Genomic DNA, 576,716 nt, shown 5'->3' on the forward strand with positions numbered 1-576,716 from the left:
AGCAAATACTTTATTGGTTGGTCTCTGTATGATAGACCCAGAGCATGCAGAGATGGAATACTGGGAGGTGACATCCCCAGTAGGTTGTTGGGTGGAGAAGGGACTAGAACTGCTATGGATGAAAATGAAACTCAGTGCTGTGTTATTGCTCAGCTGAATAAGGATCTAGTAAACTTCAGTTCTGTGTTAGTGCAGTAAGTGCTCCCTGGGACTGTCAGACCTGGTGTACACCTTCTCTGTTGGCTCATGCAACGAAAGCTGGATGGGAGCACAGGGGAAACCAAGGCAGTAGCACTGCATAGGGCTGGCCTATTGCAGGAGATGGCTGGGCACACCATAGAGCAGTAAAATACTGTCTACTTTGGCTGTGTCAAAGCTTTGGACAGCAAGACTGGCCACCAAAGAGACACTGGAGTAAAAGGTGCTGCTGGGAGGAAGAAGGAAAGAGTAACTTCACCCCCCATGGGGCTACATGAGCAGCAAGTTGTACCCTCCACTATCCAGCCCAGCTCCACCTTTTCCTTCAAGCCCTTTCCTGTTTACTTATTTTGCTAAAATCACTGAGAAGACTTGAGATGGCTCTTGTGTTTGAACAAGGCAAATCCTGAACCCTCAGTGCAGGGTATTCAACTGACACATCTTGAGTAATCTGGGAGGAGTTTAGGCTTATTTTGAGTAAAATACTTAGTTTTGCTTGACTTGATGGGAATTAAGCCAGTGCTTGAGTGCTGTGTTGAATCAGGGACAAAATTATATGTGTGGTTTGCATAAATAATAATTAAATCTTTTATGATTTTATACATGCCTATTATCTTGTATGGATCTTGTGTCTGTAAATTTTCCATCAAATTCTGAAACACAATGCAATGAAACAACTTTGAACTTTGATTTCCTTACCTCTTTCTTTCTTTCCTCCTGCCCTATTTCTTTTGCCCAGTAAGGGGGCTTCATGATTTTCCTACATTTTCCAGGGTTTGTTTTCTATTTGCATAAAGTTTGACCACTTCTATATAAACTTTGATCACAGTCCCCACTCCTATTGCTTCTTCTTCATTTTTTTGTTTCTTTTCCTCTTTGCTTTCTCTCTTTAGATGTTATTTTTATTCCTCTTTCTTTGGGTGTTCTCAAACACTTCTGTTTTATGCTCTCTTTCTCCTCCTTCTCTGATTAATTTACAATCACTCTTTTTCAATTTTTATATTGACCATCTATTGACTCTATTCAGAGAAAGGAGAAATCAGGCATCAAGTATGACGGGAAAAGGGCTGAATGTCACAAAGTCTTCAAGCATGAGGAAGAACAAGGTAGTGTAACAATTATGAAAAGAAGAGGAGGGAAAGTTTCCACAAAGAACATGGAAAAAGAATGGAAAATAAGGGTAGTGGGGGAAAAACTACAGTGCTACTACTTTTATTCCCAATTTCAATGTTCCCTCATTTTTGAAGGACCTGAAGCTGCAAGGACTAGAGAGCTCCTTTTAGCCTTAAATCAATCCAGTTAAAAGGAATACCTTGATTACAGTTAGCTTGCCAGCAGTTAGAAATGAGACAGGAACATGGCCAACATTCTTCTGGCTGAATACACAGAAGTAGTGAGACACATTATGGAATGATAAAGTATCTAAGTGCACCAAGCCCTTATTTATCTAACTTTCGTTAACCTTAGCAGAAAGCCTGCCAAAGCATTCTGGTCGTGCTGAAAAGCCAAGCAAGTAATAGTCTTATAACCAGGCAACAGTTTGCATGGCATGAATCACTGTATTTGTACTGCCTAGGGACTTTATAGTTTCCTGCTTTTGAGAGTCAAGAAATGTGAGAAGTGTAAGCTTGAAATCCTGGCCTCACTGAAGTCAAAGGCAGTATATCCACTTAACTTCTGTGGGGCAATGTGCAGCTAGTTTCCAATTAAAAGGGAGCTGACTGAATGCTGTCTGTGTGAATGTATCTAGTTTACATGGTTTAAAAAAAGCATGAGGGGAGAAAACATAGAAAGCTGATGAATATTAGGGCAGGAGTGAGAGAGAAACTACAGGTAGAGCAAGATCATGAAAGGACCAGGGCTGAAAGAGCAGAGGAGAAAGCATATCCAGATATGACTGTAAAAGGAACAGATGAGGATCAAAATTGTCAGGGGCGGCTGCAGATGAGGTAAAAAGGACTCAGTTAGAGCCATTGTAGGCAAAGCAGAGATTGTTGCCACCAAGTGGGCTGAACTGAGGGCCATGACAGGAAGGAGTGAGGCTCAGGCTGTGTCTTCGGAAAGGGAGAGGTATTCTGTGTTTGTGCTTGGGAACCTGGCTCAATGTTGTGATAGATTTGCATCTGTTCACTTTGTAGCTATAAAATATATTTTGTTTTCAAAAAAGTATGAAACTTACGTACTTCTTAAATATTCAGCATTTATAGCATTCATCTTCTGTATTTCAAGGGTGCCACACCAGAAGCCTGCCTGAAGACCACCGTCTCCAGGATGAGCAGGCAACAGCAGGGGCAGCTCTTCTCATGTGAAAAGCTGTATTTCACCTGTTAAAAATCTTGCAATGCTTCTCCAAGCAGAAATACAAACATTAGACTGCTGCTTCACTAGGCAATAGAAATTTATTATTTTCTTCTCTGTGGTGAGAAACCACTAATAAGGCACTAATTTCATTCCCTGAGAGGCAGCAAGAGGGAGAAGCTGTTACATCACCAAAACCAAATCCTGGTAACAGAGAACAGTATCTGATATTAATTTTCTATTGTCTTATCAAAACTAGTTTAAATTCCCAATGGATAGGTCTTCCGCTACTCCTTCTCGGAGCATACTCCATTATTCCTAATGTCTTTTTCCTGATTTTGTCTTTGCTTTACAATAAGTTAATTTTTCTTTCTCCTTAGCATTTACATCCTATACACATTTACAACTTGTTACATTCCATCTCAGTTACTCTTTCACTAAGTTGCATATACTTGACTGTGTTATTTTTTCCATGCTAGTTCATCTTCCTGTTCTCCTTCTCTGGATTTGCTTCAGTTTATCAGCTGCACTCTAGCAACATGCTAAATTAAACACATACCTGGTATTCTAGCCAGGCTACTACAGAACTACACAGAGAGGGCTATCAAGACAGGGCTCAATGATGCACAGCTTTTGCACATGCAGACTGAAATTTTGCTACACTTCATTTCAGCTCTGTTATGTTACATATGCACGCTTAATTTTCTGCTCACTATTACCTCTTAACAATATGGAAGACAGTGGTACAAGGCTATTCAGCTGGTTTACACTCTCTCTGAGCACTGCTTGAATGCTAGTAATGATGCCATTAAAAAAAAAATCTGAAATCTGAATTGGGCTACTGTGGACTTTACCCAGAAATTAGAGTTTTATTTTATTTTTAAGATGTTATATTATGAGAGGCCTGAAGTTTAGCAAAATGTTTACCTTTTGCAGCTAACAGTTTCACTTAATGAAAACAGGTTTTTGCTTTGCATAGTTTGAAGAAAGCCCACTCAGGTCTTATGTTACCTGAACAAAAGAAACAGTTTTGCTAATCAGAAAACAATTCTAATGCTCCAATGGACATGACTAATTCAAAGAGAACTTGAAGTTAAAGATTAAAATCAGAATTGTACATAGGCTTGGTAAAGAGTTTATACAGCACTCTCCTGGGACATCATCATCAGTATATTGTTGCTTGCAGAAGTGAAACTTCTGGCACTAAATACGTGCATAGGATCTTCAGAAATGCAATTTATTGGGACAAAATACTCCAGAAATAAATATGTATAAAGGATTTCAAATAGACTACTGTTCTCCCTTTAAATACATAAGGTAGGATTTGCCTGGAACAAGCTGCAGGTGGGAAACATCCACTACGGTGTGGTGTTAGTACTTCATTAGTATTTGGAAATCATTCTGGGGTAAAAGATGAGAAGGAGCTAAGAAGAAATATTTTTTCCTTCACTACCTTTGTGCTGTTCCTCTGCAAAAGAGGGGATGCTCTAGCAGCATGGATGATTGCTTTGAGAAGATGTGACAGCAGCAAGTGTAAATGTAACAATACTACTGCTAAATTAGTTTCCCTCAACAGCATGAACAACAACATAAGCTACTCACAGGTGCCTGGGACCTATGGCATATAGTCAGATGGCTAGTTTACATGGAATTCTAATTCACATTCCACTGCATTTCACTGCTGTTATTTAAGTTATGGTTGCTCAGGAAGCAACTAGTCCTTCTTGTTGCAATATAGACACTGCAAGTACGCAGAAAGCGAAACACAGTCTTTGATCAGTCAGCCCTTCCTTGATCCTTGTCACAGCTTCTCCTACACTGACTTCCTACCCCAAACACTAACAGTTACAGACCAGGAGCAATGCCTTCCAGCTGTGTATTCTCTTCCTTTCAGATACAGAATCAGCTTGAGACACTGCAGATGAGAAGCTTACAGTGCGATGTCAGCTAGTTCTGTAGTGTTTATAAATCATTTTCAGATAATGGATCCCATGGAATTCAGATTATTATTGGCTCTTTAATCCGGTTTGAAATTGATAAAGCTAACACAGCTTCACAAGCCAAGTCATATTCCCCATAGATTCAGAAACTGGGTTTGTGCATAAACTAGGCTTAAACCAAGTTTGACCCTATTAGTACTGGCAGCCCAACCCACACTTAAATCAAAACTGCATGGAGTAGTAAGTTTTTAGGCCAAAGTAATAAAAACTATAATGAGACACACACATACAGGCATCCCTATCACAACATATATACATTGTGTTCTAGGCATACTTTTAATCTATGTCTAACTTTTTTAGTAGTGACAAAGCACCTTTCAGTCATTACTAGAACCATTAATTTAAGTATCAGCATTGTCTGGATGTACTGTTCTCCTACAGTGCCCAGGATGTCCACGCAGCCATTGATTTAAGAGACAATATCACTTGCTTCCAAGTTTATGAGGCAATAAACAGCTCCCGCATATTGATGAATGCGGAGGTGTTTGCTCAGCACATTTGCAGGGGACGTTTATTACCCAAGTGCTGCACTTTAAAAGCAAATGAAATTGCAACTATTCTCGCTTTCTTCTGTTGCGGGGGAAGGGAGAAAAATACTGTTGTTTTTAATTCGTTCCTCCACTTTACCTCCTCCTGTGACTCATTAAAATGACTGACACAGCCATGGACATTTCCCTCATCTGTGCAGTTGACGACTACTGTCATTTTTCCTTTGGTGGCTTTGCATGAAACTGCTTTAGGACAGGGTGCAATTGTCAGAATACCAGAGAGACACGACTGAGATTATTCCTTTGTGCTTTATTACCCTATTATCCCCTTCCAAAGGATTAAGTTAGCTCATCAGTATAGCCACTTACAGTTACTAACCCTACAATGATATTCATTGGTCTGTCCGTACAATAAAAGAATGAAATAATTTTTAATCTGTAGAACTGAGATCGTGTGAATGTCAGGGATTAAAAGATGAGTCTTTGGATTAGTACACCTGGCAAAACACTTCTTGGAATCTAAACTCCTTTTAAGTATATGATACTGGGAAGGAAGAGAGGGCGGAGGAAAGAGATGAGATTGATTGCAAAGCTGCATGCCAACTAAGTGGTTATGAGGATGCCAAACAGAGAGAGCAACCCGTGAAAAATGTATTAAATTATCAAAACCAACAAAACTGATTTATAGCTGTTGTAGCCTCTCCTTTGCTCTGTGTTCCCATAAGAAGGATGTCAGGGACAATATTTTCTTACAAGAAAAAAAAATGTTTGTAGCTGTTATTAAAATATATACAAACATATTTTAATTATTTTATTTAACTAGGTTGGGAATTAAAACAGAAAGACAATGAAATGAAAAGTTGGAATACAAAATCTAAGAAGCAAACAAATATTTTCCAAAATCCTCAAGATGAATGGATCATTGAATCCTCTGGCTTGTATGAAAAGTCTTTAATCTAAATAGCAGCATACTTGTTGTTTTAAGAAAAGGATGTTTGAAATTTCTAGCAGAGCAGATGATTCCTTTCTTACCCTTGCAATATGAGATTAGGGAAAAAATATTAACCTAAAATATTTTATAATGCTCATTAACTTGCTTCATTGTTTGTCTCATTATGTTCTTTTCTACTTTGAGACTCAGATATGCAAACCTGCATTCATTTATATAAACCTTTTCATCTGAGTAATGCCATTAAAATCAATGGAACACATTCTTAGGACAAGCCAGCCATTAGCAGTGTTATGCCAGTAGGCCGTAAAAGGTCATTCTTCTCCTTCATGTTTGAAAAATGCCTTCAGTCTGTTAAGAACTAATACTTACATTTAAAAGTAGAAAAACTTTCATTGGTCATACTTAACTACCTCTTACTACTTTACATGTTTAGAAAAAAATTTTCTACTACAGCTGCTTTAATCCGTATACTTTGTCCTTTCCATTACAGTCCTTTTCTTTCTAATACTCTTTCTCTTCCTTTCGGTTGTCCTGATTTTTCATTTTGCTTTGATTTTTGTCCTTCATTCTCATTTGACAGAGTGAATTTGTTAAGGAGAAGTGAAGGGAGCTTATGGGGATAGCAGGTTATGCTGACACCTGTTCAGCCTTTGTGGCCTGTGCTGGGGACGATTCATTGCAAACAGCCGGACTCCAGTTTACTCTGCTCTTACTGTCCTCTGCATTCCTTTTGCTGTGGGTTAAAGGGTAGTCCCTGTGAGATGGAGAATGGTAGCATCTGTTTCATTTACAAGTCAGTTGGCAAGATTTAGTTTACATCATTAGCTTGGTAATGTTAGGTTATCATAGATTAGGAATTATGGAAATTAGAAGGAACAAGTCTTCTAACAGGTTTTGACAACCTCACTGCTGTTTGGGGAGTTTTTTGGGGCAGGATAGAGGCAGCCATTTAAAGTCACATATTTAGATTCTACTTTAATATATCTGAGCTGGCTGCAAAAAGTGTGTTCCAGAAAGTCAAGAAACTGACATTAATGGTTTTCTATGCTTATAATTTTAAATAATGGATGTGTGGAATTCCAAAATTGGAATTTCTTAAAAAAAAGTCATGGTGATAACGGATGAAGCCTGTCCTTCAGTCTGGGAACAGAAATGAAAATGAGTGTCATCATAAAATGGTTTAAGCTAGATCTAGTTACCTCAAGTGTGAAACAAAATAATGAAAAAGAATGTTTACTATGCAGGGTTTTCGATGTATCTTGTTCTATAACAATTGGACTACTTTTGAGAACAAATGTAGGAAGAAGATTCAGTTGGTCAGTAAAGTTTACTACATAATTTGCTCTACTGTTACTAATTTTATCTGAATGCCTCTACAGAAATTCACAGTAGCCTTGACTAAGGTCCATGTGTGACCCCATTCTTTGCAGGTCTGGGTAAGTGTGAGAGACTGAAAGAGTCAATGCCTCAAACTCTCTGGTGGGGCAAGTTCTGCTTAACAATGAACTCTGCACAACAAGGAACGGAAGGGGAAGTTACTCCCCGAACGACCCCCAAGCCCGCCGACCCATTACCCGAAGGTTCTGAAAGCACAAACCGCGCATGGCACCTAATTAGCCTGATGAGTTGGAGTGCCAGCCCGAAGGAGGGGCAAGGGCGTGAACCGAAGGCCCGGGTGCGCGTGCCCACCGGAGCGGGACCCCTCGGCCGGTGGGAGCGACGCTGGAGCCAGGACCGGTGACATCCTTCTCTTTTCTGTTTTCTCTCTCTTGCTCCCTCTTTCCTTTTCCATAACCCCCATACCTCATCCCTTTAGACGTAAACCTCTGACCAAGCCTGGGACCAGGAGCGGATCTAGCCCCCCCTCCGGGCTCCTCTCTGAGAAAGCAAGGGGGTCTGCTCTGAACCTCCAGACCCAGCGGGAGGGGTCCCCTTCTTCCCTGAACTGATGTATGTGGTTACCGCGGGTCACACAGGTCACTGAGGTAGTTTCATGGCCGTTCCTGTTGAGAGAAATCCCACCACCTGCTGTTAAGGCCTCCCAAGTTCGGGTTGCTTCTGCCGTGAATAAAATGTTTAACTGATCGTTTGGTGTCATTTCACCTTAATTTAGCCCGAGGGAATTCTGAACTCAACACGACTCCCTGGTTGTCCAGCCCAGGTTGTGACAGTATGACAACAATCTGCTAAGAAAAGAAGTAGGAAGAAATGGTGGCATAAATGAAAATGAGGCATGTCTTTGATTTAATGTACCTAGGGAACAAATGTAAATAGCAATATCTAATAGTACAGAGCTACATTATCTAACATAGAACTTTTAAATGAAAAATATAAAATAATTCCCAATCAATGTAGTAAGAAAGAATTAAGCGTGACAGTACATACTGCTGATAAAGTATAATGTATATTAAAGACATAGGATTGAATCAGAACATGTGATTTTTTTTTTTAAAGAAAGATTTTAAGAGTTGTTTCTTTTATTCCTTATTTAGGTTGTCATTGTGGAAGAAGCTAGGAGAATTTTGGTATCCTAGTTTGGGGTTTTCATCTCCATAAGTTTTTCTATACAGGAAAGCTTAAGAAGAAATGCTTTCTTTCCAAAAGATGTTTTCAGAATGACTACTGCCTCCTATTGCTCTTTCTGGTCACCCTATTTGATCCCCCCCCAAACCAGCGGGAGCAAAGTGAAGTTGTCTCCAGGAAGGATAACAGTGCCTTTGACACCATGTGCTGGAGAGAAACATCAACAAGGAGCAAATGGGGACAGTGACTGGCCTTTATTAGGAAGCACTGTTATCCACATCCCATGCAGAAAGGTGGGTGATAACCATAATTTTGGAAAAGTCATTTTGAGAGTTTGGGTAGGTGTCTCTGTCCCATTGAAAAAAAACTAGGAGATGGAAATGATTTTGAGAGAGGATCAATTTTTTTTTATGGATATGATGTGCTAGCCTCTGTGGGAGGAAACTTTAGAAGTGTACACCAACAAATAAGACACTTTTCCTCCCATATTTTCTCTGCTAAGGGTCTCAAATATGAACAATGCACTGTACTCAGGAAGCTTTAATTTCAGGGAAAGTGTGGAAAGCCTATGATACTCTGTGTGAAGATTATGAGGGGCTCCCCCCAAATCTCATGTTAAGTGACTAATTGCTAGCAGCAGACACATTTCTAATGAATTTTAACAGAAATTATTCAGATACATTCTTTCATTGTCTGAAAATTTATAAGTGAGCTCTTCCATTTGCATATGCTGTTTGGCTCAAGGGACGTGTTAGTGCTGGCAGTGAAAGGAAACCAAGAAACACTTTTGTTAAGGGGAGAAAGGAGTGATGCAATCAGGTCTGTTCTCTGATGCAGTTTTACTGAGTTATTGAAAACACATGCAACCCAGTATCTCCAAACACAGAACAAACCTAGGTGATATTCACACTCACAATTGCCAAGTTTGTCTTCCCAGTCGGTTCTGTGCCCCAGAAGGCCTTCTCCTTTCTTCTGTTCCCTATCAAAACCAAACAAGCACCTCACATGCCTACCTGTAGTTGGAGAACTAATGACACAGCCTAAATTTGAATCAGGCCCTAACATGAAGCCTTTTGCTAGTGAAGGGAACTTCTGCTCTTTCCAGCTATTTCATTTGTATAAAGGGGCTTAATCAAGCCTTCCCTTTAGCCAGAATTAGGGGTGTTTAGCACACCTTTAGCTAGAGCTGCCATGGCCTAGAGATCACAGGCTTACTTGACAGCAGCCGCTGACACTTTCCAGCACAGCAAAATTGTATCCAGCTACAATACCATATATGATTTCATTTCAAAGCCCTTTTGTTCCTGCAGGGGTCCCATCAAGTAAAGCATACACCAAAAGTATAAATTCATAGAAAACACTGGCTCCCCACATGGATAAGAGATATGTGTTAAAGGGGAAAAATAAAAAGGAATTATATCTGGCCTGCTGCTTATGTGTGAGTTTCATATTTATTAGCATAATCAGATTTATCATTATTCTTATGTATCTCCTGAGAAGCACAGCTGACAACTATTTAATTTTTTAATATTAAAGAAAAGCACATCTCTTAAACACCAGGTAACAAGGGTGAGAGCCTAGCTTTGAGCCAGGGCAGTACTTCAAAACCCTACCCTCTGTGCAAGAAGGACACTTTGGATGAGCCTGTATGTACAAAAAGTATTTAATGGAGCACATTGGAGGCCCTGAAAGCAGAGCAGTCCCTTCCTTAATGAATTAGTACAGGCAAGCTTTGCATGCTGGATTTATTCATTCCCTCTTCCCTCCAAAAACCACCACCACATACTTACCTCCTGAAAACAGCTGCACTTTTGATGTGTTCTTAATAACATTTGTTATTTCCTGGGCAAAACTGAACTGTGGCTCACCCTCCAAAAAAAGCAGACGTAGACCTATAAAAACTATCTTGCTATAAAGGACTCTATAAAACAGTATGTTTTAATTGCTTCCTGGTTTCAGCAAACTGTTTTATACTCAAAGTTAACATGAGGTTGACACTTAACTTCTTTGGGTTTTTTATTATTTTAAAACGTAAATTATCAGAAGCTATTTATTTTAGCATTTGCTTTCATGAATGGAGGTAGCATTTGTGTGACTGATTAAGCATTTAAAAAAGCAGTACAACCCACCCTGTTTTAAATTGGTTGCACAAATTATCACCAAGCACGGTAAATTTAATGTCATCTCTTTTACAATAACAAAATAATACTGAGCAGGTAATAACACATTTGTATGGATTGACTGTGTATCCTGTGGGTAGGTTACTATTATACTCATTTGGGATGCAGGAAGGTGGGATTGAAGGAGTTGCCCAAGGTGATGTACTCAACTGATGGCTTGGGTTCTGAAACAGGGAGACTGACAAATCAGGAAATGGGGATGTTTGGCTTTGTGCAGAGATGACCAGAGCTTTCTACCCCCCCCCCCCCCCGCCCCCCACCTGAATAGTTTAAGAATCACAAATATGATTAGCTGAGCAATTACTGTCTGTCTTGGAAAAAATAGATGAAACAGTATTTGTTTGCATTGTACATGTCTAACAATGTTTTGGTGCGCAGCCAGGTAAGTCTTTCCCTTAATAACCCGTCTTCTCACGGATGTTGAGCCTGTAATATGGCTACTAAAATGTATTTAAAAGGTTTATTAACTTTAAGACTCTTCTGAAATCTGTGTCACAACAAACTGGTATCATTCTGGACAGAAAGATATACAGTAGGTTTTGTAGTGAGGGTCTGGCATTCTTTATCTCTCCAATGAGATATCAGCTCATAAGGTTAAAAATCAACCAAGTGAATTTTTACATTATAGATTCTCACAAGAATCAGATGAAAACTGATGATGTGCAAGGGAACTGAAAGCAAACATGCTGCTTACAGTACAATCTGCAGTCATTAATAGCCTGCTCCTAGGTATTATGTGGTAAAGAAAACCATGGCTGGTCTGTAAGCGCAAGAGGGTCAGTGGGCAGTTTTAAATACACCTAGTTTTGGAAAAAGCAGTTCCACATACTTCCCTGTGGAGGATAGGAATGCATGAAGAAAAGCAGTATGTCACTTAAAGGTAAGTCAGCATCCTATGAAAAACAACAAAAATGAATCAGTACCATCTGAAGACTTAGCCCTTTTCCTGGAGCAGTCAAAACTTCATAAGCCACAGCAGAAGCAACACTGAAACTCCGCATCAGTAATGATCTTTTTCTATAACAAGCGCTATTCCAAGGTCATCCATTTAAGGGAGGTGACAGATGAAGTCTGATAATCTAGCTGCAGCAATTTAGGATGCTATTCCCAGTGTTTGGATTCACCTCTCTGCCATGGATTACCGCAGAACGCAATGCACGCTCATGCTTCAGCCCATCTCAGCATTGTTACTGGAGGTTTGTGCTGGAGTGGCAAGCGGTGGATTTTGCTGGCTGAGATACAGACACGCGTGCTGTTCTGCTGCCCTGGCTACAGTGGGTACAGCCGCTGGTGGAGGAGTAGGGCAGCTCTACTCTCCTTGGCTAGATCTGCCCGAACTTGCCTGTTGAATTCACTAGGGCGCACTACAATTCAGAGGCTTAACTGCAACCCCTGTCGATAAGAGCTTTCAGCTGCCAAATATTATGCAGGATCCCTGATGGGCTCGGCAGCCTATGTCAAACCCTGTGAGGTTGTAGTTACCATCACGCTGCAATCATGTATCTGAACTGCAGGCTACAATTGCAGCTTAAGAGGAGCAGCGCTGAGAGAACATAACAGAAATCTGTCTAGCATGCAATGCTGTCTCTTAACAGCCGATGCCTAGAGCACAATATAAGAACACAGGTACTTTTAAAGCCAGAGCTAGCAGCACAAACTCCTCTTGTAGGAATCTAGCTAATTGCTTTTGGTACTTATATAAACTTCTGACTTCTACATGAGGAGGAGATCCAAATTATAACATTTTGTTAAAAAGTGTCTCTTGTTGCTTTCAACCAGCCATTTGCTAGTTCCAGTAGCAGCACCTATTTCTTGGATTAGAAAAAGCAACAATTCCTTGTTCACTTCCCTGTGTCTCTCACAGGTTCACAAACTTGGATTGTCACCATCTTCAGTCATTGCTTCCCCAGACAGAATCATCCTAGTGTAGTTATTTCTCATCTGGAAGTCATTTTGCACGTTTGCTCACTCCTGTCATTTTTCTTTATCAGCCAGTTAGGTAGGGGTAGCACACTGTCACCTTTGTACCACGGGAGTCAGTGACACGTGATATTCACACACAGACATAAGGAACAGACTAGATCACTGTTATCTGCCCAGCACTGGGGAAGGACCAGCCTAGCAGCTCCATGGGATAGCGTGTACATCCATCTGTGATGTGCACCTCCATGCTCCCCACTTGAGCACAATCATATACCCTAGCCTATGGGTTCGTGAATGATTTTTTGCTCTTCTCAGGCTTTTCCACCTCTTAGCTTTTGTAAAGGGGTGAAGGCTCCTTGCAGGAATGGAGACTGTCAGTAAATACACTGCTTGAGTTAAATTGTAAGTTTGTGCTTATGTCAGATTTATTAATAGTTAGAAAAATTCTAAGATAAAACTACAAGTACTCATTCTGCTCTCCCGCTGCTTGGCCGATTTGTTTAAATTCACTAAATTAACAAGATTATTTCCACTCGATTGAACTATCAAACAGCAAATGAACAACAACAACAAAAAAGCAAAGCAAAATAGCAAACAAACAAACAAAAATATCCAGTTGGGTTCCAAGATACTATAAGACTGCATCACACATTACTAGGTTAAAAAAATAATAATAATTTGAGATAAGACTTTTACTAAAGTAGGGATTCTGTTTTCATGTTCTTTCAACAATTGCAAGATTAAAAAGTTGACTTTAAAAAAGAAAGCTGGCTATCTGACGCTAAAAGCTACAGCTTAAAAAAAAAAAATAATATATATATGCTATTGTAAAATCAGTGAAGGAGTTCTAGGTGATGACACCATGATTCCAGCCAAGGTCCAAGTCACACGGGGTTTCACTTTGCTTAGCATTTCCAGTTTGTGCAGTTAAAACTATAACATTCAGCTGTTTACAGTAAACTAGTGAAGCAAGGTCAGTTGTTCAGTGTCATATGTTGGTTCAGGTAACAGGTATTCTGGATTTTATATTCACCTTCAGTATATTTCATGTTTTTTCTTTTCTATCTCCCCTTCTAAATAAGCAGAAAAGACTTTTTGAAACTGGCAACACATATTCTGGGAATGACTGTGCCTCTGTGTTCACAGCCTCAGGAGGAAAACTAGCTGTGGGGAATTTATATCTAGTGAATTCTCTTTTCAGAAAAGAAATGGGAATCTGTGCAAACTGGGAGCGGACTGCTGGAAAAAAAATGCAAAACCCAAAACAATCTCATTACTGAGCATTAATCCCACCCCACCAACATAAAGGAAAGATACTGTAAGGAAATTTTAGCCCTTAAAGAATTTTAGCCAGCTGCAATTACAGTTAATACAGTCAAGCTAAACAGTTCTACAAAGCATTATTTTAAGAGTGTCCATAGGAATTATTGATCATAAATTAGCCATGTCTTATTACTAAACTCTTTTAATGGGGATTGTTTGGCCATCACAGGTCAAATCAAGCCCTCACCACTTTTGTAACATTACTAAATTAATCGAGATGCATAATCTAGAAGGCAGGGCATGATTGGCTATGAATATTCAAATGTATCGCATCTTTTCTGTATTAGACAGATATGCTTTAAATTAAAAACTCATTATTATCCACAAATTTATATAGGTCTCTCCCCCATCATGTCAGAAACTGGAAAAAGCAGTGAACATGCATTCTGTATGATTTATGTACTGAAAAGAAATAAGGTTTTCTTAACTCTGCCCCAATGCTATGTAGAAATATGAAGTAGGCAGTATTAATCTCCATTTTCCACAAACTTCCCCAAACATAAAAAATTTATACTTACAAATGTCTATCAAATAATTACATAATAAATAATATTAACTGTGGTATCAGACTGTATTAGTGCCTTTAAATACAATTTTTATTCTTGTCCCCAGAAAATGTATTATATCTTTTCATTGGAACTAAGGCCGAACACATAACATATAAAATATTTCAGTTTGTTAATTACGAAAGGAGAAATGTAAGTAGTCATAATAATTCTTGGGATCAGTTTATAGTCAGTCTTTCCCAATTAAACTTGCAATCTATAGTTTTCCTGTAGGAGATACTGAAATGTCTCTTCTCTTAGCAGACTAAATTCTTTACATAAAAAAACTCCATAAAAGGTTGCCACAGAGCAAAGCATGGGCTCTGTTTAAGCTGTTCTTGAAAATAGTATTGTTTGGATTTTGGAGTTTGCAGTAGAATAACCTTCCCGTAGATTATGTGCAAAGGGTAGCCGTGTTCTACTGCAGCCTCTGCCAGTAGTAAACTAGACTTGAAGAGGGAATGCAAAGGGAATGTATTTTGACCAGTGTCCATCTTTATCTCTTGATCTCTATGCTGGCAGGCACTTGCCTCTACATGTAGTTAGCTTCCTGGACCACTGATAGCCTGTGTTGGAAGCAATCACTATTTAAATATTGTCATCAGTTCTAAGAGTAAGAACTCCTTTTTACTGCAGGAAAAGCAACTTTATAGTGAATGAAAGAATAAAGTAAACCACGGTGGACTATGGGCCATGCTATTCTATGTAGGCATAGAATAGTTAAACCCTTTGCACCTTTGGTAAATACAGAGGAGGTGTCTTTTATCCTATTTCACCTGTAAGGTTTGTCTGTCTAGCAGAATCACAGCTACATTCAGGAACATTTTCTAGAAATGTATTTTACTCAGAACCACATCTAATGATTTTGCTCATAGATGGGGGCACTTTTCAATGCCTTACAGATTGAAGTACGTTTCTGTTACTCCCCTTAGATCAGCATCTTAAAGCATTGACTTGTGACACATGTGGAGCAGGAAGGCAACATTGTCCCCCAGACTACATATGAAATATTTAATAACATGTAGTTATTAAAACATACATGTTTGATCATATGGTATGATCAAAGGCAACTATAGATGGAGTCTGAATTGGGGTATGATGCTATACACCATTTATGGATGCCTCTGTAAGTATTTTAAGGTAAATATGCCTTGATTTGTTTTCAAAGTTTTACAGTACCTTTTTTTTGGTATGATTGCATCATTGTTAAGCCAAACTCCAATTAAGTGACCAAAGCACATAACTAAAATGAGTTCTGTTTGCAGAAAACTCTTGGTTTTATGAGGTGCAGCTAGAAAAAGAAGCTATAGCAAGCAAAACATAGAAATATCTAGATGGAAACTAGTTATCATACTGTCACACATATAACTCCCAGGTTATCTGTAAAATCCCCGAACCCTAGTCAGTATCTATGTAGGTAATGTGTCTATGTGTAAACAGCACAAGGGGAAGTTTATTCCAGAATGCCTCTTCTTTAATAGCATCTCCATTTTTGATCCCCCCTAACCTCTTCCTCCTTTGGCAATAATTCTTTGCTTTTTCCTCTGACTTTGGGCGTATTACTTGGAAGTACAGATTATCTAAGAATATGGACTACTTGAAGATTTTCTTTTTTTCAAGGAACAGAATTTTTAAAGTATCAGTTATCAGAAGCACAGTATGTGGAAGAAAATATGGATAATTCACTCAATTCCTGTATCAGTGTGCTTGAAGCCTAGGAGTCCAGTACTCAGCTCTCTTGGTCAGGTTGTAATTTCAGATACTGCTGGGCAGCTATCTGAAGCTCTTTGCATGTTTACGTGGCCTATCCCCACATGCTGACAGGTTCATACCTGTAAATCTGATTAGCAGACAATGTTTGACTTGATTAGTCAAGTGCAAACCTCAGTGCAGTCAGACATTTGAAATTCAAGATTTCCTGGAGCTGTGTTAATAGATTTGAGACCTGAGCAGTGTGCAAATGAAGCAACAGGAGCCACACATCCTTACAGATGGTATTTAATTTCTTCATGCTCAGGGGGTGCTGAACCAGGAACTGCTTGGAAGTGACATGTCCTTCCCTTGCTAAATGCCTTAGGACAGACAGTGGTTGCCATCAGAGCTTTTCTGGAGCTTCTTCAAAGGAAAAGTAGCAAATGTGTGTAATGCTAACCAGCAAATTCCAGTTTCCTATTGAGTACTGTCTGTGCATTTGATGATATCTAAAGGTCTAAAGGATGTTTTCAGATTATTCCTTCACATGAGAAAGAAGGACTATCTTCTCCCTCTAGCCTTTTACAAGGCTTCTCTATTTACAGTCTCTAAGCTCATCTTCTTGTTTTCTTATTACTCTTCCATTCCTGTGACTCTCATTTCTCCTCAAATTAATGTCAATGCAAAACCTTCTTTCTCTTCTAACACTCTGTCTCAGTGGAGCATTTGTGATACCACATATTATGGATGCTCTGTGAAATCAGTTTCAGAGTAATGATATGCTATGTATGCTTAGAAATGCACTTATGTTTCCAAATGTCTCCTTGCATATTATTAAGGTTAGTGAACCAAAAAGATGAGTTGTTCTGTCACCATAAGGAGATCAAAGATGAGACACATGACCATAGATATAGACCAGTCTTAGTTAGTGTGGGAAAAAGTCATGGAAGGGTTGTCATCTATTATTTATACCTACCCAATATGTGCATGGCATTTTACTATCCAGTAACAAGACATGGATCCTTGTCCCTTGATCCTGTAGGACCTGGAATATGAGAGAATTTAATGCTGCACTGAAGTAATTGCAGTACTGCAAGCCTCTAATACTGACACAGTTTGTAAGAAGCAAAGCAAGATTTATTTTCATGCTGTGCACTCTATAACACATTGCAATAAGTAGTCTCAGGAATAAGCTCTACTCTTTGGTACCACACCTGAATATCTGTATTCAGACTCTCAGAATATTGTCCTAAATTAGGTCAAAACACAGTACAAGAATAACAGGGCATTATGACAGGGCAAAGTAACGGTGGAAGGAAAAAAAAAAATCAATAAATACAAAGAAAGGCTGAAAATTGCTTTGAGGTGAGAAGAGTTATTCCCACAGAAAGACTATTTGCATTGATTTAATTTCTGACATGCTTTGTTTTCAAGACTTGTAATGAAGTGTACTATTACTGTTCATTCTGAAGCATTGTCAGAAAGCCCGAGCAAAGTCATGAATAAGCAAGATTGGGAAAGAAAAATGTTACTGTCTCCATGCCATCTGTGAAGGGCAGGAATCACCTACAGGCATTAAAACATGAGCTGGATAAACAGGGTAGGCGGGAGGCTGGTGTAGAACAGAGTTCAGAGAGCAGCAACTGAGGTGAGAGTAGGGGAGTAAGCAGGAAAATCATTGACACAGAGCTTTAATAATCATTGACCTTGCACTAAACAGCATGGGAAAAAGGCATTGCTCCAGAGATTTAACACAGGGCGAACCCAACAGGACCAACATTAAACAGATCTCTCTCTCATGCACATGGTATTTTCCTAACCATTTCTCCCTAGCCATATTAGCCATGTCCCTTCTCCAGTACCATAAGTCTACTCTCTCCTTCCCCAAGCGAGCAGTTGTCTCTTCTCCCTCCCCCCTGCCCCAAAACTCAGCGGCTTCTCTGAAACCTGCAGGGTAACATTTATATCCAAACCAACATTTTCTTTAATATGAGAGCGCTACTTACCAATGAAAATTTGTAATTTTTGGGAAGGCATTAAAAAAAATAATTTTAAACCCTAAAATCACAACACTATATTTAAACTGAGAAAATCCATGGATAGCTGGCTTTCATTTGGTGCTTATGTAAATGCACAAATGAAATCAAGACTTTTCGCTGTACCTTTTGTTTCATTACAAAGCAGCCATTGGGAAACTTAGCAAAGATTTCAGTGAATTTGCATTAAGACCAATGTTAGTTACGCTATCATTTTGCATAGCACAAGGCACTTTCAGAATTTGTTTATTTTCAGAGCAAAGTATTCCTTGCTCATGGACACTTTCAAAATGAAGCCCATATTATTACAAAAAGGGAGTCCCAGGGATTGACCTTCCTCTGTCACTCACTTTCACGTGTTCTGCCTTCTTCCTCGCATCTTTCAAGACTTGTGTGAAGGCAGTGTGTTTTGTAAGGGTGATGCATCTGGTGCCTCCAGTCACAGAACAGGAAAGGAAGTGGTGTACTGCTGCTGGAGAGCATGAGCTTGCACAGTATCACATTCTCTCTTGTCTTCTGTTACCCCACGCATTAGGTAAGTCTACTCGGCGGATCAAAGGATCGATATTCAGAGAAAGTACGAGTGCTGTACGGTGCTCCATAAATGCATATGATGTGGTGGTATGCTGAAGACATGTGTTTTAGGAATGGGAATGTCCTCTCAGATCAAAATACTGGTGCACACTCACTGCTCCTTCCACTTCCCACCTCAGCTGACTCAGTGCCCCTTTCATGATTAATTTTTCTGCTTCCAGAGGTGATGCAGAAACTTCTCTCACTCAGGTCTCCTTCCTCTCTAAGCTACCTGGACCCCTGTGTCCCCTTCAGGAAAATCCTGCCCACCCTCCTGATGAAATATGGCTGCAGGATGTATATATAGAGTGTACATGCACACAATCTGTGGGAAGGCATGACGTAATCTACTGTTACACTGCACTCTCAGCAGGTATAACTTTGGCAGGTCTCTATTCCTGTGGCAACCACTAGCAAATGCTTAAAAGAATTGTTAAGACAGTATTTAATCTAGTGTTGTCTTCACATTGAATGCATTCACTGGAAATAAAAAGTGAGCAAATCACTACTTCTTTGCAAAAAGAGTGCATGGCCCCCAGTTTTGACAATTTCTGCCTCAGGGCAGCAGGCAGTGTGAATGGTATTTAAATGTTACCTGGGAAAGGAGGGGAAGGTCAGTAGAACAAATAGGGGGGAGTGAATTTCTCTGTCATGGCACACCGTGGTCACCAAGGCTGGCAGTGTATGTCAGCTACCTAATCTGGAAGGATCACTGCCATTCTGCTGCTGCTGCAGCAGTTTGTGTGAGAGTTTAGGTCATCTGATTAAGGCAAAATCAGCCAAGCTAGTGTAACCCATTGAAACGTGCAGTGTGAGTTTTCCTGGCTTGTTTTTTTTGAAGCAGCTGAGGCAGAGCTCACACAAACAGTTCCCCAGCAGAGCTGCAGGGAAGGGGCAGCAACAGGCAGTTGGTAGGTAGCGGTGGCTTAAATCAGAGCTGTATGCAACATGAACATCTGTGGTTTGGTCATTTGTCAGTACAGTCGGTGTTTGTCAGCATGGTCAATGAGGTCATTTGTCAAAGCAAAACTCTGCTGAGTTCCCAGATGCCTCGTTCTTTCATGTGAACTTCCCTAACGTAAGTGCGGGAATAAAAATAATGTTCTTGTCATTACAAGAATAAATTCATTAAAGGTTAGAGCAAAATCCAAAACAATTACAAGGAAGCATTTACCTCTCCACAGACAGCATTTCTCTGTTATTTTTGCCAGCAATTTGGAAAACTAATTAAAATAATGGATTATTGTACTCAATGTTTTAAACCAATCAGTAATGCTAACATGCTATGCATTTGCTCTTTGCTATAAACACTATTTTTAAAAGCCTTCCTAAATTGACACTTTTAAATAAAAATAATTTTCTTGCTCTTTTTTAATTATTTCTAGTCCGGCAAAAAGTAAAGCTCAGCTTGCTGATATTTTCATGAATGTGAGAAAGCACAGGTTATTGGGCCCGGGTAGCTGAGGAGGTTTAATAGCCCAAAGTATATTTTTCCACTACTTTGACCAAATTAGGCTTAGATAGCAGTGACTAGAAAGCGTTAGCACTACAGAGTGACTCGACTCCTTTTCTCCAGGAGAAATGTCAGACTCTGATCCTATGATATTGATGTACAAATGCAGGTTCATCGACCGATGGAGAATCCCATTAACTTAAATGGGGCTTTACACAGGCATCTGCCCTACTCGCAAGAATCGAGAACTTTATGATTGGAATCTAGTTCCTGAACAACAGGAGTTCGCATCTTATAACCCCCTTCCTCCTCCATGCCCCAGACCCCCATTGTCACACTGCCAACGGTTTCAGGAAATTTAGGAAAAACAAAGATGCAAGAATTCACTTTTAATCCATAGACTGACTCTTCAGTACTGTGACTGAAGTATGCTTATTGGTAAACACAGAAATGTTTATGATGAGACTCTGTTCTGCAGATAAATACTGGGACTAGATCCCCAGGAAGGCAAGATTTTCATAAAGCTTTTCAGACACCAAATAGGTAATGTTTTAAAGCGGTTGACCTTCCAAAAGTGTCAAGCACCTTTCAGATGTCTCCAGGTGAGCTTTCCAAAGCAGAAGCCCACTAACCTAACAGTCAGGCTTGAATATCTTGCCTCAGGGTGTTTTTCACAAACAATACATGCCCGTACACTCTGCTCAAAACATGTTTCTTCCACTTGCCTGAGAACTAAAACCCAAATAAGGAAAAGAGATCCTCAGCTGAGCTATAAATTATGAATAGTTCTTCAGTGAATTGAACTTTGAAGCTTAAATAACAGAGCAGTGAAAGTCTGGGAAACTGAAAGAGGTACAGTTTTAATTTAGTGCTACCCCAAAAACTCAGTTAAAACTTTTAAGCATCTTGCTTTACTTTAACTAGAATTTTCAATGGACCAAAAGTGCCTCGGGAATCAGCAAAGCGTTCTACAAGATCTGAAGAAGATTTAGGGGGAAGAGGCCATGGGGGGGAACTATCCACACTTCAAAGAGTTTGTTTCAGTATCAGTATTTCAGAAGAAGATTTACAAAATGTTTATTATTTATACATTTAGTTATTTAAACAAATGTAATTTATTACTCAGATGAGAACAAAAAGTGTTCAAAAACTTAATTTTTATGATGTAAAGAAAAGAAAGCTAGTTGAACTGAAGTTTCCTTTGACGTTCCTTTCTCTTTTATAAACAGATTTTTTTCAAACCAAAGACAAAAATAACACCAAGTTCTCACCCCTCTGTTGAGGTTCAAAAGATTTTTTCCCCGCCATTGTTTTAGTATTATTTTGTGTGGCAAGTATCTTATCAAATGAAGGCTGTGTTCGTTCAAATTTCAATGAAAAATAAAATAGAAGTAAGAAGCCAGAAGCAAGCAATCCACACTGAGTGCTACTTTCTACACTTTTGATATGGCTACTCTAAAAAGACTGCAAAAAGAACAGAAACAGCAATTGGAAAAAATGCAAAAAACCCATACTGACGTAACTTTGCTGTTTCATCATGTCACATCATTTAAAACTAGCTTCAGAAAATAGGAAAATACTTTCTGAAGCCAGGGTATCTAGACGTGTTCAGTGGCCATGGCTGTTACCTGTGGGCAGAAAGATGGCACAAAAATGCTAGGAAGATTTTTTCTTGGTTAAGTTTCTGTGTGATACAAAAATTCAGGAAGTCCTTTAAGCATATTATCATATGCTTTAAAAATATGTTTACATTCCGCTTACAGTTATATGACTTCAGTAGGTGTGTGAGGCTGTCCTGCACTGGCTCTTAAGTCTGCAACAACCTATCACAATGTTACTTTTTTGATCTTCATCATTTCCAGGCCCCATTATGTACCTCCAGATAATTTCTGTTCCTTTGAAAAACATAGATTTACTATGGGAGAAGTTTCATTCAAGTTAAAGAGGCTAACTTCTCAAAACCCCTGATCTGCCATGTGAGACAGATTTAATAAAAAGCGTCAGTAAGTGTCTCTCCTGTGTCCCCTGGGCCTTTGTGGGACAGTCCTTTCGGGAGAAGAGCAGTGCAGGAAAAGCATGTACGCCTTTGCTTCAGTCCACCAGTTTTCCACGGTCTCCTGTGCAGCCAGAGGTTCTGCCCGGCACCCCTCCATCCTCTGGGAGCATTTCTTTCTGTTAGCGGACCCCTGGCTGCACCCAGTCTCACTGCTGCACTGGGCCCTCCCTGCTGGCCAGGAGAGCATCCCCCCCTGCTCAGCCCACCCAGGGGCTGTGCTAATTTGCCCTGACGTGCTTCACCTGCTGCAGGTGCCCAGGCGGTGGGGAGCAGCCAGCCACCTGCCCCAGGTTACAGCCTCAGAGCTGCACGTGAGCAAACTGTCTTGCAGAAGCTTCCAGACCATGGTGGGAGATGGGTGTGTGGAAGTTTTTACGCAACCTTTGACTGTGAAGGTGAGTTCCTACAGCCTACCTAAAAGGCAGAGGCAAATCAGAAGCTTTGTAATGGCACAGTTGCGTATTTTAGCACAACTTTGGTAGAATCGGAGGCTATTGATTGATCTTACGGCCATATGAATGTTGTCAGCTAGACTAAAATATATGTTAGGCTAGAACTGAGTTAATGTGCCAATACAACAAAGAGCCTTTGCCAGCAGGGAACTGTAAAGCTCTGAATTCCCTAAGGCTGTAACTAGGTGAAGAAAAGGTATGGCTGGTTACCTACTGCTACGCTAATATGACTTGTACAATTCATACAGCTGATGAGGAACTCCTAGAAAAATGGAGATGCCTTGGCAATAGTGTGCTTAGTTTTATGGAGAGTATTGTAATGTTCATTTGCCTTTTCTTTGCTTGAAGTAGCATCTATCATTGTTTAGGGAGTACCTATGGCAGGGGTTTTGGTAAGCTTCTTGAGCATGCTGTCCTTTATCTCCTTCTGTTATTCCTGTCCCTGCTGAGAGCTAGTCAATGTGCTTTTTTTCTGGATGAAGGTTTGTGTTTTCTCAATTGGGGACTGAACCTTCACTGCAATTAAGAAGTTTTGCAAAAGGTTACTGCTTTCAAGTGTATTTTCATAAGGGGAAAAATTCAGAGCCAACCAGTTGAATTTACTGTTTTGTTTAATACCTTTGAAATCTTTAGTTTTGATAAAATGATGTAGGTTATTTTGATTAATTTCCTATCTTTTTCTATTGTACTATCAGTTAGCACTGTGTTATAGACAAGTTACCTATTACTATTCAGCACTGAAGCAAGGTAGTTTTACTTGTCAGTGTTTCAAAATTACAAATTACCTTGCAACCTGTGTCTTAACAAAACAACCTCCTACCTTTATACAAAGCTTTCTTCAAAATTTAAAAATACTCTTTGGAATATGGTAAATAAAGTTAGAATCATAGAAATCTCACTTCAAGTTATGAAAATCTCAGTTACTGAAATTTCTGTACTGAAAACTCAGTTATTCCTGCTTACTATTGCTGTGCATGTTTTATTGATTCAGCCTTCTCTTACTTCATGATGAATTCATGAAATACAGAAGTTCTTTTAATGTAAAGGATGTGTTATCCAATTCAAAGTCCAAAGAACCCACAAGTGATGCCACTTGCAAGGATGGTTTAAGTTAACACATTTAACTTAAGAATGGAAGTAGCATTGTAAGAGCAAACGCAGCTGTAGTTATTAGCAGCTGCCAAGCCACAGACCAGCTTGTGCTCCATAGTCCTTTAAACTCTCATCAACCTTCCTTCAGGTTTGAGAAAAGAAGAGTTGGGGAGAGGCTCAGAGTGCTGTAAACCTTTTAATGCCTTGCAAAGAGCATTATAAGGCAGGCCAGTCGATACAGAGCCTTGTGGCTGGAAGGGAACATCCAAGCAGAACTTCGATGTGAGATGTGAAGACTGATCCATAGCAGCTTCTGATCTCTCAAATTAAGCTGTTGCGGAAGAAGTTCAGATGGCAAGCAGTCAGTTTCCTTTTTCATCTAGTCTTAGATCTAAAAGTCTTACAGACGCTGTTGTTATTTTAGACAGTTTTTATCTATTTACTTAGAAAATGTCTATAATTTTCTTAGAAATTTTCTACCATCTGTGGTATGTTGCTGCGACTATGTTTTTTTCATTCTAGTAAAAAAATAAAAATCAAGGTGTGCTTGATATCTTAGTCTGTGGCTACCAGATGCCTTGAACCACAGAAATATCAAAATACTGCAACACTTTGTTGCTATACAGTTAAAGGGGGCATGGGTCATTATTTATTTGATTATTTTCAAAACAGCACTGAAATTGCAAAAAGATTGTTTAAAAAATGTGAAGATACAGTAATATAATGCATTTTTAACTTTGACTTATCTACAGCTGATAACGCTGATACTAATGCTAGTAAACACTGCTGCCTACAAACTCATTAGAAAATGAAAATTTATTAGATGATTGTTCTGCTTGCACTCTTCATAATTCACTATAGCAAAATCATTGTTTGGTCTTGAGTGTTGCATAATAAATGTTATCAGTTACTTTATCAGCCAAAGAATTTTTGAATGGAAGATATTTTTTCAACTTTTTATCCCATGAAGATGAAAGGGTGTGTCTATAATATATCACCATGCCACTGAAAGGGTCTTAAAATATTACGTATTACCAGATACTTATAAACATGTGGTGAGGATTGCAATTTTTAATAGTTTAAGGATGATAAAGTGGTTCTTTCAGTGAATGACTACTACTCGTATTTCTTTCAATATCAGCTATAAGAATTTTTTTAAATTAAGACAAGCTGATCTGGTATGTGCTTAAGTTTGATATAGTATGTTAATTGCCGGATTATCAAAGACTGATGACAAAAGCTTGGGTCATAAATAGAGCTCTCATATAAACACATCCTAGTGAAAGGGAAAAAACATCAATTCAAAGATATACATAGGCTTTTACACCCGCCTCTCTGTTTTGAGTGCACCAAACAAAAATTACCTTAACTTGATTCCGTTCGCAGTGGGGAAAAAATAAGATTGACTTTTCAGGAAAACACCGATGCTGTTCAACTGATGACACTTGATTAATAAGGTGGATAAGGGTCGCATGATACTCGTGGGCTGGGAAGCTCGGTGGTGGGTGCTGGCAGAACCTGGCGCTCCCCACCGGTGCAGAGGAGACGTGATGGCCGCTCCCGCCTCGCCCTTGGCAGCGCCGGCAGTGCTTTCCCTCTGTAAATAGGCTTGGACAGATCGCAGAAACCTGCTGAATATTGATTCTGCTAGGGCTTCGAATTAAAGTTAATTTAAATAGTATGTGTAAAGAGCTTTATGAATTGATTTTAAACGACAAAGAACTATTGAAAAAGCATTAAACCTAAGTGCCATTTTAAACAAGAAATTTAAGCTTATGATAATTGAATTATGTGTTTGAGTGCAACTGAAACGTGGGCTTTGGGGAAAACGCCCCCTGTGCTGCAGGAAGCAGGGGCTCCCAAGGCAGCGGCCTCAGAGCGAAATGCTGTCCTGGGTGCGGAAGGGCTGCCTGCGGGGTGGCGGCTCGCCTACGCCAGCCTCCCTGCCCCCCAACCGGCCCGAGGCCGTTGCTGGCGGCCGAGAAGGTTCTGGAAGGCGGGCTCCGACTGCCGGGGGGTGGGGCGGCCTGAGGGCAGCCCCTCAGAAAGGGCGGGAAGCGGCAGGTCAGTCAGAGCGGCGGGGCGGCCTCCTTGCGGAGCTGTGGCCCTCGCAGCCGGGCGGGTTCCGCGTGGAGGGAGGGGAACTTCTGGGACGTGAAGAGTCTGGCGTGGCGTGGGAGGAGGGAGACTGGCGCTCCGGGGACTCGACCTGGAGGAGCTATGGGTGTCTCTTTCCGTGTACCCTTGTCATCTCCCACCGCGTTGGCTACTAAATAACTAAAAATTGAAAGCTGGGAATGACTCTCCCCCCAAACCCCACCGCCGCTTTCAGCCCCGAGGCAAAAAGAGTGCTGCCAATGGAGAGGAATTGTCAAATTCGTACAAATTAGGGGATTATGGCCTTCGTTCCGTGCCTGCTCAGTGATGGCACTGCTGTCTGAAACCCCATGTGTGGCCTTTGGGTGCTGCAACACCTTTGTGACGGATCGATTGCCTGCTGGCCGCCCCCCTGCCCAAGACGGAAGGGAAATGAGAAGCCTTTCTTCTGTTCTTGTAGTAAAAGGTATAGTTTCACAAATAGCAGGTCCAGACATTAAAAACCTAGCAAAACAGTGCAGGTTAAACTGCCTATTAGAGGATTTTAATAGCACTTGTGCAATCTCCTTAGATAATGATTTATCAGTATATTTTGTAGTGCCCTTTCAGCAAGCGTTTATCACCCTAGCGCCACGTCATCTGCCTGTACCTGGGGCAAGAAGCTATGCTGCGCTTTGTGCTGTCACGTTGAAGGTCCAATGCATGTTGGCGCTCTCTTACACTAGGTTTTGGGATGTCCTGGGACATAGATCAAATCAACTGGCTCCTGGAGAGTTTGCAGCTAGCAACAAATCATTGTTGGTAGTGTAATGGGTGAATAACTCTGTGAGTGTACAGTCATAGCAGCTGTCAACATGTTCTGGGTGGAAAAACAAGCAAACTAAACATCTGAATGCATTAAGTGCTTAACCTGCTTTGCCTAGACTAGGTTAGAAAGACTACCACTAGCAGTAGTGCTGTTGTGTTTGCAGGGAGGTAATAACTTCTGGGAGGAATGGTAACCTCCTCAGGCAAGGCCACAGCCAGAAGAATGTACCTAGCTGCAGTTGAAGTTAAAATAAGCTAATGAAATCAGCTTAATAGTGTCCTGTTAAAAATATGGTGTTTAATGGATATGACCTGTACATATATGTTATATATTGGTATATGTTCTTCCTTATGCCATACATAAGGAACAAAATATATCTCAGCTGATGGTCCACTACTCAGTGTTTTGGTTCTGTGAGTTGCCTTTCCTAGACAAGATACGTATGTTGTGGAAGGTTGGCATATGCTAGGCTGATAAATATGCATGAGCCACTTGAGCTACAGAATGAGCTGTGGCTGAGCTGATGTTATAGAGGCCATAATGTTATTTTCACAGGGTACACTGGTCACGCATCTAAGTGCTTTTAAACAGGCAGTTTTATTGATATCTAAAGAAAACTCTCTTTACTCAAAAGACCCTATATAATAGAAAAGCTGAGGAGGTTATAGCTGCTGACTGGAAAGGTTGGTTATTTACGCTTACCATAAGTAACATGCCTATCTTTTGAAGAGGTGTGGAAATGCCAAATGTGTAACTCAAAGCCTTTTTCTCTTCTTTGCCTCTCCTTCGCAAATCTCAGCCACCTCCACACTGTTAAGGCCAAGAGCCCATTGTAGTCACTTTTCCCTGCAGGATAAGAACCTTCAGGAGATGCTGCTGTCTTAAGAACTGGGAATAAAATCCAGCACAATGAAGAAATCCTTCTGTATACTAAAAGGTATCAATGATAGACAAAACCCAGGCTATTGAGTTATTTAAAAAATCAGGACTCTGTATTTGGTACTAATGCATAGGGGAAAGGAAGGAAGCAACACAAGAGGCCTAGGAAGTAAATATTAGGAAAGAAAAAAAAAGAACAAAAGAGAACAACAACTTCTCCTGCACTATGTTATGAGATATGCCAGTGAAACATGCGTGACTATAAAATGGATGGAAATACAGGGAAATACTCTTTTTTTAGGTGGGTAGAGGATATTGATAACCAATAACTTGTTGTTACAAGTCTGTCTTCCCTAACTGGATACAAAATGTATAGTGCTAATTTTGCTGATGAAGCCTTGTGCTTAAATCTCAATATTTCTCTGTTGCTGTGTTTCATTCAGAGCTTCATCCTTCATATTAAAAAAGAAAAAAAAAAATCTTCTTTAAGGGGTCCATTGTAAGCTTTAGTGGTGGTGACACAACCAGTGGAACATGGTTTCTTTTCAAATTCTCTTAGAGAAAAAGAGATTTAATAGTTGACTTTGCAGTTTTTTTGTTATAATTTGACAGTAAAACATGTACGAGATTTAGTTATTTTTCTTTGTTCTTCTCAGTTGCAGATGTATGTGTAGAATTGATAAACAAATTGCTACACATAAAGTAGAATTGCATCATGGAGTGCTGTAAGCTTTTTCTAGCATGGGTCTAATAGTTTTTCATGTTAGATAATCGTATATCTTTATCCTGGCATGGTAATATATAAACTTGCCTTTTAAAAATACTCCATAGTGGAGCAAAAGTCGGAATGTTTGTCCTTCAGGAGTCTCTTTGCAGACCTGGATAAACATTGCAGAGATGCCTGAGTCATTAGGGATTTGCTCTGCTAGCTAGGCAATTCCACCCCATCACCCTTTCAATGTAAATAACTATCCTTAATTAATGGAAATGCAGTATATACTAAGTAATGACAGACCAAGTAAATTAACAAATGCAGGGTAACATGTAGCCCTGTTGAAGGCATTGGATGAGGATCTTGCTCCTTCACCTCATTTGTTTTGGCCAGTTAAAAACAATGTGAAGTATAACCTACAGTTTTTCACACTGTACAACAGCATTGAAATTAAATACATTTTAGACTTCTGTTAGAGTAAGTAATTGGAAGCGCAAATCAAGCCATTTAGGCATGTAAACAGCTGGATTTGGTATGCAGTCCAGAGCAGGTGTCTCCTGTACCCACAGCTACTGATGGTCACAGAAAGGAAGGCCAGACTTTGAAAACCCATTTCTGACAATGCACAAATAAACAACTGGGGGTGAAATTAACAATGAAGACAATATTAATCCTTCCCCATTCCTGCTGTCTTGGGATTTGAAAGGTAGATGTAACTAAGTAAAAATTGAATTTAACAGTCTGCATGTGGAGGCTCAACTTTTCCTTTGCCTTCCTTTCCCTTTCTCCCTCTACCTTTTAAAATCTCTTTTTAGTTCCTTTTTCTTTATACCAACCACCAATGAAATGCCAAATTCCCCTAGGTTGGTTTAATTATTCATTTCTTTGGAATGACCCAAATGTAAAAATAGAGCAATGCAGCAGGGACATAGGACACTCTTCTTTCAGCTCTGTCTTTGTGTTCGGCCTGCCTTCCTCCAGATGGCCATGTCTTTTCTCCCTTTCCTCCCTCAGTACTTTTCTCTATCCTTTCTTCAGACTCAATAATCCTTACAAAAAAAAAAAAAAAAAAAATTTGTGAGGGATGGAGGGAAAGGAATTGGGCATGGGAAGTGTAAGATTTCATAATGAGAAAACAGAAAGGGGGAGCCCCCAGAAATTTCAGTAATTATCCTGAGGAAAATTAAATTTGCAGGTGGTATGGGGCCATGTTCTCGATCTTCATAATTCCACTCTGCTACAAGAGTGGTACCTGTGTTTTCAGTTTACTGTTACTTTTGTTTCCATTTTTTCCTGTCTGTCTCCACCTGCAATTACTTGTTCATGACTCAGAAAATAAGTTTTTGCAGCAGGGACTGTTTTGTGGTTTTGTGTGCGAGTGTGGTTTCCGCACATTTGATATTACCAGGTCAATGGTGATAAAAATAGAAGTCATCATCCCACTCTGGAGAACTCTCATCTCAAAATTTGAGACTGTGCTCCTATTTAAAACAGAAAAGACTGACTTCTGTGATAGCGATAGTGTTATTACAGTGTTTGGGCAATAGGTGTGTATTATTTCTTTAGGTACACCAGTACTACTACTTGTGGAGTAAGGAACCTACACACAGCTTCTTGAAAGGGTGAACGAGCTGTGTGCCACCTGAGTTCAGCTTGGGCATCTGCACTATGGGTGCTTACAACTCTTCCTCTTGTACAGGGAGAAACAGAGGAGATGATAGTGATTTTTTTCTTTTCTACTAAATAACATTGAACAGCAGCTTCAGAAGCACAGTGATATGGGTTAAAACACTGGCTGAAATGAACCTAGCCCCTGCAATGGCTGGATCTTTTTTCAATGGAAGTGTTTTTGTCATAAATGACAGTTACACTTGATTCTTTATTACTAAGATGTGTTTTCATATTATTTGTAAAATTAGAGGTGTACTCCGCATTGCACTGTAAATGTGTTGTATAGGAATCATTAATGTGGAAGACAAGCACGTGCTTTTGCTACAATATTTCTCTAAGTAAATCTTTCTTCTGGATGTATCCAGGCCAAAAACATAATGGTCTCACAGTAATTATGTATGGCAGAGAGTTCACTGATTGTGGTGTGAAGCAGCAAAAGGAGATGGAAGAAAGAGTAGTTGAAAATGCAGTGTTTCTGAGCAGGATGTTTTCATGTGTGTGGTTGTGTTTTTTTGGTTTGTGGTTGTTTTTTCTTTTTTTTTTTTGTTTTTTTTTTTTTTTTTTAAAGGATAGTGTAGGAGATTTTGTTAACAAGAAACAAAACTATTTCTTCCTGCCAAAGAGGATAGGCATCTTTTAATTCCTGAAGTGATTCTAAAGGTTGGTAAGATTCAGGGACTCCATACAACTCATTGTTGCTCTTTCAATCTATAAGCAGTTAGCTGCTTGGGCCTACCAAAGAAACAGGTAGGTTATTGATATATGTATTAGTTGAATACTCGTGTTTGATTATTGCCTAAAATACTGATTGGCTGCTTTCCCCTAAATAACTCATTGCACTTTTAGAATTTCAAATATTGCACCTCCTTGTTGGTACCAGTCTGAGCTTCACTACAGAGTATCTGTGATCACATCAGCACAAAAAAGTGCAATTTTTTTTTTTTAACTGAAAACCAAAATACCTCTTTCTTGTAGGAACAATACCAACAGCAACTCAAACTTGTTCAGGGTTAAGTCAGAACATGCTAAGTTCACAAGTCTCATGAGCAGGTCTTCTACAAAGGCTTAAGAGAACACTGTGGGAGAGGTGAAATCATACGTAGACAACAGAGGGATTTGGAGTTCTTATGCTTCACCTTTCTTCTGATAAATGTGCTGTAGTACTAACCAGCGATTTAGATCATTTACTCCTACTGTAACAGCATAAAATCATGTTCAGGCAAAATCTGTATTATTAACCTTTCCCTTCCACTCTTCCAGTTCCCCAGCTAGTTCTTGGCCCAGCTGGAAAAGTGGCAGCAATGTTACATACGTATGGACATTATCTGGCTGGCTGGCTAGCTGGGTGTTTCCGCCCCCCCACCCCCCCATGTTGTTTAACCAGGCTCAGAGCAGTCCTGAATAACATTAAAGTGCTGCCTCTGACAGCTCAGAGTGTTTTGCCACAGGTGTAGTTTCCCCCAGAGGACTCTGGGTCTGAACGGTGAAGAGAGAAGAGAACAGACATCCTTTCTTGTCCTTGACAAGAAAGGGGCGAGTATTGCTCAGCAGAGGGTTTATTTAACAGCTTGCTTGTATTCATGGGGTAGTATCAAGCAGTAAAATGTTAGTAAGAAATGAGTTTAGTAGGGGATACTATTTCCACACTGCCCAGTATTAAGCTGTAAAAAATAATCTCTGAAATATGCCTCCTTCTGTGATGAAGAGTTACAAGTGGGTTATAATTCACCATGTATTTCTGAATGCAGCGATATGCAAGAGAAAGAAAGACAGACCACTGCAGCAGGGGATGTGGGAGCGGAGAGATTACAGAATAAGAAAAGCTAGGAGAAATTACTTTTCATGACACTAGGGAGTCACGTTTCAAACTTGGCTTATAATTCTATGTACTTTACCTGTCTCTGAAATTTTCTTACATGTATTAATGGTGTAGCAATCTATATGAACAAGATGGGCAGTATGCCAAAGGGGGTTGTAATTTTCAAGTACCTCTGTATTGTTACTGGAGAGGGGAGGAGGATATCCACTAACAGTGTAATTATGTGGCAATTCCAGGGAAATTGATTATTATTAGCTTTTTATGATCACACTAACAAAGTCAATGATCCAAGATGAAATAGCAAAAATTAGTGCTTGAACAATATTCAGCAACAAGATATCACCAGGTGAGAGTGCATGTATCTGAAACCAGATAATTCCTGAAACTGAAATGGCCATCTCCCACCAATTATAACGATGGATGTGCTCTATTAAAGCCTGATCCACTTTAATGGGGGACTCCCAGGATGAGAGGCCATGTAAGTATGCAATGACACATACAGTATCGAGAAGTGGGTGGGTGTTTATTCTAAATACCCACATCACTGGGGTATTTGCACCTTTAACCAACAGAGAGAATTACAGGTAGTCAATACAGATCAATTTCTTCAAGTTGGTTATTGCTTTAACAAAAACTTTTGTCACTTCTAACATCCATCTTCAGTCCCCCAAACACAGCACGGAGACTGGATACCTGCATAGTCAGAACTATCATTTGCCAGCCATGTCTTCCCCTTTGAGGCTCCGTGGTTTTATAAATAATAATGAAAAACACTTCTCTGATGTGAAGAACGCTTTTCTAAAAGGAGAGCAAGTTGCTGCAATACAATAGCGTAATATTTTTGAAGGTCATAATAATAAAGTAGGGGAAAGAGAATAATCATTATTGCTCTTTCTTGTAATTAGTTTGCTTTCCGATATCCCACACTGCAACTAGAACATTATTCAAGAACACCCATCACAGTGCTTAACAAGATTTAATGTACATTTATTCTTAACATGTGGAACATATAAAGATTTTATACTGAATAAATGAAATTCATTAAGCCAGAGGAAAAGGAGGAATTTACATCAAGTTTTTTCTTTTTTAACTACATTATCTTGAAATACAAATGCAGATTCTTGTCACTGAAAAATCTTTGAAGTTGAGTTTCTTCCTTTTTTTTTTTCCTGTATATATTTTTTTTGTCTGTAGACTGGTAACCATTTTCTTAAATCAATCCATACGTAACCATTTCCACACCTTGATTTATAAAGCAAATTGTGATCGGCTGCTCTCCCGAAATAGAGCATGACTTTATACATACAGAAACTTGTACATTACCCTCAGTTGTTGGTTTTCTGTGTTGGGTTTTCTCTTTTTTCTTTTTTTTTTTTATTATTTTTTGGAGATATGGCCCAAATGAAAGAAAAAATAATTCTACTATCACTTTGTAGATACCACATCATGAAAAAGAAACTAAAAACTTTGTACTAAAAAAAAAAAAAAATGAGGGTATGTTTAATGTACAACTTCTATATACATCACGGCCCTTAGGCAATAAAAAAATATTTTAAAAAATGATTAAAGGAATTGTGAAGAACTGTCACTGTGGAAGGTCAAAAAAAACAGATGTAGACAAGACAGTTCTGGTGAGGAAGCAATTGATGTTTATTATCAGGTTTTGTTTAAAAATCTTTTAACTTGACTTTTTTTGTTTTGTTTTGCTCCTAGCCTAATGTAACCATTTCTCCTGAGGAGAAACCAGTATCGTTTTGTATTTTGACTACTGACACCCTCCTTGATCCCCTACACCTACATCACTAGAATCTTCTATTGCACAGAGCTTTGGGTGATGGTATACAAGTTTTTTTTTTATTTTTTCCTTATTTGAAAAAATAAAACACACAGGAACTTGGTATGTTGGTTATTTTTCACCTTTTTGTTTCAAAGTGGTGAGATTTTTTTTCCGTCATACAATGGTTTGCCATAACATTTTTTTTAAAAAGTCACTAGTTCGCTTCCCAAAAAATATGCAATACAAACATGGAAAAGAACATTGAAAAGGATAATCTATGGAAAAAAAAAAGTGTGACCTTTGAATGTACTAGACAGCAACTTTGGTTAAAAAAAATAAAATAAAAAGATGTACTTATACACATAGACAGCAAATATTAATTTCATAACTGTTCAAATTAATAATTTCTTTAATTCCCAATTGGTAAATAGTGAATGGGGCAGAGGAGCAAAGATTCTTTTTTTTTTTTTTTTCCTTCTTCCTACGTTGGATAAACAAGAACAGAAAACAGCCAGTTATATGTGACCCTCTAATCTCCACTCACACATGCTTGGCTTCTCACTTATGTCATAACTGCCCAATCTGAAAAAGTACATCGCAGATGACAGATGCAACCAGAGAGTTCAGGACAGCAGATATTGAGATATCCAGCAAACGACCCTCGTGCAAAAGGAACTCTGAGCGGTTCTCGTCCACTCTAGCCATGGCCAGCAAGGCCTTGGCTGCCCTGCACATCATGTCTACGCTAGGTGGCTCCAGAGGTGGAGGCTGCATGTGCATGAGGTTATGCTGGCTCTGCTGGTACTGGGCCATAGTGACCCCATCCTCCAGGAAGCTTATCAAGTTTCCGATGCTTCCCTTCTGCACAGCTATTGCCCTTGCTGCTAATGTGTCCCCCTGGGCAAGGTTCGATAAGAGCGCCATGGACATTTCTCGGCAGACCGGGTTTTTGCGGTCCCCAACGTACCTAACTAAAGTAGCGTAGAGTTTCTCCTGACGACTGAATGGGGGGGTGGCCAAGATAAGGTCCACATTATTGTCCTGGATACTGAGCTTACACAGGGTCTCCAGCACAAGTCTCTGAGGCGAAAGAACTGAATTGGGCCCCACGGTTGGAAAAGGATCCTGTGCCTCTGCAGACGGGCACACCATCCAGTGCAGCAAGCCATCCAAAATTGGCAAACAGATGCTTTCTGTGTAAGCAGACAAGTCTAGCTGCCCAGAAATGTTGGCTAATGTGACCAATGTATTATCCCTCAAGACCTCGAGGCAGTCCCACCACCACTCATCCTTGCTGCAGGCCACCCCTTTGTCCTCCTCTTCCTCCTTCTCGTAAGTCTGCGGTGCTCGCTTTCTTTCTGGATGCTCATGGTGAAGAAGGATCAACTTTCCCAGGATCAGCACCAAGCCTGGATGTTTGGACATTTCGGTGTCATTGCCAGGCACAAAAGACAAGCTACGGACGATATTTGACACACAGATGCAGCGTTTGGCCAAGGAGTCTTGCCAGTGAGTTATGGTGCATAGAGGAGTCTCATCTCGGCTCCTTGGCTCATCCTCTAGCAGTTTAATATTCCGGTGGCTTTTGGCTTGATGGATCCCAAAGGGAAATTTACTGCTCTCTGTTTGGGAACCAGAGTTTGAGTCTTCAGGCAATGCTCCTGGCCGAGCTGAGAGGACATCATCAATGGTTGCTGTTATACTTTTTTCTTGTTGTTCCTCAGATTCCCCTTTCCCCTCAAGGTCCTTCTTTTTGCTTGGAGAGTTCAAGGGAGGAGGGGCTTTCCTGCGCGGAGGAATCTCCATCTTGCTTTCGAAGTGAGTCTGGATATGCTCAGTTGTGTCACCACCACCAAGCTGCCAGTGGAGAAGTCCACTATCAAATTCCTGAACACGTCCAAGTTTGTCAGATCGGTCAACAACAAATAGATTATTTTTCTTTACAATCTTTATTGGCAGCTTGTCAAATTTACTGGCTTGTTTTGGCCTCTCACTTGGATCAGCAATGGCACCAGGAGTGGAAAAAACAATGCTCTTTTCTTCTCCTTCTACCTTTTCATCCTCCCCCTCCTCCTCCTCTTCATCAAAATAGTCAATACATTCATCGTTCTCCTCTTTTCCAGTATCCTCTGCCAAGGACTGGCTATCATCTTTCTTGGCTGCTTTGTGATCAAGTGCTTTGTGGCCTGGATCTCCCACTTCATATTCCATAAGGATTCCAAAAATGTCAATCAGGCATTTTCTAAAATATTCTACTAAAAGCTCAAGAAATCCAGACAACTGAGGGGAGAAGAAAGAACATAAAAATCAGATAAATATTTTTGTCTGCATGGAATTTTATTAGGAACACTGAAGTATACATCTGTGAATATTTCCCTTCTCCTGCTGTGGACTTGTGGCTAGACCCTGCATGGCACAAATTAATCAAAGGAAATTCTTCTAGCATCTGTCCAAACAGGATATAATGTCAAACTATCACAGCTCCATTTGCTTAAACTGTAACAGCTATGAGAAGTACAGAACTTTATTCATATGTCTCCTTTAAGCTACAGTAGATATCTAGCCTAGCTGTTCTATCCTCTTGGAAGTGCCTAGTATCCTTCATTTTCTGTACAGAGTACTGAAGTTTCTAATTCAGTTTTTCTGATTAGTACTTTTATTAGATGCCTGAAGTTTACAATTCTTCCTCTCCTCCTTTGTCTCTCAGTCTCTAAACCCAACTGTCCTGTAGGAATCTGCAGTTCAGGGTCTAGGTACTGACATCCTAGATTAATACCCCATCTCTATTGGAATAGTTGCATTTTTGCCCGGCAATATTTAAAAATTGTTATTGGAGCCTGGTGCTATAAGTCACCCTTCAGAAACAGTTTTCATTTAGGTTTAATCCTCTTAATTAACTTCTAATCGCTTTCTTATGGAAAGGCAGTAGTTGGACTTGGTACTAATTTGCCCTCAGTGGCTGTATTATTAAAAAGTCTTTGCTGTTATGATGTATTCAGCTTGATTGTCTCACTTTTAATGTTTTTTTTTTAATTGTGGGCTAATAGGTTTTCAGCAAAATGTATCCTTTTGTCCATTCCATATTCTCTTATGATTGCCAAACCCTCGAAGAATTAAGAACGAACTGATGCTTATGAACTGCAGGAATTATAAAGTCATCATACGGAGTCCTGAGTGCCATTGGAAATAGAGTCCAAGGCAAAAGTAACAAAAAAACCCCACATATTTTAAATATGCCTGGTATTCAGTGCAACTTGCACAGTGTGCATTAATGCAATTTCTAATAGAATTCAGAGGAGATTCACCTCACTTAACTTCAAACACCCACAACAGTTACACACCTAACCTAACTGTCTAGATTCCTTTTATAATCAATGGTCTTTTACAGGCCATTTCTAGGGTATGATTCATCTGACCTATTTTAGATCTCTACTTCAGGATGAGATGAATCATGCTATAGATATCACTAGTTCTAAAGTTAGGTGGGATGAAATGTACCATTTGTGTCTGTATTTTAAAAAAAAGGTCATTATATTTAAAAAATGATGAGTTACACTATTAGTAACCAAGGAATGAATGGAGCAGAGAAACTGAATATTTAATTTGTACAAATTTTAGATGATGTGCATTATCAGCATGCCATTTATTACTACCGCCTAACAGGCCAATGATTAGAACAGGGCTGAAAAATGCTGGGAGGTAGTGAGGCAAAAGCACACACTGTTAAATCCCGTGTTACTTGCATCCTGTAGACAGACATTGCGTTTTAGCCTTTAAATTGTCAACCTGGTATTTCTCTGCAAATTTAATTTATAGAATGGTCATAGAATCATAGGATGGTTTGGGTTGGAAGGGACCTTAAAGATCATCTAGTTCCAACCCCTCTGCCATGGGCAGGGACACTTTCCACTAGACCAGGTTGCTCGAAGCTCCATCCAACCTGGCCTTGAACACTGCCAGGGATGGGGCATCCACAGCCTCCCTGGGCAACGTGTTCCAGTGCCTCACCACCCTCACAGTAAAGAACTCCTTCCTTATATTTAATGTAAAGCTACCCTCTAATTTATTTTATTTATTTAATTTTCTGGAAGAAGAAACCAAACAGAAAATAAGCAGTTAAAAAAAATCCCACAGCCTGGTATGGAACTACTGAATAAGACAAGCAGTCACCAGAATAGAGCCTCAGATCAATTTAGTATTGTTTAGCAAAGCCTTTTATGGAAACATGAGTTAAGCAAGACTACTAACATATTGCTGTTTTCTGGGATTGTCGTTGTACTATCATGAGTGTGAATTTACACATTAGTCTTCTGTTCATGCTAGAATTCTTATATTCCTACATGCTCCTTTCTACAAGAGATACCCGTCTTTCAGGCTTCTTATTTCCCCTATTTGACCTAAAGCTATCTCTTGTTGCTCAATGTTACCAATCTTAAAAAAGGGAAGTTTTGCAATATTAAAATTTATGTTAATTATAATCAATTTTAAAGGACTTCAGCATTTTTGTAGGTATCTTATTTCAGTTTTCTTTCCTTGGAAAGTTGAGAAGTGTACTGCTTTCCCACCTACCTGAGAGAGGTTGAAAGTAGCAACAGTGCTGTCATCATACAGAAGAATATTAATAGTGTCTAGCGCCCAGGTACTTTCAGCCAAAAGACCAGATTTAAGAGACATCATCACTCTCCAGGCCTCAGGAGTTACTGGAGAAAGAAAGGAGGAGAAATAAAACAGTATTAGTGCATCCTTGGATACCATTAATGAGTTCTGAAAGATTAAACTCTGATATTCTGAGGATGCAGAATTGAAATGAAATAGTTACTGAAACACTGGTTAAGACCCTGCTTTCGCCACTTAGTCCTGTTGAGTTTTTCTGTAACTGCTGCTCAGCCTTAATATTGGAGAATATCTTAACAGAGCCATTCTTCCTGATTTTGCTGAAGCCGAAATAATCGTACAAACTTAGAGAATTTGACTAAACGAAATCATCAGTAAATAAAGGTAGAATACTCTGTCAGGAGTGTGGGAACTTGAAGTATGAGAACTTGAATGTATGAAATGTAACAGGAATTCAAGATAAGATGATACTTGGGAAAGCATAGCGGGGAGAAACAAACATGACAAGTAATATGGAATGAATAAATGGGCCATTCAAGGGAGGCAGAGATTGTAACTACACAGCAGAACAGCATGAGTTTCCATGGAACAAGAACACAGAAAGCTTTGCTCAGCTAAATGTTGGTGATTTAACAGGCGTTCTGAAGGACCTTTTAACACATATCATTTGGAAATCTGAGGCAAGCTTCATTTTTAATGCATTCCTGGAGACCTCAGGTTTCCATATAAAATACGGCTTTCATTTCATGTCAGATTGTCTGGGATGAGTTTTACCTATCATCCTCAGTGATGCATATGTTATTACACTTTTATTGAAGACAATCACATTATAGTTACCAAAGTTAACGCTTTGTCAAAACAGTCTTAACATGTAAAAGAAAATCAAACTCGAAGTCCCTTTCTCCCAACCTATTTCACTACTTGACTTTTGTTTTGATGCTTACCAATATCTTTTGAGGTAATCTTTCGTCTTGGTTTTAAGACTGGTTGGGATGCTTCTACAGAGCCTGGGGGGAAGGTAATTTCTCGCCTAATCGGTGGTGGTTGGGGTGGAGGTCCTGTGACCTGTGACACTGGAACTGTGGGTATAACCTTTTGCATCTTCATGGAGGGTAAGAAAGGAGACTTGCTTGGAGACATACGGTTTTCCAAAGAGCGCTGGAAGGATGCTGGACTTGGAGCTCTAGAGATGTGGTTTGGCATAGAGGGTGGCGTCTGGTAGGATGACTGAGGAGGTCTAGTGATAGGCTGCATGGAGGCTGAGGATGACATATAAGAAGGCTGACGTTGGTTGACATGAGAAGGCCACTGACTCTCATGGTTTATCCTCTGGTCAGGTACCATCATATCATCAGTGCGATTCATCCCTGGATACGGTGGGGCCTGTGCAGGGCCTCCTGGACCTTGCCTATTCTGGTAAGGATAAGGCATATCATTTCGTGTTGGCCACATGTTCTGCTGAGGACCTTCGCTGGAGGAGGATGACTGCATGGGGCCACCAATCATCTGGGGAGGTATTCCATGCTGCTGCATTTGTCCTGGGCCCTGCATCCTCTCCCTGTTATACGGATATGGATACTGTCCCTGCATGGGCCTCCTGTCAGGCCCCGTGTAAGCGTTGCTGTACTGGTTATACATTTCCTGTTGCTGGTTGCCATACTGCATGTTATACATATCCCCTTCATGGCGTTTCGCTGGAGGCCCATACATGCCATCCATGTGTCTCTTGTAGTTCTGAAAAAAAATTTTGGAAAAGAAGATGCGTCACTTTTACTCCATGCACAATACAAATATATTGGCTGAAAGCTCATTTAAGAAGCTGAAGGCACTTAGTTCTAGAGGGACCGTGCCGATTCCAGAGTCAGGCATGCAGTGCTGTGGTTCGGCTTGATCCAGTGCTTTCTTTTCAAGCCTCTGTTTTGCTGCACTTATAACTTAATACTAAAAGGAAACTTACCCTTGGGCTAAATTTTCTCATGCTTGCTCTCATTTTCTCCCTTTCACTTTCCTTTCCTATCTGTCAGATTAAATTCCACTGGTCATTCCAGACATGCATGAAAAGGCAACGGTCCTCACCAACTAAAGTATTTTTGCTTCTTTTTTATGCTTACTCTACTAAGAAGAAAAATCTTAAAAAAAATCAAAACCACTCAGTGAATCTTTTCAAGAGACAAGCACTGAATAAACTCTTAAAATAACAAGATAGGCTGCAAGCATGCATGTCTGAAACACTGAATCTTATGATAAGGCCTGGGCTACACACAGTAAATTTATCAGTAGGAGAACTCATTCTGCTGTATTTGCTACTCTGTGTAATTCCCAGGAAAACATGGTCCTGTTTGGGCAACCATCCCTCTTCCCAAATCATCCTAAACACATTTAATTTACTGTGAGATTATTACAGGAAATGGTCTCATGCAAACATTCTGTTCTAGTTTATGCAGGTTGTTACCCTGCTGATCAGTAATGAATTAAGCAATGTAACTAACAGCTGCCACCTATGTTTTTTCCCCTCTTTCTTTCTCACCCTCTCAAGTGGGTAATGTTGTGTGAGGTAAGCTGTTTTACCTTGGGGGGAGCCGAGTTGTTTTTAAATCATACAAGCTTGTATGTATTCATGTTTAAGATGGCAGAACAAAAAAAGAGATGTTGCAGTTTGAGGGGAGGGTGGTAAGGTTTGCAGCGGTCCTTAGCTCCTGTGGGAGTTTGTTCCACAGTTCAAACCACACTGAGAGCTCTGAAGCAAAAAATGTGAATTAAATGGGTGATTTTTGAATATATGATCTATGGCAAATTCAAAGTTACGGCTCCCCCGGAAACTGTAGCTCAGTCACACTGCACAATGTATACTAATGTACTAGAGTTAAGATCAGATAAAATTCTGTATATATTCAATACAGGTCAGTTAAAACAGCCCTGGGATTCATAAACTCATCTTCCAACTTCGGTGCACGTAAAACCACAACTACTGTACTGCATGAAAGTTGTTGGTTTTTTTTTAAACTTGCTATAGAGCTGTCTGGCTATCTGAGAAATAACTATTTTCAGCCTTACATAAACTACTTGCTGTAGTAAATTCCACTCCTGGGGCCAATTTATACATTAAGAACTGACTTGCAGTTGCCACACCTAAAAAGGTGGTATTTGTTTTGCCACAGTGACTCAGAGCACTTAAAGTAGGCGCTTGGGATTGAAGCACATGGCTTTTTAAAAGCAGTTCAGTGCTCTTGTATATGTAGTGGCAGCATGCCTAATGGTGCCCAATGCTGAGGACAGTGATGCACCTGAACTCCCCCTCTTGTGTAAAGGTTTGGCAGGAGACTGAGGCTGCACAATGTGTCTCTCTCCACCAGGGATGTGGAATTCTGAGACCTCACAGAAGACAAAAAGACACCAATGCATGTCACCTGATGCATAATAGCTCTCAGGGTACTAGCATTTGTACAGGAATTGAAAGACCTGGCTCAAAGTTCTTCATTAGCCCCAGGAGTTCATGCTTCAAGCACCTCCTTCCCAGGTCATTCCCTAGCCTTCAGGTTGTAGATAAAGCTTCGAAAGGGCCATCTTTCACATTCTTCCTGTACCACTATAGAGTGAGATTTAGGAAACTGAAAATAAGCTAGTGGCGACCTAATATCTAGCTAAATGGAGAAGTAGAATCCTCTGGGACTGAGAAGGAGAGGCTGAGGCCAGCCAGGATCCTTGCCCTTCATTCTTCACTGCTTTTTTTCATTAATGCATTTTGCATTCAAGAGTCATTGTACAAAGCATATAAACAGCACGAAGGACAGGGCCAAATGTATTTTTACAAATTCTAGCTGTTTCCTTGTTTAAATGAACATGTAGTTAATATATTCCCTGCATACATTAGCATGGAATATCACAAACTGTTCTGTTACATATCTTTGCAATTTCCCCACTAAATCACCTAGACTGCTAGCATATGCTCATCATAAAGAACCACAAAACGGTTTTTTGATTATGCTATTTTAGAGATGTTATGAACGAAAGAGATAAGGAAGAAATTCTGAAATTGAAATTTATATACATTTTCAGTGCAGTGCAACCTAAGATCTCCTCTTTTAAGTTCCCCCGCCCAGGGAATCTCCTAGTAAAACTATCCCAGACTGAAAAGGACTATCTGAAATTGGATGAAAACTAGCCTACATTTTAATTTTTGTATTATAAGGAAATACTTTCCATTGTAGAAGCTAACTTCAACTTTAATTATTTTATGACTAGAAATGAATTAATAACACACAGGATGAAATTCTGATCCTGTTGAAGTCAGTGGATTTTTGCTATTGACTTGTAAGATGGGATTTTGCCCACAAGGTATTAATGATACACCTAACAAAAAAAAGATCTTTGTAATTAATATAATTTGTATTTTCAAAGTTATTACACAGTTAGGGAGACTGGAATGTACAAATGTTTAAGCTAATTTTTAGCACTAATAATGTTCTCTCTTACGGATTTGTACCATATTATTACTAGAGGTAACACGTGGGGAATATGCCATCTGATTTATGTTAAAGATAGGTATCTCAATATGACCCACCACAGCATTCTAAATAGTTCAGAATGCTGCATGTTTTACTTTGTTCCAGTCTTCTGTTGGGTTCACTTGGCTGTGTGACATTAAGTTCAGGCCCTTCAGCCTGCCAGCCAAGCACCTTTCCTATTTGTTTCTGGAATTGAGGCAGCACCACTTTACTAGCCTACGAATTATACTTTCCAAGCCTACTGGTTATTAACTTGGGACGATCGCTTGATATGCATCTAAAGCCACAGAACATCTGTTAAAATTTACACTCTTCCAGTATAATGAACACATTTTCCTATAGCTGCACATACACTGCTTATGCATATGGGCTGTGATTTTGACCAGAACTACAGTGCTCCTCTGTGCCAAAAGACATATATTGTACAAAAAAATTTTTGAACGTATACAAAATTTTGGGGTGGCTTTTATTAAACAAATGTTATGAATATAGCTGTTTTCCCCTCTCCTACCTGCTGCTGTGGATACATTCCAGGTTGATGTCCTCCATATGGTGGCTGTCCTGAGGGAGGTCCTTGTCCTGGATACTGCTGCCCATACGGTTCATGCCTAAAATGAAACATCCAAATCAACACTTAGAGCTGCTAGAAGTTCCAAGCCACCAGGAAAAGCAAAGTACTCTGATGATCTTGCACCCTGAAGATATTTGCCATTTGGAAACAAGGTGAAGGTACAGTGTGGTATGGTCCTGAGCCTGATGTAGTAAGCTCTGCTGGAGCTGGCAGCGGAAGGAAGGAGATAAAGCAGAAAGAAGGAAGGAGGAGCAGTGAAGATGCAACAGAGAGATTTAGAGGTAGCAGTCAGGAATGGGAATAGGGTATGGTCAGCAAAGAGGTAAGACAGGCAGCTGCAGCCACTGGGAATCCATCTTAGGTGGAAAAGTATCTGATTTACAGCTCAAAGGTTGCAAGTCAAAATTCCTGTGTTTTAACAAGTGACTCTCCAAGCAAGCTACTTTCTGGATTATTTGAGAATATAATCAATAGTTAACTGCCGATTTAAAATGAAATAATGATTTTAGTCTGATGACAGTGATAGAAAGTGAGTAAAAATTTCATTACAATATGTAACATTTAAATACATCATTACTGAGTAAAAACAGTACTCATAATTTTGCTGATGTTCATGTAATTTTTAATTAAAGCTACATAATGAAGCATACACATAAGAGGCAGAGCTGCATTGCACTTGGAAACTTACCTGTGGCCTTTAAGACCTCTGAGGAGCACTACAGTGCAACTGCAATATTTTTAGCACATCTGAATGACATTTAGGTGCTGAAATGAAGTACTTGGAAAGTATTAAGATTGATAAATAACACTGTATTGCAGACCAATATGTCAGTAATTCCGCTCTGTACACTACCAGCAAGAACAAGTCTACAATTTGAATATAATTATGGAAGTAATATATCAGGGGGAGTCAGAGAAATGGAGGACTGCGGAACCTGACATGTTAAAAGAACTAATGGGACCTAATTTTTCCAAAAGCATAGAAAACTCACATTTTTTGAGAGTTGACCCGAGTGAAAGCAATAGCTGCTCAGTATGTCCTAAAGTTATGACGTGGATGGAGAGAAATTACCTAATGCCAGTTAAAGGAACAATGTAACTGATGGGAATTGTCCACAGTTGTCCAAGATGGTACGTGCAGTAAGATAAAACTGAGCAAAGGTACATGCATGTTATACATAAGGGAACACTTTCTAAATGTTCAATTTATTAACCACAGGATAACCACAAGCCAGGTGAAGTTGTAGAAGCTTTCGGAACTGCTGTCATTTAATGCTGCTCTGGAGAACTTGGGCCTATAAAACATGTTCTAGTTCAGTGTTGGCAGGGAGATACACAAGGTAGGATTTGTACTCCTTTTCTAAGATCTCTGATTCTATGGCTACAAAAAGTCAACTGATTCACCCAAGCCTCCACCCCCCAAGAAACTGAACCAACGGTAAAAGCCTAAGTAAGAACAGACAAAACAGAAGTAACACACCAAGAGGCCACATATTCTGTCTATGTGCTCTCACAGAGGCTGCTAGCACTCATTAGCTGGTTATTGCAGATATTACAAACAGAGAAATCAGTGTTCACCTTTGCTGGCCAGGGTAACGATTAGGAGAGTACATGCTTGGGTCACTGTTTGAAGGCACCATGTTGCTTTGACCAGGTGGTCCCATACTGCCTTCAGGACCCAGCCCATGATCCGACCTAAAAAATGACAAAGGAAACCTCATTCTGTAAAAAGCACTTATTCTCCAAAATTGCCAACAAAATAAAACAAAACACACCCCTTAAAGAAAACATTCTCTTGACTTATCACCTTCCACCAGAACGCTTACTCTCACTGACTCCCCAGCAATGCGGTTGAACAACATGATCATACTTGTGTTACTCTACACATCTACTACTTCAAATTACTGACTGAAAACTACTCTGCCATTACACTTAAAAGACCCATACTGCACTACTTTGGCTACCATCAGGAAACAAAAAGTGAAGCTAAAGTACACAGCCTAGTGAAAGTAAGAGTAGGAATACACCCAGAGCTGCAAAACCTACCAGACTACTTAATATAATCCAAACATTCCCAAACCATTTTGCTTGCTATACCAATGCCTAGACAGCAGTGATTTTACTGATAATTTTTTTTCCCCCAAAGCCTTTCCCAGGATAAACAAAAGAGGACCAAATTTATTTTGTGTACTTCACTGAAAGACAAACTTAAGAGGGTCCCGATGGACACACTGCAAGAGTGGTGCCCCTACAGCTCAGACAACAGACTCCAGACTCTCCAAAGGCAATTCACTAACAGACTGCAAACCAGACATATTTAGGCTGTGCATTTTGTTTTCCATAAAAAGCCCACCAATAACTGTTAGGTGAAAACATGTCCAGAAGACTAACTCAAGTGCTACTTTATGCCAGCACAGCCCAGCCCAGCAGCCAGCTCAGGGCAGCTGTCAAACACACCCATGTGCTGATCTGCTGCAGCTTGAATGACTTCTAAGGTGTGACAATTCCTCCTTATTAATTTCTGTGAACAGCTATACTCAGTCATTACCAGTGGTTTGACTCCCAGTGATTTAGTAAGATGCTGTAGGAAATGTAGGCTGCTATGTTCTCTGCAAGGTGCAACAGGAAAATGAGAAGGGGAGAGACAGGATCATTTTCACTAATGGGCTTTACTTTTTCCTGAAGATTGACTCACCTCCTGTCATAGCCACTTCCATAAGAGAACTGCTGTCGCTGGCTCATGCTCATGTTGGACATTGCTCCAGATGGACTCTGGTTATACATGTCTTGTATTCCACTGTTAGGCATTTGTCCAGGGGTCATGAAAGGCTCATTGCTTCCAGGCACTGCAACAGTAAGGCAAATTGAATATATTATTCTGGGTGTTTGAGGATATCTTTCTATCAAATGATGTATTTTAAACTAATGTTCAGATCTCTAACACTGCCAAGGAGAATTAGCTGGTGTCTGACAAGCTCTCCAAGGTCTTATGAAAACACATGAAGCAGCACCACTACCAAGATGATGGTTATAATATTAAGGAGCTGCAAGCAAGGAAAGTAATCTCATCCTATGGAATGGAGCTCATCAGGCAGCTTCTTCCCTGTGGTCTTCATAGCTGAAGACGAACTTGCTCTTGTTCTTTTCACCCCAAACAATGCTACGTATGAATGCAAACATATATCTTGCAAAACAGATGAAAGCAAATCTCCGAGTTTGGATTACAAAGCTGTCAGAATCAGGTTCTTCCTTTTCCCATAAAGCCCTCATACACACATGTATACCATAATTTAGTTATGGAAGGATACTGTATCCTAATTTAGCTTCTTGAGCAGGATGGGCATATCCTACAGGTCCAAGAAAAGGCACATTGACCACTATTACTGGATATAAATCCCCAAGCAAATAGATGAAGAGACACTATCCTTTGGTCCCTTATAGTAGATACTGAACAGAGACACTTCTGTTTTGACAGGATAAATGTGAAATGTATGACAAAGTTCAATAAACCACTTCTTAATTTCAGATGAATATAAAACCCAAAGTGAATCTAAGGAAGAGAGGGTTTTTCCCTTCTTCTAGCAGTGTTATGCTAGTGTCCACAGTCCAGGCAAAAGGATTTAAAGGGAAGGTTTAAAAAACACATCAGATTGACTATGTCTTTTAAAGCATCTCCCCACTTCATCACATATGTTTCTTCCCCTGATTTCTGGACCTTTTCTTCCCATTCTTCCTTTTTGCTCCCTCTCCACTTTCTTAATTTCATCTCCTCCATCTGCTCTTCTCTGTGCAGCCATTGTGTGCCCTGCTTGTGTTCTTTCCTCCCACTTTCCTATAGATGAGGCACGCAAGATTGATCCATTTTAGGCACATTTTACAATATCCACAAAACCATCTGTAGGTTAAGTGCACAAAAGGACAAGAGTCAGGTTTGACATTAATTTTAATTTTTGCTTTCTAAAAATAAATAAACTTTGAGTGTGTTTATCACGTTTTGTCAGGGGCTGCCGAAGTGACAAAAACCCCTAAGCTTTCCTACTCTGAAAAATGTGTAGACTGAGAGCATTAGGAGACCTCGTCAGTTCCGCACAGTGAATTTTCAGTTCAGCCCTACTACAACCAGGCATGTTGCTTCACCCCTTCACATTCTAACAAACACTGAAGTCCAGCATCTGATTTGCAGAGTAGCTAACCACCTTTAAGAAACATAAGGCATTGCACAAAATCTAACCCTATGAATTGATGCCATTTCCTGAAATGTATTCCTACAAGCATTTTTAGCATTCTGTTAAGTAAAATAAACAGCGTGACTCTGAGAGGGGAAAATATGACCAGACCAGAATGAAACACAATTGCACTGCATCTCTCTTTTTGGTACAGGGACACCATTTTACCAATGGCAAAATCAGCAAAGTAAAAAAGCTCATTGTGATGACTAGAACATCTTCATTACATAGAAGTAGGGAAGAACACTTAAGCTCCCACAAAGAAAATACCTTTTCTCATTCCACCAAAAGGATCTTTATTCGGCTCATATGGCATCCTTCCCATCATATCTGGCATGTTTATTCCCTGCTGGTATGGTGCATTTGGCGTCATGGAGTTTCGCTTTGGGAATGCTGAATCACTTACATCAGAAAAGGGATCATGCACAGTAACTGCGCTGTTTCTAGCAGATGAGAAAAAGGAGGCATTAACATCATCGTGTATTCATTAGAATTGTGAAAACAGACTGGACTATAATACACCTAGCCCATGATGCTGTGGCAGTGATCAGTGCACAATACATCTGAGGAAAATGCAAAAAACTTTCACAATGGACAGTCATTAAAAAAATTCACCCCTTTTTTTCCCAAGCCTATCTGGCTACTTACCTTAAAGATCAGGATTTTTAATCTAATTCAACTGCGCGTGTTCTTATTACTCATATAAAAGTCCCTTCTGAAATTTCACTAAGCTATTTGCCTCACTACCCCAAGGCAGTGAGCTCCACAGGTTAATTATATGCTGTGTCAAAACAGCGTTACTTTTTATCAGTTTCATATTTATTACCTTTCAAATTTACCAAGCACCCCATTGCTCTCCTACCAGAGGAAAGACTAAACAGCAACACTTGATTTACCTCCCAAATACCATTTATTGTTATGGAGAGGCACTAAGCTTTATGGTTGCAGCCAGCTTTATTCTAAAGCCCTTAAAAATTTGGCTTTGAAAATGGAGTTTCCCTGATAACTATCAGATTTATTCTTAACACAAAAGAAAATTTTCTACATAGTGAAAGAAAACTCAATCTGAATTAAAGATGATTAAAAAAGGTTCCTGTTATCCTTTCTGCAGTATTACAGATGGAGAAAAAAAGAACCTAAGCACATTAAGTTCAGAGTGACTCTACATAGTTCAGAGCTCAGCTACTTTCCTGCTGAAGTCAACAAGAACTTTTTTTGCTGGACTTCAGTGGGCTAAGGATCCTTAATGAACGGTGAGAAGGCTTCACTTCAGATTAAGCTGGTCTGTGTGACTTACAGGACGTAGAACTGAAAGGGATCTCTTGGTCCATCCAGTTGAATCCTCCACCATCTCAACCACTGTTATTATATATGCTTTTGTAATTTGAATTTAAGTAACACCATTAAACACACATTCCTCCCTCCTGAGTATGAATGTCTGGACCTGTACACCAGAGGAGGACAGGGTAAGCAAGGAAAGGAAGGTTGTGGTTCAAAGTTGGTGCTGCTGGGTTCCACCTTCCTCTCCACTCTTCATATATTCACATGGCCCCCTTTGCACTGGTGCTTGTCTGATCCTTCTCTGGTGTTTAGAAAGCTAATGCAGCTCCTACTCCTTCCTCCCTTTCTTTCTCTCTCCTCCAAAAAGAAATAATTTTCTGCTGCTTTTAAAGCTCTGACCAGTTCACCACAGAATCAGATGAGTGCCTGAGCAGTTGGGAAAGGGAAAGACTGGCTTAAACTGTTGTAGAACTACACAGCCCAACAAAACATGAAGCAAAGCCCTTTTCATACCTGCCACCCTGCATAGGTGTCATCTGTCCATGAGGTGTTGATGCTGGTGTTGGGGGCTTCAAATCGCCTGGCACTTCTGTCATGGAATTACTACCAGTAGACTGTGGAGTCTGTGGGCCTTGCAAGGAACCAGAATTAGCTGGGAAATGAAAAGAAAAAGGAAATATTAAAAGGTAGCAGCCAAACTCCTTTGAAGTAATAATCATCATGGAGAGAAACTGGTTCTTTCCCCCATAAGCCTGCTTATACCATGCATCTCAGTATAACTATATATCCCAAATCCTCTGAGATCAGGATATGCTGTGCAGTAATAGCCATCATCTTTCCTAGAACCATGAATTTAATCTGCTGCCTGAAGCAACATGAATAGAGATCATCTAGATGAAGGATCATTTAAATCGGAGGGCAGAGATACAAAGTTAATTGTCTATAGTTTACAACAGAGTAAATGAAGGTTGTTCTTTGGCACAACAATGTCTTCTTTATATAATCACTATCACAACACATACATTCATAAGACAAATTTCAGCCAGAAGCTTTTCCTTACAAATTTAAACTGCTATATTAATATAAATTCATCATTTCATTTACCACTAAAAGGCAGACATTTCCATGGTGAAACATAGCAAATGATTAGTGGCACACTCCAACCCTATGCCATCTTTGAGACAGCATGGCAAAAGATTGTATTTAAGAAATGCAAAAGACAGTCTGGCATAAGAAGAAAGGGACCACTGAAAGCAGAATTTGAACAGGAGGCTATAGATAACACTCCTAATAAACTGTAAAAGTAGCAATGGCCATCTCAACAAAATGTAGTTAGGGTCATTGTAGAGCATATATAACAAGACCAGGTCAATTCTGCAAAGTATCTATTTGATCTGCAAAAATTTCTATGTTGAGATCTCAGAAAATGATAAGAGTACCTGCACTACTGTCCTCCTTAATCATGGCAAATAGCTATATTCTTGGTATGACAACAAGCGTAGAAAAGCGTGTACTGTTCTATTCCAATGAGACTGAGCACCAATAAGGGCATTAAATGAATACATCATATAAGCTAATGATAAAATAGATCCAGACCAGTCTTTTGAAGCAGACACTGAAGTTACTATTTTCATATGACTACTGAGGAGAAATACTTGCCAACCCCAAAGATCTGACGTAGTAGTTTTCTGATTTAGAAGGTGCTAAGTGGGAATTAGTAACAACATCTAAGCCTTGGATCTGACTGGCCTTGCAGCAGAAATTCTACCTGAGGAGAACTTGTAGGATTCAAATCTTTAGATGTGATTGGGAAAAAAATTACCAAAGAAAAAATTCACAATCTAATAAACTCAGAAAGATATGGCTTTGGCTTGAGAGGTCCTTCTTTTTCATGAACTGTCATGTAAGCATTTTATAGTGCCTGACTATCTGTGTTCAACAACCAATTAACAAACTTTATAAATTAGTGTTAGAGGGAAAATTGGAACAAGCAGTATGGGCTTTTCTTCTGCGTGTGAAAGAGAGAGTAGTTTATAATTGACTCAGAATCCTAGAACACTCATCATCTTGACAGGCAGAGCTTGTTTTTAACTGAAGAACACCTTTTTTATATGTGTTTCATTTATATCTGTAACACATGTTCCACTATCTGGAAATCAGTCTCAGTAGCAAGTGCATATGTAAAATCCACATTGTGGAGACTACATTGTTCTTGTCCTCAGCTTTTTGCAGCATGTTTGGATTATGCTCACATAGTAATGAAGTTTGAAAGCAGTTTAAGAAAAGCTCTCTGATTGCATTAATACAGTAACAACAACATTTGCAACAACTAATGCTACAGTTGACTGAAGGCTTTAGTGCTATAATAAAAACAAATTCATATGATAATAAAAAAAATCATCACGTTCACATAAAACAAGCCCTTTGTATGTATGACCCCTAAGTGAGCCAGGATCATTCTGCTGCCCTTGAGCTTTAAACACAATTCTAGATTACTTCTAAAAAGTTTGAAAGCATTTCTGCGTTAAGCCACACATTGCCACATATCATCTTGTTGTATTAGAACCATGCAGGTAAACATCTTAGTGTACCCATATACTTACTGCAAAATACGATATTGCCTAACCCTGAATATTTCTCATATGGTGGGCTATTAAGCAGCAATTAAGTTCTTCCCTATCCTACCTGAGCAAGAACTTAAGTCATATCTAAAGTAAACCTGAAGAAAATAACTATTTTTTCAGTATTTATGGGCTGCACGAATATAGAATCTTTATTATGAATAACAATGTGGTTTATATAATCGTCTTAGATAAGGAAAGGTTTAAAAGCAAAAAGAAGATAGGCAAGTGAGAAGCTACAAGTAAAATTTCTATCTGCTGGGTGGTGGTTATAGGGTTGGTTATTTTTCCCCCACCTCTTTCTAAATGACTGCTTATAAACAGCTGAAAAAATGGAAGGCAAATGCTATCTTGAAAAGTGCAAAGTTTCTGGTACTGCTTTGTTAATAGGCTTTGTTCTTGATCTCCATTAGGTCAGGGACGCTTCTGCAGAATAGGGTCTGCAAGTGTTTCAACCTCTGGATTAGGTCATCAGCTACCAAGAAGAGCCCAAGTGTGGATATGACCTACAAGCAACTGCAAAGACAATTATTTCTATGTCATACACTCACGGGCCACTGAATAGTTCATCTATATTTTAGTAACATCATCAATTTAAATAGCACATTCTTTGAGAAAAAAAATAAGTATTTACTTTCAATGGTTCCTGTTGGTAGAGCAGGTACAATTTTTTAAGCAACTTAACTTTCTCTTGTAGGATGTGATTTTCAGTACCTTTGCCAAGCTTCAGACAATCACTGGGAAGCCATCCTGATGGATACTCCCCTCAAGCCAATTTTGTTTTGGAAATTTTCAGCTGTAACTGGCCGTCTTTTTTTAAGAATGTGCTTTCAAAAATACATGGTCCTTTTCTGTTGTCTCCAAAAGAGAAATACTTTACTATGAGTCTTCCAAGCCAAGTATATATTTGGTCACCTTTTTCATACACAGCAACAGTGGTCCCTTCATTGTTTGAAGAGGAGACTTGGTGGTAATATTGGGGACAGGCCTGTGACAGGGAAAGTACTCTTGCTGTTCCAGTGTTTATTCCAATTTGGTCAAATAAATTTGTGAAAAATAACTGTTTATATGTAGAGATTATTAGCCTGCTATACATTCACTGCTTGGTTTTCTGAAGTTCCTGTTTGTACTTATTTCAGGATGGGGGTGAGCAGGATTCTCACTGTAATTCAGCTGCCGGGTTGATCTGGGCAGTCTTGAATATGGAGCTGAGCACGAGAACCTACAGCCAGGAAGCCATGGCACACAAGCTCTCATGGTTACAACTGGAGATTGGCAACCACAGGCAAGGTAATAGGGTTTCTGACCATTAACAGAAAAGGAGACTAGAAGGACACTGACAAGGGGACTGGGAACATGGAAAGGATATACGGATTCTGCTGAGATCAGATTAGAATCTGAGAAGTCTGAAGTTGCATGGACATGGTACTACACAACAGGGAACACCAAGAAAGCCCAGAAAATGTACCTAATGAGAGTTAAAGTACAGGCAAAGAACCATAAGTGGCTGGATAGAGATGGAGAGTTCAATACTGGGCAGAGTCCAATACTTGGCATGTGAGTGAAACTAAATTTTGCACAAGAGGTTCTTAGATCTGTGCTCCTTTTCTCAGAGAGTCTGTTTAGAGATGCTGTTTTCCAGCTGGGCAGAACATGTAGGGCAACAGATGAGATAATATAAAGGGCTATACATGGCAAAACTTAGAATATTAGTACCCAGAATTATCAGATACTCATGTTGTAAATTTTTTGGTAGCCCAGTTCCTCTTTTGTAGAATGGGAGTCATACTACCTTCCCTCTCAGATGCGTATTGCAAAGGCTGATTAATACTTTTCAAAGCCCTCAAAATACAGTTGCAGTGAAGATGAGAAAAACCAAGGAGTAAATTTATAACCCTCTGGTTGAAAGCTGTGGCACAAGTAAGGGCTGTGTACTGAAAAGTGAGGATAACACAAAATACTGAATAGCTCCTCATTCACTGAGCACTGTTCATTCCGTGCACTAAATGACAGAGACATTTCATGGAAAAAATTTCAATGTGACTATGCAATTAAGAGTGTATTGAACTGTATATGCACAAGGAAACATAATTAAGGTTGCAAAGATTATATCTCACTTTTGGCATTTCCTAACCTTTGAGCACTTGACTTTGCATCAAAGCAATACACTTCAAACAGTTTTTGGATGTAGCATTTGCACACAGGTGCCTGCATGCACACATGTTAAATGAAAACTAGTTATGTTCTCTCATACATACATTCTACACACATTGCTATTAACAATGTTTTCTAGTTAAAGAATGTGAAAACAACCCTCTTCATAAGAAAGTACAGTATTCCTTCTTCATGTTTCACCTTAAGTTTTACATTTGCTAAGCTGCTCTCTGAAATTTTTACATCTATCCTTGCACGGTTTTTATTATGGTAGATGTTAATTTTGATTGTGGACATCCTGAAATAGAAACCCTATATTTTAAAGTGCTTCATAAGGTTCAGTATTAAACAGAGAACTAAGAAGGAAGACAAACAACAATATTCTTTTAGAATAGGTAATCTCTGCGTACATGATTCTGCAGCTGTCTTGGGGATGTCCAGGAAAAAAAACCTGTGTGTACATAGCTACTGAATGCTTCATCTCACATCCACATCTCAGCAACACTTGTCTTTCAAGTGTCATAACAGATTTGTAAGAATATGCTTTTAACAATAGAAAATTCATCCAAAATGAAATAAAATGAACATCTTTGTCAGTGAGAAGGTGAGGTCCTACAAACTCTTCCACAGTTCACTCAATGGCACGTATTATTCTTGGCAGCATGGAATTATAGCACCAGTATGGCTTTTCCCTTGCAAAGCCTGCATGGTGGTGAGTACTGCTTTCAGGAAAGATCCTTTATTCACCAGAAGAGAAATATGCAGTTTAAAAAAAAAAAAAAAAAAAAAAATCTTTCTCTTGCCAGCAATTTTTTCCCTTCGGGAAAAAAAAAAAAAAAAGAAAGAAAGAAGAACTCAACCTCTTGAAACTCCATTAATATGAGGCCTGACATGCTCTCTAGGATATCCCTACCTTTTGCCAGAAGCTACAAATGTATACTCTAAAGTAAACAATGGAAAGGTTACTGAAGGTTAAGTACATTCACATACTTCAGAGCGAACAGCCAGCCGCCACGCTGGGAAGATAATTTACACAGCACGAACCCAGTGCCCCAGTTAGGTCGGGCTGGGGGCCGCTGGCTGTGGCAGGGCCCCCCTGGGTGGGCAGGGGTGCAGGCATGGGGGCACCTCTGCCTGTCCCCCCCTCCACCCCTCCCGACCCCTCGCCCATCCGTCTTCCGTGGGGATTCCCTGGCTGGCCTCATGACACAGTCCATGACATCACCTGCCTGCTAATAATAGCACTTCAGTCAGCCACCCGCCAGCAGAGACTGATGGGTTACAGACACACTCACTGAATGGCTGTGTCGTGTGGTGCTGTGTCGTGTCCCCCCCGCCATCCCCCTCCCCAAGTCTTGTTTCTCTGCTGCCAAGGAAACGCAGGGAACACACTCTTGGCACGCTCCCACTCCCTCTTTCCAACACAGGCGTGCAATTTTCCAGGTTTGCTGTAATGAAATCTCCATCGACATCAGGGCCAGCTGCTGAGCGTTACTCAGGAGCATCCTCGGCTGTACCACTGTGGCCATCCTGTTCATTCAGTATAGGATACATGCTCAAGTCTGTAATTTTGAGAGTCATGCACACATAACCGCATACTGCATCTAAGAATTTACAGTGCCAGAGTACAGCAATGGAATATAACTCCTTCATGCTGATGCTCTTTTGCAATTTTCTCTCCAGCACCCATTAGTACTTAGAATAATGGCCCCCAGAATTCTTTTCAGTTTAGAACTTGCCACGAGTTTTGACCAAAATATACACAAAATCATCAAACACACATGACAGGAAGAACATTTTGTCTTTGCAGCCACTTCTGAAAAGCACTGGGGTCCTGAAGGATGCTTATGAAGACCTACAATGCCTCTCTCTCTAAAAGGGATTTCCTACACAGCAAAAGAGCAGTCAACAGTTGACATGGACCTTGGCATAGACCCAACGATCAGGACATAAGGCCAAAAGGGGTCCTCTAACAGCTAGCCTGTCATAGGCATCTGCTGCTGGTCTTCACTGCTGATGGCATTACCTGACCCAGACAGATTTAAGCCGTGATGCAAAGGCCTCAGCCTACCACAAGCATGTCTCCAACTTGCACAGCCTCAGAGCAGTGCAAGCCACAATAAAACACATCCAGGCCCCCACCTCTCCCTGGAAGTTTTATGAAAGAACAGAAGAGAACCTGACAGTGATATGAAGCCAGAACATTTATCAAAATAGGCAGCTAATCCTACCCCTAACACTTTGGCTACTGTGCAAACCTCTGCTGAACAAAGCCAATCAGCCTGTCACTTTGCTGCTCTGTTCTCACTCCTTTTTTCAACTTTTTATAATTGCTGATGCTGTCCTGAATTGCACTGGACATAGCACTAAATTATTCACTCTTTTTACATACCATTTACCTTATTAACAATGTTGTAAAAAACAGAAGTGATGGGAGAATCCCAAATACAGTGCTACAAGCAAATGGACTAACACATGAACCCAGACCACTGCCTCATAGTCCCATAAATTTGACTTACATTGCACCCTTTCCCTGACCACCTTCTTCTATAGGAATCTCCTTGCTGTGGTTGCTACACTGTGTTTCCCAACATTCCCTCTATGACTGCGTTCTAAAGGTCATCTGTGAGGCAGTCAAGTAATCACCCCTTGGATGTGAGACACCTGCAAGAACTGAGCTGCTCTAAACTGCACTTCAGCCTGCTCCCAACTTGCGTAACATCTGCCTGGGAGCTGCATCTACATAGGAACTGAATTCTTCTCTGGCTGCCAGGAAGGCTGCCAGTCCCTATCTATTCTTATGAGCAACTGAAATTTTTAGTTTTAAAAGTTTTATGAAGATCATCTGATTTTTAAACTCTCAAGACTCTGATTTCATAGCATCAGCTGGTTAGAACTGGACAAAATACAACACCTTCCCCTCTGAGACAAGTCCCCCTGCTTTTTTATCAGAATTAACTTCAGCCCTAATACTTTAACTAGTTCTCTGAAAATGGATTTGGCTTCAAAGTGGCTCTGCCTACACTGAGCTAACTGCACAACAGACGCTAACGGTTAAAGCAAGGACCTTTGGAGGCTACTGTTTCTTGTTCTATTGGGCTCCTGTTCCCTCTGAATGCCAGAGAGTAACAGATTATCTGAAGTGCATCTACAACTCTACTTCTTTTGTGCAGTTAAAATGTTAATGTTGGTATATACTAAAGGAAAAGGAGCAAGAAAAAAAGCTGACTATTAAAGAGAACAGGCTTGTACTCTCCGCAGCATCTATACCTCAGCGGGATTTCATGTACTAAAGCTGATACACACTGGGAAAGCCTTTCTCCATACAGAAGTGCAGTCCCATTCAGTGACACAAGCTCTTTTCTTGCCAACAAAACAAACCTTAAGATCTTTGCTTGCTTTCTCCTCTTCTAGTCTCTATGTCCTGCTGTGTTTTTATTTTAGAAAAATAGTTTCAGTTCTCCTCACAGACAGATTGCTTGAACGTTATGATAAATTTAAACTTGGACTTTGCCATTTTCATCTGTAGTGTCATGATGCAAAAGGACCCTGTGAAAGTGGTACATCTGACATTTCTATTCCTTTCTTTCAGGTTTATGTATTTAAATAATGATTCTTCATCTCAAAATTCAGCCAATTTACGGTGATCATCCCTGAACCAACTACTGAGAGCAGTGTTGGAGGGAGAGGGGGGAAGGGAGGAGAGAGCAAAGCAAAATACTCTTTCATTTTTAGTACTGCTGTTTAGTTTTAGAAACAGATGAATTTCCTCTTCATCCTCCTTAACAAGTCTTAACAGTTTCAGCTTTCTCAGGAGGTGACAGGCACGTCCAACATTTTTTGCAGTAGTACACATTCAGGACACTCTATGCTCATTTCAGACAGATAAACATTTGGACTACAGGCTTCACTTCTAGCACCAAACATTTTTCTGCATCTTCTAAACTTGTATTGCAAAGTAACCTAGTTATCTTCTCTATTAAATAGTCAGCATTGGGGTACCTGATAATCCTAGGTGTTAACAAGGTGGAGGAAATATTTAAGCTATTACACAGAGAGATGTACCTAGGAGGATTTTAACCAAACACTCCCCCAATCCTTATAATGAATACATCAGGCTGAGAAAGATTTAAGCCTTATTGCCGTTATCTTTTCTGTACTGACAAAGTGCTATCATAAGAAATGATCTTGTAAAGGCCAGAACTATATTATATGATTGTAAAGGTCTTTGCGATTTTCTAGTATCCATGATAGGATACTGGAGCCATGCAGCCTGCAAACTGCCTGCAGAGCTTGCTGGGTCTCTGACTTGCCACTTCCCACTTCCAGCCAGTGAACTGCACTAACAGAAATTAAGTTATTTAATACTTTCCTAAAACTGTCTTCTAATGCAGGAAACTGCTGTAAACATTCCAGGAATTACATTCTCCTAGCAATAACAGGAGATGATCTGCCTAATAGTAATTGTGAACGTAGTTCACAAATTTTGTCAAATTATTTTGTTGGTCAGAAAAGCCCAATCAGCAAATCAAAGGAATTTTTTCCTCTTCCATGGGTAGTCCAGAAGTCAACATAATAGACTAATACTACGCACCTCTTCCTATGTACTTAACATGTTTCTACTTAAGAATTTCCCTGCCTTGAATATCAATCATGACTATCAAATCTTGAGAGTCTTAAGTTAAATGAATTTAGAAAGAAAAGAGTGTGGTTTCAAATACCACACCGTACATGCAAGAAGAACAGCCAAAATAAAGCAATTCCAGTTCCAGTTTTTCAGACAAGAGAATAAAGACAGTGATGCTAATGACTTATCTGACATACAGGATTAGCAACAAAAGAACAGAGCGTGCCTCCAAACTATGAGGTCTGGCAGTGAGGATACACCATACTCTCAACTCTCTCCATCTGCCACCCATTCAACATGAGCTGTATCAGAGCAACCATCTGAGACCACTGATCAGTCCAGCATCTGCCATCCTGACTCCAACTGAAGCTTTACTAACCAACAGTTGTGTTGAAAACACAGCTTCAGAGTCATAGCAAGGAAAGTGCAAGTACCAGAATCTGATCTTCAGACAATCGGATGCTCCTTTTAGTACCAGCTGCCTCCTGTCTTATCGTGCAAGAACATCTGTGCAGAATGCTATTCTTTTTACTGTGCCAGTGTAACTGAATATTAAGGGTATGCTGGCACACGCATCTTTATATGTAAGTGAGCAATGACAAACTAGACACATGACTGCGGATGGCCCTTCAGAGTTAAATCTGACTTGACTCAGGAGCTAGCTCCAAGTTTGAAAACAAGATGCCAGTAACATACTTATCCCTGCCGTTTGTCCAGCATTAGCAAGACCTGCTTCTAAATATATAAACTGCAACCTAGTATCTTTTGCATTCAAAAAATGGTTGTGTAAGAGGCTGCAGTTTTTTTGACTTACCAGGAGATGGCGGCTGAATCTTAGGTTGTTTCTTAGTATCTCCGGTGCTGAAGACTTCTGGAGGGGGCTCCTCCCCTCGCTCAATCTTGCACTCGAAGGCAAACAGGTACTGAATGTATTGTTTTTTCAGGGAGCTGGCTGCACTGCTCGAAGTGCCAACGTTCAAGGTGGTTGCCAGCTCACGCCACTTCTTGTTTTTATTAACCTAGCAAAATAAATGGCAGAATCACTGGTTTGCAGCAAAGTGGTTTGGTTAAGTCAGGAGACAAAAAAGGAAAAAAAAAAAAAAAGAAGAAAAAACCCCACTTAATGTCTTGGTTTATTTTTTTTATTTTCCTCTTTTAACTAATGCTCATTACTCCCACAGTAATGCATAGACTGCATTTACAGTTATAAAACCATTAAGGAACCTGCTGATAGCTACATAAAAAGCTTTGCTTGTGGAGAGTCTTCTGCATGGTGCATTTTTAAAATGCCTTGCACTCTTGCAGGGCCTATCCTCTTCAGTTAGCAATCCATCTCCAAGCAAATTCATGTTCATTCTCCCCCTCTCTGACACCCACCCACACCCACCCCATTCTAATTAAAAGGCAGCTTCTAAAAACTGATTTAGAAAGCAGTAACAGCGTTATTCTGCAATTTAAGTGTTTGAGCATTGATATGAAAAATATTTTTTTTCTCCAAAATAGCCACCAGCTGTCAAACAGTTCAGCCCATAATCCCTGGTTCAACTCCTTTCACTTTAGGGCGTCTTGCAGGGACAGATCAATGATCCTTCGGCTAGATGAGAGGCAGAATGAAGCGAGGGCCCTTAATTAATTAAGGCAGACTTCAAACACACAGGGCTAGTCCAGCAATGCTCTGCATTACAGTGCTGACTGCACAACTCCACTGTGAGTCTTGTTTGCAGTGTAAGGCTGAGAATATTTAAAGACTCTGTTCATGAGTTCCTCAAACACAGCTGATCTGTAATAACAGTGAAGTTCATTTGTCATCCTGGATGATGCCACTGGCTTGCTCAGCTGTACCACTCACAGCAGCCAGTATTTTTGCTGTAATACCTGATACCCAAAAGTTCATTCAACCAGTTGTGCAATTGCTAGGTATGATCCAAGGAGGGGTGGCAGCAGTGAAATAAACCGGCTTTAAATGGTTGAGCATCTCAGCTTTTGTTGGGGAACAATCCTGATTCCATGATGACTGCTATTTGCCCTGAGGCCTGAGATTTTAATGACTCCAATTTAGCTTGTATAGCTACAAAGGTTATCACCAGTCATATTGTTCCTAAGCCCGTGTGACAGCAAAAGAAACATTTCTTAAGTTTCTCTCAGTGTTTAGTAACACCATAACTGCTGCGAGTCAGCCAAGATCTTTTGAAGATAGCATTAATAGCAAGCAGGTTGGCATGGCTATGCTAAGTGTTTTTATTTCTCTGGTACATCCTGCAAGAACCCAGGAGTTAAAGGAGATGAGGTTTTCATAAACTGCCCCTGCTGAGGCTTGAAATCCAGTTACACAGCCCTTTGTGCCTACTGACTTACAGCTAAGTGGTGTGTAAGGAACACATTGCATAATGCAAACAGAAACATTCATGCCTAAATGCCCAGTATATTGGCATTTAAAAGAAGACTTCCAACCGCTGTCCTGTTCATGTTGGGACCCCATCAGCTGCAACTATTCAGACAGAGAATTATGCACTGCTGCTGCACAGCTCCACTCCCTGCCACTCTCCGGGCAGAATCATGGGATGTGGAGTGCAGCGATTGGAGCAACAGCTTTTTAGGAGAGCATCACCCCGATGCACTTAAATAAACCTCAGCAAGCAAAGCTCCGCACCTCTCAGTAGCCCCAAAGAGATAAACATGGTGATCATTCATGTGGGCACACTAGCAAAACCAGGAGCCTTTATTTTAAGTGTCAATTTTTACCAGTACTGAAGCATGCATATTTGTAACTCAAGCTCTTTCAAAAATCAGTCTAAGTGAACAGCATCTGTTCTTTGGCAATGTATGTCTGTCACTGCAAATCAACACTGAGTGTCCCAAAATAAATTTCCATAATAAGCAAACATGAATGGCTCTCTAGAATATCCCATCTGCCCCCCATCTTGCTTAATTTTTGATGCTAAGAGTCATACTATGGGCACAATCATACTGTATGAAGCAGAGGCAGCTGCATGATACGATTTACCTGTAATAAAGTTTCTGAGCTAAAAGTAATCAAATCTTTATGATGCTGGGGGGCATGAGCTGATCACTAAAAATGTCAGGATAACATCTCTTACCCATATAGAGCATTTAACAACTGGCAAGGTGAACTGTATTAGGTTTCTCTGCTTTCCTTTCATAACAGAAATAGCTAAAATCTCTGGACTTGAAGGGCCAATGATCTAATCCAGCAGTCAAATCCTATGTTGTGAGGTGTACTATTAAAAATAGCATTGAAAATGGTACTAATTATGTTGGACATCTTTCTTGAACTAACCACAATTATTAAAATGTGCTCTCTTTCTGAGGATCTAATTTGTTTGCCATATTTTTCAGTTCAGATTTTGTAATTAGTGTAAAATTGTATCTATTTAAATATCAAATATTATCTATTTTATATTAAATATTGCATATACATATTTATCTACATAGCTATGTTTTAGACCTCATCTTGCAAAACACTGAACATCCACCAACGTTCTTAAATCCACAGAAATGATGGGTCTCAGCACTTCACAGCAGCTTCTAGCACCTAGCCAGAGTGATCCCCTAGATGCAAGGTATGCTTTGTAAAAGCATCAGGCAAGGACAGATGAGTTCGAATACCATATCTAAGGCAGCGAATACTGACCATTTTCTCCTGCTTTCCCTTTTGATGGTGCTAGACAATGAAACATTTAGTTTTGCTCTGTGGTGGTCAGTCTTACAGAACTCACAAGTGATTTCCAAACATCCCTTTGCAAAACTTCCAGCTAAATGGCGAGAACACAAACCAAAGCTTCTCTCTCTCCCATCTGTGATTTTTTTATTCTTAGCTCTTCCTGTTTTCATTTTCCTTCATCTCAATTAAGTAACTCACCTTTTCCTTGTAATTATTATGTTTGTGAGGCAACCCAAAATATCCTGTAAGCACTTTCCAAACACAGGGAAAGCACAGTCCATGTCTAAGAAACAAATGTACTGTACAGAAACATTCAGAGATTAAAGGTTTGGGACAAAGGACTGTGTTTCAAGAATGTATCTGCCATTTCTCTGCAGAGATGAATTGATTTGTCTGTCCTAGAGGCAGTATCCCTATCTGGGAAGGATGGATTTCAAAATCTCCTTTTCCTTTCAGCTCTATCATCTGTTTCTTACTCGTAACTTTGATCCAATGGCACTTTCCTCTTTTCTTCTCTTAGTGGCATTAACGGACTCCCCTGAACAGGTAACAATTTCATCTGTCTATAGCAATGGTCAATTTTGATTCAAAGTCTAGAGTTTTAGGGCAATTATGCAGCCCCAAATGAGCTCCAGATAAATATTAAAGCACAAAATTCTATTTTCTTCCACAAAGTTGTCAGGACTGAAAATGTAATGGTGTAACCAGCGGGAAATACTCTAGGAAAAAAAATGTGTAATGCCTTTTCAAAAGCTTCACTTTCAAGCACTTCTCACCTGTGCTAAACCTCCAATCTCTTTGACGCAGACATAGAGCCTGAACAGGTCCAGGGGCTTCTTGCCCACAGCTGGCAGACTGGCCACAGGTGTGCCCCTCTCCTCCATGAACGTGAGGTACCGATCTACCCACATCTTGCGCTCCGGCTCATTTCCTAGCTCATAGACTTTAGTGATCTTCTCTCCGGTTGTGGTAGAGGAACTTGATTTCTAAATCGCAAGAAGAAAAAAAAGAGTTGGGGGAAGGGTGGGAGGGGGAGGGAAAAGAAAGTAAGAAACTCACAACATTGAAAAAGAGAAGATGTCAAACAAACTAAAGCTATCACACAACAGTCAGGAATGAAGGCTACTAGTTCAGGCACAAACAGTACATTCTGTCCATATACGGAAAATTCAGCTTTTTAAATAAAGGGCCCAAACTCCCCATTTTCATGTTTCTTTCACCGATCTGAACTTTGGATCCCAGAAGGCAAGTTTCTGATGTTGCCTCATGTCATTTGGAGAAGAGGTAACTCTCACGCAGTGCTTCTCATCCACTTATCTCAAAGTGCTTTGCAAGCAATGATTTGGGTAAAATTAAAAACAAGTTTGTCCCACACAAGTTTACATAATCCTACGAACAAACCAAATCAACCCTCTCCTCTTTGCCCTCTAAGAGGGGCTAGAAAACCGGAAGTGTTCCTCCAGAGCAGGAATTGCACAAAAGTAGCCTAAAGCGTGAATCATGGGCAAACTAGTACACCGAGAAGTAGTACTCTCTTCAGAGAGACACAAAAGGTTATGCTTTACTACCTCTTCACACCACTGCTGGCCAAAAAGCAAGATGAGCAAGAGTGCCTACAGTACAAGAAGACTGGTGGCAATACTCTTCATGAACTGCCAATTAGCTGCCCAAGCCAATAATGCTTATGAGTAGCTACTACTCTCCTCCCTTGAGAGAGGACAGAAGATGGCCATCTCACATGTCCTGCCTTCCAAAGACAATGTGTATTATGACCGGGGAAAACCACAGATGCAGAGCAATCAGAGCAATCAGAACCACCACCAGGAGAAGCGAAAGAGGTGGAAAGAGCAGAATTCTTTCTCATGTGGCAGAAATGCAGGAGTGAACCCATTTTCCTGCTGGTATTTGGGCTTTCAAGCTAATTAAAGCTCATGTTATCCTGATGCCCTTTTTCTCCTCTACGTGGAGACGGCAGAAAGCACTGAGGCTGCTACACAAGCTATAACTTCTCACCATATCTTTTCTGTGCAATATAACCCTGTGAGCTGGGCTTTGTGCCATGTGTGGATGGACTACATACTACCCGAGCTGCCTCTGATCTGACAGCAGAGAGGGGCTGCTGCTACTGCAGGAAGACCCTCCTGCTTGCAGAAGGTGATTTGCTCAGCAGTGGAAGATGGGAGTGGTTCAGAGTTAAATACAGGAGAAAAAGATTGATATAAAGCTTTGGGAAAGGAGCCAAATACATGAAGGGAAACATATCCTTTATGTCCGTATAGTAAAATCTTAAACTTTGTTGTTGATTGCAGCAGACACTTCTTTAAACTCATCTAATCAATCATTCTTTCTCTTCTCTGCCTTTTCCTTACTTTGAACAGGAGACAGCACTATTCTGAAGTAAACAGGAACTTAGTTCTAGTAGAACATCTCTGAAGAAGATCCTAGCTGTACCCCACGGATGCTAGAGAACCACCCACTTTGTCCATGTCCCCACTTAGCGCTGGTGAGGATTGCTGCTCAACACCATGAAAGATGCAGTGGGGCCACATACAACTGCCAATGATTTTAAAAGCATTGCCACCATTCATCTTGCACGTTAGCCTGGAAAACATGACAGGCTCTGTATCTCCCTCCAGCCATTAGCTGAAACTTGGCAACACTGGGGGAGAGTCAGGAGAAAAGAGATGTGAAGCCAAGGGGGGGTGACCCAGCAGTTCCATGAGCCATTGCTGTTCTTTCCAGTGAATGGATATTCATTTTAATTAAATAAATAGCCTTCTGTACAGTTTTCTGCCTTGCTTCCCAATACTGTAACTTCTTCACAGTAGTCCTACCTTTCTTACTTAGAAATGAGGTGCACTCCTGAATTTACTTGAGCCAGATTCAGTTGTGTTACAACTCCTACTAAAGTCGAGTGTCAAGGCTAAATTTGTTTTACTAATACTAAGTGGCTGGCAAAAAAGTACTTCGACATGAGTCCTGCAGATTATGCAATCAAAGCATAAACTGATTCTGTAATGGCAACCTGTTTACTCAAAGCATCACTTGCTATGTATCTGGATGTTTAAGAAAATCAGTTTAACTCTTTTCAACAAATATACTTTATCAAAGATCTCTGTGGGAGGTGGGTGGAAAGAGGGAAGTAGGCAAGTCATGCTGCTACTAATTTGATTTTGTAGTGAGAACAGATATATGTTCACATAGGCTTGAACAGCTGAATAAACTGGAGCTACCCCACTACTAGCTGCAGTAAGAACAAAGTTACTCTACTGCTCATCAGCATTAGTATTAATCTGACACGTATAATGCTGCAGAATTTTAATAAAAAAGTGGGAAATTTCAGCTTTTACCCAGCAAATTTTGTATGTGCATATATTCTAACATATGAGGCAACAAAATAGTTTCTATTTCACTTTTATGGTAGTCCATGATTAAGAATGTTCAGATTTACCATTTTTACGTTTTCATTTTTATATGGTAAGATTCTCTTTTTCAAATGAGATTCAGAGCAGAATGGAAATAGTTAATGATTTTTCATTCTGGGTTTTTCTACTGTATGTCTCAAATGATGCTGCGTTTCAGCAGCGTGGCAGCAGGCTCTAGAATGACAGTATAATCTGAAAACTTTTCACAGCTTACAGAAGGTAAGAAGTGTTTCTTACTGTGTGAGCTTTCAGGTTGTCATGCTTTGTAAAACGGGTGCAATTTTCTTCTAAAATGAAACGTTAACTTTAGAAGAATGCACTGGAGGGAAGAATGTGATTTCTCAAGAGTAAAGATCTTTTTCTCTTCTCTATTTTTATAAATGTAAACATATAAAAATGACAGATGTGTGCAAGCTAGTCTACACACAAACAAACTTCAGTTCCACATGGGCAGGTTCAGCTGGAAGCCTGAATTTGCCTATAGGTAAATGTTAACTCTCAGAAAATAAGGGTTTATTACAAAATGATCCCATTAGCAGATTGTTAACTAAAATGTGAGCATGCCAGGCAATGCTAGAAGAATACAGATCATGAGCTCTTCTTCTGTGAAGCCTGTTGATTATTTTGGTGATAAAAGAATGCTAGCGCAAGCCTGGGCACATACCTTTACCAATTTAGTTTTATCCTACTCTGCCCTCAATCCCCAGCACTCTTCTACAGGTTATGACTGGCCATGTTTAAATGGTTGATTTAAAAAAAAACCCACCAAAGTATGTGGATACCAAAGCCAATTCCCATATTAAATCTGTCGAACCCCATACTTTATTTTCAATACACCTACCACCTATTCAAACTGTATTATATATAGACCCTTGTACGGTGAGTCTGCAGAATCCTTCAGAGCAACACAAATTTCTGTAGGAGTACTTTTCACATTAAGGCAGTGGGTAGTTGTTTCTGTATGTATCTTTAAGCATCTATATTTATAGAACTATCTACCATTCACTTCCCCCACTTCAATAAAGAATTTCCCAATATTACACTTATTACATAGACCTATTTTACTACAGAACAGAGTGTGCACACACAGGCAGCAAAAACTGCCAAAGTCCAGTCTCTGGCAGAGGCTTTTGCAGGACACAATCCTCTGTCAAGATTTCTTCCTGAAGGAATCTGCAGACCCCTCACAGCTAGCACCAAGGAGATATAGTACTATTCAGGCATATGCACTGTCATGTTCATGGGTACCTATGGACAGGGAGCAGCGTTTTATGGATTTTTCATAACCTACTGTTTTATTCATGTTGCAAAGACCCTGCATAGTTCACACCCGCACTTGAAATTTCTCTTTGAAAGAATTTTAAAGCCACCTTGCCACTGTCAGGGATGCACACTATGTGCAAAATTAGCATAGCGGAAGTGTCCTTTTACTGATGTACCTGAAGAGCCCTCAAAACATAATGTTCAAGAATTCCTTCTCCACATTTTCTCATGCCTCACTTCCACATAAAACTGCTGAAAGAGAGGATCCACTCAGCAGGATCACAGGGATACTGTGAAGTGAATCACACACCATTCACCCTTGCTTTTATCCTCTGCTGGAATGGAGAAGTTGTAGCACGTGAAGCAGCTTTGGGATTTAATGAACAAATTCAGGCTGTTTTCAAGTGTAACAGAACGCCTGCAATCAATCATTCCAGTCTAGGTCAGGCTGCTGTTAAGTCAATGAAGTTATCCAGTATGCTGGTCTTCATAGGTAAAAAGGTATCAGCTAATTTACAGCACTTATTTTCCTATCATTCCAAAGCACTGTATTTATCCGTATCTGTGTACCAAGAAGCTAACTGAAGCTAAAGAGGCAGCAGCATTTGGACAGAAGGGCATTCAGAAGAAACTGAAAGCACAAACTTTCTCCATTTACTTTTTCCAACACTATACTTTGGTATATTTACATGGAAAAAACTCCACATATGTTCACGATGACTCTAGGATTTGTTACGCGGTTTATGCAATGAGCTCAGGAATGCATTATCATTTGGTAGCCTTGTAGAGGAAGAACTTGACGTGTTAGACAGCCTGTGCAATAACTCTCTTGCTTTCCTCCAGAAAACTGCCCAAACAAGCAATACCCAAAACATTACTACACATTACTACAAAGAAAACTAACAAAGTTTTTGGTACCACGTTTTCAGAAATGCTGTTAAGAAAAAGATGAGACTTTGTGGGAACAAGTAACACCAGCTGCCTTCTGAGACTCAAAGTCGCTGCCAAATAAACATCAAAACATTAAGGTGGTGCATTTCATGCCATGCTGCCCCTTTGCTCAGGGGATTCACTGGATGTCTGGTTTTTGGATGGGTGCATCTTTTTCCCTCCAATTGGCCTTCCTCTGTTTGCCCTGAGACATACTCTTCAATGTATCACTTTGTGAAAATTAAGTTGTTATCAAAGAATTGTTGCTAATTTAAGTGCATATGATCATTGGATAAAACCCCTTTATATGCCTCACAATAATATATTTCAGTATTTTTCTACAGACAAATTATGATCATTATTACTTTTGGTAAAAAGAAATAAAAGAGGAACAATATGTATTTTTCTAATTCAAAAAAACAAGTCAAAAATGACCAAGTGGGCATTTGCTCCCCATAGGCCATATCAGCTTATGTCTGCATTCTCTTTTCTGTATTTGTATATAGATTTTTCTATGTGTATATACAGAGACATATATATTATGAAATTCATTTTTAGCTCCACACATCTCTCTCAGGTTTTTCTTTACAACCTGTATGAGAATGACTAAACACTATTCATCTAAAAAATAGTTTTCTAAAAACATATATGCATCAGGTTTTTTTCTACCCACAATCTGGGTCACCTCAAAATAACTGAATGAAGCAAATCAGAAACAATTTTGTTTTAGACTGTTCCCTGATAACCTAATGATTGTATTTCCAAATACACAATCCAAAATTAAAAATGTTTCAAAAATATACACGGCAGCTTTTTGGTGGTGCTGAGTCTACAATTTAAACTTTGATGGATATTAGTTTCAATAGGGGAGAAGATTTCTCATTTTTTGTTTTTTTTTTTTCCTAAATAATCCTAGCAAAGACAAGTACAGCAACCAGAGTGAAGTCAGTTGTGTGAAGGAGTTTGGGCCCAGGAACAGAAATGGAATCGTCCTTAACAACACAGTCGGCATGCTTGGAAGCTGATGCATTACAGGAAGGATGTTTTCTTCACAACAACTGCTGTATTACCAGACAGCACACTTGCATGATGCACGCAATTTTACTCTTTCTTATTTCAAAGTACTGTTGGGACAAATTTTGCCCTTGGATAAGCATGCTCAGGCCCCACTGAAGCCAGGCAGTGGAACTTACAGTCATGTGTCCGAGAGCAGAATTTGTACCCAGTGTTATAAAGAAAGAAAACTGTTTAGTGGATAAATAATGAAGAAAAGGAATTTACAAAACAAACAAGCAAGCATTAAAATATAATTAATTACAAAAAAATAAACAAAAACCAAAAAAACCAGAGCCACTTACAGGGCTTGATGGAGTCTTTGGCCAGCCTGGGCTGCTAATGCTATCACTTTCATCTCCATGAAATGAGGAGATGCTAGCAGAGCTTGGGGACATTGGGGAAGGGACTGGCAGGTTGCCTGGGGTTGGGGGCTGAGAAATACCCTGAGAGCTGTAGCTATCCTGTGGTAGAGGAATAAAAAAAAAATAATATGACAAAGGCAGGGCAAACTTTATTAAAAACAAAAAAAATACATCCAGTTTAACAGACTGACCAATTTTTATATATAAAATATATATAAACAGAGAGACACATACAGAAAACACACACATATATAAATATATTTATATATATATATAAAAGGTATTAAAACAACATTGTTAATTAGTATAATTTGGAAAGTTTGCTGGATGCTTGGCTGAAGTCACTAAGCCACCATGCTTATTTCAAGCTCACATGGAATGCTAAGCATGGGTTTCCCCTTATGAAAGAAAGAAAAAAAACAAGCTGTTCACCTTATTTTATCAAATAAGGCAGGAAAGCAAAATATTAAAGTATGTTGCTGCTGCTGAGGCGGCCAAAACAGGAAGCTATAACTGAAGGCAGAGAAAAATGGCTGCAAGTATTGAAACCAGGCAAGACCCTTCTTCCCACCCACCTGGCACAGCCGAATCCCCACGCAACTTTTGGCTTGGGTTGCTTTACCCCCGCAAGTTAAAATGCCGTAAGAACTAGTAACTTTCAGATCCACACAATGAAGGAAAAAAGAAAAAAAAATAAAAGAAAAGAAACAAACAAAGAGATTGCACGTGAATGGAAAGGCATGCAGGAAAGAACAGAAGTGGGTAGGCCAAAACCAGAAGATGAAGGACAACACAGCAGACTTCTGCGGGCTGAACCAACACCACGTGCGGAGGTGGTAAATACCTTTGACTTGCTCTCGGGTTGGGGGGGTCCTTCTTCTTTACCATCTGCTTTGAGAGGAAGGGGTAGTTTGGACTCACCAGGTGTCATCATATCTGCAAGACCCATAGGTGCTAATCGAAAACAGGAGAAACAGTTAAGCATGACTATGTTTGGCTTTGTAGGAAAAAACACGCTTCCTGCTGCAAGACTGTGGTGCCATGTGAAGCAGAGGTTATCCCACCTCTGTCCTGTTATTCTAGCGTCCGGAAACCTGGAAACCTCTTCAGTTGAAGTGAGGAAATAAGAGAACGAACGAGGGGAGCATACAAGCACCATGCAACAACAACAACAACGACCACCACCACTCTACAGAGTAAAATTAATTCTTCATGCTGCTGGTGGTCTTCAACTGTCTCCACATTTGACCACTACATTAACAGAACAAGAGTCTATTTTACTAACTACTGCACCTTCCCTTTAGCAACAGACAAATGTAAATCAAAATGATGTGCATTTTGCTTGCAGTGTTGAATCCGAGAAAAAGGCTGAATTTCCCAATTAGGTCTGTATTAAGGTTGGTGTCCAGCAGATAATTCCTGCCCCCAATGACTTCAGTATGAAGGGCTCAGCCACTATGAGCCTTAGCTACAGAATTAAAAGCTGTAAACTCAGCTCTGTTGGAGAACCAGCACTCAACTTCTTCCCCTCCTGCCAAAATGAGGTGGGACTATAAGGAATGCACAAATGTCTTTCTCTGATAATGGCACGCAGTTGCTTCCCAGGGGTGTGAGGAGTTTAAGGGTTTTTTTTTATTTGAAGATGCAAGTGCTAAGTATGGTATTATTGCTGCAGAGCTGCTGGGTTCCTGGATTTCTAGAAAGATGCAAGAAAAAACATTCAGATAAATAGGCAGAAAATACTGGGCAGAGCAGATGCTAGGAGGTGCCATGACACTGAATCAATGCAAATAACCAGAGAACAACAGCAAAACAACAGGTGATTCCTTCCCTGCAGAAAACCATGTGCACAGCATTTGCGAAAGACTGGATTACCTTATCTTCCCTTCCTCTCCTTTTTCTCTCCCCCTCATGCCTTTCTTTCAAAGAAAGATCTGAGATAAGAAAACCAGCATAGAATAACCTACAAGGCAATAAAAAGGAAACAATACATATCCCAAACTTACAAATTTAAGAATCGGCAAAGCATCGCTGTTAATAAAAATAAAAATAAATCTGATCACTACCAGACTAGCGTGCCTCTCTGCAAAATGACAATGCTGGCTTGCACTAGGCAGCAGGCACACTGCATAGCAAGCCAAAGATAGGAGGGGGAAAAGAAGCTTTAAAAATACTTCACAGATTGCCCACTACAAAATGATTATTGCACATATTCATGTATTACTATGTTTTAGAAAATAATTAGTTTTAATTACAGCAGTGAGAGCATGAGCAGGACTCTGGCGAATACGCTGGCAAGCTTTGCAGTGCTAATTTGCTAATATCTTTAGCATCACTGCAGGTTGAGACTATGGGTCTGCCAAAAAAACCTACCCAGCCACGTGCCATGTGAGTTTACAACTGTATGCTCAATATTCGGCTTTGAACTGGCGGTGTTTTTCATGGGCACATTTTCTTGTTTTTTCAAAGCACATTTGTAGCCCAATCAAGCTCTTAAAGTCATCACAACACATAAATCATAATTGAGATTTAAAAAAAAAATAAAAATTACTTGCAATACTTAAGACTTCAAGAATTGGAACAAAAAGCCTTTTTCAAGTGATGCAGCTGCAGAGAAAAATCTATTGGGATCAGCTAAAAATGCTGTTATTTTTATGTATGTGTGCGAAACCTCAACAAAACAGCCAAGCAATATGACACTGGGAAGCCAGCATCCACTAAGCATTTCATTTGTATGCATTTTGCCCTTATCATCTGTTTGAGGAGTTGGGGCAGCTTGTGACCATTATGAAGTGAAGGACGGCAGCCTAACGCGTTTTAGTTTTGAATTCCACAGTTGAAAAAAAAAGTTATTTTTCTTTTAGAGATTTTTTTTTAAAAATATATGTACAAAATGGTCAAATGTATGTCACAGTCTGGTTTCAAACTGGGACGCAGAACTGTAATACAAAATCCATTTTAACAGTTAACACATTTCATACTGTGAAAGCGCTAAAAAATAAGTCTTAGCTTTAGTTTCAAAGCAACCAAAGATGATCCTTCCCCTCTAAAGCAATTTTAGAGAGGTCAAACAAAGCAAAGTTAACAATCATCCTTCTTCACCAGAATCCTGCATGGCTAAATCCTCTGCTGATATCTCACTGTTATCTAGGTTGGCACATCGTATTTCTGTTACAAAGAATAAAATAATTGTGCCCACTCCTGATAGTCCTGTTTCCATCAGAATTCCTTTATAAAATCCCTTTTCCAGAGAGGTTTAAGTTAACACCTCATGTAAAGGGCAAGTAACTCTAGTCTGCAAATTACCACACATACTCTGACTGTATTAATCATGTTTAGAAATGTAATAATACCGAGTAATTTTGGCTTTTGAATATTTTTTGTTGCCATATGCAAATATAACTATCAGGAGTTGGGAGACAATTATGGAAAAAAATAATAAAGTTTCCCAAATTCTATTTCACTTTTTGTTCTAAATTATTTACTTCATCTACATCCCTTCTTTCTACCTAGAAGAGGAGAACTGCAAGGTTTTTACTAGCAAATTGCAAGGTTGTCTAGTTTCCCTACAGCTTTTACTTAAGATGTTTCCACAGCTACTTTTCTATCCACTGTTGAAATGCTGTTTCATAACTTCTTGCAAACGTACTCTCCAGCGATTTGCAAACAGACATTCCTACACTTTTTTTAGCAAAACGGTACAGCAAGAACATTGTTTTGACCCTTTCTGAGCAGTGAAATACTGTTATTGTCACGAAACTGCTAAAATAAGACACTGTCTCTTTCTACACAGGTACTAATAATTCTGTGTGTGAAGTGCAGACCAAAGGATAAAACATTTTAGAGAGGAGGATAACAGGGAAATCTTGACTCAAAAAGTGTTGTAGCGTACTGTGAATAGGTTTCAAGTACTAGCCTCTGGCTTATTATAAGAATTTAAGAGCTAGAATGATTTCAAAAAGCAAGTATGGGTCAAGGTCCTGAATTAACTATTCCACACTGAATTTAATGTACTCAAAAGCAGATATTGACATGAGTAAAACTGCAGCAAAGTTTTCTTTTTTTGCTAAAGGCTGCTCTATCAGTCCCAGAAGATGATGAAATACTGTAGGAGCAGCAATACACAAACATTGTTTTTTTCTTTATTGCTAGTGCAATAACAGATCACACTCTACAAAACAGAATATTACATCCTCTGTAACACATTCCTTCCTCCCCTCCCTTCCTCCCCTAGTACTCTCCCTCCCCCAAAAAAAGAAGAAAAAGAAAAAGCAGCGAATCTGTGACTCATGGAGTTGCCAAGAGGATCCCCACTGCTTTTATGCCCACGGAAAAACGGGAGAAAGACAACAGCATTAGCTAATGTCCTGCCACAAATGACAGGAAAAGCACAGCCGAGGGCACTCGGGCACCTTATCTGAAAGGGATGAGCGGGCCACCAAGGACCTCAGCGCAACACCTCCTTTCTGCCTACCAAGTCTCCTCTGAAGGATGACAAGTACACGCGGTTTGGGACATAGGCATCTCTATGCCAGAAGCTGGCTTGCTTTACAGTCACACAATGACCATTGGATCATGGTCATCGCTTGTTTGGAGCAGAGGTGATAGAATACTTCAGCTGTTACCAACTGCTGACATCCCCCAGAAAGTTTATTTAAATGTGCATTATATAACAGCTTATACGAAGATACACATTAGAACAAAAAAATTGTGAAATAAATGGAGGTTTCCATTTTTCAGAAAAATGTAACCAAGCTGCAAAGCAGAGAAAACCAATTTCTAAGATTTCACATTCATAAATACTATTGTTTTCTCTATCAGAGGGTCATCCAAATAAATACAAAGTCAAATATATGTAATGTATATGAAAAGGTGTTGTATCTATTTTTAATGTTATTTTTAAGAGCTTCCTTTTCATTCCTTTAGCGCAAATAACTTTTCCTAGAATTTCATGTTTTATGTCAAGTATTACAATAAAAATTCATTGGGAATAGTAATACCCAGAAAATGGAAGGTTTCAGCAGGACAGAGGTAGTGAAATTAGGAAAGGAACCTTGTGTTAGTAAGGAGATTAATGCTTTTTAATTGTTTTGTTCACCTCCAGAGGCAGCAGAGATCATGAGTGTCAGTTTCTGTGCAAGCACAATATGGAAATCTGTGAGATCCAAACTCCATATTACTTCCTTTTAAAGATAATGTTCACTAGAATTAACAAGGCTTACAGCATGAAATTACTATTTTATTTATGTTGGGTTTTCTAAGTTTCCTTTTATTATATATATTCTAAAGCCTGAATTTAAAAAATAGGGGGAAGAAAATCTAAATATGTATGGGAAATGTGAACTCGTATAACAAAAGGACAGTGGAGGTTATACAATTTTTCTGAATGGCAGTTTGTTCCATAATTGTGAAGCGACTCTGGCACTTCTTGTTGAAGCTTTTGTTATTGTTATGGATGGGATACTCTATCAAAAGGATCTGTCTTCTTTGATCTCATAATTTCTGTGTTCCTAAACTGCTCTACATCAGCAGAAGCTGGCGATCTGTTGTTTGATCCACAGTCACTGTGCAGAACTGCAACATGATTTTCCTTTCAACTGAGACATTAATTAAAAAAACTATAGACAAAAAAAGGATCAACTGGTAATAAGGAGTTATAAATACTAATAAAACATGTGGCAAAACCAGTGTTATACCTAGCTGTACTGAAGCTCTAAAACCATATGAAAACAATTCCATCAGCATCAGCAATCTTGCTCTATTTTAGAGCAAAACCTAAAAGTGCATTTGATTAAAGTGAATATAACCAAAACCTACCTTCCTCCCTCAAAACAGGCAATGCAACTGCACTCTCCAAAACCTAGACAACTAAGAAACCCACTTCTCCCTATTGCTTACCTTAGATTTTCATTGGCCTCTACCTGAAACCACAGTTGTTCCTGCTCAGTGCAGGTGAGCAAGTTAACTAATGCCCACACTTCACTCCATCAGCAGCCACTCAGCTGCATTTGTTTTTGGCCCTGCAGATTGACTGAACCCTGGCTTATCCAACAGACGTGTGACTTTACACCAGTGGGGAAAAAGGCTCAAGAGCCAGATAGCTGAACTGGTCTTTGTGTTACAGAAAATGCCATTTTCAAGGCCGTAAGTAGGTATCACCTGCAAGTTTTCCACCTCATCAAATGCAGGGCCAGACCTGGCCCTGAAGTGCTCCCCCAGCTCAAGACATTATCATCTTAAGTACTGTATTTACACTTGTCTTAAGCTCAGCCCTTCATTTCTTTGACCCAAGCAGAAGGATGAGTCAGGATAGGGGGAAATGCAGCATTCCCACCGCATGTGCCCCTAGCAGTAGATTCACACCTAACTTTCTCTTTTTGTTCCTCCCTGCCCCTGCCTACCAACACTGTCTGTGTGCTCTTGGAGGTTGGCTGCATAAAGCAATCTAGATGCATGTCTGCTCACACACAGAGGAAAAGAGATGCACTGAACTCCTCTAGTTCATCTCATACTTACTTTCCATTGGGTAATCTTTGAATTAATAAAACTGGAACAAAAGAAAACCTCACAAACGCACTGGCAGAAAAAACCCTGATAAATGTTTAAATTATTAAAAATCCAATATTTCAGAATGCATAACACAATAAAAAGAGTATGACTACCCCATACAAAAGACTGCTAGGATAAATGGCCTTGCATTGAACAGATTTCCACTGTATGAAATAACGAATGGCTGAATTATCTGAACAAAAAAACCTCTGTGAATCTTCCTTTAAACTGGTTATTCCTTAGGAATACATAAATCTTCTTAGGCAGGGCACTCTGCCATCTGTTTGCTGTTGGTTATTTTTGCAGCTCTGGGGGCCAAAGGAAAAAGGGGAAAAATTACTTCTGCTAATAGCAAAACAGAATTTATAGCACAGTTTCAATGCTCAGAAGTAATTTTATTTCAGCAAGCCAGACAAAACACATAACTACAAAAACAAAACATAATATTACCTGGGACAGCTCTAGTGGGGTAAAAGCAAGCTATTATCTAATGGTCTTTTCAACAGCTTTTCCCTCTTCATCCAGACGGTGAAGTGTGCTGTCTGGACTAACCAATGGCTTCCAAGTCAGCACCGGAAAAAGCCTTTTTTTTTTTTTTTTTTTTTTTAAATCTTACTGATTAACAGCTTCCTTTCTGTTTCTTCTGCTAACCAAAAACGTAACATAACATTCTTGAAAAATAAGACACTGTTAAGCGTCCCACGAGCTCCTATGTAGAGGAAAGGAACCCTCTGGACATACTAGACACTAGAATCTCACGGTGGCCATCTTCTGCCCAGGAAGCAAGGACATATAAAATTAACAGGGAGGAAAGACAGGGAAGGAGGCAAAGGATGAAGGAACAAAACAGGCTAAACAGGGCAGAGAGGAAGATACCAAAATGCAGGCTCTTGGTAAGATACAATTTAAGTAGTAAGCCATCTCTAAAGAAATAAATAAAAGTAGAAACAAAACCAACTAAGACACAACATTAAATCACTGTAGCTCAACCTATCCAGCTTTCAGAAAAACTTCAAAACCCCCCAACGTTTCAAAAAGGGCTAATGTAATCAGTAAAGCATGCACAGAAACTCCATGACTGCAATAAGTATTTGGGAGGATGCACTTCAGGGTCATTGAAACTCCATCCAAACCCACCTCAATCAAAGAATGGATCTTTACTGAAGTATTATCTTGATGGAAGAGAATTGTTAGGACTTCAAGCTGAATATGGACTGTAAAGCACATTTGCACAGAACTACATTCCCCTGTCTTCATAGTCACGCACAAAGCTGCGAATAATTCTAAATTCACAAGTCATGATATGAAGGATAAACCCAGCAGCTACATTCAGTATGTGGGGTTTTTTTGCAAAAGGAAGCTATGATTAAATTTCATATACTGATATTTAAATAAGTAAATGAAGAAACCCTATATATGGTTATATGAATTTTGGAAACAGTAAATATGGTCTATGTTTTCAGAACAGAGTAATTATTTTAAGTGCTCAACTTACAGCATCTTCAAGTCAGAGCAGGTGCACATCTTTTTTAAACCAGTACCACATTAAATATCTTAGGAAATAAGACACTGAAAAGCAACAACAGCCTCTTGAAAGATGAGGTTTTTCTCCTTCCCTCTCTTGCAGACACATACACTCAAATATACATATACTTGCTAGTCAACACCTACGTCAAACTGGGTCCGAGTGTTGCTGGAACTGTTCAAAACATTGGACTCATCTACATGCTGTGCAAAAGGACTTAATGAAAAATGTGTGAGTTACTGTACAAAAAAATGCAAATACCTTAGCCTAGTTTTGAATCAATCCAAACCACCCAACAGGGGTGAATCAAATGAAGACGACTATCCCCCTGCCACCAGCCCAGGGCTGGTACCATTAAGCAGATTTATGGAGGAAGGCCACTGCTGAAAGGTTACCCACCATTACCTGCTGAACTGTTCACCATGTTAGGTGCCATGCTGTAAGGAGGACCCTGCGGGTTCATCAAGCCAGAGGTGTTGTTCATCGGCTGAGTGTAGGGGGAGCTGGATCCCATAATACCGCTCTGATTCATGGCAGGAAAATTGCCTTGCCTACGAGAAGAAAGAGCACACACACGACGTCTCATTATGTATCTCATTGCTGAAGATGCTGTGGTTTGTCACAGAGTACATCTCCTATTGTTTGCCAATAGCTAAGGTGAAGGGATGCAATTAGTTCATTTTACCTACATGGGGAGCTTTGAATTAGGCCTGAATTAGTTACCGTGTATCTGAGACAGAACTGTACTGAACAAAAATTTCAAGAGTTGTATACAATGTCTTTATACGTCACAACCAATCAGCAGAAAAATACAACCCATATTATTTGTCCTATGAGTAGACAGCAACGTGATCAGGAGTAAAAATTAGAACCTAGTGTTGGCATGAAAAAATTCCAGTGAATTGCATTTTGACCATGTAATAGAAATCCCTACCTGTCATAGCTTAAAAAACGGTGAAATGACCAGAAGAAAATGGGTACCATACAATCTGTTTCAGATTTCTGTATCTGATGTTATTGCATTGAATACAATGTTCACCTTTTGTACATGCCATCTATGTCCAATCTTTCAAGCAATCACGTATGCAATACGTTTTGTTGAAACAAGAAACCTCAGCAGAACTATTTGGTTTTGAAAATTAATCACTTATCTGTATAATGCTTTCATAACTGAGACTTAAAGTTTGTCTCAAAAACTGCCCTAAATTAAGCCCTTACCTAATTCTCCACCTCTTCAGATGTGAAGGTCTGACCAAATATTATTGAAGGCTAAACCTCACCTACTTTGAAGTTCTAAAAAGTATCTAAGTATGCTTTGTACTTGATTTATCAAATTCTACAGTAAACTGAGGCACAAGGAAGAAAATAATCCAATCCAAGTAAGCAGGAAAACCTGATGTAATGCCTGATCCAACTTAAAAAATAACCTTTCATTCTTTTAATCCATAATTATCTACCTTTTCTTGGTACAGCTGAAGACTGCACATATTATGATATGTTTACGGATATAGACTTACACATATAAAATAATATATATAAATAAAAACACATGCAAAAAACATACTTACTTGTATATTCATAGCCTACATAGGAAAATACAAAAAACTCAGACCTGTTTCTTCAATGTACCCTCTGTAAATTTATTCTGTTTTTCCAAATAAAGGAGACAAGAGAGCAAGCAACAACCCCTGTCAGCTTTTTTTTTCCTCACGAAAAGCAAAGCATTTAATTTTATACTACAGGCAAGGAAAGCTGCATGTCCTGGTAGCAAGATGGAGTTTTGGTATAAATTCTACTTTTCATTATTATATAGTATTCAAACAAAACAGACAACCCCCAAACTAACAACCCTGAATAACTTCAGTGGCTTCTTGTCTTCTCCAAACTCATGGCAGAATCTTAACGCAATTGGCAGAAATGGATTCTTTTTTAGGAGGTACAGGAGGAAGACCATTAAAGCACTATTTGGCCTAATTTTTCTTGACACATTGTGAATTTCTTCAAAGGAAAAGAGAACATGTTATCTAAATACAGCATCTTTTTCCAAGTCAGTTTTGTCCTTTGCTCTCTGAATATAAACTTTTCTTCACTCTTGCAAAGAGGCAAAGGCTTTCTTTTGATATGAAGGAGACAACTGCCATACAATGTCATTTCCCTGATGAAGCTTGCAATGAGTAGTGGAGGGAAAAGATTTAAAATGCACAGCCGTGCAATGCTCCAAGGGAAAATTACAAAAGGAAAAGAGAAGAACAGGACCATTTGGCAACAACTTTAAAAGATTTCAGTCACACAATCAAGCTTTTCTTATGTAAATACTGTATCTTAAACACCCCTACCCCCCTTTTTTAGCTGAAAATTGCTATATTTCAACAAATGCAGTTAACTGAAAAGTTCTTTCTATGCTGGATAAGCGAGATTCTTTCCGTTACCGGGTAAAGTTACTAGTGAAGATGGAGAAAATGTGCAAGTGCATTTTTACACTTTAAAAAAGAAGTAATAGATTTTGAAAGGTTCTTTTATGGAGTAAGGCTGGGATTCTGGGAAAGGCAGAAGTCTCTACAGGTATCTATCTCTCCAATGTCCTTCTTTTGCTTTAAAAATACCCAGGAGATACGCACCTTGCAGGTAAGCTGAAATTGGTCCTTACCAACTAATATTTCAATACTATTACTTCCTATAGCATGTATATCTCCTAAGCTGTGAGGCTGTTCATTGTCTCAAATTGCGGTACAACCTATTTCATGTTACCCACTATGGACATCAATCTCAATTGTAGCTCATGAAAGCGTACTGCTGTACAACAGCTTTAAATCAAAAAGTAGGAAACTATTTCCAGTTTAGACAGGGAGTGGAAATTAAATAAAAGGAATATACTAGCTTTGGCCAGGACAGCAAGAAAACAACTGAGGTCTAAATAAATTGCTTCTGTACCCAGAAAGGCAGACCTCAATGGCAGAACCTAATTCTGAAATTTCATCTGGCAAGGCAATACCTTTCCCTTTCATCCTCCCATGTAATGCCGTACTTGGAACAGACACAGCTCTCAATCTCTGGAAAGAGTCCAGCAAATGAAAAGACTCAGCACCACCCCTGGCAGAACTTCATCCTTCCCTGGTCCCCTATCAAAGCACTGACCGCAGCACATGTGAGCTGCTTCAGTAACACTGAAAGGTGCCATCCTGTAAGAGCAAATGCTATTTTATCCTGAGATTGGGTGCAGTGCGCAGCACAGCGCTCCTCTGCGTATTATTCTGCTCTATGATGGCTTGAAATGGAAAGTTTCTTTAGGGAGAAATAATCAGGTATTACTTCAGCCTTTAATTCTCAGTCCACAGTGGGCCTCCTTTGAGTAAGGACTGCCGACTGTGACAAATTGTGCTGCATCAGTGCTATAATATGAAGTGAAGTCCATTAAGAACCGAGCTGAGATCACCAAACTCATTTTGATTAACCTCCAGGTCACTAAACACTTATAAATATGTTACACAGCAGCTGCTAAACATATTTATATATGCTTAAGGTCACAGCATCATCTGTTGGTTGTTGGAGTTAAGTCAAAAATCTTATGTTTCCTTCTGTGCTGCTTTTAGTAAAGGCATATCCAACATAGTATTTAAGAAGTAGTTATCTCAAAGTGTACTACCAGACTCTCTCCTACATCTCCCAATTCCCTCCTCCATTTTTCCAGGAGGCTAAATAAAAATCAAGTCTTTCAGAAACAGTCTGCTGTACACGTAGTGACATCTAATGGCAAAAATTCAACTGACCGGCTATGAATTCTATAGCAGAACAAACCCACTTAAGTATACAGTTTTACAATATTTACCACATAAACACCAATGGCTGGGTTGCTTAAGGATGACACAAGTGATAATTAGTAATAATAGGAAGAAATTAAGAAAAGAAACACTTATGTTGAGTATAATGAAAAAAATGTCTTCATGGTGAGATGCCGTTACCCTCCAAGGGAATGAAGAAAACCCCAGTACTTGACACTTCTGCACACAGACAACACATTGGAAAATGTACTGGTCGGAGGAATCCTGCACTACATATGAACTAGATGACCTGTCAGATATTTTCCAACTCTAACTCTTCCAATACTGTGATCCCTGATCATATATTTTTCCCCATTTACAAGAAAAAGCAGCTGGGCCAATACAAATTTAGGATTATGCTATCAATTTAAACACTATGCTTAAGCCTACACATTTCTTTTTTCTGCTCTACTGTTACAAGTAGATGTCCAAGTATTCAGCAAATGGAAGAGATTAAAAATGAGAAGGGGGGAATCTGCTTGCTTTCTGTGGTTTATTTACTCTGTTGACAATTTAGTAATTCACAGCACTTGCATAATGCCAGAGCCAGTTGTTATGCTCGAGGAAAGGGCTGCCACCCAGGGGGACCTAGACAGGCTGGAGGAATGTGCTGACAGGAACCTTATGAAAGTCAACAGGGACGAGTGCAAGGTCCTGCACCTGGGAAGGACGAGTCCCCTGCAGCGGTGCTGGCTGGGGCTTGACTGGGGGGGAGCAGCTTTGCTGAAAAGCCCCTGGGCATCTTGGCAGACAGGGAGCTGAGCATGAGCCAGCAGAGTGCCCTGGCAGCAAAGAGGACCAACAACATCCTGGGCTGTGTGACCAGGAGCAGAGCCAGGAGATGGAGGGAACTGATCATCCCCTCCTTACTTGGCACTCATTAGATTCCATCTAGAGTATCATGTCCAGCTTTGGATCCTGCAGTAAAGGAAAGATGATGATAAACTGGAGCGAGTTTAGCAGACGAGCCCTTAGACGGTCAGGGCTTGACCACTCACCCTGGAGGGGCTGAAGGACAAGGGTTAGTTCAGCCTGGGGCAGAGACAGCTTTCGAGAGGAACCTGACAGCAGCCCCCAGCACATAAAGGGAGGTCAGCAAGATGAAGCCGGGCTCTTCACAGTGAGGCATGGTGGGAGGATGAGACACAACGGGCAAGAGTTAAAACACGGGAAGTTCAGACTGGACATAAGGAAACCCTTTTCCCAGTGAAAACATTCAAGCACTAGATCTGCTGGCCCAGAAAGGCTGTGCAATCTCTGTTCTTGGAGTTTTCAAGACCCAACTGGATAAAGCCCTGAGCTCTCAGCTAAGCCTGCTGAGGAGAAGGTTGGACCAGAGACCTCTTGAGGTTCCTTCCAGCCTGAATGACCCTATGATCCTAGATTGTGCTGTTGATAGTCTGGTGTACTATTGGGTCCAAAATACAACTGGTCAAATTCAAAACATTCCCTTTTAAGAAGGTGCTGTTCTGCTCTTTTGTTTTCCTTCACTTTGCAATTTACCCAAAGCTTAATCTGCACTTAATCTTTTTCCTCTACAAAACAAGTAGCATCAGATCTAATTGTGTCTACTGAGGTAATGCAAAAGTCCGTGTATTTGAAGAGAGGAGATGACATGTGAGATCTGGTCATTGTTAAGAAGCCGAACAAAGAAATTTTAAGGAAGAAGAGCAATGACAGTACAAAGGAGCACATGAGTGATCACAGCTGCCGAGCAGTGTCTCTTATACTGAGATGTCTTCCTTTAATTGGACCTGAAATCACCAGTAGGTTAGTGTGTTGTCTCCAACTGCTACACAGAACTCACTCTGCAGTCCTTGCATTTAATATTTTCTGGTATGTGATTTAGTACTTCCTCAGTGTTGCCATCTGATGAAGGTTTTTACTGTTGTCTTCCTCAGATTTGAACAAATTTGAACTAATTACAAAACTGAGTTCAGAGGTAGGTGTGGTTTAGCTATGGACAATGATAAAAGTGGATTATGCTTCCCAGCAGGACAAAAAATGAAGACACAACTTTTCATACGGAAACATGTCAAAGGTCAGGTTTTTGCTGTGTGCAGAGAGATCCCAACTTCCCAACTATTTTTGCTGTGTGCAGAGGGATCCCAAGTTCTACAACTTTCTGTGGAATTTCTGGCATGCATCTGGCACTCTGTGCTCTCCTCTTGATCTAAACCTGTAACATTGGAGCAAAGCCTTTCATGCAGTCAGAAAAAAATGATCCAGCTTCTGTAATGAACCCTGTGGCAGCCTGAGCACAGGGGTGAATCAAGCACAGAAACATGTAGGAAACAGAAGAAGGGTTCAGAGGTGGAGAGTCTAGAAGGGCTGGAGGTGAGGAGAGTTTGGGGCAGAAAAGATGGAAATGGAGGGGAGACTATGAAGCATGAACAAGGGTTGGGAGCACAGCCCAGGTAGGGAAGAGCTGCCACTGAGTCACACCTCACACATCCTGGTGGCTGCAAGCTTACACCAATTATTATTTAGGCACCTCTGCACTGTGCTTCCTGACACTTCCCACAGCACTCACATAACACAGGGATTTCTCCCGGTTATCCTGCCCTAGGCACTGGACCTTAAAAATTATCCTGGTACCACGACCTGGCTACCTGAGCAATTGGTTGGCAAAAAAAAAAAAAAAGGCCCACAAGCTCATGGAAGTTTGCCATTTCTGCTCCAGATCTTTAACCTACATCAGTTTTGCAGCGAATGCACTGCAGCACCTCAGGGGAGTAATTTGTGTAAACATTTTAAAAGGAACATTTTTTTTTTTAATGCTGACACACTGCTAAGGTGGCTACTTGATTACAAACTGTGAAAATGACTGCGTTAGGCTGCGCTCACAAATCACACTGTACTGACCAAATTGCCCTGTGCTTATCTGTGCCAGGTCTGCAGCATGACAATATTTCCTCTCTCTTTTAAATGTCAAAGTATGATTTGGGGGGTTGTTATTTAAACACACTGACCTGCACAATAACCAGAAGTACTTTATTTAAATCTGTCTTGAGCTGGGACTAGCCTTAAGCGCTTATAATCTGTCATACTTTGACACCAAATGGGTTATTATAATGAGAGTAATTCAGGAGTGAGACCCGTGAATGCTTTCTCTCTGGAGAATTTACATATAAACACGTGCATGCAGATACATATGCTCTTTTGTTACGGATTTTCCTTCTTGCTACATTATGGGCTTCCTTGGAGAAGTGAAACTGTTTCTGTCATCAGGGGATATGGGAGAACTGGAGGAGGGAGATGAGAGCACAGATAAAATAAACCCCAACATTGCTTATTTTGCTCTGACTGGAAGTTCATTGGTGAGTCAGCACTGTTAGCAAAGGCCAAGACACATGAAATCTGAATATTGGCTTGAGTAGCTATAAAACGGCATTAAAGGCAGTTCCCATGTAAATAAAACAAACAAATTTAACATCACTATATCTGAAAGCCAAGTATCCCCTTCTTGTTAGTTGCTACTGTAAGTGCACTAACCTGGATTTACATCTCCTCCTCTGTTCAGTGGGGAAGCTCGCCACTTGCAGTAACAAAGTTTTTAAAAAGCAACCATGAAAGCTGGTGACTTGACAGGTGTTAGGTCTGCCACAAGATTTTTTTCCATTTGTCAGGTTAGAAGGAAAAAGAAAATTTTACACTTGTGTGTGTGTGCATGCGTGAAAAGGGGAGGCCAAAGCTCTGAAATGCACTGACACTGACAAAACGCTAGGAGACATAAATCAAAAAGCATCCAGATTTGTACCAGTATGCATGTGTGTGTCTGCTGACATCAGGCATACAGAACCAACACCGAACTATTCTCCCCAGCAACCGGGCCTAAATGGCAATGCTAAAATGGGAAATAATTTTCTAGCATCATAATTATGTGATAGTGCACACCACCTTGTAATCCACTGCAGTCTGACCGAGCACATTGCCTGTTTTCTTTGTCTGGCTGATCTAAAGATTATTGTGCGACATACTTTTTTGAAGAATAACAGAAATAGCCTTTCTAAATACATTCTTTTTCTTCTGATTACGCAAATACTTGTGCTTTTAGCATCATCACCGTCACTTGTATTCCACTAAGAAACAACAAAGGAGAGAGAAGAAATTTAAAAATTAGTTGTTCCTACTAGGCTGATTCAATGCTCAGCCCCTCAGAAAAGCAGCCACAAAAACTTATCGTTTGGTTACATGCTATTGTCATCACATTCACCATTTTTTCCAGTGAAAACACCTGCCTGATGGGCTACCTACTTGGTAGTCATTTAAAGCCCAATAAAACACAGGAGTGTCACACCACATCAAACACTGGAAGAGCAACTTAAGAGGCATGTGTAATTCATGAATATCGACGCTAATAACAACACAACTACACTGCAATGAATGCATGCTGAGATCAGAATAAATCTCCCTACCCCATTTTACAGATAACAAAAACTGAGGAAGAGAACCAAGATTAATAACGGTCTAAAATATGGCCAGAAGAATAATAAAGTAGTTGAATGCAGTGAGGAAAACATAGCACAAGCATGCAGAAAAATAAATCCTTAACTTCACTTGATCCTAATGATATAAGGGTGTGTGACTGAAAAACATGAAGGATGTTTAGTGAAATACTGTAGGGTTTTTTTTGTTTGTTTTTTTTTTGTTGTTGTTGTTGGTTTTTGGGTTTGTTTTTTTTGTTTGCTTGTTTGGTTTTTAGGTTGCAGCTATTTAATTTTGTTTTTATAAAGCTCCTTTTGTGTTAATTAAAGTTTTTTTGGTCTAAATTTCATGGTGACCACAGCATTTGGTCACCAGTCTTCAAACCCACAGCAATTCCCTGAAATGCCTTTATTGTGCAGCACTCTTACAAATGCAGAAAGACCTCCATATTTGAATTTATTTGTATAAGAACGAACTAAGCCCTTTGTACTCAGTGCAACCTGTACTGGATAAGTACAATATAATATAATGCTGTGTGACAGAAAACATGGGACTACTGAAAAGCGGGCCAAGTCAAATGGCTTGTAATCCCACCAAAGCTCCGCTCTTAGTGACCCCTGCCTACCTTCCTGACAACGTGGATTTAAACAGCAGCTGCTTGCACACTGTCCCCATCAGACATAGTAACTGAGCACTTGAGGAGATACATTTCTTAGCCCAAGTGGAGTGTGTGATGGGTAAGAGAGGGCTGCTGTAAACTGTCTGGCAAGCAGGAGCATGCGTGAATTGGGTTTGTAGCAAAAAAAGACATTTGCCCTGTATGGCATGATGCAGTCAATCTGAACCAAAATGCCAAGAAGGATGATTTAGCCCAGTGTCACTCGATATCAAAATGGGAATGACTCATATGACTCTCTCACTATGCACCTTCTATTTTTGTGCATGTTTATAAATAGCTCTATTAAAAAGTCGGAAGGCCCTATGAATTCTCTCCCAGAATGATTACTTGAAAGTGGGTAAAAGTCTGTTCCCAGCACATGAACAGCCAGGAGGTCACCAAAGCGTGGTGCTAAAAAGCTGCAGGAAGCTAAAGACACTGCGTGTTTCTGTAATTCAATTTCCTCTGGTGGGCACTGCCTCAGGAGAGGCTCGACCTCTGAGCTCCCTCCTCTTTCACCTGGGGATGTGGACCTCCTGCTACCTCTCACCACGTTCCTACCATGTTCAGTCACGTCCTTGCACCGGTTTTGAGCACCACTGCAGCTCCACAGAGCTCACTGTGCTGGCAACCAACTGAAAATCTAATAAAATCCTGATCATTGCATGCCAGCTCTTCAGTGTATCTTTTCATAGTAAAATGTCATCTGGCTGACAGCACACTGAATGCAACCGTGCATGTGCAGCAGCATGGCGAGGAAGTTCTCCAAAGGGATTTCCCAACAGACACATTTTCACTTACCTATCTTTGCCCAATAGCTTGGAGCTGTTATATGTTTATCAATATTATTACTACCACTATTACCATCAGTCTTGGCACTTTGGCACTCTAGACAGTTTCACAAGAGCAATGTGATGCATATGTCAGTGTGGTTTCAGCTGGCTCTTTTCTTCATCTTTGGCTCTGAAGATGCCCAAAACCTACTGTGACAACTGCAACAGGTATTTAATGTGTTAGTGAGACTGCTGGCCATCATTAAAAAAATCTTACTGCTGTTATGTTATTATTGAATATGATTCTTATAAGGTTACTTATATGTCCAGTTAGAACTGATGCTCCCATCTGAACTCCGTCAATAAAGTGAAGGGCTCTTCCCACTCATATTTCCCCAGGCAGCATTGCTAAAAAAAAAAGTTTTAATTTTCTCTCAACTACCACCATTGTAAAACAATGTAAAACCTTAAATCTGCTCTAAAACCTGAAACTCTCCTGCTGTTTTTTATGTCTCTCCCTTTCTGTCACAAAAATCTTAGGCTGTTCAATCACAGTCTTGTACTTTTACAATGTATGTGCCAAACCACACACAGCAGTCACGGAATTAGCTTTCTTCATGAGTCCCATTAAACAGATGGCTATTCTTCTGGTTGTTTCGTTTGGTTTTTTTTTTGTTTGTTTGTTTGTTTTTTTTCCCTGACTAATACTGTGATTTAAACTAGTAGATCTTCTGGCTAATAGGCAAAAAGACAGACAGTGTGAAAATCCAGTTTCCTCATCTGAAACACTTCTTGCCACTCTATATAAAGTCCTCCCTTATTTACTTTTATATAATAACAATTAATGAAGTACTGCATTCTTAATGCCCTAAAGATCACCTTTTCAGGTACAGAATCTCTACATAACATCCTACTCTGAGGCAGAATGTTAATAAACTACACAGAGTCCTACACTGCAATTTTGTTTCAAAATAATTAGTACTTCTGTAGAGGGCAACAGCTCTCCTAAATAACCAAATCAAGCCAAAATAAACCTGACACAATAATAATCAAATTAGAATTCTCTCTAAGATGAATGAAAATTCTCACTCGTGACTCTGAAAATCACCCTTCCTTCCCAACATACTCCTGCTTTCACAATTTAAGAATGGTTACTCTCTGAAGGAGGAGGACTCTTGAGGTCTGTGGTTAATCTCTAATGGCATGAACAGCATATAGCAGTCTACTTGATTGATGAGTAACCAAAAAAGAAAAAATGCCTCCCCAAATCACTGGTTGCCTGCACGAGCTCTGCAGCATGGTGACATCCAGGGCTCCAAAATGATGGATTTACCTTTTAGCAAAACAAAATTCCAGATAAAAATGTATTTCTCTTAGTCGCCCAAAAGGAAAGGCTTTGGTTAGCTCAGCATGCACAGTTTCTTCCAATCCTTACATTATTTTATCAGCAATTTTGAGCTGATCTACAAAATGCATCTCCATTAAAAAAAAAAAAAAATTAAAAAAAATCACAAAAGTGTGATTTCCAGCTCTCCCTTTACTATAATAAATACATACAAGCTAAGTTGTACTTCACCCCTCCTAATACACTGTAGAAAAAAGCCATATATGGTTCTGCTTTGAAAAGCAAAACATGAGGAAAGGAAGTGCCCTTTCAAAAAAAGAAATAATAAAAAAATCAGCTTGATATAAATGACTATTTCTCATGAAGAGGGAAGAAGCATGGGTCCTTTTGAAGAAAAACAGTCAATACTGTTTAATAGCTCCCTTTGAAATTACAGTTACAGTAAGCATTAATATTTGGACTTTAACCCCTCAAATCACACAGAAACTTGGCATAGACAGAAAATATTCTACCTCTTACTGAAACGCTGCCAGCCTCAGGTGGAGCAAGCACAGCAGCTATTTGGAGTTCACAGAAACACTATACAGTCATTTAGATCAAGAAGCAATACCACTTCACCCAGCTGAAACTATACATGGACTTTTTTTTATTTTGGAAGCCAAATGTAGTTTCATGGACTGAAATGTACTGCCTGGATATTCAAACAGCACTAACAGAAAGCAAAGTGGGGCTCATTTCAGGGTGAGCCATGAGGATCCCTGAAGGAAATCTGAAGTCTGGGAGTGTTCAGAGGAGTGGGTTAGAGGGGAAATGACCAGACACTTTGAGACTGGAGAATTGTGAATGGCCTGAATTTGAACAGGAGTAACTCCTTCCCTGTGACTGAATGTTAAATAAAAGACCTGGCAGAAAGAGCCTTTCTGCTAGGGGCTTATTTCAAAGGCAACAGATAACGTACCCCAGCACTGGCTCCAATTATGGCTACCAGTCCTATCTTAGCCTAGTTTACTTTGGGGATTTCACAGTTGGCAGCCTTTCATCTAGAAGTAGCCTGGTTTGAATAAGCAAAGAAACTTGAATGAGTACTTAACCTTCCTGCACTCCACTGCACTTCCCAGCAGAGAACAACAGCACCTCCAAGCTTAAGAGGAAAAGGGAAAACAATGGAAAATACATACTCTTGCCAGGGATTAAAGACAGTAAGTTTTACTGTAGCACTTCAAGTCTTCCTGATACATAACCACAGCTTTAAAAATCACAATTAGAATTTTAAACCCAAGTTTCAAGATCAAAAGGGCCAGACTGGAAACTACTGCATAGAAATTGACAGGCTCTAGGATGTAAAACACCTAAAAGAGTTCTGGTTTTTATTTATATTATTATTCTTTTTAAAAAATTTATTCCCCATTTCTGCCTCGTTCTTTTTCCTTTTGACATTTTAATGCACCATGTCCATTACTATATTTCCTCACCAGTACCTTCTAGTCCATCAGCAGTGCTGCATTACCCTGCTGTTGGAGAAAATAACACGGAAAAAGTGCTTTGCTGACACCAGCGACATGGAATATGAATTATACATACATAGCAGGAGAGAAATGCTGATGGAAGGTTAGTCTGCCCGTATGTGCGCAAGTGTGCATGTACATGTATACACACACGGACTAAAAAAACGACATATAGAATGCGCATTTTAAAACTCACACTAATTGTAACTGTTTCTCTGTACAACAGAAATTCTCTCATATCAGTGCAGCTTTTATAGATCAGTTTTAGGACTGAATGAAAACTTACCTAAATTCTTCTGACCTCACCACGATGAGGCTGTAGTATCTAACCAGCTGCTAAGCAGTTTAGAACCAGAACCACATTCTAGAGTGCCTAAAAGTATGTCAAAACAATGCAACACCACACATCACTATACAGACTGAACACCATTTCCAGGGGGCACAGGGAGCAGCAGATGATAATGTAAATATCCACCTCAATTTAGCAACCCAATGACCAAGATTTAAAATGGCCAGAGGTTGCAAATAGCTAAACTGGATCTCAATTCCTCAGTTTAATAAACTACTATGTCTAAATCATATCCTCTAAAATCAATGACACTGAATTCTAAATTCATTCAATCTATAAAAAAAATTGCTTTAATTTACAAAATTGCAACACGCAATCCCAAGAATCATATTAAGGTACAGTACACTGAGGTCAAAGACGCTGCTTTCAAAGATAGGATTGCTCCTTATGTAGGCACATCAAAACTCATTTTATAGCAATTAGTTGCACCAGCAAGAGGCTAATTTTAGCATCCAGTTGGATGTGTATTTTACAGCCAGCTAGTACTGAATTACATCTTCCTAAAGCCGCACTGCTAACAGTATATAAGCCAGCTATTTTGCAAGTACATTTTTACCTTTCCATATACTACAACTGCTAAGAAGACATGCTCAGAATGACACTCATTGCTAGCACGAGAGATGCTGACAAGCATCTAGCTCCAAAAACGTCTGTTGACTTCAGGTGTCAACCTAATAATTTTCAAAAGTGTGTACTGGGCACTTACCATAGGAAACAAAAGCTCATAGACAGTGAACACACAGTCCTGAAAAGCTTCAAGTTGGGCATCTACAAACTGAGGAACTCAAAATTGGCTGGTACTAGAAGATACCAGCTAAATTTGCCGCCTTTCACATCAACAGGGAAAATGCTGTCTCATTTGCTTGAAATTGTTTGCTTTTACTGAAGGCTTACTTTGTGTGTTGCAGGTCTGTACATACATAAATATCTATTTATCACTATAAATACATGTATTGTTGTAAGAACTACAGTGTGATAAAAGACTTTATTTTTTGGAGCCACCTGGTCCTCAGAGGCCTCCGCTGGGTTCTAATCTCCAGCAGCAGAACCAGCTCTTGAGGTCTCAGGCAGTGCCAACCTAAGTTATGAAAAGTCTTTCCATGGAGTTCAGTGGATATATCAGGTCTTCAACATACAGTCCTTACCTGTCAATGGGTGTGCTGAGACCAAGACAGATATAAAAAGGAAAACACTGTTTTGCAGTTCCTTCACACTGTCTTCCTGAAAATAAGGGCAATTACTGTAGAGGGTATTAGAGAGTTATTTAGCATTGCCTGCTGTAAACTGTTATCCAGACCAAGCTTAAACATCCTGGGTAGTGTGAAACCACAGACACTGCCAGTTCAGTGAAGAGGTCTTAAAAGCACGTTTCCTTCCTTTAGCCTGACATGCTAGATATCATTTGGGAAATACTGGCCTGCGTGCACAAGACAGACTAGCACATCTTAAGATTTTAGGTTATAGAGAAGGTATTATGCAGCTGTAGAAATTAATCTAAGCTTAACATAGAGTAGGCCTCAAGGTGAGGTCAAAGGCTAATTCAAATGGTGTAAACTTCCACAGTATCTTCCACAGCCACCATTTTTATTTATATGATTTTATCTTCTCTAATTAAAAGGGTGGTGGTCTGCACAGAGGATGATATCTAGGTATAACTGGCTGACACTCAGATCTTGATCATCCAACCCTGGTTAACGAACATTGATTTTCTGCCCCAGTGGAAGTGATTTTATTCTGATGCATGCCATTTAAATTCATTTTACACAGCTGCTTAGTGTGGTTTGGCAAGGCAGAAGCAAACCAGCTTTCTGTATCTAAATGAGACTCCTGAGCTGGTAAAGGACAGATCCTGTGGATTAACAGCTGAAGATAAATTTCTCTTCCCTATTGATACTTGGCTACTGATTCAACAAGTTGACCTTGAAAGTGATCACAACCAACTTGTACAGAAATACTGCTGTGCAACCATGACTCTGACACAACCATTTCATTTTCTTCTTAATCCTACATAGAGGGGTGTGTTTTATAGTAATAAAAATCCAACAGTTTTTGAACCCCACAGCTGAATCTTATAAACTCAAGACTTTCAAAGAAAAAGGCTGGACAATATTCATGCACTTTGGCATGTAACAGTAGATGTCTTTCCAGTTAGACAAAATAGTATGGTTTGAGTGCTCTCCCATTCCACTAATTTTTGCTTTTTGAACAGGAGAACCAGTAGACTCGTGTTCTAATTTTTTGTTTTGCTCTGTACTTTTTCATATGCCCATACATGGATGATGTTATTAAGGAAAAAAACCAAAAAACCTAAAGCAGCTACAGAAAACTGGTAATGAAAACTTGTCAATAACCATGAAAGCAGCAGTAATTTGGGTATTATAGATTTCCTACAGAGGTAACAACTGAAATAACATGACAGCAGGGAAGTCCATGAAACTTGAATCTCAGGTGAAGCTGGACTTGGTTGTGAGGGAGCAACAGGCTGGGAGCCAGTGTAGCTGCTTTCTCCCAGTGCTGTAATTTATGCTATGGTTACAGAAATCACAGTGTGAAGGACTGTGGTGAGAAAACAGTAGCTGCATTTCAGATGTATGTTCTGCACTGGATACTTAGTGCTCCTAAAAATTGTTCTAACAACTAACTGAAATTTTTCAAGCAGATGCACGCTCAATTACAGGGTAATAAAACTTTCTTGAAAATCCCATTAAGAAAATGTGTCATCACTCCCTGCAGTACACCACCTATCAGAAGGGGATCATACTTTGGGGGCTGCAGCTCACTGCCCAGGCAGCAATGACAGTACCACCACCAAGTCAAGAAAACAGGGTTGCACAGCAGTGCTGTGAGACAGGAACACCAAAAATGAGGGGAGAAAGACGATGCTTGGGTCAGGAGGATGAGAAGGGATCTCATTCCTTCTCAGTGATGAGGTTCTTAATTTCCCTCTCAGGCACAAGGATACAGAGCCATCCATGCCAAAAGACATGCAGGTGTGTGAGCAAGTGACATGCAGATTTTCATTGTACAGTCACAGTGGCATCAGTAAAAAGAAAACAAAAAACTAAAATCCCCTCTACAATGCAGGTATTTTTATATCTTTCACATGATTTTTATATTCTTTCAGCAGCCAGATGTCATGTTCATAAACATTTAAAAAATTGCCAAGGTCCCACAGCAAGTCCAGTTTGCATTGCTACCTACCCATACTGGTCAGGCTGGTGCATCAAGGGAGCCTGAGCGTTGCCATAGTTGGGGTGCTGTGAAGAAAACATGGGGCATCCACCAGCACCAGAGTGGCTGGGATAAGCAGGCAACCTAATGTATGGTGGCCTAAAGCAGAACAAAAGAACAGCCTCTTTGGATTTGCTCTGAATCACAAATAGGAATCACTGTCAAGTACATTCCTTCCATATGCAAGTACGGAGGACTTGCAGGAATAGCCGTTACGCTTTCTCCCCTACAACTGCCTTGAGATCAAAGAGAAAAACTGTGCTTGCAACCCCCTGGCATCAGAGGGGTGTGACAGGTTTCGCTCAATTTGCAGTTTATAAATAGCCCTTTTGCCAGTATTTGCAATAGAGATTAGATGACTGCTCAGCCCTTCCACAGGTGCTGGATCACTGGAATGGGCAGTATGTGATGGAAAGGCTCTGAAATGGTGCAGTTTTGCCCAGGCAAAGCTAGAAACCAAAAGCAGTTTTACAAACCTGACTTGGGAGGAAGGTGTGAGATCAGAGTGGTAATCATTTAACCTAGTTTTTGATCAAACACCACACACTATGCCCAAAGTGTAAGCTGAATCACAACCAAATACTTTCTGCATAACACAAAGTCTTTTCTTGCTGTATAGACCAACAAATATGAGCTTTTCCTTTCATTACATGATTACAAAGAAAGTGTTCTTGCAGTTGCAGTGATAGCCCATTTATTCCTTTGTGCCTGACCTATCAGCTTATAGCCTAAACTAGACAGACAGAAGCAGAGTTTTGTAAATCCTACTAGACAGGTCTGTTAAGACAACCAACACAAGCAAGAGACTGCTGGTTCACAGATACCTGCTGGAGTACAGTCTATTTTAAGGGAGTGTGGTTCTATTTTGCTGAACAAGAACATGAAGTACACTAAATTTACTGTTGTTGTTTTAAAAGTTTGCTATTGCTTATCACTGGAAGTCGCCTGCCTTCCAAACTCACAAAACAAGAAAGCAACAGATACAGGGACACATGAGCTTCCTATTTCTCATTTTACATTGTGTCTTGGAATTAGAGCAACTCTAGTGTCCAGAAACACTGGTCTTCAATGATAAATACCTGTATGCATCTATGTGCACCTGTGTATACATATGCATAAATAAATGCAAGATGCTTAATACACACACACACACATATAAACACACTCACCAGAACAGTGCAACCAGTTTTGTGTAATTCTCAAATGTAATGGAACTTCTTGTAATAGAAAAAGATAATAAATACACCAGGAGTTATTAGAGTGCAGGGAAACGTGGAAATTACTTCATCTGAAAAGTTTCCCAGAAAATATGATTTCATTGCAAGTATTGAGGCATCTTAAGAATAACCATGGACAGAAAAGTGCCTTCGCCAAAATCCATGCACAAATGGCAACATGCAGCTATGCTGCTGGAAAGGGAGACAAGATGACCGATGATGGCTCTAACCTCTAAAATCCTGTTTGCAGGTTCTCTCTTTTGGATGCATAAGTGGCAGTTATCAACTCCAGATAACTACAAATTGCTTCTGTGCCTCCTCCTGCCTTTCCCCTCCAGCTGCTCCCCTCAGCCTGCCCTCCTCTCCTGCTCTGCATGCCTGCCTAGGAACAAGAACATCCCATAGAAAAGAACTGCCATCAGCACTGCTGCTCACAATGTGGGCAGTAAATGCAAGAGTTGATGGGCAGTTTCATAAGTTTCCTTACTCTCTGGCAGGGGTGAGCTGCCAAGGACATGTTGGCCCTCTCTCTACTGGAGACAAAAAACATATATCCAGCCAATCAATTTAAAGATGCAGAGGGTTTGTTTTCGACTCCTAATGTCACTGCAACCCTGTGGGTTTTCCTAAAGCCTACAGTGCCAAGAACCAAACTGGAAGTGGCCATCACCTCCACTGCCACAGCTGCTTTTTGAGAGGATAATTCAAACACACAGTAGCATGCTTTCCCCTTACGTTGAAGGAAAACTATTCTTCCCACACACCACCTCCTCCCAGAGATAAGGACACAGACAGAACATGTATAAATGCATATGCATACACTTATACTGTGCCGTTGCTTCAGAAATGACAAGAAAAACATTCCTACTCATTTAAACTCCTTTCACCTGGAAGCATACCTGCTCTGAGCGGAGTTTGCAGCAGCCTGCATCACTGCAGCAGCCGCCTCCTGTGCCTTACGGTTCACAGTTGGCATGGGTGGGCCCATGCCGGGGCCTCCCTGCTGAGACATGCCAGGAGAATTGGGGGTCATACTGCTCATGTTTCCAGGAAATGGTCTGCTCTGCATCCCAGCTGATGGCATTCGTCCCAGGGGCATGGTACCACAAGGCTGGCTTGGCCCCTGTCCATGCATCTGACTGTTGGCATTTATACCCATGCCGGGTCCTGGGCCACTGTAACTTGTGTTGGGCACGCCGCTGTACGTCGGTGGTCTGGAGTAGTTACCTGAACAAAATGATAAAAAGCACAGAGAAAAACATAAAACTTTCGTGCAAATGTTTCTATATAGGAAGTTAGCAGCTGCAGAAATCACACATGTGAACTGAAGTGAACCATGCTGGCCTCAAAGTCAGAACAACTTTTTCACCGTGAGGACAGACAAGCAGTGGAACAAGCTGCCCAAGGAGGTTGTTTCGACTCCCTCCTTGGAGCTTTTCAAGACCCAGTTGGACAAAGCCACGAGTAACCTGTCCTGATCTTTTATCTGACCCTGATTTGAATACAACGTCAGCCAAGAACAATTCCTGAGCACCATTCCAACCTGAATGATCCTATGAACCTGATTTTCATGTACCCTCAAACATTTTCTGCCTAATATGTCATGGGATAATAGCAAACCCAGAAAAGCACAGCCTCCAGAGGGTTAACGACATAGCACACAGTACAAAACTGCCTTATGCAGTAAAGAGATATGTGGCATGCAAGAAACCCATTACATAAGCTCAAAGGAGAATCTTATTTTTGTAATTTCATGTTCTCATTCTTCATCTTTCTGCAGTTTCAGCAACAGGCTATTCTCACTGGCTTCTTGCTCCTAACTGTTCTGCCCATTTGCATCAGAGGTGCTTTGGCACAGACCAGTGAGGACGGCTGCTGGGCCCCAAGAAACATTCCTGCTCCCTCCCACCTTAACCTGCCTTCCTGGTAAGTTCAAAGTTTGGCTATGCCAGCAGAAGGGGTGGTAGCTTACAGCACACCTCCTCTGGGAAAACTAGTATCACAAGAGTAATCAGCAATAGTACAAAGATGCTAATATAAACAGGTGCCTTTTGAAGGATGGCATGAAAACCTGTCTGACCCCAATCTACGTTGTGACTGGAGCAAACTGCTCCGCTTGCAGCAGCTTAACTCATTTCAGTGCCGATTTTCCTATCGTGTTGAAAGCTTAAGAAAAACAAGTGTACAGAATTCGGTGTTACAGAACCAAACCCAAGCAGCATGAGAAAAAGGGAAAAAAAAGGTAAAGATAAGATGGAAAAGTATTTTAGGAAACGGATCACATTACACTACTTCAGTCATCAGTTTTGACTTGTCTTTGTTTCCATCTCATCCAGATTGGTGGAAACACGACCCGTTCCCTCCCTGTGGGATGCCGCAGAGCAGAGTTTCCTGACTACTCTCAGATATTCCCACGCTCATTCAAAGGCAGCAGTCCTTGGACTCTTCCTCTGAACATGGAGATCAGCCACATCTCTCCTCAGGCCTCAACTACCAGGCAGAGGAGTTGGTGGCATGCAACTCCTGTTTATATTTAAAATAAATATATTCATCCGTCATTTGAATGCACACATAATTAATTCATACACTCCTGCTGCTGTGCTTTGGCTAATGCTCCCCTCCTCCCCACCCAGTAACTGATTCACTCTGCAACAAGTTCTCCTCAGCAAGAACGCGTGAGACCTATGCTTCCCAAGGAAATGGAGCAACAATTCTCTTCTGTTTTGGAAACCAAGTTTCTGCCTGAGGGTCTTCACAGAAGGATCCCCAATATGTAGTTCAACAGAGATGAAAGGCTCCAGATTCAGCTTTATGCTGACTTCAGACTGCACTGTCACTTCTCCTCCTCCTCTAGGCTCGGCTGCTGGCAGCTGAATATTTTCTGTTCAGCAACCTATTGCCCCTAGCCACAGTTTTGGTTGCTGAGACCTGTTCACACTACACTTCTAATCCAACATATGTGACCACAAACTGAAGGGTTCACTAGTTTCTGCTTAGTGTTAAAGGTGTAACAGAAACCTCTGGTTTTCCAGCTGTTTTGTGCAAGAAAAATGTAACGCAGCAAGATGGTGTACATGTGCACTCAAAGATTACGCACAGCCAGTTAACACATTTTATATACATGCTATTAGTAACACTGCTTCCCAAAGTGAAGCAAATTCCCTGTGTAGACTAGCAGACCTGATATCCATAATCACTGGGAGCTACTGTCAGTCCAATTTACATAAAGCCAATTTGTTTTGTCAGTTAGGGTCTACAAAGTACGGTTCAGCAGCATGCTTGGAAGAGCAAACACCAATGCTAAATACTATTGCTGTTTTGATGCTATTTTGAATTGGGACAAAAAAATCTCTTCTTTCATGCTTTGGCTTCTCCAGCATAAGTACAACACAGAAAAAACAGTGGAATCTTCTCCATAAAAATATGTGGCTCAGTTAAAATAGCTCCTAATCATTCATCTCCAGGGATACACATCCAAGAGCACAGCGAAATGATATCTTTTCAGTAAGGAAAACAAGTTTCAATGTTTTTTCCATGTTGTGTCCCCCCACCCCCCAGCATTTCCTCAACACCTCAAGTACTAGCTATTCTTATACCTTTCCCAGACCACAAAAAAAAAAAGGCAAAATAAAAGCCAAACAAAATACAAGAGGAATTGCCAGGAATGAGGAGTGCAATCTTATTTCCATGTTTCTCTAATAGATTAGTAATTTGTTGGCAGTGGCTTTGACAGAAAACAGATGGATGCAGCATTAAACACAATGAATGCAGCAGATGCTAGGCCAGCCCACATCAGCTGGACGTGTCAGGCAGCCAAGTCCAAGAGCCCACACTTTTCAAGTGGGTACCAGCCTGGCAACAGCGGCTGTACAATACTACTGAACAACTCCTCCCCTTCATATCCGAGAGATTTTTGATTCCAACTCCCCCTCGGCAGAGTAGAATTGTACCCAGAGAGATGACATCTCAGATGCATGAGAAAAACCAAAGCAGTAACTGGCATCAGGAATAAAAAAAGAAGTGTTATGAAGATAAAATATAAAAAAACCTACTAACAACCTGCCAAAGACAGATGTTCATACTTACTGCTGAAACTCTGGTCCACTTTGTCCAGGTTTGCTGAACAAAGTGCTCTGATATCTTGCCATTTCTAGGCAAGCTGAAAAGAAGGAAATTTGAGAACTACCTGTTAGTTTTGCTCTCTGCTTTAGAGATATAGGTCAGACTCACAGTATTAAAAATAGTATCTTAAAATAATTTTAGAATTTTTTACATGTGCACTTAACCATCAAGTTTTTCTTGTACAGATGATTTAAATGTATTGTTCTGAATTCCTATGAAACTATTTTATCTAGGGGACTTCAGTAGATACAGTTGATATTTAAGTCTTAACTCCACAGGCTGTTGCATAGGTAGCTCTGGATTCAGAGGTCCAGGCTCTGGAGATACTTAGGGCATCTCATCCTTAAGATGCTACCACTTTGATTAAAACCTAGGATTAAAATCAGTGGGAGCTAGACAGCAAAGTGCTTTTGTGAAATGAGTCCAACAGTAAAGGTTACAAAGCACAAATACTCAATTCATATTACTTTACCATGAACAAAAGGGGGTTTAACATACTGTGAAGTTCTGGGGTTGTGGTTCAAACATATTCAAGTAGTGTTTTCTCTCTGTTACACCCAAACAGAACAGTTTTACTGCTGAACTGAGTAGGAAAAGTCAGGGAGATGGGATGCATTTCTGACACGTTTTACTGATCCACAGGAATTTTTTCTCTGCCCCAGTCTTAGAAGACCCAACTGACTACAGCATCTGACTGCTCTCCAGAGTGCATTTAAGGGACATTTTGCTGTGGCAGCAGTTTGATGCTTGGGTCATAGACCAGAGCTTCATTAGCCCCCAAGCTAGATGTTGTCCAAATATAAACCAAAGAGACTGTTTCTTTCAGTAACAACTTCCATTCTCGCTCTGCTTTTTTTTATTCCTGGGGACAGGAAAATGCTGAGATTTAATACAAACTTAAAACTAATGTTCTGTACCGCATGCTCCTATGTTGTATCATAGACACACAGAAGTGTGGACCCAAAGCCATTTTTTATTTTTGTAGGAAATGGTTTCACAGGATTGGACTAGGTCCCCAGTACAGAACTGCCTCCTGGGAAAATATATTCTACTCTTATTATAGATCTAAGTGTCATGTAAACACATGAAAACCAAATAAATCAATCCCAACCCTATGCATGAAATGGATCATTCTGCTCTCATGAACTGGGGGCTAATTCCTCCAACCAAAACTTACTGGTTTAGTCTTCACTATGGTGAGCAATTCCACTGCAGAGAAAGGACACTAGCTTTGAGCAACAGTTTTCAGGACAGCACACAGTGAAATATAACATTCAAACTAAAAACTTAATGTCACAGAATGCTTTGACACATACATAAAAATACAAGTAGTCCTGTCAAACTCAGCCTATGTTTAAAGGCCTATATGAACAAAACACAGAAAGCAAATAAAATCCTTGAGAATTATTTTAGCTTAATAATTTAAGAACTTAGTTGCAACCCAGGTAATTTTTAATGTATTTGTTATTTTGGCAATAAAAGGCAAATGGGGTAACCTTACTATATATATGTCATTTCTGGCATATAATTGTGCATTGTAAGAGCATATGTTAAGAGCTGCAATTACAGATTACTTTCATTAAAAATGAAAAATGCTATTAAAAACTTAAATCCAGGTAAATACATGACTTTGAAATATCACCATCTTCATTCCTGGATTTTATTAATGCTCACATTAGCCTGGTGAAAACGTAGTATTCTTCTGCTCTAATTGTTACCTGTAGAGCTGAAAGTCTGCAGGGCCCTAATTTTATGATGACCAGTGCACAGGATCACTGGTACTCTCCAAGAGCTAGCAGAAGAACACGCTTTTCATCCATCACACTGTTCACCAGACCTTTCTGAAACGGCCTGTTAATGACAATGATGTTCATTTTCTTCCTGCCCCTCAAGTTCACTTTTTAATAGCCATTTCTTCCTGACCACGACCCATAAAATCATTACATAGGCACTTTCATCTACAGAGGGAGGAAAAGAACTGCTGAACTCGAGGAAAAAAGAAAGTAGTATTCGGCGTGTTACTTAAATGCATTGATTTAGTACAAAAACCTTTCCACTCAATCAGTGTGGATGGCTAATGTTTTACTGCACTTGACACCCACTATTCCCATGGTTTGGAATCTCAGCAGCAGCAGTACAGCTGGAAGTCAGGATAGCACATCATAAATCCACTGGATTTTTACCAGTTAAGCTAGTTGCTCACTGTGCAGATAAAAATAAGCACTTGGACAGCATTTTATGGCCACAAAATGCTTTCCAAATAAAAGGAAAGCACCAGTCAACTGGAGTTGGGTAATTAATCTTCACACATGGCTATAAGGCATTACCAGCCCCATTTTATAGTTAAGAAAAGCGAAGCAGAGAAATGAATCTACTTGCCTAACTTGAAAGATGGTGTAAAAGGCAGAACCAAAATTAGAAACTGGGAAATCTTGGCTTGTAGCCCTGTGCTCAGAACACTACAACAAATGCTACCCAGAGATGAAACAGAAAGGAACATTGCGCAGGGCAGCAAGGCTCCCTGCAAACAAACATCAGAACTAGTTCTCAGAAACTCTGGAGACTAAAATAACCATACTTGCTAGCATGGGCAAGCCATCGAGCCCTTACTGAATTTCACATCACTGGCTCCAGTCCTTTTTGAGGATTTTAAGCAAGAAAGCAATAGCAGGAAGTGCTGAAATAGAAAAGCTTCTTTATGTATCTCTAAAGAAAATACTGCCCCTTATATATTCTGTGGCTTGACTTCAACTTCATTAAACTCCTAAACAGATGCATACTTTATAAAGGTTATCCATTAAAGGCAAAACAATAGACAAATTCAAGGTTGTCCAGGGACAGAAATTGTGTATTCTATTTTTGGTTTAGTCCTCCAAAAATTCTGTCAAACAAGCAAAATAAAAGGAACTGTCTCTCAGTCTGAAGGGTTAGTTAAGATTCACAAACCGTATGCATTAGAGCTCAATATTATATTCCCACAGTAGCCAATGTATTATTATGCTCGTTAGAAGACTTTAACCCTCACAGTCACCATGCAATTTCAGATTGGCCTTGGGATTTAATCTAAGAAAAGCAGTCCTATTTTGGGATCAGTGTTGTGACCCTTATTCCATGCTTGGTCAAACGCGGCCTCATCGCAGAGATGACATGCTTGGGCTCCTAGACAATGGCCCTGACAATGCAACAGATCCATCATTTCCTTGCCCAATTTAAGGTCACTGTTTTTATAGAGAGAAAGGTGCTAATAACAGAAGCAGCTTCTTCCATAAGGTGCAGCTCCACCTCTGGATGACAGTTTTGTTTGTTGCATTTTTATTTTTTTTTTACAGAAGGTTTTGTGTGGGTTTTTTTTGTTTTGTTTGGTCTTTAAGAAATCACATGCCTACCTACATACACAATACGTATATATTTTGTAAATATATATATAAAAATTACCATATGTATTACCAGCAAGCCTTTTACCTTGTGGTCCATACTGGCTCATCTGAGGCCCATAAGTACCACTTGAATTACTCTGCTGAAAGCTGCTGATTCCAGGATGCACTTGGCCTCCAGGTGAGGGGTGTGGTGACATGGAAGGTCCAGTTTGCTGAGGTCCATACTGTGACATTTGGGGGTTCCTCTGTATGCCTGCCATAAAACCTAAAGGGAAAAAAGTGCCAAAGCAGAAGTTAGTATTCGGGTAACTGTTCTTTATTTAAGAAATCTTTGACATTAAAAAGCCCAACCCTCTTTAGTTATTTTCAGACTAAAGATTCCCAGAAGGATGCTATTGTTTATACAAACAGAAACAAATGCATGTCCAAGTCAGGAAAGCTGTCTCAACAATCAAAACCTGTATACAAGGCTCAAAACCTTTTACTTGTAAAAGAAAGACAGGGCAGTCCTGCTTAGTTACAAATGGCTGCTGATTTTAAAATTAAAACAACCTTTTGGAAAAAAAATTAAAGGCAATTATCTACATTACCTAGTAAGTAGTAGGGAATTTGCCCGATGAGTTATGGTGGGAGTATCATAACTTCCAAAATTATATGTTCCTACCAAAATATATAACTTCAGCATATAGAAATCCACTGTAAATACTCCTATTGTCCACAAACTCTCCAGAGGTAAAACTTCCTTTTATGTGAAGACTAGTCATACCAGCCAGAAAAAAAAAGTCATTTTGATATGTATTTGTACTCTAGGTCCTTCTTCTGGTCTGTCCCTAGCACACCTCTATTAAATTTTCTCCTTTTTCCCTTTTGTAAATGTATTCGTGAATCCCAATTTAATTTAAGGTTCAAAAGCTGCAGCAAGAGACCTAGTGAAATGCTATAAAATCTAGAAGCTTCATATAAAGGAACAGAACTAAGCCTATTAAATAGGAGAAGAAGAGGGTTTTGTGGCAAGGTTTTTTAAGTTTTCATGAACTGGGAAAAATCCTGCAATCCTGCCCATGAAAAGTCTATGCAGGGATGCTGGTTTTCTAACATTTTAGCCTGAAAGGTTTTAGTGCTGCTTTCAATGTTGAAGAGGGTGTGCTGAGGAGACAGCAAGGCTTTTTTCTTATTTGGGGGAGGAAATCCGCTTTCTTTTCTGTTCTGCTTGCATATTAAATTTAATCTTCACATTCCTCTGCGAGGCAAAACACGAGCGTACCAAAGGACAGAGTTTGCCCTGCTGCCACCGGCAGCCTGCGAGGCCGCTGGCAGCTCACCCGTGCCTGGTGAGGCGGAAGACATGGCGTGCTGCAGCCCATTGCGCAAACATGCACGAGCAAGTCTGCATTTTGGCCCATCCTGCAACTAGTTTAGGCATCTGTGCTTTGAAGCATTATTTATGAAAGGTACCTGTTTCCACTCCCCTCCATTAATTTTAGTGGGATGTGTGTGTGGGGAGGTGTGAAGTTGAAAGCCAAGAGACACCTCACCTGGCAGCATTAATTACACCTTTCCTTACATGAGGGAGGGAAGAGCGGAAAGGTAAGAGCGAACCCCCCTGACACTGAGTGGACAACCGGAAGCTGCTGAAGGGAAGATCAGAAAAAGAAAAAAAAACAAAGAGAAGATGTGAGAGAGAGGCAAAGACAAGTTGCGCAGACAGACAGAAACGGGTGACAGGAGGAGGGAGAGGTGGCAGAGGGATGACTCTCCCAAAGGGCCGGGGTGTCCTCCCACTGGTTAGCATCAAACTTCACACAGACCAAATGCTCAATGCCCAATTAATGAAGAGAGGTCATTTTTTCTGAGCCACATATAGACATGCGATCAAACTCGTAACTGAAAACATTGAGGTGCTATGGCTCCCACAACCAGGCACCTCAGGGGCCTCTCTATGGGAACCACAGCCCCAACAAGCATGTCTTGAAGTCAAAAGAGTACGTTTCTCATCCTAGCACTGCTGTTACTGACATGGTGGGTGACACCGGGTGAATGACCTTCCCACCTTCCTGTGGGTCAGCCTTCCCATTTGTACAGTGATGACAAAGCGCTGTATGAAAGGGGACAGTATCTGCGATGTAGAAATGAAAGGTGGTGTGTACTTTGTCAGAGATCAGGCTTTGAGTCCAAGCACACGTAAACAGTTTTTGAGCCCTCCAAAAACCTTTGCTATATAGCATACTTATACATCCACTAAAAACCCTGTCAGAGAGACAACAAGCTCAATGCCGCAGCAGGTCATAAGGAGAAAAACCAGGAGCTGAGATGATCTTGCACCCCCTTGTGCCCAGTTCTTTCATGCTATGAACAGCTTAACCCATAACACGCTAAAACTCTAACAACTGCAAGGTTTGGCAGAATATGCACAGTGTTCCTGATCTTTGTGCAAGTCCCAAGACATGGGATTTGATCACATCTGAACTGCAAAGTCAGAGCCTGGCACTCACTCTGGGGGAAGCCGAACCACACGCGCTGGCATGCAGCATGGCAAATAACTGAGGACAAAATTGAGGCTTGGAAACTGGTCTGTACTGGTTGGAAAATTCCACACTTCTGCAAAAGAAAGCTCACATGGCCTTCTCCACTTAACTTTATTTTGAAATGGACCTCTCGATTTTTAAAATAGTTCCCCTCTGCGCACAAATCTTATTACAAAGCCTATGTCTTCTGATGACAGTGCTGTAACTAATTTAGAAACCTAATACAATCGCATGTCTGTATGAAATAAATGCTTGCATTCCTGACACACATACACCATATATATCACACTCGTGGGATCCATTTAAATGAAAAATTTTGTACTGGTCACACTAAGTTTTTTATTATAAAGATTGTAAAGTTACTCCTGTATCTAGTACAGAAGTGAGGGTTTTCTGTTCACTGTGGGCCTTTTAATCTATATGAGGTAACTTTCCAAACATTGTGCTTGTGATAAAGGTTTTTCATCCCTGTTATTATCGCAGGCAGTCCTTTTCTTAACACCATGAGGATGGATGACACGTTGAAAAACTATCATTTGTACGGGTTGTAGTGATTTCCAGTAGTGATGCAGAGGGACTGCTGGTTGTTGAATCTAATGGAAAACATGGACTAATGTCTAATGGAGAACACAGAGAACATCAGTTTTATCCAGCTCTGCTGTTGTCAGAAAGGCTCCTGAAGGGACTAGAGTAATAAATGAAATAAATGCTTCCACTCAAATGACCTCTTCTTCAGGAAACTTCTCCTAATCCATTTCTGATGCTGTGGAGTGGACTGTGTGGCTATGTGTACAGTCATAAATAAAACAAGCCAGGACCACTCCTTGGCCTGGAGAGCAGTGTAGCATGCTCCTGTCCCTCCAGCTAAACCTTCCCACTCAATCCTGGTAGTCCTATCTGTATGACTCCTGTGTGCCATCCCTTGTGCTGCCTTATCCATGCCCGGGGCTGTGGCTCAGGGAGTGCTCACAGGCATTGGCCAAAACCATGCCGTGGGAACCAGCAATTCGACAGCAGAGATAACTGTGTGATACTACTCAAACTCATGCTCTGGCCTTAGTTTACAGAGATGCTGATTAACACAAGAACGGAACAGACTCCTTAACAGTTTTTGACGTTTCATCATCCCAGAGGGTGTGAGATCCCTCTCAAATGAGGTTGGCTTTGCTATCTTCTCTTGAGCATGGACAGGCAAAGAATTAAGGAAAAGAAAGCCTGAAATTCAGGAAGAATATCTGTGTTGTATTATCTTCTATCATTGTCTGCACAGTACGTTGCAGCACCGCCTTAGAATAGGACACACTCTGACTTCCTTCCAGAGAGCAGAGGATTCATTTCAGCTATAAATGTGATGTGGAGAAGAAGAAAGGATCAGTCCTTACTGTGATCTGGATTCTATTACAACAAAGAGGAGTCTATCCTCATCTACCTCCGTGAGAGCCCAGTGAATGTTCAGAGATCAGTGCATGAGTTTGAAGTGTTTCAAGTATTTGCAGAAAGCTCAGATGTCTTAGAGAGAAAAGGGGTTCCTGGTCAACACGTTAACATTCTTGCATCATAAAGAGAAAACAACATCAATTCTAGAAATCTTATCAGAAATGAAAGGGAGGCAGCTGGCATACGTTCATTTTTCCTTCCTTACATGTATTTTCCCTACTGTTCAACTTCATTTTATAACCGATACAAAAAGAAATACATTTTCTTTCCAGAAAATTAGATCCAAGATAAAGTTTGCTTTCGTAATGAAGGGAAGTTGAATTACATTAGAGCTGCACTGGTATAAAGGCGGTGGAGTGATTAAACAGCCAGACTGCATGTGACATGTCAAGCTCTGTGACAACAAGGTGGGGTTTTCTGTCTTTTAAATAAACAGCTAGGAAACAGCTATGAGTTAAGACTTTGAAAATTGCAATGGCAACCTGCTCATCAGTGAACAAATCTACTCCCTTCCCTTAATATTAGTGATAAGAGAGGTACAGATGATGCTTTACTTGCCATCACAACAAGAGATTACTTACTGAAAAAAACACTTCAGTGGATTTTGGCAAACTAAGCTATTTCAGGAACAGCTGAATAAAGCAAGCCTGCCAGAAGTATTTTCTTCCTTTTTAGTTATTTTTTTATACTACACTTAGATACCTAAAGAATGGTTGTCTTTATTAAAACCCAATTTAAAGTTGTAGAGTAATCTTTGCATTTTTTTAGTTCTAAATGAAACAGTAACATACTATTAACAAGTAGCACACCATAACTGTAATAAAATATGTTTCCATGTTCAAATAGAACATACATACAAGGTTTAAAAATGGTCAGGTAACAACGTATTTTTCTTCTTTCTTTTTAGCAAAATACAGAGAAAAAATATAGAAGGTTTTCTGCTCCTTTGATAAAGGAAAAGACAAAAATGATGTTCTGTTGTCCTATACAGTACTAACATCTGGTAATATATATGATATAGCTAATAACTTTTATGATACCTTTGTAAAAACATTTAAAATCTTGTTTTTCCCTTATGCATATGTATAAACAAAACAGATAAACAACAGTAAACTACTAAAGCTTCATGAAATTACGCACTCAGGTTGTCTTATTTAAATTTGTACACCAACCAATACAAAATAATCTGTTTGTTGAATACTATCTCCTTAGCACTAACCATCAAAAACACCCACTGAATGTGCTGGGTGGGATTGTAAAATCTGAAATGGATTCTTTTGATATTTTAAAGTTTTGGCTTCAATATGAAAAAAACTTTCCAAGAAAGCAGGAGCTCAAACACAAAGGAAGTGACTGCAAAGTAACAAGTTATTGCCTATCAGCTGATGGACAGCAACTGTACTGGCACACACTTAACCCACAGTCAATGAGAGGTCTTTTGATTTAACCAGGAGTAGAGCATTGATTTTCATGAATGAATTAAACCCGAAAACAAGTGGAACTTCCTCATTTGGAGCTCAGGAAAACTTTGGAGTTTATGCCAATAGCAGATCATCATTAAATTACACATATGATAAATAAAAAATGAGGAAAGATACAATTTGTGATGATAACTTGTGAAAAAGAACTTATGTAAGAAAAACTACATCAAGCTATTGCTCTTTCTAGAGAGGCATGCTTAGTGACAAAGCATGGGACCAAAACAACTGAGGAACCTTTCTGAGTAAGGAATAAGGAAATTCCCTTTGTTCAAGGGCAGAGGCTAAAGAAGGGGCCAGACAGGCTTATTACTCTGAAAACCATGGAATGAGAAAAGCAGAAACAGATTAAATGCATTCACTAATCATCAAATAATTTGAGAAAAATAACGTAAAATTCTCTACTTACAAATCAGCTCAAAAAAATTAAATATGTGAAAAGAGATATTTTCCACTACCTATAAAGGAAGAACTTGCGTGTGGGGAGAATCACACAGATTTCCAGTGCTTCATATGTTAGCAAGGCACTGGCCAGTACCCTTGAGAAAAAAAGAGCAAATGTTTGCACACCCATGACACAGTTTTTGGCAGACTTTCCTTCCTCAGACAACCATTTGGGTTGTATTCACTATCTCAGGAGTTTGACCAGAGAATACAACAGAATTGAGACAGATCTAAAGCAGCAACTCCCAAATGTAGCTCGTCTGGGGGTAAACGACACTGAGACAGAAGTGCCAGGGTAAAGCTAAACAAATGAAAAACAATATTCTGTGCAGCAGACATAATAAAATTTGGCAACCTGTTAGCACAGCAGGATGCTCAGGAAGATCACAGTTAGACTGACATTCTCCCTAGCCCACCTGCCTCAGATGGCAAGGACAGCTCAGGAAGTCTTTGGACTGGTGAACCATGTCTGGGTTTTTGCCCAGCTAAACATGTCCACAGTCAGCACCTCAGAGCACTGCAAGGAAACATCCAACACAAAAAGATTCACATATTAATGAAGTGTTTTAGTAATTGAAAGAGTTGGTTACTCTCACATAAGACTGAGATACCAGGACCCTAAACATGCAACCAGGTCGTCTGCACAGACTGTCAATGCTACTGGAACAAACATCTTCAAATGGTGTGGTCAAACCTGGAGGTGAGTGGCTTACAGACTGCAGGAGCTATTAAAATGCTGTTGTGCCGTTGCTTATGGTAGGCCAGCACTACCTGGCCGTAAACTACTTACTGTCACTGGCAAAGAATGGCATGGTACCTCCCTAAGGGGCTACTTAAAATACACAATAAAAAGGACACAGGGAGAGAGATTTAGACACTGGAAAAAATCTAAGCAGAAAAAAATCTAATAAAAATTTTATACAAGTCTAAACAAATAACAGCAATGAAGAAACTGGGGAAGGTTTGACCCATGTACCAGAATACAACCCAAATAAATCAGGTGAAACCCTGCAGGTGGCATAAGAAAACTGGCCTCTAGAGCAAGCAGGCACAAGATTTCTTTACATTCAAGATACCTCAGCTCTTATTCTCGCTTTCCAGAAGCCAGCCTTACTAAAACGTGCCCAGCTGGACTGGTGACAGCACATATGAAACCTACATTTGTCATACATGGAACATACATGAGTAATATACACTGGAAGGTGATGGGTTGGTGAGCGTGAGTAGATCAGCTTGCAGTGTCAACCTCATTTAGGTGATGCAAATACTAATTCTCAATATTCCTGTCCAATTAATAGGCAGGTTAAAAAAAAAAATCAAATAAAAAATACCTTCACAAACAGATGGCAAACAAGATTCCAATCCATATTTAGCACAGCTAAGTTACAGCTCTGCACCAATACAGTATCTTTGGATGGCTCTGGTATGAACCTGTTAAATGTGTCCCAAGCAGCAGCACTGACACGGGCAATACTTCGGTATTGAATACACCAGATCTTTGCTAATAACCCTGGTACCGAGTGAACACTTCTGCTGACAAGCAACTTGGGTGACTGAAGGGTAGCAGCATTAAAAAAAATGTACTGAGACCAGTGACACAGGACAAATTAAGAGGCTTATTCTTTAGCTTCTAACAAGAAGGCTAATAATCTTCTTGATAATAAGTTTTTTACTCATAAAAAAGCTAAAATAAAAATATAAAAATTTAAAATCCTAATTTCTTTCTCCAATCACAATCTATTTTTTTAAAAAGTCCCAAAGAGATTTTAGGAGAAATTTTTTTTATTGTTTCCCCATTAACAACCGGAGGGGGGGAATCTAATTTCTACATTGAGCTCTTTTTTCATCCCACATAAAACCTTCTCATCTTCCCCAAGACCATCATGGTGCCACTAAAAACATCTGAAGTTCTCTGGGCCAGAGTAACAGTGACATGGTTTCCCTTTGGTACCTGGACAATTTATTTTCACATTGGCATCTGCTAATATCTCTGTAGAACAACCACCACATTTCTTCACACCCTTTCAACAAAGGATGTTTCTTTGCTTATGTGAAACAGCAGTTAGGGAAAACATCACCTCAGCAAAATTGCAGCTTCCTGCAAAGATCACTGCAGTATTTCTCCTTACCACAAAAGGATCAATGTTCTGTTTAAAAAGTGCTGGATTGGTTTTATTTTTCTTTAGAAGTATTTTCTTATTATGCTGTAATATCTATCTTATAGTCTCCTCACTGTTTATTTGTCTGACTGCTTCTCTTCACAATGTGAATAGCTTTGGGGAAGATGGAAACTAATGACCTAGCTAAGGTTTTAACCCAGACCCCCTAGTGTTTTACCAGCTGTGCTATTAGGTTAACTGGCTGAATCTCCTCTGCTTCTCTCTCTGATATTACAAAACCCGGTCTATGTATAGCATGCAATAATGTTTAAATTTTTCCCACCCCTAAACCTCCCTCTGCTACTGCCTAGCCTTGAAATTCATATAATCTATCATTGATAAATTAGAATCTGGGGAAGGATCAGACAGATTACCCAGATGGTAGCTGGGGAAGAAATATCCAACCTTTCCTAATGAAAACCTTGCGTAATGCCCTCTGATGTAAATTTAAAGTGCTATACTGAGGGCAGAGAAGGAAAGACATTTGTGGAGATATTGATGCACAGACAGAACAAAAAAACCATTGTTCATTCACCATTTTACACAATTTATTACTGTAACATACCTTACACAAGATATTTTTACTATTGTGCTTGGAAAATCAGGATAATGGTGAACTGCAGCACAAAAGCACCCCATCCTGTCCTCCCAACTGCCCCCGAAGCAAATGCTCAATTTCAGTAGGTAGCTTGGGCTCCTGGAATTAATCTGAGCAGCAACATGAAAAACGTGAGGAGTCCATCTGCTTTATACAATCAACATTTGTCCAAGTTTCCTTAATAACATGCATACTTATGAAAATCACGGAGGAGAGCAAAGAAGGAACAGCATTTTTCAATGTGTAATGTGCAAGGCCTGCAGGCTTAATGGTCTAAATTTCAGGTTTGAAAAATTTACCCTCCCTGGAGACTCCTGTTCAAAGGTTCCATGGATCAACTCAGATCTTCCTTTTCATGAAGTAGATATATTGAATACCATAAGATATATAGGGATTTTGTGGACAAGACTAAAATACATACAATGTGTCTTCTCTGTCTTGCACACATGTAAAATAAACAATAATATTTTTTCAAAAATACAAAATCAATGTGTTGTCCTCAGTCTCAAAATGCCTTTGTCTCGGTCTTATTATACCATGATTTATGATTTGACTGATTTTTCTCTTCCCTGATTTGCAGCTGTTCCCTGATGAGTGTTTATTCTGCAGCCTTTTGGGATCCTTTGCGATGGAAGGAACTATCCAGTGTTAACTGTTAATATATATATAATATAGATTTCAGCTCACTGCCCTATATATTAACTTAAAAAGCCATAAAGGGTCTTAGATCAGAAGCTCTTTACTTTTAGAGAAGCTTCATAAAAAGATTAACTTAGGTACTGAGGGAGCTGAGTGTCCTGGAAATGATGGTGCTGTTGAACAGGCAGACCACAGGCAGCTCCCAGTTTATAGGCCATGATGGGAAGCTGTCCCGGGGACAGGGATTGTACCCGGTAACTTTACATTGAGCTTGGTGATAGGAACATCGACTGTCACTTTGTCAAGTTCTTCATCAGTGACTGCTTGTGGCTTATCTCACTCCCTAAGCCCAGAGGCAGGGAATCTGATGGCTGCCTAATGAAGTCAGTGGAAACTTTTCTATTGAGAAGTCTCTCTGCTGGCAACTATATAAACTCTCTCAGAATAATTCAATTCTGCTCTCTAATTTCAAAAAGAAAATCCCCAATTTAGTTTAAAAAATGAAATAAAGATTCATCCCCAACTATAACAAGATTTAACATCAGCAAGAAGAAAGCAATGACCAGCTGCTAGTATACAAAATTTACTTGGGAGACCTGACTCTGGGTTTTGACTGTACAGATATTATTATCTACTTCAAATCCTGCTTCTGCAGTTTTGCTCTCTCCCAGGGTGGCTTATCACATGTAAATCATATCCTTTCCTCCTCTGGTTCTTCTTGCAGATGGCCAATACTGCTGTATATTTAGCATAGGCCATAACTAATCAGATCAACCTAAAGCTGAGACTGGCTGGTACATGTCTGAAATCCAAAGACAGTCTGAAACCACCATCCTGAAAGGGCAACTGCTTTCTTTAAGAATTAAGCTGGTTTGGCAGAGTAACATAGTTTCTAATACTTTCAGGCAAGAAAAGCAGGTCTTCCTGCAATGCTTAAGAGACAGACAGACAGACACAAAACTATTTACTTCCGCAGCTCAGAATGAAAACCAGTAACCTTTTATCCCAAAGATCTTGATTACTAATCAAAGTAGATATATTGCAAGCTTTTTTGCTGTGCATTGCTACATCACTTAGTACAATACAAACAGGTAGAAAAATTAGGGTCTTGGGTGCTATTGCAATTAAAATAGCAAAGAAAACCAGTGTGTATACACTTAAAAAACCTGCTCATCAGACCAACACTACATGTCAGTGCACTTCACTTCCACTTTAACAATCAAATTAAAAATACAGTGGTAAAAAACAATGACAGCCTGATCCTTTTTAAGACTTGATAAATTTAGTCCTCACTAAATTGAGAAACTAATGTAACTTTTTGAGTCACCAAAGAAGTTTAGCACGTGGCTCTACTGCATGGCTCTGCTTTCACATACAGATCAGCTCTGTATGTTCCTATGCATCACGTTCCTATTTCTTCACGTGACTTGAGATGAAAAAGATATGTCTTACAGAGCCAGTGTGACAGTTTCAACTAAAACCTGCTTTTCCTCCTTACAAGATGCACTCTTCTGGCTGTTGAGGCACAGTTCCTCTAACCCCAGTTTTCTGGGCATGAAGATTTCCTCCTAGTCTGGCACGGTGTTCCTGTGTACCAGCTGGAGCTCAGCTCCTCCGCGCTGACCCACTTGGAGAATACTATGTGCAGAAGAGGCACTCAAACATACCTGTGGCTTTGCACTCAGTGCATGTCTCAAGCATCTTTCTTTAAGACCCTGAAACACTTCAGTCTACATCAAGTAAACTTATTACCAAGTCTGATTTAACCTTAAGTGGTGTCATCGTTAACATGGCAAGCAGAAGAATTTTAATGACAAGAATCATTTTATTCTCTAGCTCCTCAGTGCTCTGAATAGATCCCAAATCCCCAAATGAGAGCAAAAGATGTATTCTCAGGGAAAAAGTCTTAAAAAGACCTAAAAGCAAACCACAGTATCTTTTTTGTTACAATAAGAATTCTTTGATCTATTTTCTTCCTTCTAGTTTCTTTTTTTAAGAAGAAAATAGATTTCAAGGAAAAGAATCTCTATCATCAAATGTCAGTATTAAGCCATAAATCTGATCAGGAATTGTAGGTGCAAAACACCCGATTGGTATTCTGTGTCTTCCATGCAAGCAAAAACATATATATTTTGTTAGAAGAAAATATATGACAGTGGAATTTATGTGATGAGTGTGTACAAATAAGCATGCCCAGAAAATAGTTAAAAGAAAGGAAAATACCTATATGAAATCTAATGGGCAAATTAGGAAATTGTAGTTACAGGAATTCGGTTGCTACTTAGTGTTTATAGGGAAGCACAAAGAGAACATCAAAATGCCTGATCACATCCCATCTGTTACTACCTCTTGCTGGATAACATCTCGGCTGCCAAAAAAGCTATTTAAATTTACTACATTGCAGCTACTGATAAATACCACTTCTGTGAAGATCTAATACTAAATAAGGACTAGATCTGAGGATAAAGCTTACAAGCAGTTGTGTCAAAAAGATCCAAATTTTGCTAAGTATAACACCTGTACTCCTACAAGCCTGCAGTTTCTTACTCCCTGTCCCTGTCTGTGATATGTTTTTAATAGGGCATACAACTGTACAACAACCCTCAAAAGCTGGATCATGTCAACAATGGAAAGAAATAAAGCTAGAATGGAAAGAATGACATTAAAGAAAAAAGAAAAGGTACTGGGAGGAGGTGACGGAGAAGAGGAAGGCTACTATTCAACAATTTTGGAGGTGCTTACTCTGGGCACTTTCCACATAGATCTGACAGGCACAGAATGGTGCCATGAAACTGCCTGCAGCAATGGAATACATTTTCCAGCACATCACAGCAGCTGCAACAGCATCAATTCTGCTTGCAATCCATGTCCAAACAGAAAAGTTCTCAGTGGTCCTATTTCAGCATATCTCAAGGACTAATTAAATCCTCATTACTATCTTCTAATTATTCCAGTACTCTGGGATTTCACTGAGCAAGTCCCCAATGGTGCATTAGATGAAAAGGGTTAAATAACCTGTGTTGATTTTGAGACTCCAGATCTATTTCAGACCTTTAGCATATCATCAGCATTATCATGAATATTTAACTACGTACCGCTGTGAAAATTATAAGGGGAAAACAATTAAAGATTTTTAAAAAATTAATTCTGACCCATATACATTTGCAGTAATAAATAAGGCTTCTTTAAGTATCCCCATTATGAGAGTGCTTGCTAGAGTAATAACATGAAGTCATTAACTGTTTCCATTAAATTCAATGGTTTTCAGGAGCTCCCCATTCACTATTTTAATAAAAGACTGAAACCTGACATGTACATATCCAACTGCATAAGCGTGAAAAATACTGCTTAAAAGTAGGTAAATTTTCTAAGCTTTTTCAAAATTAGGTAAGGAACTATTCATTTCTGCAGGGGTAAAAGTACCTATTTCAACATTATTGTGATACATATTCTCCTATTAGTGTTTGCATAGGTGAGTATTCATATACACAGACAGACATCTCTGCTAGGTTACAAAAGTAAGAGTGGGAGTATAAGCTAATGGCCAGGGCGTAAGGCTTCTTTTTCAAGCTGCAGCTTCAGGAAACTGATTTAGGGGGTCAGTTTGGATATGCTGGGTTTCTACTTGATCCATACAAATAACTTCTAACCCACTGAGCAGTTCTGGCTACTAAGCATATCCTCAAAGTGCAGCTTCCAAAACCCAAACAGATGAGGTAAGTAGGTACCGCTGAATACAGGGAACTCAAGTGGCTGTGTACCTCAATTATTTGCCAAATGGTTATGACAGCTGTGGTATCACTGCTGCCTACCTCTGGGAGCTGATGTAACTGAAGCTTATAAAAAGCTCTGACTTCAATAAACAGGAAAAATCAAACCCTTACTTTTGATAATAGTAAAGGAAAGTCTGGAGTAGGTATATCAGATACAAAGACCAAAACATGCATCCCCCCCTCCCCCCAAAAGCATAGGAAGTTTCAATGACTAGCTTAATTAGTTGTGACTACATCTTCATGTAGTATCCCCAAGTAATGGTCATTGCTGGGATTCAGCTGCAGTTAAATGCATGTGTAGGTGCCACTCCTGCTTCTCTGAGAGAATTCTGACCACAGTCCTGCACAGCCTGCTCCCTCTGTCTCCAGAGCTCTCCAGCTCCTGCAGTCCATCAATGTGTATGGGACTTACTTCAAGTCCCAGTACTTTCAAAGACATGTGAACCGAGACATAGGTTATGCACATAAAAGTACATGCGATTTCTTATTGCCTGGTAGACAATGTGTGTTGGTAGAACTGAAAAAGTTTCATTGATTGGGCATCAAACAACAGTGGCCAGTTACTGATTCTGGGATGAGAACAGAAGTGGGCTGCCTAGAATAGCACACTCCATTTACGCTGACTGAGGTACAGATGTCCTACAGCTTGAGCAGGACATGAAAAATTTTCAAATTATTTTTAAAAAGTAAGCATTTTATGCTTATTATAAAAAGCAAGCTGAAGAGCACAAAAAATCCAATCCTCCAAGAAATTCCTATGCATACGCATGTATGCTACCACTCCCCTCTTTCGACACACAGAATGTACATGTACACAAAAGCTCATTGCTTCATGCTGCACTGTATGACAGGGGTTGTATAGTCCTAGGTAGGCAAATATAAAAATCCTAGCTGGGTGCTGAATAACTACGGAAAGTGAGGTAAAATATAATCAAACACTTTCATAATAAAATAAGTGTAAACTTAATGGTTCAAGGTAGTGGTTTAGCATCCAGAAGTGCTACAGCTCAGACTCCACCTGTCAATCAAGCTTCACAGTATCCGGTAATTAACATTTTTTTCAAGTATTGAGAGCAGGGGATTCTGCTCAAGAAATGATTAGTAGTCTTTGTTCATTCAATTCTCTCTCTAAACAAGGAAAGAAACGTTATACAAAGTGCTAAAACAAACAACATTACCTTATCCTATTGAGGGTCTCTGGGTTTTTTTTTTCATTTTCTTTTTTCTTTTCTTTTTTGGGAGAAAGTATATCAGTAAGCCAAGAGTTTAAATTACTGTAACAGATGCCTATGGATCAGGTGTCCAGGCAGCAACAATTTTCTGCTCAGGTTTTTATCAGTAAATGACAAGCACCTTCCCTTTGAGTCCCCATCACTCCCCCTCCTTCCTTTCTTCAAGTTCGGTGGAAACCAGTTCAAGCAAGCAAAGGAATCAACTAATGTAACAGCCTTTTTAAAAGGTGAAGTTTTCCATTTCAAAGGAGCCTCTAATCAATGATAGGGCGCAAAAGGGAATGCACGCATGTTTATGCGCGTATAGCACAGACTTTAGAGAAGCTTTGGAGAACATGTTCTGCAAAATCAATATGACCTAGCTAGTTACAAATTTTGTATCTGCTGCATGAAACGAATGGACTTCTTGTACAAGCCGGGTCACAAGGATCATGCATATTACACCAGACTTTGCATATGAAGAGTGCAAAAGTTGCAACATTCCCAAACACATTTTCTCTAAGAACATACCCACAATACCCGCCCCCTGCACAGAGGAAGAACCAGACTAAATCAATCTGTAAATTTTATTTCTCTCACTGTTATTTACTTTCTTGACTTCCCAATTATGGCAGCTGTCTTCTCTGTTTTATTTTTGAATACCCCTGTGCCTATCTTGACCATACAGTGACTCCCAGTTCTGTTCTACAGCAGCAACGGAAAGGTTTGACCCTTCCAGCTCTGTCAGACCTACCTAACTCGTCCCCCAAAGCCAAGTGAGGGACACACAATGCAGAAATAATTATTACTGGGCAGTGTAACATTTTGTGCCAAGACCCAGTCGTGCCAGGAAATGCACGCAACTTTGAGATGCTTGGGTCTTCAAAGCCTCAATGTGATCCATTCCCACTGCTTTTTAACATTCTATCCCACAAAGCATCATATACTTTTACTGGGTAGTTGGGCCATTCTTTTTTCACCAAACATGTACATTATTCTAAAAATTTTTAAGGGGAAAATAAGTCCCTGCACTAACAACTGTGTATAAAGAATGACTGAAAAGGAAACAAAACAAATGAGTTGAGTGTGGAATTCTGTGTTTCATGTTCTCATTAATCAGCATTCCTGGAGGAGAGGACATCCAACACAGAAAAAGAAGCAAAAATTAAGACTCTCTCCTCTTCTTTGTGAGTCCTCTTAGTTCCTCCTGGATGCTATCCCAGAAATTTGTCATTCTGTGAGTTCAACTTGTTTCACTGTGAGAAAACTTCTAGTATTTATGGTATCCCCATATGGTGCTACTTGGAATATTTCTGGTAGCAAGACATTTTAGGAGGGGCATTTCATAAATAACTCCATGTTTATCACAGTTATCATGTGTCTGTTTTGCAAGCTTGTCGCTGGCACATGTTAACCACTGCATGGACAGGATGCCCAGTTTACAGCAGGTGATCCTATGTATGGCCATGCAACAAAGCTGTGACAACTATCTTCCATGAGCTAGTGAGGAAGGCGAAAGGAAAAGGGCTTAAAGTTTATAAATGGTAACATTAAGAAAAAAAAAAGGTCTGTTTGTTTTTGTGAGCACCTGCTAGGAAGCACCCTTTTAGAAAAGTGCTGTTGCCTGCAACGTTTTCCCTTGCAAGATTTCCAAATCTTTGAACCATTTGACCTAAATAGTTGATTTCCCTTTATAGTTAAAGATATTTTTGTTCTAGAACTGGCTAGAGGACTAGCTGTCGTGTCCATGCAAAAACTTCAGAGATAAGAATTTTAAGAACAGTAGCAAAACTGCAGTGCTCGTAGCTACCACTATTTCTATACGTCTTAATTCTAAGATAGACAACAAGTTGAATTCTCTAGGACATGACTTAAGTATTTACAGCAAACTGCCTTTACACTCTGGGCATTCACTGTACTTTGAGAAAGCCTTGTTTCCAATTATATTTTGGTAAAACCTGCTATTCAATTGCTCTTTCCCAAGAGAAGGAAACCCTCTGAGCCTTTTACAACGGGGACTGTCATTATTTTCCCTGGGAAAAGAAAAGAAATACCAGGAAATCTCACATTGCTAATGTGCAACTTAAAATAAAGGCTGCATTTGGCACCAACTAAAAAAGCCCCAACACCTAACAAACCTCGGTCCTGTGGCATTGGTGACTGGCTCAAGGCAGGGTGGGAGCTGGATTCTGACTGGCTGCCAGGAGGCTGCGGTGGCATCTGACTGCCTGTAACACACAGAGAAAAAAGGGAAAACAGACTTGCTTTTAACATTGCAATGCACAAAACCAAGCCTTGCTGCATTTTTCAACCACTCAACATCAAAGAAAGTACCAGCTTTATAAGGTAAAGACAGAGCTCAACAGGTCTAGCTTTTTTCAGGGTTTTTTCTTCTTTTTCCTTTTTTTTTTTGAAACCCATGGAAGAAACATGCATAAACATATTTAGCAACAGGCATGGTGAAATGTTCAATTTCGTATTGAGCGACTTCCCAACCTCACCGACACGATCCAATTTATAGCTGCAAATCTCCTGACACATATTTCTGTTAGAGAGTTTAACAAAATCCAAGTCTGCTGAACAATAGGGCTCATCCTGCCGAGCTTAAACTGGCCTCCAGCCAGGCAGACATGGACTGCTGCCAACAATATTACCAATGAAAAATTCAGTCAATACAAAAATGACTAACAACAACAGTTTAAAAAGTATTTCAATGAATCAGTGGTTTTAATATTATTTGAATGTCCATGTAGAATATGGGAATAAAGAATAATATGTAGGTGCACGTGATTAAAGTGAAGCATGTTTGAAAGAGATCAGAGAGAAAAGGGGTATCTTATTATTCAAATAAAAGCACAGGGAAGATACTTGCTTATTAAAATATCCATCCAGAACAGACAGACCCATTTTTTATGGCCTCATTCAAAAGACACCCACACAGTTTATCCACTGCTGTCTACCCACCCAAAGAAGAAGAACACTCACAGTGCTGTCTGTGAGGCTCAGGACATGAAAAGCTCCCTTTCGGTACTACTGAATAGTAAAGCAGGTGCTTATTGCAGTGATGCAAGTCACTCCTCTGGGTCACCGTTTGACACCGTGTCAAGCAGGGAGATCCATGCTACCACCCTCCCACTGCACAACACCCCAACAGCCTCATGCCTAACAGGCAACCTGCCACAGCCTGAGCGGCAGTAAGAATGAGATTTGGACATCTCCTGGGTCTCCTCTCCACTGCTGGTCTGAGACACGCCTGCTCTTGACAGCCCGAGCAGCTTTAAGACCACCTCAGGTTAGGCAGCAAATACATACTTGAAGCATTTAGACACTATAGAGACGAGCACGGTATAAATAGAAGCAGACAGATTTATATCCCTCATCCTCCGAAACTGCTCAGATTGTTTTCCGTTTGAAAGAAATGGAAAGAATAAAAACACAGGCAATAGATTTGTGCCTGCTGAGACTCATTTCCTCCCGCTCAGCAGCCGCCCCTGTGCAGTGGCAGGAGCGAGAATCCCGCGGCCAGTCCTGGCACTGGGAGCTGGCCTGATGGGGCGGGCAGCAGGGGCTGCTCTTTCTTTGGAGTGATGAAGGGCCCCAAGTTGGACGTAAACGCAGGAAAGCAAACATGTCTGCTCTGCCTCGTCCACTTCCCAGCCTCAATAACTGGCTTTCAGCATCAACTCTAAAGAAAGGCCAGATTGATAAAGAACAAAAAGAAAATCCATAAAATGTGGAGTGTAACCACAGCCTAGCTATTCAGATGAGCTGCATTTGCACTAAAAAACATGACAGTCAACATTACCGGGAGCAGCTGTGACAACTGTCTCAGAGATGCAAATGCTGGACTAGAGGCAGGATTGCTCCTCCAAAAGACCAAACATGCCACTCAGCGCCTGAGGCCTTGGGATCCATGGCCCATTCACGAACTCTAAGGCATATGACAATAATATTCCGGCTTATGTTTTGATGTCACTCAAGAGCGGGCTGTGGAGACAGTAAGTGCCTGCATTATAATGAACGCTTTCTGCTTGACAGGAAGGATTCAGTGACTCAAGACTGTAAACAAACAGCAATTCCATGTTAACATGGGGCACTGCCACTTCCACTGCGTATGCCCAAGGCACCGCTATCAGACGGAATACTTCAAGCAGATCTGAACCATCTAAGATTTTTACAAATACTTAAAAAAACCCATAATAATAAAGGCAGGGGTAGTCCTGACTGCACCACACAGCTCCCAGTGGGATCCCCCTTTAGGTGGAGGCTTAGCAAACTCTGAGAGATATTAATAGTGCATGGAAAATCTATGCTAGGCAACATATTTTGAATACATTTATATATGGTCTTTAATTTTTTACATTAATAATAACTTCAGTTATCTGGCAGGAGCCTTATTCTGCACAGGCAGATGTGCAAGCATGGACTGGGAAAGTCAAAGCTTAGAACAGTGCGTGTACGACATGTTACAAATAAATCATTTTCATCTGCGTCCTTAGGGAATACAGACTCAGTTCTGCAAATTCATTGAAATTATCAGCCTCTGCAAACATTACTTTATTAGTTCACTTTTTAAAGTTTACTTCTGATTTTTTCCTGTATTTAAAAAACTTTAAAGCAAAATTTCTGTTTCACAAAGGAAAACAATTTCATAAACAAGACCAACTCTACACATATTCTAACAAGTAACAAACTTGCAAGAGAAGTGGCCATTATGCTAATTATCAGTGGGTGCTACAAATTAGCCAGGTGCGGGACATGAAAGTATTGCACCAAAATGTTTTCAGTCGAACTGCCATTTTATCCTTAGAAGTGATCCGAAAGGTAAAAGGAGGTTAAGCACCCAAATACCTTTGAAGACTTGAACTGAACTCTTAATTTGGGTATCTAACTCCTATTGATTGGGAGCTGATGACAGGACTTTAAAAACCTTTGAAGATCCTGTCTGCCATGCTTTTTAAGTTTCTTTGTCATGAAAAGAAATGACCTTAAAGATTTTCCATTTCTTTCCTTTAAATGATATTAATCCTTTCAGCCAGTATAGTAGTTGGGATTCTTGGAAGACACTTTAAATAATACATGAACAGACTTTTGTATTTTATTAGGGAAGGAAAACTTCTACAAAAGAAAAACAACCTCTTTTCTTTTAAAACATACATTCTACAGCTATTAAAGAGAGGAAAAAAAAAGGAACAATTTTTTCCAATGACAGACTACTGCCTCTTTTGACCCAATAATACAGGGATGGAAGTTTAAGCAGGGATGACCTCTTCCCATGTTTTGTGTAGTATTGACACATTGGTGAGATACTCCATGTGCCAAAACTTAAGCAAAGTGAATACTATGGATGTTTCACAACATTTTTATTATGCAAAATTACAGCAAATACAATAATGCATGCTAAAAGGATAGATACTGCCACACTAGTTCTTTCACCTGGATTTAACAGAGGAGCAAAATAGTATTTAAATCTATATAGCTATCTTGTAAAATTTGTTAAAACTAACAAAACTAGCAGCCTACCTAATATCATGCCTGCTATTAAAAAAAAAAAGAAAAAAAAGACTAAAGTCAGTTGAAGAGGTGAGAGAATTTAAAAATGCTTAATAGCACAGTTGTAAGCTGTTTTTTTATTTTTTAAATTATGTTAGAAATGCTTTTAAGTATTTTGCATGAGACTTTGAAAATCTATGCTTGAAATAGAGTCAGTAGAGACTGCACTGTACCTTTGGAAAAGACGGATTGAGAAAAGTACTAAATGGTGATTGCATTATGACTACAGACATGAAATCTGCAGTTAAAGTGTAAAAACTAAATTCCTTAGAGCCAACATAGCAAGAAAGAGCAGACCTCTGATATCATGCTGAGGAGGGGTCCTTACAATGAATTACGGCCCAAATCAGTAATGTTTTGAAACATGCTGAGGGCTCTCTGCTCCCATCACTAACGACACTGGAGGATGCTCAGCAGTGGTACCCTGTACCAGCTGGACAATACCTCGCAGAATTGTGCCTGAGCAATTGAATCAAGAAAGCACTTCAGTGATAACAGGTTCACCCTGAGAAATTACTAGTTTAGGAGGGAAGGAGGGATAACGGCACAGGAATTTTAAGATGGCTGAGGAAACAGGAGGAGTGGGGGACTGATCACAGCCTGTGTTGAAAGGGGAACATTAGGCTGGAGGAAAGGCATAAGTTAAAGATCTTGTGGGTTGTCTTTAGGACAATTCTCAATCTAATTTAGGAATTAAGAGGTAGGACTGGATTAATGACATTGGCTGATTACGAAGTAGGGAATCTTCATCAATACAGAAGATGATCAAAATACTATCTAAGAAACTGGACCATGTTTTGGGTTGGAGCAACAAAAATGCAAACATTTACAGTCACAGACGAGAAACAGGCCTTTTCTAACTGAAGAGCTGTAGGGTTATCAGTTAGAAATGGGAGAAGAAAAGGAAGGAGAATCTGACTGTATTTGTTGACCTACAAATGGTTATAACTAACCATTTGATGTCACCCTGAATCGAACAAATTTATTATTAGGATGAATTGGGAGAATTGTTTCCAGTAGAGGTAAGGAAACATAACACCACTGCTGATGTGTCACTGGTGAGCCTTCACACAGACAAAACCAGAAAGCCTAATGCTAACTGGAATGGGAACCAAGAACAGCTACCAGCATGACATGACAGGAGGCTGAAAGAGCAAGTATAACTTAGCATAGCAAAAACTAAAGCTGTGATTTTGTGACTTCTCTTTAAAAATATATTTGTGGCTAAATATCAGGGAGAAAAAAGAGCACAATGTTTAGAATGATAAACCATTACTGGAATTTGAAACAACTTCCTTTTAGGAATAATGAGGTCCAGGAAACCTAGTGATTAAGATGGAATCTGATAAAATAACAGGATTATATTACACAGTCGATGTGACAGTAAAGGCTCACAGACCAGAAGGGACATTCTGGGTCTTGGATCCCTACATCAGAAATGAAAGATCATAAATAGGTTTTTATACAGGACTGTTTTAAATGAGCTTTTCAGGAAATTTAAAGTGAGGTGCAGATGACCTCAAAGGGAAGCAATTTTTCTATGGGTAGCATAAAGGGAAACTGGTCATGTGGTTTGTGTTATCTCTTTCATCTTACAAAGCCTATGACCCCTTAAGAATAAAGATTATTTTCTTCCTGAATTTATGCATTGCATCTAAGCTTCCTGTTGTACCAACAGTATTTTTTAAAGGATTTACTAATCCCAGTAAAAAGCAAGGATTGCCTGCATATCCCCCCAAATTAAGACATGCAAAATATTAAAACCTTCCTCATACCTATACAGTAACCTAAGCACAGATGCTTTAAAAGGCTAGCGGCATGAGGACCCTTTCAGATACAGCAGCCGTGGCCCCGCTGAACCACTCTGGGGAGGGATATGCAGAGTCAAGCATGCTCGAACCAAGCCGCCTGGCTCTGCTCAGCACCATGCTGAAGCTAATAACCCCTTGCAAGTGACAGCAACGCTGTTAATCCACTGCCACCTGCTCACTGAGACAACTTCCACCTCTCCGACCCAGGAGCTCGGGACCAAGCCCAGAGCCCTCCCGCCTTGGGATGCTTTTGGTGGCTGGCTGTGTGGGTTGCTGAAGGCGAGATCACAAGTGGCTGATTTGTTCCGCTGGAGCAATGCAAAGCATCTGTAAACATGAAGATTATCAACTTAAGCCAGACTTATGGATGCTCTGCATTATAAAAAGTTATCAAGATTGTTGTTGGGCCTGGCCCTGATTTTCCGTATTAGCTCTTAAAACAAATCCATCATGCTCCAAAGACACAAGATTCCCTAACGCACACAAGTATCGCTCACAATCCATGTAAAATCAACAAAAGGTAAAAAACCACTTCTCTTCTCATGAAAGTATATAACACTCAGACTACTAATCCTTGAAAGTTACACTCCATCTTCTTTTTCATATTTGTGTTATATTTACCATATCAAGGACTAGGTTGTGAGCAAGTTCCAGAGATGTCACTGTAACGTAAGTGCTAAATTGCTCTCAAATCACCATTAAAAAATGCAACACTGAGCTAAGGTGGCCCGCAGAACCCTAGCTTTGACTTTTCTCTGCACACATGCAATATCATAAACATCTTAATTTCATGACCAGAAGCTGCTTGCTGGACATAATATAGCATTTAATTCAAAGCAAAGTTGACACTGACAGGATGAGGTAGCTATTCAATATTTTGTTTCATCCCCATTATTCAGCATGTAGTTCCAAGGTATTACTTATGGAACACCATCCGAATGTTGCCCTCATTACAGAATAATTCATTATATTATGGACTTTTTAAAAAAAGAATTAAGTAGTTGAAACTGGGGTCTGCCAAATTAGACAGCCAAGTTTTACTCCCAGGTTGTGTAACCTCTGAGTAAGGTATGAAGACTTTTAACAAACACTCAGGAGTATAAAGTGAAATAATTGTCAGTACTGCCTAAACTGACAACAGGCTGAATGGCAAGGCGCAGGAAAGCAAATATATTGCCTCCCAAGGCCAAAGCTCACTTTGCTCCGGAGGGGAATGGAGAGCAGCAGCAGTCATTGCCAGAGGGTCTGTTTCATCCACGCCCCCTCCCGAAGTCACCTCTGCATTTGGACTGAAGTGAAGCGCCACAGCACCACAGCATTTTTTCCTGAGATTTTGGCAACAAGCCCAAAGCAAGCTGGCAATGGAAATCTTCAAAAGCCTGCGACTCACCTGAATGGATTTTCAGTAGGCCACAGCAAGCACCTGTCTGCCCCAGGACTATTCCTCTCCAACAAATTTCAAAATCCTGCTGCAAACCAGGAAGGCACTAGATCTCCTCAAATTTAAGGATGCATCATTTATTTATTTATATAAGCAAAGGCATAAGTCAGTCTAAATCTAGGGATCACTGCTTCTCTAGCCTCAAAAACACCCACCCCAAACCTGTAATTTCACTTTACAGTTATGACACGTTTCATTTTGGGGGATGAAATTCTTTCTGCTTTCACCTCTGCCTAACTCTGCGTTCATTTAATGCATTATTTCCATTAAGCTCAGTAGAGTTCCCAGCCCAGGTTATTTCTGCTGGAGGCCGATCCAGAATGGTGCAGCCCAGGATAGCAACCAGTTAAATCTTTTTTAATCTCCGCATTCAGAAATGGTGGCTCACAGCGGCTCGCACGCAGGAACTGAATAGAGCAGGCAAGCTCGTATTTCTCTCACCAGGCCAAATTAATAAAAACAAAACCTGATTTCTCCTTCTCGTTTTCCTATTCTTCCTGCTCCCCAATATTTTTCCTCTTTCAAACAATTTTTTTTTTTGTTTGAGAAGCTTAATGTTTGGCTGCCTTCTGAAGAAACGGGCACAGTGACAGATGAAAGGCCATATTCATCGCCTAATTCAGAATAGGGAAAAACCGACTGCTGTGCATTTAAGATTCTAACAACCTTGCAATTTTGTATAGCCGTTTTCCCCAACCCGTTCTTTTGAAGAAATCTGCTTTTATTCTGTTAATAACTAACCACAGTTGCAGCAGCATGGATCCGATTAGCAGTTCTTACGCTACAAAGGAGGGGGGGGGGGGCTGTGAACAGGGTTGCCAATTTGTCCACCTGGGTCCCCAGGAGAAAGATTAGATGAGGCGCTTACTACTCCTTTCTTCCCCACTCGCTCGCTGCTCTGCACTAGACAGAGCTCTTCAAAGCTCAGCCACTGACTTAATTTTTTTTTTCCCCCTCTAAAGTCTCATTTAACCGCCCCTCCACATGTTTTGCGCTGTGTGTCACCGCATCTCTCCAAAGCGATGGTGTGAATTGGGATGAGAGGGGTTGGGAGAGGCTGCGGCCGCAGCTTGCCCAGCGCTTTCTCTCACACCTCTATGGGGCCACTGAATTGCTTTTAGGTTTTGTAAATTATATTTTCTTAAATTTGTGCAAACCATTGAAAAAAAGTGTATATGTTCTTTAGGTAACAATCCAAACCCTGTAATCATACTGTATTTTTTTACTCCGCCCTTTTAAGCCTTTCATAAAAATGACAGTTTTGCTTGCATTTAGACTGAAGTAGAAGACTGCAAAGGGTTGCATGGATTTAGTCATTCGTAATTACTTGGGACATGACATTACGTGTTTGTCAATGCAAAAAGCATATGCTTTGGCTAGAGAAAAACCATTCTCAATTTCTTTATAAAATGTCAATTAACCAGAATATAAAATTGTAATTGATGCATGTGCTAAATATCTAAAAGCTCCTAACAAAGAACAGGGTAGTATTTCTTCCTTGTACTGAGCAATTTTCTTCCTTCCAGAAATGAAACCTACCCTGCTACACACCTGAAACTTAAAACTTCAGAATTCCATTTAGGGAGTTAATCCAAGTTCCAAAAGGAAGACTTTTTCATTATCAATGCTCTTGATGGCATTTATAAGTATGAGGAGAGTTTTCCTCTAAGCTGTTCTTCATTGTGTCTACTGTTTTTAAGAGCCTGAGAAGCACAACAAAAGTAGCAGACATGCACTTCTAGTATTTGCCACCTAATAAAAACCTTAACTCCTAATTTGAACATTGCCAAATTCTAACAAAACCATATATCAACTTTCATTTATAATATTTGCAGTGTGAAAACATGCAAGATACCAAAGAAAGGGTGAATGTGAACTGAAATGGCTGTTTCTTATCTGTATTTCTTTTCCCTTGATCCAGCTACACTAAGAATTGCTCAGAATAAATATTCATCATCAGATGGCATTAACTCGAAAGACCAGCAGCAACGGAGTTTCACTCCTCCTTGTTCCTCCCGACTCTCTCAAGTTCGGGCAAGCAGGTGGATTTTGGAGCAGTGCTGATATGTGGCAATGAACTATTTTGCTAGTCCTGCCTGCTACTTCTCATACTAGTCCATTGCTTGTGATTAATGGGCACTTTAGTAGTAAAATCTATGTGCTCTAATTAATATTATTCTCAAAAGGAACAAACTCTTAGATAATCTAGTTTTTCTTATTGCGTTACATTGCGTATTACACAGCCCTGGTCTCAATGGTTCTCAGGGACAAGGAAGAAAAGGGCAAGTTGAATGCATAAAGGGTAAAAGCACCTTGAGGCAAACCCACTTCCAAAAACCATTTGGTGGGTCTGATCTTCCTGAAGACAAGATCTATCATGCCGTATTTCATCTCGCCCAACAATGATAAGCTCCAAAGACCGGTGCAGAAGCAGAGCAATTCTTCATGTATTTTTAATCAACTGAGAACTTTTATCCAGCAAGCTCCCTCTGCAAGGTCACACACACCATGAGTGCCCATGTGCCTCTCATGCAGTTTGCAAACACCAACTTCTATGTCAGCTTCTGTTTGGAAGGGGGAGTATCAACGTTAGCAAACCCTAGTTATATAATTTATAAACATGCAGATGTGGATTATTAAAGATTAATGCATTTTGGGATTGGTGTCGGCATTCCGTTTGTCTCACGCCGAAACCAATTCTGTTCTTCATTAGTCAACGACAACCCACATCACCCTGTTGTGGAAGAGAAATCAAAGGTGCAAGCGTGAATTGAGAATAAGTGATGAAACTGATTACTAAGAAACTTAACGGCTGTAATCAATCAACACATCACAATAATTTGAGTCCCCTCTTATCTGGAGATGGGAAACAAACAGAAAAGCTCGCCGCTGGAGTGAGTTGTTCTTTTGTGTTTGCTTTCTAAAAACCCACTTTGCAATTTGACTTCTGTATCCACCTATGGAGTGATGCTGTCAAAGGGCTGTTTGAATCTTTCAAGCCACAGCTCAACCTCTATGAATTTTGTCCCTAAGGAGGAGAGATAATATCCTGCTTTTCATTAATTTTTAAAAAAATTATTACCTGGAGGTAGTGAAAATGTTCTTCTTTTGAGGCTAGATGGCTATTTTCTAGCTGGGCCAAAATTAATTCAAGCCATATTTGCAATTGTTAGGTTCCTTCTTCTAAGGAGGGACACACCACGTATCCGTCTAGTCAAGTTTGACACTAACTATGAAGCATGTCGGCCGCTTTAAATATCTGTAATGGCAGTGATACACAGTCCACTGAAAAACTGAAAACTGCAACAGCCTATCCCATCATGGAAACCAAACTACTTATGACATCTATGCTCTATTTTATCTAGGTATAACAACCATCTGCCAACAACAACAAAAACATACTAATGGAACCATGAGACTTTTCCCATTCGCTCATCAATCACTGCTTAGTATTACAAAGGGCAAGGGAGTGAAAGACAACCTTTTAATTTATGATAATACACAAATTAATACCCTGTTTGGCAACACAAAGAAGGAAAGAGAATCCATGTTTGTGTAGCCAAATAATGATAGAATAAAAAACCCCAAACGTTCAAAACCCAAATATACACTCTATTACATTTCTTGACAAAACCAGAAGTGGGTGGAGCAAAAAAAGTTAGAAAGAAACGCACAGGTTAATAATTAAATGTAAACAATAATTGTCCAATGATGGCCTTAAAGTATACATCTAAAACTAACAACAAACATACCTGTCAAATCTTGGCAGCTGTGGTTAAGTATATTTGAATTTTGCTATGTGAACCACAGCACATGCATAATTATGCAAAGATTTTAATTGGATTTCAACAGCCATCATGCTCTAGGTGGATCTGTACCAGCACAGGGCTACCAATGACTCACAGAGCTACAAGAAGTGGCCTGCTGTACACGTGCTGCCACGGCATGCACAGCAGCAGATGCTCCGCCGCGCTGACCGTTCAGCAATTGCCAGGTCAGTGAAAACAGGCCTGGCAGGAATCAACAAAGAGGATAAACCAGGTATGGGGCAGAGCACAGCTATGGGGATGTAAGTGCTACAGATCTGGCCATCTGGGGGAGGTTTACATGAAGCCTTTGTAGGGTCCTCAACAACCCTCAGTGCCATTCTCCCCAGACCCTGCAGGATGTTCAGTCCATGGGGCAGAAATGTTCGTCACTGTCTTACACTGCAATTAAAAACTGAAACTGCAATGTGTGACAGAGAAATATAAATGTTGATAAAACAGATATTAAGCAACTGAAAACACTTAAAACTAAAACCCCAAAACTACCCCAGAAAATAACCACCAAGGCCATGCTGGTTTTGGTGATTTATTGTTTTTCTATCTGATGTTTAACTTAGGGCTGATGAAAACCAGCAGGTTGATGGTGCTGGAATATGAAACCCTCTGCTGTCAGGAAAACCCAACAGGAGGAACTTGAACAGCATGTCTCAGTCTCACTTCACCTCCTGCACCTGTTCTGGGAAGACTACCTCTGCAGAGAAGGACACCTCCCTGATCTCTCTGGCCAGACTGTGAGTATAATAGCAGTTTTGATAGTGCCTTTTGTAGCACGGGCTCTCCTCAAGAAACAGCTTGAGACTATTTAGTTATTTCACAAAGTCTTGAGACAACAGATTATTCATCAGTTGTGACCTGGGCTGAATTCTAATAGGTATCACAGGTTAGATGCTCCATCGGCTAGAAACAATGCCTCGAGCTAGAGCGCCTTACAATTTGCTTATTTCTCCTCTTTTCAAAAGACAGAAAAACTCTGAATGTTGTTCAAATCCTTCAAAAGAAAGGGTTTTAAACTACTGCTATGTGAAACATTCACATATTTCATTTGTAAGCATTCTAGATTTGCAAAACTGCTGAATACATGTTTTGTGCACTAGCAGTGATTAAGAACATAGCTACGTCAATGGCATCTTGTGTTTTGTTTTTTCTGCTCTGGATGCCAATGAACAGCATGCATCTTCCTTGCAACAAGCTGTTGCAAGATTTTTGCCTCCACAGAAGCCAAGGGGAAAATATTGATAGATGTGTTAAAATAATCTTTCTAGATGGGGGGATCGTATCCATTTTACAAGGATATAATCCCCTTCCTTGTTTTGCAACTATTTTAGGGTATCTGTAAAACTTCAACAAATTCACTTTCATATGGTAGTCTTCTCTCCCTCAAATAATGTTTGAAAAGAGTCCATGCTGTATAACATACCAGTAGTGGTGGTCAATGGAGTAAGCATGTGGAATAGCTCAATCCCAAGCAAAACGTTTTTCCAAATTCTTGTTTAAAACAAGATCTGTGTGATTCGCTTGTCTTACTGCAGCCACTTCTGGAAACAGTTCAACTTTTGGGCTTCTCCTTTTGTAAGGCATGAAAGAAAGCATCACTCCTATTCAGATTTTTGCACTAAAATGTCCTTTTGGACTATGATAGACTAGTGCTCATTTTTTTCTTCTCTCAGCATTTTAGTCACTCTAGACTGTCCACACATTGACTAACATGCACACCAAGGCAAGATTTCCTGTTACAGCTCTCTCTGGGCATCCCATTCCCCTCTTGCTGCTTTTTTGCCTGGAGTGCTAGCTGTAATTCTGACGGGTCCTGGACTTCAAGCTAGCTAGCTGATCAATACAGGAGTGGAAGACCTCCAGGTTTCCAGAGAGTAGAGTTGATCACCGAATGGAACACATACATTGACTCGTATAATTATCAGAATTAAAAATCTCGGTCTTTTTAATCAGAGGAGGGTGCTGACCACTGGTTAGCGTAAATTAAGATGACTGGCAAGAACATTCCAAAGTGAGACTATTCACACAGGGATTTCTTCCTGAAAATTATAAGTCCAGCTGTATCCAAGCTCCTTGGTGAAAGAAGACATCAATACAATTGTAATAAAAACAACAATGCAGTTGATGCTTACCAGAGTGAAAATAAGCTTGTTTGTTCAGAAAGTAAATGTAACGTATTAAAAGCACAAGTCAAAATACTGATCTATGTGAAAAAAATGCTTTTATGTATTTCTAAAGACAGCATTTGCTATTCATTATTAGCATAGTGTACGCTTCTCTTCTATACAGATAAAAATTGCTGCAGAGGTTTAAAAATAATAGAATCTATTTACTTATACAAAATCTGCTTGTCCATCATGGGTTAAGGGATTCCTGGCCTATCAGCAATCTTACACAGAACTCTTAATATTAAAAATTTTTGCTGCTTACACCGCAAGGGAGAAAGAGCTGACAAAAGCCTTTGGCCATCAAGATCAAAATTGGGGATGGGGAGGGAGAAAGGGGAGTTTAGCTTATTTACATTTTTGCTTTGTTAGTAAACTGGAATGGTTGGAGCGGGAGGGAAAGAAAAAAAAAAGAGAAAAGTGAAATTAACAGCCACTAAATCTTCTGGCAACAGCAGCGCATTTTGATGATGTGCTGCGTCAGCTTCCACTAATGGTTTAGGGTTGAATCAGGCACAGTTCAAGACCCAAAGCAGTACAGGGCATCACATCTCATTCTTTGGAAGAATACGTACGCTAATTATGGAGATGGCTACAAAATAAAGAGATCAGGATTTCTGGCAAAGCAGAATAACGATCTACTTAACAGGAAATCAGAATGCCACTTTGAATCCCTAAAAATCATAAACGAGTAGGATTTCAGTCCTCTAATGAATGTGTGTCTGAACGAGAAGTGTTACCATTATGAGATGAAACCATCTTTCTGAACAAAACCCTCAAAGTTGCTTTTTCTGCTCTTAAGGGTTAATCTCCCTTGTCTACTCCAGTAATGTGAATGGAAACTAAGGCTGTATATGTGTGTGCCACTTACCACACAAAATATCCGTCCAGCATTTCAGAGAGCACAGGAAGGAAATGCCCACTGAGCTAGGGACGTGCCAATGTCAGTGCTGCCTGTGCCAGTCCATTCCCGCGAAATTCGCGGCGTGCAGCAGAAAGCAATGCAGGGTGGCAGGCTTGCAGTGGGGTGGGGAGGCAGCTTAAACAGGCAGTGGAAGCGAATCAGCCATTTGGGAGGTTTAATAGGGGGCTGTTTGTTTGTCTGCCCTTCTGATGTTAAATTAGTCTTCAATTTTGTTGCAAGGAAGGAGGCACTGGGAAAAGGATGCTTCTCTTCCAGTAAACCCTGGGAAAGCAACACCTTTATTTTAACAGCCTTCCCACCAAGAACCCCCTGCAACATTTTGGCTTTCCCTAGCCATAGCTATCAGCAACACAACAGCTGCTCATTTTACAATGACTTGCTGGAGAGAGAATGATTGAAAGAGCCAATCTATGTCACATGGAGAAGCTGTGGCACAACATCGCAGGAGGTAATAGGAGAGGAATGAGGTCAGAACAAACAAGGGTAGGGTGAGAACAGAGAGGAAAATAGCAGCGAACAAAATTATTAAAGGCGAGATGCTGTACTACATAATCTATGTTTAAAACCAGCCACAACCTCAATGCTGCAAACAGCCACAGAAATGCAAACAAGCTCTGTGTTACTTTTTCATAGGGTCTCATGAATATGGCTGATGAAAAAAGCTACCAAAGTCCTAGTAATGAAGCACAATGGTGGGAATACACTTAGATGAAAGCACAGTCTAATTCATAAGGCTTGAAAGCCCCAGCACCCGGCAGCATCCCACTAGTCACAGGGTTTTAAATAGCAGCCTTGCTCGTGTCATTTTGGAGCTTGAGAAACGCAGCAGCAGCAACAGCAGCAACGCTACCACAGCTGCCTGCTCCCCTCTGGAGAGCGCTGCATCAGCTCACACCTGGGAGTTCACCTTTAGCAAAAGAGCTGCAGAGACTAGGAGCTCGCCCATGCCGGGGAAACAGTGGTGAGCAATTTTGATTTAGCGCCATTCATAAAAATCCTTCCTGAGGAAGAGTTGCTTTTGTGTTACTGCAGCAGACCAGAAAACCACCATGCAAAATGGTGGCATGGTTTGTATGAAGAGACAATACTTTTCACTAGGTCAGTCACAAAAATGAGCTTTGGGCTCAGCTGAAGTGATGAAGCAACTCTGACCCTGACCTTTGGGCCCACATCCCTTCTATTTTTACCCTGCAGGAATCAATTGGTTTCATAAAAGTTATTACTTTCCCCTACACACCCCATCCTTATCTATCATCGCTACAATAAAGCTATTTTCAAAGTCACAATGTTCTTTCCCTATTCAGCAATCAGATTGCTAAAATGCCAATCCATTTAGTTGCCTGAATCTGACTGTGGGAAAATGTTACCTTTCCAGCTAGGTGGACTATCTGGCTTCACTCAACAATGGGGACAGACTTCTGCACCACGTACTGGGAAATAGCTGTGAATACAAAGCTAGCATACTGCACATAATGCAAATACTCCAGTCCTACTGCTGTCCCCGCTATTCCTGCCCCTCCTGAGCACGTGCTGCTGATCAGAGCGGCTGGAGAGGGAAGACTTAACTGCAGGGCACATAGCAGCATTGGGACTCAACGTGCTTGGGCCACATTTAGCACACACCATGCCTGCGTGCGCTGAGCTTACTCCCCTTTGCTTGTCTAATTTAACCTCTGTATACAAACAGGCACATACATTTTACACAGATACCTTTGTATTGAATACTGAAACGCACACTTCTCACTGAATTTTAACCTGCATTTGGTTTACAGCACATTTAATGAAAAGGCATCACTGCTTTTGTTTCTTTTAACTGAGCTCCATGCTGATTTTTGGGGGGGTTTTGTCAGCAATTGGTATTGTCCCTGGGGTAATGTCAGCACTCTCCTACTCTTAGGAATTCCCCTAGTACTCAAAATGTCAGAAAACAATCAAAAACTTGAGTGTCAGAAACAGAGTAAACTCATCTGAAACACATTGCTGCCTGACCCCCTGCAAGTGACATGCCAGATGGGTGGGGACAAGGTTAGAACTGGAATTAATGCATGCCTTTTTTTTTCTTCTGAGCATCTCAACAGATTTCCAGAAATTTCTAAATGTACATGAATGACTGTGTGTCATACTCTATGTGGCATAAGAGTGCAAGTGGCAAGCATGCCACCGGCATTTCAGTTATTACTGGTGGGGCTGGATTCCTAGTAACTTGTTGACCTTTGCAAATATTAAGAAATAGCTCATACGGTATTCTGTACTCATGTCCAAAATTACATTATCACAATACAGGGTTGGAAAATCTCTGCCTCATCCTGTGTGTCTGAAACCACCATACAAGTCCAAGAGCCAAAACCAAGAAAAACATACAGCAAAACAAAAAAAGGGACCCTGGAAATAATAGAGAGAAATACGTGACAGATAGATGACACACAAACCGAACAAAAATTACGATCAGGTATTCGCATTGGTCGTTGATAAAGACACTTCTCAAACACATTGTGTTTGAGCATTCCGACGGTTTGGCAGCTGAAGTTTAGGTGGAATTTACCCCTGCTTTAACTATGCATTTTTTGCAGAAAAAGGCCCTGAAAATGCAGGATTCTCAGAAAATAAATGCATTTGGAATACAGAAGTATTTATTTATTTAATAAACCTGTCTATCGGGTTAATTTTGTTTGTTGGAACAAACTTACCCGGAATACTTGCTGGAGAAATGGGACCAGATCTCGACTGGTTGCTTCCAACAGGAGAGCCTACAGGGGAAGGTGATGGGCCCCCAGGGATGCCAGAGAGATGTGGAGAAGCATGAGGGGAGAACGGAGACTGTGCAGGGTTGCTCTGCTCCCCTTGGCTGCTTGTAGAGCCTGATGCGCTAACAGCTGAGCTCAGGGTGGCTTCGGTTCCAGTCGGCAAGTCATCAATGGATCCAGATAAATCCTGAGGAAAAAGGAAAAAAGAACTTAAGTAGTCGTATGAACTAATATTCAGGCCACAGGACTCGAGAGCTGGCATGGTGACAAGGTCCATTTGTTTACTTATTGCAGCACATAACTGAGAGGTTGTCTTTAACGTTGGTTCATGTACTTAAACGATGGCAGAAAACGAGGATAGTATGTACAATTCTCTGCTTAGTCTCTAATTCTTTCAATGAAAAGAACAAGCAAGGGCAACAAATGAATTGGAACCAAATTCACTCAACATTGAATTTAACCTTTTCCATCTGGATTAAGCTTTCAAAATTAATCCCACAAATTCTGCCTGAGCATACTAAAACTAATGAAAATGATACATCAGTTTCATTTTCACACAGTATTCATTTTGGGGTTTGCTACCGTTACGATCATAGCTTATATACTTCACTCTTTAAACCATCACCAAAACGAGAGAAGAAGGGTGTAAAATAGGCAGTCCTTCTAACACTCGCATGCAGCTCCTTCACCTTGCAGAAGAGACAGAAGAAGCCCTACCCTCAGCAGCAGCACAGGACCCACTGGCCACCTAGGAGCAAGGAAGGCTACTTCTCTATTTCCATCAGATACCAGTGTACAAGTCTCAGTTTCTCTTCAATTTCATTTCAATACACTGCTAAACAGTTGCTTCACTTCAGTTCATAACTGCTACATTTTCAATGAGAAATTACCTCCGTAGGTCAAAGCACATCTGAATTCTAACTATGAATATCTGGCCATATTCCCTAAAGAAGTAACACCGAGTTATACTTGTCTTTGGATTTGTGGGAGTCATTTGTTTTTTTAAATCGTTGTAAAATCAGGTATGAAAGACCAAGAATGCTGTGACAAAGCAAGTGCATGCCCCTTAACTGTCAGCAAAAATGTTAATTCCTAAGCATCACAGAAAAATCTCATACAAACTGAAATGCGCAAAGATAGCTGTGCTTCCATGACTATTGGCAAGGCACAAGTTAAGGAGCACATTACCATTTTATTAGCGAATTAAGGCACAAACAAGAGGCAGAGAGCTACCTCACATATAAAACAGGTCATTAAATGACCTTTGAGGCTTCCAATAACTGGCATGACAGTGTGTTTTACTTTGGCTGATACTGACTTCACTTGTCTGGCTCACGCAAGTGGTTGCACCGTACACAACAGGACCAGTCATCTGAGTAGCACAAAAAGAACTGGGCTCTGCCTGAGCTTTGCTTAGGCAGCAAAGCCTTACTGCTGCCTAATTTTCATAACAAAAATTAAAATTATTTTTAGAAGTTACAGAACTTGGATGAAATGCAAAGTGGTGTACTTAGAGTAAGGGTCCTGCCCGATGCTGACTACCTCTGTTATGAGGGAAGCTCACAGCCAGTCTCTCCTAACAGACAGATAGAGCCAGTCTTCCAAGGCATGGAAAGTGTAGGATTAACAGTTTAAACACCAATAACATTCATTAGAAGCCCCCTAGAATGCTACATGTTATTCCTCCTAGTGTGTAAAGGTAGTAAATACAACCCACCTGACTTAGCTCTCTGCAGGACACCTTGCAGACCTTATTTCCAATGAATTTCCACGAATACTTCAAGCACAACTCTTACCGCAGGTTAATTTTGCTTTGTCTGACAAGCACAAAATTGTATATGTATTTCATTAGGCATACGAAAAGCAAAAATTAAGTTTGAAACTTCAATCTATGTGTGGAGTCTGCATTCACTCAAGAGCAGAATTCCAAATCCCTACAAATGGAAATTTGATTGTGAAATGGGCAATAAACTATTTTCATTGTTTCTTTTTCAAAACTACTAACTGTAGAAAACGTAAACAAGAAATAACACCGTTTGATACTGTATAGAGCAACGCTAGAGATTTTTCACAGTAGAATGTATTTGGCAAACAGGTAAGCAATTACTGCTTTTCCATATATAATATGTTATTCTTCTAAATGGAATCAAATCGCTGCTGTCGTGATGTGTAACAAATGCTGCAGGAAGTGCTGATAAAACAAATGCTGCTGAAAAGCATATAATAAACTCCTGAAAGCCGAATGTAGCAGAATAGAGCCTATTCTAAGGGAATACAAATTCTGCGTAAAAAACCCGACAGGCACCCAACTGATAGAAGATACAGAAAACACAGGGGTTTCTGTTTAGAGTAACAAAGATTTAAAAAAGGGCGTGTGGATTAAAGCTTTCATTTGTTTCAGCAAGCCACAAAATACTTGAAAAAAACCCATGTCAAAATAACGAAAAGCCATGAAGCAGTTTGCACTGCCCGTGATGAAATTATCCACTGTTCAGAGACCAAAGCAAAATCTGACCACTCCCCACAGCATCTCCCCAGCTTGCTGAGCGTGCGTGTGGGGAAGAACTTGGGGACAGGAAAGAAGTTCACTTTTCCCATCAGGTTACATCTGACTTCTCCAGCCTCCCATGGGGGTGGAGTGACTGATGAGTCCCAGGCATTTCCTCAACTGCCTGCCTTCCAGGGATTTCCTACCAACCTGATGCAACTCCTTCACAAAAGCGGGAAAGAGGAAAGCTTGCATGATGCCAGTCTATTTAAAGAGCGAATCCACACCACCCTCCCCCAGTACATGCAGAGGGAGCAGCCAGGCAGGCTCAGCACACCCGCGGTGCCTTGCACTCCCCTCGTGCACTCGGTGAAAGCACTGGCATTTCCTTCCCGGGCTGGGGAACTTTGCAATCGACTCATCTGCCGAGGATGCTACGGTAGCATTCATTCATCAGACCCATCAAGAAAGCTGATAATGAGGTTGCTCTCAGGATGCACGAAAGGCTGTTGCCTATCTAGATGCCTGGGCTGTGCTACACAACCTTTACCTTGTGTTACAGCAGGCTAAAATGAGAAATATCAGCTGTTCTGCACAGGGTGGTTTGCAGATCATTACTTTGTATTTTTTCTGTTTAACATACGCTTTGTGGCCTCACCTAGTCTTCTAAGGTAGAAAGCCTGAGTAGGCAAGCAACTGGGAAACTTCCAGCATACAAAGGCTTTAGAAACACCTCTGTTATCCACAAAAGCTAATTGGGAAATTAAAGAGAAGGAGAAGAAAGACTTTATGTGAAGCACCTGGACAGAAAGAGCAGAAGTCGACTTACAGTTCTCCTATTATCAGTATTTTAATGCTTGCTTTTACCTCGGCTTAACAGAACAGTAATGAACTCATGTGCAATTTCCACATCACAAACATTTATTTATATATAAAATACTGTACACGTACACATTATATACGTAAATTACATGGCTATACTTGCATTTACTCAGCATATCCATATGTAAAGCTATTAAAAAGCCTACTAATAAGAGAAATTCACAGTGGTTTGAGCATACAGCCTAGTTAACAAAGAAGCTCTGTAACTAATACTCCTCTAGAGGACAATTTAGTCAGCAGGGCACCAACTCTATTCTTCTTTTATAAGTACTATCAGATCTATGATGCCTGTAAAGAACAGAGAGACCTTACTTACTGCATCTCATTCAAACCAAGGCACCTTCAAGCTACAGTGCTTCCATTTATCTTGTTGGAAAGTTGGCAGGTTAGGTAATTGCTGGGATGCTTTTAAGGGGCTGAAGTCCCCGTACCCTAAGGCATGCCTTAAATTTTGCCTCTTTTCAGAGGCTTTTTCTGGAAAGCACTCGTTTCTTCCAGTAAAATGTAGCAAGTCTAGAATTACCAGAAATGTCTTGTTTCTTGCAGATCTGTTTCTTGTAATCTTATTATTCTTGTCTATGGTATTGGTATGACTATATTTTCAAATGTGGCACCAAACCTAAGAAAAAATGAAGGACAAAATAATTGTTCCCCCCGCCACAAATCCCTATCACAGTTCTGTATTCTCTCTGTCAGCTTTACATCCTGTATTATTCAGGACATCCCAGCCAGCTTTCAAAGTTCATTTCCAGATAATACCTTGATTACAAACTGAAATGTCCCTGTGCAGGATTTATCTCTTTTAGCAAAGTGTTTTATCTCCAACTATCTTCACTTCTAGCCTCACCTTCCACCCATGCACAACCTTTATTCTTGTCCCTCTGACAAGTACAAGAACTAAAATGAACAGCATCACATTCTGCTTAGGATTATAATGTTATGCCTTCCTGGTGGTACGATCTTATCAGACTGACAGGAGAGACACTCTTTAAACAGCACACCAATTTACTATTGCAATGCAGCCAGCAAAGGATAGAAATAAGTAAACTGCTTATATAGAGCCAGGAAACCCAAAGTTACTTACAAAGAGAGCACAAGGGAAAAAAATACAAACACCCATATATAATATAATAACATTAACTTACTCAAGGAATACACCTAGCTCCAATAAAGAGCAAAAAGGAAACCACGGCAACTCAGTAACACCACAACAATTTTATACACAGGAGTATGACAGGATTAGAGCATTAACCATGGAGCAAAAATTTACACCACAAACACTTCACGCAGTTGCTGGTTTTGCTCAAGAGTGTCTCAGTAGACATAAGCCAAAATTTTACTGAAGGGATTCCTTGCTAAATACTTACAGCTAAAAATTGATGAACGCCTTCTCTGACATCAGTAAGAACGGAAAGTGTGGAGCACCTTCCTAACTGAGCTCCTATGCCGCTAAATTACACCCTATGTTCACTGACAGGTACTGTAGTTAGGGACTCTCTTGCAGGGATTGTGCAGAGCATATACAACCCGGGATTTATTTAAACTTCCCAACTACTGCCTATCGGTTCCTTTATACTCAGGGAGTAGAAGAAAAGCAGAGGTATTCTGTAGATATTAAAATTAAACTCACACAAAACCTCCCAGTCTCCAAGAAGCTGAAAATCCCAGACTCTACCCTACCATCCGTTTTGCTAGCACGAATCCCAACGCTACGCATAGGGAACTGCAGCAACCGACTGGCTGCAGGATCAAAGCCCTGTTCACTTCATTCAGGCCTTCCTGCAGTATTTTTATTAGGATGGAGGATGGTGCTGCTCAAAAGGCAGGATCCTGCATGAAATATCCATCTCCTTAACACGAATCACCGCTTTAGAAGTAAAATTATATATACACACAAACATATTTTACATGTAAGTATGTAAATATATATTCAAGCAGACATACACTCTGCTATTGTTTTGGAGCCATGGGGGATTATGAACAATATGCTCTGTAATTGAGATTAACTTTGAACAAATTATTTGGCTGACAAACACACATACGCACACAAAGGGAAAACCCACAATAGCTCTATTTAAATTTCAAGATATTTGTAAGACCTCTTTTCATCACAAAGCAGCCCATAATAGCATGTTTCAAGAAGTCTTCCAAAGGCCCTGCTGGTCACATTGTTGAGCAGCGAGCGAGCTAACAGCCTCCCATCGCCTGCGCAACCAGTAAAACACATGGGCACAGCAACGATGGGGACCACAAGGAAAATCCTTTCGTTTTCAAAGGCTGCGACTCCCTACATGGGTGTCTACCTTCCATGCCAGCTACATTGCGACCCTCAACTAAGCACACCAAACATACCTAATGCACATCCCTAAAAAATTCTTCTTTAACAGGAGCTTGCAAGGCTGCTGTTACATTTTTTGCCAAAAGTGCCTTTTACGCCCCTTACTGAAATTAATTCGGGGCCGGAAAACAAGGTTCATTCTCTGAATCCTGTTAATTCAACGTTTCAGGAAGGAAAAGTAGACAAGATCACTTCCATTTCAAACACCTCCTTGAAGAAAAAGCTCAATTTTTATTGATGGGCACAATTCTACCTCAAAACATGCTATTTTAAAAAGGATTTGTTTCATACTAAAAACTTACTTGCAAGACAAACCCAAACTTTGACAATAGTTGGGTAGGAGTACTTTTTAGTTAGTCGTGGTACTTGTCAGCCTTGCTTTATTCCACTTACTAGATATTTTAGTGTTTTTAACCAAATTTTTAACTTTAACCTCTATCTGGTAAACTATTCATGCAACACTGTAGATGAAGGAAATTCTCAGTATATGATAAGACCACTAGCTTCTTCCACTAAATTTAGTGACAAAGCACCACTTCCTGGGGAAACACATTCCCTTCATTCTGCAGCACTCACATGCTTCCCAAAATATCTCAAGTTACTGAACTGTGTTGCAAGGACTCCCATCAGTATCAAATACTTTCTCTGAGAAGTTACCTCAGGGAAGTCCCTGAGGATGCAAAATCTTGTTCCCAAAAGCCCTATACTCACTCAAGTGACCAAGAAAAAGTGTAAGCACACAATGCACTGCCAGTGCTCTGCCTGCCGTCTTTTCAACCTATGGGATCCTGGAATTACATCAGTCTTCCAGAAATTATCTACAAAAATCCAACTTGGAAACACAGACTCAAGTCACAGCTTACTACCTAATTGCTAAGCAAATTACTGTTTTGGACAGTTCTTACTAATAATTTGGATATGAAATTAATTCCCAGTCTTAAAAAATCCCCCTGATGAAAAGAGCACAGAAAACATTCTTTCTAAGAAAAGTGTTAGTTCTAATAAGTAAATACCTGCTGAGAGTGGGGAAAAGGCAAAGGAAGGTTTGCTTTTTTGTTTTTTAAACAGGTTCACCTAAAGCTGGTATGAATTTTGCTGCTGACTTTAACTGACTTGGGTTTTTCTCCAAACACTCAATTAATGGGAATGTTTCATTTGCCAACTATAAGGGACCTTAAGTGGACTCGCTGCAAAGTCAGAACCAAACAAATAGTCATACCTTCCCCCCCTCTGCCTTCTCCTTTTTTAGGTAACTCTTGGTCCTACAATATGAACACCAAAGTGTACATGATGAGTTGGTGCAGAGTGTCACTGGCTCAGATCTCATTAAGGACCTGAGCTGTTAGGACTACACAGACTGCGCAGGAAAGGCTGTGGCTGAAGGCACACCTCCTTGCACACGTGCCTGCAGGCTTGTGCTTTCATGGACAGTGAACATCACTGAGACAGCACAGCCTGCGAGGGTCAGGAGATGCAACTGGCCTTCCTGGCTGCCTAGGCAGGACTGCCACCCTAAAGAGGAATACGATTTTGTTCTGCTGAATATGGCACCCTACTGTAGCGTTCAATTCCCAGTTCATTTAAAGAAAGAATAATTTCTTACTACATTTGTTTAACAAGCAAAGGATCCATGTTTGTAAGACAACCTTAACCAAAAATAAAAACTGTTGACCTGTGGATACAGGTGTCCAAGAACAGAACATGATATGCCTGTATCTGTCATAACAGAGGATGAGAAGACATTGCTATGATGGATATAGTCACACTTCTGTGCCTACACTGATCCATGATGGGATCTTATTTGCTTGTCCAGACAAGAGGTTTACAGCAAAAAAAACTTAAGGCAATTAGAAATTCACAACTGACACCGTAGCTTTGAGGCACCAGACGAAAGCCCAGACAACTGCACACCTCCCTGCCTGTACTGAGTGCCACTCATTACCGGGTCTGCAGCTCCCTGACAGTTAATGGGAAGGGGGCTCCTGAGGTCTCCAGCTGCATCAAGAAATCTCCTAATGGCATAAAAAAAGTCACTAGTTTACAAACATCGACCCCTGTGTATGAAACAATAAATACTAATGACCCATGTGCTATCAAAACAAATTGACAAAGTCTAACAAGGACTGTAAACAGGTAAGACACACAGCTTGTCTGACAACAATACTTTTTAATATAAAAAATAAACAGTAAATCTCCAAAACAGAAAAACAGTAACAAAGCATCTCTCAAGATATGAACTTCACTGTTTATCTCTGAAGCAGAATGCTTAGCACGTAGAATTTCTGGAAATAAAATCTAAAACCAAAAAGCAACAAACCCTTAGGAGCCATTTGTTTCTTCAGTATTGTAGCAAAGAAAAATTCTCAGCCAACAACTCTTGTAGCTACAGCATCAGCTACTTATCATCAATAAATCATCAACATTTAAAACAACCAAATCAATGAAAACCACAACAAATTGCCCCTATGAAGAAGAAAGAAAAGTTGTGTTTGCATAATAGCAACCTACTAAAATTTAGTCGTGCTTACACTATTTCCCATCCATAGTTTCCTCAGTGCCAATCTTAACCATCCCCAAACATGAAATCCCTTCTGTTAAACTTAAGGTTTTTTTCATATAAAGAACAATCAGGTGAGACATAACAACTTCCTTCTTTTGTATCTCTTTGGATTACAACCGTTTTCTAGATCATGTAGCCTACAGCTACCTCCCCAGGGAGACGACAGACTAAACTGGCAGGATAAAACAGAGACAAAGCTGACTGAAGGTAAACATGCACTTATCCAGAAACTTTCAGGTTCTCTGGAGCTTGTTATTTTGGGCATCACTACCCTTCTCCCTCTCTGCAGCAAGCTTTGACTTTGAAGAGCCACTGGGCTACTTCCCTGCTTGCCAACGCAGCCTGCTTTCCTAGCTGTGCTCCTGGCCATGTTGAACCCAGCATCACAAAGCCACAAGGAAAACACCATGTGCCTGCTATTCCCCCTCCCATTACCTACTTGTTCTACTTTCACAGCTGATGTAGAAAGAAATCAGACCAAGTAAGCAAGGAGAGGAGTACTGAATCACAAGAAAGACAAACATGGATTTGAGCAAAAGCATGAGAAAGACTGAGACATTACCAAAAGAACATATGGGTGAGTAGATCTGAAAGAGATGTAAAATCTTAGCAGGAGCAGCAGCAATACACGTTAGAAATTACTCCGTTTCCATTTACTCTGGCTACCATACTTCTAGAAACTTGCAGCACATGCAGTTGGACATAGGTCATCTACCTTGAGACTACATCTTCAAAAACCTGAGATTTTGCAGGTGTGGCTCAAGTAAAAAGGAGCAAACACCACTTCAGAATACCATAACATGAAATGTGGTAAAATTCACACCATGTCTATCCTGCAGTATGCCCACATGTGATGGCAGTGCAGATTCTCAATAGGTCTGTGCAGGGTAGCTCACGTAGCAGAAGCTCTTTTAACATGACCACACAACCTCACACAGCCTAATGTACCTTACTGTTTACTACTACAGACATAGCCTGAGTCACAACACATCTGTTTTGCAATTATAAATCAACATCTTTCCACATGCGCTTCTCAGACTATCCCACATTGCATTCAGAAGGCATTAGCCATGCCGTTAAAAAGTTTGGACCTACGATACTATCTGATTTGGAGACTGCAATTGAGAGAACAGAAAAAGTGTTGGTCCAACAATCAATTGCCCACTGATCACTGAAAGCAGGTCTTTTCATCCCACAGTAAATTAGGCAAGTTGATAACAAGTGAGTTGTTCCGATAGCCATAAGCTACCTATGTGTGGACCACAATAAAGGGATTAAACAACTGATGAACCTATACACCTGTACGCTCAAGGTTTAAAAGCTCTTCATCTACAGCACTTGCCTTTTTTTTTTGCATATTAATACCCTTTGTAGAGTTATGGTTTGATAAAAAGGATGTCCCAGCAGCTTACTGTGGGAATAAGGATCTACAAAACATAGTTCTTCATTAGCTTAGGGCTTGTGCATGCATCATACCGTGTCTCCTTCTTCTCTCTCCCACAACACCCTGTAACCAAATACCACAATTCAATGAGATGGCAAATAAGCCACAGATACATCTTAAACTTCAAAAACGCAGGTGTGCCAGTAACTTCCCATGGCTTCCTCTTGAATCAGAAGCTGAAAGTAGCAGAAAAACATATACACCAAAAAAGAGCAATAAATGTTAGAAAGGCTTCCTTTTTAAAGAACTGAATAAGGTGACTTGCCTCAGAGAATAATATTAATTAATTAATTAATTCTTATTTAACAAAACTGGAACAAACTGCATATGCAGTGTTATATTAGGGTTTCAGGCAGAAATGAGTGTCATAGTGTTTACTGCAGTAAATTCAGCTTAATTTGCCACTCCAGTCTCATTCTCTCAGCATCACGCAAGAATCTCTCATCCTCCTCCCTCTTTGTTTCTCTTTCCTTTTTCTGAGCCCAACGTGACCCCAGTGGCACGTAGTCTGACAACCAGTAAAGCACAAACGAACGGGGCTGTGATCACTCTGACTCTGCTTTGCTCCACACCCCCCACCATGCACACAAACTGCTTACTCCTTTCTGAGGTTTATGAGCCACAGCAGCAAAACCAAACAATTACACTTCAAGAACTGTTCACTCAACCCTTCCCACCTCTTCATTTTCCAGTAACCTGGGAAAAGGTTGGGAAATGAAATCCAAGATGGCAATAAAGCAGAAAATAAACTTTCAGATTGTTTCTCACACATGCCAGCTAGAACCAGACTCACTCACCACCCCAAGTTCTGGAATTCACATCTCCTCACAGTAATTCAGTGCTGGTTGGGCATGCTATTGTGCAAAATAATTGAGCGGCAAGGGAATGCGGTATTTTGAGATGATACGACTTTAACAGACTTGTGTAGAACTCACACTTCACAAACCTCTATATAAAGTTCAAAAGGCTTTTGAAATCCTAGAAAAGTGTCTCTGCCTCAGATTTCTTTTGAAATAATGTCTTGATTACCCTAGTAGGAAGGATAACTTGTAGTGCTTCAATTAAGCTTTAAGAAAAAATTCTGAAAGGCCAATACCCTCCCCTGTCTACTGCTAAGCATGCTGTCCCAGCCACAGCTTACAAACTTTGCTTTTGGGGTGGGAAGAGGTATCTTGAGGCTAAGATAATGACACGGTTGTCCTGATCATTGAGTGCAATATTTATCCAACAGGTTCATCATTTTAGGTGCGCTCCAGAAAACCAACAAATGAGGAGAAACGTGGAAGAGTCACTACGGAAGTGTTAAACCATGTAGACTATGCAATCTACAGTAAAAGCAATATACCAGTTACTACTGTTCTTTAATTAATATATCATAGAAAGGAAAGAGATCCATGGCAAATTGCGAAAGCCAGTTTTTTGTGAGTTTTTGAGTGCCTGACCATGCTTCAAAGTGGCAGCTTTTTCTTATCATAGAGAAGACAGGGAGTCCCGAGATCTTTTAGATAAAGCTTTCAGTACCTTGTTCCTCCAAATTTTTCCTTGACTTGAAGGGAGGAGGTTGGTATTGCACAGAACTACCAATTCAGTGTTACACTAATAAAAAAGCTCTGAAAAAATTCTAAAAAAGCACGGGTAGGATGTTTAGCATACAGCAGTTGTGATCAGCAAAAACGCGGCTGCTGCTCCATGGACCACAACAGGTAGACATTTAGTGGTGCCTTCCTGAGCAGGGCGCTGCCGTCTGCCCTCTTGTACGATGGCGCTCTACCCAGCCCTTCACCTGAGGTGCCAACTGTCCTTCCCCAACACTTGCCAAGCTACATCCCTGCTGTGGCTCCCTCCGGCAAGCACCACTGCAGTACCACAGCCCACAGAGACTGTGCGTTTGGAAGCCACCTGTATGAAACATTTGGAAGCAGAGTAAAAGAGAACTTCTTTCCCCACTGATCTCTATTCTAGTTGCACTGAATTTCGAGTGTGTTCATACGTGGTGTGAAAAAACATCAGGTAACGTGACAGAGGTGGAAAAAAAGGGCTGCAGCTGGAAACTTCTTTGAAAGAGGGTCTGCCAGGATCTTGTAAGGCAGTGATACTTTGCCATCCTCTCCTGCTGCTGCTGTTCCCCCGTGGAAACCCCATGCCACATGCAGCAGCCTGAGGAACTGCAGTGCTTGTCAATGGCTGCATCCTGGTCCTTGCAAGATGAAGCAAAGAGAGCCTTCAGCCCTGACAGACCTTCAGGTGCAGCCCTACCTATTGCTAATTCTTCAGCCTTCAAATCTGTGTCTGAGCTACATAACACATCTTAGGGAGCAGGGCCGAGAGGTCTTCTGAGCAATGTGTGTGGTAGAAAAAATGGGAAAACAGCCACCTGTGTCAAGGCATGGTTTGCAAGAGCTACAGCTCGAGAAAAATATGGTTCTTAACCTGATGAAAGTTTTGCCGCATGGCTTGTAAGGTCGTTGTTGCTTTGCTGCAGTGTTGCCTGACCACTTGTCCCAGTCTCCCGTTTGCAGTCTTCTACACTGAATACTACAAGTAAGGCCAGTCTTTATACACTGTTGTCTTTCTTTAAGAAAAACCCTACCTATCTCACAACTTCCAAGAAGAACTACCTGATGCAACTATCAAACCAAAGCTCATTTCATCCTTTGAGTTACTCATTAGACAGACCACCAAAAAAGAGGAAAAAAAAGCAAATCAGTAAGTTGGGATCTTCGAAAAGTCCAAAAATACTTCTGAAGGGTGCTTGTCAGAACAAACAAACATACCAAAGGAACAAACAGCCTTATGAATTAAGTAAAGAAATAAATAAAGGGAAAAACATATGAAAATTTCAACAACCATGCCAATCTGTTGAGAGCTGTACCCGTGCCAGTGAGCGGCCTCAGGGCGCCGTAGGATTCCTCAGCGCAGTGCCAAGCTCTAGCAATATTGTTATGGTTAGAGAGGAATTTCTCACAAGAGCTAACAAAGGCAGAAGGTCATAAATAAACACAGCAGGATCGCCTTGTCAGTTCTCATTATTAGCGCTGCAGGCACTTGCTTTTCTATGGGCTGCTCACAGGTTCATTTAAGTGTAAGAGCTCCTCCTCAGAATTTCACATGCTCATAAATAAAGACAACATTTCTTAAGAAAGACAGGCACACCTAAGTTATTCTTTATTATTATTTTTTATGCACACAGGGGCACATGCGCATGAGCAGCTTGTGCTGTCTGTAGCCTCCCTGCCCATAAGCACCCACGCATGCTTCCTGCACTGGCCAAAAGCTTACAGGCAGCTAACCCAGAGCTGCAACATCCTTCTATGTTGCCTTCCATTACACTGCGCAGGCCTCCATCAGGCTGTGGTCATAATGAATGAGGGGAGCCTTCCTACTGTAATAATGGTCACCAGGATTACATCTGGGCAGGAAATGAGGCTGAGCTCCTAAACTGATCCTGACATGCATTATACAACTAGGAAAGCACAGCTGTGTGATCATTATTGCAATTATAAAATGACATTTAGTGTTAACTTACTTTTGTTACTGAATTTTGAATGGAGAGAAAGCAGTACCAGTAACTCTAGGGGTACAAATATGCCAAGAAGGGAGGGTAAAGTTCTTAAGATCTCAATTGCTGATTCTTCATCTCCTGTCAGAAGTTAACAGCCAAGTGAAAACACCTCTCCCATAAACATACCCACCTATCTATCTATATTCATACCTACAAAAATGAGTGAAAAGGGAGCTCTGTGTAAAACCAGATGCAGTTTAAATAATTAATACTATCATGTAGTGTATATTGATTTCAAGTGGCATATGTAGTGTTTTTAAGAATATTAGGGGAAATGTAGAGATCAGCAATGCTATCTCTAGAGTATTTTTATTTTCTATTTATTACTCTGGAATAAAAATACGTAAAGACGTGAAGAAAGCTCAAATGTTCATGACCTTGGAAACACCACCATTAAATTAAAATTGAGTAAAATAACAAGCCTTATGTTATACAGGGGATACCAGGGGATGCCCAGCAGTGGGAAGAACACTGCTTGGTCACCATCCCTTCCAACATGAGAGAGGTAGTGTAGAACATAATTACTCACCTGCCAAAAAACCCCAAACCACTGCTCCCTCCTGTGAGCTGTACTGAACATTGATGTACTGGTACATTAAACGGTTTTGTCTATCTTTCTAGTGGGCTAAAATGTGACCAACATTATCGTTGCTATAATCTGTGCTATCTTGAATTCTCACCTTTTAAAGCAGATTGCATGACTGACAGGCAAAGGCCCTGGTGCCTTGTATGCTTTCTGTGAGAAGCTCGGGAAAATCATTTTCCTTCCAGTTTGCTTCCTATCCCATCACCTGCTATCAAAGGAAGTCGGGTTGTTAGTCCTCATGCGCTACAGCAGAAAAACCATGTTCAAAGAACTGTTTCTCTCAGCTGCGCAGCCCTTCATTACACACCATTCATCATTATCAACATCAGGAGTTGCTGGAACAGCCCTTGTGAATGAAAAATCTCCCTATTTAGCTTTTAGAGGCTGCCAGCCCGCTCCCTTTTGCCTCCGTGCTCAGGCTGGCCTCGCTCTTCAGGCAGCGGGCCGGGGGCCATGCTGCGCGGGCCTCCCCAACACAGCCCAGCCCGAGAGGAGGACAGCAGCCTCTCCCTTCCACCAGCTGGTACGCACGGAGCCCTTCTCCGAACTGCTGACCCTGTTAAGCTGGCCTCTACCAGACACAACACCGAAGGTGCTAGGGAAGCCGCTTGCTTCCTGCAAACCAGTGATGGTGTGCCCCTCGGCTGCAGCCTGCTTGAGAGGAAAGAGCTGCTGGAAGTGGAAGGAGCTGGAGTAAAGGATAACAGTTTCCAGCTAGTCAGTTCCTTGGTCTCCCTCTCTCAGTAGGCAAGGTGCCATCAGGGCATGGGGCGGGCTGTAATCCCCTCTGGAAGCACAGAAACGGAGATGCTTCTCTGTTTCTAGCCTCTTCCCTCTGCCGAGTTTCCCTGACTCCCCACCATCTTGCTTTGGGCCTCCAGCACCCGCACTGGCGCCATCTCGGCAGGTGGCTCCTTCGCCAACCCTGCCAACCTGCTGCCGCGCACCTGCACGTCCAGCTGTGGGGCAGAGACCCACAGCGCTGCCGGCAGCAAGGAGCTCAGCACAGCGGGGTCCGACAGCCTCATCCACAAACGAGCAGGTTATCTGCTGCCAGCTGCCAGCGTGTTCGGGGCTGCGCAGCCTCAAAAGATGGCGTCCTCGCCGCAGGCGGCATGCAAACCCACTGGACACCCCGCAGAAAGGGAATTTTTGCCCGATAAAATACAATTTGTCTCTCACTCGGTCAGATTTTCTCTCTTCCTTCTTACCAACAAGTCATCGTAATTACAAGAACCCTCCAGAAAACGAATGTGTAAACTAGGGTGGGGGCGGGGAGGAAAAAAAAGGCCCATAATAAACTATATTCAAAGGATAAATGCACGAAACTTAACATTCTTATTCCTCCTCACCCACAGAGCAAGATATAAGAGAACCAAACTGGGAAGACAGCCTGCTTTGTGAATCGCAAGCCATGAAGTAGGCCATCTGCGATCTAGCACAGTTCTCCTCGCATGATCTGTCCCTCTGCAGCTGGAGATGGTGAATAGTTTCATGTTGACTTCTGATATCTCCATGTCTTCTTGACTTGTGGATCTCAAGTACGGGTATTTCTGAGAGTAGGATACCCCAGTCAAAGTAGTACGTACCTGTTTTTTTCTTATTAGTATTTTAAAAACATTTACCTATCAGACATGTTGCAATTAATTTATCTTCCCTGATCAAAACACATTTACTCTGTAGAAATACTCCTCTGCTACTGATTCCAAAAGAAGAGCTGGGTTTCAGCCCACTCACTCGAACATGCACTTGTATTAATTCTTGCATCTCGTTAATTATTTCAGAAGGGAAGAATTCATTACACAAGTCAGAAAGTGACTTAAATCTACTAGGTGCTGTGTGCTATCAACGGTGGTGGATGGAGCTGAGGAGAAGGATGTTTCTAAAGGGGTCTCTGCAGCACTTTGAAGTCGCAGTGAAAACAACTTCAGGTTTCACAGACTCATCTCTTTTTTTTTTTTTTTTTGTTTAGCACAATCTGTTTTGTTCTTCAGTGTTTGTGGTCATATTTCAGTAGCATGACACCTATGGCTTTTTGGCATTTTTGATATCTTAAACTTATTTCACATGCTTACACACTTGGAATTTTATAAAATATTATAAAATGTTTCAAGGGCTTCAGATTTCTAAATTAAATCATCAAATACTTTCTCATATTCAGTAGTATATTTCATTGGCATAGATGCACCACTGTGGAGTTTTTCCTCTAGGAGCAGGAAATACTTATTTTATACAGTCTGAAAAAGGTCATTTTACATTTTTTAAGAGTGTGAAAAAATTATGCAAAGAACAGTTGAGGAAGGGAAAAAAGACCACGAGGTATATTTCTCATAAGAATTATGGAGGTATTTTCTTGTTACAAAATATCATTTGTTATTTTTCAATCAAAGAAAACTGCAAGGAAAGACTAAAAAGGTTGAACCAACTACTCTAAAAATTATGAATGTGCCAAAAGATCACAAATAGCACGTTAATGTCAGAGTGTTGGCTCCCGTTCACTTCTCAGGATTTTAATTTTGCTTTTTAAAGGGAGAAAAGAGGATAGAAACAGAGAAGGCATCATTAGACTAAATCCACCCTGCCTAGACTTAATTTTTTAAGCTGAAAACCCCAAACTGTGTCCATGATCTGTATCAGTTTGTACCTGACCACTTCAGCCGTCCCTGACACTTGACCTGCTTCCGAAAAGCAAGAAGTCCAATTTAAGTTGACGGTCCTACAGGGAGGTAATGGTTTGACCCTTGGTCCCTCCACCGCAACCGTTCCAATTCTCTAATGATTTCCCTGCAGGGTTCATTTACCAGTTCTGGGTCAAAGACCAGCGCATCCACGAAGGCAAGGGGCAGCACAAGCACTGCATGATGGATTTGAAAATAAGTGCATCATAAAGGAAACCTCCATCAATTAGGGATGGCCTTTGAATTCAAAACAAAAGGAAGCAAAGTGCAAATCATAATGTCTACTCTGTTCACTTTAGCAGCACACAGATACATATGTTAAGAGATGTATTCTAGCCTAGGTGAAGAACTAGCAATCATCCTTGACAGGACAAGGGGTAATGGCTTTAAACTGAAAGAGGGTAGATTTAGATTAGACGAAAGAAAGAAGTTCTTTACTATGAAGGTGGTGAGATGCTGGAACAGGTTGCCCAGAGACGGTGTGGATGTCCCATCCCTGGAAGTGTTCTTGATGAGGTTGGATGGGGCTTTGAACAACCTGGTCTAGTGGAAGGTGTCCCCCTCCCATAGCAGCGGGGTCGGAACTAGATCATCTTTAAGGTCCCTTCCAAGCCAAACCATTCTGTGACTCTAGATCCTAGGACAAACAGTCCCCATCCATCCTCAGAGAGATGGCCTTTCACTCACTCTGAGCAACTGGGAAGCCGAAGGGATCCACTATTTGATTCCAAGCAAGATTTTGGTACATTTTAGTACTTTTAATATTATATGCATCATGACTCTAACCAGAAATATTAGGACCTACTGTAACTAAGAAGTAAACGATTATCCTGATCCACTTTTACTTTTTGGAATCTGTGCCTTAATTTACCTTTACAGGGAACAGCAAAAGTATCAGTTACAAGTACTGCTTTTCCATCGACCCATTGCCAGGCATATATTAAAGCAGCCGCAAATTTCCTTTATTTTTCCAGTGGTCCTCAACAATGAAATGCACTACGTGCTTTTTTGGAAAGAAAAGTACGAGGAAGTATATTTAGTAGTACAGAAGGAGATGCAGTAAGGGCATAAAAATATGAACACTGAAGAAAACAAAAGATACCCTGTGCTTGTTCCTAGTGAAAGATGGACGGGAAAAAAAGAGTTATGCCCCTTATTCCCAGCAAACATGCAAATTAAAAAAAAATAATACAAGAATGCTAAAAGTAACTCTTAAGAAGGTCTCCGCTTTCCTGCATGAAGCGACCAGGCAAGGCCATGTTAACAACTCGGCTGATGCTAGTCTTCAGAAGCCATGGCTAGTGGTCACTGAGCTCTCATCTAGCGAATTCAGGTTAGTTGTAACAACTAAGGAGGGTGGCTATATCGACACATGCAACTCTTTCAGTGCTACAGTCATAAGACCAGGAAAATTAAAAAATGGAAGAAATCCTACTGTGACAAATTATCTTCTTCTTATATTATGCTTTTAATACATCTAGGTTTCCCTTCCCTAACCATTTTCAAAGGACAGGGAAAAACTGCTTATCCGACGTTCAAAATATGTTTGTTATCACGTCTCTTGCCAAGACATCTCAAAATTAATAGTGATTGAGATCCTGTAAAAATACTCTAATTTTCCAAGAGTTCAAGAAGCCTGAAAAGAAGGGACTTCTTCATGGTGTTTCAAAATCAGCACCTGAAAATTGTAACTTGTCTCCGAAACTTTTGATTGCCTATATGCACAAGTATCACTCTCTCTCTCCAATATTCTGCCCAATACTAATGTGTGTGTATTATTTTCCAGCATGAGAGGCATATAAATCTATATTCTGGATAAAACAGAGAGAAAGAAAAAAAAGCCCCCAAAACCTTTCTAATGTGACTTTCTCCAACAATAAATGTTGGGGGGTGGGGGCGGAGGGGGGGAGAAGAGTATCATCAGTAAGACTGAGAACAGCCAAATTTAAACAGGGACCAGAGAGAAAAAATGGTAATGAAAACACTGTGATAGCCAAACCTTTTAAAGCACCTTTTCTTCACAAATTCACTATTTAAAAGCTATGTAAAACCCCCATTATTGAGTCCATCAAGCTTGCTGACCTTGAATCTCGTGAATTACCTCCCGAAGCCTTTAGTATTCTCACTTCTATTTTGGCAAAAGTGAGGAATGGGCAACAACCCCTGCGATTTGATTGAACACCGTTTGTCTATGCAATCAGGCTGGCTGAGAACAAGTTCTTGCTGCCAACCACACCATATGTGACAGAAAAACTTTTGTTAATAAAAACCATATTGATGTACTTGTTAACGACTTGAACACCCCAGTAACTGAATTTAAACCAGTTAACTATTCACGAAGGCTTCATCAGCCCACCTCCTTCATCTCCTCTACCCCTGCATTATTTCAAAGCAACTGGAAAAGTTTTACACCACCACAACCCTTTCACCATTAAGTGAGCTTGGGAAGCCTAGCATTTGAGCAGCTCATTTGAAGCGCTCTTAACATGTTTCTGAAAGAACAAAGCAGTTTTATAACTCTCTCTATACAAACAGAAGGCACTTATCTGAAAGCTTCTCTTATTTTCAGTCCATCAATAAGTGACACCGGTACGCTACAACTGGCTACCACCATGCAGACAAAGTCTGTCCATCCCTGACCTCATAGGGATCAATCACAATATTTCTCTGTTTTGGTTTTCTTCATTAAGAGGGTTCAAGGAAAGAAACAAAGCCCCCCAAAGCACTCAAGCCCCAGTACAAAAATTGTTTTAACACAGAGGTTTTTCTATTTCGTCATCAGCAACATTATTTCAAAGCTGAATTACTGAAAGTATGCAATTACAGAAAGATGGTTTTCAGTAATTTTTTTTATAGTAAGTCTTTAATTTCTTTTCCCTTATTTTTCATCAACTACATTTAATTTTCCTGTGAGTCAACACAAGGGAGCTGACAATAAAAGCCTGATGCAGCAAACCTTTCCAGAGGCCCCTAAGCCAACTGATTTCAGCTTATGATCAGGATATGGTACAACTTGTATTCACAACTACCCTCACTATGGCTCCACCTCTGCTCAAAAGTGTGGTTTTGCATGATTTCTTCTGGTCCGGCAACATTTTGCTTTTGTAGTTGTATGCAAAGAATGGCTCACTACAAACATTATTGGAAAGAAATGATCTAATTTGTTTATTTTTACTTGAATTAAATTACTCTGCGTGCACCTCATTTATCTCACACAGACCACAATTTACTGTTGCCATTTATTTAAACAAATTCTGCATCTGATGAACTCTGTATTGGTGAGCACCTACGAAAACCGAAGACATTTCTCTCACAGCAGTCCCTCTCCCTCCCTAAATACAGGTGGGAACAGAAAAGCCAATAGCTGTCTTCAACGTCACACTGGGTCTAAGACCATACAATAATCATACACATTGCAACAGACTTGCACAACATCTGGGCAGCATCTCAATGGATTGATAGCTTGACTGTAGAGATGTGAACTTATCAAGGTTCTGCTTAGCGTAGATATCCAGACAAGCAGTTGGCAGCGAGGTTTTTTCTGCACTAATTACATTCTTTTCCAAAAGTTCACCCTGCCTGGGTGTCCAGGTAATTGCAATTAAGGCAGGAATCTGGTAATTAGAAATTCAAGTGCCCTGCCAAGAACAATACACTTCCTCTTAACGTGCTGCCCAAAGAACTAATTCACTTGGAAAGGACAGAAGCTGATGTGAAGTGGCAGAGTAGATGTTGATTAAGCAACAACCACAGAAATAAATTCCCTTCCCCCTAAAATCAAACTCATTACATCTGATTTAGACTCCTTGAAAGTGTTTTATTACCTTTGAAACATTTAAAATAAATGAGAAATCAAAATTTCAGACCTCCGAACAGCAGCATTTTCTGCTCCCCAGCCTGTCTGCTTAGAATTGCTGGAACATCTTTTTGAAGCTGAAAATACAATGCTGGTCATACTCCCCTTCAATCTCCCACCAAAATGCTAACTTTCTATCATGACCCAGCAACTACTGCTCATGGGCATTATTCAGTAAATATCAAATCACTTAGTAATCTTTGTAGTATGTTTAACACAGAACAACAAATAATTTTTTTTTTAAAAGTATAAAGCAAAGCCACTCACAATTTAGCGTTCTCACTGGATAGAAAGATACTAGATTGTCCTCTAAATTCCAAATTTTTAAATGGTACTCTTAGCTGGAAACAAATGGTTATTTTTTATTCTCCCTATACATTTCTTTCTAACTCACAGATGTTCTTATCAATTCAGAATAACATCTCTATCCCAAATCTTGGGCTTAGCTTCTTATACTTTACACTAGTTTTTTCTTTCAGGAAACACAAAAAGCCTTTTTCCACTGGGGATAAGAAAACTCTTACTGTGTGTATATTGTGTATGTATGTGTGTGCATATTTACACAAAGTTACATGAACACAGAGGTTTCTGTCCAAATCAAAGCCCTGGAATCATGTGCCTGGCTTTAGACATAGCAGTGTCTATTCATTTTCATATGGCTGAATAATCTGAAATTCAAAGTTGGAGGGCTCTGGGCCAATGCTGTTTAAAATTATTTGATAAAAATGGGGTGGGGGAGGAATTCCCTCGCTCTTTCTGAATAAAAATCTACACCAGGCTCATGTTTGTGCCATGTGAGTCAAGGGAAGTGCTCTCCCCAGTACCGCACTCCGTGATTCCCAAATAGCTTCTTTTGGATGACACCGCTAACTCTTCTAACGAACTACCTAGGCACTATCAAAAGAGCTTCTGCTGCCTTGTCCCGTGTTTCACCCACTGGAGGCTTCAATAAACTCCCACCACTGGGATTGATCTAGGGATCAAAAACCACCAAAAGCATCACTCACATAATCCGGAATGCACTTCACAAACAGACCCTAGAGCAGCACTGCAAAATGCATATAGAGCCCGGATGGAAAACTATGAAAAGGAAAGGATGCTTTGAAATTCTCAAGATTTGTTGTTGATTTGCTTTCATAAAGCATTATAAGAGCAGTTCTGCCCCCCTTCCGCTCCCAATGTTTTTAAGTCTAAAAAATTACTCTGTTCTCTCCTGACCTTTGTTTCCTATTGCCTTAGTGGGTTTCCAAGATTCCTTAGATCATACCCAGACATAACTACTAAAGGAACAAGCTGAGATCATCAAAACCTTATGACTGAACCGCTGAAAACAAAATAAAATGTACAGTTTTCACTGCCCACCCCAGAAGTACATCAAGTGCACAGTAAGAAAAGCCTACGGTAAGAAATTACCGTTCATGCGCTGCAGCAAAGCCTCAGGAGCTAATAATACAAGAAATAAAACTGCTGTTTTGATTGATAGATCTGTTAAAGTTCCTTATCACTTATTTCCAACAATGTCAGTCAAATATGTTTCATCTTTTATCAGTAACAAAATAAAGTTATTTTTGCCTTGGAATCTAAATTATAGATACTTACATGTAGAGAAACACCACTAAGCCAAGTGACAATTGAGGACTAATATTTTCCAATTGACCTAACAATGTATTAAACAAAAAATAACAAAGATAACTACTATGAACTAACACTCCACTCTTTCCCGTAACTCATTTCAGCTGCTCATAAGCAAGGCATTTAGTTCAGGTATACTGTTTTTTGTTTTAAGTTAATCTTCTCACCTGTACCTATTGTCAGTACTTCTTAGGGCACAGCCTAATAAGCTGAAATTCTCTGATAAATAGGCATTTGCATCACAATGCAATACAGAAATTAACTGTATGGATTCTGTGTTCATGTAACACAAGAATTTTATATGTGGTGCACATGTATTTACACATATTTACCTGTTTATGTAAACATACACACACATCTATACAAACACAATACATAAAATGATGACAAATCTTTTAATTGGTAAAGTTGGGTATTGAAAAATGGCTCAATCTCAGCAATACTTTGCTGTTGTATCATAAGTGATTTTTATTTTCCTGGGTAAGTTAAAATTTATTGTTCAAAGAGTAAGAAAATCCTCTAAACTGCATGCTGATTTCATAGTTACAACATGCTGAAAGTCATTGGATGCTTTGTATATAGCATAATAGTGAAAATAGCACTTTGCAGGGAATTTGGACTAGAAAAGACTAAAAAAAGTTAGTAGCCTTATCCTCATTGTATTTACACGTACGTACACGAAAGCAGATGAATAGCTGACTGCAAACATGCAGGTGGATAAGATCATTTCCCAGAGTGCTAAAGCTACCTGCAAACAAGCAGGGCTGGGCCCCATTCCCTTCCTAATTGTAGGGGTCCATCACAATCTGGAGAGTGAGAGAAAACTGTAAAAGGCCACAAACCACAAAAACCACAGAGGGATTTGGGGGGGGGGGGGGAAGGGGTATTTGTCATGTCAGAAGTTACCAGATCCCAAGCAGATGCCATGTGCAGGACCCCAGCTTGCACTATGTTAGACCATGCTATTACAATGTTATCTCCCATTGGCTCTGCACGGATGTTAAAGACCCCGGCAGTGTGACAAGCATCAGCCATGCTCCCAAACACTGGCTGATGTCTGGGGTATCCCACCCCAAGAAGCAACACTGCCCAGGTCTCTCTCTCTGGATGGCAAAAGGGACTTTTTTTACATTAAATACGTTATTACAAACTAAGTCATGTAGAATAAACTTTCTCTTATAACATCTCTAATAATGGTTAATAAGGGATTTTTAAAAGTTAGATTTTTCTATATAACACTCCATAAAACAGTAACTTTAGAGCGTTTTACTGCTTTTTTTCTTCAAAGATGCACAGCTTTTCTGCGAGCTGCATCCATTCGACTAATGGAAAGAAGCCAAGGTGCAACCAGAAGCACTCACATTTCAAAATCCAAGTGGTCATTTCACAAAAATTATATTAACCAGTACATAGCAATAAAAATCGCTCCATAAAAGCAGCAAACTGCCTTATAAACTGCTCTTTTAAAACTAACTAAAGAAAAAAAAAAAATTAAGTTAACAATGGGCTGCGCAGCTGTAAAATAAGTTGCCAGTCCCCGACTAAGATAATGAAAAGCAGCCATAAAGAAATTTTGGTGAATGGCCGAAAGAACAAGGTGACAATTATATCTGGAGGAGCAATCGGGCTTTGCAAACTCTACTTCAGCAGCAGAGTACCGCGTCCGTCCCAAGCTGGCATCCAGCTCACACGGCATGATATTCCAGACAAATCTATTATTACTCAATAATAACAGCTCAAGAGCCAGTGTCTTCTGGAAAAAAAAGGTACTGCAACGGACAAGTAAGAGCCTCCCAGCAGTTAGGTTTGGGGACAACTCAACCACACTGGAGATCATTTCCTGCATTTCATAAAGGTTCGGTCGCAATACAGACAGATACCTTATTTTCCTAACTGCAAATTGGAAGTCCTTCCCCAAAACCTACCCCACACATGCCTTCACAGAACAGACTCCAAATATTTTTCTAAACCACAGGCAAAGGCTCATGTAAATGCAAAGAATGACACAATGGGAAAATTACTAGTCGCCTTCATTGTTTTTCACTAGGTAATTTTTTTAAAAAAGAAGATACAGTTTCTAATGACCTTCCCACCCAAAGGCTAAGAGCTTTGTCACTTGTGAGTTATTTGTATACTCTTGCTAATTGTATTGCTAGAGTCCTCCAACCGTTATGAATATTCATTTTACCTCACTTCTCTCTCTGTGCACTTATTAACTGTATAACATATACTTGAGAGATTTTGTGTGTGTGTGTATATATGTATATGTGTGTGTGATATTATTTATGTAAATCTGTATCTGACATATGCACACAAAGCAAACTACTCAGCAGTGGTACCACAGCCCTTAGAAATGAGGTTTTAAAGGTCTGAACTGCAACAGAAATTGAAAAGGTTCCAAGTCACCAAATATCACCTCAAATAAAAACAGTTCCTTTTACAACAATTTTTTTGGCAAGGATATGAACTCACCAAGCATTTCTTATCATTATTGTTACTATTGTTTACTGAACACTAAACCGTGTTTTGTCTTATATATTTAAATTAAGAGAGTAAGCTGCCTAAAAGACCTCGTCTTGTTGTGTTTGCTTCTATCTGCTGCTACAGTTTTAAAGCACATTTCCCTTTATTTCACTTTTCCACAAGCCATAAAAAAACTCATTTCTAATTCATCCGTTCGTTCAGCTTAACCTCTCTTCTCAGCAATTAAAGCACTCTGCGCATCCCTCATCTATCACACAGCCAGCTAAATAATGCATTGCGTCCTCCGCTCATCTTTTATCATCCCAAATGACAGGTATTAGCATATCTCCCCAGTCAATTACAGTGCAGTGGAATAATCACAGCATAATTGGGCGAAAGCCACTCTAATCACCAACCCTGCAAACTCACAGAATAAAAACTGAGTGGCAGTTCAGACAGGCCTTGCTCTTGTCCATGACTCCAGCCAACAAGCTTGGCAGGTCTCCATTTCCTTCTGCCTTTTCAAACTTGTTCTTTGGGGCTAAACTTCTCAGCACATACACATGCAACTCGATTTGGTTTTCTTAAAGGAAGACCATGCGCATTGATAAATACTACCCAAAGACTCTCTGCTAACAAATGCAAGCTTGGAATATTGCACGGCTGTTTTCTGCCCTTCAGATCATCCAGTGGGGCTCTGCTTTACAGACTAGCTTTGACAGATGGGTTTGTTGCTTGAGGTAGAAAGTTTTACATTTCATGTTAGAGCAAGCAGAATTTCTTTTCCTTTAAGTATAAAGGATTTACGAGATCTAACACAGTTAGGTACTGCTTTAGATGGTGCTGCTTACTGCAGACATTAGCCTTCTGTTTTTCAACACTAGCGAGATGCCCATGAAGCATAATTTTTATTTGTTGTCTGTTTAACACATCTAGATTAAAATCCTACACATACATTTGAACATAAAACAAATGTTTCGTTTGTTAAACAAAGAAACACAAGTAAATTAACATCAGGTTGCTGTCTCCTGTGCTCAATCTAAGCAAATGAGAGTATCAACAGAAATTCTCCATGGCCATTACACCAAATTAAGACTAACAGGCTCCTGGATGCATGCTCTCACAGCAGCTCTCAAACCAGTGGTGCAGGATTAATCTCAGGTGAGCTACCTGCTCTCAGACCTCCCTTCTCTGGGATTCAGAGCTGTGCTCCGATGGAGAGGCTACTCGTGGATGGTGGTGGGACCATGCCAGGCCTATGTGTGCTCCTGGGATCTGCTTACCCTGTGGGGCCAGAATGCGTCAGCTCTATGCAGTCTGGGATGTTCTCAACAGCAGGAAGTTGAGGGCACTGAAAAGTGCCCTGGGAAATCAGGATATGCATTTAAAAGAAAATTTTCTGCAATACTACTTCAGCACAGTTGAAATTTTCAAATGTATTACAGACGTTCGGAAAGTCTTCTGAAATCCAACAGCCAAATTCTCTTCTTTGAAATTCTAAGCGAGATGTACTAAATTTGTGCTGTTGTCATCAGTGGCAGCAGACTTGGGTTGTGCATACTTACCAGTGCAGCCCAAAGAGAGAATGAAATGCTACTAAAGAAAAAGGGCAGTTAGACATATAAACAGACCATCAGTGCAGTGTGTTCCTGCTGTTTGGTTAGGATTATGCACAACCACAAGTTCTACCCACTATAAGGTTAAATAGCACAAAATGAGGAAAATTAAGATTTTCTAGAAACAAAGTTTAGGTAAGCTATGTACCTGTTTCAGTCTAAAGGGAGGGGTTTGCTTTCACCTCCTTGTACTAAATGGTTGAGACCTTACTTACTATTTTAGCTAGAACCCATTATAATTTTAAAACAGCTTTTAATGTTTCATCTGCTTCCTAACCTCTTCTCTCCAATAACTGTTTTCTCTAAAACACTTCCAAATTTCTACCCCAGTGTAATTTCTTTGTCATCAACAGAGTTACACCAGATATATTTAATCAGTGGTGATCTTCCCATCCTCGGTTCCCAAAATGGAGCTGAACAAGATATGGACTTTTTTTTAATTAAATTAATCTTGTATAATGTCTCATCATATAGCTCTGTGTGCCAGCACTGTTCCATACAATGCAGCTATGCGGTATTAAACCGCTGTTGCAAAGCCGGGGAGGGAAGAGCAAAAGCTTGTGTATTTATCGGACAAATACAAATACCTTCCTTACCCCACGCCTTCCCAAAGACCTACGCTACCGATCTATACCTTCCTTCTACACACAAGCTGCTGCTGCTGCCACAGCAAAAGTGAGAAGGGGAAAGTGAGGGTTGAGGCTGTTTGACAGTGGAAATGCCAGTGGATGATCTGTGCTTCCTTCCCCTCAACGGAGCTGAGTGTCCACAAAGACGTGGCAATTATTCAGCTTTTCATGCTGCTTCTTTCTTCTGTGCCACTGAGGAGCTTCCCAGGGCCAAAGCCTCTCTCTTCTGCTAAGAGCCGCAGAGCAAAAGGCATACCAACTGTACCCTTCCAACTCCTTTCATCTTAAGTCGTTTCTGATTCTCACTTATGCTTAAAAAAAAAAGTATAGAGTAGCTACACAAATAAAATTTTCACTGTTTTTCAAATCCCAGTGTTACTCTGTTGCATTGCCTTCCAAGCCTGCTTACTTCATACAAATAGATGGAGGACTCTTTCCAGATTCCAACTTATTACCCCTTATAATGTCAGGCACTGTGTTACTCTCAACAGATTCACTGAAAACGATGTGACTTGGGGAGAAGCCAATCAACATGAAAAAAAAAATCCATTAAAAATTGGCTTTAAATCTTGGCTTTGAACCGACAGAAAGACTTAAAAAAAAAAAAAAAGCTGTTTTTTTAATTTCTCTCCTGCAATTGCTGATTTCACTCTGCCTGTTCTGTATAAATCCCAGCAAAATGAATGAAGGCCAGTCAGTGAGGTCATAACAGGTTATGTTGAAAAAACCACTAAGTTAGATGCTGTTGCAGGAACCTTTATAAAGCCCTATAGACATTGCTTTTCTTTCTGCAGCGTACGTACTGCTCATACAAAGTGCTCAATAGCTATTGAGAAAAGGATTCTTCATTTTTGCAATATAAGGGAAGCATAGCATCACTGAACAAGCCTCGCCAACAGTGCCCTTCAATCGCCCTGTGCTAAGAAATGCATCTGCTCTTCTTTTGTTCTTCCTTTTTATCTTTCTGTTCTCCTGAACACCAACATCTAGCTTTATGAAATTAACAACTTCTCTGTGAAGAAGCAGGCTAAGACCAAATCCAATTTTGCAGAAGTATGCAAGTCTCCCTAATTTCTCAATAGATACGTCTGGCAAAGCCAAAACCCGAAGGATTTGGCAGCCTGCGATAGAAAGCCTTCTCAAGAACTGGTGAGGTATTTTGAGGTGCAAGCAGCCTTGTTAATTTGCTTCACCTACAGGGACCAAGAGCTTTTACAGCCCAATTCTAACAGACCTTGCTGGGGCACATTAGGGCTGTTCCACCTCTCTACCTCACTGCTTTGCTGCTTTTAAAGAAAAATCATGGTAAAAGAATGTAAACTTACACCCAGATGCTCAAACTCACACTGAATCCATGTTTTAAACTACGATCTGTGATTGTCTGGACTACTGCAGTATACTTCCATCTGTTATAAGGTTGCTAGTTTCTGGTAAGTACTTAGGGGTAGTTAACACCTTCTGCAGTAACATCTGTCAAAGGACCTCTTGGTAGGCACCTAATCTAAAGAATGTAGAGATGATCCTTAAAATCACACTACCCAAATTCTACAACATTATGTTATACCATTACCAATTTTGGCTGATCTGAGGAAGCAAATAAAAAGCAGGCTCATCACACAGTATCATCAAAACTGTAGCCTAAGTTTTGCATATTACCTTCTTGATGGCACATCCAGAGACATACTGCAGTGCATATTTTTGAAAAAAGGATAATTCATCTAATAACAACATCCAAAATCCTGTGCAAATAAGCAATTTCCACAGGGAATATGAAAGGCTCTCCAGACAGTAGCTGTTAAGACAAAGTCCCAGAACTTCAGATGGAAGGAGAACATGCTACACAAAACCCCTCCACCAGCATCCGGAACGAAAAATAGCTTAAAAAGAAATTTAAAAATCTGTATTATTTGGAACAACTGAATTTCAGGAACATTTTCTTTCATCCATGACCACGATTCTGTAAGCAACAAATGGATCAAGTTCCACCAAGATTTCCTAGAGATGCAGTATTTTAATGCCTTCAAGCTGCATGCAAATTTCTATCCAGCAAGGGAATTTCTGTGTTGATGTTTAGAAAGTGCAAATGTGACGTGCTGCAGCTGCCTTGCACATTATGAGACACATTCTCATACTCTTGGACAATGCCTGTCTGCCAAACTATAAAAATAGAGAGACATAAACTATACATTGTAGTCAGAGAAAAAAGTGGGGGGTGGGGTGGGAAGCATGAGCATATCACCAACCTCAGCCCTACAGCGATAATGGAGAATTCTGTAAATTAGCCTTTGCTTCTCTGAACATTATTCTGCTGGTAGTGGACATTACCATGGTGTTTGAATGCAAAAGAACAGTCTGCAGAAAAGGCACACAACATAAATCCAAGAACTGATGGGAAGGTGTATACTCCGGAGTAAGTGGGTAGTAGGGAACCATAACCTACTACTCAAATTAGAACTTAAAGACTATTGAAAGCATGCAGATTTGCAAGGTTTAGTCACACAGCAATTCTCTCACTGATGCAAACTCTTCATGTCCTCACAAAGGAGAGTCCCAGAGAAACAGACAGAAATACAGTCCCTTCCTTCACAGCTGCACTGGTTTACCTTTAACAAGTTCGGCAGCAGTATCCCTTTATCACCAAACTTTTATCGTTATTGTAGCACTATAATTTATTTGAAAGTCAGGTTTGCATTTGTTTTGTAGAACTTGAGGAATGTTAAAAACCTGATGTTTTTATTAAAATACTTTTCTTTTATTTCAACAGATCTTACAGCCCTAACACTTATTTATCTTTTTCAAGAACTCTCTAATAGTGTAATAATTATGACCTATGTTCAATTGACTTGACGACTAATGAGCCTTCTATAACCCAAGTAAAAATCCCATAAGCTTTGATAAATTGCATAGATGTAACGTCATAGCAACACTCAGTCACTACTTTTCCGGAGCGAAACACAGGCACCGAGACAAAGCTGGGAGGATAAATGTCTTCCCTAGAATGTTGTTTTCCCATTTCCCTCTTCCTTCTTTCTTGGGGGGTGGGGGTGGAGTGGGGAAAATATGCATTATGTTCCAGCCCCCAAATCCTCAAATCTGAGAGGAAGGCTGGAAACAACAGGAACCTCTTTTAATTTAAAAGACTTCCTATGCTATCTAGATTCTACCATTAATAGGAATGATGCTTCATTTTTTTCCATGGATCTTTTAGCACAACCACACCTATGACATAGGGATACAAGTGTCTCCAGAGTAACACCATTTTCCATCCAAGAGAAAATATCGTTGTTTTGAGCTCTTATTAGAGGGTGTAACTCTGCATTTTAGTTACTGCTTGGAAGATTGTAAGAAAAACATACATGGTCTCAAAAATGGGCTTAGAGCTCCCTTTATCACAAGAATTACTCTAAATATATGGAAAACAATCAGTTCTACACATAGCTATTCTCACTCCCTTGCAATACGTGCATGAATGAAAGCAGGCACATGTGCTTATTTCATTTCTTAGTATACGTATGATATCAAGGAAATGATGTAATCTTTGGTTATCTAGGACTTTCAAAATCCACATTATTAAATAACTTACATCATCTTAAAGACAGGTTAGCAAAATCTCCATGGTTTTCTTCTATAAACAAAGTTAAAGAAATGAAACAAATTAATAAAGTAACTGAATTCAGAGAATGGTCACAAAAAGTGTTCTCTCTAAATGGAATTATTAAAAACAGCTTATGACTCTCTCCCTGAAAAATATCCCAAAATGTGGCTAATGTCCAAATAGTATTTTGGAATTAGACACCTGCTCGTCACATCAGCTACCTTACAATTTTCTTGCAGACTAGTTCGAGGTATTAACAAGTATTTTTTAGTCAGGGATGATGATATACAACTACAGAACAAAAATGCTAACATAGGTCCCCTTTAAAACAGTTTCTGTTTTAAAATATTGCTTTCCTTCTGATTTGCAAGATCGTATGTACGTAAAGAATAGAAACCATTTGTAAGCCCTTTAATAATAATTCCTTGATGGCATTTTACTAAAGAAACACAAATAGGAATTATTACAAAGTAAAGCATTTTGAAACTCAGAAACACTACATTCCAATTTTGAATATATTTCAAATATCAAACCATCTTTTTAAAAAAATTGCCTTTCTATTGTTGCGCCATGACTTGAAAATGGGAGCTTTTCTTCTTTGCTCAGCTATGGCAGGTGCCACCTTTGGGATGGAGACACGCACCAGAAGTTTGGGCAGCCCTTTTGAAACTGAGGACTGGCACCCACAATACTCCTCCTCAATTTCCCATGCTCTTTCTTAAAGCTCAGTGGTGACACAAGCAGAGCTGTGGACAATCTACAGTGACAATCTCGGGCTTATTTTATTTTCACTGAATAGTTTACTATTACCACTATCCATACTGCTGGTATGCACAAAATGGACCCAAGGTATACAGAATCTTTGATTTTGTTAGTTCCAATTGAGCATGTAAAGCTCTATCAATACACAGTCAGAACTTTATATACATAAGCCTTTTGCAAGATCTTCTCAATGGAAACATGAAAATTCAGAGTGTATGCATAAAGAAATCTGAAAATTGACAGAAACCCAACTTAGCTTTTCCACCTCACTTCCTAGTACAAGTGTTACTGTACAGTGGGGAGCTGTAACTTTGAAATAGTAACCAATAACATTGCATTCAAACCTTATTTCCTGTTACTTGGGGGTGTGCCTCTTGCTTCTGTTTTTGTTGGTTTTTTTTTGTTTGGTTTGGTTTTTTGTTTTTGTTTTGTTTTTTTTAAGTAGTAAAATGACAAGGGGGCATAACCAATTATAGAAACAAGGCAACCTGCTCTTAAAAACTGATTAGTCTGGATGTCAAAATGGTTGTATTCACTTTTACTGAACACCTTTCCAGCAAAACAAATCCACTGTCTTCTAGACCAAGTGTCATATACAAGTGTACATATGCAAATATGTACACTTCAATCTACTGACTAGTGTTTGATCAATTTACATAGTCGAGTAGCTCACTCAAACTCTCTGCGCTTTGAGGTCACATGTCCCAGAATGTACTGAGCTTGTTGGCATTTGGAAAATTAAATTTAGAAAAACGTATTACTTCACAGTTCCTTCCTCTAAGTTACTAAAATATTTAGGCATAAGATATTCTACATCTAGATAAGGGGATAAATCACAGATCAAGACAATGAACTTCCATTGAACACCAGCCCTTCTCTGCACCTTTCATCTCCTTATCAAAACACGGAGAAGAGATGAGCCTTCAGGGAAGAAAGCCCTGGAGTGAGACAGTCTGAGTCTGCTGAAGTATGCAAGCAGACCACGCTATGATGATCGCATGTATTTGAGTGTAGCAAAACCCATCTTTCACTTCTAAATTAGAACATGCTGAACTCAAATAACTTTGCAGAGCAAAATTGGAAGTGCAAGGCTAAAATAAGAAGAGACAATTTTAAGCAGGAGAAGGATCTGGAGATCTGTCCAGACCTCATAGGTTTTTGGTTTTTTTTTTTACCTTAAAGAAGTACCAGTGGAAAAACCAGAAGGCTAACCCTTCTCGTCTACTGAAGCATAGCAATCATCTGGGCCTCACCAGAAGTTTGTTTCAGATTTTGCACACTGTGGCCCCCAGGTCTGGGGAGACTTCAGGCTCCACGTAACTCTGCACTTGAAAAAGCCCTCTAAATGAGGGCTGTTGACATATTTAAGGTTAAGCAGGAGCACACTGCCCAGTGGGGCACCCTGGCCTCAACAGAGCTGGGGCACCCAGCCTGCAGAGTGCAGGGTGTGCTCAGAGAAGCCAGCGCTCCTCCAGAGGTAAGGTTAATGCTGCGGTTTATCACATAATAATTTGAATTCTAACGGCGTAAAGGTAAACCACCCGATATCCTGGCCAATAGCACAAAGTGACAGGCATCCTCGGTATGGTTGGTTTTTATGCATGTGCACATTTGGGATTTGAAATTTATATTTTATCAGATTTAGCACAAGGACGGCCTTTGCCAGAACATGATGGAAGGGTATGTATGGAATGCAATCTCCAAATTACAATACCCACCATAGTTTAGAGTATAATTACTCTACATCAGAGTAAAATATCATAACTAATCTCCAAATCTTAGTGAGCAATGCTGTTTGGTAAAACTTATATTCGCAGTAAAGATCAACACAGAGAAATGGTGGCAATAGTTACAGCTGGGGGGGTTGGGGGGGCGGGCGGGGAAGGAACCAGGTGACGCCATATAAACTCTTGTTCATAATTACCTGTAATTATTTCACAAGGTAAACTAGTGTTTTAGGAATTCCTTCAAAAAGAATGTATTACATACTTTTGAAACATTTCTCTTCTGGACTGAAGACTTCATTCTGCCCGGTAGTCTGAAGGAAGTAAGTGGCAGTGAGCAAAAGGAAATCTTTGCTGGCCTCGCTTACTGGGGTTTAGGCTAAATAAACAGATGCAGCAAGGTCATCGTTCCCTTTTAACACGTTTTCTTTGTTTAACTAAAACCATTTATTTCAAATCTGATGGAGGTACAATCATAGCACATTACCCACGCACATCTTCTCTCCAGTAACCCCAAAATGTTATTAGCACCATCCAAACAAATGAGGGCACATGCCTTCCTAGGAAGGATGTATTTTAGTGTATATTCAAGTCCTAGCTCAATCCCAATGAAATCAAACCTCTGGTGTAGAAGAATTATTTTGCCATCAGTTCTGATGGTAATGGGCCCTCGCAGACAGATCTGCTGCCGATGCATGAGCAGGTGGCTGCCCTGCACTGCCCTGCTCGCTTGCCATGGAGCACCAACTTGCTTCTCTGCACAGTCCCATCAAACTTACAGATGATTTTCAGTCCAGCTCTCACTTGCCATGAGAAAAAAAGTGTCTGAAATGTATCCTAAGAGCCCACTAGTTACTTCAAGTAGGGCTGACTCCCTGGGAAAGCTAATGGAAGAGTCATGGAACAAGTCATTTACAATCAAACAGTTTTGCATATCTCAAACAGCAACTGGACCTGTGCTTTAATGTGCATTTGTGTACACATATGCCTAATGATAAGGTGGTTCACACTACTTTTTTATTGCTGTATTTCAACTTTAAAATTGTGACTGCCGTTCTGACACAAAAATGAAATGCACCAAGGCCCAGAAGGTGCTGGAGCACCTAAGGTCAGTACTGGTTTTCCACAGAGAGGAGCACCATGGCCGCACCAAGCTCCTCTGGTGTCCTTCCCAAACGCTTCTGCCTCAAACGCAATAAACGTAAGAGAAAAGACACTACTTGCATCTGTCATTACAGTTGCCCAATGGCCCCAAAGCCCTCATGAGATGTCGTGGAAGAGCCTTTTCTGGCTGTAGTTTACAGGAATCTTGAATTCTGCCTGCCTGCCACCCAGTCACCAGCATCTCCCAGACAAGGCTGTAAATACTCTTTGTGATCAATGGGGGCTAAGAGACTGGAATTCAGGATTTTAAAAGGGCATATTACAAGTTACACTGTAAAATATGGAGAAGGTACAACATAGTCTAAGGTCTACAGCTACTGTTGCCTGTGCAACTGCAGTTGTTTTGCTGTAAAACATCTGAAGGAAAGAAACGATGGTCAGATTTTTTTTTTTTAAACACAAATTTAGGACAAGATGAAATCAGAATAAAGAGTATTTCTTAATAATTAAGAAAAAAATATACCCTCTGTAACAGAAAATTTGTACACCAGAACATGCCAGTGGGTGATCATGTGCAACCCTGAGCTTCTCCCATCTGTGGAGGAGCCCAACTGGCACTCAGCTGACAGGAGGGAAGGAGGGTGGTTGGAGGTGAGCAGAATAATCCCGAGAAACTCTTTGTATGCATTATGGGAAGATTTAGCGCACAGGTATGGTATGAACCAACTTATGAAAAAATTACAAGATCTGCAATTATCCCTGCTTTCAAGCCATGCAAAAATCCTGCCAAAAAAAGAGAAAAAACCTAAGTAACTAAATATAGATACATAAAAAAATAAAACTATACATCTATATTTAAATCCACAGCTCTGTGTATATACACTTTATATTTTTGTGTGTGTGTATAAAACTACAGTTTTGAGTATTTTAATAGAAGCGAACACAAATTGATTTAAATTCATCTTTGAACATACTGGAGAGCCAGCACAGTAATTAACTGTGTTATTTATTAATTATTATAACCATACCAACTGTCCTTTCTCTTCATCTCTCCAATAAAAACAATTCATCTCTAATCCACTACAGCTGCAGAAACTCTTATGAAACATTACATAAGGTAATAAAATAGCTCCAGTTTTAGGTCCGCAGTATCCATTTCTGGCCTTCAATCATTTGTATCAGATTATAATCTCCAGTGAAGAGTTTGATGTTATTTCAAAAATCCAATACCTCACTGGCACATGTGAGCACACGAAAGATTTTTTCAAATTACACAGCAATACAGGCTGAGTAAGAGACTGGTCACTAAACAAGCTAAATCTGCATGAAGGAGAAAGACTGAAAGAGGAAAGGGCAGAGGTGGATGTAGTGAGCAGTATCAGAAAAATGAAAATAGAACTGAAAACAGAGGAAGGATCATAGAAATGTACCTTAGCTGAAAAGGTTTCTTGCAATATCTGCTGGCAGTTTCTTTTAATCTGTGCAACTAGTTCCCTCTGTTATGCTACTGCAGTCAATAACTTGAGTGGGCATAAAATAGAAAATTTCTAATGGTTTAGATCAACACAGGATATAAACCACAACTGAAATGTATTTCCAGGTGCTAAATTCAGCAATTATTATTGTAATCCAATTGCTTATATAGCATACTTCTGACGATTGAGGTGGTAGGCACGGGGAATACGGAGCAAAAAGGAAGGTAGAAATATGTTGATTCAGATTACTGCTTACCAAATTTACTTTTGTTTTGCTAGTACATTGCTAAATCCTTTTTTTGTGCTTCATAGGAAGATACAGATTTTGAAGACGGTTAGTCATAACAAGTTCTTTATTTTGTTTTTGGTTTAAAATGCCTATAATTTGCACACCCTGACACCTGCTTATTTCATGCCCTGCCTTTTCCCGTCAAAGCCCCTTCTCGGCTCTCCACACAAGGAAATCTCATTTATCAAAATTCTGTTAGCGTAAGGGGAAGGGCTATGCTGAGCTGAGCCATGGCCTTCATTAAACATGCAGAACATAAACTGCTGACACTAAGCACAGTCAACTTGCAGCACGGCGGGGGGGGGGGGGGGGGGGGGGGTGGTGAGGGAAAAAAAAAAAGAGCAATGAGACAGAAGGAATGGTGCGATGGTGAGATGGGAATAAAAGCCACAGTTTTGCAAAGCCTTTAAGTTGTACTGGAGTCAGTGAGATTTAATCACAGACCTGAAGTTAAGCATGTGCTTAACTTTGCCAAACAGAAATAGATCACTAAATTATGAATGGAACAATCTATTTCTGTTCCCAGGAACACAGACACTTTGTTCTCCAGACCATTCCCTCAGGGAATGAAAAAGGTGAGGGGGGAAAATGATAACAAAATTGGAGAAAATTGTCCCTTCTTCAACTCAAAAATACTGGTCCAGATAAAGGAACTATATGTTATGTTTAACATAACAAGTTTAAAAAAGGTTGGGATCCACCATTTAGGTTCCAGAAGAGAGAAAAGAGCAATTGCCATTATGGTCACTAAAGAAAGAAAAATTTGTAAATTTGGAAGGGGCAAGCATGAAAACAGAAATGGCATTGAAAACTGATGTTAGGGCTGAGGGGGAACAAAGTGGCTTTTCAATTTTTCACTTCAGTTACTGTTCTTGATATTTTTTTCCCCTTTAATTCTCAAAGATAGCTGTGTAATGTTGCCTACAATAGAAACTTGAATTTAATAGGCACGAAGCAGAAGGTGTGTAGCATTTTCCTCTGATCACAAGGAACAAGCACTTAGCTGTAAGAGAGATCCACAATGAGTCACTGTAGGGAGGAATCAAATGCATCACAGGTACATGCAAGCCTTTTTTATTATTATTGTACCAACTGAAAACACATTATAACTTACAGGCCTAGAAAAAAAAATCAATTTTAAACCTCCTAGTCCTATAAAAATATGTACTATCCCAATCATATATGCCTGCATTTATACAGTTTGAGCAGAGGCTAAGGCAGATGCAAGGGCAGCGGGGCGAGAAGTCAACATTTCCTCTGTAAGCTTTTTTTGGTATTTATAAGTAAGCTAAGATAATAATTCCAAGTTCAAACTGTCTCAATACCAAAATAAATTACTTTCCATCAAGTTTCATACAGCAGCTACAAGCTATTTTAATATTCATTATCTGAAAAATATTGTATTAACATTTTCTCATACTTTGACACCTCTTAAAAATAGTTCTTCAAAGTTAATCTGGAATTAAAAGTACCGTAAAATTAACAGCTGGATTCTGCCAACCTTTCCCATACTGAATATCATCATATTCCAGAAATAAAGAATTTAGCTCTGATCAACTAACTCTTAACATAACATTAATTTTTCTTCCATCTTCCAGGGTTCTGTGTACATGTAACTTAGAAGAGAGCAGAAAGGAGACACACACTTGCTGTGATGGGGCATGAACATTGATCATTCCCCAGAAGTAATTTCTGTAGTTTTTTTTTTTAAACAAATGTTGTATGCATTTAACAGAAATCAATAGCTGCTTTCATAGTGAAAAAGCTCTAATAGTGTTGTTTTTCTTAACACCACCTATAAAACAGAACAGGATGGCCCAATTCTGATATCTTTTCTTTGGATTTGTAAACAGTGCAGTATTTTCAGCCTTTTTAGCTTTATTCTGGTCAACGAGACGCTGAAGCCTGCCATATAAAGCTGCACACCACATGGTACCATTCAACAGTCTATCTAGGTCAGCTTGCATTTTTAATGTGCTCCATTAGCTTTCCCTTGCTCACTGTATCAAGTTTGAACTTTTCCTCCTCACTCTCAAACCTCTGTATAATTAAGCCAGGCAACACGCAGGATCCTAAGAGTATCTTGACCATCTTCAGCATTTGTTCCACCAAAGACACCAGTTCTAATCCTAATTAATTTCCTTAATTTCATGCCATTTCCAAGTCCAGCATCCCCAAATTTCTCCTTCAAGATCCTTTTCCACAACACCACTGGTAAAAAAAGAGTTTACTTTTAAAAAGTAAGAAAGCTTTAGCTAACATAATTTCTTCCCTCAGTACTATTTGGGGCAGCTTAACAACTTTGACCTTGGCAGCGTTCTGCACACACCACAACTAAAAAGCTACAAGTTAATAAGCATATAAACAGCCATACCTACATCACTGTAAAGCTTTTGCACACAATCATATGTGCTATAATGATATTTAGTTACTTAGATGTGACAAAAGCTAGTTCCACATGATTCACTTCATTGCTTGCTTTCATAAGCAGCAGTTCACGCATTTCTCAAAATAAATTTATTAATTTTTAAAATAGTATGTATTCTAACTGCTCTTCCCGCAAGTGTTTTTAAGATGTACATCCCCCCATCGGAGCACAGGCCTTGCACAAGGGCTGAAGTTGTAATATCACTCTAAATATAGATTACATTTACAAGGTAATCAGTACATCGGTTCTGACACAAGGAATAACACTGTGAGGAAGTTCCACAGGAGGCTTGGAGAGATTCAAACAGATCTTGATAAAGGGCGGGCGGTGGGGGGGAGGAATCAGCCAGTGGAATGAAAACAGTCACATTAAATTGAACAGTACGAATGATGCTTATTTTGCTTCAGATTAAAATGTTAAGGCAAGTTTTCCTAGAGACTGTAAATCCGTCTGCTTTCTATTTCAGGTAGTAGCAAGGATTCAGTAGTAAAATCATAAAACACACAGAACGATTGTTACACTCAAAACGTATCACCAGAGTTTACATGTGTACAATAAACAATTTAAAGCATTGCAACAGTATGAAAATCATGCCAAAACCATCTGTAATCTTGATTTTCCTATGTAAGAAAATATTAAGACCCTGTATAATTGTTCACCAAGAAAATCAAAGAAATGACCTTGAAAACAAAGATTTCCCAGTGTCATTCTAATCCAATAAAATTATCCATCAAAATCCCAATTCACTAGAAAACCCTGTCTCACAAGAAGAAATTCTTAAAAAACGAACAATGGAATAATTGAAGCTTCAAAGTTACAAAATGATGGTTTTTTGTAAAAGAAATGTACGTTCAGTAAAAAACCCAAGATTCTGCATTATTGTCATTATTTTTCCTCTTTGAAATCTGTGGCATGCCAACAGCCCTTTTTCTAGCAAAGCACAGCTCCGAAGCATGATACACACCTGACCTTGTCTCAGGGAAAAAAAGGGAAAATGAAAACCTAAATCACATCTGTTTACCCAACAACTTTCTCACGTTCCTCTTTGCAATTCCTATTCTTCAAACCTAGCATTAGTTTTAACAAGCCGACTATACAATCAGGGGAAGCAGCTACACAGCAGAAATCTGAATCTTCTTCTATACATGTATTTCATGCTGTTAAGAAAAGAATGCTATACAAAAAAAGCAAACAAATGAACAGTAGTTAAAAAAAAAACCCAAACCAAAACAAAATAAATATCTGTGGTTTCTTTGTTGCTGTTTTTTAAGTTGCAATATGAATTGGATCGTGCTTCCTGTAGCAAGGTGGGGTTGGTTGCTGGAGGGAGCAGTTCTGGTCCCACCAGTTGTGCAATCAGGTAGAATTTACAGAAGAAAAAGAAATCTGGTCTAACCTGCTCTCCTAATCAAGAAGGAACAGCAAACTATTTGCAAATACTCTGTCCTGCCCTCTTCCCACCCCCAAACAAAGAGACCACCTGCCTCAACATTTATTTAAAATGTGCAGGTATTTACAAGCAAACATCGTGTTCCAGTTGTTAGAGGACTTCTAGGTAAATCTGATACTCCCTCACAGTTCAAACCAGCAGTATAAATCAAAGGGGCCACACAGAACTGTAAAGGACCCGCTATCAGGCCAGCATCACCCCGGTTACAGGGTAAGAGGCGGCAGCTGATGGAGGGAGGACCGCGGGCTGCACGCCTGGCCAGGCACCAGCAGCCAGCTCAGGCACACCAGACTCGGGCCGCCTAAGTGCGCACACCAGTTAAAAACGCAGACAGGAACAGAAGGAAGACTGAGAAAATAATTTCTCTTTTTTTTGGTGGTAACTTCTGTCACTGCATTGTAGCGACTGGTTGGAAATGGTGGGTTCAGTCAAACCCTCAAGGTGATGCATGTTCCCACCATGAAAGCAGTACCAAACTTGGCACTCTTGGGGGCACTTCTACGGAGTTTGGAAAGGGCAAACCGTACTACAGACCACCTCTTCAAAAAAGCACCATGGGGAAGTACGGACTGCTGGTGCTGCTGCCACGTGAGCTGGGTGGTTCAAGGGTGCAGCAGTTAACTTCAACATTGCGGCAACCTAAATTGCCACAGAAATGTAGGAGAAATAACTGACTGAAGAGGGATACAGATCGATCAGAAAAGCAAAACCAGGTGCCAAGCCTTCTTATTTACAGACACCACTTCAGCAAAAACTGAACGGTTGCCTTGAAGCGCATACAGATCTGGTCCTGAAAACGGCGCACCACTTGCTGCCCCCCGGTACTCTCAGAAAGGCGGTGGGAGCTTTAAACTTTTATCAAAACCCAAAGTGTGGCCCCATCCACACCCTGGTAACATAAACTGTGCAGTATTGGAGTTGAAGGCTGTTCATCATGTTTATACATTCCCATAAAGTAGAGACGATGTAGGAAGAAAGCTAGCGGTTTACATGTTTTTAGTGCTAATCCCAAGGGATTGCAGGGCACTAGGCAAACCACGCGACAGCACTGCTGAAGGGTGCTGAGGAGGGCAGGATGTTCGCCAGCTGTGCTCGCTCACACCAGCCTGCCACAGAGCGCTGGGGAGCTTTGTAAAACAAATGTTACCACATATCCATGCAGGCTGCCTAAGTCTAACCCTGAGGCCATCAGTCTTTATTCTGCAAGCACCGTGAGATGCTTCATGCTGAAAAGGAGCATTAAACATGTATTTATCACTAGTTTGGGTCACTGGCAAGAGAAGAAACAAGGGAATATCCAAGAAAGCCAGACATGCTGTACTTGCACAGGGACACTGCCACAGGAGACAGTTTCTTCCTACAGCCTTGCCTTGTCTTATCTTTCCTGAGATTACAGTCCAGGAATGTGGGCTACAGGACACAAGGAGGAAAGAACCAACCGCTACTACACCATTTATCCAGCGTGTCTTAACTTTCTCACATCTGGGGGTTCTCAGCTAACATATGACTTTTTTTTTTTTCCTGTTCTATGTATAATTCCATCCCTTCTTCTCCATGCAAGATTGTTTTGGAATTGTCCAGATCCACCTCCACTGCACAAGGAGGCATTAGGACCTCTAAGAAGCTCTGACTTTTTTTCCATCCTCCCACAGAGCTTTAAGATCCTCTCTATATGGGAAGCAGGAGTGAGCTGTGAGGAGTGGGACACGACAACAAGCGGGTGCTGTTTGGAATGGATTTTGATGGGATACAGCACTCTTGCTCTGATTTCACCCTCCATATTCAAGGTGGTTAGATATGCTCTTCTACAGCCTGCAGCACTCAGGACAAAGTTGGACCACAGTTGGGACTGTACAATAGATGGAGAGGAACTTAGGGCTCTAAATCTCTTTGGCGTGTCTCTTAATTTCTATAAAACTAATTGGGAAAAAAACCCCAAACCACAGAGATATTTATTGAGACTAAACTTACCAGACATTAAGAACTATTGATTACTTAGATTAGATTTCTAAAACATGATCACAATTGCTTGGTTTTGCCTGTTCTTGGATTGTCCTGAATAACATAGCAGTGATACACATAGGTCCAGGCAGAAACATGTTCAAGTTGCTGCTACTTAGTCATAACTACTTCAAAACAATTTGACACCTCTGTAAAGAGTCCCTAAGAATACTAAAAGAGCACCTTGCTCCCTGCTATAATGCCATTCTCTACTCTTAGAAAACACCCAGTGCAGAGGGCTCTCAGCAGACTTCAGCAATCCTAAAACACAGCTTTAAAAATGACTGGAAGAAAGAGGGTTGGAAAATCCTCTTAGTCATCTGAACACCTCAGGTGAAACAACTGCACAAAGAAAACAACAACAGAACTGGGGAAACGTGTAATCCTAACTCTGCTCTGGGTAGTGAAACAGAAGTTAATGGAGGCTAATGTGAACACCTATTTTTTTCTAAGCTGAAACAAATCCAAAAATTTATTTACAACCCCCAGATTCCTACCTAAGTCAACAGTGCACAGTCAGATGTAAATGAGGACTCATTTCTCTATATTTTCCCATATACTAAGCACACACATAGACACTCCAAGTGTCAACATATCAAGACAGAGATAATTCAGACACTTGAAAACATCCTCTTCTGAAAAGGATTAATTGGCTCTAAAACAATTTAATTTGGCTTTGAAGATGCAACTTTTATTAGCAACCACCAGATGGCAGAAGCAGAGGCTGCTTAGAGTCTTCAACAAAAGAAAGCGGTCTTAAACAAGGCGTGAATTGAAAGAAAACAATTTTTAATGTCTACTTTTTCTTCTCCTTCAATGGCTTCTTTTCTCCTTCTTTCCAATAAGTACGTACTATTTTGTTGCAATCAAGCTAATACAAATTGAAAAAAAAATAAGAAAAAAAATCTCTTGAGAATACGTTTTCTCAATTTTCTCAAATGGCATCTCTACTCCATCTCGTAGCTCAAGGCTTCTGTGTTACGGATACCACTAGAACAACAGTTTCCTTCTAGATTTGCACAGTCATAACTCACAGTCAGCCACCAAATGTATTCTCTTTGGTGTCCTACGCTACAAACCAGGAAGCTGACACGTAGCTACACTGTGTAGCTGAAATCTCCCCTCGGGATTTGAACTTCTGTTATCTGGGACCACGAAAACAAGTGGGCTACAGAAGATGCACTGTGGTGTGCTGAGTGTTGCAATAAAGCAGCATTTGCAAGGTAGAGGAGAGAAAAAAAAATAATCTTAATAAACTCAAGTAAAAGTAGCATGTTTGGGAGGGAAACCAGATATTTTAGTCCTAAGCACATTTGATTCTTAAAACCATGTATCCTGTATCAGAGAAAGAGCATTAAAAAAAATGCATCCCAGCAGCGCATACTTAAAAAGAAATAGGAATAAACTCTCTCAACAACTTCTAGAGTTACTACATTATGGAGACAAGGTCATCACCTTATGCTGTGTCACAAAACAAAAATACAGCTAGTTCCACAAATAATGCTGAAAGCTCCTCCACACAAGACATAGCCACATCAGAAATGCCACCCTTGCTGCATTTCTGTAACAGAGCTGTGTCTCCGTTATGCTGATTTCTCGATCAAAGAGAAAGCTTTTCTCCTGTATTTGTCTTCTGCAAAGGAAACGTAAAATCACTTCTACACTGAGCACATCCATCGGGAATGAGATTCTCTTTCCTCAACCCCAGCAGCACAGTCCCAGAAACAAACAGGTGAAGCTCGCTCCTACTGCAAGACAGCGTGAGATGCAGTTGTGTAGTTAATTCTGCCTCTGTACATTAGCAAACACGCTGCTTGCAAAATATGAAAGGCTTTCTTCCCTGCCCCGTTTTTAAACGACACCTGCAAATCTCTAATCCCGTTGCCATTTATTTCCATATGTCAAATTACAATCTTAACTTGTGCAAAGCAACATAATAGTAATGATTAAGCCAATTACATCACAACACAGCTTAAAACGACACACAATGGAAGGATTAAAGCTCACTACCAAATAAGAGAGTCCTGTTCTTGGTGGAGCTCCCCCACTGTGGGAACATAAGTGTCTCTTTTCCTGTTGCACAAAGTTGTGAGCCTTCTGACATGTAGCTGCTGGACTGCCATTAACAAACTTATTTATATTAATGCTGCACTAAGCTGGGATCACTGCACCTCGGCACTAGCTGCGGTAGGCGGGCGCTGCGGCCGTCTCTGCAAACAGAGCTTGTGGCACTTTACCCGTCCACGGGCAGGTTGAGACACATGGACAAGGTGATCTCACCCTGCTTAACTGAATGAAGCCTCCTCTACCCTACGTTATTTGGGTCAGGTAGATGCTGACAGTAAAAGCCTTAGGGAAAGGGAGGGAAAGAAGATGGGAGTAAACCGAGCACAAATATTTAAAAAGTCAAGCATTGCGTTCTCTAGACGGGGCCAGACACCATTTGTAGCCTGTCTGGATGGAGCATGTGCCACTGCATTCGACACCGTAATTCCAACTGATGCCAATATGTGGCTCCTACAACAATAAACTGTGGGTTGAATCTTTATATAATAACCAACCTTTCAGACTAAGATTTTCAATTCTGCCTCAGGGATTAAAAATGTTCTAATGGAAATTGAGCATCTAAATCTCTTAGGAGGATTTAAAAAACTCAGACACTTATTTTTATTTGTTCACTGCCTTGGTGTTTAAATCAGCATCATTCAAAATGGTTAAACCTTTTACCTTTTTTTCCTGCTTTGTGCACCTTACTCTTTTTTTTCTTTCTTTTTCACCTCTTTGTATCCCTCCTGATTTTCTCTACCATCTGGGAACACTGGTCCCATCTGCTAAAATATATCTTCCTATTCCAGCTAAAATAAACACAGAATAAATTGGTACTCTTAGTATTTTACATGTCATCATTAGGCTTTAATAAGATTAATGGGACTGAAGGAGTTTCCAACTTTGAAAAACATTCCTGTGTGCTGACTGCAGACTCAGGCAGATACCATTGCATCTATTCACTCTTACTCTACATTCATTTCTTGGCAACTTCGGTTTTGAAGAAACTTATTATAGATGTAAGTTTATACTCAGCAGAATTTGAATGAACCAGGCATAACTGTTAAGTCTGTCCCAGATCACCTATCAGCTATTTGTAATTTGCTAGATGGTCATTTCCCCTACATCTCTCCATATACAACCATGCATATATCACAACCCTTCTAAATATTGAAACAGAAGGATCAGTCAGAAGCTGGATGTTTTGTTTTTTTCTTTTCTTTAAGAAACAAACATGCATACAAACACACACACACAAACCCATGTGTAAATTAAACTGAACACCACGTGTACCATCTTCAAAAAAGCTGTTACAGCACACTAACAGCTTCCTCCTCCTGTAAAATTAGTTGCAAAGAAAGCCGAATGGTTTTGCTTCCTGCTATTCAACCAAAGGAAAGGTCTGGACAGCAATGCTGTCAAATCTGTGCATGTCTACACTTATCAAACAACAACTTTTATTTAAACTGATTGAAAAACTGCTTACATTTTCATGGTCCATTAAAGAGTACTGGGCTCACATATGCACAAAATGAAAAAAAAAAGTTTATATTAAAATGTAATTTTTACTCCAATAAATGCCTTATATTCCACCTTTTTTTTGGGAAAACTGTTTTCTTATTAAAAAGGTGGTGTGGCTGGAACATTTTGAAGGACTATTGCTAATGGTCTGCAATTTGCACCCATTCTGTGCTTACAGAGTAAAGATAAGATTTACTTCAAGATGCCTCTTCCCTGGGTATTTTGACACTGCAAAACAATAGCTTTTGTTTCAATTTTCTTTTCTAAAATAAGAATTATTTTATCCAAATCAATATGCATATCTTACATCAAAAGCATCCTGTAGCTGACTTCTACATGCGCTTATCGTCATCATCAAAGACTCAACTATTCAAGGGGCAGACTACATCAACCAGAGATCTTCACTTCACCGATGACAACCACACTGAAGCTGAACAATGTTCTGCTGTCTCATTCAGAGCATTTTCTTGGGAAACAGCCCCATTCACTGCCAGTATGCATATTTACTATGAGACTAAAATCATGGAGAATTTAAGACTAACAGGTAACATTGTAAGCTCTTTCAGCACTCTAGAAATATCCTTTTTTAAAAAACCAGTATTCTAGTATCTCCAGGCAACACAGCCTGTCAACAAGCCTAAAACTAAGTGGTAAGGGTCTAAGGATAGGTGGAATGGATATAGTCAAATGAAGAGTCATCCCCTGCAGCAAATTATGCTTCTGCTTATCCATACAGAGGGGTCCTACAATGTTTCAAGCTGAGGCATATGCTACACCCAAAACCGTAAAGATAGTCCCCTCAACAGCCTCCACCAGACCTTAAGGAAAATTCAGGCTAAAATCTGGTATCAAGGAAAGCATTACATTGTGTAAACTCTTAACCTTACATCCTTCTCAACTATGTTACCTGGTATTCGCCATACCAACTTCTTTTCTAATTTATAAAATTATTTTTCGTTTAAAAAATTGGTATTCTCTGTGGGCATACCAACTCATTTGTTAATATAACAGAGACATTAACATTTATTTATCATTGAGACAGACAGTAAAGGAAGCATTTCTTAAGGGAGAGGAGGAAATAAAGTGCTTTCACACCATGCCTAAATAGATAGCTAAGATAAATTCTGGGATTAACAAATTCGGGATGATACATTTACCTTTCTTCTTGATTGATAAAAACTACATGACATTCCTAGACATATATAGTTCACTATATAATGTAAAGCTACTATTTTAAGAGAGTAAAAAGACCCTGTTGGTTCTGAAGCTGAGTCTTACAGAGAAGTTGCTTGGGACTCTGGAGGATGATGTTATACTGATTTGGTTTTGTAAAACTGAAGCTTAGTAATAGAAAATTCTTAAAACTTCTGGTAACAAAAAGGAGTTTCAAAGGATGTCCATCAAGATGACTCCAAGACTGAAAAACACCTTGCAAGTCTAACCATGAAAAAATAAGCAGCCTCCTCTACAGCATTTTAGTTGTGAAAGTGATTGCCTATAACAAACTTCAGTAATTTTTCTGTTTACCCACCTAGTCTGAAGGATTATGGAGATGAGTTCACAAGAGCTGACCCTCCAGGTTTATTAAATATTCAATGAATATTCTGTATGGATGCTGGGTATTAAATAAAAACCAGAAAATACTGTAGACTGCCATATGTTAAATACTTCAAATAATACTGGAGTAGCTCTGTTTGTTTTTTAATAATTTAAATCACTTTATCACATATCAACATAAAAATGTACAATACGGACACAATGTAAATTCTGGCATCATGAATATTTAGGTGTTTTTAAAGCTTTTTTTTCTGTTGGTTAATTTTGTTTATTGTACTCTATATAAACCTGGAGAACTTATTTTATCTTTTCTTGATTTTTTTTTTTTTTTTTACCTTGATAGCGATAGCACTGCTATTTTCTCACCTGCAGTAGTATCACAGCATGTGGGCCTTCAGCAGCAGGAAACTCTTCACTATCGTGATTTAGCCTACTGTTCCTACAATCTCCTCCTTCCCCTCCCCATCCACTCCCTTCCTAGTGAACTAGATATAGCCTACACACAATCTGCCCTGCTTAAAATCATCTGCTATTAGTGCTTAATTAAAACCGTGGTCGTCACCGTAATGCTCACTGGCCAAACAGCAATAACAACTAGGATACAGCCCATCCATTTAGCAGAGCAGGCCTGAAGTGGTCTTTCCAACTTGCGTACTGTGTGCCATACATTGATCTACAATTGAACACAGGGTGATGCAGCTGTTCAACATTACTACTTTCTACTTGAGATGCACTGTGAAAAAGGACCACGAACAAAGTGGCTCAGTCAGCAGACTGCAAAGCAGGTAACAAGTACAATTTTTGAGCTGCAAATCTATGGAACAAGAACAAATCCAGCATTTGGGCAAGTCCAATCTTAAAAGTTACTACAAAGCTAATGTTCCGTGTATCCACACGGGCTTCTGCAAGTAAAATTTGCTCACAGGTTTTATACCAAATAACAGGATTAAACCAGCCTGTGTGTCATTCTCAGATCACCACACATCAGGGAAAGTTTCTGAATTGATGGATGCAAGTCACAGGATCCTCAATTCTCAGGCTGAAAATTGTCATCTTCTGTGACATCACATCCAACAATTTAAATTGATGGGACCTATGTAACAAAACTGCATCAAACTACACACCTTGTGTCCAAATGTAGCATCCTCGGAGGCCAAGACTTCAACCTGAAATTATAAGGAGAAAGATAATTTCAAATTTAGCCACCACCAAGAATGTCTCTCTCCTGAGCGCAGCACCACAGTCCAGGCAAAGAGATCTGTAAACGAAGATGCCAGTCCGGGTCAACCCTAGGAAGCCTACATACGATAGGACATGCTGAACTAACAGCTGACAACAGAAACCCTTAAGAGAGGAAACTCGGAAAGCATCCATCATGACACAAACAAGGTTTCTCAACCTAAATGACATAAAGAGTATCTGTCAGTGTCCCAAAATTTACTGTACTACAGCTGGGACATTGTTCTCCATATGGAGTTTTGGCTACGCCAAAAAGCTGCCCGAGCACAACCAGAATGATCTGCCGCACCAACTCCCTGTAAAATAAGGCTGGAAATATCTGAACTCTTCCCCTCCCATTATCTTCTAACCAGGCTGCGTACTCCTGCACCAGCACCAAGTGTTCTAACAGCACTAGTGGGAAACTGCAGCAGAGCTGTTGCTTGCAGGCTCCTGTCCCGTCTTGAGCACAGCGAATTCTTTGAAAACCACAGAATTCAGGGAACACAAACTCCCCAGGCAAAGGATGAGACTAGCCAGCTGCAAGATACAGTGATTGCTTGAAAGCTTGAGGAACGCAAGCTGCTAGGTCATCTAGTGGTGCTCCAAATCAAACTCCTTGCTGGTTGCCACATACCGCACAGCTCTAAGAGTTGATAGGCGCTCATCTGGGACAACAGGCAACAGACGCAGAAAAGCAGGCACGCCGATTTTTCATTAGACTCCTTAAAAATACTTCACACTTCAGCACCTTTCACCGGAGAATGTCGGTGCTTTTATGAATTCTAATTAATTAAGCTTCCCAATACACCAGTGAAGTAGGAAATGTCATCATCCCAATATACAGACAGAAGAGTGAGGCAGAAAGAGGTTAAATAATTTCTTAGCAGTCATGTGCCAAGCCAGGGACACACTCAGGAAAGGAATTCCAGATTTCTACTCCCAAGCTCACAGTTTAACAACTAGGAAATTCTCTGTTTCTCTGATTTACATCCTATTTAAAATGCCTACTGCTGCATTATAATTTATACAACTAGTATAACTATAACTAATGTATCTAATCTCTAGTTTAACTTAGGAAGAGTGAAGGATTTAAAGCAAATCAAGAGGGAAAAAATGGATGTCAAGTTTCAGCCTGAAGCACATTATAATGCCAGAGTTATAAACCCCTGAACAAGAGGGTTTATAATGGAAAGGCTGATAAACTAACAATGATGGCAGCACTTAAATATATTTATGCCATGATCTAGCAACATATGGTATCTCTTCATCTCTAAATTAAAAAAGGGAGGGAAAAAAAAGGGGGAAGGAGATAAAGCATTTATAGGAACTAGGAATAAAAGAAGAAAATGAACCTGAAGTTACCCAATTGTGACCTGTCCAGCTGATCAGGAATGGCAGTAAGAGGCTGCAAAATAGCACCTCATTCAATAGGAGGCAGAAAAAAAAGAATCCAAGTAAATAAAATCAATCTAAAATGATATGTATTAGCCACTTATATTAAGCTTCTAATCCTTTAGGCACTTTATAAATATTAAACAATCAGTCCTGGTGAGACTGATAAATATCCATAATATATCTTACAGATGAAGAAAAGACAGAGGGTTAAGTGACTTGCCCAGGGCCAAAAAGAGAATAATCAGCCACTGGATTGGAAATAACAGTATGACTGCGTATCACAATACAGCGCCCTACTCAGGTGCTCAAGTGGCTTCTGAAAAAAGTCATTCCTATATCAGAAGCAGTCTGGTTAGGGTTAATGTGGTACCCATCTAAACTGTGAATGCTCATTTTCACTAGGCTTATTGTTTTGGCACAACATCCAGCTATCGTAACTAGATAGACCCCAGAACTTGAACAATCTTGTTCAAAACTCACACAGTTTTCTCCACCCTGTAATTGTGCCAGTCACATACCCTAGATGCTACCTCCAGACCCATTAACGTTTATTGCCCTGCTACACTTCTGTTCCAGAGTTTCACTAGGAAAACTGGAGCCTTCTCCGTGTCACTGGGTCCCTCTCCGACTCCCTCCTTGAATCCAGCCCCGGTCCACCCTGCCGCCCCATCCTCCTCCTCCCCTTCCCAAGCGGTCCCAGCTGGGCTAACGGCCCCGCGAGCCTGCCTGGAGCTGCCTGCCCTCTGCCCCGCGCTCCCTCGAAGGCTCCCAGCTGCAGGAGCGCACCGCGGACGGCACGCAGCCCCTGCACTGACCCAGGACAGATGGGGCAGAGCCTCCTTTGTTTGGGCTCTGCACTCCGCCTCATCTGCAGAGAGGCCACCTCACCATGCGGGGACCTTCACCGTAGACTACAGTGGTATTGCCAACAAATGAGTTGTGCTAATTCAGCTCCTGCTTGTTCAGGGCCGAGAGAATGCTTGCGATTGCCATAGCTTCAAAACGCACGAATTAACGTGGCACAACAACCAGCACATTTACAAAACTCAATCCTCCTCCTTTTCACCAAGAAACTGAGAAGAGGAACAAACTGTGACATCAAAAAGTAAAGCAGAAGTTTAAGCTGATGCAACATACTCTTAGTCTCTTTTACGTATAGAAATTCTTTTATGCTTAGAAATGTAAGGCTTGCAGAGACAATAAAATGGTTCAGAGAGCAGCTGTTGGTGTAGATAATAATTCTAATTAAAAAAATGTTATTGTACAGGTCTGATAATGCCACTTTTGTTTTTCCAAGAGTGATCACATCACTTCTGTGATAAATACTTACTCTCACCTTGAAGATGATGCAATAGAACATCCTCCGTATTCTTTGTTACTACTGTGTTTACCAGTGTACTAGTGTGTTAATCCATTCATTTTGGTTTTCACCTCTTTGTATAAAACGCAGTTAAGATCAGTAGGAGACAAGTAACTGCTGACACCATAAGATACACAATATAATGTACTGAAACAAGATGTGGGACAATGTGAGGTTTTCCTCATGCTGAGTTTCAAAAAAAAAAAAAAAAAAAGCCAAAATGCATTACAACCTAGGCTGAGAGGACCCCCCTCTAGTGGGAATGAGAGTGTACTTCAATCAGCACCCACATTACCCAAGCAGAACAGAAAAACTTCCTTATGAATCAGGCGAGTACCATCTTTCTCTTAATCATCTTCAAAATATATCACTTCCATTCCAATAAACAAAGAAATGAACAACAGATTCATTATTGCTTCAAGATAATCAGATATTAATTAAGAACTTCTCATATACTTATTTGTGGCAGTTAAACATTTCCTATTATAGTTGTCTGTTCTGACTTTACATATGTGAATATACTACCTTGGGCAGGGGAGCGTTTTGATTTTACAGTGAAAAATTCACTGTATCATTAAAAAAGCAGACTTGGTTCTTAAATGAAGGACTGTTGATTTCATATGTATATATCTGTATCATATACAGTAGCTTTCCTCTAGGTACTGCTCCAAATCTTTGCTTCAGTCCGCTCTCCATTCCTCACAGTACAGTGTTACAGTTGAATAGGCTTGTTTGCCTTGTATTTTATTTCTATGTAAAAGCAACTTTTAATCACTGTTCATAGGTGGTTTTTCCAGTTTATCTAAAGAATCAAGCAGCCTTTTCACTCCCAATAAACCAACCCAAACCACACTACAGTATCCTGCAATTCTAGGCTAGAAGGTTACTGTAAGTGGTACGGGGTAAGCGATGGGGCAGTATTCTAGAGTGTGTGTATTAATCCTACGCTGCAGATCAATTACGTGAGACGCCATTAGTGGTGTAAGCAGGAGTACCCCACAGCTGGAGGACGCAGGTCCTGCCTGGGCACTTCGCCCCTCCCAGAGACAGCTCCCTGCTGCCTGCCCCTGGCTGAGGCGCTCCAGGGACCGGGGACCGGTCTGAGCGCAGCCCCCCGGCACTGGCCAGGATGGTGCCAAGAAACTCTGCGGGTCCTCCCCAACACGTGACAAGACGAACTTCCCACCTCCCTCCACAACCTACATGGTCTCTAAAATGGGCAGCTGTGGGCAAGACCACTACTGCTCATGAAGTATTCTATAATTTAATAGTAGAATAGAATAGCATTTAATAGTTTTTTTTATTTTATGAGATGAAAGAATTCATAAATGTGCTCCCATCGGCCTAGAGGATTCCTGATGAGTAACTTGTGGAGCACCCTGAAACAAGTTGGGGAGTAGTCCTGAGTCTCTTTTTTGTCAGAAGTAATGAGATTCACTCAGTATTTTTGGTTTGCTTTTCAATAAAGGACTCGTACAGCTCCAATTTGCAAACAATACTGCATCGCAACCAAAAGACTTACAGTAAATCATGCACAAAGTCATTTTTACCTCCCTGTCAAAAAGAAAAGAAGCTGAGACATAGGTCAAAACCTTGAGCAGCAATGCTGAACAATACCTTTTTGGAACAGAGTTGTACAACCTAGAGATCAGATGAGACAAGGAATTATAATTTGGTCTTCTCCAAAGCCATACTCGGCATTGATTCGGTCCTCAGCTCGCTCCAGCTCCTTCTTGTCTCATCAAGATTTTGTTTGAGATAGGATTAGATAGAACTGAGTAAGAGCCACGGGAAGTGGAATAAAGTTAACAGGAGAAATTACAGCTATGCTTAATACCCAGACTGTTATCCAAACAACAGAATATGAGGCAGCAAGTACACAAGGACAAAATAACTTCCTCGCAAAAGACATGGGTCACAGAAGCCCTCTCCATCTTTTTTGGGGGGAATCTGAAAATAAGAACTAATAATAATTTCTGATGCATGCCGATTCCCATATAATATCCTGTTAACACTAATACTGAAAAGGATCATCGATCTGCATTTAACTACCCAGGCAAAAACTCCCAATACAACACACACTTAATGCTCTCAGACTTGGATCGGAGCTCCTCAGAGTTCACCTAATGGAGCCACTATTTGCAGCTGGCAGGTGAGGGGGTTACAGCTACTCTGGCAAGAAACGCAGCAGACTGGAGCAGCTCTGATCAAGACAAAATATTCTGCACGGGCACTTAAGAGTTTCTGTGGGTCACACACAAGAATTTGCCCAGCTGGCTGCAAATTTTATAGGCTTTCTGTTGTCATTTGTTTGATGTTATTATTCTAGGAAAATTATAGCACAGGGCTTCTATGATACCTGGAGGGTTTTTGCCAACTGCCTGCTTACTAAAAAGGCATGCCTCTGGCACTTCCAAACTATGCTCAAAAAAAAAAAAAAGTATATGTTAATACTTGCATTTTGCAATACTTTTGTTTTCCCTGTTCAATAAAGATCAATCAGATCAGAAAGGACTCTCTTCCCTGTGATAACAAAATCCGAAAAGAATGAGGAAATACAGGTGCTGTCTCCTGAATTACTGTCAAATCACCTTCTCGCCATTGGGGTGCACTTCTTGCTCAATCATGTAAGAGAAACTGCATCACACTGCCTAGTTCATAATCAAATTGTTTGCTCTTGTACCCATGTTTGCCCTCTGACTTACAGAGGGCTTTGTGGCAGGTTGGGGGAGGCTTTGTAGTCCCACCAACTTATAAATGGGACTCATTAGTCGGGGTGCAGAGCAATGCAAACATAATTCCAACTACTATTTCCACACACCAGTCTTGCTGTCTCCAGGAAGTAGCCTGGATAGTGTGAAACACGGAGGATGCTGTAGCGCTTGGTGCAGATATACCCTTATAATCCTTTTCTAGCACAGATTCTCAGCTTTTAAGGTTTTCCCATCAGCCTAACCGCCCACACACCACCAGTTCTGAACTTGTCTTTTTTAAACTAAGGTGACAAGAAGTTAAACCAGTCTGCATTTTTCAAAGTCCTTAGAAAGTTTATTTCAATTATGAATATGGCTATAGTCATTCATATCTTTACAAAATCCAGCCTAACTAGCTGTGGTATCTCCTCCCTTTGCCTTCCTTTTAAAGTAATTTAGGATTCAGCAATTGTAGAAGATGGTTGTCCTTCTTGTTGGAGCAGGGACAAACCTACATGACCCACACTAGTTTCTGGCAATTCTTCAAGGCCTTACTGAGGGCGTACACAGCTTTTAATGCATGCAAAACTGCAGGAATAAACTTTGGTAACTGCGACAACCCTTCCTTCCCTTTTTCTCTGCTACCTGCCACCAGTTTTGTTTATTTTTAATGGCAATCATGCATGCACTTCAGGCTAGGTTTCAAGTCTGTAGCAAGCGAGGACTGGGCACGTTCCCTGGGCAATCCTTGAACAAATACACCAAAGACACACCTTTGTTATGACCCTGAATCTATGCCTGAAATAAAGGCATGACAGTCACCCAGTATAAATCTCATGAATTAAGGATAGATCAGCTGAGATTTCTTCACTTTCTATACCAAGTCCGTTGAGACTACTTACTCAAGGCCTTTTGGTCAAGTAAATGCCATCTCCTCACAGCTTGACCTGTGTAAAAACTGGATACAATGTGACCCAATTCAGGGCAATTATTAATTAAATCTGGCATCCACATTTTCTTAGACTTTCCCTTTCATTTATTTTGTTTGTTCTTTGTGGTATCAGTCATTTATCTCTCAGCTCACCAGATCTAGCAATAATAAAGATCAGTGTTAATTTTTGAAGACACAACTTTTAGCTCAAAAAATACAAATTAAGTAACAAAATTATCTTGTTTTAAACAATAGAATAACTTTGTGTGCTACTTTGTGTTAAAAAGGTTTGAAAAGATCTTTCAGGAAACTATGCTGCAGCTCAAATTGCTTATTAATTCTCCTCATTCTCCTTATTAGCATGTACAGACAACACAGTGGCTCAAGGACACAGCTCGCTGAAGCAGCCCTGTACTTGGTCAGCCAGTGTTCGAGATAAAACACAACGATGCCTCATGTTCTTAAAAGCTATTTAGTGGAACAGATCTGTCCTGCTCATATTTTTAAACTTTTTCTTAAATGCCAATGTTTTGGGGGAAGCTGATTTACAACAACAACAAAAAATCATTCATATCTTTAACATTGTGCCGAACACACATTCTTGGACGTGCTATTGACTAACCTGCTGGTTTAGTCTCCCATTGCAAATATTTTGCAAAATCCTGGGAACAAGGCCAATCCCTAAGAAGCAAAAAAATTGAACTCTAAATATTAGCTAACTAAAGGCAATAACCATCAGCCTTCTGAGATGCAATACTTACAACAGAATTACATATATTAGAAGCAACTCAGGAGAAGAATGTTGTGGGCAATGGGGCAATTCCTGTAAGCTCAAAAAGACAGAAAGGTACAAACATACTTAGGTCTGCACCAGGAAACAACCATTACAAATCCCTGATAAATTGACATTTGAGATTGTGTACATCTCTGCTCAGGGCACGCTCACTGCAGGGGAACCTATGAGACCTATCTGTGAGCACGCTCCCATCCGTTACAATTCTGTGATAACTTACTCCTCTGTAGGTACCATATAAACAGCTGATCAGCAGCAAATTCATGACAGCAACATGTTCATCTGCTCTTGTCATTAGGAGATGAAACAGGTAAAAGAGAGATATACATACACGTTTTCCTTCTGTAAACATATATTCATAGTTTAAATTCTTTTGTATTTTTCTGTCATACTGTTTTTCATATATAAATGTAAAGCTGTGTAACGTACAATTAGTTCTTCCACACCAGAACGCTGCATGAAACAGAGTAGCTGTACTGAAAATTAGCTTTTGATATTTATTTGACAATGTAGAGATCAAAATGATTGTTGTACTTAGACCGAAATTTCAGAGCAGTCACTATTTCATTCCCCTTAAGAAAAGAGTGGTAGATACTATAAAAACAGAATTCCAACCTTTCATTCTCATGCATTCTAATATATGGGAAATCCTGAAAAACTGTCATTATACCATGTGACATAAGCAGTAACAATTACTGCCATGGTAAACCTTTTATTTAGGTATTGTGTCCGCACCTTTTCTAATCCATTCATATTTCTTACTCTCTTATTTCAACACCATGATTTCATTTTAATTCCCTACTTCCAAAAGTGGGAATCCTAGAACCTTGTCTACCAAAGTCCACTGCAAAGGGTCTCTCCAGCAGCCGCCTTTATGTGCTGTCACCCTGTCAGGCTGTAGAGGAACCCTGCTATGGAAAACACCAAAAAGGCTTAAAATGCCACCACCCTCTCTCTACTCGCAGGGCTGGAGGTTCCCACTGCCACAGCTCAGCAACCCCAGGGGCCACCTGAACACCCCCTAATAGCCCTTTTCAGACAAAGTCGGGTTGTTTAGCTTAAATACAAGATGCCATCCACCAGCAACTAGGGGGTGGTACTGAACAGCTGCAGTGCCATAATGCTTTCAAATATTCCAGAAAGGCACGTTTTAAAGCCACCCTCACCAGTGGGGAGGGTTTTTTGCTGTTTAAGGCTACAACTGCAGAGAACTCCCCAGCTCCCTTTTCCTACCCCTCTACATAATTACTGCACATACCACCTGTAAAAGTGGAAACAAATACAGTCCTAGCTAAAACTGCTTGTCTTAACAGTCTTGCCTGAAAGAAGTCAAACAATTTGCAGCAAAAATTAAAGATAAGTGACCAAGTACAAAATCTTTACAGAAACAAAGCTTCAAGTTTCAACTCTACACCAGTCTGTCAGCAGCTTTCTTATTTAATTGAGTTCGTATACAAGCAACATCAAAGATCCTAAGCTATTTTGTGCTGAAAATATTGGAAGCATGTTAGGAAGAGGTGGCAAACAGAAAGGATCTGTCAAAGGTAACAGATGTATCAAGGGCACCAAGCACTGTGAAGAAGGCGTTAATTATCTATGCTGAAAAAGAGAAGGTGTCTGAAAAACAGAAACTGTTTTCAAAAGATTCAACATATTCCTATTGTGCTCAGGAGAAAAAGCTTCCTGCACCTTACACAACATTATTTTGGCTATGTGGGTTAAAAACATTTTTAGGCAAGGAGGCACACAGTCTAGGGAGCACATGGTTTTAACTTCAAAACCTTTACCGTGTCTCACAACCAATTCCAACTGTAAACTACGTTCTTTATTCCTACTTTTAATGGAGTTAACTTACACAACCTAGCTGAATCTTAAAAATAACAGGAAAAGAACTCCACTTTTTTGAGCACCTTTTTGTAATATAGCACAATCTCCACAGTACTTTCAACTCCTGCCCTACAAGGACTGTTTCATTTTTCCTTTTGGTTTATCCAAAATAAGTGGTATGTTTTGAGAATAAAACACCAATAAGCAAAAAAGTCACACCAAGACAAAATGTATCACCAGAAGACCTACCCTACGTACAGCTTATGTTCTTATTAACTTTTTTTCTAGATTGTATATGGTTCTACTTGCTCACAACCTACTTCTGAGTCAGGAGAGGAAACCAATTCTTTATTATACCTATGCTCCCTGTCTCCATAAGACTGGTGAATCAGGACTTTCGAAAGCATGATTTTGAGAAAACTGGTTAACAGAAAAATGACCATTTTCATCTTCATTGGGAAAAAAACCCAACCAATCGGAACAGATCAGAAAGAAGATGAGCAACAATTAAAAGCAAGGAAAGCCTACACCTTTATACAAAAAAAAGGGGGGGGGGGCAAAAAAAAAGCGCTGAAACATATTTCTCTGAAGATAATTAAAACATACTAAATGCATGTCTGATATTGCATACTCAGCTAAATTGATGTTGTTGCCATAGGAGTGTGACTTGATCAACAATAGAACCATGGCGGCCCAAGCAACTGTAAATTATGTGGGGAAATGGCCTGGGCAATTGCCAGCAGGGACCTAACAGGCTCTCAGAACCCAGTCCCTACCTTCCCAACTAGATACAAAGCTCTTCCTGACATCCCCTTCTCCCGTATCAGTATCATGCCATATACAGAGGGTGGCTGATACTGACAACATCTCGGCAATTCACTTGGGCATCATCTGGGCATTGTCAGATCCAGAGCACAGGTTTGGAAGGGATGGTTTGCACAACAAAGTATCAACACACCTGCCAAATAGCCACACAGGAGGAATCCCCTGGGTAATGTTCTGTATTTCACACCGTACCTTGAAAAGGTAAATCCGTGGAACTAGACTCAGCTGAATTAAACGATTTTTGTCAATGACCTGAGCTTTACTCTTGAATTATTTTAGGCTGCATCCTCATCCCCTCCCCATGAGGTACAAAGATTGATAAACACTCTGACTGGATTAACTGCTTTAAAAATTATTCAGATGTCACAGCTGGCCAGTTTTTGACCCTTCTGGTATCAGGATTTAAGAGTTTACTGAGAAAGAACAAGTGCTCCAGTCAGTGCCGTAACTCCTCCACACTCTTCCAGCTCACAATAGCAATACAATTCCTCAGAACTGAAGAAAAAAGCGGCTCTCAAATCTAGTCCAGCTTTACACCGAACATTTCAGTGGGGTAGGCAAAAATACAAACATTCCTACGAGTCACTTCAGTCCTAAGTAGGGCACATAATAATAAAAGCCTAGATAAACTAACAAAGTGTTTGTGGTTTTTTCCATTTTACTTGAGTTCTCTATCCATTGTAATAGAGAAAAGTGAACACAAGCACTGAAAACATGTCCTCCCAAAACACACGTTCCATGATTCACGTGCACAAAGCCCAAATTTGCATACAGGAATCAAACAATTAGGTTTCTCAAATGGTTGAACTACTTATACAAATTGGGACTTTTGCTCACCCAAGCAAGTGCACAATATATGGTTTTGCAGACCACTTCACCATTTCACTTTTTTGCTATAAGCATAAACAACAACAACAAAAATTAAGTCCGAATTCTTCTCAAAGTTACTTCTAGCAAATAGTGGCTCACTTATAAAAGCCTGATTAATTGCAGAATCTTGGCTTCAGAATTCAATTACATGTTGGAATATTAAAAATTCTAGAGTCCATAAACAATGACTATAAAACTGTTTATAGCATTTTTAGTATTTTATTTGAATACTGCAATATGAACTATAAAGGTTCTTCCCCCTCCCCTTTTCTCATTTGTTTGCTGCAGTTTCTTCATGCAAACAGAAGAAGAACACCACTTGGGGAAAAAGGAGAGGAGAAAGGATGTGGCAGGCTATTGACATGCTAACTCCTCACAAACTCTTATTCTTCACTGTGCTTTATGCCCGTACTGTGAGTTTTATTCTGGGTCTACACGGGTGCTTCTGGATAATTACAGGATACAAGCTAGCATTTTTTTCAGCCTGTCTCAGTTTCAAAGTAAGCCCCCTATTCATGCTTTTATTATTATTCAAAGTAAACCAGCAAAACAAATCAATTGCTAACAGCCTTGTGCAGTTTTCTAAACTTAGCACTTCTGGATGATGGTGTGCATATAAGGTAATATTCAGTGCGGCAGTACACGTTCAGGCACGAGAACCTTGTATAAATCCCTAACTTCAGTGACCATTTTTGTAAAGATTTCTTCTTTATGCACATATATATTGCATGGGTTAGCTTAGGAGAGGATACAGCAGGCACCTGAGTAGAGATTTTTCTTGTAACTTTTCCTGAAGAACTAAACCACAGCACTCACCCTGTTTTCGAATTCCGGTATCTGCACCAATTATAACAGTAAGCTGGCAACCCCAGAGACTGCTTTTTATACTCATTTCAAGCTCATTTTACTCAGAATGTAAAGAAAGACTTGAACTACAGTCTCAAAGGTGAAAGGCTAGAGTTTTAATTTCTGAACTGTGCAGCCCTGGCAGGTCTTTTCAACACTTTTATGTTTTGTGGAGTCCATTTTGTTTCTGTATTTATTTCTATTGAGGCTCCCCTTCTCCCTTAAAACAAAGAATATATCATTGTATTCATACAGAAGCCAGTCATGGACAGGTTTTGCTGCAGCTCATTTGTTATGTCTCACTCTGAGTTTACAAACAGCTGTCCCATGCATCTCCACTGGATACAATTTTAGCCTAGACAGGGGAAATCCAAGCTACTGCTGCCCAAACAACATAAACACAGGAAGATTTTCAATCAATCATTTCATTAATAGGAACACGTCTGATAATATAAGGGGAGGGTGTCTTGGAAGAAAGCCTATTTCAGAGCCTGAAACAGTGTAATTGCGTGGTATTGTTCTTGTGCTAGGCAGGGCTATGGAACGACACTCTCACAAACAAGATTTTGGTGCCGTGGTAGATTTCAATAAAATAAGCCTTGTTTCTCCAACACAAGTGGCTTTCAAGACCACTGACAACTTTGAATTAAATGGTAAACAGACTAAATAAGACTTGCACAGCGCTGGCATTCATTTCCGCTTTGATACAATCAGGTCAGTGCCCACACAAATATATTTTCTATGACCGCTATTTCTGCTTTTCTTCAAGTTATTTTACCTGGGAAACAGCATTAAACACAGCAGTTACTAACATACTAATTACTTTCTCCTGTTCTCCTCTGTGCCAGCCTGTTGTCTGTCCCCAAACATATAAATGCCTAGAAATAAACTGCTTCTAATGCGGTTATTTGTATGTTTTTACGTTTTTAGAGAAAAACACTGCAGCCTCCCTTCTTACGTTTGTAGCATCCACACACAGAGTCCTCAAAAAAATAAAATAAAAATGAAGAACATTGCAAGGCTTTTTTTTTTTTCAGGGGGAGGAAGGGGAAAAAGCTATTCTTTGGTCCTCATTTTATTTTTTCTTCCTGACTAATAGCTATCCCTTCATCAAGAGGCTCCATTTACAACCATGATCTCAGATCAACTTTTACCAGTGGGTGTCAGTGTAACAGTGTAATGATATAATGGGGGGAGGACAGGGAGAAAACGCATGAAAAAACAAAGATTAAGCTTTATTTTTAAATGCAACATTTGTATTAGAAGTGAAGAGAGAAGACGCTTCCTTTCAGAACCTATTTCACTGCAGATTTATTCTGCAAAGATCCTCTGACTTTACAGGTGTTTGTGTTAACATGCCCAAAGTAATTAATTTCAATTTTTGTTTTCCAGATCTATGTATGGCCTGTGTGTGTACACGCGTGCACACAAACACGGACATGCAGTAAATGTTTGGTACATAAACGTTTTCCATTGTTTTGACAAAGTGAGACTGTCTCTTTAAATCAAATTTCACAGTGAACAGTTAAGAGGCTCTGCGGACCCCAACTTATTAACCTGTGCCAATTTAACTAGTATTACTCAAGAGGTTCAAAAACCTAAAAATAGGTGTTAATCTGTGCAGACTGACAGCAACTAATCAGTACCTGCCCTGTCAGAACTTCTGTCCCTCCTACCCGTTAAGGGCGGGGGGGGGAGGGGCAAAGTACAGCACATGGGGAAGCAAGGAGAGTCCTGGTTTGGGTTTTTTTTTGTTGTTGTTTTGTTGTTGGTTTTTTTTTTTTAGTTTGCATTTCTCTTTTCTGAAAGTAAAAAAAAACAACCAAGGTATATTTGGTAGAGCTCAATTTGAAAACTTGTTTCCGTACTAGGAAGCATTAGCTTCCTGAAATCAAGAACTGCTTGAACATCTACCAAATCACTGTCAAATCCTTTATTTTTACTTACCATAAAAATAAACAAACTTAAGAAACACTGGTCCTAGCTTCAAGTCTAATCAGATGCATTTGAAGTTTTAAACATGCAACTTTTGTCTTTTCAAATATTTGTTACGTTAATTAGTATCCTGGTTCAGTCTCTCCCCACCAAAGCAACAAAGCTACGTGCGTATGCCTACGCAGTTATGTCCTCTCCTCCACTCGCCCGGTTCCCTACAACAAGCCTGTCCCCGTGCATCGGAGATAACCCCAACAGTTACATGCTCACTCGCTCAGCTGCCTCTTATTAATATAAACAGAATTATATGCCGAGTGAAAAGCAACCCAAGTTGCAGATCACGGATTACGGGCTGCTGCAGGCTACAGGGACAACTGTAGCTCTGCCCCTAAAACCATACCCTAGAAAAGTGGATTTAAAAAAAAAGAAAAAAAGTCAGTTGGGCCAGCTCTTAACTAAACTGTCAAATAAAAATAAGCACTAAAGTAGGTTAGGTCTTTCTGCATGTAACTCGTACTGTCCGGGATATGCTGGATTTTGTAGAAGGGAAGAACTATTTTTCCAAGTAAGCCATCTCGGGCAGATTTGCAGGAAGTACTAAAATACTGTAAAACAATTCTGTAAAGCCATTGTTAAGAGAAGGAAGTAAACAACACCAGGTTGGGGGGGGGGGGGGTCGCTTTGCGATCCTCGTTTGTGCGTGGCTGAAAATAACGAGGAAAGGAAAAAAGAAAAAAAAAAAAGGAAGAGCCCCCGAAAGGCCCCGAGCGGGCTTTCCCGCCAGCCGGGGCGGCGGAGCCCGCACCGGGCCGCGGCGGGCGAACAAATGGCGGCGGCCTGCCGGCGCGGCAACTGCCGCCCTGCGCCCCGCTCCCGCAGCTGCGCCCGCGCCCCGCCGCGCCGCGCGCCAATGGCGGCCCGCGCGCCCCTCCCCCGCCGCCGCGCGACCAGACCTGTTTTTGTCTGCTTCAGCAGCAGCGGCCCAGCCCGCTCGGCTTCCTCCCGCCGCCCTCCTCCTCCTCCTGCTCCCCACCCCCCCCCCGGCCTTATTTTCCATCCCTTTTCAACCATCATCCACTCATTTTAATTACGCAGAACGAGTTGCAACTCATCCAGCCTGAAAAGTTATATTAAAAAGAGAGCGAGCGCGAGTGTGGGGAAAGAGGACGGGAGAAAAGAGGGAGATGGAAACAGAGAAAAAGCAGTTGAGGGTGGAGTTACAGCCGGCGAGGGCATGATAAACAACGCTCCTTGCCTTACAGTAAATTTTAATGCAACGTTTTATTTTAAGCTTTCTCCGAGGTCAGCAGAAACTCCCTCCTCCGTGTTTCTCCCACTTTCCAAGTCCTCTCAGAAATAAGATCAGTATCTTTGCTGCCTATCCCTTTAACACGACCTAAGAAAAGATTAAAAAAAAACCAAAAAGCCCCAAAGGCCGAGCAGACCCCCCGGGCCTCTCAACGGCGCTCAGCCCCGCAGGCAGGGGCGAGGCTGGCCTGCGAGGAGCGGGCTTCTCTCCACGAGTTTCCAAGTTTCCGTATTTAGGCCGCCTGCAGGTTTCGCTGCTCTTTAAGCCACTCTGAGGAATTAAACAAGGGTCACTAAAAGCCGAAGGAGGGGGAAGGGGGGGGGGGCGCCTTCGGCAAGGAGAAGCCGCCTGCCATTTGCCTCGGCCCCGTCCTCCGCGGGGAGGGTGTTTGCCCTCAGCACGCAATCCTCCTCAGCATTTATGTGGATTTACAAAGGCACATCTGTGCGTGTTGGAGGGCCAGCCTGACGTGTTTTCTGCTCGCAGCAGCTGCGGTTTCTGAGGAAACAAGGCTGATTTTCTAGTCAGGCTGGAAGGGCTTTTTTTTTTTTTTCTTTTTTTTTTTTTCCAAGCGCCTACGTGCGGGGGAGGGGGAGCGGGAACGGCGGGGGGAGGAAAGGAGAGGCCAGGCCGCGCCGCGCCGCAGCGGAGCCTCCGGAGCCGGCGGGGGAGGGGCGGGCCGGGCCGGGCCGGGCCGCGCCGCGCGGGGCCTGCCGGGAATCGGCTGGGGCTCGCTTTCCCAAGGCGGCTCTCGGTGTCGCAATCCCCCTCTCGCTGTCGGTTGTTGGGGTTTTGGTTTTTCGTTGGGTTTTTTTTAATTCAACCTTCGTAGTCGCGCGGCTGTTGCGCGGGGGCTCAGAACTGCCGAGGGGTGCCTCACATCGTCTGCCAAAAATCCCTTTTAATCCTGCCAACTTGGGGGGGGGGGGAAAGCCCCGCTTAAGTCCTCGCACTTTGCGGTCCTGCGGGGCGGATTTTGACGCTTTTCCCCTTGGCGGGCGTCCCCTTCTGCTTCCCCGCCGCCCTCCGAGGGGGCCGGCCCCTCGAAAGGTAAACGGTTAATATAAGCCGCTCCAATTATTTAAAGCGACGGCAGATCTCCAACGCGATAACATTTTGCAGGGGATGAGCGCATCTGAGCAGGGGGTTGTCCTTCTCTCTCCCTCACGTTTCCCGAGTCCCTTTTCAAAAACCCGGCCCTGGCAACCGACGCAAACGGATAAATTCCCGTGCCGGCGAACGATTAACGCCAGCGCTGACAGGCCAGGCCGGCCCGGCGAGCGGCGGCGGCGGGAGGCAGGGGCCCGCGCGGGGAGGGCGGCCGGGGCCCGCGCGGCAGCCAACCGCCGCCCCCCTCAGCCACCGCCGCCGCCTTTTCCTCACGCACCCCCCCTCGCCCGAAGGGGCTTTCGACACACAGGTTCGCCTTCACGTTAGATTCGGTAAGGCCTGTGCTACCTGCGTCGGGAAAACACACGGAAATGAATTAAAACTTAAAAGTCTGTAGAGCGAACCGGGAGCCAACAAGCACACGCCAGGCGAGATCAAGTGTTCAAGCTAAAAACGAGCGCAGCCCTTCAGCTCCCCTGCTCTACCCGCCCCCAATAAAACCCCCTAATAACTAGAGATGAAAGATTGGGAGGGAGGACAGAGGGTGGGACTACGGCGGCTCCGGCAAGGACTGGAAGAAAGCGGAGACCAGGTAAAAGGCACATGGAAAGACTTCTGCTAAGTTCGGTAAATAGAGTCCTAATTGACTGTAACAGGCTAAGGTGGAAGACAAACGAAACATTTGTGCTCTTTGTTCTGATACTGAAAAGTGTCAGATAAAACGTCAGTCCTTTGTAGCTGTTTATTTTTAGAATGTCCAAACGTTTTCCTGTGCACGCGCCATAACAAATTAATTTCACTTATGTTTAACACTTGAGACCACCGTAGACAACCAAGGAATTGATTCCAAGATATAAAAGACAATGTTATGAATTTTTCAAACTGGATTGCCTACTATTAGATACCTATGTTCATATTTAGTCACTGAAATAATTGGCCTAATTTTCAGAAATGATAAGCACTCACATTTTCAATTAATTTCACATCTCTGAAAATTAGGCCATTGCATATCTAAATTTGACCTAGGTTTGAAAATTCTGGTTGTATCTCTGAAACAAAAAGATAAGTGGTTACAACCAAATACTGGCACAATTACTTAAATATGGAGAGACTAGGAAGGGAAAATGTATTTATTGGGCAATGGTGCTACAGAAGCTACGTGACAATTGCATTAAAAATACTCAAAGCTCTATTTGAATCTGATACTTAGATTGGTTCCAGTTATTGCTGTGGAAAAAATTAATATAAACTCCCACCCAAACAGAAAACAAAGCCCACATTTACAAATTGTCAGGACTGACCCAAAACATTTGGCCATATTAATCACACTTAATGCACATTTTCCCACAAAGGAATTGAAGAAAAATAAAAATCACCTCTGCTTTAAAGACGAGAAGAGACAAATGGGTAAGGACTGCATGTGCATATATACGACAGAATCTAACTTAACTGTTATTTCTAACTACAAGGGCTGTTTTTCCCACAATTTGAAATGAACTTTTCTCTAAGTTTGAGGCGCGCAGGGGTGGCTCTAAAGAGTTGTATTAGAAACAGAGGAAAAAAAGATTCTCAAGAAATGCCAAAAATAATCATGTTTCTTGCCTTCTGCCAGAACTGGAGTCAGTTTTACCAAGCGGAAGCACTAAAAAATCCTGTTGTTTGGGCTCAAAACAAGGAAAAAAGCTTTACAAAACCTGGAACTTTCAGGAAACAACTTCAGATTCTTTTTATACATCTTCTAGTTTGTGAACCTGTAGTAGGTACTTGGATCATTATTCTCACATCCCTCCCCCTCCATTTTACAAGAGCTAAAAAATGCCCCCCTACAAGCACTGGAATGTGGAGGCTGAAGGGTTTTGTTGTTGTTGTTTCATTTTCTTAAATCATCCAAGAAACAAAAATCCAGTCCCTGTTCCATCCTCATCTCCTCTTCCCCTCTACCCTCCCATGAAAACCCTGAAGCAACTCCCAAGTCAAACGCCTGGGGAGCTGGCAGCCACGCTTCCCAGAGGCTTCTGCCTCTGCCTTACCCCCATACAGGGCAGCAGCAACAATCGTTCCTTCTGCTGTGTTCACCAAAAAATGGTGAACCCAGTGCCCTGCGTAATCGTTAGGTAATACCTTTAGCTTGATCTAGGCCCTTTATGCAGGGAGAAATCAACTGCAGTGGCTTTAAAAGTACTAGAGCTCCTTCTTGTTATAGCAGGCCTCCTAGGCATATAGATTGCAGGAGACAATTTATGGGTTTCTTCCAGGAATCCTATCTCAGCCCTACTGCAGTCAGGGAAGGTGGCAAGCAAGGGCAAGTTGTGCACTGTGTTCGGGATGGCCAACATGAGGTAAAATTTCTAGCCACAATCGTGTAGTTCTCAAATGATTTAACAAAATTTGAAATCCTTAGAGGAACCTAAGGGTTACCTTGACCTGCTAAATTGTTTGAAAAACCCAAATTATCTCATCCTCATCATATTACCTCATGGTAGTTAACTTGCTAAGAATGCTGCTCTTTGATGACAAGCCCTTAAAGGCACAGTGCAGAATCTCACCCACTGTACTTGCTTTCCCCATAAGAGCTTTGGGAAGCCCTATAGGAACGATGATCTGTCACTTTGTATGCCTCTGCAGGCTCCCTAAAACTAACTCAACTAATAGTCAGTGTTAAGGGCCAGGGGGAAGGAAGAAAAGAAAAGGGGGGGGGGGGGGAAAGGCTTCAGGAACTAAAAGACACAGAGGAAGAAAAACCTACTAAGCTTCTCTGATGTAGGGGGGAAAACCACAAATGAATGGCCATCATCTTTTGGAAAAGAACACCTGCACTTTATCAGTACTGTAATATAGACAAGTATAAGTTCAGATAGAATGACTTGTAAGCAGCAGATGTGACTTTAAATACAGCAGAAGATATTTTTTGCAGTCTTGTACTATGTGGGCAGTAACAATTGAAAAATCATGCAGCTATAGCTCATGTACAGAAAGCAAATGGTCTGTTTATACTTGAAAAAACCCAAACATCTAATATGTAGACTATATTGGCTTACGATCTTTTCAAATGAAAACACTAATGCTTCATATGTATGATTTTCTAGAACTGCCAACAAGACCATTACAAGATACAAAGCATAAAAAAAACAAATGCCATCCCTTTCAGTGCTTGTTAAACAGAAAGTGACCCCAATTCCTTGAAAATAAGCTTTCCAAAACTCTAGAAAAGCCAGAAAATTCCTTTGTTGGTAACTAAATCTCTATTTCCAAATCTTCCAAGATCCAACAGCAACATTTAACCCACACAATCACAAAGCCCTGAGAAATGCTTTTAAAAAGTTCTAAGACAGCCTGTACTGCCCCATAGGAATTCTTCACATCTCCTTCCACACTGTGGAACTAACACTTGAAAGGGAAAATAAGGTATATATGCATAAATATTTGACATACTGGTCCAATCCTCTTAAAACGTATGAAAATACAGAACATGTGAAAGGAGCCAGCCCAGATGAATGCCTGCATGATTAGATGAGTGCTGCCTTCCATTCCCTTCCTTTTACCACTAAATGAAATTGTCATTAGCAGAGTGTCAGTCCCAATATCATCAACTTAATAAAGCAAGATTGAAACAGGAGACTAAGCCAGTTAATGCAGTCCTCCAAATGCAACCCATATCAGAAGAAAACTGAAAGGCACGGTGCTGCTTCTAGTGGAGGAACTAATAACTAACAGACTGGACAACAATTCTTGAAGAAAAAAAACCAAATATGCTTATTTCACCATACAGAACATTGAAAACGTACTTCCGATAAAGTCATGGGTAAAGAAGAAACATGAGAACAATACCAAAATGGGTTATTTACAATTCAGTTTAAGTATCTTAAAACCCCTTAGTAATGAATGACCAGCAAACAAGCAGTAGATAGGTTAGGCAGGTACAACCTTGGGCACTTTTAGAGAAGAATATTGAGATGAATTGCCACTGCTCCTGGATATTTCCCTTTTTCTCCCTAGTTTGAACTGGTGGCATCACCACTGTTCACATGGGGGTAGGAAACACTCCCAAAAGAGAAACAATTTACTTGCTGATCACACCAAGCCACTGTATGCAAGGAAAATCCTTATATAGACTATACAGACTCCCTAGTAAGGTTTCTCTGAAAGAAACCTACTATAGTAGATACAGGCAAAAGTGAGAATTCATGGTCATTTGAGGAAGCTGAGTCTTTTTCAGGGACTAGAAAACTGGAATTGTTTTAATACTGTACAAAAGCCAGGCACCCAAATCAATACGAAGAAAGCCAAAGAAGTTTCAGCTTAGCGATTCAACAACCTATCAAGTTCTCATCTTATACCATGTGTCAAGAGATTTACAAACAGAGCTCTACATGCTCCATAGCACAATGGGACCAATTTCTGAAACAAGAAACCTGTAACAAAGCTAATTTATTCCCTCAGAATGAAATATCCTTCATTAGGTTCCCCACAACCTTTCATAAACATGGCTTTTATTTGAAAATGTTCAAGCATAAAATTCTTCAATAATTGTTTTTAACTGTATTTTACAGTTATAGGTAACTGTTCTTGTATAAATATCGTCTATGTGTACATTCTCATCGTGAGCAAAACCATATACAAGCACAGAAAGCCTAAGAATTTTACTTTCTCAGCAGTATCTGCAGAGGAGGGAGACAAACATGACCCCCTCCATGTCCCCTGCATGCAGCTACAAAATCAATTGCATGTGCTCCTCCCCTTCCGTTCCTAACCTGAGAAATTTTTTTCTAAGGGACTCCAAGGACAGGGATAACAGGATGGTTTGTGAAAATATAGCAGAATAACACACCTTGGAGGCAGAATGGCTACAAGTAAATAACCTTTCCATCTCCTTTCAATGCCTCCCCATGTAGGCTCCAATTTGTACTTCCCACAAAAGACCACTTACCTAAAGGAGGATTCCAGAGTCCATGGAAGATAAAAGCTCTGCTCTCCCCAAACCAGCATCAATCAGTCAGGCTCCAACAAGGTGCAAAGCTTAGTAAACATATGAAAAAAACCCTCTAGGTAATAGGTTGAAAAAAACTTGAGAGAGAAAATGTACCGGCATTGCCCAAGCTATGGTGGAACATGCCTGGGTCATCACATGCCTTCCACTGTCCTAACTGACCCTCACAGCATCACTTAACTAGTGACAGTCGGTGTTGAGAGCACCAGGCACTAAGAGTTTCCATTCACAGATCCAGAAAGCAGAGGGAGTCCTCCAGACGGATTTTTTTTTTTTTTTTTTTTTTTTTGTCTTGATCACAAAATATGCAACACACAAAAGGAAGCCTCAAGCCCTTAGAGGAGAACATGAGTAGATAAGCTGTGGAGATTCAAATGGTGTTCTGACATGGCCTCAGGGGAAAACTTAGCTTGTGTCCTAGAAGTTACCTTGTCCTGAAAAGTACTTAATTAATGGTCCACCACAAGGCCCTGGATCTCTCCTTTCCTCTTGGCCAAGATTATATAGACATGAAGACAACTATCGGCTTCTTTGTAAAAATAACAGAGAGGGTAGGTAGACACTGGCTGTAACAGATAAGTAATCCAGACTGACATTTCACTGAAGGACCTACTCCTCAGCCAGAGAAGAGACTGCATGGATCCTTCAACGATCCCCAGAGTGTGGGGAGAATTAGCACGGAGAAAATCTCTTCTTGTGAGTTCCAGGCAGAGAGGGAGAGCAAGTGCAACCTGAGCAAACTTAGCAGAGGCCCACTTTTTTTCAGCTCAAGCAAGTAATCCAGGATACTGGGCAGAGCAACCTGAAACAGGGTCATGTTTGTTTTGTTCCTCTGCAGATACTGCTGAGGAAATAAAATTTTCTGGCTTTCTGTGCTTCCATATGGGTTCACTCAGAAGTTCAGCCACCCACCAAGCTAAAAAATATGGTTTATTTGGCTGTATACATCCATTTAAGATATATTCCCAATCTTCAGTGATTTGTAATTTAAGATATGCTGAACCAGAGGTCACACATCTTTGTACTAAATAGCATTTGATGGAGTTTTCTTTCACTAATTTGTCCAATCTTTATTTTGAACCCACGTACTTTTTTGGCATCTGCGACATCCTGCAGCAAAGATATCTACAGCTTAACTTGGCTCTTTTTGTTTACTTTCAGCATGCTACCTTGCTTTGGAAGAGACATAAGTTGGACTGGACTTCACAGGTGTTTCTGAAATGGCACCTCAAGATAGGACTTCTGCACATGCACATTTGGTCCCAGAATGCAAGAACATGAACTTGAGCTCTAAAGCACTCAAAATTCTTCCCTCAGATATGTCCCTTATAAGCCAACCACCCAAATACTGATATTGATACGTACGTACACACACACACACACGTGTGTATATATATAAATATATTAAAAAAAATACCTTTTTATGAGCAGGGGACCTGTTTCAGTGCAGACGTTAGCTAGGAAGCAGAGGATTCCAGGTGCAGCACAGTTCCTGCACCTGTCACTTGTTTCCCTTACTGAGCTGGGCCAGAGCAACAATGGCACCCCGAGGCTTTGGTGCTGCTATTACAAGCTAACAGAGCCCAAAACACATGCCAAGAAGGGGGAGGGGTGTGAAGACTACACTCTTTGTTGGACAGTCTGTGTCCAGGAAGCCTCTTACTGAAAAGCCAGCCTTTCAGTCTTGGAAAACACAGTTTGAAAGGTTAAGTCACTTTGGCATTTGAGATAAAACAACTATCTTAACTTTTGCCTTAGGAGAAGGAATGAACCACTACTAAAACTGGTTACATTGATTAATTCGCACTTACCTTACCAGAGGAAGAATGGGAATACCTTGGTTAAACATGCACTAACCGACTAAGTGCAAAATACAATTTACTTGGACTGTTTAAATCATGATAATTCCCAAAATTTGAATTCAGCATTATTTCTAAGGTAAGGTAAATACCTCTTAAAGTATTACCAAAATTTTGGAATGACTGCCAGTATTTCATTCCTTAACAAAATATGTTCTTCAGAGAAAAAAAAAAACCTCAGACAAACTGAAGCCATTAACATCATCTTAAAATGAAAAAAAAAATGCATAGGTTTATCAGTCCTATCCATTGAGAGATGCTGTATAGAAGAAGTCACAAACAGTTCACAAAGATTAATTTTATTTTAACTTCCCTCCCTCATCCCAGTTATACTTTTATCAAGAGTAACAGCAGTAACTTTTTAATTTGATGGGTCAAATTAAATAGGAAGAAAAAACTTGCTATGGCTCTTTCTTGGGCTGCTTGTTTTTAAGGACATATTGCTAAATATGAAGACAATTACTTCAACCTAATCCTATTTTAAAGGGGTAAAGTAACTATTGGACTATACAGCCAGATTTCTTGGGCTAATAATGAAGACAAGCTCTTCAAAACAGGAGTAAAACACAAGACAACTTACTACAGAAACGGTGTTAATTCAAATCCAACTATGACAGCTCAGAGCTATCAGGCAGATGTCTTCTCACCTCCACAGCATTAGCATCTGTGTGTGTGTCTATATATATGCATATAAAAATAATTTCTTAATGCATTTCTTTAACAGAAACTACTGTTCAAAGCACTTCACAAGTTGGAGGCTATTTTAGGCAGGGAAGGATGATGAGGACTACAAAGGTGAGGGAGATTTACATTAAATTTGGCTTTGGATCTCACAAACTACCTTTCAGTGGAAAATCATCTCTATTCTACAGGGCACATAATTTACTTGTCTTCACAAAAGGCAGCTGACACTAACATTACGAATACAAGGCTCTGAGTCTCAATTACAGGAATTAACTCCATTTGGCCTGGCTGGATTTTGTTCCCTAGCCTTGCTGCACCCATGTTTCAATGCAAATTCTGAGCTCGGTCAAATGGTAGCAAATGTTAGGTTATTGGTAAAATAGCTTTCTTTATGTATACATACACACACATACATGTAGCTCAGTTAACATAACGTACAAACCTCCACTTTTCAAGAGCTAAAACTTGTGTTGCGTCTCTCAGCACCAACTGTGTAAGTCCATGTTACCTTACTGAAAAACCATGCAGACCTCCATGTCGCAAAGGCAAAATCTCAAAACCACAAGTGAGCAAAACCAGATCCACAGAGTTCCACAACGGAGATAGAATCATCTTTAGTAACGAGCCGTAGCCTGCAAAGTGCGCGTGTCCCAACACACAATGAACCTCCACACTGCACTTCCGCAGCATTAAAAATTGACAGCTGCACTAGATCTGCTGCATTTTACAAAAACCAGCAAACACTGTGCTTTCTATAGAGTTTGTATGTTATGGCCTTAATGTAAATCTGTGTAAAAACAGATTTTGTTTGCATAATACAGGAAAAAGCACATTTCCAACTAATCAAAAAGACCCCAAATCATATAATCCAGTCAGCTTTCAGCAATAAAGACAGGAAAACTAATTTTCACAATTATTCACAAAAGCTGTTATGTTTAAAATAAGTGGTATTTTTCAAAGTGAGATGCAAAACATTAATGTTATTAAATCTCTTAATACCTGGCATTGCTTTTATGCTTTGGTATGTATTGAAGCAATGGAATACAGCTTCGCAAGATGTGATGACACGGAATTTTCCATTTTTCTACTCCTTCTGTGTGTGTGTATGCACGTGCACACGCACACACACACACTCTCTTCTCCTCCCTCCCCCCAATGGTACTTGCACAGTTACAGTGTTTCACTGAATAAAGTGTGAAGAAAATTTCATTTTTTCCTCCTCTGCTTTTACACAAGCATATAGAAGAAGAGTAAAACGAGAAGGGAAGGTTCTGCTAATGATCCAGTTTGCTTCACGTCATCAACATCTCAATTTTCATTTCACATACAGTCCCCAGCTGGTGCACGTAGTGACCAGTACACAGCACCTGGTAGGACAGTCCATTAATGAAAGGAAGAATAAAAAAAGAGAGAAAAGGTTAAGGGAAGACTGCAACTCATTCATACTCACTTTTCAGCTACATTTGTTAGAAAATATATTCCCATAAACAGGGATATATTAGAAGTTATATGCTTAATCACAAACAGAAGAGGACAAAAAATATTTTTGGTGCAAAATGACAGGTTATTGAATGGCTCTGTCTTTGGAATTAACAGCATAACCACGGTATCTGAGCTGTAAATATATGCAATTAATAAATGAAAACTTGCTGGCAGTGACTCTCTTCTGAATTTTTAAGTACTCTTCCCAAAGTCCCAAAGAACAACATTTCCCTAATAGTTTAATATTCTGACAATCTCTATGCCTGAAAACCTGCCCTATTCTACACTTTTTGTTGTACAGCAATAATTAAATCAATTCTTTAGGACTAAATGGTACTAGTATTTACCTTGACTTCTACCTGCAGCTGCTCCAGACCGACTTCTATGGAACCAGTCCTGGTAAGGCACATTGTTTGCTGGGCTGAGGGCTCAGGAGAGTGCTCTGCTTGGATCTAAACTTCTGTTCTGTCTATCCTACACAAAGGAGCTGACGTACATCACTGTCTTGCTATGCCTTGGCTTCTACAGCCTCTGTGTTCCAAAAATCACAGAAAAAAACCCAAACCTACTTGTCCTCTATCAGACAAATTAAAGTTTTTTGGAAGGCTTAATTCCTTACTCCCGTAACTTAAAAAAAAAATAATATAAAAAACAGAAAAAAATTCTGACCTTGGTATCTCCCACACAACAGCCCCCAAAGAAGTCAACTCTACAGTTGTGTTGCATCAGCAAATAGGCAAGAAAATGAAAACAGAATAGTGAGACAGGCTTGTAAGACACATACTACAAGTAGAAGTTAGCTCATAAGTGGCATGTTAGCCTTGGGGCCTTCTTCAGGCCGTGAAAAAAACCAGAGCAATTAACAGATAACCAAGCTGAATGTTTTATTTGCTTGTTTGGGGTTTGATTTTTTGTTGGGTTGGGTTTTGTTGTTGTTGTTTATTTTTTAAAGCTCAAGAACAGAGATTATTCATAATTTGCAGATTTCCTAAAAAGCCAAGGCAGCCAAATAATGTAACATTGTTATTTGTACTTGTTAACAACAGCAGCAGCAGCAATTACAAAATACTGGAAGAGAAGAGACAGTAGGGAAAGGAATATGATGTTTCTTTTCTTTCCCAGCATTTGGAAAATGGCCTATAGGGAAACACCACTGATTATTTTTCATAGAAAAAACAACAGAAACCGTGCTTAGTCCCCCACCACTGAGGATTAGCTGCTCAGAGAAAAGATTTTTCATTTTCACACATGCACACGCTTCTACACACGCTTGGTTTAGATAAATTTGCACAAGCTGCTTTAACTAAACTGATGGGAAGCTTGGCTGCATCTGAAATACATGGTAATTCTCATGGACAAGAGGGTGGGTACTGCATGCATGTTGTTCAGAATTAGACAGCAATTTAGGACTTCAAATTGATCTGGGAAGAGCAACCATGCTTTTATTCAGTCACTTACTATGAAGCAACCAATACTGTGACCATGGTAATAAGCTCAGATTCAAGAGTGTGTGCAGGTGGAAGAAGGAAGAGAACATACTTTGCTTCTTTCCTCTTTTTATCTTTTAATAAGCACGAACAACTTCAATTTGGGTATGGGTAGAGCCATTAACTGTCTGTTTTGGTTCACATGAAAGCATAATTCACCTTCTCTCTCCTCTTTCCCTCCTCCTCCCCCTACCCCTTCATTTGTTCCCTCTTTCCATGCCTCCCTTATAGTCAGATTTGACAAAATCTGAAAATTTTATTATAACAACTTTCAGAAGTTACATAAGAAATATGTCTGAAAAAACTCCATGACTATGGAACCAGAGCTCAGGGGGAGATCACTTCACTCACCACAGCTCACTCTGTTTTAATGTTCAATTTTTCATTAGTAACTACACTTACATCTCTGCAATAGTGCATTTAAAAGAAAAAAAAAAAAGAAAGAAAAAAAATTGCAGCTCAGCAAGTGCCTTTTGTATTGTTTACCAGATTTGAGCCTAGCTCAAAAAAACCAATGATGGATTCAGGATAAAGAGTCCACTCATCCTCCACTGGTAGAAGAAATCCAGTGGGATCAAATTGTGGGAGAGAAAGGAGTCAAATTCAAGTAAAAGTCTGATAAATTCTTTGAGACAGTACTAAACTGCATTTCTAAAGAGACTTTTACAGACTTGTACTTAAAGTCACATATGCTCTGTATTAAATGTAACAAAGTAAGCTTTAATCTTTGAGATAGTCAAATGCTGTAATATGTGAGAATGTAATTTTCTGCAAGAATCTTTTTGCTATTATACACATTTTGAATTCGTACTAGCCTTCCCCTCTTGACTATACGGTATGTACGTTTTGCTTCATTTTTAGAAGTATTCCTGTTTGCATATGGTATTCACAAGGAAGATTAATAGCTTCCTACAAAATACATAATTCAGCTCTCTTTTGCCATTCTGCAAATACTACCAACTGTACTTCAGTACACAATTTCTGAATTTCTTAAAACTAGTAGCAGTCTCACACTTAACATTTTCCAGTCAAAAAAACCAAACCCAAAACAGAGTTTTGTGGCACTCCATATAATGGTCTGAAAATTTTTAAGTTCATATAAAGTCCATTATCAATTTTAAAGTAAGTACATGAGAAAGGATTGTCATAATAGTTCCTGTTTCTGTATGCACTGTTTTATTAATTAATACTTCACAATTGTATAAATGCTAAAAATGTAGGCTCACATTAAATTCTTATGCAAGTTTTCTACTGATGAAGATAGCAAGAACTTAAGTGAAAGGCAATATTACAGGAAAAATTCGTTGCTGCACCTAGAACTCTCGATGCTTAAGAGCAGAAAACCTTCATTCTCGACTCCACAAAAATGGCAACCGCTGTCCAACCCCAAAGTAAACTGTTCAGCCTCTTCCTTTGACACAAAAATCCCAGTTCCCTTCCCGGATGCATTGGATAGCTTATTTATCAACACGCTGCTCGGAACCAGCACGATGCATCACTACTGCCAGGCGTACTATCGTGGGAACTCCTGGAGTCTAGCAGCACAGAGTAACTGTGTACAACATGGAGGGGGAAGAAAGAGAACCATACCTACCCGTCATGGTGCGTTTTCCATTACATTTTTTCATCAATAAATCAAACTCAGAAGCTGGGGCAACCTCCTATCCTGTATTTTAGTTTGCTATGGAACCTGTCACAACTACCAGTGACCAGGACTTTGGTTTTACATTTCATCTGAACAACAGGGCTAGCAAAAGGTATACTGTCCCCTGATACACTGCTGGGGCATTGATTCAGCATGGGTTTAGAGAGAGGAGTGTCACCTACTGAATCACAAATACCACTTGCTAGAGCAGTTTTTCTTCTATGTGTCACATCTAATCAGCAGAGCACAATTCTTACAGCTGCTAAGAAGACTGATAACACTTTCTTTCAAGGAACTAAAATTTAATTTTATTCAGGCAAGATACTAGCATTGCTGGAAAGAAAGGCTTTTACTGAGATTTGGAAGAGCATTAACAAAATGTTATAGGGCCATATGGCCTTCAGTATTCTGGCCAAGCTAAAGACCATTTAGGGGTAGTTTGAGATGTGGAGGGAGTTTTACCACAATGGAAAAGATCTCTATCTTTGTGAGAGTGCAGAGCTGATGAATGCAGAGATGGGTGACACACGCAGCGGCACATCCACACTGCTCACCAGATCACTTCTTTATTTTTTAAAGTAATATCCAGGATTTTTTTTTTAGATCAAATTTGCTATTCAAAACAACATGAATGTTCTTTTAGTATTAGTGATAAATTTGCACAGCCTGCGTGCAGTGTGGAACAGTGAATCCATGTGGCTAAAAAACTGGTTATGCAAGCAAGGCATATGCTTGAGGGGATGAAGAAAAATTGGCAAGATACAGCTTGCCAAGGCATGCCACACATTAGCTCTACTTTAAAACTGTTAGGAAATTTCAGCATTTGCAGTTCATTTTCCTCTACAGATACATAGAAAGGGATGCATCTTCTTTCAAGAATCATCATGAGATGCTCTCCCCTCCTCATTTCTCCCCTATTTTGATAATGGCCACCTTTCTCAGATGATATTATCTCTGAGCTAAACAACATGATGTCCTTTATTATTTAAAATTAGGTATTAAACAGAAGCAAACGTTTTTTGTAAAGCAATTACTGCACATTTGTGCAGCATACAGCATTGTTCTTGGAAATGGCTTAAAACATTGTACAAACACATAAAAGAAAGATTGTACACATAGGATACTGCCATGTAATTTTTAAGTATCCCTTTACCATAAATTGCCTTTTTTTTTTTTTAAAACCTGTGTTCTGAATTGTTTGTAATTGTAATCCTGGGGATTGGAGGAGCAGGGGGTGGAATCAGACAGTACCAGAAATCTTAAGGAATCAGTATCACCTACAGTGTATCTTAAGTAAATCTCTTACAATGACCAAATAAACAAAATACGTTCTGTGTTTATAACATGAAAGAAACTAAAATGTTAGAAAAACGTTAATGTCTTATTTACAAGTAGTGCAGAAAGTAGATATTAGGCATTGACCCAATCTATTAATGTTTGTCACGGCATGGTGAAGTATAAAAACTTGTCTGGAAAAAGAAGCTAGATAAAAAACAGAAAGGGAGTAAAGGGAAGGAACTGTCTGAAAAATACACAAGAATTACAATAAAGATGAAGCATCAGATTAAATCACTGAATATCAATGTTTACATTCCAGTCCTCCTTAGAACAATAAAATTTCCAGAAACTTTTAGAAAAATTCTAGGTTTTCAATACATATTGAACAAGTTAAAATGAATATAAAACAATGGGTTGTTAAAAATCCTGTTCGATATAACCAGACTATTTTCCTCCTCCCCAAGGTTACAATTAGCTTTCTGCTAACCTCCATCAATGTAGTTAGCATAATTACTGAGCAGCGTTATATTTAAGCTTCTGCTTTCAAAGTGACCATATATATTTAGAGTGTTGCACCTGGAACCCTGCAAGCAAAATAGGAAAAACAAAACAAGCCCCCTAGTATTTTAGATTAAAACATTGCATTCAACCAAATTTCCGCCTCCCCAAGTTGCTTCTGTGTGGTTTGTTTTTTTTTTTAAGAGATAAGTTAATTCCATTAATAGTAATGATGTAGCTCTTCTTTCTCCTCCCACTCTTCCATTATCATTCTTTTGAATATAGACACACCAGTTCCTGTGAAGCGGAGATTTTACCCCAAACTGTCTGGAGTTCCACTCACACTGTAACTCCATAAACTTATACTCCACAAAAGCAAAGGGCAGGGTATCTTCCATATGACCCCATTATTTTCTCCCCCAATATTTGTTCATGGGAGAAAAAAATGACCCCATTTAACATTTTGGGGGGCTGCAAAGCTATTACCCATGCTAAACACTCAGCAAACATGTAATTTACACGGCAGCACTAGACAGAGTTCAAGCTCTTGCTTGGCATGCATTTAGTATCCCAAGCCCATGACATTTCAATGCAAAGCAGGCTTCCTGAGAAGTAAACTAATGCTAATCAATAGATCTGACTCAGTGAAAAGCCTTAGACTGATAAAAGAAGGCATCAAACATGAAGACAGATCATTACCTCGTCTAGCAGCTGTCTATCATTTCCAGCGAGGTGCAAAACTGTTTCTTAAAACATCACTTTAACTCAGTTGAAACTGAAACACCATTTCAAAAGCAAGCTCGGTGGGTTTAGTGCCACTATTTTACTAAAATTGGTCTGATCCCATTTTGCAATGGCCAGAAACCATTGTTATTAGCACTGCTCAAAATACTTCCACAAAGGCTGTTTTAAGACTCCACAGAGACACATTTGGATATCCCCTTTAAAGTCAGGTACTTTAAAGGTTAAAAAAAAAAAAAAAAAAAGAAGTCTGTTGAAAGGCAAAGAGTTTCTTGCTATATAAAAGGCTGTAGTCAAAACTGATCAAGTTTTCTCCCTTTATATAACAGGTGTTAACAGAGACAGCAGTTAACCCTTGAGCCCAAATTCATTCCTGATAGAAGTATTTGCTTCAATGAGCTTTCAGGAGCACAGATTAATTTGGCTCCCACTGTGAATAACAGCCTATCAGTGGAATATTTAAGATATTTAAAATTTTTATTAAGAAGTGAAAGGAGCTATATTAACATTTGGAAGGAAGGGAAAAAAGCTTGCATGAAATCCTACCTCTATTACAAAAGATTTCTTTATGTGCCAAAGTCATACTGAAAGCTGGAGAAGCATGTTATCAAGTTAAGATTCATAGCTAGCTTTGAAAACAGTACCAATAAGTCTAATAATCACGTTGAACAACAGCCAGCTTTCCCACCTTTGAAAAGTCTTTTGGTAACCTCGTTTGTTGTAACTTAAGCCTCTACATCAGTTTAGAAGCACCTTCACAGAAACAGCCAACCAAAACTGAAGTTTTGCAATATAAAAGTGATGTGTAGTTCTCATGAGGGAAAATTTCATAAATATTTGCTTCAGATTGAAGTCAGCTTATTTAAATGAACCCTTCCCTCTAAAAAAAACCAATACACAAATCTCAAGATGTGTCATGATTGATTGAGCACTGGAGGTCATGGATGTTGAAGTATGTACTTCATGAAATACAGGCTGTGTTTTTAGAAATGCTCACACAGTAAGGATATTCTACGTTCTTCCAAGGTCAGATATTTTTAACACCCCTGTGCACAGAGCCCTGTATGTTAGAACATTATATTAGGTCACAAAAATAGGATCAAAAGTTAAGATGTGAAAATTGAGGTTGCTGATGTCAACTCAGATGTAGTATTCTTTCCCCGTCACCTCCCATTTGTTCGCGTTCTAGTCTTGCTACCTTTCCCATGTGAAACTCTTGGTTTTAGACCTCCAGGCTTCAGTCTCCTCCCCTCTGCCCCTCCATCTCTACAGCTCCCAGTCTCTGGTCTCCCTGCAGTCCCTATCCCCGGGGACCCAGGCCCTGCGGTCCCCCTGCCCGCACACAGTGTCACCCTCCCCTTTCTCTGTGTCCAGCCTTCCCTGCCTTTCCCTAGCACCAGCACCGCCTCCAGCGCGTATCTCCTGCTCACTCCTGCCCTGCCATGGCACAGCTCCAGCCTCCCCAGCAGCTCCTCATCAGACCTCAAGTTTCTTCCTCCTACTTCTGCCCCGTCCTCCAGCCGGTCATCCTGTCTTCTCACCCCACAAGGGGTTTCGCTCCCCTCCTGCAGCTTCTGAGGATCCCTCTGTGCCACATCCTCAGCTCGGGCCTTACGCCTCACCTCTGCTTTCAGAGCAGACTGCTTTCTCCATTGCCAGGCACAGCCCAGTGCTGCTAGCACAGGTGAGAGCACGATGCTGAAAGGCTCTTTGAGGAATTTAGCTACGCTCCTGGACCGAGCAGGCGGCGTTGCGAACTCAGATCTGCCAGGTGTGGGTACCGTGGGCAGATTTATGGCTATGCATGCCAAGAGCAGCAGCAGTTCATTTTAAAGATTCTGCTGAAAACAATGGGACTGCAAGGTCTGTTTGAAGAGAGGAGGTCATGGCGTAGGTTTTTTTTAATATGTCTAGAAACATTTTTCTTTAAACCCATTTTTTTAAAAAGTTGAGCTGTTTTTGTGAAATTTTCAACAGTTTAAAAACTATCTGTAAGCAACTTAAAACAGGCTCTTACAGTAAGAAATGTCAGACAACCTAAATATTAGTCCTATCGCGCCTGCCCGTAATAATTTCCAAATTAAATTTAGATTCTGTGGTATATCTTCACCTAAACAGATTTCCATAACCACCAACCAGGAACTCTTCTTTTAATTTAGGAGGGCTGTGCTAGATGAGTTTGTTCCCAGACTCAGACTGTGCGGCTAGCATCCCAAGAGACACTCCCACCTCTTCCTGGGGATAAACAAGCCAGCCCTGGGAACATGAAACAAACAGCAAGAAACACTATTTAGCTTTTATAAATTTTAATAAACTAAAACACAGGATTGAAAGCTTGAGATTTTTTTTTATTTACTATTACCCTGAAGTGAAAATGGGGGGCAGAGTATTTTTTGCATATACTTTAAATATATAAATATACCGGTTTTGCCATTCAATACACTTCCTATCTACCCATCCTTTTTGGTTTGCTTTGGTTTTTAAGCAGTCTGGCATTAGGCAAAACCCTACCTTTTTTCTTGTTTATCTACAAGAGGAATACATCTACAGTAAGCTTCATAATCCTAGCAGATACTTTTCATGGTCATTCTTCAGTTTGTAAATCAGGCAATTAAAAGTAAGTTGTGTCACTGCCATTGCCATTTTGATCACCATGTGTGAGAATTTACTGCTCCACTTGGAAACTTGTTCTGGAGTCTGTCCTCAGAACTGCACATTGCTTTTTACTCCTTCCCTTCTCCCATTTCTATATTATTATAAACATTAATCTCTATACTTATACATACTTCAGCCAAGTAAGCAATTTTTGACATTCCTAAATACTTAAGTTTACAAAGGATATTTGTCATTAGACAGGCCATCTTAGCTTATTTTGTCATTGCACCACTGACACTTACTTCTAACCCATTGCTGTGTTACATGAATGTGCATGTAAGGTACGTATTGCTGAGTGGAAGAGGACAAAGGGGAACATGCAGGTACATTAAATAAGTGTCTCGGAGAGAGTGGAAGCCAATAGCTTACCAAGAAATTAAATATATATTGTTGAGAATGGGTTAGTATCAGTTTTTGAAATCTAGGAATTGGTCTGCTCTATAATATAAATGGGAAACGAGGGGGCTGCAGATGATAATCACTCCTCTGACCTTCACCTTCCTGGGTTAAGCAGTCAGAAAGGAAAACTGTGTAAATACCATCAGTAAGAACGCAACAAATCTGAAGATCCCAAGCTAATCCAGAGTACACTGGGTCTCCAGTGACCCATACTAGGAATTTTTTTTCCTGAAATGGGCTATCTCCTCCCATCTTTTGCAGGCTCAAAAACCCAGAGAAAAGAAAGCTGTCAGCTCAACGTGAATACTTAAGCTGTGGTATTCTCTCTTCATTCCCCCAGCTATCACTCCTTGTTCACTCCACATGGTGGAAGAAAGTCTCATGTCTTTGAACTTGTCTACACTATTTTCAAAAGAGATGGGGGGCAGTGGAAAAAAAGAAGAGAGGGAGGGAAGAAAAGAGGGAAAGAAAAAGACAGAGAGGACACATCAAGGTGAGTTGGATTTCCACACCATTTATCCTACAAGAAAGCACATGCTTTAATCTACCCCGAGCCAGACACAGGCATTGTTAGGGTTGCATTTTGTCTACAAAGCTAAAGAAGTAGCAAATGTAGTATTATGCTGCTGTGTCAGTCTAGTTTGACCAGTTTCACAAGTTTGCTAGAAAAGGAAGTGTGACATTTTCATTTAGAAGAACATGAGCGAAGCTTAAAAACATGGCTAGGCATGTTGGAGTAAATCGGACGGTGTGTTTCTGAACAGCAGAGAACCTTGTTTTAAAATCAACTGAACATTTTAACAACCGATGACAGATTTGCCTGAACATAAAATCTAAATGCAGAAAAACTTCACTGAAGATAATGAGAGACAAAGAAGAGAGATTTCAAGAGGAAAAGAAAGGTTATATATTGCCACTCCAGTTCTTTGATATCCACAGCTCATAGGTGCAGTCCCGCAGCAGGTACAGATACACACTGCCACTCAGTACTGCCCTGTACCAGTACCTGTCCGGCATACCAGAGCGGTCCTCCCACATGCTTGCTCTCCTGTGTGCATAAGCCAGAGCATGCTCTGGGCCACACCAGTTTTTAATCCAACTGCACTATCCCAAAGACAGGAGTTTCACAAGGACTTTCACACGGGAGAGGGGAGAGAGGGGATGAGGAATGCAAACCGTGAACGTTCATCTGTGGGCTGCGTGTGGTAAAGAACATCAGTTACCAGTAAGTAATATCTGTTTTCAAACCCATGTTGACATTCATGAAGGGCAAATGCAGAGAGGTCCAGGAATAAGCCCCATGCACACTCACAAACCTGGTAGTGGTCCCAGAATCTTTTAGGTAAGGAACTGCTGCAGGACCTTCCTCCCGCAGTGCCCTGTGTGCTCGGAATGACACCCAGCAGGAGCTGAGCTCCGTGAGGTTTTTGGGCAGAGTTCCAGGTGGGTACTTTGAGGACATCAGGAATGGTGGTAGTCCTCGGTGAGGCCAGAGCACTAGCTTGAGCATGGCAGAAGGGAACTCCACCCCAACAGTCTTATAAGAGACTTTAACGCAGACTTATAAGAGACTCAGTCTCCGCACAGATATGGTTATGCTCCTTGTCCTTTCATTAGTTGCTACAAATATCATTAGGGACTGATCTGTGTCATTACTATAGGAAGAACGAACCTTTTGATGTTGCGGATGCAAAGAGGGGCCTTGGCACTGGAAGCAAGTGGTTTGGCTAAAAACATGCAGGTTGACAGTTGGGTTTAAGAGGAATTAAAAAAACACCTTGCAGAGAAACTCCAAATGGGGTACAGGAGCATCCTGTCCAGCCAGACCACTGCCTGGGAAGGACAGCACTAAGGTCCTGGATTTCTTCCACCTTCCAGGAAAAGGTGACTGCAAAAGGAACATCACCTTTGCAGTAAGGTGAAAGAAGAAACCAATTCTTGTGGATTGAAGGTCGAGCCAAAGAGAACTGAAAGAGAGCGCCTGGAGGTGGGTTTATCCATCACCACACAAACAAGATAATTTCAAAAATAAGCTAGAAATACCTCTCCCTTCCCCGTGATCCTGTCATCATGGGCGGGATAAAAAAATTCTGCTCCCTCAGCCCTGTGTGCTCACAGAGAAAATGTGCTCCCTTGTTAAAAATGAAGTGTCTGTCACAACAAATCTCAGCCAGACAGAGAGGAAGGGTTTCCAGTGTTAGGGCTGTCCAGCCCTGAAGAACAGAATTCCTTGCTGGGACGTGAACCAGTTGTCCATAAACTGAGATGTCTCCACATACTAAGGGAACCAACCATTCCTCACAAATCAGGAAATGGTCTAAAGCCAGGATTTTAGGTTTTACGTCTGTTTATGAAGCTACATGGTTTAGAAGGGCTGCACAGAACCGTATCAATTGAAAAAAAAGTCAGGACACCAAGACAAACAACACATGATCTAAAACCTATGCTGTTGCACAAAGACCTTTGAGCCACTGAATCCACATTCTTTACATTGGTCTTTAAAGCCTGGATGGAGCTAACCTGTTACTTTTTGGCATCCATCTTTATACCTCCAGCTCTTAAGGCATAAAATGCTGCTACCAAAAGGCTGTAAAGATTCTTTGATCAAGCAGTTGTTCAGATAAAGTGAAGAAGATAGTGAATTCCGCTGAGGTAGGAACAGCTTTGTTAAGGTGCTCGCTGTAGTACACAAGGAGACAATTTGGAATTAGAAATGGTCTTGCCTACCCTAAGACAAAGAAAGCACCTGCGGGATGTTCTGATAGCTGTATGAAACTAGAAACCTCAAGATCAAAAGAGATGAACCAGCCTTTTACCTCAAAAGCCAAGAATTGGAGCAGCCAGGGTCACTATCCTGAACTTGAACTCGTGAATTACGGTGCTTAGTTTTTCTAAATACAGAACAAATTTAAATCTGCTATTTCTCTTCAGTTCCACGAAACACCTGGTTTAGGTATCTCACACACTTCGTAGTGTACAAAAATTATCTGTAGGGCAACCTAGCATCAGCAAGGTATTTACTATTTATGTGAAGTAACTCTAATGAAATAACCAAACAGGGGTAAAAAAAAGTTTTGGGGAGACAACACATACAGAATAATTTCTGATAATGGTGTGCTGGACCCATGAGTCTGACATTGCATGTGCTCCTAGAAAAACTCAGTCTCCAGTGATAAAATCGGTGTGCACTTACTACACAGTATCATTGCACAGGAAGAGAGAAGATCATATATAAAAATGTATTTATTCACATTTAATCCACATCACTTCCCAAGGTATAATAAATTCTAACAGTTTGGAAATCAGATGCTATAGATAACAACATAATAATCAAGGACAACAAAAAGGATGTCAGAAGTTGACCAGTTCTGAAATACTGGATGTTGTGTTACAGATGGTTTCCAAAACTATTACTATACAGAGCGCTAATCCCGATCTGCACAAAAATTAGAGTGCTGTATTTTATGTACATCATTAGTTACAGATGAAGCATACAAAGCATACCTATGAAAGAAGTTACAGTAAAATAAACTACCTAAATTAAAATAGTCAGAAGATAAACATGACAGTAAAGACAGCAAAATAAGAGAAAGGGCACTCTGGCATAAGCAGAAATGGCTAAAAACTCCCAATAATAGCTGCGCTTAAGCTGGAAGCGAGAAAAAGTTCCTAAGTAATGGCATGACCTTCCAGTCAGGGAACTGAATGCAAGAAGGTCCCTGTTTGCAGTGAGATAACGCAATGCGCTATGAGCAGAACCAAGTAACAGATCTTGTATGATCTTCTGTGATTATAGCTTAAAGGTTCCTCATCTGTCCCATGTGCAGAGCTATTCCATCATCAAGGAGTGTGCCTGTGTGTGTCGCTGACCTTGTCATAATGTTTATTTCAGAGTGAATGTACAAGCATTAGCAAATTAACTGTGTTTCCTTGGTTTCTTTCTCCTTTTCTCTCTTCTTTATCCCTTTTTGTTAGGGATGGGAAGGCAGGTGGAAGGGTAAGAAGGCGGTAGAGAAAAAGGCATGGGGAAAGACAAGCTAAGAAAGTATTTTAAACAAACCTAGAAACATACAACCTGAATTACAAGTATTATTTCCAGAACACAGTATGGCTGCCTATACTTCTACAGACAATTTTTTTTTTTAATTAATATAAAAATGATACATACAACTTCACTCTGTCTGTCCTTCCTCAAAGGGATGCTACAGACACAAATGGATCCTCCTAAAAAGTTGTGAATGGCAAAAAGACCCGTGTTTCAGCCTCAGGCTAAAAACTATTTCTACTATATCAGTTTCCTTTTAAATATCAATAAGCAACATTAAGTCCTGGGTGACCTCCTTGCAAGACTTGCTGTTTCTGCTTCTGTTCATCCATTTATGTTGTCTATTATATTTCAGGTTAAACACATTTTGCTAATTATGCAGCAGGATACGATACATCTTCCATTCACACACTTTTAATTAAAAAGCAAACAAACATGGCAATAGGTAGGTTTTTCTAGTTATTTAAGCCTTTAAGCTCAGGTCAAAGCCTGCCCACCAAATTATGCAATTATGTTTTATTTCTCTGCACCTACATCTTCACTGCAAAAGAAAAGCTGACGATAAAGACTTTTTTTCATATACTGCTGAGGAAGGAGCAACTATAAGGCCAGAAAAAGAGTGCCATGGTGGCACAGAAGCGCACTAAAAGCAAGTGCTCATCTCTACCATATCCCAGAGTTTAACTGTAAAAACGACCCATACAAACACAGGAGCATCAAAATACCACTATAAAACATCTGACAAATGCTACCTTCTGCCTTGATGCAAATGGTAAACACGTGGTCATTTTCTCATTGAAATCAGTCTTCATCACACTGCATTTGATGGGAATCCTGGGGCAGGCAGTGCTCAAACATGACCACTGCCAGGCCGCATGGCCAGCTTATGGCACGTCACAAAACAATTCAATAAAAGCTCTGGGATGGATGCAAGCACTGGTGACAGCACAACTGGGAGAGGTTTCGCAGAAACATCTGTGAGGCCAGAGACCGTGAAGAATAATTACCCAATATTAGAAAGTAATTGTACAGAAGTCCTCAACAACAGACACGCAATTTATTCTTCCGCAACATGGGAAACAAATAAAACTACCTGACAACTTCATCAACTAATACCTCATCTCCCATCTCTCCTTCACCAGCAAGATCGGTGAGTGTGCTTCACGATGCCTTTCCATGTCCTCACCTCCATTTTCAGCCTCCACTTTTTCTAAACACACTTCTGCTGCTGGATCTTGCCTCAAACCCTTCTCCCCAAGCAGCCCTTTGCGCTTCATCAAAGCCCAAAACATTCCCATCCTCTCTCGTCTGCCCCAGCAGCCTTCCTCCTGAACCCTTCTCCTCCCGCGGCCTCCCAGTGTCTATCCCCTCCCAGTGCTACCCCCACCTCCAGTAACTTCTTCCACGTGCGCCTGGGAAAGCCGCTTCCAGTCTTCTCTCATCTCTCCAAGAGAGATCTATGAGTCTTGGACGCAGCGTTTCACACCAAAGGCTGATGCCTTGGAGAGGGGAATACCACTGAGCCAGGAAGACAACTGAAGTCAGGAGAAAGTAGCCAGTATTTTTAGAGAAACACGCAACTGTCAAGCTGTATTTGTACATATCCTGCACTTTTCATAACAGACTCTCTGCAGAACACGGCATTTCACAGAGCACTTGAAATTTAATTCTTGGCATTGATATCTAAGTAAAAGCCACCGTTAGAGCCGCTGCTCCTGTTCCAGTCTCACCTTAAAGATAGAAGATAATGACAAATAAGGCACATGGACAAGCCCAACAGGAAAGACTCACGTATGAGAAGATGTACTGAGAGCCATCAAATCACTAAAAGGGAACAGGATAATGTGTACTTTTAGGACGCTATTTTCAGTTGGTTTTAAGCTTCTTTATTACTTAAATAGTGCCTTACAACATCTGCAGAGTATATTCATATAAATTCTATTTAAGTGCTAGGTGTGACCTTCAATAAATTTCAGTAAATTCTAATTTATTTGATTCATCCAGAAAATAATTCTGTTATCACCAGATTTTACCATGCCTTCATCTTGCATCCTTTTACACACCCCCCAGAAATATTACTTTTTTAAACTCCTAAGTCCTGATATTGGAATGTTTAACTAAAACAAAAAATAATTTTACGGACTAAGTGCAAGAACTTGTATCTCGGTATGAACTATAGCACTGCTTCCATAGTGCTATAATAATTAGAGTTAACATAATGAAAACCTAGTAAAAAGACTATAAATTCACCATACGAGCACATATGGATGTGAAAAAGGAAATCAAATGAGCTCTCCAAACTAAAATTAGATTCAAAACAGAACAGCATCCCACAGAAATAGCACGGGCCTAAAAAGTATATATAAATTTACGATGCCAAATCCAATTTTATCTAACATTCGGTTTCATCTACCCATGTTTCCACAGCGTGTTTAAGGTATTCAGAGTTCAACTGCTCATGTAAGCCTGCACTGCAGTGCAGCTACTTTAGATAGATTTTCATGTTTGAAGCAAACCAGGGTTCATCGCCGAGCTACAAAACCATGGAGCCCAGTCCACTGAGTTGTGAATGTGATTTTCCTAACCAAGCTTCTGCTCTGAGAATTTGCATTGCTTGCTCTGTTTATGTTTTCTTTACAATTGAGTCTTCCTTTCTGAGGATTTCAACACAATGATTCATTTAAAGTACACCTTCTGCAGAATGGTCTCATCATAAAAAAGGAGAACAAAATCCATTTATTCTCTGTTATTGTATATGTATTCATCTAAATATGCTTTTAAAAGCAATTCATCTGTGAAGATGAGCCACCTCTCAGTTCAAATAAAGACAGTTTCAAATATGATATTGCTTTTCTTGTAGCCTCTGCAACTTTCTGCCACAAAACTTTGGTGTAAAAAGCCTGTGACAGAGCTCTGAGCAGTTTTTGTTTTGTTTTGTTTATGCTGCATCCTCCACGTCAGTTCAAATTGCTACGTTCTGCATCTTCTAACATGTCATATACACTGAAGGTCATGTCAGCCATCAATTGGGGAATCAAATGAAGCAGTAGCAGTGTGTCCATTTTGCTTTTGGACTGCCCCAAAGGTGTTTGCTACAACAGATGCCAATCATTAGATCAGGATTCTGTTAAACTCGCAGGCACTTCTTTTGTGGGATAAAACCAATTTCTTCTGAGCTGCTTAATTACCTTGTGACTTCCGGGATTTAGGGGTTTTTTTGTTGGGTTTTTTTGTTTTGGTTTTTTTTTTAGAGAAGTCAAATAAATAGAAAGGGTACACATCTATTGATGCAGTTGCAAGAGACATGCGGTAGCTGAGGATGTGCTGCTTCTAGTGACTGGGGAACCGTGACAGGGGACAAGCCAGTTACTCACTCCTGCCTACATCTTTCATTTTTATTGTTCAGATGCACGGCCATCCCATGTTTCACAAGCATCCCAAAATATTCAAGTCCTTTTTAATATAAGAAAAGACTACTACTTCCAACAGATGATTGAAGATTCACATCCCTCACCTACAAGGTCTTACTTGCCAGCCCATTTTACAGCGTTTCAGCTCTTACGCTGCTCTGCCACGCATACGCTCCCCCGTCATCTTTCTATTCCTGTTCTCTCTCTGAACTTTTTATCTTGTGCTGCGTCTACCGTTCTCAGCAATCCTCCTCTCAGACCTTCCAGGCTCAATGACAGATTTTGTGCACAAAAGGCTGTAAATTTTTAGGGCAGGAATTATCTCGCTACTTTTGTTAGTTAACAAGCTATGTAGCCTTCATAGGGGAGGGAAATGCAACCTACTACATGGTTTTAAATAACCACTATACTCATAAATTATTTGTAACAGCAATAATACGCCTACACCAAAAAGCAGTAGGAAAAGATCACATACAGCCGTGGTCTCTCACAGTCGCCGGTGCCATCTGGAGTTCCGAGCGGCTAACTCTGCTTGGAGGTTTGCGCGCGCCGAGTTGCACAATACACGGGAGAACACTTCAGGACTTCATAATTCCTTCCCGAGTAACACATTAATAACGATCTCCCACCCATAGCTAGCACTTCAACTGCAAGCACACTGCTGTTGACGAAGGCACAACAGGTCGGTCAGGAGGAGAACGACCGGCTTTGTCCCCAGCACAATGCCCTACAGCCGCCACACATGGCCCTCGCTCAAGTTGCGCGTGCCCTATCATTATCCTTGCCGGCAGGTCCAGTGGGATCGCTCGGGGGCTACGACAACCCTCCGAGGTCCACAGGCCTCCGGGAAGGGAGAGGCCACCTTCTGATCCACAGCCGGGATGAATGGATTAGCGGCGAGCTGAGCCAGCTGCCGCAAGCTTTATCAGCGCGCAGCCCTGACAGATGGGAGCCCATCGGAGAAACCTCCTGCTACAGCCCGCGTGGCCCTCGTGCCAGCCTTCTGCTCACCCCGCACTCACCCACACGAAAGCGGATACAAAATACGCGAGACGGGCAAACACGCATTTAAAAATACACATGCCTGGTTTGGGACGCTGCTTAGGTTAAGCAATATCAAACAAGCCACCTTGGAAGAGCGAGCTGGTTTACTGCAGGGAAACTACTTGTGGTAAAATGCTTCGGTTTTGTTTGAATTTGCAGTTGGTAGGATTTCTAACAGATGACACTTGTTTCCACTAGAACCAAATTATCTGCTGGCGTTAAAACTACATACATCAGGACTGTAGTAAGAGACACACAAAAGACAGAAGAGACTATAAGCTGTAGAGATGAATTAAAACTAATTTAGTTTCTCCTGGGCTATCCATATATAAAAGCCATAGATACTGAAAAAACAGCACACCCCAACTCGATCCAGCAGAAACTGGAACTTCCATGTTTCAGACAAGGCAGATAACGTCCATTTGACTTTTAAGTCATGAAGCATGCACTGACTCCAGAATTATTTGGTGTTTTATCTGCGGCAAAGGGTTGCAACAAGACCAAAAACACTGACAGTTTTTATTGCTGCAATTTGTATTCATTAAAATAAAAAATAATTTAAAATCTCAGAAATAGAAAATTGTCTAAAAAATACCTAATTACTGCCAGAAAAAAACCCACCCCACTTTACTGTTGAGTATGCCACACTGAAGTATGTGCTACACTTATGCACAGCAGTATAAAACAAGTGAATCACATTGCTTCCATTTAAGAAAGAAACTCTTTCAACAGATTGTTATATAGCCAGAGAAAGCCCAGCAGAGTCAATGGCAGCCTTTGCAGTCCTTGCAAGGGGCTTTGTACCAGACACTACATATCAATATACATAGTTTCTCTCATATTACATCTCATGAGTCTACAATTCACTTCTTTTTCTGTGAGCACAAATGTGAACAATATTTAGAAAGAAATGCTACACAATTTGCCAGCCTGGTATGTAAAAGCCTCAATTTTCCCCCTCTCTTGCTTCTTCAAAGGGGTGTCACATAAAAGTATAGTCCAACCTAAGTCTAAAGCTGTTTCACTGTAGGAGAAGAATTTTGCAACTCAAAAAAGCTGCCTATCTCTGAGCAAACAAAGTATCTAGAATTTTATTTACACAAGTTACACTTGTGCACTGTGGGGAGTATCAACTTTAATTTATATTTTCATAGGTAAATTCCTATTAGAACTCAAAATCAACATTGTAAGAAATCTTTACATCAGCACTCTTGATTTCTGCCAGCGATCCCCAAAATATAGTCCCAAACCAGTTAATGCAGCTTCAAACTAAATTCACAACTTCCTTAACTTGAAAACATATTTAGTGCATAAAAGTCAAAATACAACATTAAGAAAAAAGAAAGCTAGTAACAGGTACTGCAATGAAGCTTGTTTGAACTTTCATTGAGTCAAAGGTCTAGAATAGTTTATAAATTATTCATCCAGCTCAAAACTGGGTATTTTATTTACATTTAAACAGAGTGGGTTTTGTACTCTAATATAAGTACATGTTGAGGACAACTTTCTTATGATTCATTTTCCAAAAATTAAATAACTGTCTTCAATATATGGAAAACAAGACTACAAATCTATTCAAGCAGTGTCCAACTCCATAAGCAGAAGTGGCCAGTACCTACTTCTAAAGACAAATGGACATTGCTTCAGCAAATTACATCAAAATGTATACAAAAAACTTACCAAGTATCTCCTGAAAAATAAAACCTATTTCTCATTAAGGATTTCCAGTAAGCATAAAATCAAGATAAAGGAGTAAAGAATTTATTGTAACTCTAAGTCTTAGACCAGAAATAGCAAAATTCTTTATGGTATGTTCAAAATCAAAAGCAACACTTAAATAAATAAAAACACAGGCATCTAAAGTGTAAGTAAACAGCATTTGAAAATACTGTATTTATAAAAAGAAATAGTCTTTCAAAAATTGTTTTCAACAGAAAAAAGTGTTCATCACAAAAACAACCAACCAACCAAAAAACTTGAATGGTGGTATTCTCCCTATACTTTGCATTATTTCATTGCTGCAACATGGACACTTCTGTATCAGGAAACAAAAAGATACAGGTGCTTTCAAGACACTTTTGTTCTTCATTATTCAGGGAAGGAACTTGTTTTAAAGACTTAATTACTTAAAAAACCCTCTAGACCAGATAAAGACCAGTTAAAGATGGTAAACAGTGATGAGGATTCCACTTACACTTGTGGGACTTCATCAGTTAAGCCTGAACCCCATGTTTTATAAACATATTTATGAATTCTATGTGTCATTTATAAATGTAGTTTCTGATATGTGACTGAATTCAGTGCCCATGTCTAAGTGATTTATGAAGAAATATGTCATCTGTAGATCTCAGTCATTCACTTATTAAATTCTACAACATAAAGAATATCAAAGGAATTTATGAATACTGCCAAGGAAATAACTTCAAATGGAAGGGTTTGGGGTTTTTGTTTGGGATTTGGGAGGGGAGAGGGGGTATTAAATGCGGGAGGCATCTGTACATCCACATTTCATGCCATGTAATGTTTATCTGTAGTACACTGACCTAGTTAAATCTGACGGCAGCACTAACAAATATGGCCAACAAATTCAACAGAGGAGGAACACACACCTTTCATGCAGAAACAAGAACAGAGGAACAACAAAAAATACAACAGCTCTCACCCACTGACACATCAAACATCCGGAGTTGACCAACACAGTTGCACCACTTAAAATGCTCAAAAGTCCAGATGCACTCTAATTCCTACTTGTTACAGAAGCCTAATTAGTGTTGACGGACAATAGCTCACAGTGAAGGCTGCAGATAGTCTACTTCAAAGACAAATATACTGAAAGACAAGCAAAAACACAGAAGAGGTGGGTTTGGGCAAATACTGGAGCAGCTATCCAAACTGAGCAGAGCAGGTGCAGGCAGGTAAGGCAACCCATTTTAAGACTGAGCTCAAGCAATCTATGAAAAGGCCTGTATGATCTAGCCGCCAACAGTGGTCCTTGGTTTCCATCACTCTTCTGCTACAACAGCTAGTTCAACATGTCCAAACATGACGTCCTCATGCTTGAGTGTCTAAATAGATCAAAACAGGCTTTTTGTGTCATTCTAGTAGACCAAACTTGTGGAAGATCACCAGGAGGAAAGGAAGAGAAATGACAGAGAATGAAATTTCTTCAGGCAGCTCTAAAGCTGCTCTGTTGTGTGGCAAGTTCATCAGATGTTCTATCACAACCAAAACTGTGCAACAAACGAGCAGTGGCAGCACACTGATGTTCTGTCTCACTGTAAATTCACTGTGCCTTGTAACTACAGCTGTATATAAGAATCCATACATATAAGCACCCAAAAACCTCCACACCACCCACCCTAAAAGCCCTGGGTGAAGAAAAGTTCAATGCAAATATACAATCAGAAATTCAACCACAGTTGAAGTTACTGATGGATAAAAGACAATGACTGGACAGACAGAAAACAAATGAGGCTGTGTTTAGTTCTTCTGCTTGGCAGATTTTGGAACATTTCTTCCCACTGGACAGCACCATATCCAGGTGTCCTGAGGCAGTGGAATGTTGCTGCTGACAGGAAGAAGCTTTATGTGCAGTCACCTTCTTTGCAGTGAACACTTTCCCAGCTGATTAAAATACTGGGACAATCTCAAAGCTTGCTAAAACCAGAAAAAGTAAACATATGGATTGCTTTACAGAAAAACGAGAATACTGACTTGTGGGGGGGGGGGGGGGGAGCCTTTTGCCAATGGTACTCTAATGCATCTATAATATAGCTGGCACTGTCATTAACAGCTGGTTGACATTAATGCAGTACAGGTGGTGCACTGCGTTCAAGGCAAAAAGCACTTCTCTCTTTGCCTATTCCAAAGACAATTAGAAGCCACCTAACTGAATTCCAGTGCCCGGCCCTGGAAAGCAAAGCACAGGCGGCGGGAACAAGTTGCTATGCACCAGGAGTTGTTCACCCCCCTCTGTTCAGGGCTACAGTGACAGCACAAGGTACCAGCGGTGACTGCGCGTCCACAGACAGTGACTACAGGTTTGGAAACCCATCGCAAGCTCATGCCTTACGATAAGGTGGTGTGCCTGCGTGCGGGAGCAGGGAGGACGCGGGTGCTAAAGAGGCCGCTGCTCCAGCAGAACCCCTCAGCTGCCACACGCCGCTCACTGCACCTACGTGACTGTAGCAGCAACAGAATTGTGGTCAAAAAGCCTGTTCTAAGGCTTGTTTATTCCAAACAAGTTATCAATGCAGAGAACAGATGGGGAGAAAAGAGAAACGGTTTAAAGGAATAAAATAAAAATAAAAAAGGTGTGGGGTAAGACAAAAGTAATGCCAGCATTTACTTAATAAAAATGAAATATTTAAAGTATGATGAGAAGAAAAACTTAGAAAAAGCAAGGTGCACAAAAAAGTATGGTTTTGGTTTGCAGTGCAGATGTTTAGGATTTACAATCAATATGGTTCGCTTTTTCATGCTATAAAATGCATATACAATTATGCCCAAGATGTGTGTAAATGTTTAAATATTAAAACAAAACAGATATTCTGGATGTTTGATGTTTGTTTTTGAAAAGAAAAAAAAAATCTATTTTACAAGGATCCAAGCACTAAAGTGAAATTAACATAAAACAAACAAACCAGTGTAATAAAATAAAAAGCTCAAAACCAAGTTAACCAAGGTCGTTAATGTCAGTTAAATGGCAAAGATCCATGTTAGCCAATGTTTAAATATCAATTAAATGGGAGAAGACTGCCTTGCAATTACACTTCAAAGATTTATTTCTGCTTCTTCTAGGGTTTATATTGTCTATAGCAAACGTGCATGTGTTTCTTTACATTTCTGAAGTTTAAATTTCCTTATATAAATTGTCACAACTACTCAGAAATTTCAGATTTCTTCCTCCTTTTTGTCATTTATTTTTTAAATATTTAAGAGAATGCTAGCACTGATCTGCTAGTCCTACTTACCTCTTCCTATGGTAAATCTATAACTAGTGAACCATGACAACCATATGCTGAACTTCTCTATTTGAACAGGAGACAAAGCTCTTGTCCACCTCTTCACTCTAAAAATACCGCACAGCTTAAAATCTTGAACCACAAAAGGCAAAACATGCATTAGCACAAATTCACAGTGTTTTGCTGACCATAAAAAAAGGTCCTTGCATGGATGGAAATGGAAGTCTGAAAAAAATAATATGTATTTGGTAAGAAGTTTTTTTCATGCCCTGTGTCTGAGTGATACTGCCTGGATGGAATTTACAGAGAGCCATAGTCTAAAAATACAGAGGCTGGGAACAGCAAAGCAGCTACATGGATTACACTCAGCTCTTACAACCCTTCATAGTTTCACGGGAAAGCCAACTGCCAGAGCACCCATCAACAGTATTGTTCCTTCTCCTATCTTAGAAAAAAATAACAATTTGAGAACAGGTAAAACGTACCAACTACAGGAAAGTGAAGTCTAGTGTTGGCCACTGTACAACGCCCACATAAAATATTCACATAGGGATATGTCAGCACTAACGAGTGCTCATAGAATATACACACAGCAACCAGTGAAACATCTCTGGGGTTTTTTTTTTGTTTTCTTTTTAATTATTATTATTATTTTTAATACAAAACCTCCCTTTTTTCAGCCTACAGGAGGTAAGGTAGATGAAGCTGATAGGTATTTTATGTTAACAACATTAGGGGAGGCCCAGCAGCCTGTGTGCTACTGACAGAGCTATCTATTTAAATAACATAAATTCTAGTATTTCCTAATCCTCAAAAGATGATAAAAAGGAGGGTTTGGGGTGTTTGGGTTTGGTGTTAGGGTTTTCCCCCCGCTTCAGCGTCCTAGGTAAGTTTGCCTTATGGGCCCTACACACATAGGATTGTGTCAGAGCTCTTCACGTTAGGATTAAGGCACAGCATGGGAGGACTGTCTTTCGATTGAAACCAAACAGTGCCTACTATACCTTTCTTTCAAGAGGTCAATAGAAAGGGATTTTACTAGCAGTCCTGGCCTTTTCACCTTTCTGTATTCGTAAACAAGTTCAATAGCCAAGGTACTTAAACTGCCAGTGGAAACAGGCATCTTGCTTACGATGGTGTAAGCACTCCCCTTTCCCTTCCCTGTTGGTCTTTGGGGTGTGGAGGTTGGGGGGGGGGGGGGGGGGGGGGGGGGGTCCTTCCAAACATGCTACCATCTAAACAGCTAAGTTTTAAAAGAGGCGATTACCTAATTTGATGTTATTGATCCTTTTCATGGAACAGGAAGGTTCAAATTTGTTCAATGCAGAGAAGCAACCCAATTTACGAACAATGTTCTTAGACCCCTGCTCGGTTTACTTGCATGGATGCACTACTACCCGCTGAGCAAGAGAGGATGTTCACACAATCCCTGCTTCACGGTGAGGAAGATCCTTTGAGCAGCACTGAGCTTGTGAATGTCAAGGCAGAGATTCCCAATACGCTTAAAAGACACTACATAATTCTTCAGCTCAAATCGGCTCTTTGGCCCCCCCAGCTGAAAGCTGTGGTCAGCTAAATGTAAACCACATGCACCAGAAATGTATCTTTCAAGGTATAATTTCAATCAGTCTACTGGCAAGAGCAGCGTTTTACATAAAAGTCTATTCCTCTCTCAGGCATCGTATCATGACTGTTGCAAAGATCTCAGTTACTCAAGTCAGGCAGTCACTATTCCGCCTTCCTCACCACAACACCAAGACAAAGGTACCAAGCCTTCACAGGAGCCACCACCTCAGAAAGCTCACGAGGAGGAGAGCAGAAAAGCACGCCTGTGTTCAGGGAACAGTCATAATGCCTGGCCAAAAGGGAATTACTAATATTGGTAATAAATGAGCTCTCTACGAACACACAAGAACTTTCTTGTGAATCCACCACCAGGCCCAGACAATCAGGCTCCCAATTCTCTTGACCATCAAAGCAATCTGGTCAAGATCCCGTCCTCTAGGTAACACGTACTAGAAATCATCTAATGGAGGCCTGGCAGCACAACTGTCCAGCGTTGGTATGAACACCGTGAAGATAAGGACCACCTAGCAGGGTAGGGTAGAAATCAGGCAGACCCAACCACAATGCAGGATTGTCAGGCGACAATTAGAAGACAGAGGTGTGCTTTTCCAGGATGGATCTGCCCTGAAAACATACAATAGCCTAGCTTTATTGCTTATGCAAGACACTTCAGGGGTGAGCTCAATTTCAAGCTTTCCTGAAAAAGACCAGTTTTGCTGGATTTTGAAACAGTATTACCAGCCTTAGAAGAGGTCAAAGGGAGTAAGTATCTATAGTACGGAGTTACTACTAGTAGCCTTCTTGCAGCTCCCACTAACGATGAGGGAAGAAGAACAGTAGAACTCGGAGTCCAAACAGTCCCCGGCCCTTTCCAGAAAGAAATGGCAGTGTCTGTTCAAAAAATAGAAAATGCATTTTGTGCAATGCTAACAGTACCCAGACTTTCATAAATGTGGGAGTATGTAAATCAAACACACACACAAAAAATCTTGATTAGGTGTGTCCTGACTGGAAATAGGAACACGCAAATGAAAAGGTCTGACAATTACCAGTCTCCTATCAAGGTAAGAAAGAGGAAGGAGTTACCAGTCACCCTGTGTTCACAGTAACCACTATGTACAGGCATCAAGTACTCTATGAATACATGAAGGCATCGGTACTGGATATCAAGTAAGCCAACTGAACTTTAAAATGCTTGGAAATCAAAACATACAGGTTTTCAATGCAGGTATTAAACCAGAACCAGCAAATTCCTCCATCTTATTCTGCAATTTACATAGAAAGACTCACTCTTCTCTCTCCACCATCTGTCTAAAATTTAAATAAAATACTCAAGAGCCCTGGACAGTCTAGAGATCTTCTTAGGTTCCAATGAGGCAGGTTTAAGCAGTAAATGAAATCAAATTAAGGAGAAAAAAAAAACCCAACAAACCAAACCACACCAAATAGCTTTATTTTTTTTTTTTTTTTTTTTTTTAAACAGTCATTTATTGTTGTGCCTTTTATACAAGTAATTTCCTTTCCATGGATTTGGTCAGAAGTATCTTTGAATCGTTGCAAGTGCAGTGCTTTTTTGAAAGCAACCTGAAAAACTAGGTTAGCCTAGAAAGCGAATTCCATCTGTCCTGGTTGTCATCAGTAAAAGATACCTATTCACTTCCTTTCAAGCATATAATCTAGTACTCGGTCTAAAACAGGATTTTAAAGACTTCTCTTATCAGCTTTTAGCCTTACTTCAGTAAGCAGAAAATACACTACTTCAAGCTGGTGCTATACTGAAATTAGAGAACTGAATATTTTTTTCACAAAAGAATGGTACAGATAATATAGGAGGTCAATGCAACAACAGATGTGAAGAGAATCTAAATACTTTGCAGTCACAGTAATATATACCTATGTACCACAAGCACGTGAGAGAAGTGTGCAACTTGGGGACAGGAAAAAGGGTGGTGAATGATTATTACAGCCTAGGTTTGATACTGCAGTGACTAGAAGATTCTGCTTATTAAAATAAACAACATTTCTCTGAATAGATTAATTTTAAAAAAATATTTTGCATATGACAGTGTTATTTCAGAAATTTGCTCATTTCACTGGAAATATAGCATGTGAAATTTGTGAAAAAGGTTGCTACCTTCATGAATAGTGAAAACTGAGAAAGCTGGCCCAAATGCACAATATTTTTTCAATTAGATCCATTTCTTCACAAAGTTTCCAGGATGGTTCAGTTATTTACTCAAGACTATGAAGATGACAATGGCTCAGCTTGCACTGAAACCTGTGTTATTCCCTACAATACCTACAGATTTCTCGTTTCAGCATAAATCTTTAGAAATGGAAATATCTTTAGTCTCAGTTAATTCTAGGATTTGACATCATACCACACATGGAATGCAAAAAGTGTTTTTCTAGTTAAAAAACCAAGGCAGTATGAATAGCATGTTATATACTGTCCCTCAATAGGTGATGTAAATTCCTTAACGTTTCAACACTACTCACACATCCAGACAAATTCTTAAAAACCTAAAAAAGTATAGAGAATACTCTACCATGTTTACACTTTCCAAGATTTTGGGAGGAGTCAACACTGCTATACATGCAACTGAACCCAAAGGTTTCACCTGTCAGTATGCCTGGTTATAATAATCAAGACTGGATACGCAGGAAATTAAAATGCGCACAAGCAAAACAAAGCAGCATATCAATTCTTCAGTAAACGGCTCTTCAAATCAAAGATCACTTGAAAGCCTTGGTCATGCCTGTGACAGAAGGAAACATGCCACAATCTATCTCGCAGCTTCACGAGGGTTTACCGCAAGGACGAGGCAGGGGTGCACCTCAGCAGGGGTGCTGGCGAGCCGCTGACTCTCAGAGCCCAGCACCGAGGAGCAGGCTCCCTGCGCCCTGGCCTGCAGATGACTGTGGAGGACCAGCCAGGGAGAGAAAAGCCACCGAGACTAGGTGGAGGAGAGCAAGTCACAGCGCCACTACCAAATCCCTCAAATTTCAGCAGCCCTCCTGGAAGAACTTCGCTGCCTTCTTCACAACCTGAAGTCTCGGCCCTCTACCGAACACCCCGACCCCAGCCTCAGTCCTTCAGCAACTGCATGGACGCTGCCACTCACTGCGGCATGATTTCTTTTACACAACAACCAACAAGCACCTTGTCAGCTCACCCAATTATAACTGTATGGTAAGAAGGTCAAACAGTTATTCAAAAAAATCCAAAACAAAGAGCAGGTAGGACGAGCGACAGTGTTTGAGCACTACAAGACTGCAGGGCAGCTACCACTAATGCACTTTAGCTAATGAATTTACCAAACAACATTATTGGTTTTACTCAAATTTCATGGTAATTACAGTATATGTTACAGAATTGTCAAATTAACAAAACTGTTGTTTTTCCCCCCAAAATGTTCTCTCCGTTTTGAAACACCTCATTTAGTGCTTGATATTTACTTCTTGTTTCTTTCAAAGCACAGAATGTATAAATTCCATTTCCACTATTCTACTCATTTAACGTGGACTGAAACCCAACCAGGATTCTTTACCACTGTAGGTTCCCAAGAAAACCTCCAGCATGAGAAAATAAAGTCAAATTCCTAGCTATTATAAACTGACTTTTACTCACATGAACTAAGCAACTACTGACATATCAGTTAATATGAGCATACCAAACTTTATTTAGGAAAGAGAAATGGGCTATTATAATTGTGTTTGATTCCCATTCACTTACCAGATCCACTCTGGAAAATGAAATAAACCATGCCAAAAGACATTAATTCCCTTCAATGTATCAGAAGTACTTTACAGAAGCAGCGTAAAGAGAAATAGCTATTGTTCTTACTTTATTTCCAATCCCCTCATGCTCCTTACTGTTATGAGGATCAAATTCAAATACGGCAAGCAGCTATTTTGAATGTTTGCAGCCCTAGTGAAACAGAATATGAGCACACTGCAGCTACATCCTAACTTGCCTGCCTGCCATCCACCCGTCATTTGGATGGGTAATTTCTCCCCTCGGGACCATATGCAGTGCTTAAAGCTGAGTCAGTTTGCCGTATGGCATTATGCTATAAAAGCAACACGGCTTTGCTGGAATCTGACCTAGGAGGGTAAAGGCTTTTACATACTTGGCTCAGTAGTTGCTAGACATGTTAAAGAAACAAAAAAAAAACCCAAAACAAAAACAACCAAAAAAAAAAAAGATTTCAAATGTTAGTGTAATCCACTTGTTTTACACGGCATTTTTCCCATCAACAAGTATGGGCTTTACACCATTAAGAAGCAGAATTGTGAACATTATTCTTGTTATTACCTACATCAAATGGCACACAAGAAATGAAAAAATACAGAATGCACAAAATAATTACATCGCACTGAATTATAGATCTACAGCCGAATTATAAATCCACTGAATATTGTATCTACTGAATTATACAGATATATTTTATACTGTTTCATAATTTGCACTTTCTATCTCCGTGCAACTGTGCTTGTTTTCAAAGATTTTATGCAAATAATTTGGAGAACATTGGACATCAAAGGCCTCTAATAAATGGTTGGTGGATGCAGGACTAGCATATTAGAAATGTTTACTAATGTTCTCCCCCCTTACTTTTGTTTTACTGCCGCTACCTATTTCAGCTTTTTACTGAGTAGTGGGAAAGTAATTATTTCAGAATGCTGTAGACAGAATCACTGTTTCTTTAACTGTGTCTTTCTTGAGTGAGATACAATAAAAGCAAGCCAAGAAAGGAAAAAAACCCCACCACATAAGTAGGAGGGCTCCTTTTCATGCTTACTCTTGATTTGTTTTCTGTTGCAAATGCTGCTAACGTTGTTCAAGATCAACAGAAACAAAAAAATATTAGGAACAATTCTAAAACCTTTACAGATGCTGGTAATTCCGCTGATCTGCTTTGCCAATCTGCATAAGAAATACAGTATTAGTTTACAATCATGTTAGACATCACAGGGAACAGTGGCTTGCTAAGATGATTATGGTAAGAGACCATGTATCATTACCAAACTCTTTCTGGCCCCTTCTTTTATAAAAGTTTTACTACGTACATGAGAAAAGGAAGAGAGGAGCATTATAATGTACTTGTTAACGTAGACCTCTGCTACGTTTCCACAGTCCAGACAACTGGCGCTCAGAAGGGGTCCAGCCAAAATGGAACATGTGCGAGTAGTACAACCCACTGGCCTTGACCACGGGTATTAAAATATGAGTATCTCCTTTCAATGTCACTTGCATACAAACAGCCTTTCGTCCTCCTTTGAAACATTAACCTCTGCTCTCCCAGGTGATACCAACTGGTCACAGAATTAGTACTGCCTTTCCATACAAAACCACCACTGAGCTAAGAAGGGAAGCACCTGTCGGGAACGTGCTTCTGTCTCCTCCAAGCTCAACTATCTATTAATTACAACCTACCTGCTCCACCAGAAGATGGCCCAAAGCAGGGTGGGGGTGTAAGCATACAGGTCTGCTCAGAAACAAAAGGAGAGCTGTGCTGCTCCCCCCAAACTTCATCCCTAGGGTAGCCACTCCCTCCCTCTCCCTGCTGTCCTGTGCCATGTGCATTCACCATCAAGGCTCTTTGCTAGAGAAACCTCATCCTCCTTCACAGATCGTTTTATTTTAAAATGCAAGGCTCCGTAATGCCTCCTTTATGGCACACTGAGGAATATGAATAATAAGCTGAGGATTCATATGGCTTTATTATTACAGGGCTTTATAAGATAAAACACCCAGAAGAGTTAAAACAAAACAAGAAACCTCCTACTGTAGTCAATCTAAAGTGTTTTGATTAGGAAGTTACCCAGATTAGGTATTTATCTTTTTAACACAGAACAGACAGAACTATATTCATACAGGAGCTTAAAGCCCAGAATGATGCTTACTCATTAACCGAGGGGGGGTGGGGGTGGCAGCGCACACAACACACACTAAACCAAACTAACCAACACCCCCTCACTCTGCAAACTGCCAACAAATAATCCGACCCACCCCCAAAACCCACCCCCAGCCAGGCACTATCAACCCCTCAATGAACAGTAACATTTTGGAAGATGAGTGTCCACTGGGAAATCACATCTGTATTAGCCCAGAATAATGTGGCTGGAAAATATTTACCAGAAAATTCTGTCCAAAAATCCAGCTGAAGCTTAACTCTGGCTACAACACAGCTACCATGTTGAGGTAAACAGTGGAAGGAAACGTCCTCTTTAATGCTTTTACCACCCCTACCCATGAAAAGGGATACAAGGAGCATCACTTCTGCATTTTGCTTTTTCTCAGGCATAATTGTCACAGTGATGGATGCATCAGAAATGCACATAAACCAATTTCACCATTGAGAGTGTAATGTTCTCCCAAAGCCATGCAGCAGGCCAGTTGCTATGCTGGAAGCAGCACTCAGGTTGGTAGGACCATTAGACAGAGCTCTCTTACTATAAAAGCCTGCAAATAAACGTAGACTAAAATAAACAGCAAGTCAGATGTTTTATCTGGGGATGTTACCTCATTAAAGGCTATATATGCCAACTCCAATTCAATTTGAAGTAACCTTACGAGGGAAGACATCCTCCCCCCCCCCCCCCCCCGAATTAGATCCACTTGATCATTTTAATTATACTGCATTGCTCTTTTCAAAAGACTCCTGTGAGCCTTTATAGGCTGCTGTGCTCCCCTTTGAAATTAACAAATTAGGCTTGGTAATTAGAGAGTCAAAATGGTGTGTTATATTGTTTGGGGGTGACAAGGGATTTAAAAGTTTCATTTTAAGCCGTTTTCAAGGTTTGGAGGTAAAATACTATCACTAATCATGTATGTTCCCATTTTCCACCTACGCTGATTAATATCTACACAGTGTGCTGAGATAGATTTCTTTGCATCTTAATTAATAACATTTCAAGGCAGATTCTTCAAAGTTCTGTTCATTTGAAATTACGCTGTAAATATCTTTTAAATGCTATTTACCACCACCAAAAAAAAAGCTTCTAGGGTATAATAGTAAGTACTAATTTATCCCAGAAATTATAAATTACTATTTTTTCTCCTTAATAGACCTGTCATCAAATCTTAGGATGTCACTGATGCCTGATATATCAATTCAAGAATACGGCTGAGTCACCCTTCCTTCTGAGAATGGCCCTGTGCATTTGCTCACTGTCAAATAAAAACTTTAATAATTTACATTTCAGTTTGCATGTCTTAAGATTATGCTGCAAGCCCTAATTCGATTATTAATATTATTATTATTAACCACACTGCCTCTGCAGAAGGATTACCATGATGTATCACTTCAGGGACTGATGTCCAGTTTCACTGGACAACACCAACATCAGATCTGAGCAAAGTGTGCCAAAATTTGGGGAAGTTTGGCCTGAGAGGCCATAAGAGGACATTTATAGCATTGCTTCTTTCATCTCAGGCTCTCAAGCTTCTTTACATACACAACAACTCACAGGTAGTTAATTACTTTTGTATGATACACAGGGATAAACATTTGGCAATCTTGGTCACTGAACAGGGCACAAAGAAAATGGAATTAAAGAAGCCCTGATGCCTTCCACCGTTGTCCTCCCATAGCAAGTAAGGTACAATATGTTTTGACACTGTGATATTTTTCAATTACAGCAAATCTAGAGCAAAAAATACGATGCTGATGTTTTATTCCAGTTTTCAATACGTTTGTTTTTCAGCAAAGCCACTGACATTCTGACAGTGCTCAGAATAAATGCAACATAGCAGTATTTCTCACAAAATTTACAAAACCTGAAGCATAAGGTATTTTAATTCTATTAAAAGTTTTAAAGCACAGAGTATATAGACTTTCTTCCCCTGAAGTACTCTTCTAAGCTGGCATTGTATAACAGTAGGTGAAAATGTCAGAGAGGAGGAGGGAACTTTGTTCCCATATATAGGATCAAAGAATATAAAACATAGGAGACAATAAAAAGAAAGCAAGCAAGAAAAAGAGGTATTAAAAGGGTATGATGAATGGCATATACATCCTTGTGATAATTCCTTTCCTGCTTTATTGCTCGGTAATGATCATACAATACTATACTTCATTGATCACTGCTTGAAATCTAAGCTTCATTTCCTTCACATACGTTAAACACCTTTGACTTCAATTCACTTCATGTAACTTTTCAGTACTTTCTTTTTAGTGTAAAGGGAAACTGAATATAAATACTGAATGAAGGAAAAAAAAAATCATTCGACATTATTGTTCTCTAACATCTATAGAGCTAGGAGATGTCTTTGAGGTTCAAACGTGTCTGTGGCAAAGCAGGGCACCACATCAAGGCACTCTATATATTAAGTGCGTGCCTTGGGCTAGTCATTGAAAACCCACTTTGACCACGAGCTCCAAAGACTGAATGCAGATTTCCCCGTAGCCAAATCATTCACTGTCTGGACAGGAAAGACAGAACCTCCTGTATGGTCCTACAAGCAGTTAGACCTCGGGGGCATCCTCCTCTCTCACAGGGCTCACGGCGGGATGAAGTCCCCCCATGAGTAGTCCATGTACCTGTAGTATGTACAAGGCAAGTGTGTGCAGACACTTATTACAGACTACTACCTAATGTTTTTTTACTACGTGCACGTTTTCAGATGCCAACTGAACAAATAAGGATGCTGGCAGCTCCTTTTACACAGATAAACTCCAGCTGGAAGGACATAATTTATGAGCAGTTCCTCACTGCATATACTTTCCTTTTAATCAACTGCTAATGGTCACTGTGGTGCTCCCCTTGGACAGCCCCATCTCCTGCTCACTGTGGAGCACAATGACGCCAAACACACAAAGGCATATAATGAATCAACACACCACTAACAGCTAATATTCCTTTGACAGTTTAATCCTTTATTGTGATGAATTCTCTTCCACAAAAACATTGGGGGAAAAGTATATTAATTAAAAAAAAAAACCACCAACGTATCTGCTTATATTGCATTTTTAGCATTCTGATTTACTCAATGAAACAAAGCACAACTATCTATAATCTTAGAATTAATATATATGAAAGAAGAGATGGCACTTAAACCTGAAGTCCCTAAAAATCCCTTTCACAAAGTTTCTATTTAGAAACAAAAGGCACACTGGGTAAGGACTGTAAAAAGGCAAAATAAGGCTTTTAAGACACCACATGAAGAGCACCTAGTTAAGCAAACAAAATCACAAATATTAAGGGGTTACAGTCTTGTGATTAAGGCATCTGACTTGGATGCAGAGTATCTGGATGCAATTCCATCTCTGCCTCTCACTTCCTCCATGACCTTGGGCAAATCAATTAATCTTTCTGTGCTGTAGATACTCAGCAGGGATAGTAATAATACAACTTCCTACCTCCCAGGACTGTTGTGAGAAGAAATTCGCTGATGTTTGTGAGGTCAGCTCCCTCCCTCTTAGGTCATACAGATTAACTCTATTTTGTTTAGATCATCAGAGAACTAACAGCAGCAACCCAACGCTACCCCTAATTCCAAACAGCAAGGCAACTATTTCTGCAGATTGTTTTATGCACTAAAGAACCTGAAATTCTGAAGAAACCTGAATTCCCCATGTGACAGTGCATGCTAATGGTGCATTATGGACTTGCAGCTTATGACCACCAACCACAAAACAAGAAGGTGAGAGAGTCAGTAATTCCTAAGCCTTTATCACATATCTATATGCTTGACTGGAAAAATATTTGTGTTCGAGGCATCTGAGTGATATCTGTATTTCACATTCAGAAACCATTTTAAGTGTACAGACAATCGCAGATTTAAAAAATAACCGTAAAGTGAAAAAAAAAATTAACCGAAGAACTAGAGGGCATAACATACAGGAAGAAAATTACAGATTACAAGTAGATTCAGCATATAAAATATTGGTTTTCCTACATGTATAGGAAGACAAGGGAAGTGGCTGTTATAAAATACTCTGTAAATCAGAGAGAGAAAGAAAAAAAATTTCTAAGCAGGCATACAATAACAAGGTTTAACAGTATGGACCTTATGCAGTTCAGAAAGTATTCAATTATTCCTGGGTTTCTATATTAACCATGAATTGAACAACAGAAAAAAAATTACTACTTTTTAAAATGGTCCCACAGCCAACTTCAACAATGTGGACGAAAGACAAAAGAAGGTGACTTGTACTTAGGAACATAAGACAAGAGCAACTGTGTCGTGAGGAGCTTATAGATCCTATACTTGATTAAAAACCACACAAACATGTAGGCCATCCTGGCAAATACAGCATTGCTACATGCAAAAGGAAAAGAGGGCAAACACAACAGATAACTCTTCGATATACCTACAATTAAACAGCCTGCTCAAGATTTGAAAGATTTGAGCGTGCTTAAATTTTGAACATTACTGTCCAATATAGACCAGTATATGGCTGGAAAATCCCCTAAAATAACTCATTCTAGAAAGAGCAGCAATTGTGTACAGCTTTTACATTCATACCACTGGTTGCAGTATACGTCGATGCAGGTGCAATGCACTGCACTACTCTCAATTCCAGATTATCTTGTCTGGATATACGTGACTGAATGAGTTTTAGAGATTTATTATTTTTGTTTTGAAGGAAAAAAGACAACTACTATATTCTGTAGGCTTCAAAGTGCACTATGAAATATATTGTAAAGTATGAGAACAAAATAACTAGACAAGTAAAATAAGTAGTCTGTCTAGTCAAAACAACATTTGATATTTTTATAAATATTTCTTTTATTGCATACTTCAAAGAAAAATACATCTTAATTTTGAACAGACTGGACAGGTGAGTACCAAAGGAATTCTTGAATAAAAGAACAGAAAAAGAAGTGAGGGTGCCCTAAGGTCAGCTGTGCATTTCTCCTATTTTCAAGCCAGTTTGGCCCATTAGTAAAATTAAAAACCTCCAAGTTTAATTTTCATCCATCTGCCAAAGCACTCAAGAGATCCAGAAAGCAGTCATGAGCCAACTTAGCAGTGCTACAGAAACTCCCCCAATGCAGGGTCTGAAGGATATATAACAGGGCAATCACAGCACCTTGCTGCTATCCAAAATTTGCCCTAAGTCAGGACAATTCTCAAATACCTATTCAGATCACTACAGTGGTATATACGCATCTATATAGAACCTCCTTGCCCAACTTTTCTAAGCAAAAGGAAGCTGTACTAAGGGCAATCAACCGCTTGCATTTTTATGATAACTTTCATCATCCAGGAACAAGCAGTAGTAAAAGAGTACTACAGCTGTGCTGTATCACTAAACAGGGCTTACTAGTAGTGGCAGAGGTCTCCAACAGTTGTGTTTTCATTTTAAATTAAGTTTAAAATATTTTAAATCAGTTACATAAGCTGCACTCAGCATGAAATAAATCAGAATGTTTAAGAATTTGGGACTAATTTTACTAAAACTTCTGGGTTCTTCCTAGCTCTCAGCCACAAGATTAGCCACTCATCAGGAAACATTCACAAATATTTTCTTGCCCATCCATGGCTGAAAACAAGAATAGAAAATGAGGGGAAATAAAAGGAATTTAAAGCTGCTGAAAACTAATGTCTACCACATGAGGCACAAAATAAGCATGCCGTTGTATATTTGATGAAAAAATAACTGTTATGAAATATTCATTTGAAAAGTGATTAAGCTTTGCAATTGAAAAGCTAACCCTTCACAACACGAAATAATCATGCAGCTTGGGAATGAACACATTCTGTGTCCTCTGGTGCTCATTATAATTTATGCAACATCGCTACCCCAATACTTCAGTTGCTTAGATATTTTTCTTTTTTTTCTTTTTCTTTTTTTTTTTTTTAATTTGAAATGAAAAGATCACTAGACTTGCTTCTTACAAGCATTCTTCAAACCCAAAGAACCAGATTTACCATCCCCATACATTTCCAAGCATGGAATGGTAATGCTTTCTCTGAATTACCTGCTGGGGATAGTAGGAGGCTCTCCAGGCCCCAGTGCAGGGGCCCCCAGGACCCAGTGCAGAATCCCACCTTCCGCTCTGCAGCGGGAAGAGGCTTCTTTCTTCAAAGCTATTAACAAATTTACTCACCAGCACAACGTACGATGTCTCTCCTAAGGGTTAAAATGAACGACCTTTCATACAGAACAGACAACCTATTCCCTAAACTATGAGCGATTAATCCACTGAGCAAAAGAAATGTTTTACAATCCCATTTATTTTAACTAAATTTCTTCAGGGATATTTAACTTTACATATGAAAGTTATACTTTGTACATGGTATACACGCAGACACATTATTTATTTACAAATCCCAGGCACAGAAATCATGAGTTCGAAATTTTCCTTACAATGAATTCCATAATTAGCCCTTCTGTAGTCAAGGCACACACAGAGATCAGGGATTATTCATTAGAGGAAGGAATTAGCAGGATTTTAGGCTTCAATGGCCTGTACAGACTATTAGCTTGCATTTGGCTATTAGGCGGGTAAGCAGAGTGGTCTCTAAAGCATCAGCAACAGATAACAATAAATTCTCAAAATGAGACTTAACACCTGCTTTCCTAATCTTGAAGGGAAGGGGGAAAAAGCTGATTCAGCGGTGGCGCAGCACCCCTTCCAGCCACACAGGCTCCCGGTGTCAGGCCGGGAGCACCCTGATGACTCCCAGCCAGGGAAGCCAGAGGTCCCGGGATGAGTGAATGAGCCACGCAGCCGAGACCATGGCAACAGCAGGCCCCGGCATCACACAACATCCTCTGGATCTGCATGACAGCGTGCAGGCTCTGCGACTGCTTCCCTCCCATAGAGGAGTTTTTGAAAACGAAACAAAAGGACAGTACACGGGGCTGGCTTATTTGAGGACTATCAGCCGGTCTCCTTCCATCACTTCCAAGGTCTGGGTTTCAGAGACAAGAGGAACGTGGGGATTGCGAACGGCTGATGGAGACACAACCACAGGCGTGTCCTGCCCACACATTTTATTTATTTATTCTGAATGCCACCAGCACCCTCCACCTTCTGATAACACAAACCACCTTCTGGTATCATCAGCCTATGCTTTCCTTTTAACAAGCTAATTCCTTGCTTCAAAGCAGATGGGAAAATAGAGAAGAGTCTAAAGAAGGTCTGCTTTTTTTCTTTTATTAAAGCTAATGCACTCAAAGATGAAGGACAGAATAATGCCTTTACCAAAAATACAGTGTAAGACCCTCAGGATCACTTTGTTCGGCTACAGCTGGTGTGTAAATACTAGAAAACCAAGGAATTTTGATTTTAACTTTTTGCCCCACTCCTTTCCATTTCCAAGGCACACAGAAATAACTGCATTAAATAGAGCTCCTAAGAATGGAAGTGCTGACACATAAGCAGCGTGAACCCAATCAGTGAAACGTCTCACAGCTTAGTACAACATTTCATCCTCACCTGGGTCGGTAGACTATTTCAACCGGAATAAAAAGCACCATCAAAAGCGCAACCCTAATTCACCACTACTGCAATTTTGTGTCGGCGTAAGTTCAATGATTTCGAAGTAATTACACAGATGTAAAACAAGGATAACTGTGATAAATCAGTCCCAGTGCAAATTCAGAGGAACTTTTCCATGCACAGGTACAAATAAAAATATTAAGACAAACCATTACAGGAAGACACACACAATTACATGTAATTGTAAACGCACATTCTACTAGATCCCTGTGTCCAATGATGAAATGGAGCTACACTTTGTTGCTAGATTGTTTAAACATCATTATTATAGTATACACCTGTTTTGGTAAGTAAAAAAGAGTACAGATTTTTGTAATTTAGGGAAGATGAAGACTAAGTAAACAAAACAATACAGTAAATAAAGAAGCAGAAGTTCAACAGATCCAAGCTGTCCACATTAATTTGTTAAAGCAGTAAGTTGATCTCCTACCCCACATGAAACAATTCAGAAGAAGTGGGAAAAGGAAAGCTTTTCTGGATACTGATCAAACAACACCTTACATGAGAAAAAAAAAAAGTAATTGCATGCAAAAAAATAATTTGAGAAACTTTTCTGGAAGAGAGAGAAAATTTCGAGGGGAACATGTGAGATACATGGAAATTGAAAGAATTGGTAGTTTTGTTATTCCATTAGTAGGACAGTGAAATGCCTTCTATTGCATTCTCACCTTTAAAAACAAACTTGAGATTTTTTTTAATTAGTGCTGGGTTTAGATCTGTGGCATCACTCAGAATAATATTAGTATGAATGAACATTAAGTTGAGCTTTTCCTTCCTCTCTCCTGCCTCTTTACTTCAAAACTGTGAGCAAAGCGACTGTTGGTGAGAACGAGGGGCTTACCGCACAATTTTGAGAGAGCAGACAGATGCACTGTGCAAATCTTTCCACTGCTTGTCAGTGCAGTTCAATCCATGACCCAAAACTCCTCTGCTAATTTCAACCTTGGACCTTACTTGAGCAACGAGTACTAATTTTCTGACTTTTTTTTGACAGGGACAAAGGGATTCCAGGAGATAGCAAGAAGCTCACTTCCACTTGAGAAATGATCAGACTATTTGAACTCAGTTCTTTAAAAGGTAACATTTTCTCATTATAGAAAAATCTCTGAACATCCCTTTTCAGATCACAACCAAATCATTAGGGCCTGCCACAAAGCCTATTAAAGTCAATGGAAGTCATTCAAAGACTTCAAAGGACTTTGGATGCAGACCTTATGTAAAACATCCAGATGCGGCCCAGCAGCATCTCGCATTGAAGGGGAAGGTTACGCCTGCCAGAGCCAGCGGTGCAGCTCTGCAGGAGCCGGCGCAGGCAGGAGAGCCTGGTGCTGAGCACCCAACACCCAGGCTGTACCCCTGTCAAAAGGCAGACTGTCCTTCAGGCTAGCCCAGGGACCGAGTACCCGCTAGCAGCTGGAGTGCATTAGGCAGGCTCCTGGGGCACATTTTTCAGTTTCGTTTCATCCAAAAGGAATCCAGCTTGCTCCTTGCCTGCTGGGTAACGTGAACCAAAGTATGGTAACAGGGCTCAACCCAGAGAGTCGCTTCAAAAGCCTGTTCCTGGTACAAACTGGAATGTTAATACAGTCCCACTCCAGCATCAAACAGTTCGAGCAGCCACTGAAGGAGCAAGGCCAAGTTTCTGTAAAGTAAGGTCCTAAGAGGAATCGAGCAGAATTCCAGAAAAACTGCGGACTTCAGTGGCCACAGCACAGCAAATGCCCTCAGGAGGAGTTCAGTTGATAGAGCCAGTACTACAGCTTTTGTTCAGTGGTGATTGTTCAATACTCATCATCTGTACTCAGGACTGATCCTAAGATTTCATATGCAATAAAAAAACCTTGCAATACTACTGTCCAAAAAATTCTAAATCCAAGACTAAAGTTAAGCGAGATTATTTTCTAAGAGAAGCCAAGTCCAACTTTCAGAAGTTTCCACAGTCTGGTAATCGAAGCTCAATGGCATCACTGTGCTTTTTCAGGCTTGCACACAATTTTCTGTGATTTTCAGATGGTTGACTAATAAATCATGCAAGTTCTCAGCACTTGCTATTTAACTTTGAGGTGTCTTAATTAGAAATTCAAATTACTGTTCAATTGCTAATACTCACACACACACACGAAAAATTATGTAAAAAAAGAGTTCAGAAAGAAAACAAACAAAATATTACAGTGCTCTTTCCCCAAACGGGCTCCAAAACAGTTTCAGTTTTCCAAAAATCAGCATTTCAAAATTCCAGCTGATTTATTTTCAATGTGTCAACAGGCAAACACCGGAAAAATCTCAACACACTTTATACAGACTTGATTTTAGACTGCAAATAAGAGAATCTAAAAAGGTCTTCAACCAATCAGCACTTCCCCAAGCTGAAACCACGTTTGGTAAAGTTTACTAAAAGGAAATTTGTGATGAACTATAGTGTTTACTGATGTTCAACACTGGTTTAAGTAAATTAACCCCAGAGTAACTGTTAATTATTTTCATAAAATAGGTTATTATGTTCTGTACTCTGAGCAACAGCATCCTAATTTGGGGATACGACTCCTTTTCTGAGGTATAAAAGCAAACCTAACAAAAAAAGACAAATTAGTGTTGTCTTTTCATTTGATAAGTGAATGAAATTAAAACACAATTTCATTATGGCAGTGCTACTGGAAACAAACACACAAAAAACCCACCAGAGCAAAACCAAACTACACACTTAACCTAGTTCTGAAAGGACACATCAGACCAAAAATGACAGTGTTATATCACTATTATTAGTTTTAGAAACAAAGCTTTTAGGAGTAATTTCAGTTTTTAGTCCATTACCCTAAATGATGGCATATGTAAAAAGAGCACATACAGAAATGTAGTTTGGAAAAGATTAAGAGATTATTTTAGAAGCAAATCACTCCATAAATAAAGCACAAAGGCAACACAGCATCATTCAGGAATGGACATCTGTCACCCAAGCAGATACCACATCACACATTCACAGCTTAATTCTGCAAAGAGGAAAAACAAGACTTAAAACAACACATAGAGCCTTACATGCATAACATTTATTTTTAAATTTCTAGTTACCATAAATATCCAGACACCATCAAGAAGTATAAACATTACACACAGAGGAAATGGTGAGGAATAAAATGAACAAAGAACAGAAGAAAAGGAAAGTCACATGGAGTTGGAAAAATCCAGCCCTATCTGAGTAGTTCCAGTGCTGCTTTTCTTCTAGCGGGGGAAGGAATGAAGAGGGAAGAGAAGTCACATTCAATGTCATCTTGACAGCGACCTCTTATTCAAAAACTATTATTTTTCCATCTTGAATAAGAGAGAACCAAGTGCTCTTCATAATCACATAAATGACCTACCACTCTCTAAGTGCTCTCTCTTAGATCAACAAAGAGCTATCGGAAGCAGAAAGTATTGCACGCTACTCCCCTGTCGTCTCAATCCAAGTCATTGGTACAGTTCAACCTTACCGCAAGAGAAACCTTGAAAGGCCAAAAGCTTTAGGAAATACACTTATCAGACTATCCTTCCTCCTCGCAGCAATCCTTTCAGAATCTTGCAGAGTTAAAATGATAAAGACACAGGGAAAAAAGAAAGTTAAGAGAAACAGAGGAGAAGCATGATGGGAGATAACTTTTATTTTTCTACGGAAAGGAAATCAATAGCTTTAAACTAGCGTTTAAAAAGGGTGGGAGGAAAGATTTCAGTTGTCCTTAGGGGTAGGCTGTTGCCTAATGCTGCATTTCAGAAGACCCATGCAATTAATTAACTTAACATAAAGGTTCTTATTGCAAGGAACTCTGTACTAGTAGGTAAACTGACGAACTCACTCTGGGGGGAACACAAGAGCCTGTCCCCCTAAGGTCAATGGTAAAGCTAAGGATCTTTATCCCAAAAGAAGAGATGGGGGGGGGGGGGGGGGAAGTGTTGGGTTTTTTTCTTTTTTCTTTTTTTTCAGGGAAGGATGAGGGGAGAAATCACATTCATTTACTTGTCTGCAGTTCTTTCCATATAATTAAACAGGGAAAGCACCCAGGGAAAAAAAATGAAAACTATCATGTGAAAGAAAAAGGGAAAAAAAAAACCCTACCTCTTTCAGACTACCATATTACCAAACACACAAATACCTCCCAGAAATGCTTTGCTGTTATGTTGAAATCCAACTGCAAATTAAATTATTTCAATAAAAAAAAAGAAGGATCTGGTGGTGCACTGAGTGACTCAGCAAGTCAGACCTCAGGCTAACTCACAGAGTAGAAGTAAGGGGGTAGCCCACATCCCAAATATCCTGCATATTTTACATGCTCTGCTTTGTTACTGCAACTATTCCAAAACACTCCACAACCTCCTGTTCCACCTGTGAAGAACAACATGATGATCATGGATGGGGGGAGGACAATCAACCCTACTTTTTCCCCTTGGTCCCTCAAAGGTTTAGTCAGCAGTGATGAAAGCTTACCTTTACCAGTCAGGTCAGCCTGAAACACTGTCTGTGCAAAAACTTCCAAGTCACCTGAAAAGGTGCAAAACAAACTATTTCCAGTAGATGGATTTGCTGGGAATTCAAATCCTCCCAAACAGAATGGGTGAACCACAGCTGAGAAATAGCGTCTGTTGAAACGCTCAGTGTTCTCACGGCTGCAGTGCATTATTTCCAATAACTAAGAGCTGGGGAATATACAAGGACCATGGCAAGCACTGGGATGGCTCAGAACTCCCTTCAAAAACTACATCCATAAATTCACCTCTACCACTCCCATAAAGCAAAGGGATTAAGCGTATATTATCAGTAGGAGGAACCAACAGACCATAATGCTTTCTTCTGTTTCTACCAGGAGAGAGTATAATAAGCCACAAAGGAAAAGCAAAAACGAGAAAACCCTAGGAGAATCCTTGGATCTGACCTTCTCTCCATATTCTCCCTCTGTCATCTTTTTTTTTTTTTTTTTAGCTTCTATAAAATCCTTGCTGTATTGCTGACTGCAGAACACTTACTGAAGAATGCATAATTACATCTCTTTAACCCTTTGTTGTCACAATGTATATTCTGTGCTTGGATCTGTTTTTTAATGTTGTTGTGTGTTGTCGTGTGCCCCCCCCCCCCCAAAAAAGAATGAAGAGAATTTGCACAGGCTAGCAAGCCCACAAAATTATAAAAATACTACTAATATGGTACTATTGCCAAAGATTCCAACCCATACAAATTAGACTCTACACATTATTTCACTAGTAGCTGCTCTCATGTATTCCTCCCCACTATGCTTTGTTTCAGACTGCTCAAGTACACACACAGTAGAGTCACTAAAATGCAACATCACCAACAAAGGAACATTTCAGGCCCAGTAGCTTCTGTTCACATGCCTTTCCACATGAACCTTGCAGTGTACAAGTGCAACAAGCCTTTTCACTTCCAACATGTCAATCCCTACTCTGGAATAGCTCAAGAACCTACTCATACGTTGAAGACAACGAGAAGTTCCTGTGAATTTTGCTCTTCATCCAATGCCTAAAGCAATAAGCAATTCTTGAAATTAATAAGTAATTTTGAATTTTTATGGTATTGGTATGCAATTTCAGGATATAGCGCTTGTGTCTTCCAAATTCAAGAACTAGCGTACTCTGAAACGCTTTCTCATACAAGTAATAAGTATTTTTGTAGACCCTAGCTGCTGCTGATAAGAGGACAAGAATTTTTTCAAAAATCATTAAAAAGTACTAGCTGCAGTTGTTCAATGGACAGGAGATCTGAACTAATAAGCATATGTGACCACAGTGACAGTCAGCTGAAAACAATGGGAAAACACAGATCCTGACCTAAAAGACTTAAACAACTTTTCATAGACCATAAGCTAATGAGGAGTAGTGGGTTTTTTTCCTCCATTTTGTCTCTATTTCCAGCTAGTTAGAGAAATGCTGGAGGCTAAGGGGTCTGAATACACATACTACTTCTACATGTAACACTGAGTTCTAAAGGAATTTTTCTTATTTTATGTATGGTTTGCAAATACATTGTTTTCAGCAAGGCTTCCACCTGTGCTGAAGAATGTGATTACAGCTCAGCAGAAGGCTGCAAGTGTTACCAAGGAGAACTGTATTTGCTGGTCACTGTAGGTACAGCACACACAGCTGTATACAACAGATTTACAGACCCTGTCCAAAGAAAAAGGCTCAAAACAGACATTAATATGGAGGAACAGGGTAACAACTGCGTAGAATGAACATAAGAATTAATCGGCCTAATCCAAAGCTCACTGAAATCAGTGAAAAGACAGATTACAACAAAGTTTGAATTGGGTCCTCCAAGAATAAGGAGATGGAGAAAAGTAGAGGGAAGTTTATGCCCATTGGGACTTCTGTACCTGTTGTTCATTGACTGATTTGGAAATAACCACCTGTACAGAAGAGTTGTTACTGGTGTTTAAGTGCGATTCTGGATTTCGCTTCTGTGTAGTATTTCTCTTTTAAATAGGCTCTCTAGTCTTTTCCCATTCCAAATCATTGGTGTCAAAGACTGGTATCAGCTACAAATAACCAATATACTGTTTGACTCCCATGGCAAAAAGTAATACAATATACTGAGCTTTCTCATCTTTTATCTTCTATATGTTCTTCTGTATCATGCATTATTATAATTAAAGCTGAACTGGTTTTAGTTAAATTATTTTATGTAAATTGTCATAGTTTTATGAATCAACAGAGAGATGACAACTTACAGCAATGAAAGGCTTAGCCAAAAGATTTAAAAAAGAACAGAGAAAGTGAAAATACCAGGAACTCCAGAAAAACCTGAGGAAGGAATAATTTTAGATTGTTCTGAATTCTGCAAATACAGTGCTAAGAAGAACATTGAGTACCTAAATAATTAAAGTTTATCCTCTTTATTGAAACAGTCCATGTTTGAGAATTCGTACGAGTTTTAATGTTTAATTAAGGGATTTAAACATCGTTTTAAGTGAAAACTCTGTGCAACCTTAACTATGGACCCACTAGGTCACCTCCATAATATATTCATGTTGGGAGATCCAAGACCTGGCTTTTACATAAGTCAGTTACTACAAACACACAGTTCAAATATCAGTCACAACCACGTGAAAAATCAATTTACAAGGAGATGAAAAAATAAATGTTCTAGGAGATAGGATATGCTAATGAAAATTAGTGTAGTGTGTTTGCTTTTTGTCCACGTCCATCCAGGTTTTGGTTTCACATGCAGCGACTGCTAAGGCATGTTTATTTAGTGATTAAAAAAGAAAAAAGATTAAGCAGCAACTTTAAAAAGCCCTGTGTAGATAAAGATATGCCTGTTTTATAAGCAATTAGTAATTTCTTATTAATGGAATGTAAACTGTTTTGTCCAATTTTCCCAGAATTTGCAGATTTAAGAGGAATGCAACTCAAAGGATGAAGTTTATATCCACGTAACCATGAGAGGAGAGTAAACCTCTAGTCCAGCCTGTTTAATATATGCAGTTGTACAATACTGTATCCACCCTTGGAGCAGATTTGCCAGAACTGCCTTTTTTTTTTTTTTTTAATATGTAAACAGAGTTTTTAAAACCTTATATGTAAAAGAAAAAAACTTTTTAAAAATAGTTATGTTACTGTCACATTCACCAACACTACACACACTAACTCCAGACTTGGCTGCAGCACAGCTGGCAGCTGCTGTTGGCCAAGAGTAGAGATGGGCCTTATGGTGGTCTCAGGTGGTAAGGGAGTTGGGTTGACTATCTGTCTTTCATCTACCCCAGGGCCTCCCTGAGGGAGGAAATGTATTTCACTCGAGTTTTAGAAGCACTGCTATTTACCAAGGTGTCTGCGGGAGTCACACAGGTCAAAAGTTGCATACAGGAAGAAATGCAGAGTTTTGAGACACTGAGTGCTGAAGATGGACACATGGGGGGAGAGCAGGTGCCCTGCACACTCAACCTCCCCCGCTCAGAGACCTGAGCACGTCTCGAGTCCAGCTGGATAGGTGAAATAAATCTCAAAATTTTAGTCCACTATCCAGAAGCTGCAAGTCCATCGCACAAGTACCACCATTTACATGAACATCGCTACACAACAAAAAAAGGGCAAAAATCGAGGAACATTTGTCTTTTCCTGAGATGTCCTTGGAAGCATTTAAGAGAGCAGGATCTGTGATAGATACAGAAGGACAAAGTGAGGTGCCAGTAAGCACCCCGTAACAACAAATTCACAGTTTAAAAAAAAAGGGGGGGGGGGGGAAGATTGGGGGGAATTATGAATTCCAGGTTTGCTTGTCAGCCTCCAAGTTTTTAATAGAGACACCATTTGTGTCGGCAGGGGCAACTGAATCCCTGTATCCACAGCACTTGACTGCACTTGGATATATGCCTCCTACTAGAGACTAAAATGAAAGCTATATTTTAGAGCACTGGAAAAGTGAAACAAAGCCTGCAGCTTGTGTTTATAACAATACTTCTACTTGTCCAGATGTATTTCACTGGCTTCATGTTAATGAGGAAGGCAGTGGGGGTAAATACCGTGTCCCCAGGATCATTCTGGATTTTTTGGTCCCTGATCCTTCAACCACAAGGTTCATCACTTTTGAAGGCTGCCAACAAAACACTACATGTACAGAGTGGGGTGACAACACTAAGGGCAGAAGAGAAGATGGGCATACGAATTAAAACACAAGACCAAAATACTTCCTCAATTTAAACCCTTCACAACCCTATCAAGGCTCACACGTGCTGACTTCAGCATCTGCTTCACTTAAATGACAAGAACAGACCCATCTGCATCACTTTGTAGAATGCTTCAAAAAAGCAGGATTCTTCAAAAAAAAAAGTTAAAAAAAAAGTAAAAAGAAAGCCTTTTTCTGTTTTTAAACACGTTAAATGGGAGCAACCAGAACTGCTAGAGGCTTGCCTCCAAGTTTTTGAAGACAAGATCAAGCAGAGAAAGGGTTAAGTCCTGAAAAATAAAAGAGCAACAGAGCAAATCTGACTACATGTTTGAAAGAGCCTATAAAATGTTACAAGCAAAACAGGAAAGCTTGTGTTAATAATGCATAAACCAAAGGAGAGAGGGAAAAAAAGCTACCCATTTAATGGAATAATGCTTTTATCCTTGCAGTTAAAACGAAATAAACCATGACTATTAATCTGGTAAGGCCATGTAAAAACGCAATTTTTAAACATTTTCTAAGAGGGGACAGTTCAGTAACCGCTCTGGAGAGCGAGGCCTTGTGCAGGGCCGCGCTCAGCGCTAAATACCAGCCTCCGCTCGGCGGAGGCCATTACCCGCCCCGTCGCCATGGCGACGCTAACAGTGCGCCCGACTTCAAAGACAAAGATGTAATTTCAGACTTCCAGCAGCCAGAGGGAGCGGTGAGAGCTTTCTGCCCGGGCGGTGTCAGCTGATGATCAATTATAAAAATGCCCAGGACGGTTTCGAGGCGGCCTGAGCCGCCGCCCGGCTCCGGCCCCTGCCCCGGGGGGGCACCGCCGCCCCCGGCCTGAGGGAAGGCGCAGGGCGCGGGGCCCTGCTCGCCCGCCTTCGCTTCGCGCCCGGCAACAGCGGGAACGGCGCCCACCGCCCTTGCCCTCCGTCAAGGCCGCGGGGCTGCGGAGCCGGATGATCGCCGCCGGGGCCTCGCTGAACCGCCTCGCAGAGCTCCCACCGCCGCCTCTGCCAGGCGCCCATCCGAGTGGGGAGCGGGCGGCCGAGGAGGCCGAGCCCCTTCGCCCGGCCAGGAGGGAGAACCCGAGTTCCCTCAATCGACACGCTTTTAATTTGTAGTCTCGTTCCAATAACAACAAGTCGTCTTCATTTTTTCGTCCTACGTGAAGAGAGTTGGGATACTTGGAAGATTGGTTCAGTGGAGAAAGCCCTCGCAGGGAAGGAGAAAGCTCACTTGCAAGTTTTGCTGCTGTGTGGATACTGGCAATGAAGAGTAATAGTAGTGCAGAAAAAACAGACATTAACTTAGCTTATATGCCATTGTCTCATCAACATGCTCTTATTAAGCGTGACAAAAATACCCACTTATAAATCAATCTACAGAGCAGGCCTTGTAGTCTAGCAGTAGTACGGTGTGCTGCCCAGGAAGCCACGAATTCAAGCTCATGTGCGTTCTGTTTTTTAAATCTGCTTCACCGAGTCTTTGGGGGGGAGTGCAGTTCTTCTCTAGGTGCCACGTTCCCTACAGCATCCCAGCCATGTGCTGAAACCAAGATAAAAAAACAAAACTGCTTTTTGGTTTACTAGAGTTGGGTTACCCTGGGAACCCCTTGGAGAGGAGACAGAGGAGCTGCAGGAAAGACAGCTCCTCGAACAACCCAACACCTTGAAGTATATTTTAGTACGTTACTATATACAGAGAGATACGCATAATCTAAATGGCCTTACATCCCTAACTTGGTTATTACCTAGTCTGAAGGAAACCTAACCCTGTTCTGCAGAAATCGAGACATTTTGCTTCCCTCTCGCCCGGCCATGAAGTACCATGAGCTTCTGTATCCTTAACAGAAAGGCACCTTCGCACCTGACAGAGCCCAGAAGTCTTCAGAGACCTAAACCCCAAATACAGCAGTACAAAGCATACTAGTTGGCCAGCAAACACGAATACACCACCCATGCACACGCTTCAGTCTAAGATTACATGTCAGCCCTTGAGCTGACGGGGCCGCGGGCGCTGCCAGGAGAGCAGCAGCACATGCCACCGCGCTGTGTCCCTGAACCACATTCTCTCGGTCCAAAGTGCAACGTGGGCCAGGACTTGCCGTTAGGTTTTGTCACTCACCCTGGTAAGACTGGTAGGTACATGCTGCTCACAAGCGTGAGCTGGATCCTGTGCGTGACCCTGAAACACTAACCCCAGACTGAACTCGGAGGAGCATTAGCTGCCCGATCTGCACTTGTTTAACCATGAATGTGTGAGTTCAAGTGCACTACAAAATTCATCTTTTGACAAAACTGAGTCCGTGTCATCTAAAACTATGCACACACGAATCAGGAGTCTGTGGGAAATGCAAATATACATAGAAGGGTATACAGAATGTCTTAGATTGCTGGAAAAGAGATTTTAGAAGTTAAAGACTAAAGAAGGGGTGGGTTTTGTTGTTTGGTTTTTCTTTTAAATAAACATTTTTTTAAAAACACTTTGCACAGCTGATCACGTTTTGTTTCCAAGTTACATTTTTAATGGATGTGGGTGGTGGGGGAAAAAAAGTGTCAGTCTATAGGTCCTTCAATTACTCTTCCAATCTGTAGTTTCATTGCACACTGTAAGTGACAAAAGACAGTTTTTAGCCTGTGTGGCTAGCTGACTACAACCCCCTGATCACATCTCCATGGAAATGGAGGTCAAGTGATCAAAATACATACAGTATATATATTATACAGGAGGGGAAAGTTTGTTTTTCTGGGAAAAATATGGTAAAGGATTTACAGGATTGACTTCAATCTGACCTGTACTACTGTGAATATAGGCATTAAAAAGCAGGCACTAGAAATCACTGGTTCTAACCAGCAAAAATTAAAGAGCTAAAATGTTTGTAAGTATATATGAGTATGTGCATGGGTACATTTCTCAGCATTTCATAGAATCTGATATCTGACCTCTGTTTCTTTGCAGAGGAGAAAGACAACTCTGTAGGTAGCCTAAATGGCCCCTCTCACACCGAGCTGTGGTCTAAGCTCTGGAATAACCCTCTGGCCAGAAGCAGCCAAAGACTTCCAGAGCCAAAAAAATTCCTGGACTTCATCATACCTCAGAATAGGAACAAAAAAGGCTCTTACTGTGATTTCCAATGGGGCAAAATGTCTAACGAGCCATGCAGGAAGAATTAGCAGTCATTTAAAAACACCAATGGTGTGTATATACAGTCTTCCTCAGTCTTCTTTAAAGGCACAAGCAAAACAAAGGAAACTAAAGAAGATGAAAAGAAAATGGACTATGAGAGAATCCAAATGAAGCCACAACTATGAGATCTTACTTATTAAAAAAACAAAAACAAACAAAAAAAAACCCAAAAAAACAAAACAAACAAACACAGATTCTAAAATTTTACAGGCTTGGTTCAATAAATCCTGAAGAACTGTGCTGAAGATTGCACTGAACCACCTTACTTTTTTTCCTACTTTCATGTAGGCGTTTAATGATACAATAAACAGGATGGAAAAAAATCAGGTTTTTATGAAGCTTGCATTCAGCCCTATTATTAAAATCCTGACATGGTCTGTAGATTAAATAAGGGAAAGAGATAATCTGGAGTTTTTCTTCCATCTCCACTGCAGTATCATACAAAAAACTGGTAAGGCTTTCAGTTCACTATAAAAGTCTAAAACCAAAATATAACAGTTTGCATTAAGTTTTATCCCGTGTCATAATGGATTAGTTCACTAGGGCCAATGTTTGTACTTAGTCTATAAACCATTTTATCTACCTATATAATCTTACTAAGTTATTCTGATTTTAGCAAGTGAGTCTAAAAATCTCAGATCACTTCTTGTTCCTCTACTTCCATACTTCTCAAAAACAAGCACTGGCCATTGTATAGTTTGCAGTTTAAGAAACAAAAGTAATAATGTTTTAGATCTCTTTCATTACCTTTTGTGCAAAACACGTTGGCAAAATTCATAATTTATGATACTGTAAATGTACATGTGAGTCTATACCTTATGCTATGGCATGAAACAAGCTTTGTTCTTAACTAGGTCCACTACTGTGTATTCAGCAAACCTTACTAAAGCTTACTGATGCATAATGTATTACTACAAGCAAACATATAAACTCTCACGTATGCTTATCTTTATATTACTTCCCAAAATGATAACTGCAATAGTATGGTGAAAGATAAACTATTAAGTGAATTTCCACCTTGAAAGGGGGAGTAAAAAACAAACCCCAACACCACACCACATAAATTCACGCCATTTAAATATGATGTGAAATAAATTATCCAGAATGGTGTATTTTCCTATACTAATGCAATATGCCTCAAAATTCAGGTTCTAATTCTCATTTAACACAGTAAGTCTCATTTCACAGGTTGAGATGATTAAAAGGGTCATTGCAACTGTTTGCATGGAAGCAAAGAGATCAAGAACACTGGCAACTGAAAGTAGCCTTTTCCTGATGTTATCAGCTTTTTTATCTTGATTTCAACACACTACAATGCTTCAGCCCCCCCCCCCAATTACACTGCCGATTCAAACAGGACCCTCTTTATGAAGTCCTTTAGGAGCAGAACTGTGTTTGGAATTGTGTGGGAAACGGCACAGAATAATCTGCATGATGTTAAGGAAAACTGATGCAGTGAGTTAAAGCTTAGTGCCTTCCAAAGACAAATGCAGAACCCCCCCTCCTTTTGTGTGTGTGTGTGTATATATATATAATTTTTTTAAAGGTAAATTGATAATGGAAGCCTATTTACAAGTAACACACTTCAGAAGCACTTCTCACATACAGCACAATATAGCACAGATTCTATAAAAAGCCACCATGAATTGCTGTCTTCAAGGGAAGACTTCATTGTGAATCTAAGATGTATGGCTCCAGCAAAGGAAAGGAGGTTTCAGAGGCACTACAAGGCATTAGGTTTCAAGAAAACAAATTAGTGAGAAATTTAAAAACCTGTTTCAAACCTCAAAAAATAAAACAAAACATGAATAGTCTCACACACTACAGGACTGACTTTATCAGGATTCCAATATAGTACTACAAAACAAGTAACACATTACAAACACTTCCCATTTGCACTATGATGGTACCTAAAATCCCCAGCAATTATGGATGCACCATAAACAATCGGACAAAGCACTGTGAAACCTGGCCTAATCTTAACACTATTGACCGTGACTGCACAAACATCTGCTTACACAGAAACAGCAAGCTGACCAGGACCACTCAGAAGTGAGCTTCACATCAAAGACTGGTAACTTTTTTTTAAAAAAAAAACAACATGAAAGCTGCAACAATAGCACTATAAGCCAACATGTTCCCAGCAAACAGGAATGGATGGCAGAAGAAAAAGAGAAGGCATCTACTGCTAGGCTTCAGATGTTGCTGGTCAGAATGAGTTACTGTGTTTAGTCAAGGTTATGAAGCTGAGGTCTCACTTCACAACGGTTGGTGAGCACAAGTAAAGTAGTCATTCTGGAAAAAAAAAAAGTTCCTATCTTACAGGAATACTTGTGGTAAAAATAAAAGAAAGAAAAAACATTTACAGTGTCTCAGGTACTTCCTGAAATGGTATTCAAGTGAGTAATACTCTTTTGTCTTACTTTCTGTGTCATAATCCCAATGTTCACAAAGGCATGAACAAAGACATGCACCACTGAATATATTAAGCTTTGGAATTTATAGTATGCTATCAACTCAAAATTTACAAATAACCAAGCAGATAAGACATGCATGCTTTTATACACACAATATATATATATGTACACACATTGTGTAAAATGTTTTAAAACCTAAAAATTAATCCCCAAATGAAAAAAAAACCCTACCATTTTAGAGTTAGATTCCCAAATGCAGAACCTGAAGGCACTGACTTGGAAATTTAGGTAGATTAAAAGGACAGCTAGTGCAGTTACTCTGTCCCTGCAGCAGGTACATCTGAGCCATGCATGCAGAGGCACCCATGCTACTACAGCTTACAGCCTTACATATCAAAGTAACCTTGGGGGCTTTCAGCTTGCCTCTCATTTCAAGTTGCAAGCTTTGGTGGTTCAGGGACTACCACAAGCGCAGTTCAGTCGCCCCAGCTATGGGGACAGGAACAGGGAACGGGGGGAACGGGGAGGAAGGAAAGCTTCAACCACCCAAATTATATCTAGTTTCTTTAATTCTTGAATTGACACCAGTACTGTCCTGGTATTTGGAGGTATGAAGTACACTGATGCAACTCCTCATGGCTTTAAAAAACATTGCAGGAAAAAAGCTACTAATACTTTAATATTCCACTTAGGGCAACATTGCCCTATTTAAATACAAGTTTTTGCAACCTTAACCACTACTGGGATCTATAATCCCTTAGCAGGTTTCCCACATAAGTTTCATGTAGAGGTCAGACTAAATATTTCTTTTTGCATTTGTAAATTTTCTTAGATCCTAAATTAGTAATTCTGTTATTACAGGGATATTGTAAACATTGCAAAGGTAAAGTATTTTGAAAATGGAAAAGGTGATGGAATAGCCAAGTATCTTTTTTACAGTACTTAGTGAAATTAGTTTTTATACTTCAATAACAACCTAACACTGTTTTTTTTAAATAAATATGATCAATCTGTCAAGCAAAACCAAGTAATCCTCTAAAGCACGAACCACAAATGAATAACAACAGGACCTTCTCTTCACATTACATATTTTAATTTTAATAGCAAGAATACTTAATTCAAGAATCAACAATTTTGGTTTCAATGTTTCAGTTTAACCCTAGGTGGACAACATATGCTCAGGGCTGCTCTGCACTACTTTAATTGTACTTTTCCCCCAAAACAGGAGTTAAACTGGATGAATGAATCAGTTTGATCACCTACGTGAAATCCTGGCTTCACTGAAGTCAAATGTAAAACATGCATGAACACTGAGTGGGCTAAGATTTTCAGCAACACACACAAAGCCTAAGTTCATCCCCCGATAACACAACCAATGTCAGTGGCGCTGCAGTGGTTCGCACTGGGTTTGACCCACTATTCTGACTGACACCAGGACACAAACACGAGGCCATGCTCAGAATCTGTATGCGCACCAGCACCAACAGAGCATGTTTTTCACCTCAGAAACACACTGAAAATACATGTATTTGGTAACTCTAGACCTATGTGTTGTATGAAACTTGTTCTAGCTACAGGTTTATTACATGGAATGGCGAGAAGGAACAAAAACCCAACAAACTAGCAACTGCACTTGATCTAGAATTAAAATGACTTGGAAAAAATAGCAACTTTTTCCAACTCTCTGCATAATGGCTAAGAAAAGCCTTTGAGAAAGCTTAGTCACTTCTTTGCAACTTGAAGCTTTTTTCCTTTTATTCCAGGCTTAAACAAAGTTCAGTGGGGCATCAAACTGCCTCAGTTTTAAATTACAGTCTGTACTTCAAAATAGAATGCATGCACCACATGCTCCTGAAGCTAGAGGGTGGGAGTGTTATTCACTGAAAATTGAAGGCTTGTTGAGTCAATAATCTTCTTTCACAGAGTAACAATTTTCAGCTAAAATTTCTTGACCCAAACAAAGGAAAACAAGATCATTCAGTTATTTTACAACATTGCAGAAAAAAGAAAGGAAAGTGGGAAAGAGGCACACCAGTCTTATCCTACTTGATGTAAAAACAATGGAAAATTTAATTCACAAGTATTACATACTCATATTTCCTTCTTGTTCATGGTTTAACATACTCCCAAACAGTTATTTTCAGATGGAGACATGAATAGAGGCAAATAACTACAGGACAGAATTGCTGTCATATACTACACATGCATCTATCAACTAGCAACTGCATTTGCCTCCCAAGAATTACCAAGAATCCATTTACAGATTGCTGCCCCCCCCCCCGCTTCTTTCTCAAATCAGAAGCAATATTCTAGCTTTTTAAAATATCACTTAAATTTAGATCAAGCTTTCTAATTTGCTTACCTGCAAAGAATCAAACAAGGATTACAAAAAAAAAGAGGGTTCCTGCTCTACCTCTCCTTTAGTACTGATTTGTCCTTACCAGAGGGGCTACAGTGGTAATTAGTATTTACATTATGGTAGTGCCCACAACCCTGATCACGATTAGGGCTTACTGGACTAAGCTCTGTACAAATGTCACCAGAGTCCCTCATCCCAGTAGTTTAACCTCTGAGAAAAGAAGAGGTATCTCCTGATAACTCTCAACCACAGTTTCTCAAATAATGCTGGAAACTCTTTTCCTCGTCTATTAAGACTTCAGCCATTAAAGTCATTTGTTCTGGGAGCGCTGTTGCTCGAGATGACTTCCCAAGCTACTTCGTATTCTAGACGTTGTAGAACCACAATCAAACTTCTCAGGTCACATCACTGCACAAGATACAAGCGGCATTCTACCTCCATTGTGGACTACTATTTTGTTCTGCATAGAAATTGCTCTTCCTCCATGAAAAGGCCCCAGTAAGTGATGTCACAGAATTAATCCACGAACTCAGAATTCTGAGTGACCTAATAAAGCACCGACTCCTGCAACCCCAGATACAACCCTTCCCCTTCAACACTGCATGACCTCCAGTAAACACAAGATGAACCTCAGCAAAGTTATAAGACTAAGGCCACGATTTCCCTACAGTGTACACCAATGCAGCTGAGGGCCACCATAAACCCACCTCCCCTGCAGCCTCCAGCCATGCATGCTCAAGCTTCGGGGCTTGCACTCACTGACTGCTTTAAACAGCTCAGGGATGCAAACTGGCAGAAAATTTACCTTACAAAAAGAAGTGAACTGCCTTCTGTCTGTCTGGGGCTCTGTGACTGCTGCAGGGCCCAACTGTGAACACTGGGATCTGCTGTGCCACCATGTCTCAGCTGAGAGGATGACAGCATCTTAAACTCTTCCAGCAAGATCATACAGTCTTTTAGGATGTGGCTAAAATCAAAGCTGCTGCAGTCCCCACTGTCCCCCTTCCCATCACAGCTTCTGATTCCCATCTCCTCTTCTGAGGTACCACTGATGCCCATGCAATTACACAGTGATTCAGTCAAAAACTAACCCAGAAATAGAGAGAGTGAGTGTTTCTCAGCTGGTTCAATTGCCCAAGTCAAATTCACTGGCCAGTCCCAGGAGTGGCAGTGGAGGAGATGGGACGGCACAGCCAACACACTGCGGGGCGCACAGCAGGACTGCGACTGCCCTCGCTTACAACGGCTCAAGCAGCCACAGAACTTTACCTGTACGTTGCAACAAGAAAAAGTTAGCAGGAACTCATGTTTCAAAAGCATGGCAACCTTGGATAGGCCATTTGACCTCACACCTCAAACAAGCACACCTGAGACTGGACAAAAAAGGACCTTATTAAAACAAAACAAAGTAACAGCAAAACCACCAATGCCTATCTGAAATTACTTTCATACTCATGCCAATAAAATAAAATTAAATTCATTTAAGTTTTCTGCTCTTCATTCTATCAACACAATCCAATGTGAACATTAACAAAATTACTCATTAAAGACAAAATAGAGGATTAGCCTTCATAGACACACACAGAGCCCACTGCTGACACAAGGCCTTTTACTACAACAACAAATTTGCAGATGTATCATTTGGAAACTTTTTCCTGTAAGTCTGCTCTAGCTTTCTCACAATCGCAGAAATATGTCTTTTGCTATTATCCCTTAAGTCTGGCTAAATATACTCTGTAGTAGCTGTTATCCAGATAATTTCATTCAGGCCTCTCCCTCTTTATTCCTCCTCTCTAACGGGGAACAGTTTCTGTTTATGACTTCCTTTCCTTCGCACAGTACCTAACTCCCATGTTTTCTCAAAAGCTTGAGATTTCCTTCTAATTGTGACCCCAACAAAAGTGCTCGGAGCACTATTCTGTGCAACTTTTCATTTGGGCTCTCAGTGACTCCACATGGCCAGAGACCCACAGGTCAAACCCTCCAGATATCAGAGCAGTTAGGAGAAGGAAAGCAAGCATTGTATAGAATCTGACAGGCCATTAGAAGTAGCTAATAAAGCCATATTTTGTTTGTAGCCATTTGTTACCAACCCACATTACAAATTTGTCTGCTTTGAACTTTATGGGAACATTCATGCCAGGACTTTTATATACAATGTGTGAAGGAAACGGAACAACTATTGAGCTGTTTAGCTGCACTTTCTGTGACACAAACCTGAAAAAAACTCTCCCAAAGGATGACACAAGCCAGCATTCAGTGCCACAGAAAGTGGCCCGGTCCTCTTCAAATCCATCAAAGGAAAAGTCTTTTTTCAAAGCTACATCAGAGAACACCATTTAGTATTACATCTCTTTTGTTGTTTTTAGACACTTGTATAAGCTTGCTATGTAGCTGCTGTGATTTTACACAATGCCCTTAAGAACTAATAAGATAACGGGCAAATTGTATAAATACCAGAATACCATGAAACAAAACATATCCAAATGTTATTAAAAGCGTAACACCACTGCTATCATTTCAAGCTTCACTGTACAAAGATGACTTACTGACTACTACCCTGAAGAACAGCATTATCTTGAAAACAAGCTTAAGAAGCCATATTTAGTATCCCAAAATGACACTATAACTAGGAATACTAAACAAGGGATAGTGATCACAGGTTTTCCTAAGCAGTCCAAAACTGCATACAGAACTCTCCTGCTCCAGAGAAAAAACAAAGCTATTCATACCCCAAATCGAATTATATTAAAGCATTTATGTTCACCGTACTTTGAATGTATGGATTCTTCCTAATTTCAAAGACATTTTCCTTGGATGCAAGATGATGGGGAGTTTGCTTGCTCTACCAAAAAAAGCCTTGTCACCACATATGAAGGATTGCAGTTGGTTTTAAATTTGAAAACCAAAATAAATAAATAAAAAAAACCACAAAAAAAACCCCAAGCCAAAACCAAAACAAAATACAAAATGATAATACCTCCCATTCCCCTCCATATGCAAACAGCAGGGGTTTTGAGTATATTAAGTGCTCTCTGGTTACTTATTAAAGCTTTTCAGTAACGAAGTGTCTCAATAACAGCATTTGGGACCAACTTAGAGTTTAAGCTATGTGGCCAAAATGGTTAACATTCACTGTTAATACTACCAGCTCACTCATACCTAGAATAATGAGCTACTAAATATACCAAACACTCAGGGACACAGATAATACCCAATACTCTGCTTAGATATCATGACAATGGAGGTAGGACACAGCATGGATTAAAAGTAGGACAATTGTTTAAGAAAAAACACAGGCAAATTAGTAGAACATTAGTTGATAAATAACTTTACTTCTCTCTACCCTAATAAACACTGTTCATGAAAAACTGGGAGGTAAAAAGTCCCTTTTAATATCACTGCTTTTTAAAGTAGGTAGTTATTGCCAAAACAGTTCAATGTCCACAGCAGCTACTATTTTTAAGGTAATTGCCAGCATTCATTTTTGAGATCTGTTCAGAGACATTAGTCTTTTTAAAAAAGGCGTCCTGAAAAACTGTCAAATTAATACCAGGTCCAAAGCAAATGGATATCTCTTCTCACACCAGTTTCCATAGCTTCTCTCAAGACATGCATGTCTCAAATGTCATGTAAAGAATTTGTGGCACATACACTCTCCTAGGTGCCAAAGATATAACTTTAAAATGCTGTGAAGATGTTTATTGCCCTATTTTTAGGGATTGGCAATAGTGCCATGTGCCAGAGGTGAAATATACAACATACTACCAGATTTCACAGATACATTTGGTGTCTTGTTAAGGTAAACTCTTCAGAGAGATCCCTCTGCTAACTGCAAATGAATATATATTCAGTGAACTGCAGGAAAAATCCTATATGTTTATTATACATTATTTCAAGCCAGAGGTTACATAGTTTATAAAAAGTTTTCATCATTTAAGCTGAGCACATTCTAGTTGGTTTAAATTCATGCTGTTTTACTACCAACAAACAAGAAAATCTCCAAACCACGAGGGGCACACAGAGACAAGGCTAAAGAGTACTTTGTCCATTATAGTGAAATAAGACCTTCAAAAATGCAAGTAGCTGCAGTGTCTTTGCAAAGTATATTCATTTGGGCTGTTTCCCCCCGCAGCAGAATGCATAGAGCTCAGAAAAAGTAAGAAATGTTAGTCCGAAATAATGTCCTAACCAAAAGATCAACCTAGCCCAACTATCACTATCATTCCCACTTCTACACTTCTCTAGTAATAGACAGTAGCAGAATTAACACATCAAACTCATTACAGATACTCAGGGTTTGGAGCAAATAACTCCTGGTAGCAGTATTCCAAACCAGAATCTACTGAAATCCTTTGAAAAGGGCACAGAAAAAAGCCTCTTCCTCACCAGATTGTTTTGTGCAAGTATGGAATTCCTAAAGCTAAAAAAAAATCAATCCATTTCCTCTATGCAAATACACATGTGCACAAGCACAAAACATGCATGTGCATAAATAGTGCTATTTTGAACCAGAACAAGCCTAAACAAAGTCCACTCATATACAAGCTGTCTGTTCTCATCATATTTTTAAAAACAGTTTGTGATCAACCTCGTTTAATATTTCTTCTCTCAATATTTCATATCCGCTCATCCTAGATGCAATGAAATGGTACATAAAGTGCTTTCATTATAAAATACTGAAACAAACATTAGTTTCTTACTGGTAAGCTCGATGGTCTTTCTTGCTGGATTAGATTCAAGTCTTCATGGTTAGGCTTTCCTGGGGCCATAGGGGGTTGAGATCTGGTTCCATAGCCTTCCTGAGACATGTCCTGCAACAACAATTGTAACAGAATTATTAACCTTACTCAGTAATTACAGTTAAATCCGCATCACAGAAGGGTGAAAATACAACAGCTGAGTGCTGATGGTTTTTTTGATCAGAAGATTTTACTAGTTAAACCTTCCTGATGGTAGTATCAAGCCCACACAGGTACCGCTATGTCCTGCACTGTTTGTAAAAAAATCCAGGGAGCAGAGCTGCATGATGACAAGCAGCAGGGAATCACACCACTGGAACATGGGGAAACACAGGAAACCAAGCCTGCTAAATAAACGACCCCCTTTTACTGTAAAAGAGTAGCAAGCACAAAGTGTTCAAAACATTCATCCTACTCTGAGATGTATTCTCAAGTGTTTTGATGAAGTACTGAGCCAGGTGGAAGACTGGACTTGAAAGTAAGATTGTAATCCTGCTGTGTAATCAGACTCCTGTAACGACCCTGGATTTACCATCACTACTACTGGCACAACTTTCAAACACTGGCTATCAGGTTGTAGTACACAACGCAGTCGCTGCATCTGCTGGAGGCACGTCGCATCGTGTATCGGATCAAGGGTAGCTCCAAAGCCTGTACCAGCAACCTGGGGGTTTTCCTCCCTACACAAGCCCAAGCAGTCTTAGGTAATAGCCTAACACAACACCCACCACCCAGGGGCGGGGGGAGACACGAAACAGCCTCCTCCGTGCCATCCCCCGGCCCGCAACACAAGCTTACTTCACACGTATAGATACTTGCCCATTGCAAAGCCTTAGGTTCAGGCTTCATTTTAGCTACTATAGCAGCTTGTACACTAACTTCAAGGAAAACAACAGAAAGCACAATACTGACTTCAGCATGTACAACTGGCAGGGGAAGTTGAAGAACCAGTTCCCGACTGCTAGAAAAGATATCTCGCCTTAAAGGTTTTTCTTTGTTGCTTTTCAATGGTTTAATTCTCCTTTCCCCCTCCCGAGTTTACTACCAGTTCAATTCGCTTCAGCCGCCCTCACACCTCCACTTCTGACACGTACCTGAAAGCACACACGCGCGCCTGGTGCGGAGGAGCGGGGGAAGCCGTCCCCTGCCCCATCCCCCTGTAGCCCGAACATCCCCTTGCTGCTGCTGCTGCTCGGACAGCCGCGCGTCCGCACCAGCGGTACTGCTCGGGCATCGACTCTGCGAGGCAGCTGGCTTGCAGAGCAGGAAAGCTTTCTGTCTCTCTTTTTAGCCCAGCTCCTGACAGAGGGGAACTTGCTAACAACCGTACTGTTTCCATTCAGAGCCTTCCACCACTTTGGACTCTCCCGAATTATTTTAAGGGACGCAGAAAATTCAACGGGGCTAATAAAACAACCCCCGGCAAACCTGATACGATGAAAACCCAGCAATAAACGATCCTATCCCTAAGCCGGTGCCAAGTAAAATCAAGAAACACTTAAAAGGCCAGCACTTCAATGTGGTTACCAGCAGAGGGTAACAATTAGGCTTAAGGGTGACAAAGGCTGATGGCTGAATGATTATTATCCCCTGTGACCCCCCGCGCTCCCCCCCTCCCAGATTTCCACTTGTCACACAGCTCTCCTGCTGCGCACACCAGCAGGTTCCTGTGGATTAACAGTGAGGTTTAAAATCAACAAATGGCACAAGGCCTCCATTCAGCAGCCTTCACCCCAGTACAAAGGAGTAGAAAGGTGCAGGACAGCTTCACAATAGGCAAACAAATGAGCAAACCTCTGCTTTCCTTTTTATTTAAAAACGCGCACGCACACACACACACTCACGCACATGCACGCTAGGGGTTGTCGCTGCGCAGGCATCTGTAATAAACCCAGCAACCCCAGATTTCAACTTCCAGTTCAGCGTTCGACTCTCCTCTTCCTAATTCTTAAAAAAATACACCAAATAAGAACCACTTGTTAAAACAGCAACAACAAAAAACCACCCAGAAATACCAAGAGTGGTGAAAAAGGATAAATGGAATATTCAATTTAGGAGACGTCATTTTAGAAACACAATTGTTCCTTTTTCCAAACAGACCCTACAGGATTTCTCTGGGAAGCAAAACATGGTTTATATTTTGAAAAATCAAGAGCCATTAATTCCTTACAAAGTACCAAGCATCGTTCTTCCCACATGTTTGCAAGATTTTAACCTCACTTCCTACTGAAATTTCCAGGGGGACCAGAGCAGGAGAGGGAAGAGACAGCACGCTTTCTCTTGAGAAATACTGCATGTTGAATGGAATTTACTTTTACCTGGGTATTTGAACACTACCTATGAAATGTCTTTCCACACACTGAAGAGCACATTAAAAACCCCAGACATGACACACTTTGTCTTTTTAAATGCACCATTTTCATCATGCTTTCCTTTCTGACTGTGCTTTCCTTTCTGAAAAATCAAATCCATTTGCATAATTCCAGATGAAGTTTGGAAACAAATACTGCAGACATCCGTGTTTGTTACGATGCAGATACCTGTGCACTCCAAATGGGACGAGATCACATACTCTTTCTTATATTCTCCATACAGCCATTTAGATACTTGGATCACTGGAAACTTGGAAAGCAGCTCTTGAGAAGTAAAGAATCAGTTTACTCTCAGTAAGTTGCAGGCATGAGAATCTCCCAGATGAAATATGCATGGGGCTGTGTGTATAATTTTATGTGTTTATACCTATGTGTTGTCCAATAAAAACAGTCCATTTATATACGAAACAAAATGACGATTAAATAATAGCATATTACACTAAGAGGTTGGCTTCATAACCAAAATAGTGCTTAGTATCTTTTTCACTGAAAAATGGGAGAGAAAATCCCTGCTGCCTTTCTTCAGTTCTGCATTAGGAAATTTTGTTAACATACAGAATATTACAGAATAGATACAACAGATTAAGAGATAAATAAGAAATAAGAACAGAAGTATTAGGGTAAATTGTCCCTCACTGAAGAAATGCATGGAATTGGCAATTCTCACTTTCAGTTTTGAAAGGTCATTTTTCTTTCTAGCATCTAGGAATGGAGTTATTGGGGACTGAACAGAGGAAACGTAAGGAGAAGAGGAACATGTTACCATGTGTTGTGCTACATCTACATACAGTCATGGCTGAGGAGTCCCCAGTTGATACTAGGGCTCAATCTTCTGCTGGGATCCCTGATTTTTTTTTTTTTATTTTGACTCCCAATATTTCATCCATCAATGGCATCAGCTTTCAAAGCAAAGCTTATGATTTTTTTATGAATCACAGAAAATCCTTCCTCCCATAGAAGAGCATGTGTGTAAGAAAGAAATCCAGGCTTTTATAAACAGAAGGCTACAAGTTTCCACTCAGAACCTCCCAACTTGGCATAAACCCAATCATATCATAGCTGTTATAGCACAAACTGTCAACAAAGTTGTAAAATAACTAAAAGCAGGGTTTCCCCCATCAGATTTTAGAAGAGGCATAGGGACAAATAACCAGCAACTCATAAAATGATACTCAAAATAGCTGAAGTTTAGACTTTTTAGACCTTTCAAAAAACATTTATACTGTGAAACAGGTAGACGAAAAAAAAAAGGGGACTATGCCTACATATACCCAGCCTAAAACCTATGTATTGGGTAAGCTGTTCAGAAACCAATCCATATACAATTATTCTATTTGGGTAATAATAACAACCAATTGCTTATCATCCACAGAGACAGGACTAGTTATTTACCTCCTATTGACATACACTTTTAGCTTGCTCTGCAAATTGTGGTATATGGACGGAGCTCAAGATTTGTGTAGTCTGAGGAGCAAGGGAGGAAACAGTATGTTCTTCCCTTTTACTTGCTGTTACTGTACTCATCTTACAAACTTTTCAAGTCTCTAATTCTGGTGTGGGATTTCACTAACACAGGGGTTTAAAGCGACCAAGTGAGCCAATGTGTCAGCCTGCAAGAAAGTCAAAAGCCTTGTTCCTGCCTCCCACAACTATAGCAGCTGGACACACAACCCCTTAGTTTGTGTTAGTGGTCTTTATTAGACCACTTTGTGAAATGGTGCAACTTAAAACTTGCCAGAAAAGTAACCCCTCTCCCCCCAGCTTTATCATGGGTTACTGAGCAGAGCTGGCCTACGGGAAGGGTTGGGTGAGCGAAGAGAGGAAGGAAACTTCCCTCCTCCGGCAGCACCAGCCACGAGGCCAGCTCCACCAGCCACCAGACTGCAGCCCAAGTCAACTGCACTGCAACCACTTCGGAGTAGGCCACTGATAGACAACTTTTCCCTTTTGATGTGCAAGGCTAGTTAGTGTCATGCGTTCACCCCCTAGCTGGACCTAGTTCAAACCAAGAACGTCTGTCCACATTTACGTGTTCCCTGCAAACCTGAATGAATGTAGTGCTGTAAATGCTTGAAACCATGTAGATGAAATGCACATTTTTTATAAGTTCTACCTAAGAAGATAAGATCTAGTTATTAAATACTTTAAGTTATTTTTAATGGAAAATGAAAGCATAGTGAAAACATTAATGTTTGGGGGAAACCACATTTAAAGAAGGGCTGGGTGAGAAATATCATTCAGGCTTCATCCACTTCTACTGCAGCAAATTTCAGAGGGATGACATGACCACCCACGAAGATAAGTACCATGATGGTTAAATACAAGGAAAATAATTTATGGAAAATTGTATACTAGACTTCAATTTGAAAAACTCATTAAAAACTATTTTAGCTTATGTTCTTGATTCAGTTGGTTGATCCTTAGAAGACTTCAAGTGTGAAAGCAGTGAATTCTACAGCAATGTGACAACAGCAAAATTGAAAGCAAATGTGTTTTGGTTTTTTTTTTTTCCTGAGACAACTTGAGAATGGAAGTCAGGACTCAGTGCAGCAGCCAAGAGGAGCATACAGCCTTACAATGCAAGATTATTTTACTCATCTCTGAAGGGATACTGTGGAACAGAAAGAAGGCAAGTGATATGTTATGGGCTATGGAAGGACATTCCTTGTTATGACTTAGCCAAGCATCTGTTCATTCTGTGTAGGCAAACACATACCAACACATTTCCTCTCTTTCCACCTTCTGCAGTAAAAAGCTACAATAAAAAAAAAAAAAATTACTTACCAGAATGGTGACATATCCGTATACAGCCAACTTCTAGCCCAACCTAATAACTAACATGTCACCTCCCAAGCTGTACACTCTCTAGCAGCACAAAACTGACAACAAAGGACAGCCAACCTGTTAGAGGAATATTGTAGGTAAGGCTGCACTCAGAAAAAAATGTTATGCCCAGGGGCACAGGCAACACTGAGTCTCATGCAAGCAGCAAACAGAATGCAGCCCTGTGGGCAACAATCTACTAAGGACAAAAGAGCAGAGAGGTTTGCTTGAATCCTGGACAGACGGTCTGCAGAGATCCTGCAGGATATAGATGGACTCCTGCAGAAGATCCTGGGTCAAGAAGAAATGCATATATATGTCCTGAATTTTATGAATCAGAAATAGAAAAAAACAAACCAAACAAAAAACCCTAAAGCCTCAAAGAAAAGGAAATCGGTATCTTGCAGCTGGAGAGCATTGTGCAAGGAAGAGCAAGGAAGTCTCTTATTGCACAGAGGGAACAGGTGATTGCAGGAAAAAAATTGTTTGGTAGGTCCCAGCAACTATTACACCAACAAAAAAAGAAGAGAGTGCTAACCACCGGAGGTGGATTACCAAAGCAGTCTGGTAATCCTCTTCAACATGCTAGTCTGTGTTTATGTGATCAAGTAAATAAACCCTGCTCATAACCAGAATACGTAAATCATTTCAAGCCAACCCTCTACCACCACCATGGAAACCTGAATGGAGACAAGGAAAGCAGATGCCCTAAAGTACAGCAAGCAACAGGCTGGCATCTACCTCAACATGCTGATGCTATTGTTGATTGTTGCTTCAGTGGGGCTGACAAGCAGCAACTGCTCTTCTTTCAGGTGGTTATCATTTCCTCGCAGTCAAGCCAGGACAGGATTGTGCCCTCAGAAACGAAGGTGATACTTCACCGTACCAGGTTAATTTCGGTCTTGGTCTTCATTACAGGTACTAGAGGGAATCAAGAGCTTCAGAGAAGTACCAAAGCAAAATAGTCCTTTCCTTTTCCAAAAGGAGATAGTTCATCCAGAAATCATACCTAACTCCTCAGAGAAAAATCCTACCATGTACCTGGACAAATTTGGAAAACGTGCCAGTTTGGATGCCTCAAGTGTAGACCAGTCATTGTCAGTAAGATACCTCATCTTCTTCTTCAATGATATTAATACCTTCCCTTCCAAGATACCTGCAGTTTCATTCTAAAACTTACTATTTCCTACATCTCTTTTTTAAGCTAATTAAAAAAAAACACCACCACCCCCCCAAAAAAACAAAAAAAACCCCCAAAACCATCTACAATGGGAACACCATTTTCTCCCTTCAGGATCCCAATTATCACAGAATGACAACCAAGTTAAGTCTTAAGACCCCGGAGGGGAAAAGAAAAAATATACTTTACGTAGCAGGCAGCAGTTGATGCAAAAGATAGTTAATTCAGGTAAGCAAATATATTATTAAGGCTCAGTCCATCAAAACTGTCAGGAACTTATTAGAAACCCAGACTACCTAACTATGGAAGGTTTTCCCCTGCAGAATACACCGAAAGCACTTTAAAAGCAGATAAGGTCAAAAAAGCTCCCCACATCTTACAGGAAGAACACTGTTTGGACAGCATAGCTTCTAGTCACATATTGGGTAATTTGAGCCAACAAACAAGAGAGAAGGGTCTCTTTTCCTAAATGCTCTAGTCCATTTTCACACGTGTCTCATCTATATGGCCTCCAGGAGCCACGTTAAGCAAGTGATGCAGGAAGAGCTCCAAGATGAAATCATTCTCAGAAACCCTTATCTTGCTATTCTCTTTATGCCACTATTGCATTCCATGGATCACAGAGCATATCAATAGTGGATTTAATCAGAAACAAGACATTTCTTCTAGTTTTCTTCTCTCATACTTGTAACATGCCACATGAAAAAAATAGGTGAGTTTGATGTTTGATGTTCATATTAAAATGTGACTGTTGCACATTGCACAGCCTGATGAACAGCTGTCAGTTCTTCATTTACAGGCAAAAAAAGGTAGTTTTTTGTTCTACAGATGCAAAGTTCCAGTGTGAATGAAGAGACGAGAGAGAACCTGAAGAGGTAATCTGAGAAACGCAACTTGGAAATAAGGGGTAAAACAAGCATTTTATTTCCATTAATTTTCCCATGTTTAAAGAGTTTGTTGGACTTTTCCTAAAAAACCCTACAAGACTGGGCAGTCCCACCACACTTTCATTTTCTACACCCACTCCTTCCTCTCCCTGCCCATCCTTTCACTGACAAAGCTATAGTAAAAAAGAAAAAAAAAAAAAAAAAAAAGAGCCCTGGCAGTTTTTACATGTCCTATTCTTTATAGTCACTTGGGACAGACTACCACATTAATGTAATGACTTACAGATTTTGTGTCATCCAGCATCCTCCCCTGCCACACTAGTCCTTCCTAAAACTTGGGGAGGAATGCATCTCTTCAGCAAACGCGAGACGCAAAGCTGGACTGAGACACAGCTCCGCACCCCTAAGGAAGAGCTAAACCCAACAAAACGCAGGAGAGGGCAGGATTTAAAACAAGCCATTTCTTTCAACTCGGCTGCCACCGAAGCAGGGAGCTGGGGGGCTCTGTGCCCCAGAGGGCAGCAGCCTGCCCCAGACTGCCTGCTGCCGCTGAGGAAGCTCTCCCAAGCTTACGGCTGGCTGGCAGAAACGAGGTCAGAGCACTGCCCGCAGCTTACAGCAGAGCTGAAAGCCTGAAGCCAGCTTACAGAATAAAGAGAAAAGCTGCACCGAGAGCAGCTGCTACCTCTAGGCTAATCGAGCTAGGTACCCAAGGATGAGACTTCCTCACTTGAGACCAGGAAACATTTCTTCAGTGTTTTCTTAGGGGCACGTTTGTAACTGTGCTTTGAGCTATAAGCCAAGACTTCATCTAAAGGCTCATGAAAACCTGTAAATCTGTGAAGAAGGGTTGCAAGCAACACCCAAAACTCCACTGAGGTCACATAAAAAACCCCAAACCCAACAAAACAGAATGGTGAGGTTTGTTTTGCGGGTTTCTTAAATGGTTGAAATGAGGTTTACCTACTATTTTATCAACAGAAGAATCATAGGAGAAGGAATCATAGGATGGTTTGGGTTGGAAGGGACCTTAAAGATCATCTAGTTCCAACCCCACTGCCATGGGCAGGGACACTTTCCACTAGACCAGGTTGCTCAAAGCCCCATCCAGCCTGGCCTTGAACACTGCCAGGGATGGGACATCCACAGCCTCTCTGGGCAACCTGTTCCAGTGCCTCACCACCCTCACAGTGGAGAACTCCTTCCTCACACCTCATCTAAATCTACCCTCTTTCAGTTTAAAGCCATCACCCCTTGTCCTATCACTACAAGCCCTTGTAGAAAGTCCCTCTCCAGCTTTCTTGTATGCCCCCCTTAGGTACTAGAAAGCTGCTGTAAGGTCTCCCTCGAAGTCTTCTCTTCTCCAGGCTGAACAACCCCAACTCTCTCAGCCTGTCTTCACAGGAGAGGTGCTCCAGCCCTCTGATCATCTTCATGGCCCTCCTCTGGACTTGCTCCAGCAGGTCCATGTCCTTCTTATGTTGGGGGCCCCAGAGCTGAAGGCAGCACTCCAGGTGGGGTCTCACGAAAGCAGCTACGCTTCTTTTGATGCAGCCCAGGATACAGTTGGCTTTCCAGGCTGCAAGCTCACATTGTGGGGTCATGTAGAGCTTGTCATCAACCAACACCGCCAAGTCCTTCTCCTTAGTGCTGCTCTCAATCTCAATCCACTCATCGCCCAGCCTGTATTTGTGCTTGGTATTGCCCTGAACCATGTACAGGACTTGGCACTTGGCCTTGTTGAACTTCATGAGGTTCATATGGGCCCACCTCTCAAGCCTGTCAAGGTCCCTCTGGATGGAATCCCTTCCCTCCAGCGTGTTGACCACACCATGCAGCTTGGTGTGGTGCACTCAATCCCACCGTCCATGTCGCTGACAAAGATCTTAAACCGCACTGGTCCCAATACCGACCCATGAGTAACACCACTCATCACTGTTCTCCACTTGGACATCAAGCTGATGACTGCAACTCTTGAAGTGTGACCATCCGGCCACTTCATTAGCCGCTGAGCAGTCCATCCGTCAAATCCATGTCTCTCCAGTTTAGAGATAAGGATGTTGTGCACAAGTCCAGGTAGATGACATCAGTTGCTCATTGAAGCTCAGATGCAAAGAAGTCTGTAATAATTTTGGTAAAGAAGGCTTTCTCAGCTGGTCTCTACTGTTTTGGTTAACTTAATTTTTCAGTATGTGAGAGGGTTAGCGTGTTACATTTGGGGCTACTGGAATTAGAGAATTAGCTGTATTACCATCCTCTCCTTCTCTGCAGTCTGTGAAGACACAGAGTATCTTGTGCAACAACCTTTAAATACAGCCACCATGTGGAAAAATAACTGAGTCCAAGCAGTGGAAAGAGAACAATAATTTCCAGAAGGAAGCACCCACCAGCAGAAGCAAATCAATGGTCTGCACAATACAACACTTTAAACCAACAGCAGCAAACAATTTCTTTAATCTTTGAGGTAGAAAAGTCTTCACCACCATCACCACAACCACAATTTTTTCAAAAGAAAGTATTCCCAAGTGGGCTGGTGTTGGGAGTGGTGGGAGGTGGGTGTAACGGGGTAGAGAACAAGTGAAAGAAGTGATGAAAACTTTAAAGTCTGAGACCAGACCACTGACTACTCTTTAATACAGCAATGAAAAAACCAGTAACTTTGATTAAAAGTTGGTAAAGGATTGCTAGGTAATAAAGCAACAATAAACCTCTCCTTTTTTGTGAGGGTGAAGGAGCACTATCTTTATGAATTCTGTATGCAGACACCCAAAACCCAAACACATATAGGTAGTTATTTAATTTTCTACCTAAAAACATGCATGTGGAAGATACCCAGGGCGAGTACTTGGCAATCAGGGAGAAGCATGAGGAAGACATGAAGAGAGAGGCTGTGCTCTTGCAGAGCTTGATTTATTGAGGGACAGCTCATCAAGACCAGCAGTTGTTTTCCTCTCTCCCGCAATAAAAACACCAAGCAGTTTTGTCAACATGAAAAGGTAAACTTGTTTTTTAAGTGGTATCTTATTTACTTTGACTTTGCTATTTCATTCTTTGTTGTCCATACCTGACTGCAACAAGTAAAACACTCTAAGATTTCAGCTGCATGCTCCAAAATCTATTCTAAATCCCACTACAGTAGGAGAGAAATGCAGTAAAAGCAAAATACTGGAAAGGATAATATAAAATATATGCTGACCTATATTCAAGATAATACATTGTCTCAACAACAAAATCCCAATTCAAAATACGGAAAATAAAACTAAATATATGTACACTGAACATCTTCAATTATTAAAGAAAATACGGGCAGCCAAAAAAATACGGTGGTGAATTTTATGCCAGGAAGTATTAACAAACTTATTTTCCTTACCTCTGAGGAAAAAAATGTGTGTTAATTTAAAGGCCATAAGAGAATACTGCTGTATTGCAACTGGCCATGAGGTGTAATTTACAAGACCACTGAAATTTGGAATATATACTGCTCATACAGAACTAAAAAAAAGCCCAGAAAACAAAAAACCCCCTACAACTCAGATTTATTAGTACTTTTCAGACTTTACAACTTTATCACTTAATTCATAGTACTATACTATTTGTATTTTAAAATTTTTCTTAAAACAGGATTTGTGCATTTATATTCTAAAACATTTGTTTAGACAAGTTTGTCTATGAACAGCCATCAGATTAATGGATCATAAAGTAAATGACTATTACATGATCAGGTATCTTTTGATAAACTCGCTATTCTGTTTAATTTACTGCTAAATTTCAAAGGTAGGGATAAAATTATTTCTGGGATATTAATTTTGCTCTCAGAATAACAATAAAAGAAAATCATTGAGTAATAAGGAGAGTGGTAAGGGGAGCAACAATAGTTATGATCCCTAATCTCCTGAAACAAAATAGTTTTATCAGCCTGCATTCCCATAGTTTTACTATCAAGTTAATTAATTGACTCCTACACTAATATCTAAATGCCAAGCAATTAATGGCACTGAACTATAAATGGCTTTGTCTTTGCTCTTGTAAAGTTATTTTATAAAGCAAATGCAATTCTATCACTTCGCTGACTTAATGCAGGCTTTGCAAGGTTAATATTCCCAAGCAATCGCAAAATAAAGAACTGCTTTAATTAACCTTCTGTGATTTAAATACTGAGAGAAATAAGAATTTAGAGACTTTAAATACCACCACCATCATAACAACAAGAATAATAATACTTTGTGGATCAAAGCCAAACCACTGATTTGAGAACTTTGAGAAATACATTTGAACACATGTATCTTAACTGTATTTCTAAACTCATTAAAAAGACTTTTCTCTAAGCATAACATACTAAATCCATGACAGATTTTACATAGTTTTTGTAGTTGAGATGAAAAATGTTTCCTTTCAGGATTAATTACTTTATATATACTTAAGTTTTTAGTTTGAAAAAATGATTTGGCATCCCCACCTTTTGCACTAGAATGCTTCACAGAGATTTTTGTTACGAACATGGGACATTGCCTGCTGATTCTACAAACTGATTGCATGTAAGTAACTCACCACCTGAAAATAAAGGAGTAAAACAGGACTTCCCTCTTCCCCTGAGACTAAGTTTTCTCTCTTTCCAATTTAGCTGAAAGGAGGCTCTTATTGCCAGAGTTTCTTTATGATATTGTATGCTAACTTCGTTTTAGTATATGAAAAAAATCATCAGGACTCAGGCCTTTCTGCATTGCTCATCTTACAAGCACAAGAGCTGCGATATGTCTACTTGGTTTAGAATGATACAAAAACACAGGAATAAAAACTAAAAACCAGCAAGGTACAGGTGGTCATGGACATTCCTGCCAAACAGGTTTGCAGTGTGCTCTGACCCATCTCCTCTGACTATCCGGCCAGATATCATCAAACCCCCATCAGCAGCAGATGCCTGAAGAGGTGCACTTGCTGGTTTCTCAGGAGAAGAAAGGCGACCTTCAAAATTCCTCCTTCAAACTGCAAACAGAAAAGCCTACTTTTGGCAGAAAACCATTAATAGATGAACACAGCAAAAGAACAAACAGACTAGGAAAAAGTTTAACTACACTTGAGGGAACTTTAAACTGAGGGTCCCATACAATTGTTAAGACAACACAGAGGCAAACAAATACTTTCACCAACAGCCCTTTGGAAGATTATAAAACAGAAGCATAAACAAGCTTGCTACATTTTATATATATGCAGTAGTACCACTTTGCAAGATAAAATACTTCTCCTTTCCCAGTAATATCACGTAACAAATCCAAGTTACTACGAAGACAGATATGTGTAAGGGGTAGTTATGCATGCTAACTTTAAAGGCTTCAGATGTAATAGAGCTGATTTTTATTTGGCTAAATTGATCACCGTATCTGTAAATGCTTGCTTTATAATAACAGGGTCAAGACAGTCTTCTCAAAATCTAAATGTAGTTTTTGGGGTTTGGTCAACATGCCTTCAGCAAAAATAAGCCTGTGCTGCTCTGAGTGCTGCTCCATGCTATGTCCTCAATTTTGTGTTCGTGCTCAGGTGTGAGTTTACAGACAATTATCCTTGTTTTTTCTGCCTGACTATTCCTGCTAGCTACTTGGCTCTGGAAGATCATTCTCCAAGTCTGACAAACTAGCACCTATTATAATCTTATAAATACAGATATAAATCACTGAGGGAAAAAGAGAAAGGTTTTGACACATTTCCTGGAATGATATAAACAATGCTGAGCAAACAGAGCATTCCCCACCTGGACAATAATCAGCTATTCCCACTACTGGGAAAAGATGTAGCACAACAGGAGTCACGGTTTCACTGAACTCCTGAGATGAGTAAGTAACCTTCACCACACAGATAAACAGCCATATGCTTAACACTTATTTGCTATTATAGCAGCATCATGATTATGAAATAAGACTTTATAAAAGCAGAAATCTAACTGGCAAAGACTTCAATCAGTTAAGTGTTCATTGAACCTACACAGGTTCAAACCTCATTTGCCCTTCCTGAAAACTTCACGTGCTTAAGAAAGGCTCAAAAAGGATAAATTAGTTTTATGTACAAGATCAGAACGGTTCCTAAGTATTTCAACAGTTTGTTTTTAAATCACTTCAGTGTTCAGCAAGGTAAGGTGACAACTGCCTTTCAGAGGTGCTGGCCACTGTTGGCTTGTCTAGAAGCCAGGATTTAAGTTGGGGGGGTGTGTTTGGAAGTCAGCTGCTGAAAGCCTGCTCCCCTTCCCTCCTCCCCCTCCAAGCCCAGCCAAGCTTTATTACAGATGCAAGAAGTCAAGACTGCACTCTGCCTTTTGGTATCTATCTGGGCTGTCTGAAGTAGGTTGACAACAAAAGGTTCAACATACCAAAATGGATGCCTTCATAAAAAGTTATACTGTTGTTTTTCCTTGTCCCTAATTTCAGGTCCCACAGAAAGGAGGCTGGAAAAAGCTGACAGAAGTACATATATCTTTATGAGAATTTTCACCCAGGTGCTTTCTTGTTAGGCATGTGTCTGCACACTACATACAAGCAGCCCTGATTTCTAAAAGCCAACCAACAAGCACACCTCAGAAGCAAATGTTCTTAGTGCCATGAATTTGGGGGTGAATGGTTTAAAGGCATCCCTTCTCCCTTGTACCTCTTCACCCTGGAAAGAAAAGAATTGCTTCTAAGCTAAAAACAAGCCCAGTATTTTAAGACAGTGTGAATATACACTGGGCACTAAGCACCTCTGCTGCTGGAGACGACGGAAGCCATGAAGGATCTACGGTACACAAGTAGTGGTGTCAGCCACTGCTGATGGCAGGCAACAATCTCTTCTGAACATTAAATTTGATTATGAGTTCTCATATAACTGTAATAGCCGACTTCCACAAAGAATGCTTTCCTGTATGCCTGGCAGCAAATGTCAGATTAACATACAAGCTTGTTCTTCCCCAGATTTCCCGTGGTTCATAACACAACAAATATTAAGTGCAACCATACATCTAGTGGTAGATGATTACAGATACAGAAGTTAAGAGGACAGAAGGACAAATGATTTTTATTACAACTTTAAGCCGTGGGCAGCTGTACGTTACTTCTTAAAGAAGTTTAAATTAAATTCTGCAGGATTTGAGACTGAACTACAGTACAGTCGACTGCTAATTCTAGTAACTTAAGAGTGAAGATTTTATTAAAAAGAATAATTGCATTGAGGTATAAAACTTAAATTTGGACTCATCGAGGACTATCTGTGTTACTTCCTAATGAATCTGGTATTTGCATGTAACACAACTATTCCTAACTTACAACAACAGTATTTTCATACAGTGTTACACCCCAAAACAGCTTGACAAAGTTAATTAACATGCTGCTTATTACACTGTTAAAAGAACTTTAGCAGCTCGCATCAAATTTAAAAACAAGACTTCATCCTCATTATACCAAAATCACTTTAATAATTTGATGCATTTTGCCACAATACAGTTTGTTCTGTTTTCATGACAGTCATACAGCTTGGACATGAAAACGTATTAATTAGTTTCACATTTTGTTCACATTTTCAAAGACTGTTTCAAATTGGGTAATGTTTTATCTGTCCTACCTTGCACTGACTCAACATAAGAAACAGATGTCTGCGCAAGAACATTCTTATCGTCATCTCAGGCTTGCGACTGAGACTAGTGCAAACCATTGTCACCAGTTCAGGAACCTGAAATGTATGGCCTCCATTGATCCTAGTTCAGGGAAACAGAGAGAAGCTGCAGCCCCTTGCAGGAGTGTAAGTGGTCCCTAGCCCTCTGCCCAGAGATGCCTCCCACCTCATCATGCACACTGCTTTCCGCTTTGGATTCTACTTGGGACTACCAAAACGATTCACAAATTCTTACGGGCCTGAATTGCATTCGTCCCCCTAGCCTACTCTCAGAAAAAACCCACTAGTTAGTCTATTTTTATTTGTCCTACAACAACTTGTGTTGAAAAAAATCTCACCAAGATTAGTAGGTCTTATCAGTAGGTAAGGTACTATACTGCGGGGCAAAACAAGGTTTTGGCCAGCTTTTAGAACATTTAAATAAAACCTGACAGTGAGGGAGTCTTGTTTGTTTGCTTGTTTATAAAACATTTTCTTCTTTTAAATAAAAACAGACTAAAGACTGAGCCTGAACTATCTGACTATTCCTTCAAGGCATTTAAAAAAAAATAAAAATCATAGTAACCACAAGGGAATGATGTAAAAGCACACACAGAGCCTCTTGGTGCACACTGTTAACTATAAGGACCAATGCCCCAGAGAAGTGCACACGCATGCCCCACCTCAAGGACCTGCCACACTTTTTTCCCCTTTTAATCTCATGCATACATGTGAGAAAAAGGATCAACACAATCCCACTCTATTCTGGAAACTTGCAAGCAGAAAGCTTCCAGGAACATGTAAAACAAAGGATGACTTCAGGATAACAGCAGCAGGTGTAGAATAAAATCACTATTTTTGTTTAACTAAGACTGAGACCATAATTATTTTGCAGATCCATTTCATCTGTCAAAAAGCGATATGGTCCCAACTCATAAAATAACACAATAAACCTCAAAGGCACGATCCTATCTCGATACATATGAACACATGCTACATAAAACAAGAAAATATATAAACATGGCTGTTTAAAAGCCAGTTGGAAAGCATAATAACCCAAAATATACATCACACTATCTTAACAAAATAATGTTTAATGATGACAGTTTAAGTTTGCAATTACATGACATTCTTGAGCAAAATATCACTTCTACTTATGGCAAAAGATTTAAAACTGAAAAAACAACTGAAGCATTTATTCATTTATATGCCATTTCAAGATGAAAAACCCTGCCAAGGGCAACACTGTAGTAGTGTAGCACATCTTTCTTTCTCTTTTTTCTTTTAAAGAGCAGTAAAGGTAAAAAGAAGTTAAAAAAAAAAAAAACCCACACACAAACCAAAGGCAGTATCTACATCTACTGGCAATACCTAATGATCAATGAATCTGCTACTGCAATAAATTTGCTTAAAACAAAGCTCTTCCTTTAATGGTTTTTACACAGCAGGCTCCTGATATGAAGAGGGGATGACTGATGCTGGCTTACAATATGGCTCTATAGTAAACTATGCCAGTATTACTATCAAATCACCTCTTATGAAACTCCCTTTCTGCCCACCATGCCATCAATTTAACAAAGATCTAAACAACTTACAGTTCAAACATTCAAATAAATCCCATTCTCCTCCTTCCCCTCTATGCTTATTAGAAGAATGGAAAGTCACAAGTCACTGGAACAGTCACAGAAATTATTTTATCTGTTTACTTTTATGGATAAGATTGCATATTGAATTCAAGTGAGTCAAGGAAAAGGAGCAATGGCTTCACACTTCCACAATACATGAGAAATGAAGACGAATACCAATTCCAAGGCACAACACTAAGAGTTATACCTGACTGCAGAAGCTTGCTCACATTATGTCTAAAAGAGCAAAAAATAAAACATTATCTGTATGAAATTTTGTATCAGTTTTCTTCCCATAATAAAAATACCTGATACATCACACTACAGGGTTTTACATAAAAGGAAACCGGTGGCAAGAAAAAGTCCATCATCCATCCAGAATAAACACTACTTTCAGCATTATAATCTCCAAAACAGGTAGACTGACATAAACCTACAACAGAAATAAGGAAAATACAGTAGGGAGAAGGCAGCAAATTACTGAGAAGCCCCCCTTCTCCATCCTGGCATCTCTTATCCATCCTGCAGTAAAACCAGTTCAATCACTCACATCACAAAGGTGGCAATCAGGGAGATGGCTTATTTACTGTAAAACAGAACATGAAACTTCTTCCCCTCACAGCTGCTCCCCTGCTACAAGGAAGTTCAGCTTCCAGTCCATCAGGTACAGAATAGCCTGTAAACTCTTTGGGGTAAAGACCACCTTTTTGTTACGTGCTTGGAGAACGACCAGAATAACAACATCCTGATCCACGGCTGGGGCTACCATGAACTACTTCAGTATTATTAGAGTGATCCTCTCATGATCCAACCACGCTCTCCAGGAAAAACACTTGTAGTCTAAAGTTTTCCCGTAATTCTGGCTAGCCAGCATGAGGCAAAAACATCTTCAGAGGCCAGCTTCTGTTCTTGAGGCTGACATGCTGAAACAATTGACTTTATACACTCCTCAAAGTTGTGACCATTCAAAACTAGGACTGCACCAATGCTGAGTGGAAAAAAGCAACGAAATCAATACAAAAAGACAAAAATGGGTAATAAAGAATACAGAAAACATGGAGGAAATTCATTTGTGAGCTGGAAAGAAAGAACAAAACTAAGGATGACAGACAAAGGATGACAGATTATATGACGGAGACCACCTCAGTTTTCTAATTGACAGGATTATATAAACAGGATGTACTGGTATTTTTAAGAGTAGAAATAAGAAAGATACACCAACTGGTGCAGCAGGTATTATATGATTTTATAGGTTTTTTTAAAATTCTATTTAGAATATGTAAATCCAATATTAAATCACAGCAACAAAGAATCACATAGGTTTGAAGAGACCTTCAGAGAGAGGCCATGTAGCCAAACCTCCAGTTCAAAGCAAGTCTACAGAGAACAGGGTGTTGGGGGCCTTGTCTAGCTGACTTTTGAGCATCTCCAAGGATGGAGATCCCAGTCTGGGCTCCTTCCTGTGTTTGAAAACCCTTATGGTAATTTGTTGGGATTTTTTTCCCTTTTACCAAGTTGCAACTTCCCTTGTTCCAGTCTGTCCCCACTGCCTCTTGTTCTTCCATTGTGCACCTCTGAGGTAAGTTTGGCTCTGTTCTGTCTCACATCCTCCCATTTGGTAGCTGTAAACAGCAGTAAGATCTCCCTTGAGCTTTCTCTTCATAAGGCTGCCCAATATATCAAACTCAGTGAACTCCACCCTTAAACATCCTAAAACTATATGAACACCTACTCCTATTTCTCATGCTGAAATTTTAATCAAGTAAACCCTAGTTTTTAAATTATTTTCAAAAGATAATCAGTCTCATATAAGCAGAGACATGTATGTTTAAATAAGAACAGTTTAAAATTTTTGTCTCAGCAGCACAATTTGACATATACTACCAACTTTTCTGTTACCCTAGCATTAATTTTTGTATGGTACACTGGTTACCACTTGACGGTAACTCTACTATGCATCAGCAGCAGAGAAGGAACACTGTTGCTGAAGTGTCAGAAGTATAGACTTCAACTTCTTGTGTTAGGAATTTGTTTTCCAGATAAGCAGTTCCCAAAAAATGGGAAAGAACACAGTGGTGAGGTTTTACAGGGAAACATTAGAGAGGAGGTCACCTGATGACCCTTCTTGAGACAGGGGGAAGGGCAGCCATGGAGATGGGAAAAAGGAGCAAGCCCTAAGGTGTGAAGGACTCATTATTTATATGAGATAGTCCCATCTACACACAAATACTCCAAGAAAAGCCTGTATAATTCAGAACCTGGGATCAGAGTTCAAAACTCGAAGAGGCTGACCACTACTGAAGAACAGGATAACCAACCAGCCATTCACAAACCACAAAGAATTTCAGGTGGCAATTCTCACACAAAGGATTACCAACCACAAGGCTGTGTTAGTGAGGACCTAATGCATCATCCAAATTTGCAGATTCAGGCAAAAATGCCTATTGACCTTGAAATGCCCGTATCACCCTTGGAGCCTGGATTTAGACACTCCTTCAATGTACCCTCAAATCCTCAAAGAAGAAAATTTGGCTGCATTGAGGCTGGTATCTTCTACTTGTGAATCTGTCCCCTGCCTTTCTCTTCATCCCAGTTCTCTTAAGTCCATAACATATGGAAGGCTTTACTCTCATTTTGCCTTTATCCTTTTCTATGATATCACTCACTTCATTGCACAAGCCTTCACTTTACTGGCTGTGACAGCAAATGATGATTGGAACATGTATCAACAGATAAATCAGTATCTTGTTATTTCTTAAGTCCTGTGTAGTTGGTATGTATAAACTAAAATACTCAATCCATTCAACTGACTGTATTTAAAATACGATGAGGTGTTCAAGGCAGGGGAAAAAAAAAAAAATCAGTTTCACAAACTGTGATATGTAGACATTGGAGCAGCTGTGTTTCTTCTATCTCATAGGCTGTATTACTAGGACTTTATCTGCTAAGACTTTACCAAGATGCTTATGAATAGTATTTTCAAGTCACAGAGAAATCAAGCATTTAATGCCAAAGTAAAAAGGGAGAAAATTAAATTTAAAGACACAACTGCAATCTTTAAAGTCGCAGCTACATATAATCCAAAAGATGGAAAGTGGTGACATTTACAAGAATATCACAGATACAATTAAGAATTCTATTTCATAAACCATCCAGCATTTTAATGAAAAAAGTTAATTCTCAATGGAATTTTAAAATGTAGATGAAGAAAAATTAACATGTAATTACACAGTGAAATTATCATAGCTTTATTTTAAAATCAAAGGAGGAGAGCCTCCTGTATCATTGCTACTTATGGCATCTTTTGTTAGTTTATTTTACACACTATTTTTATTTCAAACTAAGATTTCTACGTTGCACCAGCATTATCCCAAAATGTTAATCAATCACACCTGACAGAATTCCCCAGTGATTTGCAGCAAGTGCTGATGCTTCTACTAATACCCAGTCTTGAGCAACTCACTTTTGTTAGATTTCCCAGGACGGTGAGCATGCTTCAGTTTCATCCTTCCATTTCCAGATCACCTCTCTGTGATTAACAGAGCTGAGACTGCAGATAGAGCTGAGCCTACACATTCAGCTGCATCAGCTATGCACATCCATTTTGTTCAGTATCTAAAATCTGGGTGTTTTCTCAAGCTCTGGGAAGCAGACCCATACACTATCACTTCTGATCTTAGTAAAAAACAGAATCACTTTAAATTAATTTCAATGGCTAACACAATTCAAAAGCACAATTCAAGGACAGCAATGGATATTGAATTATGCAGTTTCACTAACTGGATATGCAAACTGACAACATTCAAATTAATAGCTGTAATATCTCTTAAGAAGGTCCCTTGACAAAGCAGCTCCAAAACGCCTTGAACTCATCTATCCTCAAATGAAGTAACGCGAAAAACAAAACAGTAGTGACCATGTTAGATGCAGGAGCTCTCAGCAACGTCTGTCTTGTGAGGGGAAAACAAAACAAAAGCAAGGAAAACCTCCAGCCTCCACTGACATCTGATCAAGAAACTGTTACTTCTTTTCAAAAGCAGAATTAATAGTTGCCAGGGTATATACACTGGCTTTATTCAAAAAAAAGCTGATATAAAATAAAGCCTGAAAGTGTGTGCAGACGTATTTGTGTGTATTTCCCCAAAGACTTTTCAGAAGGATGTTGTCTTATTCTGTGTTTATTTAATTTTGCTTTTAACACTTTTCTCTCGAAAAGGGATCAGGTGGGTTTTGTTCATTTCACACAGATCATTTTCACACTTCCAGCTCTAGGGCGACCATCAGTAGTGGAGGACAGTGCTTACCTGCTGAGCCTGGTACCTCTGCTGGGCCTGCGACAGATATTGTGCCTGGGGTGGCAGATGCTGAGGCTGCGGCTGCTGGTTGTAGTACGGCTGCTGGCCCTGCTGGCAGTAGCCACTTACACCTTGCTGACCATACTGAGGCGGTATCTGTTGGAAGAACCAAGCAAAGCAAATGCATGAGTCGAGGCAGGAGGACATGAAATCAAGCTATGTCACATCTGTATGACAACCTGATCAGAAGTGATATCCTCAGCTATACACCTGACCCAGCAGTCCTACTCTTTTACTCAGCAGTTAATGCAAGCCCTTAGATCTTCTTGTGCGAGCAGAAGCCCAAGTGCTCTGTATAGTTACCCTTTTCAGGAAGAGCTTCTAAGGAAAATGCTATGCTTCTAAACATCACAATCCCATAATGCCCAGCCTTAAAATACAGAAGCAGTTATTCTAAGTGTTTGCTCTCCATAGGCACAGTACAGAGGCAAATCAACAGAGGAATCATTCTGATGCGCTGACCCAAAAGCAGAATTGTGGAAAAAAGGCACAACTCTGAAACAGACATTGAAAGAGAAATGCCTTTTTTTTTTTAACAATAAAGTACTAATTCTTGTGAAATGTTTTGCCCACAACCCTCAGGTTTTTAGCTTTTGCGTACACGTGTGTTTAAGCTTTACACAAAAAAAACTTGGGGCTTGGCAGATTTTGTTTTTGTTGAGTTCAATCTCTAAGTCTCTTCCCCCCTACTAAGATATATCTTTAAAAACAAACAAACAAACAAACAAAAAAACAGTGCAACACAAAATAACCTGTTACAGGTCCTATCAACAGAGAAATCAGCACATGTATCATGCACTGAGAACAAGTCAATTATAGAGTCAGAGGAATCTTCTGCATCAGTTTACTCTGTAAGCCTTGTATCAATAGACACTGACATTTTCTTGAGATATTTGAAAGAGCACACTTTCAACATGCTCCTAATACTGTGTCTGTATTGCCCCTATTTTAGGTACCTGTGTTTTTTCCCTAACCGCTGGTATTTAGTACCATTTCAGATGAATGACAGATGCAACATAGGACTCCTCCCTTCTAGAATGGATCTTCCATTGCATATCCCTGCCCTAAGCAAATGTCTTGGATACCCAAGCACATCTGAAATGCTTTGATCTCTGAATTGTTCCTACTGAGTCTCTGATACACCGATAAATCTGTTTACTCAAAATGTAAACACACACCTGTTCTACCTAAAGTTAACTTACTACATTCATTCAACAAAATAGTAATATTTGCTAGGCGATAATTAATAATACAAAGTCAAATTTTAAAAAGTGTGTAGGTTGTTTTTACTATCACAACTTGATCTGCTTCTATTACTTCTGCCAGAAGTTGGTAGTCCTACTTCTTGCTAACTCCTAAGGTCAGCACTGTAACCCCACTTCTGCACTTCTTCCCTTCGCTTGCACTTCCATTCCCTTCACCACCATTTCACAGGCAGTTAGATGTTTCTGTGACCAGAGTAACCCGTTTTTGACAAATACCCTCTCCCTGCTGATGCATAAATGAGGCAGTTTTAATGCAAACTAAAAAGGGTGTGTTGGAATATCATCAGGTAAACAGACAGCTGGAGTCTGGGATCTGACAGAAGACCACATGGTGATTTGCCCATCAGCTGCAAAGGTCACAGAGCCTGGACTGGTTCCTAGGAAACGCTGAGGAGAAACCTATGTTGTGGTAAGAAGAAAAGGAAAGACAGACATCCTGACAGCAAAATATGGGCTTCTGGAAAGAAGAAGAAAAAGAGAATCTGAATGCCCAGTTGACAGGATGGTGACAAAGCAAGAGATCAGATTGATCAGGAACCAGAGTATTTCTAGAACAAAGATACTTATACAGGAGGGCTGGAGCTCACCTGAACACAGAAGCCAGGTTGTTGGTACCTAAGGATCAAGAAAGTGAAATTTTAAACTGAAGAGAGGAAATTAGAAGAGCACATGATTCAAAAGCATGGCATTGCTATGACAAATGAAGACACAGAGATTCTGGGTCATCAAGTGAAGATGCTGAGAAGAATCAAAGAATTGAAACAGACACACAGTTGACTACAGAGTAAATAGGATGGCAAGAAGAAAATCCAACAATACATTGCCTTCTAGACAAAAGCAGGGGAGTAGAAGAAAAACTGGATCACTGGAACGTCAAAAGCCTCAAACAAAAGCACTAGCAGTAGTCGTATTAGAAATCTGGTAGAAGGGAGGCAATTAGTGGGTCACTATTTTCCATCATCCTAGGATACAAATACATAGGGAAGACAGCTGATGACAAAGTAACATTATATGCTACATAGAGTTTAGAAACAAATCAAAACAAAACTCCACCTCACCAAGCAGCAGAGGTCTGGAGCTTGATCCGATCAGGAAGAGCGAGTGCTGGGACCACCAGGCATGGCCAGACTATGGCAACACCGACAACAGCACACTGAGGGAGATCAGCAAAGGCACAGTGCAAGGTTGCATAGATGGAGATTTCAGCTCCTCCCACGTAGACTGAGTAAGCAGACTACAAAGCAAAGACTGAAGCTATCAGGTAACTGCCAAAGGTGGTTCCATGGAGCTGCTGGTTAGGGAGCCTGCATGAGGAGCCACTGCCTTTGGCTCAGACCTGAGCAGCAGGAATCATCTACTTCTATGTCCTACAGCTGCAGAACCACTACACATCAGTGAATATAACACAGTTAAATTGAGCATCCCTACAGGAGCAGTGAAAACCAAGGAACCTACTACTGTTGTGCTTAACTTCAAAAAATATAACTACATAAAAAAGAGAAAGCTTGTTCAAATGAAGCTCTAACAGCCAGCTACGAGAAATAAAATCTGACTGGCAGCATCAAAGCTGCTTAACAACAACCACATGGAAAGCACAGAACCAATATTCACCACCTATTAAGAAAGACTTGAGAAGAGGAAAGGCACATCAGCATGGCTCATCACAGGTTTCCAGAAGCAAAAAGGCATCCTTCAATAAGCCGACACCAAGTCCAAATGAAGAAAACAAAAAAGACTGTAAACTCTGGCACTTCAAATGTAATAAGGCAGGCCAGAAAAAACTGGAGGAACAGCTAGGGTAGGGAATCAAATGAGTAATGAATCATTTCTTCAAACACATCAGGAGCAGGAGGTCTGCCAGAGAGCCTGAAATGCCAAATGATGATCAAGGTATAGAAGGAGATTCAGAGAAAACAGGGCCATCACAGAGAAGCTTAACAAATTTTATGCACTAGTGTGCACTGTGGAAAAATCTTGGGAGGTTCCCATGCTGGAGTCCTCCTTCGTGAGGGACTCAATGAAGGCGCCTGAATCTGATGGACTATTCCTGGGACAAACTGACAAACGAACAGTGAGAAATGCTCAAGACCATACAGTATCACCTGAGAGGCCTACACAAATTCAAGAATGAAAAAGCTGAATTACTAATGATGTTACACAACCTCTAACTTGGGAGTTGCCTTGGTGGGTCAGAATTGGAGTATGGCTGGGGGGGGGGGGGGGAAGCAGATATTTGAGTAATTTAAGACTATAAAGGACTGATGACTGTTCGTTAGGAAACATCAACACAGCTTTTGCAAAGGAAAATCCTTCTCTACAGACTTCTTGGATTTCTTAGGAAGGGTCAAACACAAAGGTTCACAGAAAAGCAACAAGAATGATCGAAGATATGGAACAGTTCCCATACAAGGAAGCTATAACCTTCTGAGTATGGAAAAGACACCAGGAAGTAAGAATATGATAGAAACCTACAAAACCATCTTATCCAACACAACAATTAGAAGATATGAAATGAAGTTGGTAGATGCAAAATTCAAAACAAGAGAGAGGTTCTCTAGTCACAGAGGTAGCAGATGTTTGAAATTCCTTGCCAAATGATGTTTTGAAAGCTGAAAGTTTATGTGGGCTCAAGCAAAGACTGGACAAGTTCACAGAAGATATATCCTCTGAGGGTTACCAAATTTATAGAGCCACATCTGGCTCAGGAAGTCCCTGAACTGAAAATAGCTGGAGGCTTGGAGACTATTGGGGGAAGTATCACATGCTTGCTTTGTTCTGACTCTTCTCTAAGCGTCTAATTAAAGCCCCCACTGGAGGCAGGATATGGGGCTGCATGAACCCTTCATCTGACCTGATACAGCCATACCTATGTTCTAACTACCTCTTTGCAACACATGTGCGTGTCCTGTGAGAAAAAAATGAAAATCTGGTCTGCAAGGTACTAAGTAACAAATGTAAGCAACCCAAAGAGGCAGTAACACCTTGATTGCCAAAAGCTGGGAGACCGCTCCAATTTCTTAAATGTTTTCCCTAGCAGTCTGCTTCCAGACACTGGTGTAAAAAACGGTACTGGGCTTTACTTCTGATCTTATGTATCAGTTGCTCATATTGGAATTTTCCTCTATATTCTCACCATCCAAACTGTTAAAAAAAAACCAAACCAAAGCAAACCCCAAACCCACAAATCCCCAACAACAATCCTGATGCTACATGTACTTTCAGATACTATACTCTTTAGTGCAGAGACCCATCACCACTGCCTTAGCTGAACAGTCAGTGTAATTTCTGTGGCTGTTTAAATAAATAACAAACAATATGCAAATTAATCCTTCTGCTTTACTGATGGGGATCACAAGATATCGCTTATGGACAAATGTTTATTAAACAGCATATAAAAAAGCTTAATTAAAATCTCCCCAGAACAAAACAAATCTGAAGCCAATTACTTACAACACTTGGACTGAATGACCCAAGCATCCTCTTTCTTCATAAGGTAAACCCTCCCTCCCTTTCTCTCTTACACCCACATTCTTTGTGGCCACACAGCGCAGGAGATGAGAATTTGGGAAACTTCAGCATGCCTGTGGTAACACACACATTCTTGGGACGGTTCAAGAGAGAACAGACCCAAGTTTGAATCTTTTTCTAGGCAAGCACAGAAACTGTAATAATTACTTTGCCTCCTATCTGACTCACACAGTACAAATAGCATTATTTTGGGAGAAGTATGACTGACCATCAGTGATTAAACCACTCTGAACATGAACAAGGAAAGGATGAGAATAAAAGAGGAATAAAATTGACAGCTAGAATGAAGAGGTGGGAGAAATCCAATTAAACCTATAACTTAGCCCATTATCTTTAATTCTTGCTTGAACAAGGGGTCTTGTGGCAGACATTCTTTGTCCAGGTAATACCTTGATAGTAATGGAAGTTTTAAGCAATTTTTGCATGCATAATCCATAACTAATGTCAAAGGAGAAGGATCGTTAGACAGCATTACAGTCATTATAATAATTTTTAAAATTAAAATGTAACAGAATTAGTGTGTTAGCATAGGTACACTAATAATACCAGCAATATGCAGCTACTGCACTTTTAAGCCATCCTAATGGCTAGATCCAGTCAATAATGGAAGAAACTTTACATGTCCCCTATCACAAAAAGCTCTGCCAAGTCACTCTGGGACCCACCTGAACATGCCAGTCACCCTGATAGGCTCACTACATGGAAAGAGTCCTGGCAACATCCGTCATTGCTTCTTCCTGCAATCTATTTGGTGCCCAAAAAGTAAGGCAGATCCTGGATAATGTCAGTAGCAGGCAACAGCACAGTTCAGAACTCTTGAACCACAGTGTCACAATATAAAAATATGGGTGGAAAAGGGTGTGTCTGGTCTCATTAGCATTAAGCCCTACTAAGAGAGAAGAAAATCTGAACTCCAGAGGCAGGGGTGGCAGTCAGAAGAAAGGGTGACACTACCTGATTCAAAGGCCCACTTTGCTGAGAAACAGTGAAACAGACCTGCGCATTGTGAAACAAGTACCATCTTCAGCAATATAATCATCAGTAACATTCCACTTTCCTAGCAACTATAATACTAATTACATAGACATTGGAATGCAAAATGTATAGTGAGTGGGGTTCCCAGGAAAAAAAAACCCACCACCAGGAGTAAAATTGCACATTCTGTCAGTCAACAAAAAGTTATAGTCAAATTTAATTCTACTTCTTTTAATTTTACAGTGGTCACTTCAGTAATAAAGCAAGCTGTCACACAGTTCCCATCAAACCTTCAAATAAAACTCTTGTGATTTTCTGAAACATCTACTGCTTTAGTCTTAGATTTCCAAAGCCAGACCTCTGCCAAAACAGAAGTGATTTTTCCCCAAATGTTCAAACCATGCATTTCTCCATACTTTTGAATAAGAAGTTATAAGGGAAAACTAACCCTCTGACTTTCACGTACTTAAAAAAAAACTTGTTTCCTATCTAGAACTTTCGAGTTCATGCAAGCCCAGGTCTTCACCTGTACGTTTAGCTGGACTACAGAAAGAAGAAAAATATAATATTCTTATACAGCATAGGGAAATCCTCTGGCACACATTCAGTAGATTTTATCATAGTTAGTGCAGCATGGTCTTCTGTCTCAAATCACTATGTCCAACCCCAGTGTGCTTATGTACGCACAGTCTTAATGAAGGCTAAAAGTCCTTCTCACTGAATGACAAAAAAAAAAATTATAAAAGGAAACCAAGTAAAAAGCTGGGTGTTAATGCCAAGGCTATTAATCGGAGGTATATCAGAAATCCTGATGCTAAGGCATTTTATTCATACATTCCATAAATTCTATTACTTCTTATCACTTAGCTTTGACCTTTTGACAATACATTGGTCACAACGTTCACCTATGTTACTGTCTTTCCTGGACCGCTTGCCTTTACATTGAAATATGAACTTTAAAATCTTATTAAGAGCCTTTAAGAATATTAACACTGGGCCTTGATACTGGTCCACCCTGTGACCCAAAGCAAGGAATCGAAAGGATAAAAAGCATGTTTCTGTGTCACAGCACAATAATCCCCATTCCAGAACTTGCAAGGTAGCGGATTTTGCAGAGTCATTAAATGTATGTCTATGTTGAAGACTGCAGTGCAGTACACAGATCTGCAAACTAGCTCAGATGTTGGAAGGAGCCTACACCAAAAGCCGTACTAGGCTAAATTGCTGTGCTCTATAGAAGGGTGAATTAGGTCAGAGGGAGATCCACACTCTCGTAGACAGACTGCTTCTTGTACACATGCCAGTTCATGTAAAAATGTAGCTCAAGTATCTTTACAATACGCTGCAGTCTGCAATGCAGTCATACCCTGTACTACCGTTAACGTGCAGGACAGAAAGGACACGACTTCAAGCACATTCCTGTAGTCCCCTTTTCCTCAAGAAGTGCACAGCAGCATGATTACACCAGTTGTCAGTGCAATGTATATGGCATCAAATATGTACCTTTCATGAGGTGCTCTCTATATACTGCCTTTTACTGTAGCTTAAATCAAAACAACATGAGCTAAACCATTATTAGTACAGGCAATTTTCCTCTCTTTTTTAAAAAGAGAAACCATAAAAAAATAGAATGTAAAAAATTACTAAGATTACATGATTAAAAAACTCTCCAGTCAGAAAATATAGATGTTAAGGTTCCAAAAGCAACATTAACTGAGCCATGTTGCACATATATAGCACCCTCTCTTTCTGATTTATGTTGTCAAAGGCATTTCATAAAATATAGAGGATGTGAAATGTGGCTCAGTTAATGTGGCTGCTAGAATCTTATCATTTATGTTTTCTGACTTCTTAGCTGTGCAACCTTCACATCTTATTAACATAGTTTTTTTCCATAGACTGTAGTATGGAATAGTACTTATGTTTTATGTATTGACATATTTTTGATGTACTGAGATTTTGAATAAGTTTGCTATTCTTCATGATAAGAGCCAAATAAATAAAGACTACTACCACAAAATAGTCAATCATTTATAAGGAAAAGCAATATCTCTCCTTCCAAAAAAGAACACTTTGAATCCCTTGTCAGAAATTGATGAAAACTACCTCTGCCGTAAATGCTAAATCTATGCCAATATCATAACTACCTCCCACTCCCACCTTCCCCTAAAAACAGCAAACAAACAAAAATTAAGAACTTGCATGTTTTAGTTGAGCTAAAATTAGTTTCAAGGGAGAGGTAAACAGCTGAGTCTAGAAACAATAGGAAGAAATTTTTCCTACACAAGAGCCTGCTACGTCTTGATTTGTACAGTGCATTACAGTTTGAACTAATGCAACATTTGGTCCTTTCTGCAAACTAAGGGATGAAAATACGATAAAATCTAGCAAGAGATTTCCATGTTGTTATATCCATCCCCTCGGACCAACACCATAGAGAAGATTGAAAATTTGTAACAGAATTTTTTTTCAGGAGAGCTATCTTGATATATTGTATTAAGAATAGGGAGAAATCATAGTAGGTGTGTATATATATACACACACTTAAGTGATGAGTCAGATAAGGTATCTATTCTTATACTCTGCCTTTTTTTTTTTTAAAGGTGATCGAAACAATTAAAAGGGATCATGTAATCTGCTTAAGTTTCCATTTTACAAACCAACATAAGAAAAAGCCTATCAGAACTGCCACAACCGATGTGAGCTTCACCTCATCCCTATACTGTCTCTAATGGTTGGTGCTTTAATAAAAAGCATGTAGGAAACTTCATCCCTCACTGCACTAGTAGGATGAAACTCACCTATGAAATGCCAGTCATTAAAGAAAAATGCAAAAGCCTTTATCTGACCTGATTTTTAATCACATAACAAGTAATTTATGACAGGGCACTTCTTGTGCATCTATGAATGGACTATACAACAGTCTTTGGTCCCCAGATCCCGTATTTGCCATTTATTTGCCAGGAAATTGGTAAAAGTTTTGACCACTATTTCTCAAATGGTGGTTAAAACAAAATATGGTTAAGAAAATACAGATAAGCATTTTTCTTCAGACAAGTTTTGCAGTGCCGTTCAAACCTTCTAGAGCAGGGAACACAAATAAGAGGTATGGGTTGAGTATGAATAGCAGGTAATCTAACCGCATGAGTAATCCTCCATTTTTATGGATTTATACACAGAGAGACTCCCAATGCTTAACTATTGGAGACTGAAAAATCCCTCTGCAAAACAGCTTTCACTATACATTTCTTCTGGCACACAATCTTGGTAGCTGGAGGAAATGCAAACATTATTCTTTAATTGCAGTAGTGAGAAGAGGCAGAATGCACATGCACCCTATTTACCACTGCTTCCCCAACATCTTACACACCCTTGAGTCTTCCTTCTTTCTTCCAGTGGCTTTCAAGAAAGAAGGGTGCTTTCTAGTTCTCCAAAGATACCAATCTTGATGAATATTGTCTTTACCATTCCTAAGTTCCATGGCTTTCAGAGCTAAATCATTTCAGATCATTCAGAGCCCATCACTGTACCTCTTAAAAATAGCAAGAGAAGAATACAAAATATCTTCCACAGGGAGTGATGCTGTGTACTCTTCAGCAAGCCATGCCTTTCTCCTCTTCTTCAGTTCCACTACAGTACTGGGCTTCACAGACCTTCACAGAGCACACCCTCTCCCCCCGACAGCTGCTTTTCTTCTCCTTCCTTTACTCCCACCCTGCACCCAGGGAGGAACAACCCCAGGCACCAAGATATGGCGGAGGCCACCCAGCTGGAAAGCAGCTTGGCAGAAAAGGACCTCATGGACACCAAGTTGAACATCAGCCAGCAACGTGCCCTTCCCACAAAGAGGGCTAAGGGTATTCTGGGCTGCATGAGACAGAGCATTGCCAGCAGGTCAAGGGAGGTGATTCTTCCCCTCTGCTCAGCACTGGTGAGGCCACACCTGGAGTGCTGTGTCCAGTTCTGGGCTGTCCAGTACAAGAGAGACACAGAATAGGGAGAAAGTTCAATGAAGGGCCACAAAGATGATTAAGGAGCTGGTGCACCTCACATACGAGGAAAGGCTGAGAGAGCTGGGACTGTTCAGCCTAGAGCAGAGAAGGCTTGAGGGGATCTTATCAACGTGTATAAATACCTGAAGGGAGGGTGCAAAGAGGAGGGAGCCAGACTCTTGTCAGTGGTGCCCAGTGATAGGACCAGTGGCAGTGGCCACAAACTGCAACACAGGAGGTTCCCTCTGAACATCAGGGAACACTTCTTTACTGTGACGATGACGGAGTACTGGCACGGGTTGCACAGAGAGGTTGTGGAGTCTCCATCCTTGGAGACACTCAAAAGCTGCCTGGGTGCAGTCCTGGGCAGCCGGCTCTAGGTGTCCCTGCTTGAGCAGGGGGGTTGGACCAGATGACCTCCAGAGGTGCCTTCCAACCTCAGCCACTCTGTGATTTAATAATGTGGAGCTGCTCTAAACACGCTTCAATTTAGTGTCTTAGTACAAAGTTAACAGCCAAGGGGCATACCCAACCTCTGGCGTTTAACCTCTGGTTTTGGCCCAGACACCTCTGACGAGATTGCCACTTTCGAGTTAGCCCCCACAGCATTGCCTCCTGGGCCTGACTCTGGAACGGCAGAACAGTAGGTTGCTGTTACACACAGCAAGTCATCTCCAATTCCAGTCCTTCACTGTTCTAAGGGACATCACACTTCTAATCATCAAAAACTTGCCATGCGCATGCAGCGGGAGAACAGATTTACAGCTCTTTGTGTTCTCATTATGGATTTCAATCCCCAAATAGTGTCCACAGCATAGGAGGTCAACGCACAAAAGAAGAAGGCATGACCTCCCACAGCTATCATTTAGGTTCAGCAATTTCTGTGACAAATGTAGTCATTTGTACAGTCCAAATTCTGCTAGTTTCTTCTACTACAGCAGGATCAAAATCATACTTTTCATCTGGACACTAAAAATTCCCCACAGCAAGGAATCCTGAGGCAAACAGAATGACTGGCTGAACCAACTGGATAAGAAAATTTGATTATGTCTCTACCAGCCCGGCATAATTTATTATCTTGCAGCACAGCATTAACTGCCTAAGATCAGGATCCCATTTCTGTGGTACAGTCCCTCAACAACAACACTCCTACTGACATAGGCACTCTGGAGTACTTATGCTTGCTTAGAAAAATAAGAAATACAAAGCAATCTCTACCCAAAACCCTTCCTCTTTAGACGAGTTTGTCCAAACAGCATCAGCAATTAAAAAAAAAAAAAAAAGAGAGAGAGAGAGAGAAAGATGTAAATCTATTCTGTGCTGGCTTTTCTTTCCCCTTCTCTATTGGGAACAGATAAAAACCAAGTCAACGTCTTAAATAAGAGTACTTACATAACGGTCCGAACACTACATCTTACAACCGTAATACAGCTATGACTTCAAATATTGCTGCAAGTATTTTTAAAAGAAAACTTTCAAACCCCTCCTTGTAGTCACAGAGTTTAGATATTTGATTTATTCCATTTCTATTATTTAATTTGACCTATTACTTAGCACTGGAAAACTTCAAAAGAACCCTGACAGAAACATCAAAGACATCAATCTTATAAATTCATGGCTGAAACCATATAGCACATCATAATTTCTTAAATAATTACAGTTTTATTATACTCAAAATAAGATGATTATTGTAAATTATTCCTCATATCAGTTACCACAAGTAAGTCTTAGAAACATCTGCTAAATGTAAGTATCTGAATACAGATAATCCAATTCACATAACATTACCCTCAAAATGGAACAGAAAAACAAACAAGAACCTTTATACTCATAAACATCACTTATCAAAAATGACCTGTTTTGATTAACTGAAAATAGCCCCCTTAAAAATCTATGAAGTATCAACCATCAAGTTCATTCATTCATGCTGCCAACCTAGTAGAATTCTATTTTTAATTAATACTGCAACTAATCTTAACTCAAATATTGTGCTCCATCAGTTAATCTTTATAATACCTACTATTCTCTCAAAGCATCCAAGCATCTATGGTATATCCATGCATGCTCCTTCCCTTTCAAGAAAGCTTAAACCCCCTTCCCCCCCAAGCCTGGTCGTTTTGGGCTATAATCTGAACACCTATTTTGTTTAAGCATTCGCAAAACAAATTCTTACACTCACAATAAAATGCTTCCTTCTCATTTATGGCCAGACTGAAGTAATATCTATCTGTACACAAAATTAACACACAAGTGTATAATTGTAGTTTTATGCTCAAGTGCCCCAATTATGCACTTTAAAACACTTTAAAGAATCCATCAGGAACATTCAATACCTCCAAACTGTAAAGTCTAGAGGAGTGTCTTTTGACAAAACAGCTGCATTACAGGGAAATTTTTCAGTTAAAAACGAAGAAACCAATCAACTTCGGGTTTTTTATTCCAAGACACCCAGACTGTAAAGAATGGTGGGACCTATCTGGTGCAACGCATTTTGCCAAAAGTAAGACACAAGCAGGAAACTGAATAGTTCATTTTGCTTTTGTATAATAAAGGCATCCCAGGTAGCCTTTGTCTTATAGCGCTAAGCACCAAAGGGGCCCAGACTTAAGCTTGTTCAGAAGGGTGATTAAAGATGTCTGCCCCACACAGGTGAAGGCCCTACACCTTCCTCATTTCACTCCCAAGGTAGCTGCAAATCCTCACACATGCTCTTTGAATATTCAGTCCTCCACGTTCTCACTTCTCCTTAGAAAATACTGCTAAGCAGCAGCCTTTTCCAAAAAGGGCTGCAGGAGGTGAATGTCAACATTTTTTTTGTTACGCGAATAAATTTCTCAACACAGGTGGTGGAGAAGGGAAATCTGTGGTAACCCATCTGACTTTGCACTGAAATGGATTACAAGTGCTCACATCATGCATTAGGCTTTTTCACCCGGACTGGTGATAAACTTGCAGATTCTTGCATTGTTTAGTTTATTAGAACAATTTAGAGTGGTGGTTTTTTGTTTGTTCCATCGTCCACACGCGCACACACACACACACACCAACTCCAGTGGACATAGAGGAGGCTAAGGACAAAATTATTTTTGTTGTTTCCTATGACAAACACATATCAAGTTCTTAATAAATAAGAGGTAGGGAAGCCAGGAAAGGTAAAAATAGTAAGCGTAACAAGAAGGTAGCCAGTTCATTGCATTACAAAGCAACATACAAAGAAAAGGGCTTCAGGCTGACTCAAAGGTCTTTAAATAGCAAGGCCATGCTAGCAACGATTTTCCTCAATACAAACAAGAAAACATACATTGTAACTTACAGCAAGAAAATGCAATGCTCTGTGCAAATCATATGGGATTTAGCATCAGGTGTCAGGTGCATGTAGTCACTGTTGACCATCAACAAAGAGATAACAAGAGCCTGTTCAGGGGTCACAGACCTCAAAGACAGATCGCAAGCACCAGGCAGAGTGGGTCAAAATAGCAGTTGCTGTTGCAGTTTTCCAGAGGGGCCAGAGCACTAAGCTTTTCCAAAGGTGATGGAAAAAACACAGGTTCTCAGGAAAGAGCCATCCAAAGCTGCTCTACAGGACGTGTTCAGTACAGAAATGCCCCTGAACTCTTCATGTAATCTGCAGAGTGGGTTCCTGCCGTACACCTTCCCAGTCAGTGGCCACCTCTCCACACTGAGGGGCTGGGGAAGGAAGGGGTCTCCTGACAGCAGGCACCACATAAAGCAGGACTGTCTCTCCTGAAAGACAGCAGGACACAATGGGGGTTGTTCACCTTTTGTATAACGCTCCAGAGGCTAGAGCACCAAGACAGCTGGTCTACAGCTCCGAGCCAATCTAACTGCTGCTCCAGAAGTCTTGCTGCCTTTTCCTTCCTCACAACCTGTCAGTTCTCCCACAGCTGCTCTGATGCTGTACCATACTCCTGTACCGAGCCATTCTACCACACTAAAACAGCAGAAAGTTAATGGACAGCCTTCTACTGACTTAGCACACAAAAGTAACTCAACGTGGTCAGATAACCCAAAGGCAACGTGAGAGAAGTGGCACTGCAGCTACCAGTTGGATTGGATTTGGCTGCTGTTGAACTGCAGTGTCTCCGTGTTTTGTTTTCCTAGGCTCTCTTCTCCCTGTTGAATCCAAATTCACAATTCTCAGTCTCCAAAAAAGCACCCCATACACAAGGCAACAACTTCCAGCTCTCCAGAAGAAAGGACATACAGAGCCCTGTACAATACAGGTGCCACAAGAAAGTTGCTGCCCAACGTGAAGCTACAAAAGGAGCTTCTCTCCTTGACTTTCAGGGAGGACACTGGCTTTTTGGGTCTCCTCAGACACCTAAATTCTGCCATAAAATTTAACCCACTTTAATCAGAAAAGCAGTCATTGCAGCTCTCACCCAGAATGACACCCAGGGGGAAAGCAGTGATGCAGGGAGGGGGACGCACGCGCAATTCTCTCTCACTTTCCTCCTTCCTTGCAGGAAACAGAAACAGATAATGAATGCATTTCAGGGACATTATTTGCATGAAGGTAAAGCCACTTCATAAAATGCAAGTGGGCAATGCCCATTTAGATTAGCTCTTGAATAGTATTAGGTCAGTGACCACTTTTCTATGTTGGTAGATAGGTATTTAAGCCTCCCATTTGGTCTGGCAAATCTTTCTCCAAGTACCAGTTGTACCTTACCAGCTACAGCATTGTTCAGGCATGAGCTTCCAAGATTAAACTAAGCTTCTGATCTTGCAGTTGCATAACTATTTAAAATATTTCAAACAACAGGTCAATATTTCTTAGCAGCTGTCTATACCCTCCAGAGCAGAGAGTTCACGTGTCCTGAAGAACAACAGGCAAGTTGCATTTTAATTTTAATTTTAAAAGCAGATATTTTCACTATTTAGTTAGCTCTGAAATATATAAATCTGATTTTTTTGGAGAGTAAAAAACTAGGGAGAAAAGCTTAGGAAGCAGCACTGTCTGCTTTGGAGGGAGTACTTACCCATCTGCCCTTCTGGCCAGAGGTTTAATAGATTTCTATTTTTATAAAGGACATAAGGGGAGGGGGCGGCTCCATCAGTTTCCTACAGAAACCCAGCTGCCAAACTGGATGTGCCAAAGGGGAATTTTAGGGAATTTTAAAGAGATAACCTCTGCTGAGACTGCAATGTCAGCTTTGTAACCTCATGACTGGAACATGTGCAGTGAATGCTGGATTGAAAAAGCTGTGCTATGGGAGTTAGAAGAAAGAGAAGGAGAAAACACGAACAGCACGAACTGGGATCATTACTCTGTGATGAGAAGGGGACTGCAGCTCAAAAACACTGTTAGTTCGCCATGAAAAAAAATACATCTATAGAATAAGCTCACTTTGATTGGGGTATTTATTGATAAACTATGCACATTTCCACCCTCTCAGACCTAACATGGTCTTTGCATTTTATGCTGATGCTGTTGTTCCATTTAGCTGTTTAGTTGCAGCGTATTTTAGACAACACATGGAGCCAAACTGACCTGTGGTTTAAATATTCAGTACAGAAACTGGGGGGTGGGGATCGAGCAGGGAAGAGGAAAGGAAGAAGAATAGGAGCACTGCCAATTAAAAGCAAACAACAATACAAAAATAATCTGTGCTTTTTCGGTCTACTCCTTCACTTTCTACTCAGCTTTTCTTTCATGTCAAGTGGTAAAAATAAACTAAATCCCCTCAGTTTAAAATTATCTAGACTCTTAATTTTACAGAAAATAGATAAAATAAAGAACCATGGCATGTGCTATTTACTCACTAAGATCACAATGTTTCAAGAAATTTAGTAAGCTAAGAAAGCTGCAAAGCATTTGTGATTCAAAACTAAGATCAAGATTCAAAACAGTAACGATAGCCAAACAACCCACACAAATACAGTAGCCACAAATACCTTTGAATGTCTGTAAAAATGTATTATCAACGAAGGGAATAGCATTTAAAGTCTTACTTGGGGATTAAAAAGGTGAAATTAGCAATTTGCACTTAGAAAAGTAAATTTCTATACTAAATTACAGTAAGGGAAGTCTCTTTTGGATAAGACCTCATTATAAAACACTTCTAATGTCCACCTGTTCTCTTCCTCTGCTCACATATAGCAGTATGCTTGCAAAACCTATCCCTTTTACTACATTTAAAATAGATGGGAAAAGATGATGTCATCACATTTCACCTAGAGGAGAAGCAGTAATAAATACCGTTTTGCAATGAAAGCAGGAATGCTTTATGATAAAATATAACATCTCTTTAAAAAGAAACATTTCAAAGTAACAGGAATGTTAGAAAGGTAAAATAAATTAATAGTCTATGTTGTTAAAAGCAATCTACAAATCTTTATAATCCAATTCTCCCAACAGTTCCGATATGTGGTGAATGTCATTAAATTATCAACCTAAGAGAAGAAGCGGTCTTCAAACTTAAAGATAGATGTTTTGTTTAGCCTCGAAACTTGGAAGTGTTTAGAAAACATTTTTTTTAACATTTGGGATTACTAGTGTTTTTTGAGGGGTTTTGCTTTTTTGAATTTTTTTAAAGGAAGCTGTCAACTGAGGACCCTTAAAAACCAGCTAATTTTATAACCTCCATAAGGCATACACTACTAGATACTATCTTTAACTAAATGCTAGTTTGTTTCACCAGTGTTTGTTCTTCCTGGGAAGCATTTCATTGAGAAGCATTCTCCCTTGAGAAAAGACAAGCTGATTCAGTGCAGCGTATCTCACTGTCTCTCCACAAGAAAAGGCATGTAATCAAATAATTAGCATCCAATGCAACAGTTCTGTGCATCAGAGAAAAACACCTAGACAAGCACCTATTTAGAAGCACTGCCTCTTCTACTTTGCTGCCTGTAACAGATCTGAACATACTCTTATTTCATCTTCAAATGAAAAAGATAACAAGCTGTTACATTGCGACTGGCTCTTTTGCTGCCTTGCACTAAGAAAAGCTTTGCAAAGTCGGAAGATTTTTGCTCTATCAAAAAAAAAAAAAAAGTATTTCTATGATGTATTGTAAATCTTTACCTCCCTCAATTGGGAGATAGGTTTTTATGCCTTTCAAAATTTATTATGTCTGCTTGACTGTGCTTTCCTAAAGATCCCCTTCAGCTTCTGTTCCAACTAGCAAGTGAAAACTCTCTCAAGTGCAGTAATATAAAAGGAATAGGAAAGAAATTCAGCACATGAACAGGGGAGACACACAATGTAGTGCAGTGCTTTGCAGAGCCCTACAAAGCACATTACAGTTGGATTCATGAAATACATGAATTCAAAGTACTTGCTATATAGGTCTTATAATTTATTAAAGTTCATATTATAAATAAAACCATGAAGTTAGTCCCAGTTGAAATGCATACATTTCCAAAGCAGCCCTACAAACTCAACAAAACCTTCAACCTTTTCTATACATCTTTCCCACCCACATCCTTATTTCCATTACATGTTATGCAGGTTCCAACTCTACAAACTGCTATGCATTTTTAAATTTTAATCATACGAGTAGTGCCACTGAGCTTAACAGGACCAATGTTACTAGCGTAACTAGTGATGCACACATGAACGTATGAACTGAGGGATTTATACTGCAATATCCTTGGGGCAAGGAATATGGATTTGCCTGCATTTCACAAAGCAGCATGTAATTTTGCTGGCAAACAGATAATAAAGATTTCAGTTTTAAAATTTTCATAGATCATGAATGTGAAAGATAACCCCACCAGTACACTACTACCAGAGAGCCCAAAGATAATAGTAGAAAGCCCAGCAAAAGCTCTGTAACACAGCAGATAGAAGGCTCTTCACCAGCTTTTTGTCTGATGATGATAGTCAGGAGAGGTACTATACAAGCTATGATGCAAGAAATTTGCGATTAATTGGAATACTAATCAGGAGCCAATTTTTCCTGCTAGCCATTCTCAGGTGTCGCCTTCTACTTTTGCAAAAGCAAAGGAGTTCCAATAAAATAAGAACAGGCTATACTACTTCTATTAAATTAAAAAAAAAAAGGCAAAACCAAAACCAGTTTCAAGTACACTGACTACTCCTTGCTTATGTTACTCCTACTGTTAAGTTTATTCAGTTAATAAAAAGGGGAAAAAAATTACATATAGAGGCACTATCAAATTCACTGTCAAAGAAACAGCAATAATTAGCCTGGCAATGCATTTTTCTCTGACATTTCAGTATATATACCGCAATAAACATTCAACACTCTTTCTGGGCTTGAACAGTAAATTCATCCTTCATATGCGGAAAGTGCAGCAAATTCTCTGGTAATATAAGAGTGAAGGAGAACCTTGATAATTTTAATTACTGAGAAACTTGTCTTGGATTTCTAAACTCAACCAACAAGGTACACAAAGCAGGCAAGATATACAGGAACAGAAGCCAAGGCTATTTCAGCAAAATTATACCTTACTGATACATTGGGATTGCAGGGTTTGGTTTTGCTACCAAGTATTGGCAAGTGTATTTCACTAACTTTTATAAGATGAATTGATTATTACCATGACATTTCAAACACACACAAAAAAGTAAAGTTACACTACAGCAAAAATGTGCTATCAGTTCGACAGTGGTAATTTTGAGAAAGCTTTTCAAGTTTATACTAACAGGGTTTTTTCATGAGCTGAAAATAGTTTTATTCCCTTATGTCAAAAGATATTTATGTTTGAATTATGTATCTGTAATGTGCACCATACCACAAAAAGGGAGACATGAAGCAAAAACATGACTTTACAGACATGGCTTTACCATCATGCAGTATTGCTTTATAAATAATGCTGAAGTAAACAGAATCTGCATATAAATAACATTTCTTATATTGACTGTTAAATACATTGACAGAACCAAGCAGCAGCAAAACGTTCCTTATCATAAAAATATCTCTGCTTTTATTTAAAATATATAAACAAAATATTTATTTTTGTAACCATCAAAGCAGGCAGCTGACTTTTGATTTTGTCTGTGAAGAGCACACATCTACAAATAAAGGAAGAGGAAAAAAAAAAAAAGAGGTTAGGGGGAAAAGAGACACAAGTAAGCTTTCGCACTATTGACAAGGCTTATAATCCAGAAAAATCTGCTGTGTGAGCCAAGGCACGGCAACACAGTGTTTAGGCACATTGAGGAGAAATGCTTGTAAATTCCGCTGGTCCAATGAGCAGAGACACAGTTTTCATAATTTTATCATTGTGCTCCATGGCTGAGTGGCTGTCAGGCCAATGGCAAGGCACAGGTTCCCATTTGAATGACATATGGGTTCACCCAACCAGAGAGATGTTAGAGCATTAAATACCACAAACAGACAGGACAAGAATACAAAAAGCCAAATTAGTGCTCACGCAACGGCACACTCCGGCAGGGACCTGGCTGCTCCTGCCCTGCGCCTCCGCCAGGTCCCCGGCGTCGGGAAAGCCGTGTCCTCTGGATAACAGCCTCTCACCTCATAAAACTGAAAGACACACTGAAAAATTGTACTTCAAAGGGCGGCAGGAAAATAAGAAAACGTGTCTTTTCCCAAACACCAGGAAATGTAGACTTAGATATGCAGGGAGAAAGAAGCAAGCAGGAATTACCGTTTCCCACAGTAATTCTAAAAAGCACCACGGAAAATACATTTTACCTTTGTGGAAAGCTGTTCTTCAGACAGAAGTGTTTAACGTGTTATATAAACGTGTTATGCAGTGAAATGTAAAACACAGGGGGATTTTCATCACATTTATTGCATTTGTTAGCCAAAACGTAGTAGTCTTGTAATCACCACTGCCACTGCAGTAAAACACCTCGGTAATATTAACAAAAAAGTGCTTTCAGCCAGGCTCATTGAAGGGGAAAGAGATTATATTGAACAACTTGGACCTAAACAAAACAACAAACCCAAATAAAAACCCCCAAAGAACTGCAGACAAGCGTGCACCAAGAGAGCATGGGGCTGATTTTGACTGGCAATTCACCACCCTTTGAAATCCTCTTTAGTAAACAAACCAAACCCAAGACACATAAATTACCGAACACTGCCTAAGACGCAAGCGGTCCCCTCCCTGTGCAAGGCGATGGAGCAGCACGAGCCACACGACAACACCTGCCCGCAGGAAAGGTTCGGACTTTGGGGAGCCAACAGAGGAACTGCACTAGCAATTTTCAGGCTTTGGTCAATAAACACAAGTCAAGAAGTTCACCATCATCGCGTATAACGCACACTGCCCTTGCGCGGCAGCATTTGCAAAAGCAGAGAAAGAGCTGCGCTTGGGTTGCCCAACAGCCCGTGCCTGCTTGCGGGCAACTTCTTGGGTGAGGAGTGGGCACCCTCACCCCTGCCCTCAGCCTGCCCCCAGCCAGCCGCAGCTCCGAACAGCTCAGGGGTGCGCGGGAGATGGTGCCTTCCACTGACTTTAAGGGAATTTTTCTTCTCAGTCTTTCTGTGCTCTATTTTCACTCTGCAGATCTCTCTCTAGACATGGTCTCTTTAGATTTATTTTATAATACCACGATCCTCTTCTGTTTGTACTGCATTTTTCCTGCTCTCGTTTCTTTTACCCTTCCAGTACTACTGCTATCGTCGTGCCTATGCAGAAAGCTTGGGAGACTTCACTGGGATCTGCAACATTCTCCAATGATAAAACTGAAATGACCAGGAGGGAAGATTATCATTAAGCATCCATTCAAAACAGCTGTTTAGGTTGAGGGTCCTGATGAATTACTGCAACTCAGAAGTCAGCAACAATCTCTTCCCAACCAAGAAATCCAACAAGGACAGCAATCCATAATAATCTTTATTAGGAGTTACTTAATCACACACAATTTATTTTTTTAGGTGGCTGAATTTGTACTTTACTGGCAAAAAAGTTGGTCTGCTTCCTGAAAAAAATAAATACTTTTTAGGACAACAAAGAATTGTTAGGAAAAACAACAACAAAACCAATTCTTTCCTTAAAAATTCCAGCACACCACCACTATCTGCCACCTCTTATTTCTTTTCAATATCTCCACACACATCACCTAGTAGATCCCAGTAAACTGTATTACAGATTAAGCTCTGCCCCAAGGTTTATCCCAGCAGTATCTTTTCACTTCTGAATTTGTTTTGCCTGAGAACTTCATATTCCAGCAGGACTTTCAATTGAACACATGCAACTACTATACTCCCACCTTCTTTTTTTGTAGTTAATTACCAAGAACCTATTTCAGGACTATCTACACCAAAATACCACAAGAAAGCCCCTCTAACTCAGGAAAAACCCCAAACAAATCCATTTAAATATTTCCCTAATTGTTCTTCATATAAGCAAGCAGTATGCCACCTGAAAGAGTAAGATGAAGAGCAAATGAATCAAAGACTATGAAATGTATTCCTTAGTTATTTTAACATCTAACAGTAGAAAATTATTTCAAAGCTACCAATACATGCACAGAACAGTGCTGGCAAAACACAAGAAAAGTGGATATGAAGCAGAATTGTCAGTGATGTCCTCCTTAAAATACCATCTTAGAGAATGACTCTCATACCCTCTAGGCTAATCCATTCCCATGCTCTGTGTTGGAAGATGATACTCATATTAAGAGATCCATCAAAGCCCACCCTCAGACAAGGAAAAAGAAGGCAGCACAGCTAATGGAGAGAAATCTTCCGAGCTGTAGGCAGAGCATCTCTCCCCTTGCCATTATCTCTCCCCACTGTACCATGCTAAGGGAAGTTGGCAAACCAAGACAGAACTCCCAATTCAAAAACGCAGGAGCTTAGGAAACAGGGAGGGTAAGGCTGAAGATTAATAGGATGTTCAGAGCTCAGCAAAAGTGCAGGACAGGGCGGGCAGGGGGGCAGCAGGGAGGAATCTATGTCTATGATATATCAAAATAAAAGAAATGTGAATAACACTTTCTTCTTAGAACTTAACATTTTTAATTACATGGATGCATATTTCAATGCCTGATATGGAGATGTGAAAACTCCTGAGGCTTAGTTTGGGGTATTTTGGGTTTTTTAAACAAAGTGCAGTACCAAACCATGTCAGAAATTATTAAGAGTGTTTTTGGAAGTTTTCAACTCAAAATGAAAGCAATTTTTACACATACACACAGAAAAAAAAAATAATCAAAGTCTGTCAAAATAGACAACTGAAAAAGTTACAAAATTTGAATATTTAGATTTGACTACAACTGCCAAGAACATACAAGTTAAAACTGGAAAAAAAACCCACACTGAAAAGAAAAACATTATTCTGAAAAAAAAAAGCAGAACTTTTCAACTCCTCCCCCACCCCCAATATTTCTTTTGTAATCAATTTTCTTTCAAAGATACTTAAACTATGACAAAAATTCATTGCCTGGCAGAAAACTACACTCACCACATTTTCCCAACAGCTTAGAGGTATCCAAACTAATGCATTGCAGTATACCATGTTACTCTAGGCAAAATGTGGAAATACTCAAGATTAATAAGCACTTAATATAGATAATATTAATATGGACTTACAACAGACTTACACAGCACAAAGATAAGCATACTGAGTTAAATTTATACATCTTATTACACGTTGTTTAATATAGTGTCCATAAACCTGTAGGCAGGTACACACTAAACTGAGTCAGAGTGGAACATGACTGTCTTGGACGTTAAGATAATTTTAACATTGAAAAATGCTGTCCCCATCTACAGAGCTCCAAAATATTGACAGACCTTTTCTAACTCTGTTTCTCTGGAACATAAGCAATGAGACATCAATAAAAGGAACACATAATTCTCACAAAGTTAATGAAAATGGAGTTAGGATTTCAATAAATCAACTGGTATCCTCCCTTTCCAAAATTACTCTGAAACCAAAGGCACCAAAGACTTGAACAGCACTGATGACAGTATTTTCAGGTGAGAAAGTAGCTTGATACTTAATGTTCGGGCTGCACAGCTCAGGGGTTATTCAACGACAAGATTTCAGCTGAACCCAAAGCTCTGTGGGGAACAAAGCCTCACAAGCTATTGCTTCTCCCACCCCAGGGCAGCAAAGCCCCTGCATGAATATTATCTGAACTCCCAACCAAACACGTACTACAATAAATAAACACGGCTCATCTGACACTCACCAGTGCATACTTGAAAAACAGAAGAATTTCAAGTTTTAAGGACAACATCTGACTGCTTGCATCTTCTTCTACTCCCTGACCCAATTTGTGTAAATGATGGAAAAGGCAAAGGCTCCACCATTGTGAACAGCTGTAAAAATGAACAGCTGTCCTAATCCTTCATCTAGCTGAACAAAGGCACAAAAAAGTCAGGACTGCACTCACTCCATCTTCAGTGCTTTTTCAACTCATGACCAAGCAGTACTTAATGGAGTGACAGAAAGACAATGACCGGAGAGGGGGAGGACAGAGGGAAGCACATTAACAAGGCAATGATGCCTGTACTTCAAAAATATTTTTTCATTTATCATAAACTGCAATATTCAGTTTTAAAGCTGTTTCTAGATTAAGGGTATACTTGGAAAAATACCCTGTATTTCTGATTTCACAGCCAACGAGATGAACACTGAAGTCCCGTAGGAAGATAAATAAGACTTGGACGTTCACCCAGAAGGAGGAAGGTTTCAGGTATTAGGACGTAAAACTGCACTGAAAATACAGGCTAGGCAGAAAATTAATGATAGTTTGATAGACCTGATTAAAAAAAACACATGGATAGATGGCAGTCAGTGCCTATTATTGCAAGGCTTGGATGGGATTATTTTAATTAATGTTCTGCCTAAACTCTTACTTCAATAGCTACTAATTGCCATTAAGAGCTACCAGCTATATCCGCAGATTAAACATTTCTCCCCACCCCAAAGACCCAATTTTTAGAAGCTGCTTCTACAACAAATTATTTGTTATACTGTTTATGGTACCATAGAAACCTTTACATCCTTTTAAATTTGCAGTAAGATCCTTTGATGTAGGTCCTTTAAAAAAAAAAAAACTTTGTGAACAGATGCTCACAAAACAAATGCCCCTTTACTGTATGCTGAAAGAAGAGTGTGAAAAAATGTCAATATACTACATAACTTTATAGCAAAATTAGAGGACTCCCAGTATTTGATGCAATCTTCAGACTGACTTAAATCTTGTAGCTTTCCCTTTGTTTCTGAATACGCTTAGGAATAGAGAAATAAGAAAGATCTTGCCTTGAAGATGCAATTTTTTGTAGATTGATGTATTCTCTTTTAAAGGGATATAATTTTACAATCCCTCACAGGTGAGATAGTGGGTTTAATATCTAAAGGAAAGTACATATTTGTCTTTATGTCAATCTCCATGAAAGAGAAATCACTGGGAAAGTAACAATAAAATACATGCACTGCAAGGATCCATCTACATTCCTATTTTGTGGCTCAGATTTGACATATTATTTGCCATACTCAGAAATGTAGTATTTCTGTATGCACACACATAAATCTTGACAGAAAGATCTTATTTCAGTCATGCTGATCCTATTTTTAAATTTATTTAACACTCAGCTATAAAAGGCGAATACTATTTTATAATTGAAAAGGACATCACAGTTGAGAAATATTCCTGATTGAAAACACTATCTGTATGGATGAAAGAAAAATCCTACTGCCTTTCCTTTAAAAATCAATACAATAAGACAGATCTGTACAGAGTTTGGAGAAACTAATAAACAAATTGCAACAAGAACAATAGTCTTATCATTTCACACACACACACTTTAAATCTCAATCATATTTTTCCCCACAGTATGTTGAATTTAACAGAAACTACACTGAGTACGTCTATGAGATGCTTTAGTTAAGATTTTTTTACATTTGTTTAAAGATATTCACAAATTTCAGTAAACAATTATATAGGCCTGCAGTTAAAAAAAAAAAAAAAGAAGTGAAAATTGTAATAGAGAATCTCTTTGGGAAAAAAAAAATTAATCTATTCTCCTGCAAGACAGAATCTCTCATTTTATATTGCTTAACTGAGAAACTCCATGAGAACATATTGGTTATAGTATAGCCAAAACAGTAGCATTGTACAACTATATGCCACCTCTCCCCTAAGAAACAGTGAAGAACAAAAAAATACATTTCAAAACAATCAAACCCAGTATACCAATTATGATAAAAAAGTGACGATTAGCACAGCCACAAATACTTCAGACAAAATTTTTAACAACATTTGCTTTCTCCATCTGTCTCTTTTGAAGACTTACTTCATCAGTGAGTCAGATTTTGGACAACATTTGATGTGGTGCCATTTAAAAAGAAAGAGAAATGAGAAGTAGGAAGAGATTTTATGAAATAAATTCTGCCACAATCCAAGGCAGATCTGGAATATGACAACAAATTCATGTCGAATAACAGTCTGCCTGATGTTTACATTGTTAAAGACTTATTTAGGAAATGTGAAGAAAAAAAATTAAGCTTTCCAAACAGTCTTAAGGAACTTAGATTCTAATGCATATAACATATTATAAGAAAATTAATAGATACATGAATTTAATTAAATTATTCTATGTTTACCTATTGCTGTTATACACAGAGAAGCAATCATATGCTGGTAGCAGATCTGTGTCATTAGAGTGACTTCTTCAATTTTTCTTTTCCATGTACAAAAGCCGCTACATGTCTACAAAGACAGTAGCAAGAGGGCCAACTGCTAGGGTTTTTACTCATTATTTACCTTTGTGAACAATGTTGTCCAGGTTCTTCTCTCTACCAGAACTAAGGAGAAAAAAAATCTCAAATAGCAGGATGGAGCAGACAGCATTTTGGTGAGTGGATGTCCTGCACAGAGACCAAGTTCACAAGGTAAGAGTGCAATGACAGCACATTTTCTTAAAAAAAACAAACAAACAAACAAAAAAAAAAAAAACCAAAAAAAACCCAACAACAACAAAAAACAACCCCAAAAGATTTACTAGCCTCTCTATTAGGATTGCCTACCTAAACAATGCTTTTCTAACAGGCTGCCAAAACATGCCAAATTAAAGCCAAAACTTCTTGCGCAGTGACCTCATTACTTCTCACAAATGGGACTCTTGAAGAAAAATCCTATGCTAATGTGTTTTATAATATTTATTAGGTCAGTCATCATCCTGAATACATCTGGTTTAAGAAGTCAGACAAAGCGTCTTGACAAAATGCTGTTCTATACAACCAGAAGAAAATAATGGAAAGTTATCCATCTCTAAAACATTTCTTAGGTCCAGAATGGAACTACTGGACAGAAGAGCACAAGGTATCGCCACACAGCTTTAGTGGACCCAGTCACAGCCACTAAGATGCCTTGTTCAAGGACATGAGCCTTAACTAGCAAATCACTGCTTATTTTCAAATTTTCCTGACTGTGGCAATGCAGCAAAGCAAGCCCATCTAACTGCCAAGTGCCAGAGATACCCCTTATCTCCATCCTCCCAGCACACACTCCCTCCTTTTTTTACATGGCGTCAGCACCAGCCTGGTCCTGAGCTGAGCCATTTCAGTGCACTAAACCAGCAGAAAACTAAACCTCCTCCCCTCCTTCCCAAGAAAAAAAGGAAAGTCTCCTGTCTGTTCAGTGAAACACTGCTAAGCTTCACTAAAATTAGCGAGGCACTGTACTGATCCACAGGGAAAGCAGGAGATCCAAACTGAACCAGTGTGCTGCAAGGAACAGAAAACTGTCCAAAATTAAGGAAACTGTTTCCTGTATCACCCTGATTCTGACTCAGATTTGTAACACCAGCAAAACGCCATGTAACAGCGATGTGATTGATGCATGCTGTATTTTGCATCACGCAAAGCATGAAAAGCATAAGAAAATCTCAGAAGCCTAAAAAAAAAAAATCACTCCAACATCCAAGACATTAAATACATATATACACATCTATACTTAACACAGACACCCTCACTGAATTTTGTTAGTAATTAGTCCTTCATCTGAAAACCTTAAGTAATTCATAACGATATATAAAATATATTGGTGAAGCTGACAGATATTATCACCTCAGTAGAGACAGCATATTAAAATCTTTCATTCAAATCTATGACAGACCTAGGAAGCCCACCACTTACTCTCAGCACTTTGGAACGAACTCTCCCTATACAGAATTACATTTTGCCTGTTTATCTTCTCCTACCGATTTAGTTTGCTAAGTATTTTTCCCATTTCCTTTCCTCCAAATATGTTGTAACGTGTCTAGCACACTGTAGTTTTTTAAGCACTTGGGTAGTCAATGCACATATATAATCCGGTTTTCAAAGTCATAACGTGCCTTGAGGGATGTGAAAGGTGTTAGGAAAAATAAATAAGGCAGCAAGAGTTTTTGGTTCAGCCAACCAGCCTAAAGTTACATTTTTCTAAGTACTTGTATGTATTCCTAGCCACTTTTAAGTATGTGTTAAAAGCACAGAAACAATAAAGAATTTGTAGTTTTTCTGTAAGCCATAAAAACCTGTGCAAGTCCCTGGTGTAAATGCAGTGGGGTAATGGATGAGGAAGAAAGACGGTCACCTTCTTACTACTAACTGGATTCGGGTGTTCAGCCTACTTAAGCTCTTCAGTAACAACTTGCTTCAGTGGCTAAACCAAAACCCATATTAAACAAACCCAACAAATTTATAACAAAAGCTTGCTGAAACCACTGGCAGAGCAAAGCCAAAAATTATCTGAAAGTTAGAGACTATATAAATTATTCTTTAAAACCCTCTTATTGGGATGTTGCCAGCACTCTTCAGACATAAAAGGCTGACATCTTATTTGTTCAATTTGAGCCCTCCATGTCAAGATGGTTACAAAACCAAACAATAACATTTTAAATATTTTTTCCTTAAGTTTTGTATTTCAAGAACAGTTTTCTGAAAGACACAACTGCCTTGTAAGTGAAACATCTCCAAAACAACCCAAAACAGTTGCAGAAAACAAGGAGGTATGAAGGAGAAAGACAAGCTTAGATGTTTAAAATATTGCCGTTACTAAGGATATCAAGGTAAAAACTGAAGGGATGAATTGAAGGCATGCTCAGTGCTCAAAGCACATTTCTGAAATACAAGATAACAATTTGTCAGAGAACATCTTCTCTATCTCCCTCAGAGGGTTGTAAGATTATTAATCTTCAGAGCACAAAACACTGCAAAACTACAATTCCCGATGTACCCTGCAGCCCATTCAATTACCACAAGTACATGAGTCCTTGCTAAGAGCAGGCAGATTACTTTTAAGAAAACATATACCTAGCTCTGCTGTGCAGTTCCCAGCTCTTAGTGGCTGGGTATGCATTTTTCCCATGCTCTATTCCTCTTGCAGAGAAAGCGATACAGAATTAATCAACTGAGAGAGGCTGAATAATATCTTTGGTTTCCTGCAAAAGAACAATCTCAAGGTGATACTGCAAATACATAACCGCTTTTGGAATGTATTTTGGCAATGCTTTGAAAACAACCATAAGTGGTACTGAAACAGTAACCTCAGAGCAAAAGGGTATGTTACTGGGTTCCACTAGCCCCCAAAATGCCTCAGCTGACCAACAGAAGAAACAAAAAACTCAAGCTCAAATAATGAAGTGGCACCTGTAAGCAGGAACAAAACTTTCTGGCATGGCTCAGAAAACAGGATCAAACCAGGACAAACCCGTGTTTCTCCTCTCTGAGTTTACAGCTGCACCCATAGTCCAGCGCTCTGCAGCCACAGAGCAGCTTTTACAGACAGGAAAAAAGTCTCATCTACTGCTGTAAAAGAATGCATGCATGCACATCACACACACACACATGCATGCATATAGATGATACCCTCCGAGACACGTGCATCCTTCCCAGGCCTGAGGTCACAGCTACCACACTTGATATGACATGTTAGTTAGGACTAACAGAGAGTGCAACTGAAACATCTCTGGTGCATGGTTTTTACAGAAGGTTAAATGGGGAAAAAAAGGGGGTTGGTTGGGGGGAAATGTTTTAACCCCATCATATGGTTTGATTGAGCTTCACGACCTCAGCTCTGTCTGACTGCCTGGCTCCTCCATCCCACACCCCAAGCTCAGGCGAGTCAAGGGGTGCACTGATGGATGGAGCAGGGGGACACCCGCACCACATTAGCACAGGAGGCTCTGGCAGCTCCAACCTGCCACCAAAGCCTCCACGGTGTCCAGTGGTGCTACAAAAGATGCACCTAGTTGCCGATGAAAGCAAAGATCCCTCCAATGTAAGCCACAAGAATGCACAAACCATCATGTAAAAGTAACTACATTCATTGCACCCATTACTTCAGCAGCAGAAGAAAAAAACCACGTCATACAGAAGACCACTGTCACTCTCTGGAAAAGCCAAGGAGAAGACAGCTTAGGGAACACAGGGGAACTGCCTGCCACCCCACAGAGAGGAGAAGGGGTCTTACCTGGGAGGTGGCCAACAGCGGTTTGTCCCACCAGAGACCCAGCAGGTTAAAACAAGTCAGATGACAAACTCTACCTCGCAGGAGATACAAACACGTGGAATTTGGTGCCTGTGCCAGTACCCACCCCATTACTGAATTAACCAGCAGGGAAGGGGCAGATGACATGCACCAAATTTACTGCCTGGTACTGTAAGACCATTAATTTATCTTACAGCTATTTTATTGGTACAACCCCCCCGCTCTCCAATAGTGCTCTTTTCCTGACTGTGAGAAATTATTGGGCAGTTTGTGCTAACTGCTTTCCCGTCACGTTTCATTTCCAAACACCATCTTCTGTCAGTTTATTCCCATTCAACCCAAAGTGACTGTCAACATGAATACAGATGATCTGTTCATTTTTATAATCACCTAATTTTGAGACTAGTTTCCACCTCCGCTACTCCTTGAACTTAAAAGACTAACCAAACCCAAGAAAACAAAACAAAACACCAAAATGCTAGTAGATTAAACCTCATTGTTACAGGAAATATATTCTGCACATGTCATCGACACAGTTACATTTTACTTTGTTTGAGAAGAGACAAGAATTGTGGAAAATTGAAAAAAAACCACAACGAAAAGGAAAAAAAACCACAACCAACCAAGCGCAAAACCACTCACCCCTACAATGTTTTATCTGTATATAAACATTTTACAGCATAAATAGGCACATTCTGTTTTTCTATTCCTGCTTATACTACTAAATTTTAGCATTTAACTAAGAGGCCCTTCTTGAGGGGCTGAACCCTCACCTCCTAGCACCCACAAACTTGCATCCACACTGGAAACACTCTCAAAAGGCAGCAAAAATCCAGCAAAGATGGGGGGGGAGGCATGGGAGGGTTAAAAAGAAAATAAGGTATCCCTGGAAATGGTCCTGCGCTGCAATTATGTAACTCGGTATCAAAGGTGCGAAAGCTAGAATGAAAATATTTGATGTGACAGCTCTTCACCTCAGTTGTAGCATGCCCTATCTAAATAGCAGGAGAGCAGATGGTAATTTTCAAGCACATTTAGACTGGAATGCAAACGATACTTAAAAATAAATACATAAATAAACAAATAACAGCACACATGGAATAAATAAAGCAAAGCGTGTGTAGGGGGAATGTCTTACTAGACTAACCTACGTAGCTGGGGAGAAAAACCCATCACCACACAAATTTACAGTCACACAAGCCCTTCTTCAGATCTGATATTTACAATTTATTTCCAAGCTAAACCACCAAATTGTGGAGCAATACAAAGATGCATGCACTCGTCCTGGCAAAAGCTTTGAAGTTCATTGGTATTAAATCTGCAGCCCGCTAAGCTGTGAAAACTCTACCCTTTCAAATGAAGCAGCTTTTGAATACTTGTTTTGAAAATTTTGAGAATAAGCAGACTGCATAAAATTTGTTCAAACACCCACCACCACCTAGAGATTTATGCAACGTCAGATGCACCCTCAAACTCCAAATTATTTTGATGATAAGAAGCAATAAATCATTTTAATATTAATAAACACTGGTTTCAAAATGCTGCTTGCTCCACAGATAATTCTGAATAGTCTTCCAACTGTCCAATCAAATAAATCAATATCTGGGGTCATGGCAGAGGTGGATTTGTGAGCTATACATGGTCTGTATTTAATTGTCATAGCAAATCCCAGATTTAAAGCATCACTATGGCTGACAGAGCCAAGAACAGCCAGTGCCGTTACTAAGAGTGGTGCCTACCACTGCCCAGGAATCCATGCTGTCAGGATGTTTCCTGATATGGAAAAATATATACCACCATATATATGTATGTGTATCTGTAATATATCTATGTATATTTGTGTATATGTATTATGTCAAAGACAAAATTTAACAAAACTGGGACCTGATGAAGAGAAAGGACAGAAATACATGGTGTATTGTTCTTAAGGATCTAATCACCAGAGCGGCTGGTGGGAAGGGATGCCCACACACACACACCTTTCCCAGTTCTCCTCAACTATACAGTAGGCCAAGATGCTTTTCTGCTGGTCATGTTTTCAGGATTATCACCTATTCTAAAAGGAGAATAAATGACAACCTACCACTGACAACTAAATGGAAGCTGCTACAAATTTTATGCTTAAGTTGCTGTGTTTTTACAGAAAAACAAATAGTTTGCCCACTTAACTAAATAAAACTTCTGAAACTGCTTTTACACATACTATTCCAACAAGCTACATGCATATACATGCCTACTCCAGTATACCTATCTTCCAGGATTACAGTGACAGCCTATGTCAGTAAATAGTGGAAAAAAAAAAAAGTAAAATTAATTGTGCCTAAACAAACCAGCGAGCACTCTTACCTCAATAATCCTGACGTTAATTATTCCAAAGCCCTGATGCTTCATCCAGAGCAACAGCACCTAAAATTAACAATTTCCTCTGCCTGCATAGCTACGTATCCCATCCACACCCTTGTCAGTTCATGTCACAGTCACTGCAATGCTCCTCTCTGGTGTGGTCACACCAGTTTTGTTACCCCACTGTCCTACGCTCCTGCTGACATCTTCTGGACTGTCTGCATTGGCCATATCGTCCCTTCTGTATGTCTCTTGGTTTCTGCTTCCCCTGCTCATCCTCGTTTTTAAAGGCCTCGCCAGCTCATCTCCAGACCTTCTCCTACGACACTAATGTCTTAAGTGTGAACTCACATACAATACAGCAAATGCCAGCTACTCTGAAAACAAATCTAGAATCCTGGTGCTGGAGGGGGGGCAGTTTCTCATGACGGCAACAAGGCACATTTTGACCTGACATCAACTGAGACTGAAAGGATTTCAAGACAAGACTGTATTAACGGGGGTGGGGGGTGTCAAATTAAGTGCCAAGATAAAAGCAATTAATTGCTGTGTCTACAGCGCAAGTGTTTCCACCTGATGTGTAAGAGCATATTTGTTCAAAGCATGCTAGAACTCCAGCACATTTAAAACTTGGATTTCACTTCCTTATTTTGCAAGAACATGATTTCTGCTCAATAAACATTATGTGGATAAAGTGCTACTGAATATGCAGCACCAGGTAGGTATTTTATCATTTATTTGCAAGTATCATGCATTTTATAATAAATTAGCATGACAGTTCAGCAGCAGAGTCAAAACTTGTACCCAAGCATCCTAATTACCAGGACTCTTTCTATATTCCAACTCTAATGTGTTATCTCATTTGCTCATTAGTATGTAGTATACATGCATTACTAAAAGCACACAAAAATGAAATTATCATAAATATATAACTACAGTTACGTTTTTATTAGGTTTACAGAAATCTGAAAGACTGAACTATTAAAAGCAAAACTTACATATAAAATTGTTACAAATTGTGTATTAAGTTTAATTTATTCTCCAAAATACCCCAGAAAGTTCTAAAGTGAAGAGTTATATTTTATATAAAAACTAGTAATAACTGTCTATTCATTGTCTAGAAGAACTAGAGGTTATTATTTGAAATAATAACTTGAGTATATTGTAACACGGCTCCCAGGCATTAAAAAAATATAAAGCCATTTATTAGCTATTAATAGAACTACACTAAATTGATATGATTAAGTCAGTTTAATCTACTGTATAGTTTTATGAATTTGTTTAACTTGCTTCCTTGTGGTCAATTTTGGAAAGTAAGCTGTTACTCTAACAGTATTAAGACCCTTACTGCCAAAGCACACCAAGACAGAGAATAACAGATACAGAGGAGTGTTTAGTACGCACACACTTGCACACATTCTTGCATAGAAATTTGGTAAGGTAAGTTTTTCTTTATTTGTACATTTTTGATTTCACAACAAATAGTGAGCATCAAAACAGATGGCTAACCAACACACAAAATGCAAAAATCATTCTCCAGAAGTGCCTCATGCAAACGCCGTAAAACCTACAAGTCCATGCCTGACCTCCCTCCTTGGAGAAATTCTCAATGATCTTCCGTGGGACACATTTGGGAAAGAAAAAAAGAACAGCTAAAAAAAAAAAAAAAAAAAAAAAAAAAAAGAGCTTCACAGTTTAAATGGGCTTTACGGAACTGGACCAAGTCAAATTCAAGAGAAAAACCTGTGTGTACCCCATCCTGTTCAGAAGTCCCCCCCACAAGCTATGGTTGCTTAGTGCAACCACACTTGCCCATGCTGCGGAGACCACAGCAGCCCACAGACCGGCCTCCCAGCTTGTTGCTGTCTCGAAAGTTAAGTTTTTTCTGGAGGATGCAGGTATTACCCTGCTCATGATTCCAAGCGAGACGCAAAATAGCATTTCTGTGTCTTCTGAACTCTTACCGTTTACCTGGGGTGTTTTAGAAGAAGTAAGAATGCCTTCCATCTCCAGAAGGCGTTTTCATACCTTCTACATGCATCTTAAATTAACTTGCCTGATGGCAAACATCTCAGGCGTAAAGAACCCGTCCCCACAAAAAAGCACTCACTTTTGCAAGATTAAGAACATTACATTATTTTTAGTAATTAAAGTTCCTAGTTTCTGAAGGCATAACAATGTACTACAGGTTTAATAAATTGACCACATTCTTGGAACATGAGATTCACTAGAGAAAGAAAAACAAATATTCTGATTGCAATAATGCAGAAGGAAAGTGATTTCACATTCATGTCACTCTATACTTTGAAGACCAAGTTAGTTTTCAGATCTTTTAGGGTTATTTTGATTGTTTGAAGATTTTCTGCAACACATGAAGGAGACTGCAAGCCTTACGTGTCATCCACATGTGGCCACAGTTCTCCAGTCAATGTGCCTTCCTTGTCTGTGACAGTATAGCCCATGCTGTATACCTGCACATTGAACTGAAAAATTATTCTTTGACATTCCTGTTCCACATATTCAGTTATATACAGATTCAGGCCAAGAGACCTGCATCACCTCCTTTTAACCTAAAAGGTTATTCAGTTCTTGGGAATTCTTACCATTCCACATTCCACAACGTGGACCACATTCTCCAGTTCACTGCAGCCATCCTAATTCTTATCTGAGCTCCATCTCCACTAGCCATTTTGAGGGACCAAAAACCAGATTCAGTTTTCCAGTATCACTTTCTTTTACTCAGCCAAATATCATATTAATGCTTTTAAACTGCAGGATTGCACAAGGAACTTGCACTCAACTGATTATCTACCATGACCTTCAAAGCTTTCTCTGTCACTGCTTTACCAGAAGAAAGCGATATCCCGTAAGTGAGACCTGCATTTTAGTTCCTAGATTACAGTGGATTTATTCAAATCAAACTATTGTATATGAGTCTGGTCTTATCTTCATTTAAATTGGCAAGCAGGAAAACCTGGTACGAGTAATATATTTTAATCTTGTCTTGCATTTTTTTTTGTTATTATTTTAAAGAAAGGTTTAGTCTCACTGATGGGTAACAATTCTACTTTGTCTTATTATTAGCTCTAGCTTTTGCACTACGCTTGGCAAGTCTTTTTGCTAGCCAGAAAAATGTATTTAAATGTCCACACACACTTATTTAAGCAATTATGTACTTAGACAAGTATTTTTTCAGCTCCTAAATTTAACATGCTTATTACATTAGAAAAATGGTAAACAGAACATTTCTTTCTTACCAGATCATTTTTTTAATTCACAATTAGTGGTCATTTATAGTTGAAGGAATTTGACTCCTTTTAAAACAGGTCTTCATTAGTTAAAGAAACCACTTCAAAATAAACTTGATCCACATTCAAAAGATCCTTATTATACAAAACAAGAAATAGCTTCAAGAAGCTTCTAGTTCTAAAATTCTGACAGATATGCTGAAGACAGAAACAGCAGGAGAGAATTAAGTTTTTCCTCAATTATTCACTTAGTAAAAAACCTTAAAGCCATTTCCAAGCATCATCTGTAGAAAAAAATTCCTCCAAACCCATTTAGCTTATGACCATTCCCATCTGTGTGTTGCTGTCCCTCTGAAAGTGACACGTTTGTATGCGTACACAATATATCTATCTATCAGTCTATATGCATCCATGGTTATAGATTTTATGTTGTTGCTTATTTGAGCTCAATTCTTTCTGCATACAACTTAGTTAAATCAAGCTATGGTCCTTATAACTTAAAAACACTAATTTACTTCTGTGACCAGTTCTTCTTCTGCCTCTGAATTACTCAAGCGTCAGATACAATGCTTTTCCAGACAATTTGTCTCCTGCATTTACACACACAGTTTTTAACAGAAATTCATATGGGTTTCAATACTGGCAGCAGAAGGTGTTCAGTTCCTGTTCCCCCCACCCCCTCCTCGGTGCAAATAACATTCTTAAAGGGCTCATCATCCTGCTTCTACTTTATGTCAGTGGTATCTAGCGGGTACTAGCTAGTACCCTCATCTCCTGCCTTCTCTGCCAGGACAGTAACTCAGAAGCATTTAAGATCATTTGCTTTTGAGTACTCAGTGATTCAGAAATACATAATACTGCTCTTGATATAGAGTACCACTTTCCCTCCCCTTCTACCCATTCAATTCTCTCTAAATAGGTTATAGCCATTTATTTTAACATTCCAATCCTGTGAACCTTCCCACTAGATTTCAAGTAATACCAAGTACATGAAGTTTATAATCGTAAATGAGAAATTTCAGCTCCTCTTGTTTATTACCCTGGCTGCCGGCATTAGAGTGTAGGCAATTAAATAGGTTTGGGGGTTTTCTTTCTCCCTCCTGTCATGTCTGGGTACGTTGATCACTTCTGTTCACAAAACCATGATTCAAATTTCAACGTGTGCTTACGTATTCCTGTAATCTTACCCCCACTGCCCCGGCTCAGAGCTCTTCCACCCACCCAAGCCAAAGTGAACCCCAGCAAATCGCTTCTCTGGCTACTAGAGGGAGCCCAGCCAAAGAACACGCTCCCTTCCCTTCACAGACAATAACCAGCTTCTCCAAAACCCCAACAGCTTTCTACACTGAATTATTCACCCTACCAGTGGGTCCCTTCCAGGATCTTTGTTTCTGTCCTGCTTATCAGGAAGGAAGGCTTTTTGATCACATCAACTGGATAAAGAGGCTTTTAAAAAGCTTCTGCCTCCTGGCAACTAGCATCAAAACCCTACCTTACTGATGTGAATTCTTCCACCAAAGCTGACTGACAGGACAGCTGAACGTGGCTGGGGGACAGAGGAAGGGGAAGAGGGGGGTGCTGGGTTTCTTGCACTAAATGGAAAAGGTGGGTTTTCTTCTATCTCATGGAAAGTTCTGGGACTTGGAAATGTCCCTTGGTCATCATTTTCTGGGAGTCTCAGCAGCCTCAAGAGTATGAGCCATACCTTCCTTTCTTTAGGTCAGAAAAAGCCTGTCAAGATGTATTTTCTGGCCAGTGGAGTAATTCAAGCATCATAGCTCCAAAGTCCTCCAATCCCACAGCATGGATTTACTCCACTTATTTCTGCTACCTTGAAATTTCTGAGATAGTCTGTCATTTTGTTCTATATCAGAAGAAAAGAAGCCATGCTGCTTCCATGTGCAGTATGGTTTCAAGAAGTATCATATTCTAAATTAGTGGTAGTGCAGGGTATCCAAAGGTATGACAAAGAGTCAAGTGCAGGCAAAGACACTAAACCGCAGTGGTCAGTCACATACCGTCACCAGCTTCATTCAGGAGAATGATAACCAACATTATTTTTAAGATTTGCATGTGCACACTTATTTTCACATGGTAACTCTTTTTCTCAACAGTTATCAAAACATACCTCCATCCAAATGACTGCTGCATCAAGATGTACTTTTTGTAATACAGGTCGAGACTTTTCCACAGCACTAAGTTTACCTCTACTGTCTCACAAGCAGACGGGAGACCTTTGAGACAGACCAGCTCATAACCACTGCAGTTTTCCTCTAACCCCACGAAGTGACAGGTCGCCGTAGGAAGGGCTGGCAGCCTCTCCCACTGCCTGCGAAGGCAGCGCTCCCCACTGAATGGGAAGCCTCCTGTGCCTCCAGTTGAAAACTGCAGCCGTAAGAGCAAAATTGACATCAATAGCGCAACCTCAGGCAAATTTCACTAAACATCATATGAACCAACAGCAGAGCTAATGGCTAGTGGTGGCCTTCCTGAACACAAAGAGGGTTTCAAAGGGAGCCCCCCAGCAATACAGTTTCCCCACCCAGAAGGGAGGACAAACAAAGACTGACCAAGCATCCAGAGCAGCTCTATCCAGAGCAAGGTTTCAGGCTTCCATTATTCACTTACTTTTCCATAAGCAAATAGTTTAACTAGCAATATTAACGTAGCGATAAGGGCAAAGATGTACACCTCTGCCTCAGCTGACAAATACATTTGCAAGGCTCATTTCACCTGCAGCTAAACAGAGAAAGTTGCCCCAAGACAGGGAATCCTAAGGAAAAAAAGACAAGAAAAATCCCTCAAGGCATCTGCACACAAATATACTGTTGTATGTTGCTTGCTCCAATAAGCACTTACACTGCCTTCAACCGCAGGAAAAATTATGGGACAAAAGTGAATTCACATCCTTTCAAGGGGCCCTATCGCCCAATTCATTCTGCCTTTTTCAGCACAATTGGGATTTTCACAGCATATCACATTCCAGTGTCTGAATATCTCCACTTCCAAAACAAGATGTTAACAGCGTAGATAAAGAACTCCAGCAAGTGCGTGAAAACAAGACTACGCTTTTTTCAACCACTGTTCAAATATCAGCTAAAATCTCTTGCCAAGTGTATGAAAATAACAAAGAAAAGGCATCTCTTTAAGGAATATATTAAGTCTTAGTATTCTTATTGCATCCTTTAGGTAAGCCATTCACAATATTTGTTTTCAATTGTAATACAACATACTCCACACCACGTGCATTACTAGATGAACAGTACTACTGAAAGCAATACAAGAAGAGCAAATATTGCATTCCAAAACCAAAGACAGCGTAGCAATAAAAAGGTGCAGATTTATGTTAGATTCACTCTAAAAATATCTCCAGGCTAATCACAAACTGTTACAGCATCCTCAGTATTTCCCACTGCTATTGTCTCCCTTCAATGGGGGAGAAAAAAAAAAGAAAAAAAGAAAAAAAAAGAAAAAAGCTGTGATTCAAAATGGAAGTTCAGTAATTATTTACAGCCCAGTATGTAATCGGCAAAATGACTGGCAAAGTTCTTAGCTCATCAACTCAGATGTAAGCAAGGCATTCCTTCCCCACGGTAGGCGGCCCCATGTCAAGCAGCTATGTGCTAGAACTTGTCCTGTGCTACCTGTTCAAAGGGAACTGTGCAAGAATATTTCAAGCTCTGACAGATACCACTTTGTGCAAAAACATCCACAGGGGTATTACAAAAAAAAGACAGCACTGATGTTTCAGCAACCCCTGTGTCAAGAAAGGTGCTCTCCTGCATTTCTATTGACACGCAGGAAGTACATGATCATTCCTTGTACAATCAGTGCTAGCACTGCTGATACTGCTCCTCTACTAGTCCCAGGCTCCTTTCCATGCCTTTTTACCGAACTGTTATTTAAGACTTTGCAGCCCCCTTTTTCAGAGATGGTACTGAAAATGCCAAATAATTTGTGAAATTTTGCATCTCTGAGACAGTAAAAAGTACCAAACAAAAACACAATGCAATAAAAAAAGCTATAGTTTGCAGCATTTCATTACTACAGGATAAACAAGTGCCAAAGTGTGTTGTCCTTTCTTTCAGCAAATATTTATAAAAATCTTGAGGACACTTAAATTTATTACCTGAAAGGATTCAGGACACAGTCATTCCTGCTTACGGCTGGAAATGGAATACATGCGATCGGGTCCATGTATAAAAAATACTTTTCAAGTAAAAACATGTTTTCTCCACTGAGCAGAACACTACATGCAGCATGCATCTTTCCACATCCTTATAAACAACTGCCTTACAACCAGGTTTCATTACAATAACTAATTTTATCCTCTGGGCTAAAAAAATTTTTATTTTTTTTTAAACTAGCTTTACAGAAAGCAGAAGTTTCAGAGTGCCTGCAAGCGAGTCTAAAGCAACTCCAGTAAAAACACAGCAACTCACACGTACACAGGGTTCTGATATTTAGTCAGGTTTTTATTCTGCTATACAGGATCTTAATGCACACCAAGAATAGGAACATATTTTTAGTCAGTTCTACATGTGAAAGACAAAAATGGGATGACAGAACACGAGAGAGAAAGAAGAAAGAAAAGCCTACACCCAAAGTATATCTGATCTGTTCCTGGATATTCTTCAATTACGTTTTGTGGTTATGCTCCTCTTGTAACCCCTGCGTTACAGGCCTAAAGCAATATTAGAAAACATTATTTTTCTTGTAATGTATGAAATAAAAGAAGAAAGGCGAAGTACCTACACAGTCTTGGCATTTACTGAATCTACTCCTCACTACTTGCTTCAAGACTACAAATTTACTGAGGTCATAAAACAATCTTCAATTTGAGAAGGATACATGGGTCTTCTCACAGCATCACTTGGAGGACTGAAAACCCACCCGCCTGCTCTCCAACATCAGGTACAATTTTTTCCTTGGTTAACGCAAGGTCTAAAGTATCATTTTCCGCAGAACTGAAGGTTCATTTTAGAAATAATAGTTTCTTCCCTAGAACAACTTTCCAAATGTAAAAGGGCCATAAATCTATTAAGTACACACTTCCCAAATCTGCAGGGGGATACCTTGGCCTCCGATTTTCTTCAGCTTTGCCAACCGGCAATAAAATGAAACCAATGAAAAAAACACAAACCAGTCAGTTTGCATCTGTCCTCCAGTATGGCAGAAGAGTCAAAGCACGTGCCAGTTTTTCAGCACTGCCAGCTGGGAGAGTTGGGAGGGACAGTAGAGGTGAGCAGCGGCGTTACTCGGAAGGGGCAGGAGGAGCTCCGAGCAGAGGTCTGTGCTGAGCAGCCCTGCCTGCTTCCTCCATGCACAGGCTCTATCTGCTCTTTGCACCAACTCGTACATGTTTGTTTTTACTGAGCACCACATGGACAGCACGAAACAGTTCGAACTGAGAGAGACAATCCTGTGAAAAGAACAAGGGGGCTGCGCTAACCTGTCCTGTAAAACATGTATTTGCCAACATGGCCTGTGAAACACACATACGTACATAGACTCAAGATAACTAATGTTACTTCTATAATTAAAACAACATCTTCCCTAAGTGGCTACATAAACCTTGTTTATTTTGATTGGACTCTCTTCTCAAATGACAAGTTGTATTACAGTTTGCCAAGAAATACGCAGAAATCTCTTCATCACTGTTCTGCGAAACAAACTAACAGCAAGTGTAATTTGTCCCTTTGAAGTATATACCAAAGACAAATCCACTCACTTTTGACAGGTGCAGTTGAATATAAGATTCAAATATGCTTTCTAATATTGTCCAGTCAATAAACTGTTTATTACCTGTTACGTGCCTTGTTCTTAACACACAAATACAAAAGCATTCCTAAGAAACAGTGTTCAGAAGAGGAGGAAAAGGATGGAGTGTACAAAGAAAAAAAACAGACACTGATTTTCTCCTTCCTCCTCTTCCCCACCCCCAAAAGACATTGTAAGATTCAGAGATCAAATACTTATCAGCAAGGATACAAGCATTCAACACATTTGTTCTAATTTTAGGCAAAGCAATGAATAAGTACAAGTACCAGAGAAGCACCCAAAAACAGGGTCACACAAGGTAGCAGAAGAATAAAAGCCTACAAAAATTAAACGAGCTGTAGCTTTAATTTATTCCTTAAGTTCTTAAATCTTTCTTTCATCCATCTTGAAAAACAACAACACACCAAACGCTTCAAGTATTTACATCAGGATCTTTATATGCGCCCAGTTAGTATAGTTATAAGGAGCAATGCAATATATAAACAAACATGAGTTTTAGAAAAAATGACCTATAAAGAATGTTAATAGTCTTAAACATATTGAAGATTTGGGGGTTTTTAAAGATTTTATAACTCATCTGCTCCCACAAAGTCTTAATGTTTTAGGTGATAAAACATACAAAACTGAAGCAGGTCGCTGAGCAAGCTTTTATTATACTGCATGGGACCCATGTCATTTAACACTGACTACATAAAAAGGTGTGGAAAATGCTTTTGATTTTTTGCAGTACTTAGTATGCTACTGTAAAGCTAATTTTTACTTAAGTTTTGCTGAAGCTAAATCTAACACAAATCTTAGTTTTAAAAAAAAAACCAAAGAGCTGCTAGTAGCAACAGGAGTCTAATCTTGAGCTACTGAAACATCAGATATTTCTTGAAAGGACTATTGTTCCAAGAAGAAAGCTACCTGACTCTGTCCCAGTGTCACCAAACTTAAGTGTACTGACCTGTCTCATTCTGAGATTCTCTTCAATTGACTTAGAGGGCTGATTCTGCCTATGCTGCTATCAACTAAAGTCACCCAACCTCAACAATGTGGCCCCCAAGTGAAATTGTAGCTCCACTAAAGTCACAGCAAATTTCCCACTGATTTCAGGCAGGTTTCACATCCTTATCTTCAGCCCTATTTTCAGCTGTGGGAGACACACTCCCTTTTTTAAAAAAAGCAAACTCAATTTCCTCCCTTGCTTCCTCTGAATAAGTTCAAATTTACAGACAATTGATAGTATCTTCCGAGAAACTGGGTATACCAAGACTTCCAAAAAAATGCCGAGTTGGCCCCCAGGGACATTACAGAAAGTATGGTTACAAAAATCTTAACGTGCATGTGCATGATGGGTCTGGATGTCACTTCAGATTATTCTTTGATGAATATTATTAACAGAAAACTACTGTTTAACAGAAAACTGACTATAATATTAGGAGTAACAGTTCATTATTCTTTACCTATACTTTAAAACCCTCCTGGCACAGTCATCATATGGCAGCTGTTGAATAGACTAATGCAGCAGCCTTTTCTTAAAGCAAAATGCTTATTTTACTTCAAATGTAAATAAACTCATGTCTCCTGCTGCCATGTAAAATGAGCTGTTTGTAAGTAAATGATTTTGTATCTTCCTAGTGAAGCAAACAGGCCTCTGTTCTCCACTTCTGATCACCCAAATCTATTTCCTGCCTAACTCCAGTGTAGACTGACAGCTAATCCTGCTAGCAAACCAAGTTCGCAACAACAAGGTAACTGCTGCTTCCTTAACAGCAACCTTTTTCAGAACACCAACACATAGGGTTTGCATGTTTTCCTCTCATGCCCCCACTTCCCAAGCAGAATAACAAATGTGATTACAGCTATTAAATATTCCAACTGAAGCACAATCATTTACCAGTAACAAAGATACATTTTATTTGGTATAGTATGTTGATGATTCTTACGCACTTTCTATACAAATGTAGACTGACATTTACTCCAGGATGGATGTAAAAAACTAGCATTTACTGAACATCAGTACATGGTAATTGAACAGATAAAAATGTCGACCCTGCCTCATTTCCAAGCTTTCTCTCACCAGCTGAAGGATCAGCTCTTTTTCCTTTTCAACCTACATTTTTTCCGCACAGTTTCAAAGAAATGATAGAGGCTACTGAAATGTTTCTATTTACCATAATAATGCAATTCTGCTACTTTAGGGATTTTCTTCGGTAAACAATCTCAGATGACCAGCATTAAGATGAAGAGCTAAGCTACCATAAAGACCCCAAACTTATGTCAAATTTGATTCTGTGATTATCTGTAATCTGTGCTCACCTCCCTCTATAGAGTGAATTACACTCAATACAAGGGATAATTCTAAAGGAGACAATACAACATAAAGCCTTATCCTGCCATGAACTAAAGTAGCAGCCTTTTTTTCAATTTAGTCAATGAGGCTTAGTATACCCAAAAGAAAGAACCACGCTAAACGTTTTCCTACAGTCTACACAAGCACAGTATTTAGCATTTTCCCAAATCTGAAGTTTAAAAAATTCCATTTCTTTACATGACAAAGAGCAGCAACTTTTTTTGCAATTATTAACACTTGGGTATCAAAAGATCCATTCTTAAAGATGACCTTACAAGGAAGACAAATAGCTGTGACTTCTCATCCCTTTTTCTGATTCATAAGAGGAAGGATTCAAACTTTACCCTCTCCAGGAAGTATTTCTTCTACTTACTTTATTGAGCTTTTTTTTGCTGGAAGTTTACAGCAGTTCAACAGGATGGCAGATAAATCATTCAAATAAAATTTTACTGTGGAATTATTTTAATTCAAAGTATTTACATGTTTTTAATAGAAGAGGAAACTGGGAAAAGATTCATCTTTAAGAGTTTCAACCTTTCTGCTTTCCAGGAATTACTAAGAAGGTCCATAATATACTAGTGAGAGGTCCAAATAAATGCCCAGGAAAAAAAGCAAAACAATAAACAATACAAACAAAAACCCCAAATAAAACACACACACACCCTCCAAACAAAAGAAAAATACCCCCCCCCCCCAGAAACGCAAGGTAAATCAAACAAAAATCTGGAAAAACATACTTCTGAAGCACACGCTGATCAAAGCTTCACAATCCCTTTTTATGTGTGCATATGAAGTGCGTCTATCAATCTTTTTGAAAAAGCAACACATCTCGATGTTTTGTCCTCTGCTGGTTGTTTTTGAGATTCAATCATATTGATTCATTCTCTGTTCTTGCAAAATAAATAAGCTAAGAAATGAAAACACTGCTTATTTTCTGTGTCTGCTCCCTTAACCAATACCAACATCAACTGTGCTAAAAGCTGCTTAAGACCACAAAAACCTGCAATCTATTCAATATTCTCTAGCTGGTGAGGGCAATTATACACACAGAAGACAACAAACGTTATCACTCGACTAGTATTTGCTGTATGAATGCACCACATTTTAAGTTAATGGTTCAGAGCAAAACATGACAGTAAGCCTCACTTTCTTGGCATACTTCAATCTTCTAGAATTAAAATGATTTCAGAAGGTAACACGCACAAAACCAGCCACCCAGTAGTAAACACATTGGTGTTTGCTAGCTTTAAAACTCCACCTGCCAAGCCAGCAGCCAATTGATTTCCTTGGCGTAAATTTGACATTTCCAATCCGGGACATTACCCAATACGAGCATTGTAAACCCTTTCCTAAATGAGGTAATCACATTGGTGCTGCTATAGTTCTGGTTGACTTGCAGTTTCCATTACAATAAATCTTTGCTGCACATTCCCAGAGGTTTTACAACTTCTCTGCCCCTTTAAAAAAAAGTTACTCCTAGTTGAAACCTGCCACATAAGACTCCAAAAAAAAAACCCAAAGAAAAAAGCGCAGCATATTTTCCTTGAGCCTCAAAATAATCTGTACATTAAAAAAAGGGAAAAAAGTTTCTCTGAATATTTATTTTTTAATTTGCAAATCAAGAATGTAAAAAATGTTAAAGGGACAAGTGATTAGCACCCTTTCATCTTATAATTTTTCTATAGCGAAAAAGGCAGAAAGGATAGACTGAGGCTCAAGCCTCATAACTGACTTGCTGCAAGCAGGCTCAAGGCATTAAGACAACTGCATGCTCAGTACTGAAATGAAAAAGTACTGAAAAACTCCATTTTAAACAGCTATTAGGAACAGCTATTGTACATATCCACGCACCTATCTTTCATAAAGAATTTACCATGCATTATAGCAACACAATCCTATTTACACAATAAGTTGTTGTTCCAGTCCATCAAGTACACAAGGCATTTTAATGCATCCTAAAAAAATCAATTAGGCAATGATCATCTGATTAAACAGGCACATCACACCATTCAATTCTTTCAAACATATTCATAAATCCAAGCCTTCAGACTTTGCCGAAAACTTCCAAAACCTGGGTTATTAGGGTATACATGGGTATTTATTTCAAGGAACTGATTTTTAAGCTTAATGGAATTCAGCACAAACTAAAGTATTACATGCTATTAACATGAAAAAGTAACACCATCCTAGGGAAAAAAAAAAAAAAACACCACACCTTCTTTTAATAGGTACTCTGAGGTATTTCTAGTTTTAGCAAAAATATTTTTACAAAGTAGCAGAAGGCTTTCCTACAACACACAGCACTAAAGCACAGAAACACTTTGACAGGGCAATCGAATCAAAGCCAGAAACTGATCAGGGCATCATCACTTGCTTGCTTGAGGTCCAAAAGGGGTGGGGGTGGGGGGTGGGGGAAGTTAAATGAAAAAGAAATTATTGTCTTTATAATCAGATCTTATTACTCACACTATAGTGAAATGTAATGCAAAATCAAGCCTGAAGTTTGCAGGTGCTAAGTATCCCTGGATGTTAGGATTTTCAATTTTGACATCATCACTTCGTAATTCCAAGAAACATCTAAGAGATTAGAAACTGGAAGTTAAACCTGAAAGTACGTTGTCCTGCTTTCTGTTTTTACATACATACTGCGATCTGCCTGAAGTCCTGGGTAAGGAGTGCTAATAACTCTAAAATTACATTTATCCTATGCAAACCAGGAAAGAGTACATGAGATGATGAGATAGCAGTATTAAGATTTACATGCAAGACCAGCATTTTAAAACCTTGGGATGCAAACACTGGCCTTGTTGCAACTTTTGTTTCAATCATGTTGAAAGCTGACAACATATAAACAGGTCATCTTGCTCCCACCTTTCCCTTGCCTCTTTCCCCTCCCCTCCCACTGAAAGAGGACAGGAGAGAGACAAAACCCCAAAAGTTTCCTGACAACATAAAAATCTCTTTGTAAGTAATTCATTCACCATACATATTTATGCCTACTGACAAAAGGGACATAAACTGTCAAGTGCAACCCTATAAATTAAGTATATGAGTCTTTTAGTAACACCTTCCTTTCTTATTACTGCCCCTTTCATACAGGTGCAGAATAATTTGATTTTTAATCTCCTAACCCATTAAGACAAATTTACCCAAATCAGTCCAAATGCTTTATATGTTTAACTCACACTGAGTTAACTGGACGTGCCCTTAAAATTTGACAAAATGCTGCAGCATTCTTCAAATTGCTTAGCATTTTGTCGCAACTCTTCACATGATAAATCTGGATCTCTGTTGTCAAGCGTTGGAGAAGAAAGAGAAAACCTCAGATTACCATTAGCTTCATCACAGTTTTACCTTTCTTTCCTACATGCCTGCTATATATCTCAATCCCTTTATCTTTAGTTATATTAGTAACACAAAAAGATTGTCTGCATTTCAAATTTTGCCCTTTACATAAGGCTTAGTGTTTTGTTCTGGGGCTCATCATTGTAACACATGAGAGATGAGTTCTAAGTTAAAATGCTTAGGAGGTCTGGTTTCTCTCTTCACAGCATCCTTTGCAGCCATGTCACAGAACATAACCCATACTTTCCGTACTCTCTTCAACATTCTGCGATTTCCACACAGAATGTTAAGAAAATCTGGGGTTTTATTTGCACTTTCTTGTCTGGTATCAAGCATGCCTAGACCAAACAGCAGTTGTAAGAGAATATATGCAGCATTACGTAGATATCACTTTTTCAACAGGTTAGCAGGCTAGGCTTGACACCCATGCTGCAGATACGTAGAATGACTGCACCTGATAACATTCCATCTTTTTTATCCTCTTTAATCTTTCACTGCTTATGCCAGAGGCCTCCCTTCCTACAAGCAAGCTCTTCCACCTCTGGGCTGCAGGCTGGAACACACTACTCTCTGCTGCAATATGACACATACCAGCTACCTACATCTAGGCAATTATCTTCATTTCTACCATTTCCATTAATTTTAGCTGGATCTTTAGGGTGTTGTTTTTCATCTTTATTTCTTCATTTGCAGCATCCTGCAGCAGAGCCTGCAAGTTAAAATCTGTCAAGTCCCATAGTTCTAACCTCAAGCCACAACACTTGCTGACAAAGAGCCAGACTTAACATTTCAAGGTCTTCTTCAAAATTCAAAAATCTTCACAGTCTAACAAAAAGCCTGCTCATTTCATCCAAGGAAACAGAACTGACACCTTCGGCTATCTTTGGGCAACAGCAGACTATAATTTCAAATAAGAACAAACTCTCCCATTGATGTTTCCCACTCTTCCTACAGTGTGGCACTTCCACCCTCATAATCCACCTACCCAATGCTCTCTCTGCACAATACTTAAATCTGAGCACTGTATATGTTTAAGGCCCAGTATTTTTTAACCAATCAGGTTTTCGGAAGTGCCCTGCACTTTTGATAAAATTCAATGTGACACTGTAAAGGACTCCAATTTCCAGAAAGTACTAAGATTCATCTTCTGAAACTTCTAGCAATATTATTTATTTCTATATATTATATCTAGAAGTAGGTACATGCTACACAGCCAATTTTAAATAAGGAGAGCCTAGCTATGCTTGTTAATATTCATGTCACAGGAGTAAAAATCCAGCCAGGAATCAAACTGTGGCATCCTGTGCCAAAGACAACTTACCACTCAGCTGGTAAGTTGGCAATTCAATTTACAAACCTGCATTCCTGCATTTTAATCCTTTGTAGAAAGGTGGTAATATATGAGCAATATGAAAAGAACTGGATTCAGATCATTAGAGGTTCACAAACCAAACACACGAAGCTTTGGAGGCTGTCCAAAACAAAATCATGCCTAGGTGGTGATGTCCGTTCAATAAAAATTCAATGTCATAATTATCCTCTCACTTTTTCCCCAAAGAGCATTAGTGCTCAGAACTGTGCTGCTGCTCAGCCAATTATATTAATGCTGTGAGAAGACAGATAGGGCCGGCAGCCAATCACTGTGCCAGGTCACTGCCTGCTGACGGGTAATTTACAATTATCAAGCAATTAGCAAATGAAGTGAAAATTCAACACTCATCTCCACATAACACAGAATAACTCATTTTAAAATTAAAAATATGTTTTAATAACTTCATTTTGGCTACAGCCACACAGAGAAAAATAAAGCCTCCTTTTTTCAATTTCTCCTCCTTTTACGACTGACAAAATGCTTTGCTGTCTGAATGTAGCAACCAAATACATTGTTCGATATTTCCAAACTGAACGGTCTCTTCCTTACAAGTAAGCATCTATTAAACAACAGAAAAGAATAAAAATGAAGACTGTTGATAATGGTACTATTTACCCAACTACTATATTTGAAACTATTATTTAATTAACCACCTGATTAATATCCTCTCCTGGTGGATGGGTGGTAACAAGAATTAGCCAGGCACCCATCTGCCAAGTAGTCCAAAATTTTCTTTTATTGTCTGTTTGTAACAATAAATTACATTAAAAAAGCTAATCTGCAACTGGTCAGGTGCACAAAACAAATGTTCTTTCCCATTAATGATCAAGCTATTACTCTGTTGTGCTCACAACAAAGTATAGAGCTCCCATTGCCTACACTCACATTCCTAATTAAAAAAAACAACAAACCAAACAAATTAGTAAAACACAAGTTCTCAGTAACCTCGGTTTATCCACCCCCTCTAGAAAACCACTGTATCTTCCTTAGTATATGGTATGAAGGTTGGAATTGACCTTCTTTAAAAGGGTAGGAAAAGGGAAGAAGAGGCCACCATCAACAGTGAAATCCAAATAGATAAAAGGAGATTCTTACATTTCTGTGTCCTCTGATATAAAAAAGAAAAAATAATAATCCTGACTTTAAAGAGTTGGTAAAGGGAAAAAAAAAAATAGGAAAAGCTACATGCTCCTACCAAAAGGAGAGAGAGGGGGGAAGAAAAAACAACAAACCACCACAAAAACAAACAGCTGATATAAATATGTAATACTTGTGCATGCACTGGACAACACTAGTCTTGTGGCACTGATGTCAGCTCTAGGTTTTCATCTTACATTTAACGGTAACTAAGCCAGAGAAAAAGAGAATTTAAAAAAAAAAAAAACACAAAACAAAACAACAAAGCAACCAAAAAAATATACAAGTCTAAATGATGTCAACTGGAAAAAAAAAGAAAACCAATGGCTTTTGACATACTTCTCTCTCCAAAAAGATACCAGCAACAAACTAAACTCTTTTCTGACTGTATGGGGTTTCAGAAAACATTCACGCTGCCAACAAAATATATTTACTTTTAAAACAGTCCTTCACCCTTCTTCTGCACGAGAAATAACAATTTCTGATGTTTTTGGTTTGGTTGTTTTTTTGTTTTTTTTTTTCCTTGCACCCTCTGTATTACCACAGTGTCAGAAGGGAAGAGAAGGGAAGCCAAAGCAACACAGAAAAATCCTCCACAAACCTGTTGCTGTGGATACTGCATTCCTCCCATGGCTGCCGGGGCTCGGCCCTGCATTCCCACGGGATAGCGCTGGGGGCCAGGAGGGCCGTAGGACTGCCCTGGGTAGGGGCTGCTCTGCTGCGTCTGAGAGTGAGGGTTATTGCCCATGCCATACAACTGAGGTCTCTTCATGACCATTGGATCCATTGGACTGCCCTGTTGTTAAACACAAACAAAGAAATACTTTAAGATATGGAAGCAAAAAGGTCAGAATAGTCACGCTTACCACAGGCAAACTGTACACGTGTTTTCTCAGTGCTTTATACGTCAAATACTGACTTGACATACAAACGGGGCAAGTACCATACTCTGGTTCTCATATTAATTAGATGAGTTTTTGAATGGTGAGTTTGGGACTTCCATTGCATTTAAAAAAAAAATAAAAAAAATTGCACTCAAACTTCAGGTTGTCTCCTACCTACAGAAAAAGGAAAAAAACTGCCCAATAAATTTCAGCTTAAGAAATAATCAAGTATACTGTTGTAAACTGATTAGCATCACTGACTTCAATGTTTAAACATAAATAAAACTGTGTCTATCAAGAAAGGCACAAGTACTGGACAAGCCACTTGACAAAACATCTATTTTCTTACCTTGAAAAAAGTGAAAGTGGAAAGAAATTTTCCAAAGAGTGCAATGCACACAAAGCTATATTTCAGTGCTTTCATATTGCTATTGTGTGCATTAATAAGTTTCCAGATCAAAAGGCAAGTCATAACTCACATTTTAGGTGAAAGTTTATTTGCCTCCTTAATAGACCTCAGAAAATCCAAACTGCAATCACTGATGGAGGGGGAGGGGAGGCAAGGGAGGGAAGTTTTATTTTTAGACTTTTTGGCAGCACTTACCAAGCACTGTAACAGTTTCAGGACAGGTGTCAACCATTGTGTGGTATTACTCTCATGTTTTATTACTGAGGACTAACTGAACCAGAAAAAATATCATACTTTGTCAAGTGCAGCACTGTATTGTTAATATGACATCCATTTTTTAATTCCCGAGTGCCAGTTATATTCATGGAAGAAAGGGGGGAAAAAAAAGCTTTTAAAAAGCCTATCACAAACTCGTCTTCATGAAAGGGACTTATCCCCACCCCACCCCCCTCCCGCAAGTAAAGAGACCTATTCATTCAGCCAGCCCACCCCACTGCCAGGAGCAGGATTCCTTCCTGTATCACATTTTGTACATGTTTTCCTACAGTGTACTGTTGACCAGTTTCATTTTAAAGCCTCCTCCATAACACAGCTTCTACAAGTCCTTTCTGGCTATTATATTCTGAAGTAACAGTATGACAATAAATTACATTTCCACCCTCCCATTCCTGTTTCCTCTCATTATTGCTGTTTGTACTATTAACATATTGTGGCTTTTTCCCCCCCCTATACACACAAACTATGCACACTCCAAAGCAGTCAATGCTTAATGAACTATCATATGTTGTTCTTACTCTTTCCTTCCTGCAAGTAAAAAAACCTCAAAACTTCTCATTTTTTCACTGGCTCTCCCCACCCGTACCAATACCAATTTGCCAGACATGTCACCCAAGCCAAATAAAGTATTCCGAATGTGGACACACTACACCTGATGAGGTGGAAATGATAGCCTCTTCCTCCTCACACAACACCTCCATTCACTTCAGAAGAGGACTGCCCTTTTTTGCCACCACAGCCAACTGCACATTCACTTCTAATTTTGGGTTAGTATTACTCAGCAATTTTCCCTTTATTATTTGGCTTCTTTGTGGCCAGATTAGAAGTTTCTATTTTTCACCACTAAATGTCCCTGGGTAATTTACTATTTATATTTCATACTTTTCAAAATCAGTGGTTCCCCAACCACTTCAGGCCACCTGACCCATAACAACAATCTCATATTTTTAATGGGTTTTGGGGGGGTTTTTTAGGCCATCATGCACTCTTACCACACTTAACTAAAAACAACACAAAGGTTCAGCAGATGAACTAGAGATTCCTTCTCATAGGGTCCCAGGGAACAACTTAAATTTCCTCCTACAGACCAAGATGTTTTATCTATGTTTATTTCTGTGTTTTAATGTTCATTCTGTGCATCACCTGTCATATTCATCTTCTCAAATATAAATCCTTGTTCAAAGCAAATCTTGAGTTTCCTTCACAAGATTCTCATGAAGCCCAACAGCACTGTTCATCGCCACTGTCTTCTGCTTCAGGGTATTATCTCCAGGTCTCAACTCCAATAACAACCTTTACTCAAACTCAATTTTTATTAATTTTGAGTGTAACATTTTCTGTTCCGCATCCAATACTTAAATATAATTATAAACAATGCAGATAGCTACACAGTTAAAACAGTCTGACACTTTCCATTATTAATACTACTTTCAGGTGCATATAAACTTTGCCAAACTTCAACCATTTAGGTTGAAATTTTCCAGGCCATATGTATGCCTGAGGCTGAAATTCTCTGGAAAATTCAGCAGAAACAGTTCAACTATGTCTTAGAATGAGGTCACAGAAAAATACATCGTTTATGTTCTTACATAAAACACTTAAAAATACCTCTTCAATACCACGCTTTGGGGCAGAGAATTTTAATTTGCCATGGTGACATTGGACGTTCGGGAAAGGCGAGGCGTGTGCCCCTGTGGACAGAGAGCACCCGAACGTCACCAGACCGCGAGGAGCACGCGAGGAAGAAACGGGAGCGCAGGAGCGGCACTTCATCAGAGGAGTCACAAGGTGTACGGAGGCGGCCTCGAATTTCCCAGACAAAGAAAGAGGGACAATGGGTTTTAAAAAGCCGTGGAGACAGAATTGAGGCAGAAGAGTTGAAGGGAAGATGAGGAAACACAGTCAGGAGGTGACATGGATACAGGCCAAAGAGTCTCTGTCCTCTGGACTGGTGACCTCCAAGTGGTGGAGGGGTTTTGTGGGTGTGGGTGTGGGGGGTGTGCACGTGTTAGGGGACTGACCCCTCACTGCCACTTCATCCTCCCTTCCTTCCCTTCTTCTCACCAGCCTGCTGTCTCTTCGCTTCTCCTTGTCCTCTCCAGAAGAGCTGCTCCTCTCTCCCTCAGGTGACATCCCTCCACATCAGAAAGGTGGAGGGATAAAGAGCCAGAGACACTGCTGTAACTCCAGTCACCGGGAGCGGTAGGTGACCCACACACTGCTGAAACTGAGGGGGCTGTGGTCACGGGGTATGGGTAACGAGGGACCTGGGCACACTCAGAAATACCTGTGGACACTGCCAGTCAGGCCTCAGGATCAAGGACTGGAGATGCTGAACATGAGAGGGCTAGCCTGAGAGAGCAGTAAATATCCCTAGGCAAATTACTGGGACAACCCAGAGGGACCCACCCTAGATGTCAGCACTGCCTGTTCCCTCTTCCCTCCAAGATCCAGGGGAAACAACAAACAGTAGAGTCCTCTGATTATCTTTAGGGTTGGAGAAGACAGACCCAGTGAGGAAGCATATCTCATCCCATGCACTGGCCAGTCCCTATAGAGGGTGGCAACTCACCACTGCTATTCCTGACTCCCTTCAGATGAGATCCCAACTGTCTATGCAGTGCAGTAAAGGTAAAGACATCTACCGGTGACTCAGTGGCTGTCAACATATTTCTGCAAGGTAAACCAACACCAAATACCTAGCTCTTCCCCAGGTTTAAGAAACATTACTATTGCAGAAGTTAAGAGCTGTTGGAATTAAGTTTGCCCTTGCAACATTATAGGTCTCCTTCACAGATATGACTCTTACCAGTCTTTAAATACATGGTCACACCTGTCCTCACAGGCAGTGAATGGGCCTGCTCCAGGGATCAGTCGACAGCATCGCCATGATGGGGCTGTTGTGTGCTATAGGACCAAATGCTCCACTTACCACATGGGTAGTGAACGAAACAGAAGATGGATGGTATTACCATTAAGGTAGCTGTATGCTGCTCAGGTGGAACTGGAGTCTACCCCTGCATCTGCCACAGTTTTTCACTACAACAAAAAATTTCCAAAATTTACCAATTTAATGCATCCCTCACTTCCTGACTTGAAATCATGGGATTTAAATTGCAGGAAATGCTGCATATCTACAACTGCAACTACTTTTGAATTTGATGAGAGATGTGCTTTGAAGGTGTTTTCAGAAGCTGTATGTTTCAGAAAATTTAACCTACAGCCATCATAAACAGGTCACCCAAACTTTCTACAGCAATGCCTCAGTTTCCCATCTGTAAAAATTAAAAAAAATCCAAACAAACAAAAAAACCCACCTCCTCACCAGAGAGGTGATTTTAGAATTTAATATGACCATGATCAATACCATTGAAAACTCCCTAACAAAAGAACAAATTTTGTCTTCAGAACAGCGTACAGTGAGAAAGACCTGGAGCCATACACTGAACAGAAAGAAAAAACGGCTGCTCATCAAATACTGTGTCCCATACAGTAGAAGTAAAAATTTAATTATAACTTCTTCCAACTTTAACACATGTACAGTTTTCAGCTTTAGCATTCTTTTAAACTGCAAATTTCATTTTTATAGCAAGAGTAGCCTTCATCCATGACATTTTGAAAACTTATTTAGAAGGAGTTGTTAGTTGAGAAATACGTATTATTATTTTATCTGAAGGTTCCTTTAACATTTATTAAGTTCAAATACTTTCTTTAACATTGGTTACAACAGTTTTCAAAGACAAGTTTTGGGTGACAGGATGATTTTGACAAGCATCAACCTCTCCTTGTTGTAGGGTTCAACAACCAACCCCTCCACACTTGTCCTCTAACGTTTACCAAAAATGACAGCATTGCTTTAACTGCAGCACATTCTTCTAAAACCAAGTAGGCATGTATGACTATGAATGGATGAGGTATATATTTTCACATCTTCCATGCCTTAACTTAATTCTACTACATGCTGTATTGCAAAGTCTTAATTACTTTTTAAATTTTATTTTAGCATCACTGCAGTCATCACTATTCGTTTCCCTTCCCTTCCTTTACAAAGGGTCCAATTTTTCTCTAGTGCTGTTTTACTCCCAATATACATATTACCTTTTTACCAATTTACATAGTGTTTGCTAATGCTATTTTTTACTGCCATATTCCGCCAAGCAAGCCTGAATGGATTCTGCCTTTTGCTTCTGATTCTGCACCTCCTCTTCAACTTGCTGCATTTCATTTAAACTTTGCACAGATCTGCAGTTCCTCAAAATACCTCAGTCTTGTTCTTTGCTTCAGTCCACAGTAATATTATAATTTATAACGCCTTCATTATAGAGCCTATCTTGTGTCAGTATCAGATTCATTTGCACAGGTACTATCAGGCTTTGCAAGAACAGAGCATTTCTTCAGAGTCCTTGCCTATTATGTGCCTTGTGAGTGCATTAAAACACCAAACAGAAGGTTTGCTAATGATTTCAATAGGGCCAAGGTTTCATTCCCAGTCTTTAGATTGACAGTCCAACCATTAAGATAGGACACAGAAAAGCCTATACTGCCTACAAGTAGTAACTGACAACCTTCTTCTGTTACCTGCTGCTTTTTTCAATGTTTTGTGTAAAAGAATACATAGCTCGGCATTTCTGCTACAAGCAGAAGTGGAAAAATTAATATTCTATACCCACATGTAAACTCAGTATCACCACCACTTCTGCTCTCCTCCTAGCCAAAACAATCAAATAAATCACCTCACCCTGAAGTACCTGGAGATTCAATTTTACCTTTTCTAAAGTGAGAGAAAAAAACACTACCATCTTCTCTCATCATTTAACCAGTGTTTTCCCAGATATCTTATCTCTGCTCAGATCTGAGGCAGGGTGTACACCGGAATAACTTGAGCAGCAGTCTGACCAAGATGTATCGGCTCTTCCTTTTGGGACATTCGTGATAATAGTATACATAATGCATACGTAACAAGTTATCAATTAATGTTTCACTTCTAACACCAAAACCTTTATTTGAAAGACATTTATGAATATGAACAACACTGGTCACAGTCCCAAAATATAACTTATCCATTTAAAGATGCCACAAAGAACCCCACCACTGAACTCTCGAGGCAGGGAGGAGTGCGAGACACTTTACAAAGGTCACAGTGGGATTCACATGTGACGGTAGAGGTCTTATACAAGGCAGACAGAGCAATTCACTACAAGACAAGAGTATTCACATGAGATATAACTACTCTTCAAATGAAAGTGTGCTTTTTTGTTTCTTTAAACAAAAAAAATGAAAGAAGCGTTGGTTTGGCTGACAACAGCAAATGCTACCATTTAAAGGGACTATAAGCCACGGCGCATCCCAACAACTAATGCTACATCATTTGCGCCTGTAACAAAACAACATGAACTCAACACTCTCAAGCAGGCTTGCCCTCAAACTCCTAAAGCTACTGAATACAATAACTCTTTGTTTATTCATTGATCTGCAGCCAAAGCTTCTGCTTATTAATACCAAAGCCTTGAAACCTCATAATAAAGACAGCTGACAATCAGTTACCGACATTCCAAGAAAGATGGGCATGGAGCTTTCAGCTCTAGGTCAGGCACCAAGTTACAAATTTATCGCTAGAGATAATCACAAGTATTCACTACAATACAATGACACAGCTGGCATGAGGACGCAACTGGGGAAAAGATAATCCATTCCTAGATAATGCCATCATTTGTACTAACATGTACAAGGACTCCTCAGCCAATGTTTTTACACGACAAAAGCGTTTCAGTATCAAAACACAACTCTTGTTATATATGTTTTAGATATCCATTTAAGACAGACACACACAACTATTAAAAAAACATTGATGTACAGCATTAAATTCTGACCTACATTAATATTAAAATCTGAGAGGTGACCGGCAAATATGCTTCCTTTTTTTTTTTTTTTAAATAGGAAGTCTACTGTCTGTACTTTACTAAATTTAAAAAGTCAGTTGCACAAACACAACAAGGAATAAGCAAAAACAAAACAACAGGTTCAACATAAGCCTATGCTGAAGGAAAATCCAGTGAATGAAGAAGCATATACTAGCAGAGATTTAACAAAAATAGCAATTTTCCTCCTCTTAAAGGCACCACATACTGTCTGATTTCAGCTGCAGGGAGACATCAGAAAGGTAATTTCCCACCCAAACCAGAAAGTAAGTAATTAAAAAGGGGAAAGAGAAAAATCAAAGCTATGCCCCACCAAAAATCAACTACTACTCCACTAGAACATTCACAAATAATTATACAAGCAAGTGTCTCTGCGGGGTGGGGGAGAAGGACTATGTATGCCTGTTTTCCAGCTTTCTTCTGGGTCCTTTTTAACACAACCTGAAAATGGGAAGGTCAGTAAGTCAGCCATTCTCTATTATTATTATTTTGTAGATAGATAAACCTAAATGACTACTGAAAGAACAAATCACAACAAACATAGCAAAAAAAAAAAGAAACCTGTTTTTAATGAAGTATACACAACTAACCTCTTCAGTTGCCACTATGAGTGCATGCAGAGGTTAAGACATCAAAAAGCAATTATACACATTTATCACACCTGATGGCCAAAACAATCCTATGTTTCTGACAAGTTCACATGGCTATGCAGCTCAGAACTGGTGCCCTTCAAGTTGCCTTTGTCATTGCCAACCACAGACATACAGATAATAAATAACCTGATTGCTCTGAAGTCAACTGAAGGCGTGTCATCTGTCCTCATCACACTTGAACACTCAGCCTTCTTCTGTAACCCATTTTCCTAATTCCAAACTTCTTCCAGGAGTACTCGGAAATTATCTTCCCGTCTTTACATTTGTTTTATCCAACTTGGATGCTCCATACAGAGGAGACCACCTTTCTTCAGGCATGCAGAAGCTCTACACTCTCCTAGCAAAAGTGCTCCCCAGCAAGTTAGCAGTAATTACTAGTGCAGCAGAATTTAGGGGTTCTTAAGATGTCTTCTAGCAAACCTATCTGCACCATACAAGATGTAATTGATTCCAGCTGCTTTTCCTACTTGCTGCCAGATCGTGACCATGCTTTAGCTACTTCCCTCCACAGTACAGCACCTGAACTTAAAACTGTCCATGTAGGGTTGTTTTGCACCAATACAACAGCTTTGGCACTGGAGTACGTGAGACATGGGCAGAGTTTTCAGTCTGCCATTTCTGCTACTGAAATAGTAACACACGGCAGGAGAACAAGGCAGATAGCAAGGGAAAATAGTATCTTAAAGTTCTCAGGCGAGATTCACCAGAGGATGTCTCACAGCCCTAAGGCCTCCTCAGTAGCCAACACTATGGCTCAACAAGGAAGAGAAATTCCATTCATAAACCCAGAAATCTGTAAGTTAAAAAAAGAAAAGCCCCACCCAGAATACCAGTTACTTCTATTTTGTCTGGCAATGAGGTTCTCAGTTTCCTAGACAAGTAAACACCTTCACTCACTGTGCATGGCTGCCATCTGGAACTCGAAAAAAATTCCCTTACCTACTTTGTACAGCTCTTACACAAACACAGGGTTAGATGGACAGAAAAGGATGTACTAAAAATAGTGTCCGTCAGGCAAGGAGCAGAGAGCAGCCTCGAATGGAACGAGGGGAGCTCTGCAGGAAGTCTCCCTGCAGAGAAGTACTGGAGTAGGAGGGGAAAATACAGAAAGTCCTGAAAACTAGTAAGTGACAGAAGGGGGGGGGGGGGTAAGAAATCCCACACCCACTTCAAATTTTAAAGAAAAATCTTCCTAAACCTAATAAATATTCAAGTAGATCTGAATACACTTTCTTAGTTACTTGGCTTTATCAGTAAAAATAAAATTAAAAATTAGATGTATTTAATTGCTGGAGAGAGCACTACCTGAGAAAGTGACATTATGGACACTGGGGAGAAGTGTACCCACAAAAAGGTATAACCAATCACATCTAGGTCACAAGCCAAAAGTACATACAGTTAGCTGCCGATTTTTTCCACTCCAAGCGTTATATATAGTTCTATATTAACACACACACAAAAAGGTATGCTGGTCATATATCCTCAGCATTTACGGCAAATTATTAATCAAGTCCCACCTGAAACAATTTGTTAAATTGATTTTAATCACTGGGCCTCTCATGTGAAGCTTTGTATAATCAGCATTTCATTTACAAAATTAATTGCCTGATTGATTCTCAAGAGGCAGTAGCTGTCATTACACTGCTGTCATAACTTTTGAGTAGGGGTGTCACAACACTGAATTCTGACAGTATGAAGAGCACTGCTATTTAAAAATTGAGGGTGGGGAGGTAGGGGGGAAACAAATACAGTGATTTCACAGAATTGCTCTTTAGTCCGATAGAATGTTAAAACCATTTCCCAGCCGTTTCAGCCAGCCTCCCCGTTTTCCATTCATTGAATAATGCGCTACTCAGCTATTCAGTCTCTTTTCTTAGAGGCAGGTTCATTTAATTCAATTTTATCATAGTTGTGGTTGCATAAAATGAGTTTGTTGTTGAATATACAAAAGATTTAATCACAGGCTGCTCTTAAGGTTATTTGTAGAGTGGAGTTTGACTTTCAAACATGTATAACTTTTTTTCCACATCCACAACCTTCTGGAAAGCTATTTTCAACCAGATTTTTTTTTGTTGTTTTTAAACAGAGCAAAGCAAACCATAACTTTACAGAACTTATCTAGGAGCTCCTTTAGAAAGCTTTTTTTCTCACCCAGTGTTTTAAGCTATGTATAAGCCTCGCAGCCCTGCCGAAGTTGGAAGCAAAGCTCCTATACTTGCTGTAGATACCCCACCACTACTACATTCTTGGAAAAGACCAGTGCTTCAGAGAGGTGGCGCAGGCCAGCGGTTAGGGCACTGAGTCATAAGACAGGGCTTCTATTCCTGGCTCAGCAGCTGACCTGCTAGGCAAACATGAGCACAACACTTCACCTTTCTGTGACTGGGTTTTCACTCTCATAGTAAGAAGTATTATATGCACTCTTAACAAGGAAGAAGACATGAAGACTTTGGGGAGACTGATGCCAGTTATTATCAACAAGAAACGGGACTAGGAGTCAGAAACAAGTAGGCTTAGGGAGGAAAAAAAATCTAGAAGGTTTTAAAAAGGAGACCATTGCATCGTAGGCTGTAACAAGGTACTCTAAACTTTCAGAAACTTATCTTCAAAAGGAAAAAGGTGTCTGGAAACATCTTCTTTTAAAAAAAAACCCACCTTACGTTTCTGCTAGATCACTTGGAACAGTATTAATGCCTTCGAGAAAATGACCTACTTCTAAGATAAGTCCAAAAATAAGCCACTCAACTTCTCAAATTCAACATTATGTGCTCGATTTCATCAAGTACTCCTGAATGAAACATATTTAAAAGTTCTAGGCCATGTTCTGAGATTACACTATTACAAGAAGAGCAAATGACAACTCTTCAAAAACTATATTATACCTACTGCTGGCATTTGTAATGGACCTCACCAGAATGCAATTCCAGAATAAATCAGAGTCCAGATAACACTAGAATCTAGCAAAAACTCTAGAGAACACAGCCCCTCTTCCCTTCCCACACCCCTGCTCTTACTCTCATCCCTGACTGCTGTCAAAGATTATCTTCCACTCCTTTCTGCAAAGTGCCCTGCCACTCTCTTCCAGGCACAGAGCAGAAGTTGCTTTGGTACGAAGACTTTTCTTCTCTTTTTGCAGGCCTCTGAGTCCATGATGAATAAAATCAGGAAAAAAACAAACCAAAAACCACTTACAAAATAGACAGGATACCGGGATAAAGAGATATAAAAGTATAACAGAAAGGAAAACTCCACCAGGCAAACAAAAGCAGTTAGTTGTCTTCCTTTTTCATAGCCATAATGTGAGATTACAACTAAGGGAAGTTCAGAAAGTTCTGGCCACACAGAGAAACAGTTGCCAAAGGTTTTTAAGAGTTGTATTCCTCTGTCACACCGGGAAGAAAAGAAGCTCAGAAAAATGAGAAAAATCACTCACCCTACTCACACCAAGTGATAGCAGACTGGGATGTTAAAATGAAGTGTAAAGCATTGACTTTCTGTATTTGTTGGTTTCTAGCCTCATAGCAGGTAGCTTACTCATTAATCTAGCATTCTCTCTTTTCAACCCTAACATTTTTTTTTTTTTTAAATTAGGTAAGAAATGGTCTTAAATAAGAAAACAGGGGAAAGCCCCTAGCTAGAGCCAATATATGCAAAATTCCTGAAGGATATATTTAGGATCAGGATAATTGGAAGGCAAACTCAGCTCTAACAGAAGCCCTGTCACTTCTTAACTGCCAAGAAACTGCTTCTCTTGTAACATATTTTCTACGTTAAAACTGTTTCCTGTAGAGGCTGAAAAAACTTCATTGTAAATAGTGCAAAATATTAATAGTTACCTGGAAACTAACTGGTTCATCTTTTTTTACCATCGTTCCATACCAGTCTCTTTAACATGTTGGTTGAACACCATAAAGATCCACTGTCCCAGTTAGAGACATATCAGCAGCGTCAGCTCAGTCCAAGGGTCAACCAGATAGAGATAATGAATCTGCGGCTAGAAACCCATTTTGCGGAGCTGGAGCAACAGAATTTTAGTGAGTACCTGCCTGTGATTATTTTGCATTTATAATGATCTTCCTCATCAACACAGAGACTGTCAGGAGCATGGAACCAACTTTCTGGGAAGGAGCAAAACAAAAATTCACCAGCAGCAGGTGATTTAAAGCATTAGAAAATAGCTTTTTTCAGTAGTTAAAATAAAAATTAAAACCAATCACCGGAACAAAATACAGATATGAGTGAAAATTTTCATTATTGATTGAAAATATTTAATAATTAAGTAATAAATTAGTAGAAACAGTAGACTGAAGGTCAAAGCCCTTGTATTACTTGAGAGAACAATGTGATTGGAAACCATGAATTCACACACATGCCTACATTCACACCAGCTCTTTTGTATAATGTAACTGATTCCCAAGTATCATTTTACAATTCTGATTAGGTCTTACAAAAATCTTGTTTATTAAATTGCTTTCTTTAGGCATGCATAGCTGCTAATTTGTTTCCAACTAAATCATGTATCATCTGAAAAAGATTACATTGCAACAGCAAAACACTCCTGGGATTATGCTTCATCTGGATTTTAGAATTAAAAGGACAAATATTACAGGAGATGTAAATTTCCTTTTAGAGGTGGTGGTGGCAAGAACACCCTGCAACAGGGTAATTCCAGAACTATTAGTGTACTTAGCATGGAGTAGCCATACTAAAAGACACACATAGCAAGTCAAAAACTCAAAGTATTAAGGCATCTGTTCAGACTTAAACATGAATTTCTGCAAGAAAAAAACCCTGCTCTTTAGATCAATATATATGTATTTATACAAACATATCTTGTAAGCAAAATAAATAATGGTAGCAAAAAAAGTTAAAAGCTCCACTGATTTAAGAATATTATCAGCTCTAATACCCACAGGTTTTAAACAAACTTAAAAATTTGCAGACATTTGAGAATGACTCCCAAAGAACCCTATAGAACAGACCTCCAAAAACATATCTGGATATTAATACAAAGATCCCTATGGCTTACTCGGGAAAAAATTTCGACCTGGGTTTAAACCAGATCAAATTCTGGTTTAACCCTAGTGCCTTCACATAATTCTCACTCAAAACTGGCAAAAGTTGCTAACTCTTCACTACTGTTTTCGCAATCACAACAAAAGGGAGAAATTCTTCCATAAACACTGGCAGACTATGAAACATCCTAGAGCATCTCAGCACAAAGAAACACACACATACAACACGCACATGGATAAATGCAGAAATAGGGAAGTAGGATTAATCATGGGTAGGAACACCTCTGCAACAAATTATCCTGGACATTCAGAATTAAGTGCATGGGTTTAATATAGCTACTATCCAGAACTTAACAGTTTCTATACAAAGAAGGCATGTGTTTTCAATATATGAACATCATTTTCTTTTAATATCACACCACTTAAAATTAAATATCAACATGTGAGACATATCTGGTCTGAGAAATATGAAAGCAGGAAAGCTGATCCACTTCAGTATTTCTCATCCAAAAAACATCATTTAACAGGAAACCTGACTGTGCCATATTCACAGAATTTCCGCCCCTCTCAGAAGGAGAAATCATTATTTTCAAATTCTGTCTGCCTGAAAACTCTTGGATCCTTTCCACTCCTATGCCCACCTCTTACTTTCCAGTCCTTTAGAGAGCCCACATCAGCCATCATGTGAAGACACCAACATAGCTTTCCTAAAAGCACTTCAAAAAACTCCTTTATTTGTTAGAGAGGATATTCCGGATTAATGAGCCCCCTTTGGGCACAACCCAAAATACAGTATTCCCAACTTCCTAAAATTACCAATCTAGAACACAATTAAAATTAACAATCAGAAAATGGGAAGAAAGAAAAGGAAACGACTGCCTTCATAAACACTGAAACAGTACAGGTATGGGGAATCTTTCCTGTATGTCTGAGTAAGCCATTTCTGAGGGCAAAAGCAATTTGAGTATATTTACATCTAATCTTTCTCCGTTCTCCAAGGCGGCAACTTACACCAGCCTCTTCCAGCAGCTGATGAGGGCTGAAGACAGTTCATTCTGTCAAAATCACTTGGCCTAGTCAGAAGAGGTCATTTAGCATCAAAGACAGATGTTTCTCAGCTGATATATAACTAAAAGGCCAAACAAGCCCAAAGACTCGTTTTAGCAACAGGGTATCTACAATTCCAATTTTAGGTATTGTTCAATTTAGAGAGATGTTATTCATCTGACACTCATTTGCAAACTTCAATTTAGGATTAAAGAGCTGCAGATATCATGTGTAAAATTCTGAAATGTACATTCTATTTATTCTTCAACGAAAAAAGATGTTTTCTTAAAGCCACATTATTCACTTCACATCTAACCTGGCATTTCACTAAACCCAGCTCTTCTGCCAAGTACTACGATTTCTTGAATACATTCTTCCCCTTCTCCCTTTACACTCCTACCGCTAGGTTTTTTGCTCAGCTCTTTCACACAAAAAGACATTGGGGGAAAAAAAAAAAAAAAATTAACTGAAACTGATAATACATCAGAAATACTGTCAAGTATGAAAAGGAAATGCTACACATTTTTAAACTAAACTGCTCAATACCCAAGAAGACGAGACACTGGTTACAAAACTAACAATAAAAGAATCATTTCAGGAAGAAATACACCTGAAAAACAAAACTACCAGATAAAATCAGAAATGGCCATTACACTCAAAATTACACAAACATCATTAGACTATTTTGACAGAAAACACTAAGCTTCCAAAAACAAGAAACAACTCAGATACTCAAAATAATCCTGTTATGAATCCACATATCCTCTCACACCAATTCTATGTCAAGTTCAGCTTGCACAAAGCTGGGGGTGGGGGGGAAGCGTATGCATAATTTCTTTTTGCTCAGTCTGTTACTACTACAGGACAGAGCAACATCTGTCATGAATGGTTTAGGTCTGTCTTATCCTGTGTCAGAGCAGAGGGATAGATTAAATGACCTCCTAATGTCCCTTCCAGCCTTGCTCTTCTATGATTTGGAGGTTATTACATCATCTCTATTTTATTTTAAGACGTCTCCTGTTTCTGCAATCTGCTTTTCATTTGAAGTAATAATCCTCAATTTCTAGCACAATGAGACAACATGGACATTATAACACTACAAACGTACTAGAAATATTGATAAAAGAAAATTAGGAGGACAAAAAAAGGTATGTTTTCAAACCAGTCCTTTCATAAGAAGTAAAAAAGATACTTAAAAACTGTTTCTAGGGAATTTATGTTGGTATTTGCAGAAATTGCTAAAATACAGTAAAGAAATGTTTATATATTCCTGTTTTGGGGGAGGTGTGAAGGTAAGGATGAGATGTGCTGTATTCTAAGCAGCAAAGGAGATAGGGGCAGAAGAGAACCAGAGGAGGTGGCCAACTTCAAAGCACCATCCATGTAAATACCTCTCTAGGTACCCACTTGTGACCAAATCAGGCAAGAGAGATCCCCCCTACCAAACGTATCTTCTACACAACATCACTCTTCCTGTGACTGCATCACATACCAGAAGAGCACCTGCACCCTCCCCTCCCTCTGCATCCAATTTGAGTTGCTCCTTGTACAACTTGTGCCTAGCAAGTCAATTATGGTCCTAACTGTCTTGTGTGAAGATCAATAAATTTCAGCATTTCTCCAAACAATTAACATTTTTGGAAACGTTTTTTTCAACTTCATCAAGGAAGCTTCTTTCTGTGATCCATAGAGATGCATGCAATTAGAGCCATAGCACAGGAGAACTAGAGAAATAATGAGAAACAGGAGACAAAAAGTGTCCAACGCAGAATTCATTAGACAGCCACAGACTATTCCACCTGTTGCGTTGTACACTGCGTACTTGTAAAACCACATGGGGGGTGAGGGGGGAAGCAGATATATCCAAGCAGCTAGGAACATAAATTTTGATCCCTTTTTATATCCTATTGTTATCCACAACCCAGGAAGCTGTTAATTGGCCTAAGTAATTGGTTTAAATACCCAAGTCCCATTATAAAAATATACTATGAAAATGCTTAGACACTTATCACAACCAAGAAATTCTTAACTAAAGTTCAAAGCTGAAAAGGCACTAGGGACTTGTCTACACTGAAGGAAAAAAATGCATAATTATACCAATATAACTAGCTCAGTGTGGAAACTTACTCCAGTATAAGAGTACCCTTTCCCACTTAAGCTCACGTGCTTTGGAAGCAGAATAAGATAAACCATGAAAACTCTTATTCTGGTATAAGAGTGTCTCCATAGGGAGTTATATTAGTATAATTATAGCATATAATTATAGCACATAGTTGTACCATTAAATTTCCTTGTGTAGACAAGCACTAGGTGCCCAGTCCACATATATTTTCTAGCAAAACAAATGGTTATCAAATTCCAATAGAGGCACATAAAATACTTAGCTTTTATTTTTGTTTGATGAACCTTCTTCATTTTAAAGTGATGAATTACTTCAATTAATCTTCCTTGAAAATGCTTTTCTCTCTGCTATCCTATACGGTAATAGATTATTCTTCTGGTGGAGGTATCATAAACTAACACTTTTGAGAACGGCTGCGGTATCTCCCACACCGATTTAGGCTCTCATCATATAAAGCAAGTGGTGAGAAATCAGGTACAAGGAAGGAATAAGGTGCTGTTTACACATTTGACTGTTAGACTCACACCTTTTATAGTACATCCCCAGCTACTTTAAACAGTCAAGTGCTTCAATAATTTAGTCTCTATCCTTCCGACAATTTCATTCTCACCTCATTTGCTATAGAAGTTAAAACATTTCAGTCAACCTTGAGGAAGCCATGCGTCGTCCTCCTCCTCCCCTCGTACACACTGGGAGGAAAAAAGTACATCTAAAAACCATGCCACTAGTTGAACTCCAAACTATAAAAGAGAACCATAAAAAATATACAAACTATAAAACTACAGAAGACTCTTCAGAATCTTTTGAAAACAAGCAACTTTTCAGAGGATACCGAGCTCAGAAACCCAAGCTTAAGCCAAATAAATTGTCACTGTTTGTGAGAAAGATCCTTTAAAAAGGGAGCAAACAGAAATACCGGTTACGCCAGCCTCCAAAAAGTGGAAAGCACTGACACCCTGCCACAAAGATGTCAGCAAAATTATTAATAGCAATAATACCTCAGTTTGGGTATTTTAAACACTCTACTAAGAAAGGTTAAGTGACCCTAGAGGTAATTAAGGACTACATTAACCATTTTGCAGGACATGTCGGTAAATCTCTTTTGCAAAATGCGTTGTTTCCCCTTAACTGTTTTGCAAAAAAATTGCATTGCCAAAAAGAGCTCTTTGCAGGACAGGCATCCCTGTGTTTTCTTTTGTACTTTTGAACAATTTCATCCCTCAGCATTACATCGCGTTTCATCACTTTGGTTTTGGAATACACCCGCAGCCCTCCGAACACGCCTTGTTTGCTCCCACAGACACCAGCTCCCTTGGTGGCAGAGATCCCTCGACTGGGCTGCCCCTCCCTTCCCCCCCACGCCCAGCGCAGACCCTCAGTCCTGCCGAATTGCTGATCAGGTTTGCTGCCCTGCGTGACGCCCCACGGACAGACCCCCTGGAGCACCTGGCGGGAGGGCTGCCAAGCCGCCGGGAGCACCAGCGCTGGGCGCGGAGGAGAACCACAGTGGCAGCTCCTTGTCAGAGGTGCCCACTTGGCCGCAGCTGAAGTGCCACCAACGGGCGAGGAGTTCTCAACGGACTGTGAAGCAGCATCTACACGACAAAACTGCTGCCCTATTTCCAAATCAAAAGCTTGCATCTCTGTATGGAAATTGCGTACCTAAGCGTTAAGGTCAACTGATCTGGAAATTCATCCTGATATTTTCAAATTTGCCAGTGTGCCTCGTGTCTGCAAATATGCTTGAAAAGAAACACTGACAGTTCTTACAGGCAAAAATTTAACTTATCAAAAGAAAAGCAACAGCAGGAAGAACTCTGAATAGGTATTATAAAAAAGGACAACAAAAAAGAAATGTATCAATCTTAACAGGAAATGGGTATTAAAACCATTAGTTCTAATGGGTTAGCAAGATAACAAGAGGAAGGTTACTCCGGAACTCCAACAGAAATCTGGAGTCATTTGCCTGTATCATCTGAAAACACTATAAATAGTGGAAGGAATTAATTTCACCTGTCCTTCGACATCAACACCTGAGCTTATCGGCTTAGACCTTCTTTAGAGCAAGGGGAAAAACATGTAACTTTAGGAGCATGATTCATTAGACCTGCATTACATGCCTACTTTAGGATGAGATGATTCACACCAAGAAATTACTATTTCTTTACACCGAAGAGACAAAAAGCCCACGAAGTGGCCCACGAAGATGAAAAGATCAGGTATAAATGCCTACAATACATATGGCTAGATGAGTCCCACCCTTGAAATCTAGTATTTCAAAGATACTGAAGGTTTATTTGGCCACTGCAATCAGTGCATTCTGTATAATTATCATCTTGACAAAAAAACAAAACAAAACAAATTTTTACTCTCTGCCTTGGCTTCTTTCCCTTTTAAGAGGGGGATAACAATGCTCCAGAGAAACACTGAGAAATATCTGTCATCACTTACACACTAATTTTATACTCAAGATGCAGTCTCATGATGAGTTTAAGCTGATACAAGCCTGTACCACCACCAAAAGGGGCTGTCCCGCCCTGACTCCCACCCTCAGCTGAACTCACCACACTCTCCCTTGCCTTACCTCTGTGCTGGAAAGATTGTGCTGCAAGTCAGATCAGCTCAATGATCTGGCTGAAAGCTAACCATTCACAGGTTTGGCTGGATTAGTTTTCAGACAAATCAGCGAGCTGATGCGACTCAGGTTATGACACAAGGGAAGCAGCAGGGAGCTGATAAAAGGGTGGGACTGGTCTTTTCAGCAGAAGTGAAGTCTTAGATCAGCTTCAGATGACCATTAGACTCACACTTTGGTGCAAGATTTTTTAGCAACACAGAACTCAATAAAAGAGTGCCCAAGGAGTGTAACAAAAGGCTATGGAAAAATGCAGAGATAAACAAATTAGGTTTTCAAGTTTTCTTCAGTTTTCCCCAAAGAAATTCTAGCTTGGTATCTACACAAAAGGCACATGCCCATTTAGCTCAACATATATTTTCCTATACATTTAGGTGTTACAACCTTTCTCCTGCTAATTTGCTCTTTGTTTCAGCCCCGATCCTCAAAAGCCAAGACGAATAAAAAGCTGCCTTTTTGAGGAACACCCACTTGGATCTTCTGATGAACATCTAAAGAAGGAACTTGATTTAAAAAAATATACCCTGCTTATTCCCAAGCATTAATCTAAAAATGACAGATGAAACATGCTACTGAATGCTCAGTATCAGATAAAAGTTTGGGACAAAAAAATAAGAATAAAAAAAAAGTCATGTTCATTGTCTCCTTTGGTCTACGGTAAGATACATAACCCCACTTCTGGTGAGAAAAACTACATTTCTACCTATTCCTTGCACCCTGGCTGAGACAACTTGCTCGAGGAAGACCACCATACACGAGTTCAAGGACTTCAAGAAAGTAAAAATGTCATCAGAACCCGTAATTATTTGAACCTTCTGTTATGATGCCATAACCAGCTGCAGCCTTTAACAAAACGCACCTACTTTCTTCCTCCATCTCTTCAAGGAAGGTGTCAAGCCAAGCAAAGAAAAAATTTAAACTGAATGTTAAAAAGCAGTAGAGAGAAGGAACAAATGGAGTAAGTCAGACTCAGCTTTTTCAAACCTAAAAGACAAGTAACTATCACAGGTAAATCTGAGATTTTTTTTAAGGAACAAGATTGTTGCAGATAAACATCTAGGTCTCCTTAGAAGCAAAGGGATAGAATTTGGAGACTACCATGCAAGAAGAAATTGGCCTTTGTTCTTTGAATCCCTAAGGTATTTTCCTAGGACAGTGGAACCTTAACTAACTTTTTAGCAGGCTTCATTCACCATCTTAACAAGCTACAACCCCCCAAAGAAAAATATGACACAGTAGAAAAACAACCAACCATCGTTGGCAGCTTGCTTCTCTCCGCACCCCCAATCTTCTGAGAAGAATTCAAAGGAAGAGAAATCTATGAAATGAATTATCAGATACTGCAAAATTGTGTAGACTGCATCTAGCACATCACACTTACTACTTAACATAGGCAATTACACTCCGAGTGTTTCTTCTCAGTTCCTGTCTTTTCTACACTTTCCACACAGACAGCAATACCACACTTCAATTTTCATGCTGACATAGTCTCAAATATCTTTTAAGCAAATATAGAAAGAGCAATTTTTAATTACAGCTGCCATGCCTGGTAAAAAGTAAAGAAACTGTGCACGTCAATATTTACATTCCAGCTTGGTTTTGTCTCCTTTGTCTGTTTCCCTCTCTTCTCTAAGACAGCTATTACTTAGAGGGTCAGCATTAGAGGAACCTAAAAAAAATCAGCACTAAGTCTTGCCAGGATTTGGGGGCTTGCTTGATTGGTGTTTTGGTGGCTTTTTTTTTTTTTTCTTTTTTTTTTAATGCAACTTGACTTCCGGTCACTAGAAGAGCCTACAAAGGATGCTGGCTAGCAAAGGCACTTTCCCCCTGCTGTCGCTCTCTCCCCAACAACTTTTGTGCACAGATTCCTTGGAGGACAGAGAGGAGCAAATGTAAGTCAGAGGGAGGGATGAGTACCAGGGTCACTCAAAAGCTATTTTCCCTCTGGATATATGGTCACACTACTCATTCTCGCACAACTGTAAAATGGCAGAAGACAATAAGGATGGCATTTCCATCACTCCAATGATTCGGAAAGTGAGAAAGATAGGAATTTGGAGATAACATTTAAAGAAGGAAAAAGAAGCATCACAAGACAAAGGAGAAAAAAAATATGACAGTGTTTGGATAAGAGAAAGTAGTATAACTTCGGGAAGGAAAGAAGTGAGACAGAACCAAATAATCCACAAATAAATCTCTCACTCCCTGCAGGAGAAAATGCAGAGGAAAAGCCTTGAGCAACCATATTGCACAACACAACTGACATATAATAGTGTTAGTATACCCAGAAAAAGTAGAGGAACACATCCACCATACTGCCAACCACGCTCTAGCAAAGTAACAGCTCACTCAGGCCCTCCCCAACCTTTCTCCCAGTAACAAAATGTGGTGGTAGTATTATTATTACCATTATTATTAAAATGAGCCATGAAGAACTAAAAGGAGGAAGGGAGGCTATGCAAAGTCTTCCTGGGGCAGGCAATCCCTCTCCACTGCTTGTTCACAAAGTGCTGTATTTGGCAAGTTCCTCGTGAACCAGTACATCCCTAAATGCTACCCCAATATATGAGACAACCAACCCACGTACCTGAATCTAAAACTTTTTGAGGGTCTCAATTCATCCAGAAAACATTCCGATTGTCACCAGCATTCACAAATAAAACTCTCGACAGCTTAGGCTGCGGTAGCCCTCAGATCCCTAGCTAATTCTTGGAAAAATCTTTTTATTTTTAAATGTTGGCAACTACGCCAACACATTGAGCACTTCAAGAAGACTACTCTAAAACGCAAGACAGTTTGCTTCAGATGCTGCCCCATCAGCCCCTCCTCTTTAAAGGAAGAGCTCAATTAAGTTGGGAACTTTTCTTCTGAATGATTTTAAATGTTTTTTTTCATTGTGGTTGGATCTCAGTTAGTGTAATTGCTATTTATATCAAAACACTAAAAGGTCTGGTTATGGGGTTTATTAGAAAAGCAAAATGTGTTTTTAATACTTAAAAAAACCCACAACAAAATACTTTGTAGCACTATTTTCCCCTGTATTTGCATACCACATGTTCAACAACAAAAAGAGTATTCTACAGAAAGTTAAAAATCTCAAAAATGTCACTTAAGTAGCAGCTCCTACAGTTTGTTAGCATGAAAAACCGTTTTGTGCCCGGTTGGGGGGACTATCACAGGTGACGCGGGTTGGCCTCAGGATTTAAAAGAAAAAACATACATTGTAAACCAACATATAACGTACAAGACAAACAAATACAATACCTCTTTACTGGCAAAAATACAATTTTAAATGCAAAAAAGCGTCAGTTACAGGAAACCGCTAGCAATACCGTGCATCGCATCGTTCCGGGAGAAAACCTTCTTCGAAAGGCAGCTAAGTGACAGGCCGCCAAGAACCATCGTTCGAAATAAACAGAACATGCCCCCAACTTCTCCCTCTCCGCTCTCACGGCCAGGCCGCCCCCCCAGTCCCTCCCTCGGGCAGGTCCCGCACACAGCGGCGTCACCTGCCCGCACGCCACGTGAATCCCCTCTCCTTGCATCACCTCTGCCCAGGTCAGGGATGAATGGCTGTCAAATTCCCCGAGGAAGAAAAAGGAGGAGGAGAAAAAAAAAAAAAAAAAAAAGAACCAAACAAAAAACCCGAACCAAAACCCAACCGCCCTTTCTTCCCGAGGCAGGGAGTTTGAATGGCGGGAGCACAGGGCTAATCTCCATATGTGAAGGTCAGGGCACTCCAGCCGGGGAGGTGAAGAATGGAGCCGCTCACGGAAGGGGCCGCCGCGCACACCCTGGCCTGCTGCCCGACGAGCGAGATTGTTGAAAAGCAATAGATAGCTTCTGGCAGCGGCAAGGGGAAAAATATTTTGATCATGTGACGCTATACAAGCTAACTAGTTTGCTTCATGTGTGAAACTTCTACAGACGCTACAAATACCACGTTTGTAGTCGGCCCCAGAACCCAGCCCGCTCTCCTCTCCTCTCCTCCCCGGGGGAACTCGGCCGCCAGTCAGCGTTTCTGCAGGCTGGAAATTCCGCCATCAAGCAAAACTTCAGTTCGAAACGGATTACAGAAAACGGAACACAACCAGCTAACAGCTATCGATATATTCCTGGCGCTTTTCATGACCACTAAATGCAGGGCACCACGAAGTTACCTGCCTCACACAAACCCACCTTTCTGTTCGTAGCAAGGAAGGACTTTCACGTATAAGTAAAACTGCCAAGTAAAATTATTTTGCTATTGCTGGTACGTAACTAAAGCAGCCTCAAAGGCACCCACCCGTAATTTTCCAGAAATACTTCTTTAAATAGCCTCTATCTATGACCATCTGTAAATATCTTAAAACTACAACAGCTCTAAAGAACATGCTCATTTTTCTTGACTTGGGAATTTCAAGCAACTAAGAAACACTGAAATTAAAAAAAAAAAAAAAATCACAAAAGCACAATTATTTTCCATAAATCACGCCTGAAAGTAAAACATCAATACTACTTCATATAAACAGAATATCCAAAATATTCACAACATAAATTGCTACACAAAAAAATACAGAACTCCATACATTCCACCCAAATCAAAGGCTGCAAATAAACCAGCATATTCCTTTGATGCTGTCAAAACAAACCTCCTTATCTTTATTTTTAACTTTAAAAGAATAAAATTTAAGAACTACAAATCCTGTCCTTGTGCTTTCAAAAGAAACTTTCAGAGCTGATGTTTCAGTATCTTGCTTACAAACAAGTAAGTCTGACAAGCTAACCAAGTAACATGATCAATGTTGGGAACACCTAGTCTCAGATCTCATCCAAACAAATAGAGAAGAAGGTACGGTGCAGACCGGATACCTTCACGCATAGCAAGTATTTAGGCTGCCTATTCATTCTGCATGACACTGTAATTAAAACCGCACATCAAACTCAGATAATTGAATAAGACAACCATTATCCTTATTTTAACATAGGGAAACCGAGGTATCCAACAGTGAAACCAGCTACGTTTAGATCATGCAGTCAGCTATCCAGAATTCCTGCACCAATCTTCTACTAATACCGTTTTCCTGAAGTCACATAAATTACTTACCATGGCTGAATTCACTGCCTGCGTAAAGAAGGCACTATTCTACTTCAGTCAATCTGTGAATTAAGACATGTCCACAATGGGAACGGCACATGCGACTACAATTATGTTTTAAAACAGGATCTCTCCTTTTGGGATTTTCTGAACCAATTTTCTTTCTTTACTCAAACAAAAAACAACCATGCTCAAACTTCAGGTCCTTCTGTGAAAGCCAGCTGTAGCAGGGACTGTGCTATAGCAAGACAGCCCTCTCTTTCCCATGCAACACAGATCACTTCACGCTTTTAAAACATGACCAAAACACGTCGTGGAACTATCTACCTTGTGAAAAACTCAGCAAGTTACATCTATCTCAACAGCCATACCTGTAAACCCCTCAGGAGAGGCTACTTATAAAAGCTGTTATTTTGCCAGTGCAGACACACTACCACCCCAATGGTAAGCTAAATACAAAGGGGTTTGCCACAAGTGCTATCAGTCAAGGATTCAATTAATTCCTTGAACCTAACTATATAGCTGAAACAATAGAACTTCACAGTGGACCTGGCCACATGGTCTTTAAAGGGCAAATAAATTGATTCAGTTAACTTAGCGGAATCAAAACCATTTTGTAACTAACACAGGTGAAAAAATTTACTAACATCCAACAGAAACCCTCACTACCAAAGATTTATTTTTTTAGTAAGCAGATACCTAAAATAAATACCAAACAAGTCTCTCAAGGAAAAAAACATCCTGAGTCTAAGTTTAAAGCAGAAGCTTACAAGACCCTATTAGTAACACAACTAACACTACCCCCTAAAAAAAGGGGGGGGAGGGGTTATACATTAAGAGTTTTTCCCATTCTCATTATTATTATTTTTTAGCAAACACACTAAAGAAAATAAGTAACAAATAAAAATCCCATGTACATCTGATGGGGGGGGGGGGGCAGAAAAAGGATTAGCAGAAAATTCCTTACCCACCCCCCAATGGTCAGAAAGAGACTGATGGGGGTGACAGGGGGAGGTCAGTGACAGCCCTACAGAGGGAAGTGTCAGAGGGTCTACTGCTCAGATGGATGACTTCATAAACAATTATCAGATTGCAAACCTAAATTCAGTACCTTTTCAAGTCTGAGAAGGCTACAACACAGGGGGCCAAACAGAGCACAACAGTGAATTCTTAAATGCAGAACACCGTTTGGCAATTGGGCAAGTTCAGGTGCAAAAGATTAACTAAGAGTTCTTGAAATCTGAGAAAGGAAACTAATAAATAGATTACATACTTCTACACATGCTCAGTCCTTCTGACATAGTTACTAAACCCACCATGACTCAAATGCAAGAAGTAATATGCAAGTAGATCAAACACTGATAGCTCTGTACTGAAAGCAATTCTTAACACACACTACAGAACCATCAAACTCTGTTTTATATCCACAAATTGGCCACTACCCATTCAGAAATTCAGCCGTCTCATGACTTGGTTTGGTAGTTTATAAGGAGATTAACATTGCCACTACACATGGAATATAAACGCATGATATATCAACACCCTTTCAAATCATGCCCACTGAAAACTTTTACACAGATTTCACATTGGTTTTATTAAACATAAATGAAACATTTTGATAATAGCATCAGGATAATGATCTTAGGGTACGCAATTTTCTAAATAGTTGCAGGTGCCTTCAAATGAAGTAAGCATCCTATATAGGGAATACAAAGTTTGGTAAAAGGTACTTTTTATTTGCAGTAAGAACAATTCCCACATGAAAAGCAATCTTTAAACAAGACACAACAGTTGTGATTTCTGCATCAAATTTGTTCACTTTAGAAATGAAGACAATTTATCTGCCAGATAAAACAACCGGACTTGGTAGTAAGGAAGCCTGTGCATGCACCCCCGCACACCCCCCCCCCCAGCACATACTTGTACTCTGTACATCATATTCATCAGATGGCAAGTTCTGCAATACCAGCTAAGCTCCTGGGCACTTGTTCAACTCAATTTTCCTCAGAGTTTAATTTCTATGAGAAATCCAGTGACTTTATATAGATGACATTGAGTACGTAATGATAAAACAGTGCAAGGAATACTTGAATTTTAGATGACGGTGCCTTTAGTTTAAGGTGACTATATTGACACAGCAGACAAATCCCTCGTTTCGTTCCATCATTCGTCTTCTCAGTTGTCTGAGTAGATACCTGCAAAGCTTAAATTCTCCCACAACAGAATGTGTTCACAGTAAGACTGGATTTATTCAAAAGCTGAAGTTCATGGCACCAAGACCCAATTTATTTCTAAGAGACCTCTGTTTTCAGTTGTGCCAAGGTGTGCCTGCCTGAAGGAAGGTGTATGTTACGTGCCTCAGTCTCCCCACCCAGTAGAATCATCTCTACTCCAGCGCAGGGCACACTAGAAAGACAGCGTAAAGATCAAACGTACTTGGAACACTGCTACTGAGGAAATAAAGGTAGTTAAAAGTAATCCTGTACAAATTAGCCATCTAGCCTCCCTAAAACGCACTGTTCACAAATTACGTAGATGTCTTGGGATACATTCATCCCTGAAAATTCCTCGACTGCAGTGGAACAACACCACCCTTGATGGGTTTGGCCCTTCCAGAGCAGACATGTTCCTGGTGGACCACTGGATGCCACACTCTCAGAACTGGAAGTACAACAAGAGAAATCCTCCGGCCCACCTGCAACACAAACATGGCAGCACTGTGCCAGGACATCAGCATTTGTGTGTAAAACTGAGCATGAATAGGTATGACTGGATAACAGAAAAAATTCAAAAGGTAACCTTAGGATCTGAATAGCAAAACATACACTGGATGTACAGAAACCTTTCAGGTTTACTAAAAAATAGTATTTAACTTTATTAACAGGTAAGCCTTCTTTAAAATAAATTTTACTCTAATATGATTGGCTACACAAGATTTTCATGTATTACATTTATTTGCTTCTCCCAGCACCAAGCAATACAAAAACAACACTGCTTAGTACCACTTTCCTATTCCTAGTTTTCAAAACAAATTTGAAAACCACTAAGGTATACTTTTAATTTAATTTTAATTAAAGTCCTCATTCAATCCTACCAAAACATGTATTTAGCACTATGTAAATAGCCCCAAAATTGAAAGAAAAAAGTTTTTTTCCCAAGTACCTTAATAATCACAATTCTAAAATATATTCTAGCGAGTTAGCCTACCACAAACACATGCTACTGAAATTCTGCAGCCTTGAGCATGCATGCACAGCGAGTGTGGCAATACTACTTTACATATCCACAGAGAATCTTCAAAGCCTCCCGATAAATGGTGTATTTTGAGAAAGTACTGAAATGTAACTACTTAGGACACAGGTACAATCTTAAGGAATAAGGGTAAATAAACTACTGCCATTCTCACATTAACAATGAGAATGTCAAAATACCTACGATAAAATATTTGAGGTGCAAAAGTAAGAAACAGAAAGATCAGTAGCTACTCAAACTTGTTTTCATTGCAAGAATTTCATCTAGTTTTAACTAAGATGTTATTTCAGAATGAAACAGCATCACCTAAGAGACCGTGCTTAGTAATTTCAAAAATTGTATGTTACACATGTAACTAGAAAATTTAGCAACTGATTAAATGCCTTAGTTTTCATCCCCACAGATTCCGATCAGAATGCCAAGACGACCGTAATCGACCGCTTAGTTGTAGAATCCTTACATGATGGAGGCAGTAATACAGCGGACAGGTTTGCATCTCTCTTTCTTTATTGTATCTCGTACACAGGGTCCTGCTGTTCAACACGTAGGCATAAGCGCTACTACAGAAACCAATAACTGAACACCAAACCACAAAGTGTCAAATATATGGTCGTAATATATATATAGATACTACTAACTGAGAATGTTGCTATTTTCTACTTCTAAATAGAAGCTATGTGAATACTAAACTGTTTATTCGAAAATGCACAGGGAAAAATATATTTTATTCTCCCATTGAGACATCAAGAATCTATTCACCACACTAACAGCTGTTTAAAGGCCTTCAGGCACAGGACATGATTCTCCAGCCCTGGCTTAGCCAGAACTCCCAATACAGGCAATCTATTTGGCATAAAAAGAGCTGCAGAATCAGGCATATTCTGAGTTTCTCCACTGCAAAACAAACAACTGATACACACTCAAACTCAGAGCAGCTTGACAGATTTTTTTTCTAACACTAGCTATATACCTTTTGTTATACAGGTACTCGTGAAAAGACCCAGGTTCTCTATTTGTGTGTAGGTGTATGTAAATCTTACACATGTGCACAAAGGAGAGAGCTGTATATAAAGCACACACACAGAGGCCAGCTAATGTGTTAAGCTACTGCAGTGCAAATCAGAAGTGAGGAATAAAAGAAGCCTCAGGACTCTTAAATATCTGTATGCTGCCGAGGAATTAATCAATAATCAAAATAACTGGATGACAAGGTACTGTACTAGCATCACACAACTCCTCCACAATCAAATCAATGTATCCACATGAGCAACATCCACCTGCTTTGAAAATGTGCGTTTCTTCAGAAACAAGAGGCCTCTTTTTCAAGCTTACATCTCATCTTACGACTAGGTAAGGTGATTAAATGAAATGGAAGCAAAATTTTCTGAAATAATTTAACAAGCTGGACAAACACAGAAGTTAGTTCAGAGTGGACGCCACAGTTCTACATATTACAAAAATTACCCATGCTGAGGCAAGAATTTCCTGAACAAGTATCTCAGATGTTGTAGCCTACTGACGGTCCTTTTTCTCTGTTCGCAGCACAATAGTTTCTTATAAGCGCAGGGGCCAATCATCATCTGCTTTGCAAAGACACATGACAAGAGAGTATATTCTAATGTGTGTATACACATATATAGAGTATACACACAGATTATTATTAAAAAAAAATAAAGAGAAGCCTTCTGTTCAAATGCTGGACTGAATATTCCATTTTTCTCTTTCAAAAAGCAATCAATTTACTTAATGATATAACATACATGGAGACTGACACATGGGAATTAAAAATAAAAAACAATGTACAAAAAAATTGTGTTCTGTAAGCTAATGGTATTTTTTATTTGACACAACCTATTTTATATATTAAAAAATATTAATTTAAAATCTAAGAAAATTTCTTATCTCAATTACTTACTGGTTAGATGGAAAAATGATAATATAAAGAACACTGATGACTTGCCTTTATGACAATTATTTTGAGGGGAAAAAAAAAAAAATTTAAAAAAGCAAAGAAATTGTGCCCTTGCCAGACTATTCTTTCTAAGCTGCATCCTAATTCTTACAGTACAAAAAAAAAAAAAAAAAAGACATCTGTGAGAGAGGACGTAAACCCATAAATATAAGGAAGTATTTCTAAGGGTCATACTGAGGACATGATGAATTTACTCTCACTCCTCCAATAAAAATAAAATACTTTAAACAATTTCTGCTGTGAAGAAATAGCACTCTGAACTAACATGTACTATGTCTATCTGTCGATGATTTTCCTGGCTTTTAAAGCCATGAATTCTGAACTACCTGTGTTTAAAAGCAAGCAGACAATGCAAATATTTTTAAATTAATTATGAAAGTTTACGCATATGAGGCCTCGTTACCTTATGGCTTCCAGTGACCCTTTTACCAGTGCAAATGAAAAAAAGGTAAAAATTAACACTCACAAAAATAATCTTATTTCCCTGGAAGAAATAGAGAGGAAATGGAATAAAAACTAAAAAAACATGGTATGAGTGGTCTGTTGGAAGCAGACACACACAGCCAGCCCATCCAGGGTTTCTATTATTATTTTCTCAGGATTAATACACCGTTCACAATATTAAGCTATGTTTTCTCCAGGTTCTGTTCATTACTTTATGGAAAGATCCAGCCGTTTGAGGACCCCAAAAGCATATACCTGCATTTGTTCTTGCCAGTCCTCATTGTTAAAAGCTATTAAAAGATTTAACAGTTCTTAATAGAAAGATCTTGTTGGAGGGAAAAGAAACCCATAAAATTCTAACGCACTACCCCGTTTAACACAATTCACTTTCCTACTGAGAATTCAAGCCTAATCTCACACTTGTGCAGAAAAATGAGATCAACAAACTCCCGATGCTTCTTGAAGTATTCTAACCACAATTCAAACGCAAAAGCACATTTTCCCCCCGAATATCTGGATTCGCTGCAGAGATGAAACAAATGCAACCTCTGACAGAGCGGCTCCTTTTTCCCTTCTTTGTACCATACACGGCGTTTTCTCGCCTGCAGCAGCTACACGCAAACAAGATTCTTTTAAGAGGCATGCATAGGTTAGGTATCAAGCTAATAGAAATGTAAAGAAATTAGTATTTGTATTAAATCTCTTTTTTTTTTAAACAAAAATCTAATCCCTTGCATAATATCCATAAGCTGCAACGTTACAAAATGTTTTCAGAGTCACGAGCGCGACTTGCAATCCCGAATCCTCGTCCAAGCACTGTTATTACAAGATGCTTCCCCACCGCCTCCAATTAACATAACAGAATTAAAAAAAAAAATCTAAAAAAATTTAAATAAACCGATGCCCAGAAAAACGGCTCCATGTAACCAAGCTGAAGGGGGGGGGGGGGGGGAGATGCCCCTGGCTTTTCCCCCCGCGCCGGTGGCCGGCAGGGTTAGTGCCGATGCAGAGGCCGTGCGTGCGTGTGCGCCCGCCTTGCCCGCCCGCCCGCGCCACCTCGCCCCGCCGGCGCGACTGCCGGGTGTTATTTGTGGCGGGGGTTTCTGTGACTGCGCCGCTCAGCACTTCTATTTACATCAGCGGCGCGAGGTGCCCAATGGCGAGCGGGGAGCCAATCAGATGGCAGATTAGATGTCAACTCGGAGGCAGCTGTCTGGAGACGGTTGCAGCCAGTTTACCTCCACAATTCAAATTCCGAACCTGGCGGAGGAGACCCGGCCGCTCCTCGGCACCGGCCGCCCGGCGGGTCTCCGCACCGCACCGCCCGGCACCGCACCGCCGCGCCCGCCCCGGAAAGGCGCCGCGCCACGGCCCGCCGCCCCGCGCCCATCGCGCCCATCTATCGATCGATCGATCGATCGGCGGAGTTACCGGGCTGGGGCAGGGGGGGTGCGGGTGGGGGCGGCGGCCCGAACGGTGCCCGCGCCCCTTTGATCACACCATGGACTTCTTTTCGTTCTTTTTTTTTTTTTTTCCGGTTTTTGATCCCCCCCCCCCCCCGGGTTTGGATTTCCGCGTGTGTTTGGGGAGAGAGACGAAGCTATGCGCGCGCGCAACCACGCGCGCTTCTGCGGGTGGGCAAGTCCCCCTTAAGGTCACCGGACCGAGGCGCCCCACGCGCTCCGGCCCGCGCCGCGCGAACTGAGGCGCGGGCACACGCGCGCACACACGCACGCGGACACACGCGCGCTCTTCCCACAGAACAAGGAGCCCGGCCGCGCTCCGCGGACCCCACTGCGGTAACTCCATCAGTGACAAACTAATTTGCTAAGAGCGTGCAACGGCGCAACTCGGTTCTGCTCCAAAAAAAATTAACAGGTTAAAAAGAGAAAGGAAGAGAAAAAAAAAACCAAAAACCAAAACAGCCCCGTGAAATATAATGGACGTTATCCCCCGGGAGAACCCCGGGGCCGACACTCCGGTTACAAAATCCACCCCCCCGCCCCCGTCCCAAGCTGCCTGTCCTCCGGGCCCTGCGCCTCTCCGTCGCTGTTTCAAAGTGGAGGGGAAAAAAAATATTAATTGGGTCTGAGAACAACCTAATTTCGGCAGCGAAAGCCGCGCTCCGATGCCTCCAGCCCCAGCGGGGCCGCGCATTGTGCGCTGCTCACCCTCGCTACGGAGGCAGCGAGGAGCAGAACTGGCCCGGAGGAAAAAAAAAAAAAAAAAAAAAGAAAAAAGGGGGAAAAAAGGGAGGGAGGCAGGGGAAAAAAGTGAATTATCAAGCAACTAAGACCCCGACACGACTGGCACGGAGGCGGGGAGCCCTCACGAATCGAGCGCGGGGGGTTACCTGGGTCCTGCTGATGGCCTGCCCGCTGTTCCCAGGGCTCATCGCCGGGTGATTCCTTTGTTGTGCCGCTGCCCAGGCCGGGTTTGCCGCTCCGTACTGGGCGCCCATGTCCTTGCCCATGCCCATGCCCGCCGCTGCCTGCTGGCTTCCCGGGGCGGCCGCCGCTGCCTGGGGCTGGGGCTGCGGCGGCGGCGGGGCGCTGGGGCTGCTGTAGTCGGGGTAGCTGCTGCCGTAGCTCCGCATCATGGGGCTGGGGGACGTGAGCAGCTGGTTCAAGGTAGGGGTGGCCCCGGACGGGTGCTGGTTCTGGCCGGAGAACCGCGCGAAGCCGCCGGCCGCCGCCGCCGCGCCGGCGGCAGCCTTGCCGAGGCCGGCCCCGCCGCCGGGGCCCATCATCATGCCGCCGCCCGGCTGCCGCGGCGAGCTGAGCACCCCGTAGCCCGCCGCGGAGCCCCCGTAGCCGCCGCCGCCTGCCCCGGCGGCCGCCGCCGCCGCCGCCGCCGCCACGGCTCCCGCGCCGCCGCCGCCGCCCGCGCCGCCGCCGCCGCCGGGGCCGCGGCCGTAGCCCGGGTAGTGGTTGTACTGGCTGTTGGGGTAACCTTCGTGGGAGTTTTGCAGGGGGTCCATGCTGTTGGGGGCCGCCGTGGGGTGCATTATCCCCATCCCGGGGCTTTGTTGTCCGCCATGTTGATCAAAGCAAGGCCCGGCGCGGCTCGCCGTAGCGCTGCTGGCAGGGGCAGGGGCAGCGTTGCCATAATAGCTATTGAACTCCGAGACACCCACCGCGGAGGGGCCGCCGCCGCCTCCCCCGCTCCCGCCGCCGCCGCCGCCGAGGCCGCCGCCGCCGCTCCCAGCGCTCGGGGGCGGCTGCTGGGGCTGCTGCTGTCCGCCCAGGGGTCCCAAGCCGGGGTGATCGTAGCGGCCGCCGATGGGCTCGCCCATCTTGCCGGGCATCTCCTCCTCGTCGGCGCCTTTATTCAGCATTTGCTGCGGCTGCTGGGGGGGCTCGGCCTGAGCGCCCAAAACACTGTCTTTTCCTCCATGTTGCTGCTGCTCCATGTCTGCACTGGGCTGAGCAGCGCCGCCACCGCCACCGCCGTTGTTGTTGCTGCCGCTGCCGCCGCCGCCGCCGCCGAGGCTGCTGTTGTTATTCTGCACGGGATGGTGCTGAGGCGGCGGCTGCTGCGGCGGCGGCGGCGGGAATTGATTTAGCTGCTGCTGTAGTGCATGGTGGTGGTGGTGCGGGTGGTGGGCATGGTGGTGGTGGGCATGGTGATGCGGGTGGTGGGCATGGTGGTGGTGGGGCGGCGCGGCGGGGTGATCGCCTCCGACGCTCTTCAGCTTGTGGTTGGGGAGCAGCCCCGTCTCCATGGCCGAGCCCGGGTTGGAGGAGGAGGAGGAGGAAGAAGACGAAGAAGATGAAGATAACGCCGAGGAGCTTCCACCTTCCTTCAGAGCCGGCTCCGAGGAGGAGCCGCCGCCGCCGCTGGCGTTGTTGTTGCTACCGGCGGCAGCGGCGGGAGCCGCGTTATTGGCCATGTTCAGCGGCTCGCTGTGGTGGTGGAGGAGATGGTGATCTACATTATTCACGCTGCTGCTGCTGCTACTGCCGCCGGCCGGACTCCCCTCTCCGACCCCCAGCGCGGGGCCCGGCCCGGGAGCCCCCGCGGCGGCGGCCCCGGCCCCCCCCGCGCCCCGCTCCGGGCCCAGGCCGCCCGGCAGGCTCGGGGCTTTGCCCTTGCTGTTGTTCGCACCCGCCGGAGCCGCTGCGACTTGCGCGGCCATGATCATCGCAACATTGCGAGTCCGGAGAAATTAGTGCTGATAATAGTAACTACCAAAAAAAAAACCAAAAACAAAAATTGAAAAAAAAATCGACCCCCAACCTCAAAAAAGGGGGGCGAGCAGCGGTGGGGGGAGGGAGAGGGGCAGAAAGAGAAGCGGCCGGGGAAGGGACTTGACTGAGGCAAGAGTATCCCCTGCGGACCGCTCCGCACGCACCAAATTACAGAAATTTCCCTCCCCGAGTCCGTGATTGAGATTAGAAATGGTAAGAACGCCTTACGGTCTGTGCCTGTTCCTGCTGTGTGATTTCATGTTGAAAGTTTTTTGTTCAGGTTTAAATGAAACTTTTTTTTTTTTTTTTTTTCCTCCTTTCCTCTCTAACCCGGATATGGGTAAACACACGTCTGCCGGAGCCGCGCTGGCCCAGCATGGCATGAGCGAACGAGCGAGCCAGCGCCGGCAGCCATCGCCCCCTCCGCCCCGATCGCTCCCGCGCACTCGCAAAACGCGGACTGGACTCCACGCGGCCCCGGCTCCCGCTCCCCGCCGCTGGCAGCAGCGCGGCGGGCTGGGGCGGGGAGGGGGGAGGGGGGGGCGGCCCCCTCGGGTGCCCCTGCTCGGAGTCGGGTCCCGCGCGTGGTGCGCGCCGAGGGTCGCGGCCGGCGCGGGGCACCCTGCGGGCTCCGCGGGGGAGGCGGCCAGGCGCCGAACTCAGGCGGGGCCGGGGGGGGGGAGGGTTGCTCCGAGGAGAAGGGTCGAGGCGGGCGCCCCGGGCCGCCTAACGCTGCGGGCGGGGGGGGGTGTCCGGGGCTGGCCCCGGCGCTGCGGGGTCGGGGGTGCCGCCGGCGGCGCTGCCCCGGAGGGAGGCGAGGGGGCAGCCGCCAGCGCGGTGCCCCGTGTCCAGATGTGGTGGAGCAGATGGATCGGTCAGACTCTCGGGGACCGCGCGCTGCCCCCCAGCCCCGCGAGTCGTGCTCAAAAGGCGGCTGGTTGTAGTCCGAGGGCAGGGACACGTTTGCTATGTCACGGAAAAACAAGACGACTTCTTTTTTTTTTTTTTCCCTCCCCCCCCCCCGCGAAGATTTATATTGTGCATGCAGGAGGTTATAAAATTCAGCCTAAAATTCTGCAGCGGTAGCATCTTTGCAGTTGTCCACATTGTCCAGCTGTCTCCAAATCCTAACGGTCATTTGCACTGATGATGCTTTTATATATATGGCTGTTTTCAGTATGTTCTGTGTACTTATTTGCAGATCAACAGGACTTGATCACAGAGAGTGAGGCATTTTCAGTCTCCTAATTTTTTCCCCAAACAATGTAATTTCCAGTACACACAAGACACTCGTGAAAACATAGTAACACAAAACCCGAAATATGGAATCCGAATAACTCTTGCTCCAAATGGAAAGCTGCCGGCGATGACCTACATTTTTGAACCATCTTTCAGAACGGTTTCAAGGTTTTTTTGTAACTAGCTTAATACAAATGATACCCTAGTATAAGAAAAGGTAATAGTCACACACTACGTTCAACTAATAAAAGCATTTGGGAGATCAAATACTTGGCCATGAATATAGCAAACTGGGATATTGGCGAACATTTTCAATATAGTAAGGGTCTAAGCCACGCTGTCTTAAATGAATACGCACTCTGTTAAAGGTAAGCACGTTTTCAAATTTCAAAATGGATAAATAGGAGATTCAATAACGGTAGAGACAAAACGCAGCACATCAAGAAAGATGCTGTCATGAGTAGGTAGGCTTTTTTGAATCCACTGTGAAAACATTAAAGAGCAGAAGCTTCATGCTATAATGTTGAATTACATGCAAAGATTATTGATAAATGCATGAACAGTGTGATTCCAGTGTCTATTAATTTTAGTTCTGTCTGAAAAGTCAGAAATATTCTGATTTCCATTATGGAGCTAGTTTTCAAAGTCTCCGTGCTCGTCAAGTACACCTTGCTAATACTTCTGTTACAATTGTATTTTTCTCTTTCTCTCTCTCTTTCTCTCTCTCTCTCTCTCTTTTTTTTTTTGTACTCTTTGCAAGTGCAAAAATGTTATATGGCTAGTAGGAAAACATAGAGTGGGAAAAAAAATGGTGAGTAATTCTAGTGGGGGGAATCAGGTGCATACCCAAGGGTCATTACAGACTGTAACAACAACAAATTGCAATTCTATGCAAACTGCTAGAAAGGGGTATATCATCTTTGTAGGAGAGAGAATAACAGAACTGTAAGATGAATTCATGCCAAATCATTCATCAGCTTTTGCCAAGAGAATACTACATCTTTGTTAGTGAGCCTTTTTGACATTTTCTCCTGGATTTTCTTCTTTTCTATATTCAAATGCACACTAATTATACACATTAAACCACATAAGTTGATTTTTTGAAGTCTTTCATATTCAAATATAAATATAGATGTCTCCTTGCATGTATTTATTTACATGTGTACTCTAAAATAAAATATAAAATCAATTACGTATTTATACTTTAAGACACTTATATTTAAGCAAAAATACGTATGTCAAAAATCTGATAAGATGTACTGATAGCGCCTCGGCTGCGGATCGCAATACTTCCTGACATGCTCCACAACTCCTCCTGATCAGGAAAATAACCCACAAAGTTTAACACAGATTTACTTTGAAATGTTTTCCCTGGGAAAGAAAAAAAGGATGAGGCTTTAAACTGAAGAGTTTATACTAACTCCTTTCCCTCCCATTTGTTTCAGCAACTCGGCTACAAGATTGGAACTAAGAGGCTATAAAATAGAGGCCCTCAGCACAATGAAATCAGTCTGCTATAAAAGGCAACACATGCCAGTTTTTCCTCCCCAATGGCAGATGCCACACCCTAAAGCAGACAGAAGGCACTGCAGTCTGTGCAAGGGAAGCATAACACAAAGCAACAACGATGGTTCAATTTTTTAGATCGCAAATAATGTTGAAATTCCTTTTGCCATCTTTGCTCAGATGATGAGTGGTAGTGTTTGTTAAATTCAAATGCTCCTTTCCAAAAGCTCTCATTGTATGCATGAATTATGAATTTATTATAATATAATGTAAAAAAGCTCTAATTGCCATGCATATTATCTGCTGCAAAATGATTGCATTGATATTTGATATCGCAAGTGCGCAGTTTCAACTTTACTTCCATTTGCATTGTTTCTTCAATTTAATTATTTTCTATAAACCAAGGTTGTCCAAGCATGGTTTCTTTCTCTTGATTTTTTTTTGGATAAATTATAAAATCTGGTGCTCTGGGATCCCTTTCCAGGACAAACAACGTCATTTTCTAAAGTTACTGTTAGTAATTTGTTTATTCCATTGGCTACGACGTCCGTACAGACCCCCTAGGCCGCTCGTCTGTAGCTCGATCCCATGGAAGTGAGGTGCCTTTCCCAGCAGTACGGCAGCCATCCTTCCATTTGGTCAGAGCAGTAGGTTTTAAATCACACAAAGAGTAACACTAAAGAGAGAGACAGAAAGCAAACGAATATTGTAATAGCTCCGAGGTGTTATTTTACAGGTATTGGGAGAAATCTTTACATTTTTTTGTGAAGTAAAAATCCAGTCAGAGGTTCAAGAGCCTGTTGCATCTGACTTGGGTACCCACAAGAGTCTGAAAAATCCTTGTGTACAAAAAAAACCTTTTTGTTGGGTTCTTGTTGTGCTTTATGTTTAAATCCACTGTGCAGTTTGATGAAACAGTTGTCAAATTCACTGTAATTCTCAATTTTCTTCTTTTAGATTGGCATTAGATTTAATGAGGAAAAAAGAGAGAAGTATGTGGGCTTTTATTAAATTATCACTTGTTTTACTAGTTAAACATCCAATCGAAATCATTCTGAAGTCAGTGCAAATCTTTTAATTGATTTCAATAAGGCATAAATCAGATCACAGAAAAGTAAGCAGCCAGCTCAGAGCTTTAGCTTTATGCTTTAGCTTGGTATTTGGAGCGATAGTAATGGGATTTTGCTTTTAAAAGAACCCTTATGTGGTCAACATATAAATATAACATAGTAGTGTTTTCTTTATTACATAATATTTACATTTCAGTCACAAATGTAATATGTAAACTGTTGCAGTAGATATCCAGCTGATAAGCCAGAATCTGTCAGGTGTAAAGCCTGTAGGTAAGTGTAATAATTTTATTTTAGCTGGTCATAATGAACTTCGAAAAAACACAGTTTATGCCACCAGACTGTGGCCTAAAACATGTAGAGAGCAACACATTCTACCATTTAATTAAAATCCATTCTTTAGCAGCCACTAATCCTGGGCAATTTAATCAATTTCTTCTGGCAATGTGTAAACAAAAGGACTTCAAAACATCACCATCTCCATCTCAAGAATGTCATACACGATTTTATTATGGAAATGCAACATTAGCAAATTTTTTCCTTGCTGGATTTAGACCACTTGAATAGAATGTTTGAATACCTCGATTTTACAAATGCGAATCATCCATTGAAGTCAATAAGATCACTCACTTCCTTAAAGTTAAGCCCTGATTAAGTGCTTCTGTGGACTGAGGCCTCTAGGAAAAACAGCCCTTGAGTCTGTACTTTGGTGAGATAGCAGCCCAACCAATTTTCTAAATCAAAACAAAATCTTCCACTTGGCAGTAAGAGGAGGGGTTGTTGATTTCTGGGTTTACCCACTGGTGAAATCTGAGCCTTTAAAATGAATTACACTAATATTTCTGGGTTCTATGTCGTTGTTTGAGAACATCATTGCATTTTTGAGAAATTTAGGAAAAGGCCAGCCTTCCTTTGAATTAAAAATTTATGGTCCTCTTCATTTATAAATTAGAAAACTTAAATGAGGTTCAGTACAACAGTAATCATAGAGTTCTCTGCCAATGTTTCTTTCCCATTCTCCTGCCTTTTACAAATCTTTTCTTTGCTGGTGTGCAAGGGACACATGGGAAACCAAAAGAAATATTTGCTGTTAGCTACACATTGGTTGGAGGTCCTTCCTATTGTCAGTTGCAGCATGCAGGGTTGACTGATACATCGAAGAAACAAACAAACTGACAATACATGGCTTTCACACTCATAAAATAAATGAGATCAGTACTTCAGCTGTAAACACGCTGGATCTTCCAAGAGAAAAAAAGCCCTAGCTTTCTTTCCTAAACTTTTTCTACAGTATAGTTACACATTTTATATATCACAATGCAAATATTACCTATAGCCTGCGGTATTTATCAACTGCTGTTTCTAGGAACAGATTATTGTGGCCTCCATGTCTTCACCAAGAAAAGTAATTTGCCTGTAGGATATTTTTATGTACAGCCAGAAATGCATGGATTTTAATAGGAGGTGGCACAATATTTTTCCTTTGCAAACTGAATTTCTTTTCTATGACTACAATGTATATGCAATTCTGAATATTTGCAAGGGTGACAAAATTACGATTTTGCCTGATGCACTCTATTTTTGACCCTTTTCTGTAGTATTTGACCATTCACAATCTCTAATGCAGCAGCTCTGAATCTTTTAGCCAGAGCCCCACCTTTCTCCTTTGCTGTAATAGTTTGTAATTCCCTCCTTCCCCCACCTTATCTTCATTCCCCACCCTTTTACACGTACATGCACGTTCGCTCTCTGGGTAACCCCAAATTCTTGCAGCTGCTTTAGCCTCCTGAGGTATAGTCATACTGCATCACTCCTAAGTATCGCTCATACTGTTGCTTTCTCTCCAAATGAATCCTACCCTCCAAGTTCCAACAAAGTTCACCCCAAACAAAGTGCCAATTTCCTTCGGTCCCTCTGCGTAGGGGACACAGAGTGAATGCTCTCAGGGAAGAGAGGGAGGAACTGCAAAGGCTGGAAGAGGATGAGGGAGGAGAGAGGTGGGAGAGGCCAGATGAAATTTTCCTGAGCCTCCGCCATCTCAACCTGGTACATGCTGTGCTTTCCCAAGGGGGCAACTTCCTAGTCTGAGAGCTGTTGCTTTGATATATTTATCCTTTAAGGACTCCTGTAAACTGAAAAGTCCAGTTACTCCCACTTCACTGTCAAGGAAATGAGGCACAAGGGAGGAATGCCGTGGCTGCATGAACATTTCTTTTCAGCTGCAGTGCCAGCTCCAGCAGCTCCAGGTGACTGCCATAACCACCTGGCGTGGACCTTGGGGGTGCTGATGCAATGGTCTGCGCAGCTGCATGGTATGCCAGTAACCCAAGGGGGGGGGAGAAAGAAAACATATTTTTATCCAGATCCTTGCACTGACTCACCCAACGGCCCGACCAGTAGTGCTGGCATAACAGGAAGGGGGAAGAGAAGGGGCAGAGCACACGAGGCCGTTACCCACTTCTTACTGTTTGACCGAAGAGGAGGTTTGGAGGCAGGGGGAGATGAGTATGACCTGTTTAGCCAGCACTACTGCCAAAAGAAACGTATGTCCTAAGATGATAAACAGGTGCTCACCTCCAAAGCCCAGCTGAGCCAGTGAAAAAAGTTACCATCTCCATTTTTTGTCGGCATCACCCCTGCCAGGTATTAATGCTTCTAACATCTGCTGGTACAGTTGCTTGTATGTGTGTTCCCCAACCCTTTTCAGATTAAATGAGCCAGGTTACCAGACTTACTATTGAAACTATCTGCATTAACTCAGACCCATTTGCCTAAATAAGATTAGGATAAAGTGAGCCAACAGATCTGAGGAGAGAGCGGACTCCAGCAGAGGGACAATAAACAACTGGTAGGTGGCAGTAACCTCTTCAATAAGTACAACTTCTTATGTACTGAGTGAGTCCTTAGGCCCTAGATTTTGGTCATGGTGATGTAGAGACAGTTACATGTCAGTGAAGACAGTTCATCCATTTTTATTTTTTTTTTCATGTCTGGCCTAGAGTAGTAAAAGCTCCAGGGTATAGGGTTTACCATTTTTTATTCATTTTACTATTACTGCATCGTGGGGATGTACACTTGTGAAGCATATGCTGAACTGTATGTACGTCTCCAGGGTCCCAGGCTTGTATTAGGACTGCTGGTCCATCCTCTTTGCTCATACAGTGGCTCAACGGAGCCTCTAAGCTGCGAAAGTGGGCTAGCAACTCTTGCCTAAGTGTGTGAGGAGGCAGCTGAAATGCCTGTGATCTCTAGATTTTCAGGGAGAGGTTAACTTGGATGAAGATGCTCCACACACCATCTGGAGAAGGGGCAGCCATGGCTTTGTTCCCAGGTAGCTGGCACAGGAGAAGGCTGCGCTCCTGAGGGGTGCAGTAGCTGTCGGTTACACACACGGTCCCCACGGACGTGTGGAGCTTGCTCCTGTCCTCAGCAAACAGGACATCCCCACCAACTGCCATTTGGGTGCTTCACTTTCACATCCTCTCTGCCACGACATGTCTGATTGTCAAAGCCACAATCAAATCCTCATTATGAGGGCAAAGTATTTCTCAAGAAAAGCATCCCCCATGGCTGGCTCCCTGCTTCAGCTAAGCTAAGAGCTAAACTAACCTAAGAGAAGGGTTTTTTTATATCCTGGATGTAAACTACTTCAAGATATACAGCTCCAAAAAAATCTCATTATATTACTAGTCTAGGGCCTGATCCTGGAAATGCTTACTAATTCATGTAGTACTTGCTCCTGTTAAGCCATGAAACTCAGTGACAGACTTGAGCGGCTACCATGTGGTGAGGATTGGTCTGTTGAAAACATCTGTTTCTTCTTGCTTAAATTTAAAAAGAAATGTTATTAAAATTAGAACGACCATTTTATTAATCCAAAATATCATCTAGTTATTTAACAAAGACTTAACAATGTGAGTCATCTGCATTAACAAATCCAGATGCTATAGTCAGAGGCAGCAAAGACTCAGGGACTGACAATAGGCTTGCTTTGTACGCTAATTAATTTTTTGCTATTTGTTTTTCATTCCAAACAAACCATCCCTAATATTTAATCTCTCTTGGTGGATTTTAGGAAAATTGTAAGTGAACAGAAAAATACCAGGTTCTCTCTCTTTTTTAAAAAGTAATATACAAATACTATTAAGATTTTTCTAATCTTGATTTTGCCTTTTCAGCAGACTTCATTAAAAAAATGAAATGTGTGCATATCTTTTTGCTGTGTTACAGCTGTTGTCTTCTCATCCAGAGGATTGGACAAATGTGGTTTTCATTTAACCACATTTAAATTTAAATTGCCACACCATTCTGTGCTGGGTGTAAACTTACTATGCATATGTCCAAGAAGAAGCAAGCCTAATTTGGGAACCGCTATCCATGGTGATTCTCACCAGCTAGAAATCAGGGACTGCACTCATTCTAGGAAAGGCCATGAAATGTAAAATCGACAAAATCATCTTGTCCTTGTTGCTCTTCACTGAAGGGCTGGTCCCACTGAATGGGAATTTTCAAAGTACCTTGTGACAGGAGAATTAAAGTTCAGCAGGAGCAAAGTGAGGCCAGTACTAAACACTTTGCCGATTTAATTTCAATACATATCATTTTTATACAGGGATCTTATTTGCACAGCTCAATGGAGTCATGTATTTGAAGAGCACTGCTGATTAATTAGGTTGGTTCAGTATAAATTAATTAGGTGGTCTCTATTTTATGTCTGTTTTGAAGTTTACTATTGTGAACTTCACCCCATTCATTGCTTCATCCTGTTTAAAAAGACTTATTACTAACTTTACTTGGGCAGGAAAGGGAATCATTAAAAGCACTATGCAAGCCTCTTGAGTATGGTGGGTTCTGTTACAGATGTATAAATCCAGCTCATTACTCAGCTAAGGGGAACCGACTTTCTAGGTAGGTTTTGAAAATAGAGGGACCATGAGTTGGCAGGTGTGAAAACTGCAGTTTTTATGGACCAGACCTGAACCCAAGTTCTCTGTTCCTGGGGTGATGTCCATACCAGCTTTAAAAGTAATCTGCCTCTTTTCATAAGTATATTGTGTATTTTGCTCCTATTTTCTCAAAAGACTGCAGAAACAACTGATTTCAATTATTTGGAATATTTATCTCAACCTTCAGTAAAACCAAATTTGTGTTTCACTTAGAAATACAACAAAGGTGGAACATGCTAGACTTCCCTTTTTGCTTCTTTACTTCCAGTTCAGGAGTTCCTTTATTCAGTCTGATGCTAAATCTACTTGTATTAGAGAATCCTTTTTATCTGAGCAAATCTTATTCCTTAGCAATGAATCTCAGAACATTGTGGGGTGATTGTATAAAGCCATTGCTTTTTCTTTATTGCCCACTAAAGAAACATTTATGATTAAATGGGAAAGGGAACTATCTCATTCTCTTGAGCTGGAGATATTGGACTCAATAATGTCCTTCATACGTGTATGCTCTATTTCAGCTAACCTGTTAGAATTGCAATATAAAATTGTAAATCAATGGCATCAAACACCTGTGAAGATGAGTAAGATTGCAAGCCATTTCTCAGATAGATTTGGAGAAACAGCTCCCAGCCAAGAACTCTTTTACATGTTCTACAGGGTCTGTCCTAAATTACCCCAATAAAGTCACTTGTTATACATCATATTGAGAAAATTGCCAGCTGTCTGATGTCAAGTACTCAGGAACACTATACATAGGGACACTTGGACTTTGAGGTATGTGACAGACAACTGGATGTTAATAAAAATCGAGTTACAGGCTATTCAGCTGGTTATTTGCAGAGCTAAAAATTCAGACTCTTCTTTAATAATGAAAGTGGATCCTTAGGAATTTGTTCAAATCTGTTCTGTTTAGCTATAACTGCAGAAAATGCACACTTCTCTATACAAGGTGTTCCTTTATTGATTACTTCAGTGCAGGTAGGAATAGTTAAACCCAGCTACTCCTAAACACTTTATGGGATAGAAAGAATGAAAGCAAGGAGGAATTTTGTTTGTTTTTCTTGTCTTTCTGTAATCACAATGGTATCTCTTTTAAGCTTGTCATCTTCTGCTTGGCTGATTCTCTTGTAAGGGCTTTAATAATATGAATTTAATAAGAAGTGTACCTTTGTACCTACAACTATACATCAGTCAAAACCCTTACTCTCTCTATTTTGGAATAAACTTACTAAGATTTCTATATGTGAAATATCCCCAGACCTAACAAATGCAGAGTTGTTATTGCCCAGGCATGCTTTTTACCCTTGCAGAGCATGGAGATCAGTGCAGTATAAACACTTGGCCACCAGAAAATATAAAATAAAAAAATATGCCACCCAGCTGATGGTATTTCAACCCTGCTCACAGAGCTGACAGTACCCACTGAGTACGATTCTGTCACAAGGGTGTTCTCCCACTCCCGGCAGAGGACACCAGAAGATGGGGGGGATACGTCTTAGTGCATCAACCTGATGGTTTATGCTGCGCTGGAAGGGTGATGGCAGGTCTGCTGCTGGAAAACAGATTACAGTGTTACCTTGAAGAATGCAGCTAGGACGAGTCAAAGAATGATCAAGAAAAGGATCAGAGAGAGGAGGAACTCCAAGGAGAGGTACTCGCAGAGAAGAGGGCGTCACAGGGGTCAAAACATCTTATTATGGCTCTGGATTCAGTAATGTGAGGCAAAAGTTATAAGCTAGTAAGGAAAATGGTGACTTCTTCACTTGGTATCTTTGACTTAAAAATGGGTTCTAGAAGGTGCTTGCTCATCTGTGAATCATGAGGGTTAATTACATAAAATTGCTTGACCTATGTTATACTTAAGGTTGTATGACCTAAAGGTATCTTCTGACCTTAAATTTTATGAATCTGCATTAAGTAGCTGTAAGGAAAGAATGGCAGAATAGGATGTTGTTTCACTGATTTGAATTACAACATGTATTTGCATCTTCATTTGCATTTACCGTCTTAAGAGTAACTGTACTGAATGCAGTTGTGGGATGGAGTTGTCACTGTGAGCTGAAAAGAGGTGAACGTGTGTTCTGAGAGACCAAGATCACATTTACACGACTGACATCTACTAGCATAGCTGTAAAGAGATGCCAGCCCTGACAGGCATAGCTGTGTCAACAGAAGCCTCAGGTAGAGATGCAGTTGTACCAGTAAAACTGTATTTTTGCCAATAATATTTTATGCCAGTGGTGGGAGACGGTTTTATTCTACTAGCAGAAAATACTATTTTGTTAGTACAGATACATCTACACTAAACTACTTAGGATTTAGTATTCACAGCAAAGCACTACCCTGAATGATTCCTAAACCAATCAATTTTGTTGGTGCTGCTGGAGAAAGGGCATGCAACTGGCCCTGGCAACTGTCAGCTTTTTGGTACCATGTATGACAGCATTTAATAAGGGGAGAGTGCAGGGAGAGTTTCAGGAGAAGTCCAGGCTGAATCTGTTGGCCAAATAGTTTTGTCAGGGAGGAGTGTGAAAAGATCAGGCTGAACAAAGGTGGAATAAACAGTGAGTAATGAAAAATTTCTTTTTCTAAAACAGTTTCTGTCATTTGAAGCAAAGGTTTAACAATACTGGCAAAAATGACACTGGAATAAATTGCACTGACCCCATGGTTTTAGTAATTACAGCTATACTGGAAAATTCTTTGTGGTGTAAACTAGCTCTCAGAAAAGGACCCTAGGGGAAAGGGTGAAGGGTGGTAACAGTTAGCACTCCATCCAGGAGCAGGGAATGAGGAGGGAATATAACTACTTTGGTCTGTAAGAATAGGCCAGATGGGCCAGCCCTCATCAGACTGTGTGACCCACTCTCAAGCCTTGCCTGTGCAAAGTGTGGGTGTTACTCTTTATTCAGCAGTGCTCACGGCCTCCATTTCCAGGGAGTTCCTAGGACATGGGTGTGCACGGCTTTAGCATCAGCCTGGCAGATGCAGTCTCCACTGAGCTGGTGCTCAATAGTGCAATTCTTGCTTTTCACAGTTCATGTCTAGGTGCTGCGTATTTTGGAAGGGCATGACCACTAATCAACCTTTACTCCACCTTAATAAAGTTTTGCAGTATTCCATGTCCAAACTTCCCCCCCAATAAACTTCTTGAAGCCTTCCAGTACTCTGGTGCAGCTTTTCTCCTTCACTACTTCTGCAGCTTTAGTAATGCTTCTTCTGGTCAAAATGGCGACAGGCTGCATGGTAGAGCTTTCACTGCATCTGTACCACTCACACCTCAGCCATTCTCCTCACTGAGGAACAGGACTCGTAGGCTGAACCTCAGGGCATTCAGAAACAATTTGGAGGCGATTGTGGAAACCGTTGTTGGGATTGTGTTTTCAAGTGAGTGCGTGTGGGGAGCTAGGGGTGAGGCTTTGGGGGAAGCAAAGCGCCCTGGCTGCTCTGACTGCTTCTTGTCTCTCTCCCTCTTGCACTGTTGCGCCATTGGTGCCTCGCAGTGCTGTTCACAGTGCTCACCCACCGCAGGGCTTTTGTTCTCGTTTCCAGCATCGCAGCTCTGACTCTTCCTTCACCCATCCCACCACCGCTCCCGTTTGCTCTGACCCCTGCTGCAGCAGCTGCTAGTCTCACACGCGCATGTGCTGACATCCCACACAGGACTGTGTGGTGCTTCCTTTCACTCCTCCCCTGGGAAAACATGGAGGACTGGCAGTGAGGCGGGAAGATGAGGGAGCTGGGAGGAGTGCAGGCACACCTCAGGGCAGGCACAGCTAGAGGCTGGGAGAAGCAGAGGAATGGAAAAAAGATTACAACCTCTGCTCCAAGGTTGCGCTTCGCGCCTTGGAAAGGACGGCACTGGCACATGGGAGGGTCAGAGAAGACTGAAGCGGCCTGTTCCTGGGAGGGTCAGAGAAGACTGAAGTGGCCTGTTCCTCTCCACAAGGTGTTCAAAACCACATGAGCACCCCAAGGAGATGAACACAGCCAGGAACAGGAGCCTGGGGAATGGTGAATCGCTCTCTTCACTTCAGTCACTGCATGTTCTCGCTTGCCCTTTCCGGGGGATTTGGGCCCACACAGGTGGGGAGAAGGGCTCAGCTGCCAGTGGAGGCAGGAGCAGCACATATCCTAATTCGCTCCCATGAAGAGGCTGGTGTGGAGCCAGCCATGGTGGTGATGGAGGCCTGCAGCTGGTTGCGTTCAGTGCTGCTGCGTGCCACTGACCTTCTTCACCCAGCCCAGGGAAGGGAGATGCCGCTTGGCTTGGCTTGACTTAGCTCGGCTCGGCCAGCACAGATGAGAGCGGGGCAAGGTGTGCACCAACAGCCCACCCTGAGCCGGAGGTCGTTCAAGGGCCCAGCGTGAACTCCAGTGTGCCTCAGGCAGGGCCAAAGCTTTGGCATGAACGCGGGAGATGCCTGACAGGGCGGCACCAGGCGACTCCTTGGGCAGGCAGCCTCCGGCTTGGACAGCAAGCACTACGCAGCCCCTCGCCGAGGCACCGGGGCTGGGAACAAGTTCTGGGGCATTCGCAAGAATCTCTTTTAGAGGTGAAACCGCCGCTCACACAGAGCTGTGTTTGCTTTTGCCTGGCATACAAGAGGGAGATTAAAAAGCCACCATGGCTGAAACAGTGAATTCAAGTATCACTTAGGCTCATGTGTTGCAAATTTGCTCCACAAAAAATGTCATTTTAACACAAAGATTTTGGGAGTGTGGACAACATAGATCCCAGACTGTCATAATACACTTAATATGTGAAGAAGTATTTATATGGAATCCTAAGTTATATCCTAAGTAAATAAGCATGCATCTTTAAATTCATTCAATCCAGCGCGATACAACTGCCCTGGATCTAGTGCTATTTATAATGAGCCCAGAACACTTTATAAAACCAACAAATTAACCGGAACAACTGCCGTGCCAGCTACAGGAGCTGACAGGGCAGGCGGCCGCGGAGCGGCGCTGCTCTGCCGAGCGCCATCTTGTGGCCGCCCGCCTGACGGGCCTGGTGGCGCCCCGTGCCCCGCGGAGGTAGGGGCCGCGGTGCCTGCCGGGAGCGGCAGCCATGTCGCGCACCACAGGCTGTGGGAAGGGCTAGGAGCGGCCTCCCCACCGGCTCCTCCCCCTTGTCCCCGTCCCTCCTTCATTCTTTCCTGACACATGCCAGTCCTACTGTAATCAGACTAGATAAGAGCTAAAGCATTTCATGGGTGCTAGATGTTTACCTTCTTTTCATGTTTGGAGCGTGTTATGCCAGATCATCTGCTGCTGCCAGGCAGCCCGGTGCGGCCAGAGCTGCCGGGATGTGTAATGCCTTATGCCACCGGCTGATCTGGTAACTCTGGCTGCCAGGGTTGATGTTTTTGGGGCAACGTTTTCCCCCGTACCTGTGCATGCACCTCTTGTTCTACTCAGAAGTAAGTGTTTTTCTAAAAGATAGCCCATTTCAGTTCCACATCATGGGACTTGGCAAACCTATTATCTGTAGAGAAACGCTTGTAGGAGTAGGAGTTAGTATAAATCACACAGTTACTCTGAAGGAGTATAAATGGAGAAAACAGCAAAAGACTTAAAATTTTTATTTGGGTACAAAGAGCACAGAAGTGAAATTTTCAAAGGGTTACAAATATCAATGGAAAATCATTAGAGGGATTAAACAAGAGTATTGGGTTTATCATACCTTGAATGCAAGACCCTTACTAATCTATAAGTGTTCTCAGAATATTGTGCGGCCCTGTGAAAAGGCAACCATTTTCTCCCTAGATCTGGAAGGGCTGTGGTGTATCTTTGCTCCGTTTCCCATTTGCTGGGCGTTGTTTGCTTCCTGATGCAGGTCTTGGGAGCAGGCAAGGAAGAGGTCATGATACCACCGCTCCACAGAGCAGTGTTGTCCCATGTTGACAGTGTTGTATGAAGTTAGTTGTAAAGTTACGATGCCAGTCTTGACAGGTGCTGCTTTCATAGCAACCCAGTGTTCTGCAGTCTTTTGAGAAATTAAATATATTAAATTAAAAAAAAAAAAAAAGTAAGTTTCCATGTGTGTAGTGACAAGGTTAGAAATGCTACTGAAGTACACCCCTCAATGGCTGGAATGCTAGAATACCCAGAAAGCCATTGTTTGCTTTTCAGTCCCATAATTAGGATAATATTGGACTGGGGAAGGGGTCTGACTTCTGATTTTGTAATTCCTGGGGTTTGTTATACTACTTGACACTGGACTGTATCCTAGTGTAGTAGTTCTGTGTGTGCACAGGAGTGTCATGCAAGTTAGAACACGCTGCTGCTCACAGTGGTGTGAGGCTCCTGGCTACCTGATGATAGTATCTTCCCTCACAGGACATGGCACAACAGCCCCTCCAGTGTCCAGACTTCTGAAGCCGGGAGCCACTGCCTGTCATGGACACTTGTCTCAAATCACCAGGGCTCACACTTCTGTCCTTGCTTTGTGCCATTCACAAAATGCCCATGTGCTGTTCCTTCCCTCCTGTAGGCTGCTGACCCCTAAAGTAACAGATTTGCAAAGTGTTTTTTTATCTTCTACATTGGACCTCTCAGATACAGTCTAATTGAGAACAACAAGTGGGCTTACTGGTTTTATGTGGTCCTCTGTAGGTACATCTACATGTATGGAAGAACCAAGACTTCTGAGTATCTCACTTCCCAATAGAAAAGAAATATTTTGGTTTATGTCTTAGAAAGAAATTTCCTACATCTATAGAAGAGCTCTATACTACTCTGACTAGAGAACAGGGCTTTCTCTCCTGGGTTTTATAAAATGTACTCAAAATGGGGGCCAGAGAGAAAATCAATGATCAGAGACACTATATGCTGATTTACAGATAGATTAGAGATATAAATATTACAACCAATATGGATGTTTATGCATTGTATGTACTGTCTGTAGTGCCTTCATCTTATCCAGAAGCCTAAATCACATCAGAGATTCCTGAGCATTCAAAAATAGGAAAAGTTACATAACTGATGAAGAATAGAAAGATTCTGAGGACTATAACTGCCTTCTTCAGTGTGTATCAAACCCATGATTGTAGAGAATGGAAAAACAAGTGCATGGAGTTCAAGCTTTTTCTCCTTTGTAAAAACAAGAGCAACCTGAAAGATGGTGTAAGTTTTATAATTCAAATGGCTCAAGTGCCTTTCTTTAGGAGTTGGAGGAAAGAACATCTTATCCATACTGCTACCACTTACATGCATTTAAAAATAGACAACACAAAGACTCTGTATATTCCTGATGTGTCTTGCACAGTGAATACAACTTTGATGGTTTATGCCGTGTCCAAAACAAAGAGGGTTCCTGTACCTTCTGCTATAACAAAAGGTTTTGTCTGAACTGAGTGTACTTGAAAAGGAGAGGGGCAAAAGCATAACTGAAACCGAGCCATATTGTTCCCCCCTACTCTAATTCAGCTGAAAGAATATCAATTCCCAGCTGAAATCTTGAGACAATCAAAAATGGATCCTTCAGTAAGACTGGATTTTTCAGAGATACAGTATGTGAGGAGGAATATTTTCCCCAATATTTTGTTTGTGCAGTGTCTTTTTATGTGGCTACCGTGTAGATAACAGCAGGGAATTCCACTTAAGTAGATCCTTAATGGATTTAACTAATGGTTTCTTTGTGATGCTTTCAGACAGTTCTCCTGTAATGTGGATCCTCTAAATATTTAAATCCACCATTGAAGCATTTAATAGGAAGAAAGTCTCCTACCACTAGAATGAAGAAAAGGCTTTCAGCTGGAAACAGTACCAAACGAAAATCTGATTTGTACAACTGCATCAAGAATCTAAGCCCACTTACTCTCTGAGGCAGCTGATACAACAAGGACCTGGGGTGCCAGGTAAACAACAAGCAGTCATTTGTATATTGAGACAATCTCTGTCCTTTCCTGTTTCTCTATATCCTCCATATTTTTGAGGGCTGTTTGTAGTGATTAATGGTTTGAGTGAACAATAAAACTGGTAAATTAATATTGCTACTTACTGTCGGTACAGGGTAACTGCCTAACCCGGGGCCTTCTGGAATCTTGAAAATAATGGATGGGTTAACCTGGGATGCTCCTCCTTGTTTCAAGTCTTTCTTCTGACACTGTCTCAAAGTAATCTTTCTTACTGTTGTATCCATTATCCTCTTATTTTATTCTCTTTACAAGTGGAGCCTGGTGTTTCTCCAGTTCCATAAAATATTTGAGCTGGAAGGAAAAACCTTTTAGAAATCTACTTATTGTGTTGTCAAGACCTAATTTTTTCTCTCATGTCTTTTGCTTGGGAGGAACAGTCACTTCAGAAACTAACACTGCTCTTTAAGCTGTCTGCTTAGCCCTGGATTTTACCATGTTTCCCTTGCACAAAGAACAAAATCTACTGTTTTCAATCTAGATTGTTTCTGAAAATGAGAAATAATAGAAAAATAAAGGCTCCCTGTAGCTTGCATTCAATGGAACAAAAACAGAGCTGCAATTGCCCCAGAGCTGCTTTTCTGGTATATAAGATACATCCCCTACCTTTTGAATACATAGGACAACTCAAAAAGAATAAATATCACTCTCAGCTAAATACATCTGTTTATTCTTCTCTGCACAGTTTGGGCAAGGAAGTTTATTTCTGTAGATGATATTAATAAATTTATAGAAATGTTCTGCAATCAATTCACAATCCATATTGTCTAAATCCATCAGTCTAGCCCCTAAACATAAACACTTTTTAAATTTTACTCTCTGATCTTTCTGTGATACAATGAATTTCTGCATTTCAGTCACTTGGTATTACTACATATATAAGCATGTAAAACCATTCTGAATTCCTTTGTGCACAACCATGGTATAAATAATACACGATATAAGCAGTGAAGTTTCTCACTTGCTATGGAAACTGGCCATCCAGAAAGTGCACGCTGGACCAACTTACCCAAAATGGCACCCTTGTTTGGCTGTAATGGGAAGGTTCTCTAATAAAATGAGCATGTACTTTGATTTTTCTTGTTGTTGCATCTCCATGCCGTTAGGCATAATGCAGAACTATCAGCATGTTCCTCTCACGCTTGTACTTTATGTTGCATGGATACACTCAAGGGCTCAAATTAAAGGCCTTCTTGCTATCCTGCCTGCTGCCAGAAATGGAGTGCCTGTTTTTAAACCAAGTGCCTGATTCTTTGTTACTCTGTATCTCCTGCAGTTATGTAAACCAAAGAGAGTCAATGGCAAATGGCTGTTGGATATTAACATCTGTGTAAATCAGTGCAGATGCTGAACTGATAGCATTTTATATCCCCTTGCAGAGCAGAATATGACTACCCTAAGTTAAAAATGGGGTGACATTTATTTCGGGTGAAAGCAAGCAGTAATGAGTGAGTACATAGGAAATACTGTTACTTAGAACCACTCAAACTTTTTATCCAGATGCCCGTGTGTGTTATTTACATAGTGGTTAAAAAGCAGAGAATACAAGTATTAAATTCTCGATAAAGGCCACTTAGGCACCTAACTCCCATTTGTGCCTTTGAAAACCTCCTGTTCTTATCTATTTTTTTTAATGTGTTTACTTTCGAAGATGTTGCCTTTTTTATCCATGAGAGCAAGGAAAGAATATAGTACTAGTTTGACTCGGTACAGGAGCAAATGCCTCCAAAAATAGTGTGATTTTTTTTTTTTTTACAGAGGCCCATCCGTGAATTGCTGCTTTGTGCTGACCCACAATTTATGCAGCTTTTGCCCAAGTCTATCAGACGAAGCTCTTTAAATGGCTTAAAAATAGTTTGTGTTATAGGCATTCAGTCAAATTAGTCACTTAGTCAAATCATCCTTTCAACTGGTGCTTTCAGCAAATGGTTAAAACAGCATTTGAGGAAGGACCAGGTGTATGATCTAATGCCTGAAAGCAGCTCATGCTCAGTGACATAATCCTAAGAATAAATGTATTGTAAGTGTACGACCAAACACAAGAGAATATCTGTCATCAAGTAGCTGGAAGTGCCACATGTTTTTTGTATCACTGCGCTTCAGCTGGAGCCACTGAGACTTGTGTAGCACTTTCAGCTCCTTCTAAGAAAAATACCACCTACTGCTTCAGCACTTCCTGGATCCAGGGCAGATACTTTTAAGAAATCCTTAACTAGCAGAAGTAAAATCCTGCTACGTATCTTTTCTTGTAGATGGAAGAAACTAAAAATTCACAGAATTTTAAATATACAGCTTCTCATGGCATATATTCAGTGTGTTGTGAGACAGTGCCTCTCGCCATGTTGCGGCAGTATAGCTAAACAGACGGAGGAGGACACTGAGAGTCCTGTGTACAGGGATCAAAGTCTGGGTCCATCAGTGGCATACATCATACCAGATTAATCACTTGGCCTCTTTATGCCCTGATTCTACCAGTGTATCAGGATAATATATAATACAGACATTTGGAAGAAAAAAGCTTGGAAGAAAGGAACTATACTATTACAATTACTATTACAGTTGCAGTTGTGCTCTCAGAACTCATGATCAATAATACATCACTCATTTAAAGATTATTCCAGATTTCTCCAAGTATACCTCTTGGACTAGCCCTCATTCTTCATCTCTACTTCTGTCTTCACTGTGAATGTGTACAGCTCTGTCATAACTGTCTTTACAGGTAACTTTAAACTAGACTCATTGTCCTTGCCTTCCTGGTTGTTCTTGCTAATCAGAGCTTGTGCTAGAGTTCCTTGCTTGTTGATATTTTTCTTTTCCTGGAGAATGGTGTGTCTCCATTTACAGTTTAAAAACTAGCACTTAAATGGAGTGTTAAATCACTTCTGGAAACTGGGCCTAAAATAAACAGTTATACTCTATGAAAAGCTGCATCAACCTTTTGACCCTGCTCTTGCCTCTTTTCAGAGGCATGTTAGGAACAGCTGTGTATACAAATTGAATGTACTCTCTATCTTCAAACCCTTTACTAGGACCCATCCTAGTATTTGAGTGCTCATTTCAACTCAATGACTGTTCAAATCCATCCTCTCCTGCTAACCCTGCAACTAACTTCTCAGCTTTCCTCCCTCAGTTTCCTGCCTCTCCCGCAGCCATTACCACTGCAGTCTGCAGGTGCTCCCTCTGCCTCTCCTGCACATCACTCCACAAGCATTCTGCATTACTCCTTTTACTGGTGAGCCCTCTGACCTTCTGTAACTTCCCCTGTTCAGCTGACTTGCTGTTAGCCAGCTAATTTTCCCAAATAGTAAAAAAAAATTCAAGGTAATTACACTGTTGTATTAAAATTGGAGAATTAAACATTGGACAATGATGAACCAGAGCTCATCTCAGCATGGATTTTGCCATTTCTAGGGAGGAGTGCTTCATTTCTCACAAGTACTGGGCAATGACACTTTTTAGAAAAGTAAACATCCTTAATTTTTCATTATGGAAAAAAAAAAAAGGAAGGACATTAACTGTAATAAATTGAAAATAAGAATGCAGAATGGAAGCTGTTCTGTGGCCAGAGCAGCAATTGTGAATCTGGCTCATTCAGCAGTCACCTCTTCTGGCAGCAGATGACCACTGCTCCTGGATAATTTATGCTTGCAGAGCTAGAGAGGACTGGGAGGCCTCATCTTGCACCAGCCAGACCCACAATCTCAACCTAGTTCCAGAGTAAAGGGGGGAGAAAAAAGAAGGGTGAAGGAATTTTTCTGCAGTCTTTCTGCCAGTAAGGGAAGAAAAGTGGAAACAGGTGAATCCTCACAGCAGCAGATAGAGATGGGTCTTTCCACTTCTGCCCTGATACAGCAGTTGGATCCATGCCTAGGATGTTCACTGGGGAACCTTTCTTGTAGCCTCCCGATCTGGGGGGTGGCAGACAGTCTCACAGAGTGTTTTGTCATCCAGGAGTGAAGGCACTGTTTTAGCAGAGCTCTCAATGGCTTAGACAGGGAGGCAGGGGTAAGAAAAGAGATCTTTCACACCGTCTTTATTTCTCTTGATGTGGAGTTCATATCCTGGTGCATTTCCATGTGTATGTTCCTTAATGTCAGTGGAATTAGTGCCAGGGAAGGAGCAGCAGCAGGTCCTGCAGGCATGGTCGCAGGACAAGGAAGAGATCTCCCAGGAGCCTCCTGAATTTGTGAAGGCAGTGGAACAGTAGAGCTGAAAAGGAATACTAAATGTGAAATAGGGGGGTGGGATGTTTCAGCTCATCAGTGATTGTTAAAAATAACTACTACTCTGTGAGTGTAAACAGCACTGAGTATGCCGTGCTTAAAATGAGATTGAGCAAGATGCTTCTTCACAATCCAGTTATTACACATGGTCATCTACAATCACTGCTTTTTAGACTGTGGCTTTCAAAGTGTGTGAAAAACACTTTATACTCCTGTGTGTGTCTAAGTTGATTTCACACAGTCCAGCCCAGTCGCCATGTGCAATCATTTAGTGATTATTTTGCATGCTTTTCTAATGTAAGACTCTTTGAGCAATGGCAGGTATTTAATTGATTGCTCTTTTTGTAAAGTATCAGCATTCAGCCAGTAATCAATTTATTACCAAATGTTGCTTGGAATGAGCAGCTTTCTCCCTGACAGTAATCTCATCGGTTGTGAAAAGATATGATCAGGTGACAATGAGACCTTCTCAATAACACTACAGTAAATAACACTCAATAAGAATAAAGAGTCCTGAGTAAAAAAAAATTCCATTTTCTATTAACAAAGTCCTTGGCAATTGGCAGCCAGTGCAACAGTGGCAATACTGCAGACACTGCTGGAGAAGTGAGAGATTGTTGTCCGAAACAAGTTAGTAGGAAGCTCAGTTTAACTGAGCTTTCTACATATACTCATTTTTCACTGTTAGCTCTGACAACCTTTTCTGGGGTGTATGTCCCCCATAAAAAGCTTCTCTCTCTTTGTTGCTCTGAAACTGTCAGGTAAAACTTAATCCATGGTATCTGTTAAGGCAACTATATCAAACTTACTTCCATGATACCTAATGTACTTTAACAATTATGCAGAGATGTACATCTTTTTCATCTTTTTTTTTTTTTTTACATTTATATCTTGCACTTAGCATTGCATTTGTTTATTTATTGTATTATATTGCTCTTGTGTCTATTGGACAAAAAGTGGTCTCATGGGAGGAAGATCTGTGACTGTTCCAGTGTTTTCAAAAAGGAGATATTTCCATATTCAGCTTTCCGCTTTCTGTACTGACACCTCTCACTCTTGTTGCAGACAGTTGTTTTAGAGAGGTGCTTTGAGAAGTCATGTTAGTGTAGGCTGAAGAGATTCCTAACTGTCTCTGAGCTGTCCCACAAAAATAGCTGAGAATCTTAAAAATCCTTAAACATAGTGGCTTCAGAAGATACATGATCTCTAGTCTGTAGTGTAAGAACTGTGTTTTGCATGACAGAAGCTTTCAAAGTCTCCTTCCCTGATGCATACAATCCTTGGAAGCCACAAACACATGGCCGTACCATGTCCAAGACACAATGTCATCATGCCCAAGACTGGGTGCTTCTCAACAGGTCAAGTCAGGGTGTTACTTCAGTGCTTTGTTCAATTGGCTTCAGACTTCACATGTTGATTTGAAATAAATTAATTTGTCACAAGTGCTGGAGGACTCTAAGATAATCTCCATCACACTGGTACGTTAGCCTCTGCCTGAGTATGCAGATGATCTGAGATAATAATTCAAAGTATTAAGAACTTCCATATTTTTATCAGTTATCATAATCATGACCAGTTAAGCATTAAGTCTGACATTTTAAGTCTCTCAGTCATTAAGTATTACTTCTTATGGTAAAACCACTGAAGAACAAAGATTAAATTGTGAAGACCTGCACTGCCTACAGTGAGTGGCCTATGTTGTGTCATGGATAGGCACGAATGGCTATTTAAGATACCAGAGAAGGCTGAGACAGGACCATACTGTATTTTCCTCCACTAGGTCCCAGCTAACAAGTAACCTCAGGAAAGAAAAATGTCCTTGATCTATCAGTTTTTAAATCAACCGTCACACTCAGGACAGGTACTTTCCCAAAACTCAGCCACATCTATGAAATAATATGCGCAATACTATTTTTAAAAGAAGAAAAAATAGTTTCATTTGCATTTCTGCAGACTTAAAATGGCTAAAGAAATTTTCCCAAGATTTAAAAGAAGTTGCCTTTGGCCACAAAATGTGAATGGAGAGTTGTAACCCCAAGGTGATATTTTCAACAAGATCTTATCAAACAGGGAGCTATCATGAAATTTCTTTCCTCATCTTATCTTTTACCAATGGATGATAGGTTTTCCTTTCACCCTCTGTATGATGCCTTCCACAATTGCATCTGAGTCCATCATTAAATTCCTGATTGCTAATTAATACAAGTTATTATTTATTGTTATTATTAAATAAGGGCAGGGCTGCCTTCAACTGTCTGGAGGGTCTGCCATTATATCTGCTCTGTGTATTGCTACTACAGTGGAACTGAATACGCCTCAGCTTCATGCAGATGCACTGTGTCAGAAAACATCTGCTAGCTGCTGATTTTATGCATATTACAGAGACTTTATGTGCTGTTAAATGGACCACTTTTTCATTCCAAACCATAATTTTCCATGTGGCATCATTTGATCTGTCCTCACTCCAACATTTGGTTTGATCAACTCATTTCTTCCTACCCAATATCTGTGTTGTAACTTCCTCTATGGCTCTGTATATGTGTGTGTCCTGTCTGTGAATGGAAATTACTACAGTGCTCCTGTCATGATAATATGGTGGCAGGGCAAACCATGTCATTTTAATCAATATATTTTATTTCCATTAGCTTCTTTCATCACTGAGCTTTAGTCTAGACAACTTAGGTCTCAGAATGGCAACTGCTACCCAGCTACATAGTAGCATACCATGATCAAATGTACTTTTTCAGAAATACCAAGGATACTTAACTGGGTACCAGGTTTAGAGCTTAAATGCAGCTGATGAGGAAAAGCATGTCCTTCACACAGAACTTCCCTGTGTCTATACACCAGATTTCAGAATGGAAGAGGCAGAGGGGCAGCTCATACGGGTCACTGCCCTTTGGGGACACATCCATCTGAGCCCTGCTGTTACCCTCCTGAGAGTCAAGCTGCAGGGCCATGGCAGCAGAGGGTGCAGGAGGCAGAAGCTGGAAAGGGCTCAAAAGGGGGCAGTTCCTTCTGGAGATGGGACACGCTTTGCTATAAATTGTTTTGCTTTGGTTTTCTTGTACTGTTTAACTTTATATCACCTACCCTCCACTGATAATGATGCATGCTGCAATGCTGTCATTCCCCCATGGTTAAACTTGAAATGACTGCAGAGAGAGTTACCTTGTAGAGGCAGGCTGTTCATGACTGCTCTGCATGGGCTGTGGAATTATGACTCTTTGCCTGTCCATTCCTAGTTCTTGAAACAACAAATCTGTTCTGTACCTGTTGAATCACAACTTGGGATTACTACAGCTCTAATTACAACAGAGAAGACAGTACTTCTTTGGTAACCTTTGGTCATGGTGATATTTCTAGAGGCTACAAAGAGAAAGATGTCAAGTTTGAGTAACACCTACCAACCATTTCTTATACATGTAAGTATAGGGAGGAGGGGCACATACTACTGGGAAAACATTTTTGCCAAATAAAACATCACACAATCCTTCTTGGCGTGCAGAGAAATCCATTGTTACATTAAAAAAAAAGCATAGATTTTGCCTATTTAGTGATTCTGACAAGTTTGAATAAATATGGTTTATTAATAATAACAATAAAAATGCACATTTAGATAGCTCTTTTAATCTCCAAAGCACTTTATAAATACTAGTTTGTTAACTAATCCTTGCAACATCCTTGTGAGGTGGAGAATTATATTAGACGTATATAATGGTGTGCAGTGCACCGATTTCCAGTAACTTTTTAACAATGCACTGAGGTCTGATATATGACCTGTATCTCTATATATCTGGAATATCATACACTGACATAAATGCACCTAAAATCAGTAATTTCTTATATGAAAACAGAATAGATATATCACTTATGTGTGTATAATTCTCTTCCAAACCATTTTCTCAAAAAATTATCATTATCATTTAGTTGTGCTTGAGGTAACATTCAGGGAACCCAGCAGTAATGGTGTTAGGGATACTGGGCTGCAAGGGACTAAGGTCATTTAAATGTGTGAGTGAAAAAGGCTGGTTCCTATCCCAGATATTTTGCAGCAGAAGTATACAGTGAGACAACAGATGGATACAACAAAGAGACAGAGACATCACGAGGTTACAGTGAGAGGATTACAATTACTATAAGAAGTGGTGGTCATAGCACACCAGCTGTTTAACCATTCTTAGATAATTTTTTAGTCATTGCAACAGTGAGAGTAAGAGAATGATTTGAAGGAGGATGACAAAGTGACTAGGCAGACTTTTTTAGGGTCTTCTTTGCATGTGGATGTAGAGGCATGGGGAAAATACCTTCATAAGAAAATGGAATGAAAAGCATTTCACCTTCTTTGAAAATGAGGTGAGAGCTAAGGATTCTCATTTACGAAATGAAATCATGATGGATGAGACAGGGATAAGCTCTGAAGAGAGAAACTGAAGTGAATTTAGGTCTGAAGTGAAATGCAAGGTATAGATAGGCATGCGGTGACAGTGAAGTGAGATGGCAGGAGTGAAGTGCCAAGACAGAAGATGACAGGTGTGTTTTGATAGAGCTGTTTGGTAGAAGCTGTTGCAGTTCTAAGGCTGTAAGAGAATCTGTTTTTCAAACTCTTCGATGAAAGCCCTGTGTTTCTTGGCTGTTCTACAGGAGATTCTAACCTGTAACTTTCTAACACTGACATTCTGTGGCCTCCATGACATAGACCCCAGGTCTGTGCTTTGCAGCTGTTTTAGTCCTGTGCACAAGCGGCTTGAACTCTTGCTTGGTGTTCAGCTAAAACACTCACTGTGTTTGCATATGTGCCTTAAGACCCAGTTGAAACACAGAGAAGGAGTGAAGATTTACATACCACATTCATCTCTGATCGATGTGGTCTCCATTCTTCACTGTTCATGGTAAAGCGCTCTCCACACACCACTCCTGAGGCTACAGATACTTTGCCATATTGCCATTCCAGCCCTTTCAGACAGCCTGGGGATGGTAGTTGTGCATATCCACACTGCATACCAAGGTGTAATGTAAACATATATGAGTCCATTTTAAATGGGAAGCAGCCTCTTTGTGGTAGCAATGAGGTCTGTGCAGATTAATCTATCCTTTGAAAAAGCCAGTAACCCTAATTTGTGTGTTATTTCCAGTGTAAGCATTTGGGTTTTGATCAAGCAATTCATGTACTTGATGGGAGTCTTTCCATTGCCTGCAGTGGGCTTTGGATTGGAACCATAATCCGGATGTCTCACATGCATATACATCCTTAATTAAAATTTGCTAAATTGCTGTTACATAATGAGGATCCCAAACCTCCTGTGAAGTGTTTCCAGTTAAGCCAGTGAAAAAAAAATGCACTCAATATCTTACCATCACAGTTAACATGAAGTACAGCAGTTCTCTGTACTGAGTATTAAGAAGACAGGTGAATTATTGATGCACTGAGAACAGTAAGTGAATGTCCTGACTTTTGCATGCTTGCAGTTTATAAACAAAGCTGTTTTACTGTAATTTTGCCACATTACACACATACATATATACACAGAAAGTTATGATCAGCTTTAAAAATAGGCTTAGAATGAAAATAATAAATCAACCTTAAATATAGCAAGTGCTTCTGCTGTAATTATATTCATTCAGACTGCCAGGCATATTTTTTTAAAATATATTAGATTGCTACACCTTTTTACCAAGAAGAGATGCATCCTGTGACAGCTGTCCATCATTGGCCACAGAATCTTTTTACACTGACCTATATGAAAAAGCTGAAGGAGACCTCAGTCAAACCCCCTCTGTTGTGCAGTAAAAGCGGTCATTCAAGATTTTAACTCATTTTATTTTTTTCAGCAGGAAATACCAGTCTGGTCTCATAGAAAGTGCTCTGACTTGGATTTATATGACCTGCTTTTTATTCCTGGCTCTGTCTCTGAGTGACCTTATGAAAGTAATTTTTATCTACTATTGTTTTTAAATGGGCAGAAAGATGTTTCCTAGCAGAATGGGCCAAACTTAGGCACTTTTTTCCATTATCCCACCTCAAAAACCTATCCATGAAGAAGTTACACACCTGTACACATACAAATGCCAGTCAAGTGTTTGCCTCAAATAAGCTGCTCTGCCTCTCTCCCTCCTGCTCTCTCTCTCTTTTGTTCTTTATAGCATGAGGGAGTCACAGTGGAGTGCCTAAATACTGTTCTTTAAATATATATAACTTGAAAAGCCTAATTACATATAAACGTTTCTGCGCCGGTAGGCTGAGGTGATTTCTGAAAGCAAATACAGTGTGGACCAAAGTGAGCTTCCCAAAATATTTATGGGCTTACTGTACTGCTACACCCAATCCACGATAAGTATTTTTTGGAAAACTGCCTTCCCCTTTAGCGGTATAACTGTCAGACAACAGTTCATATACAGCAACACAAAGTCATAACTTGGGAGATAATCTTTTATATGCTCCTAACAATATACTCTGAAATCCTACATTTAAAAGGGTTTAAAAACACACAATACCCCAAACCATCAAATAAGCAGTAAAAGTAACATGCAGAGCCAGACACAAAACCAGAATGAAAAAGATTTTTTATTATTCTCCTCTGTATTACCATAAATGACATGCTATATTTAATTTTACAGTGCCCCTGGACAAATCATCAAATACTTTAATAACTACACAAACATTAATATTTAAATACAAGAGATCCCCTCAGTTACTGAATAATCATAACTCTGGATTGATAGGGTACTAAATGGAAAAATCTTGTTTAGACAGTTGTAAGAGGGGGGAGGGTGTTTAATGAAACAAGTTTGATGGTCTTGTCATCATAAAACTGATAGATATTTGGCACAATTTATATCTTTGCTGAAAAGAAGTTTGAGAAATGGAACAATTGTGGTGAAGATTAATTTTCCCTTCTTCTGCTGTGAGAGCATAGTCCTTTAGGTCATTAGCAGGAATGTGTGACATAGATTGCACTTTACCCATGCAAGCCCTGTGCTGACTCTTGGAAAATGCACTTGTTAAATAGCTATGACTTCTATACTTGTGGGATGGGCTGCCCAACTATCATCACAGCTAGCTAGACTCATTTTATGAGAGTGATGAATATAGATGGTAGAAAAGACAGCATACAGAGGTCTGACTGTCAGTGTTTGTTAGACCTGCCCACCCATTCTACCCACTGTCCTTAGTGGGAATTTTTTTTTAATCCAGATTTTGTATTGTCACTTCAGCCACTCTCCCAATTAAATGTTCCACCCAGTAATGGAAGTTTGACTACTAAAACACAATATGAATATGAAATGCAAGATAATTCTTCAGCACCAAAAAAAAAAAAAAAAAAAAGACTAGACTGAAAGACTTCTCAATTAAACTCACTCACAGAAATGTCTAAACCAAAAGTCTGAAACTTTACTAGACTTTTAGGCCTCCAGATCTGGGACTATGTTCATGCATGTGTACTGTGTGTCACTAAGCACATGTGACACTAAGTTAATGATAACATTTGTTCATTACTGGACAAAGGCTAGGCTTTTATTTGTATCATATGATATTCTGCTTGGGTGCCACAGCATTTGTAGATAAATGAAATGCTTACGGACTGGGGGGTGGGCTGTATTCACTTACTAGTTCCTTATATTATTTGACTTCATGCCTGTTTCCAGGAGAGTCTGTCTCTGCAACTCACCTTAACGTTTTCTTTTCCATTTTGGGGTGCCTGCTCAGACTCTGCACTTTTCAGATTTCCGTCTTCTTCTGTGCATTTGAGCTCCATGGAGATAATATAGCTCTGGCTATATTATGTTTCTTGGGCTCTTCTCAACTGGGAAATACGCCTCTGAGGGGAGTTCAGAGGAAAACGTGGATGCCTTTACATTCTAGCTTCAAGGGAACAGAGAGAGGGGAACCAGCACAGAGACATAAGGCCTCTGAATAACAGGACATAGCCTGTGGGCTGGTAGACCCTGGAAGCAATACTACTTAGAGTACCCCTCCATATGTGGACAGCTGACAAACTTAATGATGAAGGCTGCATCTAGGCCAGTTATGATGAACTAATTAAATATCTTGCTCCAGTTAATAAAGGAAGTATGGAAGAACCCAGAGCTGTCTCTAAATCACCTACACAGTGCCCTGCCAAGCTTCTACAGTGGTAGGAAAGGTGAGCAGAAGAAAAAGACAACAGGGCAAAACTAAAGGACTGAGACTGATAGAAGTTTCTGTGCTAGGAAAAAATGGGTGTTGTCACCACAACCTAATGAAAAACAAAATATTATGGAAACTCCAAAGCTACAGACCTGGAATCAGAGCAAAGAAGGTTAAAATAGTGTAAGAAGTTAGCATGAACACTGCTGCATACAGCTGAGCAAATCTTTAAATAAGTAATTAATTCTTTCTGTCTGGGTTTTATATGCTTAATCATACTTTAACATTCAGTTCTTGTAACTTCATTTATTTTTTCCCTTTTCCTTGTTATAAGATAGCAATACAACAAGAAGAAGTTGGAACTGAGTTCTTGATATTAAGAAAAGGCTGATTACTGGCTGAAACTGACTCTGGGCTTGGGCTGCCTCCACCTCTGCTGCTGCAGTAGCAATGTGTGCTCTCTTGAGACAACAGATTTAGCCACTGAGCGCAACCTCTTTTTCAGGGAAGAAAATGTAAAGAGACAGCAGTTTCTAGCAATAAAATAAAACCCAAACCAACATAAAACATTTATCTCCCATTCATTTCTCTCTCCCTCTTTTCAGCTTTTCTTGAAATGGACAGCCCATACCTATCGATGAGATTTGGAGTTGTTCATGATTTTCTGTAGTGCTTGAGAGAAAAACTGATTTTGCACTTACATGTCAACAAGAGAAAATACATTTTCGCCTTTTTACTTCACTCCAAAATCTACCTGAAACATGCCTAGAAACGAGAAATACATTCTTGTAGATGAATCTCATTTGAAGACATTGAAACACTGGTGAGGAATTAAATTCTACAAAATTGTATCACTTCATGATAAAATTGTGAATGCAATGTACTGGAATGAGTAATTGAACTTCCCAAATTGCAGTGTGATTTCTCCCTTCCCCTGTCTGAGCACAAACATTTGTATTTTTGTACAGGCAGAGAGCAACAGAAAGCTACTGTAAAAGGATGTTTTAGTGAAGTCTTTCAATTTATTGTTAATAAATTTTTTTGAGATGCATACACATTTTTCTCATTGCCGAGCATCCTTTTTCCAAGACATCTTCGAAGTCCCACAATCTGAAGGTTAGAGTGCCTTTTCCATATCACTTAACTGTGTTAATTGCTTCCTATTCCTTGACAGAAACAGAGATAAGCAACTGTTTTGTGAAACTATATTTTGATCAGCTGGAGTAACTTCTGGGGCTAGGCATAGTCCCAAGGTATATTGGAAGCATGAATGAATCCTATGTGGACTAGAAATCCTAAATGGAAATGCTGGAGAAGTCTTCTGTTCACCAATAACGCAGCTCACAACAGAGGCACTACCTTTTTTGAGCCTTCTGTGAAATAAAAGGTACAGATGGTTGTCTATGTGCGTAGTATCAGTGATGCCCAAAGCAAAGACATTACAAATATTTTACAGAGCTGTTATCACCAAATACATACTCAGGAAGACACAGAAAGGCAGAAATTCACCTTAGAGTTAGAGCAGATGGTCATCGCACTCTATTTACCACTCTGTTGCCTGTTTGTTGCCATAACCTCTCAGAATGCACAGATTATTCTTCTAGAGCAGGCTTCTTTTACTTTTTTTCTAGAGCAGGCTGGATTTTACTCAGGATATCACTTTACAGTTATGAAGTTATATTTAACTTTGCAAATGAAATGAATTGCTGGAAACCATCTTACACAAACTGCATGTATGGTCAAAGAGTTTGGAAAAAAAGTCACTGTGGAGAGCAAAACTAGTTGGCATATGCAGTGGTTGAAATCTGGTCTCTATAATGATGCTGCACATAAAAATCTGGTCTCATGGCTTCCAGGTGGGATTCAGGGATGCACCATGTATACTGGTTGTGCTTAGCCAGGATACCTTCCCAACTCAGTTTGGAAACTATGGCTCTTTCCTATGAAAGTCTGTGATATTGCAGAAGACAGTAACCAAAGTTGTTATTTTTGCTTCACAGGAGGAACAAACTTAATGAAGATAACTGGTTGCTGAAGTACCAAGAAGTCAGTGCATACATTTGTTTCACTGTAAGACCAGGGCCTGACTCCCTGCAGGCTAAACTAACATCTTTAGACGTGCCTGTGGATGCCTGTATCAGGTTGAAGGGCTCCAATAGTTGCCATTCTCGCCAGAGTCTCTGTTTAAATTGCTGCAGTCCTTCTAATCTTGTGTTGCTGTTTGTTTCCCTGTCTGGCATTGTCTTTTAACAACACTTATGTATTTTAATAAGATGTGGTTTATCTTGAGTTGTTTTCCTTCAAGCTTTTTTTAGCATTATCCTCAATTAAGCTAGATCTATATGTTTTTATATTAATACAGAATGCAGATTACTTTACTGTGTAACTGCATTTCAGCATCCCATGTCAGGAAGGTGCATTTAAGTAAATCCCAGAGCTGCAGAGCCTGGAAGGTTCTCTCCAGGATGAAAGAAAATATATTTACTTAGGAACACAGAAATAACTCTGGATTTAAGTGCCAGTTGAACTGACATTGGTGCTGTCAGTTTCATCAGGTAGCTCTTGTTCAAATATGACAAGAAGTCAGCCTCTGCGATCACCTCAGTCACAAGGAATGCCACCAGGCTCTAAGAGACCTCCATTCCTGTGCTCCAGGTAATACAACTGTATCCAATAGTTTTGATCCTTGATGATTTTCTTCTTGCGTCTCTTGCTGGAATGGGCTGAAAATTAATGTGTTTCACTGGTGGATGTGATTACCCCGATCCTTCTGAAGCACATGATGACTTTCATCTGTTTTAATAGCTGCTGTAAACATGCAGGCAAAGCAATGGTATACTGTGAATATAGAAAATAATCAAATCATCTGGTTTTGATGAAAGTGTGTAAAACTCTAAAGCACACTTAAAAAACATGAACCAAAAGTTTATTGAAAATATAAAGCAGCTTGTCCTCAGCAAATTTATGATTTACATCAGATTTAAATGCACCATAATACACATGGGTCAGCTTGAGAGAGTTGGCTTTGAAAGTCTGGAATAATATGTAAGGTGCAGAAAAAATGTGCATTTGCAGCAAATCTGCTCTGATGGAACAGCAGCAATAATGAGGCCTCAGATCTTTGAGCTCCTGGTGACATGAGAAGGATCCCAGGGGCTTAAAGATCAGCAGACAGATGGCCCATTTTCCAAGACAGGTAACATGGATGCCTCTGAAAATCTCACTAAGAATGCTGATATTTGTTGCAGGGGATGAATCCTCCTCCAGCCCGATATCTCCTATGACTGCAGAGAAACTGTGTTCATTGCCATGTTCATTTGTAGGGGGCTGTAGGTCTTAGAGTAAGCCTAGCCTGTAAATGTCCTTGGGACGGGACTTTGTCCTGCACCCTGGACCAAATACAAAGGAGACTTTTCTATGGACATAAGAGTGCAAGCATCACCACGCTGACTCAGATCTCTCTGCTCCAATGACCTATCTATCTCAGATGATGGCCATTACCAGATAGCTCAAAGGAAGGTGTTAAAGCTGAAGGAGTACACCTTCATAGTTAAAACTGGGTTAAAACCAGAAGCAAGGTTTAATTCGCTGTGTGAAGCTGTTATTGTCTCTAACTATGATAATTCTGGATAGTTTAGTCTCAATGCTGAACTTGATAAGTTCTTGGCATCAGGGACTTCCAGGAGTGAAAGGCTTCCACTAGATAATTACCGGTTATATGACACCATTCCCTCATTAGCTTTGAATTTTTCACCTCTGAACTTCATTGCATGTCATTTTGTTCTTGCGTCACGATATAGGGAGAACAGAAATTCCTGACCTACTTTTTCTATTCTATTCATCATTTTGTATCATGTAATCCTCTCCCCTCTTATTTGTCTAATTACTTAATTAAAACTCCTCCATCTACTCAGTTTCTCATCAGCTGCTTTACTTAAAACCACAGCACTTATTCTTCTGGTGACTAAATTGTATGCTACAGACAGGAATAGGAGAAACTGAGGTGCCCACAGGTCTTTGTGGGGGCAGGGAACTGATTCTATGACATAATTTTTTGTCTTGTGTACGCTTCTAATAATGGTATGTTGAGCAAAAGTCCTTGGTGATGCCAGGTCTACAAGATGTCCAGGTCCTGTTCTGAGCTAGTACCTCCCATGAGAGTACAAAGTCTGCAATTATTTCCTGACATAGGACAGACAAAGAAGGGAAGAATTCTGTGCCTTCTTGCATGACTTCATACAGAAGCACCAGATGCAACCCAGCCCTGCCAAAATAATGAAGAGACATTGACCATTTAATACAAAATAAGATCTCTCAAAATGCCTTTGTGTTTTTTTTGCTAAAACAAAGAGAAGAGCACATTTGGAAGAAAAGTTTTTACTATAAGCCAAAATGTCTTTCCTGTCTCCAGAACACTTATCTAATGGGAATGAAGTAATGACACTAAACTTTTGTCTGTTCAAGATAAAAAACACAAATTGCGTGGCTAGAACACTGGTTTTTAGATGGTCCATTCAGTGGAGCTTGGGTACTCACAGCCTTACATTTATTCTGAGTTACGTGATGCTGAAGCGGAAGCACTGTGCACTGAAGATTCAGGGTGGTGTAAGAGAGAACAGAATTAGGCCCTCATGAAATCTTAATGCATTGTGAAGCTTTCCAGCTCACATACATACCCCAGTGAGACTGGGAAAAGCCTAGTTCAAAAAATGTCTAGCAATGAGAGGATATGGTTCAGTTCTGCTGTGATCTAATGAAAGATGAACCAAGCTTCTTAGAAGTCTCAGAGGATTTTTACCTCAGTTGTTATAGACAGGTATGTAGATGGTATACCTAAGCTGAACAAAAGAGGGAGGAAGAAAAGGTCTGGAATTAATTAAATGCCTTCTCTCAGAATAGCCTCATAAAACTCTTGTCTGATGAAAGTCCCTACAAACAAGGAAAAAAAAAAACCCTGCCTACTAAACAACTAAAAATAAAGTTAAACAAAAGGTGTTCTAAAGATGGCACCTTATAAGTCAGAGAATTTCCATGAGCTTTTGGCTTAGTTGGCTGACAGCCTTTTCTGAATGGCAAATGCTTGAAGGCTCAGTTTTAGGACAGATTGTTAGTTGCCCAAATTGACTGAGTGCTCCCAGAGGTTGTTTGAGTGTGTGGTTAAGGGCTTGCTGCTCAGACAGGCTATACAGAAACACTCAAAGGACCCTGTGTGCTCTGCCAGATCCTTCTGATTTATTTATATGAATAAGCCACCAGGCCCAGACTATGCTCTTCAGACACTACTCATTTGTAGGTCACTCTGCACATTACTCTTTCCTTACAACCACCAAACAAATTAATATTAGCATAGATATGCAAGACTGTTGCTTTTGTTAAAGCTGAGCACTAAGCATTGAGACGGCTTTGGGATGCAACCTTAGAAAATTAGGGTCCAGACCTGAAGGCTTTTTAGGAAGGGACAGTCATGAGTCTGGATGATTTTACTGACTGGGAAATACAGTACTGACTGTGTGAATACAATAAGATTGAATCTCAGGTTTAAGCTGGTGGACATGATGGAGAGGGATTACACCATCGTTTCTCCATGTAATGACCACATTGTGAGGAGTGGAACACAGATGAGTTGGGCTTGGGCCAGTGGCTGCTCCAGGAACTGCCTACTGATGTGCAGAAAGGATGGGGCATGTTCAACAATAAGTTTTTAGTGCTTTGAAGTTAACCATTACTTGTAGTCACACTGCATATGTTTCTGTCAGCAGTGGACAGGTAATGAAATACAAGTGTGTCAGGTTTCTCTGTCTGCCATATGCATTATCTTCCCTTTGGTACGAGTGGGAGTGAACCAAAAGTAGTCATGAGATGAACTAATTTCCTCTGTAGGCTTGAATTCAACTTCCTAGATTAATCCAAAATCCAAGTTGCTTTGCCTTCACTGTTATTTTAACTTAATTTAGCTAACTCTGGCTAGCTCACAAAGATAGGAACACAGCTTTTTGTTTATTGACTGTGATATGCATCCCTACTACATTTTTTTTTAACCTCAGTTTGGTTGCTTACCAGCTATGAACAGGGCCCTGGATATTTGATTCTGCCTACTATTATTTTTCCAGTGACAAAAAGAGACCAACCACATCCTACTTCCAAAGTACCAATACAAACTATCAGTCAACTGACTGGACATACAAAAGCTTTTATGCAGGCAAATCCTGAGTTAGCCCACAATTTTTTTTGTTGTTGTTGTTGGCAATAGAAGATATTCACTGCCAGCCATGCTGGCTCCTAGCTGGCTTTGAGAAGACCTGGCCTCCACAGCCGTTTCCTCCTTTGAAGCTGTATTCCTACCTGAGAGAACTGGGTGAGTCTAAGTGGAACTGATCACTCCTTTTTTTCTGAACTGGAAAAGAATGGTGCTTGATCAGGTAGGTTTTGGAGAGGTCTGAGTCAGCAAATCGTCAGCAGCTGAGTGTTTTGTAGCAGGATCAGGAACCAAGAGTTAAACATGGCAAGTAGGAAAACAGGTATCTCAGGAGATGAGCAGTCATTTCTTTTCTAAAAGTGGAACAGTATCCAAGGAGGGTACCCTAGGAAGGATTTTGTCTTGCCTCCACGTGCACTAAGCAAGGCATAGGTATGAAATATCCCTGATGAGAAGCTAAGCAGCATATTGTGGTCAGAAATGTCACCTCGGGATGAGTATGCCAGTGGCAAGGAGGTATTCACAGAGAAATGGTTAGAATGGAGACTGCTCTTGAAGGAGGACTGACCCACTGCCATGTGGCCAGCTCTCCATTCTCTCTGATGGTGTTCACAGGAGTGGCTGGAAAAGACTGCTTTAAACCAGCCAGTGAATGCTAGACTACGCGCTTGTTATTCCTGGATAGCCAGATATCCGCTATCTTCCAGGTAGCTCCATGCCGCAGGTCACTTCCCAATTGTCAGTGTCCTTCAGCTGCTCTCATTTCACAGGCTCCTCTATGAAATTGCTCCAACAAGGCACTAGAACTGCAGATGCCCTTGGCATTTGGAAGACGCATCTGCAATATTTGATTTCCTTTTGCTTCCTTCTGCTTCCTTGTCCTGTTGTCCCTGGATCCTGCCTCTACCTCTTTCTTGGTCTGGTCCCTGTATCAGTTGCTTTGGCCAAAATGCTCCAATTGTCACTGAAAACCCTCTCCTTATATGCTGAACATCTCTGCATGAGCAGACCTCATTATCATGTGGCAAGAGGTCATTTACATATGCAAATCAGGTTAATGAGAGCAGAACTGTAAAAGGCTTCATTCCAGAGGCATTTGCATATCTAGCTTTAGAAATATTTGAGTGCTCTGCCCCTAGCTGTGCAACCAGGACACAGAAGCCCTGGCAGTATGTCTTCAGTGGTGATTATATCCGCAGACAGCTGCCATCCTGGTTTGCAACAGCTACTATCTGAGGTATTGGCTCGTTTGAACACAGAGGGTAGTTGTGTAATGTGCGCTTCTGCACCAGACTACTAAGAGGCACTTAAGCTTTGGCCCTTATTGGGACAACATGTGGGCTTCTGACAGGTAGATATATGCAATTTAGCATGAAGAATACAATTTCCTATGGTGCTGTCACTAATGCACGCCTGGTGCATGATGAATGAGGAAAACAATGCAGGTACCAGGCACAGCTCTCTAGGGAGAATATGTTCTGTGTGACACAGCACCACTCAAAATACTGACTGCGTTTATTCTCTAACTAACTGGGCCTCTAGCCCCACAGAGTACAAGGAGGGCTCTCTTTTGGATGTTTGCAAGTAAACCATGAGAGAGCCCCAGTTCCCTCCTCTGCCACGAACAGAGCAGGCAGCCCCCTGTCCCTCTCTTAGATGGGTTCTGGACAACCATGTTAGGTGCCTTCTGAGTGTCTAATTCTAGAACAAATTTGTATGAAGAGTTCCTTAGAAGAAGCATCTTTTGCTGATCCTTTTTTTCAGCTGTTTTGTTTTTAGGAAGAAATATGAATGCTTTTTCACTATAAAGCTTTCTCAGGTATTGCTGTCTGCCAGGGACTTCCGTGCCTGGTTCCAGAGAGAAAAGGCAATTACCTCATAATTTCTGCAAAAAGTTACTGATTTTCCTTTTGCTCCTGCACAGTTGTCCTGACTAAGCTAAGCATGTTTCTTGCACATCCCAAGGCCTAAATTCATAAAAGACACTCCTTCTTGAAGGAGGTAGTCCTCTGCCGTGACATACAGTACTACAACATTCTACACAGCTGCCAGGCAAATGCCAGGTGGGTAGCCTCAGAGTATGTGAGATGACTCTTACCACCTATAAACAGAGGGAAGCTCTTACAAGTTCTCCAGAGCAAGTTATTGTTGTCCCTGTGCCCTCAATCAGTAGGCAGAGCTCCGCACATCTCGCAGTCGGATAAACACACAGCAATTCAATGTGCTTGGTGCACGGTTTTGGTGATGACCCTGTATGTATTAGGCTGGAATGAGTTGGGATCTTTGCCAATGCCCAAAGCACAGGACTGAAAGAGAACTGCCCCGTTCGTGCCCTCATTTTACCTCTACCTCCACTTATTCTTAGGGATTCCTGTCCTAACCCCATGTCCACATGCAGATCACAGGGAATAATTTACCATAATTCAAATAGCCATGTCCAACAGTTCAACACTATGTCCAGTCTCATATGCTACTGTCCATGGATTTTCTCTCATTTGGCCTTGCACTTCTAACTCTAATGTATCAGCGTGGGTCAAACTCCACTGCAGTAACTCCTTGGAGTCATTCCTGTATTGCAACACTTGGCCTGTAGCTATTCTCAGCAGCTCTAATATGACAGACAAGATGAGTTATCTGTGCCTATAGGAGCAAGAATTGCACTTACACTTTTGTCTATATTTTCTGGGACTCAGCTGGTTCCTTCTCTCAGCTGATGGCTATCACAGAAGACTGCTTCTGTCCATATACAGTATACAGACACTTCAGCATTTGCCTACTTTATGACATATCAGTGGATGAATACTACCATCTAATAAACCAGCTACTTTTTGCATGGAGTTCGTCTGCAGACTGAAGATGAGATTCTCACACCTTGGAACAAAGCACAAATTTACCAGTGTGCCTGAAAGACTGCATACCCCTTAAGACCTATGCCATGCAGCCTATGTGCTCACATGTCAGAGGTACAGCCATGCAGCTGAGCAACCTATCTTATTGATAGCACAGCTGGATGTGGTCATGACTTCATCACTGACAGCTCACAGCTATAGGAATCCCCTCTTGTTTAAGAGCACTCAGGACTCAGCAGTCAGCATTCCTGCTGTGCCCCCAGATTGTCACCCTTGGAAGCTGATGTCTCAGAAAAGCATTCTGTCATTTCAGAGCAGAACTGTCCTCCCCTGTTCAACAAACTCTGCCACACTGGTTTGCTAAGAGAGGAGAAGAGCAAAATACAAATTGCTAAAATAAATACCTGTGGGGCTAATGAAAGTTGATTTTTTTCCATGTTTGAATTCTACTTTTCAACTATGAAAATTCAAATTTAAGTAGCTCAAACTTACTGTCTTTGTTGTTTCTGGAGGTGTGTCCTTTTTTCAGTGAGTATCCCCCTTCCATTATGCTCACGTTTAAAGCTCCTCACACAGAATACAATTTACCTCCTTGTGTAGCGTGAGATCAGAAGCTAGAGATTCTGTTTAGTAAACGACAGCTTAGGAGGTGTTCTGTTTTACATAAGCAATAGCCTAAAAGCAGCCAAACTAGAAAGGCAAAGAAAACTTAATAATTTCTAGGAAAAGGGAGCAGCCCCCTCATTATCATTCACTTGTTGGAAATATATATATATATGTATATGGATTTTTTAAAGTATTAATAATAAACAGTTTTTCACTTGACTGCTTTTCAGGTTGTTAATATAGCTTCCATATTTTGCTTAAAATCCAGCCCTTCCCATCTTAAGAGCACTGAACTGATTTTATTGCCAATTCTGAAAAGTGTTAACAGGAGTAAATCACCCCTCACATTACTGCTGTTGTTCCCTTGCCCTGAGCCAAATTCGCTGCTAAGCACCTCTGACCACACAGCTCATATAAATGTTCATAATAGAGGAAGCGTCTCACATCTGCTTATTCTCACACAATTAGAAAAAAACACCTTACAAAAAGCTATGTCGCTGTAGTTTTTGATATATATATACATATATTTGGTTATAGCTTAATTCTTCATGCCATATGCTCAATATTCAGCAGAAAAATTGAAGTCAGATATGCAGATGCCAAAAAAAGTGCATAACATCAAGAAAAAAAAAGAGAAGAGGGAAACTAAAGCCATTTGGTGGTGTCAGTTTTCATTGTGCACTACATTGTGGGAGAGCTTTTGAACTCTGGTATGGAGGAGCTTTATTAGAAACCAATTCTCCTCAGTGACCTCTGGAGGCCTAGTCCTATACAAGAGCAAGCCAGGTGCCAAAATGAAAGGGGGAAACTCATTATATAGAGGTGTATTTCTGAGGTATGAGCCAAACACAGTGACTTGCAGCAACTAGGATTGCTACCGATGAGCCTAAAATATTCCTGCAAGAAATGAAAGATGTTTCTTATTTTTTTCCACCTTCTGTATTAATTTCCCCTATTTTATTTCACACTTGTAACATCTCCTTTGGTTTTGTTCTTGCCTCTCCTGTGATATACTGTTCCCTTTCTTCCTTAATCTTTTGCTCTTCTAATGTCTCCTATTTCTCCTTCCTAATTCTCATCTCACTATAGTCTTTCTCTGTGTCCTGTTTTCTTTTCTTTGGTTTATTTCCCTCCCTTCCTTGCTCCCTCTGACTTAAGAGTGGCATAAGTTCATATAAAAGCTTAGCAATATAACTATGAACTTCAGAGAAAAAAGTGAAACAGCAGATGACTTTGTATTATATTAGCTGGAATTAGTAAGCGCTGTTACAGAATTCCAGCTCAAAAGAAGTGCCATCACTTACCTATCTGGAGAGTTGGGAGTTTCATTTCATTTTCAGTGCTGCACTTCTCTCAGTCTTTGCTGATAGACTGACAAAGCCAAAGCAACCTGATTGAAAATGAAATGATTTCAACAACTGTGAAATACTGCATGACATAACGGCCAACATAAAGCCATCATTCTCTGTGTTTACATTGGTACTGATTCTTAACAGCATGCTGTTAACTCAGCATAAAGCTCTGCTGCTCTAAAACAATTCAGGTACAAGGACAACTCTTTTACAGCCAATCATGCTCCATCCCTATAAAGAATTATTATAACAATCTAAACTGGCATGTAAGTTAATGTTCACCCCTCGGCATCTTAAATTTACATTGTGACCCACAGACTTACTCATCTCCCACCGCTGAGAATCATAACTCCATGATCACTACATGCACATCCACACTATCCCAAGAATCAATGGAAGCTACGGTGTTATACATATTATCAAATCCAATTGCTTGTCAATCAACCCAGTATGACATCTGCATGGAGGATTTAAATAAGGAGCATCATATTATGCTGTGTGGTCGATAAAGTGAAAATGCAGGCACTGACAAGGCTTGCCATTTGGCCTGCTACCGCAGCATCCATCTCTCTGAATGGAAGTTATTTATGCTCCCACTGAATTATGTCTTGTATTCAAATATTGGCAAAGCTGCAGCATAAAAAAAATGTAACATCTACAGTATTCTGTGGTTGGATACAGCTCCTGGGGATATCTTTGAAAGGGCAATTTCTCCTTCAGGAGCATGTCTGTCGGTCCAGGTCTTACGGGTGGATCCTTTTCATCTTAGACAAAAAGGTGCTACTGAAAAAAGTACTGGAGTACCAGATGTGTTCTTCAGCACATACATGTACAGTGGAAAGGACACCTTTCACAGCACTGGCTAAACAGAAGTTCTGCTAATTAGAAAGAGTCCTGGCTTTTATAAAGTAAAACAAGATTCAGCTTTTTTCCCTCTCAGGAAAAGAAAATGAGCTGATGAGGATAATAAAATGCATCACATTGGCAAATGAGTTGTATCTGGACACAGTAAGACAACTAAGCCCCTTTATAATTTAAAATAACAAAACTGCCCCCAGTATAATGAGATCCCACATACAATCAGTGTGAGCACACAAACAATTGTCCTCCCAGTCAATTTGACAGCAATGGCATTGGCTTCTCCAGCAGGAAAGATACCTTGCTCTCGAATAAACTGGTGATCTACAAGTTCTGAGTGAGAGAAAAAGAAATCTCCCATTGAAGGGCTGCAAACAAGTGAGATAAAGTACATTTAAAGGGTTCCTGCTATGTTTAGCTCAAAATTTAGGCTCTGTGTCAAATAACTTGTTACTGACTTAACCGTGATAGAAGTGTTTCCATTAAGAAATATTCCAGTAGAAACAACTTTGGTTAAAAGACAGATAAACCTCAGTAGTACTTGCAGAACAAACCTGTGGCATGGTGCTGCTGCACGAGCCAGGCATGATGCATATTAGAGGAAAGACAGGCTGCCTAGTGTCTTTCCATTGCTCAACTCAGAAGAAACTCAGAACAGAAATATTGGTCAAGATCTTGAATTTGGGAAGTGAATATCTACACAGGCATTGTAAAAAACATGCTACTGCTGAATCCAGTATTATTTCAGGCTACAGATTGACTGCAGGTATCGGTGCCCACATCCACTGCCACTGCAGGCAGTGGGAGCTCTTCTGTTGACTTTAATACTGTAGGCTATAAGGTTCCATAAAAAGTTTGTTTTCCTTCTCCATCTCTTTCTTCCACAAAGTAATTTTTGGCTCATGATGTTTTAGTCCCACCCTTCTGTGTGCACTATTTCAAATCTTGACATTTCTCATATGAACGCATGACATAATAAGCCCTAATTAAAGCATACAAAGACAACTTTCAAGTCACACCTGAACATTCTCAAAATTTGGGAGCTCCCTAAATTTGAGAATTTGGCTTGCTACAGCAGGACAGCAAACCAAAATGTTTGCTCCTAAACTCCCTGGGTCCACAGGTGTCCAAGTGTGAGGCCTCAGAGGAATCATATCTTCAGGAAATAGGCAGCAGAAAGACCAAAGGGTATTTTTTTTCTGCACTGCTTTAACAATAAGTGAGAACACAACTGAGATTTTGGCTTTTTAAAATTTTAGCTGATTTAATAGGACAGGCCTTTTCTGAAACAGAAGCTAAATGAACCCTCTTCACCCCTCCCTTTTGCTCAATTCTTCAATGAAGTTCACAGCATTATATGTAGCCATCCACTCTTGTTTAAAGCTCAGCTGGTTTTGTACACAGTAAGCATGTATTTTACTGAATAGCAACTTAGGTGTTTTGCAGCATGCTTATTCCTGGGGTAGACGTAGCCTCTGAGAAACAAGGCTGCCATGGAAAACTGGAAGACTCACAAGGACTGTAGGTTGCATCTTTGGAAAGTGTTGCCATGGTTGCAATGGAGCGAACCTACTCCTTCCTCTGGTTCTGCTGTAGAACTTGGAGCCTGTGATAAGGTGGATGTTGCAACCAGCCAAACAAGGGGGCACATGGGAGTGGGAAACACGAATATAACTACAGAGAGATTCAGGGGGTCAATGGATGGCTGCCCCAAACTGTGACCCCCTGAGAAAGGATGGCCACTCCTCTCAAACCACGTGGCAAGTATCTTCTGAAAGGTGAAAAGTATATGTATGAGTGTGTGTAGGTGGGGACTGTTAGCCTGCCCGTGACAAGGTGAGGAGTCAAAACTGTTAAGAGACACGTGAATGTTCTCATGGTAAAAAACAGTAAGGGAAAATTTGCTTAATGGGTATGGAAAGATATAACAGGCTATCTGTCGATGATGGAGAACTAAGATAAGACAAAGGAAACCTCTGTAAACAATCATCTTTTCCACTTGTAGATTCTGCATGGAAATGTCTGAGAAAAAAAGGGGCTGAAAAACTCCTGAAGCTCTCTCCCATGGCAAACTGAAAAGCTTCGGCATACTACAAACAGCTAGAGAAAATGGCCTCTCTCCTAGTACAACACAGCATTCTGCTGTGATTCGAACCTGTAAAAATCATAAATGACTTATTTTTACAGAAAAGTAATCACCCAGAATCATATACTCAGCTACCATAACTACACTCCCTCAAAGCAACACAATAGATACACACCTTGATTTTGCAGAGAAAAACACCATGACTCTGTGTGTGTCACAGCTGTAAGTGTAAATATAGTGTAAGCAGTAAGTAATAATGCTTATTTGTCTCACCTTAAAATATATTGGAGACATCCAAGCAGAGAAACTAGGGCTTGTGTAAGCTGCACAAGTCTACTTATCCCTGTCTCATATTAAGTATTGCCAGGCTATAAAGAATCAGGGACACAAGTATCAAGAGACCTAAAATAAAACAATACCAATGATGGTCATAATAATACATTTATGTTTCTTTTCCTTTTGGTTCCAGAGCTGCTAAAGCACACAACCTAAGTTTCTGCTGCAAATAAGAGGACCCGAAACAGACTTTCTTCCTTTCAGATGAAAGCCAAAATTCTTACTTGACTTGTGGAACTGAAGCTTTACAGAATTTCTACGAAAGAACGTCAGCATCACAAAAAAATCATGAGAGCTGACAACACCGTATTCCGAAAAGTACATTTATGAAATGAGTAAAAATTGCAGACCGGCATAAATCACAGCTACACCTTGTTGAAAAACAGCCACATGCTCAATGTCAAAAATGGGCAGAACTCCAAGTAAGATGTGTACTTGTCAATTAGTGGATGAAATTTAATATGTAAGGGCAGAAACATATTGCACAGGCGAGAAGATGGCTGAGGGAGGGGTAACATCCGAACAAAAAATCTCTCTCGTTTCACTGAAATCCCAGAAAAGGTAACAGAGAGTGATAGCGGTGACTATCGGATGGACAGTTTTTGGCTGGCGCACGTGAAGTCACACAAGCAAAACGTACGCGGGTCTCCTCAGCTCTGTTGAACCGACAGGCCGGTTTGTGCAGGATCCCAGCCTTCGCAGGCTCGGGCGAGTTTTATGGCATTTAGGAGAACACTTGCGTGCATTTTTGGAAAGGAGCTCAAGGCTTGAAAGGGCAGGCACTGCCTCAGCCCCTGCTCCCGAGCGAAGGTCTGTGGGGTAATACTGGAAGCGGGCTGTGCAGCGGGGGGCCACGGCCCTTGGTAGCCAGCACCCCCGAGCCACGGGCGGCCTGCTCAGATCCCTTAGGCGGCACGCAGTAAGAGATTCCTCTGCTCTTTCTTGAACCTTCTCGGCAACCGGCTGCGAACCTACGAAGCGCTTCTCATTTCGGGGTGCTGAAGGCAGGCGAAGGCCTGCCGGTGAGGGAGCGGGGAGCCCCGCCACGAGGGGGTCCGCGGGAGAGGCCTCAGCCCCGACCAAGCCGCGACTTCTGAAGTCGCGGACCGGCCGCGGGAGGGTACGCGCCGGCTTTTCACCGGCGGAGGCTCGTTCTCCCCTGCCACCGGCGCCCTCCCCTCACGCCGCCGTGAAGGAAGCCGGAGGGGGAGCCCGCAGCGGCGCGTCCCGGCCCCGCGCCGCGCTCCGTGCGCCACGCAGCTCCAGGCCGGGTTTTGCGCGCAGCCGGGCCCCTCGCCGGTGGAGCCGCTCTCCCCGCGGCAGGCCGCGGCGCGGCGGCGGGAGGCGGGCCGGCCGGTGGGCGCGCGGGCGGGGGCCCAACGGTCGCCGCCCCGCCCCGCCGCCAGGCCGCGCGGAGCCCCCCCCTTTTCGCGTTCCCCGTCCCTCCGCCGTCCGGCGGTCTGAGGGGGGGCAGGAGCTCCCCGCGGCAGCCGGGGACTATTTTCTCTGCCCGCGTCCCCTCGGAGGCCGCGGTAACGAACAACATTCCTGGGTTGGAGCCTTCTCCCCGCTCGGTGCCTGTGGGCTGTTCCGCCCCCCTCCCCCCGCTGCTGGCGGCCCGCCCTGCCAGCGGCCGGGGCGGGGGGGGCCCGGGCGGCTCCGGCCCCTGGCCAAGGGACCCGGAGTTGGCGGAGTCCCGTCCCGAGCCCCGCCGCTCGCCAAGGGCCGCGCCGTGGGCTCTGAGGTATATTGTTTCGCTGAGAAGTGCCGGGAGGCAGGGGGTGGGGGAGTCTGCCTGCGATTGCTCCACGTGCATCAGTAGTTGTCAGTAAAATCAAACTGACGTCATCCTTGGGTAAAAAGATCCCTCTTTTGTTCTCATTCCCTCCCACCACTTCTCTCCCCCCCCTTGAAAATCAAAAGCAAGAGCATTTGCAAAAAATAAAAATACATAAGAATTCCTCTCCCCCACATTAATTGCAATGCAAAGGGAGATCTTGCATTAAAGATCCTGCTTGGGCTGTGCTAAATTTTAATGAATGCATCAAGCCTTTTGATCTCTCTGAGTCAGTTGGGTTCAGTTGTGCCGGAAGGTTAGTTGCATATCCTGGCTGATCTGAAATTCGATCAGCAGAGGGGGCAAAGAAAAAGAAAAGCATTTTAATGGGAATCAATAGAGGATCATAGGGTCCTGGAAGGAAATAGGTGTTGATTAAAAATGCTATGTGGCTTTTTGGTTGTGTGGTGTTGTCGTCCCCCCCCCGTACACGACTTGTTTAAAAATAAATAAACACCGAAAGCAGCCCGGCAGAAACCAGGGAGGGCAGGCTGAAAAACAGCTTTCCCAATCACCCGTGTGTTTGTGTTCCAGGGAGGCAGTCAGCAGACCAAGAGTTTGTGCAATGCTTCAAGCTACAGCGCGCAAATTTAAAGCAGTAGGCTCCAAAGGATAACTCGGATTCTTACCGCACTGCCTTTCTGTGCCCGAGCTGTTTACTAGTGCATTATTAAACAAGCTCAAAACAGTCGCCCCCCCTCCCCCCCTTTTCCGGCCTGCTGCCGAGCCACAGGGATTTGTGATACCCGACACGGAGGGGCGAACCTGTTTTGTTGCAGTCATAGGTTTTTACAGCTAAACTTTCTAAGCACGTTTTCACTGTTTAGGAAATACCAAGCTGGAAGGTTCTGTATACGTTGCCTGACTTTACGTGAAAAAGAGGGAATTACATTTGTGTTGAAGATTTTTTTTCCTCAGAAGGAGGTGAGTCAACTTCCTACACAAAGACTTGAATCACCCGCCCTGCACATTACAATAAAATCTGGCCTCTCTTCCATTCTTGTGCTCGTGTACCCACACACGCACAAATGGGGATTGCAGTTGAAGAGTAGGGAGAAAAGCCACCACCCGGAAGGCTGAACATTCCTGGCAGGAGTATATGCTGACTGTCATCATAGAGGGCATTGCTGGCCCATGGCGGTCACGTTTTTATCCAAATGGGAAACCTTCCTATAAGTTCAAGTTTCTTGTTGAGTTACTATTTCTTTTGTTGTCGCCTTCTGGCATGGCTCTCCATAGCTGCTACTAAAGACTTCTCCAGCCTAATTCAGAACTGTTGCTGTTAACTGTGTTACAGCAGTGTCTACAAGTCCCATGTAGAGCATGACCCATGGTACCAGCTTCATGCAGATGCTCGTTAACAGGCAGCTTTTCAAATGGGGAGACAGAGTGGGAAGAAAGACAGCATGGATGGTTTGTTTAAGGCCACAGAGGTCTCCCGACTCCTAGGTAAATGTAGGCCATGTTGTCTCACCATGTGCTGTTTGAACATCCTTATCAATAGATGAATTGCAGTAGCAATGATGATTTCCATGCTGAATAAGAAATGGGAAACACTTTTTCTATCTTTATAGTTTTTGGCCAATGTTTATTTAAACAAAAATGTTTTGGGGCACATCTTTGGGTGTTCCGGCAAATACTCGTCGTAATTTCCCTCCATTTTAATTAAGCATTTATTTACTCCACTGTGAGATCTGGTCATTGTAAGATCACTTTTTCTCTAGAGGAATGACGGTGAACCATAGGTACCAGAGCCAGCTTTGGCATTGACAGATATGTGGGTGGTACCAATGAGTTTGCATAATGTCCCTTCGCATCTGGCAGGAGACACCAAAAAGGTCTACCAACCCTGCTTTAGTGGCTGAATTTTTTTTGATTGGATTGTTATCTAAGTGTTCAGCCATATATTAGTTAATCTTTATTTTGGTGGTCTTTGGAGAACTGTGGTGGAAAGGCAGTGTTAGATAACATGACAACTTAAGGAGGACTATTTCATAATAGTACGAGGATTTCTTCTCCTATTAGATGTAATTCATTTATTTTAAAATGATGACAACAATAATAAATTATCTTGTTTCTGCAAGACAAAATGCAACAGACTATGGGATCTAGTGAGCTGCCGTTGTCACTTATTATCCTGCAAACACACAGAAGACAACGGAAGGTCAAGTATCTAAATTAGCTGTTCTAGGTTTGTGCTCATGGAAGGTACCAGATTAATAGCCTAGGAGAATGAAGGGCTTCTTTTATTCTCAGAATAGGTACAATCACGGGATCTTTCCCACACCTTACCTTACTCTTCACTGCCTCAAACCATTTTGGGGATAGACCACAATTACACCCAGAACCTGCATAGACTTGTGTGCTTAAATTTATTTGTAAAGCTAAGTCATTAGTACTAAGAGGCTGTGGAGTCCTGAGAGGCTGCGGAGGCTGAGCTATCTGCTGAGAATGCTAAGAAAGTTGTGAATTATTCAATTTTTATGTGGATACTTGTGAAATACCACTGGAACGTTTCATATAAGCCAACAAACAGTCAGCAGATTACCTGCTTCCATCCTGGCCTAGATTTGATCTATGAATGAATGGCTCTCAAGCCCTTAAAAATGCCCTGGGCAATCCTGTTCTATTATCTCCACCATTGTTTTTCCATCCAGATACCACAGGGATGAGCACAATCAGCGGAGAAAATGAAAATCAAATTGCCTACCAAGAGCTGACCATATGGGGCAGCTGGTTGCTGCTTCCCAGCCCCCTGCCTGATGTCCCTTCTCTGCCTCAGATGATGTGATACTGAGTGCTAGTCAGTCCCCGTCACCCCTTCCAAATACGTTTTTATGCTGCAGACAAGCAAATTTCCTCAGGTTTTATATTTTCTGCTAATGGATCCTTGTTTCCCTCCAGTTTCCTTGGGCCTTTGCAGGCTACAGCCCTTTGTTTGGTGTGCCCCCCCTGTCCTGTCCCCCCCCCGCCTTCTTCTGCTCCCTTGAATATGAACACTGGGCCTAGAAACAAGGAAGGGAGGCCAAGAGGAAAACGTGTCTCACTGAGACTTGCCAGATATCCAAGTTGCATGTGGAGATACAGAGTTTCAGCTCATGTGTCTGGCTTGGACGGCAGTGTAGACCATTAAACATCCTGTTGCCTGTCTCGCATCGGGCAGAGAGCACAGCTCTTCACGCTGACACCTGGAGGGGCTGGAAGGGCTGGAGGAATGGGAGTTACTGCCGTGTTGAGCCGAGGTAGATCTGGTGGGTTAATTTTGCTGTCTGTGCCCAGGGATGCGTTTTATGTTACACGTTCAGAATGAGGACACTGGGAGGAGGAGAGGTGTCTGCAATCAAATGCTATCACCTATCAGGCAGAGGAGTGCAGTGCAGGTTTTTTTCCTGCTAGCTTACCCCCTTGGAGTCTCTGGCCCTTGGTTTCTGCAGGGTTCTGCAACAGTGATGTGTGGTAAGTTATTATTATTATTTACTCATTGCTTCATGGCAGTTCACATGGCCCTGTAAAAACTGGATCCCACTGTGCTTGGCACCGCGTAAACTGTGGTACTGTGTCCTGTCACCCAAGGAATTTACAGTCTAAATAGACAAGGCAGGCAAGGGCATAAGACAGAGGCATACAGAAAAAAAAAAAACAACCACCAAACAAAAAACCCATGTGTTGACTTACAGACTGTCTTTTCTTTGACAGTTCCAGAAAGGAGAACAGTTTAAAATGCCTGTGTTGCTAGATAAAAACACCCTCCTCCCCCAGGCAAATTAACAAAAATTAATAGAAAAAATACCGAGGTGTGTCTGCCACAGTACCTTAACACATTTAGCTGTGCTTCATTGTTCTCAGTCATTGTTCTCAGATCATGGAGCACACAGATTGTGTAATACCTCTGACTATTCTGGGACACCTAGGTTAGCACATTACTCACAGTGGGGCGAAGGAGGAACTCTGCAGTAGCCTTAGCTGAGTGCTTTACTTCTCTTGGTTTGTGTCCTGACTTTCAGTAATCTTTGAGAGCCTGAGGACATATATACATTCATCTGTCTGACAGTTTTGAAAATGCCAGTGTTCTAAAGGTTAATTATATTTTTTTACATATTTGTTTGGTCTGTAATTTATTTTGTACAATAGAACTATTTTTACAGCACTTTCCATACAAACAGCACCTCATTCTACTGGCTTTGTTGATAGGAGGTAGCTAGCAGCATGTGCTTCCATGCAAAACAAAAGAAGTAAAACTGCTATTACGTTAATAGCTTTCTGTGACACAGTCATAGAGTTAGTACGATGGCTGGGCACCTCTCTGTCTGAAATACCAAGGCTCCTGGTTTCTCCTGTGCTCTGGTGGGGAAGCTGTGGAGAAACAGAAGAGCAATTCCAGATTCTGTGCTGCGAGTGCTTTCCTTTCCCACCGGCTGGCTACATCCATGCGTGTAGAGCTTTTGATTAGATCTGCTGTTTTGCCTATGGCAATCTTCACTGCAAACATCCTTTGTCTATACATCATTTGAGCATCTATACATGATAAGATTGCCACCTTTTATTACAGTAAAAAGAGGAGCTTTCTTGTCAATAAGCTTTCCTTCTTCCTCAGCTCTCCAACCACCCCTAGGGGAAGTGAGAAGGACAGGAAAACTTTGAAAACCTTTCACCTCTTTGTTCACCTTGGAAGACCGTGGGAACAGTTTTTGTAAAAACCAAGGTAGACATTCATAAAAGGGAGTCCCCTTTTTATGTCCCTTTTATGCCCCTGGGTGGCATAAAAATGGGAAACTTGGTAAATTACGTACATGTAAATACACACACAGAGATCACTGTATTGATAAAGTCACATTTTTCTGTAAAAGGAAAATTATATCTATGTATTTCTTAACTTACTACTTTCAATCTTTGTTTCCCCTGTTACTTTTAACACCAGAGTCTTGGAGCATTACAATGCACTTCAGCATTAAAAGCTTCCTTTTTCACTATGAATAGACCTCTACTCTAACTAGGCAAGTTCCAGTGTGTTACATGAGAATGAATAAAGATGTTGAAGTACAGAAAATGTGAAAAGGAAAAGGCAGTAGGCATGAATAGGCAAATAAATAACTTAATCACATTTTCCTTCGAATATACAAAATAACTTTACACTGAAGGATCACATCACTAAAAAACCATGTCTGCTGAAAAAAAAAAAGTATTTTTTGTATGAAAGCAGGTCATGCATCTGCTTGTCTCTGAGTACTTCAAATAGTCATTGTATGCAGTCAGTTAGCTTTTACTCTACAATTAGACTTCGGACAAGGACTGAAGCATATGTGATACGCATTCCCTTGAAAAATACCACTGTATGTGGGAACCCAGTAGTAGAGCAAACCCACTAATGGGGCTATGTATTGGGACAGTCACAGAATCAGGGAGTTTAAACATGGAAATTACCTCTTAGGACAGGTAGCTCAACTTCCTGCAGCTGCACAATTGTTCACTACAGTTTGCTTTTGAGTGCTTTTGAATGCTTCACCCTCTCAAGTTTCAAATGCTTTGTTTGATGGGACTTTTCATTCTCCATTTGAAAATTACCTGCTAGACTGAATGATGCGATTTCTGAGAAACTATCTGATACTTTGTCCAAATTTTTTTCTTCCTTAGTTTCATCCCATTACATTCAGCTGTACCACTGCACGTTAGCATCCAAGAAATTCCTCTCTGTTCCCTCTGTTCATCTTTCATATATTTCTAGACAGTTGTTGTTTTGCCCTTGTCACCTAGATTAATAAATCAATCCCCTTCCTTGTCTAATCAGTTTTGTTGCTCTTCTCTGAAGTCCTTTCCAGTATGCTGGCATCCTTCTGCTATGGAGGTGTCTAGAAGTGGATGCAGTATTCAGCAAAAGTCTTCCAAGATGCATAAACAATAATTTTCCTCTCCTGACGTTATTCCCCTGCATACGCAGCCCAAAATTGCATCGGTTTTTTAAACTGATATAACTCCTTGAGAATTTGTATTCAATTTGTTGTTCACTGTCACCCATATATATCTTTCTGCACAGATGCTTTCCAGGTTTTGCTTTCTCATGGAGTATCCATGTTTCTGATTATTTTTCCTCAGTGTATTAGTCTACATTTTTTCCAAGTTGAATCTCATTTTTTTGCCTGCCTACGTATCTAAACTTGTTAGTTTCCATTTATATTATTGCTATTCTCTCTGACGTTTGCAAGCCTCCTGGCTTATTGTAATTTGTGAATTTCATTAATGTGCTATTTACCTCCTTTTCCAGATCATTAATTGAGATATTAAATAAGAACAGACCAAAACCATACCCCTGCAGCAAACCAGCTCAATACATCACCTCCCATCATTACCTGCTGCTTACAGTCCTTTGACCACCTTTTCCGTCCAGGTCACAGGACTCAGCTTCAAGTCAATTTCAATTAGATTTTTGTAAGAGATGCATTTCAGTTTTTGAAGTGTTTTATAGGATTTAGCTCCATGGCCTTTTCTCCTTTTCCTTCATAGCACAGGTGGGACTGATGCTCCTTCCCTGTGTTTCCATAGATAGCAATAATGAAGTAAGACAGTGATAGGGGGAGAGAAATGGCTGCTTTTGGCTGATTAACCTGGAGTGTAAAACTGGCTCTAGTCTTCGTATTTCTTTTTTATTTATGCACTTTAAAGTTGTCATAATTTTCCTTCCCTTGTATCCTGATGGGTGAAGCTTTGTTGCTTCTCTCAGGCTCATGTTTGCAAACACTACTCTTATTTCCCCTATTTACTTTGGTTATCTGTTAAGCACTTTGTTTTATGATGATGCGCTCCTCTTTTCTCTGCAGACTTTGTCTAGCTTTGAACATCAGAGACTGGCCGTGTCTCCATTATGTAGATAAAATAAACTCTGTGAATGTGAATCAGTTCATTTTTATTTTCTGTATTTTTATGATGAAAAATCACACAGTACAGTGTGTTCTTGAAACTGCTTCTAAAGTCACTTTCTCTTCACCTCTCCTTCAAGGAGCACAACTGAAAGTCCACTGGAGTGGGAAGAGACTCATTCACTTCAGTGGGCTTGGGGTCAGGTCCTTAAGCCCCTGCTGTCCTGGTGCAATGTAACACCCAGGGAGAGACGAGGCCTTCACGATTACTCTTGAGGTGCTTTCAGTGTCTACTGTATCCTGTAGGACCTCCTGTGGTAGCCGTGTTCCCAGGTGCTGCTCTGTATTTCACTGGAGCAGCTGGCCAAAACAAACGTGTTGCTGACAAGTGTTTTGGAGAAGCAGCTTTTGGCTGTTATTTAAGGACTGGTGTCAAAACTCTGCTGTAGTAGGAATGTTCTAAGAGCTGCATGGCTTAGTAATACCATTGTGAATTTAGCACCTTGTGATTGCCTGCAAACAACATTTAATGGTCAGGCAGGTTTTGGCAGCAAGGGTTGTGGAGGGGAGGGAAGTGCAAGGGGCAGGAATGAGGAGAAACACTATGAAAAATGTGTTCCTTTTTGTTTCTTCCCCTGGCTCTACTTTTTGTCTGATGAATGATGGAGAAAGTAGCTGCAGAAAAAAATGCCTCCCATAGGGACAAGTCACCCTAATAACCTCGGCATCTCCTGAGGCTTCTCCTGATTCCTTCCACTGTCATCCCAGGTGTCTCACTGCTGCGCGTTTTCCTTCTGTTTCTGTTCTTAGCCATTCTTTCCCCTCACTTTGCTTTGTTTGCCATGGCCCTGCAGTGTCCTCATCCCGGAAGAAACCCATCTGTGCAACTGGCTTTTGGTGGTTAGACTGTGATTCCAGAATTGTATTTTGAATTAATAGAAGAGTAAATGTGAGTCCACATTTAGGGCCATGACTTGCTAGAAAAAGGAATTATATTTGGAAGACATATTCTGGGGCTATCTGTGGAGTCAGGCATAGCTAAATATCTTTGAGAAGCTAATTTCTTGGCCTGGAAGAGACAAGATTGAGTGAGTCCTGTTTACTTCGGAGATGTTGAATTTTCTGAAATCAATCTTGGTCTCTTTCATTAAAAGAAGAGGAAAATCTGTGATTGGCATTTTATCCACTAATATTAAAAGATCCATAATGACACTGGACAGTTACAGTTTTGAGGGGAGGAAGGTATGAACTCTGGTAACGTATTTATGCTGATGACTGCTGATTTCTTGTCTGTGTGTGTAAGATCCTGGTGTGATCTTAAAGAATGTACTTGTCACAGTTTCCCCATCTGGAAACTAAAATAATCATACTATCTCGCTGTCTCTCTAGGACTCTGAGAGCCTTAGAGCTAGTCAGGTTTTCTGACATGAAGCTATGGAAATAAATAATACTGCTATTACTCTTGTTGAATGCCTTTGAACACTGTCTATCTTTCATAATTCTGTCCGTTCACCTGATTTAACAGCTGCTGAGTGTCCATTGCTTGTGTTGAGTTCAGCTGGAGCTGAGGGGCTCAGCACTGATCTGATTCACGCTGAGGCAGTGGAAAAGGCATCCAAAATGTTTTTTCTGCCATGCTGCTCCATAGGCATACACTGTGCAGACCAGTCTTTTTTTTTTTTCCTCATCTTTTTAAAAGCTAATAACTGTAACAGCTGTAAACAAAAATGTGAACCATGGTCCTTTGAAATGTTTGTTATAAAACGTTTTGCTTTTTTCGTTAAACTGAAAACCTATCTTTTGTGTGAGATGTGGAGTAATGTTAGAGGCCAATGGGAGGATAGGGTGTGGCAGGAAGGGGTGAAAGTGATAGCTTGGTCAGTGAGGGCTAAATCTCTACTAATCTTCAAAGCAAGATATAACTCAGAATTTTTCTTCTGTTTCTCTCCAAACGAAGGCCATTGTGTTTCCATCCTTGGCTGTGTCAGCAGTGATAGCCCTTTTTTCCAACATTGATTGTTGACTTCCCCTGACACCATATCACAACCCATTAATGCTGAAAACTGACAAGCCCAGCTGCAACAGCAAAATGGCAAGTTTAAAAGAAAATATACAAGGGACAGGCACAGAATGCCATTAGTATAAAAAAGTAGTTGGTTTTTGTCTTACCTCTGTAAAGGTCAAGAATGCAAACATTTTTTTCTCCTGCTGACAACAACGTGTGTATTTTTTGAACTAATGAAGCCATTCTCTCCTTTTAATTTTTTTTTTAAATTCAGGCTATAATGTGGGTTTTACAAAAGAAACCATGTTGAAGCATAGTAAAAAAGAAACTTTCCTTTAGGAAGCTTGCAGGGAATATTTGACTTTATATATATATGGAGTATGGGGCTTTTTTGTAAGGCAGAGACATTTCAGAGAAATTAATGGCTCAGCAGTTCCTGCATTCTGAGGTCCCAACGTCAAGCTTTTGTGTTGTCCATAGAGTGGGATTTCTTTCTTTCTCCTTTTTTTTTTTCCTTTTTTCTTTCTTTCTCTTTTCCTCTGGAGTTATATGGTGGGTGTCAACACTCTTGTAGGTACAATAACATTAATGGCAAATGTTCCTTCTGATTGTACAGGTGATTCCCCAGGGGAAGAAAGTGACAGCCTCCATAGTTCCAGTGCTGTGTACTTACAGAGATAGCGGACCTTGAGCAAGAGTAGGTAACTTGTCAAAACCTTAGTGCCAAGGTCCCCGTTTGGTATCACTCTGAGGGCTGCAGGCACGTTTTGCTCTGTCAAAGCCCAAGGGACACTGCAACCCAACAAGTAAAGCCCAACAGCTCTCTTGACACCCAAGTTTGTTGTGAATGGTTGCGTAGCAATAGCAATGGGAAACTGGTGAATTACATTAAGGGGGAAAAAAAAAAAAGACTGAAAGTCAAATTAAGTAAAAAATGGTCTAAAATTTATTTGGAACCCGGTAGGGTAGTGAGGATACAAAAAACTCAGGCTAGCGAAAGTAGTAAGTTTGGTTTTGAACAGGTGGGATCATTTAGACTTGATTTTGCAAATTGATAGCTATGGACACAAAGGACATTCATCTCAAGTTGTCTGTTCAGACAATTCTGTCGCCACAAACATAAATGAGTTCTTTCAAACTTGTATCTGTGGACATTTGTATGGCAGTAGCTGGTAGAGCCCCCATTTTGCTAGGATGTTACAAAGCAATGGTTTCTGCCCCAGAAGTGCTTGCAGCTAAAAACCCACTCACCAGTTGAAGGAAATTATACTCTTATCCCAAATTTCTGGGCAGAAAGCTGAGTCTTATGGACCAAGTGATCTATCCAAGGTTATACTATGCACATCTCCTGGAGAATGATTCTCTCTAAGCATCTATTAAAATGCTTTTGTATGACGTAGCTCAAAGTGAAGTGTGTGGGTAGAGAGTGACCACATTAGGACATACAGTTAAGGCAGAGGAACTAGAACAGTCAGTTGATATCCTGTTTTTCCATGTGGCATCTTTTTCATTTATTCAAGCCCTGGGTTAGTGACTGAGGATGAGCTGAGCTCCATCCTCTTTTATTCATTGCTACCGAACTAGTCTGCCTTTAAGGCTTTCTTGTTTTTCCTTTCTCTTCCACTTGCTTGACCAACCCAAGACACATTTCTGAAATTTCTTTTTAATGGCTTGGGATTCAGGCCTAGTTATCTTCACATGGTAGTTACAGTTTTAATTGTGGTTCAGATTCCAGAGGGATTCTTCACAAAGTTTGTTTTTATGGGTTGTGTCAGGTATGAAATGTAATACAGAATGGACTTGTACTGTATATGAAGTTATAGTAATGAAAAAACTTTATCATGGCAATCCTACACTAGTCATTCATGGGCAGTCTTCTCCAAACAGCCAGAATTTTTGGAAGCAGTCAAGTATCCAAAATCTGACTTCCTACTTATTTACTCCAGTTTTACACTGGTGTGACCCCACTGAAGCCAGGAGAGTGGTGATGAATCAGGCTTCAAACCTTCTTGGGGTAGCTCCCTCTCACAAGGAGAAAGAAAAAAGCATAACTTCAGATAGTTAAAAAAGGGAAAAACAGATGCAGGCGTAATTACACTAAGACTAGGTTAGTACTTGTTTGCTTAATGCGCCTAGCTAATCCAGTTGTCTGGGTCTGAATACAGAGCTCGCTGCTAGTTTTTCCTATACAAAGAGCTAAGTTTACATCATGGCTTTGGACACACATGAACTGATTTCTGAGATTTCCTATTAATACTCAGTCATCACTTGTCAACTTTACAAAGCAAGCATGGATCTAGTGGCAGGAAAGCATGGAAGGGAGGCTCCCCGTCATCAGAGTTAGGCAGAAAGGCATTTCTCTGTCTTCTTCAAGGCTCAGTACTTTCACTGAAGTTGCTTATGTCTCAGTGAGCCGGTCCAACAACAGTTAGTGAGATTTCATCTGTCTGGTTAACCATTAGCTTAAACTGTGGTAAAGCTACCACAGTTAGCTTTAATAAAAATAAAAGTCAGACAAAGTCAGACAGAATGCAGAATAAATTAATGTTTGCTTGGGAAGTAATGCCTATAGATGAATGTATGTTTATGTTGTAGATGATGGTTGGTTATGGGTTGGTCTTGACTATAATCGAGGATGGCACTGAGGCCCAGTTCAGTGGTAGTGGCAGGGTTCATGCATTTACAGGCAAACAGGTAAATGCCGGTGGAACTTGACTTGTGTGGTGTTGGCTCCCTCTTCTTCTGGGTATCTCTATTAAAAGCCTGACATGTTGTTTGCCAGCTGTCCATACTCCTGAGCAGTCTCAAGTCAGCCGTACTCCACTTTGACAGATACCTAAAATCTCAGTTATTTGAGCTGCTCTGTTCTATGCACTCCTTTTGTTTCTTCTGAGATAGCATGTGAGAGAGTAACAGTGCAGACTAAGTGCTCCACACTCTTTCAGATACTGACAGGAAACTGGATATCATGGAAGTTGTTGCTGGAATTGTACAGTTTCTCACTTTAATCAGCCCTCTCAGTGCTAAAATAGACACTAAATGAGGAAACAAAATACCTGTGTCTGTGAAAAGTATCTGGAACTTTGCTGTACTTATTTTTCCTTAAGACCATTAAGGACGGCTTCCACTTTAAAGGGCACTTTAAAACTGACTCTGCGTATGCTTCAGTGAGAATTTTCAGAGTTTTTTTAGGCAACATACACTTTAGGTGTAAGGTAAAGCAATATAATGTGATCATTTGTTTAATTCAGTCTCAACTCTCCCTGTCTCTCTTTCCCCAAATGCAGAGTGGGTGTCCCTCATCCACTAAGCAAGTTCTGGATTTTTTTTCAGTGCTGTGTGGGCAGATGGTCCATATGTGACACAGCTTGGGATATCTTCTACCTTTATGGATGGGACTACATTTTGGTGGGAAAAAAGTCCTTCCATTCTTTTGAGGAATTTCCCTTCTCCAGAAATGACCCGTCTGTCATTAGAGCCAGTGGTAGCACAAGGGAAGGAAACTAGGTTCCTGGAAGATCATCCAAAGCAGTTAACATGCTGAATTCTTTGATTGATAGGTATCATCTCTCAGAACGAGCTGGACACTGATTCAAGCACTGGATTAAATGTGGAATTTTTAAAATCAGCTCAGCATACTGAGCTTTATTGGAAACCTGTCTCTTATTTTGGTGTCTGAGATTTGAGCTCTTTTGAGACTCTGTCTCAGAGTAACCTGAAGGCCACTAAGACTTGGCCTCTTCAGTCCTTTCATGGCTTTCAATAATTTTGCTATGAAAAGTCTCCCTTGGAAATGCCTTCTTTCCTGCTTAGGAGCCAAGTTCTTCCTTCTAATATCAGTGATATACAAACGTGTAATAGAGGTTATATATGAAAGTATTTTTTCTGTGAAGGAGAAAGGCAGCTTACAGGTATGATGGGGTGAGCAAACTGAGAATATCCCCTGTGGTCTTTAAACAGTTAAGTCATGTACTCCCTGCGCAGCAGCGGCTGATGTGGGAGGGAGTAAAGTCGCCTCCCATTTCTGTTCCCTTTGAGAAGAGCAGCCCTTCAGGGTGCTAGCTCACCCTCTCTGAGTGTGCTGAGGTGGCAGGCAGCAACAGAATGGAGACACCTGAAGTGGCTTTCAGTTAGTTCAGGTGCAAAGAGTAGTCTGGCTGTGGCAACACAGAGCTCATAAAAACAGCTGATTTATTTGCTGACCCAGCTCCTGTGTCTTGATAATACCCTAGAACATACCCATTGCCCTTGGAGATCTGGGATTCTTGTTTCCCTTCTCCTGTGAAGAACCAGGATTTAGCCACTTTTGTGCAAGACAGTTACTTCTGTAGTAGTTAGCTGTGAGTTAGTTTTCTTGTATCATGTTTGGGCAACTAAATAATTAGCCTGCGTTGGAAAATGCTGAGTCTACAACGGCTCCCAGTGAAGTGAAGAGAATTACAGACTACTCAGCAATCTGGAAAACGAGACCTTTTGCTTGTTAAATACAGAGCTGGGAACAGAATTTATGATGTTCATTTTTTGAAATTTGAAGCTGCATAAACTACAGCTTATATTAGGACTCTACACATATGAAGTTACTAAAGGGCTAGTAAATGACTAATAACTATTTCTATAAATGACTGATCAGTTGCTACCGTGTCCAACAAGTTGGGTTTTTTTTTGTTAAATACCACTTGAAATTGCCTATAATACACCCATTCATGTACTTTTAATGTACCTTTGACCTCTGTAACATAAAAGTATTGTTCCTTTGTCAATTTTATATCTCCAGAACATCATGTGTGGCCGTGATATATTTGTAGAAGGGATTCTTTGGTTGAAATGGCTGCTGACTGAAGTCAGCTGGGGCTGACTTCAATCCAGCACAAGAATCTCAGTTTGGGGACCCAAATAATGGGGCACTGTAGTTTTGTGGACAGCTTAACCAGGCAGAGAACGGAAGCAGGTTCTTTGAATAGCCTTCCTTTGTCCACCATCATGAAATCAAAAAGCAAATCTTTTGAAAAACACTAGGCAATAATTCCCATGGGGCTTTCCTAGACTCATCCATCATGGAGAAAATCCAATTTTCCGTCTTTCTCTATTGTATTCCAAGAAGCCTTGTGACCAGTTAGGTCATTTTAGCTTTAAACGTTAACTTGGCTAAGACCTTTTAAATTAGTAGATGCTTTTCAAAACCTAGACTGTAATCTTCCACTTATACCCTAAGAATAAAGATCCATACTATCTGTTAAATGCGTAATGATTTTTGAGTGAAAAGTATTTTGTTTATGATGCTACTGTTGAATAATAATAATTAGTAGTGCCATTGTAACAAATTTTTTTAAAGGCCTAGGAGGCATGTGGCTTCCCACCAGAGAGTTGATTTGAGACTGTTTTACTCTGTCAAAGTCCACTTCTGTGGATATTTATATGGTAATAAAGTGTCAGGCCTAGTGTTTCGGTTAGACTATATCCCAGTTACACTGAACTATTAAAATGTTCATTCATTAATTCATTCATTTCCTGACTCCTTCCAGAATGTCCTACAAAGATATTTTGCCAACCTTGTTTACATAAATTCCCCATTGTGCTTTGCATTTTTATTAAATAAAGGTGGTGTTTGAAATAGCTTGTAAATTGACAGGATACAAATTAGCGGGAAAGCAAACGTTAAAGAGTCAGTGATGTCTCTTGGTGAGCTTTGAAAAACATTCTATTTAGAACCAATTGTGCAGATGTATCATTTATTTTTCGGCTTTCCCCCTTCCTTCATTTGTTACAACTAGGGAAATTTGCATGAAAATTGGTTGTGTGGTTTTTTCGACGTTTACCTGCTTTGACTGTTTATTTTGTATCTGCAGTTTTAATGCTTGTCTTGTGACATCACTATTCATTGCTGGGGAGAGGACAGTGATGTCACTGAAGTTATGGTTTGTAAGACTGAATGCTTTTGAGACTGGCAATGACTATAAAACCTTTCTTTCTCTTGGGCCACCAGCTGTTGCTAGTTGATGGCTGTCAATCTTGTGTGGGGCCTAAAGCCAAGGTGTAATGGTCAGCGCATTTGTGTATGTGTATGTGTCACAAAATGGCCACTTTCCTGAAAACTTCACAGCAGAAAACCAAGTGTTCCTCATCACAGGAGAGGATGTTTCCTTGTCATCCTTACTCAGGACACAGATTTATTTGGGGATAACGACTCCACTGATGTTTGCCTTGTGTTTTCTATATTGTATCTGTTCTTTGTCTAAATAGTCACCTCTGTCTCTATCAATTCAAATCCAAAACCTTTCAGGAAAATGAAACTCCCCTGGTCCAGTTTGGGGAGGGTGGGAAACTATGGCTCCAGGTCAAGGAATAAGCAGTAATGAGATTAACCATACAGGAGAAAAACAAACATCTTCCATTGGTATATAGGTTTATATGGATGAGAAGTGACAGAAACAGGACAACACAAGAAAAAAAAGATCTATCTAAATACAGCATATTTACCAAAATGTTCCTGGAGTTGTCAGAAGCTCCTTAAAAGCACCCCATATCTTTTCCAGTAGAAGATGGACCACTAGAGAGACAGCCTTTGGGAAACCAACTTCCCTTAACATATTCAGACAGTGGATCTGATATATCCAGTCATTGCTGGGCAGAAACTGGAAAGACGGTCAGCACTCCTTTCACCTTTTTTTTTCCCTTTATGCTCAAACTCATTTCCCACACCTCGAAAATCTCCTACTGAAAGTGACCTACTGGTCAAGGCGCAGTCCCTCACCTCCAGCAAAGCAGGAGGTGGCTGGATTGCTCCTTCAGCAGCCCGTGCTGGTGGCACACCACCGCTCACCCCGCGGGGCTTCTTACAGAGCGACTCGGGCTGCTCTGGCCTCTTTCCGACGACTCGGTTTGTCATTTCTGTCAGTCTGTGGCACATACACACACATGCACAGCAGCTGCCAGTGGCCTGGGGGGGCCTGGGATCCTCATTTTTTTTTCTGAGTTCGCTTCTACTGCACACCAGCTGGCTACATTGTGGTCTTTTACCTGCGATAGGCTGTGACCTCCTTCCATGCATCTTAAAACACCCTGCCGTGTACCTCCAGTGGCACACAGCCATTCACCCTCTTTGCTGGTGTCTCTCTCCCTGCTTTCAAATCACCTCTTCAAAGTCCATTTGGTACCAGTGTCTTGGGTTTTTCTTTCTTTTTGGAAGGTGGTGGTTGTCTTTGATAGCAGGATTTTTATTTTTTTTTTTACTATGAAAGAAGTAAAAATGCACTTGTCCATTTTAGGTACATTTGAATAATTGCTAAAAATAAAATGAAAAAATCAGGGCTCTGCCCTGCAAAGTAGTTTTCAATCCCCTGAGGAGTAACATGGCTCTTTCTGACTCCACACAGGCAGACAGGCCTAATTCAGCTGTCTGTTGCGTGGTATGTTTAAGTGGTTTTGTAAAACAGTGTTCCCTAAATGTTGACAGTTTAATGGATTTCATTAGTGCCTGCCTACTAGCTGAGGGCTCAAACCTGCCCCCACCAGGGTTAGCTCAGATGAGTTCAGAAGTGGCAGTGTGGAGGACCACCCTCATCTCTGTCAGAGCTGCTCTGAGAGCTGCATCTGGAGTTCTAAGACAAGAGCAGGCATCTTCTGCGCTCCTGCATTCACAGCACAGCGTGGGCAGTGGCTGGTGGATGCATGTAGTCATATGTCCACTCATCTTCTGTTCTTCTCATTAGGCAGAAATGGCACCAGGGCTCCATTGCACACCCAAAGACACGTGGGCCTTCTCAGGGACTTCTTCCAGATTATCATGCAGGTGAACTGCCTCGGTTCACTATCTTGGGGGGTGAGGGAGCGTCTCTGCTATGCCAAAACATGCTTATGCTTCATCCCCTGTGCCTGTGAGACCTGTAGCTGCGTAGAATGTCTAATGACCCTCCAAGTCCAATTTCCATTAGGAAATCATGTTCATGATTTTGTTCCAGTCGCTGCCCAGTAAGTTGAATAACATATGAAAGATAGCCTCATCAAGGTAAATAATAGCTGAATTGAGTCTTTGTCTACACTTTGTGAGGTCAGAGGAAGCTTGAGTGCTTTGTCTTGAGTATGTGTTGGGGGAACATTTTGAAGGGGAAAGTGTTAAAACTAATAATATGAAATCTTAGAATCAATAATTATTTTATTCCTTTTGTGAACAAAACAAAGAAAAAGATGGTCCTAAGAAGCCATGAGTGTAACTGAGAGCCTAGTTTAGTCATCTCATTGCATGTTAGACTGTTCCCAAACTGAAGTGAAGAAGACACTCCAAAACTAGAAGAAGTAACTTAATATTTTGCTGCCATACTGAAAATCTAGAGAATGACAATTAGCTGTAACAATCACAAATTGAGGGCAAGTCCTGTAGTTAAAAATTAATTCCAGCTGCTATTCTGTGATGTCTAATGGTTTCCTCACATTCCTTTTTTTTGGGGGGGGACTGAAAATCCCTATATTTAGTCCCTGTCCAAAAATGGTTTCTCCCCCACCCTTCCTGAGAAGTACTGTGCGAGATACTTGTATCTGGATTAGGCACTAGCTAAGGGAGAATGGTGCAGACTATCCCATGCTTTGGCATTATGAGCATCGGGACCGCAGCATAGCTATGCCCCGTGGAGTACTAGCAACTTGCTTCTCTTGTGTTCCTAGGTCCAGGCCGGTTCCCACGTCCAGTCCAGTTTGATGGTCCTCACACTCCTCAGAAGATTTAGGTCAAGTTCATTCTTGTGTCTCTGCTCCCATGTGACTGCTGTGCTCTGGGGTAGAGGAGGGAAGGCACTTAAGGGAGACGCAGCCTCTCCATAAGCAGCATGCTCTTTGCCTGTGGGCTTAATCTTTCCTGCAGCCTTCCTGGGCCTGTTGCTGGTGCAGGTGAGGCAAAGTGGTGTTTATTCATTTCCTAGCCAAGCTGACTACAGAGCTTTTTAGGACCTGTTTTACTACTACCGCCATATCTAACACACTTGGTTTTGCTCTCTTTGTTCTCCGGTAGCAGCTTTTTCAGGCATGGTTTTTTGTTGAAGCTAGGCAAGAGCAGTGAGACATATAAGCAGGTCTTTCATACTCCAGTAGAGGTCAGATACCTACCTACAGTAAAGGAGCTAATTCATTACAGCATGATAGATTATAACAGCTTATTTGGAGCCCTATTATATAAATCACTTAAATGTGTATTTACATAACATTCCTATTAATTACCACAAAGACTGTAATGACTGTGAGCTGTTCCAGTTTATCTTGTAAATATGTATTTAAGCAATTCTGTAACAGGTAATATTTAATCAATAGACCATAACAGATCATTAATCATGCCAAACCTTTATGTAAAAAGTGAATTTGTACTGGTGGAACGTAATGGATCCTTTGGAGTACCATTTAACATATTACACGAGTCATATGAAAACTTTACAATGCCACTAATGATACATGTTAAAAGCCTTAGTGTGACCTCCTGTATGGTAGGTCTGTGTATTGACACATGTGAGCATATTTTTCTTGAGGTGATGAAGCCAAGTTACTCAGCAGTGATTCTTTTGGACATTTGCAAGGAGCCAAAAAGACAAGCCCCAAGGGGCTGTACCTGCCTTATTTGTTCTTGGCTGAAAAGGTACTAGGAGAAAATGTCTATGTGAAGTGCTCATATACTTACCTGGTATCCGTAGTTGTGTCTGTGCATCACACAATAGTGTTTTACAGCATCAGTCATGGCAATGGCTCTGGAAAGTGGAGAAACATTACTCTCATCCTTACCTTAGAAGTGGGGAAAAGAAAAAGAGACCATGCAGAACACGCAGAACATATGCATGCAACAAAGGGGTCAAGATCTATCCCACCCTGCACTATTGCCATTAAGCAGATTACTATCCTTAATTTACTTGAGTGTAGGCAGGTAATGCTGCTGTTTTTATGGAAACCTAAGATATTATCTCATGTGTATGTTCAGGAGCCAGTGTTTAAGTGGTAGTATTTTGGTGGTCTTCACTGAAGTCTTCAAAACAAAGGTGCAGAAATGGAGATCATCAGCAGGGACTTATTTTTTTAAATACTTGATGCACAATGCAAATAGAAAAGAGAAAGTAAAAACCTAAAGCGCTTTAAAGAGCTCCAATAAGAGTCCTAAGGGTTTTGTTTCCCTCACATAGTACAGAAGACAAGCGGTGTCATCAGAAAGTAGAGAACTTGAGAAGGAAATCCTGCTTACTTTACCTGTGCCAGCAGCCGAACTGATTTTAAACAGACTGCTGTGGAGAGGGAGGTGAGCAGGGTGTTTCTGCAGAACTGAATTATCAAGTATTGTAGCTGCACCACTGAAAGTCCACATGATGTACTGCACGCTTGCCAAACTGTCCTGAAGCTGGCTTCAAGCTATAGCTGAAGTCATAGCTAAAAGTTAAGAGCCAAACTGTGGTCACGTGAGTCGGTCTGCTGGCATCATGCAGGACTACTGCACTGTTAAGGTAAGCAGGGTTGGTTCCCAGGCTAGGAATGTAATTCTAGAAACTGTTTGTCCTACGTCACGAGCATGCCATGAAGTTTGTGGCAAACAGCAGTGCCTGCTCAGAGAGGATTCATGACTGAAATAGTAAGAAAGTCTTAGTCCAGGACCATAATGTATTGGCAAAGCCTTATAGGAAGTCTGTGCATCACTGGCCGTGGCCAACTCCACTGATCAGTTGCTTTCATAAGCACTAAATTCACTTAATTTTTTTAAAAAGCTTTTATTAATGGTTCCTTTGGAGCTTTTGCAATCTGTTGTCTAATGCAAGCTTTGATTAAGTTTTAAAAAAAAATAATCTCTGCAATAACAGTTCTCCTGCGTAATAACTAATCAATACATGCTAATCATTTGCCAGATATATTTCTTACAGAGAAATGGTTATGAAGTTAGGTGACTGCCAAAAAAGAAACAAAAAAGAAAAATAAAAATCTTCTATAATTCCTTAGCCAGTAAGTATTTGTATCTGTAAAAGATTAAACAGTTTAGTATTTTTGCCAATTAGTATAGAAATTTTATGAGCTGGCATGAATATTCGATTCAAATGATTTTTTTACAGCTAAGTTATAAACCTGTAGAAAACATGGGAGGCTAACTCAACCCTGAATATAGCAGTGAAGCTGAGTGGTGCTGTAATAAAGTGATCTATTAAAAGGTTATCTTTCATATAAGATTGCTTTCCCTAAGCACCTAAGCATATTAACAACATCTGAAATGCACTTGTAATTATACACACCTCAGAAAAGATTTAAAATTGCTTTCTTTGTCCACGCTTATGAAAACATCTCAGTCACTCTGTGATCTTATTTTACCTATGCACCTTAAAGCTTGTAAAAGCAAAATGGAAGAAGCAATCACCCATCAGAGAATTGCTCATAGGTGAACTTTGGCCGTCTCTAGTGGCATTAATTTTGCTCTCTGTGAACTGCACTTGACACCCTTGTAAGGTCTGGAGAATTTTTCCCATCTCTGACTGGCCTACATGACTATTTGCTACTAATTTGCACTTTGAAGATGATGCACTGGGAAAAAAAGAAATAGGTCATTTAATCTCTGAAGAACAGCTTTCTGGCTAAATCTTGCAACTTTTTGGGAAAGACTGCTCTTTGCCCATTTATTTGGTCAGTGCCAGTGAAATTAGCAGCGTGCTTGCATGACTGGGAGTTGCAGGAGTGGATACAGCAGCAAAGCAGGAAGCATGCTGCTTTAACCACACGATCTTCACATTTGAACTCTAGCCTCCTTTTGCCGTCTTGCGGACCATTCTGATGAACCTAAATGCCCTGCAATACTGTTGCTGTCGTCTTTCCATATACTGCAGAAATATATTGTATATAACACAGTAAGAAACGTCTATAACTTAATTGTTTCTGGCATGGTATTTAGTTTCTGGACCAGGCGCCAAGACCAGCAAAACACAATTTCTGAAACTGTAGTCCCGTATAGCGGAAGTGGAATGGCTTGAACAATACTGAGATTTTTAGACAAAGATGATAATAATAATACTTTCAAAGTTGCTATGCCTCTTTGCCTTGTTAGAGATCTGATTTTGCTGTCCTACTCAGACAAAAATACCTTTGATTTTAAGCCCTCGTAGAAATTCCATTTGAAAATTTTCCACCAGCTCCATTTGGCAACTAGGTTTAGGAAGGAACATTTTTATCTGTCTCCAGTCTTCTGGGGCTACTGGTTATTTGGTGAAGAGCATTTGAGCTAATGGAGCTCACTTGAATTCCCCTTAGGAATTAGATTCTTTCCTGAATAAGGACTGCAGGATCAGTTATCAGCTGTTCTGCTGAATAAACTGAATACCCGTGGAGCTTTTTAGCTTTTCCTTTGTGAAACCCATGGCTTTTAGAAAGGTCTGTGATGGTGCTGATGATTTTTATTGTGATAATACTCCTAAATGCCCAGGCACAGCTGAGAGTGGTACTAATATACACCACATGCTACCTACAGAATTGTTACGGCAGAAGCGTGGGGTCCCTGCCCTGAGCACTTCATGGTGTTGGGGTTTTCAAGATTATTCGTTGCAGAGTTCTACTTGCTGCATTTTATTTCTAAAATGACCTTGTTTCCAAATCTTAATTTTCACAATGGAACATCAGTTATAAATGTATATGTTATTAGGGCATTTTATCATATTTAAGAGGACTTCCTAGCATCTCCTTTGGCAATTTTATTAAACGAAAGTATTCATTTCCTGCTTCAGAAGGAAGAAAGCTGTGCAGTTTGGTTCTAGCTATAGCAAACTGATGAAAAACTTATATAGAACTTAATGGAAAAATCCTGCAGATTTAAAAGCAAAATGCCATCTCCACCACACAACCCTCTGGGATGATTCAAAGCCAGATGAGAAGAAACTAGCATAATTTTACACCTCTGTATTTTAGGAGCAATTTCTTAAAAGCTGAATATTGCCTTTGCTATGAAACTTTTATCAGCGTTGGGTCAAAGAAACCCATTATAGTACTTTTGGATTTAACACTTCCCAGATCAAGGCTGGAGGCAAGTGTGATGGGAGGTGGAGGGAACTGGGGAATCTGTTGCCATGATGTATTCATCTGTTGTATCACCACAAGAATGATGATCTTGCACAAAGCACTTCCAGGGTAGAATACATAGCTCCTGAGCTCCCTCTACTCTTGCAGGTTGTGTGGAAGAAATGCCTTTTCAACATTAAGGGAGGGTAGTGGATGCGGTGGTTCTCTGTCAATAGAGCTGTTTAGGTCAAGACTTGCTCTGCTCAAACCACACCTGTATGGTAGGTAAGACTGGATAAGATAGTCACAGTGGTCCTTTTTGGCCTCAATGGTACAGGAAAATCCTGCAAAGCATTTGCATAGGATACTGTCAGCAGGTATGCTTTCATTTCTTAGGGCATTGTATAAATTGTATAAAATAATATGCTGACTTACAAATGGTGATAGTATTAGGCCCATCTTCTACTGTGCTGATACAATGGAGGAATTAATTAAAAAAATAATTCTGGTAAGTAAGCTGAAAGAGGACTAGAAAGTGCCTACTCTTTCAGACAGTGCAGGAAAGTCACTAATTGCTCTAAACTAACTTCACTGAAGTGCAGAGCAAGGGAACAGATAACACAAAAATGTATTAGTTGCTTTTGTTGCAATATAAAAGACTGTGGCAAGGGATTAGGTTTTTCTGTTCTGCAAAGGAAGGGACTGTGTTTCTCGCACACTCCACATCTCCTCTTTTGCTATAGTTCAAGAATCTCAAGATCCTCAAAACAATTTGGCAGTGGCAGCAGCGTAGTTTGACAACACACGGAGTGGCACAGCACTGCCCCATAGAATAGTTTCCCGACGCCCTTTCAAGACTGCTGCTTACGAGCACGCTGTACGCTGAGAACGTTTTTATGGGAACATTCAGGCAAACACAGATGGCTGCAATTGCCCTCCCCCCTCCCCTTCCCTGGTGGGTAATTGGCACTTGTATTAAATCGCGTAATTATTGGGGGTAATACTGTATTATCAGGTCAGGCAGGTTTTCTTCATGAAGGTTCACCTGGTAAGTACTACATGGTGATAGATGAGGTTTGTGTTACTTCACATTACTTGGGCCTGGTGCCAATCAAATCACCGCCTGACTTGTGTACCAGGTAATCAGTCACACCCAGGCTATCTAAAGCGTGCTTGCCCGGGCCAGTCTTCTATGAAAACAGCTGGGAAGCGTGCCACATCGACTGTGTTCCCGTGAAACGGCAGATAAAAGCGGCTAGAAAAGTTCAGCTGCACTTGAAGTACGCAATGGTACTTCTGGCGCTTGCAGGGAAAAAAGACGGAAGGCTGGGAGGAGGCTCGGAGACAGAGCGGGCGAGCGTGCAGAGCAGCCGCGGTCACAGCGCAGCGGTTGGCTTTCAGCTGGGGCAGGGGAGGAATGCGGGACGGTTCCCACAGCATCTCCTGGCTTCGGGAACCTCTTCACTTCCAGCGCCGCATGCGCCGCGCTGCCTCTGAGGGCACGGTCGGATGTTTGCTTGAGAAACAGCTGTGGTGGTTTAACAAGTTACTGCTTGATCAGCTATTTGTTCCTGCTCCCCTCTGCCGAGGTGCAGTAACCGAATCCGTGGGCTCTTCCAGGCTGTTGCAACGTGGAGGGAAACAGGCTTTGCTTCAACCGTTTGCAGGTACGGACAGTTGCCACATCTGAGTCGTGGGGGCAGCGATAAATAGTTAAGGGGCAGCAACTTTTTAAGCAGAGACAGCTGTCTCCCAAACGAATGTCTGACTGTGCCATAAAAGACACTCAACACCATTAAACATTGGGCTGTCAGCAATAATTACAGAACGTGTTCACACTGTTTAAAAAAGCAAAAACTACAGAGAGGAAGAGAAGTGACATGAAAATTCAAATGTGAAGAAACTAAATAACTGCACTTGGAAAAATAAAGTGTTGCTTATGTGACTAGAGAGTGTTGTTCCAAAAAACCACAATTTAGGAGCAAATTTTGCCAGTGAGTCTTTCACGTAGGAAGTGGGAATGATGAAGAGAAAAAATGCTTGGCCCTTTTGCTGTTTGCCCCTTTCTTTCTCTTTCTGGGCCTTGAAAGGTAGTCAATCTCCACTGCAGTTTTGTAATACTGATAGTTTAATGTACATGAAGTAACATCTTTGGCATATATAACCTCACCTGTCTACTTCAGTGTATGTATGAGAAATTGCAAGGAACATCTGCACTGTGGAAGCTGAACAGTCTGAAGTCCGTCACTGTATCTCATAGTCAATGAGGGAACATCTTCGGTAGAAGAGTCACACTTGGGGCAACATGTGGCTTTTTACCTATTGTCATCACAGATAATGTCTCCAAGGGCTTCCAGTCAAAGAAACTGATGAAAAAATGTGGGTTCTCAACTGGTTTATGCTAGGTGTTTGCTTTCATTGCAAAGTCAACTTTGAGTTTCTTCATCCTTGTCATTTTGCCCTGTCTGTGTGACTCAACATCGATGGGAAGGTGTGATTATAAAACCGTGGGCGCTTGCAGTGGACACAGGAGGGGGTGTAGTGCTGCAGATGTATTCTGTTTAAGTGATTGGATTTAAAACTGCTTCTGGCTCTCCAAAGAGAGCATCCTTTTGATGCTCTACAGCATTCTATTTCAGATAGTAGTAAAAATAAAGAAATTTCCAAAGATGTGTGTAAAATGTTATTGTGTGTAATATGTTATTCATATCCCTTGGTTTACTGGCTTAAGTAGAAGCACTTCAGAAACACTTTTTGAGCCTTGAATTCTTGTGTTGCTGTCAGCCGTTTGTGGAGCCATTTGGGACTGCATGTGACCATGCTTCTTGCCCAGCACCCTGGTTTTGGCACCTCTGTCATGGGCTGATGTGTTCCAACTGGTTTTTAACACATTCACATGAGCTTCAAAAAGACAACGGGTATTCACTTTAGCCACACTGTGCCAGGTACAAGTACCAGGTACCCACTCTGTACTAAACACACCTGGAGTAGAGCAGCCGTGCATTGGCAGGACTGACAGTACAAGCTGTTACAAATGCTTCTGGCATTAAACCCTACGTGGGTACCCGCCTATGCCTGCCAGTGCCCTGCAGCCTCCCATCATCTCTTGCAAATAGCGTTTAGGCTCTCTCAGAAGGACTCTTGCTTCCCATATGCGCAGCAGCAAGGATTTGGGAACAAATCCTTGCTGCTGTTTGGAGCAGGATGTCTTGACTGGGAAATACAACTGAAGGCTTCATGCAAACTGTCTAGAATGTGGTAAATCAGTTCATTAACCCATTTACAAAATCAATATATCACATAGGGAGCTGAACGAAACTTGGCAGCTCTGCCTATATCCCCTTTGCACCTGAGGGCCTACTGACTGAAAAAATAAGAGCCCCTTTGTTCTGCCCTCAGCAGTATACAGTAGCCATGGACCTCACCAGGATCTGCAGAGCAAGCCTTGCTCAGGAAGTTAGCACTTGTGAATTTTTGTGCATAGGATGTCCAGCTGCAGGAGGATTTTTCTGTAGTGTTACTGGAGCTTCACGTAGAAGCAGGTTGATCGTCCCGAGCCCCTAGTGACACAGGTCCCAGAGCCCAGGGTTACGCAGGGTCAGTCCTCCTGGTAGTTCCAGCCACAACAGAGAAGTGAGAGAGGAAAATCTGTTACTAATTCTCAGGTGTTTAATCTGCTTTCTTTTGTATTAACCGTAGGATTAAAAAAAACACATCACAGGAGAACCTGCGTTTACAAAGGCCATCATAATTTTCTCGTGCAGAATGGTGGGTTGAAACGTGGAGCTGGAAAAGCGCAACCCCCTGTTCAGTGCTTGGTCGGCTCCTCTTGGTATTAGGCGCTGACGTTAAAGGATATGGCTTTCCTGCTGACTTCAGCGAGAGGGTAGGGCTGTTTGGACGGTTTTCCCTGGCGTCGCTTGAGTCATATGCGTTTCCACGCGCAGCGGGGTTAAAGGGCTCGGCGCCCTTCCTGACTCTGCGCTTCGCCCTGGTGCTTGAAAGCGGCGGCGGGGGCAGCGAGGGGAAAAGGAAGACATTAGTACACAACGAGAAGCTGAAACCAAAAGACGAGCCCGCGCTGCATGTTCCCACTTCTCGGCAACTGTGAGTCACAGGCGTAAAAGACATGTGCGACTTGTCCCTGGAACGCCTCAGACTTGGTGTGGCTGCTCCCACTTGCTGCAGTGTCACCTGCTGGCGAGATCAAAGCACTCGGTAGCACGCTCCCCCGCGCCACGCTAAACAAAGTCACCGAAGCCCTTGAAAACTCCTACAGATGTTTCCTCTCTGAAGACAAAAGGATATTTTTCTCCCCTCCCTTCCTCCTTCACACCAAAGAACAAATCCTATGCCTCGCTGAGTTTGTACCACCTCAGATTAATTGGCGCTAATGCAAATGTTCGTGGCTGTGTGGGGGATGCTGCTGAGAGCATAATGGTTGTCGTATTTGCTTGCATGTGGTTACTCCACTTCAGCTGTGTAATTCATTGCTTTATAAAGTGCTTTACAATGCACTACAGCACAGGAAGCTAATCGTATGCCGTGGCAGACAATACAGCAGAGATTCAGAGAGTTACTGCAGGTCTCCTAAGCCCCGTGCCCTGAAGTCCCCAGTGCTTTTTCATCAAAAGTCCCCCCTCGAGTGAGTGTCTATTTTGCCACCTGGAACAAACTCTTAGAACCGCCAGAATGTCTGGAGCTTTTCTGCTGGATCCCCGTGGGATTCCCTTTCATTCCTTTTCGGTCTAATTCCCCTTCCCTTCACTCCCACCCTGAGCTTCTCTCCCTCTTTTTAGGCATCTTATTGGCAGAGTACTCCACTATGAAGGATGTATAAGAGTTTTCATTCGAAGGGGGTTATTTTGAGTTGCTTATGTTTCTGGCTGCAATTTTAAGCATTTGATATCAAGCCCAGAAGCAATTTTTTAATTGGAAAGTGTAAGCTGAGATAGGTACAAGAACAAAGATTTCTTAAAAAATGACACTTCCAACTGTGTAATTTTAACAGTTCACATGGATGTGGGGATGGATTGGTGCTTGGTTCTGAGGTATCTCTCAGCTCTTCTGGTGCAATTGATAGTTACTGGCTGGTGATCACAGTGTGTTTTCTGTGTATGGAGACTCTGCTCTCTAGGTACCAAACTACACTGGTACCATGCTCTCATTTCTAGCTGAGGAAATCTCTCTCTCTTTGACCAATAGGGCACTGAGGAAGAAAGGTGAACTCCTCCACTAGACAGTTAAAATAGAAAAGCCAGTGAGGAAGGAAGCAGTGAATTTGCCCAGTTGGTTGCACAAGTTTTTGCCTTGGTCTAGTGTGCTGGCCCAGCAGAAACTGAACCATGTAGAAGTTCATCGTTTAATTTATTTTCTAAAAATGCACAAAATTCTATTAAAAACCCTACATGACAAGACTATCAAATTGCAAACACTCAAAGGCTAAGGAAATGACAAAATTGAGCTTGCCTACCCAGCCTTAATTCTGTTTCCTCGCTTGTATAGTTACAATAAAGTTTAATTAGATTGTCGCATATTATTTTGGGGAGGTGTTGGAGCTGGGCTCCCGCCTCATTCATTTTGCATGCTAATGCAGCGCAAGGCAGTTTTTCATGAAACACTGAGGGCAAGAGTACCTCACTTACTGCAGGGGCTGTATGATGTGTCATAAATAAGATTGGTGTTTGTAGCAGGCAGGAGCTGTATGGCACACTGTGAATGTAGAATGATAATGAAGAGTTCGCATAGGGACGGGGTAACCACTTACTCCTTCACCCTGCCAGCCACCTACTGCTATTCCAGTCCTTCCAGTCCACAGTTGAGGAATACCAAGCTGATACTCCCATACCGGCTACCTCCCTAGCACACATCCATCCCCATGCTCCAATTGCCTGGGAACCATTCAGCAGAAGATGTCAGGATGTTGTGTGTCCTATTTCAGAGACCAATGCTGAGGGACACACTGACGCTCTTAAGTGCTCTCTGGTAAGTTACTGCTGTGGGAATGACAACTGTTCCACATCTTACTAGGTCCTCTGTTTTAATAATTATAATCTTGCTGTGTGGTTCTTCATAGCTAGAGAAGTTTCTTCATTGGTAAGCACACTAAGCATACATTCTCTTTTCATTCTCAGGCATGAAATTCAGTTTCATGCAATAGAGTTAATTCATATTCAGGCAGTCATTACTGTTCCCAGCAGCTGAAAGGTTTATGGCCATTTATTTGAGGGGTCACCTATCAGTCTTCCCCATTCGCAGTTAAGGCTGGCAATTGCTTCTCTGATAAAGATTGTGTATTTCCCCCCAAATATTTTTCTGTTTATTTCTAATTGGGTTTAAGTGCTGGAGTGAGTTTTCCTTTTAGCTACAAATGCTGCTCTTTGAAACTGGAGTGAATGACAGTAGAACTTAAGCTTAATAACAGAAGGCATCTCTGCTCCTGTAATTTCACTTGCCTCCTTCCCATGTTCTTCTGCAACCGAAGCAAAATGCTGAATAGCTTCAGTATTTCATCTTCTGAAAGCTAGAAAATATAGCCAAGGACGCTGAGCCACACTGAAATGAGAAAGGGCTCCCAGAGCACTGAGAAATGTTCCAGTTCTTTTAGGTTCAGCCAGCCCTTTTCTGTTTGTTGCTTCAACTTATGTAAATTACTAGAGTTCAAGTAGATTTAATATTTATCATCCAAGACAGGAAGGGTCAGCCCTCCTTTTTTCTACATTCCCTCTACTGGAAAAGTGTAGTTTCAGTAAAATGTCAGCATTTGTGATTTAAATACATTTCAGCAAGAAGATTTGCAAATTGTTATTTCTGCTGTCCCTCCCCCAAAGTGTCTCTTATTTTTTCTCTCTCAAATAGTAAGATCTAAGGAATAAAGCAAGATGACTACAGTTGCTACATAACAAGGCTTAAAGTCTGTTTCCTTTTTTAAAGCTCTTAAGGTTCTTGAGAGTGTTTGGACAAATTGCTGAATAAGGTACATCACATTAATAATGGTGATCAGTGAGTGTCCGGCAGGATCCTTCTGTGAGATCCCCTTTCTAAAATGAGATCAATAGATGAAGTAGCAAAATTATTTACTTGTTCATATTTATTATTTGGAGACATCACCATTTGCACTGAAAGAATGTATACAACCTATTGTGCCACACACTGAGCACCATGAACTCCTATGATCTCTCCTTATTTCAACAATAAATAAGAACATTTAACAACTTGTAAAGCTAGATGTCAATATAAGGGCCATACTAAAACCATGTCCTTGATTTGCTTCCACAAGACCAAGACTTGGACTGGCCTTGGACATAGTGGATTGTTGTACCAGCATTTTCTGGTAGCATCATCAGTTCCTACAGAATACAGGCTTTTGTTAGAGCATTACCCCACCTGGTTACAGAGATTACAGTTTTTACAAAGCAGGTTCAGCACCACTCCACCGGTCCAATTTGTAAAAAGGAAGTTCTATGCTATTCCACTCACTTTTCTGGCTGCCTCTCTTCAGGATCACCAGGCACTTGACTTTCTTTTGCTATGTGCACCAGTTTTCAGAATATGTAGGGGATTCTGGACATCTGTGCATCTGTCCAGAGTTTTTTGATGGCATCCTTCAGCTGCTCTCATGTGGTTTTGTTGTGCAAGCTTTGACTTGCTGTTCAGTCCTTGTAGTCCTGGCTTCATAGAGGACTGCAGGACCTGTTTCCTGAGCACCTTTCCTGGTTTTTGCTCTCTTGCAGGTTAGTCCCCAGCTGACAAGTCCTCCATGGCTGTGCACTTACACTCACTCTGGGACAGAGCAGAATTTCATTCATGCACTTCTCACCTTGTATTAGCCTCCATTTCCTTCTGTCATGGGTAATGCTCATGTAATCAAGACTTCATTTTTTATTGCAAGATGGCAGGTGTGTTTATCCTATGGCTTACATTTTTCTAGTCTTGGTACAGTTTCACTGTTACTGAAAACCTTATGTGGAGAAGACCTAGCTGTTATCACATCAAATATCACTGTAAAATCTCATGTATCAGGTATGCTACATACCACTGACTTTTTTGTTGTGTTCCCTATATCTCAGTCCTTTGAGTTATAGTGCATAACTTGTAGCCTGCCTCCTGATGCTCGGCCTTGCATGCAGCTACTAGAGGATGAAAGGATCTTCAGGTCAGAACATTTGGCATGGGGTGGCGGTCACAAAATGAGAGGCTCCGATTGTAAACAGAGAGTGACTGCGGTTGATCTTGCAGGCCAAAAGCCATGCTAGATGTTTTACCAGATATGGTCTAGCACTGTGGTGGGTGAATTAGGTGAGTTAGGTGACTTGAAACATGAGAGGACTTGGGGAATGTTATGCACTGGGAGAGAAGGCGTCTGAGACACCTGCCCTAGCCAAATTCATCATGTATCATCATGACTCTCCTGGACGGTTGGCGGCGGAAAGGAAAATTTTGCATTTCTTCCTCCCATTCAGCTCCTTAAAGCAACACAGTAGGGCCCTATAACAGAAGAAGTATTCAAGAATCCATCAGCTCCCCCACTGACATAATTTTTTTGTTTTTCTTAAGCTTTCTGTATTTTCATTTTGTTTGAACACTTCAGCTGCTCTCATCCGTTTCACTTTCAGTTCAGAGCCCCTCTCTGCCTCTCTCTCCCACAGTAGGCCAAGCACCGAGGTGTTTGCATTTCCAGGGCTGCGGAGGAAACGATTACCTTAAAAAACAAACAAAGCAGATGTTTTCTTCTGATAGGCGTCATACAGTAAGAAAACTCCAGAGCGTGCAAAGAAATGAATATGAATGTACGTGTGCATTTGTCCCTCCCTGATCAGTCACAGCTTGTTGAGGGAAGGCTGTGCGTGAGGGAGAACTGATTGAGCTCAGTGCCACAGCTGGGCTGGCAAACTATTGCCTGCAGGGGCAGCACGAGGGAAAGAATTAAAATCAATTGCAGACAAAATCTTATACTTCCTTTTTAACCCGCTGCAGCTGGGGAAGCCGGGGAAGGGAGCCAGTGAGCGGCATGGGGAGATGCACACACACAACTGCAGGGCGCAGGAGGGAGCAGTGTTTGGGAAGGGGAAGCTTTACTTAAGGGTTGAGGAAGATGACAAAGGGTTATAGATTTATTCCTGGGTGGAGTCTGAGATGGTGGACACTGCTTTCACGACCAATGGAGAAGAGCAAAGTCTTCTGTCTCTTCGCAAGAGCTGTTTGGAGAAAGTGGAGGAGATGTGGAGAGGCAGAGCATGATGGCTACTATGGGGAGGAAGGACTGGTGTAGGAGAGGGACTGGGAAAGATGTGATGCTTTGGGGCAGCCGAAGAAGAGCAACAGTGTTTTGCAAGCTGGCTGCTCTAGCACAGTGAGATAGAGGGAAGGGTTGTCAATGGTGGTTGTATGTGGTTTGCTCAAAAGCTGGGACATGTTCTCCCTTCTGTTATCAGTGCAAGTGGTCCAAAGCACTGCTTTCTTAAGACTGCACTCTTTTGAGCTGTGAGAAGAGGCAGAATAAAACCAGTCATATGATAGCTTTGAATTGCAGTGGATCCATCCAACAGCTAAAAAAAGTACTGCAAATAAGAGCAACTAATTTATGAAGAGTATACAGTATGTGTTTGCAGAATGGCCATTCCCCTTTCTCCCCTTTCCTCCACATTTTCCCCTTAAAATGTTGTATGTGGCTATCATGAATATCTGTTAAATAAATAGTAACCCTTTGCTTATTACTGGCTAGGGAATACAGTCATTATTACACCTGAGCAGCCATTAAGTGCGTACTGTTTTTGTGGAAGAAAATGCAAAATGTTACTGTGACTGCAAATTTACCAGGATCACCAAACACTGAGCAAGTTTCCATCTTGGACTTCAGTGTCCTCCAGGGCCGGGTGGTTTTTCCTCTGAACTGTGTGTGCGGGGCTGGGGAGACAGTGAAGTCTGCACAGCTTGTGTAGTGGTTAAAAAAGACCCCAACCCCCAAAATACAATCTGAGTTTAATTCACTCATTAGGTGGTGTGTGTGAGCACAGATACTAAAAATCCTTTAGGTTTGATGTTATGCATATCTGACCTGAGAAGTTAGCCGAAGTTCAGGGTACTGCCGCTCTTTTGTTAGGAGAAGAGATGGATAAGGCAATCAGGTGATCTTGATGAAATCTTGTATTATGACAAAGAATGCAGGAGGAACTGCTCCCTTGAACCCGCAGGGGATCAGGCAGGAGATAATCTCTTTACACACAGGGTCAGGTCTCTCTGCCCCAGCCCCTGCTCATCCAGATGCTTATTCTTTCCTGTTTTGTCAGAATAGAGACGGGGTCTTTTTTTGTCTTCCTCCTCAGCTCTTCTGGTCTTGCTGTTTCTGTCACGCACAATCCCTCACAACATAATTGCCTGTGAAACCTCTCTGTCCACATGTGTCTTTGTTTTGGGAGATGGCATGTAGTTATGTTTGGGGTGGAGATCATTATTGTTTCAAACATCTGGCTTCATAAAGAACCTTAATGGCTTCTCTGAATTTATTCTGAATGAAAGGATGAAGTGTTACGCCCACCATCTTCCACTAGCTTTTACCCAGCTCGTAGCAATAAAACTACTGGAAGCTGCATAACCTGTCAGGCTGCTTATTAAAGATGTCAGGAGAGGACTATTAAAACTCTCTCCTTGGAGGGGGACATATGATGACTGACCTGTACAGCAACTTATGTTGCTGAGTTGGAAAAGCAAAGTTCAGGAAACTCATGTCTCACAGAAAGGGGTAGACCGCTTAGATGGACGAGCAGAGAGACATTTCCCTCAAGGCAATGGCAAGGATTGCCCTGAAAGGGCTGTGTTGCTGTGACCTTGACTGCACTCCTCCCTGGCAGCAGGCTGTGGGCGCAGGGCTCAGAGGAAGCAGCTAGCACCATTCCTCCAGATCCGTGGACATTTTGGGCAGGATCATAGCTCATGGCATCTTGACCTCTCCCTGTGCACCGTAGGGTCATGTGTAAATCAAATCCCCTTGCCCTGAGAGGTGATGACTTTGTGTGGTGTGAATCAATATATGTCCTGTAAGAGTGGCTTTGAAATAAGTATCTCTTTAATGTGCGTTCAGATGGGGAATTATATCATGTAAATGCTAATTTACACACATTGGAGACACAAGTGAGTAGTTAGTTCATCCCCCAACACCAGAGGAGAGTCCTGGATAGAAAGTACGTGAGATATTAAACAGATATAACACTTAACCTTAGCTGGTGGTGCATGTAAGAGTGACACCATTACTGCTTTGGTGGTGGTGGGAGAACAAGATGCTCAGTGGTGCTTCTGAAGGTTTGTGATACAGTGCTAACAGGATGTGAGTGTCAAGGTCCTTGCACCTCAGCCGTGGGAGCCCTTTTACTGGATGGAAATTAAAGAATAGGAAACGTAGGAAAGCTGCTGTGAGGATAGCTGACTAAACTGAGATAAAAGATGATCGGTTCACGGGTGGCTATAGCCCCGCTTCTTATTTCCTTGCTGTAAGGCAGCGATGTGCTCCCCTGCGGAGCCTTAATTTCTGGTTGTTTGTATGGAGGTCTTAGCGGTTCTTGGCAAGTTGTTCCTTCCAAAGTGAGACTGAGACAGTGGAAGAGAGCTGCTCAGCAGCATGCTATAGAAATGCATTATATATGACATTGTACAGCAGGGTTCCTGACGGGAAACAAACAGAAGTGGCGCTCCATTAATAGGAAAAATGGGTAACAATATAGTTTTATAGGCCCTGTCATCCCTGGGTCTTACAGGATACTGTAGAGAGAGGCATTAGGTAAAATTAGATAATATGATGCAATGATTATGGCCATTTTACAAACAAAAGGTGCACTGAAGAGTTAAGGCAGTGTTTTCAAAAGCCTTTCTCTCTGCTCAGTTTAGTATGTTCTTTAATCGTAATGGTTTGTTATTTGGAGAGGACCGGAAAGTGAGTGTGTGTGTGTGTGTGTGTGTGTGTGTGTTGAAAGTAGAATATTGTCCAGACTACCTACCAAGCACATCAGCAACATGGGGCAATATGGGATTTGCCACTAGCATTGTACGCCCAACCCTGTAAATTGTACGCAACACAAAAGTACACAACCCTGTGTTCTGTAAAAGTCAAAACTTGCTCCTCTACAGCTACTGTTGAAGGCATGGGAGACTTGAATCAACCAGTATTGAAAAATCAGGCTGAAGTCACAATAAATTTAGTCACCAAATGTGGCAACTGCATTTGAGGGGAAAAAAAAAAAAAAAAAAGGAAACTTAAATGATGCCTTCTTCACTTCAAGGTGAAAGATGAGTACACTGCAATCAAAGAGAATACAGCAGTTTTAGCCTCTCCATGCTGCTGCCCTAAATGTAAATTGTACCACCTCCCAGATAGATACTTCTTTTGATTTTGCCAAATCACTTGATATAAAGATTGATCCATCTATGGCTGAACATCTAATACTCTTCCTCAAACATTTTCCTGTGATGTGGAGTTACTTGCTGTGTGGCAATTCAGAGGTGCGCCATTCTTTTTCGAATGTGTGAGTGTTCATGTTTGTTCTTTTGTTAAGCCCTCTGTGCATCAGGTGTATGAGTCTAATGGTCTTCTGAAAAGAATCACTGCATCAGATGGAGCAAATTGGAAAAGCACCCTCAGCTTTGGAATATTTTTTTATATTGTTGTGAACATCAGTTTTGCTATTTAAATTAATGTTCTGTTGTGTTTTATTTTGTCCATAGTACAACAGAGACAAATTCTGCAGTTAACCCAGAATAGTTCATTACAGATACACTAATAATTGAACAGAGACCTTGGAAAATATCTCTTCTCCTTTACAGCAACTGTGCATGATTGTCAGAACGTTATAGTGGATACAAAAAGCCACATTACAGTAAAGGAAGTGCATGAATCCTTAATCTGGATGATAGGAGAATGTTGCTAGCAGGAACAAAGGCCATTTTAGAGTCCCAAAGTCTAATGAGTGGTGAAAAAGAGTAGAAACTAAAAAAGAAGCCTGTGAACCTATGTCAGTGCTATCGGTTTGGCTGAGATATTAGGCCAAGAGTTATAGGGACGTTTAATCTTATGTCTGAGGCCAAAAGACCTGAGGAATATTTATTGTTAGCACTCTTATATCTAGACTTCACCTCAGTATTTCTTTCTGATCCCATTCCTGGCAATTAACATGTAAGAGAGGGACCACATTAATTTTCAGTCCAGAAATGTGTGGTACCTTTGTTCTAATATGCATAACTTCAGTGCAGCTGGAAAGATGTGAGGGAGAAGGAGACTACCATAATGAAGGGGGACAGAATATTTTTGTATGCAAGCTTTAAAATACCTTTTCCACTAAAGCTAAGTATCACCATTTAGGCCACATTCACATTAAGAAATAAAGTGTAGTGTTTCTTCTGCAATTTAAAGTTATCATTTCTCTCTCTCTGCCCCGCTATGAACTCTCAGAAATTATCCAACATAGATCCCAGTAAAAGGAAGGAAAATTAACCTGTACATTTTGCTTGAAGTTTGAAGTGCCCACATTAAAAAAAAAAAAAAAAAAAGCATGAAGGGATTACATCAGCAGAATTGTTGTTATGGGTAACGTTTTCACAAGTGCCCAGCTGGGATACCAGAAGCCCAGTAACAGCTCCTCTGCTTTTGAAGGTGTGATGTTTTGCATCAGTCTGTCCTCGAGGTATGTGGATGGCTTCCACTGACGTGAGCTGCAGCTGCACAGTGTAAATGAAGGCCTGTGTAATTTATTTCTTACCTTCTATTAACAGCTGCAATCCCAAATTTACCCACAATGACTTTTTTTCCTAAGACACAGAGCTTTTTCATGTACCACTGTGCAAATAGTTTCACTGGAAATTTCAGGGATTTGGAAGCCATTTTTGCCTTGGCCACCATTTGGGGGAATATGGGCAAGTGACTTCTCTTGTATTTGTGCAGCCCTCTTTAATGGGCATTGTAGTTATTTTCCTCCTGAAGATGTAATGAGGTGCGACTTGTGAATACCCAGAGAAGTATTTGGAGAGAAAAAGCTTCATATAAATTTCATTTTAAAAATCTTACTATATTTGCTTTCAGAACAACTGAAATACTGGGAATTTGGTATACACTAAAATGAAAAATTAGAGGCAGTAATTCACCACTAGGTCTTCCTGCTGGTTCCAGGCTGTAATGGAGACAAAGCTCAGGCATCTTACTATTACGTACTTAAATTTTAAACAGATTTCAAAAGAAAATCTGGTGGTAGAAATGTCTGATCAGCTTTATGCGACACCCTTGTGTACAACTAATTGCAGATTTTGGAATTCCTTTTCCTGACACAGAATTTTGCAATGGCAGATGTCAAAGTGCTCCACAAAGTTCATGGCTCTTGTTCTGCAGATCAGGGAACATCTTGGCTTTAAATGCAAAGGGTCACCTGGGGATGCAGGGGGTGATCGCTGGGGAGAGAGCTCCTGCCTCCCAAATCCCAGGGGAGCTCTACCCAGGAGACTGTTTTTCCTCTCTGAACAGGAATTTGAAAAACTCCCCAATTAGCATTTGCCTGAGCCCTGCTTGTCACTCCTTTTCTACTTTCTTACAAGTGTTAATTTTGCTAACATTGTTCAATGATATCTTAAAAATATCTTTGGCACTGGAGGCATTTTTCACTTCACTGTTTTGTTGTCTTTCTCAAGTACTTGCAATGAGTCCTTCTCTTCCTGAGATAACAGCCTTGCTGAGGTCTAATAGTTCAATTCCTAAATATTGCGTCCCTTTTAAAAGACACACCAAAAGGAATACAAAATGCCATGTATAAAACAATATTTTGGAATATAAAGAAACTTACTTGGATTAGTATTCCATAATAACATGATTATTTCTCTCAAAACCAGTGCTACTTATGTTGTTTCCTCTTTGAAATATCCTGCTTTGCATTTTTTTTTAAATTTATGAAATAATTGGTTTTGCACAGCAATGTATAGCAAAAATATTCAGAGACCCCTGTGCATTTCTGCCTGATCTGCTACATTTCCTCTTTCCAAAAGAAAAAGACCTTGGATGTTTTAGATACAGCAGTCAGCATCCTTCAAAAGACAAACTTAAAAATTAGCTCTGATGTGATATAACTAAAATGCTGATGGTTCAATTTTTAGCTATTCAGGGTTGATGATAGCTCAAATAAATGAGTTACACAACTAGAGCATCTTTCAGGAACACATTTAAGCACATACTTAAATTTGGGCATACATGTAAGGTCTGAGATTTTTAATATTTTCCTAAATTAGATCTTTGGTTTCCTGGGGGTGTATACACAAGAGATTTCCCTCAGCAATATGGGTATTTCTCTGAACACTGCCAGGGCAAAGGGGATGCGAGACTAAAGTTTATTGGGGGGCCTCTCACTTCCAATTTCTTGAGGTTTTGCCTTAAGCATAACTTTGCTTCAGAAGGTTGCATCTTCTTCACTCTGGCTTTCTCTTCTTTGGTTTGGAAGATGTAGCTGTGTATTTCCTGAAGTCCTTATTAATGTGGAGAAACATTCTTTTCATGCTCGTAAAAAACAGACGCATCCCAGCCAGGCCCAGAACATATGTGACTGGTTCCATCCTCTTTACAACATATTGCTGTGTGAAATAAGGAACATGAGACAATCATCACTTTCCAGTCTCTCTGGACTGCGATGCCAGATAGAAGGCATCCATCCATTTTTTTCCCTCATCCTTTTTTTAGTCCTTATTCTCCCATACCGATTAAATTTGAATAGCCATTTTATTGCCAATTCTGCTAGCTATGATCATGCCTTATTATGCTATTAAATGCAGTTACATGAAAGTAGCAGAATCAGGCCCTTTGCTTGCTTGTTGCTGGCCTGGAGGTTGAAATGCTTCACCGTTCCCTTTCTTCTCCTTTTGCTAATAAATAAGACAGGTAATTCTTTCATTTAATAATTTTGATCTTGAGGTTTGATGGTGATGACATTCTAAGAATCCAGAAGGAATTAGTCATTTTGCAGTGCCAAAGCTCACTGTGCATAGGAGGGTGCTACTAGTGATGTGAAAAAAAACCAAACCAAAACCCAAACCCAAAACCCCAAAAACCCACAACAAACCAGGCAGCAAAATTTTTACTTTTTTTTTTGTTTTTTTTTTAATGCCTTTTTGTTGTTGTTGTTTTAATATAAGGTGGTATATTGACTGTAAGTGATCATATCTCTGGCTGCACAGAAGAATGGACTCGGGTCTTCTCACATGAAAGAAATCTTTCTGGAAAGATTCACACTTTTTCTGTTTAGTTTTGCTTTTTATGTTTCTCTTTGTTCAAACAGAACCACACTTTAAAAAGCTTTGGACATACAGCTGTCCATATATAAAAACCACACCCAACTTGCATCTGTAATTTACCTTTGTAACATCATATTGTTATTTGCACAAATAGTTGCCCAATTTATATATACACATATAGGGCTCTGGTTCTGCACCTTTAAAATAAATAGCCTGCCATTAAGTTTGGTGAGTACCAGATAAAATCCTATATGTACAGATTAGATATCCAGTTTCTTGTGTCTTTCATGTCTACTGATCTTGAAAATACAAGCTCGACTTGGAAACACTAGGCAGTTGGATGCATTATCCAATATTTGTCCCTGAGTGAACAGTCATTCCCTTACACCAGGAGAAGATGTCTAGGTTTGGCTCACTGTCAGTAAAGACAGAAAGAAATTTTTACCTTTCATCTATTGGTTCAAATCAGGAGTGAGTGAATAAATTTAGTGAGGCATGTAAAATACATTGAGAGTTGAGAGGAATTAGGTTTGCATTATAGGAATAGGATATGACTTTAAACAGTCTGTTCTTTATTTACCTCCCTTTCTTCCTGATTTATTTACTGACTTCTGGGCAAACTTGTTTGCCATGTGGTGCAAATCGAATTGAAACCACTGAATTTCCCTGACTGCTCAGGGTACCTACTGTCAGAAAATCTGCAGAACTTTTAGAATTAGCAGACACACAAAATGTTTATCTCACTTGTTAGCTTGGTAAAAGCCCACTGACTTTCTGAAATCACAGCAGCGAGCTGTAAATGATGTGTGAAATGAAAAGGCTTTGCTCACCCAGCAAACACAGAGAAAACATTGAGGAAGCTGTGCCATTGGACTGGGCTTGGTGGAAAGGAGGAAAACAGCTGTGATACAAGACGAATTAAGCCCAGACTATACCGGCAAATACAGAAAATAAATCAAGTTTGATGTAATTTTTTATTTTTCTATGTAGGGTTTTTTTTTCCCTTTCTGTCTTTCTCTTTTTCTTTTTGTACAGAGCACTGCATCGAGGACTGTGCAAAGCTCAGTGGTTCTGGTTTGTGTGACTTGCATGAAGTTTTAAATTTGAAATGATCATTGATTTGTACATTATGTTCCAGTATGTTCTACTGCATCAGGCGCTTTGTTTTGTTTCTGTCCACGTCTATGTGTTTTAGTGGGAAACAGCTTTAGCAGGGAGGCTGTGATAGAAAGCTGACTTGGAAAATGAGTGCCGGTTCAAGGGCAGGATCATCCATCTTTCCTGCCTTCAACCTTCTGATGTTCTGGGAAGGAAGGGGAAGCATGTAGGGGTTAGCAACTTGAATGAGACTGAAATTAAAGGGTGGGCCACACTTTCAGGTTAGACAGAGGCATACATTTTAAAGAGTGTACCCTTGCAGAAGAACCAGATGCTGAATCTGTTCTGGCTATCACCAGAAAAAAAAAAAAGGAGGAGAAAGGGATAAGGTGAGAACTGTAGGATCTCCTCGCTAGCAGTGCTAGCGGGTGCCAGCAGGGATCACACATCTCTGGCCCTCCCAAAGTTTACTCTGTTTCCATACCATCTGCCATCCCTACCCCCCCATACTTGTTGGCTTAACCCCATTGAACACATGTGGCCCTGTGCATGCTGCAATAAGTAGGCAGAGACCATTATGTGATTGCTCCATTTAAACATTGATCCAGGGGAATATGAATACATAACTAGAGTGGTGGCTGGGGCTTGACACCGTGCAAGGGTGGTAGCACAGCTTCTGGATAGGATCTAGCTTCCACTGCCCAGTTCCAAGTGTGAGGAGAGCAGGGGTGTGGTTGTCTGTCCGTGTAAATCTACTTTAAATAGTGCCTTGCACTATTAGATTTCAAAACCTTTGTGTAAAGATGCTAAATAGCTATACCTGTCTCAGGATCCAAGCTTTGAACTGGGGCTTTTCGTTCTAATAACTTTTATTTACAAAAAACCCAGGATGCTCTGTTGCAATGGTTCCTAACAGTACAGTTTACAATATTTTTTATGCTGTGTTTTGGCTTGTTACTGTAAAATACTGTGACAGATGGAGCATCATCTGTCAACAATTCCTATCTGACACAGAGTAGAAATTATTGCTATGATGAAATTATTGATCCTGTATCTTTACATTCAGGAGCAAGGAGGATCTTATACTAGACTGAATAAAATCAAAAGCAGTCTAGTTTAGGATCCAAAAAGGATTTTACTCTAGGAAGACCCTTAGTGACTGGAGGTGGAAAAGATTTTAGTCTTGGCAGACACAGCTACATAAAAGCTAATTTCTCTTAGCTGTCTTATTGCTTTCTATGATATGTCAACACTAGTATGGAGATATCCATGAATCTTTCATGTGTGTTTTTCAGGCAGATAAGAACGAGGGAAGATTTAGGATTTTGTGTGTGTGTGTGTTCAGTACATTCTCTTTGCTGGGAGCCAACACACTTCTCCATATAAGATCTTGGAGCAAGGGGAGAGCCTGACTAGCCAGGCTTGCAGTTGGAGAGACATGAGAGACAAAAGCATCATGAAAAACAATTAACAAAAAAGATTTGGGTTTCCGAGAGTTGGCTGGAACAGATATGGATGTGGCACTAATGTGGCCTAATGTGGCAGTAATTATAGTGCTAATGCCCTCTTATTAGTGCTTAAACCCAGGATGCCTTCTCTTTTTAATGACCAATGGCTTTTATCACTGCTACATCATTTGCTAATATTCTTGCTGTAAGTAGTTATGCTGGAGAAACAAGAAAGGGCTAAGCTGAAATGATAAGAAGGAAGAAAATGTGAGGATGTGGCTCTTACCAATGGTAGTTTTTGTGCCTAAATGTACCTCCTTAGATTGGCCCTAGTACTGGAGAGGGGAGCTTGTCTGGGCACAGGCAAATGCAGCCAACATCAGCCAGTAGGTAAAATGTCATGTTGGTAGTATCCTGAAAAGTGTTAGAAAGCTGAATGGGAAGTCTCAGGCTATTCTCCATGATTTTTTGCTTCATTTGTGTAGTATTTAAGGATTTGTACAGGTTATAGCTGAATAAGCCAATTCCTTAAAGCTACCCTGCCTAGTACTTGTAAGAAGTGACCATTCTTATCCCTTCAGCAAATAGTGATGTTTTTTGGCGCTTCATGTGATTATCCTCAAAGAAAATATGCCACCTGAACATCTTCAGCCTTGAGCAAAAGCAGCTGTAAACCTTGATCTGAAAATCTTGACAGCATGGTTTTCTTAGAGTATTTCTTATATGACTTTTTGCTGGGTCAGAAATACAAAGAAATAATTAATTTTTCTCTGCTTCCTATTTAAACTAGAAGGACACAGGCTGCTTACTTCACCCACATTTGTGGACAATGGTTTGGATTGGTTCTTATTTTTTTCCAAACCTGCCTGTCCATTCCCCACAGTGAAAGGCAAACACTCTTCATTAGGTGATTAAAAAAAGTTTAGAGTGGCTTGGAGCTGCACTGAGGTGGATTTTCCTGCCAGAGAGTCTGTTAGTAAATGCTTTTATGGGACTCTTCACTCTTCCAGAGTAAGTCGTGCATCCACAGTCTTGCAAAGCAATCATCTGTGAATTGTACATGAAGAAATGTAGGGGAGGCAAGTGTGGTGTGTGTTCCAATGGGACTATTCCCTAGCCACCACTTGTTTCGGAAATTGTATTAAAAAGTACAATTGTTGGTCATTAGGGTTAGTCTTGCAAAGCAGGCATGACAGCATTAGCAGGAAATGCTTCCTTGATTTCAATTATAATGCATAAATTATACTCTTCTTCTGTCTTATCCTTGCGACATTCAACAACAGCATTTCCATCTTGGTCTGGGGAATAGGATTTTGCACATGGTATAACTTCCATTGCCTTAAATACGGTGTCCCCAGTTTTATCACTGAGCACTCACAATCTTCGTTATTACAGTTCAGCCAGAAGAAATTAGTTGTATTTAGATCCCAGTAGGCCATAGGACACATGCAGCTTTGAGATTTGGCTTCCATTTAGCCTTGGGAAGCAGTCCTAAAGCTTGATGATTGAATTACAAGAACTACTCACACCCCTCTGCCAACATTAGAGTAAAAAACAGAGCTGTCCTGGGGTGTGAGAAGCAGGGAAAGAGAAAGATGGGACTAATCATTCCTTGTTATGAGACTGAAGCATCTATGCGAAAATCCAGTTTCTCTGATTTGCTTTCATCTGGCAAAATCACTGCATGGAAAAAGAGGTTGAGATAATTACATAGTACAGGTCAGTTTATTATTTACAGTGGTTTATTCATGAAGCACAAGTACATAGCTTGCTGATCCTGTTGTCCACACATGTGAGATTTTATCTGCCTTTATCTGAAACATTTATAGTATTTCTCTGGCTGGTTTGGGTAGCAAGAGCTGTGAAGCCTCCTTGAGAATGGGCTTCAACCGTGCAAATACGCATATAAAGACCTTGGTGGGCTTGCATAACCCCCTCATGCTGTTGGAAAGTCACTTCTCTTAGTGCCTAGACTAGTTATGTCTCCCTTTGCTATGATACTACCTCCAGTTACGGTGCAAAAAGAGCTCACAAATGTTAATGAGCATGAACTATGTGTAAAGTCAGTATTTCCTTTACCTTTTGTATTGAAACATTTCTCTGTGTGTGTGTGTGTATATGTTTGCATTAAAGGGCTGTGCTGCCTTGCCTATGTTTACCACATATCTTCTTGGTGAATATATCTCAGTTGAAATGCCTGTGTGCATGAAAAGAGGAGTTTCTTGATATTGTCTCTATAGAAGTCTAAAATTATAGCTCCAGAAAAGGAATGTGAAGTGTTCAAAATGGCAAGAAAAACTGATGTGATCTTGAAACAATACAAGACTCTGAGTTTTCTTTCAAAGAAGAAAACCACTTACCACTTACAAATCTGCTATTCACATCTTTTAACTACATCATTAATTGGAATTGTTCCATATTTATGTCTTAATCAGTTCTTTCCTTCTCCTCAGAGGAAGCAGCAGTTTTCCAAATTTGGTCCTGAACTTTTTAAAGCCTTCATGTGCATTATAGAAATGGCTAATCCAGAGAATACTGTTGCCTGCTTTTCCGTTTCCATGTATTCACATTTTCAACATTGGAGGAAATGCACCTAGCACTAGTGAAACATTAACACTGAAGGCTTTGCACAGAGGAATAATTTTAAGCTCTGGCATGGATAAAAAGTTGTTTTCAAGGATAAATACTTGGGAATTCATATTATGAGTTTACCTTCTTATTACCTAGGATAATAGAGACAAGTATTCCTTGTGAACATGAAGGAATTGAGACACTGTATTCCCTTTAAATTTTAGAAAGACAGAAATCTTAATTGTGCCATGCCATCCAACAGGTGCTGACCAATGACCAGCAAGTCAAGGATTGTCATGACTGAAACATTTTAATGCTAAAATAACCAAAATTGGCTTTTCATCCCCATTCTTCATAGGCAGGCAGCCCTGTTTGAATTGGTTTTGTCTGGAAATCTCTGAAGAAGAGTCTTTCTGAAGAAGAAAAGAAGGAAGTTTATGCTGTGTTCAAGGAGCATGTTAGCTACCTTATAATTTTCTAGACCTTGTGCAAACTGGGGAAAAAAAAAATATCAATATTTTACATTCATAAAGGACCTTCTGTTTGTCTCACCTCACTGTGAAAACATGAATTCTGAATTAAGAAGGAGCGCTATCATTATACCCAGCCTACTGATGGGTAAACTAAGGCAGTAAGTGGTGTGAAATCATGAAGTCAGCTAGGAACAAAATGCAGAAACAAGAAAAAATCTTCTGCACTTAGAAGACCAGAAATATTTCCCATTGCCCATTCCACTGTATCAACTGAATATATAAGAATGCAGTGTTTGCCTTCCCTTAACAGTTTCTAATGTGGTAGACAAATAAGGAACATGTATGTCATGAAACAAGTTCAGGCCTGTTTTTAAAAGAAAAATGTAGTTGAGTAGTAACTCTTCATGTCAGGATTTGAGGACATGAGTGACTGGGTCTGGGAATCTATTTTGTATCCCAAGTATGCACAAAGCCTTCCCCACATGTGCAAAACAACTAGGGGCTTCTCCTTACCACCGCTTTCTTGCAGCTGTTCCATCAAGCTCCCACTTGCCTACAACTGGTGTGACAAAGAGTGAAGTTATTCTGCATTATGTGCTACTATTTACAAGTGGCTTGGGATATTACTTTGCACTTGAATGTTGCGTGTGTGCCTTCAGCTAATAAGCAAGTGTTTGGCCCTGAGAGGCCTTAATGCTTTTCACAACCGGCCACCACAAATAATGGTCACTGATGCACAGAATCCAACTGTTTGCTCGGCTGTTTCCTTTTATTACGAACATTGTATTTTCCATTCTGACTATGCAGAACATCTTTATGATTTCCAACGCGCCTTGTTAATCTGGGAGCAGCAGCATTACAGAGCAAACAGGCATGTTGGAGAACGCAGGGCAGAGATATATCCCCATTCTCACAGTCCACCTCTTGGAAATATAGAGAGTAAGTCCAGCAATGCCATAGTTGCATGTTGCCTGGAATTGAGGGGACCTGCTGTTCTGCTCTTTTTGAACTTTTTCTCCTCAAGTATTGGGTTAGATCAAGCCTGTAAACAAGGTATAGTATCTTACAGAAAAAGGCTGTGGCTATCTTAAGAATTCTATGGGCAGCTGAAATGTTGCTCTGTATCTTTCAGTAATGGGACTGTGCTGTTTATTCAGTTTACCCATCATCCTGAAGCCTCATTCCTAAACCAGCAAGACTTCTTTTCCTTATTTCTTAACATTGCAGCATTATTCTAAGTTTTATAATCTCTCCCAGCATTGCAGTCATACAGAATTCATGTGCTTTTGCCCACAATACACAAAATGGAAGACCTGGAATGAAAATGTAATTAAATCATATGCAAATAAAAAATGCTGCAGCTGACTTCATAAGAAGGAGACTGTCATATCAAATACCGTATTGTGTTTGATTTCAATATTAACCAATAGGATTAGCAGAGATGAAATTTACCTTAGAAAGGTGAGCCTGCCTAGAGTCACCGGTGAAAGGATTTCAGTGGTTTTGCAGCTTTTGCACCCAAGAGCTTTTTTGTTCCTTATCTCGGTGCAAAGAGAGCTGTTTCATGGCAGCTGAAGGCGTCACTGCCCTGGTGGTGCTGTACACGAGTTTCCATCCTGCCCAGTCCAGCGGGTGGCCTGGTGTCTGAGTACGGCTGAGGGGACACGTCAGCCTGCTGCCTTTCCCGCGGCAATGCCAGGGAAGGGCCCGGGAGTTTCTGCTTCTGGCAAGTGGTCTGTCCGGGTGGGCAGCCTGTGGGGAGCGCGTGCCCCAAGACCTGGCCGCTGCCCAGGAGCTGCTGGCTGCGGTCACCAGGCTGCGTACGCTGGTGCAATTTTAGGGCATCCTTTTCTTGCACCAGTGCTGTGCCCTGTAGATAAGGAACGGTGGAGGCGTGCAGCGCCTCTCCTCTCTCCCTGTGTTGGTCCTTGTGGAGCAGTTAACCAACCCTTTTGTTGTCATCTTGCTCAAGTGTGTCTTTTAGAAGGCCCTGAGAACACGTGGCGTGGCTTAGGAGCGCCTTGCGCCTCACGTGCTGGCCTGCCCGCTGTGGCCCCGTTGGGCCTGGTGTCTCCTGGCTTTCCCCTCCGCGTGGGAGCGCTGAGCCTGGCCCCATGAACGCGGGCACCCTCAGCCCCTGCCATCGCCCGGTGCTGCCTCCCTCCCAGCCCTCACGCCTTGCTGTGCTCAAGGCACGCTCTTCTGACCTGCTGCCGTCGTAAACACTTGGGTGGCTTTGCCTTCTGCGTGAAGTGCCTTGAGAGGCCGGTATGAAAGGTGCTATAGAAATGTAGGTTTGATTTAATTTGGTTTGATTTACAGTTTGAAAAATGAAAATCTTTCTGCAAAGCTAAGACCCCTGTACAATTATTCCACCTTGCTTCTGCTGCTTGCAAAGCTACTTGCATTCCCTTTTGGATCACTGGGGATTTCCTCGACACATTTACACTCCTGTTCTCAATAACTCCATACCCAGCCTCATGCTGACACTTTCTCCCTTTCTCTCTTTTTTTATTTATTAAAATTACCTGCTCCACAGGTATTAAACATAACCAATCCAAGCAGAATAGAGACCCGTCATAAAAACATAGATGACTACTTTTTTCCCCGTTATGATCTATGACAGGCACTTACTCCTTTAAAAAACTGCTACGCCTTCAGAGCCTGGAGATCTGAAGACCCCAGTAGCATCAGAGGTTTAAAAAAATATTGCAGAAGTTTTCTTTCAAATCCCTGTACTTCCCAAATTTTCTGTCTTTATTTTTGTACTACGGTGTCACTATGCTTGATGCTGGGATCCTATACTGGCAGGCACTCTAGAAACCCACAGGAGTTGCCCCAGAAACCACACACTTAAGCAGACAAAAATATTGACAAAAAACCAGAAGTACAAGAGAGGTGAAGTGATTTGTTCAAGGCCACAGAGCAGCTCACTGGCAGGGCTCACGGTGGAAGACAGGCTTTCTGGTGCTGTATCCACTACAGTTACCTGCCTCTAAATCTCTGAATTCATCTTTTAATCCTTTGGCATTCATGAAGATTAAAAAAAATTACTTTACTGGGCTTGAGGAAACCAGATGGTCCCTGAAGTGGAAAATATCAAAGAATACAACCAGCACTTGTAAAATTAAGTTGGGTTATTTAATGTATTCCTAGCAGCTCATACCTCTGTAAAGAAATATAGTAACCCTGGTTCCTTTGCCAGCGTTTCCTAATGTGTGACAGACTTACAGTGAACGACGGGAGAAAAATGGGAGTGATTTTACTTCTTACCACAAAGATTTGCCAGTGCTTGATATATAGTAATAAATGGTGAAACTAACACTCAAACCTCGGCAGGTTGGGCACAACTTTGGAGTTAAACCAAGGAAGCTGTCTTGTAGGTTTAAACAGTGGAGAAGTGTTGTGGGGCAGAAAATGACTTCTTGATGATATAGTAACCAGAATAAAAAGCTCAATAATTAATCTTGCAAAAATGGGGTGCAATTTTGGCACAGGCAGTTTTTTAAGAGAGGCACTGCACTTCCCAGACCTGTAAACTAACCCATTCTCTGCTGGCTGATATAAACTAATGAGACAGAAAGATACAGCACATGGTGGAGTAGAGGACTGAGCTGGGTCATCCTTAGATGACACTGACACTGCTTTGAAAGAGTCACTTCGGGAGGGATTCGTCTCATCTGGCTTGTAACAGGCATCAAATTCAGGCTCATGGTCTGAGGCTCCTCTACAGTGGTGGGGGGACTCTCTCTGTGGAGAGAGAGCCCCTTCAGGGGGCGATTCATCCCGTCTGCCTTAGCTATCTGTCTTAGGAAGGGATGAATCCCTCTCTGGAGGGTTCGCTTGCTCTCCGCTGAGTATAAAGGGAACCTGGATGACTCTCTTCTAGCTGCCTGGGCTTCCAGATAACTAGGGGAGATCAGTCCCACATCTTCATGTCCTCCTTCGTGTTGCCATCAGAAGTGGTAAAACCTGCCAGGGGCAGGCTGACAGTCTGCACTTGTGAGTGTTGCACATTCCAAGTTTTAGGAGTATGTCCTATGTCCCTCTCCAAAGTGTCTCTGGAATGCTGTTGGCTTCATTCCTGTTGCGTCCATGGGTTTCTTTACAGCCTCAAGGCAGGCTGCCAGCCGGGGGGGGAGTATTTTTCTTGGTCAAAACATGATTTCTTGGGGAAACATAAAGAGGACGCAGCTGCAACAAAACAGAGAGACAGGTGGGGATGTCTATTTATATTTTTAAAAACTACAGATGTGTGTATGTGTATAGTGTATAGAACTGCTCAGGTGAACCAGGATGCATGGATTAATCGAAACTTACACTTTTCAGAATGCCATTTGAGATGTTCTTAGTTTGTTGTTATATTTGTAACCAACACTATAGTGGGTTTTTTTTCAGCTTGGGAAATTTCAAATTTGGTATTTGGCTTTGTTTGGAATGAAGGCAAGTTTTTAGAACAGAATAATTTCCTGCAAAAGCAAATTCGGACTTTCAAAGTCTCCAAAACTCATGTAGAGAGTTTTATCCTGCTGCTCTATTCTTGGTGCGCTATTTATCTTCCTTCTCTGTATGCTATGCATGGCAGGGCCCCATCCTCTTGTCATGCATGTGTCAGGGGAGCCTTGGTTCTGACTGGGAGCTGCAGATACCATCCCATTAAAATTAATAAACAGGAACAGTGGAGGTTCCTGGAGACACTATGATAAACATTTGACCAAACTTACTCTGTTTTAAATTGTGTCAGCCTTCAAAAAACAGTCTTCACTATCTCATCCCTCATGCCTTTCTATCATGTCTCTGTCATGTGCTGAAGTTACCCGGTCGCCTCTCGGCCCACTTTCCTCCCCTTGTCACACTTACAAGGTGGCTGACACCTTTTCTCGTCCTTCACCAGCTGACGGCTCCTAAACCAGGCCTGGCTTCCTGTGCCTCTCCCTGGGGGGAACTGCCGGCTATTCTCGGAGTATGCATGGGGATACAGGCATCTTCTGCTCTGCAAGTGTCGAGTGGTGTCAACTGGGTGTAGTGACTCAGAAATAGCTTCTTCAGAAAGAAAATATGCATTGTTCTTATTATTTTATTCAAAAAGGAAAATACACTTTTTTTTTTTACACAGTTTATAAAAGCATGTTGTTTGTAAAAGCACTAGAGGTCTGTGTGTATAGTTTCACTTCTTAACCTTTAATCTTCCCTTGCAGGTTTTTGGAAGTTCTCCTCCACCTCACCTCGGGGTAGCATTCTCTCCCTGCTTCCACATATTCCCTCACCTGCTGAGGAGCTGCATGTGACAGTATATGAGCAATCCTCCTGATGACATCCAGTCTTCCCTGCTGTACTCCAGACTCAGGATCGTGCAGTGATTTAGCATCTTTGTTTCTAAGCTTAGCTTAGGAAAGATTAAACTGTTCTTAGCACGCAGACAGCCAGTCTCCAGCAAAGACTTTTTTTTTTTTTTTATTCCAGGGACTCTCGTGTTTGTTGCTGTTTAGCCCTTCCTGGTTGTTGCTTTTCACAAGCTGTTTGACTTTGCTGGATGCATTGAGGCAGGAGAATATGTATTTACTGGGTGCATGGGACTTATTAAAAACATATGCAGAGAGTCCCTACCTCCTATTTCCTTTCCTGGGGCTAATGGCTGGTAAACGAGATGCCTCCATGGCAAAGTGAGTTGCGGTAGATTCATCATTTGACATGTTCTCCTGCAACAAACCCTAGTCCCTCCCTCTTGCCATCTTCCCTTGGAGCTTTCACCTTTCAGGTTAGTCCCCTGTTTTTGTAGGTAATAGCCATACTGACTCCACCTATTGGAAATCCCATATACAGGGAAGGGAGTCTCCTTGTGCTGTAGCCACTTTCCCATACGTTCACCCATTGTCTCCTCCTTGTCATGTCCCTTCCACACCAACAGTCTCTGCCCCTGAAACTTTCTGACCCGAGAGAGGCCTGAAGAAGGTGAGTTACAATAGAATATCCACACTGGGAAACTGGTAAGAGGTTGTATCTGCCATGGTTTTGAAGTCAAGACAGCAGTGCCTTTGCTGTGGTGGGAGGAGTTTGTAAAAGCTAACATTAAGCGCATTTATGGAGGTCTTGTTCCCCTGGGAAGACCTTGGACCTAAGCTTCCTTGGGTTTTCAGACTGCCTGAAACAAGTCTCTGGAGAACCCAGTGGTGGGAGAGAGAAGGTCTGATGTGAGGCAGAAAGAGGAGAGGGTCTAAATCATTCACCTCTGAATGAGGTACCAAACAGACCTGAAGCAGCAGCTGAGACTTTGGAGAAACCAGTCAAATGTATTGTTCCTTCTCCAGAGGAAAAAAAAAAGGGGGGGGGAGGGATCAAGGAGAGCAAAACATTTCCTTTGCTTTGCATATTACAAAAGGCACCAAATGTAGAAAAGAAGAGGAGCAAGTAGGCTGATAAGAGATTTCATTTCATCCCCCTCAGGGTGCCAACTTACCAGTGGTAACCTCGTGGTCTGCTGATGTCATTCGCACAAAGCAGTTACTTCTGAAGAGACAGGTTTCCTCAGATTTTACCATCTGAGGGAAAAATAGAGGAAAAAATTGTTTGAAAGGAAAAAAAATGTTAAGGTGCCTGTGTTTTACCAAAAGCCTTTGTAGGAGGTTATTAACTTCAAAAGAAGACTAAATTTATCGTAACTTCTCTCCCCCCTCCCTGTGTTTCTGAAAAGAGCCCTCGCTGTGTTCGTCTGAGCCATTAAGGGCTCCTGGAAGAGCGACCAAGTCCTGCGCTCCCATGTCTGTGTGCTTACAGATTTATAAACCTCTCTGTAGGTAGAAAGAAGAAGGTGAAATTTCCCCTTTGGTGGCAGATGGGCTCCAAAGGCTAAAATGCAATTATTATGCAGACTCTCAACATGTACAAAATGGGAAGAAAAATCTACCTCTAAGATCCGTATGAGGGAAACTTTCTTCTCAAGCTCTCAAGGGAGCAGAGACTTCATCACCCCAAACTTTTTCTTCTTTTTGAACAATGATTCCTGGAAAGAAAGACGAGGTTTAAAAGTAGTTTCCAGAGGTGAGCCATGGATGCCACCTCTTCATTTTGAATGTTAGCCCAGGATCCACACAAACCTGCTGCACTATCCATGTACCTGTGTGACATTTTGAAGAAAAACTTTTTAAAATGTCTGCGCTGTGGTACTGGCAGAGGGAAGATTTATGTTTTCTCTTGCATTGCACTAAACCCTGTAATCTGAAGGAGACAGGAAGGTAGCTGAACTGCTCATGCCATTGCTGGTGCAAGAGAGTTAATCTGGCATGAAGCAGAAGGTGGAAGATTTTATAAAAAGCTCCTGCCATGTGGTAGTGGTTTCTGGTGCCCAAATACGCATTTCCTATGAGTGTGACATGTGCTGGCTTTATCTGCAAGGAAACCTTCTCCTCCCGATGCCCTGATCAGGTCCCCTTGCTGCTCCGATCTGTATGAACCCGATCCTTTCGTTCCTTGGCAATGCCACAGTTTGGCAAAGCTTGCCTCTTCACGTCCCAGCCCTTCTCTCCTTGCAGCAGGTAGGCTTGTATTTGGCGGCCAGTGACCTTTTCGGGAGGTAAAGGTTTAAGATTACCCAGTCAGTGCTGACCAGCTGTGATGGAAACAGTGTGATTCACTGCTGGCAGGGAGGCAGGTTGTCCCGCACGCTCTGTTCAGGCAGACTCACGTGGATGCTATCAGCGAGGTTGGGTTTGGTGCTGCAGAGCCCCGTAGTACGAGGTGAAACTTCAGGCAGTTTCAGGGGAGGTGAACGCTCAGCTGTGCCCGACCCGGTGAGCGCAGGGTGAGAAAATTCAGGAAGCCTTTCCTAGGGACATGGGCGTTCCAGCTTGGACGTGCGGCTGCCAGCCAGCTCCACAAGCACCGCCAGCTACTCAGGAGAGGACGTGCAAGGGCAGGAGACCAAGCTGGCTGGGGCTGGCGGGAAGCAGGTCCCACGGTGGCTGGGGGGGACACGGCAGGCCAGCTGCTGCGGTACTCGCCGCCCACGGGCACCCTGCAGTGGGCAGGGGAACAGCGGGGGGAGCGTGAAGAACAGAATAAACTCTGTGCACTGGTTGGTGCTCGTCCCCACTCCAGCGTGAGCCCCAAGTAATTCCAGCGGTGTTGCTGGATGGGTAGCGGTGCAAGTGACAGCCCAGCTGAACTCTGGGTTTTCTGTGCCTCTGAAGTAATAGCGGTGCTTAGGAAATGGGTAGTTAAAAAGCCCACGTATCCCTGAAGTAACCTTAGCTGCAAAGTAACTCACTTAATTAGCATACAGGAGATACTTATTGTTAAGTGAGAATGCCATCCCCTCCTGCAGGGATTTGAGTTAAACATGATGATTGATAAATTGTTATATTCACACGGTGTCACTCAGTGATATAATCATGGCTTTTGTAAATATTTAGTCAAGAGAGCAATCCAGCTGTTCCCAGCCAGGTTTCACCAGTGTCAGCCAATGTTCAGTGCTGCTGATTTATTTCATGTGTTGCTTAAGCCCTGAGTAAGATCACATTTTTATGAGTCTCGAAATACCTATGGTAATATATAGTGAGAGTGCCGGAGCTAATGACAACAGCAGAAATAATTATATGGAAAGATATTGCCCAGGGTCCAGAATATGGCCAAGTACTTAACTATTTGTAGTTTTTCAGGACAACTGCTTGGCAGCTTTTGTCTAGATTTACGGCAAGGCAGCCTTCACCAGATGCCATTGAAAAGGGAAGCCGAACAGGAACCGTTTTTCAGAAGGATGTTAGCATCTCCCAAAGCTTGACTTAGCTGTTGACAGAGGGCTGAGGTTTAAAGCTGTGCTGGGCAAGGAATGGAAATTCTGTTTTCCAAAGGATTTCAAGATTTTGAAATTTACCTTGGATTCAATTTAGAATGACGGTCCCAAGTTTTGAAATTCCTCCTGATGGAGGAGGGTTCTAGGAAGGATTGACTCTGACTCAAGTGTGCTGGTTTTGCTATGCAATGCAGTACTAAGATGTAAAATATACAAGTATATTTAAAATGAGAAGTCATTTTGAGATGAAACACTGACACTGTTAGCTCTGAAGGTGCCCAAACCTGACATATTCAGAGTGTTGGAGCCTCCTTGTGTTTTTTTTTTTCCCTAAAAAACGTTTCTGCAAAACTGACAATTTTGTGAGGCATTTTGGTTTTAATGAATCTACATTTTCTGATACCTCTTTTCTGACCATGTTCTTGTTTGAAGAAACACCCATGCAACTTTTCCTCACTCATCTGTCTCACTTTTATTTTGGGAACTCTTCAGGAATAGCTTTTGTTCTCACGTCAGTTCTTTGTTGAGGAACTGTCTGTCGTGATGTCCTACCCCCAAGACTTGGAAGTGATTCATAAAAAAAGAAAGTTTAAAAAAGATGACACCCAGTTTGGGTTGTATTGCATATTTGAGATAGCATGCTTCACCCACAGGACAAGATGGTAGATGCTGAATTTAACTTACTCCCAGTGAAAAACCTCTTCAGTGACCCATATAGACACCTCTTACTGACAGCAGAGGAACAAATGATCTTTACTTTTCATTTGAAGAAAATTCAGCTTTTTGTTCCCTCTTTGCAGTTTACATTCTTCCTTATTCAGAGGCAGGTTGTAATTACAGGGTGCTTCTAATTTTCCAGGGAACTTGGACATTTTGAAAAGAAATACAGTATTAACAGCAGCGGGGTGAGTGCCTACAAGAAGGTAAGCTTAGATCATACACGCACAGCCTTTTGCTAACTTGGATCTTAAAGTAGGGGGGGACGACATCCTCCAGGAAGGGAAGCAAAGACTAGGAGGTGCCTGAAAGCAACTGTAGCTTACTGACAGAATGAGGTGAGGTCGTCCTACAGCACTGCAGACAGAGTGAAGCAGAGACTTTTTTATTCGTTGAGAGCATGGAAACATCTGAGGCAAAGGAAAAGCTATTTCAAATGGGCATTAGCATGCCTGTTGGCACTCTCAAGCTGATATCAAGGGCGCCCTTGAGCTCAGAGCCAAGTGGAGGTACACCCCTTGAGAACCCAAGGTGACAAAGTGCAGGTGGAAATGCTGTTCAAATGTATATTTAATGGACATGGGGATAAGCTGTGTTCCAGCCAGTGAAGGTAAAAAATAAAAAAAGCACACAAAAAACCTGCTAACAATATCTCATGGTCGATAGCACTAATGGGAAGTAGAACTTCATAAACCAATAGAATTACTCTAAAGTCAACAAATTCAACTGCAGAAATGAGTGGACGACTAGCAATTTTTAAACCCACTGCTCAGTGGGTCGTGTGTGTTACCCTTTGTGCCTGAAATGTGGGGGAGGTAGAGCAATTAGAGCCTTCTGCTGCAGAGTCCAGCTCAGGTTGTGTGGATTTGTTTTTTACCCACTAGGTCTTCATTCTGATTTTTGTGGTGGCTAAAAGGGAGTTACCCAAATCAGTACTGAGGTAGAAATTGCTCTTCTGCCATTTTCTGGCAATAATCACCATTTTCCAGTAGCTGAGAGCTATAGGGAGAATACTTCAGACTTTCATTGTCAGCAAATGTATTTAAAATGCTAATGTTAGTTGCCTTAGCCATACTTATTTGGTTCTTATGAAGACCCCTTCATGCAGTTGCAGAAGTTTCCGGGTATTATAAACCAGTTCTTGCTTCTGTGTAGAAGCTGAAAACTTGGGGTTTATGGTTTGCTCTTTCTTATTCCCATCCAGCCGTGATGTGAAGTCTTCCCACTCACTTGGTTTTTGCGGGCTAATATTCACCAAGTTTGGCATTCATCTCACCTAACTGTAGTTATTCAGAAATTACACGGTTATCTGAGCAAGTAGTCTGGGCTGCCTCTGTAGTCAGTGGTGAGACTCGGGCAGGGTGATTCATTCCATCCTCCCAGGTATCACCCTCTGGAGGTGCCTGCGTCTCCACAGAGAGACAGATGGCTAAGGTTAGGTGAGGTGAACCCCAACCCCGGTGCTCAGCAATAACTGCTTGGCGCATGCCCAGGACACCTGGGGTTCCCTGGGGAAATCACCCATCCAAACGCTAGTTAGAACTTGCACCTTTTAGCATCCAGAATTAAAGGAGTTTATGTGCTTTCTTTCGGTCCAGTGTAGTTGTAGGTTTTGTGTGTAATAGAAAAGACTTTGCCCTATGTTTGACCTACATACTTAAACACAAATACAGCCTTAAATTACATATTCAATATTTTTATACACTGTTGTCTGTGTGAACATGCACATATTTTCTGCATAATAATATTCAGATATATGGTTCTCTATGATATTTTATTATTAAAGTGCTGGCAATACGCTCAAAGCTTTACAAAATACAGATAAAGGCAATTCCTGTCAGAAGGAGGTTGTAACAAAGCTGAACATGAGATTCATAGGGAGTGAGAGACCAGAAGATTCTGGCTTCACTGTTTGTTTTTCTGTGTTGCACTGTGGGTGGGGTGAGGTGTGTAGCTGTCCTCTCAGTGACTTCTGGAGCGGTTGGCCAGCTTCAGCCAAATATAACCAAAGAGCAGGTTGTCTCAAGAGACAAAGCTCTCTGAAAAAAGGCAGCTGTTTAGAAGAGAGTGTGCCCTCACTGAAGAGAAGGTACAGTGTAAGCCAGTATTAGGTGCTAGAGGATCCACACAGGAATCCTATGCGGAAAGCAGAGTGTGGGAAGAGCATCACCTGCCACTGGTGGTGTGCTAATCCCTAGGGAACTGGGCAAGGACACCCATAGGAAGCAATGCATTGCCCATTTTGTTGCACAAGAAACATATTTTATGCTAGGAGTGGCCTTTATCTTTGAATCTTCCTTGAGAAGGGAGAATTTAAAAGTTGTCCCAACCATGGGGACAAAGCTCATTAACTGGGGGAAGGAGCAGTGGAAGACAGAAACAAGAGATGAAGCTGAGGGTCGGTAGACTGAAAGTGTGAAAACAAAGAGGAATTTAGTATTCCTACAGGCCTCTGCCATTTTTTGTGTGCAGAAAAATCTATCAATTCTATTCAATATTACAGTAAAATTAAAAACACTTTTTTCTTAAGTATTGTGTTCTTGGCTAGTCTTCGCTGGTGAGGGCATCTCTGATTAGCTGTGCTTTGTGGATTTCTACCTTGTGCTCTGTGATAGCTCCCAGTGGCTTTGTAGGAAGGAGTAAACCTCCCTTATCTGCTCTGGCATTGTTTTCAAGGTACAGCTTTATCAGCCTACAAGAAGAGCTGCTAGATATGACTGTCAGGAAAAGCAGAGGAAAGAATTTGTTGGCCAAATAGGTCAGTTCCTGGCCTGGGCGTTCCTATGAATACAGCTTTATCGACATGCTTTATCAACAACCGGCAGTTCCAGGGCGCAAATAGTTTCCATCCCTGTCTGCTGATGGTACGAATTAGGAGTATCTTTATCAGATACGGAGCATGCCTCTGATGCACATGATGTCTGTTTTGATTTTGATGCTGATGCAGACTTCTGTACTAGCTCTTGGCTGTTCTAAAGATGAGAAGAGAGGGGCCAGGTTTCTAATTTGAGATTTTCTTATTACATTTCCTTGGCCTTTCTCAGCACAGGGACAGGTAGACTTGGGTTGTTGAAATGGACAGGATGAAGCAGGTGCTGTGCTTCTACCCCACACATAGCCTCAGCTGTCCCCCAGGGCTCTGGGTTGTCCTGTGCAATGCAGGTTGCTCAGGACTACGTGTGCAAGATGCTCTGTGGATCTCTTTCCAGCCCATCTTGTGGCCTTTTAGGCAAGCTGTTTACTCTGTCTTGCTGCTATTTTGGACTTTAATCTTCTCAAGAAGCCTTTCCAGGGAAAGCTGAGGGAGAAAGAAACACGCTGGGAGATGGCAGTGATGGCAAGTGTTTTCGGTGTGCCTGCCCACCTGCCCTGCAGCAGCCCCTGGAGTGGTGGAAGCTTCCTGATCAGTGGAAGAACTGGCTGGGTTACAGACTGCAGGGAGCAGAAATGTCTGCCACTTTCTTCTACATTTCCTCTTCCCCCCAGTCATATCTTGGGTGATTACCGAAGACTGTATCACCCAAGACATGCTGCACTTGCAATTGGTGAGGTCTATCGCTAGTTTTCATCTGTCTCTAAAACGTGAGGTACTGGCCACTGGATTTGATTTACAATTAAATGGCAAATCCTACAGTATATTCCCAGGAACCCAGGAGTGATAAGTCATTTGAGTTGTATTTTTAATAGATTGTTATAAATCATTTTTATATTGCTGTAATTGAATAAGGTGCTTTAGAGAAACAGAAGATTGTACATTCCCTGCCCCTAGGAGTTTGCTTGCTAAGTACATCTTGAGGTACAAAAGGTACTTTGTGTAATTTTATGCAGTGCGAGCCCTTGCTACTAATGACAGTGCTATAAACGTGGCCCATATCCTGAAACAACTTAATGTGTGCTTAACATTGAGGATTTAGTGTGCCTCCGGATGAGTATGGTGATTCATGCCGGAGAATACAAAAGACTGCCTTGTCGGCTGCACCACCTGCCCTTCTGCCAGAGATGGCTGCCCTGCCGTTGAGTCAACAGATGCAAGGGTGTGCTAGCTTCAGCGCCGCTGTAGCTCACAGCCCAGCATATTAGCTCAGGACTTACGAACAGCTATGCTAGGTCAGACCAAAGGTCCACCTAGCCTGGTGTCATCAAGTTTCTGAGTGACCAGGGAAAGAACAGAAGGAATAGGGCAAACACAAAATGACCCATCCTCTGGCATATTATCCCAGCTTCTGACAAAGAGCATTTTAGGGACTTTGTGAGCCAAAGTTTGTTTAATGGGCTGATGGACCTATCTTCCATGAGTTTAAGCTTAAACTGAAATCGATATAGTTGCAGTGTAGTCATATTCCAGCCTGGTTAATTCCATTCTGCATTTTCTACTTCTCTTGTTGCATCTTCAGATAAAGCATTTGTGCCCTAAAGCTGTGGCATAGTGTTTGCTAGTGCAGTTTCGTAGCAGCTGCATTCCACCCCAGAGATAGGTGCATTTTGGCGGTAAGTGATCCTTAGATTTAAATAATCTATAATTCTTTGGAGCACTTTTTGGGCTTGTAAAAGGTGTTATACAAATCAATGAATAATTTTCGCTCACCATTGTTTGTAATATATTCTTAGTCCTCAGCTGAAAATAAAATTTCTTTTCCTATTGATTTTCTTCTTTTATGTTTTGCCAAATTGATTTTTCCTTTTCCTAATGGAGCAGAAACTAACATATCTGGATTTCAGTTACTTCACCCTTTCTGCTTCAGCATCATTTAGGATATCAGAAGGAATAAAAACAGCTCTAAGGAATAGTATTCATTCATTAACTTCAAGGGAACTGACACTGTTTTAATCCATTTTAAGGGAGAGTGTATCTTTTGGGTTTTTAAATTTCATCAGTGGATTTGTAGATGTTCTCTAAACAGGTATTAAAGAGACAAGTATAAATATGATGTTATGACTTGGGAGGGTGAGGTGGGAGAGTTAAGCAGAGTTTAAGGTAGGCCAGATTGTTGGGTTGCAGAAGAAGGGTTTGGAACTCTCACTGAAAATGTGGGTTTTGCAGCGTTTTTGAAGATGTACTTCCATTTCTGCACACTGTGGCCCTTCTACATTCAGCTGGAAGAGCAACAAGGTAACTATTCTTGTGGTATTTTCAGAACAGCTTTGATCAGGAAGAATCACAGTTGTCTTGAAATACCGCATTTCTGGCAAAGTATGAACCTCAACTGGGGGCTTGGTTTTGTAAGATGCCAAGCACCTCTGTCCCTTCAGGAGATTAAGGGGCCCTTTGAGCATCAGGTAGCTGAGAAACAACCTGAGAACTTCTGAAATGTTTAGCCTAAAAAGGTTGTGAAAGACTAGGTAATTCCTCCAAAATAAATAGTGTTATCTGAAATAAATAGTGTTACCAGCTTCTCAGTCAGTGTTCATTAATAAGCTCAACTATGACTGGAGGCTACAGCCAGTGACTACAGGATAGTAGTTCAGGCTACAGTACAGAAAAATTAAATTAGAAAATACTGAGATAAACTAAATGTTTCTGAATTCATGGGGTTTTATGAAATTCAACCCAGGGGAGAGAGAGACAAAGAACTGGCTGAAACAATCCCAGAAAGTTTAGTGTTTATCCCCAGAAGTCACGGAGGACAGGAGAGGTTCTGGAGGATGGAAAAAGGGCAGAGATAGTCTCTATCCATAACAAGGAGAAAAAGCTGAATCCAGGAATTTGTAGTCAAGTCAGCTACCTGCCAATACATGGAACAAACAATCAAACAATCAATCGTAAGCACTTCGAAGAAAACGAGGACATGAGCAGAACAGCCAGCACAGATTTGTCAGGAGCAAATAATCTAAAACCAATCTCTTTTCCTTCTGAGACAAGGCAACAGACCTTGTGGGTAGGAAAAAAGCAGTGGGTGTCCTGTGTCCTGATTTTAATAAGGTTTTCAATACTGTTTTATGAGACATTGTCATAAGCAACCTGGAGAAACCAGGACGAGAAGAAACTATTATCTTAGGTCAGTGCACAGCTGGCTGGCAAGCTGTAGTCAGAGAGCAGTTACCAATGATTAACTGTGAAACTGTGAGGGGATTTTGAGCCGGGTGCTCCAAGATCTGTGCTGCGCCAGAGCGCGGTGCCATGTTTTCGTTAACGGGTGGGATGGTGGAAAGCAGAGGGTTCTTGTTTGGTTTGCAAGCTGGGACGGGCTGCTGGCTGGGTGGAGAACAGGTTCAGAATGCAAAGTAACCTGGAGAAGTTGGAGGAGTGGCCTGGGCAGACTGGGGTGCGGACGGCTGCAAGGCTCTCCTCTGTTGAGGTGGGAACACTCAATGGCATTAATGCAAGGGTAGGAGACGATGGCCTGAGCAGCTGTCTCGAAGAGAAGGATCTGGGTCTTGGGGTGGATCATCTTAGAAGAGGTTACACGTGAAATGTGACTCAAGAGGGTGACAACTAGAAACATGATCCATGAGAGAAGATTGAACAAATTGGGGTTGCCTAAACTAAAAAAGAGAGAAGGAACATAAGTCTTGAAAGGTGACTGAAAAGCAAAAAGAAATAATCTGTCCTCTTTGTCTACTGGGACAAGGGGTAATGGGCTTTAACTTCAGTGAGAGACATAGCTTAGATGCCAGCAAGATCCTTTACTAGTCATAATTGCAAAAAGAGGAAATAGGCTGCTTGGAAGCTTACCAAATGTCCACCCCTGGAGGTTAGACAGATATCAGTCCAGAATATCGTGGGTCTAATTCATCTTGCCTTTGGGAGACGGAGACGGACTAGATGACCTCCTGAGGTGCCTTTCAGCTTCAATTTCTTGAACTTAAGAATCTTTTAATTTCATTTAGATTTCTTTTCATTTTAGTCCAGATAAGCCTACCTAGTCTGTGAAGAGTTAAGATTTTCTCTGTTCCTCGGTATGTTACAGAATATTGTTAGCATTTAGCATCAATTAAAATGGCAAAGTCTTACGATTCGCTCTCCACCTTTGCTCAGCCTTAACCATTACTCTTGAACCAGTTAAATAAATATGGTTTAACTGTAGTCTACTGAATAAATGTTCTTTCTTTCTTTCTCTGTATGTATGTCTGTACATATATAATATCTATATATATATTTGAAATTATGATTCCATTTATCCTAAGTTTCTGGAATTTATTGATTTTTTTAACAGTGTTTAAATTACATCCACTTTTATGGAGACAAATCTGTTGAAGAATTAAACAGCAAAGTTTGCTCCAATCTATAAACATGACAGGGGGATGATTTCCTCTCATTTGCTAAATATACAGCTCCTTAGTCGGAGACATAAATAAGAATGTTGCCTAAGTAGGTCAGATTTGAGCTAGGGCTTTTCAAAAGACATGAAAGCACCCACCGTGAATATACACTTCAAAGCCAGAACCCATTTTTTTGTGCACATTTTGTTCCTGAGAAGTTTTCCATCTGTTCTAATGTCATGGCTTTGCCACAGTGGCTTGTCCTCAGTCTCTGTATCTCTGGCAACTCATATACTTTACTTTTTAATACGGCAGGTAAAGGAGATAATTGGAAGACCTTCAGAGCCAGGGTGGGGGGGTGGGCGGGAGGAAAGGGGGAATCTTTCACTTCTAAATGGAGACGAAGGACAGACTTCCTCTGCTCCTTGTTGTCAGATAGCTAGTTTGATTGGATGCCAGGAGCTGAAAGGAGGGAGTGCGCATTTTGAAAGGCTTTTCAAGGAGCAAATCTGAAATTAAAAGACAGATAATATTTATAGAGGTTAGTGAAGTTCACTTCACCCCGCTCTCTGTAGCAGTGCAGTTCCAAATTGAAGATTCTTGATGGATTTAAACCCTTTTTCGTCAGCAATAGTCCGACATGATCTGCCTGTCACTTTTTCAAACGATGCCTTTCTGACTTCTCCATGTAGCTCTGAAAGGGGAGGAAGCTTCCTCACTAATATGTCACTCAACCCACCCACCCAGACACCCACAGCTTGTTTGAAGCCAGCATAGGAAAAAAAACCCCACCACACCACACACCCTGGATTGTAGCTGAAGCAAGCACTTCTTTAAATATCAATATCAGGGAGCATTGGTCCTAGGGGTGAAGCCAGAAATAAAACAGCTACTTATTCATATCTCAATCCACCCTTCAATCTTACAAAACAAGTGGAGCTGTGCTTTTGCTATTTTACCTGCAAATCAGTGACAGCATTACTGTGTGTTATATATATATCAGACTTTTTTGTATTTGGGTTGTGGAGTGCCCACCACTCACACAGGAACTGCTGGATCGCCACTGGGGACCGTGTGACTCACATGTTGCCCTACTCAGTGTCCAGCTGGTGACACCTCTGTAATGGCCTGAGGAACAGGGGGGACATCCAGAGTCTGGGGGTGCCTCTGCAAGGAGCTGGCTGCTGTGCCACAGCTGATGCAGCAGCGCGGAAGATGACACAAAAGGCAGGGAATGGGTTGTGAAGGAACCAGACGCCAGCAGGAGTGGTGATTGCTGGGGAAGGAGGAGGGCTGCAGACCTAAAGGGCACGTCCATATGCCTGAGTAAGTCCACAGCGATGCACAGAAGGGCTGGGCTCAGCTGTGGGGGTCTGCAGGTCCCGGGACTGTGCCTGGGAGAAGACTTGCATGAGGCATAAAGAGTCCTTCTGGTGTCTTTGGCATATAGGCCAGGCTCAGTGCCCGGTGAGCAAAATCTCTTTCTAAATGTCTGAAGAAGGTCTTCTGGGGCTATCTGCATCTTCACACCCTGAGGCTGATAGCATCCACCATTACCACCAGTCTCTTTGCAGACAACCCTGAGACAAGTGAGTACATTTAGTACATCACCACTCACGTATATAGCAACTCTTTGGGCAGCACTTGTGTTTGCTGGTCTCTAAGGAAAAGGCAAACTGCCTTTCTTCCTGCATCTCAAAGTGCCTTCATGACAGTCCTAGCAAACCTGTGAAACACAGTCAAGATTCAGAACAGGATGGACTACCACCTGGTTCATAGCAACACCTGGCAGTGGGATATGTGAAAACATACCGCCATATACAAATAAATTAATCTTTTACCCATTACAGAAAGAAAGAGCAGCATAAGAATTTGCTTCAAAAGACTCAGCAATTAAGAGCAGAATGAATATGAGTCATCTGTCCAGCAAAAGCTGTGCCAGATGCAGACATAAAGTAATTCTGCATGTTAATACCACTTATGCAATGCTGGTCCTATGGCAGGGAACATTTGCTGTCAGTTTGTGAGGTGGTACATGCACATGCATGCATATGCATGGACTTCAGTGTAATTTGGGGTTGTTCAGTTTGCTGATCTGCCAGCTATTCATCTTAGGGCATTTTTAATACGTCTGAAAGTAATTTGGAAGCTTCCAAATTTTACCTTTTGGCTCAGGGATTGTCAATATAGACACTGAGTGTAAAGCTGGCTAAAAATTTGGATTTCCATTTGAAAGAGATGCCATTGTTTTGAAAAGTGTGTGTATTAAAGCAAGCAAACCAAAGAAAGACTGAAGAAATTCCCAGCAGCTCTGCGGGCTCTACTGCAGCTCAGTAGAACAGCGAGGACAGTGGAGTGCAGCCCTGCCCCTGAGCTGCTGCTGGCGGCTCCCAAGACCCCTGGCTCCAGGGCAGCTCTTTGGGAAAGGAGACCCTGAGTGCTGACCTGCCATCCCAAGTCCCGAGGCTCAGCTCTGAAAACTGGAGTGAGGTTCCCCCAGAGCTGACGTGTTGGCTGAGTTTGGGAAAGTAGCAACTGTTTGGGAAGGAATGAATTGGTATATTTTGGTCAGAAAATTTCTGACCAGCTTTGCTTCAAAAGGCTTTGGTGTTATTCTGTTTGTGGAATGGGAAAGCTGCTGAATCCCCACTTTCTGGAATCACCCTGAAGTCCTTAGACATCCTGGTCTCCGTCTGAGCATCAGAGCCTTTGGAGGTAGAGTATGACAGGTGGTATTGCTGATGAGAAATAATGGTCAAAGTACTCTGCTCTGGCAGCTCTAGGCTTGCAGATGATCACCCAGGTGATGTTTGTAGCCAGTCAGAGAGACCTTATCTTGCTTACACAGAAGCTGGAAGCGTGAAGCTGGGGGCATTTATACCCCCACCTTACTCTGCCTTGCAGAAGAGTGGCTTGCTGGGTCTCATGAGGGAGACTCTGATGTCCTGGAAGGCAGAGTTGGGCTGTTTTAGTGAAGGTTGAACATGAGTGCTGTCCAAAGAGCTGCTAAATATATGAGTGTGGAGGTACTAAATGTGTAACGTGCCTCAGGCTGCTTGTAAGAAGGGCGGTAGTGGTGGCAGACTTTGTGGGGCTATAATGTAATTTACTCAGCTGTTTCCCATGCTTACCGTGACTTCATTTACCCGCAGTTCCTCGTTTTGTTCAGGTTGTCGAGATTGGGAAATTTGTATACTTGGGAGTGGGTATGACTCTTGAAATATAGGCCCAGGGTCATGTGGAAAATGCATGTTGCTGTTTGGATTGCGATCAGCTATGAAAACGCAAGAGGATGAAAAGTTTTCTTTTTGCTGGCTTTCTAATGGGTGCATGTGTCCCCTTCTTCATACTATTGCAGTGAAAACACCTGGAAATGAACTGGGGGTTTGAGGATTCAGGGAAGGAAAATGAGCTGCCAGTGCTGAAGGCAGCCAAGTTGAGTAGCAGGAGACAGCAATATGCTACTGCTTGTAAAGCGCTGCTGGGAGATAGGGAAACAGAGGTGCACAGAGGTCAGTGCTATTAACTCTGTGTGTTGTATGTGTGAGTGAGAGCAGAGCTATTTCAAACTGAGCTATTAAATTTTTACCATATTTTGCTGATTTTTTCATCTTCATTTTTAATAAAGTAGATACACTTTTGGTGAGGGCTTGCAAGCTGCCCTAAGAGGAACCGGGTGTCATCACATTGCTGGATCTAGTGCGGATCTTGCTGAAATCAAGGGGTTGGTCTCGGTGACAGACTCAGGGGAACAGGATCAGCCTCTTGGGGGTCCAGGTCTGCCTGGCTTCTTCGCTTGGCTGCTCAGCTTGCCAGTGAAATGCATGGGCTGTAAGCACGCAGAACACCAAAGCATAAAATAAATTCAAACTCCTAAGATGCCCAGCTCTGAAAACTGCCAGCAGCAAAGCGTGGTGCCATGGTAATTAACTTCCACGATGGCAGCTCTGTTATTTCACTACACATTGGGCGCTATGGGAGCTTTGGTGTGATGGACTGAAAGCGCTGCTGGGGGGGCATGGGCCGGCGGCGGGGCCCCCGGGGCTGGTGAGCACGGCGGGGCGCTGGAGGCGAGCAGCCTTGCAGGGAGGAGATAAATAAAAGGGTGCTTTGGTGCCTTCTGTGTTCCTCCTGCACCTCCAAATGTCGCAGCTGCTCAGAGAGGCTGTGAGGAAAGAAGTTTGCTTCTCCTGAGCGCTTGCTGTAAACAGCGCGTACAGCAGTGTTGATTATACATCAGCTCGCTGGGCTAACTATAGCAGAGTAATTAAAGGGGTGATAACATTTTGGAGTCCTTTCCGCCACTTGTTGTCTGCGTAATCCCCCTGTGTTTGGCAATAAATAGAACTTTTAAGTTTAATTAATATACACTTGGCTGGCTATCCATTTAAAAGCATGCTTCAGTGGCCCGAGACATTATCCACTTACGCATAGCGCTGCTGGTAGAGCTGGTGCAACGCTGGAGAGGGAGCGCAGGGCCGGGGCGAGGGGAGCCGGCGAGCCCTGGAGCGCGGAGGCATGGCTCCGCATCCCGGGGAATGTAGGTCAGTGGGCAATTCAGAGCACGCTCTGACACAAGCACACAGGCACTGCAAGAGAAGGCAAAGTAAATAAACAGCTTTTCTCCTGAATGCAGGGCAGCTTGGGCTATTTTTTTTTTAAATTTATTTCTGAATGCTGGGTTTCGTAAGTGAGTTCCTCCCAGGCTGCGGTGTCAGAGGGTCAAACAAGTGTTGAGAGAGAAATGGGGTCTTGTCTCTCTCTTTCCCTCTCAAAATTCTTTTGTGTAGGGCAGTTCGAACCATTGGTGGTTTTATGTTTTGTTTTTTTTGTTTTGTTTTGTTTTGTTTTTTTTTTTTTAGTTTAGCAGAAACAACAACAACAAAAATGGTTTGGATCAGATCAAATATACATTCCTTCCCTCCTCCTCCCCTCCTGGGATGAAACAAACAAACACATCATGCCGTTTAGCACCATTGTGTCATTTGCCCTGAAACGAGCCATTTCATTTTCTGCACTTTTTGAGAAGCAGAGGCAAGGAACAGCTAGAGTTTCATAAAACTGCCAGAGGACTTGGACTCCAGTCCCGGCTCCAGTGAGTGCCAAGTTATTTATCTGCAATAGCAGGGTGTCAGTGGGAGCTATTTCAGGGCCCCCCTTTGCTCCAGAACACACCCCAGGTTGACGTTTGGAGGATTTTTCTGTGGGTGGTGATGAGTCTGTGCAGGTGAAAGAGTGAGCTGAGCTGCAATGGGTGCATGAAGTGAGCCACGGAAGAGCAGAAGTGAGGGTCAGGGAGGATGGGGAAAAGATTTAACTTGGAGTGGAAAGAGAAGGGGTCGGGAATGAACCGGGTCTCCAGCGTTGCAGCTCCTGCTTTTTTTCTTTCAGTCTCTGACACTATTTTTCCATTGCTCTCCTTGCCACTCCTGGTCCTTTGCCCCATGCCTTCTCGCCTCTTATTCCCAGCCCTTTTTTAGCTTCTCAGCCTTTCCCTCTAGATCAGGTGCTTTGATCTGGGAAGTTGAATTGGTGTGCCATGGCGTAAACTGATTACTTATGCTTCTTAGCAGTGAGCATACACATGACTGTGTATCTTAAAGACCCAGTTGTATGTGATCGGCTCTAATTTTCACAGGGTTTTAATTTTTTTTTTATTTTCAAGTCTGTGTTGAAAAAAATACTTCTTTTTGGAATTGGTCTGCTAGAGAGGATTCACTGGCCTATTCTGCAGGGTGAAGGGCCTGAGAAATGTCCTTTCTCCTGAACTTCAGAGTGGAGTGAAACAGGCACTTGATGGGTGCAAATAATTTGTCCTATTTTCCATCAGTTCCAGGAAGAGAGCAAGTGTTTCCCTAAGGAAAACATTTCTCTGCATTATCTGTAAAGGATCCCAGGGTGACTGGCTCAGCTGCAAGTGTCAGCCATGTGGGTGTTCACCTGTGCCCAGAGGAGCTCGATGCTCTCTGCTTGGCCTGGCTAGTGGCAGTCGGACTAGCATCAGTGGGTCCAGAAATAAGCAGATTTAATAAAAAAAGCTTCATGGCACAGTGGCTGGGCCCGTGCTGTGCGAGTAATTAACTTGCTAACCCTGTGGAAGTACTTGCAAAGATGAACTCCCGTCCTCCGCTCCTGCGCTTCCCACATTCGGCTTCCTATGCTGCTTCAGCTTCTCTCCCTGTCCCCGGGAAGACAGCACGACAATGTCACGCACGCCCCGCTGTGTGTGCAGGACAGACATGTCACATCTTGTGCCTTTCCTGGCCTGTCACCATGACCTTCTGCAACAGCTGAGAACTGCAGCTACCCCTCACTGAAATGGGGCAGCTCTTAGCTGTAAGGAGACTTCTCCTTTCTTCGGGCTTCCCTCTTATATACAGTAATCATCCACCAACAACTGTATGTAAGGACAAGGAAATGGGTGCTTGTTTGAGCCATGCTTCCTTTTCTTCATGGCAAGCAGCGTGTTACCCCCCTGCACATCAATGTCCAAAAGCGTAGATGTGCTTCTCTTTTACATCGTGAGATTTACCAGCTATGCATGCAAAACATGGCTTCCTTTTTTCTAAGTCCTTCCGTTTTCTCCATTCTCAGAAATATCCTCATTTTCATATTGTGGCTTGAAATGCCTGGCTCTGGCTTTTTGTACCTGCTTTGTAACAACCCCACTTGAGAGGTGAAAAAGGAGGCTCTAAAGCCCAATTCCTACATTACGACCTGCACATTATTTTAATTTAAACTCACCTCCTGTTACAACAGAGAATCAAGGTGTAAGTGTGTAAAGTGCTTTGGGAACCCTGTGATAAAAGGCCCTATAAAAATATAAATGTAAGCAGATGGCAGTCCCAACCTGCCTGGTAGAAGCAACACACAAGCTCACAGAAAAGGGTGCAAACTCAACCCTTTCCCAGGGTTATCTCAGGCAACAATAAATGTAACCTTTGCTAGAGCTTGCTTGTTTCTAATGTAGACCCCTCTATTGCTCACCAAGTTGCCTCAGCCTCAGAGACAAGCTACATTATCTGAGTTGCCTCTCCAAGCACATTCAGACTTTGTGTGCCTGTTTGAAAAGAGGTCTGTGACTGTGGCATGATGCCAATGGCAAAGCCATGGCCATGGCTGTATCTCAACCACTTTGACACTGATATCTTTGAGCAAGAAAAAGCATAAAATGTGCTTGAATATCGTATCACCAGTTTGTAGTTAAGATCAGTCTGGGGCATGATGCACAGGAATTGAAAGAAGTGAAATCTAATGAGCGAGACATGCAGCGACATGTGTTTGCTGAGGGAAAGGGAGAGCTGATCTTTTTCTACTCTTGCCTGTTCGCCTAAACACCATTTTTTTCCAAAGGATGGATTTTCTCTTTATCTAACTTGGCTTTTTTCCCTGCTGTGAAATGTTTTGGGTCAGATGATATTTTCCTGGGCTTTAGAAAACTGCTAAGAATTAATTAATCTGTAATTAAATTGATGGGGAAAAGACGTACAGAACTGTTAATAGAATTACATCCTCAAAAGGAACAAAAATAAGACAGTTTCCTTTCATTTCTCTTTTTTACAGTTTGCAGTCTGACAGATTTCTGACCAAGTTCGAGTTTAGACAAAGTGCATGTGGCAAAAGTTGGAAGTGTTGTAATGCTGCCTACTGTGATTTGTATAAACATTTAGGATCCCCTGGAGAGGAATGTAATCCAGGGTTCCCTGCTTTCACAGAAACGCTCAGAACAATATAATATTTGAAAGAAAAGAAACATTTTTAATTGGATTTGTTCTGACTATTTTTGAAATACAAAGAAGACACTTTATCCAGTAAGCTACAGATTTTGTTTGCAGTCACAGGGAATCGGCAGGCCTCAAATTAACTGCAGGACAGGCCTTGCTGTTGCTCCGTGAGCCCAAAAAAATGCAGAGGTTTGAAGGAAAAATAGTAATGATAAGAAAAGGCTATAAAATTCAAGCCTCATGCTTCTATAAGTTTATGCGAATTAGGCTAAACAGATCATGTGATTTCCTTATGCATTCTTCAAATGACAAAAGATTGAAGGGGAAAATTGTCTTCGTTCTGACTAGAGATTTGCTCCGGGATGGGGCAGTTACTGACATGTGCTCCATTGCTCACCTAGGGAGGGGCTGCCAAAGGGTGACCTTGGCTTGCTCCCCAAGACCTGCCACCTCACTCCGAACCCCTCTGCAGGGATGACCTTCCCTGCTCTAAGCACCCATGCCCCTGTAGCTAGCAGGAGAGGGGCAGCTCAAGGCACTGCTCGTGGTTTCGTGCCGGGCTGTCTCCCTTTCCTGTTTGTATCGAAGGCCAAGAGAGGAGAGTGCTGTGGTTTGATTACTTTCAAGCAGGATGAGCAGCAACAAAGAAAAGAAAATTGCACTCCAGAGAGTATATCCAGATTTGCAACATCCCTTGGCTTTTGTAGTAATAGAGGGATGACATTAGAGGCTTTTAGTAAAGGTATAAAGCTTGACTTTATTGCCCTTTTCCTTCCCATTGTTACATTTTTTCCTTCTCTGCATTGATGATTGGTGAGGTTGATCAGTAGTGTCAACAGGCCTAATTTTGTCAGATGCGGCAGTCCCCTTAACATTAATAGCAGCTGAAGAATCACCAAACTTAAGGTGAGAATAGGCTTCAGAGAAGATATATTGCCCTGAAACAACTAAAAATTCTGTGCCTCTGTAGTCGTTTGTATTTATTATTTCCAAGTATTAAAAAAATGTTAAGATGTATTCCTATAAAAGGAGAAGATACAAGCTCAGGTTCACCCTACCTATCTTTTGTCACTTAATGGATAACCTGAAATAAGGAGTATTGCCACCTAGGCCTCCTTTTATGTAACTAGTGAAAGAAATGGGGATCTTCATGGGACACTTAAAAGTGTGCAAGATCTGAGAGCTCCTCAGGTGGAGCCTGTTGCTTTGTTGACACAAGTGACTACCCACCTCACCCAGGTGTCTCATCCAAGTACTGACAGTTAGGAGGGATGAGTCTAGCCCATATGCATTGTGATAAGTGAAACTCAGGACAGGACAACTTGTACATGATAAGATCCCATAATTGCTGTTTAAGGAAGGTGCGCACTTGGATGGTTCCAGTAACCGTTTGGCAGAGCTATGAGCACATTAAGTTGGGATTAATGTAGCCAACTGGGTAGGAATGATTTTTTGGGGGGACTTGAATAAGGAGGGCTCCTAGAGAATGTGATTTAAGGTGGGACAAGAAGAAACATGATGGGAAAGAGGACTAAGAGTAAGGGCTTGGAAGTAGGGACAAGAAAGTTAAGCTGAATATGCCTAAGTAACAGGTAAATGCTTTTGCTCATATCACCTCTTCATTAAGGACCCCAAAGAAAAGTTCCTAAAGAGGAAGAGAGTAGCCTCTCTTGTCCATGGATGACTGTCCCCTCCTTTCCAGGAAGGTGACAGTGACAATAAGGAGGAGCTAAGATAGGGAGAAATGCAAGGGGGGACGATTCTGCAAGACAGCTTTGGGGGTGACCCTTGTCTCATTTAACATTAGACATCTACAGGTGTAGATGTCATGGCTGAGCTAGTTGTCCTGAGCTTCCTTTTCAGTCAAAGGAGAGCAACTGCTGCATTTAAGGTGCAGTTCAGCTGAGCTATTTTAGATGTCTGCTTAAAAGTGTGATGAATCCTACCTTGCTTGTTTCTTTCTATTGATGAAAAAGTGATTGAGGGAAGTTAACTCAGATGGGAAGTCTGCAGTTTATCAGATACTATCAAGTGATCTGTAAACTTGCATTCACCTCCAAACAGCTAACAAAACTGCCAAACATTGTTCTTTCTGGACAAATCTTACTGCTGCATAATCCAAGTAGGACTTTTAGGTGGTGGAGGAGACTTACAAGGCCAATATATTTAAGAAAAGGGTAAATAAGATATTTTTGGTAAATTGCATTTCCTTATTAGTCATCACTTCTCTTTTCATTCTGAGAAACTGCCCTCTTCAGACATGTTCATTTTATTTGGCAGAAGTGCAGATAACTCCAGATGTTGCTGATTCTTTTTCAGTTCATTGCCTTAGGAAACTGTAGTTGCACCTGAGAGAAAATAGAAGCCAACCTGGAAGAAAAAGAAAAGAGATATATAATAGCCTTGCTAGAGGAGAAGGAAAATCAGATTAATTTATATGCTCTGGATGATCTCTAATTGTTTCCTTAAACATGAATTAAAGCCTTTTTATTCACAAAGAGCTGAGTTCAGGGCCTTGTACATCTCCTATTAGAGTTGAAAACATCACTGATAAAGAGTTGCATTTTCTAGCTTCCCTTAAGGGTCTACTGTTGCAACGGAAAACAGAGCACTAAATGTAGCAGTTGGCAGGTAAGTGGAAGTGATAATAAGGTTTGATATTGAGGAGCAATATCCTTTGCTGGTATAAGTAGGTGTCATCTTCTGACTTCAGCAGAGCTGTGCTTTTTTAACCCAGCTGAAGATGTGGCTACTGTATTCTTAGCTATGGACTGTTGTAATTTTAAATCTGGAAGTATAATGTGTTATCTACCATGGCTTTCACACTTTTGAAGTGTGGTGGAGAATAGTCTTGCTGTTCTAATCTACTAAGGATAAAGCCTGAGAAAACACTGAGCATCGAGTCTTTTTGTTCTTTGGGATATGTTTCTTTGCTTACTGTTATGTCAACAGAGGGTGATGAGGTTAATGACATACAGACCTTTTCCCCCCCAGAGCAGCAGTTCATCTCTAGTTCACACTGCTAGCTACTGGAAGTCATTTCACCTAAAAAAAAAATATAAAAATCATCTCATCCAGTTCATGGCAGGTAAGAATTCACAAGCCTACGACCATTGTGATGGAGCTTTCCCCATCACTAAGCAGAGTGAGCGGTCATGGAGGCTGAATAACATGCCAAAGCTCTCCTCCCTGACACCCCTGGAAAGCTCAGCAGGCTTTTCTGTCCAGGGCTGGAAGACACTGAGATTTCCAGGCTACTATCTTTCACCAGAATAACATTCAGTCAAAGATAACTTGCGCCTTCTGGTGAAAGTACTTCCAAATAAATAAGCGAAGGAGTGGTATTCTTTGGAAACCAGTCCGGTATCACTTCTGACAGATAACAGCGATTGTGATGAAGAGTAAACACCTCAGTCACAGGGTGATGCGAAGCACACTGATGCACACTGGAAGCAAAACTACAGAACCGCAGCTGAAGACTGAATCACTGCTGTATCTAATTAGGCACATCAGTTAAGATATGCAAGCCTCCAACTGCCTGAGAAGGGCTGAGTTTGCTAATACCAATCTGTTATTGTCCTCACTGCTCAGAAGAGGCGATGGTTGATAAGATTAGAGAAATAGCATTTTGTGTTAGAGTGGTCAGTAGCTTTCTGGTTGCTCGTTGGGGGGAAGGTGGGGCAGGCAGTGAAGTGATGTTACATCATTTTCTGATTTGGCCCTCTGAATAATGTCAAGGTAAAGAAATAAATTGCTCATATTTAAAGTGTTGGTGAATAACAGCCGCCCCTCGGTTTTCTAATGCGGTGTCATTTGAATTGTATATGTTATTGAATCAGACAAAATATGTATTTATGCATTAGGTTTCTTCAAAATTCCTAGTACGTTTTTTAACAAGATGCAGGAAAAATAAACTGAAATGCCGATCTTTTATTCCTAGGTTGTTTGTGACAGAGCGTCAGCAATGCCCTGTGCTGAACATGATTCATGTAAGGCGCAGACAGCGGATACTGAGTTTGAAAGGGGCCTAATCAACAATCTTAGGAAAAAAAGAAGTATCTTAACTCAAAAACGTTGATGCACGAATGAACATAATTCTCTGTGCGCTGAGTTACTGTTTAGGGGAGACTTGTACTGTAGCAACTCCACTGAATCAGTTCAGTGCCATTCACAAGCAAATTAAGTTGTAAAATCCTACTGTATGTGTATGTGTGTGTCTAAATACCTGTAGAGAAATTATTTATTTATTTTCTACTTTGCTTAAATTTTTCCTTTTCCCGTGTACTCAGCTCATCCCTGGAGTCACTCTATTGAAGTTAACAGTGGGGAATCAAGGAGGTATTTTTCTCTTCTACTAAATTTTTAGGATAAAAATTTTCTGGGACAAGACCACACACAGCTGACAGGAGAACTGTCTCATCCAGGCAGGGACTGGTGGCAGGTCTGCTTCTCCGGCCTGGAGGACAGCACAAATCCAAGTGTGTGATAAAGCAAGGCAGCAATGCAGAAATGCTAAAGAAGGTGCATGTCCTGGCCCCTAGGCTTTTAGGGATAATCTGACGGAGGATGGAGGGAGATGCCCGAAGATAGCATGCCTTGTAAAAGTGACGAAGAGCAGTGGGAAGACAGGAATGGTGCAGGGGAGCTTGGAGGACTGTGGCAGCTTGTCTCATTGATGGCCGACTGGACAAGGAGTCTTTGTGCGTTGCCTCTCTTAGGCATTTTGTACTTGAAGATGAGGGATAAGGAGGCACTGAAGAAGGAGGCTGATCAAATTACTCTCACTGTGAAGACAATGCTGTGGCTCTGTAATCTAGGTGGTGTAGAGTATTGCACGTAACCTCTTTGTTGTGTAAATGAACACAAAAATGTGATGTCCTCTTGAGAATCAGAGTGCGGCTCCATGCTATGGATCCTTCACCAGTGGATGCAAAATACCCTCTCCCATCCCTCTCTGCCCTCACAAAAGGGGCTGCTGCCTCTGCTGCCATGCCTGTTCCACTGCTGGTGTGTCCAGGACTGGTGAAAATGAGATGGCTAAGGAAAAAATAAATTATAGCAGGAAGTCCGTAGAAAAATAGGTGGATAATAGGATAAAAGTGCTGCTTTGGAACTAGATCATTTTATTTCTCTGTGTTAGCTGCGCTGGTGCAAAGGACAGGGGTAACCAACCCTTCTTGGGGATGGGAGATGGCAGGGGTCAGTGGGAGTGGTGGGGGCAGGGATGAAAACTTAACCAACGCTGCTGCCAAAGGATTGGAAACATCATAATCCACTCAATTAATAGGGATAGGATTCATCTAATGTTGCTAAAAACCAGGTGTGCATATGGACACTGGTCATGTCTGGAGACTGAGAGCCGTATCCTATCCAATAAATCAGCTCCCTACTGCTGAGCTGCTCTTTCTGTCCTCCGTGAGGGAGTCCAGATGCCCAGTTGACCGACATGCCTAACTCTTACATGGCCAAAGTGAGCTCAGATGAATGCTACCCTTACCCTTTAAATAGTCCATGTATTGTCCAAGTTTACAAGTAAATCCATTAACTGGCTTGATTATAAACAGATTCTGTAAGCACCTAATGTTGGACGTAATTTAATGATGGAAAATCCTCTTGTCTGTAGGTTACATTGTTAAAGAAATATGATCATCTTCCATTTTGTGTCATTATTTGCCAAATATAGTTTCTTGCCAACACTGAAAAATCATGTTCTGCTGGAGGAAATTCCTTAAAGACTTGCCATCTCTCAACATCACTTCCCTCCTCTATTGTTTCTAGAAGGAATAAAACTCCAGAGTGCTTTAAGCAAAAACGACCACTGCTTCTCTTTGTCATTTGAACATGGCTTAACCTCTTCTCTAAGGACATCTTGCCTTCACTCTCCAGTGGGGGATAAACTGAAGACATGATATTGAAAAGCTGGAAGACCTTGCCCAAAGAGTAATTTTATCTAATCTGGCACCATAATTGCTACAGTGACTTTGTCATAATTTTATGTTTACTAGCTATAATAACCATACGCAATGAATGTGCTACATGGTATACTGCATACAGTAAAACCAAGGCAGAATTAAGGTTATTTAGGTACCCATTTGAATATCATTTAAAACTATTTCTTGGGTTTAGAATACTTGGTTTGGAGATAATTAAACAACCATGTAAAAGACACTGTAAAAGATAAATATGTATTTAGTCATACAGCTATCTTGCTAGAGTTTTTGTCTGGCAATTGTTACAGCACTGTAATACTGCAACTCAGCATTATGGTATGTAATATTTTATTATTACCTGGCCATTGATCAGATGAACTGCTGGCTGCTTCTCCAAGCCAGCTGAAGCTGGTCTTGGTTTCCAAGCGAAACCAATGCAGTACGTCCCCAACTGACCGGAAGAGCTGTGTTTGATTTATCATAATTACAATAAGGTTGTCTGTTCATAACTAGTGGATTGTTTCTACTTTTCTTTATATCCTGTTTATAAACTAGATTCATTTCATTACCATTTTCTTATCTGGAACAACTACAGATGCCTTTATTGAACCCTTAGTTGTTGCCTAACTCTTTTAATAACCAGGCCGCAGAGTCTGTGATCTCCCACAGGTAGGGAACAGAGGTATGTATTTAAAATGTCTGTATCCTTTGTGTGCCACTATGTGAGACATTTTGGAAGGATTTGGTGTCCAGAAAGTGCAGATCACCTGCCTTTTGATGAGCAGGCTTGTCAAGGTGTCCCAAGGTGAATGTTTAAATCTTGTATGTTACCTTTGAAAAGATAAATCAATCTGTCTGAGATTACTATTAACTAGTTTCTGTGATTCTTTTTTTTCCTGACATTGTGCAGAACAAAAGAGAGAAACTAACCAGTTTCCCTGTGCCCTTTTTGTAGTTTAAAACTTCTGGGTTTTGTTCCTTTCCCACCCTAGCATCAGCATAAGCTGCAGTATGCAGGTTTCCCCGTTCTTTCTTTCCCATTAGTCGCTCTATTAAATATGTTAATTGTAGTGTCCCAGATTACTGGGAGCTCCTTAAATCAAAGCCATGAGACTTGGTAGCAAGGCGCTTAGCTATGAGCTTTGCTGATGATAACTGCATCATATGAGTATTCATACAGAACTGATTGAGCCCCTGAGGCCAGATGCTAGAGCTGTTTTGTGCTGCTCTGGCACCATAAAGCAAACTTCAACAGAGTTTACAGGTCTGCTTAAACCCTATTTGCAAGTGAGGAAATCCTACCATAGTGGCTTTGATGCTGTCTCAAGGCTGGTCTCTCTCTTACAAAACCCAGCCCTCACTGGAGGAGGGAAATGAGGCTGAAAGATGTAGCCCAAATGATCTGGCCAGGAGGGTTGATCCCATTCATTGCGCACTGAGCTGAGAGGAGCATGGACGGTTTCAGTGGCCTCTATTATTTTTAAAGTTACAGAATTGGAGATACCTATGAGGTGCTGTCATAATATAATATTAATAACAACAACAACAACAATAATTAATACTAAATAAATTATTATTATTATTAATACACAGTCAGAATTGACACCTCATAGTGCTTGGTACTGTAAAAACATTGCGTCTGAAGAAACTTGCACTGGCAGCTTTAAAATTTCCCTCGCTGTCCATCTCTGATCCTGCTTTTGGCTATTATATATTTGCTGAGATGGTATATTCGCTGAGATGGGCTGGTACATGCTACGTCTTAAAGCAGGTACAAAAGAGCTTTATTTGTACTGCCTGTCATTTCAAGCTGGAAGAATTCAGTATCTATCTGACTGCCTTTGCCATATGCAGTTGGGTTTTCTCCTTCCCCCCTGTAATTCTTCTGGGGACACTGCATAATAAAAGTCTCAACTTAATCAAGAAAAATTCAACATGTGGCACGGCAAGAGAGAGCATCGGGATATAAAAGCGGAAAGCAAACAAACAAGCAGACCCTTGTGATGTCAGACTAATAACACATTTGCTGCTCTGCTCTCTGGCTTTCTGGTGTGTGTACTGTTTCTCCTGTAAAACATTGTTCTGGGCTTTGTTTCCTTCGGCTGCTCAGCCCAAGAGGGTTTGCTGCTGCCAGGGGGGCTTCTGGGACACCAGCAGGTGTCTGAATAATTGGAATCAAAATTCTTTTAGAAAGAAGCAGTTCATGGAAAAGAAAGCCCTGTTCTTAGATTAAAAAAGTTAAAAAAAAAAACCAAACATCATTTTCCAGGGCCATTAGCAGCATCAAATCTTCCTCTCTCTTACTTAGAGATAAAATTAAGACACATGTGAAGGACCAATTGTTCCAGACTGGGGCAGGCTCAACATAATGCATGATGTGGAAAGCCACGTCCTGTGAGCCTACGGGAAGTGGAGGCTGTTTGTGGCGTAGGGACCAATTCTCGACTCCTGGGTTGGCACCACAAAACAAGGCTGTGATTTGTCACGCCTGGCAGTGCTGCTGCATGGAAAGCCAGCACGGTGCTGGTGGCCATCCCTGCCCCCGTTCCAAGCACAGTCGTAGCGTTTTCTAAACCCCCATTTCCCAACCTTTTTCAACAGCAAAGATTGACTGCTGCAGCAGAAACTGGCTGCTTGGGCACAGATGGGCGTGGGCGTCTTTTGCTGCTTGGGCACCCGGTAGCACCGAGTAGTCCAAAAGGATGTCGATGCTGCAGGCGGGTGTAGCAACTGGGGCCAGATGCCCCGGCTGGTGGGGATCCCTCCCTGCAGAGGTGGTGAGCATCTCTGACACCTCCTCCCTCCGGTCCAGGCTGCCTCGCTCTGCTGCAGCTGCTGTGCTTGCCTTCGCTGCTGGGTGCCTCTGGGCAAGCAGAAGCAGTGGGAGTCTTTCCACTTGGTGTCAAATTGACGTGGAGCTGGATGTGGGGTGGTGGATGCGGGGGACGTCTGTGCCCCAGGTTGTCTCACCTGCTCCCTCGAAGGCTTTAGGAAGGGCACGAGAAGACGGCTGAGCTTGCAGGTATGGATGTGGGCTGGAAGAGCTGAGTGGCTGCTTCTAGGCATTTTTGGTGCTGGGCCTGGAGGAAAGACCTGGGCCATTTTAAAGCATCCCTATGAATTTTGTAGCAGGTCAGGCAGGAGCACGCAGCTGTCTGGTGGGAGACCTACCGTGCTGGAAATGGGTGCTTGTGCCTCAGCCCTGAGAAAGGGCAGCCTGTCCCCTGCAGCACCAGGGAAGGTAGAAATGTGGTGAGAGGGCCCGGACCTGGCCTGGGAGGCATCCTGGGACTGGTGGTGGGGGTGGGCTTTGGTGTTAGCACCCCAGGTACCTCGCAGAGGAATAAGGACTGCACCCAGCATTTGTGCAAGGTTCCTTGGGTGCTGGCTCTCTGCACTTCAACCCCAGGGACAAATTCAGTCTCTCGTGAATGTGATTTCTCCTTCAAGGCTCAGACCTGCACAGTGTGTAAAATACCAGGAGTCCCACCCCCATAAAAAGCAGGGTAGCAGGATGAGCAATGGTTAAAAAAAGGATCCGCATGGAAGGATCCATAGCAAGAGGGCTGGGTCCTTGTGTTTGCAATGGGATGGGGAGAAAAGGGCTTAGTGGTTGAGCGTGTAAGAGCCACATAGATTCTGAGATCATTTTGGCATTCAGTGTGTTTATGAATAATGAAATAAACTGGTGTGACATGAGGGAATAAGCTGTAAAGTGTCACAAAGCACCAGAAACAAAATCCATCCAAAATGCTTCTTTTCTTCTGGAGGAAAACCTAAAACAACTTTTCTGATTACCTGACAGTCCATTTAATCCCCAGGAAACATTCCTTTGTTACAGTTTCAAGGAGAATTACTTGAAATAATCCTTTGTACAATGCGCTTCGTTCTATTTTAGTTTTAAATCATGTCCCTTTTCTTTTTTGATTTTTTTTTAAAAGGGAAAAAGAAAAAAGTCACCTAATCAATGCCTGTGGAAGAGCTGAGGGCAAATCTGAGGCTTTCTGGTACAGGGATTGCCTTTGTGAGGAGAACCTTGCTAAAGAGACCAAGACTGCAGGGGCTGAACAGGAAATAATAATAAAAAAACCCTGAAGCCCAAATTGTTGTAATTATGCAGTGCAGATTTGGCTATCGCTGTGTCGCTGGGATGAGGAATGGTCCTTGGCGGGTCTGCGTCACACGCGGGTGCCTTCAGCAGGACTTTGTGCTGCCAGTGACCCAGATTCAGGAGGAGACCTGGGGTCTCCAGTACAGAGATCTTCAAGGCTTTTGAGTGACACATGGTCAAGGAGGAGAACTGGGCTTGTCTGTGGCTGCTGCCATCTGCCTGCCCTCCAGCAAAGGTCACTTCCCAGGAAAGAGCCACCTCGCCCCTTGGAAAAATGTAATGGCGTAGTGAAGGGAGGAAGGCAAAAGGCAAAAACCTCATAAATAGCGTGTCTTTTGGTCTTTGCATTCTGGATGCTGTGAGTTAGTAATTTTAACAACAGGAAAATGGTATGATCTGGAGGATACTGGGGTCTGTGAGTTTGGCATTTGAACGCTGTCATCTTGTCTTCTCTGTCCCATTGACGTCTGGGATTCATTTTCTCTTCTGTAATATTGACATAAATCTTATTCGCCTCATGGAAATGTGTCAAAAGTTACCGTAACCCTAATCCCAGACATCTGAGGGCATTTTACATGTACAGCCTGAAAGATGCTTTCAGGTACGGTGTCTTGGTGAAGGCCAAGGGATATGTTCTGGGGAAGGGGGGTCTGACCCTTCCTCCAGGGTGGGCTCGGAAGGTGGTGGCATTTTTCCCCTCACCAGAACTCTTCCCTCAGTGGTCATGCTGTCAGACATGGAGAGAAACTGTGTACTACTGCCTGTGGTCAAGGTCTGTTTTTCCTCACATCATCTGTGACTCTGCTCTTGGCTGAGCCATGGAAATCACTGCCACAAGGTAGTGCAGAAACCAAGTGTAATACTTCAAGAAAAGCCAGGCCTGTTTCCTGGATAAGAGTTTTCAGAATTACATTGAATAGGACAAAACAAAAAAAAATAATCTTCCCCAAATTGATGAACTCCTTCATCCTCCAAGGATGGGAATCAGCACCAGCTGAGCTGGATCAGGAACTTGAGCTTAGCCTGAAGTGGTTGTGGAGTGATGTCCTGTGAGGTTTCTCACACCTGGGTCTGCAGCACCAGGTCCCAGGCGCATCTGAGAGAAGATACTGGAGTGTGTGTGAGAGGTTGGGAAAAGCTGCTGAAAAATATTCACTCCCACTATGGTTCAGCACAGATCGCTTTGGAGGGAAGAATTAATAACTACTGCCTTGGCCACAGGTTTTTCCCTCTTTTTTTCATTCTCATTTTTTTTCACCTTTGCTTTCAGAAAATTCATTGCTTTTTTTTTCTTCCTGGAGGAAGAAGCTCCTTTTGATCTATAAATAGCTCCACAAGTCAAAGCGATGGGGCAACCTTAAAAATATGTTACGGAGACGTCAGTAGTGACTCTGTTGCTAAGGTTGTGTGGAGGTTTGAACTCAAAGCGGGACTAATGTTCCTGCTTTCCCACTCTAGTTATTAGATACAGTGGCCAGATTTGGCACAGGAAGTCTTCAGAGCATGATTGTCTTTGCCGTGTATTATTTAGGGAAACCTTGAACCTGCACCCTTCTTCTGAGACCTGCTTATGCACCAACGTGTGTGTGTTGGGTACTATTTGCTCGCTTTTGGGCATACAGAGTGGCCTGTACGACAGATTCCCCTTCCCCAAATGAGAATGTTTTGCTACGGCGGAACTGCTTGGCCATGTCGGCTGCAGGGTGTTCCCCATCACCAGCTGTGCCGGCTGGGACCGGGGCCCAGCGGAGGAAAGGGGGACGTTGGGAGCAGGTTTGGGCAGGGCAGGGGGACGGTGGGGGCTGCAGCATGGAGTGGGGGACTCGGGGCGACTCTCTGGAGCAGAGCATCCAAAGAAAGAGGGAGGGAGAAGGAGGAAGGGGGAAGCTTTGTGGGGGGCTGGTGCCTTCCCTCCCGGTGCAGGGAGATGGAGGGTGCATGGGGACAGGATCTTGTAGGGGATGCAGGACTCGGCAAAAATCCAGAGTGATCTCGTGAGCCGCAAACTTTCTGAAATGCCTTCTTTAAAAAAAAAGGCTCCTGGGAGAGGGAACAGCAGTAAGTACAATGTTATTTAAACAAATATCTTTAGAAATAATATCCTATTTGGTTCAAACAGAGCAGGAAAAGAACAACTGAAAAGGCAGTTAACGTGGAATGCGCTAAATGCTCATGCGAAGTTGCCAGCGCATTATCCTTGTATCTTTAACCAGGGAGGACTTCACTTGCAGAAATGGCTCTTGACAAAGTTAAGTGGCCCTATATATTGTTTGGGAAATTGCCCTTATTTTGTGCGTTTCTTGTTCCAGTAATGGAACCCATGAGCAGAGGATAATTGCAGCAGTCTCATCTGTCAAATAATATTAGAAGTCAACAGCTATAATCTCAGCCACTTGCTTTACACAGCTTTTCTCCGTATTTTCTGTTCAAATTGTCAGTTGTTACATGTAAGTGTCCCCATTTCCTGTGGCTGATAAAAGTAAAAAGATTTAAGTAAATCAGGAGGAGTGCAGAGACAGGGCTTGGGCAATGGCTCTCAGTGCTAGCACAGTAAATCATATGACAACAGCACCCTGGATATGAAAAATTACAGTCTGAGCGTAGTGTTACTTGTTACTATTATTGGCAGAGCAGTGTGGCACTGAATGGTTTGGCTTTGCAGGGATTCAGGGAAGCTACTGATTGGTTTTAGCTTGTGTGGGTTTGTACTTTATGAGCTTGGATTCTAGTTTTGGGAGATGAATGGGTCCCTGAAAAATCAAAACAGAACTCAGCTGAAACCATCATCTGTGGGTCAAATCGAAACCATTAGAAAATGAATTTGTTGGGGTGATCATTCATCAACACACTGCATTCACTGCAACTCAGGGCACAGTGGCCCCAGAGCTGCCTTCATCTCAACATCCTTATTCTCCCTTTCTTTCCCCAATGCTAGGAAAAGAAATATAGATACAGTTACGGTGATACAGACTCCCCACACCACCACCTCCTGGCGAGGCTCTACCTTTGCTCCTGCCTTGTAGAAAGGCGGAGGAACGCGTCTTCCTCTGTGTCTCTGCTGCTCACAAAAGGGCACAATCACTGTTTGTTGTGGTTTTTTTGTGAGCATTTTACAGCTCTGTTAGGAGCTGGATTGAGACTGCCAGTGGTTTTTTTTATGGCCATTGAATAATTATCAATTGGTCGAAGCTGGATCATGAATAGCTGAAACCAAATTCATCCTGGTTGGAGGGAAGGGGCTCTGTTTGTCATTACAGCCCTCTGTGCAGCAGACCAGGCAATTGCTTCCACAAATAGCCCAAACTGTGTTTGGCAGCCTCTCCTGCATGCCAAAGGCAACTCCTCCCGGTTTTACTTGGTGGCATAGGTTACACGAACTGCTACTGAAAAACTGTGAGAAATATTTTCAAGGTAGATTTGAGGGCTGTTGTGATATAGATGTTAAATTCTAGCTCTCCATATAGAAATGTCTTCCAGCCTTCGACTGCCTTGTGCGAGTTTACTTTACTCTGTGTCGGACTATCAGCTTCCAAAATGGCCAGAGCCGTTGTACTCTGAATTCACACCCTCCCGTGGTGGTTCACAATAGCTTCCCTGTGAGTTGACAAGCCCTTAGTGGTCAGAGCTTTCTCTTATGTTGCTTTCTTATTGATTGCATCCTGGGGCTATCAGAAATCCTTGATGTAAAGCCATATGATAAGTCCCATGTAAAGCTCCAGATACAAAGCTGAGGTGTATTGTTTGTTGCCTGTGCTGTGTGACTGAGTTGTTGTTGCTCAGGTGCTCTGATAGTGTCAGCTACCTCCTTCTGCTGAATTTTATCCCTCAGAGCTAGTGATAGGGTGATCCCATCAACTGACTCAGATCTTCCTCCGGTACTTATTTCAGTATGTCTGTAGCAGGCTTTTTGGCTTTCTTCAGTGCAATATTTGTATGTACACAGCAATACAGGTCATGATTAATGGGCTCCGCATTCTCCTTTTCTTAATGTCAGAATAATAAAATATCTGGCTCGTCAGATTGTTTGCCCTGATTGTTCAGCTAAATGCATTTAGCACCAGAGGTAGAGCTAGCATATACGTATATGAATACCATTCTGGCAATTATTGTCAGAAGTGACAGCTGATTGCAGGTATTGGAATGATGCAACTTGTTCAAACTTAATGTTATCTATTATGAACTCTACTTCATGATGATAATAGCTGGAAGGCATTGATTTTGTTTTCTGTTACTTATCTCAAGCCCATACATTTTGCTTGCATTATTGACTTTTCTGATCATTTCATGCATCATCTCTTCAGAAGATGTGTAAATCAATGTTGACTGTGCAATGTATGTTGTTTATTAAGCTGCCGCATAGGTTTACACCTTGAAGAGAATCATCAAATGCGGTCCACATCCCATGTCTTGAATAATTGTTGAGCAGGCCTGGCAAGAGGGGGCAGCCTTGGAGCATGCTGGCGCTGGTGTGGAAGAGTTCAGTTAATTATTTATCTGGGCCACAGTATTTGCATGCCTATATGAATTTTTTATGAAGTTAATTAGCTTTTCAAGATGTTGAATTGGTTCAGTGCTGCAATGATTGCAGCCCGACACACTGGGCGAGTGGCTCAGAGAGAAACGCTTGAGTCACGGACAGGAAAACAGGCGGTGGGGAATGCAAATGGATGGGGTGCCTTTGAACACTTTCAACAGGTGGCCCTTAACACCGCAAAACCTATTGTGTTTGCGGTCAGCTATTTGAACACGTAATACAGGAAGGGGCTCAGGTTGCACCTATGTCTTGGGCAACAGATTTAGACATTTAGGCTGAAATAAAACTCCACCCACATAAAACCCAAGAGGATGGAATGAAGAGGGACTGGGGAAATTAAAACCCATCCTGTGAGATGGCCCAGGCTGCACAGCTGCTGCACAGGCTATTCACTCAGAGCTGCTCATTCAGACCATGGATGGAAAAAACCAGTCATCACCTCTCTGCACCAGCTGGAGCCACTGCAAAGTCCTAAAAACAGGCTGTGTGTGTCAGGACTCAGGCCTGGGAATTCAGCTCTACAGCTGCACTGGGAAGTCAATCCCAGTCAAATGTCTGGAGGCAAACCCAGGGCCAGGAACCAGCAAGGACCAAGACTGCAGAGGCTAGTGCTATTGCGTGGCATGCGATGGCTATTTCTTATACTGCTCAGAGCAAGGTAGGGTGGGTTGGTGGGAACTAAGACCTGCCCTGGGTCTGTTAGGGCTGCAGGTCTTTCTGTTGATGCCAGAGGCTGCATCAAGGTAGAGTATAATCCTTATGCTGTAGGTCGTCTTCTCTACCACCACTGCAAGAGTTTGTGCCAGCCTTTAAGCAGGAATATGGGCACCTAAAGCAGCCTGTTCTTCCATGCACCTTGCAAATGGGGCCTGGCTGATAAAGAGCCTTCTGTGGAGCACCTCCTCCAAGAGGTGAGCTCCCTCCCAAAGACTTTGATCTGCTCACTGTTCTCCACCATTCCCATTCCCAAGTGTTTGGTGGTGAATGTACAAGATTTAGAAATGTTTGCATTCTTTTCCTAGAGATCTCTTTGCGTTGAAACACTGCAGTGACATCCACAGCAATGAAATGCACACTGTGACAAAAATAATAATAATATAATGCAAGACTGATAGCATTGTAAATGAACAGTTACTATATAAAAGATGTACCCATGTCTGATCTTTTCACACATATGGTGATTTATTCAGAGAACAAATATTTTAGCATTTGGAAAGAGCCCCAGCTTTGAATAATATCTCAAATCCAACTAAAGAGAAAAGAATGTCAAATAGGCCATATAAATCCCATTGAACTAATGTTTTCATAATCTATATTGAAAAAATCTGAGAATAGAAGTTTTTTTTTTTTTTTAAAGTGGCTGAGGGTTAGTTATTGAGCTCATTTGGAGAAATGAAATTTTCACAGGTCTAGAAATGACAAAATATAATTGATATCCATGAAGATTAAATGAGATTTGGAGCCAAGTATTGTTCATATTTAAAAGTTAAATAATAATTTGGTCTCCACATCATTAACAATAAGTTTCATTTCCATCTGATTTTATTGTTGGCTACATAGGTCATTCTCTAGTGAACAAAATGAGGAAGAAAGAGCCTCATTGGAAACTGGGAGAATAGACCAGAAGGAGATGGGCAGATGAATGAGAGAGATTGTGTTGTTTTGGATGTGTTTGTGAGCATAATTTCTCCCTGAAATGCTCATGGAAGTGATTTTGGGCCAAGAATTCAATCAGGGGTACCATGGTCCATCTAAGCTGCACAACCCCCTCTACTTGCTTGCATTCAGTACTTCATCTGTGCTTTTGAAAATACATTTGTGTGCTTTGTGTACTCAATTTTCAGCATCGTTGTTCCACATTTTTCCCTTTGAATGAACTCCTTGGAAATCTTAATGAAAACCAAACAAAAGCCCCCACCAGGTGCCTCATGGAGTAGCTCTGTTCCTGCCAACCGATGAGGGCCTCCATGCAGTATCTGCTTCTAACACAAAGTTTCCTGCCTCTCACAATTCCACATCTAGAGATGGACCTTTATTTTGCTACAGGGTTTTTTAGATAGAGAAAAGTCTTTAATGGAAAGTTTTCCTTACTGATTGTCCATTCTTCCTCATGCTGCAGACTTAGGCACGTGCTGAACTGGGGTCAGATGCTGGAATTGCTGCTTAACAAAACAACCCGCCCAAAACACTTGCTGGACTGGGTATTATTTAAACCAGTATGTGAATATATATATATGCATACACAGAGTAATTGGGCAGTTCTTGGGAGGCACTGGACACCCGAGACCCTTGGTCTCATGTAACCTCTCCCCTTCGGAATTTCCAGGGGATCAGTGGGTGATGATGGTAATGTTTGATCCTTTGACTGCTCTTTCTGTCCGCAGGTGCTTGGGATCCCTGCTGAAGGACTCAGGAAAAATTATGCAAAAGATCTTTGATTTTACTCTTAAAGGGAAAAAGGATGACAGAAATGACTACTAGTCAACTAAATGAGGGAGCTCCTCAAGCATGCTAATTGTGTTCATTTAAAGCTCTTTTGGTGAATTCCTGACTAGGAGTCAGTAAGAGTTGCCACTGAAATCAGTACAACCAGGATTTAACCTCTAATATCATCCTCATTTCCCAGTCTCATAGGTTGTGTGTCATATCTGCCAGGTCTGTGTGGTTGTCTCGGATATCCAAGGCTTCGAGCAACATATAAATCCTAGTGAGGGTCTATGTCTCTTTTCTATCCTGCAACAATGTAAAAATCTCTAAGCAAAATAGATTATTGATTATAGCTCATTACTAGAGACAAAGGACAATGTCCTTAATATCCTTAAAATAAATAGGACATGAATTGAACTAGTTATTTTTTCTGTAAGATCTTATATTCATATTCTCTCAATTAAATAGATATATTTTAAGAAATGGTATCCTGGTTACAAAACCCTATCTCCCAAAAGGTAGAAGACCTCAAACTTTCTCCCACCTTCTCTATTTCTTCCTTGAATGCAATCCCAAATGGGAAGGAGGGCACTCAGCTTACTAGTTCTCATAACTGGTTGATATTTTTGCTAAACACACACAACTTAAAGCAATGGGGCTTTCATTCTTCTTTAGTCCTACTGTGAATGTTTTAATATTCTTCTCACCAAATGTACTGTAGGCAGCAGGATAATGCTTCTGGTTTTAAGGCACACAGACAGGCAGGTGTATTGGGCATTCAGGCTGAGTAGTTACCTCTCTCCTTACAGTCTGGAGTTCGAAGTGGCCTGAAATGCTCTGGGTACCTGACACCTCCACAGAGAGCAGCCACTGCATCACCTATGAGAGATCTCTGCCCTTCTGGAATCCCAGCTGGAGCCCTCATACTGCCAGGCATCCCAAATGGCACCAAATGCCTATCCTTGATTAACTCAGTCAAGCCCATAGCATGCCTCTAGCACCATTCATACAAACACTGAAATGTAGGTGTCCTAATCTTGAGCTCTCAGATAAAAGGGCAACTAAAGACATCCAGATCTCTGTGGTTGCAGACACCATGTTCCTCCCACACTCACACTCATGGTCTGTCACCTGGGTTTCCCGTTACTTTAATTCCTCCCCTGTTTTCTAGGCAGTTAGTGAGCACAGTCCTCAGGTGGTGTGAATTGGATTAGCTCCAATATTTTAAGCCATCATTTAATTTGCAAATGAATATTTAATTGGTTACTGAATGCTCAGAGGGACATGGGAAACTTCGTATGGATGGTATGTAGGACTAAGTCCATGAAGGCAGAGGCTAGGACGGCACACTGGGACCCACCTGACCTGTGAGCTGAGCCATCAAGGCTATTTGCCAGTATTCATTTATTTACATTTATGTTTATTTGCATTTTAGAACCTTGTTATTGGTAAGGGAAGTTGAAGTAGTAGCCTGGATGAAGTGTGTTCTGAAAACTACAAAAATACTGAGCTACCCATACCCATGTCAAAATTGGGCAGGGTAGTTGTGAATCACCATGTTTCCATTTCCACGTGAGAGCAAATCTTCTGGTCTAGGAGGTAAAGTCATATTATATGCAGATCATTGCAAAGTAATATAGATTTTAACATTGCTCCCTATCAGGATGTGTGCTCACTACTTACCAGAAAACAGCAGGTATTTGATATTTGACAGGTCAGAAAAATGTGTGACAATCCACAAGGAAAATAATTTCCCTTGATTACGTCTTTTCTGACTGCTGAGTCTGTGAGATTATTCTGTTTATCTACATCCAGGTACAAATTTGAGGAATTCTGTATTTTCCTATATGTTTTTTTCTGTCATGCTCTCTATATCGATATTGCATAGTGTTGCTCTGGCTCATTCATTTGTTAGATGACCTGTCATGAATACTTTTATACTTTTAAGCAACAAAATATTTTGACCTTCTGTACATCTTTAGTGACACACATGCATACGTGACTGATGTTGTGGGGATGCGAAGGGCATTGGGTGAGCACATGCATCAGAGCACTCTCACCTGCTCCGGAGGAGAAGACCTCCTGGACTCTTCCTGCCCTAGGAGGAGACAGACCAAGCCAAAGCAGACAGGACTGAGAACGGGAGCGAAACAACCAGGCAAAGAAGCAATGTGAGGAAGAAGGGATTTTGCGTCCTAGTGTTTACTTTCTGACTGGTACTAAACCTATTTTGACTTCCTGTCAAAACATCTTCTGATCTGCAGCTAGATCTTTTGTGGGGGAAAGATGCTGACATTTCTACTGGGTGATCACATTCATTTGAAGTGGAAGTAGGCAGGACACTGGCGTCGTTGTTTTACTAGGCAGTGCATGTGGGTGGGGGTGGGGGGAATTGTGTTCCAGTCTACTTGCCATCTGCCAGGCACAGCTTTCTGCAATGCAGCTCCACACAGGGATGTTTATTCCACGGGATGCAATACATATGAAATCTTCTGGTGCATGTGTGCCATCGTTTTGGATTCTTTTTAACACATTTAGTCTCCGGTCCCATAAACACTTCAGCATGTGCATAGATTTACTAATATAATTTGCGCTACTACAGAAGAAAGTGGTTTTTTCTAAGTCTAGATATGTATTTGTTTGGAGAATCAGGGTTTCTCAGACTACTACTTTTATCAAAAATTAAAATCTAGAGAGACTGTGTTAGATAAATGACTAGCTGATTTTTGTGTCCAGGCATTTAGATTTGTATATTTTAATGGTTATTTATTATTCCGAGGTATCTTTTCAAAGTTATTACCACTTTAAAATGTGATGAGAGAGTCCCAGCTGCAAGATATTTAAACCGTTTCTCTGCTAATAGCTGAAGGATGAGTGCAAGCATTGTATATACTTCTCGGCACTCTGAGAGACAGCGTTCCTGTTACCTCATTTTCTGTTGCTGAAGAAGCTCCTTTGCGGAGCATTGCTCACTCATTAGCACAGCTCCACAGGCGATGCCAGTCACAGTTCGAGGTTACATGGCAGCGCTCTCGGAGCAGTGCGTTGCTCTGCCACTCTCCCTCCATGTGCAGCCCAGCCTGTGCCATGTCATAGCATGGCTTTTTTCACAGGACTTGAGGCTTACTGCACCTAGCCCTGACCATCAGTGTCAGAGGCATTCCTGTAACGCGAATGGCCCAGTGTGCCTTTGCATGCTGCTGGGGACACGGCGGCGGCTGCCTCGTGCTACACATTGCTACCGGATTACAGCTGACATGGGTGCTGTGGGAAACGGAGGGATCACAATCTCTTCTTTGTGTAATGAAGTTCAGATTTTACTCTGGGATTTGCTGTGTATCACTGAGTAGCCATGTCAAATTATGCATATTATAGGAAGCGGTCACTGGCATGTAGAAAGCCCATCAAAATATGCTCATGGAACTATCAAAATCATATTGTTTTTTCTGAAACTTCCAAAGGAGAATTTTAGTTTTTTAATGAAAGACGGGAAAATGTCTTTTTTATTAGTCATGCTGATAGCCCTTTCCCCTGAGACCACCCTGATGAAGGCACACTTGCCATCCACTGTGTAGCCCATCCCAGAGTCTTCCACTGCATCCAACAAGCTTGATAACTGCATGTGCGCTTCTGCTGAAGTTACCAGCAATGCTATACCTAACAATGAAGACACAAGTTATTGCTGATGGGTTTATTTTCCTAAACAGCTCAGACTTCCATTATGAGCAGTTTCTATGGAATTAGATGTCACTACACTGGCAATGCTACATTCACAGTTTGAAATTCTGAGAGATTTTCCTCTTCAAAGATGTCCTGGATTTGGATTCACAATATAGATAATAGTCTTTTCACCTGTCTCAAGTTTGCAGGTTGTTGTTTTTAACTTGAGAGGATACATCCCTAAAAGCAAAATTTCTTCCCAAGGAACTGAAAAATCTTGTTTCTACATTCAGTCTTGCAGGAGATTTTGGTCATCTACAATTTCCTAGCAAATTATTCTGATCAGCAGGAAAAGTTGTCCAGAGAATTTACCCCTTGTTAGGAGCTATTGGCCAGGAAAATGACCTTTCTTTCCTGCAATCTATAAATTACCTTTCAATGTCATTTGCAATAACCATTAAAGAGCAGAAGCGGTTATGGGAGAGATGTATAGGAAGGAAGGTAGCTCGGAAGATGAGCCATCAGTAGACACTGGCCACAGTGCATTCTAAATCCTTTTTGTGTCAGTGGGAAATGAAACCTTCCTGCATAGGAAATAAAAGGAAAGGTAAGTTATGATTAAAAAATTAAAGATCTGTTTAATTAGCTTTACTCATCTTTAGTGATGACCGGAAATGGAAAGGTGGTGAGAGCAGGGGAGATGAAAACTGCTAATTCTTCAAATGCAAGTGAGGAGCTGTGATAAAACCCAACTTTGTGGTAAGCATTTAAAGGGCCCTTTAATTAGCTTTTCTGGAAAGTTCACTGATGATATGCTGGAATAATGATCCCATATGTTCGAAAATGTCTAGTCATTAGCCAGCATGGTGGCTGAACATACTAATGCATTTGCCTTTTAGACATTTCAAGAACGGCTGCTGCTGCTGCTGCCGATGCTGGGGAGGTCAGCCCTTTGTTTCGCTAAATCACATGGCAGCTTTCAGGACTGAATCATTTTCTTAGTCACACTGCGAACATCAGTTCCCAGCAAAGAGAGGAGCACGATCGTGTTCGGAGTGGAAAGGGCAGAGGGTTCAAGAGGGATGGGGTTTGTTTTGTTCTTTTTTGTTTTCCATCCTGGCCCTGGTCCACCAAAACATGCAAGGATCTGGAGCAAATTAACAGGACAAGTGTGAGACTGGCAGCGAACTGTCAATAAATTATTGATAGCATGAAAAACGTTTTTATTAACACTCAGTCACTAAAGCACCTTAGATTTACAGACAGCTGCTCAGGTGTATTCTGAAATAAATGTCCTTGCCTCATCTTTTTGTAACAGTGATAAACCAGTATCCTGTCTAACAGAGATGCAGACTGGGACCCTGAGACTATGACTTGCTGAGGACAAGAAATCTCTTGGCTGACACCTCAGCTGTGAAGTTACTGACTTTCACTCATTAAGTCCATGTGCAAGAAGACTTGAATAATCTTCTCTAAAGTTTTTGGTGCAAATTTACCTGTCCAGCTCAAGTCAAAGGAAAGACTTCTTGTTGACTTCATTAGGACTGTGTTAAGCTCAAGTTAAAAAGAAGAAGGGGTAGAGCTAAGCTAAGAAAAATTAACAGGAGAGGCATTTCTGCAGGCCAAATTTCAGAGATGTAGGTTGGGAGGTAGAGAAACAGAGCAAGGCTGTTCCAGTTGGTATGACTAGGAAAAAGACCTTGTGTCAGTAGTGATGAGACCACATGAAAATACAGAGAATAAGTGAGTTTTGGACCAACAGAAGACACGAAGGGAGGAATAGTACAAGTAATTCCCACATTTTCAAAACAATCACGAGATCTTCAGCAGACCTGATTTTCAGGAGGCAAGAAAAAAATTGAAAAGAAGATATATTAAAAAGGCTCTCGAGTTTAATATCCCCGAAATAAGCATCTCAAATCAGATTTAAGCTATGTCCACTGGGGTGTTTTTTTTTTTCCTTCTTAAAATTTCCCTTTTAAAGTCTAGAAGACAGAGGAAAATACAGAATCAATAAAGATAGAACAGTGTCTTTTTATTGGTGTCTGTTACAGTGTTTGATGGCATTACAGAAAAAAGGAAAGGTGTTTCTTAGGATAAAGTCTAACACATTCTTCTTTTTAATCATATTTCCAAGCTAAGGCAGTGTGATTAGCTATTCTCTTTGTCCCATGACTCCCTGGAACAAAGAGTCTGGGCTCCAAGGGACATTCTCCTCCACTTATGGTAGAAGAACCCACATCAGGTTCATTTTTTATGACTTCCATAGTGATGTGTGGATTGTGACAGTGTGGGAGCTGGAGTTAATTTTAACTGAATTGTGGCCTAGAAAATATAGTTTCTTAATAAGCCTGAAGTATACATCAGATCAGAATTTCCATTTCCAAAATTTGGAATGAGTTACTCATCTGTGAAGCTGACAACAGCTTCCATGTTTAAGTGCTAAACAGCTTTTATTGAGCCAACTTTTAGAAGGTGCTAATATCTAGATCCACATGTCTTCTATGTTTGCAATGGCGGATACTCAAAAAGAAGCATAATTTGGCTCAAAATGAGTTGATATAACAAAAAAGTTCACATTCTTCCTATGTCGCTGCTGCCTGAAATAGATATAGAGGCAATTTATTCAGAATAAATTATTGCCAGCCTTAGCTAAAATAACTTGCTCTGTGAAGCTTCCTCATGTACGTAACCAAAGGGAGCTGTCTGGTTACATCTGTTTTTGCACATCTTTCAGATATATCACATACAAAATCCAGCATTTGGGGATATTGTGTCATCGGTGACACTCTCTAGGGAACTCTGGGTTCATAAACCAATGAACAGATTACATCAACCCATATATGTAGTTTTTTCATCTGTGACAGATGCAATATTGATAATGTTCTTCATTGTAATATTTAATGACAATCTTCATTTAATAATTGATGGCTGTATAATTTAATGCAAAAATTTACTTATACACAGGAGGTTGGAAAATGTTCTTCATTTTGCTTAACTGTTTAAGGACACCTTGGGAAGGAAGAAACAAGTGAAATTGCTTGTGAAAAAATGAAGAATATGGATTGGTCAGTGTTTTGGGGTTTTGCGGTGGGGTTTTGGTAGTGGGGGAGGGGCTGCAGGGGTGGCTCCTGTGAGAAGCTGCCAGAAGCTTCCCCGGCTCCAAGTCAGACCCACCTCTGGCCAAGGCTGAGCCCATCAGTGACGTTGGTAGTGCCTCTGGGAGAACAGATTTAGGACGGGAAACCCATAGGAGAGAGAGGAGTGGGATGTGAGAGAAACCCCTATGAAGAAGGAGGGGGAGGAGGTGTGCCGGAGGAGGGGATGCCCCTGCAGCCTGTGGTGAGATGGCAGGCTGTCCCCCCCAGCCCATGGAGGGGAGCAGGGGAGCAGATGCCCACCTGCAGCCCATGGAGGAGCCCACGATGGAGCAGGTCGATGCCCCCAAAGATGGCTGTGGCCCCATGGGAAAGCCCGCACTGGAGCTGTCTGTGCCTGAAGGACTGCAGCCCGCAGAAAGGACCCACGCTGGAGCAGTTCGTGAAGGACTGCATTCCACAGGAGGGATGCCACGCTGGAGCAGGAGAAGGGTGAGGAGTCCTCCCCCTGAGGAGGAAGGAGTGCTAGAGACAACGTGTGATGGACTGACCCCAACCCCCATTCCCCGTTCCCCTGTGCCGCTGGGGTGGAGGAGGTAGAGAAAGTCGGGATTGGAGTTGAGCCCGGGAAGGAGGGAGGGATGGAGGGAAGTTGTTTTAAGGTTTGGTTTTACTGCTTATTATCCTTGTTTTGATTTGATTTGTAGTAAATTAAAATGATTTTGTTTTTTCCCCAGGTCGAGTCTGTATTTTGCCCGTGACCAGAAGCAGTGAGTGACCCCTCCCTGTCCTTGTCTCGACCCACAAGTGTTTCTTTTCTCCTCCTCATCCCACTGGGGCTGGGGGGGGGAGGGGGAAGGAGTGGTGCTTTGTTGCTGGCTAGGCTTAAACTACGACAGTCAGTTGAATTGTAATGTCACATTATGTATTTGAACATATCAGTTAGGGGCAGATGCAGGAAATCCAGTGTATCTGGATTGAAGTTCCTTTGCTTTTAGCTCATTTATCATTCCACCAATTTTCTTTGAGGCACAAATGCACTAATCTGCTTCACTCTCCCACTTCTCAGAAGCATGTCCTCTCCTTAAATAACTCTCCAAGACTGTTGTTGCTCCTCTAGTGCCTCCCAACTAGGCAAACCACTATGAGACCTCCAGTAATGATCTATATTGTCTTGCCTTACCTGCTCTGCTCCTTCTCTGACAGCTATGGAGGATGATGCACCCAGGTTTGCTTGTGCAGAAAGAGAAGAAGATATGTGAGACTGGGGATCTCCAAGCTCTCCATAGAGACTATTAATAAGCTTTATGTCAGTCTCTTTTTTTCTTTTATTTTTCCTGGAGGTGGCTTGGGTAGAAAATTGTCTGAGCTATGCTGAAGGGCCAGGGATAGAAAGAGCTATATTTTTCTGCTTTTCAGCTAGCCAGCTGTGACTTAGCTCACATTTCTGTGTAGTTTTGCAACAACACAAGCTGGGGTGTTTCCCTTTCTATTGCCCACGTCCTTGTGCAGGGCTTACACCAATGTCAACCTGGCAGACTGCCTCCAGGATGGGGCACCTTGCAGAGTGCAGGCTGCAAGGATGTGTGGGTGTTTTGAGAAATAAGTTTGTGTCTTCTTTCTTTCTGATAGTCTATCGCATACCTCTGACAGAGATGGAGGAATTTGTATCAGTCATCAAGTCCTTGCTTTTTTAGAAACATCAGGCTTTTCAGATGTGGCCTTCTGCTGAGCCCACATGTGTTAGTTGGGGAATGCAACCGAGGCATTCCTAGTGCATGCTGACGTAAATACCTGGTGAATGGGGTCTGGGGATTTTCAAGGTTTATTTGCAAGACAGACCACAGTGGAGTAGTTTCTAGCAGGCAAGGTGTAGACTTTCAAAGTCTTACTTAGGTCACAGAGTCCAAAAATGACACCTTGTGTTTCTGTACTGTGCTTTACTAAATGAAAGATGATCTCAGATTCATCCTCAGCAGATGTACACTGTGCCAGTGCTGGCTTTTGTAAGGAGACTGTTACTCAATGAATTTTCGATGTTTCATCAGAGCAGAACTGTGGGAAACATCACATGAAAGTAATACAGCATTTAAAAGATATTAAAAAGGTGAAAAATATACCTGTGGGAATTGTCTCATAATTTTATTACCCAAACCTCAAGAATTTGCCAAACTGGGCTGGAAATCTCAGAGGACTGGCTAGCTCACAAAATTTCCATTGCTTTGCTAAGGAGAAAATAGGGCAAGTGCACATTTTAATTCTGAGCACTTTGTTTCTTCTGTTTCTAGCCTGTAACTGAGCAAAGGAAGTGCAGATGTATATGAAAATGAAATCGAAGAAGAAAAGGATCTGCTTTTCTAACCATCTTGGCAGTTGGCCAGGTGTTCTAGGTGGTGTAAATAGGGAAAGCTGTGTGGCAGGCTAAGGAGCCGCTTCAGTTTACACCACATGAGAATCTGGCATGTAGCATTTGACAGGTTTTTGGAATTTAGATTTTCAGGAGACACAATGTAAGGCTTTTATTTAAGTACTCAGGTGCAAATATAACCTGAGCTCTTCTTAGTTGTCTGAAAATATCTAGCTCTTTACAAGCACGCTCAGAGAATTAACGCAAAAATTAGCCGGAGGCCCTCCCGTATCAACATTATAGCATCACTTTTGCATAGTCACGCCTATCCTAGTTGTTCAATGACTGCCCCCATAGCCCCCTTTTTAAGCTAAATTCAGCTATAACTGACTAATTAAGCAACTTTGAGATGTATTTGAGAACCTATTGACTAAAAAGTTACATTTTTTCAAAGCTGAAAGTGTTGCCTTAGGGGAATTAAGTCAGCCCTTTGAATTTTTTAGTAGCATAGCTTTCTGCTCAATAGGTTTTGAAATACATCTCAAACTCAATTAGTTATAGTGTATTTTAGCCCTGGAAAGTGGTTGGTTTTCTCTAGGCATGGACACTAACTAGTAAGGCTTGCTGCAGGCGTGCTACTTGCACACCAGGCTGAGTATGCCAGCGCTGCTGCGGGTACGGCGAGGCAGATGATGGTGGGGTGCAAGAAGCTGGCTGTCACTAATGGGGACAGGGTGCAGGAGACTGAGCTGCTGGTTGAGGCACCTTGTGTAAGGGTTTATATGCGTGCTAGGTGTCTAAGGTCCCCTCCCCAGCTCTCTTCGGTGTCTTGACCATCTTGCCATCAGCAACAATGGAAGCCAAGGCAGTGCTGATGAGATCCCATTGCTGCAGTGGGTGTCTAAGGTAATTTTAGGCTCTGTGGGAATATTCTGCTTGAGAAATGTGCAGGACCTCTGCAGGTCCTGTATCGTCTCTGACAGCCCTGTACAGATGTGTCAAATACTCTAGGACAGCTCACATAACCAGACACCTATGTTTAGGCAACTTAATTTTTTGTCTGGTGTGCCTGTACACACCTTTTTTTTTAATCTGGAGCTGAATCTTATGTGGCAAGCCTGCACTGTGGTGTGCCTAAGCAATTTGAGCTCCTTGAGCCATCCCAGGCTCAGGAAAGTGCTCTGCCTGAGCCTGGTCTGCATGGCGGGGCAACAGAGAGAGTCCTACTGGTTTTGGGCTTGTAAATCTTTCCTCCTTCCCAGCAGAAGCAAAGGTGCTCTGCTAGACTCCTGGTTGCTTCTCTCTGTGCTTGCTGCCCTGAACCTTCAGAGGCATTCTCCTTCATCTTCATGGAGAAGAGCATTTGGACTAGAATTAATGAGCTGCATGCCTAATTACCTGTAGATGCTACTTGAAAATTGGGTTTATGCTATAAAGGTGAATTCATATAATTCAGCAGCATCCTCTGACACAAAAAATATTTAGAACAAATGTCCATAGATATCACATTGCCCTTCAAAATCAGATATAACTCTCTCTGCTTTTATCAGCACAGATAATTTGTTAATACTCACATTAGCCAGTTAAGACTGAAGACTATTATTAGTCAATAACTATTAATGCTGAAGACTATTATTAGTCAATAGCATGCTCCTTCTCTAATATCGTAAATACAAACTTAACCTGCCTACTAGATTTATGGGACTATTTTTTTCTGAGTCTTGTCTACTGCCTTTTTTTCTTCTTCAGAGCTGTTTTTTCTTTTCTAAAACCATGCAGAGGCATATTTTGAGAAAGACTTTGACTAACACCTGTTTGACCTGCAGGTTGGAAATCTTTTCTACTGGTTCTATGCTGCCAGACTGAAACAGTACGAAAATACACACAGACTCGAATGATTACTTCTGAGTATTGACGGTAAGGTTTTTTGAGCAGAATTTTAAATTCACCTTCTGAACCTAGGGCTAAAGCAGGGACATAATTGATCTGAGAACTTGTCAGAAATTATTCTTTTTTCTGTCACTGTTTCTGTTCTTTATTTTTCCCCAAAGTTCTTTATTATGTTTTTGAGTGTTTTTGAAACAAATCTGTGTTTGAGTTTGTCCAGGTCCCATGTATCTACTGTGATAGAAGGAGTAATTCAAGTAAACCAAAAATTATTCTAACTTCCCTTCAAATTCAAAGCAAGCCTGCTGTAAATAATTCTAGATAATTTAAATGCTCAGCAGTTTTTGAGCTTTTTAAAATATGTTCAAAGTCATAACGAGAGAGGAAGGCAACTCCCCCATGCCCATTAATAAGGAAAATGACCTTAAAGAAAGATAAATTTCACAAATTTATTATTTTAGTTACACAAAACTAAACAAATACCAGTCTAATAAGTATAACTGGAACAAAGCCAACATTAACAAAAATTATATAATACTATATGAACCTTAGTCAATACTGAAAGCCGTAACTGGTCATGAGGATGAAGTCAGAAAAAAACCCCCATTCCTTCTTTTATGAAGTTTTGATAGAGGAGTAGATAGGAACTTATTGATGACAGTGATTGCTCAAGACCCAATGACACTGAGTGGACTAGTGTGCCTGTGCTAGGACGTGTTTAAATCTGAGCATGCCTGGAGTGTCCAAAGGCATAGGCAGCCTCTGATTGCCACTAGCGCTGACTGGGATACCTGCATGTGCTACAGCATTGTTCTCAACAAATCTGACCCCTCAGCAGAGCTGCCTGAAATACTTGCCAGGACTGGTTTTGTTTGATGAACTTAATTATTTTTTTTCTGCTTACGGCTTATCCACAAATGGCTTTGAGATTTGTTTAGATTTGTTAATATTTTTGTGGGCATAAATAAACTGTTAATGAAATAATTAGCTGCTATGATGAGTTGATGGCATATATTTATGGCACAGCAATAGTCTCTGAACTCTGGTGATACTGTCCCTGCTCCATAACTGGGAAGTCTGCAGTTTATATGGAGTGATGTCTGCCCTGTTCAGGGTATTCAGAAATACTCGTTATTGCTTGGGAACAAAGTAATCATTTACGGTGCTAATAATGTTATAGTTGCTTGTTCTAACCAATATTTATGAAGTTTTTGCTTTCCATTACTGATCACACAGCTCTTGGAGTTGTGCCAAACTGCAGGGACACCAGTGAAACAAGCCATTGGGCTTTTTTTGGAAAAAAGGATTACATTTTTAAAAGCTGCTTTTGCTTTCTCTACTTCTTGTGAAATCAGACCACTTACGAGAAGATACTAGTGATCTAAGAAACAGACAATAAAGAGGGTTGGGTGTTCCCTATAGCTCTAGGAAGAAGTAGTATTTATAGGTGGAAACCTTTACTATTTTAAAACATCTGTAATGTGCATAGGCCTAGTAGGTCTTTCTTGTATTTGGCCAGAGACTGGCAGTCACAGAGTATTACGAAGGACTGAATGATCTATTCCAAGTCAAAACATAGTGAGCATTGACCTTTTGCTAATTTTTTTCCCCAGAAAGCCTGTTTTCAGCAAGAAAGGAGGCTTTTTTTTTGTTTTCAGAAAACAAGGATTGGTAATATTTCATTTGACCAATTCTTCCCCCACTCCCGCTTTTCTTTCAGGTTTGCTTAGGAAAAAATATTTCCATAAATTTTTAATTCCTTTCATAATTTTCCCTGAACAAACAACAATACCCTTTTCTTACTTATGCTAATAAGTGGAACTCAGTTGTAATGAGGCAAAGCAATATTTGTGTTGCAGCAGAGCAAAATTTTAATCTTTTAAAATGATCTAGAAAGTCCAGTAAATTCAAATGGACTTCCTTTTATTAATAAATGCTTTCAAATGAGATCAGTTATCATGTGCAAATAGTTCTGTTGGGCTCTTTTGACTTACGATTTCTTCTGCCTGGTCTATGCAGTATATTAACATACTTCTTTATCTTTTGGTTGCTGAAATAATGTTCCAGAACATGAGCTGGATTTTGTAAACAAGACTGGGAGGTTTTTTTTAATTTTATCAAATAGTATTCTGGGCACAAAAATGTGTTCAGGCTGGCTAGATCTTGCCTTACTTCCTTGGAAGCAGTACAGCGGGAAGTTGGGCTATCATTGCAATCTTTCCCCTCTATCTCCTTCTTTCCAGGAACGGTAGTGAGTGGAATTACAACTATCCCACCACAAACAAACTGCTTGCCCTGAGTCAAGGCATACGTACCCAGTATCTGGCTTCAACATAACACAAGGGTAACTCTTGCCATTGTTTTAGGCCGTTGAGATATTGGTGGATTTTTGGGGGTTGGTCATAATAACTAAGCCACCGTGGCAAAATGTGGGAAACCTTATGTCACCTTGTTGTGGGACCTCCGGTCTGTTCTTTCCAGTTCACCAAATTCTCCTGCACCCTGCCCCTTTTGTGCTCATCAAGCAGCCCACCCACTTATCCCCCTCTCCTGGGAGGAGCAGCACCAGGTTGTTGACAGCCTCCAGCAGATGGAAAATCACCGCCCTTCGTCTGCAGCACTGGCCGTGCCTTGCTAAGGGGGTGTCTGCGGTCTGCTGGTGCAGGGGCATGGCTCTGGCAGGGCAGCCCCAGGGGGAGATGCCTCTGCCGCAGGTGGCCCCGGGGAGGTTGGCCACCACGGGCTATCCCTCCTGGTGGCAGGGAAGCCACCAGTGCTGGAGTGGGGCTGCCCCCAGCCCTGAGACTCTGCCAGGGCACCAGCTGCTCCTCTGGTCTCAGGGGCCAAAAAGCCCTGAAACCACAGTGCCAGGTCTAGATCATAAACAGCGTGAGTGTTCAACTGCTTATGCTCTTAATGACATCGTTTTTAACTTACTGCACGTCCTATATAAATAAACCTAATTAGTTGTCTTTTACCTTTATACATCTGAACAATGTCAAGTGTTCCTTTTGCTTTTCTTTTCCAGACAAAGGGAAAAGTGCGTACAAATTTTACGAGTTAGTACTAAGTGGCTAAAGTAGACATAATTGGGAGCTGGGAGCCTCTTTGGACTAATTATAGGACACAGTGTTTCACTTCCATCTAACTTGTTCAAATCCAGCCTGGATCAGTGGTAACAAGGAGCCTGGGATGGTGACCGGCCAACGTTATGGAGTGTAAAATTAGCGGGCTGTTCCTTGTCCCTGTTCCTCCTAATGGACAGATGTTCATGCAAACACCCTCACTTTGCTCACTGGCACCTGCTGGCACCCTCAGCGAAGGGACTGCCAGCCACGAGGGATGGTGACTCCCCTCAACTCCCCTTCCCCTCCTGGGCTGATCTCTCCCCTGTAGCCATGTGGCCGAGTCCCAGGTTTAGGAGAAGCTTTTCCCACGTGGGCTGCAGCCCCAGAAGTGACTTTGCAGAAAGTCAAGATGTGCCACATTGGGATGTTAAATACACTGAATAAAGTCCCCAGTCAGCACAATGCCTAAGGGCATGCCTGGTTTTAAATAAAGTTGTCCAGCAGACATGAAATTAAGCTCGCTCTTTAGTACTGTGCTGCTTTCAGACTGGAAGGAGCAGTTTTAAGTAGTAGACATCTCAGTTATGTGGGGAAGGAGATTTTGTCGTTGTTGTTCTTGTGGGTTTTTTTTTTTTCACCTTTTGTAAAAGGAATAAGTACATGTCTTATTTGTTTGGAAAGATAATACTCTGGTTAGGTAATCTGTTGTTTTGAAGGTTCTTGTTTTTATTAGGGAAAAAAGTATCTGTATCTATCCAGCTTAGCTATTTGCAGGACACTTATCTCTGCAGTGTCTGAAAGCCAAGCATGATCATTAAGACTTGTATGGAATGTTAACATCTTTAAATCCTAAATGAGAACCGCATTATGGGATAAGTTCAATTTCATGTCATAGTGGGAAAACTAAAGCCTTACTGAAGATGGGCTGGGTATTGAATCCAAGCTGTGTTAACTTTGTCTGCTGGGATTTTTTTGTTCCCTTTTAACTTTCTGTTTACTAGAGACTTTAGACCTTGATAGGTTATAAAACTTGAGGCGGGGGAAAAATGATATAATAAAACCAAGCAGCATCAATAGAGTGTAGAGCAAGAGCCACCTGCCACTCCATGAGCTGCAGCCGATGAAGGGTACAAAAAGAAATGATTGACACTGGCATACAAACACACGCCCTGACTAGACACGGCAATATAGCTCAATAGCAAAGTTATAGCCTGTGACGAGATGAAAGAATACAGGCTTTAAAAGTAAAACACTTTGTGAACATAAACTCCCCATATATTGCAGCGAGTCCCAGAGGACCAAGTGTGCTCCGTCCCCCTCCTTCTCTCCTGCTTGCTACAGATCCCGCTCTGCAAGCAGCAGGCAGGTTCAAACAAGGTCAGAGTGTCTGGCTTCTTGGCAGGAGCTGTCCTTTCTGCAAACTTAATAAATGGAGTCCAGGTGCAGAAGATATTCTTTGCAAATATGTCCTCCATTGCGCCTGTAATGTTTTCCATTGCCTGGGCTGTAGCTCCCAGGTTGTATTAGTCCCCTGCTGATCAGAAAGGGGTCTGACAATGACCAGTTGCCAAGAGAAGGAACTTAATCAAATTAGAATGCATAAAAATTAACACATTTCTGAAAAACATATCAAGAATTCAGACCTGCGCACAGCTGCCTAGAGCAGAGGTCTTGAACGCCCTGCCCATAGGCTGGAGTTTCACTTCTTTGTGGGCCATATGGTACACAAAGCTTGAAAACATGCTTACTTTAGAAATAAAATGCTGCTCACCCACCTGGCTACAAAGGCAACCTTTACAAGCAAGATAAGCATAACAGATAAAGAGTTCTCTTCCTTATGTGAAGTGAGAGCTCTGGGAAAAATGAATTCCTTCCCACTTTTTCCTCCTTTGCACAGCACTGCACTGGGATGTTCACTCTGAAGCCTAATAATGATACAAATCTATGTCAAAATGACCAGTTTTTGTCGAATGAACTAGGGAACAAGAAAGAAATATAAGACTGGAAGACAACTCCTAAATCAACAAATGCAGTCCTCTGCCATCACCGATAATAACCTTGCTATAACATGACCGATCAAGCCTAGTTTGATAATGAATTGAGAAAGAAGTGAAGCTGCTGAAGAAAGAAGTGAGACTTGCTGATGGGAAGCAAATTCAGAAGCAAGAAAGTTAGGGCTGGAAGAAAGAAACAAACAAGGAAATTAAAAGGGGAAGGAAAAAAGTAAACAAAATAGAGAAACAGTGGGAGAAAGTAAGACGGTACCAAAAAAATGGGAACAAATGGCCCAAATACTTAAAAGGCATGCTTTCTTGCTGGTGATAATCACTGTGACTTAAATGACTACTGATGACAGCTATGGCCTTGTTATTGCATATGAGATATATGCCAGTTCTGATTGCAGTACAACTTTCTCCATAATATCACTGCTACGGTATAATAGATAAAACTGCTATTATATACTTAATGTAACACAGGGTCATAAATTTCTGCTTCAGAGTTAAATTAATCTCCCTATTAATTTAAATATTTGTAGTCGTGTTACATATGAATTTTCATTTGTTGGTGTTTGCTTCCTGGGAACATGTGAGTTTTACTTGTGGAATTACAAAAAAGTGGTGTTTTATCTTGAGTTTTACTGAAAGCAATTTTAAACTGTACATTTGGAGACACAAACAGTGTATTTGCACAATTAGTCACATGTAGGTTGTGTCTAGTTATGGACCATGAGTCTGTAAGTGGCATTATTTTTCTTCCTGACTGGATGAATCATGCAGCTAGTCAACCCGGGTCAAATTCTGAATTGTAACACACTGTGTTACTTCGTGTCTGTGTTATCCAGTCAAAGACACAAAAACCCACCATGGGATTTAGATGGCTAGCCCACTCTATATTCAACTGAGACATATGCAAGATAGAATTTAATTGGGTTTTCATACCATTTGCAGCTTAAAAATCTAACTTTATTATTGGCTCACTTAAATGGCAAATACACAGAAAGTTGTGAGCGACTTTGGACAAGATAAATGAACCTAATAAATTAGTCATCCAGCTGTGTTATGAAAACAGTTTTTTTCCTGGAATGTTTGCTTTCAGCTTGCCAAGCAATGCTCCAGCTTTCTATAGTTTTGGGGCAATTTTGAGCAAAGCATGGCAACAATGCCTAACTCACTGATAGCTTTGTTCTATGCAGAGTGGCTGGTAGGCTGGTCCCAGCAAGCTGACTTTCCTTTGCAAATTGCTCAGGACTTGAAACTGTCTCCTGTCACTGCCCCTCATTTCACGTTAACCTTAACTGATGCCCAGAAGGATCTAACTGCAGGGCACTGGAAACAAATGTACCAGAAATCCATCCTTCCACAGTTTTACCACCAGGCATTAGATATATCAGAGATCATTCTATTTAATTTATGAGGTGTGAGAATCAAATAACCTATATAAAAATTTATGTTGTGTCTCAAGATGTCCAATCGAGATTGAAATATGTCTGGTTAACTTCCAAATAAATTGACTCCTCCAGAGTTTTCTCTGAATTTTTCTCCCAGGCTAGAGTGTGATTGAGTTTTATAGGTTTAACATTGTGAAGTAGCACCTCAGAGAGAGTAGAGTTGAGATATTTGCCCATACCATAGGCATATGCTATCGTTTCAACACCAGTGAGGGGGACTCACTTTAGAGGGGGTTTATGACTCTGCTTTGTGTGAAATCACTGATTAAAATGGTGCCATAGCAATATTTAAAGAGAATCAAGCCTGATCTATTAAGGGATCGAGCCAGTGTTGCGGGAATTATTTGTGGACGAACCCATGCTCTTCAGCCAGCAGAAATTCAGCTGTCATCTTCAGGTTAACTGGGATGGGAGAAGGGGAGATATAATTACATTTTTGAGTCACATTCTCCCAGAGAGGTGAACTGATGCTGACACTTGTGAATCCATCCAGACAGAGACCCCTTTCCTCAAAAACATAAGCAAAACGTCTATGAAGGCAATTTGAGGCAGTGAGCACCCTCCTTCAGTGTGCCCTCGCAGGGACCCCTGCAAGCTGCTGGGCCACACGCTTGATGGGTTCCACAGGTCTTTCCTCATGGCTGTGGTCAGTGCATCAGGCTGTGCTGGGCTTTTGTTCCTCTCTCCTGCAGCACTAGTGCCAGAGCTGAACACAGGAAAACTTTGTCCAGCCTGGAGAGGCACATGTACGAAGTGGAAACCAATGGTCCTTCTGGACATGGGTGTATGTTCCCGTTTTGGTGCCTCTTTTTTTTTTGCTGATATAGCACTGTGCCTTGAAACGTATATGGTAGCTCTATTTATGGGTGGAAAGCTGGACTTTTGCCTTGATGTGCGTATAATGTAGTTGAAACGAGGACAATATGGAGGAGAGCAGATCCAACACAAGCAAAGCTTTGGTAGCGATGGGGAGACGAGCTGTGTTGGTAAGGGGACAGCTTCAGCAGAGAAGTTGGTTGTGCACACCCTGATCAGGAGGGATTAAGCAGAGATTAAGCAGAAATCCGTTGCAAATTCTTCAGTATTGCTGAGCCTAAACCCAGCATTTTTAGTGCTCTTCATCCATCCCTAGTAAACACTTGGGGTAATGTTAATCACACCTAGCTGGCAAAGGAATCTGTGCAAAGACCGCACCATCTTCTTGAGTGCTTTTTCTTCTGGAAATGGCAAAAGCAAGATTAGAGAATTGGCAGAAGAACTGTGGTCTCACAACCCATTGTTTTTTACCCTGAAATCTTTCCTTTACTCTGTGGCAGAAGTTGAGTTTTATACTGCTGGGAAGGGGAGCAGGGGAACAGCTTTCCCTTACCTTTCACTTTGTGTACCGTTTCAGGTTTTGGCTTGATGATTTTAATGATTTTTGTAGGGTCTGCAAAGCAGCAAAACAGAAACATCTAAATCTCTGTTCTTTTTGTGAAAATTTACAACTGGCATAATGATTACACTTCCTCAGGGCTGCTAAATTTGGTGGGTACGCTTGAAAATTATAACAGGTTTTGATGACTATGTGTAGTAAAGTTGACCTATGATTCCACCTATGTTTTCCTTTGTCTTAATTCCTGCCCCTCTGCTTTGCTCCTTTCATCAGCTCTTGTTTAACTTTGTCCTGCCCTTGATTTTTTGCTGGAATAATCTAGCTCTCCTGGGTTCGGTGTTCAATAGAAAGGAAAAAAGTTACCTAACATGTCTTACCTAACAGCCCTGTTTTTTCCAGTAAAGGTGAGAAAGGTGGTTTTCTTTTCAGGCCTGGCAATTCTTGTCCTTTCTTCTGAGATTGGTCACCAGTGTGGAGATGGCTTTGTGTGGCGGATTCCTCTTTCACAGGTCTGCTCAGAACTGGGTTATGACCACCTTGTTGTACATAGGTCGCGGTGCAGCTACCCATTCAGAAAGATTACTAGTGACAACCAGCGATGTGTTTTGCTTTGAAGTGTTGATAACAGCTATTGTTGGGTTCTTCCTGTCCTGGTGAGTTTATATAAACAATTGTGTATGTGTGTGAGATAGCAAAGGGGGAAGAAAACAGATGGAAGAGAAGTATAGTAGTATTGGGGAGCGGATGAGTCCGCAGCACATGGGTAAGGGAAATGCTGGGAGAAATAATTAGTGCTGTAATCTGATTTGCTAATAATCCATTTATAAAACAGTTATGATATATACTTGTAGGAATGTGACTGATCATAACGACAAATGATATTACTTCCTCCCCTCCCACTCTGTATTAAGGAACCTTAATTACTTGATGGCTCAAGACTTTGTGGGTGACTCATGCTACAAAGAGTCAGATGCTCACAGCACATAATGGAGCTCTTGAAAAGCTTTCATAACGATGGCGGGCTCGCGCTACCTCCCTCCCATACATCCCTCTTGCCAAAGAGTTATTAGGTAATTTAAAATAATTAAAAAGGAAATAATTAAAAGATTTTACACACACAGAAATAGCACTTGCAGCTAATTATGTAAGTCTATCACTTCTAACACTGGAACACTATTACCATTATCAGAGAATTGCGTTTGAATTGTGATGGATAATCCTCTAGTCCCATGTTACGCTCTTGCAAGTGGGAGCTGGTTGTCTAGGTTTTTACAGAAGGAAGGAGGTGTATGGAGCCCATGCTTTAGCCATGGCTCTGCCATAAGAGGCTTCTGGTGAGCTTTGTTGCCTACAGATTTTTACCTAATTAAAACATAGCAGGGAATGAAAACTCCTTCATCTAGTCTTAATGAGTTTGCACAGGGTGTTTTGCTAAATGCACAGGAGTTCCGGCATGTTTGCAGCTCCTTGTAGGCTTGGGATGTTAGAGTAACTTCCTGACAGGGGAACTGTAGGCATGGGTCATGTTAAATGAAGTAAATGAAAAAATTATTCTATGGTCTTGCTATCAGTAGCGTGGACATCACCTCCATAAGTATGGTGATGGGGGTATGAGGCAATAATTTATTTCATCGATCAGCAACATAGAGCCACCTTTCATTTGGATAATGGCAGCTGTTTAACAGTGCAAAAAGAATTACACTGTAGTTTTATGGCAAGAAGCTAATATCTTGCCCAAATAAAGCTTTTGACACTTTGGCATTAAGAATCTAATTAATCAGAGTGAAATTTGGTCAAAAAGAGTGAGGCACACATCCGTCCACCTTTGAAAAATACCTGTAATACATCACTGCTGCTAACCAGAATGCCCTGAACACCGGGCAGTCAATAATAGCTTAAACTAATCCAAAGCATATGTCCAAACTGTGAAATAGCAGCAGAAGGTAACATGGTCATTGGATTTTTGGATCTCTCTACTTTTTTTTTTCTTTCCCGCTCTTTTTTTTTTTAACTGGAAAGCTCTTAAAAATATTACCTTACTATTTGTTTCACCTCATTTGAAGAAAACATCAAATAGGCATTGACCACCAAATGATAATTCTGATTCAAACAAATGCATCTTTCCATGTATTTTTTTCCTGCCTGAGACAGTGTCCGCAAAACTATGAGTGAAACACAGTGCTCAGGAGAAGAACTTTTAGGCTGTGACTTTCAAAAAGGGTTTTCTTATTTTGGCTATCTTCAGCTCTGACTGAGTGCCCCCTGTAACACCCTTTTGGCAGCAGTCAGCCCAGCTGAACTTCAGTGGGAGCTGCAGGCACACCGTACATCTGAAAACGTTGAGTACTCAGAACAAAGGATTGTTTGAAATGGTGGGATTAGTTCACAGATTAGCAAACCACCTTAACCTCAAGGGACAGAGAGGGGATGGGACCGCACAGCTATTTGCATGCCCCAGCCAGGCACAAAGCCTCAGGGGGAGCAAAAGCCAGCTGTGCCCCTGTGCCTGGCAAGGGTAGCAGCGGGGGACGGAAAAGCATGGGGGTCACAAGGCAGCACCAGATGTGTCCTTCCATATTTCCAGCTAGACTGAATAGCTGCTCCGGGGCTGCAGCTAATATTCACACAGTTGCTGTCAGGCAGCTCTGTATGGTTCAGGATCATCCAGATTTGCTGAGGCCGTCCACTGGCAGTGGCCTGAAAATGTCTTAGAACACAGTAAAGGCACTTTACTGGGTCCTTAAGAGAGATGTTCAGGTATGAAGCTAATGGGTGTGTGGGAGAGCAAGCCAGCAACTGTGATCTACGTGCATTCATTTTGATTTGTTTTTGACCTCTCCTTCTCAGTTTCCAGTGGTAGGGACTGGAGTCAAAGCTGTTTTTTTGTGTCTGCAAAGACCTGGTCCCAATGGGTGTGCGGGAGCACCCGGCTAGGGCTGCAGGGCGCCTGCCTGGCAAGGCTGGGTAGCACCGAATTTGGTGCCTTTTTCCTCTTACCTGTCCATCCTTTGTCCACAGCATGTCATATATAAAGCTGTTGTGCTGTGGGGCAGATACTGTCTGAGAGATTGGTTCACTGCAGAGGCTTAATAGGCAGTTGTGTGGAAGGAGGAGAGTGGAAGGGCTGAGAAATGTGGAGTACCACTGAAACAGATGATATCAGCTTTGGGACCAGTGGGTGGGCATGGGGTTTCTCTGAACAGGCCTCGCCCAGCTGAGTAGATCACACAAACCATCAGCGTCTGTCAGTGCTTCTCAGGCTGTGGCCAATGAGCCACTGGTGGTCCAGGAAGCCACAGGCAGCGCTCTGTGGAGACATATTAAACAGGGACTTCCACATCACCATTAAGCAGCTTTTTATTGAAAACTGGGAAGTAAAAGTTTCAGTTTTTTGCCTGAAAAAGTACTGAGAGTTTACCCAAAACTTCACCGGGGAATTAATTCCTTGTTGTCCATACATAAGTTTCCCAACACAGAAAACTGCCCACGCGCCGAGCAGGAACGGAGACCTGCAGTGTGCTCCACTCGGCAAAGGGTGGACCAAGCCTGGTTTGGGTCCCAGCTCTCCTTTGCCAAGGTCGCTTCCCCAGGGGTATTTGCCAGAGTCTTCCCAACTCCCTCTAGAGGGGTTGGGGTCCCCTAAAGGGCGGTTCAAAGAAGAAAGCTCAATTAGCTGCTCCAAACCGGGCTCTGGAGAAGTTTGTATCTCTCTGTCCCTTGACTGCAGATGAAGCACAGGGAAAGGAAACCAGCTTTTGTGAGTGCCTGCACCATTTGCATCTTCGGTTGTAATATGGGGTAACAGCATTTACCTGACACATGAAATGCTTTGTGAATTATGGATAGATTGTGCTTTCTAAAAGCTAAGCATTATTATGATCAAGCAGTACTTTAGGAGTGGTGTAAGGAGAGGTTGTATTAAATACCATCATTAATGATCTAAAAGAAAAAAGTGAGAAGAGCATGATTACAAAATTCAAAGGATATTGAATTAGGAGGACTAGAGAGAAAATGAGATAATAAAAAGAGACCTAAAGAGATTATAAAGGTAGGCAGGGGTTTTTATAGAAACGGAGATTCATCCCGGAAAACTGCAGGATAATAAAACTGAGGGAAAATAATCTGAAACACATATCTCCAAGAGGAAGAAGAAACCTGGGAAGCAGTAATTCTGAAAGAAGTAAGATGATAATGGATAGCCAACCAAGCCTGAATTTGCAATATCATAAAGCTGCAAAATGTCCAATGTAATTTTAAGCTGCAAATGCCAAACTATCATGTCACAAGACCAATAATCTTTTTTGCAAACAGTTTATTACAACTGAATGCAGAACAGCTCAAGCAGTTTTCAACTCTGAGCAGCGAGTTTTGATCTATTTAGTCACTGTGTAGGGTCCTCCCTACAACCAATATCCACTTTATGTGTTTCAAGATATTTGCCTAAAACTGGTGAGAAGCCATGCTGTTGTTCATACTACTGTGTATGTCACGCAGACCCACCATGGTCTTCAATTGCTGTCCACTCAGTAGTGTGAAGCAATGTTGATAGCAACCATCACACTTTCTTTTTTTGCTTTTCCTCCTGAGGGAATGGTTTGTATGTGTGGATGGAGGCTGAAGGGGAAAGAAAGGGAAGATCCTTGCAAAATGTTTTACTGAAACGTGCAAAGAGCTGTTACTGGCAATGGGTAGGTTGAAAATCTGCCCTTCATTTGGAATGGGCAGTGGGGAAAAAGTGGTGTGATTCATGGCAGTTTAAATTAAAAAGTTTCAGTCTGCGATTGAGGTGGGCTCAGACCACACAGGCAGACTATTACTACACCTTGTCTGAGGAGTGAAAACTCATAAATTTGTAGTAGCTGATGACTTTTGCATTGCCCTCATCATACCCTCAGTTCCTCGGCCCTGGACCAGCAGCTCTTTGTGCTGTTTCCATTGAGCCACGGCAGAGCAGAAGACAGTAAAACTTGTTCCTGAAAAGTAATGTGATCCCTTACATATCCTGGGCTGAGGCTACTGGGCATTTTGCAGATGAGTAATGACATAATGAACCTGCTGCAGTAAGCAGTGAGAAGCCAGCACAGTAAACAGAGGACAGTTTTGATATGTTCCCAGTAATGAATATTGCTGAGGAAGAACTCAGTGGATCAGCTGAGGAACTGTTGCTGCATTTGGTTCCTGTTGTATTTTTTTAACCACTGAGGTTTTCAGACCCAGGTAGATTATATTTACAGTCTCCCTATTAAATCATCATAAACTTTTAATGCTGGGAATATGACCTGTTCACAAACCCAAATGTAAATAGCAAAGGTTTGGAGTGGTTATTGAAATTGCTGTCAGTGTGAATCATACCATCTTACCCAAGAAATCAGCTGCTGGATTTAATAAGGCAGAAGTTGTGAAAATGAATATCTCCTCCAAATAAAGCAAAACTAACATTTTACCATCTTCTGACGGTTGAAATTTATGGTGGCAGCTAAGATATGAATGAAAGTTAAATAGTCCTATTAATTTGATTACTTGTTTCCAGAGCCATCAGACATGTGGAAAGTAATATCATGTGGGAAGTGGTGTAAGATTTACACTCGCCTGAGAGAAATCACTGCTCTGTCTATCAGATTTGATAGGTGTCAGAGGGCCTTTAGAAAATGAGTAATAAGAGGACTGAATAATAAGAAAGACGTTTGGCTGTTTAAAACTTTTAAACATTCGGATGAATTTTTAAACTAATTAAAACAAAAGTTTAAGTGGAAGTTTTGACATATATCTGGAATATGATAGAACTGCTCAGCTGGATGTGTTAATTATCTCACACTCACTGGCATTTGTGAGGGGGATTTTTAAGGTGCAAAAGATTTTAGGGCCATTCAAATCAGAGGAAATTTGACCTGAATTTGTGCCTGTATCCTTTTATGCTTTCACAGTACAAGGAAACTCAACCTGCTGTCCAAGCCTTTGTATGGACCCAAGCCATTTTGCGTATGCAATAACCCTCATAAATGATGTCCTTTCAATTTATTTTATGTTAAAATTTGCTAAGCAATTAAATGTAATGAAGTTCCTCTTGGCCAGGGTGGTGCAATGGACCCCAACTGCTGTAGCGGTGGTCACAAAGCCATGCTGATGAAGGGCCCATTTCTTGCCTCGCTAATGCCGATGGCAGAACTCCTCGTTGACTTCAGTGGGAGCGGTGTTAAATTATAAAGGAGGCTTAAAAAGAAATAACTGTCCTGAACTGGTGAATGGGCACCTGTTGCGTTTCATCTTTGTGCTTTCTTCTGTTGGGGGAGAATCCTTTCCCTGGCCAGCCCGTGGAATTCACGTCTCGCAACGAGGAGCGCCAGGGCACTGTGGTGTGAGAGCTGTCTGGGAAGCAGAGCGATGTAAAACAAAGCCCTGTTCAGAGCCCACGTTTCCCATGAAACAGCAGCAGTTGCTGTTCAGCCTGGCACAGAACAGGGCTGGATTAATCTTTTTCTTCATTTGAAAGGCTCTGTATTAAAAGACTAAGGTTTAGGATTTTACATCCATTTAACACCTGGCTAAGAACTGGGGGTATGTGTTCAGATATTAATGTGACTAAAAAGATATATGCTCGGGTTAAGGTTATTTCAAAAAAAGAAGCTCTGTCATTAATAATTTTTGGTCAGGAGCTCTGCCCGTCATCAGGAGATAAATCAGTTTGCAGCAGATGTGACAGCTCTTTAAGTCTGAGGCCTGAACAGCTTAATTGGGGAAATGATCAATTCTAAGATGCATAGTCAGGATGACATCCTTGGTGCAGTAAATTCTTTCAGGAATGAACATGAATAAAATGAATATATTTATGGAACACTGATGTAATTCAGAATCTTGGCTGTTACAGAGCCTATGCATCTTCATTCCTTCTCTGCCCTGTAGCAATTTTCTAGGGCTCCAACCTCAGATAACTGTGAATGGTCTGAAAACTGCCCTAGGTGAATGTGGATTTTATAAGAATGAAGAGCCTTTCCAAATACTATGAATGAATAAAAAGTTCGCATTTCCCAGTGAGTATTATGGGTTGACTGTACTTATTTTTTCTACATATAGAGTAAACATAAGTCCTGAAAAACTCCTACCTATGAGTTGCTGGAAAATATTGCCACTTTACAGTGGCAATTATGTGCGCTGTCCCCATCCATAGTAGTATGGATCCTATAAGCAGACACAGGCAGTTCTGTACTTCATGTACCTGAACAGCCCTTGAAAATCCCATGGCTTAGTCTTTGCACCTTTCTTGAATTAATGATTTATTCAGCTGAGGTCACTTCGAAAAAGAAATACAGATTCACCTTTTGGGAAAAAGGTACTTGCTTCAAGGCCCTAGCAGCTGGCTCTCCCTCTCTGCTTGTCTTCCCACCAGGGAGAGCATCCTGCAGTATGTACTACTGCTGCCTGTAAGTACCCTGCACAGCAAGGTAAATTCGTGGGGCCAGTCATGTCTAGGCAGAACTGTGTGAATAATGGAAACAATTTCATCGCATGATTTATTTAAAGGGTGCATGGAATTCCTTACTGGAAAATTTGGACGAGCATCTTAGGGCTCCTCAGGGATGAGGCCCCAGGACTGCTCTCTGGTTAGGAGCCTCTCCCCGGTGGTTGGGGGACTGGGGAAGGTGGCAGGGGCAATGCGAGGGGGACGGTATTCAGCAGCAGATCAGGCAAGTCCCAAGGTGAGCAACGGATGCAGGAGAAGGACCCTGCCTGTGTGGAAATGGCACAATAAAGAGACTCACATGTGGCGCTGAGGATGTTGAAAAAGAAAAATATTTGCATGGAGTGCTGGGCTGACCCCTCTGTCCTGCTGTCCCGGGGGCCTCGCTGGGATTTCTACAGTTTGTATGGTGCCCTGCTATGGCACTCAGGGAGTTTCAAAGGGGTGTGATTTGTTACACGGAACAACTAATGATCTGGCAAGTTTTCCTCTGGACACTGTTGTTACATTATTCAGACACCGGTAGCACTGGCTGCTGGCTGGAATTTACTTTGCAAGGGAGGATGGCTCCCATCTGCTTATGTATATTGCTGTAATTTCAAATCCTGCCTGCACCGAGTGCTTTTTTTCCCCTGACGAGAGTTATCAGGCATGAGACGCGCCAGCAGCCCCGGAGGGGTGCCGTGGCCGTGCCTCGCTGCCTGCTCTCGGAGGCAGGGCTCACGCAAGGAGGGAACCAGAGCAGGGGCAGGACACGGGGAACTGCTGCTGCCCAGGGAGGCTGTGGGTGGCTTGGAGGTGGTTGCCCACAGTTCGGTTCTGCTGCTGCTGCTGGTGCTGTAGAAGACCAGGCGCTTTGCAAGCTGTCGGTGTTGCTTTTGGCAGGGGAGAGTGCTGGGTACTCGTAGCAGAAATGGGCTCTGGAGCCTGCTAGGTGTGTATCAAGCAATTTTGGTTTTAAACAAGGTTATTTTCATTCTTACAACGTGCCATGTGCCTGCACATGTTCCCAGGGATGACAAAACTCTACGGTAGCCATCCTTAAGTTATCATCGGTGACTTTATGCAGAAGAAATGGCTTCAGGTTATGTGAAGAGCATCCATTCACACACAGGTTCTTGATTAATCCTGCAGGTTCTCACTGAGTTGTTACAGTAAATAAAGCAAGAGGCCATGTGAAAAGCACTTTCGTATTGACACAAAGTAGAGCAGACCAAGTGCTCTTACCGTGTATTTTGTCAAAATAAGTTTCATGCTGAAGTTTAAGCCACGTAGCATAAATATTTCCCAGCTAGCAGGCGGTGATCATGAAGGACGTACTGGCCATCAGAAGAAAAGCTTTAACCATGAACTGTGTGAACTCTAAGGAAAAACCTCCGGTTGAGCTAATATAATGTATTGGAAGTGACTTGGATATCTTCCCATCTGTGGTGCACTTTAATGAAATCTGTCCTCTCCCACTCTGAATGTATGTGTGTGTGTGAGTGTGTACTTAATAGATATAGTGCAGCAGACTCCCCAGGATTAGCTAATGAAAATAGCACTGTAAACTGAATTGAGCAAATCGATACAGCTGGAATTTTGAGCACTGTGACAAATGCACCAACCTGAAACTCCCCTCTCCCATTGCAACCAATATTTTATGTGCAAGTATGTGTTACAAACTTCTAAAACGAGACTGCTATTTGTAAATTAAAATTGACTCAGGCCGGATGCACATGCTTAGGGAAGCAAAGGAGAAGGAGGAGCTCTTGAAGTAGTGGAAGATGGGACTGCCCTTGGGAGCTCCGGGTCATGCTTGCCATTACAAAGAAGCCCAAAGAGACCCTCCTGAGTGATGCTGGTATAAGGAATTAGGTTCAAATGTGTGAAATAACACAGGGGCTGAAGGATCTGGGGAATTCTTCTGGCATCCTTATTGCCTTTCTGACCTATCTGAGGCTTCCAGCCCAGTTGTGAGAGCACTGACACAGGAGGGAAAGTTACCTGCAAAAAGAAAAGGCTGTGGCTGGGCCAAAAAAACAAAGTCTGGGTGCCTTATGTAGTCTCACCTTCTGGGGCTTCATAAACACATCCCCCTATTCCTGCCAGCGCTGCAGGAACCCTCCCTTTGGGGAATGCAGAGGAAGTTTAAGCTTGCTCCATTTCGGGAGGAATTTTTTGTCTTTCACACAGGATAACTGAAACATAATTTGAAATGTGAATGTCATAATTAAGTCTAATTATTTTACCATACTTTTGCCTTCATTAGACATTGTGTTTGTAATAATTACTGTAATCAACCATATGGTTAGTATTAACTCCTTAACTACATGAGGGCAGATGATCCCGGCAGGAGGAATAGACGACTTCCAGGTCTGGAGGTGTCATGTTGAGTCCTGTCACCTCGGAGAGCAGCAGGGGTTTGGCTTTCCTTCACTGCTCACAAATGAGCAGGAGGGCAAGGTTTCAGACGCTTCACATAGCTGAGCAGGTTCAGAGGACATGTAAGCCCCAAACCTGTGCTTTGGGCATATCTGTCTGTTACCTCTACAGTGCCACAAAATGCATCCGTGTAGGTCCTCCTTGTTCCCAGGGAGCGAGGCTGGGGAGCTGGCTGAGCTGGGGCAGCCTCACCAGGCAGCTCCCTCTGGCCCAAAGCTGGGCACTTTTGGTAGGCAGACTGTCATGGTTTAACAGAAGTATGAAGTGAGTCTGTCAAAAAACTCCTTTGTGCATTAGTACTTATGTTAGTCCACCAGCTTCAACCTTGTGACATCAGCTGTAATTTCAAGGAGCCACTACTAGCATCTGAGTGCGTAATGGTGGTATCCACCAACTAATTCTCCTTTCCCTGGCTTGCTAATAATTCTGTCATCTTGTTACTAATGATTCCACTCTTTTTTTTTTTTTTACAGTTATATTATAAAGAAAAATCCAGATTAAGTACACTGTAATTGCTGAGGGTTGTAGGATATATGTTAATTTTTCTTTTGTAGTGTGCCAGGCTGCCAGAATCAGTTAATCAAGTGTTTTATCTTTCTGTATAACATTTGCAATATACAATACTTACTGAGTAACATCTTACCTGACCCATTATTAGGTGCCTTGTATTTTTGCTGGTCTCACCATAAGTGGGCTTTGGTTGGCTATAGGGAAAACCGCAAGGCAAAATCTATTCTTACTACTATTTTCCACCCAAATGTTTAACCCATATGTTGATTTCTTCATTCAGTTTCCTCTCTTCTGTTTCCAAGAAAGCAAACAAAGAAATGTATTCACTCAGAGCCAACAATGGTGATGATCCGACCTAATCCATGACCTCTTCGAAAGCTTCTTTAGAGGACATGCAGCACGTTTGTTCACAAGTTTTCTCAGCTTCATGGTGGAATTGGTGGTCAAAGCCAGAAAGAGTGGGTGCAAAATGATCCCAGTCCCGACTGACCTTAGCTGAAATTTGGTCAAGTCCAGCCAAAGGGCCCTTACCCCGAACAGCCAATGCCTGCTGGGTACCCCTCTCACCAGTGATGAGGGTCCTTCTGCTGATGAACACCTAACTGTCATACACATTTTGCTGGTGCTAATGATTTTCAGCTTTGCATGTCAAACCTGGACTTCACACCTATACCAGAGGTGGGGTGATGGGCCCTTTGTTACAAGGGAGGGATCTTTGTCTCCCTTTGTCTCCTCCTCTCCCTTGTTTCCTTCCCTTATACAACAGCGTCCTTCTGATGCAAGCAGGGGAAGCTTTCAAAATCCCAGCAAGTGAAAACTGCCTTCTGCTTGTCTCTTGTCCCTGTGGCACAATCTGAGACTGCCCTGAGCTGCAGGAGGTGACAACGCATGATCTTGTCAAGTGATGCTCTTTGTGCCAATGGAAAAACTTGCAGGGGGGATTCAGCTTATCACGAAGATGAGTTGGGATGTTAACTTTACACTAAGTTAACAATTTGCTCCCTTGGTGGCCCTGTTCCTTTCCATGCCTGGAGAGGGAGGGGGGACAGCACAGTGAGGGATACCTATCTGAAAGTTGTCTACATGCATCTTTTCTTTCTGTTAATGACAGTGACACCAGCATTTGGGGCAGAGGAATTAATATTTAAATAAGCTTTGACAGACCTTCTGCAGAATTAAAATTGGTGATTTCCAAGACTTTTTTTTGTCCTGGACATAAGCTAGTTTTTCCTTCTGGATAATTCCTTGAGAAAATGGAAGGTGAAGAGGGCTTTTTGGTGTCTGCTGTAAATAGGCTGCTTCCCAAATCCCTTCTTTGTGATTTATTATGATTTGTAAGCAGAGTAAGTGGGACCTGTACCCACTGTGGGAAGGAAAATGGAGGAATATGTTTCGTAGTGGATATAATATGGAGGATATATTATTACTCCTAATTGCAAAGGTAGTGAGTGGAATGGGGACACCTTTTCATGGGGACACAAATGCGGAAGGTGCTTTTTCAGGTGTGTTGAAATAAAACCTCAAACACAGACAGTCTGAAAGGCAGCAAAAAATCTGTGGCTGAACGCTCACAGGGCTTGTGCAATCTTTGGAAGCAGGCTTGTGTCTTACAAAACATACAAAGCTCTACCAAGCATGGAATAAGCACTTCATCATTTTAAATGAGGGCTATAAAAAATTACAGTCAGCACATAATAGGTGTTTTGCACCCATGCTAAGTACTGCCAAGAAAATAGTTACCTAAGTAAATCAATAAAGTATCATTCCCTCCCAAGGTCTTCCTGTCCCAGTCCCTGAACCTCTCATTTTGGAGGAGTACTGAAACCTGTTCAAGATTTATTTTGATGAAAGTAAGTATCTCTGCATTATCAGGCAGTAAAGAAGTTGTTTACTACTACTCCAGGAGTGTTGAAAAATCCCTCTGAATACATACTTGCATTGTAGCTATCATAAAAATGTCTACCAGCTATTGGAGCCCCCAAATCGATTTTTTTTTTTCTTTCCAGAAAACAAAGAGTTCAGCCTGAGACCTAGAAATTGCTTCATAAGAAAACCATCTGTGTTGAGAGAGATGGACTGAGGTATCCTGCCACATACACTGTTCAAGTTTGGTATAAAACATTTCTATTCATATTCTGTTAGCAAATAAGCCTGGGCTGAGGTAGCAGCACCTGTTCTGGGTTCGTTTCCTATAAATCAGTCTAGATGTTTAATATGTTCCTCATTACCGGCGCGTTTGAAAACCAGCAATACACCTGAAAACCAATTTGCTGGCATAAATGTTCCAACAAAGTGGTGAATTTTCAGCTCACACTGTCAATTATTGGCAGGAAGCAAATTTTGACTTGGCCTTTGTCAAGGTTAATACAATTCACAGTCACACTGCTCCAATCAAGCTACGAAAATGCAGTGTGCAGGATACACCATTGCAAGAGCTGGAATTCCAAATTTTTAACACATGCAACAAAATCTTTGCCCAGGCGCTGCATATATAAAATGATTTTGTGAAAAATTTCAAGTAGCAGAGACTGAAGAAAATCTTCATCTGTTTGCAAAATGTGTGAATGGGAGAAAAGCTGACTCAGCTCCTGGCTGTGAAAGGCTTGCCCTGCTCTGAGTGATATTACGCCAAGTAGTTGGCAGAGCAATGCTGCAAAGGGGAAAATGCCTTGCACTCTTGGGGTTTGCCCCAGAAACAAACCAGAGTGATACCCCCTGCTCTGCTCTTGAACTCAGAACAGTTTGGGGGACTAAAGGCAAAGAGGAGGAGTGCTGACCTGCTTGGTGTAGGGCAGTGGCAGACATGTTTCTCATCCCTGTCTCACCTCCTGGCAGCTACAAGCTCCTGAGGGGAGACGCCAAGTGACCAGGCTTCGTGGACCTCTTAGCACCTTAATAGATCACCAGGGGCTGCAGGAGTCTTCCTGTTGAGGGACTGAGCATTTAGGATGAGATTCAGTTTTGTTTTAGTCATCTAAAAGTTATGTGTCTATTTGAAGCTACTTGTTTAGGCTTCCTACAGACAGCAACCTCTTAAGCCTTGACTTGAAGCCTTGACTTGATCTGGATAGGCTTTCTCAAGACCTCAATCAAGAAATGTGATTTTGTGGGGCTGTGGAGAAGACCAGACTTCTGCAAGTCTGAAATCATTAATATTTTATCCTGTGGGGTTGCCCCTGGGCAAGGGGGCAAACTTGCAGCACTTGTTGGAGCTATGATGAATGAAGGATTGGAAAAGTCATGCTCATCACTGGAAGGAGGCAAGCACTGTTTCTGTGTGCCTCGTACCTGCGAGTAGGATGGGTCAGGTTTTAGCATCAGATGCTGTGAGCAGCAGGTAATGGGGGTAGTTCAAAAGATCCAGGGCAGCCTTTGTGTCTATGTCTGGGAGGTCCCACTACTAGTGAGAGGAAGGTAAAAGGGAGGTGAAAGAGCCAGGAAAGAGCAAATTTGCTGTAGGAATTGAGAGTGGCTGATATAGGGCCTTTCACTCATACAGCTGGTGATTCTCTTTTCCAGACCTGGCACAACACTGACTCTTTGCCATTATCCTCCTTCTCCCAGATGGAAAACATCATTATCAATATTCCTGCATTGCCTGAGCATGGTGTCTTTTTTAGTAAACTGAAATACTGGGTTCAGAGCAAGTGTTAGTTGGGATTTTTATGTTCTGTGTCACTTGTTTAACTCCAAATACCTCATGTTTTTGCTAAACTTACAAATAAACCAGGTATTTTTGGTTTTCTTCCTTTTTACATCTTGAATAAACCTCTCTCATTGATGTCTGCCTTTATGTTTCTATGTACAAATCTATCAAGACCATCAAGAAATGGTTTCCCAAACAGAATTTATTGCAAAGCTGATTATGTATTAATATATACAAATGACAAATCTAAAACACAATGTCAAAAAACAAGAAAATGCAATCAAGAATTTATTATTCTCCCATTACTATTCAGCTGGGAAAATAGCTGCTCTACTTTACCAGAATAACTTCCCCCTCCTAAACCTCACACCCCACCTGGGTTTTCTAAGTAAGTGCCACAGAATTATTTGTAATAAAATACTTTAATATATAATAATATCAGAAGTTGACTGTAATTTATCCACCTATTTTTCTCACTTCTATATTCCACGCAGGCTTATTATAAAAATTTATTGTCACACATATACATTGTGTATGTGCATGTGTGCCTCTAAACTTACTGGTCCATTTTACAGATGGAATAAGCATCTTCCACATTTCATAACCTTGCACCTTGTTCTTTTTTGTACCTGTTTTTCCAACATTGTAGATAAGGTTTCTTCCAAAAAATATTCACACAAGTGATTCTTCCCAGAATTTGTCTTATCCCAAGCCCCAGTTTAATTTTTTTTTTTTTAATTAAAAACCAGTAATTTGAATAAAATGCATTTGAGAAAAAAATTTAATGCTTTGCTTTTCCCCTTGGAAGGTGACATTGTGACATTGCCTTATCTACCATAGAGTCCCATTTTATACCTCAGGGAATAACTGTTCATCAGGCCTTTTTCAACTGAAGGACTCATCCTGCTGATCATTTTGTTACCCTTCATGTTTTGAGATATTAGGAGGTCTGGGAAAAGAATTTTGTCTTGCAGTGTCTTTGGTTAGCAACATCACTACATGTTACATTGCCACCATTATATTTGCTTGCCAGGTATTGCTAATTATGGATGTATTTTGGATCCAGCGACTCCTACATGCCCACATAGCAACTGATGAAACATTTCTCATTTGTGGTGGAAAAGTCTTTACTTTTGGGAGGACCATGGCAGCCATAGCCCTATTTTTGTCACCGGAAGCTGGTTCACTGTCCTATTGTCTGAGGGAATACAGTGGTTTTGGACAAGAGGAACAATGGGAGCAAAATGGTTGATATACACACGCACACAGGTACACACACACACACACAAACACATACAGATCATATAGCATACATTGTATACTATACATATACTTGTATATAGTACTATCTATTAGTAACTTAGATGTGCGTGTGTACGTGTGTATTTGTGCACATACATACATACACTTATGACCAAACTCTATGAAGCATCCTGGGCATAATACGAAATTATCTCCCTGTGTTTCACACAGTGGCAATCGCTCTACAAGCACATACAAGAAGTCATTATAATAGTTATGCTATTTATGGAGAAATGTGTAGCTAAAATGTAGGAAAATTATTGTTCTCCATATTCGCACTTTTTTATTAAAGAAACAAATCGCACAGTAAATTACATCTGATTTGCATGAAATGTTGCATGCACCTAGAGCTCAGCATGAACCTGGGAAAAGACATTGTTTTAATTCCATAGCCTTTATAGTGGTTGGTTTGTTTGTTTCTTTTTTTTTTTTAATATAAATTTCTGAGCTATAATTCTTATTTAGCTTCTCTAATATTTGATAGGCCCTCCTGGGTATAATTTAACATCTGCAGATTGCCATGGTGGGTGAGGAAAGAGTAATGCCCACTGCCCAAGAGGATGTGGAGGAGAAGCAGGAGGGAGTACTTGCCTGCCCTATGGCAATGATGGATGCTGCCTGTGCTGGGAGCTGCTGCCACTTGCTGTGGAGATGCTCAGAGGGAAAGGAGGCTCCTGGGGAGTCTTGAAACAACTCGCTTGCATCAGCTGTTTCCCCTGGGCCAACACGACATGCTGAAGGTTTTGGCCTCTCCTTTTCCTCCATTTTTGCCCCTTCATCTCTCTGGATGTCACCAGTGAGCTGAAGAGCACTTATTTCCCCATCACAGGTTCTCTGGGGTGTCTGGAAGCTGCAGAGCAGCCCCTACAAGCACATGGGCTGGAGGACACACCCGGGTCAGGTCCAGAGAAGGGCGATGTGGTCGGTGTGGAAGTGAACTGACGCTCTTTGACTCCACAGAGTAAACAGAGTCCTTGCATATACAGCCTGAAGGAATTTGTCGAAAGCCTAGTCTGAGAGCTGTCAACAGGACCTGGGTAGGTCTGAGTGAAAATTTGCCATCTAATGGAAAATTGGATTTTTGATAAAGTACCCCTTTATTTTTTGCAATAAGTGTGTACTTTCCATAGACATCCCAGTGTTTCCTCTAAGAAGCATGTGCTTGAATATAGAAACATTTTTGGTGGAGACACTCTGCCCTGTTCATGCAGTTGTAAGTGAACAGGACGGTTTAGCCTTGCTTGCTCCTCTCTGCTGGGACATGCCCTTCGCCTTGAGTCATGCAATAGGCGATGGCCCTCTGTCACTGGCATCCAAGGTGGGAAGACGTGGCATGTCAGACATACATATGTGTGCACGTGCACACACTGACACAAACTCTTCTGCAGAGCTGTTGCACTGTGCTCGACTTTCTTTAGAGCCAGAGGAGCCAACGAGGGGCTGCAATGGTGTGCAACAACAAGGGGATGTGAGACATCAGCGCAAGGGTGGAACAGGCGGTGGTAGGGGAAGGGCAGAAGAGGGCAAAGGCAGAAGACAGTAGGGCAGTAAAAACCCTTCAGGCTCTATTACCATCTTTGTCTCCTTTTCTGGGAGGTACAGGTCAGTTGATTTTTATTTTCTCATGTCAGCTAAGCTGTTTCCTGGCTTTGCCTAAGGTTGCTATGATTCACCATTCATTCTCTCGAAAAAAGCCCAATACCTCAGGAATCTCCCACCACGTGAGGCACAATCTGATGAGAGAGGTCAAGTTATAGAAGAGAAGGGGAGTGTGTGGTATTAGGCCTGTGATCCAAATTAAAGTATTTTGGGCTTGAGTCACGGTTCTCCCATAGTTAATTGTTGCTGCAAGATCCCAGTTTTCTAGACAATGGCTTCTTCAGAAAAAATGTTTGAAGGAGTGCAGCAAAAAAACAAAAGTGGACAAAAGTATTCCAGCTAAGCTAGTTAAATAAGCAGTGGTATGAAGGGAAAATTGGATTTTGTTTTCTAATCCAGAGAAGTACTTAAATGAAAGTCTCAGATGATATCCTGGATGAGAGTCTTGGTAAGGTATATAAGGCATAGAGCTGTAGGATAAAACTAACTAAATAAATAGCTTCTCAATAAGTCTTTCTCTTGGGGTTTTCAAAAAAGGACTGCTTATATCCTAACCCTTACAAAAACACAAAAGCAGCTAGTACAAGTTAATAATTATGCTTCAGGTCTCTGTTTTTTTCTGGGGGTGGTCCATGGAGAGTGCAAGTTGCCCTGGCTTAGCAAGTGAGCACTTGCTTTCTGCTCTGAAGTCTGGCTGGCAGCGGGCTCTGGCCCTTGTGCAACTGTCAGCAAAGTTTGCGTGCTTCAGCCCTCCCGATGGAGACGGGCCACTGCAGCGCCAGTGTTGTGGCTGTTTGTCTGTGTACCGTTGTGTCAGGATGCCAAATCTGTCCCACGTCCAATTTTGGTGGTGAAATGAAGGTACAGTGGGCAGTGCCTCACAGTCAGCAATATTTTAAACAAGTAACAGCTTTTTCTTTCTTATGAACTTTATCCAAGGGAATTTATATACTTGGTTTGCATGTGAAAGTGTTAAGCTCATTTGTGTGTGTGTGCACACGTGTAAGAGAGAGAGAATACCTCCCTATCTAACCTTAAAAGTTTTAAACCAGGTATTCTATACTTCTTTTATGTTGCTGAAAGCATACTGTATCTTGCTAGAAAAACTGTTTAGTATGCTTAAGGACTCAGAAACTAATCTCCAAGTCTAGCCTTGAAGGGTGTGATCTATTGCAATTAGAAATGTATTGCTTTGCAATTACTATTACCACTTGCTTTTACCTGCAGGCATAGAAATAAATACCTGTTGCCTGTGGATATTTATACCCTCTAAATTCTTGCAAAGAAGCCAGTCCTAATTTCAGCAGCTCTGCTGGGGTGAAGCTGATGCCTCTAACTATCCCTTGCATCTGCTGAAAAGTACCGCAAGCAACCACATCTGGGTTGTAACTATGATCATGCAATTATTGTCACCTGTCTGTAGCAAAAAGTTAGAAAATAAGCATATTTAGAACACCAGTCTGATCTGGATAGTCTAGGGATTGCTGCAATAAGCTAGTTTTGGACATGTTATGTGATTTCTTCACCTGGAGAATATTAATGCCCAGACATCTTTTTAATTCTCCACTATTTAGAATTTCCAGAGAATGATGTTAGAGTTCCTATGTATGTATCATACCTTGCTCTTGCATATGATAACCGTCACCAGTACTGTATTTGTGGCTATATCAGAAATTAAAAAATATCAATTAATTAATAGATAAGTATGATGCCATCAGTGTTCAGGTGCATGCTGGCTCAAGAGTGGTGAATCACTCAGATCTCTCCTGGACACTCTTTGAGAGGCATGCCCGGAGGGTAGTTTAACAAGGCTGCTACGGCAGCCCCTTCACCATACGTCTGTCCTGATCCAGCACAAAGACAGGCTGCAGGAACAAAGTGTAGGTGGTACCCAGCTCTGCCCTACTTTGCAGCTTGGTGGGAAGGAGTCCAAGGAGGTGACTAAAACCAGGTCTACACAGGACTCTCGGGAGAGTGCAGGCAAATTATTAGCATGAAGTTCATAAAGAGTGTTTGTGCGTCTTGGCTGTTCTGTATCACTTTATCTGCAGGCTGAATGGAGTTTTAAGGCTATAGGCTGAAAAGGGGGGGGGGGGGGCAAAACTAATCTAGGTTAAAAATATTCCCTGCTCCACCTCATTCCTTGCACTTTTTGCAAACTTGGGTAAGCCAAGCTCATCATCACAGGTCACCATGTGCTCCCTCACACTGTCAGTGCAATTTAGGGGATGAGGGTCTGTGCATGGGGATGGGAGAGCAGAAGGAACATTGGCCCCCGAGCCCTTCTGAAGGAAACCACCATGGATGAAACTCTTCCCTCTCCCACTCGTGTAAGTCTAGAGCAAGTCTATCACAGTCAGCAAAAGCTAGCATAGCAGAAATCTGAAATTATCCCATGTCAGAAGTTGCAGGATTTGACAGGAATTTTCAGACCCATTGCAGGGGTTGTTTAACCACCTAACAGCAAATGGTAGCATTTGCTGAGAGCTGTGTGTTAAGTGAAATGACTTTCTCAGCCCCTGCCCGGACTGACTGTTGTCAGACGAGACTGGAGACAGCGCAGTGGCACTTACTGGGATTTGTTTGTGGGAACAAAACCTGGCATTATTCAGCACATGTTGAGAGTACATGCTGGGGTCAAAGTGTCTTGTGAGCAGTTAGTTTGATCGGAGATGAAGGAGTTCACCTTTAAAACAAGGTATAAAGGAGGGAGAATTTCCTTTGTTACTTATAGTGAGTTAAGGGGGATGGCATCTCCTGACTATTGCTTGCTAACCAGAAACCACAAGGAAACGAAATTGAGCAATAAGGGACTGCTGTGTGCACCATATACTTGTCAGGTTAGTGTGTGATGCTGGATTGTGGAGCAGCTGGATGCAGCTTTTCACCACAGAAACCTTTTGAAGGAATGACTCGATGAATTTCAGCGCCTCATCTAGTCATTTTCTCTTGTACTTACAAACTCTCAAACAAAACCTTTGAACTACAGCTAAAAGTGGCAAATATTTTTTATAAAAAAGGAATTAATAGGATTTTTAAAGTAAAATTTGATATTGTATTCTTTGCAAACCTATTCCTTGAGTGGGCTGTAGGCCTTACTGGAATCCTGTTCAGCTTTTCCTATCTATGTGTTTAGGACGCTGACCAGTAGCAAGGGATAGAAACAGGTGTTTCTCAGATTTGCCTTATGAATCCCACAAATATAAAAATATATATCTCTTCCTATCAGACTTCACAGACATACATATACTCCCACCACAGTGTTGCTTGGACCCTATATAACAATACAGTTTAGGAGAGTTTATGCCATTGTTTGAGGAAGGATCACAGTGCTGTAAGTCATACACACCACAAAGCAGACCGAAATTTCTATTGTACAGTAGCAAGAGAGATTTCCTGCTGATAGGTGAATGTAAGAGGTACGAATACAAGAGCAAGGTTAACACTGGTGATACACACACTTTCACCCTTCTTCCTCAGTTAATCAGATCCTGCTGGCTTTTCCAAGCGGGCTGAAGCTTTCCATGGTCCATCCCTTGAAGTGGCCTGCTGTACTGTGGGTTACCAGGGCCCCCCACAAATGGGGAGAGAGGGAAACCCCCTGCTCGACTTACGAGGTGGGAGCACCAGGGGAAGGTAAAGTCCATCTCCTTCTTGCTCTGCTCTTCACTATCTCCCATTTTCCTTCTCTCTTCCGAATGACACAAAATTACCTCCTGCCCCATGCGGGGGGGGTACTGCTACACATTGCTGCAACAACCCATCACTCCCAGCAGTGCCGTTTACTTGACAAATACATAGACAATATAGCTGTAGGAATTGCAGCTTTCCTTGGCTTGCAGCATTACTCATCAGCAAAGAGGAAAACCTGCCACATATCCTACAATGCTGAAATCTGCTCCTCGGTTTTGTATAAACAATTCTCACATTATTGCATCCTCTCACACATGATTGTCTGAAGCACTTAAGTAATATGGAATTATCATCAATATAGCTGTCACAGGTGAAAAAAGCCTACAGCATGTTTATGATGCAGTTCAAGCTAGTCATTGATTTCTGGACCTACTGTAGCCCTTCAGGGCATATCTCAAAGCCAAGCAATGTCCTTGAGAGCTGGCTTTTGTATCTGGTTTTCTGAATGAGGTGGAAGAAGTGGTTTAAAACCTTTGCATGACCTGACTCACGAGTCTGACTTCTCCTACTGAGGGTAATGTGTATATCCCCTGCAAACAGGTGATTCTGCTATACCTTGAGTTTGGGTATCTGAAGACCATATAAAGAGACTGGATATCAGGGACTGTCTTAGACAGTAGGATGTGACGAACTGGGGCATGGTCTACCCTCCCCCAGTTTGCCAGAACACTTATTCCTCTGAAGTTATTTTCCCTCTAGGCAGAGGAGTTCAGTAGAGCTGCAGAGCCACACATTTTGGAAAAATGGTAGTGTATTGGCATCACTGTTTGTTCTTGGACTTGCAGGCACATATAGTTAGTCTGCCAGGTGGTGCTAGTAATACCTGGCTCTCCTGCTGGGCTCCGTCTGGGGAAATTGCAAAGTATTTCTCACTAACAGGAGAATTATTATTGTCCGCAGCTTTTTGGTGTAGAAATGGAGCTGCAAAAGGTGAATTGGTGTGCCAAAGTCACCCAACCCCACCCTGGAAAATAATTTTGGATCATAGGCCGGTCAGTTCTCTAGCTCTTGGGCAAAACTGCGCCTCTTCTTATTTGGGGATCTGACTAGAGCACTGAGATCTTGGTAGATGAACACTGGGACTTGTCATATACTCCAAGTGCCAGCAAAATGTTACCCAAGACAGGAACAATGTCAGATTTGTTGACTATTCTTGTTCTGGCTGAAAATCCCCATTATATTTCTGTTCCTTCCAACTTGAAAATGCTTCTTCCAGTGGAAGCAGTTTCCAGGAAACATAACTTCTTTTCATACCTGACCTAGTACCAAAAACGCCAAAGGATGCTTCTTTCAACCACCCCTAAACACCCTGTCTGTGGATGAGGTTTTATGGACAGCAGAAATTAAGAAACATGGATAGTATTCCCTGCTCTGTCACTGATTCCAGTGCACTGCTTTTCTTCCCTGTGCTTCAACAGCTTCATTTGTAGAAAGGGACCAAATTATTCTGATCCATTCTGTAAAGTATTTTGAGATCCTTAGGTGCATTTTATGTGTTTTATAATTTTTCTGTTGTTAGTAATCCTCTGACACTAAACTATGAAAGGGAAATGAAATGAGCAAATGATATATGGATTTATTTTCCTTGACTACACAAAGACACATACATTTTGAGTGGACATATGGACTCCATACTTTTGTTCAGAATGGAGAAAAATAATTCTCTCAATGGGATTGCTAGGAAACATACAGCTCACACTCTGTCCTCAGTTACAGGTTTTGTAGTGAAACTGGTTTAATGTTTTTCTAGTCTGGAGACCACATACTATAATCAGAGCTGCCAAAAAAGAGGTAATGCGTATAGCATAAATATTTTTTAAAAATTTCAGCTTCTTAAAATTATGTACAAAGAAAATTAAAACTGGTTTGTTTTAGGTTTTGGGTGTTCATTAGTTATTTTTCTCACCAGCTTTTAAGCGTTTTTAAATGTTAGTTTTATCTCCCATTTTCCTTGCTCCTATGGATTAAAAGTGGAGAGGAAAAAGGAACAAAGAAGCCTAAAAACTGGAAAAGTGAAAAATTGTTTTACTTGACAAACCCCCAAAATTATAAAATGAAAAATGTACAAGAAATAATTTATTCCATGGGAGAAAGTAATTTTTCATGTTAAAAAGTTTCAGATAAAACTTTGGCTTGCTCTAAGGATGTCTAAAGCATTGAAACCCATCCCCCCAAGTCACAGCACGGGCATACACAGAGCCTTGCAGTATCATTTCTGCAGGATAATTAGCATTCTGCATAACAGAAGCCAGAGCGGTGAGGTCAGGTTTCAAAGTGGGAAGCAAGGGTAGGCCCCCGAAATTGTGTATATGGGTTGGCTGTAACAAGCCTGGCAAGATATAGGGTTCTGCTATTTCTTTAACCCCTTACTGATGAATGTATTTAGCTCATTGCAGAGGTAAAGTGACCATTTCTGAACAGAATGTAACACTCACCTACCTTTCCCATCTCCACTGGTTTCAAAACAGACGCTGTGTTGGCTCTGCCACTAGCGGTCAAACAGACATAAATGAACAGTACTGTATTCTGTGTATGTATATGTATCTGTAGATTACTGTATTTATTTTAAGATGCTGTGGGTTTTTCTCCTCTTTTAACTCTTAAGAAATACATACCTTTTCAGACGCTTTTGCTGTAAAGCAAGGGCTTGTTCCCAGTGTCTCTCTGCTGCTGTGACATTCTCATGCTCCTCCCTGGGAGAAGGTCTGTGGTAATTGGTATCACCATTAGAAAAGAAGCATGTTTTAATGTTAACCTGTTAATTTGCTCTTCTGGCAAGAGATACTCCATTTCTCATTCTACCACAGATTTCGTGTGTGACCATGAGTAAACACTTTGGTCCAGACTCTGCTGAAGCAGCTAACACCTGCAAAGGTCTGTCTTCGTCTCCCAGTTCCTCTTAGGCTAAGCAGTATGTAAGTACATAAAGGATTTTTATTAAAATGCATGTGTTACGGGTGGCAAGGCCCTCAGATAATGCTGTGCTGGGGAGTCAGAGAAACTGAAATTTGTCCCCCTGAGCTCTGATGTCAGGGTGCAGGTCTGTGTGAGCATTTTCAACTTTCTCAGTGCTTCCAGATGGTGAAAAGGTGTGGAGCACAGCTGGGAAAAGGGGTTAGTTTCCTGATGTCACATTTGTTAAACATTCTCCTGGCCACTTCCTAACCAGTCAGCAGTTTCTGTTTGGACTGCAAAAGCTTGTAGTTAGTAGAGAAATTCCACTGATAATCATCGCGCTTTCAAGAGATATATTCCTAGAAGAAGCAATAATGGGGAAGGGGGTGTGGGGCAAGTTACAAATGAACATCAGTGGCTCCATTAGAGTTGCACAAAATTAACAGAAATTAGATCTCTAGTTACTGAAGAGAATCTTCTGTACTGAGATAGCTATTAAAACAAAACAATCAGAGATTATGGTACATGAGAGCCTTTTTAATTGTTAATTTGCCCACTTCAAAATGACCATACAGTGAAATCTCTGTCTTTTTAAATAACATTGTTTTCCTTAAAATTGGTTTCCCTTTTCAGCGTTATCTTTCTGAGAGCACTGTGGTGATATTGTTGGGAATTATCTATCCCACACTGAGGGGAGCCTATCTGAAGCTAACACAGTCCTTGCAAAGTGCAAGGTAATTAACCATTCTCCTCCCCCTATTTATCTTGATTTTTGCTTCCATCTAGTTGTTTTTCACGCTTGTAAAGTATAATTTGCATAGAGTTTTAGCACTTTCTTCCTACACAGCCCCTCACTCTCCGTTCTCTCCTTCCATAACATTGCAGTGATCTGAGTGCGAATTATCTCAGAGTAAGGGTGGGTGAACTGTTCTGCCTGAGCACAGCAACACTGAAGACAAAGGAGCACAGCATCAGCGACTGACACAATTCTTTCTTATAGAGATGTTTTGTATGCTAATGAACCTCTGATGGCAAGACCAGACTTTTTTGCTGCTAATTCTGGCAATATCTGTCTCTGATGGGAACCTAATTTCCACCCACAAGGATCTTCAGAATAAAGGAGTGAGCAAAGAATGATGCTGAGTACTGATGTGACTCTCCTCTTGGCTTCACTCCTATGTTTTGCCCACAGCCAGGAAAATAGAGCCTCTAGACCAAAGCACTTGGCACCTGGTATTTCCTTTCAAGTGCTTCTGTGAGCCAGGCTCCTTTCACCACTGGATTTCTCACAGGAACTTCTCTTTAAAGCAGTCACTGCTTCCTTTGTAATTAACCCACAAGACACATCAGCATAGCCAGGAAACATTGACCTAATAGGTCTAAGCGATGATGGTCAAGACCAAGCAGCTACCATGAAATGGTAATGTTCAAGACCAGTCAGAAGGGGCTTTGTTGCATTTTTTTGTGCTTTACGCAATGTAAAATGAAGCAAACACAGAGGTACAGTGAGATTCAGATAACTGTATTTACACACTCAGTATCACATGCAAAGCATGACTTTGCTGAGTAGCTTTGCAGAAGGTTGAACACTCAGAGCAATTGTTCCCAGCCCGCTCTTAGCTCGAAATCTGTGGCTTTCATTTCAGACCCAAGGAAGGGCTTATGAGAGCTGTAGTTTGTCTGTTTTTCCCAACTAGGTCAGCTGGTTTAATTAGAGACTCTGTGTGTCCCTCCATGGTTTACTTCCCTAGGCTACTCCAACTGTTTGAATAGATAATCCCAATTCCTAATAATTACAGCTGCAATATTATATATTTTGCAGAGATAACTCTTTCAACTGAAAATTTAGAGCTGCCAGTTACATCCTCTTGTATTAGTCCTGCGTTGCTAGGTGTAGCCTGGCTTTTCTTTTCTTCCCTTCCTGTGTGCCATGCACAGCTTTTCCTAGCGCTGCCAAAGTGTTGGTCTACAGAGGTGTGATTCTACACCAAACCAGCTGGGCTGGTGGGACCATTGTGGGGATTCGTGTATTTTTGTTTAAAAACAGGTTATGGCAGTTTGACTGGTGGCCCTACATTTGCAGGTGCAAGTTAATCTGATATTAGCCAGGTTTCAACCGATTTAATAACGTTCACACCCTAAGCTGGTTTAATTAACTTGGATTTAGACCAGGGCGTAAGAGGGGACTTGTTGGTTTTGTTATTAATCAAAGGAGTAGGAGCCAGCAGATCCACCTCCACTCCATTTCAAGCTCTCCAACAGATTAGTGACGTGACCTTGGGCAGATCTCCTGGCGTGTTTTTGACTTGCTCTCCTCAGCCTGGATATAATCAATTTCTCAGAATAGATGCAATACTGAACTCACAGGCGCCTGTGAAACTTAATTCCCTGCATGCGGAAAGGGTTTTGGCAGCTGTCAGGGAGCGCAGGTCCGTGGAGAAGGAGAAGGGCTTGCCTGCTGCTTGATTCAGCTCCTCGCAGAGCGATCGCTGCCAGCTGTAGGTGCTGCCATCCATTGCAGCAATGGTACCTTGCTCTAATCCTAATTTGGAACGTGATGGAAGTGCATTTGAGATGGCTGGGGTGGTCCTAACCAGGAGCTTGCTCTCCATTTGCCAATATGGATGGGAAGTCCATCCAATGGATCTTTTTTTTTTTTGGATGATGGAAAAAGATCTTCAGGAAAGCAACCATTTCCCTGTTTTGCCTCTGTGTGTGGAACAGCTGTAACAATATGCCTGACACTTGCAGGGAGCAAGGGGTGGATGGAGAAATTCACTGCTCTGTTAAATTACAGCAAGTGCTGCCCTCAGGCAAGCACAGGTAGGGTTGCTTCTGTGCTCCTGCTAGCAGCTGTCTGCCTCCCTGCTGCCCATGCCTCTGCCGGGAGAGTACCTCCTGCTGAAGGGCTGGTCCCATGCACCACCCTACGTGGGAAGTATAGCCTTGCTGACTTCTTGGCCAATGCCGTTTAGCCGTCTGCTGCTGTTGTTGACTGATCCAGCCTTGCTGCCTTCCCTTTTCCCAGTCAATCCGTCACGCAAAGTGTAAAAGTCCTCAGCAGCTATCTGTTCATCTGTGTTCTGGTGTGGCTTTGCTGGGTGCTTCTGCTTCACATTTCCATTTCTGCTTATTGTTATTCTGGTTTATGCTCTTTGGTTTGTTCCTCTCAGGCAAACTGTGGCTTTAAAAGTAAGGGAAGGGACTTACAGGCTCATGGTAATTACCGTGGTTTCATTAGGGTCATATTTTGGTGCACACAAGTACTGTGTCATCAGTCTTGCTTTGAAACATCAGAAGGAATCTAGGGAGAAGAATTGCAGTGCCTTTCATTTTTTGCCCCTCAGAACTGATAGTGAGAAGAGATTCACATTTCTTAATTGTCCACACTGGTCCAGCATGAGCTTCTTGATCAGAACCCCTCGATAAATCAGATACTCTAGCCTCATGCAGGGATGCTCCAAAAGAGGTGGGAAGTGAGAAAACTAAGATACGACTCTCTGCTCAGAGCCCACTTATGGGTTTATTTAATAGATGGGAGTTTGCACACAATTAACTAATTATGAGCAAAAGTCAGTGCTTGGGGTGAAGAGCAGGCCTTCGAAAATAGGTACTCCGCCTCATTTGAAGGGCAAACACTTGACACTCAATGTGAACTTAAGCAGGAACTGACTTTCAAAGGGAAAAATGTCTGTCACATTTAAGTCTACACACATATTCTCTTCAATATTTGGGATTCTAAGCTCTTTGAAGGTAGTCTCTTCACTTCCCCACAAAGCACTTTTTTGTTCACCTTCGCAGTAATTTTCTCTCTTCTCTCTCCCCCCTCACTCCCTCTCCCCTTAATGTTAAGAATTTGCTTCTGGGATGAGATTTTGCTTGCTGAGTTTCAGCCCCAAATTATATTTTACAGATGACTTTGAAATTCCCTGTAAGTGTGCTCTCATTATTGGATATCTTTGATACAACTTTAAATACAACTGTGCAGACATCGCTGCTATTAGTGCTAGAAAAATATAAAACCTACACAGAGAAAGCAATAGTCAGAGCCCAAAAAACCCTATGATAGATAAAAGTAGGGATACGTTTCAGATATTGGACCCCGGTCTCGTAAACATTGTGAAGCTCTCTGAATTAGTCACTTCACACAATATTCTTTGGGGAGTTTTAATCAAACCGTGTTGTGCAGGGGCTTGTCCTGAATGTATTTAGCCTGGGGAAATTACCCTACTCTGGCGTGCCCTTTTTTTTTCTTTTCTTTTTTTTTTTTTTTTTGACATTCCTCTCTCCTGGAGATCAGTGCAGCAAAAGAAGAGAAGATACCAAGCAAGAGCAGGCCAATCAAAGTAGTATTATGCTCAATAAGAGACACGCTTGAAGCATGTTGACTACAAGCTACTGCAAACCACATAGATTTTTCAACAGACTGGAGGACCAGTTCGCAGTTGGAGGGAAATACTGGGCATGCAAAGAGAATGTGGACATTGCAACTGAGAGTAGAAACTCCACATCACTAATGTTTCTTCCAACAAGTCAAAGCCTTTTTGTATTTTTCAGATGACTCAAACACGTCTTCCCAGGGGTCAAAGTGAACAGGCTAAGCTCACTCAGAGGCAGAATCTACTGCCCCAACAGTTACACCAAGATGGACAATAACTCATCATCCCTCACCTTTATAGAGGGCAACCCTACATATTCAGAGGTGTGCACAGGTTTCCTCTGCAGCCGGGGCAGAAGGGTGCAGCAGAAACTACCCATGCCTCCGTGTGCCTTGCCACAACTTGTGACAAACTCCGTTCTGCCTGGGACTCTAGGGGCTCTCCTGGGAGAGGCTGCTGACGTGGTGGATGAGCAGTCTCACAGGATCAGGAGAGTGCCACCAGAGCTTTTGTTGTCACCCCTGTTTTGCTCCAGAGTGGAAATGGGAGGGTTTTGTTTTTCCCCTTTTTTGCGTGCTGTAAAACTTTCTTTGTACTGTGTGGGAACGTCTATCATAGCCCTCACCATTTCAAAGTATCCTTATACAAGAAGTGCTTTGAGATCATGCTCCCAGCATGGACAAGAAGAAAAGTAGCAAACTTTGAAAGGGGTTTCTTATAGGGTTTTATGAATAGGGATTTATGAGTGTCAAATACTTCCAGTAGGCTGGAAGTTTCTGTGGTGTGCATGTGCAAAAGAACCTGTCAAAAATTCAGAGTTCCTTTACATGAAGCTCTTCTTGAGTGATTTGCTCTATCAACAGGATATGTTGTACTGATCCTCAAGGAGCAGGAGGAGCTAAGTGTTTCTGAAATCCTCTTGCTGTGCCATTTTGAAGAGTGGTATTCATTTAATGTGTACCCTGGATCTCTTATCGTTGAGCCATTGCTCTGAATATTCCTGAAATCCTCACGCTGTGTTGTTTTGAGAAGAGGTATTCATGTACCATAGATCGCTTAGTGCTGAGCCATTGCTTTGCCGTGTCAGAGATGATAGAAAGAAGCAGATGATGATATGGCTAGCACTGGTGGAGAAAATGCTATTAAAACTCATCAGAAGCAAGATCATGGGGCCTTTACGGAGATATTTGATCATTTGGGATGCACATGGATTAACAGAGAGATGATCCTGTTTTAATAAGCTGATAATATTTTTATTTTAAGGAAAAGGCACAAAGAATTGGCAAGAGGAAGCTAGAGATATAATTTACGCAGGTTTCATGATGCTTTTTGCAACAGCAACAGACACAAAAAGGCTAATGTGTGGGGTCAGCAGTGTGGCACAGGAGGTGACATGTTTGAGTGGATTAAGGGGTGGTCTCAGTATAGACTACAGAGAGATCATACTGCTTTGGTGTGACCTGAATGGAGGAGCAGAGAATTACATGGATAAGAACTGGACTAGATTTGTTCCTCTTATTCATACTATTTGTCTGAGGCCTGAGGAAGATGAAAATACTATAGAGCAAAAATATTTGCAGATAGTGCAGAAATAGGGAGTGCTGCCGGTACAAAGAAGCTACATGTGTGTATGGGAAGATGAATGACCTACATAAAGATAAAGTAATGAGGAGCTGGACAAAACAGAGGACCAGACTCTGAAAGATCATACTATGCAGAAATGCAGTTCAGGAAAATGTAGTTCATGGGTAGCAGAAGTTTGAAGCAGCAGGATTAAAACAGGTGTGTATATATGCAGAAGTTTATAGAGAGCTTTGCAAATTTTACATAAATAGTGGATTTAAGTATCATGAAATTACTGCTCTTTAGTACTGCAGAGCCCATACTTGTACCATCATCCTCACTGCTGATCACCTCATTTTAAAGAATTCTTATAGCGATAGACAAATTTATAGCAAGAACAAGCAGAATAATACAGGGATTGAGGGACACTAGTTGTCCCAAATAAACCAAAGAAATTAGGGCTGTGCTCTGTAAAAGAGGAGAGTGAGAGGTGACATCATTTTGCTCCATGAAGTTCTTGAGGGAATAGGAAGAATTGTTGATGCTAGACAGTTTGAATTTGTCAAATACAAGAAGCAGAGGGCACAAATTAAAGTTTTGCATTATATGGAGGGAGTTCCCGCAAGGAATTTAGCTTAGAATTCCTTTATGCTGGGAGCAGATAATATACAAGATGCTGAAAAGTGCACTCTGCTATACAAAAAGCCCGATGGGAACACAAGTTTTTACTGCTATGTTCCCCAAAGCCACATCTTTGTCTGAAGAGTGCTTTAAAGAGAGAACCATTCTTCTAGAGAATACAGGAGAGGGCTGTAAGAAAAAATAACCTATCTCAGCCTCGTGAGAATACTCAAAGTGTTTCTCCTGGATTATTGGTAGCATTTTCAGAGAGGCTGGATGTCTGAACCCTTTCGAAAATTTCAGCTGTGAAGGAATTGTTTCCTGGAAGAATCAGTGAAGTAGCTTTGAAATTACATAGGACGGGACCCCTTTGGGATGTAGGACTGAGAAGACTGAATTTCTGCTTTGACGTAGTTTTTGCAAGTTTTACAGGATTAATAATACTGCAGCAGTGGAGATAAAAGGCACATGACAAAGTCTGTAAGACACAAATGAAATGTGGCATTATTCGAATGAGTCTAAAAAAATTATTCAGGTGATACTTAATAAAAATATTTATTGGGGATAGAACTGATGGTACAATGGATGCAGATGAATTTACCTCTGGCGCTCAGGTGAAAAGTGGATGAAAATCTGAGGTTTAATAAGAGGAAAGTCCTGAGTCCCCCCCCCCCCCCCCGCCCTTTTCCTTCCCTCTCTTTCCTATTAGTTAAGTGAAATAAATCTGCAGAGTATTGGCTTATTGAAAATAAACAGATTCTTAACTTTTTTCTCCACTAAATTGTGTCAAGAATTTTGTATGTGAAGCAAACACTTGTAAAGGCTCTGACTCAAAGAAATGTATTTGGCTTCTCTTCTGCCCCTTTTCATTAGGGGCTCTGTGGTCTTCCAGCATCTGAAGGACTCCTTGACCTGTCAGTGACACCTGCTAGCATATTACATCTCAGCCTTGCACACAAACTGCTTGCAAGACAGTTTGAATCCAAACCTCTGAAGCAAAGCAGCAGTTGTAAATGAGTCTTTCATACAAAACAGAAAAGAACTAACCCTATTACTGTACGCGTCCAAAAAATGTAGGCTGTAACCCTTTGATGTCTGCAACTTGATGTTCTCTTTCTTCCCTCAGTGAATGCACCATTGAGCATCACTTGCTTACACCAAGAGATTTAAATGCACACAGAAAGACAAACAGAAAGGCACCTGATTCAGTCATTTACAGCATAGAGTATATACTGCCGTACAGTGAATTATTTTTACATAGGTAATTAATAATAGAGAAACAATGTAGTGACAGTGTGAGTCCCAGGGGAGAAAATTGTCAGCCTATTTATTCATTTATTCTTTTCTAACTAAATTGATGGGATAGTCTGATGCCTTTCTGGATTCCACACGGATGATGAAACTGCAAACAAGTTTCATTTAAATAACAGGCAAATCTTCCAATTAGTCAAAGCCTAATTCTTATCCCTTGAAATGATGAACTGCATGTACTGTGGCCTCTGTCAGTCTGAAGGGGAAAAAGCTGCCCACCAAAACCCCAAAGACATTGATCTGAACATTTTAGGCATTGATCCAAACACATTAATCTAGTGTGATTTGCCAAGACTCTGCAACTGTCTTCTGGATTCCTAGGTTCATGTTAAATGGGATATCACTAATTCTTTCATATAAACTCATCTGTTTTCTGCGTCAGAAATAGTGTGGCCAGCAGGAGCAGGGAGGTGGTTGTTCCCCTGTACTGGGCACTGGTGAGGCCGCACCTCGAGTGCTGTGTTCAGTTTTGGGCCCCTCACTACAGGAAAGACGTGGAGGTGCTGGAGTGTGTCCAGAGAAGGGCAACCGAGCTGGTGAGGGGCCTGGAGCACAAGGCTTATGAGGAGAAGCTGAGGGAACTGGGGCTGTTTAGTCTGGAGAAGAGGAGGCTGAGGGGAGACTTTATTGGCTCTCTACAACTACCTGAAGGGGGGTTGTAGTGAGGTGGGTGCTGGTCTCTTCTGTCAGGTGGCTGGAGATAGGACGAGAGGAAATGGCCTCAAGTTGTGGCAGGGGAGGTTTAGGTTGGATATTAGGAAAAATTTCTTTACTGAGAGGGTTGTCAGATATTGGAATAGGCTGCCCAGGGAAGTGGTTGAGTCACCATCCCTGGAGGTATTCAAAAAGCGCGTAGACGGGGTTCTTCAGGACAAGTTTAGTGGGCATGGATGATGGTTGGACTCGATGGTCTTGAAGGTCTTTTCCAACCTAAAGGATTCTATGATTCTATCTTTTAGTTATTGGGAATTTTAAAGGAACTAAAGCACAGTTCTCAGGAGTATGCAGAGGATAGCACCAGATTCTGGTCTCTAATGCATGGCTGTGTCCACTCTTCTGTGTGGTTTATGCTCTCAGAAATTACACCCTGCACAGTGGCTGAAATCGCAGTTTCAGTAAGGGAAAGATTTTGATAATAACAAAGTGCTACTAAGCTAAAAAGAAGCTAACGGCCAAAGAACCAAAACACAAAACAAATATCCCATGGCCATTTCTGTCATGAGGCAGGTATTCCTGCAGGTAAAAACTAACGTCCCCAAATGCATTTTTTAAACTGAAAAAAGGTTGTATATTTTTTTCTGGCTTAACCTTTCTCTCAGATTTTATGTCTCTACTTTTGCACCTGTTTGTTTTCGCATCTTTCTAAGTTAAGGATCATCTCTGCTTCAATGTTCTTGCATTTTTTAAAGGCAGGCTCTTGGCTAGCATACATGTGGAGGAAGAATCCCCAGACCACAGTGAGTAAAGAATGATTTTTGCAATAACTAGCTACAGCTGAATCATGATAAATCATACCATTTCATTGAATTTATCTTCTGAATATTAAATTTAAGAAGCTGTGTCATGTTGAAGTATTGAAATATCTCCAATGTAATCCACTGTAATCCATTGTTGGGAGTTTTGAGGGGGAAAGGGCAGTGAGAGAAAAGGTTGGCTGGCATTAGATAACCAATAATCTGCACAAGCTCTCAGAGCTGGCAGCAGAGCTGCAGTCTCAACACTAGTTTCAGCCTGGCAGCGATTGACACTCCCTGTACCAGCTATTTGGCTGGAACTTAAATATGTCACTTGGCACTGAGAGTTGATAAAAGCCCTGTTATTTTCCAGGCTGAGAGCTAAACAAGACTGCAGCCTTCCTAAACCATTACACAGTGCTTATAAGGAATTGTAGGTTTATGTGAAGTAATTTAATCAACCTGATCATTAGATGAATTTGCTACTTCCACACTTTATTCTAATTGTGTTTGTTTATATGCATATTACACTTTTGCCCAGTTATTTAGTTCTAATTAATAAACTGGAAACAAGCATGCTATGAATGTCTGCTTCCCAAAGAGCACTTTCCTGAAATGGAGGAGCCTGCAGGGAAAACAAGCAGGACGGTGAGACCAGAGGGCATTCTCCAGAGCCATCCTTGCAGACTACCAAAATCTGGGGCCTGAGCTGGAAACTCCACCATCTGTTGAAGGCCTGGCATCTAAAGCTAATGTATTTCTTTTCATAAGTCTGTGTATGCTGCATCACTTACCTCTGCATTATTTATAGGGAGATTGTTAACATTTGGGACATAAGCACTGTTGAGAACAGTAAAACACTTACTGTTAACCTAAAAGAATATGTCAAGCAGGCCTAATGTGCCCCTGTACTGTACTTGTTCTCAGGGTCCTTTTCTTTCCTTGTTCCCTTATCACAGGACTCTTTGTGGCTGCACTGTCCCTCACATTCCACTTCATTTACAAGCTGGTGGATAAAGTAAGCCCCTCCTGCAGAACAGTGCTAGAGGTCATGGTATAAAGGTTCCACTGTGAAAGCTGCAAACTCAAAGTTTTTTTCTGAGGAAAAAGCAGTTTTTCTAGACTAGGTCTTTTCAGGTTGAAATAAATAATAATCTTATTTTTGTTCTATTCATGTACCTTTTATATGCGCACATCTTTTGTCATCTTCCTGAGTAGGGAGATGTCCTGTAACTGAGAGACAAACTGACTGTTGCCATCTCTTTCTATTGCCAAGCCAGCAGCATTTTATATGCCATTATTGAAGTAAGACTGCTGCTTGGCACAGCTTTGCAGTTCAGCGGTCTTCTTTAGCTGCTGTCAGTAGGAAGGTGCTGACTTTGAAGGAAGCCAGCATGAGTCTCAAATGCACAAGAGGAGGAGCTTCACAGTGCAGGGATACATTACTAAATATGACCAAGAAAAGATTTCTTCAAAGTTTTCAGGAGTATATACTTCATCCCCACCTTCTCTATCAGAAGGAAGTCAAAATCTTTTGAACCAAAAATCTGAGATGCTACACATAGACACAGTCTTTGGAAATAGCATCTGGTCCTTGAGATGCTCCCCCAGAAAGCACCTAAGCGAGGTGCACCTGGGAACCCCTTCCTGTTTAGGGTGACCCACCATGCAGCATGTAAAGACCAGGATGCCTGGATCAGAATAAGGCCCTCAGCCTCACTGGCTGATAGGAAAGGCCAGGGCCTAAGCTAGGGTATTGTTGTGTGGTCGTCCACTGTTGGATCACGAGTGTGGTCCCGGCCCTCTTTTGGCCTGTGTCACCTACTGCTCTTAAGTTACACCCAGGCAAGGTTTGGAGGATGACACAGGCGAGGATCTGTACCCATAGGCAATAGAGATGAGGCTATGTAAAACCCGGGGAGGGGAAGAAGAGGCTGGAGACCTGTGGGAACCAGTCATGCTATGCTGCTTCTCCTGTCCCCTCGGGGATGGAGAAGTCCCGGGGAAGCTCCCAACAAGTCATGGTGTTGGCTGTGCCCCACTGCGTCTCATACTGGGTCTCAGCCTCTTCTGCAGGAACTACTGCAACCTGTGTGGGTCCGGAGTCAGTGGAGCGGCTGTGAGCTGCCTTTTCCTACACAGATGTGAATCCCCTAATACTGGGCTGGTGGCTCTTCTGAGGAGGAAGCCTTGCTCTCCTTCCCTTTTTCTCTGACTAAAAATCCCATGCTGCTTGAAACTTGTACATTTGTTCCCATTAAAATTTTTAACATTGAATGTGTGGAAAAAAACTTCTACCAGAAAAACTCCTGATCAGGTCAAACATTAGTTTAAGTCTTATTAATTCTACAAGCCTTCTCTCTTCTAGCAGATGTTGGGGTTTTTAAAGGCCTCTGGGAACAATGTATTTTAAGCTTATTTAATTTGGAGAAAAAGATGACTGTGGCAGGGAATGGTGTCAGTCATAGAGGAAGAGGTTATACAGAAGCTGGAGGAGTAAAGTTCTTGCGGAAGAACAAGAAAAGAAAGGCAACATGTAGTTCAAGAGGTCTGAAAAAGAAAGGAAAGATGAGTTCATGAAAAACTGTTCATGCATTCAAAACAGTTGAACTAAAATGTACTCTGCATTAGAGCATAAACTGCACCAACCTCTCTGGATTTTAGTGGCTTGAGAGCTTAAGGAGTTAAATATTTTTTCTGCATTGTTTACTGTTTTTCTGCCCCACTGTGGGTTATTTTTTTAATGTCAGATCTACATTGACACTCATATCAAAAAGCCTGTGATTTAACTTGATAGATCAGCTACGGTGAGGGGGTAGGGGTGGGTAACTGACCCTACTATTGAGATATATGATGCTTATTTAGAGAAATGACATATATTCTAGATGAGATGCACAGTCGTAAACTGCACACTTCTCATTCAAGGTTACTTACAAAAAAGGAGGAAAAGAAGCTGGATTTATTCTGCTGCCCTCCCTTCTTTTATTTAAGAGAGAAAATGCAGTGTTTTCTGCATTAGAAATACTGTGTACTGTGGGTGAGTGAGAGAACAGATGAAGTGATACCACTTGACTTTTATATGGGAACAGTTCAGCAGGGATAAGAGTTTTAGTTAGCTGATGGTGGAATTTGAGGTTCTTTTTTTTTCATCTACACAAATACAACTTCACTTCATACATTCAGAGGATAAGATGTCACTCCTGCCATTAGGAGATTCCCCATTACTTCTTGCAGTATTTCAAAAAAGTGATTTGTGGGAAATAATACTCTCCTGATGTGTTTGGATGATTCTGTTTGAAAGAAAGTCAAGAAAGAGATCCATAAGCTCCAATAATGTCTTAGACAGGTGAAAACGCAATAGAAGGGCTTCCTAAGCCATGCCTGAAGATAAATGGTAGGTCATAAAACTCACCTGCAGAGGGACATTCATCAGTGTGGTTGGATAGGAATTCTTCATTATCTATTTCAATGAAAAATGCTGATTTGCTAAAAAAATTTCAGAAAATGAGCTGTTTCATTTCATTGAAATATTTGTTAACAAATCCCATGTGCAATAAGAAATATCTACTTTACTATTTACAAAAATGATAAAGATTGATTTTTTTCAGTTAGAAACAACTTTTAAAATTTAATTTAATTTGCATAGAAAAGAGAAACTAGGTCAAATGAAATGTTGCAATTAAAAAAACCCCATTTTTTTGGCTGTTTCATTTTACAGAAAGAGATTCTTTGCAATCTATGCTATTCTCTGATTCTGAGATTTCATTTTTGAGGCTGGAAAAATAATTGAAATATCAAATCTTTATAGACAAGAAAACTATTTGCTGCCTAGCCCTGTTTTCTAATAATGTCTTTATATCTTTCTGAGAAAGCTTACAAATAAGCAAATTTCTCTGCATTTCTTTGTGACAGAGAGAAACTTGGTAACCTGACTAAAGATATATAATTTGTTTGTTGTTTTATTTTTCCCCCTGAGCTCCTTTGTGAAGAACTGTGGCATGATGTTTAACTTACAGTTTTCAGTAGCAAAGGAAAGCACAAATGCTGGAAATATGCATTAAAACTCTCAGTGGTAGCTGAAAAACAGTCTGAAAAAATTGTAGCCCAGTTGCTTTCCATTTCTTACTATTTTGAATATTATTATTTCTTTTTGTCTATTTATGATGGTTTTTAAGTGGCTCACAATAAAAGTTGTCTTTAAATCCCTTGCCTTGTACTAGACCAAAGCCTCCAGACCATCACAAAATGGATTATTTTGGGAGGAGTTCTTAATGAACTGAAAATTGAAAACTAGGCCATTAATCCTTAACATCGGGTGGAAATTCTTCACATTACTCTTTATTGTCTTAGTGTCATTGGAAATTAAGGTAGGAGAATCTTTCATGAAAAGCATCAAAGACACCCATAGCAGAGAAAAATTAAACTGAGAAAAGATGCTTGGGTACCAGAAAGCTGGAGTGACAAGCAATTTTCATCAAGGTCTGGGGTTTGGGTAAAAGTATCTATATAAATAAGGTAATAAAAAAGATTTTTTTTTTTTTCTGAAAGAACAGACCGTAACAGCAGGTTTTTGGTCTCCAGTTAGTCCTTCACACTTATCCATGCTGCGTGAAGAGATTTTGGCTATTTCTGGTAGAAATAGAATTGACTTCTCCTGGTTGACTGCCATCTCAAAAACTTCAAGAAAGCTCCTCAGACAGCAGAAACCTAAAGAAGCTTCTAGAGGTAGTAGATACTTGGGGTTTTTTGTTTGGTTGGTTTGGTTTGGTTTTCCTCCCTTGCTATTAAGATGGTACATTCAACCCTATTGTTTAGCTAGAAACTATTGATTTCCATCAAGGAATGACATGCTAATACTTTATTAGTAAATTATGCAGCCATCACACCAGGCCATTCGAGGGAGTAACTGATTTCAGTGTAGCTTGCCGGGGTGACTAAATGAAACAAAGGGATTTGGAACAGGTTGATGTGGCCTCATCTGAAATTACTCAGGTTACTTGCAAGTCCACTGTGGTTCCCATTGCAGTCTACTATCTAGGGTTATTCATTAATCAGATACTTATAAATATGCAAGAAATGGAGAGGGAGCTTCAATCTGTAAGCAACACATCTGCAAGAACCTATAATTAGGGCCACCATATTTCTGAAAGTTGTCAGAGCTGCTGAACTTGTGTACCCCAAGTGGGTGTGTTAGACTTACCAGATGACTGCAAACCCTAGGCAAATACAGAAAAATCTTGAAATATGTCCAGAACTGAGCATGTCTGGGAAAACCCATTTATCTATAGTGGCCCTAAAGATGATGCTTCACGTCGGGAATTATAGGCAAACCCGACAGTATAGTCATGAGAAGATACGTGGGGTTTCAGTCTCCATACAAGACTGACCAAATGGTTGGGTCTATCCATGAGAAGCTGAGCTTTTTATATCTCACCATTTCCTGCAACAAGACTAGGAGGACTTGTGAATCACTTGAGGCACTCTTGTTGTGTAAATTTGAATCAGTCACATTAGCCACTGGAGGCAATCACCTGGGTTAACAGGAAAGCACATGGCAAGTTTCAGGAGAGTGATGGGACTTAGACAGTGAGAGCAAAGAAATGCCTTGGATTCTGTTTTGATTTTTTTATTTGTAAAAATGAAAATGATCCTTCAAAACTTGGTAGTAGCTTTTAATGTTCATTTCACCCCCAAAATGCTGTTAATTGTGACTGTTTAGCAGGTATATATTAATATTAATTCAATGCTTCTGAACTTGCTTTGAATATCTGTATTGTCGACAACGTTGAATAGATTGTAGCTTGGTTTTGATATTTAAGTCTCCTTTCTGATTCTTCAGCAGAATAGAAATCTGGCTTACAGTCTCTTCCACAGTGTTCCTGCAATACAGTTGTTATTACAAATGATGCCACTTTAGGCAGGATAGACACAAGCAAACTGTAAGCTCAGAATTGCCCATTGTAATCAAATTGGCTATTTTCCAAACAATTCACAGTCTCTCTCCCAGTGTGACCTTTCAGAGCCCTGCACTCAGCAAAATAGGGGTATATTACCTTTCATGCACTACTGTTCATTTTCAGGAGAAAGCCAGGATTATTGTTCAAATTCTGTACAATTACACCTGAGCACCTCATTGTTTTCAAGGGGAGGGCACAAATGAGTTGGGTCGGCATTTGGTACAGAGATGTGTCTAGCATTACACACAGCAGGGCAGAAACAGAAAGGGTTGAAATCACACTCTGTAATAAATACGCGACAAACTGAATGCCTAAAGAGAGAATGGATGCTATCGCCCATTTAGTCCAGTTATTTTCACCTGGACTTAATGATGGTTTCCAGAGGCATAGCTGGACATAAGGTATATGTTGGGCAGGAGTTGGGGGCAGAGGGGACAGAGAAGATAACTTGTTTAAAATGTTTACCTGTTACCTAAACAGATAAAAAAGCAAACAAGATCTGGAGTCAGGAGTCCTTTAAGTTGGGGTACTTGGGCTCTAGGCTGTTTCCACTTTCCTGTTTTGTCCCCCAGCATTATAGCTGCTCCTAGAAATCACTGGGTTTATATAGATACTTAAAGAAAAAAATATCCAAACAACGATAGATTGCCCAGCAGAAAATTATTTACATGAAAACTCCTGCCTAAGCATAATTTTTCTTGAGATGACATCTGCTTTGAAAATACAACACAATTTCATCTCAGATGTAAAAGTAACACCCTCCCCCCTTTTTTTTTTTTTTTTTTTTTTTGCTGACACCAAGAGATACACAACTTGCTGACGGTATGTGGCTGATAGCTGTATCAGTCAATCCTAAGTAGTCTATAAATCCATGTATAGTGTAAAATATCACTTTTATGTAATTGAGAATTTTTAGCAATACAATTTTGCGTAATTATGTTTGTTTTTTCCGATTCAGAACCATCTTCCCTGGTGAATCTGGAAGTAGTCTCTGATTGTACAGAGCCACTATTTATTCCGCCCTTGTGTTTCCCTTGAGTATAAGTTATGATATATCAGCATTGTCTTTGAGGTCTACTGAATCTGTGGATATGCAATACACTGAAGAGTGCAGACGGAATGAAGTTGAAAGAATTCATGAATAAAATGTAAGTGGATGATACTTCAAACTAAAGCACAAATACCGCATTGCCTAAATGGAGAGAAATTGTTCCTTTTGCTCAAGTAGGAGCAGTAGTGGTAACAATAAGCTAGGATTATTGTGGCCTTTGGTCTTGGGCTCAGTTGTTATCTGAGAGTGGCACACAGCAGCTACTGGAATACTTTCTTTCCACGTGATGGTCGCAGCTGAACTTCGGTGAGGAAAATAAATACCCTACCAGGTACAGAGACTTATAGATCTGTGAGAGAAACTTTGCCAACTCTGAGTGATCCCCCACAACCTGCAGCACCTACAAAAATAAATAAGGTTTTCAATCCAAAATTCTTGATAAATGGAAAGCACCATTCTGCTCCTGGCACTGTCAATTTTCTCTCCTTTTTCAGGGAACCTGATTATTCACACTCAGTATATAAACATACTGCATGAGGTAAATAGGTACCAAGGCTAGTGCTGTTTTTGAACATAGATCATCATTTTACTTACTCCCTTACATCATTTAACTCTGTTCTGGTGACCCTGGGACCTGGTAATACACACTGCAACCAATAACCATAACTCCATGATCCGTATAGAATACGTGAAGGATGGTGGCAAGTATATAATTTATTACCTTCTGTAGTGCTGTGTTATTATTATGTGACTGTTATAGCATTCATAGTTTGACAGATTCCTATTAGCCAGTCAGTCAGAGTATGTAGTGTATTATTTTACCAATACCTGATGCATATCAATAAAGTGGGTGAACACTGCTATAAAAGAACAGCTGAATTGGCTTGGATGGCGTAATCTCCCATCCTGAGTTCTCACCTGAAACATCAGTTTAAGCTGATGGATACTTTTGTAAGTATGAGAAAAGTCTGCATAACTTTCTTCCCTCCTTGTCCTGAATCCCTGAAAAGAAGTGTCAAAATAGTACAATAGGTTATTTTCATCAGTACTCCCATTCCAACAGCAGAAGCAAAAATTACGAGAAACCTTGTACTGTGAGACAACCTGTTCTCACAAGATTTCCAGCCCATTAACTCAAGAATCAGATTGTTTGGATTAGGTTTGCACAAACAGCCAAGCTTTTCAGGTGGTTCTCCAAAAGTCATTGAACCAAATCTTTTGAGGTTTCCCCACATACTTAATATATTATGCAAATATTGACTATATGCAGAGACAAGAGCAAGATGGGAAAAATCTCCTTGTCCAGGACAAGCAGAATGAGTTCTTCCTGGACAAGTAAAACTGTCATGCTTTCTGCTGGCTGGACAAAAACAGCAAGAGGGAGCGGAGGCACGGACAGGCAGTGCCACGGGACTGAGGGTGACCAAGGGGCTGAAGAAGCCTGGAGCTAGAAAGCAGTGAGCTGCTGGAGGGTGGGAAGAGGAGACGAAGCTGCGCATAGCCATGAAACAATCTGTGAAATTATGGGAAATACAGAGCTTATATAAGAAAAGGATATAACCAGGGATAGCTGTGATGCTGGGGAGGGGTGCTGGGTAATATAACTGCTATGGCAGCATGTGGCCAGAGCTCAGCTGACAGCTGGTGGCCTTGGAGGGGCCATTGGGGAACTGAGCATGGGGGTGTCAGTCCTCCAAGGGATGGATGCTGCTGCATTGTTCGTGGGGGTAGAATGGCTGGCTGGAGCCTGTTAGATCCCTGTTTGTACACTTCACCCTCCTGCATTTCTAAAAGAGAAGAAGAGTAGATCAGCCTGAGATGTTTATTTCAGGATTGTGAGGTATAATATTCTGATTAGACAAAATACATTTAAAGAGTATCAGTCAAAATCTAAGGAACTACATAGGGAAAAATGCGAGTTATCCAGAATTTTTCTGTAATTTCCATCACACAGGCAACCTGACACAACATGTTGCAGGTAATTCGACCATGCTGTCAGTTTTTGCTAGGAATGTAATCAATATGATCAAACAAATTTTAATCAAGATGTCTGAAACGAAGTATTTGTTATTGTATAGATTTTTACCCAATGCTTTACAACAGTATGTTAACAAGCTGATATGAAGTGTAAATCTTTAAGAAGAAACAGCCTGACTGTTAAAAGACCATGAGTCCTGCCTCACCCAATGCATGATTGACAGTAGCACAGAGAGAAGGGTCTGTATATAAGGTAGTCCTACTGATCCTGCTCCCGAGGGGTGATATAGTAATAAAGTACTGGCACAGCTGTGTCCTTTTATGATTTCATGAATGGTCAAGCAAAAATTATGTTACCTCATGACAAACTGCTAAGCAAAGATGTAATGATCAAGGGCTGTAGAGAGGCTCTTTTTGGACTTGACTAAAGGAAATTTCTCCAGACACTCAAAGAGCTCGTGGAAAGAGAACAGAGTTGTACAAAGTCATGGGAGGGACTCGTACAGCTACTTGCAATTCTGCTTAGCTGACCTGAGCTACGACAGAGGGTGAGCTTCTCTCCACCTAGATTTAGACATTTATGTGGTAAGCATTCAGGGATTACAGTCACCATAGGATCCCTTTATACTCTCTGGAGAGAAATAGGCATTTTTACAGAGAGATTCTTTTTACTGGTTTTAGGTATCTTCTTTAGGATAAGTTGATTTGTGACTTCATAGTTATTATTCTCATCAATGAATATAAGGTTCAGCGAAAGTGACCACACTTATGGTGATGTTTAGTCAGAAGAATATCTTCCTCACCCTTACCACAGATGTTAACATTTTGTTCATTGTATCTTGCATCAGTTATGGCATCACAAGATGTTTTGCATGAAGATACTCAAATTTTTGAAATAAACTTACAAGAGATGCTTTGTTTTGTCAATGTAAAATGAGAAGCATAGCCAACCATTTCACATCTTCCCCCCAAAAAAGCTTTTTTATAAGCTCTACCAAACTGGGGTGACTGTCAGAAAATGTCCAAGTTACCCTGTGTTCTTCCACAGAGTGTTTAAACATTTGTTTGAGTGGAATGTAAGTGGGATACATAACTTTCTTCCACAGCTTTGGTACCAGTTAAAACATTGTTCCTCAGTAGCATGCCCTTGGTTTTGCATTTTGATACCCCACCAGAAAGTCTGAGGGGATATTTGGAAAGAAGAGTGGAAGATCATTATCACAGTGTTTCCAGTGAATCCATGTGCGAGACAAGGCACCGCTGGGTGGGACAGTGCTGTCGGTGGGATTAGTAGTGCCACTCCAGAGTGGCTGCCCTGCCTTTGCCATAGACACGGTAACTCACAGACATTACTTGCAGAAAGGATTTCAGCACAGCCCACCTACCAGAGTAGATATTCAGAGTCCCTGGAAGTCCTGTACATGGAATAGCTTCAGTAATAATTCTACTATTTATATGGAGCTTGCTGGATTCTAGCTGTCTATTCTGCAGCTGCACCTCCACAGTCAAGGCATACCCTTCAACAGTGAAGCTGAACTAAATAGCTCACATGCATGTAGTACTCTTGAATAAGTAGGTGGAGAGACTTTAAAGTAGTAATGTTTGTCCCAGTGATGTGTTGTTGATAGTAAGCTAAGTGTGTCTCAGGAAGCACAAGCCCATAGTAAATAGGAACAGGGTCTGCTGCATCACTGAATGCAGTCCTCTGAAATCTCCGAAACCCACATATGGGCAGCCTGTTCCAATGTCTGACAACCCTCTCTATAAAGAATTTTTTCCTAATATCCAGCCTAAACCTCCCTTGCCGCAACTTGAGGCCATTTCCTCTTGTCCTATCTCCAGCCACCTGACAGAAGAGACCAGCACCCACCTCACTACAACCTCCCTTCAGGTAGTTGTAGAGAGTGATAAGGTCTCCCCTCAGCCTCCTCTTCTTACTGACAACTTTACTCAGCTCCCCACTCAGCACTAGCCTTTTGAGTGTCTCTTTGGAGATGCCCAAGTCTCTTCACTGACTGTATGGAGATGCTAATTTTGGATTAATTAATTAATTAATTAATGCTGGGGCTAAGTATGTATTTGTAGGTGCTGTAATGTTTAACACAGACATCTAGAGTAGGCACTCTTGTTCTTGCTCTTTTTCATTTAGTGCTCTTCATAAATGTTGGGGAAACCAAGCATGGAGAAACTGAGTCTAGAGTTTACAGTCTTCTTCATAAAGATTAAGGTTTCAACCAAGCCAGAACTGGTGCACAGCAGTAAGCTGGTACTTAATTATTAGTTCCTATTGCAAAATGTATGTGTTAGATCTAAGAAGAGCTTTCTGGGGATTTTCCAATATGATGCTTATCTGTATGGAAACATGGTCCTCCAAAGTGAAAACTACAAAACGTAGTTTTCTTCAAAATGGTTCTTTTTTTTTTTTTTCTCACAAGAAAGTTTCTTTGTAAAATGGTTCAGCTAAACCTGAAACTTTACATTTGCTGAAGGAGCCAGCAATATTTATTCTGAGTCAGTACAACAGCCCTTCTCTCATGGGAAGGATTCAGGGCCAAATGTCATGTCCATGATACAATGCTGAGTAGGAATTACAGGGCTGTGGCTCAAATAACATACCCTTTCCACCAACCAAAATGAAACATGTCAGTGTGGGAAGGATAAATGGCAATCTTTGGCTGTCATGCACTAGGATCTTATTATAGACACAGAGATAATGAAACTAATGTATCCTGAGGCAGTGTTACTTAAAACAGTATCAGAACAAGAGAATGTGTGCTGGATTTCATTTACTGAGACTTTTTTATGATGTGTTTGGGGCTAAGTTTCAGCAAACAATACAGAGCCTTGGTCCTTCGGAAGGGAATTGATGTTTGGACAGCTGGCAACAGGATAAGGCTATACAGGGTTTGCCCATCTATTTGTGAAACTTTTTTTGTCAGGAAATGTATGCATACTTATGTGACCCTTTTTATCACTCAATCAATCCTTCACTGAGATAAACAAAGTAGAAGGTAGTGTGAGAGGAACTGAACCCCATAAAAGTTTTCCATAAAACATTTATATCTGTTAAGCAAATGGTAGAGGGGATGGGAACAGCTGATCCAGAAACTAATATGGTCAACTGATGCAATTTTTGAAGATGATTAGATATGACAGAAATGACGCTCCTCTTATAACTTATCAAGAGTATATATGGTTGATTTTAGATACATTCTTGGATATGAGATACTGCCTCATGCTTGTTCCCTCCTGATAGAGTGTTTTCGCAGTGCCAGTTAGGACACCTGCATTTATCTCATGAATCCATGTATAAGCAATCTGTAGGCTACGCTTTTAATGTCTGTTTGGGTGTGCCATCTCTCTCCAGCAGCTGACATAACCTATTGTTATGTACAGGAAGCATGTTAATCCTCATAATTAGCACAATTCTGGGGTCAATGCAGGTGAAGAGATTTCATACACCTTTTAAGTTTACTCACGATATTTTCTTCATCTTCTGTCCACCTTTATTTTATTTCCTCTCACAACAGCTACTCGGCATGACTTCCTCCTTATGCCTCAAATGCTATGCTGTCACTGGCAGTTATAAAGGGAACAAAACAATCTGAAAGGAAAATTTCCATATGGGAAACCTTTCCTAGCAAGGTATGTTTTTATTTGACTGGATCCAGGAAAGTAGCTTGAGACATTTAAAAGTAGACCCACCTTATTCTGTTGAAACTGAATTTTTTATGATCCTAAGAGTTAACACCTCCCCCGCCATGTAAAGCCCCATGCACATTGGTCTATGTGACATTTACTATCTGTATTAAACTGCTACTCAGAAACCTCGTCAAGGACTGAGTTCTGTTATGCTGGGCACAGTTCAAATATATAAAAGGTGACTCCTCTCTCCAGAGTTTAAGCTTTCAATCCAACTGGCTTACTAGCATGTTAGAATAGTCCTGTCTCTGGCATGCTCATTTGTGGCCTTGATCAAATGACTTAGCCTTCTACTTGCTTAAAAACAATTACTCCTGCACTCGGATACATGGTCAATAGAGCCACTCACACATGCAGAGGAGGTGTATAGGACTGAAACCTCAGGCCATGCAAGCAACATTCTCTTCCTGAGGAGCCTCATGTTCCCATCTGGACCACTCTGTCCCTTTGTCAGGCATGCCTATTCTGCTTTATCTTCTGGCTGACCTCCTTGGGTAAGAGCTTCTTGCTCCATTTAGATCAAAATGAGTCATGCTAAAAATCCCCCCACCTCTGAACCCCAGTATTTAAGCTACCTAGTTTCTTTGGGCTGATTCAGATCTGGGAGAAAGCACTAGGTGAGTTCAGGTGGCAGATCTGACTGGGTGACAAACTTGATCAGGTGGGTGGATGACAGCCAGGTTGGAGCAGGGTGAGCTGAAAACCTCTGAAGTCAGCCTATCTGTACCTAGACAGACCCTGAACATACTGTCTTAATGCTTTTACTTCTGGAGTTTGAGCTACATGCTTGGCACTGAAAACCAAAGGATGCTGGTTTTTGTCTCTACAGACCGATACCCTTAAAAATTTTAGAGATCTGTAATTTAAACACATTGAGTCTTCCATATGAAAGGTCAAAACTGGCCTACTGAAGTCATCTCTCTGTTGTTGTTAAAAATTATCTCAAGAAAGGAGGATGTTTGTATAAAGGTGAGGAGCAGAGTAGTGGGCGCAGAAGGAAGAATTGGAAACATAAGGACCAAATGCAGAAAGCATTTGGTTTGAGTGGCAAATGCTCACCTATAATGAGCAGCAGTGGAAATGACAGCTGTGAAAGACAATCTTAAATGTGATGAGGAAGCAATATATGTGATGGGAAGATGTGGGCCATGGAGCAAGACAGATGACTGCAGCAGTTGAGCTGTGAATAGGGCGGAGTGGATGAAGAGTGCTGCTGGGAATCCTGGGTGAAAGAGAAGGCTGTAGTGTCAGAGCTCTGGACAAGCCTCTGGGTAGTAATGTATAAACATTTAGAAATGGGAGAAGGAAAGATGGCATAGGAGTCACTGAGCACTTGGGTGTTGAAGAGAGTAAGAATACCATAGTAAGTACAAAAAATCTTGCTTTGTTAGGAAAGGCTTCTGAAAAATGTACCTGTCTGGAGAGTTGATAGCTACTTATATACTTCATCTCTGTGTTTTTCAGTGTCTGCCATGTAACTCATTTTTCTTCACAACCCAGAGAAGACATGACTTCTGCAGCAGTTCAACACGGTTTGAAAGAGGCTTCAGAGGACATAGGCTAAAAGCGTCTTCTATAAACTTCAGCACAATATGTACTTGTAGGCACCTCTGATCCTTCACAGATATTTGTCTAATTGCACTTATTTATTAATCTGAAATGTAAAGTGACCAAGAAGACGTTGGACATCCCCAATTTAAGCTGTTCTCTCAACCTTCCCTGAAGGTCCATCCAAAAGAGACCCTGAATGTTTGTCATTTGTCAAGGATTCGATAATTGGCAGGAAAGGATGGCTTTGGGCACATATGTCCCTTCCCTCCCTCCCTCTCCCAAACATTGTGATCTTGATTAGCTTTGTACTGTCATGTCAGCCTCTTCTGTACTTGCTAGGGTTCAACTTGTATCTTGTGATGGCGCTGCAGAAGGTATTCTTGTCACCTTGAGCACTTTCCACTCTTTGCTCATGCTGACTGCTGTTTCCATGGAAGTCTGTGATGTGTTTTATTCAAAGTATAATTTGTAGAATGTTTGCTTAGAACAGAGGAAGGGAAAAATAAATTCTTCAAGGCAGAGTGAAAGAAAATATACTCCAAATTTAAAAAACATCACCCCCCCTCTAAACCTTAATCCCTGGCTCTACTGAATCCCCAATTAATACCAGTTCTGTTTAGGACAGAAATGTTCAATGACAACATGAAGGAAGACATGTCAGGTCACAAACGCAGAACATGAAATATCTCCACTCTTGTTAATTATGACCCAGCTTTACCGAAAAACAGATGGAACTGCTTTCAAAGCTTTGTGTGTGCGCCTGTGTGTGTGTGCATATGTATGTCTGTCTTACGAATGGCTAATTCAAATCAAACTTGGGATTCTAGTCAAGACAACAGCTTCACTGCCTGAACCAGCTTGTTTCTGTACTCTTATCATTACCAAAAAGAAGGAAAACTGCAATCAAGTTTCATTCAACTCCAAAGAAAAAGAGTAAATCCCACACTTTCCAATAACAACTCACTGTGCAATACTTGCCTATATGACAAACATATGGAGAAGCACAGACTACGGGCCTGATTCTACTTGAAATTTCACAACTAACTATAGCATCTGCAGCTCAAATAATGCAGCTAAACCCCCAATCAACCTCTCCCCTTTCCTGTTCTCCTTGTTACAGGGCTACAGGGTCAAACTTTACTTATGCATAATAGGCAGAGAGATCCATCTGCTTAGACAGGGATGTGCAACATTAGCTACAGGTGCTCGGGACCACTGCTGTACTCCACATCCTCAGCAGCTATAGTGAATTATCCAAAAGTCAGTGGTGCCTACACCCATTCCTTCATTTCAGCCATGCCTGAAATTGTTTTAAGCATTGCAGGAACCTAACTCTGGTCTTAAACCAACTCTTTTGTAAGACCTTGTGGTGTATTTCATTACTATGAAGTGTCAGGAATTCAAAGGGAGGAACACATGAGAACAGAAATAGGTGCCTCCAGACTGTAACGGCAGTGCTGCTAATTGGGACACTTGCAAAACAGTGTCATATATGTCATTGCTTTTTACTATCCCCCAGAAACACCTCCAGAAAAATAGAAAATGCTATTCTGATTTTTTCCCCAGCTTATAGCTGTTTTACAGGAGGCTGCCTCTCTTGTCCCTCAGAATGGATATTGTTCAGAAGTATTTACAGACAAAAAATATTTTCTAGGACCACTGACACTGGGACACAGGCATTAAGCAAAAATAAAACAAAGCAGTCCCAAATGCAATGGAATGAACAGTTAAAAGGCAGGAAGGTAACATATGTGCTTCTCTGCCTTGCCCCAACCGGGTGACACTCTAATAGGTTTCTTATTCTCCTTTATTCTGCTAAGAGACTGGAAGACATATGTCACTTTTCCACCTTAACTGTGCATTTTCTAGTTTGTTTGGATTTATGTCATAACCTTAATGGGATTTAAATGGAATTTTTATATGTGAATAATACTCTGCATTAATGCAAGAACTTTAGGTTGCTGTGCTACCAGCCTGATTTGCATAAAGGTTTTTAAATATGAAAGAAGAATAGCCAGGCTATTGTAGATGGCAAAGTGAAAAAAAAAGACACTGGCATAATAGTAAGAGGAGGAGACAACACCCCCAAAATGTTGGCTTGTGAAGGGGTTAATTCTCTGAGTTTCAGGTACAATTGGGTGTGAGAGAAAAGCCTGGAGGTCACACTAGTCATGAATATTTAGTTGCTGTAGGGTCAAGGCTGGATTAAATGGTGAAGCAGCCAGGTCAATGCCATAGATTTATACTTTATCATAAAGCATTTTCTGTTCTAGTGTACTGTCTGTGATCTGTAAATGTAAATTGTCTGTGTCAATACATAGCTCACATGACGGGTGTACACACACACACCACACATTGGTGTGCAGAAGTGTCTGTTTCCTGTAAGGATATCCTACATTGTAGATTTTGGGGGATTATCTATAAATAATAAAACCTATAAGGTATCCATGTCTTACATTGAAAAATATGCTATTATGCAATTACATATTACTTATGTTTAATATACAGTATGTTGTCCCTGTATTTCCAAGTCCTTGTTTACACTTGAGTGTATCAATCAGGAGTAGGAGAATACTTATCCCCCCCCCCCCCCCCCGCTTTATTTTTTTCAGAAGCAGAATTTGGGGCACAGAGAGTTCCAAAGATTTGTCCTAACAAATTTTTTGTGGCAGTGCTGGGAGTAGCACGGCAGCTTTTCTGACTCTTGGTCCTTTGCCTTAAACAAAATATCATCCTTTTGGTTTTCCAAGCCTGAATTGTGTGCGAGCTCTGAGTTACTGATGGTAGTGCAGCCAGTGAACTTTCCTGCTGGCATGCTGGCATGTTTTTCATTCGTAGTGTACCATTATTATTTTAAAATGAATTATGTATATAACACGCTTGGTGTACAGACTACTCTGCATGTGAATAATAAAGCACAGTCTCTGCTCTGAGGAGCTGACAGTCTAAGGGCTTGATCCAGTAAACACTTATTCCTGGGTGATTTGCTTAGCCTACTATCATGAGTAATCTGTTGATCTGCCCCCAAACTAATTAGATAACTTGACAAATAAGAACAATAGGACACACTAGGTAGTGAAGGAGGGAAGGGATGAGACACAACAGTACATAAAGATTTAGGAAGAAAGGATAAACACAAGCTGGTTTGGATTCGATTCACTTCTCCATGGCAGTCTCTGCATGGAAATGCCATAAAGGATGAAGCTTGGGACCTGGAATGAAGTGTGTTGGGTTTCATCCAAGCCTTACATCTCACTGTGTGTTCAGCCTTGTCTTGACCTAATTATTTTCCTTTATGAACCATCTCTGCAGTCAGTTCCAGTGGAGTCTTCTCATGGTCTTTTAAAAGTAGGCAGGATTGAATATACACACATAGGTCTAAACAGCATTGGAGTGGGCTGGGTTAAACTGTGCTGTTTGCAAGCAATTAGCTGACTGTCCAGGATGGCCCCATACATGCTCAAGGAGAGGAAGGCTTACGCGTCTTGCAAATGAGTTAGGTCCCTGCCCATGGGGAACAGAACTGCAGCAGCCAGCTGTATGTATGACCTTCATGTGAAAAAAGCTTGATCAGGGGATGATACTACTTTGGAGTCGAGTCCTGGCTCTTTTTATCTCCTGCAGAAGCAGAATATGCTGTGCCAGGGTGCCAGGACACTGGCCTTGTGCACTTGCCTGGGAGTCCTGCAGGGCAAAGGGCTAAGCACTGAATTTGAGTTCTGAGATTTCATGTGTTGGCACAAATGAGCTTAAAGCACTTTATTAGGGTTGAGGCCTGGATAAGCACTGTTTGAGTATGGTTAGTTTCTGCCAAATAGTAATATTTAGTTTATGCTTAAAGATCCTGTTTGTACTGCTGTAAGTGATGCTCAGACTTGCAAAGGCTACCACTACCTTGTTTGCATGGGTTCTGCATTTAAAGGCTGCAGTAAGGTATCAAGACCTTGGCAGAAAAAAACCCCAAACCCAACATGCATTTTTGTCTGGGAGATGACCCCAGGCAGATTATCAGCAGAGCTGGGGCTGTGAAGGGCAGGATGGAATTACGTCTAACTGGCTTTGGAAGCCCTTGACTGATGGACTTAGTAACGTACTGTTTATAGGCACCCTTGAAGCACTTTCCTGATACCTGGCTTCCGTTTGCATTTTCCGTGAGATCGAGGCTAAGGGATCTTGAAAAGTCCATTTATAAGCATGGACAAAATGATTGTCTTGAATGATTATGCAAGGTCCTCATTTCAACAACTGATGCTGTTTGCAGCATGGAAAGGGTCACAGGTGGCTCAGGAATAATAAAGTGGTATTTATGCAGCTGACCACTGCTGGAAAAGGGATAGATATATTTCACTAACTTGGTCCCAGAGGGAAAACTTTGCTCTAATGCAGAGGCAGGTCAATACTATTCTTACTCTAATGTAGAAGTAAGTGGAAAATGAAACAAAGTGTGGAAAAATATCAAGGTGTTAGGCAAAATAAAACCTTGATTGTAAAAATCTCAACACAAACTTGTTTGCCATCTTAATTTTTTTCTCTCTCATGTCTAGTACTTGTAAGAAAATATTTCTTCGTGCTTTTACATCAAATGAAACTAAAACATCCCACTACAGGTGTCTTATTTCCTTTTCATTTTTTTTTTAAAAGGCAAATATATATCTCTCAAAATCTGCAGGGATAAAAGTTTAATTATGTCGTAGTTGCTTGCTGTGATTTTGAAATCAGTGCTTTAGTCTGAATAAGCACTTGGTGGGTTATAAAATGACATGATGAATATTTCTATTTCTCATGTTAAAATCTAGTTTTTATAAGGTAATTGGCAATAATGGAGTTGACACTGGATTAACAGAGGTGACCTGAAGTTCGTCTCAAGAAAGAGATTTTTTTAAAGAAATGAATGAAGGAAATAATATTAAAAAAAAAAGGACCATACTGTGGAAGAAAATATACTTGCAGCAGTAAGGATTCATCCACCCATGTTTTGCATGCCAATAGAGCTGCAGATAAAGTTATGTGAATAAGCTAAAACCCACATAAGCATTTTTGATCCTCGTAGAATTTTACAAAGACTAGGTTGTTGGACTGTGTAGAAATATTGGTTTCTATAAAAAATAAACTGATACAGAAATAATAGTTTAGACACAGTTCATGTGAATAGATCAGTCCTAATAATAGTCTTCGCTCCCTGATGAAAATGACAGATGAAAATGGAGGTCACCACAGAAATGCCGGGGAGTTTCTGGACCATGGCAGAGTGGGACAGAAAGGAGGGACAGTTCTGAGGAAAGACAGCGATACTGCTAACGGGCGGTGGTTGGACAGATAAAATGAGGCCTGACACAGGCCATTTGGGTACAAATTGGCTTGGGGAGTCTTGGTGGAGCTTACTTTTTGGTAGTCAAGGTTCTGATGGCAGGGTCTACCTCTAGAAATGTTTTCGTTTTGCAGCCTCTCAGTTGGGGCTGATGTGGTCTGTTTTTTATGCACATGTATGTGTTTCTCCCATAGCATATGTTTGTATTGTTCCACCGTGCACCCAAATCCTGCAGAGTGCCTCCACTTCTACTGCCAAATCCTCAATTAATTAATAGGTCTTTCTTTGAATGTGAATTTCTTAAAGGATGATTCTGGGCCACTTACATTGCCTCCCTTGCAGGCATCCTCCTCAGAGAGACAGAAATAGGAATGAGCATGTTCAGAAAGATTTCTTTACCCTGAGAGATGGTACTTCCATGTCAGGAGTCAGACAAGCTTTTTCCTCATGAGTTCCCAGCTCCCTTTCAGCCCTGGACATAACTAAAAATGTACTTTAAAGACAGAAATAATCTCTATGACTCCAGAGCCTGAAAACCAGAGTCTCTAGGAACCAGACTAGGAACCACTGCCCAGAAAGAATGGGAATCATCTGTACCATGCACTGCAAGGCTTGTCCCAGCTCCAGATAAAAACGGGAGAAATGCACAGGCTTTACATACACTGGCATAGCCATTTGCTTTGTCTCTGGTTCTCCATCACAGTAACTGGCATTTGGCACATCTCTATTAGTGTGTTCCTTCCCACTATACAGGTTGACTCAGATAGACTGGGAAATGCAAAGATCGAAGGCTGTGAGACTTGCTTCTGACCAGAAAGCTTTTAGAGTTTAGTTTCCTGCTGAGTACTCCTGATATATGAAGAATCAATTGTGCTAACTGCTTTAGGGGAAAATCTCTAATCACTACCTCAAAACATTTCCCTCTTGACTGGGGTAGAGTCTTTCTTGTAAAAACTGAGGGAGAAAACAGGAGGGGGAGTAAGATAGTAACACTCTAAAAACCATTTTAAAGAGAAGAGTTGTTTGCTAGTTGCGGTAAGTACTGTAATACTTTTCTCAGATCTCTGTAACTCTTCTGTAACACAAACAAATTCAACTTCAAATCTGTCTCCGCTAGATGGAAACCAGTTTTCTTGTAATGTCCTGTGTGTCTGATCTCCAGTTTATGTATATAAACAGATTTTTATCTTGCATCTTCTGTTTTGATCTTTAGGATTCACTGACAACCATTAACCTAATGAGTGTGTATGAGCCATGTAGCACAACATTCATGGTGGGCTGATAAAGGTAGCAGTCAGAATGGCATGTGCGTATCCATCCTACCACCGTATACAACGTAATAGGTGACGAAGTGAATATCCCAAGTGCCCTTTTGTGAAGACATTTTTATTAAGATATTGTTGTTAAGTAGTGTTTTACAATAACAATAACAAAACCAGCTCTTTTTTTTGGAAGGCTTTGGCAAAGATATGATAGCAATGAAATAAGTAGAAATAGGAAAGAGTGTTGTGGGATCCCAGGGCCACTTGATTGCTAGAATAGAAACAGAGTTGGCTCATCCACCACTGCAAAGTGACTTCAGTCAAGCAATGCTGATGTGTGCCAGCTGGGGATTTCTTACTTCCTGGTAGCCCTTTGTTTTCAGTTATGCATTTACATACTTGGCTTTTGTGTGTTTACTGAACCGTGTATGGGAGGATGCATAAACTGGGCAAAGAAGAAGAGAAATCACTTGATAAGGGCCACGGGAGGGGGCATCACAGAGGGTCACAGAGCAGTTTTCAGCTCTGCTTGCTTTGTCTTGCAGCATCCTCATGCAATTCTTTGCCTCCTTGCTGTTTTCTCTACTTGAGCTGTAGGTTTATAATGTCTGTTTTAGGGCTGATTAAGTGCTAGCAACAGGAAGTTTTCTGTGCTTGTGGAGTTTGAATCTTGGGATTTCATGCAGAATTACTATAACAACCATAAAGAAAAAGTATTGTAAATGATATATTCAGCACAGTTCATGGGTCAGTCTAAATAATATGATTCTCTTTTCCATCAGTTGCTCTAGCTGCTGTTAGAAAGGTCTTAAGGTGGGAAAAACCTCTTTCCAGTTAACCAGTCGGTTATGGCCAGATTTTGTTCTCATTTAGTATTTCAGTGCCATACAAAATGATAGAGTTATTGTTAACTAGTTTGCATTGACTCCTCTTACTTCATCTCCTCTGTGTCTGTGTTTCTGGCATGTTATATGGTCTCCTGCCCAACCCATTGGTGAAGCTGTAGACATATATTGGAGTTTCAAATAATTTTTATGAGCTCAGTGATTACATTATGATCTTAGAAATGGATATATTGAGAGTACAGAAATAAAAATAGATGCATCGAGAAAGTAAAGGCAAACATAAAAGGAAGAGCAGAGACATTTTGACACTGAGGAATGGAGAGATATAGTTTCTGAGGTATATTTGGTAGTTTGATTTAAGCATGGATTGCTTGAACACAGGATTTTCCTACCTGATTACTCTGAATTGGTGGTGAAATAAGTGGGATAAACTGCTTTTCCTTGGGATGGTGAGTATGATGGTGTTTAAAGAACTTCTAATAAGGATGCAGTTCAGACCTCAATGGGTGCATATTTAAGACGTGGGGTATGCTGAACGTTAATCTGTTTGGCCCTTCTAATGAGGTCAGGTTAACTCAAGTTCTTGTGCCTCTAAAGGGAACTTTGTGCCAAATGATGTGCACCAATATACACTGTTTTAGTATGGCTTGTATCAAATCATTCCTGTGGACTACAATCAGTTTTAATTCTGATAGTTGCTTTTTTTTTTTTTTTAAGTATGTGATTCTTGCATTTGAGGTTTTTGTGAAATTCAAAGTGGGAAAAAACATTGAGACAAAATCTCTGGCTTTGAGGAAATTTTTGTACAGCTTTAGTTAAAATCTCATAGCACGTAGAACTATAAAATTAAATCAAGAATGCTCTGGACAGGGCATTTCTTGTGAACATAACCAATAGAAAAATATGCTTTCATAACTGAAATAGCAGTTAAATGGCTAGTGAAAGAAACATAGTTTATGTTTGAATTCTGGTAACGCAGTATCAAAAGGATAGGTCTTATGTTGCTGATCAAAATTAATCAAGGAATATATTTTTTCTTCAAATTCCTAGAAGTCAATTATGTGATTTCTTACAATCATGTCAGGTACTGTCACAGAAAGCTGAGCTCTTGTGACTATTCCAGACCTGTCTGATGTTACCGGGCAACCTGCCAAAGTCTTCTTTCTGTATGCCAGGATGGTAATTATTGACACTTCATAGGGATAGGGTTTCAAGAAACTCGCATCGATATTTCTTCCACAGTCAGAAACTGGAAATGCCACTATAGCAAAGAGATCCTGAAATCCTTGGGGATTATATTCCTGGACTGAATGAAGACTAGAGAGCACTAAGAACGTTAACCTCAGGCAGACAAAACAAGGCTAGTGTGCAGATGCCTGGAGTGGAGCTCAGGCAGAACTATTTGAAGAGAATAAATCTAGTACAGAAGAATGAGAGTGAGTGAGAAAACTTTGTATGTGCAACATGTTGTCTTTTAAGATTGAAAGTGTATTATGAATCAAAACTAGTACTCAGGAAGGGACCAAGAGGCTCAGGTCTACATCTCAGAAGTAAGTCACAGAGCCGAGGGGAGGTGGCACCACACACTGGGAAGGTTGAAGCTGTCACCTTCTGTGCTTTCAAGGTTTTATACCACATCTGTCTGTGGTATTTGACTGCTTATCTTGGTTTTTCCTCATAGTCTCAGGAGCCAAACTAATTTGGTTTTGTAGATGAGGTTTTTGGGGTGAACAAGGGATGTCTCACAGAGTGAGCAGATTTTAGATCAGGATGTGAAGTTTCTGGTCATTGTGATCCCTTTCAGATGTGAGTTTCAGCACTGGCACTAGCTGTTATGCTGAGCTCCTCTCCTGCTTGTGTGAAATGCGTGTGCTTCACTACTGAGACTGACAGCTTCACAGAGGGGTGTGGAAGTTTATGTAGATTGCCATTAAGAGTTCATACTTGGCCAGCCATGAGCCACAGTGATTATGATTTCTCTCCTGCACTGTTGTTTGAATACTTTATACTTGCATGTGGTTATTACATTCTGCCCCCTGCTTGGCGCTTTGTCAAGCTCCGTGTGCTTAAGAAGATGCTTAACTCTTGTTAAACTTTCCTCATGTATCCCAACGTGTGTCACTTGTAATGCTAGCAAGTAATTCCATAAAAAGCAGAAGTTACAAAGTTTGAATTCCTTCTGATTTTTGTTCTGCACTTGGGTCTGCTGGTTTCTATTAAAAATTGAACTCTTATTTCAGCCTCTTTCTCAGTTAGGACTTCAAGAAGATTGCTCTTAACTTGCCTGCCAAGTCCCAAAGACTTTTATGCAATATTCAACTTTGTTTGAAGTTACTCAGTATGTTTAACAGTTACGGAGGAGGAGAAACAGACTGACAGACAGACAGGAGGCCGAAGAGACCCCGTGAGTTGTGTTAAGTCTTATTTCTTTAAGAAACCCATAAAAAAAGTTAGAAGGAACAATTTATATGGTAAATGTTACGTAGTTATGTTTATATGAGAGTTGTTACATTCTCTGTCTCCGTGCAAAACATTTCAAGTTTTGCCATAGGTTCATCTTCATTGCAGTGCTGGCTCGAATAGCCTCACTGAAGCTGTACCATTTCAAGACAGTTTAGCTCACAGCTCAGCCCAAGGAATAAGAAAGGCTTAATGTAAATAATGAACAGCTCCCTGTTTTAAGACAAGCTAAAACTGGTGATGACTTAGCCCAGAAAGTGCAGCTTTCCCTGCAGCGACTCGGGAGCTGACTGCTGTGCAGGACCAGATGCCTGCGCAGTGTGATGGGGAGGGTCAGCCAGGGACAGGGACCCTGTCAGCACCTCAAGCCAAGCCACCCCCTGCCTCTGCAGCCGTAGGCCAGCAGCTCCGGTTGTGTGCTGTCAGCAGGAGTGTTTGTATTAGCGCAGGATAGTCAAGTCTTCACTGCTTTATGATCTGGAAGGTCAGCTACACTTGAGCTTCAATCTACCATCCCCTGCCCTCCATTAAGTTAGCTGCCTGGAGCTTAAAGCACAGTTTAATCTGTGATAGAAACTTATGGGAGTCTGCTCAGGGGCAACACTCAAGCTATACCTCAAACTAATTCGACAATCCCCGTGAGACAGTGGGGGTTTCTTAAGGAAGATACCCTATGCCAAGAATGCGTCTATGTAGTGCAGAATAGCTCTTTATGGTGCCATAGTAGGAGGCTGAAAAATTCATAGGACTAGTCCAGGGATGCCTGTGATGGGAGGCAACTGGTTTACTGAAAGTGCCCATGCATGTTGCTATTTGAATGTAACAAATGAGTGTGTAGTAATCATTCTTATTAATACTAACAGCAACTATATTACTGTAGTTTAAAAGCCTTGCTCACCTTTTCTGTGAAAAATGCTTACAAAAAAGTAGAAAAGTGGGAGAGAAAGGTGGTGATGCCGTCACTGCAGAAATGATGCCCAAGGGGACAAAAGGCTACGATGTCCATAGTACATAACCTGGCTTGGTGCTGAGCCTGGAGATGGACTTGACTAGCTGCTTGGCTGGCCTCTGGTCTAGGCTGAAGAGCAGACAGTCGCCTCCTCAGCAAGGAGATGGTAAAGAAGGGCTCCCTAAGCCACCCATCAGCTATTAGTTATCATCTCACACTCCCCTTTATTCAGCCTGATATCTAACAGGCTGTTTTAGGTCCTTGATGGTGGTCTAAATAACCTGTTTGACTTTGCACCAGAATAAGAGAAGGGCTGGCACCCAGTCTCATGAAGTGGAGAAACTATTTC

At 40.9% G+C, this 576,716-nt stretch overlaps 1 protein-coding gene and 1 long non-coding RNA gene across 9 annotated transcripts; one reads left to right on the forward strand and one right to left on the reverse strand.

Annotated features, from left to right (window-relative positions):
• Nucleotides 1-32,727: 32,727 nt before the first annotated feature.
• ARID1B (AT-rich interaction domain 1B) lies at nucleotides 32,728-369,519 on the reverse strand. Of its 8 annotated transcripts, none has more exons than XM_075035933.1 (22): nucleotides 367,464-369,519; nucleotides 336,008-336,202; nucleotides 286,645-286,791; nucleotides 265,804-265,914; nucleotides 182,296-182,337; nucleotides 134,429-134,672; nucleotides 118,164-118,253; nucleotides 101,847-102,026; nucleotides 95,162-95,489; nucleotides 77,344-77,489; nucleotides 69,709-69,818; nucleotides 68,805-68,963; nucleotides 62,605-62,814; nucleotides 58,961-59,165; nucleotides 49,258-49,396; nucleotides 47,734-47,906; nucleotides 45,933-46,083; nucleotides 44,816-44,932; nucleotides 43,178-43,274; nucleotides 39,106-39,895; nucleotides 38,117-38,247; nucleotides 32,728-35,827 (listed from the first exon to the last, which is right to left on the reverse strand). In XM_075035933.1, exons 1-22 carry the CDS (start codon nucleotides 369,252-369,254, stop codon nucleotides 34,115-34,117), a joined length of 7,269 nt encoding a protein of 2,422 aa, XP_074892034.1. In that variant the 5' UTR covers nucleotides 369,255-369,519; the 3' UTR covers nucleotides 32,728-34,114. The 8 variants fall into 8 exon arrangements, with proteins under 8 accessions (XP_074892034.1, XP_074892033.1, XP_074892035.1 ...); XM_075035932.1 differs by having other exon boundaries at nucleotides 77,338-77,489; XM_075035934.1 differs by lacking the exon at nucleotides 182,296-182,337 and having other exon boundaries at nucleotides 77,338-77,489.
• Nucleotides 369,520-415,253: 45,734 nt separating this feature from the next.
• On the forward strand, nucleotides 415,254-463,750 carry LOC142034975 (uncharacterized). The gene is made up of 3 exons (XR_012651783.1): nucleotides 415,254-415,378; nucleotides 417,734-417,910; nucleotides 463,337-463,750. It is a non-coding gene; the product is annotated as an uncharacterized LOC142034975 (long non-coding RNA).
• Nucleotides 463,751-576,716: the final 112,966 nt, after the last annotated feature.

The sequence above is a fragment of the Buteo buteo genome, chromosome 9, assembly GCF_964188355.1.
Source record: "Buteo buteo chromosome 9, bButBut1.hap1.1, whole genome shotgun sequence".
Classification (NCBI taxonomy): domain Eukaryota; kingdom Metazoa; phylum Chordata; class Aves; order Accipitriformes; family Accipitridae; genus Buteo; species Buteo buteo.

Bases quoted from the DNA above. Each gene is read 5' to 3' on its own strand.
- ARID1B (XM_075035932.1), bottom strand. From the start codon at position 369,254: ATGATCATGGCCGCGCAAGTCGCAGCGGCTCCGGCGGGTGCGAACAAC. The intron at 118,254-134,428 runs GTAAGTTTGTTC...TGTGTGTTACAG, and splicing joins TTCTCCAGCAAGTATTCCGG to GCAGTCAGATGCCACCGCAG. The intron at 68,964-69,708 runs GTATTTACCACC...CCTCTACCACAG, and splicing joins AACCCGAGAGCAAGTCAAAG to GATAGCTACAGCTCTCAGGG.